Source organism: Pinus tabuliformis, chromosome J, assembly GCF_031772625.1.
Source record: "Pinus tabuliformis cultivar Carrire ecotype Pingquan chromosome J, CPIR1, whole genome shotgun sequence".
Classification (NCBI taxonomy): Eukaryota; Viridiplantae; Streptophyta; class Pinopsida; order Pinales; family Pinaceae; genus Pinus; species Pinus tabuliformis.
In genome coordinates, this window is record NC_142295.1 from 1,101,608,848 (window position 1) to 1,102,185,563 (window position 576,716).

Below are 576,716 nucleotides of genomic sequence, written 5' to 3' on the forward strand. Positions count from 1 at the left end.
GAGTCTAATTTAGGATTAAATCTTTTAATTAAAATTCTGATTTTTTAACCCAGCAATAGAAATTCCAGAATTATGTCAGATTTCACCCAGCAACTTTGAAAGCTCATAGGTTGAGTTATACTTGGCTAAATGAGGCTCAAGATGGATCATTGGAAAGATAAAATCAAGGAGAACTTTTTTGAAGAGGTTTCACTAACAATTTTGGTCATTCATTGAGTCGAAAATTAGGCAAAAAATCAAGCTCCGAATTTTTAAAACAAAATTAATTTTCTGAGTTTTATTTTCTGCATCTTCATTTGTCCAAGACTCTTTTGAATAAAGATCCATTCGTTAATAATATCCTTGGCCAATTAAACCATTTTAGGCATCAATAGAAAACTTATATTTTATTTTCAATTATTTAATTAATTGCATTTGATTAAATTTGTTTTAATGCCAGAAATGACATTTTGATTTTATTGTTGCATCTTAATTTATTTTGATTTCTTTTTGCAGGAAAACAGTATAAGAGATATGGAGAAAAAGATCTCAATCAATGAGAATTCTCTAGCAATTAAAAATGGAAATTTTGAGCAAATAAAATTTGATTGGACAATTTTTTCTTCAACATACTTTCCTCTCAAAAATACCTTTGGAAATATTATAAATGGCAAATTGTAGAATGTACAAAGGGTAGCTCTCCTCTGCAATTCTGGAATTCTAAAAGCACTTCTGTAACAGGGATTTAGAGTTGTAGGTGGGAGGAGTGGAATCTCATATCTGGAGATTATTGAGGTTTTTGTTTTACATTCTGAGTTATATATAATGAACAGAGTTTGCACTATTGTAGCTCTGGTTTTTAAAGAAGAAGCTCAAGCACTGTAAAGGACTATTAGAGACCGGAGCTGGAGAAATGGATTCAATAAATTGGTATTTTGAATACTATTGTTTTAAATGCTGGTTTCATTTTATGATGACAGAATTGTGTCAATTTACTTACATATTCGTGCACTTTTGTCGGTATGGGTAATTTGCCTCTACTTTATGTTATTATGTATCTCTACTCTTATGGGTTGAATTCTGATTTCTGAGTAACTATTTACTCAGAAATCTGTCTTATAAAACTAATTTGTTGAATAGTGATATGTTGAGAAATTCTTCTGCATATTATTGTTTAATAATTTATGTTACTGATTAAATGATTAAAATCATTCTGAGAACTTCTTCTTGAGTGTTGTTGATTGATTATTTCAGTTAAGAGGTCTCAATAGGATGTGTTTTGGTATCCATAATGTCAATTAATTGAACTACTTCATTAACTTGATATTCATTATAAACAAGACATATTTAAATCCCAATACTTTAAATATCTTGCTCTTGGTTGGGTTAGATATATATTTGCCTAATTAAGATAGGAATAAAATAGTTCCTTTTGCCTGCATATTAGAATAAGTTTGCATTTAGATTAATTTCTACATTCTTTTAAGTCCTCTTCCCAAAGAGCCAAACTTTAGTAGTGGATTAGCTGAGCCTTAAATCAGCTTAAGGATCACTTTATTCCCTGATCAGTAAGAGGGTTGATATGATGTCTCTTCTCCATCGGTGAATGAAAGTCATATTTTAAAGCCATTAGAGAATGAAAAAAGGTAACTAGACCTAGTTAAACCAATTTGAGCCACTACTCCAAATGGAAAAGGAGCTGCTTTAAGGTCTAGACCAAGTGGTTATCCCCCATCTTGTTGTAGTGATTTTCGAGGCTTCAACATAATGGCACTAGAAGGACGGCTTGAATTTTGTTATCTATTGGAGTCTTTTCAATTTTAGCATTTTATTTAGTCACAATGACTCCTCTTAAATTTCCAATTTGGAGTTGTATCCATGGACATGCTTCTTCCAATACTCCACCCGAAGTGGTAAGACTCTTGTCTCAGGCAAAGTTCAATGGTAAGAGAAATTCTTTTGCTTTTAATCATGTATTTCAATTTATTCAAAATGTTTCAAATTATGATTTTCAAGGAATTGATGAAGACATTTTATGCAGAATTTTTACTCTCACATTTGCGGCAAAAGCTAGAAACTAGTGTAGAACTCTTCCGGTTGCCTCAATTCATAGTTGGGACCAATTTGTTACACTTTTCATTTGTAAATTTGACAGTTATGATTATGAACAGGTATGTGATGAAATTGAATATCTACGAAGATTTGAAAATGAGTGTGTTAGAGATTTTAATATTCAATTTTATTTGAATTGTTTAAGATTTAAAGTTGAAGATAAACCTATGGAAGAAGAATCACTAGATTGGTTTGAATATATTTTATCTCTTCCTCCCATTCTCAATCCATATGAAATTAATTTAAGATTTGTTCCATATCCTTCTAACATAAATGAGAATTCCAATATGGATGTAAAAATAAATTGTGATGAAGTGGTTTCACAAAGCTTAGAAAACATTTCTAATCAAATTCAAGAAGACAACAGCAGCAATTTTGGAGGAAAATCTATCTTGAAATCTGAAAGTTACTCTGCAGTAAATTTAAAAAATTAGATTGCAAATCATCAAGTACAAACAACAATTAAAGTAAATAATAACACGCAGAATGTTGTACAAATTTCTGATTTTTTTCAAAATGAGAAATTGTCGAAGTCAGACCAGCAAAGAAGCCTTCTTCAAGAAAACACGAGTACAGAAAGGAATGATCTAAAATATGAAATTTACAAGGAACATAATGCACAAGAGTTCTCAAACAGAGACATTTTTAATTGCATTACTTCTGATTCACATTTTTCCCTTTATCCTGATATTTTTAATGATGGTAATTTCTCCTCTTGTTATTAATGATATTTTAGAAAATAAAAAGGATGATGTAGGAGCATCTAGTTGAGGGTACCATGGCCGGGTGTTTGGTCTCAACTAAGGAGGACAGGTTCATTATCATTTGGTTTCATTTATGTTTGTTGATAAAAACAGTATTTAGGAACTTGTTTTTTTAATTTCATTATTAGTTAAGTGATATTTAGGAACAATACAATTAGATTAGGGTAGTTACCGCCACACTATTTTGTCTTTTGTTCATTTATCTCACAAATGTCTTTTCATTTAAAAATATATATTATATATCTTACAAAACAAGAAAACCCGAAAAGACCAAAATGGTTACTAACCATGTAAATGTAGCAATAATTGAAGAATAACTATGAACATTTTGGGTAACTGTATCAAAACAATACAAAAGCAAATGTACCACATTTTGATAAGGGTTTGATATACCAGTACAGGAAAAGTAATACAGAAAGAGACAATTTTCAAAACCTGAGCATTTGAATCCGTCTGCTATTAAATAGTCTGTGTTTTATTTTCTTTATCTTTTCCTCTAATTATTACCTGTAGCAAATAGACAAGATGTACATTTTTCTATTACTAGAAATCCTTCCAGACAAGTAGAGACATGGTTTCAGAATTTGAATGACAAGAAAGAGACATAATATTAATGAGAGGCCGAACAGGCAGTTCCAACGACATCGTAAATTCTAGAAGCATGAGAGCAAGCAACAGCCACAACAGTTAACTAAAACAATACAGTCACTGTAAAATGTATTCACAAGAAAGGTAATCCTGAGCCTTTGAAATTTCTTTTTCTTACATATTTATAGACATTTTAATGTTAAATTTGGCACACAAAATATACAAACGTAAAGTGTTCGAGACCCAAAATCGTAAGGTCGAACGAATGCTCTTCCAGGAGGAAAATAGACAATGAGGGTTAGGTTTATAACCCTGAACAGTTACAACGTTGTAGAAGAAAGTGATATTATAAACAACCGAGAACCAGAGGCCGCTGAACATAAATAGCAGACAGATGGTGCTAAGACCCTCTATTCCTAACCTAACAGTAGTCTACGCTAGAGAAGAAAGAAACCAAATAAGGAAATCTATGAATGTAAAGATTGCAACAGGGAGCGACCCTACCGATTTCATAGGATTGAAATCCAAACAGTAGCCCAACTGTGGGGTCGTTAATATGCCATGATTATTCTCACTTGTGAAGGTTTATTCCACCCATTTCCACCATTCTTCATCATGACATTTATTATAATTTATCATTTAAATCCATTTTGTAAATAATTTATGCTCTCATGGATGAATGTTATTTATTCTTTTTTATTTTTAATAAATTGATTATTATGCATTAATTTATCAATGATAGTTCTAATAAGTTGGTTGTAACATCATTCGCCATTTTTAGCCTCCAAAGTAACTTCCAGATTGAAGATTTGATTTTTAAATCAGCCAACTCAGAAATTCGCTGGTTTAAGGAGTGACAGTTTTGCGGTTAAGATTCTGAGCAAATGAAGACGAATTTGGAAAATCCGGAACATGGGTTTTGTCCAGAACGGGCCCAATTATCTTCAAAAGTAACAGATTGCCAAAATTCGGCTTGTACAGGGAGAAACGCAGGGTTCTTTGAACACGATTTTCTGGGATTTGCTGTTGCGACCGCCCTCCAAATCTTAACTGCAAAGCCAAAATTCGCCTTGATCTGGTTGATCAATTAGTTAGGATCCATCCAATTCTGTAAAACAAATCATTTTGTAATTATCCATGCTCTGATATTTCTCTATTTAAATGAAACCCAAGATCAGAGACGGGGGGGAGGACTGTTTTTGTAATTCTAAGTTTCAGAACTCAGACGATCGAATCTCTTTGGGAATTAGTGTTGCTGTATTATCATTGATGCGTTAATATAAAAGGCTTGGCATTTACTTTCTCCCTGCATCTGAAATAATTTACGGCGGTGCCATTGGAAGCTACGGGCCCGGCTCCAACGGACACTTGCCGCTGTTGTATTATATGGTAAATTGCGTGTGGTTTGTTCATTTTTGTTATTAAGTAATCTGATACATTCCTTATATGTGATATACTATGCCTCATTATAATTGATATCTGAAGGAGTTCTTTCTCTCATGTCTCTGCATTGTATAAGTGGATCTATTCGAATTGCATTTCTCAGCTATTTCCGTAGCGGAACGTTGGTATGAATGTTACTGTTATCCGATCCATGTGAAATAGTATTTGTGAGGCTTGAGGACAATGTTCCTTCGTTCAGAAATATAGTTATATCATTCAATACTTTCAGATTGCTATATTAATGTAAATCATGTACATGCGGATGATGATTTGTTGTTCCATTTGATTAAACTGTCTACTTGTACAAAAGATTGTTCCTTCTTTGTATATAAGTTGATGCCAAGAATTGAGAGTGTTGAACTCGCGAGACTTAGTTTCTTTCTTGCTGTTTCATTTTACTGCTGTCCATTTCATTTCATGCTGCTTTTTGCCATTTCCTTTTTCTTGCATTTATTGCTTTGGTGTGAGAGGAGGATCAAGGCTGTCGTGAGACACAGCAGACGCTATTATGCTCCCAGATCCATGATCCATACTCTAATTCTTTTTTCATCGATTTCTAGAGGACTGAGTTATTGCTACCATACCCTCGATTGATGATTGTTTGAATGAATGATTTAGTTTAGAACATTTTAGTTTCTTGCTGTCCCAATTAGATTTCTTTTTCAAGCATTCATTTACTTTTGGGTTTTAATCTCTATACTGCAAAACATTACTCTTAAGTAAATAGCCGCCTCAGACAGAGTACACTCTTGAAATAAAAAGTCGTCCCTGGGTTGATAATTAATGTGAAGTAATTAGGAGTTCACAAGACACCTTTTTATCGCTCCACATTTTGGCGCCGTTGCCGGGGAGAGTGTAGTCATTTCTAAAGAGTAGTGTGAATCTGATAGGGAAGAGTTGGATCTTAAAAACGGAAGGTAAGAACCTGCGTACGGAGCATGTAAAAGCCCTGCTCCACTGTCCGCTTTCCTAACAGATTCGTTGTTGCTTTGTTGGGTAGAAATAGATGTTTGAATTTTTGTGTGAATGATTAGGAAAAAGATAGAAATTTAAAAAAAAAATGAATCACATGATCTCACACAAGTGGTGATGTAAGCACCACCCATTTCACTAACCGATTGACAGGAACATTTGAAGAAGGAGCCTCGAAGAAACACATGAAGAACATCTTAAACTATGGTAAGAAATGGCTCACGTTTCTACTTTTGAATTTCCTATCAAAGATCTAGGAGGAGTGATACAAATGCACATAATTCCCCCATCTTTACCAAATTTTCATGGTTTAGCAAATGAAGATCCACATACATTTTTGTTTGAGTTTGAAATACTTTGTAGAGGATATGATTATTGTACTAATGATCAAAGATTGAAAGTGTTTCCTCTTACTCTAAAAGGAGAAGCTCTCGGATGGTTCATGAGCCTAGGTGGGAATTGCATCCAATCATGGGAGGACATGAAGAACATATTCTTGAAAAAGTACCAAGACTATTGCAAAGCCAATGAAGATATTTTCGATATGATACAAGGGGAAGATGAAAGTTTGGAGGATTATGTAGATCGATTTCATTATAACCTTCAAAAATCAAAATATAAGCATTTGGAAAAAGAGATCTTAAAAACACGCCTTCTTAAAGGAATCAAAGATGAATTTTTAGAACTTTTAAATATGATAGGAAAAGGTGATGTTTTTCAGTTATCATATGATGATGTTTGTGAGTTGTGCAGAAGGTATTCAAGAGGAATCTCCAAGGCTGGTAAGAATCCTAGAGATGTTTTTTCTTTGTTTTCCAAATCTGCTACAAGAACAGGAGACATAAGAGCTGAAATCAATGTGTTGTTTGAACATTTTAAAGTTGATTTTATTAGCTCTCTAAATGAAAAATTGGATGTTTTGCAGGTTCATAAAAATGAAGAATGTGATGAAATGTTTTGTTCTCATGACCGAAAGGAGCATCTTATAGATATTCACTCTTCCTTACCTAGGATGGAAGTGCCATATCAAAGAGGTAAGAAAGCAGCAACAAGGCCTACAGGTATGGTTCAAAACACTTTTTCTTCATTGTCATACTTGCATAATCCATTATGGAATGCTAATGTGTTAGGGAAGCCATGTCAATTTCAATATAACCACCTATCTTGTTTACAAGTTGGGCATGGTTCGTCTTATGATGGCATGACTACTCTCCCTCATCTTGTGGCACAAGCACATTCTCCATATTCTCCACCAGCTCTTTCACAACACCTTGCTTGCCCATTCACACAACCCAATCAGCCACATCATCAAAATGCTCCTGCTCAACTAATTTCACACCCCCACCATAATAAACCAGTACAACATGCTTACAATGTTGAGCTGGAAAATTTACCCACCCTTCCCACCCATTCTATCTCACATGTGTCATTAGAGAAAACCTACAATGAGATTCAGAATGTTTCAAATGCAAAAATTGTAGAAGCTAGGGTTTCTTGTAGGATGCATCAACAAGTTATTTTAAAAGACCAAGGACTTCATGATCTGATGGATATGAGAAATCAACAAAGTAACGAATACATTGAAGATTGGTTTCACTCCATCATTTATTTGCAACATCACTCCATGCTTCAACAATTTTTGATACCATTTTTTCAAGGGAAGCCACCTTCTCATACCCTAATATCCATTAACATGCATTTTTCAAATTTGGGTATGTGCATACGTGAAGCCGTATTTCGAAAATGGCTTCACTGGAAGTATTCATACACGTAGTCATATTCATTTTTCAAATCAAAATAGGTTAGTGTAGAAAATAAAATAAAATAAAATAAAGACATAAATAAGTGCATTTTGCTCTTTTGTAAAACTAGGGTTTTTGTTGCAACATGCTATGCAAACCAACATCGGTGATAATTTTTTTATAATTTGTGTATGTAGATGATTTACAATGGAAATAATAAATTCTACAAACACTCATTTTCATTTTTATCACCAATTTGAAAAAATGCTTGAATTTCATTTTTTTGGCTTGCGGGCTTGATGAACTTTCTGGAAAAACAGTCGGGACAGTCATGTTTTGAGGGACCAAAAGTGAATATTTTTAAAACTTGTTTCTATGCTAGGTAGCCCTTGATGTCTACTTTCTAACCCAATTTGAATCACTCAATTTGGATTTGAAACGAAAAAGTTAGAACCAAAACATTGACAGGGTGTCTAGCGGGCAGCTCAGGAACAGAGTTGGGACAGTCAGTTTTTGGAGGCCTAAATGACCATTATTTTAAAACCTGTTTCTATCCTAAATATCCCTTGATTTCTACTTTCCAATCCAATTTGAATCACTCAATTTGGATTTGAAACGAAAAAGTTAGAGCCAAAACATTGACCGGATGTCTAGCGGGCAGCTCAGGAACAGAGTTGGGACAGTCACTTTTTGGAGGCCTAAATGAATGAATTTTTAAAACCTATTTCTATGGTAAATTCCCCTATGAATCTAGTTTAAAATGCAATTGGAATCACTCATTTTCGATATTGTATGGGGAAGTTATGATCAAAATACTGACTATCTATCGTAAATCAGCACTCTTAAAACTATGTCTTTCCGGCTGTTCCTTACAATATTTGACCTATCAATTCTTCTTGTCTTCAAAACCTGTTTCTATTGGAGATCAATAAATGAATCTATTTTCATTTCCAATTTGAATCACTCGAATCCGACATCAGACGAAAAAGTTACGCTTGAAATATCAACTGTTGGTCTAAGCCGGGTAATCGGAAATGACTCTATTATGCAGGTGGTTCTAAACAAATTTGACATATCATATCATTGAGTTTTTAAAACCTGTTTCTATTGGAGATACACCTTTGAATTAGCTCTCATTTGGCTTTGGAATCACTCAATTTGGACGAAAAACAAAGAAGTTGTGATTAAAGCACTGCTGGTTAGTATGGTCGACCACTGCTCTCCCGCAGGTAACAAAGAAATTTTACTTTGTTATTTTCTCTATGGATTTGTTATACAGAATAACTACTTGCTATTTTTTGCATAATTCTTGGATTAGGGGAGCCCGATCACCTCTCTTTATCCATGATTTAATGTTTTATTGCAGGAAGATACTCGTTTTTTGCAGGTCCTGGGAAAATAAAGAAAGTCAACTTATGGACGAGTGATTTTTCAAAGAAATTTTTATAAAACAAAGGAATTTTATCCAAATCATTACCCAACGGATTCATAATAGAACAAATGAAGAATTGATTTCAATTTCAAGATTCATGTCTTGGCACTGCTGCCAAAACATTTTTCAAAGAGATCATTTTTTTTACATAATATCATAGCTGTTGTAACTTAATTTACATATTTTTTTGTTGTGTTTCAGGTGTTGCTTCATTCAAACTGTGACCCATCATCAGCTTCAATACAGTGAACAACTAATTCATTCTTTGCGTGCTTGCATTATATGGTTGTATATTTTGCTGTTCCTTTTCTGAAGGAACAACGTTTGTGTGCATTTTTGTCGTTCGTGCTGTTCCTTTTTCAAAGGGACATCATTTTCGTTTTGCTATTTATTTTCTAAAGGAACAACACTTTTTGGTTCAGCCATTCATTTTGCTGTTCCTTTTTCACAGTTCATTTTGCTGTTCCTTTTCGAAATGGAACAACACTTTTTGCACTTTCACATTTTGCTGTTCCTTTTCGAAATGGAGCAGCACTTTTTGCACTTTCACATTTTGCTGTTCCTTTTCGAAATGGAACAACACTTTTTGCACTTTTACATTTTGCTGTTCCTTTTCGAAATGAAACAACTGCTGTTCCTTTTCGAAATTGAACACCACTTCTGCACTTTCACGTTGGGTGTGTTTTTGCTGTTCCTTTTTCAAAAGGAACAACAGTTTGAGTTTTATTGTTGTTCCTTTTTCAAAAGGAACAGCAGTTTGAGTTTTTTGCTGTTCCTTTTTCAAAAGGAACAGCAGTTCGAGTTTTTTGCTGTTCCTTTTTCAAAAGGAACAGCAGTTCGAGTTTTTGCTGTTCCTTTTTCAAAAGGAACAGCAGTTCGAGTTTTTGCTGTTCCTTTTTCAAAAGGAACAGCAGTTGGTGTGTTTTTGCTGTTCATTTTTCAAAAGGAACAGTAGTTTGAGTTTTTGCTGTTCCTTTTTCAAAAGGAACAGCAGTTTGAGTTTTTGCTGTTCTTTTTTCAAAAGGAACAACATTTGGTGTGTTTTTGTTGTTCCTTTTTCAAAAGGAACAGCAGTTTGAGTTTTTTGCTGTTCCTTTTTCAAAAGGAACAGCAGTTTGAGTTTTTGTTGTTCCTTTTTCAAAAGGAACAACATTTGGTGTGTTTTTGCTGTTCCTTTTTCAAAAGGAACAGCAGTTTGAGTTTTTTGCTGTTCATTTTTCAAAAGGAACAGCAGTTTGAGTTTTTGCTGTTCCTTTTTCAAAAGGAACAGCAGTTCGAGTTTTTGCTTGCATGGATTCTTCTCTTTCAAAAGGAACGACATTTGCATTTTCGCGTTTTCTGTGTGTATTTTTGTTTTTTGGTGTGCATTTTCTTTGATGTTCCCTACACGGAACACCACTTTTTGAGTGTTTTTGCTGTTCATTCAAAAGAGCAACACTTTGGGAATATTTTTGAGGGCAACCCTTTCTTTTTTCTTGTGGGATTATTCATAGTTCAGCTCAACCACATTCTCCTGATTCTCTTTCATGGCATGAAGTACACTACTTTTATGAGGACAGGAATTATGGATTCTTTTGAAGCAAAGTTAATATTATTCACATTATGATCTTTAAAAGGACAGCTCCTTGATGATAGATTCTTTTTAAAAGAGACACAATTATTTATATATTCCTTTACTGCATTGTTTTCTGCTGTACATGATACTGATTGATCATCTTAATACCATGCTAGTTCCACCCTTCCTGGTTATAATCTTCTCTGTCTGTAATAAATGAGATTATGGGTATATTTTTTATATATTGACATGTTCAACTTCTTCCGCCATCCCTGCTCTTAAGGAGTACTGAGCCTCCCTCTTTTTATCATAAAAATGTGAAATAACAACAAAATTTTGTTCGCAGATGGAGGATAGGGGGTCTCATTACGAGCCAGCCTACCATGTTCATAAGGCTGTAACAAAGTGACATTCCCATTATGGCCACCACACCAGGGTTATGATCCATTGGATAGCCAAATTATCCTTGGAACAGGAGGTCTCATCACGAGCCGGCCTGATCACTTTTGCTACATCCTAGTGAATGGCAGTGTGGTTGTCTGGTTACCACGCCAGCACACTGATCTCTTCTGTAGAACAGCACCAAAACTCTCCATTTATAAATTGAGGATCCTGGCTCATATGGGTTAAAAAGCAACCCTGCCGAGGCTATGGATGCCTGTTGGCAGCAGAGGCTCTGGTTATGGTATTGAAGTTATATATTTTCGTCAATTATTATTATAATACCCTTTTCTTATTTTCTTTTTATCAGAGAAGTTATTTCCTTAACTTTTTCCCTGTTTGAACCTTTATGCATGAGAAAGTGTTTTATGATCAATCACATCATTTTCAGCTAGAATACCGTCAGCAAAGCATCTTTTTAGCATATTGTTGTCCTTTTTCGTTTTGTATAAACTATCATCAATCCAAAGCGTCCTATCTCTTATTCATAATTATCTTTACACACTTTGCTCTCAACATAACCATAATTTTCACCGTCCTATCCTTCATAAGTGTACTCTGCCTCCCTTACTGATATATTGTTCATTCCATTGCCTTGCCGTCTGCACCACCCCTCTCATATGCTTTATGGTTATGGAACCCATTTTCCAATTGGAGGGGGAATGTATGCATTATGGGATTGCATGCGATATGATTACTACACTTTGCCATACCTTGTTGATTTGACAACATAGTAGTATTGCATGTATACATAAGTTTTTCTAAATTGCTATTTTGCATGCATTTTCTCTGTTGCTATTCAAAGCTAACACTATGGATTCAAGAACATTGTATGCAAAATAGTGTTTTGTTTACAGGAGAACAACAGGTATGGGCATAATTCTATTCGTAGCATGACCACACTATTGCACTTCACAGTAGAGGCTCGCGAACGTGAACAATTCTTCAGACATGATGTGCTTCCCTGGATTCTACCTTTTTGCATCGCTTTCAGCACCAACTCTGCCTACATCAGCTTCAACAACTGCCAGTATTTATATGTCATTCCACATTTTTGGAGGTAAAACTTGAGGTAAAATTGCATAGTTTTCTAATTTATTATAAATTTAGGAGAATCTAATGCAAATCCATTTTGAGCATTATTTGTCATCCTTCATTCCACCTCTTTACCACTTCCCCTTTTTCAGTAGCATGTCATTTTCGAGTGTGGGGGAGTGTTCCTTTCATTCATTTCTTTCTTATATCCACGTCATTCATATTCTTTATCATCCATTGCTATTCTTATTCACTCTCAACACCTCCCTTATTTCATGTTGTTTTACACCAAGCATAGAATTCAACCGCTGGTAGCAACCACCTCTATTTGTTTTCTCGCATCGCATGAGGACATGCTAATTTTTCAGAGAGGGGGAGGAATCGCTACGCATGATGGATGTTTCCTATTTTCTTTCTCATTTAAGGCATGCAATTTCAGTCATACAATTTCAGTGTAGAAATTGATTTCCATAATATTTTTAAAATTATGAACTCAATTCTTGTGATCTCTAGGAAACACAGACATACTATTAAAATATACAAACCTAGATCATTTCAAGTTAAATTGGTTCATACAATTTCGGAAATCATGTACTCTCACCTACAGCCATTTTATTTATATCTCATGATCCATGCATCAAAACGATCTGATTTTTGGATCATAGAGACATTCATGTATTGTAAATTTACTTGCAACATTTCAACAAAATTTGGTTTGTAGTTTTAATGAAGTTTGCTGTTATCTATAGCATATTTTGCTGCAACTTCATACATATAGTTGAATGTCAATGTAAAAATTGTTATGCCTTCATCGAGATTGCTAAAATTGAATATTTATTAATTAAGGAAGCATTCAGTTATTCTCAAATTTTTATTGCTTGGTTAACACATGGTTTTTGTCTTTGGGTTGCATGAGAACATGCAATATATTCAGTTTTCGTTGCATGAGGACATGCAACATATTGAGTGTGGGGGTGTGTGGGGTCGTTAATATGCCATGATTATTCTCACTTGTGAAGGTTTATTCCACCCATTTCCACCATTCTTCATCATGACATTTATTATAATTTATCATTTAAATCCATTTTATAAATAATTTATGCTCTCATGGATGAATGTTATTTATTCTCTTTTATTTTTAATAAATTGATTATTATGCATTAATTTATCAATGATAGTTCTAATAAGTTGGTTGTAACATCATTCGCCATTTTTAGCCTCCAAAGTAACTTCCAGATTGAAGATTTGATTTTTAAATCAGCGAACTCAGAAATTCGCTGGTTTAAGGAGTGACAGTTTTGCGGTTAAGATTCTGAGCAAATGAAGGCGAATTTGGAAAATCCGGAACATGGGTTTTGTCCAGAACGGGCCCAATTATCTTCACAAATAACAGATTGCCCAAATTCGGCTTGTACAGGGAGAAACGCAGGGTTCTTTGAACACGATTTTCTGGGATTTGCTGTTGCGGCCGCCCTCCAAATCTTAACTGCAAAGCCAAAATTCGCCTTGATCTGGTTGATCAATTGGTTAGGATCCATCCAATTCTGTAAAACAAATCATTTTGTAATTATCCATGCTCTGATATTTCTCTATTTAAATGAAACCCAAGATCAGAGACGGGGGGGAGGACTGTTTTTGTAATTCTAAGTTTCAGAACTCAGACGATCGAATCTCTTTGGGAATTAGTGTTGCTGTATTATCATTGATGCGTTAATATAAAAGGCTTGGCATTTACTTTCTCCCTGCATCTGAAATAATTTACGGCGGTGCCATTGGAAGCTACGGGCCCGGCTCCAACGGACACTTGCCGCTGTTGTATTATATGGTAAATTGCGTGTGGTTTGTTCATTTCTGTTATTAAGTAATCTGATACATTCTTTATATGTGATATACTATGCCTCATTATAATTGATATCTGAAGGAGTTCTTTCTCTCATGTCTCTGCATTGTATAAGTGGATCTATTCGAATTGCATTTCTCAGCTATTTCCGTAGCGGAACGTTGGTATGAATGTTACTGTTATCCGATCCATGTGAAATAGTATTTGTGAGGCTTGAGGACAATGTTCCTTCGTTCAGAAATATAGTTATATCATTCAATACTTTCAGATTGCTATATTAATGTAAATCATGTACATGCGGATGATGATTTGCTGTTCCATTTGATTAAACTGTCTACTTGTACAAAAGATTGTTCCTTCTTTGTATATAAGTTGATGCCAAGAATTGAGAGTGTTGAACTCGCGAGACTTAGTTTCTTTCTTGCTGTTTCATTTTACTGCTGTCCATTTCATTTCATGCTGCTTTTTGCCATTTCCTTTTTCTTGCATTTATTGCTTTGGTGTGAGAGGAGGATCAAGGCTGTCGTGAGACACAGCAGACGCTATTATGCTCCCAGATCCATGATCCATACTCTAATTCTTTTTCATCGATTTCTAGAGGACTGAGTTATTGCTACCATACCCTCGATTGATGATTGTTTGAATGAATGATTTAGTTTAGAACATTTTAGTTTCTTGCTGTCCCAATTAGATTTCTTTTTCAAGCATTCATTTACTTTTGGGTTTTAATCTCTATACTGCAAAACATTACTCTTAAGTAAATAGCCGCCTCAGACAGAGTACACTCTTGAAATAAAAAGTCGTCCCTGGGTTGATAATTAATGTGAAGTAATTAGGAGTTCACAAGACACCTTTTTATCGCTCCACCAACCAGGAGCCAATCCCGAACTGCAAAAGACAACAAAGGCACATTAGCAATGACATTCCAGAATTCGTGGTACCAAAACAACGAGTAGTGGAAACATTCCATAACATACTTACCCAAGTGATAGATGGTGCTAAAGGAATGAACTTGCCCCTGGGTCGTAGCCACGGAAAGGAAGCCTACTCATGAGGAGTGACTATTGTTAGTCCTTAAGAAAAGTTGAGGAAATCAACTGTAACAGGGAAGGAAATACTTACCTTGCCAGAGCCGAACGACACTGAGGAAAGGGTCCTTTATGGCCACAACCTGCATCCACAACAAATTAGTAGCAAGTTAACTAGAGAAATAGTCACACAGGCAGCCAGAAATTACCACTGGAGAAACCAAGCAAAGTGAGCTAAGGTAACAGAAGGAGAAATAGTGACCATAAGAAGAGCACAAAGCCACAGAAAAATAGAGTAAACCCTCTCATGAAATTGATGAAGCCAACAACATAGTAACTGAGCCAAACCGACCAGATAACTGAAGAAGAAGATTGCACAGAGTTGTCCAGCCACCAAATGAAGGAGTCCACAAACAGGTGTGGTCAGAGTGTCAGTTGCAAACTCATCACAGTCACAAGCAGACTCATAGAAAGAACCCTCACCACGAGCCAAGAGAAATGAAAATGCAGGAGTGAAGTGTAAATGAGGGTTAGGGTTTAGCAAAGAGTGGGAAGGAGAACCAAGACCAGGATAGTTGTCCTCTCACCTACCAGCATACCAATAGTAATTACAACCATCAATACAAATAAACAAATATCTACGCTAATCAATTGTTTACCAACAAATCATAATCACTTTGACTTAATACTGTGTTAACCATTGTTAAATAACATTAATCCTTAAGTAAAGGGCTGGTCCCAACATATTGTGGTATCAGAGCAGGATTTGGAATTTTCCCAAGAAATGGAGGTTGGAAGACGAGGTCGTGGAAGAGGTGCTCAGAGAGTAGTAAAGGAAGGATTGCGGGAGGAGATTAGGATCCTTACTGCTTATTTGGAGGCAGTTGAAGTAGGAAGGAGAAGGGATTCGGAGGTAGGAGATGACAGGGAAGAAGAATCTATAGTTGCGGCAGATGGATCAGATAAGGGCAGACCTAAAATTAGATTGTTGAGGTCGGTCCTATTGGCTAGCAGCAAGCCTAAGCCAGAAATTCCAAATTACAATGGCAACTTGTCCACAAAAGTTCTATTGGACTGGACTAGCAAGTTGGATAAATATTTTGAATGCGAAGAGGTCAGTGAATATCAGAGAGTTAGTTTCACTACAACCAAGCTAAAGGGACACAAGGCCTTGTGTTGGGACAGTGTCCAAGCAGAAAGAAGGATGAATAAGTTGCCAATAAACAAATGGCCAAGAACCGTAGCCAAGATGAAAGGTAGATTTTTGCTCAAAGATTACCATATTGCTCTGCATCGGCAAGTGTAGAATTTGAAGCAAAAAGGGATGACAGTGAAAGAATATACTAAAGAATTCTACCGGGTAAATTTAAGAGCTAGTTATATAGAGGATACTCTGGAAAAAAACAACAAGGTATGTAAATGGTCTGAGATTGGAAATATTGGATGAAATAAGCATTCTTTCCCCAAAGAACATAGAGGAAGCCTACTAGAGTGCCATGAGGGTAGAGGAGAAGCTCAACAGAAAACAAAATGCTAGGAGAGGACAGTGAATCGACAGAGGAAGAGGAAAATCCTATGGCAGAGGACGAACTGCCAACAATAGTGAAGAGGGCAACAGTTCTAAAACTTCAGGAATAGTGGAAAAAGAAGAAAACCTTAGGGGAGGATGGCCATATCAGTAGGGAAGAGGAAATGGCAAGGGAAGAGGAGTTGTTTATCAATGCTATAGGTGCCACAAGTTGGGGCACATGTCTTTTTAGTGTCTTGAAGCGGAACAAGCTGGTCAAAGAGGAGCGTATGTTGCATACCCAGAGGAAGTAGGGGCACCACCCCAAGAAGCAGAAAATGTGGCGAAAACTGGGGGAGACTTAGTTTTGAATAAAGTACTGTTGAAACGAGAAAAGGAGACAACTGAACAAACTCAAAGGAAGGCATTTTAGGGACAGTTTGTAAGTCGCACGGAAAATGCTGCAAGTTGATTATCGACAATGGGAGTATGGATAATCTTATTGCCACAGAGATGGTAGAGAAATTGGGTTTGAAGCAGCCGAAGCATCCCACTCCCTACAAGGTATCGTGCTTGCAGAAAGGCCATCAGCTATTGGTTGACGAATAGTGTGAAGTTGAGTTCCATATTGGCAGATATAAAGACAAGGTTGTTTGTGACATTATGCCTATGGACGTATGTCATGTACTGCTAAGAAGGCCATGGCAGTATGACAGGGAGGTAGTTCATGATGAAATGACAAACTGTTACAAGTTTGTCAAGGATGGGATTAAGCACACACTTGTGCCCATCAAGGAGGAGAAAGCAGTAGAAACAAGCGGAACAAAAGTGTTGTTAATCAGTGGAAAATAGTTTTTGAAGCAGATTGAAGATAGTGAAGTGAACTAGTTGTTGTAAAAAGGCCAAAAACAGTGTTGTTACACACTGAACTTGCAAACTTGCCTGAATAAATTCAAGATATTTTGCAGGAGTTCAGCGATATTGTGGTGGACAACTTGCCAAATAAATTGCCTCCTAAGAGAAGTATCAGCCATCACATTGACTTTATACCTGGAGCTAGTTTGCCGAATAAGGCAGCGTACCGAATGAGTCCTAAAGACAATGAGGAGATTAGAAAACAGGTACAAGAATTGCTAGATAAGGGGTTGATAAGGGAAAGTCTAAGTCCTTGTGCAGTTCCAACAATTTTAGCTCCTAAGAAAGGAGGAGAATGGCGGATGTGCACAGATTCAAGAGCCATCAACAAGATCACCATCAGGTACAGGTTTCCATTACCACAGATGGACGATATGATGGACTGTTTGAGTGGGGTAACATATTTCTCGAAAATTTGATCTGAAGAGTGGTTATCACCAGATTCGAATCAGGGAAGGGGATGAATGGAAGACAGCCTTCAAGACCAATGAAGGACTGTATGAATGGCTGGTAATGCCATTTGGGTTGAGTAATGCTGCTAGTACTTTTATGCACTTGATGAATGAAATATTGAAAGAATTCATCGAGAATCTCATGATTGTATATCTTGATGATATATTGATTTTTAGTAAGACCAGAGAAGAACATTTTCAACATATTCAAAGTGTGCTGGAGAAGTTGCAGCAAAACAAGTCGCTGATAAATCTAAAAAATGTTCTTTTCTTTAGAAAGAATTAGTGTATTTGGGTTTTGTGATTGCAGCGAATGAGTTGAAGATCGACCCAGAGAAGATTGCAACAATCATTAACTGGCCATCCCCAAAAAGTCTGTTTGAGGTATGTAGTTTTCATGGGTTGGCAAGTTTTTATCACAAATTTATAAGCAATTTTAGTGAGATCTACACAACTATGTTGGATACTATAAAAAGGGCAAGTCATCCGTTCTGGTGGACCGAAGCAGAAGAGAAAAGCTTTCAGCTGCTGAAGAAAAAAATTATAGAAAGACCAATCCTAAGATTTCCATATTTTAACAAGATTTTCTAGGTTCACTGTGATGCCAATGGTACAGCTGTTTGGGCCGCACTTAGTTGGGAAGACAAACTTGTTTCTTACTTCAGTGAAAAACTGAACGAAAGTAGGCAGAAGTACTGATCTTACGACAAGGAATTCTATGTTGTCATCCAAGCATTGAAGCATTGGAGACACTATTTGCCGGGGAATGAATTTGTTTTGTTTTCTGATAATTCTGCATTACAGTACATGATATAGTAGCATAAGATGAATCACAAAAATGTAAAGTGGGTTTAGTACTTGCAGAGTTTCACGTTTGTCTTGAAGCGCATCAGTGGAAAGGCCAACAAGGTAGAAAATGCATTGAGCAGGAGAGCTTTTCTCTTACAAGAGAGCGCAGTACAAGTGTTGGGATTCGAACATTTGGTAGATTTGTATCAAACATATGCGGATTTCAGGGAGGCTTATGAAGCCTGCCAAAATCCTTTGTTGAGGAACAATAGTCTGTGGCTGGACTATAATTTACAAGAGAAGTTGCTGTTTAAAGGGGGACAACTATGCATTCCTGATTGTTCGATGAGGGAGAAAATAATTAGGGAGAAGCACATCAGAAGTCTAGCTGGACATTTCGGCATTGATAAGACCTTAGATTAGCTCAGCCATTTTTATTACTAGCCAAAAATGCAAAGGGATGTATAGAGATTTGTAACCAGATGAAAAGTGTATCAGTTGGTGAAAGGACACAGTCAGAATACGGGACTCTACACACCACTACACATTTTGAGTAGACCATGGGACTCAGTCAGCTTGGACTTTGTCTTGGGTCTACCAAGAATGCAGCGGGGTTACGATTTTGTGATATTGGTAGTAGACCGATTCTCAAAAATGGCACATTTCATCCCTTGTAAAAAAACCAATGATGCCACTCACATGGCCCACTTATTTTTCACCGAGATAGTCAGGCCACATGGCCTGCCTAAGTCCATTACTTCCGATAGGGACGTGAAATTTACACGGCAATTTTGGTGCACCTTGTGGAAAAAGATGGACACATAGTTGAGTTTCAGCTCTGTTTATCACCTACATATTGACGGGAAAACAGAGGTGGTAAACAAGAGCTTGGGAAACCTACTACAAAGTTTGATTAGAGAAAATTCACGGATGTGGGATCACGTACTTTCCTAGGTGGAGTTCGCTTACAACGACTCACCAAATCACAGCACATGATACAATCCTTTTTAGATCTTATATGGCATGCATCCTCAGGGAGTGGATGAGTTACGAGATCTAGGACAATAGGAAAGACTCAGTGCTGATGGGGAAGATTTCGCAAAAGTAATGAATGACCTACACGAGCAGGTAAAGATGAAGTTGTAGGACAACAATCAAAAGTATAAGCAGCGGGGAGATTTGAAACAACGAGAGGTACAGTTTAATGTGGGGGATGAAGTCCTCGCACATTTGTGCAGAGAACGTTTTCCCGGGGGTGCATACAACAAACTAAAATACAAAAAGATTGGCCCTTGCAAAATTCTGTGAAAATTTTTAGCCAATTCTTATGAATTACAGCTACCTCCAGGGATAGGCATCTCACCCATCTTCAACATGGCAAACTTGTTTCCATATACTGCCAGTCCTGAAGACGACAGTATCGCATGGTCTACACAAGACACATAGGAAGGGAGTGACACTTGGATGAGACAAATGCCTTCAACTCAGCCCCTTGAGATCCAGATGATCCTCGACACTTAGGTGGCCAGGCGAATTCAGCAGAAGGAATACCTACAGTATCTGGTCAAGTGGAAGAACCGTCCCATAGAAGACAGTTCGTGGCTTGATGCCAGAAAAATACAACAGGCAGGCTATTCAGTTGAGGAGCTCATGGACCAGAGCCATGAATTTTTCTTACCCCACGAGCCTGATGCAAGAGCATCTAGCTGACGGTACCATGGCCAGGTGTTTGGTCTCAGCTAAGGAGAACAGGTTCATTGTCATTCGGTTTCATTTATGTTTGTTGATCAAAACATTATTTAGGAACTTGTTTTTCTTATTTCATTATTAGTTAAATGATATTTAGGAACAGTATAGTTAGATTAGGGTCGTTACCACCACACTGTTTTGTATTTTGTTCATTTTTCTCATAGTTGTATTTTCATTTAAAAATATATATTGTATATCTTACAGAACAAGAAAACCCGAAAAGAACAAAATGGTTACCAACCATGTAACTGTAGAAATAACTGAAGAATAACTGTGAATAGTTTGGGTAATTGTATCAAAACAATACAAAAGCAAATGTACCACATTTTGATAAGGGTTCTATATACAAGCATAGGAAAAGTAATATAGAAAGAGTCAACTTTCAAAACCTGAGCATTTGAATCCATCTATTATTAAATAGTCCGAGTTTTATTTTCTTTATATTTTCGTCTAATTATTATCTATAACAAATAGACAAGATGTACATTTTTCTATTACCAGAAATCCTTCCAGACAAGTAGAGAAATGGTTTCAGAATTCGAATGACAAACAAGAGACATAATATTAACGAGAGGTCGAACAGGCAGTTCCAGCAACATCGTAAATTCTAGAAGCATGAGGGCAAGCAACAGGCACAACAGCTAACTAAACAAATACAGTCACTGTAAAATGTATTCACAAGAAAGGTAATCCTGAGCCTTTGAAATTTCCTTTTTCTTACATCTTTATGGACAGTTTAACGTTAAAGCTGGTATACAAAATATACAAACATAAAGTGTTCGAGACCCACAATTGTAAGGTCGAACGAACCCTCTTCCGGGAAGAAAATACACAACGAGGGTTAGGGTTATAACCCTGAACAGTTACAGTGCTATCGAAGAAAGCGGGATTATACACAACCGAGACCCAAAGGCCACTAAACATAAATAGTAGACGGATGGTGCTAAGACCCCCTGTTCCTAACCTAATAGTAGTATACACCAGAGAAGAAAGAAATTGAATAAGGAAATATATGAACGGAAAGACTGCAACAGGGAGCGACCCTACCGATTTCATAGGGTTGAAATCCGAACAATAGTCCAACCAGGAGCCAATCCCAACCTGCAAAAGACAACAGAGGCACATTAGCAATGACATTCCAAAATTCATGGTGCCAAACAACGAGAAGTGGAAACATTCCATAGTAGACTTACCCAAGTGATAGACGGTGCCGAAGGAATGAACTTGCCCTTGGGTTCCAGCCACAGAAAGGAAGCCTACTCACGAGGAGCAACTATTCTTAGTCCTTAAGAAAAGTTGAGGAAATCAACTATAACAGGGAAGGAAAGACTTACCTTGCCATAGTTGAATGACACTGAGGAAAGGGTCCTTTATGTCCATGACATGTGTCCATAGAAAATTACCAAGAAGTTAGCCAGAGAAACAGTCACACAGGCAGCCAGAAAATACCACTAGAGAAACCAAGCAAAGCGAGCTAAGGTAACAGAAGGAGAAATAATGACCAAAAGAAGAGCACAAAGCCACAAAGAAACATAGTAAACCCTCTCATGAAATCGATGAAGCCAACAACATAGTAACTGAGCCAAACCAACCAGATAATTGAAGAAGAAGATTGGACAGAGTTGTCTATCCACCAGACGAAGAAGTCCATAACTAGGTGTGGTCGGAGTGTTAGTTGCGAACTCGTTATAGTCACAAGTAGACCCATAGAAAGAACCCTCACCATGACCCAAGAGAAATAAGAATGCAAAAGTGAAGTGTAAATGAGGGTTAGGTTTTAGCAAAGAGTGGGAAGGAGAACCAAGACCAGGACAATTGTCCTCTCACCTACCAGAGTACCAATAGTAATTACAACCATCAATACAGACAAACAAATATTTGCGCTAATCAATTATTTACCAGCAATCCATAATCACTTGGACTTAATGTTGTGTTAATCATTGTTAAATATCGTTAATCCTTAAGTAAAGCACTGGTCCCATCAAAGGATGATCTAAATGAACTACAGATAAGTTTTTATCAAGATAGAGAAACAATCACTCATCATTCCTTTTCCATTAATAAACATCAAATTTATATTCCTCCTTGTTTTGATGTATTGGACGAAATCGAGGGAAATTCGAGAGAATATTGTGAAGTCATTTATAAAAATTAATCTAAAATTGAGGATATTGATTTCTATCATTATGAGAAAATTCAAATAACATCTGAGAATGAGGAACATTTAAATTTAGAAATTATTCCGACCAATCCTCATTTTAGAGCAACAAATTATCTTCATGATTTCACCATTCGAGAAAACATTCCAATTTATTATTCATATCATGATCAAGCTCTCATTCCTACTCATAATCATAATTCTCTTTCTAATTCACAAGTTGGAATTGGCAATTACTCAAATTCCGTAATTTTGTCCAATCCTTGTGAAAAAGAAATTATTTCGAAAACAATCCCAATTGTGCTGTAACATTAGTTGTACTGTTAGTGATTTTATGTTATTTTTGTTTCCTCACTTATTTTGTTTAAAATCAAACTTTATTTCTGATTTTATTTTTCAGATTTTTGATACCTTACGCTAGCATATTGAGCACTTTAATAGTGAACATTCAATTGATGCATTGCCATATTGGGAAATTGAAGTTTCATATTATAATCATGAACATCAAAATCTATTAATATTTCAATTTCAATCGAAGTTCATCTCTTATCAAGAGCTTCCATCTTCTCAAAGGCAGTGTCAACAAGGGAATGTATTTTTACAATCTGGCCAGCAATCTACTCCAATTAATATTTTTCCATTTTATTTTATAGATTTCCATCCATTTTTCACTAGTGTATTTGAAAACTGTTTGGAAATTTTTCCTTCAAGGAAGATTGTTAATAGCTTAACATTTGTACGTAACACTAACAATTTTTTCCAGGCCTTTGAATTTAAAGCTCATATCCACAATCTGGCCCATCATCTCCTCTTCTGAACATTTTCGAATCCTTAATGGAAACCCATCCAAATTTTTATGATCCAATTGGAATTCAGTTGGAAAAGACATTTCAAAAGAAGGTGATTGTAAATAAGCTGCTAACAATAATTGTACATTCTGATTACATATATAATTTTATTAGTTTAACTAGATTTTTATTTCTATTACTAACAATTGAACTATGTGGATATAAAGGAATTAAAATGAGAGAATGGTTACATTGGAAATATGACTATACCTAGCCATTTTCCTGCATGTGGTTAGAATAGGAGTAGAATTAATGTATTTAATTTATTTTCAACAATTCTGCAAATATAAATAAAGCAAGCAATCATCCCTTCTCATACATGTTCAATGAAACGTTTTCTCCTCATAGGAAACTTTTTAATTCTTACTTCCCATTTTTAAATCAAAATCTATTGTAGCAATACCTCTACTCTACCTATTTTGAATCATGTCTTAACTAAATTCAATTGAGTTTGCACTTGGCACCAATAACCTCAAAGCCACTTTTCTCCATTTCGAAATATCCTCATAAGATTTTCTTCTGAAATTTATTTGTTAAACATTTTGAGGATATAAAACTTCATGATCTCATTATCCCATGAAATGTATGACTGCCTATTATAAGCTTAATTCAAATTCAATCATTATTAGTTAGTCTAACCTTTCATTGTAATCACATGAAGTTCATATTATCTTCCTCAAAATTTGTTAAAATGACCTTAAGGGTGTCCATTTTGCTGTGTGCACACATTCAAATCTGTGTTGCTATTCTTCCACAATTAGTCGCTTTATCCCATTCTAATCTTTAGTTTATTATCTGATGCTGCAATACGCATCATATTTATTTACTAAAGGCATTATTGAATAGTCACTATAACAATACAAATTTTTCTCAAGTTAACTTGTAATGAAGCAGGGGTAATAAATTACTGTTGCAATTCAAAAGGGAGCATATTCTCATTTTCGTTTTTGATGGATTCTATGAACTTCAAATTTTCTGAATGTGAATAGTTGATTTCCTTCAACTTGATTGCCCACTCTAATTTAGAATAAATAATGAGATGATTTTGAATGAAGTCAAAATTTTGATAAATCAAAGGAAGGATTGGAAGATTCATGAGGTAAAATATACATACACTTTCCTTCCAGGTACGCATTTACAAGTTCATTTTCATCTATTATTAGTTTCTCTTTTCCTTAGTTTTTTTTTATTCGTGCTCTATTTTATTTGTCGATTTTCATTTGATTTCAAAACTTGAAGTAAGCAGCAAACCCATTTCAAATTTGCAACAGGTTCAGGGAAATTTTATTTGTCATTCATTAGAATTTTAACATTCTTTAACTTTGCTTTCATTCATATAGAAAACCCAATTGAAATTTAAAACAGTATCATAGGATTCATATCGGAAACATTTCAACTTGATTTTGATATTGATGATACTACAGTGAATATATATTCGCAATACTCCCATCCCGCTCATCTTCGTCAATTATTTCATTTCGATATTGCATCATCCATATCAAAATCATTTGATCAACAACGCAATACCTCCGATGAGTTACCTCACTCATTCTTTCATAAAATGCCATATCACGTTTCACATATTAGAGTTTTTCAGTTGAATATATTTCCATTATCTTGAATCATCGATCTCTGATAGTCGACTTTACCAATATTGTGATGTACACATAATTCTAGACCCAATATGAAAGTTAAATCAAGTTCATAATAAATATCGTGTCCGTTCAATTGCAATAGTGGTAAGGGCATAATTTCAAAACTACCAATGTCTCGGATCCGATATGATATTAAATTCTCATAATAAATCCATCGGGTCCTTTCTTCATCGCATATCGGCATATCAACAATATTACATCGTGTACTTAAGATTACCAATCGTAGATTTCTTTTGAAGTCCAAAGTCGGTCCCACCTAAGAGCCCCATCATTCATCGCATATCGGCGTCACAAGAATCATATTGTATTACATCCTATACTTAAATTTTGCTGATTGCCGAGAGCCATGTCATCCATCTCATTCTTGCTATCGCCAGAATCATATTGGCATTTCTGACATGACTACTTTCTAATATCCCGATATGCTAGTATCATAATCGCTTCATTGCATTTTTATTTCTGCTCACATCACAATTCTGAATCTGCGATGTGCTATGTATGATGTGCGATGTGCGAAGTACAAATCATGACATGACTATCCCCGATCCTCGATATAATATTTCTTCAATGGTATGATCACTCCATCTCATCGTATATATTCTCATTCCATGTTCTCATATCTCCAATTTTCCATTGCAACTTCCGATGCAATAGAATCCAACGCATGCCTCTACGCCATTAACATTTAATCAATATATGGCATAGTAGTAAAGGTGAAATGTTTGCAGATTAAACTTTAAGCATGGTGAAGAAACATGCAATGCAAATCATTCGATAAGGCATTGTGTTGTATGAAATATTTTAAATCAATGTTGGGTAACCACTATGGTACTAAAGCAATTGATAGCAAATTTGTAGCATATTTAAATCATTTCGATTTCTCATATATTTCAATTTGAAATGATTCCATAATTAATACGAAATTCAAGACCTTTATATCTTCACATTTCAATTTCATTATCTTGGATTTGGTCTTAATTCTGGATAATTTATTAAAATCATGGAGTTTATATGAAACTTATAAATATCTTGAGAACATTCATTACTGCAAATTCTCATTCCTATTTCTGATGCATTTGTTTTAATTTCGATTCCCTTGAACACAAAGCATTCCATTTTACATTTCGTTGGTTGCTTTAGTTTAGATAAAATAAATAATGATTTTGGGTTATAGGAATTTGGTTAGTTTGACTTCATGTTTTTAATGTTAACTGAAATAAGAAGCCAGCTAGTATTGGAGAAATTGATACCTCTCAGGTAAGATCAAATGCAATTATCCAATGATATGATTCATATACCCACTTTCATTAATTTCCATTTTGTTACTTTAGTTTCAGTTTTGTTTTTAAATTCTATTGATATATAAATCTATTTTGCAGCTCTTCATAAAAGCTTTCAATCATCTGCCAGATCATATTTTGGAAGTCCTATACTCTTCTCCTAGTTTTATTTCAACAAGCAGTGATAATCTTCATTGAAACGGCTACACTAGGAAGTTTCTGAACCTTTAATCTATTTCTTTAAGTATTCATTTTTTTTAGAAAATAATTAATATGATGCTTTGAAACAACAAGCTTGACATCAGATAGAAAGTTTTCATTTTGGATTATTTTTATCATCAATGCTATCTGAAACCTCAAACATTTACAACCCTGCAAGGTATAATTTATCTGAATCTTAACATAAGAAGGAATGATTACATGACTATTTTCTTTTACTTCATTTTGTTGAGACATTGGTATAAACATTCTTGTTAGAGTTTATCTTTCAAAAAATTGGATTTTCCTTTCCACTTTTAAATTTCTTCATTTTTATTTTTATTTGCTAATTTATTTTCTCACTTTAGCCTAAGAATTCTTTTCCTTTTGCTTTTAGTTTTAATTTTGGTGACTTTGCCATGATTTATATGGAAGGAATTCTTGTTACCTAACAATGGTCAGCATACATAGGAAAAAATTGTTAATAGTCTACTATTAGCTTTTTCTTAAAATCTCTTAATAATGTTTGTTTTTCTTATTATAAAGGTAGACATACTTAAGGAAGAGATTACAAAACAAGAGAAGTTGACAAAGCATCATAAAATCTGAGAAATTTATTTTTTCATCAAAATTGTAATTATTTTGAGATTTCGATATTTTATTAAGATCTTTCAAAGTTTTATTATCAATTAAGAAAAGTTTTTTTTAACCAAGTAAAGACACTTTACAGCAAAGCACCTTTAACTATGAAATTGTCATTCTAAACTCTTAAGGAGTCAAAGATTCTCCCTATCCAAATGAGCCTTATTTTTCTAGAGTATAATCCAGAATATATTTAAATTTAAAAGATAAGAAGTCTCACCATGAGCCTGCTTACCATGATCATAGGGGAAAAATAGGCAGACATTACCAGCACTGCTAAACAAACTAGGGTAATGGCTTATGATTGCAAACAATTATAAGACAAGGGATCTCATCACGAGCCAACTTGTTCATTCCAATTATAACCAGTGAATGGCATTGTCAACTATCTGGCTACCAAACAAGGATAATGGCTTTTAAGAACGAAAAAAATGTCTCTTCCACCGAATCTGACTCTCGGGTGGATTATCATCTGATTCTCTGCAAGCTCTATCAGTCTTCGAGTAACTGCGTAGCTGATATTGCCGATCCTTCAATGCAGTCCAGTCTTCCTTCATCAGATCTGGGTTCCGGAGGCTTGTTTCCGCTGACCAGCGCGCAAAACGTGGACCCCCTGATCCCCTCCACCGAATCTGACTCTTGGGTGGATTATCCTTTGATTCCCTGCGAGCTCTATCAGTCTTCGAGTAGCTCCTGCGCAGGTAAGGCTGACTCTTCCTTTGGCCTCTCAGGTAAGTCCAGAAATGGCTTGGTAATGAGTGAGGCGGAGCGCTGTTTTATTGATAATAAAAAGAATGTTGAGTTTAATATTATTAATAACAATTATAATAATAATATTATAAATTATAATAATAATAATAATAATTGCAATATTATTAATAATGATAACATTATAAATAATAATATTTATAATAATAATGAACTGATTAATAATATTAATAATAATAATGAAGTTATTAATGGTTATAATAGGAATAGTACATTTAGTTGCTTTGGTAGTAACAAAATGAATTTTATTGATAGGAAAAAGAATGTTGAATCTAATATTATTAGTAATAACAATTATAATAATAATATTATAAATTATAATAGTAATAATAATTTGGATTCTAATGATAATATTATAAATTATAATAATAATAGCATTTGCAATATTATTAATAATGATAGCATTACAAATAATAATATTAATAATAATAATAAAGTGATTAATAATATTAATAATAATAATGAAGTTATTAATAGTTATAATAAGAATAGTAGGATTAATTGCTTTGGTAGTAACAAAAATAATAACGACATTAGAAATAAGAATATTGATAATAATTCTATTAATAGTAAGGAGGGAGTAAACAACTTTTGTTTTAGGAGTAGGAGATTGATTAACAATAACTCTAAATCCAAGAAGAGTCATATAAATATTAATCCTCCCCCTTCCTCTCATATTAATAATAAAGTTATCAATTTATCTGGTTTTTCTTTTTCCCCTCCTGTTTTTAAAGTTTTAAACAAAGGTCTAAACTTTTCCTTGGCTCCTAAGAAGATCCCTATGGATGACATCATTTGTGACATAGAATTTGGGGTTCGTGGTTTACCTGATAGTATTAAGAACACTATTAGGAAAGATTGTGCTATCATACTAAGGAAGGCTAAGCCTACCAAGAGAAACTTTAGTAGGGATGAGTTTGAAGCCCTTAAATCCTTAAATCAGAACAAAGATATTGTTGTTCTGAAAGCTGACAAAGGTGGAGCTGCTGTCATTCTTAGCAGGGAGGACTACCACATTAAAATGTTAGATCATCTTCATAATAGCAGAAGTTATAAGAAGCTTCCCAAAAACCTGTTAAAGAAGATCTCTAGGATGTTGGCCCTCGCCATTAAATCCAATAACTCAGTGAGTCCCTTACACCATAAACTCATTGAGAGCAATCCGATCACCCCTAGAATCTATGGGCTCCTGAAAATTCATAAGGAAGGAGATCCCCTTAGGCCCATTGTCAACACCATTGGAGGTCTGACCTATCTTCTAGCTAAGTTCCTTGCCTTGAAGCTTGAACCCTTAGTTGGTCACACAGGGTCCTTCGTTAAAGACTCAACTTTCTTTATTGAGGAGCTCAAGGACATCAAGCTAGACTCTGGGGACATTCTTGTCAGTTTTGATTTTGTTTCCCTCTTGACATTTATCGCTATAAATGAGGCCATGGAAGTAATCAACCGTCTAACTGATCCTGATACCGCTCGGTTGGTTGAGATCTGCGTCAGTTCTACCTTTTTCAGTTTTGAAGGTGAGCTCTTTGAGCAAACCTGTGGAGTTGCCATGGGCTCACCCCTATCCCCTGTTGTTGCTAATATTTTTATGGAGGAATTTTAATCTAAGGCTCTGAACTCAGTCTATCTTCTGCTCAAGCTTTGGAAGCGATATGTGAATGACAATAATGTCATCTGGTCTCATGGCCAAGAGGAGTTAGATCTCTTCTTCGATCATCTCAATAATCAATCCTCGGCCATCAAGTTCACTAAGTAACAAAGTCGATGGTTGCCTTCCATTCCTTGATATTCTTATCTCGAAGAATGAGGATGGTTCCCTCTCCCACCGAGTGTTTCGCAAGAAAATTCATACATAGCAGTATCTTCATGCTAGTTCCTACCGTTTCCCAGCCTAGAAGTTGGGTGTTCTCAACACCCTAAAGACTCCTGCCTTAAGGATCTCTAATGAAGGGAGCTTCGAGGAGGAGGAGTCCCATCTCCTGAATGTTTTTGTTGAGAACGGTTATAGCAGACATTCGGGACAAAAGGCTATCCTCAAAGCTATTAAGAATTCGTTATCTAGAAACGAACCTAAGGATCGGATTCCTGGTGTACATCTTCCTTATGTCTAAGGGACCACGGATAGGATTGCAAGGGTTCTTAAGAAGCATAATGTCCCCGTAACCTTTAGACCTCTTAACACCATTCGTAAGTCCCTCAGATCTGTGAAGGATCCTATCGACCCCAAGGACATGAAAGGTGTTTTTATTATTTCGTGTTCTTGTGGGACCCCCTATATCGATGAGACTTGTTGCTCCATTAACCAAAGTATTAGTGAGCATGCAACTGACCTCAAGCATATGAGAACCAAGTCTTCCACTTTAGCAGAGCATATGGAGAAAACCAATCATCATGTCTGCATCGAAGAAGCTAGTGTGATCGCTAGAGTGTCGCAATTTCATCACCAGAAATTTAGGGAAGCCCTTGAGATTGAAAAACGTCGAACAATCTCAATAAAGAGGATGGTTGGAAGATTAGTAGTTGTTGGGTCCCAGCCCTCTCCTCCTAGTCGTTTTATCCCTTTAGTATTTTTTTTTTAGGTAATTTTTTCAAATTCTTGATTTCTCTAATATTTATATATTTAAACTCTTTGACTTTTAAACTAATATTAATATTTTTATTTGATTTGATTTATTTGATTTGATTTATTATTATTATTATTATTTATTTATTTAGTTTTTTGAATACTTGAATTCTCTAATATTTATTTTTGACTATTAAACTTTTATGTTTATTTTTATTTTTATTTTTATTTTTATTTTTTTAACTATTTTTACCCTTAATAATCTATTAATTAATATTGTAGTCTTTGTAATATTTTTATAGGGATACTCTTTGACTTCAAATATGATACTAATCTATTTATTTTAATATATATTCATAAATATAGGTCCTTTAGCTTTTATAGAAATAACTATTTATAGATTATTCTATTTTTCACTTATTCAACTAACTAAACATCTTTGATAACCAATTAATTTATACATTTATTTTCTTAATTTAAATTAAGATTTATAACCTTTTCCAAAAGAAGAAAATCAAACTTTTTATTACCAGGATAAAAAGTTACAAGTATATGCCTTAGCATTCAAATTGCTTTATCATAGAGCTCGCTGGATGGGGAAACTCAGCCCCCTCTAGCTAAACGTAAAGGGAAAAATGTTGAATAGATACACGACCTCCTCATGTGAGGAGTGCTCAGGCCAGTGCCCATCCAACTTGAAAAATATAAACGAGAACAATGAGAAAAGAACGCAGCGAGTAACAAAAAGGAGAAAAGATAGAAATCTTGACTTTCTCCCCTTTTTCTTCTCAACTTTTTGTCATTCTCCTTGGGATGGAATGATGGGAACCAATTGAAGAGGATTTTCTTCACCGGGTCGAGGATTTTCCTTGTCTGAATCAGAGGCATCTGGAGAGTGTTATCTTTTGATTCCATTGATTTCCATTGCATTTAAGTTCTTTCCGAATTGTGATTCCATAGGTTCTTGTGGGGATGTCTTCTGATTTTCTATTTGGTTGCTTTCATTTTGGATTGGTTCTTCCTCCTCATTATCTTCCTCCTCATATGATTTTGTATAGGAGAATTTCCATCCCTTTTGATGGTTACTTATTTTCTTCTTTCTGCGACTATTCTTTTTGTATTGTAGACATGCGTTTTGCAGATGTCCTATTTGCTAACATATTCTGCACCTAAAAGTTGTATTTTCATAGTCTAATGACTGCAACCAGCTGCGGTCTTTGTGTTCCGGTTTAATGTTTCCCGGTAATCCTTTACTGAGTCTACTTCCACACATATGCGTGTGACAGTATAAATTCTTTCTTCAAGTCTTTGTGTGTCCATTTTTATGAATCTGCCTATGGAGTTGCCTATACATGCAAGTGTCTTCTTGTCCCAAAAATGGATAGGGAGGTTATGAATTCGTACCCATACAGGCATGCGAGATACAACAAAAGTGTTTGCGTCAAACTCCGGGAACCATGGAGTAATAAAGAGACCCGAAGAGCCCCAAAACCATGATCCTTGCTCAATCACGGCTTCTCTAATTTCTGGTGACTGAAATTTAACTATGAAAAATCCTTTTGAACGGAGGTGGCTCTCACATTCCAGCGACCAATTTGTGAGTATCCAATGAAACAGATCCAAGGGTTTGGGCCAAAACCCATTAAAACGGCAGATGATTGCTTGCTTTTCATAGATGTCACATACCTTCTCTACTTTTGCTGTCTCGATTATTAGTTCTAGTGTATGTTGCAGTTGTTCCACTATGTATGGACCTGGTTCTGTTCCAATCTACTTTGGGATTGTTGGAGGAGCTTTCCCACTTTGTAAAATATGCTTGTAGGACACTCCTTCACTTCTGCATTGCTGGTGCTAAGCTGGGGTGTGATTCGATTTGGACCCACTGCCTCCTTTTGCTGTTTTGCTGGTAGCTGCACCTCCTTATAGTCTCATGTTGAGGAAGATTGTAGATCTTGGCTTGATGTTGTACTCCTTCAAGGTTCCATGATCCTGTAGCGATCTGCCCCCTGTTACTAGGTTTTGCTCACCTGTCGGATAACCAATCTGGTTAGCTATGTTATTTTTCAGATCTATTGCCCTATCTGTGGCATGAGTCCAAATCAAAATTGTGTTTCCCATGGGCATTCTGACGAAGATTTGAAAGCGGTTGGGTTCTGTCCTGGCATAGTTTGGATTGGCGATTTGCGGCCGGGATTCATTCTGAAGGACTTCCTTCCCTGCTATAGAGACTTCGACTGCTTCTACCCCAATGGGCTTATTCCTGGATACGCAGTCAGCCATCCTTGAGGGTTCTACCAACCAGAGATTCTCCCGATCTATCAGCGCCCTGGCTGATTTCTCCAGCTCTGCATTATTATTTCCTTTGATTCTTAATATTTCCTTCTCCATGAGATCTGTGTCTTTCCCATGTTCCAGATCCGGGCAAAAAAAAACTGAGTCAGATCTGTGATGTAAAACCTGACCTAAGCTCCAGGCCTCCTTCCACCCAAGTGCTGGAGTTAATGAAATGTCCAGGGTTGTGGCCGCCCCTTTGACCTTCATGGTTCTTGTGGTCACCCAGATCTGCCCTCTGAGCAACTGTTCCATTAATTTGTTTACAGATCTGCGGTATTTTGCACCATCCTCTAGATCTGAGTCGGTGTTGCTGCCATTACCATTGCTGTGTTTGACAAGGTTCCCACACCCATGAACCTGTTTTGCCGTTGATTTACTAGTTTCAGGTATCCACCCTGTTGATTTCTTGGGTGTTACCTTAATTTTACCGGTTCTGTGCTCTTTGAGGGCCTGATCTGTCAGATTGATGGCACGGTTTTGGAAAAATAAATCAATCTGCAGGGCAGCGGCATCGATCTCATATACTGTGGTATGCCAATCCTGTTTGATTGCACTGACTGCTGTTCCAAGATCCCGATCTCCCCCAAAAAGGGCTTCCAGATCTAACCAGAATAGGGGTCGATCTGTCAAACGAATGTCTGTAGTGATGAGCCTTAGACTGGATCTATGCACCAAACCTCGGATCAAGGGAAGTGGTGCCCAATCAGGGCTCAATGGCGATCGCTTGAACCACTGGATATCATGATCTACGTCATAGTAATACAGATCTGAATTCTGACATGCAAAAAACTTGAAAGTTTCTCCATACCTTTGGCAAAGACTACGGTTGCCCAATCCACAACCTCCATTATTGCTCGAGTCAGCACGCTCGTAGAGCTCGGTCATAGAGGTCCTCGCATAAACCCTTGCCATCGCAAAAATCATCCAAATGTCCCTTAACTTATATTTTATTTAAAATATAATTAACTTATATTTAATTAAAATATAATCAACTATTCTCTATGGCTTGATTTATTTTATAATTATAATATAATAACTCGCTTATTCTAAAAAATATTTGCAATTATAAAAATGGTCCATTTATTAAGAAATTAATATCTGAACTTACTTAATTAAATAAATTATGCCCTTCATGGTCTAACTAGTCGTTCCCTGGTCAATCTAGCTGTTATCATTTTAGCCGTTACCTGATCTGGAAATTTGGTCGTTGGACATTCTACCCGATCTATTTATAATGCATAGCAAGGTTTGCTCATTCAACTTGTCCTGATGATGAACCACACTAGTTGGTTTGAAACGCATCGCCAAAAATATTTCTATGTGATTTTCACCGAAGATTCTTCTCAAAATTGATATGGATCATAGAAGCCTAAATTCTATAAATTCAAAGAAAATAAACATATATAAATGGATTCATCTCTAGGTCAATAATTCTTAAATAGATGGGATTCTGAATCATTGATGATTAAAAGGTAACCCTGTCGAGACTATAAATGTTTGTTGGCAGTAGTGGCTCTACTTGTGACAAATGAGTATATTTTAAAAGCTAAGCTGTAAAGTGACCCTTTCTTTACCTCTACAACTAATTAAGGACTGATATAGAGTTTTGAAATATCTTAATTTATGAGGAAATTTAAGAAAGTTACAATAATATGATTCTTACTTTTATTCAAATTAATGAACCTAGTCAAGCATCCCAAAAAATAATTTTCTCTTCTTTAATTATTTTTACTTTGATTTTAGGAAAATCTCATTCATATCAAATATAGATAATTGGTTCTTCTCCCGTGTGTTACCCTTGTTGTGGTAAAACACAAAATCCCCATTTTTGACATGTTCACTTCAAATAATGGGGACCCTTTCTATAAATTTTTTGGCTAAAAGCTTTTTAGGATTTTTATTAAGTTAATTACCCCACGATTATCTTAATTTTTCATTTTGTTTAGATTCTTGTTTTGATTGTTTTATTAAGGTCGATTTTTCATAAGCTTTCCATTGATACTTGTTTTGCCTCATTTGGTCAACTCGTTTGTGAATGACACTCCTTTGAAGTCTAATCATTTATGTCGCCTCGGTTAAAAATGCATAAAATGTACAATATTACATTTTTGTAATTAAAATAGTTCAATAATGCATTTATTTTAAAAATTAACCCCTAGTTAGTTATTACTAGCATTTTTCATTTTTACTTATACAGCCAAATCATGAAGAATCAGGATTTTAGTAATTGATTCCAATTTCCAAATTAATTACTAATATTGAAAACTCAGAATGTCAAGATTGCTGTAGTTTATTTTTTATTTATTTTTATTATTTTCAAAGTGGTTGTAGTTTAAATAATTTCATATTTTAATTAAACATCATTAAAATCAAACCAAAACAAAACAGTGATATCTAATATTAAATTTTAAATTAATTAATATAAAATATAATTAATTAAATTAAATTAAAATTATATATATATATATATATATAATAAAAATAAAAATAAATTATTACATCCCATTAGGATATTGCATCTCGTGTTTCCAATGGATGCATTTTTTTTAAAACCACAATAACGCTCACCTCCCGATCTGCGATTGCAAAGGAGTCAAAGAGCTTGGGGCATTGACCATAGTCTTCATAAAACTTATATTTTGTTTTGAGTTGTCATTCATACATGAGTGAAATCATAATGGAAGTAGGATAGTTATAATATTAGTATAGTTGTAATATAATATTAGAATTAATATTTAATATTTAAAATAATTAATTAATTTAATTTAATTATAATAAAATATTATTTAGATTAATATTAAATAGTTTATAAAAACTTAATTATGTATTAGTTAGTTAGATTAACATTCATTAATAATTTTTTTATTAATTAATTAGTTTAATTTATGATTAACCATTAAATTAGTATTAACTATCGGATATTTAGACTCTAATTTAGGATTAAATCTTTTAATTGAAATTCTAATTTTTTAGCCCAGCAACAGAAATTCAAGAATTCTGCCACATTTCACCCATCAACTTTAGAAGCTCATAGGTTGAGTTATACTTGGCCGAATGAGGTTCAAGACGGCTCATTGGAAAGATAAAATCAAGGAGAACTTTTCTGAGGGGGTTTCACTAACAAATTTTGTCATTTATTGGGTTGAAAATCAGGCAGAAGATCAAGCTCCAAATTTTTAAAACAAAATCAATTTTCTGAGTTTTATTTTCTCCATTTTCATTTGTTCAAGCCTCTTTTGAATGCAGATCCATTCGTCAATAATATCCTTGGCCAATTATACCATCTCAGGAAGCAATAGAAAGCTTATATTTTGTTTTCAATTATTTAATTAATTGCATTTGATTGGATTTGTTTTAATTCTAGAAATGAAATTTTGATTTTGTTGTTTCATTTTAATTTATTTTGATTTCTTTTTGCAGGAAAATAGTATAAGAGATATGGGGGGAAAATATCTCAATCAATGAGAATGCTCCAACAATTAAAAATGGGAATTTTGAGCAAATAAAATTGATTGGACAGATTTTTCTTCAACAAACTTTCCTCAAAAAAACCTTTGGAAGTATTATAAATGGCAGATTGGAGAATGTACAAAGAGAAGCTCTCCTTTGCAATTCTGGAATTCTAAGAGCACTTATATAATAGGGATTTAGAGTTGTAGGTGGGAGGAGTGGAATCTTAGATCTGGATATTATTGAGGTTTTTATTTTACAATCTGAGTTATGTATAATGAATAAAGTTTGCACTATTGTAGCTCTGGTTTTGAAAGTAGAAGCTCACGCATTGTAAAGGACTATTAGAGACCGAAGCTGGAGAAATGGATTCAATAAATTGGTATTTTGAATACTATTGTTTTAAATGCTAGTTTCATTTTATGATGATAGAATTGTGTCAATTTACTTACATATTTGTGCACTTTTGTTAGTATGGGTAATTTTCCTCTATTTTATGTTATTATGTATCTCTACTCTTATGGGTTGAATTCTGATTTCTGAGTAAATATTTACTCAAAAATATGTCTTATAAAACTAATTTTTTGAATAGTGATATGTTGAGAACTTCCGCATATTAATGTTTAATAATTTATGTTACTGATTAAATGATCAAAATCATTCTGAGAACTTCTTCTTGAGTGTTGTTGATTTATTATTTCAGTTAAGAGGTCTCAATAAGATGTGTTTTGGCATCCATAATGTCAGTTAATTGAACTATTTCATTAACTCGATATTCATTATAAACAAGACATATTTAAATCCAAATACTTTAAATATCTTGCTCTTGGTTGGGTTAGGTCTATATTTGCCTAACTGAGATAGGATTAATATACTTCCTTTTGCTTGCATCTTATAATAAGTTTGCATTTAGATTAATTTCTACATTCTTTTAAGTCCTCTTCACAAAGAGGCAAACTTTAGTAGTGGATTGGTTGAGCCCTAAATCAACTTAAGGATCACTTTCTTCCCTGATCAGCAAGAGGGTTGATTTGATGTCTCTTCTCCATTGGTGAATGCAAGTCATATTTTAAAGCCACTGGAGAATGAAAAAAGGTAACTGGACCAAGTTAAACCAGTCGAAGCCACGACTCCAAATGGAAAAGGACTTTCTTTAAGGTCCGGACCGAGTGGTTATCCCCCATGTTGTTGCAACAATTTTTGAGGCTTCAACAAGTCCTTAATTACAACATCATGAGGTGAAAATTAAATGATTTAACCTTCACCTGAGTGAGTTATCCAATATACAAATAGAAGGTTGCAGGATAAGGTAGGAACACATAATAAATCATTAAATTGACCATTATCTAGATGAATAGTTTGAGTCCCTATACACTAAGAGATCTATCATCACCAACATATATATTTTTGGTGTTACAATCATTTAAAGAAGAAAACATGGATTTGTTTATGGCCATGCGATAAGAAACTCCATAATCAATGAGCCACTCATGAGAATGAGTAGAAGAAGATACATTTAGTGCATAACCACAACATGATGCTTGAAAACCACATGCAGAAAGTGTTATTCCCGAAGATGAAGTTGAAGTTGAAGACTACTCCAAATGGATGTTATTCTTTTTAATTGTTTCTTCCAAGGCTTCCATCTTCTTAAAGCATTTGGATTATAAGTGGCCATCATGATTACAAAAGATACAATGTCTATCAGCCTTCTTCACTTTTTTTTATTTTCCTTATCAACTTGTTGATTTGATTTTCCTTTATGAGACTGAAATTCCTTAGGACCCTTGTTTGGTTTATGACCATTCTTTTTATGATGCTTCTTCTTGGGATTCTTTGAACTTTGTTACTGTTGGGCTGGTAAGGATTTCTTAGAATAGTTTCCATTATTAAGAAGACCAAGATGTACGAGCTTTCTTGTTCTCTTATTAAATAATCACAAAAGGCATCAAAAGAGGGGGACTTATAGGATTTTCCTTGAGAAATAAAGGCTTCTCTAGTAGAATGGAAGGTGGAAACAAACACAATGTAGGCTGGTCCTAACTTAGTAAGAATGGAATAGATAAGGCTACCATCTTCCTTCCTAACCTTAACACCTTCCAAGGGAAGTCTAAGGGTCTTGAACTTGGACCAAAAATATGTAATGGAAGAAAAATTGTTTTTTTTTTTTTTTTTTTTTTTTTTTTTTTTTTTTTTTTTTTTTTTTTTTTTTTTTCTGAATAAGGCTAATTCTATTATAATACAAAAAGGTCAAAAATTACATAGGAGTTACAAAAGGGCCATGGCTCAGAAATCCTGCGCAGAAATTGTTCATTTACCCAGCTTGTATCTTCCAAAATTGAACACCGTCAAAATTGAATTACTATCTTCTGTTGTATCTACTACGTCTATGACTCAAAACCATGACTCTAAACGGTACATAATAGGGACCCGAAGACATACAGACATATAAACCCAAACGACCGACACATAGACAGACAGACCCATGCTGTCGAATTGATACATAGACACAGAAAACAAAGACAAAATATTGCTCTTACGACCCAGGTTGCCAAGAGCACACTTCTTGTCTTGCTCATTCATCGTCCGTGGTGTAGGGCGCTTCCTCAATTTGGCACCCAAAATGTAGAGAGTCATCAGAATCAGAGAGAGGAATCATCACGCTGGAAGGCCGTCCCTAAACAGGCACGCTTGGACCTGCGAGAGCTGGTGGACAAGCTATGGGGGAGCTTTCCCTGTCAGGCTCGCTTGGACCTGCAAGAGCTGAAGGATCGGCTAAGGGGAAGATTTCCCTGACAGGGCGTTACAGGTCGATAATAGGCTCTGTCCCATGAATAGGAGGAGGAAAATCTAGCGTCGCTTCTGCCGGTTCTCTAAGAATATCACAATGCTCAACCGTTACAGAGATAATGAAAGTGGAATTAGCGAGAGCGCAGGGAACCTGATACCTGACCATAGGATGTTTGTGATGCCCACAATCCATTCTTCGTTCACTTTCCATACCTCTGCCGCGCCCAGCTCTATTGCCATGGAAATGTTACGGCTCAGAAGTGACTTCGACGGAGGAAGGAGAATTGGGGGCAGGCCGCTGGATGGTGGCCCTTCCGCGAGAGCTTCCGCGCCTACTGCACATTCTCTGTCGCTCACCCCGCATTTCTGAATTCCGAAAATGAACTCACGTACCGGAACCTGGTGAGGAGGCCTTAAACGGGACGAGGGTAGCCAAATTGAGCTCACTACGCCGATTGCTCAGGCGTAGGGTGGTCCCTGAGTAGGCTGCAGAGCATGGATGCTCTTGTTCCCTTCCCCACTCCGCCGAGTGATGCACCAGTGAAGCGGAAGTATGCCAGACGAAAGAAGTGGTATACGCAAATGCCAGAGGAGTTTCGGGTATATTAACCTCCATCGCGCAGTTCACCAGGCAGTGCAGAATGGACGACATGACTAGCATGAATGTCGGCATTAGTTCTACAGCATGCGAGCCTCCTATATCTTCCGCGGGGTACTGCATGTCACTAATGGGCTGACACCTGCCCATGTGATACCCCATCTGTCCGCCACTCATATTAGACACCCGCATCTGGGAAATGGAAGAAAAATTGTTAGGGTCCAATGTAAGCAACTCATTTTTGAGTTGATGGGCTTTAATTTCATTTTTAATTCCGAAAACAATATTAAGAATTTTCATGTCTTCATCGGGGGTATCAATTTCTACGACATGGAATCTAAGGTCTAGAGAAATAGACATATCTATTAACCCACGTGATTGATATTTCATATTTTCCCATTTGGCTAGCTTATCTTCATCTTGAGGTTTACACTCTTACCGTGAGGCTATTCTATAAATACCTTTACTTCCAAGTAAATCCACCATGTAGGATAGCCACTGGAGGTAGTTGATGCGATTAAGAATAACTAGGCATGGAATTTTTATTTTGAATGAAAAGGATGTTGTATCTATTGAAACTAGGTATTCCAATAGAACAATCTCGAAAAATTAGGCCGATTAAAAAAAACAGCTATGAAAATGGCTTCCAAATAAAGAAGTTATGGCTTTTTGAAACAAAGTTGTTGAAGATGCCAATGAACCATGTGAATATTAGGAAGTTGATGATAATTTTATATAAAAAAATAAAATCCCCCCCTTTCCAAACTTAATCTAATTAGTTCACTTTTAAAAAGATTACTTTATGTGACCAACTATGGTACTTTATGAACTATCCACTAAATCATAACTTAAATAAAAGATAAAGTGACATTAGAATTATAACTGACTCATTTTTTATAATCAATGAGAACATTTTTAAATAATGTAACTTTAAAACATAAGTTACATGTGTTTTTTGAAAAAGTAAGTCAACAATAAGAAAGAATTGAACCCAAACCTCTATTCTCATAAAGTAACTTTAGACAAAGTGAGCTAGTTAAATATTTTGTAATTGTTGGAAAGGAGGAAGGCCTTTTTTTTGCTCACTGAAGCTTTGAGGTGCATTCTTACTTGAAAAACCCCTTTTTTCCTACAAAAATACCATGAAAACCAAACAAACAAGCAAAAGTATCCAAGCCGTATGGTTTAAAGTTAGATTTGGGGTTAGTCCCCTCGAAACTAGATATTTTCCTCAGTTTTCTGATTTTCCGAGATCACATTAAGGCATGGTGGAAAAGAGCATATGAATAAGAAAAACAATTTTTTTTTGTTTAAGGTTTGCCTAGACCGCACGGAGTCACGAGGCAAAGAGCATACACAGAAATCAAGGTATAGATCTGGTAATAAAAAAATCATACATGACTATAAACTGAAATAAACAGAGAGATAAATAACTATAACTAGAAATAAAGACTATATACCTCCAGATCTTAAAATTGGCATTGTTAGGGATACCGAAAACATTTTCGCGTGAAACAAAAGGGGTTCTTAATTGGAAAAGATGCTACAAACACAATAGAGTAGTCCTATTATCCCGAAAGTGGTTAGAAATAGTATATTTAGGAAAAAATATTCAGATGCACTTGTACTGACTTCGGATTTGGATCACCAACAAATGTGGCCCTCGAATGGCTTTGATACCATTTACGAATTTACAGGGTAAGTTCCTTAGATTGAACACCAAAGGTCACCGCTCACAAACAGATCATAGATCAATACACCAATATTCTTGATGTCGTTAAAACCCTCAAAGAGGGAAACAGTCCATGACCTGAGTCTATGCAACCACTTCACCCAATATTATTAATAAAAGAAAGGAAAATTTACATAAGCTTCTCTCATAAATGGTCTCCGACAAATGAACCTTCATTCTCTTTAAATAGATATAATGGACCAATTAGGTGTTAAGAAAAGGATCGAGTGTCGATAATACCAAGGAGAGAATGAATCATTAGATCACCTCATGTATATAACATATCATGACCGTCGTATTGTAAGTTACAAAAGGTATATACTAAAGAAACACACTTTACCTAACTATACACTAGACTAGTTATACTTAATTAATTCTTATGTGTAAGAATATCCTAACATTAGTGAGTTTGAGTTCAACATTAGATACATAAAGGGGAAATGAAGCAAGATAGTAGATTCCTTTTGTTGGCATTATGATACAGGTGTTGTCCTTGATGGCAACTCAGTCATATGATAGTTCATAGTACAGCAGGCTAACAACAAAGGATTACATATCAGACTCCAAAGATTGAAGAAACAGAGCTATAAACTGGTTCACTTTGTCCAAGAGGCATATACAGGCTGGTTAATAGAACAAAAGGAGTGTATACATATATATGCACTTTCACAGGATGAGAAGCGTGTACATGTTGGAAAAACAAGGTATTTTGATCGAAGGTATTGGTCCAAGGTATTTGGTCTGAGGTATTTGGTCTAAGGTATTGACCCTAGGTATTTGATCGAAGGTATTGGTCCTAAGTGGTTTCCGTCCAAGGTATTGAGAAAGGCCTAAGAGTATATAAGGAGGAGGAGATCATTAGGCCATGTGTGCAAGTACTGAATATATGATGAAGTGTTAGATAAAATATGCATGTTATCGGCTTATTGTGCTTTTCTTGATTTGAACTAACGATGAACCTTAGCAGTTGATGAGGGATGAGATCTAATGATAGATTGGGATCTAAAATGAATTGTTATTGTCGATAGTCTAGATATGAATACTAGCCCATGTTTTTTCTATAAATGTTATGATCTGAGTATAACTAAAGTATGGAATAGTTGTGAAACTTTAAGTTAGTATTTACAGATATGTACGTTGGTTCGCTTTGGTAAAAGCGCGTATACACGCTAGTTGAACACATCGAAGTAGTGTATACCTTATGGAAAATGATATTTGAAGTTGCAGTTAGATCTGTTTGTTGTTGTAGAATTCTAGGTTCTGCTCTGTGTTCTGGTGACTGTATTCTGGTGACAGTGTTCTAAATATTCAGATTGATTGATTATGATGGTGGTTGGTATGTGGTTGATTGATTGTATAAGTGAAAAGAAGTGATCTCTCTTGCTGCTTGTGTAAAGCTCTGTAAGTTGACAATAGATATTTTGTATTATTGCTGGTTAGTACAGACCTGATTCAGAAGTTGTATGTTTTAAGTGGTTTTGAAGGTATACGTAGGTTTGATTAACAGAAGTAGCATATACGTTTTGATGCACGATTTTTGAGGTTACAACTGGTTTTTAATGATGATGCAAAATTTATGGGTTCAGCACAGTGTTCTGGTGTCAGTGATCTGATTGTTCAAATTAACTAAATGTTGGTTGATATAGTTTAAGTTTAGAAGTTTTGATGGGTCCAGTATGAAAATATGATGAAACGTGGCCTTCAGATTATGGTGTTGTGTTCTAGGAGTATCCAGTCTGAAAATTTATCAAACGTGGTCCCTGGAGGAAGAGTGAAGGTGGCAACCTTCTATAGGTTGGTGCCTATGTATTCGTAAACATATCGGCCAGTACAAGAGCCAGGCGGTTGGAGCTCCCTTCCAATAGAAGTTGGAGAATGATAGAAGGTTGTAGCCTTCTACAGGTGGCTGCTTGCATACTGGTATGAGTCTGCACTAGTACAAGAATGTAAACAAGTTTTTCTTATATGAAAAGAAGACAACAACAGGTGGTTTTTGTCCCGCATTGGGTTTCCACCTTAAATCTTGGCGTTCATGTGTGTTTCTTATGTGTGATGGTTTGTTCTATTACTACTGCACATGGTTACTATTTATATAGTTAATGAAGTAGTGATACACTAATTATAGATCAACATATGATGAATTAACTGAATCATAAGTTTGTTGGATATACGTTGGTTGCCTTAAATACAATTGTGTATACACGCGAGTTACCTTCATTGAAGTAGTGTATAGAAATCAGAGTATGAAATTAAAAATTTATTGATTTGAGTAATACTGACTCATCACTCCCTCTCAATATTACTTCCAATAATTGGTATCAGAGCAGGTCCTTTAGAAGAAGCTTGATCGCTTGAAGGAAGATCCATCAAGATGAATAATCATGAATGTGTGGGATCCATCAGACCACCAATCTTCGTTGGGACCAACTTTGTTTATTGGAAAATAAGAACCACAACCTATCTACAATCTCTTGGAATAGATATCTGGGAAATTGTCGAAGGAGGCTATCAATTTCCAACAACAATTCCTACAGACACGATCGGTAAAAATCAATATGAAACCAATGCGAAAACTGTCAATAATTTATTAGGATGTTTGTTACAATCAGAGTTTGTCAAAGTCATGTAGCTCAAATTATTCATGAGATATGGGAAAAAATTATTCAGAGCTACGAAGGAGCTCTTAGGTAAAACATGCTAAGATTCAAACTCTCAGAATTCAGTATGAAACTCTTAAGAGGCATAGTGATGAGAGTATAGCTAGTTACTTCTTACATATAGATGAGGTTGTTAATTGTATGAAAAATTTGGGTGAAGAAATAAAGGAAGCTACCTTGGTTGAGAAAATTTTGAGATCCTTGTCTACTAATTTGAATCAAAAGTATCTGCCATAAAGAAGAAAAACAGGATCTGCAAAATATCACTATGACACATCTTCATGGAATCCTAACTACTTTTGAGATGAGAAAAGGAGGTCCATCAGATATGAGAGAAGACACATTCAAAGCTTTAGCAAAAGGAAAAGAAAAGGAATAACACAATGAATCAAGACATATTTAAGAAGAAGAAGATGAGGTGAATTTTGTCAAGAAGCTTCAATGAGGTTCTAGAAGGTTCAGAGGTAAGCTACCTTTCCAATGCTTTTCTTGTGGTAGAGCGAGTCATTATGCTACCAAATGTGCTCATAAAGATAAATATGAAAAAGGAAAGGATATTAAAAAGGGAATAGGAAACAAGTTTTGGATAGAAGTAGTTACTATACACATGAAGATAGTGATGGTTTATCTAAGAGTGATGAAGATGAAACTAGTCAATATTATAGACTTCTCATGGCTTATGATAGAGATTATTTTTGCAATAGTTTAGAAGAGGATAGTGATGGTTTATCTAATAGTGATGATTATAGAATTCTCATGGCTTATGACAATGATGATGATTTTTTGGATGCTTTAGAAGAGGAAAACCTTCATGAAGAAATCTCTAAACTTAAAATCTCTTTAGAAGAAAAGAATACGATCATAGATACCTTGACATATCAACTTGCTAAAAAAGAAAAACACAATGAAAAACTAAAATTTGAAATTGTGGTTCTAAGAAAAGATCTTGAGAAAACAAAATATCTCAATCTTAGATTTGCTAAAGGATCAGAAACTTTAAACGAAATTATCAATGTTCAGTGTTCCCCTCTGATAAAGATAGGTCTTGGATATTATGAAGAAGCATCTCAATCATAGAAGTTGTCAACCTTCACCAAAATCTATCTTGAAGACCAGTGAACAATATGACAATTGTCAGTAAAGGAATAAAGTTGATCACCGGGTAAATCATACTCAATTTGATCCAAGGATGAATGTCAATAGAAGCCACAACCAACCTTAGGCAAATCATACTCAATTTTTTTCAAAGATGAATATCAATAGAAACTACAATCAACAGGTAAATAGACGAGATAGTCACAGAACGGGCAATGTTTTTCATGTGATAATTTTGGGCACAAAGCTTCTCAATGCATTTCTTACAAAACCATCATGACTAGAGAAGCATGAAATAAAAGGAATGTAACAGCGATTAGGAGAAGCTCCTGCAATAACTTTTATCCTCTTGAAAATGAAATAGAATTCTCAATTTATAACAACTTTGGTCATAAAGAATCTGAATGCAAGAGAAAATTTCAGCAAACACCTCAAAAGGAGAAAATTGCATTAAATCCCAAGATATGGGGAAGGAAAGAATCTCAAACAGAAAGATGTGGTATAGCCTTATATGCAGAAGGACAAGAAAATCAATGGTACATCAATAGTGGATGCTCCAAATATATGACAGGTGACAAAGAGAAACTTCATTCGTATAATGCCTTAGAAAAGGAAAAGAATGTCTCATTTGGAAATGACAGTCCAACTGTCATAAAATGTAAAGGCTCTATTTTCCTGAAAGAAAATGTTAAAGCTGGAAATGTTATGTATGTATACGGTTTAAAGCATAACCTGTTGAGTGTAAGTCAAACGTGTGATCAAGGAAAATGAAGTGGTATTTTGATCAAACAGATGTGTTGTTCATGAGCTTGATACAGGAGAGACCACGATCAAAGGTACAAAAGCTACAAACAACATATACATACTCAAAGGAGGACAACAACAATGCTATCTAAGTAAAAATGATAAAAGCTAGTTGTGGCATAGAAGATTGGGACATCTAACTTTTTCTCAAATAAGAAAAGCGTGTAGGCTCAAGGCAGTTTGTGATCTTCCATATATCGATATCCCAGAAAATACCATATTCACACTATGCCAAATCGGTAAGAAAACTAGAGTTCACTTCAGTGAAAAGGAAGGGTCAACAAGTAAGCCTCTTGAACTCAACCATACTAATTAATGTGGACCAACAAGGAAAAAGTCACCTCGTGGAGAAGAATATTTTATTTTTTTTATTGATGATTTTTCCAGAATGTGTTGGATAGGCCTTCTAATGCACAACGATGAAGCATTTGAAAATTTTAAAGCCTTCAAAGCCTTGGTTGAAAATGAATCATATTGAAAAATAAAATGTCTCAGATCTGATTGAGGGGGAGAATTCATATCAGATGAATTCCTTGATTTTTGTGAACAACATGGAATAAAAATGCAATTATCCATCGCAAGAACTCCTCAGCAAAATGGGGTGGTAGAAAGGATGAACATAATAGTTCAAAAAATGGCTTGAGCTACGCTAGATGAATCTGGAAGTCCTGCAACCTTCTGGGGTGAAACTGCATTTGTTGTTGTAACTATTCTCAACCAAGCAAATGTTCGTTTAAATAGCACTCAAACTCCACATAAACTTTGGTATGGTAAGACTCCTACTATAAAATACTTTTAAGTTTTTGGAAGCAAATGATTTATCAAAAGGATTGATGAAAAATTTGCTAAGTTTGAACCCAGAGCAAATGAAGGGATTCTTCTTGATCATTCTTCCAGATGTAAAGGATATAAATGTTATAATAAAAATCTTGGGAAAATTGTTGAAAGCATTGATGTTGTAGTTAATGAAGCATGCAGAAATCCAAAACAGATAAAATCAATAGAAGATTATGACAATGAGGAAGATGGAGATTACTTTCCGACATCAAATCAAAATTATATTGAAGAAGAAACCAATGAAGCACCAGAAGAAGATATAATGGTAGAAGAAAAGACTTCATCCAGGTATGTTCAGAAAAATCATTCAGAAACTCAAATTACAGGAACCTCAAGCTATCTAGCATTACTATCTTTCACGGAACCTAAAAATGTAAATGAAGCATGCAAAGATGAATGTTGGGTCAAAGCCATGGATGAAGAACTTGAGCAAATTGAAAAAAATGACACTTGGGAATTAGTTCTTAGACCTCATGATAAAAATATTATAGGAACTAAATGGATATTCAAGAAAAAGTTGAATGAAAATGGAGAATTCATTAGAAACGAGGCCAAAATTGTTTGTAAAGGGTATGCTCAACAAGAAGCTATAGATTTTGAAGAAATTTTTTCACCTGTTGCTAGACTTGAATCCATAAGAATGTTTCTTGCTCTTTCCAGTTTTTGGAAATTCAAAATATACCAAATGGATGTAAAATCATCCTTCCTTAATGGAGATTTATAAGAAGAATTTTATATTGAACAACTGGAAGGATTCATTCTTGGAAATGATGCAAAACTTCTATGCAGACTCAAAACGACCCTCTATGGTCTGAAACAGGCTCCAAGGGCTTGGTATTATCACCTTGACAAATATCTTCTCCATCAAGGTTTTAAAAAAGGTTCTATAGATAGCAGTTTATATACAAAGATTGAAAATGATAAATTGCTAATTATTATTGCTTATGTTGATGATATCATTTTTGGTAGAAATGGAAAATCCATGAGTCAAAATTTTTCTTCAGTAATGCAACAAGAATTTGAAATATCCTTGCTGGAATTACCTATTTTCTTGGTCTACAAGTTCAACAATCTAAAGATGGTGTTTTTTCTTTCACAAATGAAATATCTCAAGAAGATCTTGAAAAAGTATGAAATGGAAGATTCTAAACCTGTGTGTACTCAAATGGTAACAGGATGCAGTCTTAGCTCAAATGATGAATCAATAATAGTACGTCAACTAACTTACAGATCCATGATTAGTAGTGTGATTTATCTAATAGGTACCTGACCTAACATCATGCATGCAGTAGGAATAGTTGGAAGATTCTAAGCAAATATAAAGGAATCGCACCTTTAGGTAGTCAAAAGAATTTTCAAATATCTTCAAGGAACTCAGGACTTTGGACTATGGTATCATATAGATGCACATCTTACTCTTCATGCATATACAAATGAAGATTGGGCAAGAAGTGTTGATGATAGAAAAAACACTAGTGGTGGTGCATTTTGTATGGGTTCCAGGTTAGTGTCTTGGTTCAGCAAGAAACAAAGCTCAATTGCTTTATCTATAGCTAAAGTAGAATATGTGGTTGTTGCATCTTGTTGCACAAAACTACTTTGGATGATGCAAAATTTTTAAGACATTCAATCACATGTACTCCACACATCTCCATACTATGTGATAATACAAGTGCCATCAGTATTTCAAAGAATCCAGTCATGCACTCCAAGACCAAGTACATACCCATCAAGTATCATTTTCTACGAGAACAAGTGCTTGAAAAAAGGTCAAATTGCAGTATGTTCCCTCCAAAGAACAGGTTGTTGATATATTCACTAAACCACTTCCCAAAGAAACATTTGAATATCTCAGACAAAAGGTAGGAGTAGTTGCAACATCATCTTGCTGTTAAATCTAGTTTTTTCATAGGAAGATTATTATAAGCGGGTTTCATGAAGTATAGTCGCATATATACACTAGTTTATATGGATGAAAAAACATATATGTTTTTTTTGACAGGTAACGAAGTGAGACAAACTTAGGAAGAGGGGTCTGATATGGTTCAGTCAATTATCTGCTCTAATTGATGATGGTTACAATATGTTGATGATATGTGGAAATGTGTTGGTACTCATAAGGCATTAAAAAGTTGATGTATATCTGACTAATGATGATGCCTTGATGATTCTCACTGGTATTTGCAATGATCAGATTTGACAATGAACAGTTGGCACAGGTTCAGGGGGAGCATATGCTTCTAATAATGCATTGTTTGTATTGTGTTAGAATATCTTGGCACCTGAAGATGCTTAAATTGCTTGCTCCACATAGTTGTTTTGATTTAGATGTCTCGTTTGATTATGTACATATACAAGATTTTGATCTTGATGTTGCTGACAAATGTTGATGGTGTAGATCATATATGGTGTATGATAGTTGCTAATGACTATCATGGTCTTGTTTAATTATTGGTCTCTGTTATAAATGTCATGTATATCATTTGATGTAAAGGTCATGAAAATACCTAATTTGTAACCCCACTATGCATGGGAAGGATGATGTAATAATTTCTATTTCAGTCATGTATAAACATTTGGTATACCCCCACTTGGTTGTGTGGATAAGTCAAAATTGGTGTGTTGCCACTTGATTGGGAGATTGATGTATGTATGAGTCACTGGTGATAGGAAGGTCATAGTCACATAGTTGAGTTATAGAGTCACGTTATTTGTTTAAAAATATTTTTGCAGACTCTCCATGTGCTCAGGGGGAGCATGGGCAGTTTAGTGCATCTGAGCATGTACGAAGGGGGAGCTTAATAAGAAATTTCAGCATGTACTCAGGGGGAAAATTTAGTGGTCTTTCCTTTCCCCTTGATTTCAAAGGGGGGAGTGCCTTGGTGTTGTTGTTTCCATCTCCAAAGGGGGGATATTGTTGGCATTATGTCACAGGTGTTTTCCTTGATGGCAACTCACTAGATGATAGTTCACAATGCAGCAGGTTAACAACAAAGGATTATAGATCAGACTCTAAGGATTGAAGAAAGAGAGGTATACGCTGGTTCACTTTGTCCAAGAAGCATATAGATGCGGGTTAACAGAACAAAAAGAGTGTATATGTATACATGCACTTTAACACGAGGAAAAGCATGTAGATGTTGGAAAACTAATGTATTTTTATCCAAGGTATTTTGATTAAAGGTATTGGTCCAAGGTATTTGGTTTGAGGTATTTGGTCCAAGGTATTGACCCTAGGTACTTGGTCCAAGGTATTGGTCCTAAGTGGTTTTGGTCCAAGGTATTGAGAAAGGCCTAAGGGTATGTAAGGAGAAGAATATCATTATGCCATGCGTGCAAGTACTGAATATCTGATGAAGTGTTAGGTCAAATATACATGTTATGGGTTTATGGTGCTTTGTTTGATCTGAACTAAGGATGAACCTTAGTGGTTGATGAGGGATGAGATCTAATGACTTATTGGGATCTAAAATGAATTATTATTATGGATAGTCTAGAACTGAATACTAATGCATGTTTTGTTCTGTAAATGTTATGATCTGAGTATGATTGAAGTCTAGAATCGCTGTGAAATTTTAAGTTAGTATTTACAGATCTGTACGCTGGTTCGCTTTGGTAAAAGAACATATACACGCTGGTTCAAAACATCGAAGTAGCGTATACCTTATGGAATATGATATTTGGAGTTGCAGTTGGATCTGCTTGTTGTTGCAGAGTTCTGGGTTCTTCTCTCTATTCTGGTGACTGTTATAAATATTCAGATTGAATGATTATGATGGTGGTTGGTATGTGGTTGATTGATTGTATAAGTGAAAAGAACTAATCTATGTTACTTCCTGTTTAAAGCTCTGTAAGTTGATAATATATATTCAGTATATTGCTGGTTAGTACAAGTCTGATTCAGAAGTTGTATACTTTCAATATTTTGAAGGTATACGCAAGTTTGATTAATGGAAGTAGCGTATACACACATTTTGGGTTCAACAAAATAGTGAATACATTCTTATGCATGATTTTTTAGGTTATATCTGGTTCTGAATGATGATGCAGGTTTTTAGGTTCAGCACAGTGTTCTAGTTTCATTGATCTGATTGTTCAGATAAACTGAATGTTGGTTGATATAGTTTAAGTTTAAAACTTTTGATGGGTCTAGTATGAAAATACGATGAAACGTGGCCTTTATATTGTGGTGTTGTGTTCCAGGAGTATCTAGTCTGAAAATTTATGAAACGTGGAGCCTGGAGGAAGAGAGAAGCTGGTAGCCTTCTCTAGGTCGGAACCTATGTACTGGTAAACATATAAGCCAGTACAAGAGCTGGGGGGTTGGATGTCCCTTCCAGTAGAAGCTGGAGAACGAGAGAAGGTTGTAGCCTTCTGCAGCTGGGTGCCTACATACTGGTATGAGTCTGCACTAGTACAATATTGTAAAGAGGTTTGCCTTATATTGAGAGAAGACAACAACAGGTGGTTTTTGTCCCGCATTTGGTTTCCACCTAATATCTTGGTGTTCATTTGTGTTTCTTATGTGTGATGGTTTCTTCTGTTACTAATTCACATGGTTACTGTCTATATGGTTAATGAAGTATTGATGCACTAATTAAAGATCAACATATGATGAATTAACTGAACCACAAGCTTGTTGGATATGCATTGGTTACCTTAAATACAATTGTGTATACATGTGATTTACCTTCATTGAAGTAGCATATATAAATCAGAGTATGAAATGAACAAGTTATTGATTTTACTAATACTGGTTCACTCGCGCCCTAGTATTATTTCCAACACCTTCAAAAGACATTCCTACACTCTAATGGAAGTGTTTGTTAGCAGTGTTAGTTCAGATTTGATAGAGAAAAATAAAAATTCAATAACTAGTGACACTAACGATTTGGAAATTCAACAAAAATTATAGCAAATTAATATTCCTAATTATACAGAAAATTTTGAAAATTTGTTGATTTATAAAAAATGATTGTGTGCTTCCAATGTAAATCCTCTAAAACAAATTCTACCAGATGAATATAATAAGAACCAATATGAAATACATCCTGGGTACCAAAAGATGGTTACAACATTAAGAAACAACTTCTTTTGGCTAGGTATGAGGAAAGAGGTGGCCGAATATTTATCAAAATATTTAAAGTGTAAATAGGTGAAGGTGGAACAAAAACACCCTGCCAGGTTGTTGAATCCACTACCTATCCCTGAATGGAAATGGGAAATAATGTTTTTATATTTTATCACGGAACTACCAAGGATCAAGAGGTAACATGACTCCATCGTTGTAGTAGTAGACACCCAACGTAAGGAAGCCCATTTCATAATGACACAATCCACTTATGGTATGGCGCATATTGATAATATCTTCATGAAGGAGATTTTTCGACTACATGGAGTACCCAAGATGATAATGTCAAACAAGGATGCCAAATTCACCTCAAAATTTTGGAAGGAACTGTTTGGGGGCATGGAAACTCAAGTAAATTTCAACATGACATATCATCCTGAAATGGATGGACAAGCCGAGAGAACCAACCAGAGTTTGGAGGATATTATGATAATGTATTTCATGGAAATACATACTAAATGGGAGGATTTTATGAATTTGGCAGAATTTGCTTACAACAACAGCTACCAAATATCTGTAAAAATGCACTAGTAAAAAATGGCTAATTAGTTACTAAGAAAAGGACTAAAGTTTCTATATAAATGACCATTTTTCAATTCATGACCAATAGTAGCTAATTTAAAGTATCTTATGGCGCGACCAACTTTTATTGATTTTTAGCTGAGTCATTAATTGCTTATGACAATTTGATCATCTAGTAGTATATTTAGTCATAAATTTGGTCATTACTTTAGTCATTAATTGCCAAAATTAATAATCAAATATACAAAAAATTATATCACTACATAATCACCCTAGAAAACCAATTAATGACCAATGAAATATGACCAAATGTTCATCATGTTATAAGATATTATAAATTAGCTACTAATAGTCATATATATGCAAAATTTAGTCTTCACTTGAAAATAATTAATGACCAAAGATATATGACTAAATTTTTGTCGTACTATAAGATACTATAAATTAGTTACTAATAGTCATATAAATGCAAAATTTAGTCATCACTTGCAACTAGTTAATGAGCAAAGAAATATGAATAAATTTCAGCTGTGTGATAAGATACTATAAATTAGCTACTAATAGTCATATATATGAAAAAATTTAGTCATCATTTGTAATGACAAATTTATCATTTGCGGTAGTCATTTATATTTTGTTACTAGTTTCATGTTCATTATATAAACAACTAATTTAGTAGTTTATATTCATTTCATTTACTTTCATTAATAATCTTTATATATAATGAATTTAGTCGTATATTCATTTTACTTATGTTTATAATTAATCAAGATAAAATCCTAATTTAGTAGTTTTAGATTGATTTTATGTGTTCAATATTAATCCACATGAATTAATTAATGTGACTTTGTGACTACATTAAGAAAATGCCATACAATGTCATACAAAGTTATGTATGTTAATTACAATACTAAACAATATCATGTGCAACTATAAATAATTTCAATGATAAAAATTATATTATATGAAATGTCAAGTATTACAATATGAGTATGTAATGTTGGTTGGACTACAATTTACACATGAAATATTCTTTTATCACTCCAAAACATTATCATTGTTTTGCCAAGGCATTGCAAGTCAATTGACCAACCCTTAAGGTTTGACCACCAATCTCTATGTTTTTCTCTTATGCAGGATATTGACTCTAAGGGTATCACTAGACTGGTTCTTTTCTCTCTTTGTTTTCTCATTTGTCACTCCACTGTTATTGTTCTCCTCTTTATTTAATTCTTGCTTCTTACAATCAGTACTGAGTTCCTTTTCTGGAAAAAAGAGATACAGTGTACAGTATCAGACATGAAACATGATTAACACTAAACTATAAGATAAATTAGACTATAAAGGATTTATATGACATATTCCTGAACATCAGCAATGCTAAAGCCATTTTCTCCCATAAAAGCAAGAAAATCAAACAAGTTTTCTTCAATTTTCCTATAATGGTGACTATGTGGCCATATGAGCCATATGACCTGTATAAACATAGAAAATAAAACATCATCATAGAAAATAACACCTTAGTAACTTGGTATTCAACCTTCAAGGAAAGCTTAGGCACAATCATGTCAACTAAGTTACATGATAAAAAGTTCAAATTGTAGATAACTTGTGAAAACAAATAATTTGAGGTGTAATGTCTAATCCTTGTCATTTTATTTGTACCAACAATCCATTCTCTAACACATGAACTTGTTCAAGTATATAAACAACATGTTCTCAAATAAAAACATGAAATTAGCCCACGATGCTTTGGATTGATGGTGAATAAGTGCACTGTTAACGCACTCCTTGCGATAGGTCACTGGTTCAAATCCCCGCGGGTGCTTACCTACCAAAAAAAAAAAACAACATGAAATTAAACTTTTCTAATAGCCATGAAAATATTTTAACACAAAACAACTAATAGGATTTCAATCAATTAATTGTAATACTAATTTCATATTCAAACATTGGTTGTTGTTTAAATGGACATGATACCAAGTATTTTGAATTTCACAGTTAAAAGAAAAAATAAAATCAAAAGAAACATTCAAAATAAAATCAAACAATAAAGAAAGGATATCATGGAATGGACATTGCAATTTAAAAAAAATAGTTTACATGTCCACCAGTGCGTTTGCCTGAATTCGCAAAATGTTTTCTTTCCCAAAATAACCATGAGGTGAAATAATCACAACATTAAAAACCATAGGAATCCCTACTAGAAACTCAAAAAAAAATTCTATAGTTGGGAAATAGTGGTCACCATGTGGCTAGATGACCTATATCAAAAAAGAAAATAAAACATCACCATAGAAATCAACACCTTAGGAGCTTAGTATTAAACCTTCAAGAAAAATCTTAGGAATAATCTTGCAAACTAATTTACACATTCTAAGGGCCAATTGGTCAATTATCGTACCATTCCACCTCTCCATTTTTTATTGCACCAAACCGACTAACATCTAATCCAAAAAGCCAATAATTTTCATTATAGTTGATCGAGAAAGTTTCTACAAGAAACTTCTTAAGGAGCACCTTCTCCATTCCCCACTCAAGAGGAAAATTAAATGCCCAGTAAAGATGAAGATCCCCTTTCTGGCTACTCTCAAGAATCGTGTATATTTGCATACACAAAACAACAATGTAAGAGGAAAGTGTGTAGAAACAATATCCATAAAATTGAAATAGATGACAAAAATGACATAATGATAAAAAGGAATGAAAATTAAGAAACTTTATTTATTTTCATAAGGAAAAAGTGAGAAAGAAATCAAAAACAAATCTCAATATTTACACAAGAAAAAAGCCACCCTTGTTACCATTTTTTTCATACTAGTGCTCCTAAACATCATCAAGTTGCTTTTACTAAAAGTGTTTCTATTTTAAAGTGTAATCTAAAGAGGGTGATAAAGGGAAAAATGGACATGATTTCAAACTAACAAATTTAAAACAAGAAAAAAAATAATGTTGATCTTTCTAGGTTCCAGAAACATTGTTTCAATATTAACAACCTTCATTACAAAGAAAATATGCATTAACCAAAATCCTAAGGAATGCATTTGTTCTTTCACTGCATCACAATTTTCTTCTATAAAACTTTACCAATTAATCCTAATGTTACTCTAAATTTTCACAAAACCATTTACTAAATAAATTGTCTCATTTGTATCTGACAAGATGATGTTTGAAAATTGCAAATTGGTTTTGATTTAGAGTTCGTGAGACTCATATATTGAACATAATTTTGAATTTGTTATGAACCCATGTTTTCATCATGTCTTATGAGGTTCACGCCAACCACTTTGAGAACTTTATATTGCGATCACCATGACCTGGGACTTTGCCATGATCACAGTGGGGAGGGCGGATGGTAAAACCCCATCAACCTACCTATATATACCCTAAGGAGATTACATTTCCTACCCATTTAGGTATTGGCTCATTCATCATGTAAATATGAATAACGTAGAGGATAGAATGTAGAAAAATGTTGTAAGAAATTAATGTATTAATAAAAATCTTATACTTAAAGTGAGATCATAACTGTATAGATGTTCCCTAGATTTGAAGAAGTCAACTTTTAGTTCTAATTAAATAAGAACCCCAATGAAACATCCTTCACTTACAAACATATGTTTACAAAATCACTTTAATAACAAATATATTTCCTCACCTACCTATCATAGTGAAAAACGTAAGGATAGGAAAGATGGAACTCTTCATCTAAAGTAATTCCTAAATGTTGACATGTGGCTCTTGATTAATGTTCTTTTCCACACCAGTATCTCCTGACGTTGTGATAACATTCTTTGTCTCAAGGAATAGGTACAAAGCATCTCCCTATACATCAACACCATATGAATTAGTTTTATGTTGATCAAGCTAACTACCATCTTAAGTAATTTGATTGAAAAAATTCAATCCTAAGCTAACTATCTAGAAACCATATAAGAACTTGTAGTTTTAGTATTCTACCACAACTGGCCATATAGACAAATAGTAAAGCATTGAAACATGGTCCACCATTATGACCCAATCCATTAAACTTCAAGAAATATAAAGAATAAATAATTGGAACATTTTCACAAAGCATCAAAGTTTGATCCTACATATTGTATTGAGATGTGCTTCCATTTATTGAAGGTATGATGTGAAAATGGAAAACTCCGAAAATAAGATGGCAATTATAATAACACCCAAGTACAACTTTCATATCCTTTATAACTTTGGAAAAATGAATGCATGGGAAAAATAGGACAATCATACAACTAAAATGGAAAATCATAGAAACGTGGCCCGTCACTGTCCCAATTCATCAAACTCAAAGAAATATAGAAACTAAATAATTTGTTCATTTTCACAAAGCCTCAAAGTTTGATCCTACATATTGTATTGAGGTGTGCTTCCATTTATTGAAGGTGTTAAGTGAAAATGGAAAACATAGAAAATAAGATGGCAGTTTTAATAGAACTTGAAATATAATTCCATATCCCTTTTATTATACTTTACACCTTTGAAAAAATGATTGCATGGAAAATAAAGGGGTAAGGAATATGCGAGGTAAATTAGTAACTAAAGCAATTTTGCATGGTGAACCCAAGGAGAAATTCAAAGGAGGAATTTAAAATGATTTCAACTTTCAAATGATATGTGGGGAAAGGCATAAATCTTTAATTTTTTAATAAATTAATACACTGTATCCAAAATCATACAGCTTGTGAAAAACTTGGGCTATTTTTCATGGTGTTTTAGCGATAGTGGTGAGGGGAAGGGTTTCAAGGATGGCTAGAAGCAAATGCCAAATTTAAATGGGGCAACCAATTTTTTATTTTTTTAAATAAAATTTTAAAGAAATATAAAATTTAAAAACAAAGGTTCTAGAACATAGTGTTATAATATAAGTCAATAAAAGTAACTGCAAGAGATAATAGATCTAATGTAACTCAATAAAAGTAACAAATCGTAGATAATAGATCTTAAATATCTTGTCTACATAGATATTATAACCCTCCCAAAAGTAAGAGTTGATATAGGATACACAAACCTACAAAACATAGGAGTCAAAACTGTGAAGTAAATTAGCCCTCATTACAAAAACATACTACAATATACCATTGTCCAGGTTTGAATGTAGAATAGCATGGTGAATAATTTTATTTGAGAATTGGAACCAAATAGGAACTTGTTTTGATAGTGGATATTTAAATTCCGTCAAAACCATCCCATCAGATCTCCCAAAACTCCCTATTTTTTTGAGAGAACCATCTAGAGGATCTAGGATAAGTCCCCCAAACCATCATAAGATGTTTCCCAAAGATCCCATTTTCTAGAAAGAAACATTTATAAAAGGTGAGAAAGGATGAGGCATCCTCAGAGATGTCTCGTTTAAAATAGGGACTTTCCCCTTGCAATCCCCAAGGAGGGGAAAATCCAAAGGATGCATCTGAGAAGTAGGAACAATCCCCCCTATGCAACATCGTCCTTAGTGCATAATCCACATGATACACAATAAAGTGATTGTTGGGCCTCCAAAATGTCATCCACTTTCACCTTCATTTTCATCATCACATTTGTTTATTATTATTTTTTTCCAAGTCATTGATTTTAAGTATTTTAAGTAAATTTATTATTAAATATTAGGAAATTAACATATTTTCATATATATCTAAAAGTGTTATGAGTTTTGTGATATTATAGGCTTACTTGTAGATTCTAGAAGGGTCCTACATGGCCACCCAACCATAAATTCGAATTTCAAATTCCAACGCATGAAGATTTGTGGAATAACTGTAGAAGATGTGGATCATTAACTATGGAGATTCAAAGGAGAAGAATCATGGATGAGAGGATTTTGAGAGGATTTTTATATTACATTTTTACAAGATTGGTTGTAGCCACAAGAGATAAAAATGTATTTAGGAGTTATCTAAGGATCTATATTTATTGTACAATTATCCTTAATTTTTGTATAAATAATAGTGCACCCTTCATACAAAGTGTTGTCAGTTGTTATGTAGCTAGTGGTTAAATAGTTAGTGTTAGTTGCTAGTTGCTAGTTTGAGGTTCTAAGTTCCATCCAAGATGTGATTTGTAAAGTGAGGATATGGAATTCTTGTAATATCTTGTAACTCGTTTTATGAAATACATACTACCACTTTAATCTCCATGATATGATAGTTTTTTCAGTGTCTTACTAAGGAATGGAGGGCTCCCATCAATCGTAGTTTGCATAGTAACATAGTATAGTTTCATTATTTCATTTATTTTCGTGCAAGTGTGCTTTTCCTTTCAACAAGTGTGGTTTCATTTCAATAGGTGTGATTTACTTTCCATCAAGTTTGATTTCAGTTATGAAAGTGTGGTGTGATCTCAATTATGCAAGCATGGTGTGATTTCATTTATACAAGTGTGGTGTGATTTCAATTATGCAAGTGTGGTGTGATTTTCATTTATGAAAGTGTGGTGTGAGTTCAATTCTACAAGTGTGATTTTGTTTTCAAGTAAGTGCGATTTCCTTTATGCAAGTGTGATTTCAATTTTTTTATGATTGGTTTGGATTGGATTAAATTGATTTAGGTTGTTTTGTAATTAGTTTTAATTGCATTAGATTAATCTATTATCATAAATAATCACCTAGTCCATATAATACAGGTATACCTCGTCAATTCTACAAACCTTGGATTGACAATTAATGACAATGATTTAAATCACAATTAAATCACCTAATATTTTGGTGACATTGTTGGGGAGGTATACATAGGTATTTATTTTGAAGATTAGACAGCTCATTATAGTTGCATTCACTTTTAAATGCATGGTTAAAATTATATTAAAATCATTTTGCACGTTAGATTTCAATAAAGTTTCAATACTTTGTGCTAATCTGTGTGCACGAAAGGAATTATCAACCAGTTGGAGTAATTCACAGACAATTAAGAGTTTGAAGAATGTCCTTCCAAGAACTTTCTCAAATCTTAGCAATAGCTAGGATATCTACCTCACAGGAAGAGTTTATTTTAACTGCTTACATAAAATTGTTTATCTGTCCACCTCCACAAGAGGATATTCAACTATCTTTTGATTCCTCTTATCAATCAGTTGTAGAGATTAAGAATCATGCAATACTTTTGATGGGGAGGAACCACTAGAATCTAAGATTGAGGAATATATAATAACAAAGGATATTCAATGTGATATAAACCAAGAAAGTAATCAGGAATGTGATGGCCTTATTGAAATATGGTTCCAATCAAGGATCACGTCACATCACTCTTTCCTTCTTCCTTACTTCTTGATTACATTTCCAAAAAAACTGGTCTTGTCATTCCATATTTTTTAGGATGAGGGAGTAAACACATAGAAAAACATCAAAACCACTTTGGAAGTTGGGATCTAGCCCTAACAGCTTCGGAGAGGGATCTCTCTATAAAATTTACCTTTTTTTCATGTAAAATTTTCTCCACATCTGCCTCCATCCACCTAATTTGTATGTTCTAGTCTATGATCAGCTTCATCATGTTAGCTTTTTGTGCTTCATTTTCTTCAATGTCCTTGGTCAATGTATCCTTTCTAGCAAGTAGCTTAAGATGTTTTCTTAATACTGCAATGTTCATGTTTTTCTTTTTAATAATCCTCCTTTGTAACATTGAAATCTTTGGGATCATATCCTATCTTAACAACCAAGTATTCCAAAGAATTCACCCTATTTTCCTTTTCGAAGGAGGATACTTTCACCATTTTCAGTTGATTGAACATTAGCAAATGAATCCTACAACTTAGACAATGACATAACAGTGCTAGTTAAAGTAGAAGATATCATTTCACCAGTTTGCTTGTGCATCTTCATTTGATCAATGAGATGAATCTCTTTGGTGTTGAACTCAAAGGTAGTGCTCTTGTAGTCTGTTGTTGTTTTTGGCTGTGGAATTTGGCCCTCAAGGAAGGCCATTTGCATCTTTCCATGCTCTGTCTCAAACACTGATGACAATCTACTCTGTGAGATGGAGGGATGCTTCCAAAACTGATTATAGGTATTGTTTTTGAGAATCTCATTTATGAGCTTAATCTCCATGTGCATGTTAAAATTTGTCTTCTCCTTTTCTATTTGGACATTATGTGACTCTAGCTTAGTTTCCTTCTGACCTTGTGATGATGAAGGCCCAGTAGGAGATATTGTAAATTTGTTGGTTGAAGGTGGTGAAACTATGATTATGATGGTAGCATGCTCTTCCGTTTCTTTGTCCACATATGCCCTAGAAGTCAACTTTGTTCTCTTCTTGTAGTTGATTCTAAACTCTTCGGCTTCAGTTATTGTTGTCGATGATGATATTTCCTCCCTTTGTCTTTGGCTTGATTTTTCTTGAGGAGTGGGAGTCTGCAAATTGGAAGTAGAAAAGAGATGTTCTGTTGAAAATAGCAACAAGAAATGCTAAAAATAGAAGTGCTAAAAATAACATTCCTATAAATAGCATTTTGGGATATAGTCCAATTTTGATTTGTCCTTGAATCAAAATTGAGAATTAAAATTCGAATTTGGTCTCACCGGATATTTGAATGATAATTAATTAAGTCATATTGAGTTAATTATTTATAGAAATTAAAACATGAAGTCTTTGTGAAGACATGCAACAGTTATACCTTTGTTCGAGGAACTTATCCCTTAGTTAAGGAGATGAGGATGAGTTGTATTCAAGTTGTAATTAGTTAGATAAGTTAACTGAGTTAAGTCCAATTATATTATTTCTAGACAATTGGAGGAGCTAATTGTGAGTTCAATTAGTTAATGCTTGCATGCACGTAACTAGTGTTCTCTAGATAACTGAATATTCTCTCATGAATAACTCATGCATGTTAGTTCAGACAGAGACCCAGTTGAGATCAGATGTAGGGACAATGTACTATCAATTGCTAGATTTTTCTTATAAGGAAATATCATGCATGCAGAAGGAACTTATTCCTTCAGGATTGCACAGCTCAGACAGTGTATGAGAGAAGTGTGTGAGATTAGTGTCACACTAGGTTATAGCTAGAACACCCATGAAAAACTACGCAAGGAAATAGGAGACTTGGAGGACAAAGGGAAAGGCATATGAGTTGTCTATTCTATCTATGAGTAGTGAGGGATTGTACTGAGAGTTGGATAGCTATGTAAGAGCTAAGGTTGTGTGTAATCTCTGAGATATTTCCATTGTATGATAATACATATAGTGGGGCTTTCAGCTGAGGCCTTTCCCAGAGTATTATTTTGTGTTACATGTGTGATTGAATCTTCTTCTCTATTATATGTGTTCTGTTTCATCTTGGTCAAATCGATTAAGCTTCCGCAAGTTTGATTGTAGAAGTAGATTAAACATTTTGCTTCAGTACATTGCATAATCAGATTAATCTATAGTGAGAATTTCTAAATGGTATTAGAGAAAAGGTTATCAGAGTTGTGAACAACATATTGAGAACGGAGAAGCTCGAAGTTCTTGATTACAGGTACAAAATCGATTTCTTATCACATCTCAAATTTCACCAGTGGCATTCAACGGCTTTAGATTCGAGTATGCTCTGGATGGCAGCTCGAATTACATAGCTTGAAAGGATCGCATGGAAGTGGTAATAGAGGACAATGGTTTGAAGGACTTCATTGATCAAGAAGTCCCCAAGCCAGCTGCAACTAATGCCCAAGAATTCACAGAAAGGAAGAAATGTGTGGCGAGAGTGAGAAGGATTCTTCTGGAGGGAGTTTGAGACCATATTGTCTCAAGTCTCCATGGGAAGGAGACTCTATATTCAATGTGGAAGACATTGAAGGACCTATATCAGAATAGTAGCGACCAGAGGAAGCTGGTGCTAAAGGACAAGCTTTAGAAAATCAAAATGAAAAAGGGCGACAATATTTCTACACATCCGAACAAGCTCACCACCTGCAGGGATGAGCTTTGAAGTGTAGGAATCACGATAGCCGATGACGATATGGTGAGCCTTGCTCTCTTCGGTCTTCCTAAGAGCTGGAATAGCTACCAGGACTCAGTGAATGGAAGAGAGAAACTTCCATATTGGGAACGACTGTGGTCATCTGATGCAGGAGGAGATCAGGAGGAGCACCACAGATGGTTCTTCATCTAAACCTGATGATGAAGAAAATCTAGCATTGGCTAGTAAGGCAAGGAAAGGGAAAGGGAAGGCTTCCTATTCCAAATCGAGTTCTTTTCATGGTGGGAAGAAGTTTGACAAATCTAAAGTGAGATTTTTTAAGTGTCATCATGTGGGTCATTATGCAACTGACTACCCACATAATAAATCCAAGAAGGGATCCTCGAAGGGATTAGTAGGTGAGGCACTGGCTTCATAATTCGAATTGGATTTCTCCCTCATCGCATGTATGGTTTCATCGATGGTTGGGTGTGTTTGGTATCTAGACAGTGGAGCCTCTTTCCACATGACCGAAGACAAAGATTTATTTAGTACCTTGGAGGATAAAGACCTCGAGATGGACATAGAGATGGGCGATGATGAAAATTATCGTGTTTTAGGTGAAGGTACGGTTGTGTTTCAGAGGGAGCATGGAGCTCCTCTCACCCTGACTGGAGTAAAGTATGTGCCTAGTCTGACGAAGAACTTGGTCTCGGTAGCTATGTTGGAAAATAAGGGCTATGATGTAGTCTTCAGTAAAGGAAAGACGTTCGTAAGACACATAGCCATGGGTCAGACCAAGAGGATTGGGATTTGAATAAAGAATCTCTACAAGTTGGAGGTAGATGGTTGTGCTGCATTGAGTTCGAAAGAAGAGATTGTGCAAATCCAAGATATTGGCAAGCTATGGCACAGGTGGTTGGGCCACTTGCATCATGGAGCCTTGAAGATCATGCAACAGATTTCTGCCAGACTTCCCAAAGGTAAACTTGAGCAGGTAGATACATGTAAAGGTTGTATCTTGGGTAAGTATGAAAAGTCTTCCTTTTAGGATCGAGACAGTCGAACAGAAGCAATATTGGAGCCTCCACCACTAAAGAAAGGTACTATGTGATTTTTATTGATGATTTCTCTCGTAGATGCTGGATCTATTTCATGCAAATGAAGGATCAAGCCTTCTCCAAGTTTTGTGATTTCAAAGCTTTGGTTGAGAAAGAATCTAGGAGGAAAATCAAAGCCTTGAGGAGCAACAATGGTGGAGAGTATGTATCTAAAGTGCTTAAAGACTTCTATGCAGCAGAAGGAATTAAACAAGAATTGACAACACCCTGCAACCCACAGTAGAATGGGGTGGCCGAGAGGAAGAACAGGACAATTGTGGGATCTGCTCGAGCGATGTTGCATGACCAAGGCCTACAACTTCATTTATGGGCTCAGGCATGAAATAATGTTGTCTATTTGTAGAATAGAAGCCCGCATCACATACTTTGGATGAAGACACCAGAGCAAGATTTTTCCAGGAAGAGACCAGATGTGAGTCACTTCAGGATCTTTGGCTCAACTATTTATTGCCATGTGACCAAGGATGCCCAGAAGAAACTTGAGCCAACAACTAAGTTTGGGACACTTGTGGGGTACACTGATACACCCCATAACTATCCGATGTACTTGCCGACCAGTCAGAGGATAGTGGTCCATAGAGATCTTAAGTTCAATGAGCAGAAGGCCTTGAGAGTTTCCCTTGGGAGGGAGCTCAAACTACAGGCAGAAGAGAAAATTTTGGTTCCTAAGGAGGAGGAGCCTCAGACTGATGCGGAGCAACCGCATGCAGAGGATCGAGGAGTGGAGACATCCACTCATGCAAAGTCTTCCAAAGATGGATGGAAGCAAACTAGGGAAGCTGATAGATTTCTGTCAGATGTGAGAGTGAATGTGGGAGAATCGTCTTCTTACCACAGACAGAGGAGGTCACCTATTAGGTAGACTGGATACATGGCCCTTGTTGGGGAATGTATTGATAGAAAACCTTCTTTTTTTGAGGAAGCAATGTTGCAGCCGATTTGAGTTGATGTGATGGTGGAGGAGTATGACTCCATCATTTCGAACAGTTTTTGGGATGTAGTCCCAAGACTAGAACAAGTCAATGGTGAGTTCTCATGGGCTTTACAAGGTAAAACATGTAGCTAATGGTAGTGTTGAGAAACATAAGGCAAGGTTTATTTTTCATGGTTTCTCACAGGTCAAGGGGATTGAATATGATGATACTTTTGCTCCTATATCAAGGTACTCAACTATCAGATCGATGTTGGCACTATCAACACAGATGGGTTGGAAGATCCATCAGATAGATGTGAAGACTACCTTCCTCAATGGAAAGATTGAGGAAGAGGTGTACATAGAGCAACCAGAAGGTTTTGAGACCTTTGATCATGAGTCGCATGTGTGCTGACTCAAGAGAGCTTTGTATTGGCTAAAGCAATCACCTCGTGCTTGGTACACTAGGATCGACAACTACTTCACTAGGTTAGGCTTCACAAAGAGTGAATCAGATGTGAACCTGTACCACATCATGGTAGAAGGTAAGCAATTGATCATTGTTCTTTATGTTGATGATCTCATATTGATAGGGGATGATTAGTTGATCCTGTCTTGCAAGGAGGACCTTGTAGGAGAATTCAAGATGAAAGACATGGGTCTCATGCACTACATTCTAAGCATGGAAGTGTGGTAGAAGGATGGGGAGTTGTTTGTGTCTCAAGGCAAGTATGCCAATGAGATACTGAGGAGATTCCACATGGAGAAGTGCAAGCCCATGTAGACTCCTCTAGCAGGTAGCTGGAGGAAGGAGGATGCTATTTTAGGTGAGATAGTAGCTACTATTGTTTATTGACAGCTTGTGGGTTCACTGATGTACTTAGTGAACACATGACTAGATTTTCATTTTGCAGTGAACTAGCTGAGTCAAGTTATGGTTCATCCTACCAAGTTGTTTTGGATGGCAGCGAAGCATGTATTGATATACCCCAAAGGCACATCTCAGTATGGATTATGGTACAGACGGATAGAGGTAGATTGGGCTGGGAGTCCATTAGATGGAAAGAGCACATCAGGTGAAATTTTCAACCTCGGGTCAACGGAAGTTTCTTGGTACAACAGGAAACAGAGGTCGGTTTCACTCAGCATGGTGGAGGCTGAATACATGGCTGCAAGTCAGGCAGCATGTGAGGCTATCTGGATGCAAAAAATTCTACTTGGGTTGTTTAATCAGAGTATGGATCCAACAATAATATATTGTGAAAACTAGATTTGTATCAAACTCTCTGAGAATTTAGTGTTTCATGACAATTCCAAGCACATCGATATCTAGTATCATCATCTTAGAGACTGTGTGGCAAGGAGGATCATGTTGTTGCAGTACATTTCGACAGAGGAGAAGGATGCTGATATTTTAACTAAGGCATTGTCAAAATACAAATTCGAGTTCCATAGAGATAGGATTGGGGTGACCGATAATCCCTTTATTGTTTAGAGGGAGTGTTGAAAATAGCAACAAGAAATTCTAAAAATAGAAGTGGTAGGAATAGCATTCCTATAAATAGCATTTTGGAATATATTCCAATTTGTATTTGTCCTTGAATCAAAATTGAGAATTAAAATTCGAATTTTATCTCACCAACTATTTGAATAATAATTAATTAGTTCATCTTGAGTTAATTAGTTGGAGAAATTTAAGCATGAAGTCTTTGTGAAGACATGCAACAGTTATCCCTTTGATTGAGGAATTTATCCCTTAGTTAAGGAGATGAGGATGAGTTGTATTTGAGTTGTAATTAGTTAGCTCAGTTAACTAAGTTAAGTCAAGTTAAATTAGTTCCAAACAGTTGGAGGAACTAATTGTGAGTTCAGTTAGTTAATGCTTGCATGCATGTAACTAGTGTTCTCTAGATAACTAAATATTCTCTCATGAATAACTCATGCATGTCAGTTCAGATAGAGAACCATTTGAGAACAGATGTAGGGACAATGTACTATTAGTTGCTAGATTTTTCCTAGAAGGAAATATCCCTCATGTAGAAGGAATTCATTCCTTCATGATTACGTTGTTCAAACAGTGTGTGAGAGTAGTGTGTGAGATCAGTGTCACACTAGGTTACAGGTGGATGACCCAGGAAAAACTGCACAAGGAAATAGGAGGCTTAGAGGACAGAGGGAAAGGCATATGAGTTGTCTGTTCTGTCTATGAGTAATGATGGATTGTACTGAGAGATGGATAGTTGTGTGAGAGCTAAGGTTGTGTGTAATCTCTAAGATATTTCCATTGTATGATAATACAAATAGCGGGGTTTTTAGCTAAGGCTTTCCCTAGAGTATTCTTCTGTGTTTCATGTGTGATTGAATCTTCTTCTCTATTATATGTGTTATGTTTGATCTTTCTAAAATCAATTAAAATTTCACAAGTTTGATAGTAGAATTAGATTAAGTATTTTTCTTTAGTACATTAAATAATCAGATTAATCTACAATGACAATTTCTACATGTTCTTCAACTTCCTGCAAAGTGTTTTCTTTCCATTCCAACTGTTTAGCATATTTCTCAATTTCAGGGCTTGAAGTATGGATTCAACAAGTACTTTCATTGTCTACTCTAATATTTAAAATTATGACAGAAGGTTGATAAGACCAAGTAAAACTAAGACTGAACTTCATTTTTTTAAGCCTCTTGTCTGCCTCTTCACCTGTTGTACTAGTATTACATACAAATGGGCCCACCTGTGTCTTTATTATGAAATTGATTTCTTCTTGGCCACTACAAAATGGATGTCATCTGAATCAAACAGCTCTCTAATAACTGTTATTCGTATCTCGCCCGGTGGGGAATATCTCACTCCATTGAACATACAGGGAATTGGAGGTAGCATATACTCCGTGCCAAAAATCCTCATGGGGAGGTATTTAGGGAGTTTGTATGGTGCCAATTCGCAACCATAAACCATGATCTCAGTGTAGCTTTGGTATAAATGCAAATCCACAGTTTTTGCCTAATATGTTAGGTGAAAAATTTTGTTGAATTCTTCACTGATTATGGGTTGAATTGCAATGTTAAGGATGTTCATGGCCAGATGAGCAAAATCTTCAATGAAATTCTTATAAGAGAACTCTTATTGTTCTTTCATGACCACTGATGTCTAAAAGATCACTCACTATTGATTTTCAACATCATCAAGCTTCTGCATTACAAAACTGAAGTCATCTTCCTCATAGTAAAGGAACATATAAATCAAAATGGAGGTGTAATTAAACACATATTCTATGGGAAACTTTATGAATTTTTCATGAATATTGGCAGCAAAGTATTGGCTGAAATTGAACACAATGCAAGTCTTTATGTCTATGGAAAATATGGAGAGGAAACCTAAAATGGGCTCATCCACCCACTAATCAGAATAATAACCTAAACTATAGAAAATCATGGATATAATTTTTCTGGCTTGATCAGGGAAGATGGAGGAAGGATATGGAGGATTCTTATTACGTAACCAGGCATTCTCAAGAGAGAAGATTTTGAAAATTTTGGTTGTGATAGTGATATCCATCTTCTGATAAAGTTGGGTGAGGGCTTCTAAAGACAAAGGAGTATTATTTTCCACAATGGAAGCCAACATCATTTGGTCAATGGAATGGGCAGTAATTGTGAAGAGAATGTCACATAAAGCTGCCATGATAGCTCTTTGAGTAGGGACATAACATGCATGACAGTTTCTAGTAAACTTAGGGTTTTGGAATATCAAGGGAAAATGTAATGGGGAATATTCCACTCCTAGAGCCCAATTTCATTAGTTTTATCTACATGTTTGTCTTCTAACCAACAATATAATTCACGAAAGTAACAGTCACATTGGGTTTCACTAATCATATAATCCTTGTCGACTAGAAATATATGATTTAATTATATAGAAGGGGGAAGTCAAAGGATTAACAGGCTTATCTTGAGTTTTGGTCTTCGGAGGCATGACTACATTAGTGAAAAACAAGAGAAATTGAGTGAAAGACAAGAAGGAATTAATTAGGGGATCTTATCGAGAAACAATTTAGATAACAAATTTTGGGGTGAAAGAAATAAAATAATCTCATCTGTTAATTTCCTATCTTTGTCTGGTCACGAATTTTTTTTGAAAGTAGGCACTGAGTAGAATCTGTCAATTTGTAGAGGATAAGCAATGAAAAAGGGAGGAGAGAAATGGTTTCATTATCCTTAAAACAGCTATGAACGTTCTACTGAAAATTCCATGGGACAATTAGGCCTGAACAGTTAACCGAGAATTACAAATTTAATGTTGAACGATCATTTTTCGGGAATGCATTTAATTGGCTAATAGTTAGGCGATGTGGCAGGAGGTGAGAGGCAGAGGAAGCCATGGTGGGGTGCGATAAATCATGCGATGGGATGATGGTTTTGGAGGGGGTAGGAAGTGCTAAGAGGGATTGGAATGGGGGGCGTGAAATGCGAAAATGCTAACATGTAGGGATCGGAGCCCAATGGGAGAATCAACTTTTCAGACATCCCCCCCGTGGTAAAGGTAGGATGGAGGGGGGGGGTGCAGAAGAACAATGTAGCCCATGGATTGTGAGCGAGAACAGATCCCAATGATTTAATAGTGCATATGATTAAGTGCATATGACAAAGGATATTTGTGCATATGCACTTTATGTTTCGAATTTTGTGACATAGGATAAAGATTAAATTTAAAACATGTAAAGGCAATTTATCCCTGGGTGCATACTTTGCTTTTTAGTATATGATCAAAACTTTGGATAAAATATGACATAGGAAAATACCTATCAAACTGATTAATCTACCTACCCTTAGCTAAGCTAACCTTTTTATTCTTCAAAAGGATGCACTTAGACTCTAAAGCCCACTTTATTTTCTTTGAAAGACTATCTAGCCTATCACTTATTTCTTCTATTGATTCATATTAAACAGTTGAATCAATGTCATTTTCTACCTAACTAATGATTTACCCAGATTGGACTCTTAGGAAAATCGTTATTCTCTAACCTAATTTATAGAAATTGAAACAAGTTTAGCCATGATTACCTTGTATGATTAAACCAAAAGCTAGTGATTGTGGCATTTTGAACCAGCTACACACAACATTTGGTATTATTCCTTTTTTTATTTTTCTTTCTTTCGGTGGGGTTCAATCTTTCATTCTTTTTTCAATATTATTGTTTTTCTCTTCTTTCTTCTTTATACCCTATTTTCATTTTTTATCCTATTTTTTTCTTTTATTTGGAAATCATTGGAAAATTGACAAGTATTTACAATATAAGATTACTGAGATATAATACTCAATTACCTTGAGATCCTATAAATTATAGGACTCTAACATTGGCTCTAGTTGGGCATGACACTCTCCATGTGAGGTGCCAAGAACATTTGATTAGTAGCCTTGAGTGTCTTATTTTAGCAATATCCACCTAAGATTCCTTTTGTCGTAGTAATTGTGGTAACATATCAATGAAATCTTAGGGCCTTCTCTGTGGGCTTCAACTTCTGTTAATAGGTAACCCAATCAAAATAATAAATACAATGATAATTACAATGATAAATGATAGAAAAATATATATTTCTCTAAGAAATAGTGTTTGAGCATCCTACCATTGACAGGTCCACTAGGCATTTCTGTCTCATCTAAATTTATGAGAAAGAATGCATTATTCCCTCTGAAATCATAAATGACATAAGGCCCCATCCATAAATTGTCAATTTTTTTCATGTTTTCCTTTGTCCTCTCTTCTAGAATCCCACTTTAAAACTCTATCACCCAAAGTGAAATCATCCTCTTTTGTTCTTCTATCGAAAACCTTTTCTATATTCTCCTGGATGACCTATGCTTTATTATAAAATTCTTCCCTAGATTGTTCCAATTATATTGTGTGACCAATTCTCCTTTGAATGTCATTTGGGTCAACCCGCAATTCCTGAATTATCTTCATCACTGGAACTCCCAAAGAGGATGGAAAAACAACATCCATTCCAAAAAACAATTGGTATGGTGACATGCCAATTTATTTTTTATTTGTGAGCCTATTAGCCCAAAGTGCATTTATCAACTTGTTGTGCCATGAGATTTTGTTGTTTGCTAACAACTTCTTAATAATATTTACCAAACTCTTATTTGAAGATTCAACCAACCCATTACTGTGTGGGTAATAAGAATTTGAATAACCCAAAGTAATATGGTATTTGTTACAGAAATCTATCATATACTTAGATCTAAAAGCTGCATCATTGTCTGTAATGAGCTTGTTTGGACAACCAAATCTAGATAGGATATTGGTTTCTAAAAAATTTATGATAACATTTGTGGCTAGTCTAGAAGGAGTGGCCTCAATCCATTTGGTGAAGTTGTCAGTAGCGGTAAGGATACATTTATGTTGAGAAGAGGATGGTGGATGGATTTCTTTAATGAAATCCAATCCCCATTGTTGGAAAGGGCTTTCAACAGATATGTGCTTGAAGGGTAGAGGCAAAATATTTATTTTTCCCTCAAAGTTTTGACAATCATGACAAGAGGTTACCTTCTTTTGAACACCTGGGAAAAATGTAGGCTGGTAAAAACCAGCTCTAAGGATCTTATTGTGTTATGAAACCAGCTCAAGAAAAGATAGAAAAGATAGATCAACGCCTTAGAATTCAGCCTCTTCGAGGGGGCAACCTCCTTTACATTACATAAATGAACAATTCTTGGATGATTCAAATGACCAAACCTCCTTTCTATATATAGGAGTCTAAAGAGTCACAATATAATCCAGCCAACCTAACAATAATAATATAAAGCCACAAAAATAACAATATAGGGATTCTATGTGGCACAGTAATAACAATATGGGGCAATAGGGGCACAACAATATTAATAAGGGGTATAACTACAATAGTAATGGGGTAATCACTAGTATTATAGGGACCCAACATGCCCCTCGCCTTCAAAAAAGTGTTGTCCTCAATGCTTGAGTAGTTCTAGGTACTTCTGCATAAAATTCTCATCCTCCCATGTAGAATCTTTAGCAGATAAGTTCTTCCACTTGATAAGATACTCTAAAATTGATTGATTTCGTAGCTGCCGAATTCTTGTTTCTATGATTGCTTCTAGTTCCAATATAATTTTTCCTTCCTCGTCAAGTTCTAGCAATATTGTTTGAACTGGGAGCTTGTCACCTATAACCTTCTTTAAACATGAAACATGGAAAACTGGGTGCAATCGAGAAGCTGCAGGAAGCTCCAATTTGTATGCCATAGTACCAATATTTTGCAACACCTTGTATAGACCATAATACTTTGGTGATAATTTATTATCCTTCTTAGCTTGCTTGAGGGACATTTTCTTATATGGTTGTAGCCGTAGGAATACCCAATCACCTACATCAAAACTTCTTTCACTACGATGTTGATCTTCCTGTTGTTTCATTCTATTCTGTGCCAACACGAGGTTATCCTTTAAGAGTTGGAGGGCTTGTTGTTGATGTTCGATGTGATGTTCCAATGCCTAAACCTTAGAATTTTCTTTTAAATATGATGTGATGGATGGTGGTTGATACCCATAAAGTGCCATGAATGGGGTCATTTTTGTTGTTGTATGGAAGGAAGTGTGATACCACCATTCAACCAGAGGCAACCATTTGACCCATTGTGTTTGTTTATCAGATACAAAGCAATGAAGATATCCTTCCAAACATTTGTTTACTATCTCAGTTTGCCCATCAGATTGAGGATGATAAGATGAGCTATGAGCTAACTGAGTGCCAAGACAAGAAAATGTTGGAAATAATACTGAGAGGGGGGGTGAATCAGTATTATCAGATCAATCAAACTTTTCAATGCTCAGAAACATATACGCTACTTCAGTTAGGTGAACCAGCGTGTACACGCTACTGTGGTTAAGTAAAACAGCGTATAAGAAGAAAACTCATAATTTAGTTAGCTTATTCTTCAGTTAAGTTCATCAGGACATTATTCACCACATTAACAGTAAGCAGGTGCAGTATAACAGAACAGATCAAAAACCACACACATGAACACCAAGATATAAGGTGGAAACCCAATGTGGGTGAAAACCACCTGCTGCAAGTTGTCTCTATCTTTCTTTAATAAGAAACTTCAGTTTACAATATTTTGTACTGGTGCAGCCTTGTACCAGTACGCAGGCTACAACCTGCAGAAGGCTACAACCTTCTCTCGTTCTCCAAACTTCCTTGGAAGGGAGCTCCAACCCCCTTTGCTCTTGTACTAGCCAAGATACTAGTACGTAGGTGCTGGCCTACAATCTTCTTTCTTTCAGGTATCACTTTTCATACATTTTCAGACTGGATATTCCTGAAGCACATCATTCAATCTGTAGAACCCAATTCATTCAACTTTCATAACAGATCCATGAAGCATAAAACAACCAATACTAGAATTATCAAACTTTGAATCACTGAACCACTGAACCCTGTCAATCACCAGATACCAGAACCCAGAGCAGTCTACAGAACTCTGCAATAACAGTCAGATCCAACTGCAAAACCCAAAAATAAGCTTTAAGAGATATACGCTACTTCAATGAGCGAAACCCGCGTGTACACGCGTTTTTACTTAAGCCAACCTGCGTACAGATCTAAAAATAGATTCTCTCAACTTGCAGCTGTACCAGACATCAGTTAGATCTAGAACATAATATTGCGACAGTATGCAGATCTAGAAATACGCATAATCAACCATATCATAATAGAGCATTTCAAACCATTAGATCCCGATTTGTCCTTAGATCTAGTCTTCCATCCGCCGATGTGATTTCTCCTTAGCTCATATCAAGCAACCCGAACCCTGCATATCAGATCTCTTTCTCTCTTAGATATTCAAGCCTTGTCGAAAGATGATATTGCCTAATGATCTTCTTCTCCTTATATAGCCTTAGGCCTTTCTCAATACCAAGGGCCAAAACCATAGTAACACAATACCATCAACTTTAAAACTAGGGATCGACACGCCCGTCGAGACATAATGGTCCGAAATCATAGGCACAACTTCCAAGGACTAACCACCATGGACCAAAGGAACCTTTCCACATACACGCGCTTTTTCTGAATCGAACTAGCGTGTACACGCGACTTGGGCTTAACGAAACGGCGTGTATGAGCTTCCTTGGCATGCTGTACTGAGATCTGTCTTCTGATTAAGTTGCCATCACCTGTACCAACCTCTGAGTGAGTTGCCATCAAGGACAACACTTAAATCATAATGCCAACAATCTCCCCCTTTGGACTTGATGGCAACCACCACACCAAGTTACTCTCCCCCTTTGACATCAAGGGCAAAGGGTTGTGCTCCCCCTGGGGACATGCTGATACCTCTGCTTGGCTGTGCTGACTCGTGCTCCCCCTGACAGTAGGCCAGATCAGCAAAAGATGTTCTTCAACAAGAACCAAGACTTATACACCATAAGGGACCGTCCTATCACCAAAAGACTCAATACATACATCCATACTCCCTACCAAGAGGGGACATATCAGAAACAACCAATTATATTACAGCATTCATCCCAGGCATAGTGGGGAAACCAACATAGGCCGTTACATGACCTTGACACCATAAAATAAATATGACAAGAGAGATACATGACATAGAGACAACAGATCTAGACCAAGACTTAGGAAAGGCACCAGCAGCATCTGATAAACATCTTGTTAGATCAGCAACCAGGATTTCTTTCTGAGCTCCTTCTCCTGAAACCAACAACCAAAACATCTGAATGCCAACAATGCTTTATGAGACTTTTAAGTTGCTCCCCCTGAACCTGTGCCTGTTGCACTCCCTGAAACTGTGCCTGAAGAATTCTGACATTCCCATTGCTGTTCAGAACTCCAGAGTTTTCCCTTGCTGTTCAGAACTTCATATACGCGATTTTTCCTGTATAAAACAGCGTATGTACACGGATATACTTTCTGCAACAAGCGTCCAACATATACGCGACTTACCCATCATGAAACCGCGTGTATACGCGCATATCCCTTCCGTAACCTGCGTATACCAACTTTTCTGTAGAACAAACAAACTTCAACAACAGGATGAAGCATCAACTACTCCCAGCTTTTGTCTGAGATATTCAAAAGTTTCCCTGGGCAGTGGTTTTGTGAGAATATCAGCAACTTGCTCCTTAGAAGGAACATACTCCAACTTGACCTTCTGCTCAAGCACTTGTTCCCGAAGAAAATGGTACTTGATTGGTATGTGCTTGGTCTTTGAGTGCATAACTGGATTCTTTGAAATGCTGATTGCACTTGTATTATCACATAAGATAGAGACAGGTGGAGTGCAAGTGATTTGAAAGTCCTGCAAGGTCTGCATCATCCAAAGAAGTTGTGTGCAACAAGATGCTGCAGCCACATATTCTGCTTCAGCTGTAGATAAGGCAATCGAACTTTGTTTCTTGCTGAACCAAGATACTAATCTGGAACCCATGAAGAAAGCACCTCCACTTGTGCTTTTCCTATCATCCACACTTCCAGCCCAATCTGCATCTGTGTAAGCATGAAGAGTGAGATCTGTATTTCTAGGATACCATAAGCCATAGTTTTGGGTCCCTTGAAGATATTTGAAGATTCTTTTGACTGCCTGAAGATGAGTTTCCTTTGGGTTGGCTTGAAATCTTCCAACCATTCCTACTGCATGTGTAATATCTGGTCGAGTACCTGTCAAATAAAGCAAACTCCCAATCATGGATCTATAAGTGGGTTGGTGAACTGCTGCTGATTCATCATTTGCACTGAGGCTGCATCCTGTAACCATGGGTGTACATACTGGCTTTAACTCTTCCATGCCATACTTCTTCAAGATCTGCTTGAGGTATTTGGTTTGAGACAAGAAGATACCTCCTTCATTTTGTTGGATTTGCAATCCAAGAAAATATGTCAATTCTCCAAGAAGTGACATTTCGAATTCTTTCTGCATAACCAAGGCAAAGTTTTGACTCATGGTCTCTTCATTGCTGCCAAAAATAATATCATCTACATAAACAACAAGAATTAGCAATTTGTTATTTTCAACTTTTATATAGAGATTGCTATCTGTGATCCTTTTGAAAAGCCTTGTTGGTGAAGATATTTGTCCAACCGATAGTACCAAGCCCTTGGAGCTTGTTTGAGTCCATAGAGTGCCTTTTTCAATCTACATACAAGGTTTGGGTCATTCCCAAGAATGAAACCATCTGGCTGCTCAATATATACTTCTTCTTCTAAGTCTCCATTCAGGAAGGCTGATTTCACGTCCATTTGAAATACCTTGAAATTTTGAAAGCTTGAGAGAGCAAGGAACATTCGGATGGCCTCTAGTCTTGCCACAGGAGCAAAGGTCTCTTCAAAATCTATTCCTTCTTGCTGTGCATACCCTTTACAAACAAGTCTGGCCTTGTTTCTAATTACTTCTCCATTTTCATTTAATTTATTCTTGAAGACCCATTTTGTTCCTATTACATTCTTATCTTTTGGTCTAGGAACTAATTCCCAAGTGTTGTTCTTTTCGATTTGCTCAAGTTCTTCATCCATTGCTTTGACCCAACATTCATCTTTGCATGCCTCTTTCACATTTTGTGGTTCAATGGAGGAGAGTAGTGCCAAGTAGCTTGAAGCTTCTGCAAGTGTCCTTCTTGTTTGTACTCCTGCTTCTTTCTGCCCCACAATCTGAGTTTCTGGATGATTCTTTTGGACATATCTGGATGGAGTCTTCTCTTCCGTTCTTGTCTGCTCCTCTGGTTCTTCTTGAGATTCTTCTTCTTCTTGAGGTTCTTCTTCTTCATTATTTCGCCTTTGAGAGTAACCTTCATCTTCTTCAATGTCTTCATGATGAACTTGCCTAGGAATATATCCCTTCTCATCAACCACTATATCAATACTGTCAACAATTCTGCCAAGTCTTTTATTGTAGCACTTGTATGCTTTGCTATGTGGAGAATAACCAAGAAGAATGCCCTCATCTGCTCTAGGTTCAAGTTTGCCAAGTTGCTCATCAGTATTCTTGATATAACATTTGCTCCCAAAGATTTTGAAGTGCTTCACGGAAGGAGTTTTACCACTCCAAAGCTCATGAGGTGTTTGAGTGCTGTTTACTCGGACATTTGTTTTGTTAAGAATAATAACAGCAGCATGTGCAGCTTCACCCCAGAAGGTTGCAGGAGTACCTGATTCATCGAGCATAACACGAGCCATTTGTTGAATAGTTCTGTTCATTCTTTCCACAACCCCATTTTGCTGAGGAGTTCTAGCTGTAGAGAATTCTCTTCTTATCCCATGTTCATCGCAGAAATCGAAAAATTCATTTGATGTGAACTCCCCACCTCTGTCAGATCTGAGGCACTTAATTTTGTGTCCTGATTCATTTTCAGCCAATGCTTTGAAGGATTTGAATTTTTCGAATGCTTCATCTTTGTGCTTCATAAGCCCTAACCAAACAAACCTTGAGAAATCATCAATGAATAATATCAGATATTCTTCTCCTCGAGGTGTCCTTTTTCTAAATGGACCACATACATCTGTATGGACTAGCTCAAGAGGCAAGCTAGCTGATCCTTCCTTCTCTGGAAAGTTAGTTCTGGTTTGCTTTCCAAACTGACAAGATTTGCATATGGTGTTGTCTGGAATTTTGATATCTGGAAGATCGCGAACTGCCTGATATTTGCATGCTTTCCTTATTTGTGAGAAACTTAGATGTCCCAACCTTCGATGCCATAACCAGTGCTCTTCATCCTTGCTAAGATAGCATTGTTGTTGTCCTTCTTCAAATATGTACAGATTATTTGGAGTTCTTTTGCCCTTGAGAACTGTTTTTCCTGTATCAAGATCACGAACAAGACATCCATTCGATCTAAAAATAACCTCGGTTTTTTGATCACACATCTGGCTGACACTTAGAAGATTATGCTTCAATCCATCAACATATAAAACATTTCCAGCCTTGACCTTTTCTTTCAAAGGAGCAATACCTTTTCCTTTTATAGTTGCAGGAGTATCATTTCCAAAAGAAACTTTCTTTCCCTTTTCTAAAGTAGAATAAGATTCAAGTTTTTCTTTATCACCTGTCATATGTTTCGAACATCCACTGTCAATGTACCATAGATTTTCCTGTCCTTCTGCATAAAATGCTATCCCACATCTTTCTGTTTGAGGTTCCTTTATTCTCCATGTTTTGGTGCTTGTGGCTTGTTCCTTTTTCTCCTGAAACCTGCTCCTGCATTCAGAGTCTTTATGACCAAAATTATTGCAAATAGAACATTCAACTTCATTTTCAAGAACCGAAAAGTTGTTATAGGTCCTTTTTGTAATCCCTGTCATACTTCTTTGTTTTTGAGCTTCCCTAGTCATGATTGTTTTATATGCAACACATTGAGCTGCTCTGTGACCAAAGTTGTGGCAAGAAAAGCATTGTCCATTGAAGAAGCTTCTGCGGTTATTGAATCTACCAGCCAACTGATTGTAATTTCTATTTTCATCTATTCTTGAGCCAAACTGAGAAGATTTTACCTGTGGTTGGTTGTAGCTTTTGTTCATCCTTAAGGAGGATTGTCCCTGATAGTTTCTGTTTGTAATTCGTCCCTGCTTTACCTGATTATCTTCATTGTTCTTCCGCTCATTTCTTCTTGCTGCATCAAGATAACTTTTTGAGGTGGATGCTTGAGAGGTTTCTCCATTATAGCCCAAACCTGTCTTGTTTAGAGGAGACCGCTGCACACTGATAATCTCATCCAAAGTTTCAGATCCTTTGACAAATTTAAGATTAATAGCTTTTGTTTTCTCAATTTCTTTTCTGAGACCAACAATTTCACCTTCTAGTTTTTCAAGATGTTTTTCCTTTTCATCAATCTGAAATTGCAAAGTATCAATGATCACATTCTTTTCTTCTATGCCTCTCTTGAGTCTAGTGATTTCATTATAGAGATTATCCACATCTACAGCATCCTCATAATCATCATCTTCAAATGCCATTAACAGCTTATATTTATTACCTTGTTCATCTTCATCACTGTTTGATAAGCCATCACTATCTTCATGGGTGTAGTAACTTTTCTTATTTGCACTTTGTTTCTTGTTCCATCTAGCAGGTTCTTTTCCTTTATCCTTATAAGGACATTTTGCAGCATAATGACCTACTCTCCCACAAGCAAAGCATTTGAAAGGTAGCTTACCTCTGAACCTTCCAGAACCCCTTTGAAGATTTCTGACAAAATTTGATTCTTCTTCCTCTTCTTCTGGAACATGGCTTGCTTCATAGTAATCTTCTTTTCCTGATGCCTTAAAAGCAGCTTCCCTTCTGTCAGATGGACCTCCCTTTCTCATTTCATAAGCGGTTAGAATTCCATGTAGCTGAGACATAGTGAGAACACGGAGATTTTCTTTTTCTTCTATTGCAGATACTTTAGATTCAAACTTGGGGGATAATGATCTTAGAATCTTTTGAACTACTATAGTTTCTCTTATTTCTTCACCCAAATTTTTCATACAATTAACAATCTCATCTACCCGAAGAAAATAATTAGCCACACTTTCATCATTATACATCTTGAGAGTCTCATATTGAATCCTGAGAGTTTGAAGTTTAGCTTGCTTTACCTGTTCATCTCCTTCATAGCTAGTGATCATTTTGTCCCATATTTCTTTTGCTGATTTGAAGTGCATGACCTTCATGAATTCTGTTTGAGATATACTTCCTAATAGAGTACTGACTGCTTTTGCATTTGTTTCATACTTCTTTTTCTCAGCTGGATCTGTAGGAGTAGCTGAAGGAAAAGCATAGCCTGTTTCTACAATGTTCCAAACTTCTGTACCAAGAGATTGAAGATATGCAGTAACTCTTACCTTCCAATAATTGAAATTTGTCCCATCAAAAATCGGTGGCCTGATTGATGCTTCTTTCTCGTAGCTGCTCATGATGAATGATCTACCTTCAAGCGATCAAGCTTCTCTGAAGGACCAGCTCTGATCCCAATTGTTGGAAATAATACTGAGAGGGGGGGTGAATCAGTATTATCAGATCAATCAAACTTTTCAATGCTCAGAAACATATACGCTACTTCAGTTAGGTGAACCAGCGTGTACACGCTACTGTGGTTAAGTAAAACAGCGTATAAGAAGAAAACTCATAATTTAGTTAGCTTATTCTTCAGTTAAGTTCATCAGGACATTATTCACCACATTAACAGTAAGCAGGTACAGTATAACAGAACAGATCAAAAACCACACACATGAACACCAAGATATAAGGTGGAAACCCAATGTGGGTGAAAACCACCTGCTGCAAGTTGTCTCTATCTTTCTTTAATAAGAAACTTCAGTTTACAATATTTTGTACTGGTGCAGCCTTGTACCAGTACGCAGGCTACAACCTGCAGAAGGCTACAACCTTCTCTCGTTCTCCAAACTTCCTTGGAAGGGAGCTCCAACCCCCTTTGCTCTTGTACTAGCCAAGATACTAGTACGTAGGTGCTGGCCTACAATCTTTTTTCTTTCAGGTATCACTTTTCATACATTTTCAGACTGGATATTCCTGAAGCACATCATTCAATTTGTAGAACCCAATTCATTCAACTTTCATAACAGATCCATGAAGCATAAAACAACCAATACTAGAATTATCAAACTTTGAATCACTGAACCACTGAACCCTGTCAATCACCAGATACCAGAACCCAGAGCAGTCTACAGAACTCTGCAATAACAGTCAGATCCAACTGCAAAACCCAAAAATAAGCTTTAAGAGATATACGCTACTTCAATGAGCGAAACCCGCGTGTACACGCGTTTTTACTTAAGCCAACCTGCGTACAGATCTAAAAATAGATTCTCTCAACTTGCAGCTGTACCAGACATCAGTTAGATCCAGAACATAATATTGCGACAGTATGCAGATCTAGAAATACGCATAATCAACCATATCATAATAGAGCATTTCAAACCATTAGATCCCGATTTGTCCTTAGATCTAGTCTTCCATCCGCCGATGTGATTTCTCCTTAGCTCATATCAAGCAACCCGAACCTTGCATATCAGATCTCTTTCTCTCTTAGATATTCAAGCCTTGTCGAAAGATGATATTGCCTAATGATCTTCTTCTCCTTATATAGCCTTAGGCCTTTCTCAATACCAAGGGCCAAAACCATAGTAACACAATACCATCAACTTTAAAACTAGGGATCGACACGCCCGTCGAGACATAATGGTCCGAAATCATAGGCACAACTTCCAAGGACTAACCACCATGGACCAAAGGAACCTTTCCACATACACGCGCTTTTTCTAAATCGAACTAGCGTGTACACGCGACTTGGGCTTAACGAAACGGCGTGTATGAGCTTCCTTGGCATGCTGTACTGAGATCTGTCTTCTGATTAAGTTGCCATCACCTGTACCAACCTCTGAGTGAGTTGCCATCAAGGACAACACTTAAATCATAATGGCAACAGAAAATAATTCTATCCAAAAATTTCTAGTGAAAATGGGATCTCTGTCAATTACAATAATCTTTGGGTTTCCATTTAGCTTTTGAATTGTTTCCATAAATGCAGTAGAAACCGTACTGGCTTTAAATGGATGTGATAATGCACAAAAGTGTGCATACTTGGTAAGTCTGTCAACTACCACCATGATGACACTCTTTCCCTCAGACTTGGGTAAACCTGTGATAAAATCCATTGAAACCTCCTCCCAACGTTGGCTTGGAATGGATAAATGTTGTAATAGACCCGGTGTCTTAATTGTTTCAACTTTATTTTGTTGGGCAAACCAAACATTCCGCCACAAACTTTTGAATATCTGATTTAAGGCCATCCCAAAAAAATTCCTTCTTAACCCTGTGGTAAGTTTTTAGAAATCCTGAGTGCCCTCCTAAGGGAGAAGTGTGCAATTCCATAAGAATCTTTTGTTTTAGCTGGGAATTCTTACAGAGGTATAAGCGATCTTTGTACCATAACGAATCATTTTGCTAGCTAAATGTATCAGACGTACTGGAATCTTGTTGTAGCTTTCGAATAAGTGCCCACACTTCTTCGTCATTCTTCCATTCCTCCCTTGCTTCGTTTATCCAATCTGGTTGGATAATAAAAATGGCACACAACAATGCTTCCACATCCTCATCCTTTCTTGAGAGTGCATTTGCCACCACATTTTGCTTCCCTTTTTTGTAGATGATTTCAAAGTCATAACCCAACACCTTTGTGACCCACTTTTGTTGCTCTTTAGAGGATAATCTTTGTTCTAAAAAGTATTTAAGCCTATCATGATCCGTTTTTACCTTGAAGTGTCTTCCCATTAGGTAGGGTTGCCATTTCTTAAGTACATGGAGTATTGCCAACATTTCCTTCTCATAAATAGCTTTGCTTAAAAACTTTCCCTTGATTGGATGACTTTCAAAAGCAATGGGTCTTTCATCTTCCATTAGAACAGCACCAATTCTGTTTCCTGAAGCATCACATTCCACAATAAAGGTTTTTGTGAATTCTGGTGTAGCTAAGACCGGTGCTTGGCACATTGCCTCTTTAAGATGTTCAAAGGCCTTTGTTGTTTTCAGAGTCCATGAAAATGCATCTTTCTTCAATAATGTTGCTAGCAGTGCTGCTGTTCTCCCATAATTCTTAACAAACTTGCGATAATACCCTGTCAACCCAAGAAATCCTCGCAGATTCTTTATGGATGTGGGGATTTTCCATTCCTTAATGGCTTTAATTTTGCTAGGGTCTACCTTAACTCCTTCATGAGATACAATATGACCCAAATATTCCACCTCCTGGACTCCAAAGAAACATTTGGATCTTTTTGCATATAATTGTCTCTCCTCCAATAGTTGTAGCACCCTGTCAACATGTTCAACATGATCCTTCCAAGACTTGCTGTAGATTAGTATATCATCAAAAAATACTAACACAAATTTTCTAAGGAATGGTTTGAAAATTGAATTCATCAAACCTTGAAATGTTGAAGGTGCATTGGTAAGGCCAAAAGGCATGACCAAAAATTCATAGTGACCCTCATGAGTTCTAAATGCTGTTTTCGGAATGTCTTCAATCTTCATTCTGATTTGATGATATCCTGAACGAAGATCCAACTTGGTGAAGTAAATTGATCCATGCAATTCATCCACTAATTCATCAATGATAGGAATGGGGAACTTATCTTTAATAGTGAGCTTGTTGAGCTCCCTATAATCCAGACACATGCGCCATGATCCATCCTTCTTGTGCACCAATACTACTGGAGCAGAGAAAGAACTTTGACTCGGTTGAATTATACCAGCCTCTAGCATTTCTACAACCATACATTCAATTTCACTCTTCTGGACATAAGGGTATCTGTACGGCCTGATGTTTCGAGGAACACTTCCTGGAATCGGATGAATAGCATGATCATGATCACGCATAGGTGGGAGACCTTTGGGAGTCTCAAATACCTTGGAATGATTGTCCAGGACTTTTTGGAGATCTGGAGAAATAGATGATTCCGATGTGGAAACATCTAGCGAACATAATTGTGCAATTACACCTCTTTGATCCTTTTTTAGAAGCTTTGTCATACCATTAGAGATGATTATCTTTCTTGGTTTCCCTGCAATACCCCTTAATTCAACTTCCTTTCCTTCCATAGAAAATTTGATGAAACGTTCTTGAAAATTAAAAGCTATTGTACCCAAGGATTGTAGCCATTGGACTCCTAGTACAACATCAGCACCTCCCATTGGAATGGAAAGCATTGGGCTAGTCAATACATATTCTCCCATGGATAGCTTGATATTATGGCACTTTCCAGAGCAATTTATTGTTCCTCCATTTTCAATCATCACTTGACACTCTGGTGCTGGATATAGGAAGCAATTCAATTCTTTTGCTACCCTACAATGAATAAAATTGTGGGTGCTTCCTGAATCAATCAACACTATTACCTTTTTCTTCTTGATTTGTCCTTACATCTTGATGGTTTGAGGAATGGTAATTCCCACCAATGCATTACAAGATATGGTCGGATTTATTTGTTCTTCATCTAGGCTTTTTTCCTGAATTATATCCTCTTCTTTTGACCTCTCTTGCTCCTTTTCTTCTTCCTCTTCACAGTCTATGTAGAATAATTTCTTCTCAGCACACTTATGACCTTTAGTGTATTTGCTATCACAACTATAACAAATCCCTTTTGCTCTTTCTTCTTCCAATTGTTGTGGTGTCAACCTTATAGGTTGTGGAAGACTAGGGGCAACAACGCTTCCGTCTTTATATTTGTGAGTGGTATGCTACCTGGTTGCCATAATTTTGCTTTCCATTTTTCTTGCTAACCTGAATGCCTTCTCTAATGAATTAGGTTCCCAAAGGCGCACATCATGTTGGATATTATCCTTTAAAGACCCTATGAACACATCAATCCTATGCTCCTCTGGAATATCTTTTACCCTTATGTTCAATTTTTGGAACTCCTCAATGTGCTCCATTATTGAACCCTTTTGTTCGAGACTTATCAATTGGCTAAAAAAAGTGTTGCTTTTTTATCCTCATAATGTGCTATCAATTCTTCCATAAAAATTGCCCAAGTGATAAATTGTTTACGAGAGAAAAGTCATTGATACCATACAAACTGATTTGGTTCCAAATATAAAGTTGTCATACATACCTTTTGCGTGTTTTGCACATTATTGAGATCGAAGAACTGCTCCCTCTATAATATCCATGTGGCGGGATCCTTGCCATCAAACTTCCTCATATCAATGTTTGGAATATGGTGAGTCTTTGATCCAACATTAGAGTCTATGGTATCATGATTAACATTTCTTTTGTTTGCATCATGAGTTTCCTTTACTACCTTTTCACCATTAGTGAGTATTTCTTGTAGAAAATTTGTCAAATCTGTCTTCAAATTGTCCATCTTAGCTTCCACGCCCTTTATCTTAGATTGCATGCCATTTAACTTAGCTTCTGTTAGCTTTTGTGAGCGTGATATTTGTTGCACTTGTTCTTGTAATTTTGATATATCATGTAGCATTTCTTCCTCTTCTTCATGAGTCATGCTAGAGCTTTCAGGTTCCTTACTAGCTGTTTGCATTTTCTTTCCTCGGGGAATCGGTTACCAATAATAATTCCTTCAAAATAATTTTTAAACCGATCTTAAGCAAAAATTTAAGAAAATCTACACACCTTTTTTCACTTTGTAGGAGCTCGATATTGCCTCTGATGTATCTCTATACTTTTCGATCATCTAGTTCTGAATTTGTGATATGAAGTATCCCACTATGTCCTCTTTCCAATGCCACAAGTCTGACCCAAAGTGGATTCTCCACGAAAGAGTTATGCGAAATCTCCCACAGTGACCTGATTATAGACTAGTTTAGTAGAGCGAACTTGTACGACGTGGCATGAGTCACTATTTCGACCTTTGGATCCGAAAAATGTATAAACGAAACTAGAGTCTGTCCTCTTTCTGTACCTTCTGACGAAATTTCAATCCAATCCCTAGAGAGAAAGTTATGACAATTTTCCCCAGGTCACCTGTTTGGAATGTAATTCAGGAGTGTGCAAAAGGACCGACTTCCTCAGATCATATCTCCGCAAATATAGTGCAAAAAGCTCTGACATTTGGACCCAAGGTTCAACACGATTTCTTCTCAAATGGGTTTTTTTTACAACTTTGGAAACATTGCAGAAAAAACGTTATAGCGAAAATGCCACGATGCCCTATTTGGAGCAGCGAAACCCTAGAATCCAAACAAGGATAATTTTAGGGGCGAATGTTCGCCCTTTGGCGAAATTAAGGGGTTTTAAATTTTTAGTGGGCGAATATTTTGTATCATAGTACATTTTTACAAATCACCTCAAATAGCCCACCTTATTTTAAGGGAGAGGGTAAAAAAGGTAAATTTAGCCCTTGAAATTAGGACTTACAACCTTCCATTCGCCCATTTTCAAGAATAGGTTTTATTTAAGGGAATCCATTCGCCCGTTATCAAGAATAGGTTTTATTTAAGTGAATCCTATTGGCCAAATACCATATTTATAAAAGAGGTATGGTAAATTAATAAAAATATAAATAAATAAAAGGTATGGTAAATAAATAAAACATTTTTTATATTTACTCCATAAGTCACCTTATATACATGTAAGGGTGTAAACAAATAAAAATATAGGTAAAGTGGAGGTATGGTAAATAAATAAAACGTCTTTTTATACTTACTCAAAAGGTATGGTAAATAAATAAAAATATAAATAAACTAGACGTATCGTAAATAAATAAAACCTCTTTTTATATTTAGTCCATAACCCTCGTTCTATTTATGAAGGCTCAAGAAAGAGGTTTTATTTAAGTGAATCCTATGGGCCAAATACCATATTTGTAAAAGATGTATGGTAAATTAATAAAAATATAAATAAACGAGAGGTATGGTAAACAAATAAAACATTTTTTATATTTACTCCATAAGTCACCTTATATTTATGAACACTCAAAAAATGGGTTATATTTAGGTGAAACCTATGGCCAAAATACTATGGGACAAATACCATGGACTAGATTGTTATTAATACCATTCAAAAAACCATTATTAACCCTAATATTAGAATTAATAAAAATAAAAATGGCACATGGTATTGACCCATGTTATTCACCAAAATGGCACATGGTATTGACCCATGGTATTCACCTGGAATGTAGCCTATTTAAATGGGGGAATTAAACCAGCATGTAGCCTATGCCTATGCTAAGATTCACTAGGACTTTACAAAGTTTTATTATTTAGTGAAAGACTCGCCAAGATCTTACAAGATTTTATAATTGAGTAAAATATTCGCCATGCCTGGTGAGAGATTCGCCAAAAAATTATATATACATATTATATTATTGATAAAATCGCCTTCCATTTTTCCTATATACCATGGAGATTTGCCCATTTATTATATTTATAAATTTAGGGGGGGTTCTGAAAATTTTCCCTGAATCCAAAGCTCTGATACCAAATGTTATGAAACCAGCTCAAGAAAAGATAGAAAAGATAGATCAATGCCTTAGAATTCAGCCTCTTCGAGGGGGAAACCTCCTTTACATTACATAAATGAACAATTCTTGGATGATTCAAATGACAAAACCTCCTTTTTATATATAGGAGTCTAAGGAGTCACAATATAATCCAGCCAACCTAACAATAATAATATAAAGCCACAAAAATAACAATAGAGGGATTCTATGGGGCATAGTAATAACAATATGGGGGCAATAGGGGCACAACAATATTAATAAGGGGTATAACTACAATAGTAATGGGGTAATCACTAGTATTATAGGGACCCAACATATTGGCAGTGGTTTTCCAATATAGATGGCCATCATAGTCACCTTCATGGAATACCACGAGTATCTTTCCAACATAAAACATTATTTATGATGCAAAATTTAACGACTTTTAGCTTCAGAAATATATCCCTTGTCTTAGTTAGACCAAGAGGAGCATTTAAATTGAATAAAACATAAATAAGGTCTACATACTAGGGTGAGGTCATGAAAGCCTTGCCTAGTTGTGGAGTCGCATGTTCCTCTTGATCATCCAATTGAGCTACAAAGTTGATATAAAAAGCATTAAAGTTAGATTCAACCATCAATTTGGCTAATCCTTTTCCTTTCATAAGCTTCGTTGCCCTGATTTCCATGTCATACTCCATAATGATGGCAATCCATTTGCCTCTTTTTCCATCTAGTCCATTATGTGCAGAAATATCCTTAACTATAGCTTTTGGTACATAAGAAATTATGGGAGAATGAAGGATATATACATTAAAATACATAATTTCTTTTATCAATGGGAGAGCCTATTTTTCCGTTATATTATATTTAAGTGCAACATCCCTCAAAGCCTTAATAAAGAAAGCAATGGGTTGTTCAAATCCACCATCATTTTTCTGTAAGAGGATAGCTACAACAATGTGTTTAGAAGCAAATGAAAAAATCCTTAGTAAAATATGGACTAATAAGAACTGGTTCTTTTTTCAATTCTTGGTGAACATGGTCAAATGATTACCTAGCTTTGATGTGCCATCTGATTTCTAATTCTCTTTTTAGCATGTCTGTTATGTTTCTGAGAATTTCTGCAAGGTTAGGGATAAATCTTCTTAGGAAGTTTGTTCTACCAATAAATTATTGAATTTCCTTAATGTTTCTTGGATGATTGATTTTCAGATTGGATTTAATCCTTTTAGGATCAATTTTAATACCTTCCTTCAATATGATATGACCAAGAAGTTTTCCCTCTTCAAGGCTAAAAATTGTTTTCTTAGAATTTAGTGAAATCCCAAAAATTCTACACTTATCAAATACTCCTCTCAGATGTAACAAATTTTCTTCATAATTTTTAGAATATACAATGATGTCATCTAGATATATCACATTAAATATGTCGATTTCATCAGCAAAAACAATATTCATTGTTGTTTGAAATGTGGATCGAGCGTTCATTAACACAAAGGGAATCTTCACATACATGAACGTACCCCATGGAGTAGTAAAGGTTGTTCTATCTTAATCATTTGAGTGGACATAAACCTAATTATAACCTAAGAAACCATCTAATAAAGAAATCCTAGAAGATCCATCTACCTTTAGCATAATATGACCCATTTCAGGTAAAGGATAGTTGTCCTTCAAGGAGACTTTATTAAGGTTTCTAAAATATTTGCACAATCTGATTTCACGTGTTTTCTTCCTAGTTGGCGCATTATTGGAAACCCATTTAGAGTACTTAAGGGGACCTATGATCATAGAGTCATACATTCTTTTAATTTCTTTCTCAATTAAGGGCATTAGAAATGGATTTATTATTCAAATTTTTTGTTTAAATGGTTTTTGATCCTCTTTAATTAGAATTTTGTGTTGTATAATCTTTGTATCATATGTTTTATTATCTTCATAGCTCCAGGCAAAAGCATCACTAAATTCCTTAAGTGAAGCAATGCATTTTTGTTTTTTAGCAGCTGGAAGTGATTCAGACAATTTTATGATTTTTAGATCTTTTTCAGTACCCAAATTACATTCTTCAACTGTTGCTATCGTGCACTCAATCTTAGGAGTTTTTGCCACATCATTGAAATCAAATAATTCTTCTAGTGGAACTAGGCCTCTAGGTAAAACATTATCTTTTAGTTTAAAAGCTTCAAACTCTTCTTTTTCTAGATCTATCTCAAGCAACTTTAATTTATTTAAAACTTTAAATATGGGTGTATTTACATCTCAATTTTCTAATTGTCTTTCTAGATTAGAATTTGCAACCATTTGATTTTCTACTTCAGATTCCAAATCAATACTTGTTGCAGATCCATTTGGGCACATCACTCCCATCATCCAAATCAGTGTTTTAGGGCTCATCAAACCCTAATTTCAGTTGCTACATGCCCTAAACAAGTCAACCTATTGAATGCCTCTTTCCCAGACAGTTTCATGACCTGAAGAAATCCTGAAATAACTCCTTAAAGGATCAACGCAAGTAGGCCCATGTAAGGGTGCTCTGCAAAGCACTTACGCCCATGCAAAGGTGCTTTGCAGAGCACTTAGGCCCATTTTATCCTGCACTTGGTGAGATTGAGTGAAATTTGCATATGGTTCTCGGAATATTCCTTGGTTCTATATCATTCTAGAAGGATCCCACCTCTTATCACCTCCTATGAGCTCGAAATTGGATAGGCTAAGGATCCATTAAAATCCTATCCTCTCATCCCTTCCTCCATGGAAACTAACTCTAACTTTGGAAGGGAATTCAATACCCTCATTGATGACAAAGCCTCCTTCATCTTCCTATAAATTGAGTGCTCATCTCAGTGATCAAGGGCTAGACTTTGATGAATTTTAATGAGATAATGTTAGTTTGAGAATTGATACTATTATAAGTGTCATTATGCTATCGAAATTTCATGCTTATGATGTGATGTGGATGGAACAAACGTTGGAGGAGCGACTTTGAATCAAACTTGATGGTTATAATTCCTTCTTCTATTCAATAATGTATTTGAACCTTTTTCCCATATGCTTATCTTTCTATATGATTCTTATATGTGTGAATGTATCTAATTCCATATACTTATATTCAATAGGTCTTTTGCTTTGATTGGTTCTTTGTCCTCTATTGATGTTTACAGATACTTCTCAAGCATGTTATGTACGAGAAGGAGTGACAGGGTCGATACAAAGGAGACAAGAGGAAAGCGAAACTACAAGTAGGTCTTCTCATCTTCTTTGTCGTATATAATACTTATAGGAAAAGGATAAAGTGCTTTAAACTGTTGTTCTAGATATGGATACTTATCTAGGGAATTAGTATTTATTTGTAGATACCAAATTCTCCAAAACAAATTGGTGACTCTATTGCAGAATGATCATCATTCCAGGTAGTTTATCCACATCCTAGGACACTCTAGCAGACCTTACATCCTTTCATTGATTGTATTTCAGCCTTGTTGAAGTGTTATTTGGTCAAAAATTGAGTTAGATGAATCTTGAGTGACCTCTCAAGAATCAGCGCAGGCTTGGTCAGGGGACATTGCTCTGCAGAGCACCCTTGAGTGAGAGATAGTTCTCTACAGTGCAGTTAGGCCCTCTTTGACCTGAAATGATCCACCTGGAGGAAAAATTTCACCTTTGGGTTGGATTTTTTCTCCAAATTTCCTTCTATTTATGCTTGCTAAAAGATCAATGATTGTAGTATGTCTCTGAAATCAACTTGTATTTCCTCCTTCCAACCCTACTTTGAATTGATTGATTAATATTTCTTAAATTTTTTCTTTGTCATTATCGATCCATCATCAAAGTTAGATTATAGTCAATTAATATTTGTTCGAAAGAAATTGTCGTAAAAGTCTTCTTTTCCTTCGAAACTGAACTGTCGTAAAGTCTTTATTCTTATAAAAATATTGATTGATTGTATGTGCATTAGTTTCCTTTTTTTCATCACAATGTTAAAGGATTTGAAAAGAAAAAGTTGCATCCTTCATATTGTGGTTTGTGACTGCTTGAAAGGAATAGCTAGGGAAATTTCATTAGATGTGCTCTTTTCTCTTTGTCAAAGATTTGATTGCTCTATGCCTACTAGCTAAGGTTTTCATTATTCAATTGAATGAAAATAATGCTTATCGTATTAGTTGCATTTTAGCAATTGCAAACATACATAACGTCTTGAAACTTGAAAGGAAAATTCTAAACAAGATCAACTTAGAATTTATCTAAATTTACCTGATGGAGCATTGTCATCTAACAAATAACATTTAGAGGTTCTATGCTAGAGACGTGTTCCGGCATTTTAAAACATAGCAGCTACTACTAACTTGTCTGCAATATATCCCTAGTGTGATATCTCATTCCACGTATGTGATTATATCGTAGATCGTCCACATACCTTTGGGTATATAGGGCGGTATTACAGTACGTAAAGTATATAGGAATGCTCTCACTGTGCAGTTTTGCATTAAGTAGTGCTAATACGGATAGGGCCTCCATGTACTTTCAGGTATATATGGGAGGATAATACTAGGTTTCTATCCATCCTTAGGTAACTAAGTCGGCTTCCTTGTACACTATGATACACCAAACAGAGCATTCGAGGTGATTTCCTGCCCATACTTCTTGGTTCGTCGAGAGGTATTCTGCATTTCACAGTTGCTTGGTAAACTTTTTTCCTAGATTATCCTTCTTTTGCTGTGTTATGTTACTTTGGTTAAAATAAAATTAATTGACCACGTTTAACGTCCTCCACGCTCACTCCTTAGTTGATATTAAGTTGAAACATATGGTGAAAAATATGGAGTCCACCGATCAAGGAATTCCTTTTGATCGGAATCCTAGTCCTTTTCCTCCTTTCAGAAATATTAATGTTCCTTATATGGCTACATTGCCCCTTCAAGGATTTACAATTGGCTTTTCAGTATGGTTTCTTTCAATCTGCTTGGTTCAAAATGTCGTGATTTCTCCACAATAGAGTACTCCTCCAACTAGACAAAATCAACCTCCAGTTGATCCTAAAGTTAACCCTTTTCATTCTTCCTAAGTTGTTTCTTCCTCCCCTTCTTCCGCTTCACCTGGTGAAAGTATTGGTACTAGTAACCAGGTGGCTAAGAAGAAGAAGAAGAAAATATAGCAGAGGGGCAACCAAGAAACCATTGCTTTGAATGCAACATCTGATGAGAAACCATCGATCAAGCCTCACAAATTTTGATATCCATGCAAACTTTGTGCGGGAGACCATGTTCTTCGAAATTGTCCTAATATTACTCAGGTCTTAGAATAATGGTCTTCTCATTCACATCATCATGTGTCATCAACTTCTGGAGATCATGGTAGTGACACAACATCAATTAGTGGTATTAAATTTCATGGAAAGAAGAATAAAGTTAAGTTTCCCTATAGGTTATGTGAAGGGAATCACCCCATTCAGTGTTGTCCCTATCCGGATGAAGCCAAAAGAGTGTTGGATAATTGCCCTTCTTCTCCACAGTGACTGCCATCTAGTTACATGTGACTCTCCCTTAATCCTTCACTAGTTGATGAATTGACTAACTCAAATCAATTGTCGGTCAAACCCACTCTCTCTAACAGTGAATATTATCAGTCTATACCAGGCCCAAATCAGTAGGTCGAGGTAACAGTTGACTCGATTTCACCTTCAGTTAATCGTACCTTTCCCGAAGAGAGTGAGTATGATATCACTCAAGTTCTTTTTATTTCTTCATATTCTAATGAGCTTGGATAAAACCCTCTTGTTCCACCAAGACAGGAGGAAAATCCTCCCATTACCATAACACAAGGGGATAATACTCCCATTTCTATGGTACCCCCTCCAAGTAGTCTAGTCACTTCCTCTGATTGGAATCAGCTGGTAGGATGTCATCTTCCTTCTTATGTGCCTTTCCAAATCATAGTACAGGTTTGGAATATGATTTTATCTGGCACTATTATAGATGAAGGTGCATCTATTAGTATCCTTTCCTCTACTTCCCAGCAAGCCCTCAGTTCACCGCCACTTATGCCTATTACCCAGAATCTGTTGGATTTTAATAAATGAACTAGTCAACCATTAGGGATCTTTCCTCAGTTTCCTATTAAATTGGGAAGAAAAATTGTTTATCTGAATGTGATGGTAGTCCCAGGCCCTTTAGATTACAATTTACTTCTTGGGCACAACTATGTTTATGACATAGGAGCTATTGTTTCAACACTCTTTCAAGTGATGTGTTTCCCACATGAAGGCACAATTGTCACTATTGACCAGCTTTCATTTCCCGGTACAAATATGGCTTCCAGTCAATCCTCTTCCCTAAATGGTCCTTTTGTACCAATGGTATCATCCCTACCATCGGTTAATTATGTGGCAACGCATTCCATTCCTACATCAATGGATGATCAATTTGGTGATGTTGTACATTATGTATTGGGGGCATTGGAACCACATCTCTCCTTCTAAAGCATTGTTTTCTCATTTGATGAGAACTTCTTGGAAGTCATGACCTTTTATGGTTCATGAAAAAGGGTCTCTAAGGATAGTTCTTTTACTGTGTCAACCTCATTAAAAAAGGAAACAGGGCCTATGAGCATAGTTCCTTGTCTTGTGTCAAGCTCGTTAAAAAATGAAACAAGGAATTTGAGAATAGTTCCTTATCTTGTGTCAATCTCGTTAAAAATGAAACAAGGGTCTATGAGGATAGTTCTTTTACTGTGTCAACCTCATTAAAAAATGAAACAACTCCCATGAAAATAGTTCCTTGTCTTTTGTCAACCTCATTAGAAAACAAAACTAAGGATATGAGGATAGTTCCTTGTCCTGTGTCAACCTCGTTAAAAAATGAAACAAAGGTCATGAGGATATTCCCTGGTCTTGTGTCAACCTCATTAAAGAATGAAACAAGGAACATGAGGATAGTTCTTTTACTGTGTCAACCTCATTAAAAAATGAAACATCTTCCATGAGGATAGTTCCTTGTCTTGTGTCAAGCTCGTTAAAAAATGAAATAAGGAATCTGAGCAGAGTTCCTTGCATTGTGCCAAGCTCATTAAAAAATGGAACAAGGTCCCCTGGAACAAATTTCCAATTCGAGTCTTTGATTAGATCTTGTAAAACCCCAGTCGAGTCTTTCACTTGATCTCGTATATGAACCTTCATTCCATCCACATGATAGCCACAATAAGTCTACTTAGGAGAATGTAATGAAGCTTGGGGGCATGCACCTAATGGTAATGTTAAGTTTCCATATAGGTTATGTGAAGGGAATCACCCCATTCACCTTTGTCCCTATTTGGACGAAACCAAAAAGGTGTCGGATAACCATCCTGCTTCACCGTAGTGACTTCCATCTGGTTACAGGAGACACTCCCTTTCATCATGCTGGGGGCATGTAAACCTATCTCAAGCATATTTCTTCATTTCAAGCTTGTGTAAAATTGAAACTAAATTTAAGCATAGTTTTTTGTTTCAAGCCTGTGTAAAAATGAAATTGAATCCAAGCATAGTTTTCCATTTCAAGCTTGTGTAAACATGAAACTTAATCCAGGCATAGTTCCCTATGGTTCAAGATTGTCTAAAAATGAACCCATCTCCATTTTAACTGTCATGATTGTCATTCTATCATCCTTTTCCATCATATGAGCCTTGGTTTTTCTCCTTCCATCGTCATTATCTGCTTGGTCGATCATACGCTTTCACTTGGTTGTTTTACCCTTTTGAGGAATAGTTGCAATGACTGGTCTGATTAGCCAGCCTCTTCACATAAATCAACATGTTTTGAGAAGTTCCAACATCACCAGAACCAATTGCTATCCTAGACACCACTCGTTCCTCAAAGTGGACTCCTCTTTAAGCTCTTTTTAGACTCTCAAAATATAAAAATATTGCCGAGTGCCTATCCTTTTTAGCTCGTTAATGGATTTGAAATGACATCTACTCAATATAAGTTTAACCCTTTTCCAGACTAAGATAGATTATTTATGAAAAAGGAATACCTTGATCGAACATGGTCAATAGGTTCTCTCTCATATTGTTTTACGCCTTTTTGGGTTGGAGTGACAAATCAATGAAAAAGAACTTGTGGTGTTTCCTTTTTCTCCCTTTTCAAACACTCTAAACATGAAAATGACTGAGTTATCTTTGTCGTTAAACTCGTTAAAACATCAAATAGCGACAAACTTTTCCATCTAGACAAGACCGAGTTTCACATTCACTAGACTCATTAAAACATCACATAGTGATGGATTCACTCGAATGGTGGAATTATACAACAAGCATATGTTATCCTCTTGAAGCTTCATAAAAAATAAAGAGGTACTAGTCAAAAATGACATGGGAAAATGGGAAAAAGGGGTAAACCAATTTTGGTAGTAGGTCGCTCTTGAGCATGACAATTTCACTTCATCATCGTGACTATTTGGGTTGGGTTATCATCTTGATGGTTATCATACCATTGGTCTATCATACCATCCATCACTTTTTTTTGGGTCAATGCTACCAATTCATTTCAGTGTCGCCGACATGTCCAAGAGAAGTCATTCAGTTAAAATTCATCCTTTGCAATACCATAAACCTTCATTTTCATGACCTCCATTCCTGAACCTTGTGTCGTCATTTAAATTCCATCTCCAAAATAATTACACTCGTTTCGTGTCATTGATGTGGGATACATCAAGGCCCTCATGCGACGAGTTGCTTCTTGTCAACGTCAACTTATTATCCAAGAAGTTGGCTTAGGAACACCCTTCCAGTACCTTGAGGCTACATCAATGGCAGGTTTCTCACTTTCGGCGATAGGTTGACATCAATGGCCTTTGACCGTAAGACTTTGTATGGTGTTCGACGTAAAATCATCTATTCACATCATGCAAAATGTATTGTAGTACCTTGAGGATCATTATCATTATCGACGATTTATCTCACGTCTGTTAACAGCTTATATCTTTGCCTGGTAATCAGATGGTGTCCTCCCATGTTCGACTTCAGATCACATATTCACATGGTTAAACTCATATTTGAGCAAATGATTGAATGAGGTAGAAGACCCCAGATCTAGATTCATTCATCTAGGTTGCGATTTAAGGAAATGTACCAAATCATCCATACAATGGTTTTACATTGATGGTCATTCTGATCATGGGTGTATATCTGTAGATGACTATCTATGTACCTATAATGAAATTTTATATGATGAGCATGGGTATGCCTTTCCTCAGTAATTCAAGAGAAAAAATCAAAATATCATGATATTATGTATTGTAATCAATGAAAGTCGGCATCCACTTCGGAACCTCCTCATCACATCGTAAAGCATATCACTCGACATTATTTTTTTTGACTTCATGCTTTAGGGAGCAAATGCTACAGATCCATTTAGGTACATCACTCCCATCGTCCAGATTTGTGTTTTAGGGCCCATCAAACCCTAATTTCAGTTACAAAATTCCCTAAACAAGTCAACCTATTGAATGCCTCCTTCTAAGACAATTTCATGGCCTGAAGACATCTTGAAATGACTCCTTTAAGGACCAATGTAGGTCCGCCCATGTAAGGGTGCTCTACAAAGAACTTAGGCCCATGCAAGGGTGCTATGTAGATCAGTTAGATCCACTTTGACCTATGCTGGGCGAGATTGAGCAAAATGTTTATAGGGTTCTGGGAATATTCCTTGGTTCTAGATCATTCTAGAAGGATCCCACTTCTTATCCCCTCCTATGAGCTCGAAATTGGATAGGCTAAGGATCTATTAACTCCTATCCTCTCATCCCTTTTGCCATGGAAGCTAACTCAAAGTTTGGAAGGCTATTCAATACCCTCATTGATGACAAAACCTCCTTCATCTTCCTATAAATTGGGCACTCATCTAAGTTATCAAGGGCTTGAATTTGATGAATTGTAAGGAGATAATGTTAGTTTGAAAATTCAGACTATTGTACATGTCGTTATGCTACCAGACTGTCACGCTTATGATGTGATTTGGATGGAACCAAAGCTGGAGGAGTGACTTCGAATCAGACTTGATGGTTATAATTCCTTCTTCTATTCAATAAAGTATTTGAACCTTTTTCCCATATGCTTATCTTACTATATGATGCTTAATGTGTGAATGTATCTGATTCCATTTACTTGTATTCAATAGTTCTCTTGCTTTGATCAGCTCTTTGTCTTATGTTGATGTTTACAAGTACTTCTCATGTGTGTTAAGTATGAGAAGGAGCGACAGGATTCATATAAAGGAGACAAGAGGAAAGCGGAACTACAAGTAGGTCATATCATCTTTTGTGTCTTATCTATTTCTTATAGGAAAATGCTAAAGTGATTTAAACTGTTGTTCTAGATATGGCTACTTATCTAGGGAATTAGTATTTATTCGTAGATACCAAATACTCCAAACTGATAATATCATCTTGAAATTCATCTTTAGATTGCAAAAAACTTTCATCTTGTTTATCACTGCCAAACACATGTCAATACCTCATATTATTTGGTACAACTAGTCGATGTTTCACTTCCATTGTATAATCTCACTTAGGGTAAGGAGTTTTGTAGGAGTTGGATGAGAAAGCAAGATTATTTGGAATGATATTTTATTTTCTAGGAATTGGAGAAAGGTAATATTCAAGAAAACACTCTAGAAAATCATGCAAAACATTTCTGGATGCTCTCATTCTAGGGTGTTTAGTTGAATACTCTCCTTTAATTTGTTTTATAATTAATTCAGCATCCCCTTGAATGGAGATTCTTTTGGCACCTAATTTTTTCAACAACTCTAATTCTAATATAAGGGCTTCATACTCTACTTTGTTATTGGTACATAGGAAATTAAGCTTGTATTAGTGACCCTCAGCATGATTATTTCTCGTGTTCACTACCCAAATTGCTGCTCCAGAACTATCTTTACTACAAGATCCATCAAAGCTCATACTCCGAAGAGGTTCAGGAGGAGTATTTGTTTTTTTTTTCATTTTGGGTTGGGATTGTTTTAGAAATTTCAGTTCCATCATTGATCACCTCAGTGTTAATATCTCTATCACTGTAAAGAATGAAAGAGTATAAATCTGAGTGGACAAAATAAAGAGGATAGTTGTGGGGCTTCTCTTGACTACTCACCATGAATTTCATCAAGGTTTCCCAATATAATCTTCTTTGCTGCCAAAAAACTGGTATGGTGGAAAAGGTCATATCCATCTATAGGGTTCCTTGTAATTTTTTTCCCCATGAGCATGAAAAAAACATGCCATACTTAGGGGGAATATATGCAACCACTATATCCATTACCAAACTTTTAGCAAGGATTTGACCTAAAGTAACACACCGATCTTTGATGAGACCTAGACATCTTACTTTACTGGAATCAAAGGAGTATAGGTCTTTGTAAGGTCTGGTAATATCAAGTCCTAATTTCTCCATAACAACTTTAGGAATTAAGTTGTGGGAAGCTCCTGAATGTAACAGGGCATTATGGATGATATTATCAAGAATATTTAGGCTAACATAGAATGGATTAGCACCCACTTCCTGTGGTTTGCTATCAACTACTGGTCCAAATAAGAGTTCAGGTTGGTCATAATTTAGATTTACAGAGTCTATGTTTTCCCCTATGTTTAGAGCTTTCATTCCTTGGGGTGTGTATATGTTTTTGTTCATTAACTCAGTGAGAGGAATAGGGATTTTCAATTTTTCTAATGCATTATCAATTTTGAGAATGTTTGAATATTAATAAAGTTGGGATGTTTAGATTGATCTATTATTTGTTTTGTTACAGGCTCTTTTTGTTGACTGGTGGTTGGGATATCTATTTGAGTATTTTTAGAAACACTATCAACTATCATCTTGATAGGAATTTCTAATTTCTTTTCACCAGAATTATCCACAGTTTTCTTAGGAAGACTATCTATGGTTTTCCTAGGATCAATTCCAAAAGATTTTTTAGAAGGATTATAAGAGTTTTTGGTGTTGAGACTGTCTGAATTCTTTTTTCTCCTGAGTCCATATTGCCTATGTACTTCCATGATGTCATTTTCAAAACTATGTTTATATTCATCCGATTCTTCATAATCTAGTTCAGTTTGAGTTTGGAGAAAAAGTTCTTGCTCCACTTGAGTGAGGAAAAATGTTTCATCATCATTGATTCCAAACAATTTTTTTGATTTTCATCAAAATATTCAATAATATTACCTTCATCATCAATGTAATTTTCCTGAATAGGAGGTCGAACCTGTTGGTTTGGACCCTTTTGTTCTCGTTGTTTGATTTGGGGAACATTCCTTCTAAAGTTTTGGTTTCTATTTTGAGGAGAATTTTGGTTCTCTCTCACTTCAGTTTGGTCATTTATGTTTACTCTTTGCATCATGTGATTCACTACTCTCACTAGGTTATCAATTTTATGATAAGAGGTAGAAGTGGAAGGCTCTTCTTTAATGGTAACCCTGCATTCAGATTTTAGTTTTGCCTTCTTGGCTAAGAAGTTAGCTTCGACTTTAATGGCAATGGATTGCATTTATTCCAAAGTTATTGGGTCTCTCTCTCTAAGTTGATATTCCATCTCTACATCAAATCCATTATGAAAATTAATTAAGTCTAGGCCAAGTGAGGGCTTGATGTCTTGTGGAATGGCATTGTACACAATATTAAACCATTCATAGTATTCTTCCACACTTGCATTTGGCTTTATTTTCAGTATTTTTTATTCATTTAGAAGTTGAAGTGGATTTTTATTGATCTCCCACCTAGCTAAAAACGTTTGATCAAATGCATCAAGGAAAGTTATACTTCCTGTAGGTAAACTTCTAAACCATTTTTTGACATCACCTCCTAAACTTTCAACAAACAATCTCATTATTACATCGGCTTCATTTACTTCTTGAAGGTCAAACACATCATTCATTCTATCGACATGCTTCTGAGTAGCATGAGAACCAGCGTTCCAAATATCACAATTTTATTTTGGTAATCTTTACCTATAGAATTTAGTTGGTCTAGTAACACCAAATTTTCATACCTACCTGCCATAAATGGTCTAGAAGATTGACTGGAAGATGGAATTGAGGTAGGTTTAGTTGTGATAACTACAGGGATAGTAGGAATAACAGTTTGAGATATCACAAGTGGGGAAGTTGATACTATGGAATGAGTAGGAATACGAGGTTTTTAGGTGAATAGACTAGGAATATTGGGTGGAAAGAGAGGTTGTTGCAACTGTTAAAGAAGAAAATTCTAGATCAGGATCGATTTCAAGAGGCTAGGTTTGGGGTATGTATGGTTGTAGTAGGGATTTAACAATGACAATATGATCTACAAAAGTCGCAGATTTGATTATTTAAACAAATTATGCTGGGAAGGAAAATCAAACTCTATATCCTGAATAGTTTCAAATCTTTAGAAAAGAGTTATACCTTGACAAAGGACTACTCTCAGGAAGAGAATTGAATCTATACAAAGGACTATAACTACACTGAATTTCTGTAAGAATTTTCTTTCTCACAAATTTCTCTGGATTATCTACAAATTCATCAGGGTTGGGATCGGGGTGAGCTCTATTGATAATTCTTCAGGAGCCAAGTATATTAAAAATAATCACACAAATAAAAATCAAAATCAATGACACCTAAAATGTATACAAAATAACAAGCTCAGATCATATATTTCATAATGATATATAAGTTTCATTTATAGAAATACTGATTGAATACCAGGGAATAATGACTTTTCAATCTAAAGAGTTTTCTTCCCCAGTATGGTCGCCACTATGTTAGGGAGTAAACACATACAACAACATCATAACCACTTTGGAAGTTGGGATCTAGCCTTGCTAGCTTCAGAGAGGGATCTCTCTGTAAACTTTAGATTTGCTTTATGTAAATTTTAGGCTAGTTATGCCTAGAATGATTGTTTTGTTTGAAAGGTTTTCTTGATTAAACAGTCATAATTCCATTGGGCTATGGAATCTATAGATTAAACTAGATTTGGCAACAAATTTTAGAGAATTTTTCATAGGGAAAGCTAGGTTGCACTATTTGGATCTTCCAGAATATTAAATCGATTGTGAAATAGAAGAAGTGTAAGCCTCAGTAGAAATTAATGAGAATTCCTTAATTTGACGTTAGTGGATGTTGGATTATATGGGACCGATCCAGGTTCAAAAGAGTTATGCACCCAAAAAAATCCCACAGTTACAGCCCTTTCGGCAATAGCCCACAGAGCGTGGACTGAGGTCTCACACGAGGTAGTAGGGGAGGGTGTTGGAACCAGCTTTGCACACCCTTGGGATGTCTTGATGTAGTCTAGAGGGTTCACGTGTCGTTCGGTGGCCTCATGCTACTTTACTTTTGCGCAGATCTGAGACAGAGCTATTCCTCAATACTTATTGCTTAATGAGTTATTATAGGTCATATCTATTTGTACGAACTTTAAGAAGACATTTAATAAAGATAACCAGTTTGCGCATTCAGAGAAATAACGATTCACATAAACTCATAACATACTCATAAGCATACAGATCCAACAAAAATATCAACCATAGATTAACCAATTCCACAACATTACAGATTCACTAATAATTCAAGACCAACTTGTCTTTATTCAAATCTTCTGTCAACACAACCAGATATGCCCTGCACACTCAGCTGTAGGGGTCCGAGCACACAGATGCGGACTCTACCAGGCCTCTGTGCACACAGCTGCAGAGCCTCTATCTACCCACCAACACCCTTGACTCGAATTACAAACGCGAAATACTATCTTCACAGACCCATATCATTGAGATTCATTCAAAACCCCCAAATGCTATCTTCTCTCCTCAAAGCCTCACTGTATTTATATATTCCCATGGTCCACGAACCATGGGTAGGCCGACTTACTTCCTATTATTCTATATTATTTCTTGGGTAGATAACCCTTTGACTCAACCTATTAGATTTCGCACTCCGCATATTTCAGAGTTTTACAATATTTTCATCCTAACTTATCGGCTCTCAGCCCCAAAACTGTTATGCAGGACCTCCGCTACCCAACAGTCCCCTAACACAATCATCGTGACTCTTCCCTAATCACGCATCGGTGTAGTGAGACACACTGCCTCAGCTCCGCGGTTCACCTCCCTGTGAGTGACACTCTTCGTTCTACTACTCATTCTGTGTCACTTGCACTGCTTCTTCCAGCTCTCGCTTAGCTATTTCTACTAATTCTCACAACTGATAATGCTCATTCTGCTCTGCTTGATTAACACAGAACACTTTATCATAGGATTTTAGCTCTAGCGAGGGAGCCGCATACGAGACCTCCTCGTACCAACATAGCTAATTTCTAATTTTGTATCTGCTCTTCACACTATCTGATGCAGCTTGTGTTGCAATTTTGCAAGACCATAGTTGCTATCCGCGAGATCCCAATCTTCAATGTACATTAGAGATGACTTATTAACTACAATTCCACCATTAGTATCCATAGTGACAACCTTTCCCTTATCTTGTGTGGGTCGCCGACCAGCCCATGGACGAAGATGTGGCATCCAGACCAGTGCTACTTCGTGTCTACAAATTTCTGGCACATCCCCTACTGATGATGTTGATCTCTACGTGGTGCCCATAACTATGAACACCATATTCATCACAAAACTTGTCATCTCTATCGACCATATCACAACCTTCAGGCTTACTCCTTGAGCAGACATAATGAAGAGTTCCATAGCAGTGGGAAGGAACAACAGCTTACGGTTCTCAGAAGCATAGAGTGTGTGGTGGATGCCCCCCTGTGATTTATAAGGATTTTGAAATTCAAATTCGTTGGCTCCGACCTTGTATGATGCCCTCATGTGAATCCTGCAGCATATCGTTCCATATCTGGTTCATAACTCGTCTCTTAATTTCCCGCTGCCTGCTCCCTTTTTCCATAACCCAGACATCTTGTCATGAATAGTGAATGCAAAGGTCACTTCTCTGCTTTTCAACATAGCAGTGCAACCCTTTTGACGAAACTGCAACCCTTGATATTGAGCAAATGTATGCACACCATGGTGGTCGTGCAGCTTCCCCCAAGACTGATTTATCGTCCCATGCTCTCTTTCAACTGGCTGGAGTGGTGAAACTGTCCTTTGGTTGGATAGTTAGGTGGTTGGCCCACCCATGTAGAGCTTCAGGTGACTGCCTTTCACCCTTCCTAGGAAGGGGTCTCCATTGAGCATGGCAAGTTGGACCGCGCCCCCATCTGTAACTTCTTTGACTACATAGGGTCCCAACCAATGCATTCGGATTTTGTGAGGGAATTTCTTGAACTTGCTATCATATAGTAAGACTAGATATTTCTCCTTAAATGTGTTCACCTTGATATGGTGATCATGCCATGCTTGCTATCGTTGTTTCTGTACTTGTTGATGGAAGCCTGCCAAAAATCATTCCTCCTCAAGTTCCTCCAGTTGCGCAAGTCGTTCCTCCAAAGCCCCATGGTCTTCCATGCCTGTTATTGTTGTGATCTGCAAACTAGGTACAATGTATTCCATGGGCATAACGGCTTCCTTTCCATAGGCCAACTGGAGAGGTGTCTGGCTTGTCAACTCCTTGCATGTGGTTTGGTATCGCCATAGCATAGTAGGGATGCAAAGGTCGGAATTGTTTCACTGCGCATTACAGACCTTGTCAACGAAGTCTCCAAAATTTTGTTGAACGCTTCGACAGTCCCATTCGCTTGTGGATGGTATGGTGTAATTTGTTGATGATATATCTATAATTCTTCAGTGAGCACGTTGATTGTTTCATTCAGAAAGTGCATTCCTTGGTCACTCATTAGAATTTTGGGACATACAAATCGTGTCAACACCTTTTCGAACAAAAAATTTGCAGTGGTAGCAACCGTGCAATCCTTAACCGGTTGTACCTCTGCCCATAGGGTCAAGTATTCTGTCACGGTAATGTTATAATGTGCGCCTATCTTCCCTTGACGTGCGATAGGCCCCACGAAGTCAATTTCCCACTTCTCGAACGGTTGCAGCATCATATGTGGCTTGAGCGGCATTTCATCCCTTCGCGATGGTTTCCCAGTCTGTTGACATATGTTGCAGGCTCGATAGTACACTTTCGAATCTTGATGTAGGGTTGGCCAACATAGTCATACATGAAGGATTTTTTGTGTTGTAGCGTGACACACAAAATGTCATCCATCCACCCCCCCATGTGCTTCAGCCAGGATCTGTCTGCACGCAAATTCAGGTACATATTTGTGTAATATTTTGTCATTGCCCATTTTGTAGAGGTTCCCTAAAATAACATTAAAATCTGTAGTGTGTATCACTAGTTCTTTCTTCTGCTGAATGGAATATCCCTGTGGCACAGTTCCCATGGTCAAGAAGTCGACTATATCCTCAAAATGGCCATCCGTGATGTGCACGACATACAATTGTGCATTCGGTAGTCCTTCTTCTAAGTTTGTGGGATCTTCGCCATTCTCAATTTAGGAGAGGTGATCTGAGCCTGCGTTTAGACGTCCCGATTGATGACGACTTTGAAGTCATATTCTTGAAATAATAGCAACCACCTACAAATGTGCCCACCCAACACATGCTTATTCACTAGGTATTTTAGCGCAAAGTGGTCAGTATACATCTTGAAATGTCCTCTGAGCAGATAGTGGCGGTATTTTTGAAGTGCATATACCATCACCAATCCCTCTCACTCAATAGTGGAGTAATTCTTCTCATCTTTTGATAATAGTTGACTGGAAAATGCAATCGGGTGATCAATTCCCTCTACTCCTTCTTGAGTGAGTACTGCACCTAATGCAATACATGACGCATCAACATGAACGTGAAATTTGACATCCCGTTTCGGGAAGACCAGTATCAGGGCAGATGCCATTTTTTCCTTAAGCATTTCCAAACTTTGGTAGCATTCCATTCCAAAAGTAAGTAGCATCCTTATTGAGCAACTGTTCCATTGGCGTTGTGATTTGTGCTTAGCTTTTTATGAATTTCTGATAATAACCAGTGTGTCCTAGCGTGGCGCATAATTGTTTGACACTTTGCGACACTTGCAGATTGAGTATGACAGCAATCTTCGCCGGATCCACCATCAGACCTTGCTTACAAACGACATGGCCGAGCATGTTCTCGAAGGGGATGAGGAAAGCACACCTCTTCAGGTTTAGCGCAATCTGGTGCCGTCGGCAAGTATCGAGCATTAAACGTAAGCTCACAATATGTTTCTTAACTAGCCCAAATACATTCCAATCATTAAGATATACTTCTAATAATTTGTGTATAAATTCCTTGAATGCAACTACCACAATGCATGAGAATATTGTCGGTGCGTTCTTGAGTCCAAACGGCATCACCGTATACTGAAAACAACCCCATTCAGTGGTGAAAGTTGTTTTACTCCTGTCCTCTGGTGCGATATTGATCTTGTGGTACCCCGAGAAACCGTCTGTGAAAGAGTAGGCTTCCTGTCCACTGACATTTTCCAGTACCTCGTCTCTAAATGGTGTTGGAAATGGGTCATTAGCACATGCATCATTGAGCTTCCTGAGATCCACACAGATGTGAATTTCACCCTTCTGTTTCTTCTCCTGCAGAACCATAGGACTTACCCAATTGGACTCCTCTACAGGTTCAATGATCCCTACTGCTAGCATCTTGTCTAACTCTTCGCAGACCTTTGCTTTGTATTTTGAATTCAACTAGTATGGACACTACTTAACTGGCTTTGCATCCAGCTTGAGGGTTATCTTCATCATTCCTAGGTCACTGAGAATTCCTTTCAACTCTGTGATTTTTGTTGGGAATAAATCTTGATAATCTTGAAGCAACTAAACGACTTTTTCAACCGTGGCATTGTCCCAATAGTCCCCAAGCGTTGCATACTTTGGTTGTTCCTCTGTTCCAATGTTTACTTGTTTTGTTTTCAGTGACATGGTGATGTTTGGATATTCTATTTCAGGTCTGTGCACCTCGTGAATCCCCCCGGTTTCCAGAGTATTAATATTTCTAGGGTCGTCCTCATCATCTTCTACTTGCACATTGTAACATTCAAGAGCTTGGCTCAGCCGTTGCGACTAGTCTGGCTGCACGATTTCTTTAGGTTCTAGTACGATTTGAAAATAGTGGCCTTCACAATCTACAATGCGTCATCCACCGTATCCATCCATTGAACTTCAAAGAGGAATGTTGATAGGAATCCTTCGCGTAGGATATCCCATTCGCCTGTGCCATGTCGGAGCTCTATTTTAGTATACCATTTCCTTGGAATGACATCTAGGGTATGATAAAATAAGTGTACCCACTCTAGTTGAGGCTCCTCTCCATAATCTTGGACCCTTCTGGTAAGGTGCATACGCAGATCATCCCGTCCATCATATTTCTCGGTTATGCATAGTTCCATCCTCCCAAACCTTATCTGCATCATACGCTTGCAACCGCGCCAAATTTCGAAGGTTCCTTCATGTGTGCCCCACTAGCATGCAGGTCTCGCGTGCAATGCCCATCTCAACACATCAAACCGTTGGTGCTCTAGTACTGCACTTTCAAACTTGGTCAAGAATTCATCTACTACTGTTAGCCCATCATACATCGGTAGTTCGTGATCCTAACCTCTAACGCAACACAACAATTTAGTCATCATATTGCAGTGTAACGTGGTTACTCCATTCAACCAGTTATGCCACCTCTCATCTTCTTCATCTAAATCTTTAGTGCAGGACTCTTCATGGCCCCACGAGATTCACCTTCCCTCCATTAGCTTGACCCATTCTGGATTTTGTGTAGAAATTTTGTAGATACAATCTAATTCATCGTCACTCCCATCATTGCACATGGGTTTAGTCCAACGCAGCCCTTCCACCAGATCTAGCAGAATGATTATGCAGAGCAACTTCTTCTCAAATATCATTTTCTGCTTCTTTAAATTAATATCCCCATTCATATCGGTGGCCCAATCTATCCCCAATAATGCAGGATAAGGGCTATTTTCATCCACAATTTCTATTACTCCAAAGTCTGTCTGGGTGCTCGCACCTTCTATATCTACCGTAATTCCTTACAGTCTTCCCATAGGCAGAATTTTTTGTTGGTTCACCATCCGTAATTGAATAGGAGATCGTTGTAGTGTGGGCTTGCTCATGCACTCCCACGTTTGTTTAGGTAGCACGTTCGCATCTGAGCCTAAGTCCAGAATGAGCTGATCCATCTCATAGTTTCCAATCTTCGCTATTAATCACTTTTCTTGCCCAGTCCATGATGCGTGTTTTCCCAATTTTCAGACCATGCAAGGTTCACTCGACCTCATTTACCTATTTATTAGTTCCTGCAAGCCCATAACTACCCTATTGTCATGCAATAATTTCATGCATGTCTCTAAAAAGGTAGCCAGCATCCAAGGATCCCTCCTCGGCTCGGGTTGATCCCTACTACCTGGGGTAGAGACTTCCGCGAAGCTTTTCATAGTTTCGAGACATGTCTTCTTACGAACCCCTATGTCTTCCTTGATTATTTCCCCCCTATCTTCGCTTGTGACTGTGCCACCTCTAAGTGCCATGTTCATGTTGGGGTCTTCCTCGCGGGGTTCAGACCTCATCATCTAAATGTTCTATGTTGTCGTAGGTTGTGCTACCCTTTTTTCATGAATCTATGCTATCAGTGTGGGGCAATCTATCAGCTCATGATCGAATTGCTCACAATAAGTGCATGATATTTTGGTCAGGTTCGTACAATCCCGCACATAGTGTCCTGGTCCTCCGCAGCTATAACTGATTAGCCGCCCGCGACCCCTTCCTAGCCCCATTCCGCCCTGTCCTCATCCACGTCCCTGGAACCCATCGCGCACTATCATTGCGGCTAGATCCTGACCTCGCACCTCAGTCTGCATTCTATAGGCAGGTGACTGGTCCACCAATAATTGATAACTATGACAGTCTCTTTCCTCGTGGCCCACCAATCTGCAAAAGTTACAAAATAACTGTTGTGGGGTCTAGTTGAATTTTGGCAGTAGATGATAGTTGTCCGTGTTATGCTTTCCTCCCGCCTGACAGATTGTGCACCAGAGTGGGGTTGTTGTTCTTAGCCCTGCCTATGCCTCTGGTTGGAATGGTGTTGGTACCCCCATTGCCACATAATTCGCAAAGACTAGGTAGTGATCTTTATCATGCCCTTGGCTTCTACACTTTATACGCCACACTTCCTCCTGGACTTCAGGGCGAGGTGCCTGTTCTTGTTTTAACATCTTCATTTTGAAACACAGGTTTTATATCTGCGCTTGGATTTGCTGAACTCCCAACCCTAGATCCTATATTGAAGTTTTGTGCAACCTCATTACTGTCTCTAATGCTTTAGCCTGGGTTGAGATCTTTTGTTGGGATAGAGCCATCCTTATATGTGGTCTCAATGACGCCACAAACCAAGCGCGGTGTTGTAAATCTGATAGTGTCATGTTTTCCTCGTAGATTGTACCTTTCAATGTTTGATCTAGATCCCTTGGGGTTTCACCAAGCATCATCTCAATCTCCTTGAACCCTATGATCAACTGTGTTTGTGACTTTGGCTGGCTAAATTATTTCTTCAATTTGATCCGGATCTATGATGTCCCCACATTCGGGTGATTGCTTGAGTACTTTATATACCATGTCAGCGCTCGATCCTGCAGTGCGCTAACTAATGTAGACTTTCTAATGCTATCGTCTATGACTCTATGTGCATCCCATAATACCATCACCATGAACCAAAATTGTTTTGGATCTTCACTTCCTGCTCCTTTGAATATCTGTAACTGGATTGCGCTCGTCATTTTTAGCCTCTGGTTTGCGTGTCAGTGTACTCTGAACTGATACTTCTCCTGACCCCCTCAATCCTCAAATTCTTTCTCCGTAGAGTGAGCATTCCGACATCAGTCACCCCTTAGGAAGATCCTGGCACCAACAACGGAACCATTTGTTGGCTTATATGGGCCTGACCCAGGTTTGGAAGAGTTATGCAGCCAAACAAATCCCGCAGCTACCAGCCCTTTCGAAACAGCCCACGGAGCGTGGAATGAGGTATCACCTGAGGTAGTAGGGGAGGGTGCTGGAACCAGGTTTCTACACCCTTGGGATGTCTTGATGTAGTTTGGAGGGTTCACGTGCCGTTCGGTGGCCTCGCGCTGCTCTACTTCCACGCAGATCCATGACAGGGCTATTCCTCAATACTTATTGCTTAATCAGTTATTATAGGTCAGATCTACTTGTATGAACTTTAAGCAAACATTTAATAAAGATAAGGAGTGCACACATTCAGAGAAATATGGATTTTCATAAACTCATAACATACTCATAAGCATACAGATCCAACAGAAATATCAACCATAGTTTAACCATTTCCACAACATTACAGATTCACTAATAATTCATGACCAACTTATCTTTATTCAAATCTTCTGTCAATACAACTAGATCTGCCCTGCACACTCAGTTGTAGGGGTCCGCACACATAGTTGCAGACTCTACTAGGCCTCTACGCACACAACTGCAGAGCCTCTATCTACCCACCAACACCCTTGACTCCAATTACAGATGTGGAATATTGTCTTCATAGACTCATATCACTAAGATTCATTCAAAACCCCCAAAAGCTATCTTCTATCCTTAGAGCCTCACTCTATTTATACATTCCCATGGTCTGCGGACCATGGGTAGGCTGACTTACTTCCTATTATTTTATATTATTTCTTGGGTGGACAACCGTTTGACTCAACCTATTACATTTCGCACTCCGCATATTTCGGATTTTTATAATATTTTAATCCTAACTTATAAGCTCTCAGCCCCGAAACTGTTACGTGGGACCTCCGCTACCCAACAATGGAAAACATGAAAATTATTAACATCTAGAATAGGGTTCTATAAATATAAAATCATATTCATCATAGTTTTATGTTAAATAATTGAGATTTTAATAAGAAAAGAGAGATAAATGCATTGATTAAAAAAATAAACATAAGAAACACATCACCATTTGCTACACCACATGAATCCTATGAAACATCCTTGTATTATTGATGCTCTAGTACTTGGAAAAATACAACATGAAGAGAAAATTACATTTAGAAATCAACCGTCAATAATTCAAACAGTGTAGTATTTATACTGATAATTACAAAAATATTTACAGAATCATTATCAAATCGACAGTGTATTGTTAGCCTAACTAAAAACAGTATGATTTATTCCTAGTAGGAAAATAGGCCACATGGACACTTCGAAGGTAAGGTGGCTCTCCTTTGATGGATTGAATTGCTGAGTCAACCTGAAAGTATGTTTCATTGCTGAACTGACTGTCGTGTTGGCTAATGTGTTCATCATTATCTTACTACTCACGAATTACCTTTCTAATCCAGTAAAGCAATAAGTTCTTCCCATCTCTTTTCATATGATACGGTCAATTATTTTACTCTCCGGTAAATATCATCTACCTCTGTGTACTTGGAAAGAGTCAGATTCATTGTAAAAATGTGTGTTACTTCATTCTGTACGTAGAAATCGTTTGACATTGTTTCAAGAAACAACTTTTCTGTCATACTTCCCTTAAACCCACTGAACTTCATGTTTCTTCTAGTCATTTCTTTCATCTTGAGGACGTGGTCTTCATGAGTGATCAATTTGGAATACTTGGCAGTCCTTTATGGATCAATTCTTAAATTCTATTGGTAAACCTGTTTACCTGTAGCTCCAATGTTTCACATCTTTCTTCCAACTAATCAATAAGGTTTATTTTGGTCAAAACTTTCTTGACCTCTAAAATAGTAGCAATTCATTTCACTGATTTGTAATTCCCCAAGCTTCTCCCTTCCTTGCACAATGGTTTTTGTAGCTTTTTCTATCAACTCCTTCTGCTCAAAGATGATTTTGATAGAAGGCCAAATCTCATTCATAGAATCTAGTATATTCACCCAAATGGTTTCTTTGGCTTGGGCCAGGGTCTAACCAATTGAGGTATCCCTTTCTACCTTCTGCAACTTCTCCAATTGTCTATGGGATTTCTTCATTTCAGTAACACGAGAAGCTTCAGCTTTGGCCTTTTGTAATTCTAAAGCTTTGATTTGATCCTGGAAGGTTTTGATCTCTTTTGACTGGAGTGACATGTTCTCTAGTGTCTTGGTCCCCTATTTAGCACTTGTAGTATGAGTAGAAGAATTAGCTATTGGAAATAATACTGAGATGAGGAGTGAATCAGTATTGTCAAGTCAATAATTTTTCATTTCCATAATCAGATTCAAATACACTACTTCAGTTAATGGAACTCGCATGCATACGCAACTGTGTTTAAGGAAACTAGTGTATATCCAACAAACTTATGATTCAGTTAATTCATCATATGTTGATCTTTAATCAGTGCATTAGATCCATATAAACAATAACCAAGTGCAGTAAAAATAGAACAAACAATCACACACATCAAAACAAGATATAAGGCGGAAACCCGATGTGGGTGAAAACCACCTGTTGCAATCATCTCTGTCTTCTTTTTAATAATGAGAAACTTCTTTTTACAATTTTTGTACTAGTGTAGTCTTATACCAGTACACAGGCTTCTGCCTACAGAAGACTACAACCTTCTCTCATTCTCCAGCTTGTACTGGAAGGGAGCTACAACCCCCTAGCTCTTGTACTAGTTGATATGTTTACTACTACATAGGTTCCAGCCTACAGAAGGATACAACCTTCTCTTTTCTTCTAGGGACCACATTTCATAAATTTTTTGACTGGATCCATCTATAACATCATTCAATCATCAAATATATCTGCATCAACCAATCTCCTTTGCATGAACCACAACTGAATCAGTCAATCAATTTGACAACCCTCCAATCTGATTTTTCAAAATGCTGTAATGAGAATACAGTAACTAGAACCCAAGCCAGAACCCAGAATACTATAGCAACAAATAGAAGAAGCTAAAACATATTTTATTAAGTATACGCTACTTCCATGTGTCAAACCTGCGTGTATATGCACTTTCTTCAAGGCAAACCTGCGTACAGATTTGAAAATCAAATTTATGATGTATAAGTTGTTTTGATATGCAGAACCAACGTGTATACGTGCCTTTTATAAAGAGAACCTGTGTACAGATCTATAAATGATGATTTAAACATTAGAATAATTCTAGCCATCAGTTAGACCCAGATCATCATATTTATAGAATATAACATGCGCCAGTTATTTAGATAAATGATCAAACCACATAAAGATAATTCACTTCAAGCCTTAAGATCTTCACCCATCATTATATCCTATCCTTCATCAAGCGCTAAGGTTCATCCTCAGTTTAGATCCAACTATGCACCATAACCCAATAACCTATATACTAGATCTTACTCTTCATCAGATATTCAATAATTGATTGCCTTGGCCTAATGATATTCCCTTTTATAGTCTTAGGCCTTACTCAATACCATGGACCAAAATCACTTAGGACCAATACTTGGGGTCAATACCTCAGACCAGATACCTTCGACCAATACCATGGATCAAAATACCATGGACCAAATACCTTGGACCAAAACTTATTTTTCCAAGATATACATGCCTTTCATTTTGTGAATGATCGTGTGTATGTATAGGCGACTTGTATACAGTGAACCTGTGTGTATACGCGGCTTGGCCAATGGTGAATCTGCGTATACCTCCCTTTCTTCATCCTATGAAGTTTGATCTAAACTCTATGTTGTTAACCTGCTGAACTCTGATCTATCATCTGAGTGAGTTTTCATGAGGGACAACACATGTGTCATAATGCCAACAATCTCCCCCTTTGGACTTGATGGCAACACCAAGTCACTCTCCCCCTTTGTCATCAAGAGAAAAGGGTCATGCTCCACCTGACGACATGGTGAATTCTCTAATATGGTGAAATGTGCTAATTTCACTCCATGATTGAGTCCATGCTCCCCCTAAATATAAGAAAGGCCTACAAAAGGATGTTCTAAAAGAAGAACACGACTTTATACATACATCATAAATGAACTTCCTATCACCAATGACTCATACATACATCCATCTCCCAACCAAGTGGCGATATGCCAAGTTTGACTCATCCACCCAACCAAGTGGGGAAATACCAATTGTTTATACATGTCAAAACAAGAAGTATTACATCATCCATCCCATGCATAGTGGGGTAACAAATTAGGTCGTTTCATGACCTTTACATTAAAATATGACATATATAACAAAGACCAAATATTTTAAACAAGGCCATGATAGTCATCAACAACAATCATCAGCAGCATCTGTCTATCAGCATCCAGACCAGCAACCATGTTCTCCCCCTGAACCTATTCCATTTGAATCAAAAACAACTATGTGGATCTGTACCAAGATCTTCTAAGATAATGCCAACAATGCATTATTAGAATCATATGCTCCCCCTAAACCTATGCCAGATGATCACTGTGAAATCTGATCATTTCATATAATAGAAGAGTTATCAAGGCCTCCTCATCAAATCAGATATATATAAAGTTATCAACAACTTATGAGAGCCAACATATTTCCATATGTCATCCATAGACTGTAACCATCATCAAGAAGAGCAGATGATTCATTGAACCATATCAAACCCCTTTCTTCCTGAGTCTGGCCCACTGTTCTCCTCAAACCAACATATACGCGACTATATCCACAGAGACGAGCGTATGTACACGACTACGCTTCATGAAACTCGGGTATACCAACTTTTCTCTAAAACAGAAAGAATTTGACAGCAAGATGATGCAACAATTAATCCCAACTTCTGTCTGAGATATTCAAATGTCTCTCTAGGGAGTGCTTTGGTGAATATATCAGCAACCTATTCTTTGGAGGGAACATACTCCAATTTTACCTTTTGTTCAAGCACGTGTTCACGTAGAAAATGATATTTCATGGGTATGTGCTTGGTCTTGTGTCAACCTCATTAAAAAATGAAACCAAGGAAATGAGGATAGTTCCTTGTCTTCTGTCAACCTCGTTAAAAAATGAAACAAAGGGTATGAGGATAGTTCCTTGTCTTGTGTCAACCTCGTTAAAAAAAGAAACCAAGGAATGAGGATAGTTCTTTTACTATGTCAACCTCATTAAAAAATGAAACAGCTCCCAAGGATAGTTCGTTGTCTTGTGTCAACCTCATTTAAAAAATGAAGCAAGGTCCCAAGTTCCAAGTCAAGACTTTGAATAGATATTGTAAAATCCCAATCAAGTCTTTCACTTGATCTCGTAAAAGAACCTTCATTCCATCCACCTCACAACTGTGAGTAGTCTACTTAGGTGAATGTAATGAATCTTAGGGGGCATGCACCTAGTGGTAACGTTAAGGTTCCCTATAGGTTATGTGAAGGGAATCACCCCATTAACCTTTGTCTATCTTGACAAAGCCAAAAAGGTGTTGGATAACTGTCCTGCTTCACCGCAACGACTTCCATCTGGTTACAAGAGACTCTCCTTTTCATCATGCTGGGGGCATGAAAAATGAATCCAAGCATATTTTTCATTTCAAGATTGTGTAAACATGAAACTAAATCCAAGCATTGTTCCCTATGGTTCAAGCTTGTGTAAAAATGAACCCATTTCCATTTTAACCCTCGTGATTTCCATTTTATCAGCCTCTTTTTTCAGATGAGCCTTGGTTGTTTTCATCCCATCACCACCATCCCTTCGACTGATCATACGCTTTCACTTGGTTGTTTTACCCTTTTTGAGGAACAGTTGCAATGAATGGTCTTATTAGCTAGCCTCTTCACATAAATAAACATGCTTTGAGAAGTTCCAACATCACCAAAACCAGTTGCTATCCTAGATACCACTCGTTCCTCAAAGTGGAGTCCTCTTTAAGCTCTTTTCAGACTCTCTAAACATGAAAAGGTTGCTAAGTGTTTGTCATTTCTATCTCGTTAACATTTTAGAATCGATATCTACTCATTATAGTTTTACCCCTTCTTCGGACTAAGATAGATTAATTACGAAAATGATACTCGTTGATTGAACATGGTCAATAGGTTCTCTCTCGTATTTTTTTTATGCTTTTTCAGACTTAAGAGACAAATTTACGAAAAAGAACTTGTGGATTTTCCTTTTAGTTCCTTTTCAGACTCTCTAAATGTGAAAAGGACCAAGTTATCTTTGTCATTAAACTCATTAAAAACAGTAAATAGTGACAATATCGTCCATCTAGAAGAGACCAAGTTTCACCTTCTCTAGACTCGTTAAAACATCAAATAGCAATGGATTCACACGACGGGTGGAATTATACAACAAGCATATGTTATCCTTGTCAAGCTTGATAAAAAATAAAGAGGTACTAGTCAGAAATGACTGGGGAAAATGGGAAAAAGTCAGGAACACTTTATGGTAGCAGGTCGCTCTTGAACATGACACTTTCACCTCATCACCATGACTATTTGGGTTGGGTCATTCAGCTTGATGGTTATCACACTGTTGGTCTATCATACCATCCATTACTTTGTTTTGGGTCAATTCTACCAATTCACTTCAGTGTCACCGATATGTTCAAGAGAAGTCATTCAGTTCAGAACTTCATCCTTTACAATACAATGAACCTTCATTTTCATGCCTGCTATTCCTGCACCTTGTGTTGTTAGCTGATATTAAATCTCCAAAATCATTTATCTCGTTTCATGTTGTTGATGTGGGATACATCAAGGGCCTCCTACGATGAGTCACTTTTTGTTGACAATAGCACATGATCCAAGAAGTTGACCTAGAAAAACCCCTTCAGTACCTTTAGGCTTGCATACATTAATGGCAGGCTTCTCACTTCCGGCGATAAGTTGACACCAATGGCCTTTGACCAAAAGACTTCGGATATTGTTCAACATCAAATCATTTATTCACACCATGCAAAATGTATTGTAGTACCTTGAGGGTCATTATCATTATCGATGATTCCTCTCGCATCTCTTAATGGCCCACATCATTGGCTGGTAATCAGACAATGTCTCTCCATGTTCGACTTTAGAACATCTATTCACATGGTTAGACTTGTACTTGAGTGAAAGATTGGATGAGATTGAAGACTCGAGATTTGGTTTCATCCATCTGGGTTGCGATATTTGTAGGAGTACTAAATCAAATGTATAATGGCCTTACATTCATGGGTCTATATCTGTAAACGACTATATTTGTACATGTAATGAAAGTTTATAAGCTGATTATGGCTATGCCTTCCCTTAGATAGTTCATGAGAAAAATCAAATTATCATGATATTTGTATTCTAATTGATGCAGGTCACTTTCCACTTCGAAACCTTCTCTCCGAATGGTAAAGCATCTCACTCAACATGTTATTTTCGACTTCATGCTTTAGGGGGTAATTGTTACAGGTCAATTTGGGCACATCAATCCCAACTTCCAGATCAGTACTATTAGAGTTTATCCATCCCTAATGAGGTCAACCTACATCATTCTTTCCTCCCGAGAGTTTCCATGACACCATTCCTCCAAAAAGTGCCCTAAGGAGATCAGTGCAGGTAGCCTTCTATCAAGTTGCATTGCAATGTAGGAACTGCATTGACTAGGTGCGTTGCAATGCACTTAGCCTTTGTTTCACATGCACTGAGCAAGTTTCAATGATTTTTTTAAATGAATCCATTAGATTCCTCATCCAATGGATAATTCTGGAAGTTTCCAAGTTGGTTGTTCGCACATTTGGATGAGGAAGAGGATGAATGAACCTTAATCCATTATCCCTTCCTCCATGCAACCACCTCCCAAATTTGGCAGAGCATTCATGAGGCCCATTAATGGCTTAACCTCCTCCATTCAGCTATAAATTGACCAAGCATTCAAAGCCTGGTGGAGGTTGGAATTTCTTGAGCTAATGAAATGTTGTTTGAATGAGATTAGTAAAAGTATTGTAATGATGTTGAATTGTTGCTTCATGAGGAGAGAAGGGTTTGAAGATAGAAGGATGACACTGAATCGAGCATGCATCTTCATGGGTTGTAATCTTTCATTCTATTAATAAAGAATTCTAAGCTTTTTCCATTCATATTTTTATATGACGTATATCGTATTCTGGATTCTATGTTATGTTTAGTTAACAGATCGTTATTGTATTCTTTGATGGGTTTCTATCTCGGCTTGTGCGCAGGTACTTTGCAAGTGAGTTAGGTACGGAAAGGAGTGGCAAAATTGGTCAAAGGAGAGAGGGATTGAACGAAAGTTGTAGGTTGGTACCTTTGTTCTTCTTTCTCTTATATGTTAATTATAGAAAAAGCAATGAATTCTTTATTAATAGAAGGAAAGATTACGACCCATGTAGATGCATGCTCGATTCAGTGTTGTCCTTCCAGCTTCAAACCCTTCTCTCCTTATGAAGCAACAATTCGACATCATTACAATACTCTTACTAATCTCATTCAAAAAACATTTCCTTAGCTCAAGAAATTCCAACCTCCACTAGCCTTTCAATGCTTGGTCAATTTATAGCTAAATGGAGGAGGTTAATCCATTAATGGGCCTCAAGAATGCTTTGCCAAATTTAGGAGGTGGTTCCATGGAGGAAGGGACAATGGATTAAGGTTCATTCATCCTCTTCCTCATCCAAATGCGAGCACAGCCAACCTGGAAACTTCTAGAAGTATCCACGGGATGAGGAAACCAATGGATTCATTTAAAAAACTCATTGAAACTCACTCAACACAGGTGAAATAAAGGCTAAGTGCATTGCAACACACCCAGTCAGTGCAGTTCCTGCATTAAAATGCAGCCTGATATAAGGATACCTACGCTGATCTCCTTAGGGCACTTCTTGGATGAATGGTGTCATGGAAACTCTTGGGAGGCCAGCATTATGTAGGTTGAACTCTTTAGGGAATGAAAGAAACTGAATTAGGGATGGATAAACCTTAATAGTATTGATCTGGAAGTCGAGATTGATTTACCCAAATTGACCTGTAACATCTTGGAATGCATGACTGGATTCTTTGAAATACTGATGGCACTTGTGTTATGACATACAATGAATATCGGTGAGTACATATGATATGAATGTCTTGCAAGGTTTACATCATCCAAAGTAGTTGTGTGCAGCAAGATGTAGGAGCCACATACTCTACTATGGCTGTAGATAATGCAATTGAACTTTGTTTCTTGCTAAACAAAGATACTAACCTGGAACCCATATAGAATGCACCACCACTAGTGCTTTTTTCTGTCATCAACGCTTCCTACCCAATCTGCACCTATATATGCATGAAGTGTAAGATCTATATCTCTAGGATACCATAAACCAAAGTTTTGTGTTCCTTGAAGATATTTGAAAATCCTTTTGACAGCCTAAAGGTGTGATTCGTTTGTATTTGCTTGGAATCTTCCAACTATTTGTACTACATGCATGATGTTTGGTCGTGTACCTGTTAGATAAAGCAGACTGTCAATCATGGATCTGTAAGTTGGTTGATGTACTGCTACTGATTCATCATTTGAGCTGAGACTATATCCTGTTATCATTTGGGTACATACATGTTTAGAATCTTCCATGCCATACTTTTTCAAGATTTGTTTGAGATATTTGGTTTGTGACAGAAAAATACCATCTTTATTTTGTTGAACTTGTAGAACAAGAAAATATGTAATCTCACCAAGTAGAGACATTTCAAGCTCTTACTGTATTAGCGAAGCAAAATTCTGACTCATGGTTTCTTCATTGCTACCAAAAATGATGTCATCAACATAAACAACAAGTATTAGCAATTTATTATTTTCAATCTTTGTATATAGATTGCTATCAGCCCATCCCTTTGAAAAACCTTGTTTATAGAGATATTTTTCGAGACAGTAATACCAGGCCCTTGGAGCTTGTTTCAGACCATAGAGAGCCTTTATGAGTCTACATACAAGTTTTGCATCATTTCCAAGAATGAATCCATCTGGTTGCCCAATATAGATTTCTTCTTCTATGTCTCCATTAAGAAAGGCAGATTTTACATCCATTTTGTATACTTTGAATTTGTAAAAACTAGAAAGAGCAAGAAACATTCTTATGGCTTCATGTCTAGCAATAGGTGCAAAAGTTCCTTCAAAATCTATACCTTCTTGTTGAGCATATCCTTTACAAACATGCCTGGCCTTGTTTCTAATAACTTCTCCATTTTCATTCAACTTGTTTTTGGATATCCATTTAGTTCCTATGATATTCTTATCATGATATCTAGGAACTAATTCCCAAGTATTATTCTTTTCAATTTTCTCAAGTTCTTCATTCATGGCCTTGACCCAACATTCATCTTTACATGCTTCATTTACATTTTGAGGTTTGGTGGAAGATAGTAACGCTAGGTAGATTGAAGCTTCTGTAATGGTTCTTCTTGTCTAGACACCTACCTCTTTCTATCCCAAAATTTGAGTTTCTGGATGATTTTTCTGAACATACCTAGATGGAGTCTTTTCTTCTACTGTTATCTCTTCTTATGGTGCTTCATTGGTTTCTTATTCAGAATTAGTGTGATCTGATGTGGGAGGATAATCCTCATCTTCTTCATAATCTTCAGTTTTTATCTGTTTTGGATTTTTGCATGCTTCATCAACCACAACATCAATACTTTCAATAATTTTCCCAAGTCTTTTATTATAACATTTATATCCTTTACTTCGGGAAGAGTAACCAAGAATAATACCTTAATTTGCTCTGAGTTCAAAATTACCAAGTTTGTCATCCATCCTTTTGATGTAACATTTGCTTCCAATTACTTTGATGTATTTTATAGTAAGAGTCTTACCATACCAAAGTTCATGTGGAGTTTTAGTGCTTTTTACTTGAACATTTGCATGGCTAAGAATAGTGACAGTAGCGAGTGCAGCTTCACGCCAGAAGGTTGCAGGAGTTCCAGACTCATATAGCATAGCATGAGCCATTTGTTGAACGATTTTGTTCATCCTTTCTACCACTCCATTTTGCTGAGGAGTCCTTGCAGTGGAGAACTACCTTTTTATTGCATGTTGTTAACAAAATTCAAAGAATTCATCTGAGATAAATTCCCCTCCTCGATCAAATCTGAGGCATTTGATTTTGCGATCAGATTCATTTTCAACCAGAGCTTTGAAGGCTTTGAACTTTTTTAATGCTTCATATTTATGCTTTAGAAGACCTATTGAACACATTCTGGAAAAATCATCAACGAATAATATAAAGTATTCTTCTCCATGAGGTGACTTTTTCCTTGATGGTCCACATAAATCAATATGAACAAGTTCAAGAGGCTTACTAGTTGATCCTTCCTTTTCGGGGAAGTGCGATCTGGTTTTCTTATTTAATTGACATGGTTTGCAGATTTTATTTTTAGGAATGATGATATCAGGTAGATCACGAACAACATGGAATTTGCATGCTTTTCTTATTTGAGAAAAGCTTACATGCCCCAATATTTTGTGCCATAGCTAATGTTCATCATCTTTTCTTAGGTAGCACTATTGTTGTCCTCCCTTGAGTATGTATAATTTGTTTGGAGTTCTTGTACCTTTGATCACGGTTTCTACTATATCAATCTCATGAAAAACTGATCCGTTTGATCGAAATACTACTTCATTTCCTTGATCACACATTTGATGGACACTCAACAGGTTATGCTTTAGACCATCAACATACATAACAGTCCCAAATTTAACCTTTTCTCTTAAGAGAACAAAGCCTTTACCTTTTATGAAAGCAAGAGTGTAATTTCCAAATGGAACCTTCTTTTCATTTTCTAAGGCATTATATGAATGAAGTTTTCCTTTGTAACCTGTCATGTGTTTTGAGCATCCACTGTCAGTGTACCACTTATTTTCTTGTCCTTCTGCATACAAGGCTATGCCACATCTTTCTGTTTGTGGTTCTCTCTTTCTCCATATTTTGGGTATTAATGGAGCTTTCTCCTTTTGAGATATCTGCCGAAATTTACTCCTGCATTGAAATTCTTCATGACCGAAGTTGTTTCATATAGAGCATTCTATTTCATTTTCAAGAAGAGAAAAGTTAATGTAGGACCTTTTCATGATCCCTGTCACATTCCTTTGATTTAATGCTTCTGTACCCATTAGGGTCTTGTAAGAAACACATTGAGTAGCCTTGTCTCCAAAATTATGACGTGAAAAACATTGGTCATTAAAGAAGTTCCTGCGATTATAAAATCTACTGAACTGGTCATTGTAGTTTCTATTAATATTCATTCTTGAAGCAGATTGAGTATAATTTACTTGAGGTTGGTTGTGGCTTCTGTTCATCCTTGAAGTAAATTGAGCCTGATTTACCTAGTGATCTTCTTTATGCCTTTGCGGATGATTGTCAAACTGTTCATTTCTCTTTGCTGCATCAAGATAACTTTTAGTGGAGGTTGACAACTTTTGTGCTTAAGATGTTTCTTCAGTATATACAATACCTATATTTATCATAGGAGAACGTTGTACTTTGATAATTTCATTTAAGGTTTCTGACCCTTTAGCAAACGTAAGATTGAGAGATTTTTTTTTCTCAATATCCTTTCTTAGACCCACAGTTTCACATTCTAGTTTTCAATTGTGTTTTTCTCTTTCAGCAAGTTGGAATGTCAAAGTATCTATAATCATATCCATTTCTTCTAAACAAATTTTGAGTTTAGCGATTTCTTCATAAAGATCATCTTCATCTAAAGCATCCAAGAAATCATCATCTTCATAAGCCATCAATAGTCTATAGTCATTTCTATTTTCATCTTCATCACTAATTGATAAACCATCACTATCTTCATGAGTATAGTAGCTCTTCTTACTTACACTTTATTTTCTATTCCATTTTGCAGGTTCCTTACCTTTATCAAATTTATCTTTACGAGCGCATTTGACAACATAATGACCAACTCTTCCACAAGCAAAACATTTGAAAGGTAGTTTACCTTTGAATCTTCTGGAATCCCGTTGAAGGTTCTTGACGAAGTTTTCTTCTTCTTCTTCTTCTGACATATGTCCTGATTCATTGAGTTCTTATTTTCCTTTTTCTAAAGCTTTAAATGTGGCTTCTCTCATATCTGATGGGCCTCCTTTTCTCATCTCAAAGGCAGTTATGATTCCGTGTAGTTGTGTCATAGTAATAGTCTAAAGATCTTGCTTTTCTTCTATGGCAGATAATTTTGATTCAAACTTAGCAGACAAGGATCATAAAACCTTTTCAAATAAAGTAAATTCCTTTATCTCTTAACCCAGATTCTTCAAGTAATTAAAAATATCATCTATATGTAAGAAGTAACTAGCTATAATTTCATCATTGTGCATCTTAAGAGTTTCATATTGAATTATGAGAATTTGCAATTTTGCACGTTTTACCTGAGAGTCTCCTTCATAGCTTAGAACAATTTTGTCCCATATTTCTCTGGTAGATTTGAGCTACATAACTTTGACAAACTCCGATTGTGACAAACTTCCCAATAATGTATTGACAATCTTGGCATTAGTTTCATATTGCTTTCTACTTGCTGCATCTGTAGGAATTGATGATGGAAATGTGTATCCTCCTTCCATGATTTCCCAAACATTTGTTCCAAGTGTTTGAAGATAGTTTGTGGTTGTTACCTTCCAATACAAAAATTTTCTTCCATAAAAGAGTGGCGGTCTGATGGATCCATCTCTTTATTGATTACTCATGATGATGGATCTTCCTTTAAGCGGTCAAGATTCTTCTGAAGGAACTGCTCTGATACCAATTTTTGGAAATAATACTGAGGCGGGGGGGGTGAATCAGTATTAGCAAGTCAATAATTTTTCATTTCCATAATCAGATTCATATATGATACTTCAGTTAATGGAGCTCGCATGTATACGCAACTATGTTTAAGGCAACTAGTGTATATGTAGCAAACTTATGATTCAGTTAATTCATCATATGTTTATCTTTAATCAGTGCATCAAAACCATATAAGAAATAACCAGGTGTAGTAAAAACAGAACAGAAAATCACACACATGAACACAAGATATAAGGTGGAAACACAATGTGGGTGAAAACCACCTGCTGCAATCGTCTCTGTCTTCTTTTTAATAATAAGAAACTAATTTTTGCAATTTTTGCACTGGTACAGTCTTGTACCAGTACGCAGGCTTCTACCTGTAGAAGGCTACAACCTTCTCTCATTCTCCAGCTTCTACTGGAAGGGAGCTACAACCCCCTAGATCTTGTACTAGCTGATATGTTTACTACTACGTAGGTGCCAGCCTACAGAAGTCTACAAACTTCTATTTTCTTCCAGGGACCACGTTTCATAAATTTTCAGGTTTGATCCATCAATAACATCATTCAATCATCAAATATATCTGCATCAACCAATCTCCTTTGCACCAACCACAACTGAATCAATCAACCACTTTAACAACTCTTCAATCTGATTTTTCAAAATGTTGTAACTAGAATATAGTAACTAAAACCCAATCCAAAACCTAGAATACTGCAACAACAAACAAAAGTAGCTAAAACATATTTTATTAAGTATACGCTACTTCCATGTGTCGAACTTGCGTGTATACACACTTTCCTCAAGGCGAACTTGTGTACAGATCTGTAAATGATGATTTAAACATTACAACAATTCCAGTCTTCAGTTATACCCAGATCATCATATTTACAAGCTATAACATGCACCAGTTATTCAGATAAATGATGAAACCACATAAAGATAATTCACTTCAAGCCTTAAGATTTTGACCCATCATTAGATCTTATCCTTCATCAAGCGCTAAGGTTCATCCTTAGTCCAAATCCAACTATGCACCATAACCCAATAACCTATATACTAGATCTTACTCTTCATCATATATTCAATACTTGAGTGCCTTGGCCTAATGATCTTCCATTCCTTTTATAGTCTTAGGATTTAATCAATACATTGGACCAAAACCACTTAGGACCAATACCTTGGACAAAATATTTGTGGTCAATACCTTAGACCAGATACCTTGGACCAATACCATGGATCAAAATACCATGGAACAAATATCTTGGACCAAAAATTAGTTTTCCAAGATATACGCGCCTTTCATTCTATGAACGAGTGTGTGTACATATACGCGACTTGTATACAGTGAACCCACATGTATACATGGCTTGGCTTATGGTGAACCTGCATATACCTCTTTTTCTTCATCTTGTGAAGTCTGATATGAACTCTATGTTGTTAGCCTATTGAACTATGATCTGTCATCTGAGTGAGTTTCCATCAAGGACAACACTTGTGTCATAATTCCAACATTAGCTACAGTGGTTATTCTTGTTGCTGGAACCAAAGAAATGAGTATGGCATCCAGGGGGATAATGACCATATTTCAACTTTCTTCTTTCTCCTCTATCATTTTCTCCATATGTGCCTCCATCTGCATAACTTGTATGTTTTGGTGTATGATCAATATCATCATGTAATCCTTTTGTGCTTCATTTTCTTCAATATCCTTGGTCAATGGATCCTCTGTGGCTAGAGCCTTAAGCCATTTTCTCAATGCTACAATGTCCAACTTTTCCTTTTTAATAATCTCCTCTACAACATTGACATCTTTCGGATCATATCCTATCTTAACAACCAAGTATTCCAAAGACTTGATCCTATTATCCTTTTCTAGGGAGGATACTTTCTCCATTTTCAGTTGTGACCGAACATTCGTAAATGAAACCTACTACTTAGATAATGACATAGAAGTGTTAGTTAAAGTAGAAAATATCATTTTACTAGTTTTCTTGTGCATCTCCATTTGATCAATGGGATGAATGTCTTTGCTGTTGAACTAAAAGGTATTGCTCCTGTATTCTACTGCTATTTTTGGTTATGGAATTTAGGCCTCAAGGAAGGCCATCTGCATCTTTCCATGCTCTGTGTCAATCACTGACAACAATCTTCTGTGTGAGATGGAGGTCTTCTTCCAAAACTAGTTATAAGTATTTTTTTTAGAATCTCATTTCTAACCTTAATCTCCCTGTACCTATCAAAATATGTCTTCTCTTTTTCTATTTAGACATTCTGTGACTCTAGCTCAGTTTCTTTCTGACATTGTGACGATGAAGGTCCAGTAGGAGATGTGGTAAATTTGGTAGTTGTAGGTGGTGAATTTGTGATTATGATGGTGGCTTGCTCTTTTGTTACTTTGTCCACATCTGTCTTAGAAGTCAACTTTATTCTCTTCCTGTAGCTGATTCTAAACTGTTTGGCTTCACTTTCTGTCGATGATGATCCTTCCTCCCTCTGTATTTTACTTAGTTTTTCATAAGGAATGGGAGTCTGCAAACTAGAAGTAGAAAAGAGATGTTTTTCAGCTTCTTGCAAAGTTTTTTATGTCCATTCCAACTATTTAGCATATTGCTCAATTTTAGGCCTTGAAGTATGGATGCAAGTAATACTTTTATTCTCTACTTTGAGCTTTGAAATTATTCCACAAGGCTGATAAGACCATGTAAAACTAAGACTGAACTTCATTTCTTTAATCCTCTTGTCTGCTTCTTCACCTGTTGTCCTGGTATTACATACAAATGGGCCCACCTGTGTCTTTTTTCGGAACTATGATTTCTTCTTGGCCACTACAAAATGGATGTCATCTGAATTCAACATCTCTCTAATATAATCCACGACAAAAATCCTCATGGGGAGGTATTTAGGGAGTTTGTAGGGTGTTAATTCGCAACCATAAACCCTAATCTCACTGTATTTTTGGTATAAATACCAATCCCCAGTCTTATCCTAATCTATTAGGTGCAAAATTATCTTGATTTCTTCACTGATTCACTGAATTGCACTGTTAAGGATGTTCATGGATGGATGAACAAAATATTTAATGAGCCGCTTATAAGAGAACTCTTGTTGTTCTTTCATGACTAATGATGTCCGAAAGATCACTGGAAGATTCTGCATTGTAAAAGTAAACTTATCTTCCTAATAGTCATAGAACATATAAATCAAAATCGAGGTGTAAATAAACACATGTTTTGTGGGAAACTTTATGAATTGTTCATGAATATTGTCAGCCAAGAATTGACTGAAATTGAACACAATGGAAGGCTTGATGTCTGTGGAAATATGGAGAGGAATCCTAAGATGGGCTCATCTACCAATTGATCAAAATAATGACATAAAATATAGAAAATCATGGATATAATTTTTTTGGCTTAATCACGGAAGATGGAGGAAGGATGTGGAGGATTCTTCTTGGGTAACTCGGCATTCTTAGGAAAGAAGATTTTGAAAATTTTGGCTTTGGTGGTGAAATCTAGCTTTTGATAAAGCTATATGAGGGCTTCTAAGGAGAAAGGAGTATTATTTTCCATAGTGGGAGCCAACATCATTTGATCAATGGACTGGGTAGTAATTATGAAGAGAGTGTCACCTGAAGGGGCCATGATAGCTCTTTGAGAAGGGACATAACATTCTTGACACTTTCTAGTAAACTCAACGGTTTGGAATGTCAAGGGGAAAATGCAATGGGGAATATTGGACTCCTAGAGCCCAATTTCATCAATTTTATTTACATTTTTGTCCTCTAACCAGTAGTATAATTCAATAAAGTTAGTGCCACACTAGGTTTCACTAATCATATAATCCCTGTCAGCGAGAGTGATATGATCTAAGTCTACAGAAGGGGGCATCAAAGGATTGACATGCTTATCTTTTGTTTTAGTCTTCATAGGCATGACTGTATTAGTTAAAAATAAGATAAATTGAGTGAGAAACAAGAAGGAATTAATCAGAGGAACTTATCAAGAAACAATTTGGATAACAAATTGTCAGGTGAAAGAAATAGACATCTATCAAGTGGTAATTTTTTGTCTTGGTCTGGTCATGGGAAATGTTCTGAAAGAAAGTGTTGAGTAGCATCTGGCAATTGCAGAAGATAAGAAATGAAAAACAGAGGATACCGATGGTTTCAATAACTTTTCAAATACTACTGTGAACATTGCATTGAAAATGACACAGGACCATTAGGCCTGAATGGTTACCCGAGAATTACAAATTTAATGTTGAATGGTCATTTGCTGAGAATGCATTTAATTGGCTAATGGCTAGGCGACGTGGTAGGAGGTGAGAGGAATTGGAAGTCATTGTGGGGCAGAGTAAAGTGGGTGAGAGGACAATGGTTTCAAAGGGGGTAGGAAGTCGTAAGAGGGATTGCAATGGGTGATTGTGAAATAATGAAATGTTGACATGTAGGGATGAAATGTTGATAATGTTTTTTTTAGATTTTAAGTTATATTTTATTTGCAATTTTATTTATTAGTGGTGCAGTAAGAGCCAACCAACTCTCTAATCATTTGAAAGAATATGTGGAAAGAAAATGAATATTTGAGAAGAAGGAGAGAAATAGAGTTTTGAGAGCTACAATTTGGAGTTATGAATAGAATCCTTTTTCTTTTCTTTTTTTGAATAAAAAGTTTCAATATTGCTGCTTATGCTCTCTTATTTTTCTCTCTACAATCTGGATGATCTTTAAAAAAAATATTGAACCAAGTTAGTTTTAAAATTTTGCAATAAAAATTGGATAAAACATGTAAATTCATAATGAAAACTATAATAACATACTTTTACAAAGCTCGGATACAAAAAATAAAGTCTCCAATGGATCGAGCACTATTGAACACCCCTGTTCTGATTCTTTTTACTCCTCATTTGGAAAAAAAATGGATTAAATATCATTGTTTTAAGTTTTGCACACAATTATGCTATTAATAATCCTACAATTGGATGCTAACCTAGCCTGTATGCCCCGAAATGGAAAATGCATGAAAACCTGGCCTATACTCATGATCCACGATCAAAATTGTATAACGGTCCTTTTAGCCCCCAGTTGTTGGCATTATGGTACATGTGTTGTCCTTGATGGAAACCCACATACAAGTTGGTTCAGAATTGATAAAGGACAACTCAAATTGTAACAGATCTATTTAGAGGTAACAGGGTAATGGTACAGAAGGACTAGATGATGGGATAAAGGATTACTGATCAGAATTAAGAAATTAAGGAAAGAAATTGTTTTAAGTTTTATACGGTGTTTACCCTAGTCCAGGTAGAGTATACACATGGGTACATAGAACAAAAGAAGCATATATATATGCACACACTTTCACAAGAGGAAAAATGTATATCGGATGGAAAATTAAGGTTAATAAATACGAAGGGTCCATACCATGGTATTAGCCCACAATATTGAGCGGAATATAGGTTACTTGATCCCGTTTAAGGATACCATAGGTTCTAGGTGTTGTCTTGGTCCGAGGTATTTCAAAAGGCTCTAAGTATATAAGGAGGAGGAGATCAAAGGGATAGGTGTGCAAGTGAAACATTTTCTCATGAATACTTCTATTGAAAGTATATTTTGGGTTGTAAGGGCTATGGTTATGATAAAGATCTGAAATATCTTGTGCACCCTTGGATACAATGTTGGATCAGTATCATGAGACCTGAAATTACTTATCATTGTATGATCTGATAATGGATAGTATAGATCTGATTGTTAATTTGTATTTTATCCTTTATATGCCATGATCTAGGTATATCTGAAGTTTGGAATAGATGTGAAGTTATAAGTTATTATTTGCAGATCTATATTCTAGTTCGCCTTGGTGAAGGTACACATACATGATGGTTCAGAACTTCCAAGTAGTGTATGTAAAAGAAAATCTTGTTGTTTAGAGATGATTGGTCTATTTCATCAGTGGTCCTATGTTACTGATGTTTGTTAATGATGTATTCACTAGATCTAAAAATAAAACTGATTATATAAGGAGATTGAGTCTAACTGATTGATTGTTTGAGTAAGAAGGGTGAGTTTTCCTGCTATTTGTTTAGAACTCTGTAATATGAAATTAGATCTTCAGAATGTCATTGGTTGGTACAGTTTTTTGTTCAGAGGTTTTATGATTCACTATATTTAGAGGTATACACAATTTGGGTTACAGAATGTAGCATATCCATGTAGGTTGGCTTAATTGAAGTAGTGTATACATTCTGACATATGATTTTTTAGGTTGTAGTTGGTTTTGCTTGTTGATGTAGTGTTGTAGGTTTAGCTCTGTGTTCTGGTGATAGTGATCTGATTGTTCAGATTGAATGATTGTTCATAGATGAAGTTATATTTGATAGTTTTATCATAGTGGTGATTGATTTGGAGCTTCAATGTTACTGATAGGTCCAGCATGAAAATTTGATGAAACATGACCTACATATTGTGTTGTTGTGTACCAGGAGTATCCAGTCTAGAAATTTATGAAACATGGTCCCTAGAGGAAGAGTGAAGGTAGTAGCCTTTAGTAGGTCGGTGCCTATGTACTAGTAAACATATCATAAAGTACAAGAGCTAGGGGATTGGAGCTCCCTTCCAGTGAAAGCTAGAAAATCAATGAAGTTTGTAGTCTTCAGGACATAGATGCATGCACACTACAAAACGTCTGCACTAATACAAAACTTCTAAACACTTTTTATAATAAGAAGATTGAAGACTGAGATGACAAAAGCGGTGGTTTGTATCCCACATTGAGTTTCCACCTAAAAAATCCTAGTGTTCATGTGTGCTTCTTATGTGTGTTGATTTATTTTTACTACATTTGTTTACTGCTTATTAAATGCATCACACTTTGATTTAGGACAATGAATTAGTTGTTTATCAAAGTGTTATATACCTAGGGGGGATAACATGGGGTACAAAGGGAGGTAGCCAAGGGAATAATGTAATAATGGGATGGGCCATAGTAATAAATAATGTGGTTAACCCATATCATGTAAGGGACCACAAGTAGTTAGTAATAATGCAATGGGCCTATGGTATTAGATAGATGGTATTGAGGGAAACATGGTAATGACCCATGGTATTGTATGTATGAGGCCTATAAAGAGGCTAGAGACTCCACATTGAGGGGGTGAAGATTTATTGTAAGAACAGGCATATGGCTTGTGGAGTGTTCTCCTTCCTTAAGGAGTGAATATATGGTGTTGCCCTACCTTAAGGGTTTGATCAATAAAGTGAATCATTTCTATCTATATTCAGATCTTGTTATTTCTTGGGTTTATTTTCATTGTCTTATATTTTCATATCAGATCTATAAAGTGAATCATTTCTATCTATATTCAGATCTTGTTATTTCTTGGATTTATTTGCATTGTCTTATATTTTCATATCAGATCATAAAGGAGAATGAGACACATAAAGGGTTATTTTCTACGGGTGTCTCCTTATTGCAGGTTCATGGAATGATTCAGAAGGAGAAAATCGTTGTATCTATAAATCCTAGTTGCAAGCACAATTTTATGAATGTTAATTTGGTAAAAAAATTGCAAGTTCCAGCAAAACACATTGAAAACACACAAGTGGATGATGAGGATGTTCAAGTGTATAAGGATTTGAAGATTTCTATGGATAAGTATGTGTTGCATGGTGATTTTTATACTTCAGAGATGGATAATATGGATGTTGTTTTAGGATATCCTTGGATGGAATCCGTGGGTACTATCAATATTAATGTGCAGAAGAAATTCCTGAAGCTCTGGTATAAAAAGAAGAAAATTACATTACAGGATATTTCCATCAATAAACAAGTAGAGTCCATGAAGGTTGACATAGAAGATGTTCCAGGGACTGACATATCAGATGATGAGCCATTGATGATCGACAATCAAACACAAACAGAGGCTGAAGCAGAAAAGGATACAGGTGTTGATACATCAGATGAGGGCTCAATGGTTGAAGTAATATTGGAAGATAAGACACCAGAGCAGGCACCACAGCAGGGTGAATTAAATAAAAAGACACCGTGGGTTAAAACTTCAACATATCATCATCCACATCACCCCGCAAGAAAACAACCAACAAAATGGCAACCAATTAGCCACAAGGACAACAACCCCCGCATGACAGATAGAGAGAAGCGAAGATCCACCTACTACACATCAACACAAAAGAGCTACCATGGTCAACTTCCATCTCAAGTGAGCGAGGCACCAGCGAGATTGAGGATTCACCTTTCTCTTGGATGGCTAGATGCACGTGCATGGTACCAGTGGACTACTCTTTTGAGTAGATCTTATTATTTGTGTTCTTCTCATGTTTCAGGGACGAAACATGTTAAGAGGGGTGGAATGTTATATACCTAGGGGGGATAACATGGGGTACAAAGGGAGGTACCCAAGGGAATAATGTAATAATGGGATGGGCCATAGTAATAAATAATGTGGTCAACCCATATCATGTGAGGGACCACAAGTAGTTAGTAATAATGTAATGGGCCTATGGTATTAGATAGATGGTATTGAGAGAACCATGGTAATGACCCATGGTATTGTATGTATGAGGCCTATAAAGAGGCTAGAGACTCCACATTGAGGGGTTGAAGATTTATTGTAAGAGCAGGCATATGGCTTGTGGAGTGTTCTCCTTCCTTAAGGAGTGAATATATGGTGTTTCCCTACCTTAAGGGTTTGATCAATAAAGTGAATCATTTCTATCTATATTTAGATCTTGTTATTTCTTGGGTTTATTTGCATTGTCTTATATTTTCATATCAGATCTATAACACAAAGTTTATTTTCTATGTGATGGTTTCATTCTTTAAGGGTGTGGACATATGCTGGTTGGTTTATGTAAAATAACGCATATCGTTTGAAAAATAAAAACATTATTACGAAATTTTAAATATTGATTCACCCCTCGCCCTATATTTTTCCCAACTATAGGTATCAAAGCATGTCGTTCAGAAGAAACTTGATCATGTTGGCATTATGGCACAGATTTGGCACTATGACACATGTGTTTTCCTTGATGGAAATTGACTCAGATAACATGTCACAGTTCAGACTCATAGTGTTATAGGTATACATAGGTTCCCCATTGACCAAGCTGCATGTACACGCGGGTTAGCAGACCAAAAGGTGTGTATAAAATACACACACACTTTCATAGAAGGAAAGGCGTGCACATGTTGAAAAACTAAGTTTTGGTCTGTAGTATTTGGTCCATGGTATTTTGATCCATGGTATTGAGTAAGGCATACGACTATAAAAGGAGGAGAAGATCATTAGGAAAAGGTACTCAAGTATTGAATATCTAATGAAAATCAAGTTCTAGTATACAAGTTAATAAGTTATGGTGCATAGTTGGATCTCAACCAAGGATGAACTTTAGTGCTTGATAAAGGATAAGATCTAATGATGGGTCAAGATCTTAAGGCTTGAAGTGAAGTATCTTTATATGGTTTTGATCATTTATCTGAATAACTAACGCATGTTGTAATATGTAAATATGATGATCTAGGTATAATTGAAGTCTAGAATTATTGTCAAGTTTAAATCATCATTTACAGTTCTATACACAAGTTCACTTTAGAAAAGGTGCGTATACATGCTCGTTCGACATATCAAAATAGTGTATACATTTTAAATTTGATTTGTAGATCTGTATGCAGGTTCTCCTTGATAAAAGAGCATCTACACGCAAGTTCGACACATGCAAGTAGCGTATACCTCATAAAATATGTCTTAGCTGCTTTTGTTTGCTATTGTAGTGTTCTGGGTTTTGGATTGGGTTTTGGTTACTGTATTCTAGTTACAACATTCTAAAAAGTGATTGATTGATTCAGTTGTGGTTGGTGCACAGGAGATTGGTTGATGGAGATATATTTGATGTTTGAATTATGTTATTGATGGATCCAATCTAACAATTTATGAAATGTGGTCCCTGGAAGAAAAGAGAAGGTTGTAGCCTTCTATAGGTCGGCACCTACATACTAGTAAACATATCAATTAGTACAAGAGCTGGGGGGTTGTAGCTCCCTTCCAAGAGAAGCTGGAGAACAAGAGAAGGTTGTAGCCTTCTGCAGGTAGAAGCCTGCATACTAGTTTAAGACTACACTGGTAAAAAAATTGTAAAAATAAGTTTTTTATTATTAAAAAGAAGACAGAGATGATTACAGCAGGTGGTTTTCACCCACATTGGCTTTCCACCTTATATCTTGTGTTCATGTGTGTGATTGTCTGTTCTATTTTTACTACACTTGGTTATTGTTTATATGGTTCTGATGCATTAATTAAAGATCAACATATGATGGATTAACTGAATCATAAGTTTGTTGCATATACACCGGTTGCCTTAAACACTGTTGCGTATACACGCGAGTTCCATTAACTGAAGTATCGTATATGAATATGATTATGTAAATGTAAAATTATTGACTTGCTAATACTAATTCACCCCCCCTCTGAGTATTATTTCCAACAATTGGTATCATAGCAGGTCCTTCAGAAGAAGCTTGATCGCTTGAAGGAAGATCCATAATCATGAGTAATCAAGAAAGAGAGGGATCCATCAGACTGCCAATCTTTGATGGGAGCAACTTCATTTACTGGAAGGTAAGAACCACAACCTATGTTCAATCTCTTGGAACAGATGTATGGAAATTGTGGAAGGAGGATATACATTTCCATCGCAATTCCTATAGATGCAGAAGGTAAAAAGAAATATGAAACCAATGCCAAGTTGTAAATACATTATTGGGGAGTCTGTCATAATCAGAATTTGTCAAAGATATGTAGCTCAAATCTGCCAAAGAAATATGGGACAAGATCATTCTAAGATATGAAGGAGACAATCAGGTAAAATGTGCAGAACTGCAAACTCTCATAACTCAATATGAAACTTTCAAAATGCACAATGATGAAGGTATAACTAGTTACTTCTTACGTATAGATGAGATTGTTAATTGCTTGAAGTGTTTGGGTGAACAGATAAAAGAGGTTACTTTAGTTGAAAAGGTTTTAATATCCTTGTCTACTATGTTTGAATCAAAAGTATCTACCATAGGAGAAAAGCAAGATCTTCAGACTATTACTATGACATAGCTGCATTGAATCTTAACTGACTTCAAAATGGGGAAAGGAGGTCCATCAGATATGAGAGAAGCCACATTTAAAGCTTCAGGAAAAGAAGAACTCAATGAATCAGGACATATTTCAGAAGAAGAGGAAGAAGAAAACTTTGTCAAGAACCTTCAACGGGGTTTGGAAGATTCAGAGGTAAACTACCTTTCAAATGTTTTTCTTGTGGAAGAGTCGGTCATTACGCTTCCAAATGTCCTCATAAAGATAATCTTGATAAAGGTAAGGGATCAACAAAATGGAATAGAAAACAAAGTGTAAGTAAGAAGAGCTACTATACACATGAAGATAGCGATGGTTTATCAATTAGTGATGAAGATGAAAATAGTAGTGACTATAGACTTCTGATGGCTTTTGAAGATGATGATTTCTTGGATGGTTTAGATGAATATGACCTTTATGAAGAAATATCTAAACTCAAAATCTGCTTAGAAGAAAACAATATGATTATAGATACTCTGACATTCCAACTTTCTGAAAGAGAAAAACACAAGGAAAAACTAGAATGTGAAATTGTGGGTCTAAGAAAGGATATTGAGAAAACAAAAGCTCTCAACCTTAGATTTGCTAAAGGATCAAAAACCTTAAATGAAATTATCAAAGTGTAGCGTTATCCTCTCATAAAGACAGGTCCTGGATATACTGAAGAAGCATGTCAAGCACAGAAGCCATAAATTTCCACTAAAGGCTATCTTGATGTAGCAAAGAGACATGAACAATCGACAATCATCAACAAAGGCATAAAGTAGATCACCAGGTAAATCAGGCTCAATTTACTTCAAGGATGAACAAAAGCTACAACCAAACTCAGGTAAATCATACTCAATCTGTTTTAAGGATGAATATCAATAGAAACTACAATCACTAGGTCAGTAAATTCGATAATTGCAGGAACTTCTTTAATGGCCTATGTTTTTCATGGCATAAATTTGGACACAAACCTACTCAATGTGTTGCTTACAAGACCATCGTGACTAGAGAAGCATGAAATCAAAGGAATGTGACAGAGATCATGAAATGGACCTACAATAACTTTTCTCTTCTTGAAAATGAAATAGAATGCTTTATCTACAACAATTTTAGTCATGAAGAATCTGAATGCAGGCTTAAATTTCTGGAAACATCTCAGAAGGAGCAAACTTCATTAAGTCCCAAAATATGGAGAAAGAAAGAACCGCAAACAGAAAAATGTGGCATAGCCTTGTATGCAGAAGGACAAGAAAATTAGTGGTACATCGAGAGTGGATGCTGAAAACACATGACAGGTGACAAATAAAAACTTTAGTCATATAATGCATTAGGAAAGGAAAAGAAGGTCTCATTTGGAAATGGCACTCCTGTTGTCATAAAAGGTAAAGTTTATGTTCTCTTAAAAGAAAAAGTTAAAGCATGGAATGTTATGTATGTTGATGGTCTAAAGCATAACCCGTTGAGTGTTAGTCAAATGCGTGATCAAGGAAATGAAGTAGTATTTTTATCAAATGGATGTATTATTCATGAGCTTGATACAGGAGAAACTGTGATCAAAGGTATAAGAACTCCAAACAACTTATACATACTCAAAGGAGGACAACAACAGTTCTATCGAAGTAAAAATGATGAACATTGGCTATGGCACAGAAGATTGGGTCACCTAAGCTTCTCTCAAATAAGAAAAGCATGCAGATTCCAGGCTATTTGTGATCTTCCTGACATCAGCATCCTAGAAAATAGAATATGAAAATCATGTCAATTTGGTAAGCAAACCAAAATGCACTTCCCTGAAAAGGAAGGATCAGCTGGTAATCCTCTTAAACTTGTTCATACTGATTTATGTGGACCACCAAGGAAAAAGTCACCTTGTGGAGAAGAATATTTTATATTGTTCGTTGATGATTTTTCCAGAATATGTTGGATAGGACATCTAAATCATAAACATGAAGCATTTGAAAAATTCAAAGGCTTCAAAGCTTTGGTTGAAAATGAATCGGATCACAAAATCAAACGCCTTAGATCTGATCGAGGAGGGGAATTTACCTCAGATGAATTCTGTTAGGCCCCTATACTACTAGTGTAACCCCTTATTGTTATTAGTACAACCCACTTATTATATTGATGTTCCCATGTAGTGCCCATATTGTTACTATTGTGCCCCATAGAAGCCCACTATTGTTATTATTGTGCCCTTACATTATTATTCTTATGTTGACTCTGTTATGTTATGACCCCTTAGACTCCTATATATAGAAAGGAGGTATTTTCATTTGTATCATCCAAGAATTGTTCATTTATGTAATGTAAAGGAGGTTGCCCACTTGAAGAGGCTGAATTCTAAGGCGTTGATCTATATTTTCTATCTTTTCTTGAGCTGGTTTCATAACATTTGGTATCAGAGCTTTGGATTCTAGGGTTTCGCTGCTCCAAACAGGTCATCGCAGAATTTTTGCTATAACTTTTTTTCTAAGACGTTTCAGAAGTTGCAAAAAAAACACATTTGATAAGAAATCGCGCTGAACCTTGGGTCCAAATTTCAGAGCTGTTCGCGCTATATTTGCGGAGATATGATCTGAGGAAGTTGGTCTTTTTGCAGACTCCTGAATTACCTTCCAAACAGGTGACCTGGGGAAAAGTGTCATAACTTTCTCTCTAGGGATCGGATTGAAATTTCATAAGAAGGTGCAGAAAGAGGACGGACTGTAGTTTCTTGTATGCATTTTTCAGATCCAAAGGTCGAAACAGTGACTCGTGGCACATTATACAAGTTCACTCTACGGAACTAGTCTATAATCAAGTCACTATGGGAGATTTCACATAACTCTTCCTTGGAGAATCCAATTCGGATCAGACTAGTGGCATTAGAAAGAGGACACAGAGGGCTACTGCAGGTCACAATTTTAGAACTTAAATATCTAAAAGTACATAGTTACAGTCATTTCAAGATTGAGTGCCTAAAATCAAGAAAAAGCAAGATGAGGAAGTTTGATGGCAAGGATCCAGTAAATTGGATACTTTAGATGGAGCAATATTTTGATCTACATGGTGTACCACTATTAAAAAAGGTATGTATTGCATCTTCATATTTAGAACCAGATCAATTTTTATGGTGTGAAGGGCTTTGTTCTCGTAAACAACTTGTTACATGGTCAATTTTCACGGAGGAAATGATAGCACATTATGAGGATACAAAGAGCAACACCTTCTTTAGAGCAACACCACAACAATTGGAAAGAGTAAAAGGGCTTTGTGACATAGTGGAAAGCAAAATTATGGAAACCAGGAAGCATACCCCTCACAACTATAAAGATGGAAGTGTTGTTTCTCCTATCCTTCCACAACCTACAAGGGTTACACCACTACAATTGGAAGAAAAAAGAGAAAAAGGGCTTTGTTACAATTGTGATAGAAAATGCACTAAAGGTCATAAGTGTGCTGAGAAGAAATTATTTTACATAGAATATGAAGAGGAGGAAGGAAAGGATCAAGAAACATTAAAAGAAGAAGATATATGCCAGGACCCTAGCCCAGAGAAAGAAGAAATGAATCAGACCATATCTTGTAAAGCATTGGCAAGAATTACCACTCCTCAGACTCTCAAGATAGAAGGACATATCAAGAAGAAAAAGGTGCAAGAAGTGAAAGATCACATAGAGAAAGAAGAAATGAATCCAACCATATCTTGTAATTCATTGGTCGAAATTACCGCTCCTCAAACTATCAAGATAGAAGGACATATCAAGAAGAAAAATGTTCAAGAAGTGAAAGATCACATCGAGCATAAAGAAATGAATCCGACCATATCTTGTAAAGGATTGGAAGAAATTACCACTCCTCAAACTCTAGAGATAGAAGGACATATCAAGAAGAAAAAGGTTCAAGTAGTGAAAGATCACATCGAGCATCAACAACAAGTTCTACAAATTTTAAAGGATAACGCCACTTTGGTGCAAAATCAAATGAAACAACAGGGAGATCAACATCGTAGTGAAAAATGTTTTGATGTAGGTGATTGGGTAGTTTTACTGCTACATCTCAAGCAAGCTATTTATGACAAGGAAATTTTTGCAATACTACATGCACTTAAAAAATGGCGACCTTACCGAATGGGAAGACTCTTGAAGGATGAGGATGTGGAAGCATTGTTTTGTGATATTTCTATTATCCAACCAGATTGGATAAATGAAGCAAGGGATGAATGGAAGAAGGACAAAGAAGTATGGCCACTTATTCAAAAGTTGCAAAATATCCCAATTCAAACAATATTGCTAGAAATTGAAGAGGAAGGAAAAATCATATTGGAACCTACAGCAGTCACAGAAACAAGAACTTGACAGCTACGAAAGCGATCAATTTCAAAGTATCTCATCGAGTGGAAGAACTTACCCGCTGAATATTCCACATGGGAGGACAAGAATTTTATACAGAAGCATCAATAACTACTCAAGCATTGAGGACAACTCTTTTTGAAGGAGAGGGGCATGTTAGGCCCCTATACTACTAGTGTAACCCCTTATTATTATTAGTACAACCCACTTATTATATTGATGTACCCATGTAGTGCCCATATTGTTACTATTGTTGCCCATAGAAGCCCACTATTGTTATTATTGTGCCCTTACATTATTATTGTTATGTCGGCTACAAGGATAATTTTAGGGGCGAATGTTCGCCCTTTGGCGAAATTAAGGGGTTTTAAATTTTTAGTGGGCGAATATTTTGTATCATAGTACATTTTTACAAATCACCTCAAATAGCCCACCTTATTTTAAGGGAGAGGGTAAAAAAGGTAAATTTAGCCCCTGAAATTAGGACTTACAACCTTCCATTCGCCCATTTTCAAGAATAGGTTTTATTTAAGTGAATCCATTCACCCATTTTCAAGAATAAGTTTTATTTAAGTGAATCCTATGGGCCAAATACCATATTTATAAAAGAGGTATGGTAAATTAATAAAAATATAAATAAATGAGAGGTATGGTAAATAAATAAAACATTTTTTATATTTACTCCATAAGTCACCTTATATACATGTAAGGGTGTAAACAAATAAAAATATAAGTAAAGTGGAGGTATGCTAAATAAATAAAACGTCTTTTTATACTTACTCAAAAGGTATGGTAAATAAATAAAAATGTAAATAAACTAGACGTATCGTAAATAAATAAAACCTCTTTTTATATTTAGTCCATAACCCTCATTCTATTTATGAAGGGTCAAGAAAGAGGTTTTATTTAAGTGAATCCTATGGGCCAAATACCATATTTGTAAAAGAGGTATGGTAAATTAATAAAAATATAAATAAACGAGAGGTATGGTAAACAAATAAAACATTTTTTTATATTTACTCCATAAGTCACGTTATATTTACGAACACTCAAAAAATGGGTTATATTTAGGTGAAACCTATATCCAAAATACTATGAGACAAATACCATGGACTAGATTGTTATTAATACCATGCAAAAAACCATTATTAACCCTAATATTAGAATTAATAAAAATAAAAATGGCACATGGTATTCACCTGGAATGTAGCCTATTTAAATGGGGGAATTAAACGAGCATGTAGCCTATGCTAAGATTCACTAGGACTTTACAAAGTTTTATTATTTAGTGAAAGACTCGCCAAGATCTTACAAGATTTTATAATTGAGTAAAATATTCGCCATGCCTGGTGAGAGATTCGCCAAAAAATTATATATACATATTATATTATTGATAAAATCGCCTTCCATTTTTCCTATATACCATGGAGATTCGCCCATTTATTATATTTATTAATTTAGGGGGTTCTTAAAATTTTCCCTGGTCGGCTATGTTATGTTATGACCCCTTAGACTCCTATATATAGAAAGGAGGTATTTTCATTTGTATCATCCAAGAATTGTTCATTTATGTAATGTAAAGGAGGTTGCCCCCTTGAAGAGGCTGAATTCTAAGGCGTTGATCTATCTTTTCTATTTTTTCTTGAGCTGGTTTCATAACAAATTCTTTGACTTTTGTGAAGAACATGGAATAAAAAGGAAATTCTCCATTGCAAGGACTCCTCAACAAAATGTTGTGGTAGAAAGGATGAACATAATTGTTCAACAAATGGCTCGTGCTATGCTAGATGAGTCTGGAACACCTGCAACCTTCTGGGGTGAAGCTGCATTCGATGTCATCACTATTCTCAACCAAGCAAATGTTTGTGTAAACAGCACTCAAACTCCACATGAACTTTGGTATGGTAAGACTCCTACTATAAAATACTTCAAAGTTTTTGGAAGCAAATGTTACATCAAAAGGACTAATGAGAAACTTGGTAAGCTTGAACCTAGAGCAGATGAAGGCATTCTCCTTGGTTACTCTTGTCGAAGTAAAGGATATAGCTATTATAATAAAATACTTGGGAAAATTATTGAAAGTATTGATGTTGTGGTTGATGAAGCATGAAAAAATCCAAAGAAAATAAAAACCGAAGATTGTGAAGAAGATGAGGACTATCCTCCAAAATCAAATCAGACTAATTCTGAAGAAGAAACCAATGAAGCATTAGAATAACAAATAATGGTAGAAGAAAAGATTCCATCCAGGTATGATCATAAAAATCATCGAGAGACTCAAATTTTGGGACAGAAAGAGGCAGGTGTGCAGACAAGAAGAACTATTACAGAAGCTTCAAGCTATCTAGCATTGCTATCCTCCACCGAACCTCAAAATGTAAATGAAACATGCAAAGATGAATGTTAGGTCAAGGCCATGAATGAAGAACTTGAGCAAATTGAAAACAATAATACTTGGGAATTAGTTCATAGACCTCATGATAAGAATATCATAGGAACTAAATGGATATTCAAAAACAAGTTGAATGAAAATGTATAAGTTATTAGAAACAAGGCCAGACTTGTTTGTAAAGGATATGCTCAACAAGAAGGCATAGATTTTGAAGAAACTTTTGCACCTATTGCTAGACTTGAAGCCATAAGAATGTTCTTTGCTCTTTCTCATTCTCAGGAATTCAAAGTATAACAAATGGATGTAGAATCTGTCTTTCTTAATGGAGACATAGAAAAAGAAGTATATATTGAGTAACTATATGGATTCATTCTTGGAAATGATGCAAAACTTGTATGTAGACTCAAAAAGCTCTCTATGGTGTAAAACAAGCTCTAAGGGCCTGGTATTACCATCTTGACAAATATGTCCATCAACAAGGTTTTTCAAAGTGATCAACTGATAGAAATCTATATACAAAGATTGACAATAATAAATTGCTAATACTTATTGTTTATGTTGATGATATCATTTTTGGTAGCAATGAAGAAGCCATGAGTCAGAATTTTGCTTCGGTAATGCAGCAAGAATTTCAAAATGTCTCTACTTGGTGAGCTTACATATTTTCTTGGTCTACATGTTCAACAACATAAATATGGTATTTTTCTGTCACAAACCAAATATCTCAAACAGATCTTGAAAAAGTATGGCATGGAAGATTCTAAATCAATATGTACCCCAATGGTAACATGATGTAGTCTCAGCTCAAATGATGAATCAGCAGCAATACATCAACCAACTTACAGATCCATGATTGGCAGTCTACTTTATCTAATAGGTACCAGACTGAACATCATGCATGCAGTAGGAATAGTTGGAAGATTCCAAGAAAATCCAAAGGAATCACACCTTCAGGCAATCAAAAGGAATTTCAAATATATTCAAGGGACACATAATTTTGGTTTATGGTATCCTAGAGATACATATGTTACACTTCATGCATATATAGATGCATATTGGGTAGGAAACAATGATGACAGAAAAAGCACTAGTGGTGGAGCATTTTATATGGGTTCCAGATGAGTGTCTTGGTTTAGAAAGAAACAAAGTTCATTTGCATTATCTATAGCTAAAGCAGAATATGTGGTTGTTGCATCTTGCTGCACATATGTCCTTTGGATGATGCAAACATTGCAAGGCATTCAGATCACATGTACTCCACCCATCCCCATTCTATGTGATAATACAAGTGCCCTTAGTATTTCAAAGAATCCAGTCATGCATTCCAATACCAAGCACATACCCATCAAATATCATTTTCTATGTGAACAAGTGCTTGAACAAAATGTCAAATTGGATTATGTTCCCTCCAAAGAGAAGGTTGCTAGTATATCCACCAAACCACTTCCTAGAGAGACATTTGAATATCTCAGACATAAGCTGGGAGTAGTTGATGCATCATCCTGCTGTTAAAACTTATCTGTTTCAGAGAAAGGTGGTTATACGTGACTTTCATGAATCATAGTCATGTACATATGTTGGTTTCTATGGATACAGTCATGTATATGTTGCTTTGAGGAAAAGCAATGGGTCAGACTCAGGATGAAAGTGGTCTGATATGGTTAAGAGAATTATCTACTCTGCTTGATGATGGTTACAGTATGTGGATGACATGTGGAAATATGTTGGCTCTCATAAGTTGTTGATAACTTGATGTATATATGATTGATGATGATCCCTTGATAACTCTTCTACTATATGAAATGATCAGATCTAAGAGTGATTATCTGGCACAGGTTAAGGGGGAGCATATACTTCTAATAATAATGCATTGTTGTCATTATCTTAGAAGATCTTGGTACAAATTCACACAGTTGTTTTTTATTCAGGTGGAACAGGTTCAGGGGGAGATCATGGTTGCTGTTCTGGATGATGATTGACAAATGTTGTTGATGGTAGTTGTTGATGACTAACATGGTCTTGTCTCAGATATTTGGTCTCTGTTATATATTTCATGTATATATTTTAATGTAACGGTCATGAAACGACCTATTTTGTTACCCCACTATGCATGGGATGGGTGATGTAATATTTGTGTTTTGTCATGTATAAACAATTGGTATATCCCTACTTGGGTGGGAGATGGATGTATGTATGAGTCAAGGGTGATAGGAAGGTCATTTATGATGTATGTATAGAGTCATGTTCTTCTTTTAGAACATCTTTTTGCAAACCTTGCTTATACTCACGGGGAGCATGGACTCGATCATGGAGCTCAATTAGCACACTTCAACGTATAAGAGAATTCATCTTGTACTCAGGGGGATCATAACCGTTTGCCCTTGATGAGAAAGGGGGAGAGTGACTTGGGGTTGCCATCAAGTCCAAAGGGGGATATTGTTGGCATTATGGCATAGATTTGGCACTATGACACAGGTGTTGTCCTTGAAGGTAACTCACTCATATGACAGATCATAGTTCAGACTCATAGAATGAAGAAACAGAGGTATACCCAGGTTTCCCATTGACTAAGCCTCATGTGCACGTGGGTTAGTAGAGCAAAAGGTGTGTTTAACGTACACACGCTCTTTCACGGAAGGAAATGTGCGTACATGTTGAAAAACTAAGTTTTGGTTCATGGTATTTGGTCCATGGTATTTTGATCCATGGTATTGGTCTAGGGTATCTGGTCTGAAGCGTTGACCCCAAGTATTTGGTCCAAGGTATTGGTCCTAAGGTACTCAGGTATTGAATATCTGATGAAGAGCAAGATCTAGTACACAGGTTATTAGGTTATGGTGCATAGCTGAATCTGAACCAAGGATGAACTTTAGCGCTTGACGAAGGCTAAGATCTAATGACAGGTCAAGATCATAAGGCTTGAAGTGAAGTATCTTTATACGGTTTTGATCATTTATCTGAATAACTAACACATGTTTTAATATGTAAATATGATGATCTGGGTATAATTGAAGTCTAGAATTCTTGTAAAGTTTAAATCATCATTTACAGATCTATACGTAGGTTCACTTTAGAAAAGGTGTGTATACACGTTGGTTCGACATATCAAAATAGTTTATAAATCTTAAATTTGATTTGCAAATATGTACGCAGGTTCTCCTTGATAAAAGAGCATCTAGACGTAGGTTCAACACATGGAAGTAGCATATACCTCATAAAATATGTCTTAGATACTTTTGTTTGTTATTGTAGTGTTCTAGGTTCTGAATTGGGTTCTGGTTACTGTATTCTAGTTACAACATTCTGAAAAGTGATTGATTGATTCAGTTGTGGTTGGTGCACAAGAGATTGGTTGATGCAGATATATTTGATGTTTGAATGATGTTATTGATGCATCCAATCTAAAAACTTAAGAAATGTGGTCCCTGGAAGAAAAGAGAAGGTTGTAGCTTTCTGTAGGCCGGCACCTACGTACTAGTAAACATATCAGTTAGTACAAGAGCTGGTGTGTTGTAGCTCCATTCCAGAAGAAGCTAGAGAACGAGAGAAGGTTGTAGCCTTCTGTAGATAGAAGTTTGCATACTGGTATAAGACTGCACTAATACAAAAAATTGTAAAATGAAGATTCTAATTTAAAAAGAAGATAAAGGAGATTGCAACAGATGGTTTTCACCCACATTGGGTTTCCACCTTATATCATGTGTTCATGTGTGTGATGTTTTGTTCTTACTGCACCTGGTTACTGTTTATATGGTTCTGACGCACTGATTAAAGATCAACATATGATAAATTATCCGAATCATAAGTTTGTAGGATATACACTAGTTTCTTTAAACACAGTTGCGTATGCACACGAGTTCTATTAACTAAAGTAATGTATATAAATTTGATTATGGAAATGCAAAATTATTGACTTGCTAATACTGATTCACCCCCCCCCCCCCCTCTCAGTATTATTTCCAATAGATCACTTGAAGGAAGATCTCTCAAGATGAGAAATCAAGAAGGAATGGGATCTATCAGACCACCAATCTTCAATGGAAATAACTTAACATTTTTGAATACTAGAACCAAAGCCTACCTTCAGTCACTTGGAGGCAATGTTTGGGAAATTGTGGAAGGAGGATACCAATATCTAACAACAGTCCTGACAGATCCAGTAGAAATGAAAGCACATGAAAACAATGCCAAAGTTGTCAATGCATTATTGAGAAGTTTATCAAAATTAGAATTCCTCAAAGTCATGTATTTCAACACAACCAAAGAAATATAGGACAAAACCATTCAGATCTATGAAGGAGACTCTATATTAAAATGTGCTATGCTCCAGACTCGCGGAATTCAATATGAAACTCTCAAGATGAATAGTGATGAAAGTATTTCTAGTTACTTTTTATGATTAGAGGAGATTGTATGTTAGGTCCCTATAATACTAGTGATTCCTGAATTACTATTTTCATTGTAAATATGATTTTCATTATTGTGTCCCTATTGTCCCCATATTGTTATTAGTGTGCCCCATAGAAACCCACTATTGTTATTATTGTGCCCTTATGTTATTACTGTTATGTCGGCTTTGATTATATTGTGACCCCTTAGACTCCTATATATAGAAAGGAGGTTTATTCATTTGAATCATCCAAGAATTGTTCATTTGTGTAATGTAAAGGAGGTTTCCCCGTGAAAGAGGCTGATTTTGAAGGTGTTCATCTATCGTTTCTTCTATTTTGTGAATTGATTGCATGACATTTGGTATGAAAGCTTTGGATTCTATGGTTTCGGTGCTCCAAACAGGTCATCATCGAATTTTCGCTAAAACTTCTTTTCTGCGATGTTTAAAAAGATAAAAAAGAAAACCCATTTGATCTGAATTCACTCTGAACCCCAAGGCCAAATTTCTTATCTTTTCTCGCTATATTCTCAAATATATGATCCAATAAAGTTAGGGTTTTTGTAGGATCCCGAATTATATCTCAAACAAGTGACCTCATGAAGATAGTCATAACTTTTTTTCTTCTGAGACCGTGGGAGATTTTGCATAACTCTTCCTTGGAGAATAAAATATTGATCATACTTGTAGGGTTATAAAGGGGACTCAGAGGGTTACCTCACTATGCAATTTTACATCTTGGAGATCTACAACTACAGACATACGACAAATTAAATATCGAGCTCTTACAAAGTGAAAAAAGGTGTGTAGCTTTTGTTTTTTTAATTTTGCATCAGATTGGTTTGAATAATTAGTTTAAAGGAATTCAAAGGGCATAGTTAAGCATTATTATAATTAATTTATTCCTCGAACAAATAAAATGGAAACACCTAGTAAGCAACCTGAAAGCTCTACCATGACTCATGAAGAAGAGGAATACATACAACATCATATATCAAAATTACGAGACCAAGTGCAACAAAATTCACTCTCACGAAAAGTAACAGAAGGTAAGATGGATGGTTTAAAGAAAGACATGGAAGATAAAATAGATGGCTTAGAGGAAGGCATGGAAGCTAATATGAATGTCATGGAAGCTATGATTGATGGTTTGGAAGCTAAGATGAATGATGTGGAAGCAAATATGGAAGGAAAGATGGACTATTTGAAGACTTATTTAACAAAGTTGCTACAAGAACTGTTTAGGGATGAAGAAAGAGTAGTAAAGGAAACTCATGATGAGAACAAAATAAATATTAATCATGATTTCATAGAATCTAACATTGGATTGAAGACCCACAATGCTCCAAAGATTGATATCAAGAAGTTTGATGGCAAGGATCTCATAACATGGATACTACAGATGGAGCAATTTTTCGATCTCCATAATGTGAAAAACACACAAAAGGTACGTATTGTAACTTTATATTTGGAACCAAATCAGTTTGTTTGGTATCGATGGCTTTTCTCTCGTAAACAAATTGTCACTTGGGCAATTTTTATGGAAGAAATGATAGCACATTATGAGGCTACAAAAAGAAACACCTTTTTTAGCAAATTGATAAATCTCAAACGAAAGGGTTCAAAGATGGAGCAAATTGAGGACTTCCAAAGATTGAATATAAGGGTAAAATATATTTCAGAGGAGAATAGGATTGATGTGTTCATATGGACTTTAATGGAAAACATCCAACATGAGGTTCGCCTTTAGGAACCTGATTCATTGGGGAAGGCATTTAGGTCGACAAGAAAAATGGAAAGAAAAATAATGGCAACTAGGAAGCCTACCACTCACAACTATAAAGATAGAACTGTTGTTGCCCCTAGCCTTCCACAACCTACAATGTTGACACCACGAAAATTGGAAGAAAAAAGAGCAAAAGGACTTTGTTACAATTGTGATATCAAATAAACTAAAGGTCATAAGTGTGCTGAGAAGAAATTATTTTACATAGATTGTGAAGAGGAGGAAGAAAAGGAACAAGAAACATCAAAAGAAGAGGATATACACCAGGAAAAACCCATAGAGAAAGAAGAAATGAATCCGACCATATCTTATAATGCATTGGTTAGAATTATCAGTCCTCAAACTATAGAGATAGAAGGACATATCAAGAAGAAAAAGGTAGTAGTGTTGATTGATTCAGGAAGTAGCCATAATTTTATTCATTGTAAGATAGCCAAGGAATTGAATTGCTTCCTATATCCAGCACGAGAGTGTTAAGAGATGGTTACAAGTGGAGGAACCATAACTTTCTTTGGAAAGTGCCATAATATCAAGCTATCCATGGGAGAATATGTATTGAATAGCATAATTCTTTCCATTCCAATGGGTGGTGTTGATGTTATATTAGGAGTCCAATCGCTACAATCCTTGGGTACAATAGATTTTAATTTTCAAGAAGTTTTCATGAAGTTTTGTGTGGGAGGAAAGGAACTTGAATTAAGGGGTATCACAGGGAAACTGGAAAAGATAGTCATCTCTAATGGAAAGACAAAGCTTCTAAATAAATAACAATGAGGCATAATTGCACAATCATGTTCGCTAGAGGTTCCCACATCGAAATCATTTATTTCTCGAGATCTCCAAAAAGTTTTGGACAATCATTTCAAGGTATTTGAGACTCCCAAAGTCCTCCCACATATTTCTGATCATGATCATGTTATTCATTTGATTCCTAGAAGTTTTACTCCAAACATTAGGCCTTACAGATATCCCCATGCCCAAAAGAGTGAAATGGAATGTATGGTTGTAGAAATGCTAGAGGATGGTATAATGCAACCTAGCCAAATTTCTTTCTCTACTCCAATAGTATTGGTGCACAAGAAGGATGGATCATGGTGCATGTGTCCAGATTATAGGGAGTTCAACAAGCTCACTATTAAAGATAAATTTTCCATTCGTGTCATTGATGAATTATTGGGGGAATTGCATGGATCAATTTACTTCACCAAGTTAGAACTTCGTTCAGGATATCATCAAATTAGAATGAAGACTGAAGACATTTCAAAAAGAACATTTAGAACTCATGAGGGTCATTATGAATTTTTCGTCATGCATTTTGGCCTTACAAACTCACCTTCTACATTTCAACATTTGATGAATTCCATTTTCAAACCCTTCATTAGAAACTTTTTGTTAGTATTTTTTGATGATAAATTAATCTATAGGAAGTATTGGAAGGATCATGTTCAACATGTTGATAGGGTGCTCAAACTATCGGAGGAGAAACAATTATATGCAAAAGGATGCAAATGTTTCTTTCGAGTACAAGAGGTGGAATATCTGGGTCATATTTTACCTCATAAAGGTGTTAAGGTATACCCTAGAAAAATTAAAGCCATTAAGGAATTGAAAATCCCCACATCCATAACGCATCTACAAGGATTTCTCCAATTGATAGGATATTATCACAATTTTGTTAAGAATTATGGGAGAATAGGAGCACCTCTAACAAAATTATTGAAGAAAGATGCATTTTCATGGACTCCAGAAGCAAAAAAGTCCTTTGAATATCTTAAAGAGGCAATGTGTCAGGCACCAGTCTTAGCTACATCGTACTTCACAAAAACCTTAATTGTGGAATGTGATGCTTCAAAAATGGAATTTGTGTTGTTTTACTACAAGAAAGAACCATTACATTTGAAATTCATCCAATCAAAGGAAAGTATTTGCAAAAAGCTATTTATGATAAGGAAATGTTGGAAATACTACATGCACTTAATAAATGACGATTGTACCTAATGGGAAGACACTTCAAGGTAAAAAAGGATCATGATAGTCTTAAATACTTTTCAGAACAAAGATTATCCTCTGAAGAGAAGCAAAAATGGGTCACAAAGATGTTGGGTTATGACTTGGAAATCATCTACAAAAAAGGGAAGCAAAATGTTGTGCCAGATGCATTCTCAAGAAAGGATGAGGATGTGGAAGAATTTCTTTGTGCCACTTCTATTATCCAACCAGATTGGATAAACAAAGAAAGGGAGGAATGAAAGAACGATGAAGAAGTGAGGCAGTCATTTAAAAGTTACAACAAGATACCAGTACATCTAATACATTTAGCTGGAAAAATGATTCGTTATGGTACAAACATCGCTTATACCTATGTAATAATTCCCAACTCAAACAAAATATTCTTATGGAATTGCACACTTCTCCCTTCGGAGGGCACTCATAATTTTTAAAAGCTTACCACAGTGTTAAGAATGAATATTTTTTGAGATGGCCTTAAATCAGATATTCAAAAGTTTGTGGCAGAATGTTTGGTTTTCCAACAAAATAAAGTTGAAGAAATTAAGACCCCAGGTCTATTACAACCTTTATCCATTCCAAGCCAATGTTGGGAGGAGGTTTCAATGGATTTTATCAGAGTTTTACCCAAGTCTGAAGGAAAGAGTATCATCATGGTGGTAGTTGATAGACTTACCACATATGGACACTTTTGTGCACTATCACATCCATTTAAATATAGTACAATTTCTATTACAGTTATGGAAACAATTCAAAAGCTACATGGAAACCCAAAGACTATTGTATGCGACAAAAATCCCATTTTCACTAGAAATTTTTGGACATAATTATTTTCTTGTCTCGGTACTCACTTAGCTCATAACTCATCTTATCATCCACAATCTCATGGGCAAAGTGAGATAGTAAACAAATGTTTGGAAGGATATATTCATTGCTTTGTATCTGATAAACAAACACAATGGGTCAAAGGGATGCCTTTGGCTAATTGGTGGTATAGCACTTCCTTCCATACTACAACAAAAATGACCCAATTTATCGCACTTTATGGATATCATCCACCATCCATCACATCATATTTAAGAGAAAATCATAAGGTTCAAGGACTGGAATATGACATTTATCATCAACAACAAGTTATCCAACTCTTAAAATATAACCTCACGTTGGCCCAAAATAAATGAAACAACAGGCACATCAACATCACAGTGAAATACACTTTAATGTAGGTGATGGGGTATTCCTACGGCTACAACCATGTAAAAAAATGTTGCTCAAGTAAGCTAAGAATGATGATAAATTATCACCAAAGTATTATGGTTTGTACAAGGTGCTGCAAAAGATTGGTGCTATGACATACGAATTGGAGCTTCCTGCAGCTTCTCGAGTGCACCCAGTTTTCCATGTTACATGTTTAAACAAGGTTATAAGTGAGAAGCTCCCAGTTCAAACAATATTTCCAGAACTTGACAAGGAAGGAAAAATCATATTGGATCCTAAAGAAGTCACAAAAACAAGAACTCGACAACTGTCGAGTCAATTTAACATCTTAAATTTCTCTACATAAATTATCAATCCGGGAATCATAAACTGATGAAGTGTAGTGCACTATATGTTCTTAGTTAACCTTTTTCTTACTTCTTTGTTTTATATTTTATGTTGTTTTTGGGGATTTTGTTTCTTGTGCTTAAAGAAATTAATCTAAGAAAGAAAAGTTATGCTTCTAGATGAAATCTCTAAATGTTAATGGACAACTAAATCTAATGACTTTTAATGTTAAAATCTAATTTCTAAAGAAGGGAGAAAAGGAAATGAACATTAGATAAAAACAAATCAAAACTTTAAATAGTTAGATTAATCTAAGCCAGCAAAATGTCTATGAAATGAAAGAAAAAATGATAATGCTAGTTTAAAACAATACAAAAACAACTATGATCTACTGCAAGCTCAAATACCATTGGGAACATTCAATATAGGAAGATGTTGAAATAATCTTCTTGAAATGACTTAAGAAATTGAGTATACAGTAGATGTGATCTTAGAAAGCATGGGAAATGAATCTATCAGTGCTACGTGAACAAACACCCAAATTCAGTCCAATTTGGAAAATGGTAGAGCCACCTTCTTGAGACGATTTAGGAAACACGGTCAGTTATGCTAATTTGAAATGGAAAGAAAATACAAAACATGTAAAGGAAAACTAATCTACTATGTGCTCTAATGCTCCAAACACTAATTGGAAATTAGGAGGACTCCTTTCTTGGACTATCTAGTTAAGCCTAGATTACACAGTTAGATAAATGTACAATCAATCGGTTGAAAACACTTGCATGAATTAAACTTCCATGAATGGAAAATCGAAACTGTTGAACTTGAAAACAACTATAAAAATAAAATGACATACTTGAATGAAATCAAAGAAAAATTGCAAAATAAAATATACTCTACCTTACATTCTAATATGCTCCATGACATCTCCTACTTCACATATCCTTCTATGATGGGAACCTCAAAGATTTATTCAAATTCTTCAAAATTAAAAAGTATAAAATAATGACAAGGTGAGCTAACAAAGTTAAAAAAATCTTTCCAATAAAGGAGAGAGATCTCCTATCTATACAAAAAGATGAGAAGTTATCTCATTAATGAGAGTCCATGAATCTCTCCCTATATCTCTAGAGTTATAATCAAAATAGGAAATGATAAGACACGTCTTCTTAGAGTTTCAATACAAATAGGAAATGTGACACATATCCTCATGATCCCATGATCTTCTCCACTCAAATTTGAATTTTTCCTTAGGATGCCACATAAAGGTCTTTTAGAAGCTTCATTTTGACCTATACATGTCAACAATCTCATCGCACTTGTTACGTATAAGCATATGCACATTATTTTCTAATTTTTAACCACAAATTCACTTAAAAATGCTAAGAATTAATAAAATTTGGAAAAAAATAAATGTGACCCAATAATGATGAAAGTGAGATAAATGTAGTGACATGGTAGTGAAATGAAGGTGAAATGGTGCTGATATAATAGACATGATAGTGAAAGTGTAATGTAAGTGAGTGAAAATTTCAAGACCCAACGTACACCCAACTGAAGCTATTGCATGTCCTCATGTAATATATATTACATTAATTATTTTGATCCTTGAGCTTTGGCTTAACTTTGCATGATATCATTTGATAACTTCATACTTCTGCAAAGTGTTTTACTTGAATTGCAATATGGTTGGTTCTTGTGTGACAACCATGATTGTGTTTGTATCCAATTATCCTTTAAGAACTTTTGAAAAGCCATTGTATGCTCATAATAATAATGTAATAGTTAATATATTTTGGAAGTATGTGGGCTTCTGAATAGGATATGAACAGGGAAAGATATGAATATGAATGTATTCCCCCCAACTGATGGTATTGGCAATTTTATGAAATGAGCAAGATTTTTTTTTTTCCAACAATTATCATTCTAGATTTTTATGGAATTATATGGTAAAAAGTTAGAAAATGATGTACCTTAACTTACCCTTTGAAATGGATGAGTTGTATGTGTGGTGGCTACAAAATTCTGATCATAATCTGTTGCAGCTATATATCTTTAATGTCTACTCCATAATGCTGAAAATAATAGTCTTCATGTCTTTAAAACTCATTGGCACAATTCATGCTATGTGAATAGATGTTATGATGTCTAACATAGGAGGAAATTGTTGACTTATTGGCCATTAATGTATGCCAAACGTAAACACGAGAACTCTCACCATTGACGACAATGAGAGTCAAGGTGCCCAAACACATCTTTCTAGGTACGAATAAACTTTCCGATGTCAAGTCACCTAGAAGATCCGATGAACAAGGGACATTAATGTATTCCCATTGCTTGTTGGCATGAGGACTTGACATTAAGGCATGCAAGCCTCAAGGTGTTTTTGCAAAGAATTTAGACTCAAAGGACTATGGACTCAATAATTTGCGTTGATGCAGGGTCTATTTGTGAAATGAAAATGATAGGAAAGGGAAAATGAAAATGGAAAATGGAAATGGAATGTAATAATGGAAATGGGAAATAAACATGTAATTGAGCCTCTTGCTTTTATTTGTGGGTTAGGAGTGGACAAAAAGTAATGGAAAGTGCATGTTAATGTAAATGGAAAATATGAAGGAAAATGAGGTGAATGGTTTATTATGAAGTATCGATGTAATGGAGGCAATAGTATCTGGAAGTTTTGCAAGTGCTTGGATCGGATTTTGCATTAGCATGTGCTCATGCATTGATGTTTCTTCTTTGTTGCTGATCATCCTCTTATGAAACAAATTGGTCTCTAAGAGAGACACTATTCACTTGTAGTCAATTGTCCTTCCTCCTGGAACCTGCAAAAAAAATAATTCTTCTTCTGAAATGGAATGTAAGACTATCAAAAGAGAGAGGTGATAAATCTCTCTAGTTATGATATTTTACACACAAAACTAAGAATTTGTACTAATGAAACAAGTCCATGAAGGAAAACCAAAAGAATTTATACCTGCTTCAGAATTAGTGCCTCAAGTTAATTGTTATATCTTTTGAGAAATTTCTTCATTCTTGACTATTTCAAACTCTGATGATGGATTTCTCATTGTGTAGATCTCGTTGATATCTTTCCAATGAAACTTGAATCTTCAAAATCGGATTTCGTATGAGAAAGTTAGATTGATTTAAACAGTGAGGGTTCTCAATTGCAAAATTGAAGTTTGGTTGCGTAATGGCTTTCTAGCTACACAACGTGCAAAGTTTCTGTAGCTAAAAATCTTGAACAGAAAGTAAACTATGCATTTTTCATCATCAATCCAAAATTAATCAATACCTTCCAGAAAAGTGAGCAAATAATCTACTTATCTCATTGATTCAATTTTTTTTTTTACCTTTTGTTTTGTTTTTCATTTTGCTCCCTGAAGTCAGGAAGAACATGTGGTGACATAGTGATAACACACACCTCTGTTCCAGATCAAAACACATAAATCTATGATTGTGTTGTCACTATAATATGCATCAACATGGAAGCCATGTTTCTACATGAAAATAAGTTCATGTAGCCAATTGAAAACGGTGATGGCTTCTTCAATTTGAGACAATGAACCAAATCTATCAATACCGGAAGGAAAAAATATGATAATGTAAGGATCTATACATTAGACACACATAAAATCAATACTCTATGAAATCTTGAGGACAAAGCAGTGTTCAGAATTTGCACAAGAGTACCAAAATTCCTTGATTTTAATAATATTTGTTGCACGGAAAGAAACCAGTTGTTGATATGCTTGTTTACATTACCAAATATAGTACACTGGGGTACCTCAATGGTAAAGTCAACCAAGACATCATCTTTTTGATTAAGTTATTGTAAAAGAAATTTTATACAGCCAAGTACCAGGAAGAATGTCCAAGACCACCCATTTGATCCAGCTAAGGCTAGTATGGCATCTACCTTCACAAGATGGATATCATTAAAAATAAGAGCTTGCCCAACATAGAATATTGTTAAACGGTGATTGATGTTATACATTTAGGGCCAAATGGAATGCTAGATTCTTGAACCCCAATTTCAGGCAAGTATTTTGAACTACTAATAGAAAGGCTTTTCCCACTTGTGTTTTTGGCAGCTGGTGCACTTGGATCAATCATTCATGAGTCTAAATCAAATTGGACTCTTAGATTTAACAAAATATCACACCATATGGATTGAATGCCACAACATGATTTAAATTGGATTTTTCTTCCTAGAGCATGCCGTGTTCAAACAATGCTCTATTCAATTAATGAAAATTGTTTTTTTTCTCACGTAGCATGCCAAATGGGGCTCCGAAGAACCGGAAAATTCTCCCATTCGATAATATAAACCTAGAAGAATGGATCACGTGGCTAAATTTTGGCTGAGAAATTGATGAATGATTGTTGCCTGAAGTAGATTGAGAGTTTGAAACAAATGGTACAACTCCAAACTGAATAATGTTTCATTCTTGCTATCAAATTTTGAAATTGAAATTGGCTTGGAAGTATATAAATTTGTGTTTTCATTAGGAGTGCATTTCGGCCTTTTGCAAATGATGTATTTTTATTTTTTTTGTTAATAAATTACATATGATATATTTTCAAAAATAAAAAATATACATATATATTTTACTAAACAAAATAATAATATCTTTTATTTATTTATTTTAATTTTCTTGAAGAAAATGAATATGGCAATTTTTTTTTTAAATGATGTGTTATTAAAATTATATATATATATATATATATATATATATATATATATATATATATATATATATATATATATATATATATATATATATATATATATATATATATATATATATATATATATATATATATATTTTCAAAGATTTAAAAATATACATATATATATTTTGTTAAACAAAACAATTTATTGAAATTAGATTTTTTCATTATATCAAATGAAATGATGAAAATATATATATACATATAAAGATATAAACATAAAAAATCTTTTTTTGATCCTCGAGATCACACAAAGTGTAGGAGGAGAGCATACTCGAGAAATTATTAATCTTTTTAGATGTGAGAAATAAGGTCTCCTAATTACACTTCCCTGGCAATGGCACCAAAATGTCGATTCAATTTAACGTCTTAAATTGCTCTACATAAATTATCAATCCGGGTATCTAAACTGATTAAGTGTAGTGCACTATATGCGCTTAGTTAACCTTTTTCTTACTTTGTTGTTTTATAGTTTATGTTGTTTTGTGGGGTTTTGTTTCTTATGCTTAAAGAAATTAATCTAAGAAAGAAAAGTTATGGTTCTAGATGAAATCTCTTAATGTTAATGGACAACTAAATCTAATGAATTTTAATGTTAAAATCTAATTTCTAAAGAAGGGAGAAAAGGAAATAAACATTAGATAAAAACAAATCAAAACTTTGAATAGTTAGATTAATCTAAGCCGGAAAAACGTCTATGAAATGAAAGAAAAAATGATAATGCTAGTTTAAAACAATACAAAAACAACTATGACCTACTGCAACCTCAAATACCATTGGGAACATTCAATATATGAAGATGTCGAAATCATATTCTTGAAATGACTTAAGCAATTGAGTATACAATAAATCTGATCTTAAGAAAGCATGGGAAATGAATCTATCACTGCTACGTGAACAAACACCCTCATTCAATCCAATTTGGAAAATGGCAGAGCCACCTTATGCTAGAAATAATATTGAGAGGGGCAGGTGAATCACTATAGTCAATTCAATAATATTTCATTTCCATAATCAGACTCATATACGCTACTTCAGTTAATGAAACTTGCGTGTGTACACAACTCTATTTAAGGCAACTAGTGTATACACTCAAAACATATAATTTAGTTAACTCATCATATGTTTATCTTTAATATGTGCATTAGAACCATATAAACAGTAACTAGGTGCAGGAAAAACAAAACAGACAATCACACACATGAAGACAAGATATAAGGTGGAAACCCAATGTGGGTGAAAACCACCTGCTACAATCGTCTCTATCTTCCTTTTAATAAGAAACTTCCTTTTACGATTTTTGTATTGGTGCAATCTTATACCAGTATGTAGGCTTCTACCTGGAGAAGGATGCAACCTTCTCTCGTTCTCTAGCTTCTCCTAGAAGGGAGCTACAACCCCCTAGCTCTTGTGCTAGCTGATGTGTTTACTAGTATGTAGGTGCTGACCTACAGAAAGCTACAACCTTATCTTTTATTCTAAGGACCACGTTTCATAAATTTTCAGACGAGATCCATCAATAACATCAATCAAACATAAAATATATCTACATCAACCAATCTCCTTTACACCAACCAAAACTGAATCAAACAATCACTTCTTAGAATGTTGTAACCAAAATACAGTAATAGTAACGAGAACACAAGCCAGAACCTAGAACACTGAAACAACAAATAGAAGAAGCTAAAGCATATTTTATGAGGTGTACGCTACTTCAATGTGTTGAACTTGCGTGAATACGAACTTTCTCAAGGCAAACCTTCATATATGTTGTTTTAATATGCAGAACCAACGTGTATATGTGCTTTTTCTATAGTGAACCTATGTACAGATCTGTAAATGATAGTTTAACCTTTAAAACTATTCCAAACATTAGTTATAGCCAGATCATCATATTTACAGATTACAACATGTGCTAATTATTCAAATAAAAGATCAAAACCACACAAAGATACTTCACTTCAAGCCTTAAGATCTTGGCCATCAATAGATCTTATCCTTCGTCAAGCACTAAGGTTCATCCTTGATTCAGATCCATTTATGCCCAATAACCTGTATTCTTGATCTTGCTCTTTATAAGATATTCAATACTTCAGTTCCTTTGCCTAATGATCTTCTCCTCCTTTTATAGTCTTATGCCTTACTCAATACCATGGACCAAAACCACTTAGAACCAATACCTTGAACCAAATACTTAGGGTCAACACTTCGGACAAGATGCCTTGGACCAATACCATGGATCACAATACCATGGACCAAACTAAGTTTTCTAATCTGTGCATGCCTTTCATTCCATGAAAGTGTGTGTGTACGCTATACATGCCTTTTGGTCTGCGAACCCGTGTGTACACGCAGATTGGTCAATAGAGAACCTGTGTATATCTCTTTTCTTCATTCTGAGAGTCTAGACTGTGATCTATCATCTGAGTGAGTTTCCATCAAGGACAACACTTGTGTCATAGTGCCAAATCTGTGTCATAATGCCAACAATCTGCCCCTTTGGACTTGATGGCAACCCCAAGTGACTCTCCCCCTTTGTCATCAAGGGAAAAGGGTTATGCTCCCCCTGAGTACATGCTGAATTCTCTAATACGCTGAAATGTGTTGATTGAGCTCGATGCTCGGGTCCATGCTCCCCCTGAATATAAGCAAGGTATGCAAAAAAAAAAAATGTTCTAAAAGAAGAACATGACTCTATACATACATCATAAATGACCTTCTTATCAACAATGACTCATACATACATCCATCTCCCAACCAAGTGGGAATATACCAGTCAAAAAAAGAACATTACATCATCCATACCATGCAAAGTGGGGAAAAAATAGGTCGTTTCATGACCTTGACATTAAAAGATATACATGACATAGAGACCAAATATGTAAAACAAGACCATGATAGTCATCAGCAACATCTGTCAATCACCATCCAGACTAGCAACCATGATCTCCCCTGAACCTGTTCCATCTGAAACAAAAACAACTGTACATTTGTACCAAGATCTTCTAAGATAATGCCAACAATGCATTATTAGAAGTATATGCTCCCCTTGAACCTGTGCCAGATGATCACTGTCAGACCAATATTAGACTTCTTTCTTCCTAATTCTAGTCCACTGCTTTTCTTTAAACCAACATATACACAACTGTATCCACAACGACTAGTGTATATACGCGGATACTCTTCACGAAAGTCGCGTATAACCATTTTTATCTGAAATAGATAAGTTATAATAGCAAGATGATGCATCAACTACTCCCAGCTTCTGTTTGAGATATTTAAATGTCTCTCTGGGTAGAGGTTTGGTGAATATATCAGCAACCTGTTCTTATGAGGTAACATACTCCAATTTGACCTTTGTTTCAAGCACTTGTCCACGTAGAAAATGATATTTGATGGGTATGTGCTTGGTCATGGAATGCATGAATGGATTCTTTGAAATACTGATGGAACTTGTATTATCAGATAGAATGGAGATGGGTGGAGTACATGTGATTTGAATGTCTTGCAATGTTTGCATCATCCAAAGGAGTTGCGTGCAACATGATGCAACAGCCACATATTTTGCTTGAGCTGTAGACAATGAAATTGAAATTGGTTTCTTGCTGAACCAAGATACTAATCTGGAACCCATATAGAATGCACCACCACTAGTGATTTTTCTATCATCAACGCTTCCTACCCAATTTGCATCTGTATATGCATGAAGAGTAAGATCTGTATCTCTAGGATACCATAAACCAAAATTTTGTGTTCCTTGAAGATATTTGAAAGTCCTTTTGATTTCCTCAAGGTGTGATTACCTTGGATTTGCTTGGAATCCTCCAACTATTCTCATTGCATGCATGATGTCTGGTCAGGTACATGTTAGATAAAGCAGACTACCAATCATGGATCTGTAGGTTGGTTGATGTACTGCTATTGATTCATCATTTGAGTTGAGACTGCATCGTGTTACCATAGGGGTACATACTAGTTTAGAATCTTGTATGTCGTATTTTTTCAAGATCTTCTTGAGATACTTGGTTTGTGTCAAAAAAATACCATCTTTATTTTGTTGAACATGTAGACCAAGAAAATATGTAAGCTCACCAAGCAGGGACATTTCAAATTCTTGGTGCATTACCGAAGAAAAATTCCAACACATGGCTTCTTCATTGCCACCAAAAATGATATCATTAACATATACAACAAGTATTAGTAATTTATTATTGTCAATCTTTGTATATAGATTGCTATTAGCTGATCCTTTTGAAAAACCTTGTTGATGGATGTATTTGTCAAGATAGTAATACCAGGCCCTTATAGCTTGTTTTAGACCATAGAGAACCTTTCTGAGTCTGCATACAAGTTTTGCATCATTTCCAAGGATGAAGTCGTCTCGTTGCTCAATATATACTTCTTCTTCTAAATCTCCATTAAGAAAGGAAGATTTTACATCCATTTGGTATGCATTGAATTTCTGAAAACTAGAAACAACAAGGAACATTCTTATGGCTTCAATTCTAGAAATAGGTGCAAAAGTTTCTTAAAAATCTATACCTTCTTGTTGAGCATACCCTTTACAAATAAGTCTGGCCTTGTTTCTAAGAACTTCTCCATTTTCATTCAGTTTGTTTTTTAATATCCATTTTGTTCCTATGATATTCTTATCATGAGGTCTAGGGACTAATTCCAAAGTATTATTCTTTTCAATTTGTTGAAGTTCTTCATTCATGGCCTTGACCCAACATTCATCTTTGCATGCTGCATTTACATTTTGAGGTTCGATGGAGGAAAGCAATGCTAGATAGCTTGAAGCTTCTGTAATAGTTCTTCTTGTCTGCACACCTTCCTCTTTCTATCCCAAAATTTGATTCTCTGGATGATTTTCCTAAACATACTTGGATGGAGTCTTTTCTTCTATCATTATCTATTCTTCTGGTGCTTCATTGTTTTCTTCTTAAGAATTAGTCTGATTTGATGTGGAAGGATAATCCTCATCTTCTTCATAATCTTTTGTTTTTACTTGCTTTGGATATTTTCATGTTTCATCAACCACAACATCAATACTTTCAATAATTTTCCCAAGCCTTTTATTATAACACTTATATCCTTTACTTTGGGAAGAGTACCCAAGGAGAATGCCTTCATCTACTATAGGTTCAAACTTGCCAAGTTTTTCATCAGTCCTTTTGATGTAACATTTGCTTCCAAAACTTTGAAGTATTTTGCAGTAGGAGTCTTACCATAGCAAAGTTCATGTGGAGTTTGAGTGCTATTTACCTGAACATTTGTTTTGTTGAGAATAGTAACAGAAGCAAATGCAGCTTCACCCTAGAAGGTTGTAGGAGTTCCAGATTCATCTAGCATGGCACGAGCCATTTGTTGAACAGTTCCATTCATCCTTTCTACTATTCCATTTTGCTGATGAGTCCTTGCCGAAGAGAATTCTCTTTTTATTCCATGTTCTTCACAAAAGTTGAAGAATTCATCTGAGGTAAATTCCCCTCCTCGATCAGATCTGAGACATTTGATTTTGTGATTTGATTCATTTTCAACCAAAGCTTTGAAGGCTTTCAAATTTTCAAATACTTCATATTTATGCTTTAGAAGTCTTATCCAACACATTCTAGAAAAATCGTCAATGAAAAATATAAAGTATTCTTCTCCACTAGGTGACTTTTTCCTTGATGGATCCGCCACATAAATTAGTATGAACAAGTTCAAGAGGCTTAGTAGCTGATCCTTCCTTCTCAGGCAAATGTACTCTGGTTTTCATACCAAATTGACATGATTTACCTATTGTATTTTCTGGAATGCTGATATCAGGAAGATGATGAACAACCTAGAATTTGCATGCTTTCCTTATTTGAGAGAAGCTTAGATACCCCAATCTTCTGTGCCACAGCTAGTGTTCATCATTTTTTCTTAGATAGCATTATTATTGTCCTCCCTTGAGAATGTATAAGTTTTTTGGAGTTCTTATGCCTTTGATCATGGTTTTTCTTGTATCAAGCTCATGAACAACACATCCATTTGATCAAATGACTACTTCATTTCCTTGATCACACTTTTGACTGACACTCATTAGGTTATGCTTTAAACCATCAACATACATAACATTCCTAGCTTTAACTTTTTCTTTTAAGACAACATGACCTTTACCTTTTATGACAGTAGGAGTGTCATTTCCAAATGAGACATTCTTCTTCTTTTCTAAGGCCTTATATGAATGAAGTTTTTCTTTATCACCTGTCATGTGTTTCGAGCATCCACTATCGATGTACCACTAATTTTCTTGTCCTTCTGCATACAAGGCTATACCACATCTTTCTATTTGCATTCCTTTCTTTCTCCATATTTTGGGACTCAATGAAGTTTTCTCTTTTTGAGATGTTTGCCAAAATTTACTCCTGCATTCAGAATCTTCATGACCGAAGTTGTTACATATAGAACATTCTATTTCATTTTCAAGAAGCGAAAAGTTATTGTAGGTCCTTTTCATGATCCATGTCACGTTCCTTTGATATCGTGCTTCACTAGTTATGATGGTCTTGTAAGCAACACATTGAGCAGCTTTGTGTCCAAAGTTATGACATTAAAAACATTGGCCATTACAGAAGTTCCTGCGATTATCGAATTTACTGACCTGGTGATTGTATTTTCCATTGACATTCATTCTTAAAGTAAATTGAGTATGACTTCCCTAAGGTTGGTTGTAGCTTCTGTTCATCCTTGAAGTAGATTGAACTCGATTTACTTGGTGATCTAGTTTATGCCTTTGCTGACGATTGTCAAACCATTCACTTTTCTTTGCTGCATCAAGATAGCTTTTAGTGGATGTTGACAGCTTCTGTGCTTGAGATGCTTCTTCAATATATCCAAGACCTACCTTTATTAGAGGAGAACGCTGCACTTTGATAATTTCATCTAAAGTTTCTGATCCTTTAGCAAAACTGAGATTGAGAGCTTTTGTTTTCTCAATATCTTTTCTTAGACCCACAATTTCACATTCTAGTTTTTCATTATGTTTTTCTCTTTCAACAAGTTGGAATGTCAGAGTATATATAATAATATTCTTTTCTTCGAAACAGATTTTGAGTTTAGATTTTTCTTCATAAACATCATCTTCATCTAAAGCATCTAAGAAATCGTCATCTTCAAAAGCCATCAGAAGTCTATAGTTATTATTAGTTTCATCTTCATTACTATTTGATAAACCATCACTATCTTCATCCATATTGTAGCTCTTCTTACTTACACTTTGTTTTCTATTCCATTTTATTGATTCCTTACCTTTATCAAGCTTATCTTTGTGAGGACATTTGGTAGCATAATGACCGACTCTTCCATAAGAAAAACATTTAAAAGGTAGTTTACCTCTGAATCTTCCAGAACCCCATTGAAGGTTCTTGACAAAGTTTGCTTCTTCCTCTACTGCTGAAATATGTCCTGATTCATTGAGTTCTTCTCTTCCTGAAGCTTTGAATGCGACTTCTGTCATATCTGATGGACCTCCTTTTCTCATTTCGAAAGTAGTTAATATTCTATGCAGCTGTTTCATAGTAATATTCTGAAGATCTTGCTTTTGTTCTATGGCAGAAACTTTTGATTCAAACTTAGGAGACAAGGATCATAAAACCTTTTCAACTAAAGTAACTTCTTTTATCTGTTCACCCAAGTTCTTACTGCAGTTAACGATCTCATCTAAACGTAAGGAGTAATTAGCTATACTTTCATCATTGTGCATTTTGAGAGTTTCATATTGATTTCTGAGAGATTGTAGTTTTGCAGGTTTTACCTGATTGTCTCATTCATAGCTTAGAACGATCTTGTCCCATATTTCTTTGGTGGTATTGAGCTGCATAACTTTGACAAATTCTAATTTTGATAGACTCCCTAATAATGTATTGACAGCCTTGGCATTATGTTATGAAACCAACTCAAGAAAAGATAGAAAAGATAGATCAACGCCTTAGAATTCAGCCTCTTCAAGGGGAAACCTCCTTTACATTACATAAATGAACAATTCTTGGATGATACAAATGAAAAGACCTCCTTTCTATATATAGGAGTCTAAGGGGTCATAACATAATCAGAGCCGACATAACAATAATAATGTAAGGGCACAATAATAACAATATTGGGCTTCTATGCGGCACAATAGTAACAATATGGGCACTACATGGGTACATCAATATAATAAGTGGGTTATACTAATAACAATAAGGGGTTACACTAGTAGTATAGGGGCCTAACATGCCCCTCTCCTTCAAAAAGCGTTGTCCTCACGCTTGAGTAGTTCTTGATGCTTCTGTATAAAATTCTTGTTCTCCCATGTGGAATATTTAGCGGGTAAGTTCTTCCACTTGATGAGATACTCTGAAATTGATCGATTTTGTAGCTGTCGGGTTCTTGTCTCTGTGACTGCTCCAGGTTCCAATATGATTTTTCCTTCGTCTTCAATTTCTGGCAATATTGTTTGAATTGGGATCTTTTGAAACTTTTGAAGAAGTGGCCATACTTCTTCATCCTTCTTCCATTCATCCCTTGCTTCGTTTATCCAATCTGATTGGATAATATAAATAGCACAAAACAATGCTTCCACATCCTCATCCTTGAAGAGTCTTCCCATTCGGTAAGGTCGCCATTTTTTAAGTACATGTAGTATTTCCAACATTTCCTTCTCATAAACAGCTTGCTTGAGATGTAGCAGTAAAAATACCCAATCACCTACATCAAAACATTTTTCACTGCGATGTTGATCTACCTGTTGTTTCGTTTGATTTTGCACCGAAGTGGCATTATCATTTAAAAGTTGGAGAACTTGTTGTTGATGCTCAATGTGATATTTCACTGCTTGAACCTTTTTCTTCTTGATATGTCCTTCTATCTCTATAGTTTGAGGAGTGGTAATTTCTTCCAATCCTTTACAAGATATGGTCGGATTCATTTTTTGATGCTCGATGTGATCTTTCACTTCTTGAACATTTTTCTTCTTTATATGTCCTTCTATCTTGATAGTTTGAGGAGTGGTAATTTCAAACAATGAATTACAAGATATGGTTGGATTCATTTCTTCTTTCTCGATGTGATCTTTCACTTCTTGCACCTTTTTCTTCTTGATATGTCATTCTATCTTGAGAGTTTTAGGAGTGGTAATTCTTGCTAATGCTTTACAAGATATGGTTTGATTCATTTCTTCTTTCTCTGGGGTGGGGTCCTGGCGTATATCTTCTTGTTTTGATGTTTCTTTATCCTTTTCTTCCTCTTCTTCATATTCTATGTAAAATAATTTCTTCTCAGCACACATATGACCTTTAGTGCATTTGCTATCACAATTGTAACACAACCCTTTTTCTCTTTTTTCTTCCAATTGTTATGGTGTAACCCTTGTAGGTTGTGGAAGGCTAGGAGAAACAACACTTCCATCTTTATAGTTGTGAGAGGTACACTTCCTGGTTTCCATAATTTTGCTTTCCACTATGTCACAAAGCCCTTTTACTCTTTCCAATTGTTGTGGTGTTGCTCTAAAGAAGGTGTTGCTCTTTGTATCCTCATAATGTGCTATCATTTCCTCTGTGAAAATTGACCACGTAACAAGTTGTTTACGAGAACAAAGCCCTTTGTACCATAAAAATTGATCTGGTTCTAAATATGAAGATTCAATACATACCTTTTGTAACAATTGTACACCATGTAGATCAAAATATTGCTCCATTTGAAGTATCCAATTTACCGGATCCTTGCTATCAAACTTCCTCATCTTGCTTTTTATTGATTTTAGGAGCTCAACCTTGAAACGACTGTAACTCTGTAATTTCGGATCTTTAAGTTCTGAAATTGTGACCTATAGTAGCCCTCTGTGTCCTACATCCAATGCCACTAATATGATCCAAATTGGATTCTCTAAGAAAGAGTTATGCACAATCTCCCAAGATGACCTGATTATAGACCTTTCCAGAAGAGTGAAATTGTATGAAGTGCCACGTGTCACTGTTTCAACCTTTGGATCTAAAAAATGTATACAAGAAAATAAAGTCCGTCCTCCTTCTGTACCTTCTTATGAAATTTCAATCCGATCCCCAGAGAGAAAGTTATGACAATTTTCCCCAGGTCACCTGTTTTGAATGTAATTCAGGAGTCTACAAAAAGACCAACTTTCTCAGATCATATCTCTGCAAATATCACACGAAAAGCTCTGAAATTCGGACGCAAGGTTCCACGTGATTTCTTCTCAAATGGGGTTTTTTTGTGACTTCTGAAACATCACAGAAAAAACGTTATAGCAAAAATTCCACGATGACCTGTTTGGAGCAGCAAAACCCTAGAATCCAAAGCTCTGATACCAAATGTTATGAAACCAGCTCAAGAAAAGATAGAAAAGATAGATCAACGCCTTAGAATTCAGCCTCTTCGAGGGGGCAACCTCCTTTACATTACGTAAATGAAAAATTCTTGGATGATACAAATCAAAAGACCTCGTTTCTATATATAGGAGTCTAAGGGGTCATAACATAATCAGAGCCGACACAACAATAATAATGTAAGGGCATAATAATAACAAGAGTGGGCTTCTATGGGGCACAATAGTAACAATATGGGCACTACATGGGTACATCAATATAATAAGTGGGTTATACTAATAACAATAAGGGGTTACACTAGTAATATAGGGGCCTAACACATTAGTTTCATATTGCTTTTTACCTGCCCTATCTGTAGGAATTGCTGATGGAAATGTATATATCCTCCTTCCACGATTTCCCAAACATCTGTTCCAAGACATTCAATATAGATTGTGGTTCTTACATTCCAATAAATGAATTTGATCCCATCAAAGGTTGGTGGTCTAATGGATCCCGCTCTCTCGTAGTTACTCATGATGATAGATCTTCCTTCAAGCGATCAAGCTTCTTCTAAAGGACCAAGCTCTGATACCAACTGTTCAAAATAATACTGGGGGGGCGGGGGCCTTGAATTAGTATTATCAAGTCAATAATATTTCATTTCCATAATCAGATTCATATACGCTACTTTAGTTAATGAAACTTGCGTGTGTATGCAACTATATTTAAGGCAACTAGCATATACCCTGCAAACTTATAATTTAGTTAACTCATCATATGTTGACCTTTAATCTGTGCATTAGAACCATATAAATAGTAACCAGGTGTAGTAAAAATAGAACAGATAATTGCACACATGAACACAAGATAAATGGTGGAAATCCAATGTGGGTGAAAACCACCTACTGCAATCATCTCTATCTTCCTCTTAATAAGAAACTTCCTTTTACAATTTTTGTACTGGTGTAGTCTTATACCAGTACGTAGGCTTCTACCTGCAGAAGGCTACAACCTTCTCTTTTCTTCGAGGGACCACGTTTCATAAATTTTCAGACTGGATCCATCAATAACATCAATCAAACATCAAATATATATGCGTCAACCAATCTCCTTTGCACCAACCAAAAATGAACCAAATAATCACTTCTCAAAATGTTGTAGCCAGAATACAGTAACAGTAACCAGAACCCAAGCCAAAACCCAGAACACTGCAACATCAAACAGAAGTAGCTAAAGCATATTTTATGGGGTGTACGCTACTTCAATGTGTCGAACTTGCGTGCATACGCACTTTTCTCAAGGTGAACCTATGTATACGTTGTTTTGATATGGAAAACTAGCATGTATACGTGCCTTTGCTATAGTGAACCTACGTACAAATCTGTAAATGATGGTTTAAACTTTACAACTATTCTAGATATCAGTTATACCCAAATCATCATATTTATAGATTACAACATGTGCCAATTATTCAAATAAAAGATCAAAACCACACAAAGATACTTCACTTCAAGCCTTATGATCTTGACCCATCAATAGATCTTATCCTTTATCAAGTACTGAGATTCATCCTTGATTTAGATCCAGCGATGCCCAATAACCTGTATTCACGATCTTGCTCTTTATAAGATGTTCAATACTTGAGTGCCTTTGCCTAATGATCTTCTCCTCCTTTTATAGTCTTAGGCCTTACTCAATACCATGGACCAAAACCACTTAGGTCCAATACCTTGGAACAAATACCTCGGCTCAACACTTCAGACAAGATACCTTGGACCAATACCATGGATCACAATACGATGGACCAAATATCATGTACCAAAACTAACTTTTCCAACCTGTATGCACCTTTCCTTCCATGAAAGTCCGTGTGTACACTATACATGCCTTTTGGTCTGTGAACCCACGTCTACATGTGACTTGGTCAATAGGGAACCTCTTTACATGTGTTTTATTCATTCTAAGAGTCCATAATGTGATCTGTCATCTGAGTGAGTTGCCATAAAGGACAACACCTATGTCATATTGCCAAATCTATGTCATAATGCCAACACCTTCTTGAGACGATTTAGCGAGCATAGGAAACACAGTCAGTTATGCTAATTTGAAATGGAGAGCAAATACAAAACATGTAAAGGAAAACTAATCTACTATGTGCTCTAATGCTCCAAGCACCAATTGGAAAATAGGAGGACTCCTTTCTTGCACTATTTTGTTAAGCATAGATTACACAGTTATATAAATCTACAATCAACCGGTTGAACACACTTGCATGAATGGAAAATCTAAAATACTAAACTTGAAAACAACCATAAAAATAAAATGACATACTTGAATGAAATCAAAGCAAAATTACAAAATAAAATCTACTCTACCTTACATTCTAATATGCTCCATGACATCTCCTACTTCACATCTCCTTCCATGTTGGGAACCTCAAACCTTTATTCAAATTCTTCAAAATTACAAAGTACAAAGTAATGACAATGTGAGCTAATAAAGTTAAAAAAATCTCTCCAATAGAGGAGAGAGATATCCTATTTATACAAAAAGATGAGAAGTTATCTTATTAATGAGTGTTGATGAATCTATCCCTGTATCTCTAGAGTTATAATCAAAATAGGAAATGATAAGACACATGTCTTCTTAGAGTTTCAATACAAATATGAAATTTGACACATGTCCTCCTGATCCCATGATCTTCTCCACTCAAATTCGAATTTGTCCTTAGGATGCCACATAAAGGTCTTTTAAAAGCTTCCTTTTGACCTACACATGCCAACAATCTCATCCTACTTGTTAGGTATAAGCATATGCACATTATTTTCTATTTTTTAATCACAAATTCACTTAAAAATGTTAAGAATTAATAAAGTTTGGAAAGGCATAAATGTGACCTCATAATGATGAAAGTGAGATGAATGTAGTGACATGGTAATGAAATGAAGGTGAAATGGAGGTGATATAATGGACATGATAGTGAAAGTGTAATGGAAGTGAATGACAATTTGAAGACCCAAAAACAACTACGAAATCAATCAATTTCAGAGTATCTTATCAAGTGGAAGAACTTACCCATTGAATATTCCGCATGGAAGGATGAGAATTTTATATAGAAGATCCAGAACTACTCAAGCATTGAGGAAAACACTTTTCTTAAGGAGAGGAGCATGTTAGGTCCCTATAATACTAGTGATTTCCACATTACTATTGTCAGTGTAGCCCTTATTATTATTATTGTGTCCCTACCATTCCCATATTGTTATTAGTATGCCCTATAGAAACCCACTATTGTTATTGTTGTGCCCTCATGTTATTACTGTTATGTCGGATTTGATTATATTGTGACCTCTTAGACTCCTATATTTATAAATGAGGTTTAATCATTTGAATCATACAAGAATTGTTCATTTGTGTAATGTAAAGGAGGTTGCTCCCTCAAAGAGGTTGATTTTGAACGTGTTCATCTATCTTTTCTTATATTTTGAGAGATGTTTGCAAAACATTGTAAATCATATGAATAATATGGGTGAAGAAAAAAAGGAGGCTACTATAGTAGAGAAAATTTTAAGATCTATATCTTCTAAATTTGAGTCCAAATTATCTACCATTGAAGAGAAGCAAGATCTACAATCCATTACTATTGTTCAAGTTCATGGAATTTTAACTTCCTTTGAAATGAGGAAAGGAGGTACATCAAAAATTAGATAAGTCGCTTATAAAGCCTCTACAAAGGGAAAAGAAAAGGAAGATCTCAAGGAAAGAGATAGTTATTTGTTTCCACAACTCCTCGACAAAATGGCGTGGTGAAAAGAATGAATAGAATAGTTCCACAAGGAGCTCTATCTATGTTTGATGAATCTAGAACTCCTGACACCTTCTACAGTGAACTGGCACATACTGTAGTAAATATTCTCAACAAAGCTCATGTACATTTAAATATTGATCAAACTCCATCTGAGCTTTGGTATGGTAAGCCTCCTACTGTAAAACACTTTAGAGCTTTTGGAAGAAAATATTTCATCAAAAACACTAATGAAAAACTTGGTAAGTTTGAACCTAGAGTAGATGAAGGAATATTTCTTGGTTATTCCTCTAGAAGTAAAGGATACACATGTTATAATAAGAGACTTCAAAAAATTGTTGAATGCATTGATGTTGTAATCGATGAAGCATGCAGAAATATGAAACAGGTGACATCAACAAAAGAAGATGACAATAACGAAGATGGTGAGTTCTTTATTGTATCAAATTGAAATGATATAGAGGAAGAAACCAGTGAAGCATTAGATGAGAATACATCTGATAGGGAGATGGCTTCATCTAGGTATGTTTGAAATAATCATCCAAAATCTCAAATTCTGGGAAAAAAATGGTTTGGAGTACAAACAAGGAGAACTCTTTTAGGATCTTCTAGTTATGTAGACTTATTATACTCCATAGAACCACAAAATGTAAATGAAGCTAGCAGAGATTAATTATGGGTTAAGGACATGGATTAAGAACTTGACCAAATTGAAAATAATGATACTGAGGAATTAGTTCCTAGACCTCATGATAGAAATGTTATAGGAACAAAATGGATATTCAAGAACAAGTTGAATGATAATGGAGAAGTAATTAGTTATAAATAAAGGTTTTTTTGTAAAGGGTATGCACAGCAAGAAGGTATATACTTTGAAAAAACCTTTCCACCTGTAACTAGACTTGAATTCATAAGAATGTTTCTTACTCTTTCAAGTTTTCAAAAATTCAAAGTTTATCAAATGGATGTAAAATAAGCATTTCCTAATGGAGATTTAGAAGAAAAAGTATGCATTGAACAACCAGAAGGATTCATTCCGGGAAATGATGCAAAATCTTGTATGCAAACTCAAAAAGGCTCTATATCGACTAAAAAAAGCTATGAGAGCATGGTATTATTTCCTTGACAAATATCTTCAACAAAAAGGCTTCACAAAAGGATCTGCTAACAATAGCTTATATAAAAAAATTTGAAATGATAAATGATGATATCATCTTTTGAAGCAATGAAGAATATATTAGTCAAAACTTTGCTTCTTTTATGCAGCAGGAATTTGAAATGTCTTTACTTGAAGAATTAACCTATTTTATTTGTCTACAAGTGCAACAAACACAAGGTAGAATCTTTCTTTCACAAACTAGATATCTCAACAAAATTATGAAGAAGTATGGATGGAAGATTCCAAACCAATATCTACTCCAATGGTAACATGATGTACTCTTATTTCTAATGATGAATCTCCTATAGCGAATCAACTAGAGTATAGATCTATGATTGGAAGTCTTCTTTATCTAATAGGTACCAGACCAAATATCATACATGTGGTAGGTATTGTTGGAAGATTCCAATCCAATCCAAAGGAATCACATCTTCAGGAAGTAAAAATAATATTCAAATATTTCCAAGGAACTCAAGACTTCGGTCTATGGTATCCTATAGATACAAATCTCACTCCTTATGCATATAAAAATGTGGATTGGGCTACAAGTGTTGATGATCGAAAAAGCACTGTGGAGGTGCATTCTATATGGGATCATGATTAGTATCTTGGTTCAGAAAGAAGAAAATTTCAATTTCCTTATCTATAGGTGAAGACAAATATGTGGCTGCTACATCTTGCTGCACACAACTACTCTATATGATGCAAACATTACAAGATATTCAAATCACATTTTCTCCACCCATCTCCATTCTATGTGATAATACAAGTGTTATTAGTATTTTGAAAAATACATTTATGCACTGTAAGACCAAGCAGATACCCATCAAGTACCACTTTCTCCGAGAACAAATTCTTGAAAAAAATGTTAAATTCAAGTATGTTCCCTCCAAAGAACAGGTCGTTGATATATTTATCAAACCCTTTCCTAGAGAAGAATTTGAGTATCTCAGAAAAATGTTGGGAGTTGGTTCTTTGTGACCCTATTTTTAAAACCAGTTTTCAGAGGAATTTTCCTATACGCAAATTTCATGGAGAAAAGTCACATATATACGCGAGTTTCTTTGCCTGCAGTGGCGTATTCCTTTTTCTGATTGAAAAATAGTGGGTAAAACTCAAAATCAGATTTTGACATGGTTTTCAGTCTAATATTGTTGGTTACAGTCTACTAATATGATTTTCTCATTGATGTTTATTTTGATTGATGGAGATGCCTTGATGAGTGAATTGTTGACAATGGACATGTAACACAGGATCAGGGGGAGCATTGGCCTTCAAAACATTATGCATTGTTCGCATCATGGTTGTTGAATTCATCTATGGTCTCATTTAGTTATCTCATTTGTTGAAAAGGTCATGTAAAGACCTATTATGTCTCTTTCTATCATAGTCTATTATGAATGAATCCTTTCGGACATATGATGTAATTTCTACCCCCACTATGTGTGGGAAGGATGATGTAATAATTGCAATTTTCAGTCATGTATGAACATTTGGTATATCCCTACTTGGTTGGGTGATTGATGTATGTATGAGTCATTGGTGATAGGAAGGTCATACTCACATAGTTGAGTTATAGAGTCATGTTATTCTTTTGAAAAATATTTATTCAGACTCTGCATGTGCTGGGTGGGAGCATGGACAGTGTAGTGGATCTCAGCATGTACTAAGGGGGAGAATATCTTGGTCACCCCTTGCTGTTGACATCAAAGGGGGAGAGTATCATGGCATTGTTTGATATATCTAACAACTTCTACCGCTTGAAGTGATCAACACCAATATGTCTTCAATCAAGTTCAATGGGGGAGATTGTTGGCATTATGGTACATGTGTTATCCTTGATGGCAACCAACATACAAGTTAGTTCAGAATTGATAAAGGGAAACTCCCATTGTAACAGATCTATTCAGATGTAACAAGGCAATGGTACAGAAGAACATGATGACGGGACAATGGATTATTGATCAAAATCAAGCAATTAAGGAAATAAATTGGTTTAAGTTGTTTACGATGTTTACACTAGTCCAAGTAGTGTATACACGCAAGTACACAGAACAAAATAAGCGTATACGTATGCACACACTTTCACAAGAGGAAAAGTGCATATGGGATGGAAAATTAAGGTTAATAAATACCAAGGTTCGATACCATGGTATTATCCGAAAATATTGAGAATAATAATGGTTACTTGATCTCGTTTATGAATACCATAGGTTCTAAGTGTTGTTTTGGTCTGAGGTATTGAAAAAGGCTCTAAGTATATAAGGAGGAGAATATAAAAGGGCTAGGTGTGCAAGTGAAAGGTTTTTTCATGAATACTTCTATATGAAGTATTTTTTGGGTTGTAAGGGTTGTGGTTAGGATATAGATCTGAAATATCTTGTGCACCCTTGGATACAATGTTGGATTAGGATCATGAGACCTGAAATGACTTATCATTGTATGATCTGATAATGGATAGTCTAGATCTGGTTTCTAATTCATGTTTTATCCTTTATATGCTATGATTTAGGTATATATAAATTCTGGAATAGTTTTGAAGTTATATGTTATGATAGGCAGATCTAGGTTTGCCTTGTTGAATGCACTTATTCATGTTGGTTTTGCACTTCCAAGTAGTGTATGTAGAAGAGAATATTTTTGTTCAAAGATAACGGATCTATCTGATCAGTGCTTCTATGTTACTATTTTTTGTCAATGGTGTCTTCATTAGCTCTGAAAATAAAACTTATTATATCAGAAGATTGCATCTAGTTGATTGTTTAGTTGAGTAATAAGGGTGATCTTTGCTGCTATCTGTTTAGAACTCTATAATATGGCATTAGATCTTCAAAATGTAATTGGTTGGTACAATTTTTTGTTCAGAGGTTCTATGATTCAGTATCTTTAGAGGTATACATAGTTTGGGTTATAGAAAGTAATGTATACATGTAGGCTGGCTTCACTGAAGTACCACATACATTCTGACATATGATTTTTAAGGTTGCATTTGGTTCTGGTTGTTGATGCGGTGTTCTGGGTTCATCTCTATGTTTTGGTGATAGTGATATGATTGTTCAAATTGACAGATTTTTGATAGATGTAATTGTATTTGATGGTTGTATTGTAGTGGTGATTTATTTTCAAATTCAATGTTACTGATGGGTCTAGTATGAAAATTTGAAGAAACATGGTCTACATATTGTGTTGTTGTGGACCATGAGTATTAAGTCTGAAAATTTATGAAATGTGGTCCCTTGACGAAGAGTGAAGGTAGTAGCCTTCAATAGGTCGGCGCCTACATACTAGAAACCTATCAACCAATAAAAGTGCTAGGGGGTTGGAGCTCCCTTCCAGTAGAAGTTGGAAAATGAGTGAAGGTTGTCGCCTTCAGTAGGTAGATGCATGCGTACTAGAAAAATTATGTACCTATACAAAACTTGTAAAGACCTTTTATAATAAGAAGATTGAATACTGAGACAATAACAATGGTGGTTTTTTTCCCACTTTACGTTTCCACCTTAAAACTCCTGGTGTTCTTGTGTGCTTCGTATGTGTGTTGATTTATTCTTATGTTGGCTACTTGGGGCCTAACCCAGGTTCAGTAGTGAGTTTAGCCAAGAAAATCCCAGTACTACCAGCCCTTTCGGCAACAGTCTGTAGAGCACGGACTGAGGTCTCACTTGAGTTAGTATTGGAGGGTGCTGGAACCAGGTTTCTACACCCTAGGGATATCTTGATGTGGGAGGCTGGCACCTGATCCAACCTTCACGCTCACTGGATTACGTGTACTCAACAGTTTTTGTTGTTCTGTGGAACCGCGCAGCCACAATCACAGTGCCATCTAGGTTAATTGCCCAATTCTTTCTTAGTTAGGGTTTGTTCGTTAATTACTAAGACGATATTTAATCATAGACATAGATATAAGTGCGCGCAGATAAAGAAACAAGTCTCATGAACACATAACATTCAATTTCAGATCTATGAATCAAATGTGCAATATAACAATCAACTGATCTTTATTATTAATATCTTCAAAGCTTGATCCAATATAGACTCGACTCCTTCCTGCAGACACAGTTGCAGGGGTCCGTGCACTCATCTGCGGACTCTACTAAGCCTCTGCACACTCAGCTACAGAGCCTCTACCCTCTACTATAACCCAAGACTTAGACTTACAGACTCAGAGCTGTTTCATCATCTAAGAATATCATAAGACTTAAGACCCCTTTCTATCCCTAGACCCTCGCTCTATTTATACAATCCCATGGTCCGTGGACCGTGGGTAGATTGACACACTCTATATTAAGTTTACATTTTTTTAGGGCAAACAACCCTAGACTCTTACTCTCCGCACCCACATTTAGTGGGGTCTTTACATTCCATGGACCAAAACTCAGGCTTCAAGCCCCAAAAACTCACTATGTGGGCTCCACTACCCAACATCTTACTGCATTTGTTTACTAGTTAGTAAATGCATCACACTCTGATTTAAGACAATGAATTGGATGTTTATCATGTTTACTATCTATACCCTAGTTTCATTATTTAAAGGTGTAGACATACACTGGTTGGTTATGTAAAATAGAATATACAGTTTGGAAAAGAAAATCATTATTATGAAATTTTAAATACTAATTCACCCCCCCACCTCTCCATATTTTTCCCCAATACCAGTTTTGAATGCTATGGTCGCATGGCACCATACAACCGCATTAGGTGCCTAAGATTCTAGGTCGAGGGACAACAAACTTTTGTCCCTATTCCTCCATCACACCCGTGGTCATATGGCACCATGTGGCTTAGTGCTATCTCCCTTTCATTTTAAGCATTGGCACCTTACGATTTTGGCATGGGACCATGACCATGGGCTAGGCTAAGGCGTAGCCCTTAGCCCCTGCCTATGGTTCCATGGTGATGGAGGGTGAGGGGCTAGGCCTCATCCTGATCCCTTCCCTAATGTTCTGTATGTGCTAACTAAAATGCTTATTCAAAACTTAACAAGAAACAATGGATAGCCAAGTCAATAAGGAGCCTTGTTGATTTGCACGTGGTCTTTGTTTCGATTCTGGTGGAGAGTAGTTTGACCTCACCATAAAATTTTGATCCTCCACAAGGAGGCCATCTCTAAACCATTGGTTGTTCCACATTGCACTCCCTCATTGGGACACCAACACAAAACCATTAACCAATGAAAAATTAACATTTGTCAACCAATCAACTCATGCTCAGTGTCAACTACGCATTGGCCAATGAAGATACAGTCAAACTTGCCACCTCATGAACCAGTTAGCGTATGGACTACTGACTGGGCATTCCTACAAAATAAAATTCATTTTTTAGTTGTTTCACAAAATTATTAGAATGTGATTTCAGGAGCATATGAAATCATATTTTAGTGAAACGAATTGCAATTGATTCAGTGCGAAGAGATATACGTGTTGGCATTGGTTTCAAGATAATCAAGTAATTTTTAATTTTGATCATTTTCTTGATCCATGGGATCATGGATAAGGGTGGAGTGCTAGAGAAAAAGTAAAAATGAAGTTACAGACTCAGACATTCATAAAAACTTGCAAATATTTAAAAACCCAACTACAGTAATTGAGAAATGACCATCCGAGTCTAAATGCAAGTTGTAAAAGTGGCAAAGTAATGCAATGATCCATATTTTTGGTAGTTTTAGAATTGATAGAATTTAGTATCTTATGAAAATTTGGTTTATTGGTTTATTGATGAAGCATTAAGTGTGTGGGGAAGATGTCTCAAGCTCAAAATTGGTTAGAAATCCAATGAAGAAGTCACCAACAAAACAATAACACGTGATCCATGGTACTCATACAGTAAAAGTGCATTTAACTCTTTGTTCTTGAATTTGTTTTATTAGTATTTTTTATGAGATTTCTATGTATATATCTGATGAAGGGAGAGTAATCATCTCTCTCTCTCTCGATAGACTGACATTTTATAAGAGGAAATTTCTAAGTTTCTGCAGGTTCTAGGACGACAAAAGAAGATCACTATATGCACGAGTACCATTTCAAAGACCAATTTTCTTTTAGAATAGCATGATCATTCAATGTAAAATCAGGTCCACTACACCATTTCTACTAAACACATAGAAATTTTACCATTTCTACACATTTTAATCCTACGTTCAATCTACAAATTTCCATCTCCTTACTACCAAAAAATCATTTCCCTTTGCAATATTCATATTTTCCTTCCTAATTTTCACTAACCTTTAACCCAAAAAAATGTCATCCATCTCCCTTACAAGGTTGAGTCACCCCATTTCCATTTACTTTATATGAAATAAACCTTGCTTCAATGAAAGTTTTCCATCTATATTCCTTTAGATTATTATTTCATACTTGCGTTAGATGACAGAGGATTCATTAAGACCTCCCTTCTAACAAGTCTTTACCCATCAACTCCGACACATCATCTGGGATCAAAACTAGAGATCTTTCAAGTACCTTGAGGATCGCATACCTTAATGGCAAGTTCTCTCGCCAATAAATAGTGGGAACACATTATTGTCAGATGTTTGGTAGATATTCTAGGTGACTCGACTTTGACACATCTATTCGTACCTAGTAAGATGTAATTAGGTATATTGACTCTCATCGACATCAATGGTGAGTAATCTCGTGTTGTTTGATGGCAATTATTAATGGAAAGTAATCCAACTATTTCTTTTCTATGTTTGACATAAACACAGCTATTCACATAGATAATAATTATGCCATACAGTGTGAACAAATGAAGACTACATGCTTTCAATAGCTTCCAACATGACTTAATTCAAAATATAGGTGCAATTTCAATAAAGATTCAAATCTCATCCTCAATTCATCTAACCAAGAGAAAGAAGAAGTATATCAAATTCTTTTACTTCATATTCCATGATCCAACAGCAACAGCCACACTCTTTGATACACATATCTTGTCCACTTTTCAAGTAAGTGACGGTATGTTTGTTTCTAATTTTTAATCATGTAATTTCTCAAATGCTAAAATTATGATTTTGGATAATCCCTCACCACATTCATATACCCTTTCTCATTGGCAAGAAAACTGAAAATGCCTTAAGTTGGTGGGAATGGATATTCATATTTCATGCCACTTGTCACATTTAATTTCATCCTAACCACATATATTCTCCAATCAATTATTATTTCATTTTGATTCGAAAAGTTTATATGTTTGCAATGACCAATTTATGAACACATTAAATGGATGACAATCACTATGAGAATTAAAAAATAATTCTCAATGTTTTTAGGTATTTTGATGCAACAAAAAGAACAAAACTATTGTTACGCAAGAACCGATACTCATAAAATTTTGGTTGTCACACAACAACCAACCATAAAAAATATATCTTGCATTCAAATGTATTTGAAAGTACACATTGGAAAAAGAATAAAATTGTCAAACAATACGATAATGCAAAGTTAAAAGAGAATAAATACAAATCCAAAGATCACAAAATAATAAAAACATTTGAAGAGGATAAACTTATGATTAAGGAAATAAATGCAATAGTTGCATGCGGACATGCAACATCTTCAGTTGTGGTATGTTGGACCTCCAAATTGTCATCTACTTTCACCTTCATTTGCATCATTTTACCCTCATTTCGTAACTCTATAGCCCCATAACTTTACATTAAGTAAGAATTTTCATCATCACATGGGTTTATTATTATTATTTTCCAAGTCATTCATGTTAAGTATTTTAAGTGAATTTGTGATTAAATATTAGGAAATTAACATATTTTCATATATATCTAAAAGTGTTATGAGTTTTCTGATATTGTAGGCCTACTTGCAGATTCTATAAGGGTTCTACTTGGCCACCCAACCACAAATTAAAATTTCAAATTCCAACCCATGAATATTTGTGGAATAATTGTAGAAGATGTGGATCATTGACTATGTACATTCAAAGGAGAAGAATCATGGATGAGAGGATTTTGAGAAGATTTTTGTATTAAATTTTTAGGAGATTGGTTGTAACCAAAAGAGATAAATGTGTATTCAGAAGTTATATAAGGATCTATATTTATTGTATAGTTATCATTAATTTTTGTATAAATAAGAGTGCACCCTTAATACAAAGTGTTGTCATTTGTTATGTAGCTAGTGGTTAACTAGTTAGTGTTAGTTTCTAGTTGCTAGTTTGAGGTTCCAAGTTCCATCCAAGATGTGATTTGTAAAGTGAGCATAGAGAATTCTTGTATTATTTTGTAGCTCATTTTATGAAATAAATACTCCCACTTTGATCTCCATGATTTGATAGTTTGTTCGATCTCTTGCTAAGGAATGGAGGGGAGCTATCCCATTGAAAGAGGGGCTTATCCCATTGATGGTGGACCTGATTAACTTCCTCCAAAGCATTATAAATACAGGCATTGGGCCAGAGGGAGGGGAGGTTGAAAGCTGAACATTCCTAAGGGTAGATGCTGCTGAAATTAGGACTCCCTTATAGAGCTTGAGAGGAGAGATTCCCATCCTTTCTTAGTTTCATTTGGAAGTGGGTGAGTTGATCAAAGTAAAGGAGAACTCTTGCTGGACCCTGGGAGGGACCTGCACAACACCAAGGCACTGGTTGTAATGGTTGTTGGAAATAATACTGAGAGGGGGGGGTGAATCAGTATTATCATATTAATAAAACTTTTTCATTTCCATAATCAGATTCATATATGCTACTTCCACAACTTCTTATGATTAAGTTAATCGATCTTCAATGAGTGTATTAGAACATTATCAACCATATTATCAGTTAACAGATGCAGTAACATAAAGTAGATCATCACACATAAGGAACACACATGAACACAATGATGTAAGGTGGAAACCCAATGCGGGAGAAAAACCACCTGCTGCAAGTCATCTCAATCTTCTTCTTAATAAGAAAATTCTTTTACAATATTTGTACTGGTGCAGCCTTATACCAGTACGGGAGCTACAACCCCCTTTTCTCTTGTACTAGCCGATCCATTTACTAGTACGCAGGCTACTACCTGCTACAATGCTCCAAAGATTTCCTTTAGCTCTTGTACTAGCTTAGATACTAGTATGTAGGTGCCGGCCTACAATCTTCTCTCCTTCAAGTACCACGTTTCATCAATTTTCATACTGGATACACTGAAGCACAACCCATAAACTGAAAGGCCACATTTCATCCAATTTTCATACTGGACCCAACAACAACATTGAAGCTCAAACAACCTTCTGAAACACCCAATCAACTGAAGTAACCAGATCAACAATAATAGGACCAAACCCAGAACACAACAATGATAAACAAAGATTTTAAGAGAAGGAAGCACCCTGCTCAACTGCTAGCCTGAGTCCGGACTCACCCTGCTCAACTGCTAGCCTGAGTCCCGGACTCACTCTGCTCAACTGATAGCCTGCGTCCCTCGCACTGAGTCTGTTGAACTGCCTGCGTCCCGGCGCACCTGAACCCTTCTGCGCCTGCGTCCGGCGCACCTGAAACACTTCGCTCCTGCGTCCAGGACGCACCTGAACCCTTACTGCACCTGCGTCCCTCCGGGCATAGATGATTTCAAGACTTTAGAAGTAACCCAGACAATCAGATCCACAGATCTGAACATGCGCCAAGAGATCTCGGTCCATTAATAGATTCGCCTTGATTAGATCTAGACCAGATCTCCCCTCATAAGATATTCAACAAAAGACATGCTCAATCCAAATGAACTCCTTTGCTTTATATAGGCAAGTTCCTCCCCAAAACATCGAACAATACCACGAGCCGACACCATAGAAACACAAAACCTTCGGCTAGATACCACACAAGAAACCCCCACGTGCTTTTCTCTTCCTTGAAATGTGTGCACTGGGTGGACGCATCCCCTGAACGGCTGGCCTGCGTCCCTGGACGCGGGTTCTGCATGGTATACCTGCGGGGACGCACTTTATGAACTGGCTTCCTGCGTCCTTCAATAAAATGAGAGCTGATCATCAACTTCTGCTGCTGACTTGAAGAATAGTGAACTACCACCTGAATGGGTTGCCATCAAGGACAACACTTTAGTCATAATGCCAACAATCTCCCCCTTTGGACTTGATGGCAAAGCTTACTAAGAACTTGCCATTTGATTCCTTTGAGCTGTCCTGCATCTATGTATTATGTTACATCTGATATCTCTTCTGAATGTATATAAGTGAGATGGTCTTCTATGAGGGGGGTTGCCATCAAGTACAACACATGCATCATAATGCCAACAATCTCCCCCTTTGGACTTGATGGCAACAACACCAGATCACTCTCCCCCTTTGACATCAAGGGCAAAGGGGTATGCTCCCCCTAAGAACATGCTCCCTTTGACTATGAACCAGATCTGCTGAAGTCTCTGAATGAGCTCCCCCTTTGTATATGTCATGGTGCTCCAATCTGATAATGGTCTTTCTGAGAACCAGCTGAGATGTCTGCTCTGCTGTATGGTCAAGCTCCCCCTGACTGTAAGCAAGGTCTGCAAAAAGATGTTCTACAAGAAGAACATGACTCTATATATATCATAAATGACCTTCCTATCACCAAAAGACTCAATACATACATCTATCACAATAAGGATCATCCATCCAACCAAGTGGGAATACATCAGAAATATGAGAACCAGATACATTACATCTTCATCCCATGCATAGTGGGGGAACATAGGCCGTTACATGACCTGAAGAGATGACTATAATAGATAGACCATTACAACATGAGTCTTGCTACGACCTTCCAAACATCAAACAACAGCACTGTATAATCTGCTCCATAGTATCTGTCAACATCAACTCATAACCATCCAGATCTATATGAATCAAGAGCCATCAAATGAAAGCATCAGCATCAATCAACATATGTATGAATAATCATCCCTGTATCCAGCCAACAATCCTCATCCATTTGTGCCAAGAAAGAATTCATGCATCATGCTCATGTCAACATCATCATGAAATGCGTATGAGTAACTCATCATCATCATGTCTCCAACAATGCGACTTTGAGTAATCATCCACGAAATCAGCCAACCTCATCCATATATGTGCCAAGGATAATAAAAACTTCATGCAAGCATCATTAGAGAATCAACCATACATCTGATCAGTGACCAACTCATAATAGCAAGATGAATCATAAGCATTGTCACCAAGGACCATAATGCCAACAATGAATTTAGGACATATGCTCCCCCTGAACCAGTGCCATCTGTTAAATCTGATCATGCATATCAAGAAGAATCAGCCAATAAATGCTTTGAGACAGGTACGCACTTCATCTTCTGCTGCGTTGCATCCTGTTGCTGCAGGGACGCACCCAAAAACACTATCGCGCCGCGTACTTTTACTCAGGGACGCACCCAAAATTACTATCGCACCGCGTCCTTTTGCTTCAGAGACGCACCTGATCCTCAGTCGCTCTGCGTCCCCACGCAGATCTTCAGTTACTGAACTGCGTCCTGGACGCACCTGGACTTGGTCTGGCCTGCGTCCGCACGCAGGTCTCCTGTTACTGCACTGCGTCCTATACTTTCAGCTTCCTCTGATTCTGGTATGTCTGTACATTGTACTATGCCATCATTTTCTGACTGTACTTCCTTTTTCCTCCATATCTTCAAGCGTGATGATGACATTTTCTCCTTTTGATATGGTGCCCAAACTTTGTTCCTGCATTCCTTGGCTATATGTCCAAGCTTGTTACATGCATAACATCTTACATGTTTCATATTCCTCCTGTAACAATCAGTAGCTTTGTGACCAAACATATTGCAAGCAAAGCAATATCCATAAAAGTACCTTGATTGAGATGACCTTTCTGCATAACGGTCTTGAACTCTTCTTCTTCTACATCTAGCTGCAACATGTCCAAGATTATGACATACATAACATTCAACATTATTCATAGGAGGAGTAAAGGATTTTCTTTGAGGAATCTCTTTCCTTGGTTGATGATGAGATTGATCTTTCACTTCTTCGTTGATCACTTTAGATTTCCTTTTAGAGTTTCTTGCCTCACCTTGTGAACTAGATTCACCTTCAACAGATTCATGGAAACCAAGACCAGTCTTTATAGCAAGGGACCTTTGACTACTAAGAATATCATCCAATACTTTAGAGCTATCTTGAAATCGTAAAAGCTTATCCTTTTCTTCTAGTTTACCTTTCAAGATATTTACCTCAACCTGAAGCTGTTCTTCCTTTTCAAGAGATTTCTCTTTCAAAACTTCTTCAGCATTCCTTCCTTCTTCCATTTGTTCCCTTAGTTTGAGAATTTCTTTTTCTTGTTCTTCATACAGATCCTGCTGCATTTGACGAACTCGGAAGGCACATTCCAGTTGGGATTTTAAGCTGGTGACTTCGTTTTCTTGTTTTGCAATAGCTTGGAGCAGATCTGTATTCTGCTTCTTTGATTCTTCAAGATCTCCTTTTAGTGAGAGGATTGTAGCTTCAAGATTTTCATAGTAGCTGGATCTATCTTTGAGTTTCTTGATGGTTGTGCTTCTTTCGTTGACTTCTTTTCTTAATGATGTCACTTCATGCTGCAATTTTTGACATTGGTCTTCCTTGTCCTTGAGTAGCTTTCTTACCTTGTTTCCTTCTTCTAGTTGTGCCCTTAGTTTGGTAGCTTCTTCTTTGAAATCACATTCCTTTTTGTTCAATAGATCTTGTTGATCTCTAATTTTGTCTGTCAGCCTTTTAAATTCTGCCTCTATTTGATATCTTTCTTGTTCACCCATAAGAGCAAATTCAATAGTTTCGCTATCACTTTCATCTCTTTCACAAGGAAATATAGCTGGAACATCAGAGGATAACACATTCATACCTGATAATGACTCTGAATCTGATTCTGAATCTGAAGAGCTTCTTATGCCTAATCCCCAATCGATTCTTCCACTGTCATAGTTCTTCTGAGATGACTTCTTTTTCTTATTAGCTTTCTTCTTAAGCTTCTTTCCCATTGTTCCACGGATCTCCTTCAAGCGATCAAGCTTCTATCAAAGGACCTGCTCTGATACCAATTGTTGGAAATAATACTGAGAGGGGGGGGTGAATCAGTATTATCATATTAATAAAACTTTTTCATTTCCATAATTAGATTCATATATGCTACTTCCACAACTTCTTATGATTAAGTTAATCGATCTTCAATGAGTGCATTAGAACATTATCAACCATATTATCAGTTAACAGATGCAGTAACATAAAGTAGATCATCACACATAAGGAACACACATGAACACAATGATGTAAGGTGGAAACCCAATGCGGGAGAAAAACCACCTGCTGCAAGTCATCTCAATCTTCTTCTTAATAAGAAAATTCTTTTACAATATTTGTACTGGTGCAGCCTTATACCAGTACGGGAGCTACAACCCCCTTTGCTCTTGTACTAGCCGATCCATTTACTAGTACGCAGGCTACTACCTGCTACAATGCTCCAAAGATTTCCTTTAGCTCTTGTACTAGCTTAGATACTAGTACGTAGGTTCCGGCCTACAATCTTCTCTCCTTCAAGTACCACGTTTCATCAATTTTCATACTGGATACACTGAAGCACAACCCATAAACTGAAAGGCCACATTTCATCCAATTTTCATACTGGACCCAACAACAACATTGAAGCTCAAACAACCTTCTGAAACACCCAATCAACTGAAGTAACCAGATCAACAATAATAGGACCAAACCCAGAACACAACAATGATAAACAAAGATTTTAAGAGAAGGAAGCACCCTGCTCAACTGCTAGCCTGAGTCCGGACTCACCCTGCTCAACTGCTAGCCTGAGTCCCGGACTCACTCTGCTCAACTGATAGCCTGCGTCCCTCGCACTAAGTCTGTTGAACTTCCTGCGTCCCGGCGCACCTGAACCCTTCTGCGCCTGCGTCTGGCGCACCTGAAACACTTCGCTCCTGCGTCCAGGACGCACCTGAACCCTTACTGCACCTGCGTCCCTCCGGGCATAGATGATTTCAAGACTTTAGAAGTAACCCAGACAATCAGATCCACAGATCTGAACATGCGCCAAGAGATCTCGGTCCATTAATAGATTCGCCTTGATTAGATCTAGACCAGATCTCCCCTCATAAGATATTCAACAAAAGACATGCTCAATCCAAATGAACTCCTTTGCTTTATATAGGCAACTTCCTCCCCAAAACATGGAACAATACCACGAGCCGACACCATAGAAACACAAAACCTTCGGCTAGATACCACACAAGAAACCCCCACGTGCTTTTCTCTTCCTTGAAATGTGTGCACTGGGTGGACGCATCCCCTGAACGGCTGGCCTGCGTCCCTGGACGCGGGTTCTGCATGGTATACCTGCGGGGACGCACTTTATGAACTGGCTTCCGGCGTCCTTCAATAAAATGAGAGCTGATCATCAACTTCTGCTGCTGACTTGAAGAATAGTGAACTACCACCTGAATGGGTTGCCATCAAGGACAACACTTTAGTCATAATGCCAACAATCTCCCCCTTTGGACTTGATGGCAAAGCTTACTAAGAACTTGCCATTTGATTCCTTTGAGCTGTCCTGCATCTATGTATTATGTTACATCTGATATCTCTTCTGAATGTATATAAGTGAGATGGTCTTCTATGAGGGGGGTTGCCATCAAGTACAACACATGGATCATAATGCCAACAATGGTTTCTTTTGTTTCCACTTAATACAATTAAGTTCATTTTTCTCAACAAGTTGTTATATATAATTTGTTTCATATACTCCTTGGTCTTTATGATGAATACGTTTTATTTTATGAGTTATTCAGGTGCTATGTAATTGTTTGCTTGTTAGTGAATGCAGGTTTCGAAGAGAAGGAGGAGCTCATCTGGATCGGAGAGGCTAGACTGCTACAAACAACGTTGGACCAAAGGTATGCTTTAAACACCTGGTTGCTTGTATTTTAAATGCATGTTTAGGGAAAGATAGTGCTTAATTGTCTTGTTTGTCACTAGAAAGCCTTAGCTTCTAGGGAGGTCGGTTTTGTCCACAAAATTGACTCTTTCTGCTTGACAAAATGGCGACTCCACTGGGGAATCCATGGATTTGATTGATTTCTCTTTTGATTGATACTTTGATTTGAGAAACGTTGATTTGTTTCTGTTTTTGACTTGATGATGGTGGGATTGGGTGAATTTAATTAATTTTGAGTTAGTTTTCATTTTTCATAATTTTGGGAGAGGTACGCACCCTCTGAGTTAAGAACAGTGCGTACTAGTATGCACTTTTGCTTTGTGCATAGAGCGTGGACGCACCTGTGTAAACAAGTTGCCTGCGTACCCTGTCAAAAATTTGAAAAATTTTAAATTTTTCTCTTTTTTATTAGTTTAGAATTTGTTTATAGGTTTTAGCCATTGCCCAGACCTGCTTGTTCTCTGTCAAAAACTTTCCTTGGTTGATTTCATTGGCATTCCTGCTCTAAGCTTTTATCAATTGGGTGTTTTGAGTCTCTTTTTGAGAAATTTTTGATTTGTTTTCCTTTGGTCATTACTTGGAGGTTTCTCTCAGTCCTTTCACAATTTTGCATCTTTTTGCTTTTGTTTTTGCAAAAAAATTTCCCCCTCATTCGCCGGGGGGGGGCTAAATTGTGTATGAGTGTTAATCGCCTTTGAGTGTTTTTATTTTTTGATCTTTGGAACTCTCACCCAAATTTCTCGACTTGCACTTGATTGGTTCTTAGATTACATTAGAATCATCTTGTGTTTGAGAATTCTCTTGCATAGATCACATTTGCATAATTAGAATTCTCATTTTCAGAATATTATTGAAAAATGTGCATAGATTACATTTGCATAATTTTCAAGTGAATTGTGCATAGATTACAATTGCATAGTTTACATTCTGAAAAATCAATCGTAGATTTAGATCAGTTTTCTTTGATTTGAATTTACACAAAAAAAAAAAAAAAATAAAAAATATTTTGGAATTGATTTGCATTTGTTTTTCTTGATGAAATTAGTGCATTAGAGAATTTGTTATATTTTCTCTTAGTGATCAATTTTTTGCATTGTTGGAAGTGAAAGGAAACTCTCTCCTTACTTTAGTTAGGATTCATCGAATTGAAAATATTACATTATCATATTCGATTGCATTCAGTTTTGGGTCGGGTCATAACACCATTGGTTTCGTATCCATTTACCCATTTGAGTAATAACAGCCTTAATAACACAGCACTTAATTAAAATTCATCTAGTAATTTTTACATTTCTAGGGCTCTGATACACCAACATAGCTTAGGCTAGTGTCTTGGAGTAGGAGAGTAATTAACTCTCCAAGACAGTAAAACCAAACAAGTAGCTTATCTTGCGGTAGGATAAATCCAACTGTTACATTTATATTCTGGGAAAGCTCCTCTTCAAGGAGAAGCACGAGATCGTGTCTGAACCAGTGAGGGGATCAATCCTCCTTCATTGGGAATGACGCCAGATATGCACGTACTACAAACGGTAAACCTCGGATTAACCATTGTCGAGGAGCCTGGGGTCACTTGTCGGTAAACCTTGGATTATTGTCAAGGAGCCAGCAAGGGGATTGAGCTTGTTACTCTGCCCTTGCGTGCTATCGGATCGTAGACTGTTCCCCCAGGTATATTTGTTGCTGTTGGTAACCTTAGTGACCATTATCTTTAGGGTTCTACCCAAGGTGACAGTGGAGGGAAGATCCCACTGTACCTGGAGCAGACGTCGGCTAGACTCACTTGGATTTTCTGGGGGGTTCACTTCACTCGAGACGGTTAAAGTGGAGGAACTTGGTCCAGTCTATTCATTAAGCAGGTTTCCAGGGTAACTGTTCCACCCGCCACTTCTGTACTGAATTTTGCGATGTTGGATTTCATCACCAACTAGTGTTTTCGGTCCAGAAGGCTACTGTTTGTGTGTGGTTTGACTCCTAGATTTGATAGCGCGTGTTAATTTGTTTGTTTTTATTTTTAGAGACCATAGGTGTGAATTGTGAATTGTTAATTTTAGTTATAAATTGTTAATAAAATTCACTGAAGTTGAATATAATGGAAAATGTTCCGGAATTTACCAACCTAGGAACCCCTCCTAACGAGAACCCTAGTACTTTTCCTTACTTTGGAAATGTTGGTCCGCCTTACATGGCTACTTTGTCATTACCTGGATTTACAATAGGTTTACCGATATGGTTATTTTCAACTTCGTTGGCCCCAAATACTCCAATTGTTCCACCTCAACCGAATGCTTCACCTCAACAGAGTTCACCATCTCAACATCACCAACCTTCTATTGACCCTTTACCTTCTTCGTCTAATTTTTCTTCCTCCATTTCTTCCTCTTCGCTTGGTAAAAGCCTTGATGCTAGTAACCAGGTGTCTAAGAAGAAAAAGAAAGGGAAGAAGAAGAATAAGAAGAAGAAGCAAGATAAGAAAGAAGTCAACCAACCAACCATGGCTGTAAGTGTTAGTTGTGTTTAGGAAAACTCCAGCATGCATCGTAAATCCAAATACCCTTGCAGGCTTTGTAAGGGTGACCACTTCCTTGTCAATTGTCTTGGTATTCCAAAGGTTCTGAAAGTATGGTCAGAAAAATCTCATCAACTTTCCATTGATCCATCAACCAATGATAGTCAGGTTCGTGGGAAAAAGGGTAAAGTTAGGTTTCCTTGTAATTTATGCAAAGGGAGTCATCAAATTCACATTTGCCCTCACATGGATGAAGCCTCGAAATTGTTGGAAAACCTTACTATTCCACAACAAGAATTTCCAACTGGTTACCGTAAACTTTCTCCCAACCTACAGTCAACTGACGGAGTGATTGATCAAATTTCAAGTACAGTGAATCACACTCTTCCATTGGAGAGTGAAACTCATGTCACTCAGGTTGATGATCCATTAGTTGATCAGGTGGTCGATTCAATTTCACATTCGGTCGATCACACTCTCCCTTTCAAGAGTGAACTTCATACCGCTCATGTTCTTCTTGTTACATCAGATTCTTCTATGCCGGGGGGCATTTCTAAAGAACCCCCTCCAAGTACTGAGGTCTTTTCCTTTGATTGGAATAGACTGACAGAACCTCGTCTTCCTTCCTCCATCCCTTTCCAAATCATTGTCAAGGCTGGTGGTAGGGACATACATCGTACTCAGGTAGATGAAGGTGCTTCTATTAGTATTTTGTCCTCAACTGTTTGGAAAGCTTTGGGTTCCCCTCAGCTTGCACCTATTACGCAGAATCTGAAAGCTTTTAACAGAACCATTAGTGAACCTTTAGGAATCCTTCCTAAGTTTTCTATTACTTTGGAAGGTAAAACTGTCTGTATTGATCTTATGGTAGTTCGAGGTCCCTTGGATTTCAATTTACTCCTTGGGCGAGACTATGTTTATGCAATGAAAGCTGTCGTATCGACACTCTTTCGTGTGATGTCTTTCCCTCACAATGGAAGTATTGTGACTGTAGATCAGCTTTCGTTCCCTAGTCTTGTTTCAACTAACAATAATATGACACCCCTAAATGTTCCTGACTATAAAGTGGTATCTACCCTGCCACGGGTTAATTATGTGGCAACTGGTCCCATGTTTTCAGTTACCGATGTAAGTGAGCCTCTCACTGTTTGCTCATCTTCCTTTGATTTAGATTCGGTAATTGACATGGAAAACTCTATGGGATTACTTGAACACGATGTTCTTATCCCTTTTGAGTCCCTTGACATGTGTTCCTTCCAGAGAAGTACTCTTCCTTCTAATGAAGACCTCTTGGAAGCCATGATCAAGGTGTGTCCATTGACATGTCTTTCTTCCAGTTGGAAGCAATGATCAGTGAGTGCGAGGATAGTTTCTTTTCCTGTACCAACCTCGTTAAAAAATGAAACAGGTGTCCGTGAGGATAGTTTTGTTCCGGTATCAACCTCGTTAAAAAATGAATCGGTGGGTATGAGGAAAGTTCTTTTCCTGTGTCAACCTTGTTAAAAAATGAATCAGCTGGTCAAAGCATAGTTCCTTGTCTTGTGTCAAGCTCGTTAAAAAATGAATCAAGGTTTTTTAGAGTATAGTCAATTGTTAGGTAGATTGTAGAGAGTAGTTATGAGCATAGTTCCTTATCTTGTGTCAAGCTCGTTTAAAAAATGAAACAAGGGTTTTGAGGATAGTTCTTTTCATGTGTCAACCTCACTAAAAAATGAAACAACTCCCACAAGTCTTTCCAAGATTTTGAAAGTGAACCTTCATTTCATCCAGCTGGTTGAATGCAATGAAGCTTGGGGGGCATGTACCTTGATTTGCGTCATTATGCTGGGGGCATGCGAACATATAACAAGCATAGTTTTTCGTTTCAAGCTTGCGTAAACATGAAACCAAATCCGAGCATAGTTCTTTTCCTGTGTCAAGCTCGTTAAAAAATGAAACAAATCCTCCTCTACTTGAGTCGAGAGATTGACTAGATCTCATAAATGTTAAGTATTTAGGTTAGTTATTTCAGTTGTTTGCATAATTTTCTTACAGTTTTAGGTCGAGTCTTTCAAATGATCTCGTAAATCAACCTTCATTTCATCCAACTGGTTGAATGAAATGAAGCTTGGGGTCATGCGCTCTAGCAGTTATGCTTAGGGGGCATCAAGCACAGTTTTCTCTCTGTTTCAAGCTTGTGTAAAAATGAAACTACTTTGAAGCATAGTTTTTCTCTGTTTCAAGCTTTTGTAAAAATGAAACTTATCTTGAGTCAATTTTAGTTATTTTCAAGACTCGTTAAACTCATGAAAATCCCGAGATTATTTTGCTATCTTTCATTCTCGTAAAACAAATGAAAATGCCGAGTTCTTTCCGTCTTTTCCTGCTCGTAAATTAAATTGAAAGTCGGCCATATGAGTACATTTTTATCATTTTTTCGAACTCATTAAAACTTACGAAAAAATGAAAACCATGAGTACATTTTTATTACTTTTTCGAACTTGTTAAAACTTACGAAAAAGTGAAACCTTGGAGTTCTATTTTAAGCCCTTTTCAAACTCTCAAAATATGAAAAGATTGCCGAGTTTTTCTTTTTAAACTCGTTAAAACGGAACTAAAAAGACGGTCCTCTTATAGCCCTTTTCTCACCATAAAAACATGAAAAGATTGCCAGATTTTTGTCGTTTCAAATTCGATATTGGAAATAAAATGACGTGTCCTTGATCGCTTTCTACTTTTCAGGTCAAAGACACTAATCACGAAAAGTAATCCTTGGTCGTAAAAGATCAAGCGGTTCTCTCAAGTATTATTTTATACTTTTTCGGGCTTGGGAGACACAAATTTACGAAAAAGGTCAACCTTGGAGTCTTCTTAAGTTTTTTCAGACTCTCTAAAATTGAAAAACGCCGAGTTTCTCCTATACTGGACTCGTTAAAATTTCACAGTAAAGGACCTGTTCGATTACAAACAGGAACGGACCACTCCTTCTTAGGGTTCGAATCTAAACTAAGTTGGACTCATCCGAAGGATGAGCTTATAATCAAGCAAATGTTATCCTCCTCAAGCTTGTAAAAAAATAAAGAGGTACTTGCCAGAAATGGTGGGGGAAAAGAGAGAAAAATGAGCCTATTTGTTATCCTTTGTCTCGAAAAAACCTTATCACCGCTCTTGAACACGACACTTTTCATTCACCTGGGTTGGGAAATCCTTTGCCTAACAGTTGATCAAACCACATTGAAAGTCTTCAGCCGGTTTCCGGGTATTAACTTTGGGTCAATTGTCACCAAGCCATATGTTGTGTCGTTATGTGTTCAAGAGGTCACTGCAAATAAACCATTCATCTGCAAAATATCTGTCATCCATTTTGACCATCCCTGAGTCAGTCCTTACAGCTACATTTCTTCAACTTGATCTATGATTTCGTGTTGTGGGCTTGCCTGCAACGGATTGTTTTCTATCGACATCAGCACATTATCTTGAAAGATGATCTAGAAATCGTCAGTACCTTGAAGTCTGCATGCATCAATGGCAGGTTTCTCGCCTTTGACGACAGTTTACATCATTGACTTTCGATCGAAGGATTCTGTGACATGTTCGACATCAACACATTCATTCACATCTCATGGATTGTACTGGGTACTTTGAGAACCATTGACATCACTGGTGGTCTCTCTCACACTTGTTAACAGTTTACATCATCGACTAGTAATCAAGTGGTTTCTACCATGTTCGACATCAACTCATTTATTCGCATGGATAGAATCGTACTATTTCGGGAACTAGAAATGAAGACCCTAGATGTAGTTTCCACCATCCAGGCTGCGAGGAATTTTGTATTCATTATATAGTAGACTAATCTTAAATAGATGGCTGCGTCCATACTGTGTCTACAAGAGTCTATGATTATGATGTACTGCGAAATCATTCCTATATCAGAGCAGTAGTTAGTTTGTTAGTTAAAATTTTGATCTGACTATGGGAATGCCTACCTCAGCGATTATATGATCTCATATATGTATTTTGTGTTGAATATTTGCAGGTTCCGACTGGGCTCTCCACGAGATAATCCTTGAAATGATAAAGTACTTCACCCTTCCTAGATGATATGAAACCCTAATCTACTACAGGCTTCGCACTTTAGGGGGCAATCTGTTACACTAAAATTTGTCATCATGACTATTTGCAGTCGGTATGGCTCCATCAACTGTCATACTGTCCTCCTTGGCAAGTCTTATACCTCTGCTCCTCATGTCAAACTCCAAGAAAGAGAGAAAGTCCTTAAAAAGTCAAATAACTCTGGTTACATAGTTTCTCTTAACCTTACCTGCGTGTACGCACCCCAAGTTCACAATACCTGCGTACTTGTACGCTCTGTCTGTAAAGGGGTGGGTGCGTACTCTTGTAAAGGTCAAAAGGCATGAGTTTTGCTTCAAAAAAGTTACTTGTGGTCAATTCTAGAGCATTCTAGAAGTTGGTTTGACGTGTATTGAGTGCCTCCAGATGGTTCATGTATCCCAAAGAAAGAGGAACTTATCCCATCAAGAGGGGAGCTATCCCATTGAAAGAGGGGCTTATCCCATTGATGGTGGACCTGATTAACTTCCTCCAAAGCATTATAAATACAGGCATTGGGCTAGAGGGAGGGGAGGTTGAAAGCTGAACATTCCTAAGGGTAGATGCTGCTGAAATTAGAACTCCCTTATAGAGCTTGAGAGGAGAGATTCCCATCCTTTCTTAGTTTCATTTGGAAGTGGGTGAGCTGATCAAAGTAAAGGAGAACTCTTGCTGGACCCTGGGAGGGACCTGCACAACACCAAGGCACTGGTTGTAATGGTTTCTTTTGTTTCCACTTAATACAATTAAGTTCATTTTTCTCAACAAGTTGTTATATATAATTTGTTTCATATACTCCTTGGTCTTTATGATGAATATTTTTTATTTTATGAGTTATTCAGGTGCTATGTAATCATTTGCTTTTTAGTGAATGCAGGTTTCGAAGAGAAGGAGGAGCTCATCTCGATCGGAGAGGCTGGACTGCTACAAAGAGCGTTGGACCAAAGGTATGCTTTAAACACCTGGTTGCTTGTATTTTAAACGCATGTTTAGGGAAAGATAGTGCTTAATTGTCTTGTTTGTCACTAGAAAGCCTTAGCTTCTAGGGATGTCGATTTTGTCCGCAAAATTGACTCTTTCCGCTTGACACACCTAGTACATATAGTACAAACATACCTCGTCAGTCCTACAAACCACAGGTTGACAATTATTGACATGGATTTAACTGGAAATTAAATCACACAATAGTCATGTAAGAGAGTGACACACTAACATATGAACTAATGACCAGCTGTAAAAATTGACCTATATATCCATAAGTACAATGTATGTAAGTAAATTATGAGATCATTACACTCATGCATGGAAGATAACGTCTATTAAATCTAATTAAATTTTAATACTAGCATCCCTATAATTGGAGGGCCTAAATTAAGGAAACAATGGAAAATAAAAACTTATAATTGGATATATCTATTGTACTTCCTACAAAATGCAAGTAAATTTATGATTACAAATTTACAACCATGATTACATAAGAACTAATTTCAGGTTTCAGGGAACGCATACCCATGGGCTTTGGAGAAATAATGAAATATTTTTAAATTCCCACTAATGGCTTTGAGAGCATACAAAACATTCTAGCTGTTCCATTCTCAGATTTGTGCCTCTTTTGGGTGCTTCTTGTACACTAAAAACCTTAGGGATAGTTTGGACATTGATTACTTGCATATCCCTACATGTGACACCACTATTGGGAATTTAAATGCTACCTACAATTGTTGTCACTGAACCCTCTAAGTAAATTTATTAATTTCCTACTGATAATCATAAAATTAGGTCAATGGTACTTAAGAAGAGTGCAGTCAATATGACTATAATATAAGATTGCAAGTACATATTCTAGAAAAAATGATAAAAATAACATATAGAGAGAAATAAATTAGTGGCAATGTTGTTGCAACACATAGATAAGAGACCGAGGTATAATACAAAATACTCAATGGCCTGCTAAAATGAAACCAGTGAGTGAGATGGTAAGGTATTACAATGGAGCTAGATATGTTAGGGGCTCCTGAGTCTAATGAATGATGGAAAGGAACATGAACTGGGTACAGGTGCACTATCAAAGTCCCCTAGGGACAATAGTTGATCCAATCATATGATCCTGGGGGGGTGTATCAGCAAGGAATACTCCTAGCATATGTGGTCAAAAGGAAGAAGCTCTTAATAGGTCTCTCGCCACTCCTATTGGACTGAGATGTAGCCAGACATGTCTGGAGCATTTTTCTCTAGAAATGTATGGAGCCGGTCCCTCTAGTGATCTAAGAACCTGTGAAACTGTTGTCTGGTTTAGCATCATTAAACTAGTGGCAATGGTATTTGTCGATCTCCCCAATAGGAAGGATGAGAAGAGACCCAAGATATCAACCTTTTAATGTCTCTATAATTTTGAACTTCTAATTGTGTGTTGTATCTCAAACATTATAATCTTTTTTCACATTGTACCTACACCTCCGCAACCCAAAGAGGTGCCTTCTAATGCCACAAATGTTGATTGTTTTTTAACATTTTTGGACGTCTCAAATCACAATTTTTTTTAATTATTCCTTTTAATTTCAATTTTATTTTTAGCATGGTGCCTCGTATTACTATGCCTTTTTCTGAATTTTTTAGGTCTAGGCAATGTTCTACTATCTGTTTTCCCATTTCCTACTATGATTTCATAAATATTTTTCTTATGGTTGACACTGATGTTTGGATGGAGAAAATACTTTCTGTTGAATAAGTAATCCAGTGCCCAGTTCATGGAATATTGTGTTAGGAATATTTCTCACTAAAAAATGATATTAATTATTTGCATACTCATTTGCAAGGTGTTGCAAAGAGTTTTCTTATGAATGGAATTAGGTCTTCCCTACTGCATTAGATATGTTCACTGCTTAGAAGTATTATGGATTCATGAAGTCATATAGTATCACCTGATGCCATCATATAAATGAGTGAAATCATCACTGTTGAGGTAATCATGCCACTCTTATTTATGGAATATCAATAATCTAATGGTACTTATATCTACATTTTGTATTGCTTGATACCACATGTGGTCTTCCTTTGTTGCTGACAAATTTAGCCACCAAATCTGCTATTGTTGTTGGAACAACTATTGTTGGATATGCCATATGAAGGATAAGGTTTTTCCCTTCTTAAAACTAGTGAAATCTAACTCCAGTTTCAATCTTAGAAACCTTTACAATTTACCTTCATTTTTCTTCAACTTCTATTGTTAACATCAAATAACTTGTAACTGCCACTTTCCTTGGACTTCTCTTTACTTGGTTCTTCTAACCCTTCATCATTACTAACTTGTCCACAACTATTAATACTCTAATACTTTATGTAATAATGAATGTTATTAATATCTAATAGGTTGATATGTATTTATCTATGGACATTTTATGCGATGGGACATGATATGGGCATTAAATCCCAATTTTTATTTTTTCATGACTAACTATTTTCTCACAAAACAATTTTTTTTCATGCACAACATGCATATGTAAAAATGTAATTTACACTACACTTAATGGAAATTATGATTTTATGACAGGAAAAAAGATGTAACCTTAAGGTAATTTCGAGGTCTAAAATGGGCCTCCTAAGAAAAAGCTACAACCAAAATAAACTTTATAAGAAACAATAGGATTCAAGATGATGATATCAACCATGGGGGATGATTCACCCTTTTTGGATTAAAAGAGTGAAAGGTTTAAAAAATTGTAAAATAATAAAAGTACTTTTTCAACTCGTGTTTTCAACTTACCTCTGTAAGGTTTTACTCAAATTTCAAGTGGAAGTACTTGTTAGATGAAAAATTTGATTCCTCATCCAAGCAGTACCCATGTTGCATACTTTCAATGGAACCCGCTACATGAAAAATGAGAAATACATGAAAAAACGTGAATGCAATCACATTTTTCATGTAGCAAGATTCATAAAGCGTATGCAACATGAGTAATCCTTGGATGAAGAATCAAATTTTGCATCCAACCAGTGTTGCTACTCGAAATTTGAGTAAATCCATAGGGAGATATGTTGAAAATACGAGTTGAAAAAATAGTTTTTTATTTTTTCCCTCTAAAATTTGATGATGTGATAAAATCTCACTTTATTATTTCCACTATTATTTTATAATTTCCTTAGGAGCCCCATTTTAGACCTCAAAGTGTCCCTAATATAAGGTATATACATGGGAAAGATATGTTCTTATGTATTTTTGAATTTCTTTTGTATTTTTTGGAATTTTTTTTGTATTTAAAAAAAGTAATATATATATCGATCCAGTTGGATACTTGTGGCCACCCACATATTCCACTTGAACCCCCAACACTGTCTCTTTTAGTTTTTCGATTCCCTTAATTCTAGCACAATTTACTATTTTTGGTCATTTTTCGGGTCCTAAACTTCTGGATTCGTTTTGAGGACCTAAACAAATATTTTAGAGAAAATGGAGAGACCTAAGCCACCATAAGCTAGCTCGCCTATTTGTTTTTGAACTTCTCTTCGAGATCTTTGAAACGAGGTGTTATAACAGCCAAACGAAGATCATATGCCAAAGTTACAACCCTCAGAAGTTGATGTCCCAATTTACCCAAATGGGGCACACAGTTTTGGCACTTCATCTCCTAGGGTTATGTTTTTGGTTGTTTAGGGTTTTGTATTGTTTCACAATAATAAATAGACCTTTGATACTCAATGTAACTCAATTTAGAGGCATATAGCCACCACATCTCTTCTCAGACATAAGCTACCATCGTCCGAGCTAGTCATATTTCCATTATGTTTGTAAGCATACTTCAATATTTCTCTATTAATGAAATGAAGTGTTATTTCTATTGTATCTCTGTATTTATGGTTATATCTATAATTTGTTGCATTTGTGTTTAAATCTAGATCAGTTGTATCAAAGGGGTCTGCTCTTTCTCTATTTTTCGTTGCATGTGCCCAATGAGGTCAGGATATAAGGAGTTAGGGCTCGATCTAGTTGAACCTTTGCAAGATCAACCTCGAAAATCCCAAGAGCCTCCCATGATAGATGAAAAGAAAGATGAGGAGGCAGGAGATCCCATCAAAATATTGCCCGAAGAAGCCCCCAAGCGACAAAGGAACACGATGATGGACAACATCACCTAGATCCCTCAGGGACTACCCAGGGGCGACGAATCGACTTCTAGCAGCTACTTTTGAAGCACCACACCCTTTAAGGTACAAGTTAATTTTGGCATTCCCATATTTGAGGGTCAGATAGATTTAGATGGTTAAATCTGCTAGAAGGATATTTTTTTCTTCATGATTTTTCCAGCGGGGAAAATATCTTTTTTGCACTTCTCAATGCTTGCCCCCATGTCAAGGACTAGTGGGAAACCTACTGTGAGCAGAAGGATGAAAGTGCAACCTCACTATTTTCAGCTGCACCCACTTGGAATTCATTCCGGGATGCCATTAGGGAGAAGTACTACCTATCAAAAGCTATGAGGATAAATACATAAAGTGGACAACACTCCAGTAGGGAAGGGACCAAGACATTCTATAGTTTACCAATATTTTTCATACCCTTCCTACAAAGTTCGGTATCAAGGATTCAAAGGGGAATTTGGTAATCAAATATTATGGCTACCTACAGAAGTACATCCAGGATGACATGGAGTTCCTGGACATATCCTTGCTTGGCACGACATACCAATATGCTGTCAAGATCGAGTAGAAGTTTAAATAAGAGAAGTAAGACATTGGATCTGCCAATCCGAAGAATAAGGGAAAGAGCCAAGGAGGGGTGACTGAAGACAACCCTTCAATGCTACAAGAAAATAACACCACCATGAATTCAACAAAGGACACATGAAAGTGGTGTGAGTTCTATAGGAGCCCCACTCACAACACAAGTGAGTGTCAAGCCAAGTAGTTGTTGGTGGCCGAGTTGAAGGCTTCATAATCAAATGCATGTTTTGACCCTGAGTCAGAACCCGACAAGAGGAATGAAAAAGGGAAGTAGATTATTGAAGTGTGAAGTGGATGACCTACTAACCATACCACACCCGCAGCCATATAACAACAAGTGGCTTCGTCGAGGACGACATCTCCGATTTATCCAGCAGTGTCGCCTTCCCTACACCATCAAGCCCTTCATAGATGACATATTTTGTGATGTTTCTCCTCTCGATGTTTCTGATGTATTAGAAGAACAACCATAATTGTGGAAGCGACATGATACATATGAGTCTAATACTTACTTTATGATTATTTCTTTGGGTAATACGTTATACAAGATACCAGAGGTAGCCCCACCTACCACCACCTCCTTGATCTCTGCCAAAAAATGCAACAAGATCATCTCCAAAACGAGGAAATTTACTTCCATTTTGGTTCACTCTCAAAGTAAGGGGAAGATTGTAGACATATTCATGGCCCTCGGGAATGGTTCCTCCACACAGTAGGAGCAGGTGGATATGGTCATGAAAGAATACAAGGACATCTTCCCCTCATCCACGGGGTACCGTTGCACTATCAGGTCAAGCATTCATTCGATGTGGCTCTTGGAGCACCTCAACCCAACGGGCCGATATATCACTACTCCATTGTGGAAAATTACAAGTACAAGCAACGACATGATCAACATTAGGTGCCACACAAGCTTCAGGTGGGCAACAAAGTATGGTTTCATTTGCAAAAATAATTCCTTACAAGAGCTTATCGCGAACTCAAACCACTCAAATATCGTCCTTACACCATTACCAAAGTTGTGTGAAACAATGATTTAGAGCACAACATTCCTCCATTACTTGGTTTGAACCACCCTCAACCATGATTCCCACCATTACTAGACACATTAGAGATTGCAGAACATCTCACAAGGGACTAGGTTCAGCAAAAATTTCCTCATCTCATGGAGGCACTCAACCCAATAGGCACCATTGCTTCCTAAGGGGGGAGGAATGATCAAGGTGGATATTGGTGATCACCCACCTATTCCTCTTGAACCCCGAAAACTGTCTCTTTCAATTTCCTTAATTATAACACAATTTACTATTTTTGGGAGATTTTCAGGTCTTGAACTTCCGAAGCCATTTTGAGGCCCTAAACAATGTTTTTAGGGAAACCTGACAGACTGAAAATGCCCCAAACTAGCTTGCCTATTCGTCTTCAAAATTGTCTTTGGGATCTTTGAAACCAGGTATTAAGATAGAAAAATAGAGATTTTACATCAAAGTTACCACCCCCGGAAGTTAATGTACCAATTTACCCAAACACGGCCCATCGTTTTGGCGCTTCATCTCCTAGGGTTGGGTTTATGGATGTCTAGGGTTTTCCACTGTTTCTCAATAATAAATAGGCCTTTGAGCCTCAATGTAACTCAGTTCAAAGGCATGTAGCCACCACATCTCTTCTTAGAGATAAGCTACCATCACTCGATCTAGCCCTATTTTGATTATGTTGGTAAGAATACTTCAGTATTTTTCTATTAATGAAATGAAGCGTTATTTTTACTGCATCTCTGTATTTATGGTTATATCTGTAATTTGTTGTATCCTTGTTTAAATCTAGATCATATATATATACATATATATATATATATATATATATATATATTGCCACTTCCAACATTCCATTCCCTTGAAATTTAGTAAAAGCCTCTAAATATTCCATACACTCATACCCGTGTCACTAACATTCCCTCGTTCTAGAAACTCATACAACTTAGATTTTTGCCCATTTCCATATCGGAAATACAACACCTAGAAAACCGTCACTCGAATGAGGTCACTAACAAATATGGAATGGCTAGGAGGTGTTGGAAATAATACTGAGATGGGGGGTGAATCAGTATTATCTAATCAATAAAACTTTTCATTTTCATATTCAGATTCATATACGCTACTTCAGTTAAGTGTACCTGCGTATATACACGACTGTGACTATTGCAACTAGCGTATAACCATTAAACTCATGATTCTGTTATGTGATCTTCAATGGATGCATCAGAACATTATTAGCCATATTAACAGTCAACAGTAGTAGTAAAACAGATAGATCAACACACATAAGCAACACACATGAACACCATGATATAAGGTGGAAACCCAATGTGGGTGAAAACCACCTGCTGCAATTCGTTTCTATCTTCCTTTATTAAGAAACATCTTTTACAATGTACTGGTGCAGTCCTTTACCAGCACATAAGCTACAACTTGCAGAAGGCTACAACCTTCTCTCGTTCTCCAGACTCTCTTGGAAGGGAGCTCCAACCCCTTTTGCTCTTGTACCAGCTAAGATACTAGTACGTAGGCGCCGACCTACAATCTTCTCTCCTCCAGGTACCACGTTTCATACATTTTCAGACTGGATACTCCTGAAGCACAACACATAATTTGAAAGGCCACGTTTCATCAACTTTTCATACTGGACCCATAAATATCATTGAAGCACAAAGCAGTCAATACTAGCATCATCAATTTCTGAATCACTGAAACCTTGTCAATAACACAGTCACCAGAACACAGAGCAGACAACAGAACTCTGCCATAACCATCAGATCCATCTGCAACTTCAAATATTATCCTTCATAATGTATACGCTACTATAATGAATCAAACCCACATACATACGCACTTTTGCCAAAGACAACCTGCGTACAGATCTAAAATTATTTTCTTATAACTTTGCAGCTGTACCAGACATCAGTCATACTCATAACATTTATAGAATATTACATGCATTAGTATGCAGATCTAGAATAAGCATCATAAAGATAGTTCATTTCAAACCATTTGATCGCTATCTCTCCTTAGATCTTATTCTCCATCAACCGGTGAGATCCCCCCCTTAGCTCAGATCAAGCAATGCATCATCAACCAATAACATGCATACTGGATCTCATACTTCATCAGATATTCTAGTCTTTTCAGATGCCCTTGCCTAATGATCTTCTTCTCCTTTTATAGTCTTAGGCCTTGCTCAATACCATGGTCCAAAACCATAATAAATCAATACCAAGAGCCCAATACTTGGGATCAACACACTTGTCGAGATACCATGGTCCAAAACCATAGGTTCAAATACCGAGGACTAACTACCATGGACCAAAAGTAAGCTTTCCAACATGTACGTGCTTTTCCATGCATGAAACTACGTGTATACCCTACTTGGTATATAGCGAACCTGCGTATACGCGACTTGGTATATAGTGAACCTGCTTGTATACCCTACTTGGTATATAGTGAACCTGCGTATATATATTTTCTCTTCATACTTGTAGTCTGATCATCAATTCCTTACTGCTATCCTTCTGCACTATGATTTGTCATTAGTGTGATTTGCCATCAAGGACAACACTTGTCTCATAATGCCAACAATCTACCCCTTTGGACTTGATGGCAAAGCTAACTTGTCACACTTAGAACTTGATCTTCTTATTCCTTTCAGCTGTCCTGCATCCCATGCATTTAGTCACATCTATAGATTGATCTAGTTATATGTAAGTGAGATGTTCTTCTATGAGAGGGTTGCCATCAAGTACAACACATGCATCATAATGCCAACAATCTCCCCCTTTGGACTTGATGGCAACAACACCAAATCACTCTCCCCCTTTGACATCAAGGGCAAAGGGTGGACCAAGATATTCTCTTTCCTTGATAAACATTATGCTGTCCATACTCCCCCTGAGTACCTGCTGAAATCTCCAAATGTGTTGTTCATGCTCTTCCTGACTGAAGGCAAGATCTATAAAAAGATATTCTTAAAGAAGAACCATGACTTATACATCATAAGAGACCTACCAAAAGACTCAATACATACATCCATTTCCCAACCATGTGGGGATATACTAGAATTGACTCATCCACCCAACCAAGTGGGGATACATCAAAAGTTTACACATGATAAAGCAAGAACATTACATCTTCATCCCAGGCATAGTGGGGAAACCAATATAGGCCGTTACATGACCTTGACACCATGAAAGAGATACTGCAAGAGAGATATATGACATAGAGACGAAATATCTAGAGCAAAAATTATGAAAGTCACTGATATCGGCAGCATCTGTCAATCACATTCAGATCAGCAACCAAGAGATCCTTCTATTCTCCCTCTGTCTTTGTTCCACCTGAAACCAACAACAACTGTGAGCTAGAACCAAAAGCTTCTAAGATAATGCCAACAATGCATCATTGGAAGTTTATCTGCTCCCCCTGAACCTGTGCCAGATGGTCTCTGTCAGACCCATATCAAAATCTTCTCATTCTGAGTTTGACCCACTGATTTCCTTCAAATTATCATATACGCGACTGTATCCACATAAACAAGCGTATATACGCGGATAGTCCTTATTCAACGCGCGTACACAAATTTTCATATCAGCAACCTATAAATGTCTTGTAACAAGGAATGTCTGAACATAGATGTCAACTTCTCCTTTTAAAACATCATCATGAAATCATTCTCATTATATGTGAAACCACCATAGCCATTACATCAACGTCAAGATCTACATGATCCAAGTATCATTACTTGGGAACATCTGCATCAATCAACATATGTAAGTATCAACCTATCATCATATAGATAAGAACTCATCATCATGTCTCCAACAAGGCAACTTTGAGTAGTCATCCATGTATCAGCACTATGTATCTTGAGCTCAAGCTCTTTTGACAAAACTTCTTGATATCATCAACAGCAACAATCCTTATCCACATGAGTGCCTGCATCATAACTGTATGATCTTTATGCATATGACAACAGTAGTATATGAGTGACTCATCATTAAGTGAGGAAGATGTGTATTCAAGCTTTGTACTTCTCCTTATCACCATGTAAGCACCATATATGCATCATCAAAGAATCAACCATAAATCTGATCTGAACATCTACTATGTAACTTCAAGAATCATATGAGAGTTTATCATAGACAACTCACAACCACATCATAGCAAGATTTATATAAGTATCATCACCAAGGACTATTAATCCATAATGCCAACAATGCATTATTAAAGGCATATGCTCCCCCTCAACCTGAGCCATCTGTTAGATCTGATCATGCATATATCATCATCAAGTTAGGATCAAACCCTTCTAAACATCAAGATATTTCCACACATCCTCAGCAGACTGTAAATATGATCAAACAGAGAAAATAATGGACTGAAACATAACAAATCCTTTTTCTGAACCTGTCCCTACTGCATTTCTTCAGATAATCATATACGCGACTATGCAGCATCCAACTCGTGTATATACGCGACTTCCCTTTATGGAACTTGCGTATGAGATTCAGGACACTGAAGTTTTATACTTTCAGCTCCCTCTGAGTCTGTTATGTCTGTGCTGTGCTGTGTCTGAGTACATTGTGTTGTGCCACATCTTTCTGACTGTACTTCCTTCTTCTTCCATATCTTCAAGTGTGATATTGTTTTCTCCTTTTGGTGTGATGTCCATGCTTTGTTCCTGCATTCCTTTGCTATATGTCCAAGCTTGTTACATGCATAACATCTTACATGTTTCATATTTCTCCTGTAGCAATCAGCAGCTTTGTGACCAAACACATTGCAAGAAAAGCAATATCCATTAAAATACCTTGAATGTGATGATCTTTCTACATGATGGTCTTGAACCCTTCTTCTTCCACATCTAGCTGCAACATGTCCAAGATTATGACATACATAACATTCAACATTATTCATAGGAGGAGTAAACAATTTTCTTTGAGGAGTCTCTTTCCTTGATTGTTGATGGGGTTGACCTTTCATCTCCTTGTTGATCATTTTAGATTTCTCTTTAGAGTTCCTTGCCTCACCTTGTGAACTAGATTCACCTTCAATAGATTCATGAAAACCAAGACCAGTCTTGATAGCAGGAGACCTTTGACTACTAAGAATATCATCCAAGGCTTTAGTACTATCTTGAAATCTCAACAGTTTATCCTTTTCTTCTAATTTACCTTTCAAGATATTTACCTCAACTTGAAGTTGTTCCTCCTTTTCTAGACATTGCTTCTTCATGTCTTCTTCAGCTTTCCTTCCTTCTTCCAACTGATGCCTTAGTTTGAGAATCTCCTTTTCTTGTTCTTCATTCAGATCCTGTTGCATTTGACGAATTCTAAAGGCACATTCCAGTTGAGATTTTAAGCTGATAACTTCGTTTACCTGTTTTTCAATAGCTTGGAGTAGATCTTTATTCTACTTCTTTGATTCTTCAAGATCTTCCTTTAGTGAGCGGTTCGTGGCTTCAAGACTTTCATAGTAACTGGATCTATCTCTGAGTTTCTTGATGGTTGTGCTTCTTTCATTGACTTCATCTCTTAATGATGTCACTTCACCCTGCAACTTTTGACATTGATTTTCCTTGTCCTTGAGTAACTTTCTTACCTTGTTTCCTTCCTCTGATTGAGCTTTTAGTTTGGTAACTTCTTCTTTGAAAGCACATTCCCTTTTGTTCAATAGATCTTGTTGATCTTTAATTTTATCTGTAAGCCTTCTAAATATTGCCTCTATTTGATACTTTTCTTGCTCACCCATAAAAGCAAATTCAGTTGTTTCGCTATCACTTTCATCTTTTCCAAATGGATAGATAGCTGGAACGTTAGAGGATGGCAAATTCATACCTGATAGTTCATCTTCATTCTGAAATGATTCTAAATCTGATTTTGAATCTGAAGAGCTTCTTATACCTAATCCCCAATCGATTCTCCCACTGTCATAGTTCTTCTGAGATGTCTTCTTCTTCTTAGGTGCTTTCTTCTTAAGCTTCTTTCCCATAGTTCCACGGATCTCCTTCAAGCGACCAAGCTTCTACCAAAGGACCTGCTCCGATACTAATTGTTGGAAATAATACTGAGAGGGGGGGTGAATCAGTATTATCTAATCAATAAAACTTTTCATTTTCATATTCAGATTCATATACGCTACTTCAGTTAAGTGTACCTGCGTATATACGCGACTGTGACTATTGCAACTAGCGTATAACCATTAAACTCATGATTCTGTTATGTGATCTTCAATGGATGCATCAGAACATTATTAGCCATATTAACAGTCAACAGTAGTAGTAAAACAGATAGATCAACACACATAAGCAACACACATGAACACCATGATATAAGGTGGAAACCCAATGTGGGTGAAAACCACCTGCTACAATTCGTTTCTATCTTCCTTTATTAAGAAACATCTTTTACAATGTACTGGTGCAGTCCTTTACCAGCATGCAGGCTACAACTTGCAGAAGGCTACAACCTTCTCTCGTTCTCCAGACTCTCCTGGAAGGGAGCTCCAACCCCCTTTGCTCTTGTACTAGCTAAGATACTAGTATGTAGGCACCGACCTACAATCTTCTCTCCTCTAGGTGCCACGTTTCATACATTTTCAGACTGGATACTCCTGAAGCACAACACATAATCTGAAAGGCCACGTTTCATCAACTTTTCATACTGGACCCATAAATATCATTGAAGCACAAAGCAGTCAATACTAGCATCATCAATTTCTGAATCACTGAAACCCTGTCAATAACACAGTCACCAGAACACAGAGCAGACAACAGAACTCTGCCATAACCATCAGATCCATCTGCAACTTCAAATATTATCCTTCATAATGTATACGCTACTATAATGAATCAAACCCGCATACATACGCGCTTTTGCCAAAGACAACCCGCGTACAGATCTAAAATTATTTTCTTATAACTTTGCAGCTGTACCAGACATCAGTCATACTCATAACATTTATAGAATATTACATGCGTTAGTATGCAGATCTAGAATAAGCATCATAAAGATAGTTCATTTCAAACCATTTGATCCCGATCTCTCCTTAGATCTTGTTCTCCATCAACCGGTGAGATCCCCCCCTTAGCTCAGATCAAGCAATGCATCATCAACCAATAACATGCATACTGGATCTCACACTTCATCAGATATTCTAGTCTTTTCAGATGCCCTTGCCTAATGATCTTCTTCTCCTTTTATAGTCTTAGGACTTGCTCAATACCATGGTCCAAAACCATAATAAATTAATACCAAGAGCCCAATACTTGGGATCAACACACTTGTCGAGATACCATGGTCCAAAACCATAGGTTCAAATACTGAGGACTAACTACCACGGACCAAAAGTAAGCTTTCCGACATGTACGCACTTTTCCGTGCATGAAACTGCGTGTATACCCTACTTGGTATATAGCGAACCTGCATATACGCGACTTGGTATATAGTGAACCTGCTTGTATACCCTACTTGGTATATAGTGAACCTGCGTATATATATTTTCTCTTCATACTTGTAGTCTGATCATCAATTCCTTGCTGCTATCCTTCTGCACTATGATTTGTCATTAGTGTGATTTTCCATCAAGGACAACACTTGTCTCATAATGCCAACAATCTCCCCCTTTGGACTTGATGGCAAAGCTAACTTGTCACACTTAGAACTTGATCTTCTTATTCCTTTCAACTGTCCTGCATCCCATGCATTTAGTCACATCTATAGATTGATCTAGTTATATGTAAGTGAGATTTTCTTCTATGAGAGGGTTGCCATCAAGTACAACACATGCATCATAATGCCAACAGGAGGAAGGGGTGTTTTTCCTTTTTGGAGGAATGGGATGGGGTGGTTCCCATGAAATTAACTACCATATACCCTGTTATATATAGATTCTAAATATTATCATAGAACCAATCTCAACCTCTAGATAGTTCTTCAATATGTGTTGGCAATGTAAGAAGGGGAAACCACTGAGTGATTCACCCCAATACTAGGCTACTTTCATATGAGAAGGATGTGGATTTAAAACTAGATCTTTTCATCATAAAAAAGACTATGCCATGGTATATAATACTATCTCATCTTAAAAAAATTATTGAATAATATATGAAGTTTCTCTTTTATCCAAATAAACACTTTATATGCTTCCTATGTTGTCTTATATACTAATTCTACATCGTGCCATAAAAACAGTCTCTACCTCTACATACTTGAATATATATAAAGGAAACATAACAAGGGATAGGATTCAATGTATATTATGATATCTTCATATGAAAAATAATGGTATGCGGTTGCAGTTGAAAGTTTTCATCATAAAGAAGTTTGTGCAATAACATATAGTATTACCTTGTTTCACAAAAAGTGATTGTTCGGAACATATGAAGCTACTATCTATCCTAAATAAACATCTTATATGCTACTTTTAACTTTCTACTGGATAACCACAATGTAGGAAAGAATTTTGATGAGAAACTTATACAATGTCCCTTAGTTTCATAAGCTAATGATCGATTGATGTAAAAATTATTAAAATTTGTCCCATTAAAAGAGAAAAAATAAAGGATACTCCAAATCCTCAAGTGACTCGGATCCCTCCTAAGGATGAAATGATTAAAATTCACTTTAACATAGAAACTAGATGTAACCTTGGGTCGGAAAAGGCTAGTGGAGTCCCTAAAGATAAATAGGGCATAATATTTATATCTATTAGGAACTCATTTTATTTCTACACTACCTCCCACCACTCTTCTTCAAGTAAATTCAAGTTGGAACAAACCTATACCTGTTTCCTTGTTACTAAGGTTGCACAATAATTGATCTTGTGGAAACCAACATTCAAGAGAGAATTAGTTCTAATAATTCTACAAATTTTGAACCATTGTTAAACCTTGCTATAATACCACTTTATGCATGATATGGTTCTATAATTCCCTCATATAGCTATAGAACTCCATTCGCACTCATAGAGTGCAACGATACTTAAGCAGTCACAACATACATATGATACAAAACTAAATCTGGTATAATTAATAATGGAAATAACATAAACAAATGGAAAGCCTAACCCATTATTGAATAATATGTCGATTTGGGATTGTCAAATGAAATCTGGAGGTTGTAGTCTCTCCACAATTCATACTGCTTTAGACTAGCATGATCAAACTGCTAATCAATCTTAGACTTCCCTAAACATGAGCTGGTATTCATTCTCTTCTTCATCTTTTAGTTCGTTGGAGCTAAACCCATTTTTCTATTATATATCTGCAGCTAAACCTTCTCTCCGATTTCAGAATTGGAGATGAACATTCTCTTCTCCCATTGCAAATTATTGGAACTAAACTTTCTTTAGTTAATTCACTAGATTTACAACTAACCCTCAAATTGTTAATTTCACGTAGTAGTCCAAAAATCTTAGTGGAACTTAACCTCCTCCTGAGTTGTCTCAATCAACTCCTAGGGGTAGTACATAGTGAATCTCCCTTTTACTGTCCCAATTAATTCCCATGCATTTTTCTTTAGAAATTCCATAGAAATGCATCAATTCTATAACAACGTGTCAATTCTATTGCAATTCATGGATCCACAAAATTTTTGTAGAAGTGGAATGTTCTTTATTACTATTACTAAGAAAATTAACTAAACAACAAAAAAGGCAGATTGAAAGATAATATTTTGATACTAATTGCATGAGCCAAGGATGCTAACTTTATGTGGGATCAACACCTCCACCATTGATTCTCACATTCTCTTGTTCATCTTCTGACTCATCATGCTGGAATTGGGCTTTGATTACCATTCATCTTCATAGTGATTCATCTGCATCATTCTAAGTACAACATTACACATTCTTCTCCTTTCCTAGTTCAAATGGATTCCCCTTTATGATGATTTTTGGGTTGCTCTAATATCAAAACTAATGCAGCTTTTTTGACTGTACACTACACAAATATAGAACTCACTCCAAATGGGTGATGCCTGCTACAAGCAACAGGTTTACCAAAATGATGAACAAACCTCTATTCTGCACATGTGTAGATTTACACACCTTATTCTCGCCCACAAGTAAGTCTAGTAATACTTCTCAAGATCTAAAAAAGTGTTATTACAAACTAAGAAAAAAATTCTACCACACAACATTATAATTGGAGGATTCATGATAGATTTAACATCTAATTCTACTATATCAGAAATCAGCATGAATACACAACCTGTGGCATCATAAACACAATGTCTTTATTTATTGGATCTTCGTCTAGTATTTAATGCAACGCATAGGTAAAAATGATGGGTTCCATCCAATGATTAATGCCACAGGAATACTAAGGCTCCTCTAACCACATTATCTCTCTATCTTTGACATAGAGACAATCTTGTCCTCTTATACACAGACTACAATCAGTATATCCTAAATTTCTTGAAATCAATACATTTAAACCCCCAAACAACAACACTGCCACACTTTTTGGGTGTTAGAGACTGAGTATGCAATATGCAAAGGAATGACAATATCATTTTACTATTTTAGGCCATTTCCATGTGTATCACATCACATATAAAACCATGAGAAAGATGATAGAAACAAGGTTGAAGACAATTATCCTGAGAATTTTGATATTGGTGTATTAGGGAAGTTTTGTTGGAGGGAGATAATCACAGACAATCTGTTTCTAGTACAAGGATCTAGCCATTCTATCAAGATCAACAAATAAAGTGACATGTTATTGAAAATTGACTTGGTCAAGGCATATGAAATATAAGTGAGATTTTCTAAGGGTGAATTTTCTAAAATTTGATTTCTATTTAGAGTGGTTGAACTAGGTGCTCGAGTACTTGTCAACTGCATCTTTTAATGTTCTCATAACTAGAGGACCTTCCAAATATTTGAAACAATCAAGAAATTTAAACCATGATTGTCCATTATCCTTCTCTTTTTATAATCTTGATAGACGCCCTAGGAAAGGCCTTATCAAAAAAGCAATAGAACTAGGGAGAGATAAGTCTTTAAGGTTTCCTTCAAAATAAAGGTCGTGACTCATGCTAAATTCTTGGATATACCATACTACCAAGAGAAGACAAATTTTTGGGAGGAAAGAAACATACTAAGAATTCTATAGACTTTCAAATATGCATCTGGTAAAAAGATAAATTCTGTGAAAATCAAAGGTTTTTAGGATCATATCCAACCAAAGAATTCAGATAAATATTGATGAAATTATGTGTCTCCAAAAGAATGATTTACCAACAATGTATCTTGGTTTCCCCTCTTTCACAAATTGTAGAACATGGGAGTGGGCACAAATTTTTGATAAGCTCATACTCATGTTTGATCCATAGGTAAACAAAATTCTATGTATGGAAAAGATATTGATTCTTATCCAATCAATATTTCCAATGATTCCATTATTTTAAAGATCATTTTTAAATTAACGCTTCCAAACTCTAAGGGAGGTCCCAATGTTTCCCGCAAAAATTCAACATGTTTTCTAACTCCGATTGAAAATATTATTTGATGGCCTTGCTATTAATATTATGACTTGGAATATCTATCACATAGGAACTGAATTGAAAAGAATCCATAGGTGCAAGGTTCATTTAGAAAATACTGATATTGTAGTTATTCATCAAACAAAACTACTAAAACTTAGAATGGATATTGTGAAAAGTTATGTGTGCAGATAGGCAATATGAATATACAAAAATTGGATAGGAAATCAAGAGGAATATAAATATGGATATTTCTTAGGTGTAACATAGAGTTTCTTTCCAAGGAAGGTTTTCGATCACAATACCCTATCTTTCTGTAGAGTATGGGATCTTAGTTGCTACGTGACAAATGTGTATGGACCTAATTTGGTGCTTCTAGGAGCCAATAGATAGCATATTCTTTGAATGGAAAGGGAAAACCTCCCAAACCTACCATGGACCTTGGCATGAAATTTATTAGGGTTGCTCATAAAGAAAGGAGGGTTGTCAAGCAAAAATAACACATTATTAGCGCATTCCATTAAATAGGAATACCTTGGTATATGTGGAACCAAAGAATGTTAATTATATTAGGAATAAAAGAAGAAAAGGATAAGTTTTTGTGTTGAAAATATTGAATATATTACAGATACGTGATTATTTTCATGATTAAGGATTTGAAGTTGAATCTTTTAATCTAAAGGAAGCATTATCAGCTCGGGGTAAACCAGAAAATTTCCCTTTCAAGTTTGTGAATATGTTATTCATTTAACCTGATTTGGAAAATACAAATGTGGGAATGGTGGGACGAGGAAATAATAATATTTCTCATGGGATCAAAAATGTTTTTCTCCATAAAAACCCTTAGAATATTAAAAGAAGGGGATAATAAAAATTTCAGAAAGATTCACAATAAAATATCAGAACCTAGGGTTCAGATGAATAAACTCCATAATGAAATAGAAGAAAATAAGGTTTACTAGATTATGAAAATATTCTAAAGTAAAATTAGAAAATATATATCAAAGGGAGGAAGATTTATGGAGGCATAAATCAAAAATTTAGTGTCTCAAGGATGGGGAGAGAAAAAAAAAATTCTTCACAAAGCCACCCAAAGGACAACAACCCATAATAGAATCTCCCAAATTATCAAGGAAAATAATAGTGTGATTAGAGGACAAATATGTAAGGACACAAGTTTTTTAAGATTTTTTTTAATGGAACCTAGTGAAATAGCCCCCGAAAGCAATGATTTATGTGAAAACATATCCCAAATATTATAAGCATAGAGGTCAACAAAAATCATAGTGCACTCATCACTGAAGAAAACTAAAAGAAGTTATGTTTTCATTACAAAAGAATAATGGATCATGCCTTAATAGATTATGAGTTAACTTTTATAAAACAAATTTGGCACATTATAAAATCAAACTTGTTTAGGTGTGGTCGAAGAATTAACAAAATTTTGGTGACTTCCCAAAGCCTTAAGCTCTAATTTTGTTAGACTTATCCCTGGAAAAGAGTTCATAGGAATCTTGCTTCATCGTCTTTCTGTAATTTTTCTTCTTTCCATTTGGTTCCAAAATCCACTCCTTTCTCGTCATGATTAATAGACCCAACATCTCTCTTAAATGGATGAATAATTTCGATGTATGTCATGCACTATTGCCCCTACATCGAGAACAAATCTATATAGACCCAGGTCTGAGATGCACTTCCTCATTTGTGAAGATTGAAGTCGTATATCCCCTATTTCTATATTTCAAAACTTAGTAATTTGTATGCATTTGATGGATCCTCAAACTTAGCAACCTCGAGGTCAATATCAAACCTAAATCTAGATGGGTGTGTGTGAACATCATATTCATGTAGTAAATGCATTTTCTATATTTAACATCACATGGACATACAAACACTACAATACCAACCCATGTCCAAGCTATTAGCATGGACCTCAACCAAGGTCCAACCAAGGTGCATGTGATCCAATTTCCATCTCTCCAAAATTACACAATAAGAATTACATCAAATAAGCTTCACCATTATCCTTGAAAGGATAGATTGCTAAGGACATTGCGACATAAACATATATATGTAAGAATATTGGAGCTTTAACAGAAATGATCAAGCTTTACATCATGAATAGAATATATTTAGTATAGTTTGAATATGGCTCCAAATTACTTATTGATATTCTAGTAGGAAAATCCGTGGGACACTGAAGTGATTAGTTTATAAAAAATAGGATAACCTAACTTGAACAAGCTAAGGCTACGATGAACATCTCTTTTGGCCATAGTAGAAGGTCAACCAATAAAATTGTAGATTGGATAGTTAATAAAGCCATTGAGAGGGAGAACCTTAAAATTATTAGAGCTGATAAAAATCATTCAAGAGGCATTGGTGGGAGATCCAACTGGTCATCCTCTCCAATTCATCTTAAGCCATGAATTATAAACTCCATCCATCCCTCCCTCACTCCTCAAACTTTAGGAGAGGATGAAGCTATTGATAATTATTAAAATTTTGTTATCCCAAATCAGGTGAATGTCACTTGACGTAAAAGAGTTGAGGGGTTTTCAAGGAAAAAATTACATACCACCCTATGTATTCTCACAATCCATAATTTATTACCAAATCCTATAAGAAATAGGTATCATCTCATGGAGAACTTTGATCCACCCTCATTCTTCTGTCTAAGTATGAGCTCTAGGAGAATGATGAAAACTTCCTCTCAACACCTTCACAGTGGTAGATAACAGAACCAACCTACCATAATGTTGGATCAATTAAAGGAGTAAAACATATTATGGGTACATTGTAGAGATGTAGGGCCCTGCTTAGAGGCTATGGAGAAGTAGCTGAAGAATGAAATCATGTCATTAATGTTGGTATGAAGCTGAATTATGAGAGACATTTATTAGGTCCCTATAATACTAGTGATTCCCCCATTACTATTGTTATTCTATCCCTTATTGTTATTGTTGTGCCGCCATTGTCCCCATATTGTTATTATTGTGCCCCATAGAGGCCCACTATTGTTATTTTTGTGCCCTTATATTATTATTGTTAGGTCGGCTTTGGTTATATTGTGACCCCTTATACTCCTATATATAGAAAGGAGGTTTTGTCAGTTGTATTATCTAAGAATTGTTCATTTGTGTAATATAAAAGAGTTTTCCCCCTTGAAGAGGTTGATTTATAAGTCATTGATCTATCTTTTCTATATTTTTGTGAGTTGGTTTCATAAAATTTGGTATCAGAGCTCAGATTCTAAGGCTTCACTGCTCCAAACAGGTCATCATGGGATTTTCGCTATAACTTTTTTCTGCAACATTTCAAAAGCTAAAAAAAAAGAAATTTTAGCAGAAATATCCCTGAACCTTGGGTCCAAGTGTAAGATCTTGTGCCACTATATTTTTGGAGATATGATACAATGAAGTTAGGGTTTTTGCAGGATCTTGAATTATATCTCAAATAGGTGACCTAGGGAAAATCACCATAACATTTTTTTTAGCATCAGATTGAAATTCCCTAAGAAGTTACAAAAATAGGATAGCCTATAGTTTTCGGTGTATTAGTTTCAGATCCTAAGGTCAAAATTGTGAGACGTGGCACTTCGTACAAGCTCTCTCTATTGAACTTGTCTATAATTAGGTCATCATCAGAGATTTGGAATAACTCTTCATTGGAGAATCCAATATTGATTAGACTTGTGGTGTTAGAAATAGTACTCAGAGGGTTACTGCAGGAAGAAATTTCAGACCTTGGAGATTGAAAATTACAGAGATACATAAAATTCAATATCAAGCTCCTACAAAGTGAAAAAAGGAGTCTAGTTTTGTTTTAAAATTTTCCATAAGTTTGGTTTGAAAAAATAGTTTGAAGGAATTCAAAGGGAATAGTGAAGAAATATTATCATTAATTAATGCCCCGAAGAATGAAAATGGAAACACCTAATAAGAAACTTGAAAGCTCTAGCATGACTCATGAAGAAGAGGAAGAAATGCAACACGATATATCAAAATTATGAGGCCAAGAGCAACAAAATTCACTCTCACAAAAAGTAACAGAAGCTAATATGGATGGTTTAAGGAAAAGGGTAGAAGCTAGGATGAATGACATGGAAGCTAATATGGATGGCATGGAACCTAATATTGATGATTTAAAGAAAGGCATGGAAGATAATATGGAATATTTGAAGATAATTTGACAAAGTTTATACAACAAATGCTTACTAATGGTGAAAGGGTAGTAAAGGGAATTCATGATGAGAAAAAAATAATTTTTAATCAATATTTCATAGACTCTAATGTTGGATCAAGGAACCACCATGTTCTAAAGATCGATATGAGGAAGTTTGATGGCAAGGATCCCATAACATGGATACTACAGATGGACCAATATTTCGATCTCCATAATGTGCAAAACACACAAAAGGTTCATATTGCAACTTTATATTTAGAACCAAATCAGTTTGTATGGTATCGATGGCTTTGCTCTCGTAAAGAAATTGTCATTTGGGTTATTTTTACGGATGAAATGATAGCACATTACGAGAATACAAAAACGAAAACTTTTTTTAGCCAATTGATAAATCCCAAACAAAAGTGTTCAATGATGGAGCACATTGAGGACTTCCAAAACGTTAATATAAGGGTAAGAGATATTCCAGAGGAGCATAGGATTGATGCGTTCATAAGGAATTTAAAGGATAACATCCAACATGATGTTCACATTTGGGAACCTGATTCATTGGAGAAGGCATTCCAGTTGGCAAGAAAAATGGAAAGAAAGATTATGGCAACAAGGAAGCCTACCACTCACAATCATAAAAATGGAGGTGTTGTTGCCTGTAGCCATCCACAACCTATAAGGTTGACACCACAACAATTGGAAGAAAAGGAGAAAAAGGGTTTTGTTACAGTTGTGATAGAAAATACACTAAAGGTCATAAGTGTGCCGAGAATAAATTATTTTACATAGATTGCGAAGAGAAGGAAGAAAAGGAACAAGAAACATAAAAAGAAGAGGATATACACCAGGAACAAACCCCAGAGAAAGAAGAAATGAATCTGACCATATCTTGTAATGCATTGCTGGAATTAACACTCAAAATATCAAGATAGAAGGGCATATCAAGAAGAAAAAGGTAATAGTCTTGATTGATTAGGGCAGTACTCGTAATTTTATTCATTGTAAGACAGTCAAGGAATTGAATTTCTTCCTATATCCAACACTAGAGTGTCAAGTGATGGTTGCAATTGGAGGAACCAGAAATTGTTCAAGAAAGTACCATAATATCAAGCTATCCAATGGAGAATATGTATTCAATATCCCAATCCTTTCCATTCAAATGGATGGTGCTGATGTTGTACTAAGAGTCCAAAGGACAATATCCTTGGGTACAATAGCTTTTAGTTTTCAAGAACTTTTCATGAAATTTTGTTTAGAAAGGAAAGAAGTTGAATTGAGGGGTATCGCAGGGAAACCAGGAAATATAATAAACTATAACGGAATGACAAAGCTTCTAAAGAAAGAACAACGAGGCATAATTGCACAATTATTTTCACTAAAGGTTCCCACATGGAAATCATCTATTTCTCGAGATCCCCAAAAATTATTATATAATCATTCCGAGGTATTTGAGACTTCCAATTGTTAGGACTCCAAATTGACCATTTTTGACCTTGTATTTTTGCTATAATATTACCCTTTTTCAGTCCATCAGTTGAAAGCTTTGATTATATAATGACCCAATCATTCCAAGGTATGAAGTAACTCTCCGCATTACTATATGTTTAATTATTCATTACATATTCATGTTATCTTTATAATTATCTTTGGAGAAGTTAACCAAGTTGCTAAGTAACCGTTGAACTGTCTAAAGTCTGCAGAAATTATAATTCGTAGTTGCTGCAACACCACAAACAGCAACTACGGAGTTGCTGCAACACCAGAAACAGCAACTACGCAGTTGCTGCAACACCAGCAACAACAACTATCTAAAGCAGGGAAAACGTTATACCGGAAAAGACAAACAGCAACTATCAGAAGTTCGGCAGAGTTCCATGCTGACACAACACGACCAGCAACTGTCCAGAAAAGGTAAAACACGGTTACAGTTGCTAAAACACCAGGAATAGCATGAGTCTACTAAATTAGCAACAATGAAGTGGCAAAGGATAGTACGGGGATTCCAAGAAGAGGGTTGAAGTTTGTTTACCAGCTGTGTAACAGTAAGAGACCAAGAAGGAATACACCGTCACATTGTTGTAACGGCATCCTGTAACAACGATGGATTTCTTATTTTTTGACAAAAAGGTTTAACTGAATGAACTATGACGGTCTATTGTAATATATGTCTCCTCTATAAAGAGGAGACATCTACAGTAGAAGGGGGGGGAGAAAAAGGAAACAAGTTGTAAGGGAAATTTTGAAAGACAAACAGCAAGTCTGAATCTTTATTGTAACTGGACATTTTGGCAGATGAATAGAAGGTTGTTCTGAGCACCTAATCTAGCATTTATGTTCTGGGGAATCTTGTGAGAGGGACAGGGCCCACCTTCTTCACAAGATTCACCCATTTATTTCCTGTTAGTGTGTGAGTGTGTTTGGCAATTTCCTTTTTGCTGGTACTCCGTTTGGATTCTGTAGCATTACCTCTGATAATTTCCTTTTGCTGATACTCTGTTTTGTTAATTACTTGATATTGTAAAAGAACACTTCAACGGTGAATTAGAATTGCAGTGTGTATTAGCAACCTGGTTACAGGGGCAGGTGCTGAACATCCTTACCCTGAGGATAGGGTCCTGGTCCTCTGCTAACAGAGCAGCCATTACTTCTCTTTTCAGATTTGTATTCTTAGTTAACTACTTTCATTTTATCATTTCAATATATTGTAACTGTTATAACATAGAGTAAGGAGTTTGACAGAAAACAGAATCGTGTATACTACAGCTTTTAATGCTTTTAGAATTAAGTACATACAGTATGAGGTCACCTTTGAAATAAAAGGACTTTCCCAAGTTGACAAATTAATGTGGTACTTGACTGTTTAATCAATAAACAATTCAAGTAGCCAACATTTTGGCGCTGTTGCCGGGGAAGGAGACTAGAGATTTTAAAAGCATTAATGATTTCTTTTTAAGAATAACAAGTGCATGAGAGGACGCAGGAAACCTAATTTCACAGGCGGCAAAGGCAGAGGAGGAAGAAAAACATTTATTGACGAAATTATCTCAAAGGCTGAGACATCACAGAGGACGAGTTCCCGGAGACCTCAGATCCAGTATTCCTCACAAACAGATCGATAGACGGAGGAAGTACTAGGACCTGAAAGGAAGCTGGAAGTACCAGAATACACTGAGGAACCGGTAGAAGAACCTGAAGAAACAGAAGATATAGAAGATAAAGCAAGCGATTCAGGAAAAAGACTAATGGAGGATAACAGAGCAGAAGGAATGGGGGAAAACTCACTCTCTACCCTAGAGTTCCCTATTGGGGAGCTCCCGAGAGGAGCAACCCCTATGAAGAACATTCCACTTTCAGCATTACCCAACTTTCATGGGTTATCCTCTGAAGACCCAGATAAATTCCTCTTTGAATTCGATATACTATGTAGGATTTATGATTATGTGAGCCCTAATCAGAAACTAAAATTGTTTCTAGCAACACTGAAAGGGAATGCGTTAAGGTGGTTTATGAGCTTGGGAGCTCAGGCAATCACTTCCTGGGATCAGATGAAAGAAAGCTTTTTGGCAAAATATCAGGATTACTGTCGAACAAGAGAAAGGAAGGAAGAGTTGTTTAAAATGGTTCAGAAGGAGGACGAGAATTTGGAGGACTTTGTGGAAAGACTGCAGTATCATCTGCAGCGGTCTGACCACCCTACCATGAGTAAAGATATTCTGAAAACAATATTGCTGAAAGGAGTACGAGATGACTGCTTGGACATGTTAAATATGTTGGGAAAAGGGGACATTTCCAAGGAACCATTTGATGAAATTATCAACCTCTGCATGAGATGTTCAAGAGGAGCAGTAAGCAGATCGAAAAGAAGGGACAATGTATATTCAAGAGTCCATAAGTCAGCAAGTGGAGGAGCAACAAGGGCTGAAATAGGTAATTTGTTGGAAGAATTTAAAACTGAGATGTTAAGCTCTTTTGCTTCACAAATTGATGCTCCCTATCCCCCAAAACACAAACTGATGTAAGAATCTTTTTGGGACATGCTGGATACTATAGAAGATTTATTAAGAATTTTTCCAAAATAGCTTCTCCTCTATTTGTGTTATTAACAAAAAATGCTAAATTTAAGTGGACTGATGATTGTGAAAAAGCATTTAATGAACTTCAACATCAGTTGTCTACAGCTCCCATTTTGAGAGGACCTGATTGGGCACTACCCTTTCATATATCCTCTGATGCCTCAGATACTACAGTTGGAGCTGTCTTGGGCCAAGAAGAAAGCAGTCTTCCCTATGCCATTTATTTTATTAGTAAGAATATGACACCAGCTGAACTGAATTATACAGTCACTGAGAAGGACTTCCTAGCAGTCATTTATGATATCAATAAGTTTCGACATTATATTACTGGCTACACTACTTTTGTGCATACTGATCACTCGGCCATTAAATATTTAATGAATAAGTCAGTTACAAATGCTCGAGTTACCAGATGGTTATTATTATTACAAGAATTTGACATCACAATTGTAGATAGGCCAGGAAAAGAAAATGTAGTTGCTGATTTCCTTTCTCGATTAAAAACTGATGAAAACATTCCAGTAGATAATTCTTTTCCTGATGAATATTTATTTGCAGTATCTGCTCACTCACCTTGGTATGCAGACATTGCCAACTATTTAGTTTCAAGAAAATTACCGTCGCACCTATCACACAGGGAAAAAAGAAAGATCATCCAGCAAAGTGCCAGGTACAGCTAGATAAGCGGGTGTCTTTTCCACACAGGAATCGATCAGGAAATCCGGAGATGCATTGGTGAAGGTGAAATTTATGATGTATTAAAGGCTTGTCACGATGGCCCTTGTGGAGGGCATTTTGCAGACAAAAGAACAACACACAAGGTACTCAGAATGGGTTATTATTGGCCCTCACTCTTTAAAGATGCAAGGAAATATGTGAAGGCTTGCGATAGCTGTCAAAGAATGGGCCAGCCTAGTCACAGGGATGAAATGCCACTCAATCCCCAGGTAACTCTTGAACCTTTTGAGAAATGGGCATTAGATTTTATAGGTCCCATTAATCCCCCATCCAATCAAAGAGTGTACATATTAGTATGCACAGATTATATGACTAAATGGGTAGAAGCTAAGGCACTCCTTAAAGCTAATGAAGAAGCAGTACTAACATTTTTATTTGAAGAGATCTTTGTTAGGTTTGGATTGCCTAGAGAACTAGTCACGGATGGAGGACCTCCTTTCAACTCTCAGGGCTTCAAAAATACACTTCAGAAATATCATATTAAGCACAAAATGACTACACCTTATCACCCTCAAGCAAATGGGTAGGTAGAAAGCACCAATAAAGTCATAGAAGCCATCTTGATAAAAACAATAAAGGATAATAGAAGGGACTGGTTTCAAAGGTTGCCTGAGGCACTATGGGCCTATAGAACTACTTGGAGGAATACTACGGGCTTTTCACCTTATGAATTAGTTTTTGGAAAAAATGTTGTTTTCCCTGTAGAGTTTGAAATCAAAACTTTAAGAATTGCTTTAGCTGTTAACCTTGACTTGACTGATGCACAAACAGCCAGGTTGCAGCAACTTCAGGAATTGGACGACAAGAGACTAGATGCCATCCATCAAACAACCATGATACAGCAACAAAGAAGCAGGTGGCATGACAGAACCATAAAGCAAAAGCAGTTCCAGAAAGGTAACTGGGCTCTACTTTATGACTCCCGTTTCGAGAATTTCCAAGGTAAGTTAAGAACAAGGTGGTTAGGGCCTTATGAAGTGGATGTTGTTTTTCCAAATGGGATAGTCAGACTTTTAACGATTGATGAAAGCAGAACACCACTACTAGTGAATGGATATCGACTCCGTTTATATCAACGGCCTATTTCTAAAGAAGATTTTAAAGCTACTTGCATGGCAATTAGACACTATGCTTCCCTAGGGGAACTTGCTGTCCCTCAAGGCACTTAAATTTCTGTTTACTTATGCATTTTTTTAGATTAGATATTCTTTTCAACTAATAATCCCTACCAAGGGTTGCCATATTACATTTCATTATTTTGCAGATTTTAGCTTTGGAAAATGGCTGAGAAAAAAAGCTTCAAAGGAATCACTTTGCGGACTTGGGAATCCCGTTGCTGCAACCCCAACTCCCGTTGCTGCAACATCATTTCCCGTTGCTGCAACACCAACTCCTGTTGCTGCAACACCATTTCCCGTTGCTGCAACACCAACTCCCGTTGCTGCAACACCATTTCCCGTTGCTGCAACACCATTTCCCGTTGCTGCAACACCATTTCCCGTTGCTGTAACACCATTTCCAGTTGCTGCAACACCAACTCCCGTTGCTGTAACACCACTTCCCGATGCCGTAATGCCTTTTTCAGTATTTCTCTCATTTATAAAAGCACCAGTTTCTCCACTTCAGCTCCCAAAGAAACGAATTATTATTTGCATAAAACATACCATTTCCTACCAAAAGAACCAGCCATACACTATGATGATTACAATTCTCCACTATTACTTCCCGTCATTACTAAAAAATCGTCGGTATTCTCATACTTTTAGACCCGCTTTAATCATTATGGATCCAGCAAAAGACAAGACAAGACTTTTCGACGCAGCAACCAAAAAGGTAAAACATAAAGGTACGCATGATTATTTATGGACATTAAATAATAGTTAATGTGGAGATGTTGATAGGACTACCGAATAATTGTACTTCCAATCATATTACTTACTCGTAGCTTTTGGGGGGGGGGATTACCAAAGCGCTGTCATAATTGTATAGCACGCCAACTGCCACCGGCCTTAACTCTCCCGGTAATATGTAAAAGTCATCTCATCATGGCATGTTACCATTTGCAACAATTTACTGTGGACTGAACTCAGAAGCTCGGCTCTGAACTGAGAATTTTCACTAAAACAACAGCTATGGGAGGAAATCTCATCACATACGAACCTGGCACAACACCACTTCTTGAGCTCTATCTCGAGGCCTATCAAATCTTCTTGCAAGGGGGATGGCTAGATTATTTTAGGAGACTTCCAGATTTCAACGCACAACAAGTCCTTGAGTTTGCATGAAATTTAACAGAGGGGTTTTCCGTTGTTCAGGGAGTTCAAATTCCAGTCACAGAGGAAGTCATAGCCCAAGTTACCGGGCTACCAGCTAATGGCATGCGATGGTTCAGTAGGAAGCACCTGATCCTCAATGCGCAACAGAATTTTCTTCAACCAGGCAAGCAGGTGGAACCCAAGGGTAGAGGCGTAGCACTTCAATCACTGCCTCAACCATGGTCGAAAGTTGCTGAATTTGTAAAGCAATACCTGACGTGCGAAGGCCAGTACCAGGTAATTTACCAGCACGATTTCGCCTTGTTGAATCACTTGAGGCATGGTCAATTGATAAATATGCCGTATTATCTATTGGGATGTCTTAAAAATATGTCATGTTACACTGTCAACGCAAAGCGTCTGCTCCATTCCTTGAAACACCACCGTCTAGCTCAATTATTGATAAATAAGGGCCTTGCCTTAAATAACCCCCCTCCCCTCATTAATCCCCACCAAGAGGTAGAAATCCCTCAGCCAGAGCAGGAAATTCCTCATCAGGAAGAGGAAATTCTTCACCAAGCTGAGGACATACCTCAGCAGGATGAAGAAATCCCTCAGCAAACAGACGATATTCCAGAGCAAATTCCCGAAGAAATCCTCCAGCAAACGCCCCCACAAGTTTCTGAAAATTTACAATCAACAGTAGAAATACCCACGGAAACAACCCCATCCCCCAATAAAACGGACCCATCCGTTCCTATACTTGGTATTTCTACCGATGACTCTGATGATAACATCCCTATTACCCTTCTCAAACAAAAGATACAGCAGAAAAATGAAACCCCACCGAAAAGAAGAAGAACTAGGGCTTCGGCTAAAGCAGCTGTTATTTCTGCCACTGCCCCTATTTTAAAGAAAGCTAGCCTAAAAAGAAAAATTTCTGAATTCCCTGCTTCTCTACCAAGGCAAAGGACTTGGTCGTCTGTAATAGCTGAATCCCCTAGCCACACCCTCCCTATCTCCCCACCCATCATGTTAAAAACCCGTACTCCCACCAACCCTGGAAACTCCTCTCCCTCACCCTCGGGGGCTGAGATGCAGAGTGTTCACAGTGTCATGACATTATCCTTTGAGGCAGCTGTCACACAAGAACCAACTGCTGACACCCAAGGTAATATTGGCCAAGTGGCTGCAACACAAGAAACAACCACTACCCCACCAGGTGACACACAAGAACCACCTGTTGGGGGTATAAATGTTCAAATCAATGTTGAAACACAACCTCTGCCTCCACTGGAACCTGCCGCTCCACAAGTTCAGCCTACCATATCTGCCCTGCAGGAAGAAATTGAATTTCTGAAATCCCAAATTCATGATTATCAGGAGGAAATAATAAGGGTCAAAGAAGCTTATCAAAATGAACGTAACCTGCACATTTTAGCACGGGTAGCATCTGCAGCGGAGAAGAGTAAAGAGAATGAATATATGTGCGCCAATTGTGGTGAGATATACACTCAAGCAGGATACAAGGTAGTTGCAGAATCAATGACTGGAGTCATCCCAGAACCTCCTGCTGTTGTAGTTGAAATGAAAGAACTTGCTACAGAAGCAAAAACAGAACCACCACAACCCTCTGCTGAAACAGAGCAACCTGCTGCAACACAAGAACCAGCAGGCCCTCCAAAAACTGTGCAGGAGCAAACAGAAGAACTTGCTGCAACACAAGAACCAGTAGGTTCTCCAGAAACTGTGCAGGAGCAAACAGAAGAACTTGCTACAACACAAGAACCAGCAGGTTCTCCAAAAACTATACAGGTGGAAACAAAGCAACCTGCTGTAACACAAGAACCAGCAGGATCTCCAAAAAGTGTAAAGAAAGAACTAGAAGGACTTGTTGTAACTCAGGAATCAGCAGGGAATGAAGAAGAAGACATAAATTCACCTTGGCCTACCCAAACTATTATGGAAAAAGAAAAAGAAGCATTGGCTGTTTCACAGGAATCAACAGGGAATGAAGAAGAAGACATAAAGTCACCACGGCCTACCCAAACTGTTATGGAAAAAGAAAAAGAAGCATTGGCTGTTTCACAGGAATCAGCAGGGAATGAAGAAGAAGACAGAAAGTCACCCCGGCCTACCCAAACTGTTATGGAAAAAGAAAAAGAAGCATTGGCTGTTTCACAGGAATCAGCAGGGAATGAAGAAGAAGACATAAAGTCACCCTGGCCTACCCAAATTGTTATGGAACAAGAAGAAGAAACATTGGCTGGAAATGGAAAAGAAGACATCGAATCACCCTGGCCTACTCCAATTATCACAGAGCAGAAAACTCTTGTTGATGCCTTTACACAAACTGAACCTCCCACTGTCAGTGATGCATGCATAGAGACCGCTAGTTTTCAAGAATTAAAAGGAGAATGGTGGAGAGAATATGAGCTGTCACAAGGGAAAGCATTCCAACAGCAAAAGAGAATCTCGTTCAGTTATGCATATAATAATTGGGAAGCACTTGAGCAGTCTAGAGCTCAGTACAAAGAAATTAAGGAACTAAAAGCTAGACTGTCCCAGATTTTTGAGTTAGTTCAAAGAATACTTGCTACAAGAAAACCCTCTTTCAACTATGCAGCATTTTTGAGGGAACGACTAACATTCTTACAGATAAAGGCAGTTAGAGATGGTAGAACTTATTAGGTGATTACATTAGAACAATTTATTGAAACCTTTGCAGAGGCACCCAAAAATGATCAGAATTTGTTGTGTGAGCTTTATCTCCACAACGAAGCCATGTCTGAAGACAGAAAAATGAATATACTCCCTCTTGTTGGCAACATACAACTCAGAGCTTTCATTTCCTTTCTAGCCAACCAACTCACTTGGAAAAACGCCTTCATCTCAGCACAACATAATGAACAGAACTGCCTCCTTTGGATTAGGGCTGAACCTCAAAATGCAGCTACTTTCATTGCACAGCACCAAAGAATGTTAAGTGAACCTGGAATGACTGATCACATTAGGCAACTACAAGCAGTGGTCTTGCGAGATTGCCAACACTATGTGAGAACGAAGGCACCTTTGGCTATTAAAGCCAACAACCTATTCTGGGAAAACTGTCCCAAGGAAAGGCAGGAGTATCATCCCTATAATCCACCTAATCTACAGGCAGCAATTTCAAGGGTACCTTACTATGTTAGATGTATGGAACAATGTGCTGAAAAATGGATTGGCTACAGATTTAAATTTCCCCTCTTATGGTTATCTGGTCAGCAATACAAGGGTCAGTTTGGATTATCCAAAAAGGAAGAGGCGGCAGCATGGAGGCAACTAGAGACTGTCTGTGGGTTCAGAGACAAGTTTGATAACACTTTCTATAGCTACTGTCTCAGTAATTTACACTGTTCATCCCAGTACTCCGACTCAGATTCAGAGTAAGCATTGCATGACGACATGCAACCCTTTCAGTTGGGGGGGATGTTAAGACTCCAAATTGACCATTTTTGACCTTGTATTTTTGCTATAATATTACCCTTTTTCAGTCCATAAGTTGAAAGCTTTGATTATATAATGACCCAATCATTCCAAGGTATGAAGTAACTCTCCGCATTACTATATGTTTAATTATTCATTACATATTCATGTTATCTTTATAATTATCTTTGGAGAAGTTAACCAAGTTGCTAAGTAACCGTTGAACTGTCTAAAGTCTGCAGAAATTATAATTCGTAGTTGCTGCAACACCAGAAACAGCAACTACGTAGTTGTTGCAACACCAGAAACAACAAACTACGCAGTTGCTGCAACACCAGCAACAGCAACTATCTAAAGCAGGGAAAACGTTATACTGGAAAAGACAAACAGCAACTATCAGAAGTTCGGCAGAGTTCCATGCTGACACAACACAACCAGCGACTGTCCAGAAAGGGTAAAACACGGTTACAGTTGCTAAAACACCAGGAACAACATGAGTCTACTAAATCAGCAACAATGAAGCGGCAAAGGATAGTACGAGGATTCCAAGAAGACGGTTTAAGTTTGTTTACCAGTTGTGTAACAGTAAGAGACCAAGAAGGAATACACCGTCACACTGTTGTAACGGCATCCTGTAACAAAGATGGATTTCTTATTTTTGACAAAAAGGTTTAACTGAATGAACTATGACGGTCTATTGTAATAGATGTCTCCTCTATAAAGAGGAGACATCTACAGTAGAAGGGGGGGGAGAAAAAGGAAACAAGTTGTAAGGGAAATTTTGAAAGACAAACAGCAAGTCTGAATCTTTATTGTAACTGGACATTTTGGCAGATGAATAGAAGGTTGTTCTGAGCACCTAATCTAGCATTTGTGTTCTGGGGAATCTTGTGAGAGGGACAGGGCCCACCTTCTTCACAAGATTCACCCATTTATTTCCTGTTAGTGTTTGAGTGTGTTTGGAAATTTCCTTTTTGCTGGTACTCCGTTTGGATTCTGTAGCATTACCTCTGATAATTTCCTTTTGCTGATACTCTGTTTTGTTAATTGCTTGATATTGTAAAAGAAAACTTCACCGGTGAATTAGAATTGCAGTGTGTATTAGCAACCTGGTTACAGGGGCAGGTGCTGAACATCCTTACCGTGAGGATAGGGTCCTGGTCCTCTGCTAACAGAGCAGCCATTACTTCTCTTTTCATATTTGTATTCTTAGTTAACTGCTTTCATTTTATCTTTTCAATATACTGTAACTGTTATAACATAGAGTAAGGAGTTTGACAGAAAACAGAATCGTGTATACTACAGCTTTTAATGCTTTTAGAATTAAGTACATGTAGTACGAGGTCACCTTTGAAATAAAAGGACTTTCCCAGGTTGACAAATTAATGTGGTACTTGTCTGTTTAATCAATAAACAATTCAAGTAGCCAACACCAATCACCTCCCACCTATTCGTGATCATGATCATGCTATTCATTTGATTCAAGGAACTGTTCCTCCAAACATTAGTCATTACAGATATCCCTATCCCTAAAAGAGTAAAATTAAATGTATGGTTGTAGAAATGCTAGAGGCTGGTATAATTCAACCTAGTCAAAGTTCTTTCTCTACTCCAGTAGTATTGGTTCACAAAAAAGACAAATCATGGCACATGTGTCCAGATTATAAGGAGCTCAACAAGCTAACTATTAAATATAAATTTCCCATTCATGTCATTCATGAATTATTGGATGAATTGAATGGATCAATTTACTTCACCAAGTTGGCTCTTCGTTTAGGATATCATCAAATTGGAATGAAGACTGAAGACATTCCAAAAACAACATTTAGAACTCATGAGGGTCATTATGAATTTTTGGTCATGCCTTTTGGCCTTACCAATGAACCTTCTACATTTAAAGGTTTGATGAATTCAATTTTCAAACCCTTCCTTAGAAAATTTGTGTTGGTATTTTTTGATGATATACTAATATACAACAAGTCTTGGAAGGAACATGTTCAACATGTTGACAGGGTTCTCAAACTATTGGAGATGAAACAATTATATGCAAAAAGCTCCAAATATTTCTTTGGAGTACAAGAGGTGGAATATCTAGGTTATATTGTATTTCATGAAGGTGTTGAGGTAGACTGTAGAAAAGTTAAAACCATCAAAGAATGGAAAATCTGGACATCCATAAAGCATCTATGAGGATTTCTCGGGTTAACAGGGTATTATCGTAAGTTTGTTAAGAATTATGGGAGAATAGCAGCACCTCTAACAACATTATTAAAGGAAGATGCATTTTCATGGACTCTAGAAGCAACGAAGGCATTTTAACATCTTAGAAAGGTAATGTGCCAAGCACCTATCTTAGCTACACCAGACATCACAAAACCCTTTATTGTGGAATGGGATGCCTCAAGAAATGGAATTGGTCTTGTGTTAATGCAAGAAGAAAGACCCATTGCTTTCGAAATTCGTCAAATCAAAGAAAATAATTTACACAAAGCTATTTATGAGAAGGAAATGTTGGCAATACTACATGCACTTAAGAAATGGCGACCCTACCTAATTGGAAGACACTTCAAGGCAAAAACAGATCATGATAGTCTTAAATAATTTTTAAAACAAAGATTATCTTTAGAAGAGCAGAAGAATGGATCACAAAGATGTTGGGTTATGACTTTGAAATCATCTACAAAAAGTGGAAGAAAAATGTTGTGGCAAATGTGCTCTCAAGAAAGGATGAGGATGTAGAAGCATTTCTTTGTGGAATTTATATTATTCAACCACATTAGATAAATGAAGCAACGGATGAATGGAAGAATGATGAAGAGGTGTGGAAACTCATTCAAAAGTTACAACACGATCCTAGTACATTTGATACATTTAGCTGGAAAAATGATTCATTATGGTACAAAGGTTGGTTATACCTATGTAAGAATTCCCAACTCAAACAAAATATTATTAAGGAATTGCATACCTCTCCCTTAGGAGGGCACTCAGGACTTCTAAAAACTTACCAGAGAATTAAGAAGCAATTTTTTGGGGATGGCCTTAAATTGGATATTCAAAAATTTGTGGATAAATGTTTGGCTTTCCAACAAAATAAATTTGAAACAATTAAGACCCTAGGACTATTACAATCTTTATCCATTCCAAGCCAATGTTGTGAGGTGGTTTCAATAGATTTTATCCCAGGTTTACCCAAGTCTGAAGGAAATATTATTATGATGTTGGTAGTTGATAGACTTACCAAGTATGCATACTTTTTTGCACTATCTCATCCATTTAAAGCGAGTACAATTTCTACTGCATCTATGGAAATAATTCAAAAGCTACATGGAAACCCAAAGATTATTATAAGTGACAGAGATCCCATTTTCACTAGAAAATTTTGGACAAAAGTATTTTCTTGTCTTGATACTCAGTTAGCTCATAGCTCATCTTATCATCCTCAATCTGATGGGCAAACTGAGATAGTAAACAAATGTTTGGAAGGATATCTTCATTTCTTTGTATCTAATAAACAGGCACAATGGGTCAAATGGTTACCTCTAGCTGAATGGTGGTATAACACTTCCTTCCATACTACAACAAAAATTACACCATTTATGGCACTTTATGGATATCATCCACCATCCATCACCTCATATTTAAGAGAAAATTCTAAGTTTCAAGGAGTGGAAGATCACATCGAGCATCAACAACAAGTTCTCCAACTCTTAAAGGATAACCTTGCCTTGGCGCAAAATAGAATGAAATGGGAAGAAGATCAACATCAGAGTGAAACAATTTTCGATGTAGGTGATTGGGTATTCCTATGGCTACAACCATTTAAACAAATGTCCTTCAAGAAAGATAATAAGGATAATAAATTATCACCAAAGTATTATGGTCCATACAAGGTGTTGCAAAAGATTGGTACTATGGCATACAAATTGGACCTTCCTGCAACTTGTTGAGTGCACCCAGTCCTCCATGTTTCATGCTTAAAGAAGATTATATGTGAAAATCTCCCAGTTCAAACAATATTTCTAGAACTTGATGAGGAAGGAAAAATCATATTGGAACTTGGTGTAGTCAAAGAAACAAGAACTTGGCAGCTATGAAATCAATCAATTTCATGGTATCTCATCAAGTGGAATAACTTACCCGTTGAAGATTTCGACATGGGAGGATGATAGTTTTATATAGAAGCATCCATAACTACTCAAGTGTTGAGGACAACACTTTGTTGAAGGAGAGGGACAGGTTAGGTCCCTATAATACTAGTGATTCCCACATCACTATTGTCATTGTATCCCTTATTTTTATTGTTGTGCCCCCTTTGTCCCCATATTGTTATTATTGTGACCCATAAAAGCCCACTACTGTTATTTTTGTGCCCTTATATTATTATTGTTAGGTCGGCTTTGGTTATATTGTGACCCCTTAGACTCCTATATATATAAAGGAGGTTTTGTCATTTGTATCAGCCAAGAATTTTTCATTTGTGTAATGTAAAGGAGGTTGCCCCCTCGAAGAGGCTGGTTTCTAAGTTGTTGATATATCTTTTCTATCTTTTTGTGAGCTGGTTTCATAACACATTTTCGATCCTCCAAAATTTGTAATTAAAGTCAAAAATATGAGAAAAAAACATAGAACAGAGATTAGAGAATAAAATATCTCCAGTTTTAAGAATAGAGATATAAGAATATTTAAACTCTCAAGCTGAAGGAAAATTGAGGTTGGGAGGTGACCTAAGAGAAAAGATTGGAAGATAATTTAAATCAAGAAGGACAAGTACACACACACAGAGATATCTCTCTCTCTCTCTCTCTCTCTCTCTCTATATATATATATATATATATATATATATATATATATATATATATATATATATATAGATATATATATATATATATATATAGATAGATAGATATATTGATGAATGAATAGTTTGGATGATAGATGTCACCAAAAATTAGTTAGTAATTTGAAGTGTAAAACCTGCCATGGGGATAAAAATTTTACTTGGCTTTTGAAATTTGAAAAAAGGATTTCAAGAGATGGGATCCCAATATCTATACTCTAAAGGATATTCATCATTGCTGGGTTGTGTTATATTCTTTCCATGACTAGCCCACGTTGTTAACCGGGGGGTTAGAGGGGGGGCAGAGCCCAACTCTTTGTTGCACTAATTACGTAGTAGGAGGGTCACATGGGGTTTGAGGAGTGTGAGTAGCCCATCTCTATGGGGTCCAAGGCAGCACCTCGAAAAGTTTTGTTTTTGGACCCTATATTAGGTTGGGCTGACCTACCTATGCTTTTGTGCATGATTTTTGCACATGGTTTTGGACGCGATGGTTTTTGGTCCATGGTTTTGGACATGATGGTTTTAGGTTCATGGTATTGGATGCTTCGACATGTATAAATATGTAACATTGAAAGGAACATAATGAAAAATCAAGCTGGTAGTCCCGGTTTTGGGATCCAAGGGAAAATCTCTATGTGTAAGTGTTTTATGTGTTATTCTCTTGTATTGTTTATTTTGTGTGTTTTAGAATTCATATGCAGGTAATTTCTATATGGGGTTAAAGCCTACATTTGGTATCAGAGCTATTTTGGCTTCAAGGGGACGCCTTTTTTGCTGAGGGGTTTCACTCGAGCCTGTGGTAAACCCATTCAGTGGGAGATCTGTGGGATCTATGCTGGTGGTGAAAGAATATGGTGAGCAGTGGAAAGATAAAGATCGAGAAATTTAATGGTAAGAGTTTAGAGTTATCGAAACTAAAGATGGAGGATCTGTTGGTGGATAAATATCATTGGGTCATGGTAGATCCATGTACTAAACCAATGATAGTGTTCGATGAAGAATGGAAGAAGTTGGATCAAAAGGCTAAGAGCACAATACAATTGTGTGTCTCGGATTCAGTATTATTGAATGTATCAAGGGAAGCTATGGCAAAGGCTTTGTGGGAAAAGTTAGGGACTTTGTACCAATCTAAGTCTCTAGTGAACAAAATGTTCCTACGAAAAAACTGTATAAACTGAGGATGAAAGATGGAGACTCGGTGACAGAACATTTGAATGCATTTAATACTATGGTAAGTCAGTTACTATCTGTTGATGTTAAAATTTTAGATTAATATAAGTGCATCAGTTTGTTGTGTTCTCTACCAGATTTGCGGGATAGTTTGGTTATGAAATAGGTAGCAATGCAACTACCTTACAGTTTAATGAAACAGTCTCATCCTTTCTGATGGAGGAGATGATACAAAAAAATATGGATAGCTAGAATGGTGATGCCTTGTCTGTATGAGGATGGTATGAGAACAGCAACAAAATTAAGTCATCGAGTGGGAGATATGAATCTAGAGGGAGATATGAATCTCCAGGAAAACTTGTAAAGGTGGTGTGCTATAAATTCAGAAAGGAAGGGCGCCACAAAAGGGATTGTAAATCTAAAGCTCTTGACAAAGGAAATGGATATGATGATGATCCTTCTGTAGAGGCGAAAACCACCTCAAATGAAGTTGGGGATGTGTACTTGACTTCTTCAAGTACACATGTAGATGGTGAGGCATGGTTGATTGACTTAGGTGCATCCTTTCACTTCACTCCCCATAGAGAGTGGTTTTGCGAGTATGAGAAATATGATGGTGGTGATATCTTCTTGGGGGATGGAAGGAAAGCTAGAATCATTGGTCACAGAGAAGTAAAGTTGAAGTTGCAAGGTGGAAGGGTTAGAACACTTCTGGGTGTTCTGTGTATTCTTGCATTGCCAGAAATTTGATTTTTGTAAGCAGGCTAGATGATGCAGTTGTAAAAGCAATGTTTGAGAAGGATAACTACAAAATGGTTCCAGGATCATTCGTATTGATGGGGGGAGTTCAGATTGGAACTCTATACAAGCTGAAAGGTAGCACTGCTATTGATGGGTGCAATAGTTTTGTGGTTCTTGAAGGTGGAGCAGAAAATCTAGTGGTCTCTGGATAAAAGACCATGTTGTGGCATCAAAGGCTTGGACATATTGGAGAGAAGGGCCTTCGAATACTTCATGGTAAAGGTATGGTAGAAGGTATGAGTAGTAGCTCTCTGGATTTTGATTTCTGTGAAAATTGTCTATATGGGAAGAAGAATCAGGCGAGTTTCCCCTCTGGTGGTAAGAGGGCAAAACATATATTAGAAATTGTGCACAATGATGTGTTTGGACCTGTGAAGGTTCCATCACTGGGTAAGTCTGTGTACTATTTATCATTTATAGATGACTTCTCAAGGAATACATGGATATATTTCCTTAAGAAGAAATCTAAAGTATTTGAAAGGTTTAAAGAATTTAAGGCTCTGATGGAAAACCAGACAGAGAAGAAGATAAAGGTGTTGAGGACAGATAAAGGTGGGGAGTTTTGCAACAAGGAATTTGAAGAAATTTCTGAGAAGTGTGGTATAGCATGGAAGAAGACTACTCCATACACACCTAAGCAAAATTGAGTTGTAGAAAGAATGAACAAGACATTGATGGAAAGGGCAAGAAGCATGCTCAGTGGTGCTGAGTTAGGATAAGAATTCTAGGAAGAGGAGGTGGAGAGATCATGTTACCTGGTCAACAGATCACCTTCATCAGTGTTGGAGGATAAGACTCCAAAAGAGACATGGAGTGGTAAGAAACCCTCTCTTTCACATCTGAGGGTATTTGGATGTGATGCATATGTACATGTTCCAAGGGAGAAAAGAACCAAATTGGATAGTAAATCTAAAAAGTGCATCTTTATTGGGTATAAGGATGGTTTAAATGGTTATAAGCTTTGGAACCTAGTAACAAGGAAGGTTTTATACAGTTGAAATTTGGTGTTTAGAGAAGTGAAAGATGTTATTAAACATGAAGTCCAACCAAAGGAACCTGAGAAGATAGAGTTTGAGCTTAAGGAGGAAGAATCAGACTCTACAATAGAGGAGGAATCAAAAGATGAAGAGCCACAAACTCCGGGTTTGAGAAGGTTAGTTCAGGAAAGAAGGCAGTTGGAAAGGTATATTCCATCTACTTTCTGTTCAAATTTTTCTTTATCTGTTATTGATGATGATCCCAAAACTGTGAAGGAAGTAGTAGATTTAGAGGATGGAAAACTATAGAAAGAGGCCATGGTTGATGAAATGGAATATTTGTGGAAAAATAAGGCTTGGGATTTGGTGGAGTTTCTGGCTACAAGGAAACCCATTGGAAACAAATGGGTATTCAAAAAGAAGACAAATGCAAAAGGAAAGGTGGAGAAATACAAATCTCGATTGGTAGAAAAAGGTTTTTCCCAGATGTCGAGAATTGATTTTGGTGATATTTTTTCTTTTGTTGCCAAGGTAGCTTCTATTAGATTACTTTTATTTGTTGTTGCTGCTTTTGACTTTGAGGTGGAACAGATGGATGTGAAGACAACATTTCTTCATGGGGATCTGTAAGAGGAGATCTACATGAAGCAACATAAAGTATTTACGGTGAAGGGTATGAAATAACTAGTATGAAAGTTAAAGAAGTCTTAGTATGGGTTAAAACAATCACCAAGCATGTGGTATCAAAAAATTGATACATTTATATGGGGACTTGGCTTCACCAAAAGAAAGGTAGATCATTATGTGTATTTTAAATTTAATTGGTGACTGTGTTATTTATTTAGTCTTTTATGTGGACGATATGTTGCTGGTTGGAAATGACAAAGAAATTATCCAGGATTTGAAGATGCAATTGTCCTCCAAATTAGACATTAAAGATCTTAGTGCTGCAAAATATATTTTGGGCATGAAAATTAAAAGAGACCGGGCAAAGAGGAATCTCTACTTAAACCAGAGGAAGTATGTCGAGAAAATACTGCAGAGGTTTAGTATGCAGGATAGTAAACTGGTGAAGGTTTTTATTCTTGTAGGTGTGAGGTTATCTGTTGAATAGTGTCCTAAGACACAAGAAGAGGAGGAGGACATGTCCCAAGTTCCATATGCAAGTGCAGTCGGCATCCTGATGTATGCAATGGTCTGTATTAAACTAGACATTGCACATGTAGTGGCAGTATTGAGCAAGTTTATGTCAAAACCAGGGAAGGAGCACTGGACAACAGTGAAGCAGGTTTTTTGGTATTTTTGTGGCACTAGTGATTATGGTTTTTGCTACCAAGGAAGACCAGGATTGGATAGATTGTTGGATATTCGTGGCTTTGTTGATGCAGACTGGGCTGGAGATTTGGATCAGAGAAGATCTACAAGTGGGTATGTGTTTAACCTATTTAGAGGTGTAGTCAGTTGGACGAGTAAGAAATAAACTATAGTGGCACTATCAACTATAGAGGCATAATACATGGCAGCCACTCATGCACGAAAGGAAGCAGTTTGGTTGCAGAGATTGTGTTCAAGTATGGGGTTAGTACAGGGAGCTATAAGTATACACCGTGATAGCAAAAGTGCAATTATCTTAGCAAAGAACCCTGCATATCATTCAAATACAAAGCACATTGATGTTCAGTATCACTTTGTGAGGGATATGATAGAAAACAAAAAGGTGTTGGTGGTAAAGGTGGACACTTTGAAGAATACTACATATGCATTGAGAAAATCTATGAGCTCTGAGAAGTTATCTTAGTGTAGAGAAACAATGGGCATTACAGGGATGGATAAACGACTAAGCACCCTTATGGCTCCCTATGGAAAGAAAACAACAAGTGGGAGAATGTTGGGTTGTGTTATATTCTTTCCACAACTAGCCCATGTTGTTAACTAGGGGGTTAAAGGGGGACGAGAGCCGCCCCCTCGCTGCATTGATTTCATAGCGGGGGGGGGGTCACAGGGGGCTTGAGGGGTGTGGATAGCCCCCCTCTATGGGGTCTCGGGTAGCGCTGCAGAAAATTTTGTTTCTGGACCCTATATTAGGTTGGACAAACCTACCTATGGTTTTGTTCATGATTTTCGCACATGGTTTTGGATGTGATGGTTTTTGGTCCATGGTTTTCGACGCGATGGTTTTTGGTCCATGGTATTGGATGCTTTGACATGTATAAATATGTATTGTAACATTAAAAGGAACATAATGAAAAATCAATCTCGTAGTTCTGGTTTTGGGATCCAGGGGAAAATTCTCTATGTATATTTGTTTTCTGTGTTATGCTCTCGCATTGTTTATTTTCTATATTTTAGAATTCGTATGTAGGTAATTTCTGTAGGGGGTTAAAAACTAAATCGAGGTCAGAAATTGAAGAGTTGTGATTTTTTCTATATCAAAACCTTAAAATTATAAATCACCTTAATTTGACCTCCCTGTCACCAAGAAAATTTAATAAGAGGATGAAATTATAACTCTGCAGTTTTTGATCCACAATTGTTTGTCTTCCTTCATGAAGTAAAGTTAACAATATTTCTACTAGATTTATTAGAACCCTTTTAGAATGGAGCAAGTAGAAGGATAAAAAAAATGGGGGATGGAAGACGAAACATATGCCTAAAATGGCTAATTTTGGAAATCCATATCCTATGAAAAGGACAAGGAAAAATTCCTTTCGTGCCATGAATTGGAGCAGTTACACAAGTTAGGTCTTGATAAGACTTCAAATAAAGACATCAATTGCTACATAAAATACTGACTTTGGGAAGAATCCTACCACAAAAATTGGAGAAACTACAATTGAGGTCACCCCAATGAATTCGAGCTAGGTGGAACATCTATAACTTAGGTGGTATCCCAATACAAGAAAACAATCATCAAGTGGTAGCAGAGGTAGGAGAAGGGATGGTCTAAATGAAAAATAAGAGTCACACATGAAAAAATGACTTAGGGAGAAGATATATGACATGAATTATAAGCTTCACAAGAAATAACTCGACCAACAAATTCCATTTATTCAACCATATTAGCAAAAAAGTGACTTAATTTTGTGGAATTATGCCTCTTTATGTCACAAATACATCTATGAAAGACCTGTCTTTGGGTGGAAATTTCATTGTCTCTAATATATTTTTCCATGTGACATCCTTTTGTAAGGAATCAAAACTAAAGCACCAATATCACTACAAAATAAGTTGATAATGACATTTTTTTTTGTACCCAAGGAAGTCATCTCCCGTTATCTCTATTGACTTGATATCATTCACACATCTCCTCAGTAATGTTCATTCACTATCAATATATATTCACATTCATGGTCCTAGTTTAGCTAAAAAGTATAATTACAGAGTTTTACTCATTGAAGATGGATATTTATCCTGTCGCGAAGCCAGATAAGGAATCCACAATAGTAAGTTCCTCCTACTTAAAATTCAACCATCTGTTAGTAAACATGACTATCTATGATAGGATACAATTCACAGTACAAAATTATCTTGATATGGAATGTAATTATGTTTAATTAATAGTATTTAAGAGGTCTAAAAGGAAAACTCCCTGTAAAGATCATTAACCCTCATGGGACTCCATCTTTTTATGGTGTTGAAGGAACCTTCAATTTTTTCATGCAAGCCAAACCTTATATTTTTAGCTAAAGCATAAGCAAGCATGGTGAGATCTCTATTGAGAAGAAAAATAATACCATAGGATGGCAAGAAAACTAATCAATATTATATGAATAGGTTCTATTTATTTCCTTGAGAGTTCAATCTAAATACCATGGAAATATGTTTTTTGTTTGTAATGAGTTAATTAGATTCTAACCTTTTTTGGGTTTTCCTATTTTAAGGGTTACTTTCCATTATGATATTTCTTTAAGGAAATTCATATAGTGTATGGAAAGAGTTAAATGGAATACCACCATAGAAAGCCAAACCAAAGAATCATCACACTCAGGTTGAGGTTATGCAAGTAGCAAGGAAATGACATAGCTGATTTCCCAAAGGCATCAAGCAAGAAATATCTAGAATGGGGAATGAAATTAGGAGAAAGAGGGGGGAGACACCCACCTTTGAGATATCTAGTTTGAGTTCTAGACTCCTAGAATAGGGATAGACAAGTTTTCTAAATGACAAAAGTGTATATTATTAACAAAGCCCTCATTATATAGGTTGTAGAGGAAAAATGGTGAGCAATAATGGGCCATCATCAAGGAGTTGAACTTGCTATATAAGAAATTTGATGCAATATGCAAGACTGTTTCATTTGGAAATAATGGTTGTAGGCAGAGCAGAAAACCAAAAAGATTTATTTATATCCAAGGAACAAACTCATACATTAGAGGGAACCTCATCCAACCCCATCAAGTTGTATGAAAAGGTGAATCCTTAATTGAGATCCAAAAATGGTAGCTCCCTTTTAGGTCTTCCGAATAATGATGAAATATACTCTTATTTCACTTCCCAATAGTTATAGCAAGTTTTTATAAATATTGTCAAAGTAATATGTATACCCTATCCATGGGTAGTCTAGTCATAAAAAACAATCAACTAATTTAAACAGATCAAATTTTCTATGGGTTCATATACTAGTATTTTTTGGATTGATCTATCCCTAGTTACCCTAGTAGCAAGTTTCATACAGCCATGGTAGTATTCTCTTACTGTGACAAGGAATCTACGAATGGTCGGCCAACCAACTTGTTAGTTGTCTCTAACAATTATGGTTCTATTAATGACTAACTTGGGGGAATACAAGCTATTGATGGATAAATATGGAAAGGTAGTGAAACATAAGAAGCCAAAAACTAATTTCTCTAAGCCTGATACTGGGGACTTCAGAAGGAAGAGTCCTCAAGGAAGAAGGTGTGACCAAAACTATAGAGGAATCTATAGCTAATAAGGGAATCACACCAATTACGAATGTGAAAAAAACATTGCGCAAGGGTATGTACCCATGGGTTGAACCATTAAAACCCAAGATAGACAAAAATATTAAAATAATAAAAAATGAAAATAAAAAATAATCAATTTTATTTTGTTATCTCTCATTTAAATAAAATTCATAAGGTTAATTTTTGGGTCCTTCTATTGGTTTTGAAATCTCATCTCTAACACACTTGACCTTATCCCTCTACACAAACTCCTTTTCGGTGTCCTCATTAGATGGCGTGCATGAAGACTTTAATTTAACAACCTCGATATGTAGGGCTATAAATATGTAATTTTTTTTCTCACTTTATAGGTCCAAAGAAATGATAATTTCATCATTATCATGAGCATGGTTTGGTGTCTAAGGTCCACATTTTCGAATAGGAATTGATGACTTTAATCCCCTAGGTCTTCATATCCTAGATCTTCTATACATGTCGATTATTTATCCTAACTCATTTTTATATCCCATGAGGTGAGTGATTTTATCTCTTCTAAACCTTGGTTGTGATTATTCATTTGTTACTATTGTATACCACCCCTATCTCACTACACAAAAAAAATTTGTGGTCGTCTATCATGATGTTGAAACTAAGATCATCCAATCATTATTCCATGCCCATTTTCTTGCCTCTAGTGGTTTTTTTACACCAATCACATTGATCCTCCTTTTGAGCAACATCTTTATCACTAAAGGCATTAAACTGAAAATTCTCAGAATTTTCTTCTTGATTATCGTTATCAGCCTTAATCCCATGAGACTCCCCTTTGTGACAGGGAAGACACCACCACGTGATTTTTCTTCTTCGGATTCTTCAAACAGGTATTTGACTTGTAGCTACCACCAAATTGTCTTTCACCAAGATGTAATAAATGTTGGTACATATCAAGGACCCTCCTTCCTATTGAACATGATAGCATGATGAGAGAAAGATTTTATTTCCTTTTGAACCCATAAGATAGGCTACAAGAGGTAAGTTAGATTGTCTTGCAAAGGCCATTTCACTGAAAAAGAAAACTGTTGCATTTAATACCTTTTTTCGGGGGACAACATCACACTAAATCATGCAAGCATTTCTCATGTGTCATGGACACATCATTCAAAATGTAACCTTGAGGTCATGTATATTTATCATCCTAGGATTCCTTCTAGAGGAATACCCTTATATTCTATATTCTAGAATATGAATCTAGAATATATATTCGGATACCTGTGCAAACTTGTAAATAGCATATGGCTCTAACTTGCGGACAACTGCTCTATAGGGAGTTTTTGATAACCCTCAAATTTAAACATGTCAATGTAGAAGTGTTAAGGAGAAATCAACGATCCAATAAAACAACTTCATCATCTCAAGGTTCCAATGTCTGTTGCCCTTATATTTGGTCATCATGAAAAGGAGTAAAATGCTAAAATAAGTGTACCTACAAGCTAAAAGTGTTGTTGTTGGTGGTTTAGTGTCCTCATTCCCTTCATTTGATAACATTGGATCATGACCTCTCAAAAATCTAGGTAAAACTTGGCCTATAAGTCCTTGATCACTACCAAACTAGCATATAATGGGAGATAAATCCACCCTCTGAGTCCCTTTTGAAAACATCCACATTTAGACTCTTTGTTGTTCATTAAAAATATATTTTCATTCTAGCAGAGAAAAGATTGTCTCGAGGGCCAAGAACGCTCCTATTTGTATCATTTATTGAGCTTAAAGAATGGTACTCTTTCTGATCCTGAAAACCTTATCATGTCGTCCCTAGTTTTGTTTTTGAGTCAAACCTTTATTCAAACTTACATGATCTGATTCACATAGCAACCCTTCAGAAGGTTAATTTGAGGGTCTTTTTATTGGTCCTAAGATATTGTCTCTAACACACTTAACATTAGCCCTCTACACAAAATCCTTTCCCGTGTCCTCATTAGATGGCATGCATGACGACTTTAAGTTAAAAAGCTCTAGATGTAGGGCTATAAATGTGTAATTATTTGCACACTTTTTGGGTCCAAAACAACGATAATTTCATCATTATCATGAGCATGTTTTGGTATTTGAGGCTTGAATTTTCAAATAGGAATTAATTCCTTTAAGCCCCAAGGACATCATATCCTAGATATTCTATGCACCTCAATTATTCAGCTTAACTCATTTTTCTTGAATGTACTTCTATGATAGTGAGCATATTATCATATCTCATGAGGCCACTGATGTTATCTCTTCTAAACCCCAGTGATGATTCTTCATTTCTTACTGTTGTATACCAACCCTATCTCACTCGGTAGCAAAATTTCATGGGCATCTCAGATGATACTAAAAATATGATTTTCCACCCAGTACTCCATCCAATTTTATTGTCTCTAGTGGTTTCTTTAAGCCAAGAACATTGATCCTCCTTTAGAACAATATCTTTATCACTAAAGGCATTAAACTAAAAATTCTCATAAATTTCTTCTTAGTCAATGTTATCATCCTCAAGGGATCCCATGAGACTCCCCTTCGTAATAGGGAAGACATCACCATGTGATTTTTCATCTTCAGATTATTCAAATATGTCTTTGACTCCTTTATAGCTACCATCAAACTATCCTTCACCATGACGTAATAAATTTGGGTACATATCAAGGACCCTCCTTCCTATTGAACATGATAACATGATTAGAGAAACATTTATTTCCATTTGAACCCATAAGATAGGCTATAAGAGGTGAGCTGCATTGTATTTTCAAGTCCATTTTCACTCTAAAAATAAAATTGTTGCATTTAATACATCTTTTCCTAGGAAAACATCACATTAAATCCTACAAGAGTTTCTCGTGTGTTATGGACACATCATTCAAAATTTAATCTTGAGGTCATGTATATTTGTCATCATAGGATTCCTTCTAGAGTACTCCCCTCATATTCCATATTCTAGAATATATTCCAATCCATGTGAAAATTGTTAGATAGAATATGGCTCTAACTTTGGGGTAAGTGTTTTGTAATTATTTGTTGAGAACCCTCAAATTTGAACATGTCATCGTAGATTTGTTTAGGAAAAATCAATGATCCAATGAAACCACTTCATCATCTCAAGGTTGTAGTGTCCCTTTTCCCTGTTTTTGGTCATCGTGAAAAAGAGTGAAATGCTAAAATAAGAGTACCTAAAATCCATAGGTTTTGTTCTTGGTGGGTTAGTGTCCTCATTCCCTTCCTTTGATACCATGGGAACATGATTTCTCAAAATTATAGGAAAAAATTCCCGTATATGTCCTTGATCACTACCAAACTGGCATATTGTGGGAGAGAAACCCTCCTTATTGTTGATCAATTCATTAAATCCACTTAAGGGAACCTCAAAACCAAGGTTTTGGTACAAACACACCTCGTCCTCTTTACAATGTTATATATATACATACAACATTTTCATTTGTGCATTAAAGGAATACACATGATTAAAGGTAGATATCTAAATAATATAAAATCCCATGGGACCAACCTTGCAGTTGACTTTGACTGTTGTTGATATATGGTCATATTTGGTGAAGTGCAGCAAAGTTGATCCTTCTGAGTTCAGGGTACCATCCATGGGCTCAACTAGGGCTTTGTTAGTGGGTTCTACATTTGCTTCAAATTTTCTAGGTGCCTCCTAAAATTGAATCATGATTTAGATGTGTGACAATTGATTCTGATGGAAAGTGAAGAGTTAATATGAACAAAGAAAAGGAAGAATTTTTACAAGTTGGAAAGAACAAATAAATATATAACATTTGAAAGACAAATCTTTTGGAACTATTAGCTAATGTGAATTCATGTGCACATGTGGGCACTTCTGCAGCTAGAGGTACGATGGTACGATTTTTCAAATGAATTGTAGTCATTTCGTAATACCCCGTGATGCCTTAAAATGTTATTTTCGAGGAAGTCAAATTTATCGGTATTTATCACAAATCATTGGGGCTGATAGGATAGGTAATAAATAAAAATAAAGGACCCTCCTTCCTATTGAACATGATAGCATGATGAGAGAAAGATTTTATTTCCCTTTGAAGACATAAGATAGGCTAAAAGAGGTCAATTGGATTGTCTTATCGCGACCATTTTCACTATAAAAAGAAAATTGTTGCACATAATACCTCTTTCCCTAGGACAACATCACACTGAATCCTGCAGGAGTTTCTCCTCTTTCATGGACACATCAATCAAACTGTAATATTGAAGTCATGCATATTTATCATGGTGAGCTTCCTTCCAGGGGAATCCCCTTCTATTCTAGGTTCTAGAATATATCTTCCAATCCATGTGCAAACTGGTAGATAGCATATCGATCTAACTTGGGAGAAAGTGAACTATAAGGAATATTTGAGAACCCTCAAATATGAACATGTTAATGTAGAGCTGTCAAGGAAAAATTAGTGATCAAATGAAACCACTTCATCATATTAAGGTTGTAGTGTCCCTTTCCCTGTCTTTGGTCATCATGAAAAAGAGTGAAATTATAAAATAGAGTACCTACTATGCACAAGTGTTGTTGTTGGTGGGTTAGTGTCCTCATTACCTTGCGTTTTGATAACATGGAATCATCACTTCTCAAAATTATAGGAAACAATTGGCCTATAAGTCCTTGGTCACTTCCAAATTGGCATATTATAGGAGAGAAACCCTACTTATCACTGATAACTTCTTTAAATCCACCCTATAACTCTCTTGTGCAAACATCCACATTCATGCTCTCTTTGGTTCATGAAAAATATATTTTCATTCTACCAAAGAAAAGATTGTCTCCAAGGATGAGAACACTCCTATTTGTATCATGGCTTGAGATCAAAGAATGGTGCTCTTTCTGACTACGAAAACCTTATCATGTCTTCCCTGGTGTTGTTTTTGAATCAAACCTTTATTCAAACTTGCAGAATATTATTCACATAACAACGCTTAAGAAGGTTAATTTTAGGGCACTTTTATCCATGCTAAAATATCGTCTCTAACACACTCGAACTTAGCCCTCTACACAAACTCCTTTCCTGTGTTCTCATTAGATGAAATGCATTAAATTTAAGTTAACAAACTCTAAATGTAGGGCTATAAATGTGTAATTGTTTTGCTCACTTTCTTGGTCCAAAACAATGATAATTTCACCATTATCATGAGCATGGTTTGGTGTCTGAGGTCTACACTTTCCAATAGGAATTTATGGGTTTAAGTCCCCAAGACTTCGTATCCTAGATCCCCTATGCACCTCAATTCATCACCCTAACTCATTTTTTTTGTAATTTCCTTCTAAGATAGTGCGCATATCATCATATTGCATGAGGCCAATGATGTTACCTCTTCTAAATGTTGGTTCTAAATCTTCATTTGTTACTGCTATATATCACCGTTGTCTTACTAGGTAACAAAATTTCAGGGTGGTCTCTGATGATGCTGAAAATATAATCGTCCACCCAGTATTCCATGCCCATTTTCTTGTCTCTAGTGGTTTCTTTAATCCAACCACATTGATCCTCCTTTCGAACAGCATCTTTATCACTAAAGGCATTAAACTAAAAATTATTATAATTGTCTTCTTGGTCAACGTTATCATTTTCAAGGGAGCCCATGAGAATCAAATTTGTAACAGGGAAGAGACCACAATGTGATTTTTCATCTTCATATTATTCAAATATGTCTTCGACTCCTTTATAGCTGCCACTAAACTATCCTTTGCCATGATGTAATAAATGTTGGTACATATCAAGCACCTTCCTTCCTATTGAACATGATATCATGATTAGAGAATGATTTGGTTTCCCTTTGAACCCATAACATAGGCTATAAGTGGTGAGTTGCAATGTCTTTCTAAGTCCATTTTCACTCTAAAAATAAAATTGTTGCATTTAATACCTTTTTTCCTCAGAAAACATCACACTAAATACTGCAAGATATTCTCGTATGTTATGGACACATCATTCAAAATTTAATCTTCAGGTCATGTATATTTATCATCATAGGATTCCTTCTAGAGTACTCCCCTTATATTCCATATTCTAGAATATATATTCCAATCCATGTGAAAAATGGTAGTTAGAATATGGCTCTAAATTTGGGGCAACTATTGTGTAAGGATTTGTTGAGAACCCTCAAATTTGAACAAGTCATCATAGAGTTATTAAGGAAAAATCAATGATCCAATGAAATCACTTCATGATCTCAATGTTGTAGTGTCCCTTTTCCCTGTGTTTGGTCATCATGAAAAAGAGTGAAATGATAAAATAAGAGTACCTATAATCCATAGGTTTTGTTGTTTCTCTTTTAGTGTCCTCATTCCCTTCCTTTGATACCATGGAAGCATGATTTCTCAAAATTATAGGAAAAAATTTCCATATATGTCCTTGATCACTACCAAAGGCATATTGTGGAAGAGAAACCCTCCTTATCGTTGATAACCTCATTAAGTCCACTTAAGGGAACCTCAAAACCAAGGTTTTGGTACAAACACACCTCGTCTGCTTTACAATGGCATATATACACACAACATTTTCATTTGTGCTTTAAAGGAATACACATGATTAAAGGTAGATATCTAAATACTATAAATTCCCATGGGACCAACCTCGAAGTTGAATCTGACTATTGTTGATATATGGGAATATTTGGTGAAGTGCAGCAAAGACAATCCTTCTGAGTTTAGGGTACCATCCATGGGATCAACTAGGGCTTTGTTAGTAGGTTCTACATCTACTTCAAATTTTTTAGGTGACTCCTAAAATTCAATTAGGATTTAGATGTCCCAGAATTGATTCTCATGGAAAGTGAAGAGTTAATATGAACAAAAAAGGGGAAGAATTTTTACAAGCGGACAAGAACATATAAATATATAACATTTGAAGGACAAGGCTTTTGGAACTATTAGCTAATATAAATATGTGGGCACGTGTGGGCACTTCTATAACTAGAAATATGATGGTACGATTTTCCAAATTAATGGTAACAATTTCGTAATACCGTGTCATGTCTTCAAATGGTATTTTCAAGGAAGTAATACATTTCTTGCACAACAACCCGACATTACTCTGTGTAGGTTTATGACTAATCAAAGACTTTCAACATAAAATTTAAATCGAGATTTGAAGGCATACTTGTAGCTAACATCCTTATGCGGTAGTGCAACAATTATGAGTCCATGAACTTGATAAATATTGTATACTAGATTGAAATTCACAATAGCCGAGCCTAGTTGTGCTAAATTGCACTATTCCATTAACATTGTCCACCAAGTTCTTCTAAAAACCAATTTCAAAGTTTGTCTGCCAAGCTTTTCTAAAACAAATTCAAGTTTGTATGCTAATATTTCCTAATTGATTGTGTGTTGTTTATATAGTTATATGTTGAAGCGGACATTTTTTTTAAAGAGCCATAATTTTATTGTGGTTTTTTATATAGTTATTTTCATATGTTTGAATGGACATTTATTTTATATTTTTCAATGGTATAATATTATTTCCTTGTAGTATATAGAGGTAGGAGATGGGTGAAAAGAAGGGGACAAAGTGTAATTCAGAAGATTACCTATTACCTATGTGTCTAATTAGATCATAGACATGGATATACAATGAATAAATAATGGAACTCTAATAGTGCATATGAAACTAGGAGAATTCATTGTAAAGGTGTTAAGTGTCAACATAATAGTCAAAATTTAAAGGAAAAATTCAATTAGTATTCCAATTACATCATGTAGAGATATGCCAACATGAAGAGGAATTGTTGTTAAATTATGTTTATGCTAGCGGGGAACTTTTTTTAGTGTGAAAATGAGGTACATTACACAATATTTCTTGTAGGTATTCTTCATAATGTATTTGACCCAACTCTAAGCCCAATCCCATTTTGGAAAATTTGTGAGTCTTTGAATTTATTTCCTTCTGAATATCCTCAAAGGATATAACCCTGAAGATTCTATTCAAATCTATAACTCTAAACATCCATTGATCCAATAAAAATTTGTTTAAGTATAACATTTTAGCCAATTTATAACATTCTTTGAATCCCCTATCACTTGTAAGTTAAGATTTTTGAAGTTACACAACTACAATGAATAACATAAATTAACGACTAATTCATATTATCATAGTACTCGTTAGGTATTCACATTTTTGTTCCTAGACTAAATTAGTCATTTTTAATTGTATTATTTATTACGTATTCCTATATTTTAATCCCAGACTAAATTTGTCATTTATGTTAGTAATTTTTAGTTGGGTTACTTAAGGTTGCTCATTTTTTGTAGTATTTCAGTTTTAAACATTGTGGTGACTAACGATTTTAGTCACCTAGTCACTAATTTCTCATTTTCTACTAGTGATGAGCCCTTTTGAAGCCATGTATGGAAGAAATTTCCATACACCTATCAGTTGGAGTCAACCAGAGGATAAACTGATACTAGGGCCAAATTATTTGTAGGAAATGGAGAAAATAGTATGGAGGATTCAGCAAAACATTAAAACCACATAGGACAGAGCGACGCACACAAGAAAAGAACACACAAGGAGTTCAAAATTTGGGATCATATTTATTTGAGTGTGAAACCAAGAAAAATTACCTTAAGAATAGGAACCTGTCCAAAATTAGCATCAAGATTTTATGGGTTGTTTGAAATTATGGAAAATATTGGACCCATAACTTATCAATTAGCATTACCCGGTCATATTAAAGTTCATAATGTTTTTCATATACCTTTATTTAAGAAATATGTACAAGATAACTCTCACATAATGGATTGGAAAATGATACAAGTGGAACTCGAAGGAGACTTTCTAAAAGAGCCTCTTTGTATCCTAGACCCACAAGAGATATCGCTCCAGAATCGAGCCATCATTTGGGTTAAGGTGAAATGGAAGTATTTTACTCCCAAAGAGGCTACATGGGAGCGGGAAGATGAAATGCAGAAGAATTATCCAACATTGTTCCAGAGGGAAGTAACTAAGAAATAAACATCTGGGATAGTGTGAATTAAAAGGGCGGGGGGGGGGATGTAATACCCCTTTGTTGTTGTAATGTTGTTTTCTTTGAGTTATGTTAGTGTGAATGGAGGAATAGCCATATAGTACATTGAAATGATTATGTAAATATGTAATTTTATTAGCAAGTAAATAGCTGGATTGAAAGTACTTGGGAATGAGACAGTTGAGTACGAGATTCTTACCAAAGAAAAAAAAAACAAAAATCTCATTAGTAAATGATATTGACATAAATCTTCCATGACAAAGATTCTACAGAAGATTTAATGGATAGCAGAGAAAATCCATTAAATCACTTAGCTGAGGAAATATGCTAAGCTTGGATAAGAATAAAACATCGCGGGAGAAAAAAGTGGGCTTTAAAGGAAAATCTTATGCTAGTGGTGTTGAGAACCACAAAAGCGGGATGTCACTAAAGGAAAAATTAATAGTGGAATGAAAAGTATAAACCCTCTATTAACGGGATCAATAGGGGTTGTTGATATCTTTGGTAAGTGCTCTCAGCTCAAGGGGAAATGGACATACAATTCATGGTTGGGTGGCTAGTGTGCTCATCAAGTGTAATTTCTGCAGTGATTTTGGTTAGGAAATTTGTGCATAATTATCTTTGTGAATAACTCAATAAATATTTTGATGCATCTTGTTATATATATAAATATATAGTCTATTTGAAGGATTCATATAGAAAATGATATATGCTCACCCTGTAAATATTCTGATAAATATCCGATGCTATGATAGATAACAAGATGTTGACCTTGTAAAATATTTTGATAAATATCTCATGTTGTGATAAGTAATGTGCCGAGGAATGATATAACTCTGATAATGAGTAGTAATTAATATATAAATCCATGAAGGATTATTTTTGGTGAATTTATGTTAACCAACTCTAAAGAGGTGTAAATTCCATGCAAAGTATGATTATCTTATCAATTTGTGTATGTCAATTACTTTCAACACTTCTTTAAATATATTTCTTCGATGCTAATTTGATGCAAAGTGTGGAGAGTAGCTCATAGGCTTATTAATTAATGAGAAATCACATTGTGTTCAGGATAAAAAGGAAGGAAATCTAACGAGTTCCACTGTGTAAAACTATGAATTCTTAGGAAAAAAATTTAGCGAGTGATCCTGAGAACAACATAGAAGAATGTATAAACTCTAGTGTTAAGAATGAATTATGATAATTAAATAAGTAACATACAAGGAGGCAAAAATTATATCAATATCAGCGTCTATAACAATGATTGATCTATAAATCACGAATGAAATGTGTATATATGAAAAAGAAAAGAAGACTTAGGATTTATAGGAAACATTGGAGTGATCATATTATCAAAGAAAAAAAATATTGATATATAGAAAATTGAGGAATAGTATGTACAAGGATCAAAACTTTTGGAACCATTAGGAGGGAAGCGTTAACTAGTTCCGACGTGAAAATTTTCATACTAATGGAGTAAATAAGGTAGTGACTTTTGATAAGAGACATAAATCATACCAAAAAAATGTCATAAAATTTTGTGCAGAGTAATTTAGATGATCCCATGTGACAAATTCTAAGATTTAAATAGTAAAAGTATTAAGAAGGATATGGAACATAATATTATAAGAAACATGGATAATTTTTCCAATTTTTTACTTGAGTAACCATTGGTAACATGTAAATTACATTTACGAATCCGTGAACTATTAGTAGTAAATCCAGATGTGTAAAAATGCAATGTTAGACAAAGCAGTATTAAACTATTTTCCTTATTTTACATCGCATACAATAATCATGTAAGAAATTTCATTTCGAGTAAATATAGATCAAACAAAGTAGAATCATGGACACCCTATGAGAAGTGTAGTACATGGAATTGATACAGACAACATAGATCTTTAGAGTTCTTTTATTTAAAAACAGAACACTAAGATTTAATATATAGTCATATGCAACCTCCCTTTTAAGGAGCAATGATGAACGATGAAAAACATACACAAAGTCGATAATAATATAACAATAATAGTCCATGTGAGTGGGGAGTATATTAAAAGTATGTAAATACGGAACAAGCATTTACATAACTCTCAAGGTTTAAATTATAAATGGAGAATACACTATATGATGCATGTCGGTGGTGAACCGAGTTCACTCGTCCAACTAGAAGAATAGTTATGTTCAAGCTCTACAATTTAAGGAGGGGTCTGCATAAACCACCAAATTAAATATTGATCTATTGAGATAGACCTAGTATCGAGACCATGTACATCCATAATAGACAAAAAATCGTCTGGAAAATTAACAAGGAAGGAATTTTCCTGTTGCAGCGGGAACGAAGATTAGTAGTTGCATATTTTCCACTTAGGAAAAATACTTATAGAGGTCATGAGGGGGAAAATACCTGCAATGCATCCAACAAATAAAATTAGGTGAGGGTGATGCCTAAGGGAAAATAACAAGTGAATTGTAGAAACCCAATGTCAAATTTAAGAAAAAATCTACATACCTAAGAGAGAGTTGATAAAAAGGGTAGTTTGAGGGGTGTGCATGAACCATGGATCCACAAAGAGAGGGTTGATAAAAAGGGTATTGCAATTCATGGATCCACAAAATTTTTGTAGAAGTGGAAAGTTCTTTATTACTATTACTAAGAAAATTAACTAAACAACAAAAAAGGCAGATTGAAAGATAATATTTTGATACTAATTGCATGAGCCAAGGATGCTAACTTTATGTGGGATCAACACCTCCACCATTGATTCTCACATTCTCTTGTTCATCTTCTGACTCATCATGCTGGAATTGGGCTTTGATTACCATTCATCTTCATAGTGATTCATCTGCATCATTCTAAGTACAACATTACACATTCTTCTCCTTTCCTAGTTCAAATGGATTCCCCTTTATGATGATTTTTGGGTTGCTCTAATATCAAAACTAATGCAGCTTTTTTGACTATACACTACACAAATATAGAACTCACTCCAAATGGGTGATGCCTGCTACAAGCAACAGGTTTACCAAAATGATGAACAAACCTCTATTCTGCACATGTGTAGATTTACACACCTTATTCTCGCCCACAAGTAAGTCTAGTAATACTTCTCAAGATCTAAAAAAGTGTTATTACAAACTAAGAAAAAAATTCTACCACACAACATTATAATTGGAGGATTCATGATAGATTTAACATCTAATTCTACTATATCAGAGATCAGCATGAATACACAACCTGTGGCATCATAAACACAATGTCTTTATTTATTGGATCTTCGTCTAGTATTTAATGCAACGCATAGGTAAAAATGATGGCTTCCATCCAATGATTAATGCCATGGGAATACTAAGGCTCCTCTAACCACATTATCTCTCTATCTTTGACATAGAGACAATCTTGTCCTCTTATACACAGACTACAATCAGTATATCCTAAATTTCTTGAAATCAATACATTTAAACCCCCAAACAACAACACTGCCACACTTTTTGGGTGTTAGAGACCGAGTATGCAATATATGCAAAGGAATGACAATATCATTTTACTATTTTAGGCCATTTCCATGTGTATCACATCACATATAAAACCATGAGAAAGATGATAGAAACAAGGTTGAAGACAATTATCCTGAGAATTTTGATATTGGTGTATTAGGGAAGTTTTGTTGGAGGGAGATAATCACAGACAATCTGTTTCTAGTACAAGGATCTAGCCATTCTATCAAGATCAACAAATAAAGTGACATGTTATTGAAAATTGACTTGGTCAAGGCATATGAAATAGAAGTGAGATTTTCTAAGGGTGAATTTTCTAAAATTTGATTTCTATTTAGAGTGGTTGAACTAGGTGCTCGAGTACTTGTCAACTGCGTCTTTTAATGTTCTCATAACTAGAGGACCTTCCAAATATTTGAAACAATCAAGAAATTTAAACCATGATTGTCCATTATCCTTCTCTTTTTATAATCTTGATAGACGCCCTAGGAAAGGCCTTATCAAAAAAGCAATAGAACTAGGGAGAGCTAAGTCTTTAAGGTTTCCTTCAAAATAAAGGTCATGACTCATGCTAAATTCTTGGATATACCATACTACCAAGAGAAGACAAATTTTTGGGAGGAAAGAAACATACTAAGAATTCTATAGACTTTCAAATATGCATCTGGTAAAAGGATAAATTCTGTGAAAATCAAAGGTTTTTAGGATCATAGCCAACCAAAGAATTCAGATAAATATTGATGAAATTATGTGTCTCCAAAAGAATGATTTACCAATAATGTATCTTGGTTTCCCCTCTTTCACAAATTGTAGAACATGGGAGTGGGCACAAATTTTTGATAAGCTCATATTCATGTTTGATCCATATGTAAACAAAATTCTATGTATGGAAAAGATATGGATTCTTATCCAATCAATATTTCCAATGATTCCGTTATTTTAAAGATCATTTTTAAATTAACGCTTCCAAACTCTAAGGGAGGTCCCAATGTTTCCCACAAAAATTCAACATGTTTTCTAACTCCGATTGAAAATATTATTTGATGGCCTTGCTATTAATATTATGACTTGGAATATCTATCACATAGGAACTGAATTGAAAAGAATCCATAGGTGCAAGGTTCATTTAGAAAATACTGATATTGTAGTTATTCATCAAACAAAAATACTAAAACTTAGAATGGATATTGTGAAAAGTTATGTGTGCAGATAGGCAATATGAATATACAAAAATTGGATAGGAAATCAAGAGGAATATAAATATGGATATTTCTTAGGTGTAACATAGAGTTTCTTTCCAAGGAAGGTTTTCGATCACAATACCCTATCTTTCTGTAGAGTATGGGATCTTAGTTGCTACGTGACAAATGTGTATGGACCTAATTTGGTGCTTCTAGGAGCCAATAGATAGCATATTCTTTGAATGGAAAGGGAAAACCTCCCAAACCTACCATGGACCTTGGCATGAAATTTATTAGGGTTGATCATAAAGAAAGGAGGGTTGTCAAGCAAAAAGAACACATTATTAGCGCATTCCATTAAATAGGAATACCTTGGTATATGTGGAACCAAAGAATGTTAATTATATTAGGAATAAAAGAAGAAAAGGATAAGTTTCTGTGTTGAAAATATTGAATATATTACAGATAAGTGATTATTTTCATGATTAAGGATTTGAAGTTGAATCTTTTAATCTAAAGGAAGCATTATCAGCTCGGGGTAAACCAGAAAATTTCCCTTTCAAGTTTGTGAATATGTTATTCATTTAACCTGATTTGGAAAATACAAATGTGGGAATGGTGGGACGAGGAAATAATAATATTTCTCATGGGATCAAAAATGTTTTTCTCCATAAAAACCCTTAGAATATTAAAAGAAGGGGATAATAAAAATTTCAGAAAGATTCACAATAAAATATCAGAACCTAGGGTTTAGATGAATAAACTCCATAATGAAATAGAAGAAAATAAGGTTTACTAGATTATGAAAATATTCTAAAGTAAAATTAGAAAATATATATCAAAGGGAGGAAGATTTATGGAGGCATAAATCAAAAATTTAGTGTCTCAAGGATGGGGAGAGAAAAAAAAAAATCTTCACAAAGCCACCCAAAGGACAACAACCCATAATAGAATCTCCCAAATTATCAAGGAAAATAATAGTGTGATTAAAGGACAAATATGTAAGGACACAAGTTTTTTAAGATTTTTTTAATGGAACCTAGTGAAATAGCCCCCGAAAGCAATGATTTATGTGAAAACATATCCCAAATATTATAAGCATAGAGGTCAACAAAAATCATAGTGCACTCATCACTGAAGAAAACTAAAAGAAGTTATGTTTTCATTACAAAAGAATAATGGATCATGCCTTAATAGATTATGAGTTAACTTTTATAAAACAAATTTGGCACATTATAAAATCAAACTTGTTTAGGTGTGGTCGAAGAATTAACAAAATTTTGGTGACTTCCCAAAGCCTTAAGCTCTAATTTTGTTAGACTTATCCCTGGAAAAGAGTTCATAGGAATCTTGCTTCATCGTCTTTCTGTAATTTTTCTTCTTTCCATTTGGTTCCAAAATCCACTCCTTTCTCGTCATGATTAATAGACCCAACATCTCTCTTAAATGGATGAATAATTTCGATGTATGTCATGCACTATTGCCCCTACATTGAGAACAAATCTATATAGACCCAGGTCTGAGATGCACTTCCTCATTTGTGAAGATTGAAGTCGTATATCCCCTATTTCTATATTTCAAAACTTAGTAATTTGTATGCATTTGATGGATCCTGAAACTTAGCAACCTCGAGGTCAATATCAAACCTAAATCTAGATGGGTGTGTGTGAACATCATATTCATGTAGTAAATGCATTTTCTATATTTAACATCACATGGACATACATACACTGCAATACCAACCCATGTCCAAGCTATTAGCATGGACCTCAACCAAGGTCCAACCAAGGTGCATGTGATCCAATTTCCATCTCTCCAAAATTACACAATAAGAATTACATCAAATAAGCTTCACCATTATCCTTGAAAGGATAGATTGCTAAGGACATTGCGACATAAACATATATATGTAAGAATATTGGAGCTTTAACATAAATTATCAAGCTTTACATCATGAATAGAATATATTTAGTATAGTTTGAATATGGCTCCAAATTACTTATTGACATTCTAGTAGGAAAATCCGTGGGACACTGAAGTGATTAGTTTATAAAAAATAGGATAACCTAACTTGAACAAGATAAGGTTACGATTAACATCTCTTTTGTCCATAGTAGACGGTCAACCAATAAAATTTTAGATTGGATAGTTAATAAAGCCATTTAGACGGAGAACCTTAAAATTATTATAGCTGATAAAAATCATTCAAGATGCATTGGTGGTAGATCCAACTGGTAATCATACCCAATTCATCTTCAGCCATGAATTATAAACTCCATCCATCACTCCCGCACTCCTCAAACTTCAGGAGAGGATTGAGCTATTGATAATTATTAAATTTTGTTATCCCAAATCAAGTGAATGCCACTTGATGTAAAAGAGTTGAGGGGTTTTCAAAGAAAAAATTGCATACCCCCCTACGAATTCTCACAATCCATAATTTATTACCAAATCCTATAAGAAATAGGTATCATCTCATGGGGAATTTTGATCCACCCTCATTCTTCTGTCTAAGTATCATCTCTAGGAGAATGATGAGAACTTCCTCTCAACGCCTTCACAGTGGCAGATAACATAACCAACCTACCATAATGTTGGATCAATTAAAGGAGTAAAACAGATTATGCATACATTGTAGAGATGTATGGCCCTGCTTAGAGGCTATGGAGAAGTAGCTGAAGAATTAAATCATGCCATTAATGTTGGTATGAAGCTGAATTATGAGAGACATTTATTAGGTCCCTATAATACTAGTGATTCCCCCATTACTATTGTTATTCTATCCCTTATTGTTATTGTTGTGCCGCCATTGTCCCCATATTGTTATTATTGTGCCCCATAGAGGCCCACTATTGTTATTTTTGTGCCCTTATATTATTATTGTTAGGTCGGCTTTGGTTATATTGTGACCCCTTATACTCCTATATATAGAAAGGAGGTTTTGTCAGTTGTATTATCTAAGAATTGTTCATTTGTGTAATATAAAAGAGGTTTCCCCCTTGAAGAGGTTGATTTATAAGTCATTGATCTATCTTTTCTATCTTTTTGTGAGTTGGTTTCATAAAATTTGGTATCAGAGCTCGGATTCTAAGGCTTCACTGCTCCAAACAGGTCATCATGGAATTTTCGCTATAACTTTTTTCTGCAACATTTCAAAAGCTAAAAAAAAAGAAATTTCAGCAGAAATCTCCCTGAACCTTGGGTCCAAGTGTAAGATCTTGTGTCACTATATTTTTGGAGATATGATACAATGAAGTTAGGGTTTTTGCAGGATCTTGAATTATATCTCAAATAGGTGACCTAGGGAAAATCACCATAACATTTTTTTTAGCATCAGATTGAACTTCCCTAAGAAGTTACAAAAATAGGATAGCCTATAGTTTTCGGTGTATTAGTTTCAGATCCTAAGGTCAAAATTGTGACACGTGGCACTTCGTACAAGCTCTCTCTACTGAACTTGTCTATAATTAGGTCATCGTCAGAGATTTGGAATAACTCTTCATTGGAGAATCCAATATTGATTAGACTTGTGGTGTTAGAAATAGTACTCAGAGGGTTACCGCAGGAAGAAATTTCAGACCTTGGAGATCGAAAATTACAGAGATACATAAAATTCAATATCAAGCTCCTACAAAGTGAAAAAAGGAGTCTAGTTTTGTTTTAAAATTTTCCATAAGTCTGGTTTGAAAAAATAGTTTGAAGGAATTCAAAGGGAATAGTGAAGAAATATTATCATTAATTAATGCCCCGAAGAATGAAAATGGAAACACCTAGTAAGAAACTTGAAATCTCTAGCATGACTCATGAAGAAGAGGAAGAAATGCAACATGATATATCAAAATTACGAGGCCAAGAGCAACAAAATTCACTCTCACAAAAAGTAACAGAAGCTAATATGGATGGTTTAAGGAAAAGGGTAGAAGCTAGGATGAATGACATGGAAGCTAATATGGATGGCATGGAACCTAATATTGATGATTTAAAGAAAGGCATGGAAGATAATATGGAATATTTGAAGATAATTTGACAAAGTTTATACAACAAATGCTTACTAATGGTGAAAGGGTAGTAAAGGGAATTCATGATGAGAAAAAAATAATTTTTAATCAATATTTCATAGACTCTAATGTTGGATCAAGGAACCACCATGTTCTAAAGATCGATATGAGGAAGTTTGATGGCAAGGATCCCATAACATGGATACTACAGATGGACCAATATTTCGATCTCCATAATGTGCAAAACACACAAAAGGTTCATATTGCAACTTTATATTTAGAACCAAATCAGTTTGTATGGTATCGATGGCTTTCCTCTCGTAAAGAAATTGTCATTTGGGTTATTTTTACGGATGAAATGATAGCACATTACGAGAATACAAAAACGAAAACTTTTTTTAGCCAATTGATAAATCCCAAACAAAAGTGTTCAATGATGGAGCACATTGAGGACTTCCAAAACTTTAATATAAGGGTAAGAGATATTCCAGAGGAGCATAGGATTGATGCGTTCATAAGGAATTTAAAGGATAACATCCAACATGATGTTCACATTTGGGAACCTGATTCATTGGAGAAGGCATTCAAGTTGGCAAGAAAAATGGAAAGAAAGATTATGGCAACAAGGAAGCCTACCACTCAAAATCATAAAAATGGAGGTGTTGTTGCCTGTAGCCATCCACAACGTATAAGGTTGACACCACAACAATTGGAAGAAAAGGAGAAAAAGGGTTTTGTTACAGTTGTGATAGAAAATACACTAAAGGTCATAAGTGTGCCGAGAATAAATTATTTTACATAGATTGCGAAGAGAAGGAAGAAAAGGAACAAGAAACATAAAAAGAAGAGGATATACACCAGGAACAAACCCCAGAGAAAGAAGAAATGAATCTGACCATATCTTGTAATGCATTGCTGGAATTAACACTCAAAATATCAAGATAGAAGGGCATATGAAGAAGAAAAAGGTAATAGTCTTGATTGATTAGGGCAGTACTCGTAATTTTATTCATTGTAAGACAGTCAAGGAATTGAATTGCTTCCTATATCCAACACTAGAGTGTCAAGTGATGGTTGCAAGTGGAGGAACCAGAAATTGTTCAGGAAAGTACCATAATATCAAGCTATCCAATGGAGAATATGTATTCAATATCCCAATCCTTTCCATTCAAATGGATGGTGCTGATGTTGTACTAAGAGTCCAAAGGACAATATCCTTGGGTACAATAGCTTTTAGTTTTCAAGAACTTTTCATGAAATTTTGTTTAGAAGGGAAAGAAGTTGAATTGAGGGGTATCGCAGGGAAACCAGGAAATATAATAAACTCTAACGGAATGACAAAGCTTCTAAAGAAAGAACAACGAGGCATAATTGCACAATTATTTTCACTAAAGGTTCCCACATCGAAATCATCTATTTCTCCAGATCCCCAAAAATTATTATATAATCATTCCGAGGTATTTGAGACTTCCAATTGTTAGGACTCCAAATTGACCATTTTTGACCTTGTATTTTTGCTATAATATTACCCTTTTTCAGTCCATAAGTTGAAAGCTTTGATTATATAATGACCCAATCATTCCAAGGTATGAAGTAACTCTCCGCATTACTATATGTTTAATTATTCATTACATATTCATGTTATCTTTATAATTATCTTTGGAGAAGTTAACCAAGTTGCTAAGTAACCGTTGAACTGTCTAAAGTCTGCAGAAATTATAATTCGTAGTTGCTGCAACACCAGAAACAGCAACTACGTAGTTGCTGCAACACCAGAAACAACAACTACGCAGTTGCTGCAACACCAGCAACAACAACTATCTAAAGCAGGGAAAACGTTATACCGGAAAAGACAAACAGCAACTATCAGAAGTTCGGCAGAGTTCCATGCTGACACAACACGACCAGCAACTGTCCAGAAAGGGTAAAACACGGTTACAGTTGCTAAAACACCAGGAACAGCATGAGTTTACTAAATTAGCAACAATGAAGTGGCAAAGGATAGTACAGGGATTCCAAGAAGACGGTTGAAGTTTGTTTACCAGCTGTGTAACAGTAAGAGACCAAGAAGGAATACACCGTCACACTGTTGTAACGGCATCCTGTAACAAGGATGGATTTCTTATTTTTGACAAAAAGGTTTAACTGAATGAACTATGACGGTCTATTGTAATAGATGTCTCCTCTATAAAGAGGAGACATCTACAGTAGAAGGGGGGGAGAAAAAGGAAACAAGTTGTAAGGGAAATTTTGAAAGACAAACAGCAAGTTTGAATCTTTATTGTAACTGGACATTTTGGCAGATGAATAGAAGGTTGTTCTGAGCACCTAATCTAGCATTTATGTTCTGGGGAATCTTGTGAGAGGGACAGGGCCCACCTTCTTCACAAGATTCACCCATTTATTTCCTGTTAGTGTGTGAGTGTGTTTGGCAATTTCCTTTTTGCTGGTACTCTGTTTGGATTCTGTAGCATTACCTCTGATAATTTCCTTTTGCTGATACTCTGTTTTGTTAATTGCTTGATATTGTAAAAGAACACTTCACCGGTGAATTAGAATTGCAGTGTGTATTAGCAACCTGGTTACAGGGGCAGGTGCTGAACATCCTTACCCTGAGGATAGGGTCCTGGTCCTCTGCTAACAGAGCAGCCATTACTTCTCTTTTCAGATTTGTATTCTTAGTTAACTACTTTCATTTTATCATTTCAATATATTGTAACTGTTATAACATAGAGTAAGGAGTTTGACAGAAAACAGAATCGTGTATACTACAGCTTTTAATGCTTTTAGAATTAAGTACATACAGTATGAGGTCACCTTTGAAATAAAAGGACTTTCCCAGGTTGACAAATTAATGTGGTACTTGACTGTTTAATCAATAAACAATTCAAGTAGCCAACATTTTGGCGCTGTTGCCGGGGAAGGCGACTAGAGATTTTAAAAGCATTAATGATTTCTTTTTAAGAATAAGAGGTGCATGAGAGGACGCAGGAAACCTAATTTCACAGGCGGCAAAGGCAGAGGAGGAAGAAAAACATTTATTGACGAAATTATCTCAAAGGCTGAGACATCACAGAGGACGAGTTCCCGGAGACCTCAGATCCAGTATTCCTCACAAACAGATCGACAGACGGAGGAAGTACTAGGACCTGAAAGGAAGCTGGAAGTACCAGAATACACTGAGGAACCGGTAGAAGAACCTGAAGAAACAGAAGATATAGAAGATAAAGCAAGTGATTCAGGAAAAAGACCAATGGAGGATAATAGAGCAGAAGGAAGGGGGGAAAACTCACTCTCTACCCTAGAGTTCCCTATTGGGGAGCTCCCGAGAGGAGCAACCCCTATGAAGAACATTCCACTTTCAGCATTACCCAACTTTCATGGGTTATCCTCTGAAGACCCGGATAAATTCCTCTTTGAATTCGATATACTATGTAGGATTTATGATTATGTGAGCCCTAATCAGAAACTAAAATTGTTTCTAGCAACACTGAAAGGGAATGCGTTAAGGTGGTTTATGAGCTTGGGAGCTCAGGCAATCACTTCCTGGGATCGGATGAAAGAAAGCTTTCTGGCAAAATATCAGGATTACTGCCGAACAAGAGAAAGGAAGGAAGAGTTGTTTAAAATGGTTCAGAAGGAGGACGAGAATTTGGAGGACTTTGTGGAAAGACTGCAGTATAATCTGCAGCGGTCTGACCACCCTACCATGAGTAAAGATATTATGAAAACAATATTGCTAAAAGGAGTACGAGATGACTGCTTGGACATGTTAAATATGTTGGGAAAAGGGGACATTTCCAAGGAACCATTTGATGAAATTATCAACCTCTGCATGAGATGTTCAAGAGGAGCAGTAAGCAGATCAAAAAGAAGGGACAATGTATATTCAAGAGTCCATAAGTCAGCAAGTGGAGGAGCAACAAGGGCTGAAATAGGTAATTTGTTGGAAGAATTTAAAACTGAGATGTTAAGCTCTTTTGCTTCACAAATTGATGCTCTGCAGGTAAAAAAGAAACAGACAGAAGCAGAAGCTGCCCTAGCTATTTTTGTTCTAAATGCAGAGAAAAACACCCACTCAGGGAATGCCCACTAGATAAGGTACCAATCTGCACGATCTGTGAAAAGGACCATGAGACCTAGCAATGCCCCTCTCTGCCTGGAATAAAAGCAGCATTGCAGTCAACTGAAGAAGAGGCTGAAGCAGTGTACCTGATGACACAGAGGAGGCAATGGCCACAAAGACAAGGTATGAATTCTAACATAGCATTTAGCCGTTGGAATAATCATTCTCCTTTTCAAACAAATTACCTACCCATGAACCAAATGTAGTACCCACCCTTTAATACGATGAATTTTCTACCCATGCAGCAACCAAGTCTTCCTTTTCCTGATCCTACCATATGGAATCCTTGGGCTCCCCAGCAATCGTATTTTAATCAATGGAACCCGAACTGGGCAGGCCAGCAGATGCCATTTCCTCAGCATCAACAGTCTCTTTCCTTACCATCCAATACTCCTCCGAATAACCAAACAATTAGACCACAGCTACCTGTGAAACCCAACCCCAACCCAAATAACAATAAAGCTCTGCAAGTAATTGATATTCAAAATCAGCCTGCCTCCCCCATGCAATGTAACGATATCCATCTTTGCTCAGGGAGAATTGTTGAACCCATCATTGACGACATTACTGACTCTGATAAAGAGGAAGTTGGAAAAGAAAAACCAGCTAACAATAATGCTGAAATAGTTGAATCAGCATCTAACAACAATGCTCAAACAACAGATCCACCATTCCCTGAACGTCTGGCTCTCACCAAATCACTTGAGCAACCTGCTTTTAACCTTTTAGGCGAACTATAGAATTTATATGTTAAAATTCCATTGTTGCAAGTGCTAAGAGATGTTCCCATTTATGTTAGGACTGTTAGAGATATTTGCATAAAAAACCTGGAAGAAAAACTAAGGACCCCCTCACAGTTCATGTGATGGGTGAGGTGACTACTTTAATGACAGAAAAAGATCCTCCTGTGAAATATGGTGACCTTGGTCACCCTACAGTAGCAGTTCAGGTGGGAAAAACCTTTGCCTCTAAAGTTCTAGTAGATTTAGGTGCTGCAATAAACATTATGACACTTGAAACAACACAATTACTACAATTAAAAAACTTTATTAGGGAAACTCCAACCATTCTAGAGCTGGCTGATCGCTCTACAATTAAACCTAAAGGAGTCATTGAAGATCTAATAATTTCTGTAGAATCCTGGAATTACCCAGCTGATTTTGTGGTGTTACAAACTAAAACAAAGTTGGGGGGTCATCCACTGATTCTAGGTAGACCTTGGCTAGCTACAGTGGATGCTTTCATCAGCTGTAGATCAGGATCAATGACCATCTCTAATGGGCAGGAAACCAAACAGCTTACCCTTTATCCTCATGCTACACCGATGATTAATAATGACAATTCTATATGGATAGATTATGAGGATGAAGAAACCCAACCTATCTTGACTATCAGACAAGCTTTAACTTTCAAAGACTCTACCGAGGATGAATTAATCAGCAGCTTCATTTCTAAACCCTCTTCGGTCAGCCCAGAAATGTATAATCACTTCACTGCAATCTTGGAATCTGAATCTCAGCAGAACCTGAAACCTAAAAATTTATCTCAGACAACAGTAGGCAGCCCCTCCAAAAGTACAACAATAGAAATTGAGCCTCGCAAAACATTAAATATAAATCCTAACTTAACTGATAATGAAAAACAACAGTTAATAAAGTTACTCTGGGAAAATAAAGAAGCATTTGCATGGGATTATACAGACATGAAGGGGATCTCTCCTGAGCTATGCACTCACCGCATTTATATTAAAGAAGGATTCCGCCCAGTCTATCAACCCCAGCGGCGGATGAATCCCAATCTAAGGGAAATTGTGAAGGAGGAACTTCAAAAACTGTTGAATGCAGGATTTATATACCCTATATCTGATAGTGAGTGGGTTTCCCCACTTTTAATTGTACCCAAGAAAAATGGCAAATGGAGAGTATGTGTGGATTACAGAGCTTTGAATAAAGCCACCCAGAAAGACCATTTCCCTTTACCATTCATTGATCAGGTATTAGATAATTTGGCAGGTAAGAAATTCTTTTCATTTTTGGACGGATTTAGTGGATACAATCAGATTAAGATTGCACCCCAAGACCAGGAAAAGACCACGTTTACTAGCCCATGGGGGACCTTTGCTTACAGGGTTCTTCTATTTGGGCTATGTAATGCTCCAGCAACATTTCAAAGAGCAGTGATAGGGATTTTTTCTGATATGCTAAATGATTCCTTAGAAATATTTATGGATGACTTTACTCCTTATGGAGTGACTTTTGAGGATGCACTTCAGAATCTTGAAAAAGTACTTAAGCGATGTGTAGAAGCACACCTTGCCTTAAGCACTGAAAAATGTCATATGATGATGAATCAAGGTATTGTATTGGGTCACTTCATCTCATTCCTAGGAATTCAAGTCGATCCAGCCAAAATATAGATAATTCAGACCCTCCCTATCCCCAAAACACAAACTAATGTAAGAAGCTTTTTGGGACATGCTGGATACTATAGAAGATTTATTAAGAATTTTTCCAAAATAGCTTCTCCTCTATTTGTGTTATTAACAAAAAATGCTAAATTTAAGTGGACTGATGATTGTGAAAAAGCATTTAATGAACTTCAACATCAGTTGTCTACAGCTCCCATTTTGAGAGGACCTGATTGGGCACTACCCTTTCATATATCCTCTGATGCCTCAGATACTACAGTTGGAGCTGTCTTGGGCCAAGAAGAAAGCAGTCTTCCCTATGCCATTTATTTTATTAGTAAGAATATGACACCAGCTGAACTGAATTATACAGTCACTGAGAAGGACTTCCTAGCAGTCATTTATGCTATCAATAAGTTTCGACATTATATTACTGGCTACACTACTTTTGTGCATACTGATCACTCGGCCATTAAATATTTAATGAATAAATCAGTTACAAATGCTCGAGTTACCAGATGGTTATTATTATTACAAGAATTTGACATCACAATTGTAGATAGGCCAGGAAAAGAAAATGTAGTTGCTGATTTCCTTTCTCGATTAAAAACTGATGAAAACATTCCAGTAGATAATTCTTTTCCTGATGAATATTTATTTGCAGTATCTGCTCACTCACCTTGGTATGCAGACATTGCCAACTATTTAGTTTCAAGAAAATTACCATTGCACCTATCACATAGGGAAAAAAGAAAGATCATCCAACAAAGTGCCAGGTACAGCTGGATAAGCGGGTGTCTTTTCCACACAGGAATCGATCAGGAAATCCGGAGATGCATTGGTGAAGGTGAAATTTATGATGTATTAAAGGCTTGTCACGATGGCCCTTGTGGAGGGCATTTTGCAGACAAAAGAACAGCACACAAGGTACTCAGAATGGGTTATTATTGGCCCTCACTCTTTAAAGATGCAAGGAAATATGTGAAGGCATGCGATAACTGTCAAAGAATGGGCCAGCCTAGTCACAGGGATGAAATGCCACTCAATCCCCAGGTAACTCTTGAACCTTTTGAGAAATGGGCATTAGATTTTATAGGTCCCATTAATCCCCCATCCAATCAAAGAGTGTACATATTAGTATGCACAGATTATATGACTAAATGGGTAGAAGCTAAGGCACTCCTTAAAGCTAATGAAGAAGCAGTACTAACAGTTTTATTTGAAGAGATCTTTGTTAGGTTTGGATTGCCTAGAGAACTAGTCACGGATGGAGGACCTCCTTTCAACTCTCATGGCTTCAAAAATACACTTCAGAAATATCATATTAAGCACAAAATGACTACACCTTATCACCCCCAGGAAAATGGGTAGGTAGAAAGCACCAATAAAGTCATAGAAGCCATCTTGATAAAAACAATAAAGGATAATAGAAGGGACTGGTTTCAAAGGTTGCCTGAGGCACTATGGGCCTATAGAACTACTTGGAGGAATACTACGGGCTTTTCACCTTATGAATTAGTTTTTGGAAAAAATGTTGTTTTCCCTGTAGAGTTTGAAATCAAAACTTTAAGAATTGCTTTAGCTGTTAACCTTGACTTGACTGATGCACAAACAGCCAGGTTGCAGCAGCTTCAGGAATTGGACGACAAGAGACTAGATGCCATCCATCAAACAACCATGATACAACAACAAAGAAGCAAGTGGCATGACAGAACCATAAAGCAAAAGCAGTTCCAGAAAGGTAACTGGGCTCTACTTTATGACTCCCGTTTCGAGAATTTCCAAGGTAAGTTAAGAACAAGGTGGTTAGGGCCTTATGAAGTGGATGCTGTTTTTCCAAATGGGATAGTCAGACTTTTAACGATTGATGAAAGCAGAACACCACTACTAGTGAATGGGTATTGACTCCGTTTATATCAGCAGCCTATTTCTAAAGAAGATTTTAAAGCTACTTGCATGGCAATTAGACACTATGCTTCCCTAGGGGAACTTGCTGTCCCTCAAGGCACTTAAATTTCTGTTTATTTATGCATTTTTTTAGATTAGATATTCTTTTCAACTAATAATCCCTGCCAAGGGTTGCCATATTACATTTCATTATTTTGCAGATTTTAGCTTTGGAAAATGGCTGAGAACAAAAGCTTCAAAGGAATCACTTTGCGGACTTGGGAATCCCGTTGCTGCAACACCAACTCCCGTTGCTGCAACACCATTTCCCGTTGCTGCAACACCAACTCCTGTTGCTGCAACACCATTTCCCGTTGCTGCAACACCAACTCCCGTTGCTGCAACACCATTTCCCGTTGCTGCAACACCATTTCCCGTTGCTGCAACACCATTTCCCGTTGCTGTAACACCATTTCCAGTTGCTGCAACACCAACTCCCGTTGCTGTAACACCACTTCCCGATGCCGTAATGCCTTTTTCAGTATTTCTCTCATTTATAAAAGCACCAGTTTCTCCACTTCAGCTCCCAAAGAAACGAATTATTATTTGCATAAAACATACCATTTCCTACCAAAAGAACCAGCCATACACTATGATGATTACAATTCTCCACTATTACTTCCCGTCATTACTAAAAAATTGTCAGTATTCTCATACTTTTAGACCCACTTTAATCATTATGGATCCAGCAAAAGACAAGACAAGACTTTTCGACGCAGCAACCAAAAAGGTAAAACATAAAGGTACGCATGATTATGTATGGACATTAAATAATAGTTAATGTGGAGACGTTGATAGGACTACCGAATAATTGTACTTCCAATCATATCACTTACTCGTAGCTTTTGGGGGGGGGGATTACCAAAGCGTTGTCATAATTGTATAGCACGCCAACTGCCACCGCCCTTAACTCTCCCGGTAATATGTAAAAGTCATCTCATCATGGCATGTTACCATTTGCAATGATTTACTCTGGACTGAACTCAGAAGCTCGGCTCTGAACTGAGAATTTTCACTGAAACAACAGCTATGGGAGGAAATCTCATCACATACGAACCTGGCACAACAACACTTCTTGAGCTCTATCTCGAGGCCTATCAAATCTTCTTGCAAGGGGGATGGCTAGATTATTTTAGGAGACTTCCAGATTTCAACGCACAACAAGTCCTTGAGTTTGCATGAAATTTAATAGAGGGGTTTTCCGTTGTTCAGGGAGTTCAAATTCCAGTCACAGAGGAAGTCATAGCCCATGTTACCGGGCTACCAGCTAATGGCATGCGATGGTTCAGTAGGAAGCACCTGATCCTCAATGCGCAACAGAATTTTCTTCAACTAGGCAAGCAGGTGGAACCCGAGGGCAAAGGCGTAGCACTTCAATCACTGCCTCAACCATGGTCGAAAGTTGCTGAATTTGTAAAGCAATACCTGACGTGCGAAGGCCAGTACCAGGTAATTTACCAGCACGATTTCGCCTTGTTGAATCACTTGAGGCATGGTCAATTGATAAATATGCCGTATTATCTATTGGGATGTCTTAAAAATATGTCATGTTACACTGTCAACGCAAAGCGTCTGCTCCATTCCTTGAAACACCACCGTCTATCTCAATTATTGATAAATAAGGGCGTTGCCTTAAATAACCCCCCTCCCCTCATTAATCCCCACCAAGAGGTAGAAATCCCTCAGCCAGAGCAGGAAATTCCTCATCAGGAAGAGGAAATTCTTCACCAAGCTGAGGACATACCTCAGCAGGATGAAGAAATCCCTCAGCAAACAGACGATATTCCAGAGCAAATTCCCGAAGAAATCCTCCAGCAAACGCCCCCACAAGTTGCTGAAAATGTACAATCAGCAGTAGAAATACCCACGGAAACAACCCCATCCCCCAATAAAACCGACCCATCCGTTCCTATACTTGGTATTTCTACCGATGACTCTGATGATAACATCCCTATTACCCTTCTCAAACGAAAGATACAGCAGAAAAATGAAACCCCACCGAAAAGAAGAAGAACTAGGGCTTCGGCTAAAGCAGCTGTTATTTCTGCCACTGCCCCTATTTTAAAGAAAGCTAGCCTAAAAAGAAAAATTTCTGAATTCCCTGCTTCTCTACCAAGGCAAAGGACTTGGTCGTCTGTAATAGCTGAATCCCCTAGCCACACCCTCCCTATCTCCCCACCCATCATGTTAAAAACCCGTACTCCCACCAGCCCTGGAAACTCCTCTCCCTCACCCTCGGGGGCTGAGATGCAGAGTGTTCACAGTGTCATGACATTATCCTTTGAGGCAGCTGTCACACAAGAACCAACTGCTGACACCCAAGGTAATATTGGGCAAGTGGCTGCAACACAAGAAACAGCCACTACCCCACCAGGTGACACACAAGAACCACCTGTTGAGGGTATAAATGTTCAAATCAATGTTGAAACACAACCTCTGCCTCCACTGGAACCTGCCGCTCCACAAGTTCAGCCTACCATATCTGCCCTACAGGAAGAAATTGAATTTCTGAAATCCCAAATTCATGATTATCAGGAGGAAATAATAAGGGTCAAAGAAGCTTATCAAAATGAACGTAACCTGCACATTTTAGCACGGGTAGCATCTACAACGGAGAAGAGTAAAGAGAATGAATATATGTGCGCGAATTGTGGTGAGATATACACTCAAGCAAGATACAAGGTAGTTGCAGAATCAATGACTGGAGTCATCCCAGAACCTCTTGCTATTGTAGTTGAAATGAAATAACTTGCTACAGAAGCAAAAACAGAACCACCACAACCCTCCGCTGAAACAGAGCAACCTGCTGCAACACAAGAACCAGCAGGCCCTCCAAAAACTGTGCAGGAGCAAACAGAAGAACTTGCTGCAACACAAGAACCAGTAGGTTCTCCAGAAATTGTGCAGGAGCAAATAGAAGAACTTGCTGCAACACAAGAACCAGCAGGTTCTCCAAAAACTATACAGGTGGAAACAGAGCAACCTGCTGTAACACAAGAACCAGCAGGATCTCCAAAAAGTGTAAAGAAAGAACTAGAAGGACTTGTTGTAACTCAGGAATCAGCAGGGAATGAAGAAGAAGACATAAAGTCACCCCGGCCTACCCAAACTATTATGGAAAAAGAAAAAGAAGCATTGGCTGTTTCACAGGAATCAACAGGGAATGAAGAAGAAGACATAAAGTCACCACGACCTACCCAAACTGTTATGGAAAAAGAAAAAGAAGCATTGGCTGTTTCACAGGAATCAGCAGGGAATGAAGAAGAAGACATAAAGTCACCCCGGCCTACCCAAACTGTTATGGAAAAAGAAAAAGAAGCATTGGCTGTTTCACAGGAATCAGCAGGGAATGAAGAAGAAGACATAAAGTCACCCTAGACTACCAAAATTGTTATGGAACAAGAAGAAGAAACATTGGCTGGAAATGGAAAAGAAGACATCGAATCACCCTGGCCTACTCCAATTATCACAGAGCAGAAAACTCTTGTTGATGCCTTTACACAAACTGAACCTCCCACTGTCAGTGATGCATGCATAGAGACCGCTAGTTTTCAAGAATTAAAAGGAGAATGGTGGAGAGAATATGAGCTGTCACAAGGGAAAGCATTCCAACAGCAAAAGGGAATCTGGTTCAGTTATGCATATAAGAATTGGGAAGCACTTGAGCAGTCTAGAGCTCAGTACAAAGAAATTAAGGAACTAAAAGCTAGACTGTCCCAGATTTTTGAGTTAGTTCAAAGAATACTTGCTACAAGAAAACCCTCTTTCAACTATGCAGCATTTTTGAGGGAACGACTAACATTCTTACAGATAAAGGCAGTTAGAGATGGTAGACCTTATCAGGTGATTACATCAGAACAATTTATTGAAACCTTTGCAGAGGCACCCAAAAATGATCAGAATTTGTTGTGTGAGCTTTATCTCCACAACGAAGCCATGTCTGAAGACAGAAAAATGAATATACTCCCTCTTGTTGGCGACATACAACTCAGAGCTTTCATTTCCTTTCTAGCCAACCAACTCACTTGGCAAAACGCCTTCATCTCAGCACAACATAATGAACAGAACTGCCTCCTTTGGATTAGGGTTGAACCTCAAAATGCAGCTACTTTCATTGCACAGCACCAAAGAATGTTAAGTGAACCTGGAATGACTGATCACATTAGGAAACTACAAGCAGTGGTCTTGCGAGATTGCCAACACTATGTGAGAACGAAGGCACCTTTGGCTATTAAAGCCAACAACCTATTCTGGGAAAACTGTCCCAAGGAAAGGCAGGAGTATCATCCCTATAATCCACCTAATCTACAGGCAGCAATTTCAAGGGTACCTTACTATGTTAGATGTATGGAACAATGTGCTGAAAAATGGATTGGCTACAGATTTAAATTTCCCCTCTTATGGTTATCTGGTCAGCAATACAATGGTCAGTTTGGATTATCCAAAAAGCAAGAGGCGGCAGCATGGAGGCAACTAGAGACTGTCTGTGGGTTCAGAGACAAGTTTCATAACACTTTCTATAGCTACTGTCTCAGTAATTTACACTGTTCATCCCAGTACTCCGACTCCGATTCAGAGTAAGCATTGCATGACGACATGCAACCCTTTCAGTTGCGGGGGATGTTAAGACTCCAAATTGACCATTTTTGACCTTGTATTTTTGCTATAATATTACCCTTTTTCAGTCCATGAGTTGAAAGCTTTGATTATATAATGACCCAATCATTCCAAGGTATGAAGTAACTCTCCGCATTACTATATGTTTAATTATTCATTACATATTCATGTTATCTTTATAATTATCTTTGGAGAAGTTAACCAAGTTGCTAAGTAACCGTTGAACTGTCTAAAGTCTGCAGAAATTATAATTCGTAGTTGCTGCAACACCAGAAACAGCAACTACGTAGTTGTTGCAACACCAGAAACAACAACTACGCAGTTGCTGCAACACCAGCAACAACAACTATCTAAAGCAGGGAAAACGTTATACCGGAAAAGACAAACATCAACTATCAGAAGTTCGGCAGAGTTCCATGCTGACACAACACAACCAGCGACTGTCCAGAAAGGGTAAAACACGGTTACAATTGCTAAAACACCAGGAACAACATGAGTCTACTAAATCAGCAATAATGAAGCGGCAAAGGATAGTACGAGGATTCCAAGAAGACGGTTTAAGTTTGTTTACCAGCTGTGTAACAGTAAGAGACCAAGAAGGAATACCCCGTCACACTGTTGTAACGGCATCCTGTAACAAAGATGGATTTCTTATTTTTTGACAAAAAGGTTTAACTGAATGAACTATGACGGTCTATTGTAATAGATGTCTCCTCTATAAAGAGGAGACATCTACAGTAGAAGGGGGGGGAGAAAAAGGAAACAAGTTGTAAGGGAAATTTTGAAAGACAAACAGCAAGTCTGAATCTTTATTGTAACTGGACATTTTGGCAGATGAATAGAAGGTTGTTCTGAGCACCTAATCCAGCATTTGTGTTCTGGGGAATCTTGTGAGAGGGACAGGGCCCACCTTCTTCACAAGATTCACCCATTTATTTCCTATTAGTGTTTGAGTGTGTTTGGAAATTTCCTTTTTGCTGGTACTCTGTTTGGATTCTGTAGCATTACCTCTGATAATTTCCTTTTGCTGATACTCTGTTTTGTTAATTGCTTGATATTGTAAAAGAACACTTCACCGGTGAATTAGAATTGCAGTGTGTATTAGCAACCTGGTTACAGGGGCAGGTGTTGAACATCCTTACCCTGAGGATAGGGTCCTGGTCCTCTGCTAACAGAGCAGCCATTACTTCTCTTTTCAGATTTGTATTCTTAGTTAACTGCTTTCATTTTATCTTTGCAATATACTGTAACTGTTATAACATAGAGTAAGGAGTTTGACAGAAAACAGAATCGTGTATACTACAGCTTTTAATGCTTTTAGAATTAAGTACATATAGTACGAGGTCACCTTTGAAATAAAAGGACTTTCCCAGGTTGACAAATTAATGTGGTACTTGTCTGTTTAATCAATAAACAATTCAAGTAGCCAACACCAATCACCTCCCACCTATTCGTGATCATGATCATGCTATTCATTTGATTCAAGGAACTGTTCCTCCAAACATTAGTCATTACAGATATCCCTATCCCTAAAAGAGTAAAATTAAATGTATGGTTGTAGAAATGCTAGAGGCTGGTATAATTCAACCTAGTCAAAGTTCTTTCTCTACTCCAGTAGTATTGGTTCACAAAAAAGACAAATCATGGCACATGTGTCCAGATTATAAGGAGCTCAACAAGCTAACTATTAAATATAAATTTCCCATTCATGTCATTCATGAATTATTGGATGAATTGAATGGATCAATTTACTTCACCAAGTTGGCTCTTCGTTTAGGATATCATCAAATTGGAATGAAGACTGAAGACATTCCAAAAACAACATTTAGAACTCATGAGGGTCATTATGAATTTTTGGTCATGCCTTTTGGCCTTACCAATGAACCTTCTACATTTAAAGGTTTGATGAATTCAATTTTCAAACCCTTCCTTAGAAAATTTGTGTTGGTATTTTTTGATGATATACTAATATACAACAAGTCTTGGAAGGAACATGTTCAACATGTTGACAGGGTTCTCAAACTATTGGAGATGAAACAATTATATGCAAAAAGCTCCAAATATTTCTTTGGAGTACAAGAGGTGGAATATCTAGGTTATATTGCATTTCATGAAGGTGTTGAGGTAGACTGTAGAAAAGTTAAAACCATCAAAGAATGGAAAATATGGACATCCATAAAGCATCTATGAGGATTTCTCGGGTTAACAGGGTATTATCGTAAGTTTGTTAAGAATTATGGGAGAATAGCAGCACCTCTAACAACATTATTAAAGGAAGATGCATTTTCATGGACTCTAGAAGCAACGAAGGCATTTTAACATCTTAGAAAGGTAATGTGCCAAGCACCTATCTTAGCTACACCAGACATCACAAAACCCTTTATTGTGGAATGGGATGCCTCAAGAAATGGAATTGGTGTTTTGTTAATGCAAGAAGAAAGACCCATTGCTTCCGAAATTCGTCAAATCAAAGAAAATAATTTACACAAAGCTATTTATGAGAAGGAAATGTTGGCAATACTACATGCACTTAAGAAATGGCGACCCTACCTAATTGGAAGACACTTCAAGGCAAAAACAGATCATGATAGTCTTAAATAATTTTTAAAACAAAGATTATCTTTAGAAGAGCAGAAGAATGGATCACAAAGATGTTGGGTTATGACTTTGAAATCATCTACAAAAAGTGGAAGAAAAATGTTGTGGCAAATGTGCTCTCAAGAAAGGATGAGGATGTAGAAGCATTTCTTTGTGGAATTTATATTATTCAACCACATTAGATAAATGAAGCAACGGATGAATGGAAGAATGATGAAGAGGTGTGGAAACTCATTCAAAAGTTACAACACGATCCTAGTACATTTGATACATTTAGCTGGAAAAATGATTCATTATGGTACAAAGGTTGGTTATACCTATGTAAGAATTCCCAACTCAAACAAAAGATTCTTAAGGAATTGCATACCTCTCCCTTAGGAGGGCACTCAGGACTTCTAAAAACTTACCAGAGAATTAAGAAGCAATTTTTTGGGGATGGCCTTAAATTGGATATTCAAACATTTGTGGATAAATGTTTGTCTTTCCAACAAAATAAATTTGAAACAATTAAGACCCTAGGACTATTACAATCTTTATCCATTCCAAGCCAATGTTGTGAGGCGGTTTCAATAGATTTTATCCCAGGTTTACCCAAGTCTGAAGGAAATATTATTATGATGTTGGTAGTTGATAGACTTACCAAGTATGCATACTTTTTTGCACTATCTCATCCATTTAAAGCGAGTACAATTTCTACTGCATCTATGGAAATAATTCAAAAGCTACATGGAAACCCAAAGATTATTATAAGTGACAGAGATCCCATTTTCACTAGAAAATTTTGGACAAAAGTATTTTCTTGTCTTGATACTCAGTTAGCTCATAGCTCATCTTATCATCCTCAATCTGATGGGCAAACTGAGATAGTAAACAAATGTTTGGAAGGATATCTTCATTTCTTTGTATCTAATAAACAGGCACAATGGGTCAAATGGTTACCTCTAGCTGAATGGTGGTATAACACTTCCTTCCATACTACAACAAAAATTACCCCATTTATGGCACTTTATGGATATCATCCACCATCCATCACCTCATATTTAAGAGAAAATTCTAAGTTTCAAGGAGTGGAAGATCACATCGAGCATCAACAACAAGTTCTCCAACTCTTAAAGGATAACCTTGCCTTGGCGCAAAATAGAATGAAATGGGAAAAAGATCAACATCAGAGTGAAACAATTTTCGATGTAGGTGATTGGGTATTCCTATGGCTACAACCATTTAAACAAATGTCCTTCAAGAAAGATAATAAGGATAATAAATTATCACCAAAGTATTATGGTCCATACAAGGTGTTGCAAAAGATTGGTACTATGGCATACAAATTGGACCTTCCTGCAACTTGTTGAGTGCACCCAGTCCTCCATGTTTCATGCTTAAAGAAGATTATATGTGAAAATCTCCCAGTTCAAACAATATTTCTAGAACTTGATGAGGAAGGAAAAATCATATTGGAACTTGGTGTAGTCAAAGAAACAAGAACTTGGCAGCTATGAAATCGATCAATTTCATGGTATCTCATCAAGTGGAATAACTTACCTGTTGAAGATTTCGACATGGGAGGATGATAGTTTTATATAGAAGCATCCATAACTACTCAAGTGTTGAGGACAACACTTTGTTGAAGGAGAGGGACAGGTTAGGTCCCTATAATACTAGTGATTCCCCCATCACTATTGTCATTGTATCCCTTATTTTTATTGTTGTGCCCCCTTTGTCCCCATATTGTTATTATTGTGACCCATAGAAGCCCACTATTGTTATTTTTGTGCCCTTATATTATTATTGTTAGGTCGGCTTTGGTTATATTGTGACCCCTTAGACTCCTATATATATAAAGGAGGTTTTGTCATTTGTATCATCCAAGAATTTTTCATTTGTGTAATGTAAAGGAGGTTGCCCCCTCGAAGAGGCTGGTTTCTAAGTTGTTGATATATCTTTTCTATCTTTTTGTGAGCTGGTTTCATAACACATTTTCGGTCCTCCAAAATTTGTAATTAAAGTCAAAAATCTAAGAAAAAAACATAGAATAGAGAATAGAGAATAAAATATCTCCAGTTTTAAGAATAGAGATATAAGAGTATTTAAACTCTCAAGCTGAAGGAAAATTGAGGTTGGGAGGTGACCTAAGAGAAAAGATTGGAAGATAATTTAAATCAAGAAGGACAAGTACACACACACACAGATATCTCTCTCTCTCTCTCTCTCTCTCTCTCTCTCTCTATATATATATATATATATATATATATATATATATAGATATATATATATATATATATATATATATATATATATATATATATATATAGATAGATAGATATATTGATGAATGAATAGTTTGGATGATAGATGTCACCAAAAATTAGTTAGTAATTTGAAGTGTAAAACCTGCCATGGGGATAAAAATTTTACTTGGCTTTTGAAATTTGAAAAAAGGATTTCAAGAGATGGGATCCCAATATCTATACTCTAAAGGATATTCATCATTGCTGGGTTGTGTTATATTCTTTCCATGACTAGCCCACGTTGTTAACCGGGGGGTTAGAGGGGGGGCGGAGCCCAACTCTTTGTTGCACTAATTACGTAGTAGGAGGGTCACATGGGGTTTGAGGAGTGTGAGTAGCCCATCTCTATGGGGTCCAAGGCAGCACCTCGAAAAGTTTTGTTTTTGGACCCTATATTAGGTTGGGCTGACCTACCTATGCTTTTGTGCATGATTTTTGCACATGGTTTTGGAAGCGATGGTTTTTGGTCCATGGTTTTGGACATGATGGTTTTAGTTTCATGGTATTGGATGCTTCGACATGTATAAATATGTAACATTGAAAGGAACATAATGAAAAATCAAGCTGGTAGTCCCGGTTTTGGGATCCAAGGGAAAATCTCTATGTGTAAGTGTTTTATGTGTTATTCTCTTCTATTGTTTATTTTGTGTGTTTTAGAATTCATATGTAGGTAATTTCTATATGGGGTTAAAGCCTACATTTGGTATCAGAGCTATTTTGGCTTCAAGGGGACGCCTTTGTTGCTGAGGGGTTTCACTCGAGCCTATGGTAAACCCATTCAGTGGGAGATCTGTGGGATCTATGCTGGTGGTGAAAGAATATGGTGAGCAGTGGAAAGATAAAGATCGAGAAATTTAATGGTAAGAGTTTAGAGTTATCGAAACTAAAGATGGAGGATCTGTTGGTGGATAAATATCATTGGGTCATGGTAGATCCATGTACTAAACCAATGGTAGTGTTCGATGAAGAATGGAAGAAGTTGGATCAAAAGGCTAAGAGCACAATACAATTGTGTGTCTCAGATTCAGTATTACTGAATGTATCAAGGGAAGCTACGGCAAAGGCTTTGTGGGAAAAGTTAGGGACTTTGTACCAATCTAAGTCTCTAGTGAACAAAATGTTCCTACGAAAAAACTGTATAAACTGAGGATGAAAGATGGAGACTCGGTGACAGAACATTTGAATGCATTTAATACTATGGTAAGTCAGTTACTATCTGTTGATGTTAAAATTTTAGATTAATATAAGTGCATCAGTTTGTTGTGTTCTCTACCAGATTTGCGGGATAGTTTGGTTATGAAATAGGTAGCAATGCAACTACCTTACAGTTTAATGAAACAGTCTCATCCTTTCTGATGGAGGAGATGATACAAAAAAATATGGAGAGCTAGAATGGTGATGCCTTGCCTGTATGAGGATGGTATGAGAACAGCAACAAAATTAAGTCATCGAGTGGGAGATATAAATCTAGAGGGAGATATGAATCTCCAGGAAAACTTGTAAAGGTGGTGTGCTATAAATTCAGAAAGGAAGGGCACCACAAAAGGGATTGTAAATCTAAAGCTCTTGACAAAGGAAAGGGATATGATGATGATCCTTCTGTAGAGGCGAAAACCACCTCAAATGAAGTTGGGGATGTGTACTTGACTTCTTCAAGTACACATGTAGATGGTGAGGCATGGTTGATTGACTTAGGTGCATCCTTTCACTTCATTCCCCATAGAGAGTGGTTTTGCGAGTATGAGAAATATGATGGTGGTGATATCTTCTTGGGGGATGGAAGGAAAGCTAGAATCATTGGTCACAGAGAAGTAAAGTTGAAGTTGCAAGGTGGAAGGGTTAGAACACTTCTGGGTGTTCTGTGTATTCTTGCATTGCCAGAAATTTGATTTTTGTAAGCAGGCTAGATGATGCAGTTGTAAAAGCAATGTTTGAGAAGGATAACTACAAAATGGTTCCAGGATCATTCGTATTGATGGGGGGAGTTCAGATTGGAACTCTATACAAGCTGCAAGGTAGCACTGCTATTGATGGGTGCAATAGTTTTGTGGTTCTTGAAGGTGGAGTAGAAAATCTAGTGGTCTCTGGATAAAAGACCATGTTGTGGCATCAAAGGCTTGGACATATTGGAGAGAAGGGCCTTCGAATACTTCATGGTAAAGGTATGGTAGAAGGTATGAGTAGTAGCTCTCTGGATTTTGATTTCTGTGAAAATTGTCTATATGGGAAGAAGAATCAGGCGAGTTTCCCCTCTGGTGGTAAGAGGGCAAAACATATATTAGAAATTCTGCACAATGATGTTTTTGGACCTGTGAAGGTTCCATCACTTGGTAAGTCTGTGTACTATTTATCATTTATAGATGACTTCTCAAGGAAAACATGGATATATTTCCTTAAGAAGAAATCTAAAGTATTTGAAAGGTTTAAAGAATTTAAGGCTCTGATGGAAAACCAGACAGAGAAGAAGATAAAGGTGTTGAGGACAGATAAAGGTGGGGAGTTTTGCAACAAGGAATTTGAAGAAATTTCTGAGAAGTGTGGTATAGCATGGAAGAAGACTACTCCATACACACCTAAGCAAAATTGAGTTGTAGAAAGAATGAACAAGACATTGATGGAAAGGGCAAGAAGCATGCTCAGTGGTGCTGAGTTAGGATAAGAATTCTAGGAAGAGGAGGTGGAGAGATCATGTTACCTGGTCAACAGATCACCTTCATCAGTGTTGGAGGATAAGACTCCAAAAGAGACATGGAGTGGTAAGAAACCCTCTCTTTCACATCTGAGGGTATTTGGATGTGATGCATATGTACATGTTCCAAGGGAGAAAAGAACCAAATTGGATAGTAAATCTAAAAAGTGCATCTTTATTGGGTATAAGGATGGTTTAAATGGTTATAAGCTTTGGAACCTAGTAACAAGGAAGGTTTTATACAGTTGAAATTTGGTGTTTAGAGAAGTGAAAGATGTTATTAAACATGAAGTCCAACCAAAGGAACCTGAGAAGATAGAGTTTGAGCTTAAGGAGGAAGAATCAGACTCTACAATAGAGGAGGAATCAAAAGATGAAGAGCCACAAACTCCGGGTTTGAGAAGGTTAGTTCAGGAAAGAAGGCAGTTGGAAAGGTATATTCCATCTACTTTCTGTTCAAATTTTTCTTTATCTGTTATTGATGATGATCCCAAAACTGTGAAGGAAGTAGTAGATTTAGAGGATGGAAAACTATAGAAAGAGGCCATGGTTGATGAAATGGAATATTTGTGGAAAAATAAGGCTTGGGATTTGGTGGAGTTTCTGGCTACAAGGAAACCCATTGGAAACAAATGGGTATTCAAAAAGAAGACAAATGCAAAAGGAAAGGTGGAGAAATACAAATCTCGATTGGTAGAAAAAGGTTTTTCCCAGATGTCGAGAATTGATTTTGGTGATATTTTTTCTTTTGTTGCCAAGGTAGCTTCTATTAGATTACTTTTATTTGTTGTTGCTGCTTTTGACTTTGAGGTGGAATAGAAGACAACATTTCTTCATGGGGATCTGTAAGAGGAGATCTACATGAAGCAACATAAAGTATTTACGGTGAAGGGTATGAAATAACTAGTATGAAAGTTAAAGAAGTCTTAGTATGGGTTAAAACAATCACCAAGCATGTGGTATCAAAAAATTGATACATTTATATGGGGACTTGGCTTCACCAAAAGAAAGGTAGATCATTATGTGTATTTTAAATTTAATTGGTGACTGTGTTATTTATTTAGTCTTTTATGTGGACGATATGTTGCTGGTTGGAAATGACAAAGAAATTATCCAGGATTTGAAGATGCAATTGTCCTCCAAATTAGACATTAAAGATCTTAGTGCTGCAAAATATATTTTGGGCATGAAAATTAAAAGAGACCGGGCAAAGAGGAATCTCTACTTAAACCAAAGGAAGTATGTCGAGAAAATACTGCAGAGGTTTAGTATGCAGGATAGTAAACTGGTGAAGGTTTTTATTCTTGTAGGTGTGAGGTTATCTGTTGAATAGTGTCCTAAGACACAAGAAGAGGAGGAGGACATGTCCCAAGTTCCATATGCAAGTGCAGTCGACATCCTGATGTATGCAATGGTCTGTATTAAACTAGACATTGCACATGTAGTGGCAGTATTGAGCAAGTTTATGTCAAAACCAGGGAAGGAGCACTGGACAACAGTGAAGCAGGTTTTTTGGTATTTTTGTTGCACTAGTGATTATGGTTTTTGCTACCAAGGAAGACCAGGATTGGATAGATTGTTGGATATTCGTGGCTTTGTTGATGCAGACTGGGCTAGAGATTTGGATCAGAGAAGATCTACAAGTGGGTATGTGTTTAACCTATTTAGAGGTGTAGTTAGTTGGACGAGTAAGAAATAAACTATAGTGGCACTATCAACTATAGAGGCATAATACATGGCAGCCACTCATGCACGAAAGGAAGCAGTTTGGTTGCAGAGATTGTGTTCAAGTATGGGGTTAGTACAGGGAGCTATAAGTATACACCGTGATAGCAAAAGTGCAATTATCTTAGCAAAGAACCCTGCATATCATTCAAATACAAAGCACATTGATGTTCAGTATCACTTTGTGAGGGATATGATAGAAAACAAAAAGGTGTTGGTGGTAAAGGTGGACACTTTGAAGAATACTACATATGCATTGAGAAAATCTATGAGCTCTGAGAAGTTATCTTAGTGTAGAGAAACAATGGGCATTACAGGGATGGATAAACGACTAAGCACCCTTATGGCTCCCTATGGAAAGAAAACAACAAGTGGGAGAATGTTGGGTTGTGTTATATTCTTTCCACAACTAGCCCATGTTGTTAACTAGGGGGTTAAAGGGGGACTAGAGCCGCCCCCTCGCTGCATTGATTTCATAGCGGGGGGGGGTCACAGGGGGCTTGAGGGGTGTGGGTAGCCCCCCTCTATGGGGTCTCGGGTAGCGCTGCAGAAAATTTTGTTTCTGGACCCTATATTAGGTTGGACAAACCTACCTATGGTTTTGTTCATGATTTTCGCACATGGTTTTGGATGTGATGGTTTTTGGTCCATGGTTTTCGACGCGATGGTTTTTGGTCCATGGTATTGGATGCTTTGACATGTATAAATATGTATTGTAACATTAAAAGGAACATAATGAAAAATCAATCTCGTAGTTCTGGTTTTGGGATCCAGGGGAAAATCTCTATGTATATTTGTTTTCTGTGTTATGCTCTCGCATTGTTTATTTTCTATATTTTAGAATTCGTATGTAGGTAATTTCTGTAGGGGGTTAAAAACTAAAATCGAGGTCAAAAATTGAAGAGTTGTGATTTTTTCTATATCAAAACCTTAAAATTATAAATCACCTTAATTTGACCTCCCTGTCACCAAGAAAATTTAATAAGAGGATGAAATTATAACTCTGCAGTTTTTGATCCACAATTGTTTGTCTTCCTTCATGAAGTAAAGTTAACAATATTTCTACTAGATTTATTAGAACCCTTTTAGAATGGAGCAAGTAGAAGGATAAAAAAAATGGGGGATGGAAGACGAAACATATGCCTAAAATGGCTAATTTTGGAAAGCCATATCCTATGAAAAGGACAAGGAAAAATTCCTTTCGTGCCATGAATTGGAGCAGTTACACAAGTTAGGTCTTGATAAGACTTCAAATAAAGACATCAATTGCTACATAAAATACTGACTTTGGGAAGAATCCTACCACAAAAATTGGAGAAACTACAATTGAGGTCACCCCAATGAATTCGAGCTAGGTGGAACATCTATAACTTAGGTGGTATCCCAATACAAGAAAACAATCATCAAGTGGTAGCAGAGGTAGGAGAAGGGATGGTCTAAATGAAAAATAAGAGTCACACATGAAAAAATGACTTAGGGAGAAGATATATGACATGAATTATAAGCTTCACAAGAAATAACTCGACCAACAAATTCCATTTATTCAACCATATTAGCAAAAAAGTGACTTAATTTTGTGGAATTATGCCTCTTTATGTCACAAATACATCTATGAAAGACCTGTCTTTGGGTGGAAATTTCATTGTCTCTAATATATTTTTCCATGTAACATCCTTTTGTAACGAATCAAAACTAAAGCACCAATATCACTACAAAATAAGTTGATAATGACATTTTATTTTGTACCCAAGGAAGTCATCTCCCGTTATCTCTCTTGACTTGATATCATTCACACATCTCCTCAGTAATGTTCATTCACTATCAATATATATTCAAATTCATGGTCCTAGTTTATCTAAAAAGTATAATTATAGATTTTTACTCATTGATGATGGATATTTATCCTGTCGTGAAGCCAGATAAGGAATCCACAATAGTAAGTTCGTCCTACTTAAATTTCAACCATCTGTTAGTAAACATGACTATGTATGATAGGATACAATTCACAGTACAAAATTATATTGATATGGAAAGTAATTATGTTTAATAATTAGTATGTAAGAGGTCTAAAAGGGAAAGCCCCTGTAAAGATCATTAACCCTCATGGGAATCCATCTTTTTATGGTGTTGAAGGAACCTTCAATTTTTTCATGCAAGCCAAACCTTATATTTTTAGCTAAAGCATAAGCAATCATGGTGATACCTTTATTGAGAACAAAAATAATACCATAGGATGGAAAGAGAACTAATCAATATTATATTAATAGGTTCTATTTATTTCCTTGAGAGTTCAATTTAAATACCATCAAAATATGTTTTTTGTTTGTAATGAGTTAATTAGATTCTAACCTTTTTTGGGTTTTCCTATTTTAAGGGTTACTTTCCATTATGATATTTCTTTAATTAAATTCATATAGTGTATGGAAAGAGTTAAATGGAATACCACCATAGAAAGCCAAACCAAAGAATCATCACACTCAGGTTGAGGTTATGCAAGTAGCAAGGAAATGACATAGCTGATTTCCCAAAGGCATCAAGCAAGAAATATCTAGAATGGGGAATGAAATTAGGAGAAAGAGGGGGGAGACACCCACCTTTGAGATATCTAGTTTGAGTTCTAGACTCCTAGAATAGGGATAGACAAGTTTTCTGAATGACAAAAGTGTATATTATTAACAAAGCCCTCAGTATATAGGTTGTAGAGGAAAAATGGTGAGCAATAATGGGCCATCATCAAGGAGTTGAACTTGCTATATAAGAAATTTGATGCAATATGCAAGACTGTTTCATTTGGAAATAATGGTTGTAGGCAGAGCCGAAAACCAAAAAGATTTATTTATATCCAAGGAACAAACTCATACATTAGAGGGAACCTCATCCAACCCCATCAAGTTGTATGAAAAGGTGAATCCTTAATTGAGATCCAAAAATGGTAGCTCCCTTTTAGGTCTTCCGAATAATGATGAAATATACTCTTATTTCACTTCCCAATAGTTATAGCAATTTTTTATAAATATTTTCAAAGTAATATGTATACCCTATCCATGGGTAGTCTAGTCATAAAAAACAATCAACTAATTTAAACAGATCAAAATTTCTATGGGTTCATATACTAGTATTTTTTGGATTAATCTATCCCTAGTTACCCTAGTAGCAAGTTTCATACAGCCATGGTAGTATTCTCTTACTGTGACAAGGAATCTATGAATGGTCGGCCAACCAACTTGTTAGTTGTCTCTAACAATTATGGTTCTATTAATGACTAACTTGGGGGAATACAAGCTATTGATGGATAAATATGGAAAGGTAGTGAAACATAAGAAGCCAAAAACTAATTTCTCTAAGACTGATACTGGGGACTTCAGAAGGAAGAGTCCTCAAGGAAGAAGGTGTGACCAAAACTATAGAGGAATCGATAGCTAATAAGGGAATCACACCAATTACAAATGTGAAAAAAAACATTGCGCAAGGGTATGTACCCATGGGTTGAACCATTAAAACCCAAGATAGACAAAAATATTAAAATAATAAAAACTGAAAATAAAAAATAATGAATTTTATTTTGTTATCTCTCATTTAAATAAAATTCATAAGGTTAATTTTTGGGTCCTTCTATTGGTTTTGAAATCTCATCTCTAACACACTTGACCTTATCCCTCTACACAAACTCCTTTTCGGTGTCCTCATTAGATAGCGTGCATGAAGACTTTAATTTAACAACCTCGATATGTAGGGCTATAAATATGTAATTTTTTTTCTCACTTTATAGGTCCAAAGAAATGATAATTTCATCATTATCATGAGCATGGTTTGGTGTCTAAGGTCCACATTTTCGAATAGGAATTGATGCCTTTAATCCCCTAGGACTTCATATCCTAGATCTTCTATACATGTCGATTATTTATCCTAACTCATTTTTATATCCCATGAGGTGAGTGATTTTATCTCTTCTAAACCTTGGTTGTGATTATTCATTTGTTACTATTGTATACCACCCCTATCTCACTACACAAAAAAAATTCGTGGTCGTCTATCATGATGTTGAAACTAAGATCATCCAATCATTATTCCATGCCCATTTTCTTGCCTCTAGTGGTTTTTTTACACCAATCACATTGATCCTCCTTTTGAGCAACATCTTTATCACTAAAGGCATTAAACTGAAAATTCTCAGAATTTTCTTCTTGATTATCGTTATCAGCCTTAATCCCATGAGACTCCCCTTAGTGACAGGGAAGACACCACCACGTGATTTTTCTTCTTCGGATTCTTCAAACAGGTATTTGACTTGTAGCTACCACCAAATTGTCTTTCACCAAGATGTAATAAATGTTGGTACATATCAAGGACCCTCCTTCCTATTGAACATGATAGCATGATGAGAGAAAGATTTTATTTCCTTTTGAACCCATAAGATAGGCTACAAGAGGTAAGTTAGATTGTCTTGCAAAGGCCATTTCACTGAAAAAGAAAACTGTAGCATTTAATACCTTTTTTCGAGGGACAACATCACACTAAATCATGCAAGCATTTCTCATGTGTCATGGATACATCATTCAAAATGTAACCTTAAGGTCATGTATATTTATCATCCTAGGATTCATTCTAGAGGAATACACTTATATTCTATATTCTAGAATATGAATCTAGAATATATATTCGGATACTTGTGCAAGCTTGTAAATAGCATATGGCTCTAAATTGTGGACAACTGCTCTATAGGGAGTTTTTGATAACCCTCAAATTTAAACATGTCAATGTAGAAGTGTTAAGGAGAAATCAACGATCCAATAAAACAACTTCATCATCTCAAGGTTCCAATGTCTGTTGCCCTTATATTTGGTCATCATGAAAAGGAGTAAAATGCTAAAATAAGAGTACCTACAAGCTAAAAGTGTTGTTGTTGGTGGTTTAGTGTCCTCATTCCCTTCATTTGATAACATTGGATCATGACCTCTCAAAATTCTAGGTAAAACTTGGCCTATAAGTCCTTGATCACTACCAAACTAGCATATAATGGGAGATAAATCCACCCTCTGAGTCCCTTTTGAAAACATCCACATTTAGACTCTCTGTTGTTCATTAAAAATATATTTTCATTCTAGCAGAGAAAAGATTGTCTCGAGGGCCAAGAACGCTCCTATTTGTATCATTTATTGAGCTTAAAGAATGGTACTCTTTCTGATCATGAAAACCTTATCATGTCGTCCCTAGTTTTGTTTTTGAGTCAAACCTTTATTCAAACTTACATGATCTGATTCACATAGCAACCCTTCAGAAGGTTAATTTGAGGGTCCTTTTATTGGTCCTAAGATATTGTCTCTAACACACTTAACATTAGCCCTCTACACAAAATCCTTTCCTGTGTCCTCATTAGATGGCATGCATGAAGACTTTAAGTTAAAAAGCTCTAGATGTAGGGCTATAAATGTGTAATTATTTGCACACTTTTTGGGTCCAAAACAACGATAATTTCATCATTATCATGAGCATGTTTTGGTATCTGAGGCTTGAATTTTCAAATAGGAATTAATTCCTTTAAGCCCCCAGGACATCATATCCTAGATATTCTATGCACCTCAATTATTCAGCTTAACTCATTTTTCTTGAATGTACTTCTATGATAGTGAGCATATTATCATATCTCATGAGGCCACTGATGTTATCTCTTCTAAACCCCAGTTATGATTCTTCATTTCTTACTGTTGTATACCAACCCTATCTCACTCGGTAGCAAAATTTCATGGGCATCTCAGATGATACTAAAAATATGATTTTCCACCCAGTACTCCATCCAATTTTCTTGTCTCTAGTGGTTTCTTTAAGCCAAGAACATTGATCCTCCTTTAGAACAATATCTTTATCACTAAAGGCGTTAAACTAAAAATTCTCATAAATTTCTTCTTAGTCAATGTTATCATCCTCAAGGGATCCCATGAGACTCCCCTTCGTAATAGGGAAGACATCACCATGTGATTTTTCATCTTCAGATTATTCAAATATGTCTTTGACTCCTTTATAGCTACCATCAAACTATCCTTCACCATGACGTAATAAATTTGGGTACATATCAAGGACCCTCCTTCCTATTGAACATGATAACATGATTAGAGAAACATTTATTTCCATTTGAACCCATAAGATCGGCTATAAGAGGTGAGCTGCATTGTATTTTCAAGTCCATTTTCACTCTAAAAATAAAATTGTTGCATTTAATACATCTTTTCCTAGGAAAACATCACATTAAATCCTACAAGAGTTTCTCGTGTGTTATGGACACATCATTCAAAATTTAATCTTGAGGTCATGTATATTTGTCATCATAGGATTCCTTCTAGAGTACTCCCCTCATATTCCATATTCTAGAATATATTCCAATCCATGTGAAAATTGTTAGATAGAATATGGCTCTAACTTTGGGGTAAGTGTTTTGTAATTATTTGTTGAGAACCCTCAAATTTGAACATGTCATCGTAGATTTGTTCAGGAAAAATCAATGATCCAATGAAACCACTTCATCATCTCAAGGTTGTAGTGTCCCTTTTCCCTGTTTTTGGTCATCGTAAAAAAGAGTGAAATGCTAAAATAAGAGTACCTAAAATCCATAGGTTTTGTTCTTGGTGGGTTAGTGTCCTCATTCCCTTCCTTTGATACCATGGGAACATGATTTCTCAAAATTATAGGCAAAAATTCCCGTATATGTCCTTGATCACTACCAAACTGGCATATTGTGGGAGAGAAACCCTCCTTATTGTTGATCAATTCATTAAATCCACTTAAGGGAACCTCAAAACCAAGGTTTTGGTACAAACACACCTCGTCCTCTTTACAATGTTATATATATACATACAACATTTTCATTTGTGCATTAAAGGAATACACATGATTAAAGGTAGATATCTAAATAATATAAACTCCCATGGGACCAACCTTGCAGTTGACTTTGACTGTTGTTGATATATGGTCATATTTGGTGAAGTGCAGCAAAGTTGATCCTTCTGAGTTCAGGGTACCATCCATGGGCTCAACTAGGGCTTTGTTAGTGGGTTCTACATTTGCTTCAAATTTTCTAGGTGCCTCCTAAAATTGAATCAGGATTTAGATGTGTGAGAATTGATTCTGATGGAAAGTGAAGAGTTAATATGAACAAAGAAAAGGAAGAATTTTTACAAGTTGGAAAGAACAAATAAATATATAACATTTGAAAGACAAATCTTTTGGAACTATTAGCTAATGTGAATTCATGTGCACATGTGGGCACTTCTGCAGCTAGAGGTACGATGGTACGATTTTTCAAATGAATTGTAGCCATTTCGTAATACCCCGTGATGCCTTAAAATGTTATTTTCGAGGAAGTCAAATTTATCGGTATTGATCACAAATCATTGGGGCTGATAGGATAGGTAATAAATAAAAATAAAGGACCCTCCTTCCTATTGAACATGATAGCATGATGAGAGAAAGATTTTATTTCCCTTTGAAGACATAAGATAGGCTAAAAGAGGTCAATTGGATTGTCTTATCGCGACCATTTTCACTATAAAAAGAAAATTGTTGCACATAATACCTCTTTCCCTAGGACAACATCACACTGAATCCTGCAGGAGTTTCTCCTCTTTCATGGACACATCAATCAAACTGTAATATTGAAGTCATGCATATTTATCATGGTGAGCTTCCTTCCAGGGGAATCCCCTTCTATTCTAGGTTCTAGAATATATCTTCCAATCCATGTGCAAACTGGTAGATAGCATATCGATCTAACTTGGGAGAAAGTGAACTATAAGGAATATTTGAGAACCCTCAAATATGAACATGTTAATGTAGAGCTGTCAAGGAAAAATTAGTGATCAAATGAAACCACTTCATCATATTAAGGTTGTAGTGTCCCTTTCCCTGTCTTTGGTCATCATGAAAAAGAGTGAAATTATAAAATAGAGTACCTACTATGCACAAGTGTTGTTGTTGGTGGGTTAGTGTCCTCATTACCTTGCGTTTTGATAACATGGAATCATCACTTCTCAAAATTATAGGAAACAATTGGCCTATAAGTCCTTGGTCACTTCCAAATTGGCATATTATAGGAGAGAAACCCTACTTATCACTGATAACTTCTTTAAATCCACCCTATAACTCTCTTGTGCAAACATCCACATTCATGCTCTCTTTGGTTCATGAAAAATATATTTTCATTCTACCAAAGAAAAGATTGTCTCCAAGGATGAGAACACTCCTATTTGTATCATGGCTTGAGATCAAAGAATGGTGCTCTTTCTGACTACGAAAACCTTATCATGTCTTCCCTGGTGTTGTTTTTGAATCAAACCTTTATTCAAACTTGCAGAATATTATTCACATAACAACGCTTAAGAAGGTTAATTTTAGGGCACTTTTATCCATGCTAAAATATCGTCTCTAACACACTCGAACTTAGCCCTCTACACAAACTCCTTTCCTGTGTTCTCATTAGATGAAATGCATTAAATTTAAGTTAACAAACTCTAAATGTAGGGCTATAAATGTGTAATTGTTTTGCTCACTTTCTTGGTCCAAAACAATGATAATTTCACCATTATCATGAGCATGGTTTGGTGTCTGAGGTCTACACTTTCCAATAGGAATTTATGGGTTTAAGTCCCCAAGACTTAGTATCATAGATCCCCTATGCACCTCAATTCATCACCCTAACTCATTTTTTTTGTAATTTCCTTCTAAGATAGTGCGCATATCATCATATTGCATGAGGCCAATGATGTTACCTCTTCTAAATGTTGGTTCTAAATCTTCATTTGTTACTGCTATATATCACCTTTGTCTTACTGGGTAACAAAATTTCAGGGTGGTCTCTGATGATGCTGAAAATATAATCGTCCACCCAGTATTCCATGCCCATTTTCTTGTCTCTAGTGGTTTCTTTAATCCAACCACATTGATCCTCCTTTCGAGCAGCATCTTTATCACTAAAGGCATTAAACTAAAAATTATTATAATTGTCTTCTTGGTCAACGTTATCATTTTCAAGGGAGCCCATGAGAATCAAATTTGTAACAGGGAAGAGACCACAATGTGATTTTTCATCTTCATATTATTCAAATATGTCTTCAACTCCTTTATAGCTGCCACTAAACTATCCTTTGCCATGATGTAATAAATGTTGGTACATATCAAGCACCTTCCTTCCTATTGAACATGATATCATGATTAGAGAATGATTTGGTTTCCCTTTGAACCCATAACATAGGCTATAAGTGGTGAGTTGCAATGTCTTTCCAAGTCCATTTTCACTCTAAAAATAAAATTGTTGCATTTAATACCTTTTTTCCTCAGAAAACATCACACTAAATACTGCAAGATATTCTCGTATGTTATGGACACATCATTCAAAATTTAATCTTTAGGTCATGTATATTTATCATCATAGGATTCCTTCTAGAGTACTCCCCTTATATTCCATATTCTAGAATATATATTCCAATCCATGTGAAAAATGGTAGATAGAATATGGCTCTAAATTTGGGGCAACTATTGTGTAAGGATTTGTTGAGAACCCTCAAATTTGAACAAGTCATCATAGAGTTATTAAGGAAAAATCAATGATCCAATGAAATCACTTCATGATCTCAATGTTGTAGTGTCCCTTTTCCCTGTGTTTGGTCATCATGAAAAAGAGTGAAATGATAAAATAAGAGTACCTACAATCCATAGGTTTTGTTGTTTCTCTTTTAGTGTCCTCATTCCCTTCCTTTGATACCATGGAAGCATGATTTCTCAAAATTATAGGAAAAAATTTCCATATATGTCCTTGATCACTACCAAAGGCATATTGTGGAAGAGAAACCCTCCTTATCGTTGATAACCTCATTAAGTCCACTTAAGGGAACCTCAAAACCAAGGTTTTGGTACAAACACACCTCGTCTGCTTTACAATGGCATATATACACACAACATTTTCATTTGTGCTTTAAAGGAATACACATGATTAAAGGTAGATATCTAAATACTATAAATTCCCATGGGACCAACCTCGCAGTTGAATCTGACTATTGTTGATATATGGGAATATTTGGTGAAGTGCAGCAAAGACAATCCTTCTGAGTTTAGGGTACCATCCATGGGATCAACTAGGGCTTTGTTAGTAGGTTCTACATCTACTTCAAATTTTTTAGGTGACTCCTAAAATTCAATTAGGATTTAGATGTCCCAGAATTGATTCTGATGGAAAGTGAAGAGTTAATATGAACAAAAAAGGGGAAGAATTTTTACAAGCGGAAAAGAACATATAAATATATAACATTTGAAGGACAAGGCTTTTGGAACTATTACCTAATATAAATATGTGGGCACGTGTGGGCACTTCTATAACTAGAAATATGATGGTACGATTTTCCAAATTAATGGTAACAATTTTGTAATACCGTGTCATGTCTTCAAATGGTATTTTCAAGGAAGTAATACATTTCTTGCACAACAACCCGACATTACTCTGTGTAGGTTTATGACTAATCAAAGACTTTCAACATAAAATTTAAATCGAGATTTGAAGGCATACTTGTAGCTAACATCCTTATGCGGTAGTGCAACAATTATGAGTCCATGAACTTGATAAATATTGTATACTAGATTGAAATTCACAATAGCCGAGCCTAGTTGTGCTAAATTGCACTATTCCATTAACATTGTCCACCAAGTTCTTCTAAAAACCAATTTCAAAGTTTGTCTGCCAAGCTTTTCTAAAACAAATTCAAGTTTGTATGCTAATATTTCCTAATTGATTGTGTGTTGTTTATATAGTTATATGTTGAAGCGGACATTTTTTTTAAAGAGCCATAATTTTATTGTGGTTTTTTATATAGTTATTTTCATATGTTTGAATGGACATTTATTTTATATTTTTCAATGGTATAATATTATTTCCTTGTAGTATATAGAGGTAGGAGATGGGTGAAAAGAAGGGGACAAAGTGTAATTCAGAAAATTACCTATTACCTATGTGTCTAATTAGATCATAGACATGGATATACAATGAATAAATAATGGAACTCTAATAGTGCATATGAAACTAGGAGAATTCATTGTAAAGGTGTTAAGTGTGAGCATAATAGTCATAAATTTAAAGGAAAAATTTAATTAGTATTCCAATTACATCATGTAGAGATATGCCAACATGAAGAGGAATTGTTGTTAAATTATGTTTATGCTAGCGGGGAACCTTTTTTAGTGTGAAAATGAGGTACATTACACAACATTTCTTGTAGGTATTCTTCATAATGTATTTGAACCAACTCTAAGCCCACTCCCATTTTGGAAAATTTGTCAGTCTTTGAATTTATTTCCTTGTGAATATCCTCAAAGGATATAACCCTGAAGATTCTATTCAAATCTATAACTCTAAACATCCATTGATCCAATAAAAATTTGTTTAAGTATAACATTTTAGCCAATTTATAACATTCTTTGAATCCCCTATCACTTGTAAGTTAAGATTTTTGAAGTTACACAACTACAATGAATAACATAAATTAACGACTAATTCATATTATCATAGTACTCGTTAGGTATTCACATTTTTGTTCCTAGACTAAATTAGTCATTTTTAATTGTATTATTTATTAGGTATTCCTATATTTTAATCCCAGACTAAATTTGTCATTTATGTTAGTAATTTTTAGTTGGGTTACTTAAGGTTGCTCATTTTTTGTAGTATTTCAGTTTTAAACATTGTGGTGACTAACGATTTTAGTCACCTAGTCACTAATTTCTCATTTTTCTACTAGTGATGAGCCCTTTTGAAGCCATGTATGGAAGAAATTTCCATACACCTATCAGTTGGAGTCAACCAGAGGATAAACTGATACTAGGGCCAAATTATTTGTAGGAAATGGAGAAAATAGTATGGAGGATTCAGCAAAACATTAAAACCACATAGGACAGAGCGACGCACACAAGAAAAGAACACACAAGGAGTTCAAAATTTGGGATCATATTTATTTGAGTGTGAAACCAAGAAAAATTACCTTAAGAATAGGAACGTGTCCAAAATTAGCATCAAGATTTTATGGGTTGTTTGAAATTATGGAAAATATTGGACCCATAACTTATCAATTAGCATTAACCGGTCATATTAAAGTTCATAATGTTTTTCATATACCTTTATTTAATAAATATGTACACAATAACTCTCACATAATGGATTGGAAAATGATACAAGTGGAACTCGGAGGAGACTTTCTAAAAGAGCCTCTTTGTATCCTAGACCCACAAGAGATCTCACTCCAAAATCGAGCCATCATTTGGGTTAAGGTGAAATGGAAGTATTTTACTCCCAAAGAGGCTACATGGGAGCGGGAAGATGAAATGCAGAAGAATTATCCAACATTGTTCCAGAGGGAAGTAACTAAGAAATAAACATTTGGGATAGTGTGAATTAAAAGGGCGGGGGGGGATGTAATACCCCTTTGTTGTTGTAATGTTGTTTTCTTTGAGTTATGTTAGTGTGAATGGAGGAATAGCCATATAGTACATTGAAATGCTTATGTAAATATATAATTTTATTAGCAAGTAAATAGCTGGATTGAAAGTACTTGGGAATGAGACAGTTGAGTACGAGATTCTTACCAAAGAAAAAAAAAACAAAAATCTCATTAGTAAATGATATTGACATAAATCTTCCATGACAAAGATTCTACAGAAGATTTAATGGATAGCAGAGAAAATCCATTAAATCACTTAGCTGAGGAAATATGCTAAGCTTGGATAAGAATAAAACATCGCGGGAGAAAAAAGTGGGCTTTAAAGGAAAATCTTATGCTAGTGGTGTTGAGAACCACAAAAGCGGGATGTCACTAAAGGAAAAATTAATAGTGGAATGAAAAGTATAAACCCTCTATTAACGGGATCAATAGGGGTTGTTGATATCTTTGGTAAGTACTCTCAGCTCAAGGGGAAATGGACATACAATTCATGGTTGGGTGGCTAGTGTGCTCATCAAGTGTAATTTCTGCAGTGATTTTGGTTAGGAAATTTGTGCATAATTATCTTTGTGAATAACTCAATAAATATTTTGATGCATCTTGTTATATATATAAATATATAGTCTATTTGAAGGATTCATATAGAAAATGATATATGCTCACCCTGTAAATATTCTGATAAATATCCGATGCTATGATAGATAACAAGATGTTGACCTTGTAAAATATTTTGATAAATATCTCATGTTGTGATAAATAATGTGCCGAGGAATGATATAACTTTGATAATGAGTAGTAATTAATATATAAATCCATGAAGGATTATTTTTGGTGAATTTATGTTAACCAACTCTAAAGAGGTGTAAATTCCATGCAAAGTATGATTATCTTATCAATTTGTGTATGTCAATTACTTTCAACACTTCTTTAAATATATTTCTTCGATGCTAATTTGATGCAAAGTGTGGAGAGTAGCTCATAGGCGTATTAATTAATGAGAAATCACATTGTGTTCAGGATAAAAAGGAAGGAAATTTAACGAGTTCCACTGTGTAAAACTATGAATTCTTAGGAAAAAAATTTAGCGAGTGATCCTGAGAACAACATAGAAGAATGTATAAACTCTAGTGTTAAGAATGAATTATGATAATTAAATAAGTAACATACAAGGAGGCAAAAATTATATCAATATCAGCGTCTATAACAATGATTGACCTATAAATCACGAATGAAATGTGTATATATGAAAAAGAAAAGAAGACTTAGGATTTATAGGAAACATTGGAGTGATCATATTATCAAAGAAAAAAAATATTGATATATAGAAAATTGAGGAATAGTATGTACAAGGATCAAAACTTTTGGAACCATTAGGAGGGAAGCGTTAACTAGTTCCGACGTGAAAATTTTCATACTAATGGAGTAAATAAGGTAGTGACTTTTGATAAGAGACATAAATCATACCAAAAAAATGTCATAAAATTTTGTGCAGAGTAATTTAGATGATCCCATGTGACAAATTCTAAGATTTAAATAGTAAAAGTATTAAGAAGGATATGGAACATAATATTATAAGAAACATGGATAATTTTTCCAATTTTTTACTTGAGTAACCATTGGTAACATGTAAATTACATTTGCGAATCCGTGAACTATTAGTAGTAAATCCAGATGTGTAAAAATGCAATGTTAGACTAAGCAGTATTAAACTATTTTCCTTATTTTACATCGCATACAATAATCATGTAAGAAATTTCATTTCGAGTAAATATAGATCAAACAAAGTAGAATCATGGACACCCTATGAGAAGTGTAGTACATGGAATTGATACAGACAACATAGATCTTTAGAGTTCTTCTTTTATTTAAAAACAGAACACTAAGATTTAATATATAGTCATATGCAACCTCCCTTTTAAGGAGCAATGATGAACGATGAAAAGCATACACAAAGTCGATAATAATATAACAATAATAGTCCGTGTGAGTGGGGAGTATATTAAAAGTATGTAAATACGGAACAAGCATTTACATAACTCTCAAGGTTTAAATTATAAATGGAGAATACACTATATGATGCATGTCGGTGGTGAACCGAGTTCACTCGTCCAACTAGAAGAATAGTTATGTTCAAGCTCTACAATTTAAGGAGGGGTCTGCATAAACCACCAAATTAAATATTGATCTATTGAGATAGACCTAGTATCGAGACCATGTACATCCATAACAGACAAAAAATCGTATGGAAAATTAACAAGGAAGGAATTTTCCTGTTGCAGCGGGAACGAAGATTAGTAGTTGCATATTTTCCACTTAGGAGAAATACTTATAGAGGTCATGAGGGGGAAAATACCTGCAATGCATCCAACAAATAAAATTAGGTGAGGGTGATGCCTAAGGGAAAATAACAAGTGAATTGTAGAAACCCAATGTCAAATTTAAGAAAAAATCTACATACCTAAGAGAGAGTTGATAAAAAGCGTAGTTTGAGGGGTGTGCATGAACCACCAAATTAAACATTGATCTATTGAGATAGACCCACTATCAAGACTGCATAAGTCCATAACAAGCAACAAATCGTATGGAAACGTAACAAGGAAGTAATTATCCTCTTGTAGTGGGAATGAAGATTAGTCGTTGCGTATTTTCCACTTAGGAGACATACTTATAGAGGTCGTGAGGGGGAAAATACCTACAATGCATCCAACAAATATAATTAGCCAAAGGTGATGCCTAAGGGAAAATAACAAGTGAATTGTAGAAACCCAATGTCAAATTTAAGAGAAAACTATATATCTAACAGAGACTTGATAAAAAAAGGTAGTTTGATGTGAACTTTAGAATGTCGAGGAGGAAACTACAGGAAGCCAAAAACTAAGTTCAAGAAAAAATTTATATGTTGGGTACACGAGAAAAAGCACTAAAATATACGTATACAAAAAGAAAACTCAACCTGAAAATTTATTCAATCTGACCTATTGAAACAGATAGGGTAATCATGGATCCTTGTAAATGAATGTCATGCTCTCATGGACAAATGGACTTGGATTTCAAAAATAATAATAATAACCCATTAGCTAGTAGTGGGAACACCACTGCAATAGGAAACATATCACAATTAGTCTAAAATTTTATTGCTAGGAATAAGAGTAAGACAAAATTAATTTGATAGGTACATGAAACTGCAGTAAAAACACAAAAGCCCTACCTAATAGTGAAGAAATGTTTGTGAAACTGACAAAGTTGTCGAGATGATTACTACGCTCTTAGAGGAAACAAAAGGGGTGCACCTAAAACCCCCAAACTTGCAGTTTCATACTCACGTGCAAATTATGGGTACAAGATAGTCAAGACAAACAAGAGGAAAAAGAAACCCTTAATCATGATTTCAAAACCAACACAAGGGCAAAGTTTGAGTTGTGTGAGAAGTAGAAATCGCGCCATTAACATTACAACAACTTAGGTAATATCCTGACTGACGACCTCCACAAATGCATGTCATAACTATAGGCAGAACATACAACCCATACATGATAATGACGAATGGAACCAAAAATTGGCGAAGGAATAGTTTTAGGGTTACTAAAGAGCAATACCCACCATTGATTGACAAGAACATCATCCAACCATTTATGCAGGATGGATTGATAGACCCTCATGAACTTCACATGGGAGTGGCTACATGGCAGCTATATGGAGAAACAACGTAAGATGGAACAATGATAGTCAAAATGGATGTGGGGGGTGGGGAAAGGGTTGTTGAATGTTATATGGATAAAACCTTCATGGGTGGATTTGATGGAAAAGGTGGTGGAGGTAGGTGGTGATCAACACCCATGAGCTATATTGATGATGGAAATTCCCTGGCGAGGGAAGCTCAATACGAGACATTAGAGCAATGTGAGGACAATGATGGAGAAATGAATTAATAATGGTGAATGATGTGTAAGGGTAAGAGTAAAATATTGAGAAAATGAAGGAACTTGCTAAACATTTACAATACTTCAATTATTAAGAAGAGGACAAGGGAACATAAGAAAAATATTTTGGAGAGTGAAACCCTTTTGAGATGAGAACCGAAGAGAATAAGCTCGGATAGAGCCTCCATGCTAAGTGAAACAATAGGTGAATGAAAAAATTGTTGTAGAACGAAAATAAATAGACCAATGGAGAAAATACTTACTGATAGTTGTTGTTGTTTGAAAACTCTTGCATAATAAAGAATGTTAATGTTGTCTAGAAAGCAATATTTATCGTTGGGATATTGCATCTCTCATGTCATATAAGACCATGAAACAAAATTTCTCTTATTCCCCATTTGACGTAACATTTTGTCATTGCTTGTGCAATAAGAATAGGTCCATTTAGTGGCCATGGATATTCAATATTACAGGCATGGATGAACACACCCTTCACTTGAAACAAGCATTTGACCTAGTACCTTGAAATAAAATTGTTGTGTGTGATCTCCAACACGTGCTCATTGCAAAGGTGGCTAGTGATAAATAATACCGGTGGTGCATCAATCCTTGTCCTATACATTAATGCATGATAGGGTGCTAGAATTATGCCCCTTCCCACTCATCCTCTTGCAAACACCTCTTCTAGGGAACTTCAATGTCAATGTAATTTTTGCATCATATTAGATATAGAGATAAAATATTTCACAATAAAAGATCTCTAATTTGTTCTATATTTTCCTCCTTTTTTTAATATGAGGGAGATGTTTAATTCCTCCACTAGTCAATATGGAGGTTGCATGTGCAATCTTGCACCCCATTATGAAGGGAATGTGTAATTCATTCCATGTTAAACATATAGTCGACATGTCATATTTAAAAAAAGAAATATTAATAACAAAAAAGTATTAGCTATAAATAAAAATTTTGAATGTCCAGAGTAACATAATTTCATATAAACTTCATGTAGAAAGAAAAAATAGCTGAAGAACAAAATCCTATAATTGAAATACAATACATGAATACATATAATACTTAATATATTTCAACATCAACTTCATATATATTTGTATATAAAAAATTAAATTAACAATAGAATATTTCAATATTGAATATAAAAAAAATATTTCAATGTCTATCTTAAAGAAAATAATTTTATATTAATTTTATATATACAAAACGAGATATTACTTTATAATTTTTAATATTTTGTAAATGTATAATTTATTTTGTTTTTAATATAGAGTTTACCCTTTAAAAAATATTAACTAAACTATTTCAACATCTCAAATATTTTAATATCAAACCATTCGAAATAAATATAAATTTTGGAATTATGAGTAATATATCTCAAATCTATAATGAGAATTTACACCATAATGTAATTTTACATAACCTTATTCACAAGATACTCTTGAATCTTAAAAAAAAACATAGATAAAATGAAATATTCAAAAAAAATATTTGAAACACACCATTAAACATTAATATTAAAACTTTCAAATAATTAATAAACTAGTCGTCAAAATAATTATGATGCCTCGCTTTAAAACTTTCAAATAATTAATAAACTAGTCGTCATAGTGGCCGCATTGTGGGCATTCCATGCACCCAAAACAACCAAAAACGCAATAATCGCACGCCGTGCATAAAGATCCGTTCTGAGCCGTGCTATTCGCCCCAAACACACACACATCAAACAAATTTTCAATTCGTAACAAACTAGTAAAACAATTTTTTCAATTCGTAACAAACTAGTAAAACAATTTTTTATAGTGTAACTGAATTTGCTCAGACATTTGTTTTTTCAGATTGGATTTGTTAGAAAAACAAAAGAGCTACCAGAGATTCACTGCTAATTCCCAGCAAAAGAGCCACCAATGATTTTACCTTAGTTGCCGCATTGTGGTGGTGGTGGTGGTGGTGGTGGTGGTGAAAGCTACCAGAGATTCACTGATAATTCCCAGCAAAAGAGCCACCAATGATTTTACCTTAGTTGCCGCATTGTGGCCATTCCAAGCACCCAAAACAACCTCCTCCTCCTGGTGCTGGTGGTGGTGGTCAAAAGAGCTACCAGAGATTCACTGCTAATTCCCAGCAAAAAAGCCACCAATGATTTTACCTTAGTTGCCCCATTGTGGGCATTCCAAGCTCCCAAAACAACCTGGTGGTGGTGGTGTTTTTCTACATCATCAAAAACAAGGTGAAAATCAACACAAACATGAACTTTGAAGCCATTGATATCGACGAGACAGGGAAAAAAAAAAAAAAATTCCAGAAATAATGAAATTCCATCTCTAAGATTAGTCGGTGGTTGCGTCAACGTTGCCTGCGGGTTTTCTACGGCTGTTACTGGAGATAGCAGGAAGAGGGCGAAAATGCAAATGCCCAACACTAGTACGAGCTTCGATGCCATTGATACGGACCACAAAGAAAAACAGAAAAAAATGAAGATGAGATGGTGAAGAGAACAAGCGGAGGAATTAAATATAATATGGGTACATGACTACGAATCGAAATCTAATTTTGGTACAGAAATTAAATATAAATATAATGTTTGTGCACGACTCCAAATCCAATGGCGGACGAAATCAAATGCTCAATATTGATTCTTGAAACCTGGCAAAATTTGAAGTCTCACATCCTTCACGTTAGATAGGGGCTCAATAGTCAAGTGTGACGGCATGTTAAGTTCACATTTAAAAAAAAACTAATAAATATTTAAAATAATAAATTAAAAATAGTAATAATAAAAATATAAAATGTGTATAATTATAATTATCCTAATCATAATGATATAAAATATTATTATATTATCTCTGTTTTAATATTACAAATTTTGTTCAAATATTACTCTTTCTCGCTTTTATATATATAATTTTCATTTATATTTTTATGACGATAAAAATATTATAAATTTTTTTGAAATATAATAATATATAATTGATTTTATGTTTAGTTGGAATGTAATAGTTAAAATAATAATAAAATATTTTATTGTTAATCATCAATAAAAATTTTCAATTTACCAAATACATTTAAGTTGAAATTATAAATTAATTTCTTATATTTTGGTGGGTAGTAATCTACATTTTTACTCTCACTTGTTAAAGAACACATAAATAATGATAGAGAATAGCAATCAACCCAATTTAATTTTTCATTTTCTTAAAAAAAAAAAAAAAACCTTAACTAATGACAATTCCCCTCCTTAAAAATAAATCCATTTAACATTTAGGAAAATATATTAGTCTCAACTAGCACCCTACATTTAAGAAAAAAGTAAATGAAAAAGATGAGTTAGCACACCTTCATGCTTGGAGAGGAAAATGAATTATTTCCCTACAATTGTTACTCAAGTGTAAACAAATGATGCGGGAGCATGTGACTCAGAGGAGAAAAATCTTCCAAATTATTCCAAAAATCCAAAAAAAATTTACAGGCAAAGGAGTGGGGTCCTTTAGCCTGCAATTTCTATGCTTTCTTAGTTAAAAATAGAATAAATTCTAGCAATAAATCATGCTATTTGTAACAGAGCTTATCAAGCTTCAAATCATCCTGTAAAGCATGCTTTTCTTTGTATCGGATAAGGACCGAGAGGGCCTATTCTTAGTTATAAATAAAGAGGCAGCAAAGCTCTCATCAGACAGAAGAGAGGGGCGAGCGCCATAGTATTATTTTGGAAAAATTTGTTCTCTCGGTGTCTCTTATTAAACGACTCTGTGATATGCATGTGTAGAGTAATATGTACTTGTCGATTATTGGATAGTGCGACGGTGTTGAAAGGAAGAACTCTTGCATAACTTCATAAGTTGCCGTGGTATATTTGAAATCTTATAACTGTAATTTCTTACCCACGTTGATCCGAGACCATATTGGCGTCAAGAGGTTCGTTGGAACTGAGAGTTGAATGCCCGATTTACAAAGACTTCTAGTCCGAAAGGAGCCATAGCGTGACAAAGGGCCGAGTTCCGAATTTGTAGCCGAATTAATATAAATTGCAACATATATGTATCGCTAGGTCCGTTATCTCGGAGGTAGAAGAGTTTTTAAGTGAGTCGACTGCCAAAAAGCGGAACCACCGATTTATTAAAGGCCGTGTATTAGTGCATCGGATCCGCTGATTCGAAGGGAAGAAGACCATCGCTTTGGCGATTGCGACTTATATATATATCGGCGAAACTAGCATAGAGGGCGGCGATACATAACTATCACCGATGTGATACATATACACTAGCCTTTGCCCATGGTAAAATTCTGTCTATAAACGTCGCCGATGCAAGAGGAATATATAACGTGAATATATATTTGTTGTATGCGTAAGTCCACAAAAAGGGATATTTCTTTTAAGAATTCCCGAAAGCCACTGTTTGATAATAAAACATGACCGTGGTGTTTTTTTTAAAAGAAATGAAATATCAGTTTAATGACTGATGCGCCAAGAACTGAAGAAAGGGAAATTGATCAAGATATAGAAGAACTTGCAGGTAGATTAGGGAGATTGTCTTTAACGCCTGCACCCAAGCCATCATTAGTGGTATCAGAGCCAACAACTGACATTGAATTGAATCTCAGGAGCAGAAGAAGGATGGCTTTCAGAGTTGGAAGAGGACGAGGACGTGGTGGAAGAGGACGACCTGCTGCAAATGTTGAACTAATGGAAACAATAGAAGAGCTGCGAGCTAGAGTGGATGCATTAACTTCGGATAGAAATATAGATGATGGAGATGTCAGTGAGCCCAAAATTGAAGCTGTTGAAGAGGAGGAAGTTGTACAGGTTACTCCTGAGATGAGATTCTTTCAGTCAGTGTTGAAATCCACAGCCAGGCCATGGAACCAATTAGTACCGATATATCAAGGAGGACTGAATCCAGAAGAATTGATCAACTGGATTAACAGCATGGAGAAATTCTTCGATTACGAGGAAACAGAGGATGAGAAGAAAGTAAAGTTTGTTGCACCAAGTTAAAAGGCCATGCAGCACTCTGGTGGGATGGTGTGCAGGCGGAAAGGAAGAGACTTGGTAAACAGCCTATCAAGAACTGGAGCCGAATGGTAGCAAGGTTAAGAGGTAAGTTCTTGCCAAGAAATTATCAGCAAACATTGTTTAGACAAATGCAAAATCTTAGACAGAGAGCTTTAACAGTAAAAGAATATAAAGAAGAGTTTTATAAAGTAAGCATAAGAGCCGGAGAAGCCCAAGACACAGATGAGAAGGTAGCTAGATATATGAATGGCCTCAGGATGGACATTCAGGATGAGATAAGTCTGTTGTCTCCTAAAACAGTAGAGGAAGCTTATCAGATAGCACTGAAAGCTGAGGAAAAACTCATAAGGATGCAATCTGCCAAAGGGAGAGGGACTTTCAGAGGAAAAGGACGTCAAGGTGGTAGAGGAAGATCTACAACACCTAGAGATGGAGCTAGCAGTAGCTCAACCCAGCATGCACCCAGAGAAGGTGATGCAAGAGGCAGAGGGAGTTTTTCCAGAGGAAGAGGAGGCAGAGGAAAAGGTAGAGAAATAAGATGTTACAGATGTAACAAGCTGGGACACGGAGCTTTTGAGTGCCCAGATAATGCAGACATAAAGCAGAGGAATGCAATTGTTGCTCCAACTGAAGAAGAAGCACCAGCGGCAGCGGTAGCAGAAGAAGAAAATACACCAGAAAGAGGAGAATCTCTGGTGGTTAATAAAGTCTTACTTAAGCCAATGAAGGAGGTGGCTGTTGAACTGCCACAAAGAAAAACTTTATTCAGGACAGTGTGCAAAGTCCAAGGAAAATGTTTCCAGATGATCATTGATAGTGGCAGCACTGATAATTTGGTCTCTACAGAAGTAGTGGAGAAATTGAAGTTGAAGACGATGAAGCACCCAACACCTTATAAGGTGTCATGGTTACAAAAGGGACATCAACTGTTGTTAAGTGAACAGTGTGAAGTGGAATTTCAAGTGGGCAAGTATAAAGATAAAATTGTTTGTGATGTGATGCCTATGGACGTGTGTCACATATTGCTTGGGAGGCCTTGGCAATATGACAGAGGAGCCATACATGACGGGAGGAGAAACACCTACAAGTTTGGAAAAGATGGTGTTAATCATACATTGTTGCCTTTGCAAGAAGAAGATGTACCGGGACATAAGACTGATCCAAAAACTCTGTTACTTGGAGGGAAGGAATACTTGAAGCAGATTGAAGAAAATGAGGTAAATTTTGCCGTAATTTGCAAGCCCAAGGTAATATTGACTTCTACTAAAATTTCTAAATTACCCATTGAAATTCAAGAAATGATGGAGAATTATTATGATATTATTGTTGATGATTTGCCTAATGAATTACCGCCAATTCGAAAAATCAGTCATCATATAGACTTGATTCCTGGAGCAAGTCTACCTAACAAAGCAGCGTATAGAATGACTCCTGCAGAAAATGAAGAAGTTAAGAAACAGGTGCAAGAATTGCTTGACAAGGGGTTAATCAAAGAAAGCATGAGTCCTTGTGTAGTGCCAACAGTGTTGAGCCCGAAGAAAGATGGAGGCTGGAGAATGTGTACAGATTCAAGAGCCATCAATAAGATTACAATTAGGTACAGATTTCCATTACCCAGAATTGAAGATTTAATGGATTGCTTGTCTGGCGCAAAATACTTTTCAAAGTTAGATCTTAAAAGTGGCTATCATCAGGTAAGGGTAAGAGAAGGGGATGAATGGAAAACCGCTTTTAAGACCAATGAAGGATTATATGAATGGAGAGTGATGCCTTTTGGGTTGTCCAATGCACCAAGTACATTCATGAGGCTTATGAATGAATTTCTTAAAGAATTAATTGGTAAATTTGTAATAGTATATCTGGACGACATATTAGTTTATAGCAAATCCAAGGAGGAACACTTGAGGCATTTAAATTATGTTCTACAGAAGCTGCAGCAAGAAAAATTATTGTTGAATCTGAAGAACTGTTTATTTATGAAAGAGGAGCTGGTGTACTTGGGATTTGTTATCTCAGCTGAAGGATTGAAGATGGATCCAGAAAAGATCAAAGCAATTGTGGAGTGGCCTTCACCCAAGAGTATTTTTGAGGTAAGGAGTTTTCGTGGTCTTGCTAGTTTTTACAGAAAATTCATTAAGAATTTTAGTAAGATTAATGCACCTATTATTGAGACCATAAAGAAAGATAAACAACCATTTAAGTGGACTGCTAAAGCAGAGAGAAGTTTTCAGCTGTTAAAGAAGAAAATAACTAAAAAGCCTGTTTTGGTTCTTCCTGATTTTAACAAAACTTTTCAAGTTAAGTGTGATGCCAGCGCAGAAGCAATTGGAGGAGTTTTAAGCAAAGAAGATAGACTAATAGCTTATTTCAGTGAAAAGCTAAATGATGCAAAAAGGAAGTATTCTTCTTATGATAAGGAGTTTTATGCAGTTGTGCAGGCACTAAAGAAGTGGAGGCATTATTTAATGTCGAAAGAATTTATTCTTTATTCAGATAACCATGCATTGCAGTTTATAATGCAGCAGCCCAAACTCAGCCAGAGACATGCTAAATGGGTAGAATATCTTCAAGGCTTTCATTTTGTGTTCAAGCATATAACTGGACAGTCAAACAAAGTCGCAGATGCCTTAAGTAGGAGAAGTGTATTGCTCCAAGAAAGTCAAATCCAAGTGTTGGGTTTTGATTTTCTTAAGGAATTATATGAGACCAATTTAGATTTTAAGGAGGCATTTGAAGCTTGTAAGAATCTTGTTTTGGCGGATAGGAGCAAGTGGTTGGATTATTTTATACAAGATGGACTGTTATTTAACAAAAATCAGCTGTGCATACCCAACTGTTCAATGAGAGAGAATTTAATTAAAGAGAAGCATAGTGGAGGACTTGCAGGACATTTTGGTAGAGAGAAGACCTTTGAACAGCTCAACAGATTTTACTTCTGGCCGAAAATGAAATCTGAAGTAGAGAAATATGTAAGAAATTGTAAAGTCTGCCAGTATGCAAAGGGAAGGAGCTAGAACACGGGGTTGTATAATCCATTGCCAATTCCAGATAGGCCTTGGGATATGACAGGGATTCAATGTTCGTTGGACATTTCTGGAGAACACTATGGAAGAAGCTGGGAACTAAATTAAGTTTCAGTTCTGCCTATCATCCACAAACCGATGGACAGACTGAAGTTTTGAATAGAAGTTTAGGCAATCTTTTGAGGAGCTATACTATAGAGAATCAAAAGCAATGGGATCAAGTGTTACCACAAGTTGAATACGCATCTAATGATCCACCAAACAGGAGCATAGGACAGAGCCCATTCCATATTGTTTATGGAATGCACCCTAGGGGAATATCTGAATTAAGGAATTTGGGAAAAGAAGAAGTGAGAAGTGCAGAAGGTGAAGACTTTGCTTCAAGAATGCAGGTGCAGGCGATACATGAACAGGTGAAACAATAGCTACAAGACAGCAACATTCAATATAAAACCAGAGCAGACATGAGGAGAAGAGAAATGAACTTTGAAGTTGGAGACCTGGTTTTAGCGCACCTCAGAAAGGAGAGATTTCCAAAGGGAAAGTATAATAAGTTAAAATCCAAGAAAACTGGACCATGTAGGATACTGAGGAAATTCTCTGCAAATTCCTATGAAATTGAATTACCACCTGGTGTGGTAATATCACCAATTTTTAATGTTGCAGACTTGTACAAGTATGAGAATGAAGTTGCAGATGATACAACACAGGATCAAGAGACTCCAGAAATTGACTGGGTAAAACAGTTACCCACAACCAAGAATTTACAGCCAGAAAGAATTTTGGACAAGAAAGTGTATAAGAAGACAAGGGCACGAGAGTATTTCCAGTATCTGGTGAAATGGAAGGGACAGCCGATTGCTGAAGCTACTTGGGTTATAGAAGACATTCTACAGAAATTGGGCAAATCTGTAGATGAGCTCATGGACAGGAGCCCATGAAGAATTTTGTCCTCAGGAGTCTGATGCGGGAGCATGTGACTCAGAGGGGAAAAATCTTCCAAATTATTCCAAAAATCCAAAAAAAATTTACAGGCAAGGGAGTGGGGTCCTTTAGCCTGCAATATCTATGCTTTCTTAGTTAAAAATAGAATAAATTCTAGCAATAAATCATGCTATTTGTAACTGAGCTTATCAAGCTTTAAATCATCCTGTAAAGCATGCTTTTCTTCGTATCGGATAAGGACCGAGAGGGCCTATCCTTAGTTATAAATAAAGAGGCAGCAAAGCTCTCATCAGACAGAAGAGAGGGGCGAGCGCCATAGTATTATTTTGGAAAAATTTGTTCTCTCGGTGTCTCTTATTAAACGACTCTGTGATATGCATGTGTAGAGTAATATGTACTTGTTGATTATTGGATAGTGCGACGGTGTTGAAAGGAAGAACTCTTGCATAATTTCATTAAGTGGTCGTGGTATATTTGAAATCTTATAACTGTAATTTCTTACCCACGTTGATCCGAGACCATATCGGCGTCAAGAGGTTCGTTGGAACTGATAGTTGAATGCCCGATTTACAAAGCCTTCTGGTCCGAAAGGAGCCATAGCGTGACAAATGGCCAAGTTCCGAATTTGGAGCCGAATTAATATAAATTGCAACATATATGTATCGCTAGGTCCGTTATCTCAGAGGTAGAAGAGTTGTTAAGTGAGTCGACTGCCGAAAAGCGGAACCACCGATTTATTAAAGGCCATGTATTAGTGCATCGGATCCGCTGATTCGAAGGGAAGAAGACCATCGCTTTGGCGATTGCGACTTATATATATATCGGCGAAACTAGCATAGAGGGCGGCGATACATAACTATCACCAATGCGATACATATACACTAGCCTTTGCCCATGGTAAAATTCTGTCTAAAAACGTCGCCGATGCAAGAGGAATATATAACGTGAATATATATTTGTTGTATGCGTAAGTCCACAAAAAGGGATATTTCTTTTAAGAATTCCCGAAAGCCACTGTTTGATAATAAAACATGACCGTGGTGTTTTTTTTAAAAGAAATGAAATATCAGTTTAATGACTGATGCGCCAAGAACTGAAGAAAGGGAAATTGATCAAGATATAGAAGAACTTGCAGGTAGATTAGGGAGATTGTCTTTAACGCCTGCACCCAAGCCATCAACAAAAATAAACAAAACTAGTAAGCCTCGCAAAAAGTGATAATAATGAATATTTATACATGTGTAAACCATAAATTGTAAGATTGATCTATACAAATAAGTCATAAATAATTATTATGTTCTAAAATTCAAATTAATATGTGGAATAATGAAAATAAAATCTATTAGGGGAATATTTATTGAATTCAAATAAAAAAAACATAATGGCCAAATAGGTGGTGTGCCATACACTATTATTTTTTCAATGAAAAAAGAATGTGATGCATTACAAGATAACTAAGTACATGAACCAAAAGTTGGATCATCCCCACACAACCACTTGCATTCATTGAAGGGAGAACCTAGGGAGCTCTTACTTCTTACTAAGTGATTATAAATGCTAATGAATCATTATAAGTTATTTTCTAATATATAAATAAAAGAGGAAAATCATTTTTTATATCTTCTTCATTGATATCACTCATTTTTCATTGAGCAGGTCAGATGTAACTACAGACAAAAATAACAGGAAAAATGACCTACTCATTAAGTTATAGTGATTAATATTTTTATCGTTTAATATTAAAAATGAAATTAAAAGATAAATGAGAAACATGATCAACAAAAATTAAGGTGCATCTCCTAATAAAGTTAGTTAATTAAGTGGAGATTAAGGCATATATTGGAATTATGCTTGAGAAGCTTTGATTTTTTAATAAATTAATTAACAAGGTTTGACGTAACATCCTCCTCGTTCATATAAAAATACATAGGATTAGAATTTTTTTACGAAATTTGATAGAATGTAACATTCAAAATTGCTTATTCCATATTCCTTAAGTGATGATTATAAAAAACCATTGTCATTACATATAGTAACTTTAGAAATGCGATAGCAGGTCACATAAGGTAATAACATTTGTTGCAACATATTAACATGAAGCTTCCTATTATAACCTTGCATCATTATGAGTCTCCATTTAATTAGAATAGTTAATCACATATTTGATGACATAAATGTTGGCCGCTCTAATTGTTTTCACAATTCGAGCTCCACATAAATTGTCAACCCGAGAAGGTCTTTTTATTCCAAAGGTAATAGCGCACTGGATATGCTCAATTTCAAAAGCAGTTCAATGTTGTAGTAAAAGAAAGTCACACACAATTGTTAAATTCAGCAATCTATCAATTCACAGTCTACTTAATTAAAGCTGAAGTCAATTAACTTATAGCAGACACGATTTCTCTGTTACAGCAAAAGGGAAATAAATGTATAAGAAAAGAAATCATTCAACTATAACAGGAACAGGACCCTATTCCTTGGTGGGAACTTCAGCACCTGCTGCCTGGCACTAATCACACTGCAAAAGAAGTAACCTTAAGAGGTCAAGACCCTATTCCCAGGAACAGGAATCTTCAGCACTTGGCCTCTCTGTTCTAATCACACTGCAAGTAAAAGAAAGCAATCAATGGAGCAAGACCCTATCCCTCTGTACAGGGATCTTCAGCACATGCTCTCATCATCCACTCGTGCAATCAATACATGTAGCGCTAAGAAACAGAGTATCACAAACCATGTAACTAGTGTTCAGCAACAGGACTAAATACAATGCAAATACATAGGAAATAAACAACTACAGGAATAAAGGGGTGGATCTTGTGAGGAAGGCGGGCCCTTTCCTTCTCACAAGATTCCCCAAGAGAAAGAATTAAACTAGAATGCTCAAAACAGGTCTTTATTCATCTGTCAAGAAACTGGTACATACAAAAAGGAGACTAGCTCCTGTCTCACACAATGCTATTCTCAAAATTACAGTTCGATCCCCTCTAATGATGATGTCTCCTCTTTTTAAAGAGGAGACATCATTTACAATTTTACACAAGAGCGGATATCTCGATTCTGTTCAAAACAAGACTATTCTGTTCTTTTTTAAAAAGAGATACTGTTACAACCGAGACAACAGTCATGCTATCTTTACAATAATTCAGGTAACCGTATCTTCGGCCTGCTGCTATTATCCACAAAAAATTCTTCAGAATCGCAAATTACGCATAACGGAATTTGCGTGCTTTGTCGGCTGTTTCAGCAGCTGAGTTAACTGTTTCAGCATCGGGACCAGCTGTTTCAGCAACGGGACCAGCTGTTTCAGCAACGGGACCAGCTGTTTCAGCAACAGGACCAGCTGTTTCAGCAACGGGACCAGCTGTTTCAGCAACGTAGTCGGCTGTTCCCGCAACTCAGTCAGCTGTTTCAGCTACAGCCGCTCGTTCTCATCAAGGCATATAACTTTATCTGCGATCTTCAACTTATGTTAGCAACAATGCACTTCAATAATTGATAAAATATAAGAGTATTATGGAATTAAATGTAAGACAGATTAACCATATAATAAAGAGAAGGTTTCCATATACCTTAGGATATAGTGAATGAAAAAGACATTGGAGCTTATGGTTTTGAGAGTAAAATGATATCAAAATATATAACAAAATGGTACATATTGGAGTCCTAACATCCCCCCCAGCTAAAAATGTTGCATGTCCTCAGGCAACCCCTTCGTCTGAATCAGAGTCTGAGTACTGGGACTGGCAATGCAAATTACTCAGGCAGTAGCTGGAGAAAGTGGCGTCTGTAGGAGTTCGGAATCCGCTGTTGGTCTGCAACTGTTGCCATGCCGAGGCTTCCTCTTCGTCAGTCAACAGGTAATGATTTTGATATTTTTCTGAAGGCAGCCATAAGATTGGAAAACGGAAATGATACCCAATCCAGTTGACTCCACAATGCTGAATGCAATCAATATACTTAGGGACTCTATACAATGCAGCGTGAAAATTGAGAGGGTTAAAAGGATGATAATCCTATCTTTCCTTATCTGATTGCTGCCAAAAGAGATCATTGGCCTTCAGTGCAGCAGGACCCTTCATTCGAATATGCTCTTGACAATTAAAAAGGATTGAAGCCTGTAATTGCTCTATGTGCTCGCTCATACCTGGCTTCTGCAAGAATTCATAGTACTGTGCTATAAACATGGCTGGGCTTACCGGCTCTGGCCTAATCCACAGGAGTTTATTCTCCTCATTATGACTGCTTGTATTGAACACAGTCTGCCAAGTGAGCTGATTAGACAAAAATGAAGCAAATGCCCTAATTTGTATATCACCTGCAATTGGAATAAGATTAATTCTTCTTTCTTCAGGCATGGCTTCATTATGAAGGTAGAGTTCGCACAGCAGATGCTGGTCGCTTTTAGGGGCCTCCTTGAAGGTCTCAACAAATTTTTCTGAAGTCAGTACTTCATGTGGTCTACCATGTGCTATTGATTTAATTTGAAAGTAAGCTAGTCGTTCAGCAAGAAAAAGAGCGTAGTTTACAGAAGGTTTCCGTGTAACCATCAACTTTCGCACCAATGAAAACATCAGGGCTATCCGTTCCTTAGACTGTCTGGCTTCCTTCTTATATTCCCTGTGCTCTTGCAGTAATTGCTCCAAGTTCTCCCAGTTAGTGTATACAAAGTTTTGCCATTGCAACTTATGCTGTTGTAATACTATATCCTGTTTCTCAGCATGTTCCTTCTTCCATCTGTTGAATTGTTCCAATGGGTCCCATGGCCGAGTCTGTGTCTTTTTAACAGAAGTAGTAGGTTTGGGCACTATTCCCTCTGTCTGTATGGCTGCCTCAGAGGAAATGCATTGGGGCATTATTTCTTCTGTCGGGATACTTACACCAGTAGTGTGCTGAGGCAGTGTCTCTTCTGCCGAAACAGCTGTATCAATAGTAGTATGCTCTGGCGATGTTTCCTCAGCTGGAATATCTGAGTCAGTAGTCATGTGCTCTGGCAATGTTTCTTCTGCTGGAATATCTGAATCAATAGTGGTGTGCTCTGGCAGTGTTTCTTCTGCCGAGATAGCTGCATCAGTCCCCAAAGGATGAGATATCTCTTGTTCGATTTCTTCTTCTTCTTCTTGCATCATAGGAGGTCCTACTGGTTCTTGTGGAGCAGTGGGGCATTCCTCTTGTGTTCCCTCTGTCATAATTGTCTCAGGGAGTGAAATTTCAACTACTTTATAGCCTGCATTCTGATAAATGATGCCACACTCTTTGCACATATATTCTATGCATGTCTCCCTGTTTTGCATTGAGGCTACTTGTGCTAATGTATGGAGATTGAGTTCTTTTTCAAAAGCCTCTCGAGCCATGGCTAACTCAGCTTTGTAAGCTTCTATTTCAGACTTCAGGAACTCATTTTCCTGCAGTAGAGATGCCATCGTATGTGGGCCTTGTATGCTAGTTGTTTCTGCTGGAATATTTTGCTGATGCACAGTGGTAGCTGGTTGTTGCACCACAATGGGTGCCTTTTGTGTTTCATCCATCGTGCCAGGAATGGATTCTTGTTCACCAGTAACTAGTTCTGATACCACAGTAAATAGTCCTCGTGCTCTATCGGGAATAAATCCTTGTTCCTCAGCAACTAGTTCTGAAACCACGGTGAGTGGTGCTTGTATTTCCTCTATCGGACCAGTCATGAATTCTTGCTTCTCAGTGACTAATGCTGGTACCACAGTGGGTGGTTCTTGTGTTTCATCCACCGGGTTAGGGATGGATTCCTGTGTTTCGGTCTCCAGTTCTGGTACCACAGTGGGTGGTTCTTGTGTTTCATCCACCGGGTTAGGAATGGATTCCTGTGTTTCATTCTCCAATTCTGATATTTCAATCTCGAGTTCTGGTATTTCCATCTCCAGTTCTGGTATTTCAGTCTCTAGTTCTGGCATTTCAGTTTCTGGGCATTTCCCACTATCATCTTGCTTGTTGTGTTCCTGTGCCTCAGTGACTGGTTCTTGTGGGACAGTCACTGGGCATTCTTCAGTATTGATCTGCTCTGTAAATTCTTCTGCCTCAGTGACTGGTTCTTGTGGGACAGTCACTGGGCATTTTTCACTAACAACCTGCTCTGTAATTTCTTCTGCCTCAGTGACTGGTTCTTGTGGGACAGTCACTGGGCATTCTTCACTAACAACTTGCTCTGTAAATTCTTCTGCCTCAGTGACTGGTTCTTGTGGAACAGTCACTGGGCATTTCCCATTATCGACCTGCTTGGTGTATTCTTCTTCCTCAGTGACTGGTTCTTGTGTTACAGTCACTGGGCGAGTGACTGGTTCTTGTGGAGCAGTCACTCCTTGATCCATAACCAATGTCGTATTATCCCGAGGCACTGATTTTTGTGTGACAGTGTCTTCGGACGAGGCCGGCTGGGGAGTTCGGGATGGGGATAAGGGTTTCAATGCAATAGTGGCAGGGTTAGGGAAAATGGAGGTAGCTTCTGCCTCAACAGTCTTTGTCCTTTTTCTTTTTGGTAGGAAGGCAGCAAAATCGCTGCCTTTCCTTTTTCTTGAACGGGAGTGCTTTTTCTTCAGGACAGGGTTTTGCGGAGAGGTAGGAATTTTGGATGTGGACCTTGTCCGTGGTCTAGAACTTGTGACTGCTGGGGTTTTCCTTTTTTTCTTAATGGGTGAAGAAGGGGGTGTTGGAGAATCGTCACTAGGGACAGGAATAGTAGAGGGTGTTAGCTCTGCTAACTGAGGCGAGCTCGGGGTTGGGTTGACGGGAGAATTCAGGGTTTCCTCCTGTTGTTCTTTATGAGGATTTTCAGACAATTGGGACGTTTTCTCTTGCTGAGGAGTTTCGGGTGGGGTTTGCAAAGGGACTTCAGGTGGGGCCTGCAAAGGAATTTCAGGTAGTTGGGGAATTTCTGGTGGGGCTTGCAGAGGGACTTCAGGTGGGGCTTGCAAAGGAATTTCAGGTAGGGCCTGCAGAGGGGGATTTTGCTGAGCAAAACCCCTCTGTATTAGCAGCTGGCATAAGCGGTGATGGGTAAGGGATGTCATTGGAGATTTGGCTTGCTTACAATAATACGACATGTTTTTAATACAACCAAGCAGATAATAAGGGATATTAACCAATCTTCCATTCCTCAAATGATTCAGCAGAACAAAGTCATGGTTGTACACTACCTGATAACGCCCTTCGCATGTGAGGTAGTGTTTGACGAATTCTGCCACTGATGGCCATGGTTGAGGAAGTGAATGCAGACTGACCCCGCGGCCTCTAGGTTCCACTTGCTCGTCCGGGCGCAAAAAGTCTTGCTGCGCGTTAAGAACGACCGTCTTCCTGCTAAACCAGCGAATGCCCTCAGCTGGCAACCCTGATACCTGAACTATGTCATCCTCTGTCACTGAAATGCGAACCCCTCGGACCACTGAGAAATTGCCTTCAAAGTTCTGTGCGAATTCTAATACTTCTTCTGCGTTAAAATCTCCCAACCTTTCAAAATATGCTGTCCACCCTGCTTGTTGGAAGATCTGATATGCTTCAGGAAAGAGCTGTAGAAGACTTATGGAGCCGGGCTCATTTCTAATGGCCGCCTTTCCCATGGCTAAAGCTCTGAGTTTTCCGCAGAGGCACAATTCAGTATTCTCAGACCCTGATCAGACTTAGTTGTTGCAACAATGGCTGCGTAGTCTAAATGACGGCAAAAATGGATATGATAACAGGCGGCAGGTTGGTGCATGCGAAATAATCATTCCATTTTTGGAATTCCCCCCCCCTACGTATGGTATAATAATGATTGGACGTGGGGAGATATGCAATCATTATGAAATGAAATCTTCTCTTTTAATATGATTTAACCGAATTACATTAAAACCATATACCTTATACTTTACCTTTAATAATTCGAAGTGTCGGTTGCAATAGCCTTGAATGATCATAGAAGGGTCTGTGTAATTGATTCTGGTATATTGCAAATAATTTTCACCAAAAGGATCTGAAGTATGATCGTGAAGGACCAGAAAGCTTATATGTTGTCAAAGAGAGATGCTGCTTTGATAATAACAAGTTGCTGAGACTGATGTGTGAGCAATTGACAAATGAACGATACATTGCTGAAGCAGGTGTTTCATCAATCGGAGGAAATTGATAATATATTGCTGAAACAGGTGTTTCAGCAATGGGTAGAATCAATGATATGTTGCTGAAACAGGTATTTCAGCAACGGAAAAAGTTGGTGTTACGTTGCTGAAACAGGTGTTTCAGCAACGGGAAAAATTGGCGGGAAAAATTGGTGTTACGTTGCTGAAACGGGTGTTTCAGCAACGGGAAAAATCAGAAAATTGTGATAACTGACTTAGGTTTGTGAATGATAAGGGTTTATTTCAGCAGTAAGGGATGGGTAACACAGACTGAAGGAAGATATTTCGGGAGTGGTGGGAATGATAGAAGTAATGGAGGGATATTACTTTAGGGAAGAGGATAAAATGATGGGCGGAAGCTTCTTGATTTAAAGCTTCAGATCTTCTCATGATGAATCTGTCCTCCTTATTGCCTTTCCAGAATCTGCAAAATTCAATTGTAACATGCCAATCCTTGACAGGGATTATTAGTGCTAAATCTAATCTACTACTAAAAATATAGTGCAGAAAATTAAGTGCTGTGAGGAGTAGAAGACTCCCCTGGAAAAAGATAATGAATATCAGTCATGCAAGCAGTCTTGAAATCTTCTTTAGAAACAGGGCGCTCGTATAAACGGAGCCTATGGCCATTGACTAGTAGAGGTGTTTTAGCATCATCAATTATTACAAGTCTTACCGTTCCGTTTGGAAAGACATCTTCTACTTCATACGGTCCAAGCCAACGTGTACGTAGCTTTCCCTGAAAATTTTCAAACCGAGAATCATACAGCAAGGCCCAATTACCTTTTTGGAACTGTTTGTGTTTGATAATTTTGTCATGCCATTTCATCCTTTGTTGCTGAATCATGTTTGTTTGGTGAATGGCATCCAATCGCTTTTCATCCAACTCCAAAAGTTGCTGCAATCTAGCTGTCTGCACATCATTCAAATCAAGATTAACAGCTAAGGCAGTCTTTAAAGTTTTAATTTCAAATTCCAAAGGAAAAATAGCATTTTTACCATAAACCAATTCATAGGGAGAAAAACCGGTAGTGTTTCTCCAAGTAGTCCTGTAAGCCCATAATGCCTCAGGGAGCCTTTGGGACCAATCCTTTCGGTTGTCCTTTACTGTTTTAGTTAGAATGGCTTCTAAGACTTTGTTTGTGCTTTCCACCTGCCCATTGGCCTGGGGGTGGTATGGTGTGGTCATTCTATGTTGAATATGATATTTGTGAAGAGTAGATTTGAAACCATGAGAATTGAATGGAGGTCCTCCATCAGTAACTAGCTCTCTGGGGATTCCAAATCTAGTGAAAATATCTTCAAACAAGAAGGACAAAACAGCCTCTTCATTGGCTCTAATAAGTGCTTTGGCTTCCACCCACTTAGTCATATAGTCTGTGCAGACTAATATATAGGTTCTTTGATTGGATGGAGGGTTAATGGGTCCTATGAAGTCCAAGGCCCATCTTTCAAATGGTTCAGAAACTACCTGGGGGTTTAGTGGCATTTGGTCTCTATGATTGGGTTGACCCATTCTCTGGCAGCTATCACAAGCCCTTACATACTTCTTTGCATCCTTGAATAGTGAGGGCCAATAGTAACCCATCCTCAGAATTTTATGCGCTGTTCTTTTATCAGCAAAATGGCCTCCACAAGGGCCATCATGACAAGCTTTCAGTATGTCATACACTTCATCTTCTCTAATGCATCTTCGAATCTCCTGATCAAGCCCAGTATAGAAGAGACATTCGCTGATCCAGCTATACCTGGCACTTTGTTGAACAATTCTTCTCTTTTCCCTATATGACAGGTGTGCTGGTAGTTTTCCTGCAACCAAGTAGTTAGCAATATCTGCATACCATGGAGAATGAGCAGAAACTGCAAACAAATATTCGTCAGGAAAACTATCATCCACTGGAATATCATTATCAGTTTTTAACCGTGAAAGAAAATCAGCCACCACATTTTCTTTACCAGGCCGATCTATAATTGTAATATCAAATTCCTGCAATAGTAATAGCCATCTGGTAACTCTAGCATTTGTAACAGATTTGTTCATTAAGTATTTAATAGCTGAATGATCAGTGTGCACAAACGTAGGATAACCAGTAATATAGTGTCTGAATTTATTAATGGCATAGATTACTGCAAGGAACTCTTTCTCGGTAACTGTATAGTTAAGCTCAGCAGAGGTCATGTTCTTACTGATAAAGTATATAGCATAAGGAAGATGATTTTCCTCTTGTCCCAGGACTGCTCCAATAGCACTGTCTGAAGCATCAGAGGATATGTGAAATGGAAGATTCCAGTCAGGCCCCCTCAAAATAGGAGCAGTAGACAGCTGATGCTTCAGTTCTTCAAAAGCTTTTTGACAAGAACTAGTCCACTTGAATTCAGCATTTTTCATAAGCAATACAAACAATGGAGAAGCTATTTTAGAGAAATCTTTAATAAATCTCCTATAATAACCAGCATGTCCTAAAAAACTTCTCACATCAGTTTGAGTTTTAGGAACAGAAAGATTCTGAATGACTAATATTTTAGATGGATCTACCTGAATACCTAGAGATGAAATAAAATGTCCAAGCACTATTCCCTCACTCATCATCATGTGACATTTTTCGGTACTTAAGGAAAGGTGGGCTTGAATACATCTTTCTAGTACTTTCTCAAGGTTTTGTAATCCCTCTTCAAAAGACACACCATAGGGGGTAAAATCATCCATAAATATTTCCATACAGTCATTCAGCATATCTGAGAAAATTCCTATAACAGCTCTTTGAAAGGTTGCTGGTGCATTGCATAATCCAAATGGGAGAACTCTATAGGCGAAAGTTCCCCAAGGACTGGTGAAAGTGGTCTTGTCTTGATCCTGGGGTGCAATTTTTATCTGATTATAACCACTGAATCCATCTAGAAAAGAGAAGAATTTCTTCCCTGCAAGACTATCCAACACCTGATCAATGAACGGTAAGGGAAAGTGATCCTTTTGGGTAGCTTTGTTTAAAGCTCTATAGTCAACACATACCCTCCATTTCCCGTTTTTCTTAGGAACAATTACTAACGGGGAAACCCATTCACTATCAGATATGGGGTATATAAACCCTGCATTAAGCAATTTTTGAAGTTCTTCTTTAACAATTTCTCGTAAATTAGGATTCATCCGTCTTTGGGGTTGACAAACAGGTCGGCATCCTTCTTTAATGTAAATTCTATGAGTACATAATTCCGAAGAAATACCTTTCATGTCCGTGTAATCCCAGGCAAATGCCTCCTTATATTTGTGTAATAACTTCATTAGCTGCTCTGTTTCAGTGTCTGTTAAATCAGGATTTATGTTTAATGTCTTACCGGGTTCAATTTCAACTGTTACGCTCTTAGATGGGATCGTGTTTAAAGTTTGAGATGAATCTTCAGGTTCAATCTTTTCTTGTATATCAGTTTCAAAAATTGCAGTCAATTGATTGTGTGTTTCAGCAATAACAGAAGAAGGTTCACAAATAAAATTATTGATTATTTCATCTTCTGTATTGTCTTTAAGAGTTAAAGCTTGTCCTATAGTTAGAATCGGCTGAACAGCATTATCATCATAATCCATCCATATAGAATCTTCATTATTAACTACTGGCGTGGCGTGAGGATAAAGAGTTAACTGTTTTGTTTCATAACCATTAGAAATTGTCATTGAACCAGATCTGCAACTTATAAATGCATCAGCTGTGGCCAACCATGGCCTTCCTAGAATTAAGGGATGTCCCCCCAGCTTTGTTTTAGTTTGCAATACAACAAAATCAGCTGGATATTTCCAGGATTCAACTGAAATGAGCAGGTCTTCAACAACCCCTTCTGGCTTAATTGTGGAACGGTCCGCTAACTCTAAAATGGTGGGTGTATCTCTGATTGTGTTATTCAGCTGTAACAATTGTGAAGTTTCCAGAGTCATTATATTAATTGCTGCACCTAAATCTACCAAAACCCGGGGGATTACTGCTTTACCAATCTGAACTGTAACAGTAGGATGGCCAGGATCACCATATTTTACAGGAGAGGTTTTTCCGGACATTAATGCAGACAAGTCTCCCATCACATGTACTGTAAGGGGATCCTTGGTTTTCCTACTAGGTTTCTTCACACAAATATCCCTTAATGTTTTGGCATAAATTGGTACATCTTTTAATGCTTGTAAAAGTGGAATCTTAATATACAAATTTTGCAATTCCCCCATAAAATTAAAAGCAGGTGTTTCAGTTGTTTTGGTTAAAACCAAACGCTCGGGGAATGGAGGTTCTGTTGATTCAGCATTTTTGTTAGAAGGTGGTTGAGCTTCTTTTTGCTTTTCGGTTTCATTTTTATCTGAATCAGTTATATCATCAATAATAGGCTCTACTACTCTTCCAGATCTCAAATGAATATCATTACATTGCATAGTAGGGGATATAGACTGATTCTGAATTTCAATAACTTGCACAGCTTTATTGTTGGGGTTAGGATTTGGTTGCGCGGGTAGTTGGGGTCTCATTGGGTTGTTTGGTGGGGCATTTGATGGCAGGGAGAGTGATTGTTGGAATTGAGGCATCTGATTTGGGTATGGAAGTGATTGATTGTTCCAACTTGGGTTCCAAGGATTGAAAGGAGGTGGTTGCTGTGGAGGCCAAGGAGTCCACATTGAAGGATCAACAAAGGGAGGGTTTTGCATTTGCATGGGTGGGAAACTCATTTGATTGAAAAGTGGATATTGCATTTGGTTGAAGGGGGGGTAGCCTGTTTGGCCAAAAGCAGAATAATTGTTCCAACGATTAAATGGCATACCAGAATTCGTACCTTGCCCTTTAGGTTGCCACTGTCTTCTTTGAGTTAGCAGGTAGACTGCTTCAACTTCTTCCTCTGTTGGCTGCATCGCTGCTTTTATCCCCGGTAGAGATGGACATTGTTCTGTCTCATGATCTTTTTCACAAAGGGTGCAAACTGGTACTTTATCTCTTGGGCACTCCCTTAGTGGATGTTTATCTCTACATTTCGGGCAGTAGACAGCCAGAGTTGCTTCTGCCTCAGCCTGCTTCTTCTTAACCTGCAAAGTGTCAATCTGCGAAGCAAAAGAACTTAGCATTTCGGTTTTAAATTCTTCAAGCAAATTACCTATCTCTGCTCTTGTTGCTCCTCCATTGGCTAATTTCTGTACCCTTGAATAGGTGGAATCTCTTATTCTGTTTCTTGCAGCTCCCCTAGAACATCTTTTAGCAAGTTCACAAATCTCATCATATGATTCTTTAGATATATCTCCCTTAGCAAGCATATTTAACATATTTAAACAATCATCCCTTAACCCTCTAAGTAATATTGTTTTACGAATTTCCTTACTTATATCTGGATGATCGGATCTCTGTATGTTGTATTGCAATCTTTCGATGTAGTCCTCCAAGCTTTCATCCGATTTTTGTGCCATATTGAATAATTCATCCTTCTTCTCTCTTGTCCGGCAGTAGTCCTGATATTTAAGCAAAAATTTTTGTTTCATTTGCTCCCATGTTGTGATTACCTGGCTCCCAAGGCTCATGAACCATCTCAAGGCATTCCCTTTTAAGGTGGCTGGAAACAGTTTCAACTTTTGAGCATTAGTAACATAATCATAGCTTTTGCATAAAATATCAAATTCAAAAAGAAACTCGTCAGGATCCTCAGTAGATAAACCATGAAAGTTAGGTAGGGCAGACAATGGGATATTTTTCATTGTTCCTGCAGGAAGATCACTGATGGGAAATCCCAAGGTAGAAAGAGAATTTTCATCCCTTCTTTCTTCTTCAGGACCTGTACGTCCTCCTCCAAAGAGGAGATTATCATTGTTGTCTTCCATTGTTGGTCCTCCTACTGCACTTTCTCGATCGTCAGAATCCTCTATTGGTTCTTCAATATTTCCTACCGGTCGTCCAGCGCTTTCTACTATCTCCTCGATATGTTCTTCTATTCTGCTACTTTCCTCTGACTCTTCAGCGCTGACTGCTGGTTCTTCTGTATTTTCAGGACCCACAACTTCTTCTGTATGTTCAGGACCCACAACTTCTTCTGTATGTTCAGGACCCACAACTTCTTCTGTTCTGTAATCTGACTGAGGGGAACGCTGAAATTTTGACTTTCGAGAACTCAGTCTTTGTGATGATTCAGCCTTTGATACGATTTCGTCAATAAACGTTTTTCGTCCTCCCCAGCCCTTGCCACCTGCGCGATTATTTTTCTTCTGGTTTCCTCGTCCTCTCATACAATCTGCACATTAGAAAAAATAGATAAATGCTTTTTGAAATCTATAATTACCTTCCCCGGCAACGGCGCCAAAATGTTGGCCGCTCTAATTGTTTTCACAATTCGAGCTCCACATAAATTGTCAACCCGAGAAGGTCTTTTTATTCCAAAGGTAATAGCGCACTGGATATGCTCAATTTCAAAAGCAGTTCAATGTTGTAGTAAAAGAAAGTCACACACAATTGTTAAATTCAACAATCTATCAATTCACAGTCTACTTAATTAAAGCTGAAGTCAATTAACTTATAGCAGACACGATTTCTCTGTTACAGCAAAAGGGAAATAAATGTATAAGAAAAGAAATCATTCAACTATAACAGGAACAGGACCCTATTCCTTGGTGGGAACTTCAGCACCTGCTGCCTGGCACTAATCACACTGCAAAAGAAGTAACCTTAAGAGGTCAAGACCCTATTCCCAGGAACAGGAATCTTCAGCACTTGGCCTCTCTGTTCTAATCACACTGCAAGTAAAAGAAAGCAATCAATGGAGCAAGACCCTATCCCTCTGTACAGGGATCTTCAGCACATGCTCTCATCATCCACTCGTGCAATCAATACATGTAGCGCTAAGAAACAGAGTATCACAAACCATGTAACTAGTGTTCAGCAACAGGACTAAATACAATGCAAATACATAGGAAATAAACAACTACAGGAATAAAGGGGTGGATCTTGTGAGGAAGGCGGGCCCTTTCCTTCTCACAAGATTCCCCAAGAGAAAGAATTAAACTAGAATGCTCAAAACAGGTCTTTATTCATCTGTCAAGAAACTGGTACATACAAAAAGGAGACTAGCTCCTGTCTCACACAATGCTATTCTCAAAATTACAGTTCGATCCCCTCTAATGATGATGTCTCCTCTTTTTAAAGAGGAGACATCATTTACAATTTTACACAAGAGCGGATATCTCGATTCTGTTCAAAACAAGACTATTCTGTTCTTTTTTAAAAAGAGATACTGTTACAACCGAGACAACAGTCATGCTATCTTTACAATAATTCAGGTAACCGTATCTTCGGCCTGCTGCTATTATCCACAAAAAGTTCTTCAGAATCGCAAATTACGCATAACGGAATTTGCGTGCTTTGTCGGCTGTTTCAGCAGCTGAGTTAACTGTTTCAGCATCGGGACCAGCTGTTTCAGCAACGGGACCAGCTGTTTCAGCAACAGGACCAGCTGTTTCAGCAACAGGACCAGCTGTTTCAGCAACGGGACCAGCTGTTTCAGCAACGTAGTCGGCTGTTCCCGCAACTCAGTCAGCTGTTTCAGCTACAGCCGCTCGTTCTCATCAAGGCATATAACTTTATCTGCGATCTTCAACTTATGTTAGCAACAATGCACTTCAATAATTGATAAAATATAAGAGTATTATGGAATTAAATGTAAGACAGATTAACCATATAATAAAGAGAAGGTTTCCATATACCTTAGGATATAGTGAATGAAAAAGACATTGGAGCTTATGGTTTTGAGAGTAAAATGATATCAAAATATATAACAAAATGGTACATATTGGAGTCCTAACAATAAATATCAATGTCATCCAAGGAAGTAACATCATTAGAATGACATCGATATACCCTAGAAACCTTGAATGGAAAAAGCAACAAATATTTAATTTACGAAATGTTTCATGAGGGTGTTCACTCGTGAGTCAATGATTGTAATGGAGCTCATCGTGTGACCATTGTTAAAAATCTTATAAAGAAGTATCAACTTTAATTCAACATAAATATCTATAATCTATTACATTAATCATGATATAATATATCCCACAGTTCGTGAAACAATGTGTCTTTATGGCCTCGTTATTTACTGTAGTGGACTATCATGTTTTTGACAATCCCTCAATCTGTATGTACCATTATTTCATTGCCTTGCATAATGTTACACGTAATCCGTTGTTCACATAAGACACAATCATTTCCTGTAATTACTACCATCAACAACTTTGACATCATGATTATAAAATATTTAATGAACACTAATAATTAGTTTGTACTAGTTATGCCTTAAAAATATTTTGTAGAATATTAAACAAAATTTTCACACATGAAAAAATACCAGAGACATAGAAATGGCAAAAAAGGCCTTAGCCTTACTGTATTCCTTTCCCATAATGCAATGTACAAATAATGATAATAGTACAAATAAATACATGAGAAAGTCTGTCTCAAGATCGTATGTCTATCTTGGACACTGTGGTTGAGAAAATATATCAACCAACCACTAATATAGAAGCCTAACTAGTTGGAAAGAATCTGTCAACCAGCTAGGCCTAAACTGACTCCTAACCATGAGGAACAAACTCAATCTAGAATGGTAGGATTAAATCCAACATCCTTGTTTTGAATTAATTTAACTGTTTTGGACATAGAATTATTTTCATCACATGAGAGTGAGGCTAACATCCCCTCCCCCTCAACGATAAGTCCAAAATAAGAACCAGGAACCACCTTCCAATTTCTGATGATGAAATTGTTGATCCTCAAAAAGAACTACCTCAAAAACCACCAAAGTTGGATGATGAAAACACTCTAATCAGAAGAGAACATGAGTCAGTTGCAAGTCTGAGTCATCTTTGAAATTTTTCTTGATAACTCCATCACGTGCCAAGCTGCAAAAGGATCCATCTATCTTTTCCTATTGATCAACATCCTTTGTCTACCGACAAAATGTTGATGACACCAACTCACAAATTTCCTTTGTCCACTAGAAAAATATGGAGAACACCCATTGGTGTATTTGTTGATGTCAAAACTACTCATTGTTGTTTGTTTAAAACTGCTCACTGCTACTTTTTTTTTTGAACGTCCACTAGCAAATTTGTTGATTTGAAATTACCCACTGGCTACTTGATGTTGATGATGGCAAAAATTGTTGATCACCCACTAGAAAATTTGTTAATCATGCCCACTGGATTCTTTGTCGATGCCGAATGGCTTATTTGATGAAGACTTCCAACCGGTTGCTTTTTCTAATGTTGTGAGACATTCAGTTTGAAAACCTCCTTCAATTCCATTATCATTCCCCCCCTTTGTCTACTGAAAGGAGAGAAAATCATTTGCAATTGATTTCTGAACTCCCCCTTCAGGCCTAGGAAAGTTTCACCACCTTCATTTTACTGTAGAATTGGTTTTCATGTGAGACTGAATCCTTCAGTAACACATAGACAAGTGTTTGACTGTAGATGACCACTTCCAAGAATCAATCCATGCGTAATTGCTCTTCAATCTCAGTGGTTGATTTCTCTTGCCACATCTTTCGATTGAATGATTTTTCTTGCCACAATGATGACAAGGATGGAGGTCAAAGAATTTACTCTCCATACGTCCATTTCGTTTGAAATGGTTACACTTAACCATATTTTTAACACTATTTAGAAAACAAACACTTACAAACTGAACTCACTTTGAGAAATCTAGAACAAGTAAAGTGTTTTCTTTGTTTTATCCTAGGCCATGTCGATCTTTGTTGAAGGAGATTCCTTTCCAAGGTCTGATCACCTTCTTGGAAAACATTCCCTTCTATTTTTCTTCATACTTACTGCGGCTGCTAACATCCTGTCCTTGATTTATTAAACCTTATGTGTCACATTGGGCATCAAGCATTAACAGTTCATCTATTTTACATGCTGCACCAAACTGATCAATTTGATCTTTGGCACTACTTGTTGCATCATTAAGTAGTACAACTGGTTGGTTGAGATCACTTCTATCACAACCTATATAAACATGATTGATTAGTTCATTTGTGTCACAACATATATCAACTTGCTTGATTATATCATCTATGTTGCAAGCTTCATTAATATGTTGAATAATATCACTTGTATCACAACTTTCATTTGTTGTGGTGATGAGGTATTCTGTGTCACAACTTGCATTTGTCCTCTCTACACATTGTGCATCAAGTAAATCTTGTTTTTCACTTAACTTAATTTGGAGTGCATGAATGAGCTTTTCATTCATTTTGATCTCAATTTGAAAGTCTTTCGCTACTTCTAATTTGCAAGTCATTTGATTGGTTAAGGTTTGATTCTGCTTCAACTTCCATTCCAGTATTTCAACTTTGTTTTGTAACTTAAGATTGCAATCTTGCAAATCATTAATCTCGAGTTCTGCACTTTGAGGATGTTTTCCTCCTTTACCCATTATGACTTTTGACATGCTCGCTTGCTTGGTTGATTTTTCTTGATGCTTTCTTGTAACACTTCTGAGATTTGAAGATCTTGCTCGCTTGAATTCTTGAAATTGTGTGCTTGATTTAGTTTATCAATGGAATGGTTGAATTCACGCTCGCATGAATATTGTACTAGGATGATGGTGTCGGATACCACCAAAAAGACATCCAATGTTTACAATGACAAGTTCAAATGTTGATATTGACTCGCTTGAAGAGAATTGACTCAGTTGAGGAGAATCGACTCACTTTACCTCCTATAAATTCACAATTTGGGTGTCGGTTTTGATCGAGATTGCACCTTTACAATTCAACTCAATTTGATATGAATTTATTTACAAGTTAACTTACAAATTATGATTTTGCAAGTTACATAATGACCAATTGTCATTGAATGTTGATGTAGAATTTTCCTTGGAATGCTTGAGTTTTCAACTTCATTAACTTGATTTGCCTTGTGTGAATTTGCTTGGTGATGTAGAATGTTGATGATGCGAACTTTGATTGTGTGTTGTAGTTGCGAAAATGCATGTGATTGTTTGTTCTTGATTGAATGCTGTTGCAACTTCTTAATTTTAGGTGTTTTCATTAATGTGTTTGTTTCATTCACTTACTTTAGACTTCTTGTGTGTGTTAGATAAGATAATTGTAGTGTCAAAACTAGACAAAAAACATGCACAATCATTCAGTAGACAAGGTGTACCTAAGGTCCCATTATTCAATTTCGAGTGGATCTAGGACACTTCAACACCACAAAAAGATATGTCTCTATTAAGTATTAGAGTACATAAACCTTTCATACTTACAACATCTAAGTTGAAACTTCTTAAACCCAAACTTTAAGAACTCCTTGAAGAAATCAGTGTTCAAAAATAAATGCTTTCAACAATGAACTTCCCTTTCTAAAAAAATTCACATAGCACTCCAGATTTACAAAACACATATGAAGTAGTGAAACATGCCTCTTTATTAACATTGCACATGCAGTAGTTAGAAGTACATAACTACCATAACATGGCTATTTATATTTACACATGTATGGTTATCATGAATGTATTTATATCCATAACCCACATGCATAAAGTATAATATATAAAGATTACCAAGGCATGCTCACTTGTCCCTACTTCAAAATTATCATGAGAAAAGGAGGTAGTTACATTCTACTTCTACACAGAAGAACATGGTAATGCTTAAACAATATCGATGGTTATCACCATCTCTTCGCAAAAGAAGAGGAAAATCCTTCAAATATAAATACCACATTAACTATTATTTCCTTCGCACAAGAACACATTCTCTTTTAAAAGAAAACCACCACAACTACCCATATTATTTTAAAGGAAACTTGGACATTAGCTACATTTGGATGATTATCTGTGCAGCAACGATGTACATTTGATGTCTTTATTTTCCTGAATATATATCGCAGCCCGGATGGATGAAACTAGATCCGGGGTCTTCAATCTCGTTCGATATTCACTCAAAGTACAAGTCGATCCATATGAGAGATGTTCTGGAGTCGAACATCGAAAGACATCGCCTGATTACCAGCCAGTGATATAAGCTGTTAACAGCCACGAGAGGAATCACCGATAATGATGATGACCCTCATGGTATGACAGTACAATCTACGTGGTGTGAAAAATGGACTTTGTGTCGAACACCACGCAAAATATTTCGGTCGAAGGCCATTGATGTAAACTTATCGTTGGAAGTCAGAAACTTGTCGTTGAGGCATGCAAGCTTCAAAGTACTGAAAGGGTTGTTCCTAGATCGACTTCCTGGATAATGAGCTGATGTCGACAAGAAGCGATCCGTCATAGGAGGGCCTTAATGAATCCCACATCTATGACACGGAACGGAGCAAATGATTTTAATGGAGGTGAAAATGATCTGATGATATAAGGTTTAGGGTGGCGGTCATGAAAGAATGGAGCGTGAATGTATTGCAGTGGATGAGACACAAGTGAATTCTCTGAGTGACTTCTCTTGAACATATTGGTGACACTGACATAATGGATTGGTAGCGTTAACCCCAAATGTGGATGGTGTGATGGAACAATGGTGATATGACCAGTAAATGGAACAACCCAACCCGACTCAGACGCAGAGCGAAAGTGTCATGTTCAAGAGCGACTTGCTACCAATAAAGTTTCTTCAAGTTTTCTTCCCAAATTTTCCCCAGTCATTGCTGACCAGTACCTCTTTATTTTTTTCAAGCTTGAGGAGGATAACATATGCTTGTTCTATAATTTTCCCTTTGGGAAAACCCATCGCTATGTTTTAACGAGCCTAACGATAGTGAAACTTGTTCTTGTCGATATGGACAAGTTTGTCGCTATTCAGTTTTAACGAGTTTATCGATAAAGATAACTCGGTCCTTTTCAATTTTAGAGAGTCTGAAAGGGACGTAAAGAAAACTCCAACAATCCTTTTTCATGATATAATCCCTTAAGTCCAAAAAAGTATAAAATAATACAAAAGGGATGAATTTTCGGTAATTTTAACGAGCTAACAAAACAAGCGCGCGATCTTTTTGTGTAATAATCCCTCAGGTCCAAAAAGATTAAAATCTAAAGGAGGGATAGCACTTCCGGTCACTTTAACGAGCTGGAGAGGCCAATTAATCGGCAATCTTTTCATATTTTACGAGTCAGATGAAAAGAGCTTAAAGGAGACTCGTTTTTCGAGGAACGAGTGATAAATTCGAGTAGCAGCTAATTCCAGGTAAGGTTTGGAATTTTCCAATCACGGCAGTGTCACAAGGATGGCTAACAGGATCACTCTTCGTAGTTGTTCCTCAAAAAGGGTAAACAATCAAATGGAGGTGAATGATCAGCCAATACAGAGTGGAGGTGATGATGAGAACACGACCAAGGCTTCAAAGGCTAATGATAATGCATTCACGATGGTTATTTACCGGAAATTGGTTCATTTTTTAATGAATGAGCTTAAACTCTGGGGGAAACATTTGCTCACTGCTTATGTTTAATTTCTAACGAGCTTGAACTCCACATAAAAACTGCTCGATATAATGGTCATTGATTACCTTGATTTTACCATTGACAACTTTGTTCCTTCAAAGGTTATACTGCCTATTCAATTACTTCATCAAAATAGTTAGCAACGAATAATATATGCTTGAAAAATGAGTCAAAACACTAATATTTTACTTGAATTACGTGAAAAGTAATTTAAAAGTGGTTTTTACCTGTCATTTTACCATTTCATTTGAACTTTGGTTTGTTGGAGCTTTGGAGGTGCTTTTCCCCTTGATTTCCACTAGCTGATTCCGAGAGATTCTGTGGACGATTCTTGGCACCGTATGGACTAGGTAAGAGCTAAACCTAAGCTCTTCAATTTCATTCTTTCCTTTTTGAATTCTGAGCATGTTTCTTGGATTTTCTGAGCCCCTGGGGTTTGAAGAATTCGCCCTGGCTCCATCGCACCTTTCCTATATCGAAAGGTGTGATGCATGTAGTCTTGGCCATTGGCCAGTCAGCATGCATCCCACTCAGTACACTATTGGGGGTGCGATGGGCACAAGGAGGGAAACTTGTGCACAGTTTTTCATGGAAATTTTTACCTGTTTTTCACCAAATCAGGATCCTGACTCTTCTCTTGTTTGTTTTCAGAGATTCATTGGAGCAAAATGCCTGTTACATGGTGAGAACGTGAGCATGAAGAAGAGGACATGCTTGCTTTACATGATCCAGTTAGGGTAAATGCACTGCGGAACTGTGGCCTGTTCAAGTTTTTCCGCATCTCTAGCATGAGGCAACAAATCAACTTGTTGCAATATTTTCTTGATGCATGGGATCCTACCAGCCAGGTGTTCCAGATTAGGGGCAAATCCATCCCTTTGACTGTCGTGGACATCTATTTTTTGACCGGCTTATTGAGGCGTGGTGCCCCTATCTCATTATCAGGTTCGGCCCGTGGGGGTGAATTCGTGAGAGATTATATTCGTCGATACTATAGAGAGGGATCTCAGCCTAGTAAGGACAACAAGATCAACATCCGAGACATCACTGACAGGTCTTCTAGGAACATTCTGTTCACTTTTGCTAGACTGGCTGGTAGTGCGGCTCTTCATGTGGCCAACAGGTCTTATATGCAGTATGCCTTGGAATGCCTTGAACCAAAGGTGTTCAATTGGTGTGATGCAGTACTCTCTGTGATGAAAGAACAACTGACCAAGGTAAAAAAAAGAAGATTGAAGAAATTTGGATATGGTTCTATTGTGACCGCTTTTGCCTTGGAAAAGATCCCACTGATGCAGCCGCAATATGTTTCACTTGGTTTACCTCCACCGACTGAGCCACGGATGCAGAGATGGGTCGACCTTATGGCCAGACATGCTGGTTAGTCCCAAGTTTCCTTTTTCGATACCTTCTTCGAGTGGTTCAATCGTCAAGAGATGGTTTTTTCCGAGTATCCATATGCTGGTATGGATTTCCGGGGTGACCCGGATTTGGTGCTGCCGGCTGGCGAGTAGTGGGGTGCTATCGATAAATTCTCTGACCATATCTTTGTTTATCGTTTATTCTTATAATGTTCTTTTGCTTTCTTCTATCAGGACTAATCAAAACTCATGTGCTCATGCAGATGTTGGACTAGTTCGGCCAGTAGTATGCCTGAGAGTGCCAGTTGCCGCTCCAGCAGGAGAGGCTGTGGGAAGGGCTATCCTTCGCGACCTTGATGTGGCCGAGACTCTTTCAGCATTACAGGATCAGGTCGAGGGCCTCACTCTTGGTATTCCAGACGTGAGGACTGACGAGCTGCCTCTAAGGTTGCAGCAACACACTACCAGCGTGCCGAGTCGATGGACTAGGCTTTTACGCATGATTGCACAAGCAGTGACTTGTTATCATCAGCATCATTAGACTAGGGTGCCCCCTAGCGTTTTGAGTTTTGGGTCATCTGACCAATTTTTTCTTCGTTACAGAACATTATGTGTAAACCATAAATAGTTATATATATATTTTTTATTTTCGGATTTTTATTTTGGTTAAGTTACATGATCCTGATGCAAATATTGATGAAATGCTTCTTTTTATAAATGTTGCAAATGTCTATCTAACACATAATTTGCTAATGAGTCTGTTAATGTGTTTAAGTTTCTGGAAATATGCTGATATTGAATAAAAATAAATTCCCTTTCCAAAATCTTGACCCTTAGGAACATGCGATAGATAGCTGGATTTCGGACGGAGTAGATACCAGTGAGTTGTAGGATGACGAGTTATGAGTCTAGCCTGATGACAAGTCGACGTATGCCATGTGTGATGGCATCATAGAGAAGTTCTATCAATGCGCTATATTCAGCCATGTTATTTGTTGACCGACCAATGCATGCCCCTCTGAAACTTATTAACTCATCGCTTAGATAAAAAATGGCCCAGGCCGCAGAAGATAGGTTCCGCGAAATACGACTCGCTTCGTCGACATATCCAACAAATGATTCCAATAGGTTCAACATCTGCAACAAATGTAAAAAATGGATTACTTGACCAAAAAAATTACCCTTAGCGAAAACAAAAATGTAACAAAATCATATGGGTTACTACACTGAATCATGCGTAGTAACGCTTAAGGTACAACCCGTTACGGGGTTGTGCCAGTGGAATCCCGTCATAATCTACTAACTCGTAGGCCCCTTTTGCTAATACACGTTTAATAATATAGGGGCCCATCCACAAAGACTTGAATTTACCTGCTCCCAATTTATCAGATTCCTGGTCGTAAAGTAAGACCAAGTCACCTTCTGAGAGGACACGGGGTTTGACATTCTTGTCGAACTATGCCTTGACTCGTTTCTTATGGGCTTCATTAGCCAAAGTGGCATCACGAAGGGTTTCATCAAATTGGATTAGTTCCAAGAAACGAGCATCCTCTTCTAAATTTCCGGAGAGAAGGTCGACTGCGAGTTTGAGGGACGAGATGTCACACTGAACTGGTAAGATTGCTTCTAGGCCATACACCAGTTGAAAGGGTGTAAACCTGGTTGCATTCCTTACCAATGTTCGGTATGCCCACAAGGCTGAGTACAGGATCAGGTGCCAACTCCTTTTGTGGAATCCAATCATCCTTTGCAGCATCTGCTTCAGGACTTTGTTGATTGCTTCAACTTGTCCATTGGCCTGCGGGTAATATGGAGTAGAGCTATCATGGGACAACCCCAATTTGGTAGCCAATTCAACCATCATGTGATTGCGAAAATGTGATCCATGATCTGTGACTATGGCCTGTGGAACACCGAATCTGGCGACTACATGATTGAAAAAGAAAAGGGCAGTTGTTTCGCCGGTGTTGTTTAATGTAGGCATCGCCTCGGCCCATTTGGTAAAATAGTCTACCACGACTATGATATACCCATGCCCCCCGGTCGAGGTGGGGTTACATGTCATGAAATCTATGCCCCATTTGGCGAATGGCCCAATAGCAACTATTGGTTGTAGGGGTGCGGGTGGTCTTCTGGTTTCGCTATCGAAAACTTGACATGCATGGCAACTTCTGACTGCGGTTATGAAATCTTTGAACATTGTTGGCCAGAAGTATCCTGCTCGTAAAAAATTTTGCGCCGTAGCATAACCAGATTGATGCCCCCCACACGCGCCTGAATGGAAATCATTCAGGACTTTTTCGGCCTCCTCATGGGTGAGGCACCTCCTCAGAACTGTATCGACACCACAACGGTAAAGCATATCACGGATGATCATGTAGTCTCTTGATTGGTATCGAATACGTTTTTGTTTCAAGCGAGAGGTATTAGACCTATATTTTTGGGTTTGGAGATAGATGATTATATCTCCATACCAAGGATTTCTTGAAGATATCAAAAACAAAGATGCATCCCCGATGGTTTCTTTGGATGTTTCATCGTTGGACGACGATGGGAGATTGCATATTAATTCTGCGAAAACTAGGGATTTCTTTGATTTGGATTTTACAAATTCCAGATCAAACTCTTGAAGTATTGCTATCCATTTTGAATATTTGCCCCCCAGCAACTGTCGCGACAATATATAAGTCATGTGGTTGCAATCTGAGAAAATGGTAGTTTTTCGAAAGAAGACATAGTGTCAAAATCTCTGTATCGCTTGAACAGCTGCAAGAGCCAGCTTTTCAACATAGGAATACTTTATTTCTGTATCATTTAAGTTTCTACTCAAATAATATATGGGATGTTCAATTCCATTGTCGTCTTGAACTAAAACCATTGCGATGGTTGTATCCACTGCAGCCAGATACAGGTTAAAGTGTTTTTGATAATCAAGAGCGTACATTAATGATGCTTTCATTAGGGATTCCTTTAAAGCATCAAAGGAAGCTTGCGCGACCTGATCCCAGACGAAGGGTAATTCTTTTTTCAATAGACGTGTATAACCTTTAGCAAGTTCGGCGTAATTTGGAATGAACCTCCTCAGAAAGTTTGCTTTCCCTTGGAGTTTCTGAATCTGAAGCAAATTTGAAGGTGGAGGCAAATTTATGATTGCCTGAACCTTACACTGGTCGAGACGAATCCCATCCTTTGAGACTACAAAGCCAAGAAAACAACCAGAACTGACACAGAACACACATTTGTGTGGATTGAGTCGTATCTTGTAGTGTCGACAACGTAGAAATATCGCTCTCAAATGCTGCGGATGATCGGTCCGCTTTCACGAATGAGCTGGAAGATCACCGAGATATGGTTGAACGATGTTTTTGATGTCATGGAAGGCATAATTCATTGCCCTCTGAAATGTTGCCCCTACATTCTTTAAACAAAATGGTAACCTGCGATATGCAAATGTGCCCCACGGACAAATAAATGTAGTCTTTGACTGGTCCTGTGGGTGGATATTTATTTGATTATACCTGGAGAATCCATCCATAAATGCAAATATTTCACATCTGGTGCATTCATCAATTATCTGGTCAATAAAGGGTGTAGGGTAGTTGTCTTTTGGACAAGCTTGATTTACATCCCTATAATTGATGCACACTCTAATCGTTCCTTGTTTTTTCATTACAAGAACAATGTTCGATACCCAATCGGTTAGAGGAACCGGGTAAATAAAACCAGCATAGAGAATTTTTTCAACTTCTGCCTTGATGGAAGCGGCTTTCTTGGGGTGCACCTGCCGTAGCTGTTGTTGTACTGGTTTGACATCTGGATACATCTTTATTTCATTTTCAACTATACTCGAGTCAATGCCTGGCGTTTCATCATATGACCAAGCAAAGACATCTCTGAATTCGTGAAAAACAACTTTGTATATTTCTAGTTCTGAAGGAGAAAAACATTTGCCAACATAAATATTCTTTACAACATATGTTTTGGTCGAGATATTTATGGCGGTAGTCTCTTTGATATTGGACAAGTTTCACTCGGAATCCACCAAGTTTATAGTATTTGATAGGAAATCAAAAAGTGAAGGATGATGAAGGTCATCAGGAGTATCTTCTTGACAATCCGGAAGATGAGAACGATGGTGGCAATCTCCCCATGGTGCCCCATCAATTATCATTGACTGAACAATTCCTTCGTCAGTGTATTGCACTTGTGACCAAGGATCTGAAGGGGTGCCATATTCCTTAGACCTATCTATCCAAACACTTGATGAGTGTTGATTTGGGTTTGCCTCCCATGCCAAAAAAAATTATTGCTACAATATTTCTAGTGGGCTTGGAGGCAATACCTACAGATGATCCATGCTAATATCCTTTTCTGAGATCTTTTGAATAGAAGATATCATATTGCAGGTTCCTACCATTGCCACTTCCTCCAGATTGATTGGAGGTGGGAGGGCAAAAGTCCCCATTAATATAGGGTCTTTTAGTAGGCCTACTCTGATATTTTGAAGCGAATGGGGGCTTCCATGGATCATCGGAATGCTTCCCATAACTTGGAAACTATTGGGGAGAAATGTTTGTTGGTCGACGATTGTAATTCCCCCTTGAAAGGGAAATGCAATCTTCCTGAAGTAGGTCAACACAACCACAACCATAGCATATATCCAGGGCCTTCCCAGTAGGATGTTGTAATCTAGGTTTCTGTCGATTACTTCAACATCTATTTCTACTGTTTCCCCCCCCAGTTCAACTTGAAAGTTACTTAAAATCCCATATGGGGTATATGTTCGTCCATAAAATGCTTTTAATGTCGTCGAAGATTGTGACAAGGTTGGAGATCCTAAAGTTTTCCAGCAACTCATCAACATAATACATGTAGATGCCCCCTCATCAATAATTGTTTGATGAATAGTTTTGTTGAGGGCTTTCACTTGAATGAGGAAAGCTAGTTGAGCTGGTAACTAAGGATCATATCCTTTGTGATTAAAGGACACAAGATTAGAATCCTTTGGGTCAGTCCCACCTATTGCTGATAATAAAGCCTGCTTTTGGGAGGGGCAATTTTGCAGTACCTCAAGTGTCGACATAGCGGATGGCAATTGGGCCAGATCTTCCACTATATTATAATGTTGTGCTTCTCTGGCACGAGGATTAAATGTCAACTTGTGTACTACTTCCTTTGGTGGTTTCATTGTTAGCTCTGGAATGATGGGCGGCACAACTTCTGTCAAAGTTGTTGTCGAACTACTAGGTTGATCTTTATCCTTGTTGTTTGACAGCTGTGGATTCCCGTAATCTTTATTCCTTGTCGTTATCAAAGCATCATTTTGCTGTTTCGAAACCGAAAACATCAGCACTTGGGATGGGGAAGCATTATCACTGGCAACCAGATTTGTTCCTAGATTTGGAAACGGATCAGTTAATACCGCCGAGGTTTTTGAATTCTTGAAGAATCTTTTAAGTTCGGCTTTATATGGACAATGACTTACCCAATGATCCTCATCACATATAAGACATGGACAATTTGGTTTCTTATCTCCAGAAGGGTTTACAGAAGATTTTTCAAGTGATGATTCCTCCTGTTTCTTCTTCTTCCCTTTGTTTTCCTTCTTGCCTCCTGATTGCTTGGTTTCTTTGCCTTTGTCAGTTGAGATGGCATTTACTTTCGAGGCGAGAAGTTCTTCTTTTGCATTTTGACTAGAAATCTTACGGGCCTTTTTAGCTGTAGCCTTTTTTGATTTAGTGTCTGTCGTACCAATCACACCATCGTTGGCATGAGAGTCATTGTTCGATTTAGGAGGAGGAGGAACGGAAAATTCCAGTCTGGGAGCGTCAGGGATTTTATCGTAGAGCGTGCCAGACTTAGTATAAATCAAGTCTAAATATTGCGCACGAGCAATAACTTGCTCTTTAGTGATGAATCCTCCCTTTGCCACATCTTCTGTAATGGAAGGTAATAATGACTTAATAAACCATTCAGCTAAAAGCTGATCAAGAACATACATTTTTACCATTCTACGACGACGTCGCCACTCATGAATATGATCGGATATGTGAGTGGCCGTCATTTGCTTGAAATTGGTAAGAAGTTATGTTCCCGTTTCGTACCTTATGAATAACTGAAAATGGGTTTAAAAAGTTATCGCTAGGGTACTGAAGTTATCAAATGAAGCTCTAGGTAATTCGATATACCATTTTGCTGCCGGACCAGTTAACGTTCTCTGAAAAAGGCGAAGCTTGATTGAATCATAGTTTAGGGTGTTTGATGAACACCACAAATGAAAGGTCATCACATGATTCGACGGGTCTTCACCCAGATTTCCATTAAATTTAGGAATATCTAACGGAAGTTTATGCAGAATCGCTGGCCACCAAGGGGCGTAAGCAATTGGATTGTTTGTTAGCCAATTTAGATCTGGTAACTCTAAAGTCACCACGAAGGGTAACTATTGATTTAGGTTTGGCGAAGCATACCAAGGATAAGATGGAATCGCCTGGGCAGTTGGTCTTTGCATACCAGCATAATGCATTTGATGCTGGTAACTTTGGTAAGGTTGATAGGCATAACGATTGTAGAATGGTTGATTTTGACTGTTTTGAATATACAACTGCCCATTATTTGCAAAGATTTGTTGCTCAGATCCTTGGTAAACTTGTTGGAATTGTGGTTGTTGATATTGCACTAGCCACGATTATGAAGCCATGTGCTGTTGTCCAATACTGGCTGTTTGACCAAGATGAGGGGTAATTGTACCCATTTGGGCCTATGTCATTCCACTAGTTGGCAATTGTGGTTGAGTCGTAGGGATAAGAGGCTATTGCATTACAGCCTGAGAAACCTGAGGTTGGCATACAACATGCAACGCTTGTACTTGTGACATCGTCACAATAGCTAGCGTAGTTGGTATATTTGACATAGGTAAACATTGTTGCATCGAGTATACAACTCTTGGTTGTTGAGGCAGTATTGGCACCCAACCGCTAGATGTAATTCCAGCATAACCTAAATTTTGTTGTGGGCTCTTGTATGGTTGTCCTCCCGGAGGAGACAATGAAAGGGTATATTGCCCTCCATACGACGGTAATCCGGTACTTAAAGGAATGGTTTTCCCCTGAGGACCGGACTGCCCAAATTGACACCATGAAGGATCAATTTGCTAAGTCTCAACATAAGAGTTCCTGGATATTATTCCGGACGAACAAATGGGAATGAACCATACTGTCGAAATGGCCCCTGAGTGGGCCCCATCTAGAGATTGAGAGCTAGTTGGGACAGATGGTATGCTGGCGAACATTGTCGAAGTGACAGCAGGAATTTCTGTCGTCACTGTGTCAGATGACACAGTCCTAGATGTTGACAGTTGTTCAGACATTTCTAGTCTATCCAAAAGATTTCCTAGCAATTCTACAGGAGCTTCCAATAACGGTAGACTAATTTATGATGAAGAAGGATATAGGGTGATCCCAACTCCAAATTGTGATGGAGTACTAGATGGAGGATCCTCCACAATCTCTTCTATAGTAATCAGACCAGGTGGAAGAGGTAGACTGTCAGGTCCATAAAATATTTCCGGTGTCGAAGAAGGTATAGATTCTGTAGCGATAGATATTTGGGGAATAACACCTTCCGAATCAGCTGTAGATGGAGCTGGTTCAGTAATACAAGTGTTTACCTTCACACTAGGATCAGCCCTACTGTCCTTTGGTGGCTGCGAAACTTCTTCTATAAAGGTATAGATACCAGAAATGTTTGGAGTAACTGGAGCCTCCGATGATGTCGGAACACTTGTTCCAACTTAACCAGGGTATTTTAAATTGGTTAAACGAGTCTGCTTCATCCATAACTTTTGATTATGGAGACAAAGACTGTTGACTCGTAAGCCTCCGCGAACGACGAGGTTTCAATTGACTTTCTTCCACGATTTTGGATTACTCGATCAACTAAAAATCAAGGGGAAATATGTTGCCGAATTAAATGAATTTTAGACGCTTTGACACAACTTGTTTTTTCAATTTTTAAGAGTCAAGACAAAAAAAAGATGACTCTAGTTGCCTTCGATTTTTAATGAGCTTGAAGTGACAAGTGCTTAAATGGACCTTTCCCTTTAAGGAGTCTAAAAAGAAATGAAAGAGACTACTTTGGAAATCTAGACAGAGGGATTACCAAACCAATCGCAAAACTGCAAAATACTTTTTACGGTACTGCAGTCAATCTTCTTGAATGCTATGTTCAGTGCATTGTGATCGATAGGGCGGTAGACACGACTTCCTATGGATAAAGGATATAGCCTATTGTGGTCTCCCAATATATACTCGATGGTACGTGGGAGCACAAGTCCGTACTGTCACTTATCGTCTCAAAGTGGAGGAATCACCCAACCAACAATGAAAACAATAGTTACCAGGCTTTACGACGCCGGAATACGTCTCTAGCCTAGACTTCTAAATGTTGTGCGTTATGTTCCAAAGCCTTTTTAGATTCATTAAATTTATTTTATAGTTGATCTTGTTTAAGAAATTTTCCTTTCAGGTTCACCGCGTGATGTAGATATACAATTCCTAAAATGCAATCTAAGATGATAAACAATCGTTTAATCTTCTTTTTGCAATGAAAATCCTAGCTACTAAAGAAAGAGAGATGATATTCTTTCAACATAGAGCAGAGAACACACACTATATGCACTGTCCTAAATCAAACCAACAAACAGTCTAAATGCAAATGCCCATGCATGTATTTTTTTTTAGCCTTCTTAATGTGTGAATGATAAAAAGAAAGCTAAGCGCAAATCTGAATTCTTTTTCAAAGCGACATTACTAACAAGCTTCTTTTCAAGACAAAATGAAGACAACGATGAAACTTTGTGATTTGGAATTGAAAACTTGCTTTCAAAACTTGAAAAAATACTAATTCAAATCAAATACAAGAGTAACAGTGTAATCGACTATCAAGAACAATCGGATTCTCTTCAATGACTGAAAACGACACTTGCGACACTTCCAAATCAAGAAATGACAATTTAATTACGCTACTTTGTAAAAGAGAACTGAAAATGGCTCACAATACATAAAAACATTTACAGTTCTTTGCACAATGGAGGTAGAATAATGGCAAGGAAGGGGGTTTCCAATAGAGGTATACTGACTACAAACAGCAAAACTCCTGAATAGAGCTGAATAGAGTGAAGAAAAACCAAATTCTGGAGGCAAAATTAGCCTTTTCTTATCAGTGCACCTGTTACACAGGGATTCCAGTATGCATCCCACCTACAGCACACAGGAAGTGTGATGCATACTGATATCCTTGAAGAGAGGGTGTGATGGTACAGCGCGAGACTTTTGATCCAGTTTTTAATCACAGTTTGCAGCACAGTTCAGGGATTTAGGCCGAGCAAGTGATAATCAATAAATAAATTACAGGGGTAGATCTAAGGAGGCTACTAGAGCCACCACAAGGGAAATTAGAGTGTTTGTAAATTGATTGTTCAGTTCATAAACAAAACCCAGAGATAGACTGAAGCAGGATTAATCTACTTTTCACTTGCATAGCAAATGCAGTTCGAAGGCTAGCTGGCTTGACTTGAGGCTCCGTCTGTAAGTTTATAAAGCAAATTAATATAGACAAACAAACAATCTATTCGCTCCCTATCGGAGTCGCCATTTTGTTATCGGGAAATCTAGTGTCTATGCAGAGCTGCTAGTCCCACTAAGACTGGTAGCTATCTTAGAAGCAAACAAACTAAAAATACTTTCTTTTCCTTTATGAGAAGTAGATAAGAGGGGAACAAAGGAGACCAGCCTCTATCTTACACTTGGTTCCTTGCTTGATTCCTCTCCCTTTTGATAGATCTTTGCCACTCGCTTCCTCATCTACCCAGCTTCAAAGAGCACCTGTGGAATCAAAGCAGCATAACACTATCCAAGAACAGAGATCTACTATCATAAACAATATAGGACCAGATATATATTGACCACACAAATGCATATATCATCAATCATACAAGAATGTGGAGGAAAACATGAATAGCTTTATTAATATCAAGAATAGCAAAGAGGATTATTGTTAGGCCCCTACACTAGTAGTATAGGGGATAACCATAAGGGGTTACACTAGTAGTATAGGGGCCTAACAATTACAACCAATTTTTCTGACCCAACGTCATCCTCTCAGCAAGAAAGCCCTTCTTCACCTCATGAAAAGCTTAGATCACCCAACATTATGATGTTACACCAAGAAACCCGCAGCACTTCTGTTGGTACCATTCCATTACCATCTTTTCCTTTTAAAAACATCATCATTTGCCTACCTTTTTCCTCCATAGATCCCTTATATTCCTTGAAATTGATTAGTTAACAATATCATAGTTGTTAGTTTGCATTAAAGTTAATTTATGAGTTTTTATGTTAGAAATTAGGAGTTTTTAATAAAAAGGTTACAGGAAGTTACAACATCCTGTAATTGGTTCATCATCTGACACGTGGCATGACAGGCAAGCTAAAGCAAGGGGTAGGAACGAAAACTACAATGTACAAGCATGGAGAAACATCAATCCTATAGCGAATCCAACACTCCTTGTTATGCGGTCAACGCTGGTTAAAGCCCCAGCCTTTTGGTGACAAACGCATCAACAGCCATAAGTTTCCCCAAACCGGTTTCGTTTTGTTTCTTTTTGGAAATCGGTTTAGAATGGAAATGACCCAAAAATCATTCCATAGTAAAAGCGGAAACAACTGCATAGTGAATGTACATTCAATCCAAATGAAAGCCATGTATTAGTTGTTTTTAAAAACACGGATATAGTGACAGTTACATGGTTGTTGATCTCTGTATATCGTTTTGAAAACATAGCTTTTGTATGATCTTTAGAACTTAATACCAGAACTCGATTACAGTCACGGTTTCATTATAACGTTGTTCATGCGTTAATACCTTAGTTTCTTTAGCGTATTCCAGTATACCATTGAAATGCGGACGGGCCCTGCGTGGATGGGTATACTATCATTTTCATTTCATTAGCAGCTTTTGAATATTGAATAGCATGCATAGTCATTAGAGTTATGCTTATGATTTCGTTGATTTAATTAGCAATCCTTATGAATGGTGTTTATGGTGATAGCTTAAAGGATTTATCGTTAAGATCATTGAACCGTATCTCGTAAGAGATCTGATCCATCGTTATATTTTTAAAGCATCTTCATAGACTCTATTTGCATGTATTTAAATTTGTAGTATGCTTTTGATATTTCATGAATGTTGAGTGTTAAATGTTGAGTGTTAACTAGATAGAGCTTTTACGCACAACATCCTTGTAAGAGGATTAAAATCTCGGTCTAGCAATACGCAGTGTCTTTAGGACAGTTAGATGAGTTGAGTGACCTGAATGTTAAAGTGATAGGGAACTTATATTAACCTTCTGTAAAGAAGTACTGTAACCTACCACAATGAACACTTAGTTAGGAATCCTTTATGTCTATATATTTTAGACGAATGCCTCAAAGTTTACTTACCCTGGTCGATAATAAATTTAGCCTAATATAGCACCCTAGGTTTGTCACTACATTTTGGCACCGTTGCCGGGGAGGCGTAGTTAGAGGATTTCGAAAAAAAAAATAATAAACAAAAACAAGCAAAAACATAGATTTAGAAGTCATGTTTACTTATGCCTAGATCTAGAGATAATAAAGGTAGATTTATTAAAACCCCCCATCCAAAAACTAACCTACCATCAGAAGCAAACCCTTTAGGAAACATTGAACACACCACACCTGCTGAGGAAGTCACCATACGAGAATTAGAGGATAAAAAAAAATCAGGGCAAAGACTCACACTCATCGAGAGGCAAATTCTATTAGCACACAAATCACAGAAGAAACACTTCCCTGGATCCTCTATACAAGGAGAAAGTAGCACAATGACTCAACAATCTTTCTTTAATCTTCTCTTTGAAACAAGTGACACTGAACAAGGAACAGAGGAACCTATCAAAATGGCTAAGGAAGGAGATGGATCAGTACCAAATCAAGGTCGAAGAGATGAGGAAGAGTCAACCTTTAAATTTACTATTCAAGAACCATAAGAAGATGATGAAATAAAAATGAAAAACATACCTCCATCTATGCTACCAAACTTTTATGGCATGGCTTCAGAAGACCCAGATTCATTCTTTTTTGAGTTTGACATTGTATGTCGAACAAATGGTTAAACAGATGATGCCCATAGGCTTAGACTCTTCCTAGAAACATTAAAAGCATCAACATTAAGATGGTTCATGGGGCTTGGTGAACATGCGATAACTGATTGGTGTTGGGTCATTAATATGCCATTATTATTATCACTTTTCAACACTTATCCCACCCATTTCCACTATTCTTCATCATATCATTTGTTATAATTTATCATTTAAATCCATTTTATAAATGATTTATGCTCTTATGAATGAATATTATCTATTCTCCTTTATTTCTAATAAATTGATGATTATGCATTATTTTATCAATGATAGTTCTAATAAGTTGGTTATAACATTATTCACCATTTTTAGCCTCCAAGGTAACTTCCAGATTGAAGATTTGATTTTTAAATCTGCCAACTCAGAAATTCGCTGGTTTAAGGTGTGACCGTTTTGCGGTTGAGATTCTGAGCAAATGAAGACGAATTTGAGAAATCCGGAACATGGGTTTTGTCCAGAACGGGCCCAATTAACTTTGAGAAGGACGGTTTGCCCAAATTTGGCTTGTACAGAGAGAAACGTAGAGTTCTTAGAGCACGATTTTCTCAGATTTGCAGTTGCGGCCGTCCTCCAAATCTCGGCTGCAAACCCAAATTCGTCTTGCTTTTGTTGAGAGATGAAAGGAAATATATTTTCTTGTTGATCATCTGGTTAGAATCAACATAAATTTGTAAAAGAAATCATGTTGTAATTATCTATGTTATAACTGCTCTCTGATCTTTCTCTATTTAAATGAAAACAAAGATCAGAGAGGGGGGGACTTCAGGATCACTTCTGGGATTCGAATGATGGCGAATTGATGATTTGAATTAGAGATTCAGAAGCAAGGATTCATGATAGGATAGGAGGAAGGAAGGATTGTTTTATGCTGTAAGTTTCAAAGCTTCAACTATTGTAATGATTTCACTAATTAATGATTAATACATAATTTGGGCGTTGCTGTTCACTCTTTTCCTTTTGAAGTAACCCAGCAGCGTCCGCTGGCAGCTAAGGGCCCAGCCTCTGGTGGAGTACGCTGCTGCTGTTGTGTATCATATCTTTACAATTGCTGCTGTATCATTATACTGTGATTTCTGTGTGGATTGTTTATATAGTTTGGTAATCTGACGTATTTGTTATATGTTGTTCCATGCTCTGTTACGACTAATTCATTAATGGTTTCATTCAGGAAGTTTATGTAAGTGACTCTATGTTGCGTAATGAATCTTTTCAGAGTTGATCGCATGTTCACTATTTAAACCAACCGTTTCTGTTACAGAGCCTTCATATTGAATATTGCCGTATTGGATTCATTTGAATTCTTATTTATGAGAATCCGGAAGTAATATTATTCTGTCTGGAACTTAGTCATATTCTCTTGAACCATCAGATTACAATAGTAAGTGTGTTGTGTATATATGATAAATGCTGTTCCATAATTCATTTGTAAATATCTTCTCGTAAAGTAAGGTTCATTGGAATTGCTTTTGCCGATTGTTATTTGATTACGAAATGAGAGTTCAGTTCTAACTCGCGAGATTTAGTTCTTTTAATTGTTGTTTCATTTACTGTTGTTCTATTTCCTTTTGCTATTTCATTTTACTTGCTGCCATTCCATTTACTTGCATTTGCTGTTTTAGTGTGAGAGAAGGTCTAAAGCTGTAGTGAGTCAGCAAGTCACTGCTTAGCTCCCAGATCTTTGGTCCATGCTCTAATTTCCTTTCCATCAATGTCTAGAGGAATGAGTTATTGCTACTGTATCCTCGATTGATGGTTGTTTGAATGAATGATTTAGTTTAGAACATTTCAGTTTCTTGTTGTTCCAATTAGATTTCTTTTTCAAGCATTCATTACTTTTGGGTTTTAAGCACTATACTGCAAAACATTACTCTTGAGTAAATAAGCTGCCTCAGACTAAGTACACTCTTGAAATACAAAGTTGTCCCTGGGTTGATAATTAATGTGAAGGTAATTAGGAGTTCAAAAGACACCTTTTTATCGCTCCACAATTGGGATGGCATGAGAAGAATATTCCTAAAGAAATACCAACCTTATTATAGATCGAAAGATTCCAAAGATGATATCTTTAGGATGAACCAACAAGAGGATGAAAATTTAGAGGAATACTTAGAATGGTTTGTTTACAACTTATAAAAATCAAAACACCGAACCATGCCTCTTGATTTGGTTCAAACAATATTCTTGAAAGGCATTCAAGAGGAATACTTAGATGATCTTAACTTGATGGGAAAAGGTGATATTTTTACTTTACCTTTTGAAGAAATTGCTGAGTTATGTGAAAAGTATTCTCGGAGCAAAGCCAAAATTGCAAAAAGAACCATATCATCCAAAGCCACAAAATCTGCTTCAGCAAGTGTCACAAGGGCTGAAATAGGGAACCTGTTAGAGGAATTCAAAACAAATCTATTAAGTACCTTAGGAACTCAAATTGACACTTTAAAAGCTAAGAAGAGACAAGAAGAGGAAGATCAGATGATGGCTATCTTTTGCCCAAAATGCCGGAAGAAACATGCCTTAAAAGACTGCCCATTAGAAAACATTCAAGTTTGTGCCTTTTGTACTGAAAATCATGATATATTTCATTGCTCTAAAGTCAAGGTTTTTCAGAATTGTAATGTGGCAGCTATTGCAGATATGGAAAATGTGTATTACATGGGCGCAAAGAGACCATGGCAGCCAAAACCAGCACCTCAAGGTATGCTCCCAAATCAGAATTTGCAATTTCCTGTACATGATCAGATGTGTGCTCAGAATTCATGGAATGTACCCATGCCATGGCAGCACCAAAATTACCCCCAACAACAATGGATACCATTTCAACAATACTCTCAACAATATCATTCATATCCTCAATCATACCAACCATACTCGCAGCCATATCAACAATATCATCAGCCATACTCGCCATATCCTCAATCATATCAACAATATCCTCAGCAGCAAGTTGTTTACCCACATCAACCTCAACCCACTCAACAAGCATTGCCTGCTCCTCCACCAATAAATCCACAACAATTACAACTTCCATCTAACTCACAACCTCCCAGACCTACTCAAATCCCTGCTCAACCTGTACCAAATCCAAATAATAGAGCAGAGAGGCCAACCTACAATGTAGATGAGGGAACCTCATATCCCACATTACCCTTGCAAAATATCAATTTGATGTCTGGTAAGGTACTTCACAAAGAATCTCCAACAACTGATAAACAAGAATAAAACGAAGAAAATGAAAATGAAACTGCAAATCAAAGAAAACAAAACGATGACACCAAAAATAAACAAATGCAACCATTGCACCACCACCTTTTCCAGACCAATTGGTCGAAACAAAACTTCCAATGTCTATACCACAGTTTGATGTTTTAGACGAGATCAAGAATGTCTATATAAAAATTTCACTACTACAAGCCATAAAAGACATTCCCATATATATTAAACCAATCAAATAACTGTGCCTTAAGAAGCCCACTAGGAAAAGGGTTGATCCACAAACCATTCATGTCATTGGGCATTTAGCTGGCCTTATGACAAACACCATCTCAATGGAAAAGTATGTTGATCATGGTATTCCCAGAGTCACTACAATCATTAACAACATACATATTCCAAACACCTTAATAGATCTTGGGGCCGCAATAAATGTCATGACTCTTGAAACCATGAAAACACTCCAGCTCACAAATTTGCAACACACAACAATTGTTCTAGAACTCACTGATAGGTCTAAAGTGATTCCTGAAGGGATTTTGGAGGACATAATCATTTCACTGGACTCTTGGGAGTATCTAGTGGACTTTTTAGTTCTTCAAACCAAATACAATTTAGTAGGGCACCCTATCATCCTTGGTAGACCATGGTTAGCAACTGTTGATGCATTCATAGGATTTCGATCGGGTAATATGATCATTTCAATAGGAACTGAAAGAAAACAACTCACTCTTTACCCATCAGCACAATCACCAGAAGTAGCACACAATTTATGGCTTGACGATAAATACAATGACAAAAAAGAAGTACAATCTGTTTTTAGCATCAACCAAATCTATGATTTTCAAGAACATAATAATGATGATTTGGTAGAATTGTTCCTTTCTCAACCTGATATTTCCAAAAATTTGAGAAATGAACAATATCATGCCGCAGATGAACTTTTAGCCCAAAATTTTTAGGAAACATGCAACATTCAATCTTTACAAACAACATTCCACGATATTTTTCCCATTCAATCCATCACAAACACATAGAGTCAGACCATAGAGATTAGTCCAGGAAAAACTCTGAATATTGGCACTCACCTAGACTCATCTCAGCAAGAGAAATTGATTCAATTATTGAGAAAATACCAGAAAGCATTTGCTTGGGACTACACCGATATGCACGGGATTCACCTTGAAACATGCACTCACCATATTTATACTAATAGTACTATCAAACCAGTGAGGCAACCGCAGAGACAAATGAACCCCATGCTCCAGGATATTATCAGAGAGGAATTAAAAAAACTATGGAAATTTAATTTTATCTATCCTATCTCTGACAGTCAGTGGGTATCCCCATTGGTAGTACTGCCCAAGAAAAATGGTAAGTGGTGGATTTGTGTCGATTATAGACAATTGAACAAATCAACGCTCAAAGATTATTTCCCACTACCATTTATTGACCAAGTGCTAGACACATTAGCTGGGAAATCATCATTCTCTTTTCTTGATGGTTTCAGTGGCTACAACAAGATCAGGATAGCCTTAGAGGACCAGGACAAAACCACTTTTACTTGTCCCTAGGGCACTTATGCTTATAATGTTTTTCCATTTAGACTTTGCAATGCTCCAGCTACATTTCAGAGAGCTGTGTTAGCGATTTTTTCTGATTTAGTTCATGATTGCGTTGAAGTTTACATGGATGATTTTTCAGTGTATGGAGATTCATTTGAGCATGCATTAGAGAATCTTGAAAAATTTCTGAAGAGATGTATTGAAGCTAATTTGTCCTTGAGCAATGAAAAGTGCTTTATGATGTTAAACAAGGGGATAGTATTAGGCCACTATATTTCTTTTCAAGGCATTAAAGTTGATTAATCAAAAATCCAGATCATTGTCAATTTACCAATTCCAAAGACTCAAAAAGAGGTAAGAAGTTTCCTTGGGTATGCAAGCTATTACAGAAGGTTTGTTGAACATTTTAGTAAAATAGCTTCACCTTTGTTTAAGCTTCTAGCTGAAGATGTACTTTCCAACTAGAATGAGAATTGCCAGCAAGCATTTGAAACACTCAAAAAGAAGTTGTCAACCACACCAGTCTTAAAAGGACCTAACTGGAACCTACCATTTCACATCTTTACAGATGCATCTGATACTACAGTAGGTGCCTCATTTGGCCAAAAAGAGGAGTCTTGTCATTATGCCATCTATTTCATTAGCAAAAATCTAACACCTGCAGAATTAAACTACACAGTCATAGAAAAAGAAATGCTTGCCATCATATATGTTGTGAATAAATTCCGACATTATATAACTGGTTATGAAGTTTTTGTACATATTGACCATTCTGCCATTAGGCATTTAATGAATAAACCAGTAACTAGTTGCAGAGTTACCAGATGGTTTTTATTGTTACAAGAATTTAACATCACAGTGTTAGATAGACCAGGTAAGGAGAATCAGGTGGCAATTTTTCTTTCTAGACTGCAAAATCAAGGAAGAACACCTCCATACTTTTACTCCAAAGGAAAAGAAGAGGCTAGTCAAACAATGTGCTCGATACTCATGGATTAATGGCGACTTATTTTACACTGGTTATGATATGATTATTAGACGATGTGTAAGAAATGATGAGATAATTGATATTTTAAAATCTTGCCATGATGAACCGTGTGGTGGGAATTTTGCAGCTAAGCAAACAACGTTCAAGATTCTTAGTCTTGGATACTACTGGCCATCAATTTTTAAGGATTCCAAGAAGCACGTGAAGAGTTGTGATAGCTGCCAAAGAATGGGCAGGCCAACAACTACAGATGAGATGCCACTTCAGCCCCAAGTGCACCTAGAGCCATTTGAAAAATGGGCTCTAGATTTCATAGGACCCATTAATCCAACCTCCAATGGTAAGAAGTACATCTTAGTATGTACCGATTACGTAACAAAATGGGCTGAAGCAAAAGCACTAGTTAGAGCAACTGAACAAACAGTGGTAAACTTCCTTTTTGAAGAGATTTTTGTAAGGTATGGAGTACCAAGGGAGATAGTGACTAATCAAGGTACTCAGTTTACTTCAAAGTTAGTTAAGGACATCACAGAAAAATATCAAATCAAGCACAGAAGAAGTACACCTTACCATCCACAGGCTAATGGCCAGGTGGAATCCACAAATAAAACTTTGGAAGGAATTATCACTAAAATTGTGGCAATGAACAGAAAGAATTGGGAAGAGAAGCTCAAAGATGCACTCTGGTCTTATAGAATCACGTGGAATGATACTACAGGATTTACACCATATCAGTTGGTGTATGGCAAAGAGGTAATGCTTCCTATTGAGTTTCAAATACATACTTTTAAGATGGCTGCAGGTTTTGGAATTGATCTGAATGAAGCACAACAAGAAAGAATTCAGCAGTTGAACCAGCTGGATGAAATGAGGTAGCAAGCAGAGGAAATAAAAATCCTCATGCAAAAACAAAGGAACCAGTGGCATGATGCACATATCAAGAAGAAGCAGTTCAAGGAAGGAGACTCGGCTTTACTCTTTGATTCTAAATTCAAAGATTATAAAGCCAAGTTTACCACACATTGGATGGGCCCATACGAAATCATTCAAGTTTATGACAATGGATCAGTTAAGCTCATCACTATTGATGGAGAAGGCCACTCCTTTACTGTCAATGGTAATCGCTTGAAACTTTACAATAAGCCCATCAGCAAGCAAAATTTTCTTCAAACTGTATCTCAATAGAGAGAAGTTGAGATATTGCAGCCTTCAGCTGTAGTATCTCTGCCTTAGTTAATTTCATTTCAATTTAGAAATTCAAAAGAAATTATATATATATCTATATATATATATATATATATATATATATATATATATATATATATATATTTAAAAAAAAAAATTAAAAAAAAAAACAAATAAAAAAATGGGTTAAATGTGAAAACCAGACTCTGGCACACTCTAACCCAGAATTCTTACTTGAAAACTAATTCGTTGCCTGGTAAGAATTCCTTTCCTTTTGTTTCCTGTTTGATTCATCAATTGAATAATGACTTGAGGACAAGTCACCGCTTTAGTGGGGGAGAAGCATAAGCATTTTGTTTTCTTATCTCATCTCCTCATTGTAAATTCTCAAAGATTTCCTATCTCATCTCCTCACTGTAAATTTCCAAAGAGTTTGTTTCAGCACTCCAGATTTCAATAAAGAAGTTGTTTCTGTATTTGTTCTAATCAGAGGGACCTGTTTAAAAACACTATGGAGTGGGACCTGTTCTGCTCAGAAGACCATGTTACCAGCACCAACAGTAGTGGGACCTGTTCAACATACATAAAAAGGGACCTGTTAAGAGACTGCTATCTCAAGTTACTTCAGCAAAGCTTCAACAAAGTTTCAACAGAGATTCAAAGGTTGCTTGTCATCGAGGCTTCATCAAACACCAAATATCAAGGAACCTTCACACATAAAGTTCTTTTCCAGACTTTAGAGAAGCTACAAAAACATTTTCCAGATCTCAGAGGGACCTGTTGCATTCAAATTCATCTCAGATGGACCTATCATGAACAACAAAGATTAGTCAAGAAAGACTAGTCCTACCTAGCATGCCAATTCAATGCTTGATCAACCAATAAAAGTGTAATGTTTTCTTTATTTTTAACATTTAAATTCTAAGACTAATTTTTAATGTTAAATGTCATGACTATGACTGCTACGATCAATTTCTAAAACACCTACATACCTATCACACCTTATCATATTCTTAATCCCTATCATCTCCCAACACTCTAACCTATCCCATATTTATACGATTTTTAAAATCCCCATACTCTCCATACGATTTCTCAATCCCCTCTCATATCACCCTTCCAGCCTTTGTTATTAACTCTTTATCGGCCAATCAAACCCTACTGCCGGTCCAACATCTCTATTCGGCCAGGTACCAATGAACGAGGGACATGTGGTGAATTGTTTGAAAGCCAAATGCTATACGGTTTTGTTCATTATGTTTGAATCGGCCGAATTATAACATAACCACCCGACGAAGTCGAATGATGCAAACAACTATCTGATATCATACTCCAGTACTCCATACATGCCTCCAGCGTTCTCATGATGGTATTCATACGACCCGGTACAGCTACTCCTCTGTCATAAAATATGAATATGCTATGAATTGAGTCAGGTCGGTTATTAAAAAAAAATCATTTCATTCTCAGTTGTTCTATATTAGCAATTCGACTTCTCCGATTTCAACAACAAAGACTGAGAGTAGCAAGTGCTACGAAAGGAAAACACAGTCATTTGGGTTTACAAGTTTCGACCTCCACCATAATTACAAGATAGTCATCTGGGCATCGCTTAAGTCACTGAAGGAGCTAGTTTCGAAGAACAGAGGGCGCCACCAGGTCAGCAGTGTGGAGCGGAAGACAAAGGTAACAGACCAAAATACCTTTGTTAAATTTTTAAGAACAAACGAAGAGGGTTAGAGAAAAATTTCTCTGTCAAAATGACTAATAGGGTAGAGCCAAGCACATTTGACAGTTCTCAGTACCACGATGACTGCATTGCAATTCTAAAAGAAAAACAATGGCTACCCTTCTTGGAGAAGTTTCATGGAAGCAATGAGGAAGTCACTAAACAATTTGCCTTTACATTCAATGGGGAGAAAGCCTTGATAGGTAATTTTTCATTCAGGGTCTCAGAAGACACCATAGCACAGTCCTTAGGGATCAGCCCAGAAGGGGAGAAATACTTCAAGACAAAACAATTCAAAGAAAAGTCACAGACCCAATTCATGTCCAGATCGAGGGTTTCATCCATTAACTGGAAGAAAGGTGTCCCTAGGAGCTGGGTGCATGTAATTACATAAACATTATCCAAAGGGAACTAGCCCCTTAGCTATTATCTTTGTGCATGAAAATATGTATTGTTTTTGATAAGAACCTAACACAATAGCTATTATTCTTACACAAAAACACATAATATTTTTTCAAAGAAGGAAACAAAATTGATATTATTATTGTACATGCAAATTCATATTATTTTTCAAAACAAATCTAGCCCAATAACTATTTGCCTTTGTACATATAAACACACGTTCTTTCCTCAACAAAAATTATCATAATAGCTACTATCTATGGGCTCAAAAATGTTGGTCAAACTACATGCCCACTATAAAGAATAATAAACTAAACACATTTTCCATGAAGCTCAAAGTAGAATATAAATAATGAAATATCTATAGATTAATGGTCGAGAATATTTTACCAATCTATGAAGCTCAATCTAATTTCTTAAAGAAAGTGTTTAACAAAAGGCATGTGTCTTTTTCCATGAATAAACTAAGTGAGAACTTTGTTATTAAATTTTAATACTTATAATATTGCACCTTTTTATGTGAATTATAATAATAAAATATTAAATTAAAATCACCAAAACTTATTTCTCTGTGCATGAGAATCCATAGAATTTTCAAAGAAGGTTAGGACTTACAGTAAAAATAACAATCTCTAATGTAGGCCATATAGTAACAACCATAGATGTCTATACAAAACAAGGAAGAATGAGCTTAATAGACTTAGTTGCATGCCACATATTTATGCATGACGATTGAAAATGAGTAAAAAGACTTACTTGGAACATAAAGAAACACAAAGATGCAGAACAAACCCTTGAGATACAATGAAACTTCCACTTGTTCGTCATTGTTTCCAATATTCCCCTTTCAACTTTATTTACTGTATTCCTTATAGGGTGGACATCCATCATAAATAATTGGTAGAAACCACTCATGTACAAGGTCCATCATCACGGGGTCGTTGCCTGCAAATATAGATTGACACGGTTGTAAACGAACCCTGCAAGAACACAATCCTTCTTTTGTTCCTCCATTATATATTTTACCTGCAAATCCTTACGTTGAATTGTTGTTCTTCGTTACATGGAACTTTTGAACCAAGTCGTAGGAATATATATTCCTTTAGAATTATCCTTTGCGCTTGTGCCCCACCCATAAAATAATGGGAGATTACACCATGAAATAACTCTTGTTGTGGAAGTTTGGTACTAGCAATCTGTTACCAGGTGAAAACAAAAGAATAGAAATGGATTTCACTCTACCCTCTACTTTCGAGCCATGACTCCACAACACAGATGAAAAAATAGTGTTATTTCATAAAATGCCTCTTTCTTTTGTTTGATTCGACATGGAAAGGAAATGAATCCAAATACCTACAAAATAATTCATAACCAATTCTCAACATCAACCATTGTTTGAAATTAATTTTATTTAATTTTTTAATTTAGCTCTCTTCCCAAACGAATTATAAATAAATTTAACATCGAATATGAAATTCGCAATTAAAAATTTCATCTTTTTATTATGTCTTGTGATTTGTAGTGGCATTATGGATATTACATATTCCCCCTTTAAAGATAACACCATCCTTGGTGTTCATCTCTAATTTATACTCATTACATTGATCTTAGAACAATGAAAAGGGGATCCTTCCACTTCCAATGGAGGATTTTGTTTCCAGGAAATACCATTAAATACAACAATAATATCTTTATCTATAATCATAAGCATTTATAACTTTAAAAAATATTCATTTTTTATGTTCAATAATTTATCCATTGCTCAAACAAACAAAAACAAAGTTTCTATACCAATGTAACATTACTTTCCAATTACTCTTGGAAATCATGGTCACTTTACACAATAAGTTTATGTGGTTTATCAACTATCATAATAACTCTAATCATGTTTTAATTTCCCAACAACAAGCACCTAGGGTTATTTCACAACCTCCATTGCATGCACCCTATAGCATATGACCCAAAAATACAATTAGTATCTCTTAATCATAATCACATTACTTTTAATCATAGTTTTTTCAATAAAATGAAGTAATTTAACTATTAATCATTTATGCAATGTTAAGTGATATTTTAATCACAATACTTCTATAAGTACTTAGAGAGCACCTATCTCTCCAATCATCTAAATGATCAAAGTAAGCATAATTGCACCAAGTCAATATTGTCTTAGCCCCTCCTAAAGACATCCACAATACTATAATACAATAGAGGGACTACACTTCCAATAATTCCTCCCAAAGCTCTAGGATCCTTTCCTCTATGGATGTACAAAAAATTCTTATACAATCATCGAAAAATTTTAATCATCAGTTACTTAGTTTGCTACAAAAACCATACTTGGGAAAATAATTCTCCTCCCAATAATTGGGAACTTGTTTCCACAACTAGAATGAGCCAATTTCACATCCAATATGATTTCCCAATAGTGAGCACACATGGTCTAACACAAAATTACACTTTGCAGCATCTATCATATTCCTATGAAAATTTCTTATCCTGAAGAATTTAGAGCTCAAAAATTCACTCTTTTGGGCCTTCTCCAATAGGCTGCAAAACTAGCAAGGTCATCGGAAGGCTTTTCCCTCTCCTCATCTTGGACAAAATTTTTCCCTTATTAAGATCATCTATCTCTAGGGAGAGGAAATCTAGGCAGGAAATTATGTTTGTCGATAGCCCTGTTTGGGCCTTTCCCTACTATCCTATAAATGTATACAATGCGAAACTCTATTTTGGCACTTTTTCCCATTGTAATTTACATAACTGACCATATGCACATTAACATTAAGGTAGAAGGAACATTTACGTACATCATGTATTCATATTCGACCCTTAGCATGGGCCCCATAGTCTATAAAATTAAATTTGACAAGAAATCATAACCAAAATCTCATATCATATAGGTGGTATTCATTTCAAAATTACCATATTTTTCTATGTATAATATTTCATTTCATTATTATAGACATTAATCTTCACATTTGTGGTTGTAAATCACATTGCAACATTTTATCTTTCACTTTGCTTCATTAAGCTTCCCCTACTTAATCTCACTAGCAACATTAGTTACAACTGCTTTTAATAAAACCAAACCTTCTACAAAATATTGTATTTAGAAAATATATTATCAATTCTACTTTTCACATGCATGAATGTTCTTAATATTTCAACAATGTATAAAGGTATTGTTTTTATTAAACCATAAGCCATTTTCACAAACCATTTCCATGAATTAAAAGTAAACATAACAAATAAGGATACATCTTCTAGATGCTACATATAAGGAACTTTAAAACAAAGTTTCCATGAAGTTGTTTTCCAAGCAACAGTTAAGGGAAAAGAACATTCTATAATATATAATGAGTATAATCCCATCATTGACATTCATCATAATTCCAATTTATGCATAATGGAATTTAATTTTATGTCTATATATAATGACTACTCATTATGCAAAATTACTAAATCGAAGTCAATCACATGGAATTTTGTTGGTTAAACAAATTAGCAATGCCAACTCTAATACCCCTCTATTTCATACTTTTAATGTTGACTATTTTAGGCATGAACACATTGTTGGATTTAATGGCTATGGAAGCCATGTGTAAAATTTTGTGACGATGTAATCAATTTGATAATTAATAAAATAAATAAAGTGTTATAAAAAATCTCAGCAAAGGAACTCTAAAGTTGAAATATTTCTTTCCAACTTTGGAAAAGCTACGGTTAAGACAACATGATAGACCTTCCAAAAAATCTCCTAAAAATACCTAGATGAAATTAATAAAAAGTATATTGATTTTACATGATTAGAGAAAAGGATTATGTTAAATCACTTAGTTGGAGAAAGATACTATGTAGGGTGGAACAAAGAGCTGCGGGAGAAAAAGGCAAGGTTTAAAGAAAAGGAATGGATTATCCTTCGAAAAAAAAAAGCCTAGGAGAAGAGTTTTGTAGACCTTAAAGCAGGATGCCGCTAAAAATATGGTCGGAAGAAATGTATAAAATACACCACCTATGAATCAAAGATGTTGTTGATTCTTATGGAAAGAAGATCTTAGGTCGGGGGAAGCTAGAAAAGGAAGTTCATTGTCAGGGGGAACATGTTTATTTCCCGAGTGGTTTTCCAAGTTGTAGTTACAATTAGCTTCTTTATTATGTACATTATAAATGTCATATATTGTGTAGGTTGTATATCATTAATTAAAATGCAGCTTATACCGTCATCTATTTAACCTATCCTTTTTAGTATAATAATTCTAGCTTTTGTTAAAGAAACAAAATATGTGTACCCCTGTATTTAATTATAGTAAAAGGACCCTATAATCAGATTGTAGGATATGCCAATTATTATTTCTTAGAGAAATTTATAAAAGTCAAGACAAGTACAAAATTCCCATAGAGTTATATCATGTTAAATGTAATTAAGGTGAACATGACTATATTCATAGCGATTTAAGCGATATGGAGTTAGTATTATTTCTAATATTGTTCACTTATGGAATAATGGAGACAAATTCCTTATCTGATTGTAACTCAACCTCAACAACAGCCTTTTTCCTCCAGTTTGAGTTATGTTATCATGATGTTTAGAATACTGTTATTCACATATAGCTAAGGTACAATACCTTGGATTCTATTTGAAGGTGTTTTCTAGTCCATCTAGTAGATATAGTATTGATTAATAATCTTTCAGGAATCACTTTGGATTATGAGCTCTACCATGATATAAGAGGGAACACAAACCCAATTTTGAATAAGCATTTATTTAATTGTAGATGAACATAATGAGATGAGGCGCATCTATATATAAAATCTCCCAAAATATATAGTTAAATAAGTATCTTGTATATGTTAATAAATTGTGTTGCCCTTATTTGATAAAATCAAAGTGTTCTAGTTAACCATGTGACGTTTGGAAGGTTACATTATATGAGAGAGATGAAAATGAGTGGTAGTGAGTGTATTAAAATACTAAGCATGTAGGTATAAGCAAAGGGTCGCTAGCCAGTTTAACTGTCATAGGTTATGGAGTCATAGCTCCTAGGAAAATATTAAAGTAGGTTCGAAAGTGCGCCTTTAAAATTGCATCTCCTTATTAAGGATAAGAGTGATAAATCTATAAATATGATGTTTAAAATTTACACACAAATTATAATTATTAAAAATTACCAAGGCTACGACCATAAATTAATAAAAAAGTAAATCTTGCACTGTATATCAAACCATTAAGATATATCAAGCCATTTAGTCAATCATGATAGGCCAAGAGTGATGTGGGGAAATCATAACAATATGTCAAAGGATTTTTCCTCGAAGCAAACCTTAACTGATTTAATATCACTATCAAAATATTAATAAATTTACAAAATGCACCATTGAGTTCAACCATAGGATGAGTATCTAAGGGTCAACACTTGGTTAAATCCATGCAACCTAAGCATCATATAGTTGAATAGGAAGGAATCTCAAAATAAGATACTCACAACAATGATTTAGAATAGTGAATGAGACATTGAATTTTGCATTCATAATTCTAATCACTCAACCAAGAATAAAGTGAAAAAACTAATAGAATATTGTGAAGAGGGAAAACCATGAGTGGCACAATAAAGGTACATCTATAGTTCATACAAATAATGAAGTTGATTAAGCAATGGCATAATAATAAACCTCATAAATTATAGAAACAAAATTAAAAATATTGATTTATATACTCTTCATTTGAAGCATGATAAGAGATCATGCATATAATTGTACAATACTTTATATTCTAAAAATAGTCACTCATTAAGAATAGGAGGCCACCGGACTAAATATTAAAACCGAGGAGTCATATCTATGCCAAAAAAATTTCTAAATAACCCTCATGGGGAGTTTTGTTCCAACCCCATAGAAAATCATGTAAGGGGGTCAAACCCCAAATGCAACTCGCCGAGACATAATAATTGAAATTTGGAAGAGGAAAATTACAGGGAATGACCTAAGGCATAGTGAGAAATAGTGAGGGATGGACATGAGGAAAAAACTCAATTTAAAATCGCTTCCTTACAATGCTAGAATGTGCCTGCAATGGTATTATTTCCCAAGGTAAGAAAAAAACCCATGGTGACATAGAAAATTTACAAAGACTAATGTAGGTAGGGTAAAGTATATATGTTGCAAGTTTAGTATGTTGAACTCAATCCTACAAATAAAGAATGTAATAGTTTATAAAAGGCATAACAAAAAAAAACGCCAAAAACAACAACTATAGGCTCTTTTCGGGGAAATATCAAAGTAAAAGATGGAATGCCAAATAAACAATATAAACAAACTTGTATCCCATGAGCAGGCTTGGGTCATCTAGGGATAAAACCCACTTAGACCCAAGAATATCACATAACATGCATGCAATTATAAGGGTTGTGTGTCTGTTATGCAACCAACTCACAAAAAGATATATCAATTGATGAGCCCCATCAATGAGTAATTATATGGGCTTATTTTGCCTCCTAACATAGCTTAATCCACCATTCTCATTAGTTTATTGCATTTTTTTTTATTATATTTATGCTAATAGAGTTATTTTTGGTTAGTCATTATGCCATGAAGTCTAATGTGTGCTTAATGTAGATTTTTGGTTAATTTTGGAGACAAAGTCAAAGGTTTAATGAGCATTTGGAAGCAAATATTCAAAGAAGATAAGCAAGAGGATTTATAGGAGGGTGTTCCCCTCATTTAGGAAACCCTACTTCAAATTCTCCTTCAGAAAGCTTGGAGCACAAGCAGCGACATCAATGCATCAAAAAGGCAGTCGAGCAAGTGAAGCATAATTGTTGTCTATCTCAAGTCTTGGGAGCCAAGCCTCCTTGATTTTAGGGGAGATGTTGGGAGCTCCAGTTGTATAAATAGAGATTCATAGGGCCTCATTAGGTTGTTGGATTTTAGTCAAATTTTCGCACTTTTGTTGCATCTTTTTCTCAGCTTATTTCCAGCTTACTTTTGTTGACAGTTTCATGTAATGTTACTATTATTTTTATAATGAAGATGAGATCTTTTCAACGCCAGCACTGAGTTACCTAAGAGGGATGAAGCTCTTGGGTTAGCGCCCAACCCAAGTAGCCAAGCACCTCTTGTTTTGTATTTCTATGTTTTGTTTCAATTCATGAATAAGTTGTTGTTAGATAGATTTCTTCCTTAGTTAGAATAGGTTGCTTTTGGTGATTTACAAAGTTGTTTCCATTTTAGTTTGTTGTAACAGTTTAAACAGTGATAGGGAAAAGATACAAAAATTCCATCAACAGAGCCTTGGCCTCCTTTCATCCCTTTGGGACCATGAACTGAGGCCAAGACCCTCTTGCTACCACAAAAACACAGTTTTGCCTTTTCCATGGGATTTCTAGTCTTGTAGTTGATTTAGAGGTTAATATTTTTCTTCAGATCCATTTTGCCATACTCATTTCTATTTTTGCAATAAATCTCTTTCCATGCCTTCCTTTCCATAATAGCATTGTTCAGCATTTTTACTTCCCTAGATCAGAACTTAGATTTGTTTGATGAACAATTCTGTTTTTTTGGTATAGCTAGTTCTTTGCTTGCTTAGCTTCAGTGTTTGATTTGCAGTTATCTTGCAGTACATCTCTGCTCAAAATAAGTCAATAAATAAGCCATAAACATCTCCCTTTGTTCCATGTTCTACAGGTCATCCAGAGTCCCTCATAAATCTACCCCAAATTTCTGCACTTTTCTCATGAACTTTCTTCCCTTTCCTTGAATAAGTCCAACCATCTTTCTCCTTCCTAGTCCTCCTTGATGAAACTTAGACACCTTAACACATCCTTATAGCCTTTAGCTACCCTTTCCACCCATTTTCCCACCTTCAAAACCTCTAAAAAAGCTCTCGGCATCCTCCTGTAGATCCTCTTGTAGACCTCCTGTAGATCCCTTGCAACCTCCTATAGATTTTCCTGTAGGTGACTTTTTGAAGTCTGATTACAGGGAAGGCCTCCATAAGGCTACCAGAGGCCTCCTAGGACCCCTCCACACCTTCCTATACCTATACAAACCCCAAAGTCGCTCTCCATTGCCACCTAATCACTGCCACATTCACAAGAAAATAAATTACATGCATGACAATTTCACCTAAAAATACATAAAAATCAAAAAATATGTTTTTTTCTCATTTCCTTCTAGAAATAGCTTGAATAGATGTAGTTTACTTCATGAGTAGGTAATGGAATTCATTTCATGGGTTCATCTCTCTTTATGAAAAAGTAGGGTTAGTTTGTTAATTAGGTTTTATTAGGTTTACTTTACATTTCAGTATTCTTTTCCTTTCTGCAAGTAGAGTAGCCTCTATAGAGTGAGATTTCCTTTCTTTCATCACACATAAAGCTTCTTCTAGAATTCATAGAAGTTGGCTTGAGCTCCTAGTGATCCTGCACCTCTGACCAAGTGATAGCCTGCAGTAAGACTAGTACTTGTGCATACAGTTCCGTTGCTTCCAAGTTTGTTATGAACTACCGGGTTGATAAAAGTAATGTAGGAAGTGTTAGCTCTTCTGTGTAACACTCATTTTCCAATGTCAGAAAGAAGCATGGTCCATGTGGTTATGTCCTAAGGGGCTCACGTTGGCCACCTTTCCCTTCCTTCCCCCTAAACCGCTTATTCTCCATCACCTCCGTTCCCCTATTTGCCTCCTAAACCAGATAGAGTAATCCCCTTTTGGCCTTAGCCCCAAGCGCAAAACCCCTCATCGCTTTCCCACTGTTGATAATTCCCCGCCGATCCAACGGCTCCCATCGCACCCGATAAAGGTGACCTGTTCAACTGCTTTCCACCGTCAGATGCATCTCCACCCAATTCGACGGTTTTCACTCTCATCGCACTAGCAATTTGATCGAGCGATAGCACAGGATGATATCGGTTTCTCTCTCTCATCCATTGCTATGTGTCGATCATTGAATGGAATCACTCAACCCCAGGCTTTTACCGCTTAGCACCCGAAGGCGGTGCGATGAATACCATTACCGCCCGACCAATCTGCCCCGCTCATTAAATGTCCGTGCAGCTCCGTAGCCCAATGACCGTCCAATCTGTCCGCTTAAGATCTAACCACCTAACTCACCCCACTCTCATCTCGACCAATAGCCTCCATCGAGACATCCCTGTCATTCATTTCCCCGATCCAATGGTCATTCTTCTCGCTCACTCAAATCGTCCACCTACCCATGCATTCCACATCCTCTGACCACTCTGTTGCCTTAAGAGGATGATGACCAGCTTTGCCATCCTCAGTCATAGTCAGACCCCAAACAACTATATTTAATAGAAAGCATGGCCAAGGGAAAAAAGGACATAGCATGACTTTGTAACTAAATTTATTAGTCATGGACTCCACCGGTACGAGCACTCCAACTGCCTAAAAGGATAGCTCAACACCTGAACAGATCAGATTCACTCACTGAAGCAAGCAAACACATTCAGAGACTCCATTTGGCAGTTAAATGCAGTTGGTGTTCAATTTTGACCCCTCCATACCTAAACAACTAAGTGGCATAGTATTGAAAACTTATAAATATCTAGAAGCAAGATGTAATCAAGGTTGGCATTTGATGTAAGGTTCAAATTTTGGAGACTGTAGACATTTTGTCACTTGCAGCGTCTCATCTTCATTTTCAGCGAACACAAGCTTCTTTTGCTATTAACTGCTCACTATCCATTTTTCTTTGTTCTAAGCTTGTGCCTGATATGTTTTGTTCTTGATCTTTGATGTTTAGCACTAGATAACTGTCATCTTATCCCTGTGCTAAAGTATTGATTGCATCACTGAATGGGTTTCCCAGGTTTCTTTCTATTTAATGCAGGAGTGTTGTCATCCTAACTTTGGATTAATAGGTTAGATTTATAGGTTTCCTTACTAGTTGCAGCTGACCATCACATGGTCTTGTGTATCCACTGGTGTGGTTAGTATTCTCCATATTCACCGAATATCTAAACTGTGAGCATTGGTGGTCTAAAGCCTTGTAGTCTGAGGATTTTCATGCATGTTTGGAGTGAAAAAAAGTAGAAGTGGTTATCTAGCTTGAACCAAAGCATCATTCCTTCCATTAAACCTGCAACAATGGTTGAATTTATATGTTACCAGGCATCTCAGAGCTACAACCTAGGAGAGTTTCTTGGAATCCTAACATAATTGGTGTCGCTGGCAGGGAGAGGAGATTGAAGCTCAGCCTCCCTAGGAGAACGACATAGATCCAGCTTTGATGATATACAATGTCTGGACACATTATTTGTTGTAATCATCTATCTGGTGACTCTACTGGAGCACGAACCTTTTGGCAAACTCCACATCACTATTCTAGCTCAGTTTGTGAGACACACTCGGAGAAATCCTCAAAAATCACCAGCTGACCCAATGCCTAACCTTGAGAAGATTGGCAAGCAAAGAAAGATATCACGAAAAGGAGCATCAGGATCAAGTAAGCCTAAACAATCTTATGTATCTCTGCAAGAAAGGCTTGTAATTGAGCATGTACATGTTTAGAATATAGAGCCTAGCATTATTGGTGAAGGAATACCCTCAGAGATTCATAAAGCTCCTTGTTCAATAACTTCCCCTTTGGATCTCAGCCCAAAGATAACCTCCCCTATAGTCCATCAGTTTCCTTCAACCCTGTCATTTGTTTAACAACTTTCTATTATCCAAACTGCCAGTACCCTTCCATATACCCTAGTCATGGTAGGCCCACAAGCACCTACCAAAATGGAAAGAATCATAGCTACTAGATATGGACCCCTGGTCCTACAAATTATTTGAATCCCATGCTTGCAAGAGAATATCAGAAATACATGCCTATGTTTACTAGTACAAAGGGAGTAACAGCTGAAGAGCACCTTGAGTCTTTTTATAACTACGTTGATAACCTAGATATTAGTGAGGATGATGTGTGGATGAGAGTATTTGTCCAAATCCTTGATGGACAGGCTAGAAAGTGGTTCAGAGAGCTGACCCCTAGGTCTATAGCAAACATTGAAGCATTAGATCATGTGTTTTTAAAACATTAGGGAGATAAGAAAGACCTGCTATACTACCATACTGAGTTTGGCAACCTGAAAAGGGAAAATGGTGAGTCATTGTCTGACTTTAATAAAAGATTCAACGTATGTATAACAATATACCAGCTGAAGTGAAGCCTACCCCCACCTCTGCCAAACTCACCTATGCCAATGCCTTTGATTCTAATTTCTGCCTGCTATTAGGAGAAAGAAGATGTTCTACTTTAGCTAAAATGCAAGATGAAGCCTTGGAGGTGGAATCAAATATCATGGCTACAGAGAAGCTCAAAGGACATGCTGATAGAAGGAGGCAGAGAGGTGAGGCTACCTCTTCTTCTTTGTCTGTAGAACCCAAAATAGACAAAATGACTAAAATGATCGAGTCATTGGCCACTAAAATATCTAAGTTGAAGGTTGAGCAGAGTTTTGGAAAAGCAAGGCCTCTTAATGCCTTTGCTCCTAGAAATCCAAATCCATTCAGAAGAGCAAATGAACAATTGTAGATCATTTAGAGGGGAAAAGAGGCTAGTGAAGAACAAAGGGTTAAGCCCCCTTTCTAGAACGTAGTCATGAAGGAGGAACAATTTGATGAATAGGATGAGATTCGCTGCATGGAAGACAAGGGTAGTACTACCTTTTTGACATTAGCTGCCTACGAAGAATCATTACTCAGGGACCAAACTAGTCAAGAGTGGGACAGAGAAGCTGTTGCAACAAACTAAAGACTAGCAAAGGTATAACTTGAGGTCAAGAATGAGTATTGTGAAAGAGAATCCTGCCCAAAGAGCTGTTCTCCCCACAGAGTAGCAGATTAGCAAGTATAAGCGACCGACATCTGATCCCATCATCCTTAAAGAACTAGCTTAAGGGGTAAGAGGCCCTGACAAGTTCCCTTCCCCTTTCAGTTTTGAATTAGAAGTCCAGAAGTTAAAAATATTTGTACCTCTGATAGAAATTGCAAAAGGTGAGGTCTTTAGGAAGCCCATCCTTTATGCCCTTGAGCTAAAAGCCACACAAGCATCCAATGACTATGTGAACTTACAATATGATAAGCCTGCATTTGTGCTTAGCCCAATGACTAAACCTGCTGATGACAATTCCGCATCGTTTTATGTCTCCTTGACCATTCATGACAAAATCCTCCATAACTGCCTACTGGACACAGGTTCCAGTCATAATCTAATGCCCAAAGCTGTCATGGAAGAGTTAGGCCTTGATATTACCTGACCTTATCATTACTTGTTCTCCTTTCATTCGAGGAAGGTGAAATGTCTAGGGCTAATCAAAGACTTAGCTATCACCCTAACTCAGCTACCCATGAAAAGCATGATGATGGATATTGTGGTAGCAGATGTTCCCCCTATGTTTGGTATGCTACCTTCCAGAGGGTGGATTAAGAGGTTGGGTGGGACATTGCAAAATGACTTGTCTTATGCCACTGTCCCAATTTTTGGAGGAGAAAGCAGAAGACTATACAGGGAAGCCCAGCTAGCCTATATCATCAGTGATGAGATGAATCCCACTAATCATCCCATTTACGCTGTGGACACTGATTTTGGAGCATGTATTCTACAAATTGAAGAATCCCATAGGGCCTCAGTGTAGCTGAAGAAACCAGTATGTCAGGCCATGGAAGAATATGGGACAAAAGCTTGGGATATGTTCTTTGATGGAGCCTATTCAAAGGAAACTGCAAGAGCAAGAGTGGTGCTGGTGTCTCCAAACAAGAAAGCACAAATCTGTATTTCAAATTGACTTTTCAAGTCACCAACAATATAACAGAGTATGAGGCTCTGATATTGGGCTTAAACACTGCCAAAGACATGGGAATCGGAGACATAAAGGTGTTTGGAGATGCTAATCTCATCATCCAACAAGTGAACAAAACATTCCAAGCAAGGCACCCAAGGCTGCAAGCATATAGAGATGAGGTATGGAGACTCAAAGAATCTTTTAAGAGCTTTTTTATCTCATATATAACTAGAGTAAAAAATCAGCTGGCTGATTCCCTTGCTGTGTCTGCTATCATGTTTGTCCCTCCCATCCCCCCTAAATTGGTTTATGAAGTCCAGATAAAATATAGACCATCCTTGCCTAATAATATCTAGCACTGGAAATTCTTTGAGGATGACGATGAACTGAGTAGGTTTCTACAATTCATTGATGAATTCTTTGAAATGAAAATTGATCGAGAGAATGAAACCTTGGAGGAATGTCCCCTGCCCCAGCTAAGGAACAAAATTGGCTAAAACGACATTATACAGTTGCCTAGCAAGCATATACCTAAGGGGTTAGTGCCTTTGGAGAAGTTGTTTGAGCAAAATGATGTGCCTCATAATATTGCCCAAAAATAAGATCAGTCTACAGTCCATAGGCATAACATAGGGAGTCCAGATCATCCAAAGTAAATAAATCTGTCCACCCATTTGTCTGTTGCCCAAAGTTCTGAGTACTGCACCTTAATGAAGCATTTTTCTAATGACATTGCCTGGGAATATAGTGATCTTAAAACTTATGACAAAAATATCATCTAGCATAAGATCCCATTGGATAAAGAAACCATTCCTTTCAAGCAAAAGTTGAGACCCATAAACCCTTTGCTCCTCCCTCTGATTGAAAAAGAAATCAATAGGTTGTTGGCTGCCAAAATCATAGTTCCTCTAAGATATTCAAAGTGGGTAGCCAATTTGGTAGTGGTGAGGAAGAAAAGCGGAGAAATCAAGTTGTGTGTTGATTTTAGGAACTTGAACAAATTCTCTAAGAAGGATAATTATCCCTTGCCCAAGATGGAGTATTTGCTACAGAAAGTCTCAGGGGCCAAAGTTGTGCATTTCCTGGACGGATTTTCAGGGTATAACCAAGTTGCTGTACATCTAGATGACCAAGAAAATACTACTTTGACCACTCCTTGGGGCACTTTTATGTACTCTAAGATGCCCTTTGTGCTGATGAATGTTGGGGCCACCTTTCAAAGAGCCATGGATATAGCGTTCGTAGGAGAGAAGGATAAGTTTGTCCTTGTCTACCTGGATGATATAACAGTATACTCCAGCAGCCATCAAGATCATTTGCAGCATTTGAAGAAAGTATTTCTGAAATGCAGAAGGTTTGGGATATCAGTTAGTCCTAAGAAATCACAGTTTGCTTTAGAAGAGGGAAAACTTCTAGGACACATTGTTTCTGCTGCAGGTGTCAAGATTGACCTAGAGAGAGTGAAAGCAATACAAGCCTTGTTCATCCCAAGATCAGAAAAGGACATCCAATCATTTCTAGGGAAAATAAATTTTGTAAGGATGTTTATTCCTAATTTTGCAGAATTAGTAAATCACATCACCTCCATGCTGAAAAAGGGATTAGAGATCAAATGGACTGATGCAGCAAGAAGATATTTTGAATGCATCAAAAGAGCTATTATGGAAGCCCCCACTTTGATCAGCCCAGACTATAGGAAGGAGTTCCATATCTTCTCCTTTGCTTCCAGTGGCACCCTTGCAGTAGTCTTATTGCAAAAAGATGATGAGGGTTTAGAGCATCCAGTAACATTTTTCAGCAAAACCTTAAGGGATGCTGAACTAAAGTATGATATTATTGAAAAACAAGCTTATGCTCTTACCAAATCTCTAAAAGCTTTCCAGATCTACATTCTGTATTCCAAGGTAATTGCATATGTGCCCTCTACTTTATTAAACGATGTCCTAACAGAGCCAAATTGTGATGGAAGAAGGGCCAAATGGATTGCAAAGCTTATTGAATTCAACATTGAATTGAAGACCACTAAGCTTGTTAAGGGTCATGGCCTTGCGAAAGTGATGGCTAAAGAAAATTGCAAAACTTTTGACATAAACTGCATGAGCACAAACTCAGATGATAGACAGGCAGGGGAAGGAACAATTGAAGAAGGATAGAACCAGTCTTTGGTCAAAAATCTGGCCTCTTGTGAATGGTACGATAAAATAGCTCATTTTCTACTAAAACTGGAAGTCCCTCAAGGTCTTAGTTCAAGCCAAGCTAGGACTATTAAGCTTAGGGCAGCCAAGTTCTGTATTCATGAAAACTTGCTCTGCTGGAGGGATCCCTCTGGAATCCTTTTAAGATGTCTGGACATAGAACAATCTATGGAGGTCATGCATCAGTTTCATTCCAGCATCTCTGGAGGACATCACTACTGGAAAACCACAACCCATAAGATCCTCAGGGCTGGGTATTATTGGCCCACTTTGTTTTCTGATGTCTTTTCATTTGCAAGATCCTATGACAAATGCTAGAGGTTTGAAAGAAGATAGAAGTTGAAGTCCTTACCCTTGAAGCCAATACATGCCAGTGTCCCTTTCCAGTAACGAGGCTTGGACTTCATATGGGAAATTAATCCACATTCCAATGGCTAGCATAGATGGATCCTAGTAGCCACTGACTACTTCACTAAATGGATTGAGGCCATCCCTACCATGAAATATGATCACCATGTGGTCATGAAGTTCTTGACAAAAACATTTTGACCAGGTTTGGCTGTCCACACAAATTGGTTACAGAAAATGCAGTAGCCTTCAGGGCAAAAGAGTTGGTGGATGTGTGTGACTCAATGGGAATTAAGCTAGTGCATTCCACCTCATATTACCCTCAAGGTAATGGACTGGCAGAATCATCCAACAAGAACCTAATAAGGATAATCAAAAAGCTACTGGAAGACAACAAAAGGAACTAGGATTCCAAACTAAAGTTTGCATTATGGGCTGACAGGGTAACCACCAAGAAATCCAGAGGGAATTCTCCATTCAAGCTGGTATATGGCACTGAGGCTGTATTCCCAATTTAGTTGACCATCCCTATGGCCAAGTTCTTGCAGGAAAAGCAGAATGAGGAAGATGACATGGCAAAGAGAATTAGTGACTTGGTGGAAGTGCAGCAAATCAGAGATCAATTGATTGAAAAGTCTGTAGCACATCAAAAGAGAATCAAGGAAGCTTTTGATAGAAAGACAAAGATGGACAATTTTCAAATTGGAGACTTGGCTCTTAAATGGGATGCATTGAAGGAAAAGAAAGGAAATCATGGGAAGTTCGATGCTCTATGGACTGGACCTTTTGTCCTTGCTTAGACCTAGGGGAACAACACTTTTATGCTGCAAAGTAAGGAAGGAGAAACAGTTTTTGATGGCCCAATTAATCAGTGGTTTTTGAAAGTTTATGTTAATTAAGGCCTTTAGGCCTCAGCATTGTAAATATCTTATTTTTACAAGTTTTTAGTGTAGGCTTAATTAGACCCCATTCCCAATGGAACACTAGGGAATATGATCTTATTTTTGTATGAAAGGAAATGGTATAGGATTCTTGAAACCTCACAAGGAGGATTTCATCCCCAGAAGGAGCCAGTGTTAGCTCTACTATGCAATTCTGATTTTCTAAGGTCAGAAAGAAGCATGGTCTATGTGGTTGTGTCCTAAGGGGCTCACATTGGCCACCTTTCCCTTCCTTATTCCTAACTCGCTTATTCTCCACCACCTCCATTCCCCTATTTGCCTCCTAAACTCGATAGAGCAATCCCCTTTTTTCCTTAGCCCCAATCTCAAAACCCCTCACTGCTTTCCCACCATTGATCATTCATCGCCGATGATGTGATGCAGGAAAGTGTTCCCTCTGTGGACATAGGCAACCCCTCTAGCCCTAGAGTGGGTCTAGTCACAACAAAGACAGATCAAAAATATTTTTCCTTAAACAGTGATAGTTGGAGGCCTACCTCAACTGGTGGTTGATGGAGTTCCGTTGCGCTGCTCCAGCTTCCGCTTCCTTCTCCTCAATGAGTGATCAACCTGAAACAATGCAAAGGAAATACAACAAAGCACATAACCATAAAACAACAATGATCTATTTACTCACAAATTCAAGAAGTCATGAGCTATCAAGTAAATTACATACAAGACATAGGAAAACATCATTGATTGTATTAATAATGGAATAAGAGCAAACTTACAACCAAAGTCCTGACGTTGCAAGCCTTCTCAGAGGGTCCAACTAGTATATTTCTCAAGCATTCACTTTTTGAAGATGGATATCCCAATACACAAAGTTCTCTCTCACTCATAAGATTTACACAAAGGTAAGGGCACTTCATAGCCTCCCACAAGCTATCAACAATCCCATGCTTGTCACACCCACACCAACTATCTAGCAAACTCACAAACACTAACAACACAACTCAATCCAAGAATTTACCAACTAGTTGATCATAGCAATGGTGAGATTTTAAATAGGAGAAGGAGTCTCCATGAAAGGTGGAAGAGTGAGCTTATCCGCAAGGAAGGTACCAAAAATGACGGAACTACCATACTAGAGGAGGAAGGGCGACACAACCTATGCCAACAACCAGGTCTAGAGACATCCGGAAGGCCGACTGTTGGAATGAATTTGCCCAATCTGGATCATCGCAAGTGTATAACAGATCCTTAGTGCTGACATCGCTAGTGAGCAATGTAGCCAGTCTGATCATCGCTAAGGATAATAAGTCTCCTCGCGCTGGAGCATGAAATCAGACCATTGTGGGAAACAGATGTACTTCCATGCTGGAAGCACGATCAGACTATTTACAACTGATGTTCATCATGTATATTAAGCCTGGAGTCGTGATGAGGCAGAAAAATTACGAAAAGTGGTTCACTTGGAAACATCAAAGAGCATTTGTTTAGTATGAGCATGTTTCATTGGGACACATGACACAACAGAAAGACTGGGGTGAAAGTAGTGACAAATTACTGTGTAACAGATGCCCCCTAAAGGATGAAGCCCAAGAGAATGAGAGGGGTGAAATGCTTTACGAAACTGACTAAGCTAGAACACCATCTGGAAGAACCTACATGCAAGTACAAATGATATCTCTGCTAATGAAATACATGTAGTCTAGGCATGGGCGTAGCCATCCAAAAGACATACAAACTAGGTCTGTGGTATGGATGCAGCCATCCAGCTAATAAGACCATAATAATAATAAAGGTATGGTCGCAGCCATCCATGAATACTCAGGTATGGTTGCAACTATCCATCAATGAGTCATGTAATCACGAACCAATCCACGTAGCCCGAACATGTGTAATCTGAGTTCAGGGTCTTGAACCTAACCAATCATAGCACAAATTCTAGCATGCGAATAGATGTGATGAAGTCGAGCATGATAGAAAGTCACTTGATTATCGGTCAATGATGGAAACTATTAACAAGCGTGAGAGAAACCACCAATAATGCCAATGGTTCTCAAGGTACAGTTAAGCACAATCCATGAAGTGTGAAGAAGGAGCTAAAGTCGAACAGTCGTGGAATCACCCAATCGACGACCAATGATGAAATGTGACCATCAGGCACAAATAATTTGCCATTGAGGCATGCAAGCTCTAAGGTACCAAAGAGGATCTCTAGATCAATTTCCTGGATAATGAGTTGATGTCGACAGGAGACGATCTGTCGTAGGAGGGCCATAATGTTTCCTCCATCAACAACACGAGATAAGGAACAAGTGGTAGATGGTGAAACAAATTATCAGAGGAGGAGGCAAGGATGTAAACTGCAAAAGGATTATACTCTTGAACATGGCGGCAACACGACTCCGGAGGGTGGCAACATTCAGGTACCAAGGGATCAGAGGCTCGATGGAGACAGCATGAATCAAATGGAATGAGGCTAAATGGCAACCCAAACCCACAGAAGGCCAAATAACGATGTATGGATATCCCAACCCAACAAGAAGCAAAAGTGTCGATGTTCAAGAGTGACTAGCTGCCATGATGATTTCCAAATTTTCCCCCACCATTGCTAGCGAGTACCCCAACTATTTTTTAAAACAAGCTTGAAGGGGATAGCATATGCTAACCTTTGGTCGAATCCAACCTAGTAATAGTTTAACGAGTCTTAGGGAGGACAAGCTCGAGTCTCGTCATGGTGATGATTCCAATGTCGTCAGGGTTTAACGAGTCCGACATAGGTAAAACTCGGAGTCTTTTTCATGTTTAGAGAGTTTAAAAAAGACGCGGAAAAGAAAACTCCAGGGGGTCCTTTTTTTAAATTTGTGTCTCTCAAGCATGAAAAAGTATAAAACAATACTTGAAAGAACCGCTTGACCATTATGATCAAGGAGTACTTTTCATGATTAGTGATCTCGATCCGAAAGAGTAGAAAAGCGATCAAAATCATGTCGTTTCGTAACAAATAACGAGCTTGAAACAACAAAAGCTCGACAATCTTTTCGTGTTTACATGGTCGGAAAAGAGCTTAAAGTAGACTGCCTCTTATTTCGTTTAATGAGTCAAAAGGGATAACTCGGAGCTATCTTTTCGTCTTTTAAGTCAGAAAAGAGTGTTAAAGAAGACTTTACGGATCAAGTGCACACGAAGCATGACATAACCTCACTACCTGTAGTTCTGCATAGGACACGTCAAACTTAAAACCCATTCAAGATAAAATGATCAATATACGTAGAAACATAGTTAAATAGCCAAAACTTTAACTAACCATCTAATAAAAACGACAAAAAACCCAAATTTTAAAATATAATTTTTTAATTTTCAAAAATTGCTATAAAAGAGGGGGGGGTAATTCATTTATTTTTATCATTTGCATTGTTCATTTTACCATTGAAGTGTTGGAGAACCAACCTGAGCAAAGTTCTCAAGCTGATTTCGACCTCATCCATCCATGATTCGTCTTGAAACCTTCGCCAAGTAAGTACATTTCGTTGTGCGCTACATTTTAGTAGTTTTCTTCACATAATTTGGTGCTAGGTAGATGAATTTAGACGATTTTTTGAAATGGCATCCGCCTCTCGGTCATCGCGGGAAAACCGCTCAGGTTGGCGATGACTGAGCGTATTTTACACATAACACTTTCAGATCATCATGAGAAGCTAATGTATTCTCATGCTGATCGCAAGAAAAATGAACTATGAACTGAACGTCATTGTGACTGTTTTAAAAACAGTTGCGATGGCGACGTAAAATAATATTTTTACGTAAATTATGATTTTAAATTTACAGAGAGAGTTCTAATTCATTTTTTCTTGTCATTTAGGGCATCATGGCATTTGTTTGGCAGGAATGAACTCACGATGTCAACGATGAGGAAGATTTTGCCAATGTCGGGTGCCGAAATGCTTTACGTGCACGCGGGTTGCGAAAATTATTCCTCACTGCGCACCTTTAGGCTCAACCTAATTTATTAGAGTTGAAAATCCATGCCTAGAATCCGACAGACAGAAAATTCATAATTCGAGGCTAAGACATTGAGTTCGATGCCACAGACATATATTTCCTAACCGAATTGTCCTGTCACAGGGAGAGGCCAATTCTAGAGGGGCAGCAACCCAGGGGTGAACCTCTAGAGATGTTAATGGCACAAGTGTGTCCATGGGAATGCAAGTCAAGGAGCGAGAAGGTGACAATTCTGACGGCGGAAGACTTGGTTCTCCATGTAGATATATTCATGGTGACGAGGGCAGCGGGCTCCCAAGCCCAACACGAGGCATCAAAGACCCAACTCCGATTGGCTCTTGAATGCCTCAATCCGACCATGTTCAACTGGGCAGAAACGGTGATGACGAACATGAAGAGACAACTTACCAACTGTCGTCGTGGGGAGACAAAACAATTCGGCTATGGGTCTATCTTGATCCCGCTCATGCTGGAGCAGGTGCCGATGCTACAGTTGTAGGACATGGACTTGGATTTTGCCAGACCACAGGAGACCAGGATCACACGGTGGGCACATGTTATGCCACGAGGAGGTGGCGGACGACCAGTGTCATGGGGGACACTATTCCATGAGTGGCTGGATCGCTAGACGATCTTCGTCGAGGACTAGCCATATGTTGGTATGGACTTTCGTGGAGACCCTGACATGCAGCTGCCCGCTGGCGACCAGTGGGATGATCGTCGTGAGACACTTGATCACATTATTTTTTGCATTTTTTCTTTTATGATGTTTTTTCTATTTTTTCATGTATATGTCCTAATGACATACTCTATGGTATTTGAAGATATGGGACCAGTGAGACCTGTAGGACTAGCTCTAGAGGCACGGAGAGATCCATAGGGAATTGGAGAGCTGGCCTTGGCTCCCCCAGGTGGTGATCGGGTGAAGACAGTGGCCCAAAATCTTGAGGGTCTGACGGCGAGGATCCATGGTTACATGGGGGTCGAGGAGGTCCCCATAGAGTTCCAGTTAGATACAGTAGGAGTGATACCTAGGGTGCACTACCTGTTGAGGCGAGTGGCATGAGCGATGGTGTGCTATAGGGAGCATAACCCACCGTAGTAGATGCCTAGGTTGTATTTCTTGCTGATTTTTTGAGAGACATGTGTCTCGGATATATGGAGAATACAAACTCTATTTGGACATATACACTTATTTTTTGAGTGCCTCAGTGTGCCACATGCGATACATACATATATATATATATATATATATATATATATATATATATATATATATACATATTCTTATGGTTCATTATTGTGTTTTGAATGCTTCTATATGTTGTTTTGATTACATGTTACACAAATGTTTGTCTAATACATGGTTTGCTAATGCATCAGTTAACGTGTTTAATCTTCTCGGAATGTGTTGATATGTGATAAAATCAAAATTCCTTTCTAACAATTTAACACGTAAATACAACCTTAAAATCTAATGGTCTCTGACGGAATAATCCCCATTAAGCTGGTGGACAACAAGCTGAGAATCCAGATTCACAACCAATGTACGAATACCGAGGTTGATAGCCTCGGTCAATAACTCAATAACAACACTATATTCAGTGACATTGTTTGTGGTACAACCCAGACAAACACCTTGAAGGTCTACTAACTCACCGTGAGGAACGTAGATCACCAATGCTACAGAAGAAAGATTGCGGGTACTGCGACAGGCACCATTAGTGAAACCAACGTAAGGTGTACTAGACATCTGCACAAGAAGCAAAAGACACAATAAGCGGCAATTATGCCTACACTCCAAGCCAAACATGAAAACACACACATAACACACCTGCTGAAAATAGATGTATGTACAAATCAGAGTGCATGGAGTTCACGCATAATATTTTTTCAGGTAAAGCCCATTTCGGGGCTTATCTAGAGGGTTCCCTTCATAATCAATCAGCTCATAGGCCCCTTTTTACAAAACTTGCTTTACAATATAAGGCCCGTGCCACATGGGCTCGAATTTTCCTGCCCCCAGCTTATCATTTGCTTGATCATAGAGCAGGACTAAATCTCCTTCAATGAAAGAACAAGGATGAACAATGTGATTGAAGTGAGTTTTCACTCTCTTCTTCTATGCTTCAAGAGCTAGAGAGGTGAGTCGTCGAGTCTCGTCCGGCCACTCTAGGTAGAGAAGACATTCTTCTACCGAAGCAGTGTTGGGGAGTAATTCAACGGCTAATTTCAAAGAAGGGATCTCACACTCAATCAGAAGGGTAGCATCCAGCCAGTAAACCAATTGGAACGGGGTGAACTCAGTGGCATCTTTCACAAAGGTTCGGTAGGCCCATAAGGCATAGAACAACATCAAGTGCCAGTTGGACTTGTGCATGCCAATGGTGCATTGAAGCATCGTAACTAGAACTTTGTTGACAACTTCTACTTGGCCATTGGCTTGAGGATAGTATGGTGTCAAGATATCATGCCGCAAGCTAGCTGGGTTGTTAACTCAGCCATCATATGATTACAAAAATGTTTTCTGTGATTAGTGACGATAGCCTGAGGGACTCTGAACCGTGAGATAACATGATTAAATAAAAATTGCACCGTTGTGTGACCGTCTTCAGATAGTGTAGGCATCACCTCGGCCCATTTTGTGAAATAATGAATGGAAACGATGATATACCCATGCCCCTCGGCCAAGCGAGGGTTACAGGTCATATAATCAATGCCCCATTTGGTAAAAGGGCCGATGGTAATGACAGGGTGCAATGGAGCGGGAAGCGCGCACATCTTCCATTGGTATATTTGGCACTCATGACAAGAGCGAATGACGAGAATGCAATCCTTGAGGATGGAGGGCCAAAAGTAACCAACACAGAGGATCTTCTGAGCAGTGGCATACCCAGACATGTGACCACCATAGGCACCAAAATGGCAGTCATTTAGAACTCGTTTAGCTTCCTCAAATGTTAAGCATCGACATAGAATAGAGTCGGCGCCGAGACGGTACAGGGTGTCCCCAATAATCCGATAGGGTTGAGAATGATGGCTAATCTGTTACCGAGCATCCTTGGACAAATTGAGATGAAAAGAGGATGTCTGAAGATAGACAATGATATTCCCATACCAAGGATCGAGGGTGCTAATTATGAATAGAGTTTCATCTGGAATATGGTCCTCTAACTAAGAGGGCGCGGTAAGAGATGGCAAAGAGCAAAGTAACTCAGCAAAGATGAGGGACTTCTTAGACTTGGTAATGGTGAACTCCAAGTTGAACTCTTGGAGGATGACAATCCACTTTGAGTATTTCCCCCCAGTAACTGATGTGATAGGATGTATGTCATTAGGTTGCAATCAGAAACCACCATCGTGGTGCGCAGTAAAATATAGTGACGGAAACTTTGAATGGCAAAAATGGCGGCCAATGCCAATTTCTCAACATAGGCATATCGAGTTTCCATATCTAGTAAATTGTGGCTGAGATATTAAACAACATGCTCAGTTTCATTGTCACCATCTTGAACTAGAACCACGCCAATAGTGGTATTGGAAGCGGCTAAATACAGAGTGTAGTCACGATGATAATAAGGAGGACACAACAACAGAGCAGAAACAAGGAGGGCCTTGAGGCGCTCGAATGACTCTTGTGCAACAGCATCCCAAAGAAAAGGGGTATCCCGCTTTAATAACTGCGTATAGCCTTTTGCCACTTTGGCATAGTTCAGAATGAATCGTCGTAAAAAAATTTCTTTACCCTGCAAACTCTGCAATTGCTGCAAAGAAGCAGGGGGAGGGAGATTCAGGATGGCTTCGACTTTAAGGGGATCCAGACGGATACCCTCTCGGGAGATGATGAACCCGAGAAGTCTGCCTGACTCAACGTAGAAGACACACTTATCTGGATTAAGCCAGATATGATAGTGTCAACAGTGGAGAAAAATTTCGCGAAGGTGAGCTGGATGGTCCTGGCGCTTTGTTGAATGAGCTAGCAGATCATCCAGGTAAGGCTATACAATGTGTCGAATATCATGGAATGCATATGACATTGCACGTTGAAAGGTGGCATCAACATTTTTTAAGCCAAAGGGGAGCTTTTTATAGGTGAAAGTGCCCCACAGACAGATAAAGGCGGTCTTATGTTGATCTACAGGCACAATATTAATTTCGTTATAACTAGAAAAACCATCCATGAATGAGTACATTTCACTTCTGGCACACTCATCAATGAGCTGGTCAATGAAGGGTGTAGGGTAGTTATCTTTGGGACAGGCTTGATTAATGTCACGATAATCAACACATACCCTGATAGTGCCCTGTTTTTTAGTCACAGGGACAATATTAGAGACCCAATTTGTGAGTGGGATGGGGTAAATAAAACCAGCTTTAAGGAGCTTTTCAACTTCTTCTTTAATATCCGCAGCCTTTAGGGCGTGCACGGGGCATAAAAGCTACCGAATAGGTTTAGCACCCAGATATGTAGGTATCTCGTGCACCACGATGCTAGGATCAATGCCGGGCATCTCTTCATAAGACCAAGCAAACACGACATGGAATTCGCGAAAAAGGTCAGTATAAAGCTGAATCTCCTCCAGAGTACAAGTTACTCCAACATGGATGTGCTCGACAATCCCTAGTTTAACAAAGATGTCGATTGGCTGAGTTTGCATGATGTTTCCCATGTTCCTTCAGAAGACATTTGATGAATTTGAATGGGTGTCTAAAGGGGTTGGGATGGGAGACAAGGAGCAAAGCGCTCAAGACAAGTAAGAATTTCCCTATGGGCAAGGAGAAACAAGGAATGATGGTGATGATCAGACCATGGGGTTCCTCGAAAGACATAGTCTCAATAATCGCTTCATTAGAAGGAAAAATTTCCTTTAAAGGGTTCGAAGGAGCACCATCTCCAAGACAAGGTGAATGAATATATGAGTTGAGAGCTCTTCTTGAAGGAGTAGATTCAGAGGAGGGAGCTGATGCGGAAACAATTTCGACATAGTTGAGCTCGACAGGACTCAATGGCATCTCATCGCCCCAAGATTCTAGCTGATCAGTGGGGGGAAGAGCCCAATGATCAGAGCGAACAAAAATCCTATTAATGGGAGCGATGTTGGGAGGTGGGAGTGAAAAAGCACCCATAAGGGAAGGATCCTTAAAGAGTCCAGCTCCCACACTCTCACATGGAACGAAGGTATGCTCCACAAAAGGCATGTTTCCGATGAAAGAGGAGGAGGAGAAGAAGGACAACTGGTCTACTGTGACGATATTCCCCTGATGAGGAAAACGAATGACATGAAATAGAGATGAAGCCATGGCTCACATGGCATATGTCCAGCTTTGTCCCAAAAGGAGGTTGTAAGTTAGATTGGCATCAACGACTTCAACCTCCACTTAAACTGTCTTCCCTTCCAAAGTAATAGGAAAGCATTAGAGTATACCATAAGGGCGATACTCTCTCCCATCAAAGGCTTCCAAGGTCGTAGGAGACTGGCTCAGAGTTGGAGAAATAATAGCCTTCCAACAAGTAGCAAACATTATGCAAATAGAAGTGCCTTCATCAATGATGGTGCGATGAATCATTTTAGAATTGATGATGACTTGGATAAGGAAGGAAATTTGGTGAGGCAGTCTCGGTATATGACTGTCTAGGTCAAAAGTGATCAAATCCAAGTCAGCCGGGTCATTGCCACCGATGGCCGATAGCAAGGAATTCCTCTGAGAGGGGCAGCCCTGGAGAACTTCTAAAGCGGACATAACTGATGGAGCCTGGGCTAAGTCCTCAGTGATGCTATAGTGCTAAGCAGCGCGAGCATTAGGGTTGTAATAAGACTTATGGAGTACCCATTTAGGAGGGGGTCAGATGGTCGCTTCAGTGCTAGGTCTCTCGATATTGAGGGGACCAGAACTGGATGGAGGAGCGCTAGAGGGGACCTCAGGCTCTTTCCCAACAGGTGACAGATACTCTTTTGCCCGAGTACTAATGTGGACGGGAATTGTCCCAGCCATAAATACTTGAGAACTAAAAGGAGAAGAGGATTGGGATGGATCAGCCACCATCTACGTTTACTGTGAGGAAAAAGGCTCTATGAGCACGACAGGAGTCGCGTGCACACCTTTCAACAAATGACTAACTTCAGACCACCTCGGGCAGTCTTTGGTATAGTGATCCTCGTCACAGATAAGGCAAGGATACTTAGGCTTGCATTTGGCACCTTCCTTGGGTGGAGGTTTATGGGAATCTTGTTTCAGTTGATCAGCTTTATTCTTTCCTTTCGAGGCTTTGTCTGCCATGGTGGACTGGACAACGTTAACCTTGGAAGTATTACCAGAATTTGATACAGCCTGAGAAGTATTTTCATTCAGAGCATTCGACTTTTGCTTCCCAGGGTTCACAGAATATTTCTTAGAGGATGGGTTAACCAAACCAATGACGCCATCAACAGATGGTGTTGGTGGGGCTTTGGAAGTTCTGGGCCTCAGGGCATCAGGCAAATAATCATATAGTGTACGGGACTGGGAGTAAACCAAGTCAAGGTACTGAGCATGCGCAATAGCCTACTCTTCAGTTACACATGCCCCCATTGCAATGTCCCACGCTATCGGGCTAAAAAATGAGGTCGTGAACCAGTCGGTCAGAAGCTGATCGGGAATGCAAAACTTAATCAAACGGTGACACCATCTCCATTCATGGGTATGATTGGAGATATTCATAGCCATCATTTGTTTTAAGGATGTCAGGAGATGTGTGCCCGTCTCATATCAAATCGGCCACTGAAAATGAGTTAAAAACGCCATAGCCAATGAGTTAAAGTCCTGAAAAGATCCGCGAGCTAACTTAAGATACCATTTAGCAGAAGAGCCAGTGAGGGTCCATTGAAAAAGGTAGAGCTGGATTGAATCACTAAGCCATGAATTTGATGAACAACATAGATCATAAGTCATGATGTGGGCTTGGGGATCTTCTCTAGCTTTACTATCAAACTTGGGACAATCACCGGGAATCTTAGTTGGATTCGGTGGCCAATACGGATTATGAAGAATAGGATCATTTGTCATTTTGGACACATCCGCTAATTCCAACATTGCTAAGAAGGGTAATTGAGGGTTAATGGACATCTGAGGCCACGGGTAGGAGGTAGCACTAGAGTTCCAGCCAGCTACTTGTTGCCCCCATTGATTTTGTCTGGATGGATTTGGCCCAGGAGGGTTTTGTCCATAGGGATTTTGTCCATAGGTGTTATAGCTGTAACTGGACAACTGACCCTGGATCTGCCCCCCAACATTCAATTGATTACCAACTTGGCTCGCAGGAGAAACATATGGTTGTTGGTAATTCTGATAAGGACTCACTTGCAGTTTTTGATAATTTTGGTATGGGGAAAATTGGGTTTGCCCTTGGGATTGCTGGAAACCATAAGGCGGTTGGGCTCCAAACTCAACCTAGGAGCTAGCTACATTTGATAAGTAGGTTGAGATTGGGATCCAGCCTGCATTTGAGGATTGGATTGGGTCTGGAGCCCAGACTGGGACTAAAACCTGGGTGGAGCTTGAGAAGCAACAATCATTTGAGTGCTCGGTTGAGTAGGCCCAGATGGATGTCCTTGAGAGAGCTGAGGCTGAGCCGTATGGCTAGAAGGTTGACCTAGTTGAGATTGAGATTGACCCATTTTCCCAGAAGGTTGAGTTTACTGGGTATTGGTTTGTCCTTGCACAACTGAGGGTTGTCCTGATGGGCCAAATGGCTGAGTAGACTGGACAATTGGTTGGCCCGATTGGATTTGATGCTGACCAATTTGTCCAGATGGTTGACAAGACTGGATAGTAGGTTGGCCTTGCTGAACGTAAGGTTGACCGACTTGCCCAGAAGGGTAGCCTTGCTGGACACCAGGTTGGCCTTGTTGTATGTAAGGTTGTCCCAGATTACCAGAAGGTTTCCCGAAATAGGTAAAAGATGAACCACCAGAGGCTGAAGGTTGTCCCTGGAAGGGTTGTCCTTGTGGGCCTCTAGGTTGCCCTGGATAAGGTTGTTTGTAATATTGCTATTCATTAGTGGGCTGTGTGTAAGACGACTGACCTTGATAGGGTGGTCCTTGAAAATTGGCAGGGGGTACTTGGCCACCATGATAGGAGGTGGTACCCCAAGCAATGGACAACAGAACCGAGACCTCAACTGCAAGTTGAGATGGCATAGGTCTAGGGTAATAAATATGGGCTCCTCGAGAATCATAATAATGAAATGGATCTTGGGGATCCATATTCTAAAGAACTTGTAAATATTGATCGTATGCCCCCCTACTAGAATGGAACCAGAAGAAGGTGGGGCATTTAGTGTAGGATCAACAACTTCGGATGTAGATGCCGATGGGCCACTATTCGCAGATCCGAACGAAGGTCCAGCAACAGTGGTCACAACTGAGGATGCAATGATGGTGCTAAAAACAAGGGCTAAAGAAGCCACACAAACAGTTGGAATTGTCGAGACTAAGGTGACAGACACATTGTGAATTTGAGGGGTAAAAGGCTTCGAAGTTGGAGTGATGGTACAAGAGCACATGGAACTCGTAAGGAGAGTTCTAGAACCCATAACATTGCTCAAAGCCTTATAGCATAAAGGTACTGTGACACCAAGAGGGGTGATACAGAAGGGTGAAGTTTTCGTTGGGATAGGAATTTCACCGCTCGTCACAAAGGATTCTTCACTCGTGACGGGGGATGTGTCATCCATGTTAGAAAAATACATTGGGACTGAGAAACTAGGAGAAGTAATGGGGATATCTTCTTCGGAAGGCTCCCAAATTGGGTTCCAATGAATATCGTAAGACTCGTCTTTTGGGGCGCGAGAGTTAAGCGGTTGGATACTCAGAATAATAGGGAGAGTCTCACTAACAACCGGTGCCTCAGGAGCAACAGAAGATGGAGGCCCTTGTCACTTGGAATGGGAGACGGGATCGGTGATTCCGCCAGGATGATTCAATTCAAAAATCCTAGGAAAACTTAACGAGAAAGAACCCTACACAAGCTAAAACACAAACAAGATCTAACAGGGTAAATGTGAATGTGGCTGAATAAATTTTAAGACACAGGAACAGAACTTGGCCTTTTCATCTTTAAATAGTCGAGAAAAGGACGAAAATATGACTCTAGTCACGTTCGAATATTTAATGAGCCTGAAGTGACAAGTGCTTAGATGGACCTTTTCTTTTAGGGAGTCTAAAAAGGAACGAAAGTGACTACTCTAGAGAACTAGGCAAAAGGTTTACCAAACAACCCATAAAACTGCATATACACCTTGGCAGTCATATGAAAACCAAGGACTTTCTATACGGCAGTCAATCTTCCTGAATGTTGTGTTTGGTGCGTTACAGTTTGCAAGATGGTAGACACGGCTTCCTAAGGATAAAGAATGATAACCTAGTGGGGTCTCCCAACATATACTCAACGGTACATGGGAGCACAATTCCATACTAGACCACTATTGAGTCACAGAAGGAGGAATCACCCAACCTTGAGTGCAAACAATAGTACTAGGTTTAACGACGGCGGAGAACGTCTCTAGCCTAAACCTCTAAATAATGTGTGTTATGTTCCAATGCATTGTTATGTTTATTCAGTTCATTTTAGAGTTGATCTTGAATTATGTTTAAGTTTTCAGGTCTTACCGTATGTATACAACAAATCCTAGGATGCAACTAGAATGAGCGAAATATCCTTTTACTTCAATGAACACCTACCTATGAGAGGGTAGAGAGATCATTCCCAAACCAAGAAAACCAAGATAAACAAAGGTAGTCACTCAATGTATACAGACAACAATTCCTAAAGTGCACGGAAACTACTAATGAGAGATTTTATCATTCGCTTTCCAATATGCAAACTTCAAATGCAAATTCACTTTCACTTTTGTATAATAAATAAATGCAATCTTTTGATTTTGATGTCTTTAAATCTAGAAGAAACAAATAAGAAAAAAAGCAAGTGTGGAAAAAACTCGGTTGATCCAAACAATCGTGATCTATGTTCGGTAGTGAAAATAAATCGAATCAATACCAAAGATTGGTTCAATAACAGTCACTAAACAATCAACCAAAAACGAGCAATGGGGAAGGCTCAATCAAACCAACAAGAAAGCTGCAAACGAAGCTTAAGTAAACCAGCAACCAAGCCAATTGATTCAAGAAACTTGAAATAATGAACTAGGTCACACAGGAAAAAATGCAAGATTCATTCAACAAAGCCAACGAAAGAGTGCCTTAACCATAAACAGTGAAAAACAAGCTACTATGCAAGCAAAAAAGCAAGGGACCGATAGTACTGATGGAATCAGGAGGTAGAATTGAAAAAAATCAATTCTACAGCAATCATCGCGGGACGTACACAAGCAACTACCACTGATCAACAACTAACTGCAGCAACAGAGCAATGTCATCGCGGAAGTACATGAATTTTCTGCGATAGAAGGATTTTTAGAGTCGTCGCAACTGTGAGACGTTATTAAGCAACACATAGGATCTTACAAAAGGGTGAGCGCGATGACAACGTGACTGTTAAACTATTATCCACAATGATGTCCAAAACAATGACAGGCGAGCGAAAACTCCCAAACCAAAACCAGTCAATCCTTCCATCAAATAGAGGTATTTCCCAGATCAACCCAGGAAACTCAAAAGACTGATAGTTAATCCCCAAAATTCAAGAGAGACCAAATCAAAATCAAAACAAGAGCAAACAAGAGAAGAACATAGGCCATACTCCCCAGTGGAGTTTCCAACTTGTGATGTAGGAAAGTGTTCCCTCTATGGACAGAGGCAACTCCTCTAGCCCTAGAGTGCGTCTAGTCACAACAAAGACAGATCAACAATAGTTTTCCTTAAACAGTCACAGTTGGAGGCCTACCTTAACTGGTGGTCGATGGAGTTCCATTGTGCTACTCCAACTTCCGCTTCCTTCTCCTCAATGAGTGATCAACATGAAATAATGCAAAGGAAATACAACAAAGCACGTAACCGGAAAATAGCAATGATCTATTTACTCACAAAGTCAAGAAGTCATGAGCTATCAAGTAAATTACATACAAGACATAGGAAAACATCATTTGTATTAGTAATGAAATAAGAGCAAACTTACAACCAAAGTCTTGACGTCGCAAGCCTTCTCAGAGGGTTCAACTAGTATATTTCTCAAGCATTCACTCTTTGAAGATGGATCTCCCAATAGACAAAGTTCTCTCTCACTCATAAGCTTTACACAAAGGTAAGGGCACTTCACAACCTCCCACAAGCTATCAACAATCCCACACTTGACACACCCACACCAGCTATCTAGCAAACTCACGGACACTAACAACACAACTCAATCCAAGAATTTACCAACTAGCTGATCATAGCAATGGTGAGAGCTTAAATAGGAGAAGGAGTCTCCTTGAAAGGTGGAAGAGTGAGCTTATCCCCAAGGAAGGTAGCACAAATGACGAAACTACCATACTAGGGGAGGAAGGGCGACACAACCTATGCCAACAACCAGGTCTGGAGACATCCAGAAATCTAACTGTTGGAACGAATTTGACCAATCTTGATCATCGCGAGTGTATAACAGGTCCTTAGCGCTGACATCGTTAGTGAGACATGTAGGCAATCAGATCATTGCTAAGGATAATAAGTCTCCTCGCGCTGGAGCATGAAATGGGACTGTCACGAGAAACAGATGTACTTCCACGCTGGAAGTGTGACCAGAGTATTTACAACCACTGTTCATCGTATATATTAAGCCCAGAGTCACGATGAGGTACAAAACTTAGGAAAAGTGGGTCACTTGGCAACATCAGAGACCATTTGTTCAGTATGAGCATGTTTCATTGGGACACATGACACAAAAGAAAGACTGGGGTGAAAGCAGTGACAAATTACTGTGTAATAGATCCAACGGCTCCCGTCGTAGCCGATAAAGGTGACCCGTTCGACCGTTTTCCACCGTCAGATGCATCTCCGTCCAATCTGATGGTTTTTGCTCTCATCGTGCCGGTAATTTGATCAAGCAATAGTGGGTGATGAGAACAGTTTCTCTCTCTCATCCTCTACTACGTGTCGATCACTGAATGGAATCGATCTACCCCTAGCTTTTACCACTTAGCGCCCGAAGGTGGTGCGATGAATAACATTACCGCCTGACCAATCTGCCCTACCCATTAAATGTCTATGTAGCTCTATAGCTCGATGACTGTCTGATCTGTCCACTTAAGATCCAACCACCCAACTCACCCCACTCTCATCTCGGCCAATAGCCTCTATCGAGCCATCTACATCATTCATTTCCCCGATCCGACGTTCATTATTCTCGCTCACCCAAATCGTCCACCTACCCATGCATTCCATGTCCTCTGACCACTCTGTTGCCCAAAGAGGAAGATGACCAGCTTCGCCATCCTTAGTCACAATCAGACCCCCAACAACCATATTTAACAAAAAGCATGGCCAAGGGAGAAAATGACATAGCACAACTCTGTAACTGAAATTATCAGTCATGGACTCCATCAGTACAAGCACTCCAACCACCTAAAAGGATAGCACAACACCTGAACAGATCGAATTCACCCACTGAAGCAAGCAAACACATTCAGAGACTCCATTAGGTAGTTAAATGTGGTTGGTGGTCAATTATGGCCCTTCCATACCTAAGCGACTAAGTGCCATAGTATTGAAAAATTATAAATATCCAGAAGCAAGATGTAATCAAGGTTGGCATTTGATGTAAGGTTCAATTTCTGGATACTGTAGACATTTCGTCGCTTGTAGCATCTCATCTTCATTTTCAGCAAATACAGGCTTCTTTTGCTGTCCAGTTTCCTCTATTCTTAGCTTGTGCTTGATATTTTGTGTTCTTGATCTTTGATGTTTAGCACTAGATAAATGTCATCTTATCTCTGTGTTAAAGTATTGATTGCATCACTGAATGGGTTGCCCAGGTTTCTTTCTATTTAATGCAAGAGAGTTGTCATCCTGTCTCTGCATTAATAGGTTAGATTTATGGGTTTCTTTACTAGTTGCAGCCGGCCATCACACGGTCTTGTTTATCTGCTGGTGTGGTTAGTATTCTCCATATTCACCTAATATCTTAACTATGAGCATTGGTGGTCTAAAGCCTTGTAGTCTGAGGGTGTTCATGTATATCTAGAGTGAAACAAAGTAGAAGTGGTTATCTGGATTGAACCAAACCATCATTTCTTCCATTAAACCTACAACAATAGTTGAATTTATATGTTACCAGGCATCTCCAAGCTACAACCTAGGAGTGTTTCTTGGAATCCTAACAGGAAGCCCATGAGTTGTAGCATTATTGTTGCAATACTGGTGCTCACAACTTTTTGGTGCCGTTTCTAGGGAAGTGTTAGAGTATTTTGTGATTACTGTCTTCTTCTATTTTCTACTACAACATTCTACTAAGTAGTTTATTTCAGCAAAAGTACATTAGTTTTTTTTTCAATTTCTTCATTTCCTTGCTTTCATTTCAATTTTACAATTTCCATTTTAGCAAAATTAGATTAGTCATTTCCTTACTTTCATTTCAATTCTGCAATTTCCGTTTCAGCAAAAGTAGATTAGTCATTTCCTTTCTACATTTCATTTTCTCTCCTTTTTCAATTCTACAATTTCATTTCAACAAGTTCATTTTAGTTAGTTGCAATTTGTTTGTTCAACCAATTTCAGTTTTGCAGGTACAAGCAGAAAAAAAACAAAAACCACCCAAAAAGATTTCCTTTCATGCCTCATAGGAATACAGATAATTTAGGAAAATTCCTACCCAACACCCCCACCATATCATAAAGCCACCCTTCTCTCTTCTTCGATGGCAATGATCCAGAAGAAGCTTTAGGGGAACAACCAGAGATATTTGAAGAACCTATAGGAGAAGAAGAGGAAGAAAACATCCCTCTTGAGACAATGGCAGAAAACAAAAATGCTAGGGGGAATGGAGAAAGAATAGAAGGTACCTTTCCCATCTGGGAGACCAATGGGGACACTATAATGAAGAACATAAGCCCTTCAGCCCTACCTAACTTCCATGGATTGACTAAAGAAGATCTTGACACCTTTTTGGAGTTTGTTGTTATCTTTCGAACCTATGACTATGCAGAAGATGAGCAGAAGTTGTAACTATTTCCTTCTACCCTCAAGGATGTAGCATTGCAATGGTTCATAGGGTTACCTGGCAATAGCGTCATCACTTGGGCTTAGATGCAGCAAGCCTTTAATAACAAATATCGTGGCTACTGTACGTCAAAAGACACCAAGGAAGAAATCTTCCAAATGACCATGGGAAGTGATGAATCTTTGGAAGACTATGAAGAGAGGTTCTAGGTTAGTTATAAAAGGGCCAGGTGTACACTTGACCCCAAATCTCTAAAATTGGTCTTGCTTCAGGGAATTCTGGAAGACCTTCTAGACACCCTCCATCTGCTAGCTGGGGGAGATATCTAGAAACTACCTTATGAAGACATAAAGACTGTTTTTAGAAACCATTCTAGGGAAGCCAGAAAGAGAGGTAGGGGGAGTCAACCCGTAGCCAGTACCTCCTCATCTAGTTCATCCCTCAAAGGTGAACTTGGAAACATGCTGGAAGACTTCAAGAGTAATATGCTCTACACTCTTCCCATGAAAATGGATACCTTACATATCAAAAGGAAACAAAAGGAAGCAGAGAGGGCATTCGCCATTTTTTGCTCTAGGTGCACCAAAAGGCATCCTCGGAACAAATGTCCATTAAACTTTATAGAGGTGTTTTTAGTCTGTGAAGAATATCATTCTACAGATAAGTGCCCTTCCTTGCTCGGACATAAAGCATTATACCAAGGGGTTGAAGAAGCCACTGAACCACTCTATTTCATGAACCAAAGGAGACCACATGGACCTAGACCATACCAATAGGGAATGTAAGGGACTTCTTAGGCATACTACAACCCCAATGAAGCCACTTCCATACCTTCTTGGGGTCCCCCTACTCATCTTTCCTGATCCACACCTCCTCCTTGGTCATATCCATATCAATATCATGCCCAACCAGCCGCCCATTCATTTCACTCCTATGCTCAGCCACAACCTTAGTGGAATCCATATAATTAGGGGTGGAGGCCCCAGTACAACTCTCCTCCCACTCTTTTGCCTCTACCGCCCCCTCAACCACAACCATTACCTCCTGCTCAACCGAACCTGAACCAGAACAACAAATAGGCCCAACAAGTATATAGTAGGGAACCATCATGGAGATTCAAGAGATTAACCTATGATCTGGGAAGGTCCCCCCAAATACCCAGCCTCCCCCTAAGAAGGTTGAGGAAGATAAAGAGTAAAGTGAACTAAAAGCAATTCCACGCTTTCCTAAGAGATTATCTGGGACAACACAGCCCACCCCAGAAGAAACTGAACTTCTGGGAGAATTGAAACAATTATGTGTAAAGATACCACTTCTCCAAGCCATAAAGGATGTGCCTATATACATTAAGATGATCAAAGAGAAGTTCTTCAAGCATCCAAGTAGGTGCAAAGAGAGATGCCCCAACCATCAATGTCATAGGACAACTGTCTGACCTAATGCTGGGGTAGGTAATATGTCCAAAATATCTAGACCCTGGAAGCCCAGTAGTTGATTTCCACATCAATGGCACCATGACCCCCCATACCCTGATTGATCTGGCGGCTGCCATTAATGTGATGACAAAGGACACCATGCTCAAACTCAACCTCCAGGGCTTCTTGAGGAACACCACGACAATACTGCAGCTAGAAGACTACTCCACCATGACCCCGGAAGAAATTGTGGAGGATGTGATGGTCTCCATTGATTCTTGGGAGTATCCTACTAATTTCCTAGTTCTCCAACTGAAGGTAAAGATCACTAGGTATCCTCTCATCCTGGGAAGGCCCTGGTTGTATACTGCAAATGCCTACATCAGTCGTCGAGCTGGGAACATGACAATCAAGAATGGGCATATGTCCAAACAACTAATCCTATACCCTCCTACCCAAACCTTGCTAGAACATGATCTACCTCTCTAGTTGGAGGAGGAGGAGGAGGATGAGGATGAAGTCTATTCTGCACCACTGTGTGCAGTAGAAACTGTCATGAGGGGGAAACTGCAAAATGAGGATGATATCATTAAAATTTTAATTCATAATCCACCCCCTAGTAGTTTTCCATTAGAAAATCTAGTGAAAGAAACCCAAGAAAATCCCTTAACTGATCTCTATGTGGCTGACGTGACCACTCTCCGTGTTAAGAATATAGTGTTCAGTCCACAAAGAACCCTAAAAATCAATTCATCCCTATTCACCTCCTAGGAAAAGAAACTATGTAGCGTATTGAGAAAACATTTAGATTCCTTCGGCCAGAGTTATAAGGAGATGAAGGGAGTTCACCCTTCAGTCTGTACTTATCACATTTACATTAGGGAAGATTGCAAACCAATCAGGCAGCCTCAAAGGAGGATGAATCCAACCCTTAAAGACATTGTTAAAGAAGAATTGCAAAAACTACTTGATGCAGGATTCATCTACCCCATCTCTGACAGTGAATGGGTCTCTCCTTTTGTGATAGTGCCGAAGAAAAATGGTAAGTGTAGAATGTGTGTCAATTATCAGGAACTAAACAAGGCCACTAAAAAGGACCATTTTCCTTTGCCTTTCATAGATCAAGTGTTAGATGGTCTAGTGGGGAAAAAACTTTTCTCCTTCCTAAATGGGTTTAGTAGGGACAATCAGATCCAAATCAACCCAGAAGACCAAGATAAGACCACTTTCACTTGTCCTTGGGGTACCTTTGCATATCAGGTACTTCCTTTTGGTTTGTGCAATGCTCCCGCCATGTTCCGAGAGCAGTATTGAGTATATTTTCTGAACTGGTTCATGATGCAGTGGAAATACATATGGATGATTTTACTCCTTATGGTTCTAACTTTTAGGAAGCTTTATCTAACCTAGGAAAAATTTTGGACAAGTGTATTGAAATTAACCTATCTCTCAACCCATAAAAATGTGAATTTTTTATGGCTGAAGGGACCATGCTAGGTCATGAAATATCGCAACAAGGATTGCAGTGGACCCCAACAAAATTTCCATCATCCAAAGGGTCCCACCTCCTCAAAATATGAGAGATGTTTGAAGTTTCCTAGGCTTAGCAGGATATTACAAAAGATTCATTAAATATTTCAGTAAGTTACCCTCTCCGTTGTTTGGTCTTTTGGGAAAAGATATCGAGTTCATATGGACTGAGACCTGTCAAGAAGCCCTGGATACCTTGAAAAGCAAACTTGTGACTACCCCAAATTTGAGAGGCCCAAACTGGGACCTACCTTTCCACATCCACACAGATGCCTCGAACAAAGTAATAGTAGCAATGTTAGGACAAGTTCATGAAAATTTACCTTATGCCATATAATTTATAAGTAGAAATTTGTCAAAGACAGAATTAAACTACATGGTAACCGAGAAGGAACTCCTAGCTGTAGTACATTCCTTAAATGAATTCATACATTAGATCACAGAGCATCAAACCTTTGTACACATTGATGTAAATGGTTGCATTATTAGGTGGTTTCTTTTATTACAACAGTTTGATATAACCATTGTTGATATGCTTGGTAAAGAAAATGTTGTTGCTGACTTCTTGTCTAGAATAAATTTGCCTGTAGGTGAGGAAGGAATGGTGGATGATCAAAGGCTCGATGAAAACATATTTTCTATCTCTGTACTCTCTCCATGGTTTGTTGATATAGCAAACTATTTGGTTTCAGCACAATTCCCACCAGACCTGTCCTCAAAAGAGAAGAGCAAGATCATGAGGAAAAACACCCATTTCACCTGGATTTGGGGCAACCTCTTCAAACTTGGCCGAGATCATATCTTGAGAAGATGTGTCAGGGAGGAGGATGTTTTTGACATTCTCCTGACTTGTCATGATAGCCCTTCTGGAGGCTATTTTGCAACAAAGAGGATTGCCTTCAAAATTTTGCAAGTAGGTTACTATTGGCCCACTCTTCATCGAGATGTGAAGAGATATATCAGCCAATGTGATCAATGCCAGAGGATGGGGAAGCCTACTCCAAAGGATGAGATTCCCATGCAACCTCAAGTGAATTTTGAGCCATTTGAGAAGTGGGGCATGGACTTTGTGGGTCCTATCAACCCTCCTTCAAAATAAAAGAAATACATCATTGTGTGCACTGATTATCTGAAAAAGTGCACAGAGACAAAAGCAATCAAGGCAGCAACAGAGGAAAAAGTAGCTAAGTTTTTAAGAGAAAAAATATTCTATAAGTTTGGGTATCCAAGACAACTTGTTGCAGATCAAGGCAGTCAGTTCACTTCCAATTTGATTGAAGACCTACTCACACATCATAAAATCAAGCACAGGACTTCCACCCCTTACCATCCACAAGCCAATGGGCATGTGGAAGTCACTAACAAAGCTTTGGAAGGAATTCTGACCAAGGTAGTGAGCAGCAGCAGAAGATTGGGGAGATAGACTGGTTGAGGCCACCTGGGCCTATAACACAACATGGAAGACCACCACAGGGTTCACACCCTATGAACTGGTCTATGGGAAGAAGGCTTTGTTTTCAATAGAATTTAAATATAATACACTAAGGATGGTAGCTAAGCTAGACCTAGACCTCGGCCATGCACAAAGGGAAAGGCTAATTCATCTCAATGGATTGGATGAACAAATATTGAATGCCCTTCTCCACATAGAGGTAGTCCGGCTTCAAAGGAAAATATGGCATGATGAAAACATCCAGGATAAGAAATTAGAAGAGGGGGATTGGGCCTACTCTATGACTCAAGTTATAAATATTTCAGAGTCAAGCCAAGGAAAAGATGGTTGGGACCCTACACTGTAGTGAAATGCAATGACAATGGTTCAGTTTTGATCAGAACCATTGATGAGGAAGCCATCTCCATGCTTGTCAATGGGCATAGGTTGTAAATTTACAAGAAGCCCCTCTCCAAGTGAGAGTTCATTGAAGATCTGAATAAGACAATGTTGGTAGTGGAGCAGGTCTGAGCCTCCACTCCACCCACTTGTTATCGGGAAAACTAGTGTCTATGCAGAGCTACTACTCCCACTAAGGCTGGTAGCTACCTTATAAACAAACAAACTAAAAGCTACTTTCGTTTTCCTTTATGAGAAATAGATAAGAGACGAATAAGGAGACCAACCTCTGTCCTGCGCTTGGTTCCTTTTTTGATTCCTCTCCCTTCTGATAGGTCTTTGCCACTTGCTTCCTCGTCTACCCAGCTTTAAAGATCACCTGTAGAGTCAAAGCAGCATAACGCTATCCAAGAACATAGATCTATTATCATAAACAATATAGGACCAGATGTATATTGACCACACAAATGCATATAACATCAATCATACAATAATGTGGAGGGAACTTGAATAGCTTTATTGATAATCAAGAAAGAGAAAAGAGGATTACAACCAATTTTTCTGACCCAGCATCATCCTCTCAACAAGAAAGAAATACAAAAGGGATGAATTTTCAGTACTTTTAACGAGCCGAAGAAACAAGCGCTCGATCTTTTTCTGTAATAATCCTTCAAGTCCAAAAAGATTAAAATCTACAGGAGGGATAGCACTTCCGGTCACTTTAACGAGCTAGAGAGGCCAATGGCTTGGCAATCTTTTCATATTTTACGAGTCAGTTGAAAAGAGCTTAAAGGAGACTCGTTTTTTTAGGAACGACTGATAGATTCGGGTAGCAGCTGATTCCAGGTAAGGTTTGGAATTTTCCAATCATGGCAGTGTCACAAGGATGGCTAACAGGATCACTCTTCACAGCTGTTCCTCAAAAGTGGTAAACAATCAAGTGGAGGTGAATGATCGGCCAATACAGAGTGGAGGTGATGATGAGAACACGACAAAGGCTTCAAAGGCTGATGATAATACATTCAAGATTTATTTACCAGAAATTGGTTCATTTTTTAATGAGCTTAAATGTTGGGGGAACACTTGCTCATTGCTTATGTTTGTTTTTTAACGAGCTTGAATTTCGCGTTAAAACTGCTCGAGGCGGGTTTATTTTTTAACGAGCTTGAACCTTGGGATAACACTGCTTGTGATAAGTTTGCATGCCCCCAACATAATAACGCAAATCGAGGTGCATGCCCCCCAAGCTTCATTGCATTCATCTCAGTGGTTGGAATGAAGGTTTACCTTTGAGATCTTCGAAAGACTCGACTTTGATTTTACGAGATCATAATCAAAGACTCGATTTGGAAAGGGAGTCGTTTCATTTTTTAATGAGGTTGACACAGTAAAAGAACTATCCTCCTGACTCCTTGTTTCATTTTTTAACGAGATCAACACGAGATAAGAACCATCCTCGAAATCCACCATATTTACAGTATTTGATAGAAAATAAAAAAATGAAGGATGATTAAGGTCGCTGGAAATCTTTGTGGTAATCCAGAAGATGGGAACGATGGTGGTGATCTCCCCATGGTGTTTCTCCTATCATCATTGACTGAATGATTCCTTTGTCTGTAGAATGTACATGCGACCAAGGATCTGAAGAGGTGCCATATTCCTTAGACCTATTTATCCAAACACTCGATGAGCGTTGATTTGGGTTTGCCCCCCAGGCCAAGAAAATTGATTGCTACAATATTTCTAAAATGGTGATGATCCATGCTGACAAAATGTTTAGGAATCTTCTCAATCCATTCATATTTCAGGTTTCCACTGTGGCCACTTCCACCAGATTACTCGGAGGCGGTAGGGCAAAAGTACCTATTAAGGTAGGGTCTTTTAGGAGGCCTACTCCAATATTTTGAAGCGAATGATTGCTTCCATGGATCATTGGAATGCTTCCCGTAACTTGTGAACTATTGGGGAGAAATGTTTGTTGGTCGACGATTGTAATTCCTCCTTAGAAGGGAAATGCAATCTTCCTGAAGTAATTCGACACAATTGTAGCCATGGCATATATCCAGGGCCTTCCCAGTAGGATGTTGTAATAAAGGTTTCTGTCGATTACTTCAACATCAATTTCTACTGTTTTGCCCCCTAGTTCAACTTGAAAGTTACTTAAAATCCTGTATGGAGTGTATGATCGTCCATCAAATTCTTTTAACATCGTTGACAATCGTGACAAGGTTGGTGAGCCTAAATTTTTCCAGCAACTCATCGACATAATACATGTAGATGCCCCCTCATCAATAATTGTTCGATGAACAGTTTTGTTGAGGGCTTTGACTTGAATAAGGAAAGCTAGTTGAGCTGGAAACTGAGGGTCATATCCTTTATGATCAAAGGCCACAAGATTGGAATCCATTGGGTCAATCCCACCTATTGTTGATAATAAAGCTTGCTTTTGGGAGGGGAAATTTTGCGGTACCTCAAGTGTCGACATAGCGGACGGCGATTGGGCCAAGTCCCCTACTATATTATAATGTTGTGCTGCTCTTGAACGAGGATTAAATGTCGATTTTTGTACTACTACCTTTGGCGGCTTTATCGTTAGCTCAAGAATGATGGGTGGCACAACTTTGGTCGAAGTTGTTGTCGAACTACTAGGTTGATCATTAGCCTTGTTATTTGACAGTTGTGGATTCTCGTAATCTTTATTCCTTGTCGATATCAAAGCATCATTTTGGTGCTTCGAAATGGACAACATAAGTACTTGGGATCGAGAAGCATTGTCACTAGCAACCATATTTGTTCCTGGATTGGGAAATGAATCAGTTAATACTACCAAGGTTTTTGTATTCTTGAAGAATTCTCTAAGCTCAGCTTTATATGGACAATCTGATGTCCAATGATCCTCATCACATATAAAGCATGGATGATTTGGTTTCCTATTTCCAGAAGGGTTTACAGAAGATTTTTCAGGAGACGAATCCTCCTGTTTCTTCTTCTTCCCTTTCTTTTTCTTCTCTCCCCTTGGTTGCTTCAGTTGTTTTCCCTTGTCAGTCGACATGGCATTTACCTCCAAGGCGAGAAGTTCTTTAGTTTCATTTTGATCAGAAATCTTACGGGCTTTCTTAGATGTAGCCTTTGTCGATTTTGTGCTTATCATACCTATCACGCCATCACCGGCATGAGAGTCATTGTTTGATTTAGGAGGAGGAGGGACAGAAAATTCCGGTCTAGGAGCGTCAGGGATTTTATCTTAGAGCATGCCAGACTGGGTATAAATCAAGTCTAAATATTGTGTACGAGCAATAACTTGCTCTGCAGTGACGACTCCTCCTTTTGCCACATCTTCTGTAATGGAAGGTAATAATGACTTAATAAACCATTCAGCTAAAAGCTGATTAGGAACATACGTTTTTACCATTCTACGATGATGTCACCACTCATGAATATGATCGGATATGTGAGTGGCCATTGTTTGTTTGAAATTGGTAAGAAGTTCTGTTCCCGTTTCGTACATTATTGGTAACTAAAAATGGGTTAAAAAGGTTGTGACCAAGGTACTGAAGTTGTCAAATGAAGCTCTGGGTAATTCGATATACCATTTTGCTGTCAGACTAGTTAACGTCCTATGAAAAAGGCGGAGCCTAATCGAATCATCGTTTAGGGTGTTTGATGAACACCATAGATGAAATGTCATCACATGATTCGACGGGTCTTCACCCGGATTTCCATTAAATTTAGGAATATCTGACAGAAGTTTATGCGGAATCGCTGGCCACCAAGGAGCGTAAGCAATTGGATCATTCGTCAGCTGATTTAGATCTGGTAATTCTAAAGTTTCTACAAAGGGTAACTGTTGATTCAGGTTAGGTGAGGCATCCCCAGGATAAGATGAAATCGCCTAAGCAGTGGGTCTTTGCATACCAACATAATGTATTTGATGCTGGTAACTTTGATAAGGTTGATGGGCATAACCATTATAGTATGGTTGTTAATAACCACTTTGGAAATGTGCTTGCCCATTACCTACAAAGACTTGTTGCTCAGGTCCTTGATATCATTGCTGGAATGGCGATTGTTGAGATTGAACCAGCCATGGTTGTTGGACCATTTGCTGTTGTCCAATACTGGATGATTGACCAAGATGAGGAGTCATATTACTTGTTTGAGCCTGAGTCACTCCAGATACGGAGGCACTAACCTGAGGTTGTGATTGAATCGTTGAGATGAGAGGCTGTTGTATTGCAACCTGAGAAACTTGGGGTTGACATACAACAGGTAGTGCTTGTACTTGCGATGCAGTCACCATAGCAGGTATAGTGGGAATATTCGACACAGGGTGGACTGGTTGCATTGAATATACAACCCTTGGTTGCTGAGGCAGTATTGGTACCCAACCGCTGGATGTAATTCCAATTTGACCTGAACTTTGTTGTAAACTCCCATATGTTTGTTCTCTGGGAGGGAACAATGAAAAGGCATACTGCCCTCCATATGGTGGCAATCCAGTACGTAAAGGGTAGATTGGCTTTTGAAGACACATTCGATCAATTTTTTGAGTTTCAGCATAAGAAATACCATATGATAATATGGATGAAGAAATAGGAACTAACCATGTCGTCGAAACAGTCCCTAATTGGACTCCGACTTATTGTTGATGACTTGCTGGGACAGATGGTATACCAGCAAACATCGCTGGAGTAGCAGCAGGAGGCTCTGCCGCTGCTGCGTCAGATGACACAGTCCTAGATGTCGACGGTTGTTCAGACATATTTAGTCTATCCAAAATATTTTCTAGTGATTTTGATTGACTTTCTTCCACGATTGCGGATTACTCGATCAACTCAAAATAAATGGGAAAATGATTCCGAATTAAATGAATTTTAGACGCTTTGAAACAACTTGTTTTTTCAATTTTTAAGAGTCGATAAAAAACAAAAGATGACTGTAGTCGCCTTCGATTTTTAATGAGCCTGAAGTGACAAGTGCTCAGATGGACCTTTTCCGTTAAGGAGTCTGAAAAGGAACAAAAGGGACTTCTCTAGAAATCTAGACAGAAGGATTACCAAACCAATCGAAAAACTGCAGAATACTTTTTACGGTACGGCAGTCAATCTTCCCAAATGCTGTGTTCAGTGCATTGCGATCGATAGGGCGGCAAACTCGGCTTCCTATGGATAAAGGATAAAGCCTATTATGGTCTCCCAAAATATACTCAACAGTACATGGGAGAACAAGTCCGTACTAGCACTTGTCATCTCAAAGTGGAGGAATCACCCAACCAACAGTGAAAACAATAGTTACCAGGCTTTACGACGCCGGAATACATCTCTAGCCTAGACTTCTAAATGTTTTGCATTAGGTTCCAAAGCGTTTTTAGATTCATTAAATTTATTTTATAGTTGATCTTGCTTAAGAAATTTTCCTTTCAGGTTCACCGTGTGATGTAGATGTACAATTCCTAAAATGCAATCTAAGATGATAAACAGTCGTTTGATCTTATTTTTGCAATGAAAATCCTAGCTACTAAGGAAAGAGAGATGATTTTCTTTCGACAAAGAGAAGAGAGCACACACTATATGCACTTGTCCTAAATCAAACCAACAAACAGTCTAAATGCAAATGCACATGCATGTATTTGTTTTCAACCTTCTTAATGTGTGAATGATAAAAAGAAAGCTAAGCGCAAATCTGAATTATTTTTCAAAGCGACATTACTAACAAGTTTCTTTTCAAGACAAAATGAGGACAATGATGACACTTTGCTATTCGGAATTGAAAACTTACTTTCAACACTTGAAAAACTACCAATTCAAATCAAATACAAGAGTAACAGTGTAATTGACTATTAAGAACAAACATATTCTCTTCTATGGCTGAAAACGACACTTGCGACACTTTCAAATCAAGAAACGACAGTAAAATTACGCTACTTCTTTGTAAAAGAGAACTGAAAATGACTCAAAATACATAAAAAAATTTACAGTTCTTTGCACAATGGAGGCGGAATAATGGCAAGGAAGGGGGTTTCAACAGAGGTGTATTGAATACAGACAACAAAACTCCTGAATAGAGCTAAAAAAAGTGAACACAGAAGCCAAAATCTAAGAGCAGAAAAGGTCTGATCAGCACACCTGTAGCATAGGGAAACTGAAATACAATGCACCTACTACACTTGAGAAGTTCAGGCTTCAAAGAAGACACAGTGTGATGGACCAGGGACGAGACTTTAGTTGGGTTCTGGGTCACAGTTTGCAACTCAGTTTAGGGATTTAGGCCGAGCAAGTGGTAATCCATAAATCAATCACAAGGGTAGATCTAAAGAGGTTACTAGAGCCACCACAAGCGCAATTAGAGAGCTTGTAAATCAACTATTTAATTCATAAACAAAACTCGGAGATAGACTAAAGCAACATTGATCTACTTTGCACTTGCATAGAAAATGCAGTTCGAAGGCTAGCTGGCTTGACTTCAGGCTCCGTCTGTAAGTTTATAAAGTAAACAAATGTAGATAAACAAACAATCTATTCGTGCCCCAGTGGATTCGCCATTTTTTTATCGAGAAAACTAGTGTCTATGCAGAGCTTCTAGTCCCACTAAGGCTGGTAGATACCTTAGAAGCAAACAAACTAAAAGCTACTTTCGTTTTCCTTTATGAGAAATAGATAAGGGAGGAATAAGGAGACCAACCTCTGTCTTGCACTTGGTTCCTTGCTCGATTCCTCTCCCTTCTTATAGGTCTTCGCCACTTTCTTCCTCGTCTACCCAACTTCAAAGAGCACCTGTAGAGTCAAAGCAGCATAACACTATCCAAGAACATAGATCTATTATCATAAACAATATAGGACCACATATATATTGACCACACAAATGCATATAACATCAATCATACAATAATGTGGAGGAAAACTTGAATATCTTTATTGATAATCAAGAAAGAACAAAGAGGATTACAACCAATTGTTCTGACCCAGCATCATCCTCTCAGCAAGAAAGCCCTTCTTCACCTCATGAAAATCTTAGATCACCCAACACTATGATGTTGCACCAAGAAACCAATAGCACTTCCTTACAAGATACAAAATTCCAGCCTCTAGATCTCTACGATGAGGGATCCATATATAGATGTTTGCAAGGGGGATGAGTTAGCTTTTGAGATTTGATTAGTGTCCTCTCTCTGATAGTTCATGATTCCACTTGGAGATTGGTGATCTCTTACTCATCCCTGGTCGAATGCAGAGAGGCAAGTGTCACAGGAGAAGTTTCGTGAAGATTCCATGCTCCTCCACCTTGCGGATTGACCCTGCCATTTGTCCACTCTTGCCCATCGCACCCCATAGAAGGGATTTTCAACATGCATCACACCTGTTGTGTGTATTCAGGTGGGATGCAATGCACTTTTTCCATGGAGCAGGTGAAATGGTCAAGTTTTGACCAATTCTGAGTAGTTTTTCATGGAGAACTTCTCGGAGATGCTGTAATCAGTTGACCTTGTTATTTTAGGGTTAGGACAACACCTTTAGGGACTTAGGATCCCTTAGTTTATGGACATTTATGATTGGGGTTGCAGTGCCCAAAAATGTCTATAACACCACTCACTGAAGAAAAAAAAGGAAAAAATAATAAGGACTCAAGTGAAAACCTCTATGAGGTACTTGAGTCCCATCATTGAGTTGAAAAACTCTTTTTAGGCAACCCAGTGATGACAAAGAAAAAAAAAAGAAAGAGAATAAGATCCATGGGTGAGAAACTCCCTTGGAGGTGCCCAGGGTAGGCAAGTAGAGTGAAAACGTCATGGAGGCGCCCTAGTTGTCTTTTCACAAACAAAAAAAAAAACAAAGAAAAAAGGAAGAGGTAATTGACTTTTAAAATGCATTGCATGTTACAGGTGGACCACAAGAAGCAAAAGGAGATGCCACAAAGCCTATTACACATCCACTACACTCTCCTCCATCATTTCTAACCTTCCTCCCACCTCACTGTTTTTTTTCTTTCTGAAGACTGTGTATCCTACAAGAGACTCTGTGTGTTCTACAAGAGGCTCCTGTAGAAATCACAGAGAGCTCGAAACGGATTTCAAAATAGTTTGAGGAGCTAGGAATTCTCCTGGAGAGCATGTGGGCCATCCTACAACTATCCACCATCCTGACCATACATCCCACACCTGCACCACCTCATTACCATTGATTTCTTCCCTTCCTGTAGAAAAAACATAGAAACCAGTTTTTAGAAAAATAATGAGATAAAAGGAACAACACCTCCAAAACTCACCTGCAGCTTACCTAATCCCTCCCGAACACCATCAGCATCTCTGGTAGCATTTTTAGAACTCCCAGCACAAGAATCAGCTAAAAATTTTGAAGGGAGAAGCAGCTACAGGAGCTCCTGTAGGATTTCCTATAGCAGCCGATCCCCTTAAAATCAAGCTCCAACAGTAAAATAGGTACAACCACAGGAATGAAGAGGATGTCTGAAGCAAGACTCAGCTGGAGGGTACCTACACAAAACAAACAGCCGACATATCAAGGAGAAGAAAGCATATAGCAGTAGGGATACAGGCATGTAGGAACTGAATATGAGCATGCAACAACAAAAGAACGCGGCAGCACATCAGCACGAGCATTCGACTTACAAGAAAGTGTCTAACCCACTCCTCTATTGCATATTTGTAATTCAAGAACTGCATAAACAAATGAGATGGTTAGGGCTGAACAAGAAAGGCGGCCAGTTAACTTGCCACTCGAATCCAGACGACTGTGCTCATCTGGAGATACCACCACACATGTGCCTAGTTAACTCATAGAAAACCCAAAGGACAGGTAGTGACAGGTGTATAAACTCCAATGCAAATGATGGGAAGTGGTTGTGGGCAGAAGTCATGAGGAGTCATGATGACACAGCAGTGGGGACCAACGGTCCAAATATGGCAATGTACCCTTTTTTCCAACTCACATCATCGCCGGAAATCTCTCAAAGTAAACATAAGTACTCCTCCTCAAACTCCTTCACCACCTTTGTTTCCATTTTATCATTGTCCCTGTAGCTGCAGCAAGCTCTATACCACCTCCATAACCTCAAAACCACCATTCTCTGTCATTTTCAGTCCTCCTCCTCCTATCAACATTCTACAAGAGCACCATTGGGTTCTACAGGAGCAGTAACACGTTCTACAGGAGAACTTACAACCGATACTAGAGGAGGGCAGTAAAGAGTTTTCCAGGAGAAAACACAGGGTTTTCGCTCAAATTCTGGCTTGAAGAGGTAGGCTCTGTACAAAACCACCTTGGATATTAATATGTGCAAGGAATGATGCAATTTTAAGGAAGAATTAAGCTTAAAGGAGAAGAGAAATTTCATAAAAAAAGTTCTACCTGTTTCTTAAGAAAAACACACGGTTTTCTCTGTTTCCTATTTCTTCAAAAATTTGTGTCTCTATCTCTACCTAGGCTGTTCCAAAAGGGCATAAACATATTGACAGGGGGATTCATGAGGAAGGAACCCACAAATTCAGTCAGGCTCCATGAGCATCCTGAGGTAGTGGCCATCTTCACCAGAGCAAATTGTATGCCATTTTTCAAAAAAATTTGAGGGTTCGATGAAGAAGTGGCTCAGGAGTTTGCAATTTCTTATTGCCCCACTCAAAGACCCATGCCACTGTTGCTTTTGGAGGTCTCACCATGGAAATCACCCCAAAAATTATTAGAAAGGTTACCAGTCTTCCACTTGGACTACCGTGTAGCAAAGAAGAAAAGCCAATGGGTCAAGTTGCCAAGAAAACCATCTTCCAACCATATGAACATCTTGTAGAAGACAAGAATGGCATTAGAAGAACAAGCATACCCTACCCTTAGGATAAGGTCAGTTACGAAATCATCAGGTACATTTCCTATGAAGGAAGGAATAGCATAGTTTAGGGCTATCATTTTAGACTTCTTCATGAGCTGAGATATGGCATGGATACTCCCACACCTCAAAAACTCAACATCCCTTATTTTCTCCTGCAGTCCCTTATAGACTCCATCATTAAGTTGAAGGAAGGAGGTCCAGATCAGTGGGCTCACCATGCACTAATTAAATTGTTAGTGGAAGAAGCCATCCACAACTTCACAATCCCCATAGCTTGGGAAATCTTCAGAAATATGACAGGAGAAGATGATATAAAAGCCCTCACATATTGCCTCAGTCCTTCTGAAAGTGACGGGGAAGAGAAAAAAAGGGAAGATGAAGAGGAAGAAACTAAAATAGAGAAGAAAGAAACTAAAATAGAGAAGGAAGAAACTAAAATAGAGAAGAGAGAAACCAAAATAGAGCTAGAGGAAACAAAACTAGCAAAGGAAGAGAAGACAAAAGAAGAAGAAAAAGGGGTAGAGAAGACAAAAGTGTCCCCTGAGACACTAGAAAGGGTGGCAATAGCTATTCTTGCTACCCTCAACACCCCAGTCAAACCCAAAAAAAAGAGGAAAAGGCAACCATCAATGTATTTCAAGGCTCGAAAAAGAACAAGGATAAAAATAGGGAAGCCACAACCATCCTCAACAGAGCCTATCATAATTGAAGATTCCTCTACTATCAAAAGGGAAGAATCTCCCTCGAAAATCCCCATCACTTATGAAAGGAGAAGTCCCAGATCTTCCACTTGGAAGGAAAGAATACAACTATATCACTCAAAAATAGTTCTACAGGAGGCACAAACTGCTCTACAGGAGACCCTAACCAAGCTATAGGAGACCGAAAAACTTGAGAAAAGGGCAGAAGAGCAGACAAAGGGAAAGGATGAAATAGAATAGGCACAAGAACCTGACCCCCAGCCTAGTTTGGGCTCTTATTACAACCTTCTTGAAGGGGGGAATATCATTCCATAGAAATTTGCAGTCCCACTTTTCTTTGAACTGGAAAAAGAAAGGATAAGGAGCTATAGATGGATGCAAATTGCCAAGTTCAAAGAGGCAGAAGACATTGGCCACATGGAGAATAAGTTGAGAGAAATGGGTAAGGAGTTAAACAATATAATACATAGAGAGGAATTTTCCAAAACACACTTGGAAGCAGAAAATGAAATGTTAGGAAGACAGCTACATGAAAAAGAAATAAAATTGGCATGCATGGCTAGCTGGTCTATGGAGGCACTACAATGCAGACAACCAGCAAAATCATATGGATTATACCTCAAAGACCAGTGGCTATAGTTTCAGATCAATACTTTTGCATAGAGAGGCACCATGCCTTTTCAGGATTATATACAGTTCATGGACCTATGTGACCAAAGTTTAGCAGAAGACAAGGCAAATATAATAGAGTTCTATTTGCATAACATGGCCCTCACTGATATGAACCTATGGGACCCCAATGCTAGACTAGGGGACTTGCAACTGATGGCCATGGCATCATGAATGAATCATGAGGAGAAAAGGGAAACAAAAATCAAGAAGTTGATGGCAAAGGAGAAAAATGAACCCCTAATGATTAGAGTAGAGCCGTCAGACCCCATGGCACTCATTAGCACACACCAGCTACTTGCAAATGATCCTCAAAGTGCCCCTAAGTATGTCAATAATTAGGCTCAACCATTGCACATTTTGAGGACATGGAAAGATTGCTGGGAGTTGACTGCATTCATGCCTGTATGAGGAGGTGGAATACACAGGCACATAGCCTGCAGATCAAGGAGTATCACTCCCCAACCAAGATGAAAGAAGCATTGAGGAGAGTGCCACTGTACAAGCACTCTATGTAGAGTTTGAAGGTCAATTGGATTGGCCTAAAATTGATTCCCCTACTGCTGCTAGGACTGCTAGAGGGCACAAAAGAGGAAGAAGAGTGACAGCAGTGGGAAGAGGTGGATAGAAAGGCAAGATTCCATGATAAGGAAGAGGATCTCACATCAGAAGCATGGGATGTTAGGGAGACCATCAGGGCCATGAAAGATGAGGAGATGGACTAGTTGCTCAGAGGATGAGCAACACATTCAATAGGGGGGGATGATGAGCCCTGTTAGCCTTATTGGCAAATGGCCCAAAAAATGGATCCAAATATGTCCCAAAGTCTCCAAATTTGCTTAAAATCATGCCAATGGATCCATATATGCTCTTGAAGTCTTCAAAAGCCTCTTAAGGACCATTCAAAGTCAAAACCATCAAATGCCAAGAGCCCTTGGAAAGGCAGAAATACACTATCGGGAGGCGAAAACACTCCAAAACCATGAAAAACCATAAAAAATAGTCCAAATCACAGCAACCATTAGATCTGGCTGATCAACGGCCTAGATCTAAGCAGAAAATCACAATCAGCATAGGTAGGTAGCGACAATAGGTGTAAGACATCACCAATTAGCGATTGCTGATGATCGGGTTAGCACATTGCATCGGCAGATCGCAATCGGAAAAAACCAAGGGGCGACGACAAATGGTGACCAATGATTAAATGAGGACCATCGATCGCACGATCAGATCGATGACCCACATTGCATCTGCAGATCACAATCGGAAGGACCAAGGGTCAGGGCCTTTACGCATTCCTATGTGTGATGCGATAAGGTTGGACTCGACGACATGGTGAATGATATTCCATAATATTTTAGGTCCGTGCCAAGGCATTTTTCATGCATTTTTTATGTGATGTTCGTTATAAATGAGATACAAAAGGGCATTGTGATTGTGATCAGTGATGCAATGTGGCCCGACGATCACGAGCACGGATCAACGGCCCAAATCGCATCGCTATATTGCTATCGGTGGAAACCAAGAGATGAGGCCTTGACACAGGCATGTGTGTGACCCAATGGGTTGGACCCGACAGAATTATATACTGTACTTGATAAATGTTCAGATCCGCGGGAAGGCCTTCTTCAATGTTTTTGTGTAGTTTCATTGTTTCAATGAAATACAAGGGAAACACGGGACTAGGCCATCTATGATAGGTGACAACAACCCAAGGGGTGAACATGATAGATATATATGCCATGTTTAAGGACTTTTGAAGTCTGAAACGTTGAAGGTTTGGCAGGATTTCTCACAGTTGCATCATTTCCCTGTTATAACAGAAAGCAGTCCCCGTTGGCATTTAGAGGTTAACAGAGGCCTAAAGACCCATTCTATCACATAAACAAAGGCCAGGAAATAAATTCCAGGAGACAGAGGCCGAGAAGTAATCATGGGCATCGACAGCACAGCTCAGCAAACAAACAAAATGATTGTGGGGCATCTCTGGCATGGTAGAGCTCCATGACAGCTCAACAAACTACCCAAAATATTTGAAAGTGGTTACTCTTCTGTGAGAATCAGAAAACCACCGAGCCATGCTCGCCGATTGAGGGAATCAAGTAGTTAACGAGGCAGGGGGATAGATCAAGACCTCTGAAGCCTCAGAAGGCTTAGAATCATTGTAAAGAGCTATAAATAGCTAAAAACTAAATGTAACAAGGGTTCAACTTCTGGAGACTATTGAGACTTTGCTACTTAAGCTTCTCATCTTCATGATAGCAATACAAGTTTCTTTTACTATTATATGTTCAATTTCCATTTTCTCTTCCGTTCCAAGCTTGCACTTGAACAGGTTGTTCATGTTTATTTTGTGTCTAATGCTAGATAATTGTCATCTTATCTCTGCGTTGATAAATTAGATTTGCAAGCTTCTTTCACTTCTTGTAGTTGGCCATTCATATGTGTTTATATATGCATCTGTTGGTATAGTAGGTATTCTCCATCCATTCATTAAATCTACAAACTATTGAGCATTAGTGGTCTAAAGCCTTATAAAGTTGAGGGTGTTCATGCATTTCTTGAGTAAAAACAGAGTTGAAATGGTTAATCTGGCCTGATCCAAACCATCTTTCATTCCAATAGTTTAGAGAACAATATTGAAGATTATATGTTACCAGGCATCTCCGAGCTGCAACCATAAGAGAGTTTCCTAGAGTGCTAACAAGCCCCATAAATGGGTAATTATATGGGCTCATTTTGCCTACTAACTTAGCTTAATCCACCATTCTCATTAGTTTATTGCATTTTTTTATTATATTTATGCTAATAGAGTGAGTTGGGTTAGTCAATATGCCATGAAGTCTAATTTGTGCTTAATGCAGATTTTTGGTCAATTCTGGAGACAAAGTCAAAATTCTAATGAGCATTTGGCATAAAATATTCAAATAAGACAAGGGAGAGGGTTTATAGGAGGGTGTCCCCCTCATTTGTGACACCCTACTTTGAATTCTCCTTCAGAAAGCTCAGAGCATAGGTAGCCACATCAATGCATCAAAAAGGCAGCCGAGCAAGTGAAGAATAAATGTTGTCTATCTCAAGTCTTGGGAGCCAAGCCTCACTAATTTTAGGGGAGCTATTGGTAGCTCTAATTGTATAAATAGATAGGCCTAGGGCCTCATTAGGTTGTTGGATGTTAGTCAAATTTTCACACTTTTGTTGCAGCTTTTGCTCAGCTCATTTCGAGCTTACTTTTGTTGACAGTTTCATGTAATGTTACTATTATTTTGATAATGAAGATGAGATATTTCTGAGCTAGCACTAAGTTACCTCAGAGGGCTGAAGCTCTTGGGTTAGGGCCCAACCCAAGCAGCCAAGCACCTCTTGTTTTGTATTTCTATGTTTTGTTTCAATTCATGAATAAGTTGCTATTAGATAGATTTCTTAGCTAGAATAGGTTGCTTTTGGTGATTTACAAAGTTGTTTCCATTTCAGTTTGTTGTAGCAGTTTAAACAGTGATAGGAAAAAGATACAAAAAGTACGTCAACAGAGCCTTGGCCTTTTCCTCCCTTTGGGACCATGAACTGCGGCCAAGACCCTCTTGCTGCCACAAAAACACAGTTTTTCCTTCTCCATGGGATTTCTAGTGTTGTAGTTGATTTAGAGGTTAATGCTTTCCTTCAGATCCATTTTTCATGCTCATTTTTGTTTCTGAAATAAATTTCTTTCCATTCTTTCATTTCCATAATAGCATTTTTCAGCATTTTTACTTCCCTAGATCAGAACTTAGATCTGTTTAATGAACAGTTATGTTTTTTTGGTATAGCTAGTTCTTTGATTGTTTAGCTTCAGTGTTTGATTTGAAGTTATCTTACAGTACATCTCTGCTCAAAATAAGTCAATAAATCAGCCATCACCATCTCCCTTTGTTCCATGTTCTACAGGTCATCCACAGTCCCTCATAAATCTGCCCTAAATTTCTGCACTTTTCTCATGAACTATCTTCCCTTTCCCTGAATAACTCCAACCATATTTCTCCTTCCTAATCCTTGTTGATGAACCTTAGACGCTGTAACATATCCTTCTAGCCTTGAACTACACTTTCCACCCATTTTCCCACCTTCAAAACCTCTAAAATAGCTGTCGGCATCCTCATGTATATCCCCTGCAGCCTCCTGTAGATTTTCATGTAGGTGACTTTTTGAAGTCTGATTGTAGGGAAAGCCTCCAGAAGGCTACCAGAGGCCTATTAGGACCCCTCCACACCTTCCTAGACAATAACAATAGTGGGCTTCTATGGGCACAATAAAACAACATGGGGACTACATGGACACAACAATAACAATAAGGGGGCTATGCCAACAATAAAAATAAGGGGCTATATTGATTTGATTTGCTGCGATGCTAATTTGATTGTTGTTTCATTCGATTATGTTCCAAAGTGAGGTTATCCTTTAAGAGTTCGAGAACTTGTTGTTGATGCTTGATTTGATCTTTCACTACTTGAACCTTAGAGTCTTCTCTTAAAGATGATGTGCTGGATGGTGGATGAGATCCATAAAGTGCCATAAATGGGGTCATTTTTGCTACAGTATGGAAGTAAGTGTTATACCACCATTCCGATAGAGGTAACCACTTGACCAATTATGTTTATTGATCAGATATAAAGCAATGAAGATATCCTTCCAAAAATTTGTTCACTATCTCATTTTTCCCACCAGATTGAGGATGATAAGGTGAACTATGATCTAATTGAGTGCCCAAACAAGAAAACAATTTCATCCAAAAATTTATAGTGGAAATGGGATCTTTGTTACTTACAATAATCTTTGGGTTTCCATGTAGCTTTTGAATTGTTTCCATAAATGTAGTAGCAAGTATATTAGCTTTAAATGGATTAGATAATGCACAAAATGTGCATACTTGGTAACTATATCAACTATCACCATTATGACACTTTTTGCTTCAGACTTTGGTAAACCTACGATAAAATCCATTCAAACCTCCTCCCAACATTGGTTTGACATTGGTTTGGAATGGTTAAAGGTTGCAGCAGACTGGATATCTTAATTATCTCAACTTTATTTTGTTGGCAAACCAAACATTGTTCCACAAACATTTGAATATCATATTTAAGGTGCCCTCCCCCCCCCAAATCAAATTTCTTCTTGACCATGTGGTAAGCTTTTAAAATTCCTTAGTTCCCTCCTAAGGGAGAGGTTTGCAGTTCCAAAATAACAATTCTATTTGAGTTGGGAATTCTTACAAAGATATAAGCTATCTTTGTACCATAATGAATCATTTTTCCATTTGAACGTATGATATATATTGGGATCTTGTTGCAACTTTTGAATGAGCGTCCACATTTATTAATCATTCTTCCATTCATCCCTTGCTTCAATTATGCAATCTAGTTGGATAATAGAAATGGCACAAAGGAATCATTTCACATCCTCATCATTTCTTAAGAGTGCACTTGCAACAACATTTTTCTTCCCTTTTATGTAGATTATTTCAAAGTCATAAGCCAACATCTCTATTATGAAACCAGCTCACAAAAATATAGAAAGGAAAGATCAATGCCTTACAAATCAGCCTCTTCGAGTGGGCAACCTCCTTTACGTTACACAAATGAAAAGACCTATTTTCTATATATAGGAGTCTAAGGGGTCATAATATAATCATAGCCAACATAACAATCATAATGTAAGGGAACAACAATAACAATAGTGGGCTTCTATGGGGAAAAATAATAACAATATGGGGACTACATGGGCACAACAATATAATAAGGGGGTTCACTAATAACAATAAGGGGTTACATTAGTAGTATAGGGACCTAACAAGCCCCTTTCCTTCAAAAAGTGTTGTCCTCAACGCTTGAGTAGTTCTGTATGATTTTGTATAAACTTCTCATCCTCCCATGTGGAATCTTTAGTGGGTAATCTCTTCCACTTAATTAGATACTCTGAATTTAATCAATTTCATAGTTGTCGATTTCTTGTTTCTCTGACTGCTTCAGGTTCCAATATGATTTTTCCTTCCTCATCAAGTTCTAGTAATATTATTTGAACTAGGATGTTCTGCAACTTTTGATTTATTGTAAACACTTATTCATAATTTTCCCATTCATCCCTTGCCTCATTTATTGAATCTGGTTGGATAATAGAAATATCACAAAACAATGCTTCCACGTCCTCATCCTTTCTTGATAGTGCATCTGCAACAACATTTTGCTTCCCTTTCCTGTAGATGATTTCAAAGTCATAACCCAAGATATTTGTGACCCATTTTTTTTCTTCTGAAGGTAATCTTTGTTCCAAAAAGTATTTAAGACTATCATGATCTGTTTTTACCTTGAAGTATATTCCCATTAAGTACGGTAACCATTTCTTAAGTGCATGAAGTTAGCAAACATTTCCTTCTCATAAATAGCTTGCTTGAGGGACATTTGTTTGTATGGATGCAACCGTAAAAATACCCAATCTCCTACATCAAAACCTGTTTCACTATGATGTTGATATTCTTGTTGCTTCATTTGATTATGCACCAAAGTGGCGTTATCCTTTAAAAGTTGGAGAACTTGTTGTTGATGCTCAATGTGATATTTCACTGTTTGAACCTTTTTCTTCTTGATATGTCCTTCTATCTTGATAGTTTCAGGAGTGGTAATTCTGCCAATGCATTACAAGATATGGTTGGATTCATTTCTTAATGCTCGATGTGATCTTTCACTTCTGGAACATTTTTCTTCTTGATATGTCCTTCTATCTTAAGAGTTTGAGGATTGGTAACTCTTACCATTGCTTTACAAGATATGGTCGAATTCATTTCTTCTTTCTCTGGGGTTAGTTCCTGGTTTATATCCTCTTCTTTTGACATTTCTTAATCCTTTTCTAACTCCACTTCACAATATATGTAAAATAATTTCTTCTCATCACACTTATGACCTTTAGTGTATTTGCTGTCACAAGTGTAACAAAGCCCTTTTTCTCTTTTTTCTTCCAATTATTCTGGTGTGAACCTTGTAGGTTGTGGAAGGTTAGTAGCAAAAACACATCCATATTTATAGTTGTGAGTGGTAGGATTCCCTGTTTCCATAATTCCACTTTTAATTTTTCGTGCCAACCTGAATGCCTTCTCTAATGAATCAGGTTCCCAAATATGAACCTCTTGTTTAATGTTATCCTTTAAAGTCCCTATGAAGACATCAATCCTTTGCTTCTCTAGAATATCATTTACCCTTATGTTATATTTTTGGGAGTCCTCAATGTGCTCTTCCATTAAACCCTTTTGTTTGAGATTTATCAACTGGCTAAAGAATGTGTTTCTCTTTTTATCCTCATAATGTGCTATCATTTCCTCTGTAAAAATTGACCAGGTGACAAGTGATTTACGAGAAAAAAAAACTCTATACCATACAAACTGATTTGGTTCTAAATATAATATGCAATATGTACATTTTTTAACAGTTGTATATCATGTAGATCAAAATATTGCTCCATCTGTAGTATCCAATTTACCAGATTCGTGTTGTCAAACTTCCTCATATCACTTTTTCTTAATTTTATGGGTTCGATCTTGAAATTACTATAACTCTATAATTTCAGATCTCCATGTTTTGATGTTGTGTCTTGTGGTATCTCTCTAAGTCCTCTTTCTAACCCCACCAGTCTGATCAAGATTTTATTCTGCAAGAAAGAGTTATGCAAAATCTCCCACAACAACCTAATTATAGACTCGTTCAGTAGAGTGAATGCCAAATGTCACTTTTTCGACCTTAGGACCTAAAACTAATATATAAAAAACAACAAGTTGTCCTATTTCCGTCTCTTTTTATGCAATTTCAATCTAATGCTCAGAGAGAAAGTTATGGCTATTTTTCCCAGGCCACCTGTTTGGGATGCAATTTGGGAGCCTCCAGAAACCCTAAATGTCTTGGACTATATCTCTTACAATATAGTGAAAAAAGCTCTAAAATTTGGGCCTGCACTGCACCACGATTTCAGCTCAAATGGGTTTTAATTTTAGAGTATGAACCTTCGTAGAAACAAAATTGTAGCGGAACTTACACGCTGATATGTTTGAGATGGAATTCTGGAGTTTGTACAAACCCTAATGTCCTCAGATCATATCTCCCCAAATATAGCGAGAAAAGATTTGAAATTTGGGCCCGAGGTTCGTAAAGATTATGGCTCAAATGGGTTCTTTTAGGTTCTGAAACTTTGTAGCAAAAATTTTATAGCGAAAATTTCACGATGACCTGTTTGGAGTAGAGAAACCCTAGAATCCAAATATCTCATACCAAATGTTATGAGACGAGCTCACAAAAAGATAGAAAAAAGAGATCAACACCTTAGAAATCAACCTCTTCATGGGGGCAACCTCCTTTACATTACACAAATGAACAATTCTTGGAAGATACAAATGACAATACCTACTTTCTATATATAGGAGTCTAAGCGGTCATAATATAATTAGAGTGGACATAACAATAATAATGTAAGGGCACAACAATAACAATAGTGGGCTTCTATGGGGCACAATAACAACAATATCGGAACTACATGTGCACAACGATATAATAAGTGTTGGCTTATATGGGCTTGACCCAGGTTCGGAAGAGTTATTTAGCCAAGCAAATCCCGCAGCTACCGGCCCTTTCGACAACAGCCCATGGAGTGCGGACTGAGGTCTCACCCGAGGTAGTAGGGGAGGGTGTTAGAACTGGTTTTCCGCACCCTTGGAATGTCCAGATGTGGTTTGGATATTTCACACACTGGTCTGTAGCTTCGCACTGCCTTGTATTCACACATATAAAAAAAAACTCTTGCCTTCTATTAGCATGTTGTTTACATATATAAAATATTGGATGAAATATTGTAAGTCAAATCTACTTAGCAGGGTCTTTAAGCAAACATTTAACAGATTTAATGAGCTTGCGTACTTAGATTAAACCCAGATTCACATGTATTTAAATTGTAAGCATATGCACATAGAATAAACAATTATATCAACCATACAACAAGCCAGATTCGCGATAACTCAGATTTAATACAGAATCACAGAAGCAACTTATCTTTATTTTGTTTCTTCACCAATACATCTAGATCTTCCCTGTGTACTCAACTGTAGGGATCCATGCACATAGCTGTAGACTCTACCAGGCCTCTGTGCACACAGCTGCAGAGCCTCTATCCACTACCCAAACCCTCGACTCGCACTTACAGACCCTTACAAACTGTTCTCCTCCAAAAATCCATTACATTTCAGATCCAAAATCATACGAAAACTTAGCTACCTCTACCCATAAAGCCTCACTTTATTTATACATTTCTATGGCCCACGATCCATGGGTGGGATGACACTACTTACATTTCTTTACATTACTTTTGGCAGACTACCCTTTTACTCAATCTATTACACCTCACACTCCGCACATTCCACAGGGTCTTTACCCTATCCTCTCCCAAAATTTCTGGCTTTGTGCCCCATGACTGTTACGCGGGGCTTCCACTACCCAACAATCCCCCAACCCAATCATCATGACTCATCTCAAGTCACTTGTCTCGAGCAGCAATATTCTTGCAGAGGTCGATTAGAAACTTCTGCACGGTGCATGTTTCCTCAACAAATTTTGCTGCGATCCATTGTACCTATTCCAATCGAGCCACTAATGCATCTGTGTCATTTCCAGTTTCATGCTTGGTATCATAAACTTCTTGCATATGTGCTAATGTTCTTTCAATCGTTGTAGAAACACCAAACGCTTCATCGAGCCAAGGCTGGATGTGTTCTTTAAGCACTACCTCTTCTTGCTCTGCAGTGTCCACTTGGGCTTTGAAAACCTGGGCCTCCCTCATTTTGGCCAACCACTGTGTGATAGTGACCATTTGTGTAGCCCCACGAGCTGTATCATAGGCCTACTGCAGCTTGTGTGCCTCAGCTTCCACTCAATCTATGGTTGGATCCTCCTGGAGAGATGTGAGTATACCAATAGACTGATCTAGTAATCCCTAATATTCACAGACAATGCACCTCATTATTTCCAATCCTACTTGAATTTCTGCGCAGCGTCATTTGCGATCTACTAGAGATTGCTACACTTGGAGTCTGAGCTCTGCAATTCGTAAAGTAAGTTCCCCCTGTGCTTTTGCAGCCACCTCTTACACCATACGGATTTGTGCGGCCATGTGTTGAATCTTGGTAACTGTGGGAAGGTCCTCGGGGATAGCTAACTCCAGTACTATGATTCATGCTTCTGCCACCACTTGTTCTACTACTCGATAATGTCCGACCAAGTCTAACTTTGCCTTTTGCTCCATTAAAGTGTGAAGGGCACGACCTTCCCTGGCCCGAAGTTCATTAGTGATTCCTCCCTGCAGTTGGTAGAGTATCACACTCGGTAGGGTGGCCAGGTTTAATCCCCAACTACACTGGTCACCTATGCTTGTGACTATGATAACAGTGGCTAGAAACATAAAGTGTTCAGCGTGAGCACACACGCCATCTGCTTGGTTGTAGCTGTATCCACTACTAGGTTGACTCGACCGGGAGGTCGCACCTGTAATGCCTACAATTGCATTCAGATATCCCCTAAAATAGTTGTTTGCTCTGTAATTACATTGGTCAGTGAACTGGTGGTGGTACTGCTTGCTGGCTGGCTGTTGTCAGTGAATTCTTTCTCCAAAACCTTCGCTATTTTGGACTTTTTCTGGGCGGTTGATGATTCCTATCCACGCTACTGCTTGACCTAGTCCATGTGGTCCTACGTCTCTGTTTCTTGTTCCAAATCCAATTCCTGATCTACCATGGTCTCTTCCGCCAGTGGTTTTTTGGGAGCCTCTTGCTGTGAATCTCTCTGTTGTTCTCAACGTATCCTTTCTACCAGTTGCATGAGCCACTGCTGACGGTCCTTCTTCTGCTGTTGTGTTGTGATTTGGTCGAGAATGGCCTTGTTTGGAGTGTGCCATTCAAGGGGCCATGCTGCTAAGACAACGTAAATTTCCTCATCTGTTGCCATGAACGAAAGTTTGACTCATGATCGTTCCAGATCCTTCTGCACCCGGATATACAAGTGATGCATGTCAGCTTTAAATTTAGCTATGCTCTGGAAATTATTGTAGATCGTGTGGGACATTCGTGGTCATTGAGCAATCTGTGTCCTTATATTTCCTTCCATAGAGGTCCAAAATGCCCAGATTACAGAAACCCTTGTCACATCCCTTGTACCGCATAGCACAGTATACCGCACTTCCTCAGGTAGGTCATCTGTAATGCTAGGGAACTGGCTATCCTGCCGCAGTTCTCCTGTAACCAAGAGGATTGACAAAAGAAACCATGCATAATGAAATTCCTACCTTTATCATGTGCTTCTTCATAGTTGGTCAGGAATTTGTTGCATAAAAACTGTGCCCAATTGAACTCAACCGCTTTGACACACTGCCCTGCCAGCGCAATGACAGAAGCGAGTACCTCATCTACATGACACTACCTCATGAGTTTACCAGTGAGGCGCTGAGTAGACACGCTTATGACGCGGTCATTTATGCTGGCTATGACATACCTATGCTTTCCTTTCTTCAGCTGGTATTTTGTCTTCACAGTTTCGGTGAGACCTACCTTGCTGCCTGTTCCTGCGATGTTGGTGGGGTTGTTCCCTTTCAGTGGTAGGTGCGTGATTTGGTGGACTAATTCAGCCGTGATCAGGATTGGTTCTTCCAACCAGAGAAACCCATCATGTATGAGACAGAGTAGCTGCTAGATCACAAATGTGGTAATAGACACACGGTGGTAGTGAGGTAGCCATCTGAGGTTGAGGAGTCCCACCTTCTCCACACCTAGTAGCCATGCCTGCATAATAACATGTCTTCGGCCAATTCAGGGAACTCATCACTATTAGCAAGGTCACAATCTTCAAAGTTTAGGCTTGAGAAGTGCCCCAGTGGCAATCCTTCAAACCTTATGTCATCTGGAAGAAGCGGGGCCTGAAGCTTAGCCTTCGCAATGTCCAATTCCTTAGGTATCTTGGTTGTCCTTCTCCATAGAGAGATATAAGGAGGTAATGATGGGAGTTGGAACGCATCCACTTCTTCCTCGGCCTGTGCATCAATCTGGTCAAGCAGCTCCTGGAGATCGTCGTCGTCCTCGTCGGGTTCGGTGGAAATGGCTTTGCCCTTACCAACTGTTGATTGTTTGTTGAATCATGGTGAGGCCCGGATTGTTCCTATCTTCTTCTTATTCTTCTTCCATCATGGGGTTTGTGGGGATTTAGGAAGCTTAGGAGCCTGAGTCGCGCCCTCTAGCTCTTCCTGATTCAACTGTATTTCTTCTGCGAACTGTGCTCGGGTTCTGGCCATAATACTCATGGGTTGTCTGGTAGATGAATTCTTTCTGCTCTTTTCTGGTTCACAACACCAATATGCGTGTGTCGTCCCCAGGTCATGAAATAAATGCATAACTTTGAAAAACTTTGTTCCCTCATTTTCCAGTTTAGTCCCAATGTTCCATCGGAAAATCTTTGTCGATCTGACTCGGAACTTTCGTCCTACTCGTCCACCGTCAGCTCCTCCTTGCATAACGTAACATTCTTGTCATGAATAGTGATGCTAACGGTCATCTCTCAACTGTTCCGCACGGTAGCACAGTTCATCAAGCGCAACTGCGATCGAGTGGGCTGGGTAACTTGGGAGAGAACTGTCTCGCTGCGCCGGCTTCCAATATACTTGTTTATAGCCCCACACCTTCTTTCAACTGCTTGGGGCACTGAGACTATAGTTTCGACGGCTAGTCAGATGTTTGTACCTCTGGTGCGATTTCTTAGTTTCGCTGCCAGCCCGGGCTGTGAGCACCACTAGAGCGCCTGGGTAGTCGTTTGTTCATTATGCACCCTTTGGGGGGGAGGGGGAGTATTCTGCAGCCATGATAGCAGGGTCACAACTTGGTTTTCATTGGTGGTATTCCTAATCGGTCCGAACTGCCTTGTGTATAGAGGGTTTGAGCTTCTATGAGCGTTGCGGTGTGGCATTCTGCTGAATTCATCCCCTTGTATTGCGCTTTCGATTCTTGACTGTGCCCCAAGTTTGCTGACATCACGGGGCCTGTAGCTACCCTACTTCTTCTGAGCTTCCATCCATCGCCTATTATAGGCCCATCTAACCCATAGTATCTGTAACTTCCAATAGGGTTGTGTCATTGGACGACCACTATGTGTGCCTCCCTTTGAGTCCCTGCAGATCCTTTCACCGGCTACTAGCGAACTAAGTTGCTTCGAGCTTCTTACCCCAGTTTGTTTGGTAACCTGTGCATGTGGCTGCTTGCAACCTTCGCACTTCTTCCTTGAGACTGCACCTAAAGCCATGGTTGCACGGGGTGCCACCATGGATACTTCTAGCGGATTTGTTTTTGAATTCATCGAATCAACTAGTTCTTCAACTTCCATGGTAATCTCCTCAGCTGGCGGCTCCGTGGCTTCTATTCTGACCATCATATTAAAATTTAATGTGGTTACTTCATGTAGTTGGTTCTACCATTTTCAACCTCTTCATCTAAGTCCGACATGCAAGAACTATCACGGTCCCATGAGAGTCGACCGTTTGCTGTTGTATTCACCATATCTTGATCTCAGATTGTGATTTGGTAGATACAATCAATTCCCTATCATTTTCTTCATCGTGCATAGGTTCAGTATAGTGTGCCCCTTCAGCTAGATCCAACAGAATCACTACGGGAAGAGATTTCTTCTCGACGATAATTTTTCGTTTCTTGAGGTTGATGATTCCATTCATATTCATTGCCCAATCTATCGCTAACAATGCTGGATATGGGTTACTGTCATCCATAATTTCAATGACCTCAAAATCAGTTTGCATGCTAGCACTATTGATGTCCACTGTAACCCCTTGCAGTCTTCCCATAGGCAAAATATTTTGTTGGTTAGCCATCCATAACTGGATTGGGGACCATTGCAGTGTAGGCCTTCCCATGTGTAAAGCTTTGTAAATTGATAGTATATGTTCAGTATATTGTTTTTTGGTACAAACTTCACGTGTAAAGCTTTGTAACTTGACAATATATATTCAATATATTGTTGTTTGGTACAAACTTGATTCAGAAGTTTTATGTCTTACTAGATTTGAAGGTATACGCAACTTTGATTAAAGGAAGTAATGTATGCACGCGGGTTGGGTTCAGTAAAGTAGCATATACATTTTCTTCCATGATTTGTGAGGTTGCAACTGGTTCTAAATGATGATGCAGGTTTCTAGGTTCAGTGCAATTTTTTGGTTATAGTGATCTGATTGTTCAAATTAACTGATTGTTTGTTGATACAGTTTGAGTTTCAAAGTTTCTGGTGGGTCCAGTACGAAAATTTTATGGAAAAAGACCTTCACGTATATTGTTGTGTGCGATGAGCATCCAGTCTGAAAATTTATGAAACATGGTCCTTGGAATAAGAGAGAAGGTTGTAGCCTTCTGTATGTCAGCGTCTACATACTAGTAAACACATTGGCTAGTACAAGAGCTAGGGGGTTGCAGCTCCCTTCCAGTAGAAGCTGGAAAATGAGATAAGTTTGTAGCCTTCTGCAGGTGGGTTCCTACGTACTGGTATGAGTTTGCTCCAGTAAAATATTGTAAATAGATTTTCTTATTATTAAAAGAAGATAGAGATGACAGCTGTAGGTGGTTTTCACCCACCTTAGGTTTCCACCTTAAATCTTGGTGTTCATGTGTGTTGCTTACGTGTGATGATTTATTATGTTTTTACTGAATTGTTTAATAAGTTGCTGATGCACTGATTGAAGATCAACACATGATACACTAACTAAATCACAAGTTCTCTGGGTATACGTTGGTTTCTCTAATCATAGTAGTGTGTACATTCTAGTTCACATCATAGAAGTATCATATATAAATCTGTTTGGGAAATAAAAAATTATTGATATAATAATATTGATTTACCCCCCTTCTCAGTGTTATTTACAACATAGTGCACATTGAATGACGTTATAACTCTGAAAAATGAGTGTCTTCTCTCTATATTTTCATCTTCCCTTGATTTTTCATTTAATGTCTCAATAAAGTAATCTATGGTGCATTTTTTTTAATTTCCCTTCTAATAATTGGAGTCAATATTTGTGGTGACAACCTATTATGATTAACATGTTATTACAATAATTTTAGGAAATCGTTTACTATTCCGAAAGTATGGTCTATATTAGAATTAGGGTTGGAGAATTTTGATTTTTTGTTAATAGATAGACAAGATTTCATCTTAAAAGAATATTCTTCATCTAATACACAATTTTACAAAACATATCAAAATTATTAAATGATATTTTAGTTTCAACCAAACAATATTCAATTTTATTTTATTATTTTTTCTAGGTTTCTTTGTCTCCCATCTATTGTCATTTCTTCCATCAGTCAGTTTGATTTACCATCTTCCACCCTTTAGCTTTCAAACCCTTGTAATTTTGTTTCCTAAAATTATCGTATTCACATGACACTATGAAAATATGCATCATCTTTGCTAGCAATCACAATTTCAGGATCTTTATTATTTCTTTATCATGTAAGTTTCTATATACTCTAAGATATTGCCCACTATATTATCAAAATAACCATCATTGATGCCCATGGGTTCAAAATTTTTAATCGTTTATGCTACAAAAGGCTAATTGCAAGCTATTACTCATAGTTGCATTTAGCAGATTTTGCAAAGAAATAGTAGCAACATGCAAGCCAGACTCTTATCTCTGGAAAAAAATTCAAGGGCATGTGCGAAGAGTGATAACATGATTTCTTCCTCTAATTATCAATACAATCAAAATTATAATGATTCTGATAGCAAACATTTTTTGTGCTTAATAGAATGTATTTTTTGTGTTTCACTTATGAATCCAATTAAAACAATTCATTCAGATATTTTTTCATGAAAATAAAATATTTTGAGATTATCAATTTTGATTCATATAAGCCTATATTAGTTAGTTTTATGTATTTTTGGAACTCCTTTAGGGTATTAGAAGGGTTTAATATTTGAAAGTTTTAATTCACCTTCCCTATTTCTAATTTCGTAATGTAATGTGGTTGTGTATGTGGTATGTATTCTTACCCATGTGTATCAACCACATTTATTAATGTTGTTAGAGAATTATATATTACGGAGCAATGGAACACATAAAATATTGCAGAAATATAAACACAGAAAATGCACAAAACAAGAGAGACACAGATATACGTGGTTCACCCAGTTTGGGCTACATCCACCCTGAACAGCCAGTCCTTCATTTCTATTATCCAGCAAAATCAAGAGACACAACCTACAACAAATCCGCTGTAATATCCTCTGTTTTCTCTCACAGTCTCACCTCTCTGTTTCTCGCTCACAGAATACACCTCTATATCTCAGCCTCCAATACAATGCCCTCATACAAAGAGAGGGGTTGCCTTCTAGGGCAAAAAACCCTAAACTAAACATAAGTTCTACCGTGAGATCATCTGCCTAATGAACGACCCAGATTGACTAGAAATTACTATACTTTTACAAGGCAATTTTACATTTGTTTTTAGCTTCGAGGGCGCTACCCCCGAGCCCCCGCCAGGGGACCACTGGCCCCCGGACACCCCAGCCGGGGGGGATCGGGCCCCCCAGACCCCTGCGGGGGGGACAAGTCCCCTTCGCACCCCCTCGCGTGGAGGGGTGTACAAACTTCCTGGGGTATACATCCAGCTGAAACAAAGACCTCTGAACAATCATGCTCCACACACAACAATCTCCCACTTGGAGAATGATTGTAGAAACTCCACCGCTACTTCATTTGCTGGACAATGAGTCCTCTTTGGACCTGGCTGTTTCTCATCTTCATCGTCATCCTTGAAGACCAATTGAAACTGAGCATATGCTCAGTTTGTCCCTGGTTACAACTTTTGTTAGCATATCTGCAGGATTCTGGCTAGTGTGTATCTTTTCCAGCTTCAACTCTCCATCTTCCAACACTGATCGTATGAAATGGTACTTGAGCTGTATGTGTTTAGTCCTAGAATGAAATGTTGAGTTCTTTGCAAGATGAATGGCACTTTGGCTATCACTGTATAACGTGCCCATATCATGCTCCTTACCCAATTCACCCATAAACCTTTGTAACCAAATCATTTCTTTACTAGCCTCTGTAGCAGCAACATACTCTGCTTCTGTTGTTGAAAGTGCAACAACACTTTGGATTTTTGAAATCCAACTGAGAGTTGTTCCACCAACAGTAAATACATATCCTGTAGTGCTCCTCCTGTTATCCCTGTCACCTGCCATATCTGCATCAACATATCCCTATAGAGAAATGTTTGCACCACCAAAGCATAATGCTTGATTTGTGGTACCTTTCAAATATCTGAGAATCCATTTCACTGCCATCCAATGTTCCTTTCTTGGATTGTTCATGTACCTACTTACAACTCACACTACATGTGCAATATCAGGCCTTGTGCAGACCATTGCATACATTAAGCTTCCAACTGCTGATGCATATGGAACTTTAGACATATAATCCATGTCTTCTTGGGTCTATGGGCACATTTCCTTACTAAGTTTGAAATGGCTAGCAAAAGGTGTACTAACTGGTTTTGCATTGTGCATATTAAATCTTTTCAACACCTTTTGTATGTACTCATTCTGAGACAATGTTAATTTGCAATTTTTCCTGTCTCTAGTGATTCTCATACGAAGGATTTGTTTTGCAGCTCCCAAATCCTTCATTGCAAATGAATTTGCCAATTTTCTTTTGATTACATTTATTTCCTGCATGTTAGATCCTGCAACAAGCATGTCATCCACATACAATAACAATATAATATAGCTACCATCATTTTGCTTTTTCAGATAAACACAATGATCAGAGTGACATCTAGTATAACCTTGTTCAGACATAAACTTGTCAAATTTTAGATACCACTGCCTTGGAGCCTGTTTTAAGCCATACAAGCTCTTCTTCAACCTGCACACTAGTTTCTCCTTCCATTTCACCTCATATCCTTGTGGCTGCTGCATATATATCTCTTCCTCCAAATCCCCATGGAGAAAGGATGTCTTTACATCTAACTGCTCAAGATGCAAATCTTCAGCTGCTACAAGACTTAAAATAGTTCTGATTGAAGTCATTTTAACAACAGGAGAAAATATTTCATCAAAATCAATACCTTTCTTCTGTGCAAACCCCTTCACCACAAGTCTAGCTTTATACCTCTGTTTTCCTCCATCTTCTTCCTTTAGCCTGTAAACCTATTTATTCTTCAATGTAGTTTTTCCTGCAGGCAACCTGACTAAATCCCAAGTCTGGTTATGCATTAAGGAGTCCATCTCTTCTTCCATGGCTACCTCCCACTTCTTCCTGCTTTCAACCTGCATTGCTTCTTCATAACATTCGGGTTCACCAAAATCAGTCAACAATAAATAATATAATGAAGGAGAGTATCGTTCAGGGGGTCTACTTATCCTGGTAGATCTTCTAACACCACTTTCAGGTGTTTGGGGTGCCTATTGCTGTTGTGGTGGTTGTTGTTGTTGATTATCATTATTTTCAAGCACCTTTACCTTTTTAGTGATTTCATTAAGAACTGCGTATTCCTTGTTTTCTTTTTCTTGTTTCTTTTCCTGTAACTGATTCTTATACAAGACCTTTTCATTGAATATTACATCTCTGCTCCTAATGATTTTGTGATTTTTGTAATCATATAAGCGATAACCAAAATCATTAAAACCATATCCAATAAAGGTACATTTCTTTGACTTTGCCTCAAGCTTTGTTCTATTTTCTTTATCAATATGGACAAAGGCCTCACAACCAAAAGGCTTTAAAAAAGAGTAGTTTACCTTTTTACCTGTCCATGCTTCCTCCAGAACACCACCATCCAAGGAACTTGAAGGCCCTTTCTTTATTAGATAAACAACAGTATCTACAGCATCTACCCAAAACTATAAAGGCAATCCTGCATGCAATCTCATGCACCTTTCACGCTCCATGATTGTTCTGTTCATCCTTTCTGACACACCATTTCCTTGTGGTGTTCTTGGAACTGTCTTCTCTCTGCGAATTCTAGGTTCTGAACAGTACCTATCAAACTCTTTGCTACAATATTCACCTCCATTGTCTGATCTAAGACACTTCAATTTCTTTCCTGTCTCAATCTCAACCAAAGCTTTCCATTTCTTGAAAGTATCAAATACATCAGATTTATTCTTAATACAATAAATCCAAGTTTTTCTAGTTGCATCATCAATAAAAGTAACATAATAACGAGAGCCACCGAGAGATGATACCTGAGCAGGTCCCCATACATCTGCATGCACAAGCTCTAATTTTTCATTCTTCTTTTCTTTCCCAACTCTGAGAAATCTGACTCTCTTCTGTTTTCCATAAATGTAATTCTCACAGAAGTCCAAATCAACATTCTTCAAACCCGGAAACAAATTCCTTGAGTGAAGAATCTTCATCCCCTTTTCACTCATGTGTCCGATCCTATGATGCCATAATGCTGCATCTGCTCCTTTGGAAGTTAAAGCATTCACAGAGTTAGAAATACCATTGCATAAATACAATGTACCAACCTTTCACCTTTTGCTATTACCAAGGCTCCTTTGGTGACCTTCCAAGCTTTATCTGTGAAAGTTGTCACACAACCTTCACCGCCTAGCTGCACTGTTGAAATCAGATTTTTCTTTAGATCTGGAACATGCCTTACCTCCTTTAGTAGCCATTGGTTTCCATTCTGTTGTTTTAGAAGAACCTTACCCATTCCAATGATTTTACAGGGTTTATCATCACCCAGACGAACTTGTCCAAAATCTCCTTCAACATAGTCATGAAAGTATTTCTTATTAGGTGTGGCATGGAATGAAGCCCCTGAATCTACCACCTAGGAATCAGTAATATTTTCGAAAGAAAGAATCAAATCATCTTGTAACACCTCACCTGTCACATTTGCTTCATGATTGTTTTCTTGTTGTGCATCTCCTTCTTTTCCCTTTTGAGATCTACAATCTTTCTTTAGGTGTCCTTTCTTTCCACATTTCCAGCACACTATCCCCGATCTAGACTTGGATCTACCTTTCCTTGATTTACTGCGATATCCTGAGCTCTTTCCTCTTTCCATTTTTCTTCCTCTAGACTCTGCACTCAAAGCATTTCCCGATGTCTCACCGAAGCTTTTCCGTCGCATTTCCTCGCTAAGGATAGCACTGACAAAATCATCAAACTTTAAAGTACTAGATCCAGAAACGGATTTACTAATGGCCATTACCAAACCATTCCAACTTTCTAGTAATGAGCACAAGAATAGCAGAGCTCTAACTTCATCATCAAAGTTTACTCCTACAGAACTTAACTGACTTGTAACTATATTAAAATCATTTAAATGGTTTGCAACAGATCCACCTTTCGACATATTCATATTAAATAATTGTTTCATAAGAAATACCTTTCTTGAGGCCGAGGATTTTTCAAATAGTTTCGAAAACGTCTGAATCAAACCCTCTGTCGTCGTTTCCTTCGAAATGTTGAAGGCGACCGATACAGCAAGGCACAACCGTATTGTTCCGAGTGCCTTTCTATCGAGAAGGTTCCATTCTTCGTCTTTCATACCCGTCGACATCTTTGTTTTTCTGCCCAATGGTAGGTATAGATCTTTCTGATACAGATAATCTTCCATCTGCATCTTCCACAGCAAGAAGTTTTGGCCGTTAAATTTCTCGACCCTAAGCTTACCATCTTCCGCCATTGCTCCCACTCGAACCAGGAACCCTTCTTTCCTGCGAGTTTATCAACCAAATAGACCTTCGGCTCCGATACCAGTTGTTAGAAAATTATATATTACGGAGCAATGGAACACATAAAATATTGCAGAAATATAAACACAGAAAATGCACAAAACAAGAGAGACAAATATACGTGATTCACCCAGTTTGAGCTACATCCACCCTGAACAACCAGTCCTTCCTTTCTACTATCCAGCAAAATGAAGAGACACAACCTACAACAAATCCGCTGTAATATCCTCTGTTTTCTCTCACAGCCTCACCTCTCTGTTTCTCGCTCACAGATACACATCTATATCTCAGCCTCCAATACAATGCCCTCATAAAAAGAGAGGGGTTGCCTTCTAGGGCAAGAAAACCTAAACTAAACATAAGTTCATCAGTCAGATCATCTGCCTAATGAATGGCCCAGATTGACTAGAAGTTACTATACTTTTACAAGGCAATTAGACATTTGGTTTTAGCTTCGGGGGCGCTACCCTGAGTCCCCGCCGGGGGACCGCTGGCCCCCGGCCCCCTAGCCGGGGGGATCGACCCCCCCGGACCCCTGCGGGGGGGACAAGTCCCCCTCGCACCCCCCACGTGGAGGGGTGTACAAACTTCCTAGGGTATACATCCGGCTGAAACAAAGACCTCTAAACAATCATGCTCCACACACATCGCACCCCCCCACGTGGAGGGGTGTACAAACTTCCTAGGGTATACATCCGGCTGAAACAAAGACCTCTAAACAATCATGCTCGTGGTTGTGCTAGGGTTAATTCTAGGAGCAACATAATTTCCTTACTTTCTATTTTTTCTTTATGAAGTTCTATTTTTTGGTTATGGTAGTTGAAATACCAAGAACAAATTTTGGATTTTGAATTTTGATAAATGATGGAAAATGATGGCTTAGACACATACAGACTAGATTTATCTTGTCTATATGTCAAATAAGATATCAAAGATTATTGTCATGCTTGTAGGAATTGGGAAACCAATAGAAGATGACCATGTGGGATACTCATGGTAATTTTTTTTACTATTTAATGTTAATTTTGTTTGGAATTTAGACTTCACAATTTCATGGTAGGGAAATTACATTTTCATCCCAGTTGAGTTCCGAAACCATTTAAAATGTTGATTGTAAGATGAATTGAACTATAATTATTCAACTTAGTAAAGGGTGAAATTATAAAAAACATTTATGTGGTGCAAAAAATTTAAATAATACCAAAAGTTATATTTTGACAATAGTAATTGTGTTTTTCAGATGGAGAAAGATCAAGCTCGTGCTTTAAATTAGAAGAAAATATAAAAAGATATTTGAAAAACTAGAGGCATAATTAATAAATTTTAATGAAATACAAGTCAAAATTATGATGGAGTATAGCCATGAGTAGAGTTATTAGTACTCATTCGATAGAGAGTTTGTTTATGACACTTTGATTTAAATTAAACTAGTGTTAATCATTTTCTAAAAATGAACTAGTATTCTCACACTCCTCATCAAATGTCAATATTTAAGAAAATGACATAATGTGTTCAATATATTGCAATACCACTTTATTTCTATAATGTTGTTTTATTTGAGTTATGTTAGTGTGAATGGCGGAAAATTTACAAAGTACATTTAAATGCTTATGTAAATAAATAATTTTATTAATAAGTAAACAGTTGCATTGAAAGTAATTGGGAATGAGACACTTGAGTATGGGATTCGTGCTAAAGAAAATAAAATAAAAATTATTATTAGTAAATGAGATTGAGATAACTCTTCCATGATAAATATTCTAGATAAGATTTAAAAGAATAAAGCACCGCAAGAGAGAAAAGCGGGATTTAAAGGAAATGCCTCAGCTAGTGGTGTTGAGAATCACAAAAGCAGAATATCGTTGAATGAAAAATTGATTATGGAAGATAAAGTATAAACTATTTATTGATGGGAACAATAGGGGTTGTTGATATCTTTGGAAAGTACCCTCAGCTTAGGGGGAACTAGAGATACAGTTCATGGTTGGATAGCTAGTATGCTCATCAAGTGCAATTTCTGTAGCGATTCTCGTTAGGAAATTTGTGCCTAATTATTTGTGTGAATAACTCTATAAATATTTAGATTTATGTTGTTTACTATATAAATATATAGTGTACTTTAAGGATTGGTATAAAAAATGATATATGTTGACCCTGTAAATCTTCTGGTAAATATATCATTCTATGATAGATAACATATTGCTCATCTTGTAAAATATTTTGACAAATATCCGATGCTGTGATAAATAACGCATTGGGGAATGATATAATTTTGATTTGGGTAGTAAGTAATAAATAAATCCATGAAGGGTTTTTTTGGTGAATTTATGTTAACCAACTCTAAAGACTTGTGTAAGTTTTGTGTAAAGTATGTATATATCATCTATTTGTGTATGTCAATTACTGTGAACACTTATTTAAATATATTTATGCTGGTTGATGCTAATTTGATGTAAGATGTGGAGATTTTCTCATAGGATTATAATGAGAAATTACATTGTGTTTGGGATAAAAAGGAAGGTAACTTAACCAGTTCGACTATGTAAGGTTGTGAATTCTTAGGAAAACAATCTAGCGAGTGATCCTGAGAGAAACACAAAGGAATGTATAAAATTTGTTGTGAATAATGAATTATGATAATTAAATAAGTAACGAAAAAGGAAGAAAATATTATAGAAATATCAACATCTATAACAAGGGTTGATTTTAAAATAACGAATAAATTATGTATATTCAAAAAAGTAAAATAAAACTTAGGAGTTATAGAAAAAATTGGAGTTTATGTATTACTAAAGAAAAAAATGTTGAGATCGAGAGCAATCGAGGAACAATAAGTGCAAGGATCGAAACTTATGAAACCATTAGGAGGAGGCAGTGTTAACTAGTACCAAGGCAAAAATTTTCATACCAATGGACTAAATAATGTAGCGGCTTTTGATGAGAGAAAGAAATCATATGAAAAAGATGTCATAACCTTTTGTGAGGAGGAATTTAGATGATCCCTTGTGATGAATTCTCAGATCGAAATAGTAAAGGTATTAAGAAGGATATGTAACTTACAATTATAAGAACCATAGAGAAGGTTGTGGAGTTGTTACTTTAGTAACCATTTCTAAGATATAGATTACAATTACGAACCCATGAACTACTAGAAGTAAAGCTATATGTGTAGAAACGCAATCTTAGATAGGGTATTATTAAACTATTTTCCTTATTTTACATCACATACAATACTCATGTAAGAAATTTCATTTCCAATAAACTTACCTCAAACAAAGTAGAATCATATGTACCCTGTGACAATATTCACTATAACCAAACCCGTAAATCAAAAAGTACATTGGCATGAACAATATAATACAGTGAATTCATACAAGCAACAGAGAGCTATAGAGTTACTCTTTTCATTAATGACAAAACACTGATAATTAATATACAGTCATATGTGGCCTCCTTAAGGAGCAATGGTGAACGATGAAAAGCATGCACAAAGTCATAATTATATCAGTCCCAGTGAGCGCAAAGTATATGAAAAGTATGTAATACACACCAAACATTTACATAACTCTGAGGGTTTAAATTATAAATGGAGAATACACTATATGCTACAAGTGAGTGTTGAACTGAGTTCAATCTTCCAACTAGAAGAATAGTTATTTCCATGCTCTAAAATTTAAGGAGGGGTCTTTATGAACCACCAAATTAAACACTGATATATATTTGAGATAGACCTGGTATCAAGACTTCAGACATCCGTAACAAGAAGTGAATCATATGAGAACTTAGGAAGGATGGAATTGCCCTGCTCCAATAGGAACAAAGATTAGTAGTTGTGCATTTTGTGCTTATGAGACATTCATAGAGAGGTCATGAGGGGGAAAATCCATGTAATGCAGCCAACAAAGATAATTAGGTGAGGGTGATGCCTAAGGGGAAAAACCAACCGAAATTACAAACCCAATGCCAGAATTAAGAATAATTCTACTTGTGTAAGAGATAGCAGGTAAAAACTAGTAGTTCACCCTGAATGTCAGAACACCAAGGAGGAACCTATAGGAAGTTAACAAACCAAGTTCAAGAAAAAAATTATATGTTGGGTATAGGTGAAAAATCACTAATATATAAGTATACAAAAAGAAAACTCAACTTTGAAATTAATTCAATCTAAACTATCGAAAGGAAAAGTGTAACCATGGATCATTGGAAATGAACACTGTGTTGTCGCCAAAAAATAGACCTGGATTTAAAAAATAATAGTGAGACCCCATTAGCTCAAAAGTGGGAATACCAGAATGCAATAGGAAATATATGAATTTTAGGTGAAAAATTTATTTCTAGGAATAAGAGCAAGAAAAAATGAATTTGAAAGGGTACATCTAGCTACAGTAAAAACACAACAAAATTGCCTAGTAGCAAAGAAATGTTTGTGAACCTCACAAATTCATTGAGATGATTACTGCACTCCCAAAGGAACAAAAACAGGTGCACTTGAGACCTCCAAACTTCTAGTTGCATACTTTGGTGGAAATTTTGGGTACAACATAGTCAACACAAACAAGAGGAAAAAAAAAAAAATTAATCAGAATTTCAGAACCAACACAAAGGGAAATTTGGGCTGCTGCGAGAAGTAGAAATCACATCATTATAGAATTCAAGTGTTAGCCACAATTTTACTAGAAATTTGAGAATAAACTTACGAGATAACAAATGTGGTGAGGCATTACCAAGGCTCAGGTAATATCCGAGCTATTGACCTCTAGGAGCGTATACCATGATTACATGTGGAACAAACAAACCATACATGATGATGAATGGAACTGAAAACTGGCAAAGGAATAGGGTTAGGGTTATTGAAGAGTGATAACCATCATTGATTAATAAGAAACTCATCCCACCATTCATGTAGGACTGACTAACAAACCATAGTGAACTCCACATGGGAGGGGTATATGTGTCCGTGACAGATTTTCTCACCATTCCAAAAACCATACATGACACTTGAATTTTTGTAAATGCATGGTACATTTACTGAGTGAGGGCCGAGCCCTACCATGGTAGTGACCCACTTTGGATATGGTTTCACTATACTAAGAATGAATATTAGATTAATTTATTATATGGAGTAGACCATAGATATGTTAGGGCTTCGTGACCACCACATACTTCATGATAAAAAAAAAAACAAAACGTACAACTAGGTCGAAAGGAGCCATGATACTTACTTAGTGCCACATCTCAAATTATAATGAAAAAATTTACAATATTTAAAGAATTGGAGTGTTAAAAATGACAAGATAATATTACTTTAATGTACACAACAAATGATATAAGTTACATATGGAACATGTAACTGTAATTTCCATTAGTACTTCTTCTTTTTTACAAAAAAAAAAAATATTAGTATAGTGCTTGGAAGTGGGTTCATGAAAAATGATATCAAATCCTAATTTCACAAATGGGGCATTAAGAAACCACCAAAACATAAATAAAATTTTGTAGAATTGAAAAGTTGAAGTACATAAGATAAAATTAATAATTGATTTTGTTTGAATCACAAGGCAATCAAGTGATGTGACTACAATATAATGGTCAAGGATCCTCCTCCAGCCATCACCATAAGTGAATATTTATATGTCGAATTGGGAAATGGGGCTACCCCAGTAAATTCTCAATTCATGGATATTATTAGGAATATCTAGCACGAATTAGCCTATATAAGGAGTAGCAATGAATGCGTGTTAAAGGCTACTGAGGAGAAGGTGATGATGATCAGGGGGTTAACTAAGAAGACTAGTCATAAAAGCATGGAACCTAAAGTATTAAAAATTAATGAAAAGGGAAGAGAATCATAGCAATATGAAAGTAGGAGAGAATTTGATAGAACATATCCAAGAGCACAGAAAAGAATGAAGAAAATAGAGCTACAAAGGGAATTTAGGAAAATTAAGCCCCCTACTTTTGATGGGGAGAAAGAGGAGGATGCAGAAGCATGGCTACTTAATATCACTAAATATTTTCAATTTTATGACTACGAGAGCAATTTAATGGCTAGATTGGCGATTTATCAACTACAAGGTAAAGTGACTCTATGGTTGGAAAAAGATAAAAGTGTGCATCTATTGGAGGAAACAATAGGATCATGGGAGTTTATGGAAGTAGTTTCAATCTTGCTATCTCAATGAATGTTATTATGATGACCACACAAATGAGTTCCATGAATTGGGACCAATTTGTTGCATTACATTCCCTAAATTAAAGAAAAAAATATAAGTTGCAATGATTCATAAATTGTTTACGCATTGTCCTGAAGGAAAGGATCGAGTTATATAACCCTAATACAATGGATGAAGTAGTAAGAAAGGTGAGGTTGTGTTATGAACAATTTAGGAATAAGGGAGAAGGCATTAAGTTTTGGAAAAATAAGGACAAAACCAAGTTTGCAGTTGGGGAAAAATGAAAGAAACATGCATGTCTTAAAATTTTTGGGGACGACCATCAAAGGGAAATGTTAAGCAAGGGAAATGTAAATCAATAGCCACAATCTCAAGCTAGGTCAGAACCTATGGATATGAATAGTAAAGAGATGATTGGGGTTAATGAAAAATAACTACTGAGGTGTTGGGGATGTGGCAAGCATCATTTGTTGAGGGAATGTCTGCATAATCCCAGATCTATCCAAAGTATCAAAGCTATCCACAAAGCCACCACAGTGAATGATACTGATAGGTATATTCCTAGGATAAGCACAACCTTAGAGGATAGACCAGTGGAGCATCAATCAACATTAATTAAAACTTAAGGCACTATTTCCAACCAACCTATTTCTATTTTAATTAATCTAAATGCTATTTTAAGTTACATTGGACCATAAGTGGTAGAAAAATGTAAGCTTAAAATTGAAAAATATAAAATTGCCTGGCTGGTACAGTTAGTAACTAGCACCAAGAGAAGAGTAACCAGCCAAGTAAAGTAATGTCATCTTGATTTAAATGGCTATGTTATAACATTAAATCTAAATGAATTCCCCTAGCATTATATGATGTACTAATAAGCATAGATTAGTTGGAAAAGTTTGGGGCATAATAAAATGCTTAGAAAAAACAGTGAGCTGCGTGATTTAGCTGTGAGAAACTCAAATAATCCAAGGCATACAAAAACCAATATCAGTCAGACATATCTCAACCTTGCACATGAAAAATAATGTGCAAAAGGGATGTCAATTATTTATGTTTCATGTGCAAGCAAGTTAACACCAAGGAGAAGAATCAAAATTAGACACCCTATTGGTTATTAAGGAGTTTCATGATGTTTTTCCAGAGGAAATTCCAGGATTTCACCCTCATAAGGATATAGACTTTTCCATTGATTTGGTACTTGATCCAACCCTAATATCTAGAGCCCCTTACCAAATAATTCCACCAGAATGATTAGAGGAGAAAATACAGCTACAAGAATTGTTGGACCAAGGATATATTAGGCCAAGTGTATCACCATGGGGTCTCTTGTGTTATTTGTCAAGAAGAAGGATGGAAAATTTAGAATGTGTATCGATTATCGAAAATTAAAGAATTTAACTATCAAAAAATAATATCCATTTCCCCTTATTGATGATTTGTTTGATCAATTAAGGGGGAAATAACTTTTTCAAAAATTGATTGAAGGATTAGATATCATCAATTGAGAAAAAAAAGAAGATATTTATAAGATAACCTTCTCAACAAGATATGTTCACTATGAGTTTGTAGTGCTACCATCTAGCCTTACTAATGCCCCAACAACCTTTATGTTCTTAATGAACAATATATTTAGTAAGTATTTGGACAAATTTGTATTGATCTTTATAGATGAAATTATATTATATTCCAAAGATGAAGAAGAGCATAAAGAACACTTAAAATTAGTTGTGCAAACTCTAAGGGAATATCATTTGTATGCCAAATTTAGTAATGTGAGATACAAAAACAGAATAAAATATTTGGGACACATCATTTCAAAGGAAGGGCTAGCGGTTGACCCTGAGAAAGTTAGATCCATGGTAAATTGGACCATAGTAAAGGATGTGTCTATTGTTCGATCATTTAAGGGAATCAATAGATATTACTCTATATATATATAGAGGGATTCTCGAAACTAGCATGTCCTATCACATCCTTAAAGAAAAGAGGAGTAAAATTTGAATGGACTACTGAGTGTCAGAAGAGTTTTGATAAGCTAAAACTCCTACTCATAGTGGCTCCCATCTTAAAACTTTGAGATTGAAATAAAGAATTTATAGTTTGCGCTGATTCCTGTCTGGAAGGGCTAGGGGGGGTTTTAATGTAAGATAATTTAGTGATAGCTTACCAGTATCAAAATCTGAAATACACATGAAAGGAATTATGTTTTATATGATTTAGAGCTAGTTGTTGAATTACATGCCTTAAATATGTGGATGAATTATCTTTTAGTGAAGAAATTCATTTTGGTGATCGATCATATCAACGTAAAATACCTTTTTAGCCAACTAGATCCCAATGTCACACATTTAGGTGGGTGATGATTCTTAGTTGTAGGCATTTACACAGTAAGTTCCTTGGATTGAACACAAAATGTCATCAATCGCAAACAAATCCCATATCAGTACACGAGTATTATTGATGTGGTTAAAACCCTCAAGGAGGGAAATAATCCATGACCTGAGCCAATGCGATCACTTCAGGAAATATTATTAATAAAAGGAATGTAAAATTACATAATATTCTTTCATAAATGATCTTCGATAAATGACCCTCCATGCTATTTTAATAGAGATCATAGACCAATTAGGTGTTAAGCCACATATAATTGTCGATAATACCAAGGAGAGAATGAATGGTCCGATCACTTCATGTGTAGAACATACCATGACTGTCATATTGTAAGTTACAAAAAGTACATACTAAAGAAACACAATTTACCTAACTATACAGTAGACCAAGTTATATATAATTAATTCGTATGTGTTGGAATATCCTAACATCCCACCTTAAGAACAACTTGGGATAGGATTGAAGGACGTACAAAGATGACAAACTAGGAGAACGAAGGATGCATTAGAGCCTATCCCCCCTTAGTGAAAACTTCCTGAACTCCAACCATAAATCGAAGTTTAGTAAACTTTGCCTCTGTGAGAGCATTTGTAAAGTTGTATGTAACATGATCATCAGTTGAACAATATTGGACTTCAAGAACATGGTCATGAATAAGTTTTTTGATGAAGTGCATGTGTATTTCAATGTGTTTCCTATGTTGATTTTGGACATGATCTTTCCATAGTTGAATGGAATTTTGATTATCACACCAAAGTGTGGTTGGATGCTGCTACTAGAAACCAAAATTTGACAGGGTCTTACAAAGCCACAAGGCTTTTTTACTAGCTTCAATGGTGCCATAATACTCTACCTCTGCTGAAGAAAGAGAAATAGCACTTTATTTTTTGAAAGCCCATATAATAGGTCCAAAACTAAGAGTGAATACATAAACTACAATATAATTTTGATTATCAGGGTCACCGGCCCAATCAGAATCAATGAAACCAACCAATAGAGGATATTCTTCTTCACTGTAATGAATCCCAAACTGAACTGTACCTCGAACATAATGAAGTATGATATTAGTTTCTTTCCAATGACTTTCATGTGGTTTGATCATAAACCAAGCGATAAGGCCAACAACAAAGGAAAGGTTAGGATGGGCACGAGTGTTGGGATGGGGTCCCCTACAATAAATATTGGGGCAAAAGCCCATGTTTTGGGGCAAAAAGCCCAGGTTTTGTTGTATAAAATGTAAAGTCTCCACAATTTGTGGTCACGAACTGCCTAGATAGTTAAAGTGTCATAAATGGGTTTACCCTTCTTTTATGTAAGTTGATTTAGCTTTTGAAGGTCTACCCATGGTCTGCGAACCATGGGATTGTATAAATAATTTTTCCTTAGGATCTCTAAGGCAAGTAAAAATGATGAGGATGAATGTAATGGGTCAGTAAGTAAGATAAAATAAGCCTTAGAGTAGAAGGAAGGCTCTGCAGCAGTGTGCACAAAGGCCTAGACTAGAGTCTGCAGCTAAGTGCGCGGGCCCCTGCAACTGAGTGTGCAGGGAAGTCTTGAGTCTATAAGCATAACTGGAGTATTAATAAAGCGATTATTCCTTAAATTCCTCTGTTTTGTCTATTTACTATTGTTATAAATGAATGTGCCTTTATGCTATGATAACTGATGGGTTCATGAAATAACATTATATTGATGCGTGACTTTACACAATTTGTATTGTTATATGAATGCACTTAATGTTAACTATTTACGCAAAGATTGTCTTGTTGTATGTCTAAGTTATTGAACATTTAAGCTGATCTAGGTAATTATTGGGTAAAGAGTAATCTTTGATGCATGTAAGTAGTTGATTCACATATTCAGGGTCCACGAAAGACAGTTGTAAATGCTCGCGAGCTTATTAAGGGTAGTTATATTGATAAGCCCTAAAGGTTCATTGATTTGCATGAAGACATATTTAGGGCATAAAACGACATTACACTAATCTGTGGGTATGGAAACTTGGTTCCAGCATCGCCCCATACTGCGTCGGGTGAGACTTCAGTCTGTGCTCCACCGATTGATGCCAAAAGAGCCAGTAGTGTAGGGATTGTTTTCGCAAAATTGACTTTGAACCTGGGCCAAGACCCACCAAGCCAAGGAAATAAGGTAACATCAACTTCAAGGGAGGTACATGTGACTAAAAGTTTGAATCCATCTTGAAAGGGAGAAGGGGCTGGTTTAGAGTATTCCATGTGAAAGTGGTGTAGAAAATGACATGCATACTTGGATTGAGAAGGGGAAATACCTTCTTTGAATTACAAGACTTGAAGACCAAGAAAATAATGCAAGTGTCCTAAGTCTGTCATTTCAAACTTCTTTTTAAGCCTGGAATTCACATGGTTTATAAGGTTGGGATCACTACCAGTAAGGATAATATCATCAAAATAAATAACAACGATGATTAGTGACTTACCCACTTCCTTCGTGTAGAGAATAGTATTAGAATGACAACTAGAAAAGCCAGTATCTAAAAGAAAGCTATCCATTTTGGCATACCAACCGTGAGGGGCTTACTTGAGACCATTAAGGGATTTCTTAAGCTTACATACAAGTCTAGAGTATTTTTGTATAAACCCAGGAGGTTGTTCCATATGTATTTGTTCATGCAAGTCCCCATGCAAGAAGGTGGATTTAACATCCGTCTCATGGACTTCCCATTTGAAAGAGGAGGTATGGGAAAGAAAAAGGTGGACAGAGTTCACTTTTGCAAAAGGGGAAAAGGTTTCAGTATAGTCAATTCCTTCAACTTATGAAAAACCCTTAGCAACAAGACAAGATTTATGTTTATCAACTTTTCAATCTGGTCCAAACTTGGTTTTGTAAACCCATTTGCATCTAATAAGTTTTCATCCCTTTGGAAGAGGAACAAGGACCCATGCATCATTTGCCAGTCATGAACGATATTATTAATTCATAGCTACGTCCCAGTCAGGATGGCCTAAAGCTTATACAAAGGTGTTAGGATCATAACTTTCTAAAGCTTGAGCCAGTAAGGAAGAGACTCTATTGAACTGAGAACGTGTACGAAGTTGATTTGTAGGATCTGTTGCAAGAGCACCTTCTACATCACAAGTAGCGCAGACCCATTTTGGAAGTTGAGGAGCTAAAGGAAGATCCCAAGAAGGTGGGGAAGGATTTTCCTGCTCGTTGTCATCATCTAAATAAGGATGGAGAGAGGTGGCACATCCATTGAACTAGGCTCGTAGGCCAATATATTTTCATGGAACTTTACATCTCTTCTAATGATTGTATTATTTTATTTAGGTTGAAGAAGTATATATCCTTTAACATATTTAGAATATAAAAAAAAATACATTTTTCACTCTTAGGTTCTAAGGCTTTGTGTTTATCACCTAGAATATGGGCCCATGCTTCACTTTGAAAAATAGGAAAGTGACTTACATCTGGTTTAATTGAGCTCCATGCTTTTTCTGGAGTGATATTATTTAAAACCTTAGTAGGAGTATGATTTACTACGTAATTTTTGTAGTTGATTTCTTTTACCAAAAAATTAAGACTAAGTTCTTTAGATTGAAGCATACAATTAGCCATTTCCTTTAAGGTGCGATTTTTCCTTTTAGCTACACCATTTTTCTATGGAGTATATGGAACAGTACCTTTCAATTGAATTCCATGGTCAAAAAAAATTTGATGAATTTTTTGTTAGCATATTCTCTGTCATTATCATATATTAGCTTAAGAATTTTATGTCCATATTGTTTCTCAACAAAGGCCTTAAAGGATAAGAACATGTTAAATACACTCAATGCAAATTTTGATTAATTCATTGTTAACATATTCTCTATCATTATCATATATTAGCTTAATAAGTTTATGTCCAGATTGTTTCTCAACAAAGGCCTTAAAGGATAAGAACATGTTAAAGACTTCACTGTTGATTTTTAATAAGTATACCCAGGTGTGTTTGGAGAAATCATCAGTGAAAGTTAAGAAATACTTCTAACCAGAGAATGAAACAAATGGAAGTGGACACATAAATCACTATGCACAAGATCTAATGGGGCTAAGGCGTGCCAACAGACATCTTTTTCAAAACTATCCTGATGATGTTTTATGAGTACACATCGGTTACGAAAACGATCTCTACAAGATACCATAGGAAGACCTGTCAGCATATTTTCTTTACATATATTTTGAAGGGACTGATAGTTTAAGTGACCAAATTGCTCATGCCAAAGTTTGCTCACTTCATCGTTATGAGAAACAAATACTAAGGGAAGAGTTGGTGACCCAAACTTGTTAAACTTATATGACCTTGTAGAATCATCATCAATGTCAATAGCTAAATATACCTAGGATCTCTTAGGTCCTATTTTGGTAAAACACAACCCCCGATTTTTGACTTGTTCACTTCAAATAATGGGGACTGTTTCTATAAATTTTTGGCTAAACGCTTTTTAGGATTTTTATTAAGTTAATTACCCCACGATTATCTTAATTTTTCATTTTCTTTGGATTCTTGTTTTGATTGCTTTGTTAAAATCGATTTTGATAAGATTTCTATTAATACTGGTTTCGCCTCATTTGGTCCACTTGTTTGTGAATGGCGCTCCTTTGAAATCTAATCATTTATGTCGTCTGGGTTAAAAATGCATAAAATGTACAATATTCCATTTTTGTAATTAAATTAGTTTAATAATACATTTATTTTAAAAATTAACCCCTAGTTAGTTATTACTAGCATTTTTCATTTTTACTTATACAACGAAATCATGAAGAATCGGGATATTAGTAATTGATTCCAATTTCCAAATTAATTACTAATATCGAAAACCCAGAATGTCAAAGTGGCTGTAGTTTAAATAATTTCATAGTTTAATTAAACATCATTAATATCAAACCAAAACAAAAAACGGATATCTAATATGAAATTTTAAATTAATTAATATAAAATATAATTAATTAAATTAAATTAAAATTTAATATATATATATATATATATATATATATATATATATATATATATATATATATATATATATATATTACATTGCATTGGAATATCACATCTCGCGTTTCCAATGGATGCATTTTTTTAAAAACTGCGATAACCCTCACCTCCCAATTTGTGATTGCGAAGGAGTCAAAGAGCTTGGGGCATTGACCATAGTCTTCATAATACTTATATTTTTTTTCGAGTTGTCACTCATACGTGAGTGAAATAATGGAAGTAGGATAGTTATAATATTAGTATAGTTGCAATATAATATTAGAATTAATATTTAATATTTAAAATTATTAATTTAAAATTAATTTAATTAATTAATTAAATAAATTAAATTATAATAAATTATTATTTAGATTAATATTAAATAGTTTAGAAAAGTTAATTATATATTAGTTAGTTAGATTAATATTAATTAATAAATAGTTTATTAATTAATTATTTTAATTTATGATTAATCTTTAAATTAGTATTAATTATCAGATATTTAGAGTCTAATTTAGGATTAAATCTTTTAATTAAAATTTTGATTTTTTTATCTCAGCACCAGAAATTCCATAATTATGTCAGATTTCACCCATCAACTTTGGAAGCTCATAGGTTGAGTTATTCTTGGCCAAATGAGGCTCAAGACGGCTCACAAAATCAAAGAGAACATTTCTAAGGAGCTTTAAATAACAAATTTGGTCATTCATTGGGTCTAAAATAAGGCAGAAGATTAAGCTCCAAATTTTTAAAACAAAATCAATTTTCTGACTTTTATTTTCTGCATTTTCATTTGTCCATGACTCTTCTGAATGCAGATCCATTTGTCAATAATATCCCTTGCCAATTAAACCATCCCAGGCATGAATAAAAAGCTTATATTTTATTTTCAATTATTTAATTAATTGCATTTGATTGAATTTTTTTTAATGCCAGAAATGACATTTTGATTTTATTGTTGCATTTTAATTTATTTTGATTTCTTTTTGTAGGAAAACAGTATAAAAGATATGGAGAAAAAGATCTCAATCAATGAAAATTCTCTAGCAATTAAAAATGGGAATTTTGAGGAAATAAAATTTATTAGACAAATTTTTCTTCAACAAGCTTTCCTCTCAAAAATACCTTTGGAAATATTATAAATGGTAGATTGCAGAATGTAAAAAGGGTGGCTCCCCTCTGCAATTCTAGAATTCTAAAAACACTTCTGTAATAGGGATTTAGAGTTGTAGGTGGGAAGAGTGGAATCTCATATCTGGAGATTATTGAGGTTTTTATTTTACATTCTGAGTTATGTATAATGAACAGAGTTTGCAGTATTGTAGCTCTGGTTTTGAAAGAAGAAGCTCAGGCATTGTAAAGGACTATTAGAGACAGGAGCTAGGGAAATGGATTCAATAAATTGGTATTTCGAATACTATTATTTTAAATGTTGGTTTCATTTTATGATGACATAATTGTGTCAATTTACTTACATATTTGTGCACTTTGTGGGTATGGGTAATTTGCCTCTATTTTATGTTGTTATGTATCTCTACTCTTATGGGTTGAATTCTGATTTTTGAGTAACTATTTACTCAAAAATTTGTCTTATAAAACTAATTTGTTGAATAGTGATATGTTGAGAACTTCTTCCGCATATTATTGTTTAATAATTTATGTTACTGATTAAATGATCAAAATCATTCTGAGAACTTCTTCTTGACAGTTGTTGATTGATTATTTCAGTTAAGAGGTCTCAATAGGATGTGTTTTGGTATCCATAATGTCAGTTAATTGAACTACTTCATTAACTTGATATTCATTTATAAACAAGACATATTTAAATCCCAATACTTTAAATATCTTACTCTCTGTTGGGTTAGATCCATATTTGTCTAATTGAGATAGGAATAAGATAGTTCATTTCGCTTGCATCTTAGAATAAGTTTTCATTTAGATTAAGTTCTACATTCTTTTAAGTTCTCTTTCTAAAGAGGAAAACTTTAGTAGTGGATTGGATGAGCCCTAAATCAGCTTAAGGATCACTTTCTTCCCTGATCAACAAGAGGGTTGATCTGATGTTTCTTCTCCATTAGTGAATGAAAGTCATATTTTAAAGCCATTGGAGAATGAAAAAAGGTAACTGGACCTAGTTAAACCAATCGGAGCCACTACTCCAAATGGAAACTGAGCTGCTTTAAGGTCTAGACCAGGTGGTAATCCCCCATGTTGTTGCAGCGATTTTTGAGGCTTCAACATAATGGCGCTCGAAGGAGGGATTGAAACTTGTTATCTATTGGAGTCTTTTCAATTTTAGCATTTTATTTAATTACAATGACTCCTCTTAAACTTCCAATTTGGAGTTGTATCCATGGACGTGTTTCTTCCAATACTCTACCCGAAGTGGTAAGACTCTTGTCTCAGGCAAAGTTCAATGGTAAGATAAATTCTTTTGCTTTTAATCATGTCTTTCAATTTATTAAAAAAGTTTCAAATTATGATTTTCAAGGAATTGATGAGGACATTTTATGTAGAATTTTTACTTTCACATTTGAAGCAAAAGCCAGAAACTAGTGTAGAACTCTTCCGGTTACCTCAATTCACAATTGGGATCAATTTGTTACAATTTTCATTTGTAAATTTGATGGTTATGATTATGAATAGGTATGTGATGAAATTGAATATCTACGAAGATTTGAAAATGAGTCTGTTAGACCTTTTAATATTCAATTTCATTTGAATTGTTTAAGATTTAAAGTTGAAAATAAACCTACGGAAGAAGAATCACTAGATGGGTTTGAATATATTTTCTCTATTCCTCCCATTCCCAAGCCATATGAAATTAATTTAAGATTTGTTCCATATCCCTCCAACATAAATGGGAGTTCCAATATGGATGTGAAAATAAATTGCGATGAAGTGGTTTCACAAAGCTTGGAATTTTTTTTTAATCAAATGCAAGAAGAAAACAACAACAATTTTGGATGAAAAGTTGTCTTGAAATCTGAAAGTTACTCTGCAGTAAATTCAAAAAATTAGATCACAAATCATCAAATATAAGCAACAATTAAAGTAAATAATAACATGAAAAATGTTGTACAAATTTCTGAATTTTTTCAAAATGAGCAAATGCCGAAATCAGAGTAGCAAAGTAGCCTTCTTCAAGAAAGCATGAGTACACAAAGGAATGATCTAGAATCTAAAATTTACAAGGAACATAATGTACAAGAGTTTTCAAACAGAGACATTTTTAATTGCATTACTTCATATTCACATTTCTCCCTTTATCCTCATATTTTTAATGATGGTAATTTCCCCTCTTGGTATTAATGATATTTCAAAAAATAAGAAGGATAATGCAAGAGCATCTAGCTGAGGGTACCATGGTCGGGTGTTTGGTATCGGCTAAGGAGGAGAGGTTCGTTATCGTTTGGTTTCATTTATGTTTGTTGATCAAAACAGTATTTAGGAACTTGTTTCCTTTTATTTCATTATTATTTAAGTGATATTTAGGAACAATACATTTAGATTAGGGTTGTTTTTTTTTTTGCTAATTAAGACTAACCTAAGTACCCATGGGGATTTGAACCGGTGACCTATCGCAAGGAGTGCCTTAACAGCGCATCCATTCACTGTCAATCCAAAACCCCGTGGGCTATTTAGATTAGGGTTGTTACCGTCACATTGTTTTGTCTTTTGTTTATTTATCTCACAACTATCTTTTCATTTAAAAATATATATTGCATATCTTACAGAAGAAGAAAACCCGAAAAGACCAAAATGGCTACCAACCATGTAACTGTAGAAATAACTGAAGAATAAATATGAACAGTTTGGGTAACTGTATCAAAACAATACAAAAGCGAATGTACCACATTCTGATAAGGGTTCGATATACTGGTACAGGAAAAGTAATACAGAAAGAGACAATTTTCAAAACCTGAGCATTTGAATCCATCTACTATTAAATAGTCTGAGTTTTATTTTCTTTATCTTTCCTTCTAATTATTATTTGTAACAAATAGACAAGCTGTACATTTTTCTATTACCAGAAATCCTTCTAGACAAGCAGAGACATGGTTTCAGAATTCAAATGACAAACAAGAGACATAATATTAGTGAGAGGCCGAACAGTCAGTTCCAGCAACATCGTAAATTCTAGAAGCATGAGAGAAAGCAATAGCCACAGCAGTTAACTAAACAAATACAGTCACTGTAAAATGTATTCATGAGAAAGGTAATCCCGAGCCTTTGAAATTTCTTTTTCTTACATATTTATAGACAGTTTAACACTAAAGCTAACATACAAAATATACAAACGTAAAGTGTTTGAGACCCACAATTGTAAGGTCAAATGAACCCTCTTCTAGGAGGAAAATAGACAACGAGGGTTAGGGTTATAACCTTGAACAGTTACAATGTTGTCGAAGAAAGCAAGATTATACACAACCGAGACTCGGAGGCCACTAAACATAAATCACAGATGGATGGTGCTAAGACCCTCTGTTCCTAACCTAACAGTAGTCTACACCAGAGAAGAAAGAAACCGAACAAGGAAATCTATGAACAGAAATACTGCAATATGGAGCGACCCTACTGATTTCGTAGGATTGAAATCTGAACAGTAGTCCAACTAGGAGCCAATCCCAACCAGCAAAAGACAATAGAGACACATTAACAATGACATTCTATAATTCACGGTACCAAACGACGAGAAGTCGAAACATTCCATAACAAACTTACCCAAGTGATAGACGGTGCCGGAGGAACAAACTTGCCCTTGGGTCGTAGCTACGGAAAGGAAGCCTGCTCATGAGGAGCGACTATTGTTAGTCCTTAAGAAAAGTTGAGGAAATCAACTGTAACAGGGAAGGAAATATTTACCTTGCCAGACCCTAACGACGCTAAGGAAAGGGTCCTTTGTGGCCACGACCGGAATCCACAACAAATTATCAACAAGTTAACTAGATAAATAGTCACACAGGTAGCTAGAAAATACCACTGGAGAAACCAAGCAAAGTGAGTTGAGGTAACAGAAGGAGAAATAGTGACCACAAGAAGAGCAAAAAGCCGCAGAGAAGCAGAGTAAACCCTCTCATGAAATTGATGAAGCCAAAAACATAGTAATTGAGCCAAACCCACCAAATAACCAAAGAAGAAGATTGGGAAGAGTTTTCTAGCCAGCAGACGAAGGAGTCCATAACCAGGTGTGGTCGAAGTGTCAGTTGCAAACTCGTTACAGTCACAAGCAGACCCGCAAAAAGAACCCTCACCACGAGCCAAGAGAAATAAAAATGTAGGAGTGAAGTGTAAATGAGGGTTAGGGTTTAGCAAAGAGCGGGAAGGACAACTGAGACCAGGACAGTTGTCCTTTCACCTACCAGCGTACCAATAGTAATTACAACCATCAACATAGACAAGCAAATATCTACGCTAATCAATTTTTTACCAGCAAATCATAATCACTTTGACTTAATCCTATGTTAATCATTGTTAAATAGCGTTAGTCTTTAAGTAAAGGGCTGGTCCCATCGAAGGATGATCTAAATGAATTACTGATAAGTTTTTATCAAGATAGAGAAACAATCACTAATCATTCTTTTGCATTACTAAACATCAAATTTGTGTTCCTCCTTTTTTTTCTATATTGGAAAAAATCAAGGGAAATTTGAGAGAATATTGTGAAGTCATTTATGATAATTACTCTGACACTAAGGATATTGATTTCTGTCCTCATGAGAAAATTCAAATAACATCTGAGAATGAGGAACATTTCAATTTAGAAATTATTCCAGCGAATCCTCATTCTAGAGCAGAAAATTATCTTCATGATTTCACTATTCGAGAAAACATTCCAATTTATGATTCATATCATGATCAAGCTCTCATTCCTACTCATAATCATAATTCTCTTTATAATTCACAAGTTGGAATTAGCAATTACTCAAATTTCATAATTTTGTCCAATCCTTGTAAATATATTATTTCGAAAACAATCCCAATTGTGTTGTAACATTAGTTGTACCATTAGTGATTTTATTTTATTTTTGTTTCCTCACTTATTTTGTTTAAAATGAGATTTTATTTCTGATTTTATTTTTCAGATTTTTGATACTTTACGCTGGCATATTGAGAACTTTAATAGTGAACACTCAATTGATGCATTTCCCTATTGGGAACTTGAAGTTTCATATTATAATCATGAACATCAAAATCTATTAATATTTCAATTTCAATCGATGTTCATCTCGTATCAAGAGCTTCTATTTTTTCAAAGGCAGTGTCAACAAGAGAACGTATTTTTACAATCTGGCCAATAATCTACTCCAATTAATAATTTTCCATTTTATTTGATAAATTTCCATCCACTTTTCATTAGCATATTTGAAAACTATTTGGAAATTTTTCCTTCAAGGAAGATTGTTAATAGCTTAACACTTGTACATAACACTAACAATTTTTTCCAAGCCTTTAAATTTAAAAGCTCATATCCACAATCTGGTCTATCATCTCCTTTTCTCAACATTTTCCAATTCTTAATGGAAACCCATCCAGTTTTTTATGATCCAATTGGAATTCAGTTGGAAAAGACATTTCAAAAGAAGGTGATTGTAAATAAGTTTCTAACAATAATTGTACATTCTGATTACATATTTAATTTTCTTAGTTTAATTAAATTTTTATTTCTATTACTAACAATTGAACTGTGTGCATATAAAGGAATTGAAATGAGAGAATGGTTACATTGGAAATATGACTATACCTATCCATTTTTCTGCATATGGTTAGAATAGGAGTAGAATTAATGTAGTTAATTTATTTTCAATAGTTCTGTAGATATACATAAAGCAAGCAATCAACCCTTCTGATACATGTTCAATGAAATGTTTTCTCCTCGTCGGAAACTTTTAAATTCTTGCTTCCTATTTTTAAATCAAAATCTATTGCAGCAATACCTCTACTCTTCCTATTTTGAATAATGTCTTCACTAAATTCAATTGAGTTTGCACTTGGCACCAATCACCTCAAAGCTACTTTTCTCCATTTCGAAATATCCTCATAAGATTTTCTTCTGAAATTTATTTGTTAAAGGTTTTGAGGATATAAAACTTCATGATCTCATTATCCCATGAAATGTATGACTATCTATTATAAGCTTAATTCTAATTAAATCATTATTAATTAGTCTAACCATTCACTGTAATCACATGAAATTCATATTATCTTCCTCAAAGTTTGTTAAAATGACCTTAAGGGTGTCCATTTTGTTGTGTGCACACATTCAAATCTGTGTTGATATTCTTCCACAATTAGTGGCTTTATCCCATTTTTATCTTTAGTTTATTATATGATGCTGCAATACGCATCATATTTATTTACTAAAGGCATTATTGAATAGTCACTATAACAATACAATTTTTTCTCAAGTTAACTTGTAATGAAGTAGGGGTAATAAATTAATGTTGCAATGGATTCTATGAATTTCAAATTTTCTGAACATGAATAATTGATTTCCTTCAACTTGATTTCCCACTCTAATTTAGAATAAATAATGAGATGATTTTGAATGATGTCAGAATTTTGTAAATCCAAGGAAGGATTGGAAGATTCATGAGGTAAAATCTACAAACAATTTCCTTCTAGGTACACATTTACAAATTCATTTTCATATATTATTAGTTTCTCTTTTCCTTAGTTTATTTTTTATTCGTGTTCTATTTTATTTGTCGGTTTTCATTTGATTTCAAAACTTGAAGTAAGCAGCAAACCCATTTCAAATTTGTAATAGGTTTGGGGAAATTTTATTTGTGATTCATTAGAATTTGGACATTCTTTAACTTTGCTTTCATTCATTTAGAAAACCCAATTGAAATTTAAAATAGTATCACAGGATTCATATCAGAAACATTTCAACTTGATTTTTATATCCCTGATACTGCAGTGAATATATATTCGCAATATTCTTCGTCAATTATTTCATTCTGATATTGCATCATCCATATCACAATCATTTGATCAACAATGCAAGACCTCCAATGAGTTACCTCACTCATTCTTTCATAAAATGCCATACCGCATTTCACATATTAGAGTTTTTCAGTTGAATATGTTTTGATTATCTTGAATCACCGATCTCCAATAATCGACTTTACCAATATTGTGATGTACACATAATTCTAGACCCGATATGAATGTTAAATAAAGTTCATAAGAAATATCGTGTCCGTTCAATCACAATAGTGGTAAGGGCATAATTTCAAAGGTATCGATGTCTCAGATCCTATATGATATTAAATTCTCATAATAAATCCATCGGGTCCATTCTTCATCGCATATCAGCATATCAAGAATATTACATCATGTCCTTAAGATTGCCAATCGTCTATTTCTTTTGAAGTCCAAAGTCGGTCCCACCTAAGAGCCCCGTCATTCATTGCATATCGACGTCACAAGAATCATATTGTATTACATCCTATACTTAAAGTTTGTCGATCGCCGAGAGCCACGTCATCCATCGCATTCTCACTATCACAAGAATCATATTGGCATTTCCGACATGACTACTTTCTAATATCCTAATATGCCTATATCGTAATTGCCTCATTGCATTTTTATTTATGCTCACATCACAATTCCGAATCTGCGATGTGCGATGTATGATGTGTGATGTGCGAAGTACAAATCATGACATGACTATCCCTGATCCTCGATATAACATTTCTTCAATGGCATAATCACTCCTTCTCATCGCATATATTCTCATTGCATGTTCTCATATCACCAATTTTCCATTGCAACTTCCGATGTGATAGAATCTAACGCATCCCTCTGCACCATTAACATTTAATTAATATATGGCATAGCAGAAAAGGTGAAATGTTCGCAGATTAAAATTTATGCATGGTGAAGAAACGTGCAATGCAAATCATTCGATAAGGCATTGTGTTATATGAAATATTTTAAAGCAATGTTCGGTAACTACTATGGTACTAAAGAAATTGATAACAAATTTGCAGCATATTTAAATCATTTCGATTTCTCATATATTTCAGTATTAAATGATTCCATAATAAATATGAAATTCAAGACCTCTGTATCTTCATATTTGAATTTCATTATCTTTTATTTGGTCTTAATTCAGGATAATTTATTAAAATCATGGAGTTTATATGAAAATTATAAATATTTTGAGAACATTCATTACTGCAAATTCTCATTGTTATTTCTGATGCATTTGTTTTAATTTCGATTCCCTTGAAAACAAAGCATTTCATTTTTACATTTGACTGCTTGCTTTCGTTTAGATAAAATAATTAATGATTTTGGGTTATAAGAATTTGGTTAGTCTGACTTCTTCATGTTTTTAATGTTAACTGAAATAAGAAGTCAGCTAGTATTGGAGAAACTGATAACTCTCAGGTAAGATCAAATGCAATTATGCAATGGTAAGAATCATATACCCACTTTCATTAATTCCATTTTGTTACTTTATTTTTAGTCTTGTTTTTAAATTCTATTGATATATAAATCTGTTTTGCAGCTCTTCATCAAAGCTTTCAATCATCTGCTAGATCATATTTTAGAAGTCATGTACTCTTCTCCTGGTCTTGTTTCAAGAAGCAGTGATAATCTTCATTGAAACAGCTACAGTAGGAAGTTTTTGAACCTTTAATCTGTTTCTTTAAGCATTACTTTTCTTTTTTAGAAAATGATTAAGATGATGCTTTGAAACAACAAGCTTGACATCAGACAGAAAGTTTTCATTTTGGATTATTTTTATCATCACTGCTATCTGAAACCTGAAACATTTAGAACCCTGCAAAGTATAATTTATATGAATTTGGACATAAGAAGGAATGGTTACATGATTATTTTCTTTTACTTCATTTTGTTGAGACATTGGTATAAACATTCTTGTTAGTGTTTATCTTTCAAAAACTTGGATTTTCCTTTCCACTTTTAAATTTCTTCATTTTTCTTTTTATTTGCTGATTTCTTTTCTCACTTTAGCTTAATAATTCTTTTCCTTTTGTTTTTAGTTTTAATTTTGGTGACTTTTCCATGATTTATATGGAAGGCCTTCTTGTTACCTAGCAATGGTCGGCATACATAGGAAGAAATTGTTAATAGTCTACTATTAGCTTTTTCTTAAAATCTCTTAATAATGCTTGTTTTTATTATTATAAAGGTAGACATACTTAAGGAAGAGATTATAAAACAAGAGAAGTTGACAAAGTATCATAAAATATGAGAATTGTTTTTTTCATCAAAATTGTAATTATTTTGAGATTTTGATATTTTATTAAGATCTTTCAAAGTTCTATTATCAGTCAAGAAAAGTTATTTTTAACCAAGTAAAGGCACTTTACAGCAAAGCGTCTTTAACTCTGAAATTATCATTCTAAACTTTTAAGGAGTCATTGATTCTCCCTATCCAAATGAGTTTTATTTTTCTATAGTATAATCCAGAAATATATTTAAACTTAAAAGATAAGAGGTCTCATCATGAACCTGCTTACCATGATCATAGGGGAAAAATAGGTTGACATTACAAACACTGCTAAACAAACCAGGGTAATGGATTATAATTGCAAACAATTATAAGACAAGGGATCTCATCACGAGCCAACTTGTTTATTCCAATTATAACTAGTGAATGACATTGTCAACTATCTGGCTACCAAACCAGGACAATGGCTTTTAAGAATGAAAAAAAATAAAGAACAAATACAAAGAAAATAAACATATATAAATAGATTCATCTCTAGGTCAATAATTCTTAAATAGATGGGATTCTGAATCATTGATGATTAAAAGGTGACCCTGTCAAGACTATAAATGTTTGCTGGTAGCAGTGGCTCTACCTATGAAAAATGAGTATATTTTTAAAAACTAAGTTGTAAAGTGACCCTTGCTTTATCTCTACAACTAATTAAAGACTGATATAGAGTTTTGAAATATCTTAATTTATGAAAAATTTTAAGAAAATTACAATAATATGAATCTTTCTTTTATTCATATTAATGAACCTAGTCAAGCATCCCAAAAAATAATTTTCTCTTCTTTAATTATTTTTACTTTGATTTTAGGAAATTTTCATTCATATCAAATAGAGATAATTGGTTCTTCTCCCGTGTGTCGCCATTCTTGTGGTAAAACACAAACCCCTCGCTTTTGACTTGTTCATTTCAAATAATGGGGACCCTTTCTATAAAGTTTTTGGCTAAACACTATTTAGGATTTTTATTAAGTTAATTACTCCACGTTTATCTTAATTTTTCATTTTCTTTAGATTCTTGTTTTGATTGCTTTGTTAAGATTGATTTTTTATAAGCTTTCCATTGATACTTGTTTCACCTCATTTGGTCAATTGGTTTTTGAATGACACTCCTTTGAAGTCTAATCATTTATGTCACCTCGGTTAAAAATGCATAAATTGTATAGTATTACATTTTTGTAATTAAAATAGTTCAATAATACATTTATTTTAAAAATTAAACCCTAGTTAGTTATTACTATCATTTTTCATTTTTACTTATACAACCAAATCATGAAGAATCGGGATTTTAGTAATTGATTTCAATTTCCAAATTAATTACTAATATCGAAAACCCAAAATGTCAAAGTGGTTGTAGTTTAAATAATATCATAGTTTAATTAAACATCATTAAAATCAAACCAAAACAAAAAACTGATATCTAATATTAAATTTTAAATTAATTAATATAAAATATAATTAATTTAATTAAATTAAAATTTAATATAAAATAAATAAATAAATATATATATATATATATATATATATAATAAAAATAAAAATAATTTATTACATCGCATCTGAATATCACATCTCGCATTTCTAATGGATGCATTTTTTTTAAAACCGCAATAGCCCTCACCTCTTAATCTATGATTATGAAGGAGTCAAAGAGCCTGGGGCATTGACCATAGTCTTCATAAAACTTATATTTTGTTTTGAGTTGTCATTCATACATGAGTGAAATAATGGAAGTAGGATAGTTATAATATTAGTATAGTTGTAGGGAAACAACATCCCAGTTACGCACCAGCAGTTTGTTGACGATATCATGATCTTCTGCAAAGTATCGTTGAGAGAAGTGAAAAAGGTAAAGGAGATCCTGGAGGTATTTATGGAAGCATCAGGAACTAAATTAAATAAGGATAAATTGAGCACTTTCATATTCAACTCACCTGAGACTGTTAAAACCCACCTAACAAGAATCTTGGGGTGCAGAAAGGGAGAACTGCCCACCAAATATCTAGGAACTATGCTCGATCTAAGCTCTCTAAGGATAGCCAACTGGCAGCCCATTATAGAGAAACTTAAAAAGAGACTTGAAAACTGGTCTTTTCGGTCTTTGAATATCGCAGCTAGGCTGGTGCTTCTCAAATTGACACTACAATCAATCCCTATTTACCCCCTATCGGTTATGGCAGTACCGAAAGGAGTCTGCACCAAAATGAATGAAATTTACAGGAAATTTCTATGGGGAGGACCAAAACAACAGAAGAAATGGGCCCTATGCTCATGGAATAGCTTAACAAAACCTAAGGAGGAAGGGGGGCTAGGGTTAAAAGATCCATACACCCTAAATCAAGTCCTCGTGGCGAAGCTCTGGTGGCAATGATTGAAAGGAGGCAAAGATCTCTGTAAGGAAATATGGACATCAAAATATAATATGCCCACAGCAACCAAATAAATACTGAGAAAGGAAGAAATGCCAAAAGGCTCAGCGATATGGGAATTGGCATGCCAGAACAGAGATATCATAAGTGAGCATGCATTTTGGGAATAAGGAATGGACGAACAACAAAATTTTGGGAGGAAGCATGGCAACAGAGGGGAAAAATGATGGAAATCCAGGAGATGCAAAACACCTACAAGATAGCCAAGGAAAAAGGATTAACCCTAGTCAAAGACTACTAGAAGGAAGGATGTGAAAATGAGGTGTGGAGAGAGTGGAAAGGGCCGGAAGAATGGGACAATAATATAGAGGAAGATCTAAAATCCTGGATAAACAAGGAATTGGAATCAAGAAGGATTAAAAGTAGAGATGGCCTAGATATCCTCAGATGGGGAGGAAAGACAAAAGGTACATTCACAACCAAAGAGGCATATACCATAAAATCCAAATGCGCTCAGGCCGATCGTAATCAAGACTGGAAACAATTATGGAAGAATAGATGGTGGCCAAAGGTCAGTATGTTTGCTTGGATGGTAGGAAGGAAACACATACTCACATGGGACCAAATTCAAAAAAGAGGGTTCTCAGGACCGCCAAGGTGTAGCTTATGTAATCAAAATGTAGAAGACCAGGAACACATCCTTAATGGATGCAGAGTAGCTCAATATCAATGGGAAGAAACTAGAGGCCTCTTCGGAAAGACAAAAAGAGATCCCTAGGATATAACTCAAACTATATTCCAATGGGGGAAGGGACAATTCCAAAGCCCGATGATCAGAAGAGCTTGGAACCTGGTAGTGGGGTTCAACATATGGAACATCTAGAAAGAGAGAAATAGAAGGATTTTTCAAGGTAATATATCAACACCGGAGGATGTATGGAAAAGAACTTAGAGCCAAATAAGAGAAACAATTCTATCAGAAACATGGGCTGAGGAAGATTGGAATTGTTATAGACATTTCTGTGCCTCGCAGCATGGAGCATGAAATGTCAATAATTACAGGGATCCTCAGTCCCTAAACATGTTGTTCTTACCCCTAGAAGAACAAGGTCAGCAAACCACAGCACTTCCTATCAGTTCTCCACCTGAAAACACTTAAAAACAGGCTATTTTTGGATCATGTCAGCTGCTCCACTGAGCAACTGCGCTGAATGTCAACTGCTCCTCCTTGTACCTGCGCTGAAAGTCAACTCCAATGAAGGCTACCTGCGCTGGGCGAGATTGGCCAAGTGGCACAGTCATTCTGCAAGGTGTCAATTGCCCAGGAAGCTTCCAAACTGACACTTGGTTCAAGGGATTCGCCCTGTGATGAGTAAGAGGTACTTGATCTCCATGTGTAAGCAAGGATCTCCAAGTGGACTCAAGAACTGAAGATTAACTAAAGTGGGAGAGGACACAAGGCAGCTTTAGGTCAGTCTCAAGCTGACTCATCCTTTCTCCAAATCTCCTATATATAGAGCTCTTCTATGAGGTCTAGGGAGGCTGGAATTTTGTGCAAAGCAAGGAAGTGCTATTGGTTTACAGTTAGAGCTATTGGGTGATTGCTTTTATAGAGGTGAAGAGGAGATTTCTTGCTGCTGGGGAGGTGCTGCTGGATTGGAGCCATTGATGGTTGTAACCTTCTCAGAACCCTTTTACTTCTATCAATAAAGCTTTGAATGTTCTCCTATATACTTGTATTGCATTGATGTATTGTATTTACTTGTATATCTGATTCATTCTAATCCATGCATCAGTTATGAGTACATGTTTCTTGTAGTTTCCCTCTCTTGTTTGTGCAGGATCTGTGTGTAGCTGGGCCGGCGAAGAGAGCAAGGAGTTGGGAACAAGAGATAGAGAGAGAGGACAGGATCGACAAAAGCGAAAGACACCGGTTGGTTAATCTTTTCTTCCTTCTCTGTACTTTCATAAAGGAAAATATCAAAGCTTTACTTTCAGTTGTTGCTAAGGAACTGTCACCCTTAGAGTCGGGATAGGGTCATTCCGAGTCGGATACTTTTCCCCACAACAAACTGGCGACTCCGCTGGGGAGCCTAGTATCTTGTTGGTGTTTGTAGTATCTTTGCTATTCATTTCCTGAAGAAAAGAGTACCAAATCGAAAAGCTTTTGACTATATCAAAAGCGAAGTAGAGGGGCTGCTACTCTTGCTCATTTTCTGAGAAGATTCATGATTTGAAGAGCTGATCTACAAAAGACTCTTGTACTCTTTGTGATAGCTTTTCATCCTCTTGATCATCCCTTAGCCTGTACTTGACCTATAGCTTTTTATTTCAGCAAAAACAGTGCATTTTTGAGCTTTTTATGACCCGAAAATCCTTGTGAACGCAACTCTCGTGTCTCAGTGCAGGCTGTCCACAGGCCGTCTGCATTTCAGCACAGGTACTCCCTTCGGGAACTGCGCTGAGAGTTAATTTGACAGACTAGAGCCTGCGCTGACCCAGTTAGGCTATGTCTTCCTGAGGTTTCCCACTGTGTCTTAGCCCTGTTTTCACTGATTTTTGCTGCTGATTGCTGGTCATTGTACTTGCTGTAAACCAACTTTCCTTGACATTATTCCGCCTCAGTTGTGTGATGAAACTGTGAGTGTTCTTTCAGTATTTCTTGCTTCAGTTACAGTTTCCCATTGTGAAAAGCGAACCAGTATAGCGGTGACCTCTTAGATCCTGAACTGTAAAAGTGTCTTTGTGATCTTAAGAGCTAGTTTTATTACTGTTCATGGCTGTTTGAGTTTGTTTGTTTTTCATTTTATGGTTTGAATCTATACATTTCCAGTGTCTAAACAAGTCGATCTTAAGGTGTCTTTTGATTTTGGACAAACTTGTTTATTTTTCGCTTGAAATTAGATTCAAAAGTCATACAACAGTTTTCCTTTCTGTCTTACATCATCATTAAGGATAACGAAAAGAAATACATGCATTGTGCATATTTGCATTTGACTGTGTGCTTGACGATTTAGGAAAATTTGCATTTTAGTGTGTGTTCTATGATCTGTGCGAAAAGTTGTGTCTTTCTTTTCCCTCAGTAGATTAAGGTTTTCAAAGTTGAAAGATTGAAAAGTTTTGCTTCTCATCTTAGATTGCATTTAGGAAGTTGTATATATACATCTCGTGGTGATCCTTAAAGGCAAACTGCTAAGCAAGATCAACATTAAAATAAATCCAATTTACATAACAACGCTTTGTAACATAACGCAAACATCTAGAGGTCTAGGTAGAGACGTGTTTCGGCGTCGTTAAACGTAGTGACTGTCGATCTCTACGAAGGTGGGTGATTCCTCCTGAGAGTCGGTGGCACTAATACGGACTTGTGCTCCCGCGTACCGTCGCGTATATTGGGAGACCCCTATAGGCATTTATCCTTTATCCTTAGGAAGCCGTGTCGGCCGCCCTACTGATCGCGATGCAGTGAACACAGCATTCACGAAGATCGACCACCCGTACCGTAAAACGTATTCTGTGGTTTCGCGAAAGGTTTGGCACACCCTCTGCCTAGATCTCCAGAGCAGTTTCTTTTGGCCTTTTTCAAACTCTATAACTGAAAAAGTCCAACCGAGCATTTGTCACTTCGGGCTCGTTAATACATCGAAGTCGACTAGAGTCATCTTTAGCTTTTTCTCGACTCTTAAAACATGAAAAAGCAAGTTTGTGTCTAAAAGCGTCGTTAATAAAATTTATTTTAAGCGGAACATAATCACCTGTTATTCCCACGTTGATCTTTCAGTTGAAAAGTATGGAGCCCACCAACCAAGGAAGTAACCTTGGCGGAAGTCCAAATCCCTTCTCCTCTTGGGGAGATGTTGGTGCGCCTCATATGACAACATTGTCGCTTCCAGGATTGACAATCGGCCTACCTATATGGCTCTTTTCAACTAATGTAGTCCAGATCGCCACTAATCCTGAGCAGTCGAATCAACAGTCAGAACAATCTAGAACTACCCACCAGCCTTCCACTTCTTACGATACTTCCTCTAATCCTTCATCTTCGCAAGGTAGAGCTGGCAAGAGTCAGCCTCCCAAAGAGAAGAAGGAAAAGAAGAAGAGAGAAAAGAAGCAGAAGGAGCCTCTGGCGAAGGCGACTGGGGGCAAGCAGAAGAAAGCTGACAAAAACCCACACACTGCACCGACCGAGCCTAAATCGCCATGTGTCATTTGCAAAGGGATCCACTTCCATCGTGATTGTCCTTGTATTCCCTGGATACTAAGGGACTGGTCCCCAAGGTTGCACAATCCGGTAGCATCAACCTCTGGTTGTCATGTTGATTGCAGTCCGTCAACTAACGAGAGTGAAGGACGAAGAAGGGGACCAAGATCACCCTGTCTATTGTGTGAAGGCAATCATGCCATCCACAAATTTCCATTCTTAGATGAGGCAAAGAGAGTTTTGGAAGATCGCCCGGTTTCACCGTTGCGACTTCCTCCTGGATACCAAAAACTCGCGCCTAATCCCTCGATAGTTGAAAATCGAGTTGACCCGCTCAAGTGGTCAGCTGAAGTGTCGGTCATTGAGAATGAACCTACTGAATCCAGACCAGACGAAAGTCTAAAGGTCGAAACGGCAGTTGACCCGGTTCTTCCTTCAGAGGTTTCATCGTCCAATGACTCCGTCATTGAAGACCCGTCTTCAAATGACACCGTCGCCGAAGAGTCAGCTTCATGCGACACCCTCACTGAAGAGAATAAGGATGACACCATCCAGGTTCTTTTCATCAGCACCGACTCTGATGAGCGTCAGGGCAATGCGCCCATTCCTTTATCGCAGGAAGGAACATCATCAGGGTCATACACGGCCGTATATTCGGTCCCACCACCAAGCAACCTGGTTGTATCCTTTGATTGGAATCAACTAGGCAGACCCCGGTTACCAGCCAGTATACCATTCAGAATCATTGTCCAGATCTATAAAATGATTATGGCTGGTACTATCATTGATGAAGGGGCGTCTGTGAGTATCCTTTCCTCTATTGCTTGGAAAGCACTAGGTTCCCCAGCGCTTTTACCTGAGTTAAGAAATCTCTCAGGTTTTGATAAAGGAACCAGTCGACCATTAGGGATCCTCCCCAATGTACCTGTTACATTGAAAGGGAAGACCGTCAATTTAAACGTGATGGTCGTCCAGGGACCCTTGGATTATAACCTACTCCTTGGACGTGACTATATTTATTGCATGGGAGCGATAGTCTCCTCACTCTTTAGAGTAATGTGTTTTCCACATGAAGGAAGGATGGTCAAGCTCGTAGACCAACTTTCATTTCCGGGATCTCGCATCGCAAATAGTCAAATACCAATCCTAAATGGTCTGTTCACTCAAGATTCGCCTCCACCCCCAGTCCTCCTTCCCGATGAGTGCGAGTGATTCGGAAAGAAAGACTGGAACCCAGGGGGCATGCACCCTGGTCTGCTTCGGGCAGAAGAAACCCTGGATATAAGGTAGAATTTCCGCAGAAGAATGGACTAGTCCGTACCCCGTCCGGCGGTGGAAGAGGGGTTGTTCTAGAATAATATTCTTTTGTCAAAATTATGCGAGTGAGATAATCAGCTTCTCGCTCCCCTTGTCTAGATAAACAGGATACCGAGGAAGGGGACCATTTGCGGTAGCAAGTAGTAACCATCTTTGAAGACAAGCCTCACCCATTAAAACATATGTTTTGAAGGATAAGTAGGGGTAGCCTCCAAAGAAAAAGATTCTATTGCTGCAACAGGTGGTCGCCATCTTTAGTAACCTGAAGATAGACATCGCCGAAGAAAGAGATTGATTTGCGGCAGCAAATAGAACCCTCTTCGGATAATAAGAAAGAGGCAAGCCTCCCTCAATAATACCAATGTTTTGTCTTTGAGTAGTGTTCTTCTCTTGTCACAAATAGCTGTTCGTTAAAAGTTGGGCCGACGGGAAGCCTGAGTACCGCGTAAGACCCCTTAAAATAACGAGAAGACTAGTATCGTTAACATTAGATTGGCAAGATGACAAGTAGCTCTGAACACCCAAAGAAAAGCAGAGGTAGGGGAGAGGAGGGGCAGCCTCGAAATTCTATCCTATGTCTGGGGGCATGCGAACTTTTGGAATGTGAGCGAGGGACGACTATTTATTTTTTTAAATTTTTAGGTCCTCCCTTTAAACCTGTAGGTCTAACCCTTTAAACTCGTAGGATTAGCCGATTCCGACCTTGCATGAAGAAAGTCTGTGGGGCAAAGGTAAAAGCTTGCCAAAGTTGGAGCATAGCTTCGTGAGATAAAGCTCCTTAAAAAATAGCTATCTCACAGGAGGCGTTCTTATTCTATGACTGGTATATCGAGCAGTTTTAGCACATAGTTCATGCTCGTTAAAAAATAAACGCAAGATCCGAGCAGTTTTAGCGCATAGTTCATGCTCGTTAAAAAATAAACATAAGTTTATGAGCAGGCTTTCCTTTAGAGTTCAAGCTCATTCAGAAAAAATGAACCGGTAAATACCCTTCTGAGATCGTAAATTCATCAGCCATAAAAGCCTTGGTCGTGTTTGTGCACCGTCACCTCCACCGTCATTTGGCCGATCATTCACCTCCATTTGTGTGTTTACCTCTTTTGAGAAACATCTACGAAGAGTGATTTCACTTAGCCATCCTTGTGACACTGCCGTGATTGGAATATTCCAACCTGTACCTGGAATCTGCTGCTATCCCTGTTTATCACTCGTTCCTCAAAAGACGAGTCTTCTTTGAGCTCTTTTCACTGACTCGTAAAATATGAAAAGTTTGCCGAGTTTTGGCCTTCCAGCTCGTTAAAGCGACCGGAAGAGCTATCCCTCCTCTAGATTTTAATCTTTTTGGACCTGAGGGATTATTGCACAAAAAGATCGAGCGCTTGTTTTGTTCGGCTCGTTAAAAGTACCGAACACCCATCCCTTCTGTATTGTTTTATACTTTTTCGGACTTAAGGGATTAGATGACGAAAAAGGAATTATGGAGTTAACTTTCTGTACCTTTTCAGACTCTCTAAAAATGAAAAGGACCCAGTTTTCCTTGTCGTTAGACTCGTTAAAATGATTAAATAGCGTCAAACTTGTCTTTAGACGAGAACGAGTTTCCCTATCGCTAAGCTCGTTAAATCATAGCGATGGGCTTGCCCGAAGGGCAGGTTATAGAACAAGCATATGTTATCCTCCTCAAGCTTGACAAAAATAAAGAGGTACTGGTCAGAAATGACTGGGGAAAAATTGGGAGAACATCAAAGTTTAATGGTAGCAAGTCGCTCTTGAACATGACACTTTTCCTCCGTACCACATCGGGTTGGGTTGTTTCATTCACCGGTCTCATCACCATGGTCTTCGCCAAACCATCCACATTTTGGGGTAATGCTACCGATCCATCGCATCAGTGTCGTTATATGTTCAAGAGAGGTCATTCTGAAAGTGTCAACCGTGTCCCATCCACTGCCATACATTATCCTTCATCCATTCATGATCGCCACCCTGAATCATATGTCACAGTTTGTTTTCATCTCCACTAAAATCATTAGCTCCGTTCCGTGTCATTGATGTGGGATTCATTAAGGCCCTCCTTTGACGGATCGCTTCTTGTCGACTTCAGCTCATTATCCAAGGAGTTGATCTAGGAACAACCCCATCAGTACTTTGAAGCTTGCATGCCTCAATGGCAAGTTTCTCACTTCCGGCGACAGGTATACATCAATGACCTTCGACCAGAAGATTTTGCGTGGCGTTCGACGCCAAGTCCTTTATTCACGCCACGTGAATTGTACTGCGGTACCTTGAGGGTCATTATCATTATCGGTGATTCCTCTCGCGCTTGTTAACGGTTTTCATCATTGACCGGTAATCAAGCGATGTCTTTCCATGTTCGACTTCAGCGAAATTCTCACATGGATCGACTTGTACTTAGAGTGAAGATCGAACGAGTTTGAAGACCCCGGATCTAGTTTCATCCATCCGGGCTGCGATACATATTCAGGAAATATAAAAGCATTTGTCATGTACATCATTGCAGCAAATGATCATCCTACTCAAAGGATGATAATTCCAGCAGAGAATTATCGGTCTACCATCAGACGATCGTCTGTTCTATGTACCAAAATGTATTTATAAAGCTGAGCATGGGAATGCCCGCCTCAGCTAGATCATGAAAACAGAATGAAAAATAATGTATTGTATTGTATTGTATTACAGGGCGCCTCCTCAGCACTGGAATGAACTTCGGACCCTCTAGATAAAGCATTTCACCCGATAAACGGCCTCATACTTTAGGGGGCAACTGTTATAGACATTTCTGTGCCTCGCAGCATGGAGCATGAAATGTCAATAATTACAGGGATCCTCAGTCCCTAAACATGTTGTTCTTACCCCTAGAAGAACAAGGTCAGCAAACCACAGCACTTCCTATCAGTTCTCCACCTGAAAACACTTAAAAACAGGCTATTTTTGGATCATGTCAGCTGCTCCACTGAGCAACTGCGCTGAATGTCAACTGCTCCTCCTTGTACCTGCGCTGAAAGTCAACTCCAATGAAGGCTACCTGCGCTGGGCGAGATTGGCCAAGTGGCACAGTCATTCTGCAAGGTGTCAATTGCCCAGGAAGCTTCCAAACTGACACTTGGTTCAAGGGATTCGCCCTGTGATGAGTAAGAGGTACTTGATCTCCATGTGTAAGCAAGGATCTCCAAGTGGACTCAAGAACTGAAGATTAACTAAAGTGGGAGAGGACACAAGGCAGCTTTAGGTCAGTCTCAAGCTGACTCATCCTTTCTCCAAATCTCCTATATATAGAGCTCTTCTATGAGGTCTAGGGAGGCTGGAATTTTGTGCAAAGCAAGGAAGTGTTGTTGGTTTACAGTTAGAGCTATTGGGTGATTGCTTTTATAGAGGTGAAGAGGAGATTTCTTGCTACTGGGGAGGTGCTGCTGGATTGGAGCCATTGATGGTTGTAACCTTCTCAGAACCCTTTTACTTCTATCAATAAAGCTTTGAATGTTCTCCTATATACTTGTATTGCATTGATGTATTGTATTTACTTGTATATCTGATTCATTCTAATCCATGCATCAGTTATGAGTACATGTTTCTTGTAGTTTCCCTCTCTTGTTTGTACAGGATCTGTGTGTAGCTGGGCCGGCGAAGAGAGCAAGGAGTTGGGAACAAGAGACAAAGAGAGAGGACAGGATCGACAAAAGCGAAAGACACCGGTTGGTTAATCTTTTCTTCCTTCTCTGTACTTTCATAAAGGAAAATATCAAAGCTTTACTTTCAGTTGTTGCTAAGGAACTGTCACCCTTAGAGTCGGGATAGGGTCATTCCGAGTCGGATACTTTTCCCCACAACAGGAATACCTCGGAGGAAGAGACCTATATTCTAAGAAAGTTAAACCTGGAACCAGGAATGGTTTTCCCGCATCACCAAAAAAAACAGGTTACAAAAAACCAAAGCCCAACTGTTTTCATCCGCCCTCAGGAAGGCTTCACCAAACTTAACTTTGACGGAGCATCAAAAGGAAATCCAGGTCCGGCGGGATATGGCGGAATCTTCAGAGATAGCCAAGGTCAAACTAGATGGATCTATGCAGACAGAGGAGGTATAATGAGTAACAATGAAGCCGAATTCATGGCGATATACCAAGGAATCAGGATCGCTATAAGGAATGGATATAGGAAATTAGAAATAGAAGGAGACTCTAATTTGGTAATAGAGACAATCAGAAAACTAAATCATGGCAAGCCTTGGGAATAGGTGGCTAAGTGCCGGAGAACGGCGGGTCTAGTACAAGACTTAGAAGAAACTATGAAAAGTATTGAATACAAGGTCATCCACCATGTAAGAAGGGAAGGAAACAGACCAGCAGATTACCTGGTAAACTGGGGATGCAACGAAATAGGTGGAAAAGTGGACATCAGATGGACTTCCCAGCTGGCCACGACAAGATGGGTACACTTAGACAGAATCATTGAACAGGACTATAATGCAACAATATAACCATGAACATGATAACACTCATGCCCCGATCGGGGTGGAGAAATATGGTCAATTCAGGGCTGTGATGGGATGGGGAGGTGGTCGGCAGGCGCCACACATAATGGCGATCATTAATAGAGCTGCGGTGAAGGGTGGTGGAGCAGTACACATACCAAGGAAAGGAGCAGAACGAATTATGGCAATGACAGGAGAAAGGTCCGGCGGCGATTATCTGCAGCAATAGAAGCTAGGTGGCGAAACCCATTTAAGAAGAGATGCAGGAGGAATGACAGACAATCGGAAGCTGGGGAAGGTGGAGAGGGAAGAACTAGTCTGGCAGAGAGACGTGAAACAAAGACTCAGGCGTTGTCAAAGTATTATGGCGGAGGGAGGAAGAAGGGGAAGACAGGAGAAGGAGGGAGAAGGGAAGACCACCTGGAGAGAGCAGGAACAGATTACGGTGGTGACTGACAGCTCTGGAGAGAAGGATATGGAGATAGGGAAGGAGGATGGTGAGGCGAGAGTGACTTTTGAAGTTGGGCAGAGCAGCAGAAACAACAACAGAGGCAGGCCGGGTTAAAGAGGTAGAGGAAGGAGACGCAGGGGACGAGGAAGAACGAGGCAGGATGAACAAGGTGAAATGGAGACTCCAGCACCTGATCAGCCGAAGATAGGGCGGTGTTCTATTGGGTAGGTAGCTCAGGTGGCAGAGGTAGCCTACAGCAAAGGAACAAGCGAAGACATGAGGATAATTGATGCGTTGGAGAACAAAGTGTTAGAAGAACCTTCAGATCCTGAAATGGAAGAGTGGGATATCTTGCTGCTGGACCCTGGGAACACGAGAGGGAGATTAACGTTGTACAAGCAAGCATTACATATGTACTGGGTGATGAAGCATCTGCTTGCCAGAGCCATGGAGCAAGTTGCAGTTGAGATGACAGAGATCGCCCAAGGGGTGCCAGATATGAAGAAAGAGATGGCCAGTCTGCAGTTTATGACTCGGAAACAGGACATCAAAATAGAGGAAATAAGAGGTATGCTGAAGGACCTGACAAAGGCAAAGCGAGAAGAGGAGACTAAGCAAGAAATTACGGTAGATTGAAGTGTCTGCCCAGTTACTCTTTTTGAATTTTGCATGTTGTTATAAACTGTAGTGAACCTATGTATAAGGTAGTTTGTCAGGTTTCTGAATCTAGACAGCTAGGGACAAATTGCAAATAGAATATTGTCATGATTTTTGATAGGCTATGTTTTTATGTTGGATAAGTAAACCTCTTCAGACAATCTTTTTGAGGGACCAACAGACCTGGTTTCCCTTCGGGGCGGGTTGAGGTCGCCTTTGCTTGTATAGTTTATATTCGCTGTATATAATAGAAATGGAAACGCCGTAGCTTACAAAAAAAAATATTAGTGTAGTTGTAATATAATATTAGAATTAATATTTAATATTTAAAATAATTAATTTTAAATTAATTAATTAATTTAATTTAATTATAATAAATTATTATTTAGATTAATATTAAATAGTTTATAAAAAGTTAACTATATATTAGCTAGTTAGATTAGTATTCATTAATAAATAGTTTATTAATTAATAAGTTTTCAATTTATGATTAACCATTAAATTAGTATTAATTATCAGATATTTAGAGTCTAATTTTGGATTAAATCTTTTAATTAAAATTCGGATTTTTTAGCCCACCAATAGAAATTACAGAATTATGCCAGATTTCACCCATCAAATTTGGAAGCTCATAGGTTGAGTTATACTTGGCCAAATGAGGCTCAAAACAACTCATTGGAAAGATAAAATCAAGGAGAACATTTCTGAGGAGGTTTCACTGACAAATTTGGTCATTTATTGGGTTGAAAATCAGGTAGAAGATCAAGCTCCAAAATTTTAAAACAAAATCAATTTTCTGAGTTTTATTTTCTGCATTTTCATTTGTCCAAGCCTCTTCTGAATGCATATCCATTCGTCAATAATATCCTTGGCCAATCATACCATTCCAGGCATCAATAGAAATCTTATATTTTGTTTTCAATTATTTAATTAATTTCATTTGATTGGATTTGTTTTAATTCCAAAAATAACATTTTGATTTTATTGTTGCATCTTAATTTATTTTGATTTCTTTTTGCAGAAAAACAGTATAAGAGATATGGAGAAAAGATCTCAATCAATGAGAATGCTCCAATAATTAAAAATGAGAATTTTCAGAAAACAAAATTGATTGGATAGATTTTTCATCAACAAACTTTCCTCTCAAAAAAACCTTCGAAAATATTATAAATGGCAGATTGGAGAATGTACAAAGGGCAACTCTCCTCTGCATTTCTAGAATTCTAAAACCACTTCTGTAATAGGGATTTAGAGTTGTAGGTGGGAGGAGTGGAATCTTAGATCTGGATATTATTGAGGTTTTTATTTTACATTCTGAGTTATGTATAATGAACATAGTTTGCACTATGGTAGCCCTGGTTTTAAAAGAAGAAGCTCAGGCATTGTAAAGGACTATTAGAGACCGAAGCTGGAGAAATGGATTCAATAAATTGGTATTTCGAATACTATTGTTTAAATGCTGGTTTCATTTTATGATGATAGAATTGTGTCAATTTATTTACATATTTGTGCACTTTTGTCAGTATGGGTAATTTTCCTCTATTTTATGTTATTATGTATCTCTACTCTTATGGGTTGAATTCTGATTTCCTAGTAACTATTTACTTAGAAATCTATCTTATAAAACTACTTTGTTGAATAGTGATATGTTGAGAACTTCTTTTGCATATTATTTTTTAATAATTTATGTTACTGATTAAACGATCAAAATCATTCTGAGAACTTCTTCTTGACTGTTGTTGATTGATTATTTCAGTTAACAGGTCTAAATAAGATGTGTTTTGGTATCCATAATATCACTTAATTGAACTACTTCATTAACTTGATATTCATTATAAACGAGACATATTTAAATCCCAATACTTTAAATATATTGTTCTTGGTTGGGTTAGGTCTATATCTGCCTAATTGAGATAGGATTAAGATAGCTCCTTTTGCTTGCATCTTATAATAAGTTTGCATTTAGATTAATTTCTACATTCTTTAAAGTCCTCTTCACAAAGAGTCAAACTTTAGTAGTGGATTGGTTGAGCCCTAAATCAGCTTAAGGATCACTTTCTTCCCTGATCAGTAAGAGGGTTGATCTGATGTCTATTCTCTATTGGTGAATGAAAGTCATATTTTAAAGCCATTGGAGAATGAAAAAAGGTAGCTGGACCTAGTTAAACTAGTCGGAGCTACTACTCCAAATGGAAAAGGAGTTGCTTTAAGGTCCGGACCAGGTGGTTATCCCCCATGTTGTTGTAGCGATTTTTTAGGCTTCAACAAGTCCTTAATTACAACATCATGAGGTGAAAATTCAACAATTTAACCTTCACCTGAGTGTGTTATCTAATATACAGATAGAAGGTTATAGGATAAGGTAGGAACACATAATACGTCATTAAATTGACCATTGTCTAGATGAATAGTTCTAGTCCCTATAACACTAAGAGATCTACCATTCCCAACATATATATTTTTGGTGTTACAGTCATTTAAAGAAGAAAACATGGATTTGTTTATGGCCATGCGATAAGAAGATCCATAATCAATGATCCACTCATGAAAATGAGTAGAATAAGACACATTTAGTGCATAACCAGAACAAGATGATTGAAAACCACATGCAGAAAGTGCTATTCCTGAAGATGAAGTTGAAGTTGAAGATTGCTCCAAATGAATGTTATTCTTGTTAATTGTTTCTTCCAAGGCTTCCATCTTCTTAAAGCATTTGGATTCTAAGTGGCCGTCACGATTAGAAAAGATACAATGTCTATCAGCCTTCTTCACTTTTTTTTATTTTCCTTATCATTTTGTTGAGTAGATTTTTCATTATGAGATTGAAATTTCTTAGGACCCTTGTTTGATTTATGACCATTATTTTTAGGATGCTTCTTCTTGGGATTCTTTGAACATGGTTACTGTTGGGCTGCTAAGGATTTCTTAGAATAGTTTCCATTATTAAGAAGACCAAGATGTATGAGTTTTCTTGTTCTCTTATTAAATAATCACAAAAGGCATCAAAAGAGGGGGACTTATAGGATTTTCCTTGAGAAATAAAGGCTTCTCTAGTACAATGGAAGGTGGAAACAAACAAAATGTAGGCTAGTCCTAATTTAGTAAGAATGGAATAGATAAGGTTACCATCTTCCTTCTTAACTTTAACACCTTCCAAGGGAAGTCTAAGGGTCTTGAACTTGGACAAAAAATATGTAATGGAGTAAAAATTATTTGGGTCCAAAGTAAGCAACTCATTTTTTAGTTGATAGGCTCTAATTTCATTTTTAATTCCGAAAACAGTACTAAGAATTTTCATGTCTTCGTCGGGGGTATCAATTTCTACGATATGGAATTTAAGGTCTAGAGAAATAGACATATCTATTAACCCACGTGATTGATATTTCATATTTTCCCATTTGGCTAGCTTATCTTCATCTTGAGGTTTATACTCTTAGTGTGAGTCTATTCTATAAATACCTTTACTTCCAAGTAAATCCACCATTTAGGATAGCCACTAGAGGTAGTTGATGCTATTAAGAATAACTAGGCATGGAATTTCTATTTTGAATGAAAAGGATGTTGTATCTATTGAAACTAAGTATTCTAATAAAATGATCTTGTAAAATTAGTTCGATTAAAAAAATAGCTACAAAAATGGCTTCCAGATAAAGAAGTTCTAGCTTTTTGAAACAAAGTTGTTGAAGATGCCAATTAACCATGTGAATATTGGGAAGTGGATGATAATGTTATATAAAAAAATAAAATCCCCCCCCTTTCCAAACTTAATCTAATTAGTTCACTTGTAAAAATATTACTTTATGTGACCCACTTTTATAATTAAGTGAAAACCACTTTTACAATGGTACTTTATGAACTATCCACCAAATCGTAACTTAAATAAAAGATAAAGTGATGTTAGAATTATAACTGACACATTTTTTATAATTAATGAGAACATTTTTACATAAAGTAACTTTAAAACATAAGTTACATGTGTTTTTGGAAAAAGTAACTCAACAATAAGAAAGACTTGAACCCAAACCTCTATTCTCATAAAGTGACTTTAGACAAAGTGAGCTAGTTAAATATTTTGTAATTGTTAGAAAGGAGGAAGGGTTTTTTTTTTGCTCACTAAAGCTTTGAGGTGCATTCTTACCTGAAAAACCCTTTTTTCATACAAAAATACCATGAAAACCAAACAAACAAGAAAAAGTATCCAAGCCGTATGGTTTAAATTTAGATTTGGGGTTAGTCCCCTCAAAACTAGATATTTTCCTCAATTTTTTAATTTTCCAAGATCACATTAAGGCACGGTGGAAAAGAGCATATGAATAAGAAAAACCATTTTTTTTGTTTACGGTTTTCCTAGACTACACAGAATCGCAGGGCAAAGAGCATACATAGAAATGAAGGGTATAGATCTGGTAATAAAAAAATTATATATGAGTATAAACCGAAATAAACAAAGAGATAAATAACTATAACTAGAAATAAAGACTATATACCTCTAGATCTTAAGAATGGAACTGTTAGGGCTACCAGAAACATTTTCGCGTGAAACAAAAGGGGTTCTTAATTGGAAAAGATGCTCCAAACACAATATTGTACTCCTATTATCCCGAAAGTAGTCAGAAATAGTAGATTTTGGAAACAATATTCAGATGCACTTATACTGACTTCAGATTTGGATAACCAACGGATGCAGCCCTCAAATGGCTTTGATACGATTTACAAATTTATAAGGTAAGTTTCTTAGATTGAACACCAAAGTCATTGCTCACAAATAGATCATAGATCAGTACAACAACATTCTAATTATCATTAAAACCCTCAAAGAGGGAAACAGTCCATGACCTGAGTCTATGCAACCACTTCACCCAATATTATTAATAAAAGAAAGGAAAATTTACATAAGCTTCTCTCATAAATGGTCTCCGACAAATGAACCTTCATTCTCTTTGAATAGATATAATGGACCAATTGGGTGTTAAGAAAAGGATCGAGTGTCGATAATACCAAGGATAGAATGAATCGTTAGATCACTTCATGTCTAGAACATATCGTGACCGTCGTACTGTAAGTTACAAAAAGTGCATACTAAAGAAACACACTTTACCTAACTATACACTAGACCAAGTTATACTTAATTAATTCCTATGTGTTAGAATATCCTAACATTAGTGACTTTGAGTTTGACATTAGACACATAAAGGGGAAATAAAACAAGATAGTAGATGCCTTTTATTTGCATTATGATACAGGTGTTGTCCTTGATGGCAACGCGCTCAGATGATAGTTCACAGTACAACAAGCTAACAATAAAGGATTACAGATCAAACTCTAAAGATTGAAGAAAGAGCAGTATACACTGGTTCACTTTGTCCAAGAAGCATATACATGCTGGTTAAGAGAACAAAAGGAGTGTATACGTATATATGCACTTTCACAGGATGAAAATCGCGTACATGTTGGAAAACCAAGGTATCTTGATCCAAGGTATTGGTCCAAGGTATTTGGTACGAGGTATTTGGTCCAAGGTATTGACCCTAGGTATTTGATCGAAGGGATTGGTCCTAAGTGGTTTTGGTCCAAGGTATTGAGAAAGGCCTAAGAGTATATAAGGAGGAGGAGATCATTAGTCCATGTGTGCAAGTACTGAATATATGATGAAGTGTCAGATAAAATGTGCATGTTATGGGCTTATGGTGCTTTTCTTGATTTGAACTAAGGATGAACCTTAGCGGTTGATGAGGGATGAGATCTAATGCTAGATTGGGATCTAAAATGAATTATTATTATGGATAGTCTAGATCTAAATACTGACGCATGTTTTTTCTATAAATGTTATGATTTGAGTATAACTAAAGTCTAGAATAGTTGTGAATGTTTAAGTTAGTATTTATAGATTTGTACGTTGGTTCGCTTTGGTAGAAGCATGTATACACGTTTGTTTAACACATAGAAGTAGCGTATACCTTATGGAATATGATATTTGAAGTTGCAATTGGATCTATTTTTTATTGCAGAATTATGGGTTCTGCTCTATGTTCTAGTCACTGTATTCTGGTGATAGTGTTCTAAATATTCAGATTGATTGATTATGATGGTGGTTGGTATGTGGTTGATTGATTGTGTAAGTGAAAAGAAGTGATCTCTATTGCTACCTATGTAAAGCTTTGTAAGTTGATAGTAGATATTCAGTATATTGCTGGTTAGTACAAAACTGATCTAGAAGTTGTATTTTTTAAGTATTTTTGAAGGTATACGTAGGTTTGATTAAGAGAAGTAGCATATACATTCTAATGCATGATTTTTGAGGTTACAACTGGTTCTGAATGATGATGCAACTTTATGGGTTCAACACAGTGTTCTAGTGTCAGTGATCTGATTGTTTAGATTAACTAAATGTTGGTTGATACAATTTAAGTTTAAAATTTTTGATGGGTCCAGTATGACAATATGATGAAACGTGGCCTTCAGATTGAGGTGTTGTGTTCCAGGAGTATCTAGTCTGAAAATTTATGAAACGTGGTCCTTGGAGGAAGAGAGAAGGTGGTAGCCTTCTGTAGCTCAGTGCCTACGTATTGGTAAACATATCAGCCAGTACAAGAGCCAAGGGGTTGGAGCTCCCTTCCAGTAGAATCTGGAGAATGAGAGAAGGTTGTAGCCTTCTACAGGTGGTTACGTGCATACTGGTATGAGTCTACACTAGTACAAGATTGTAAACATGTTTTTCTTATATTAAAAGAAGACAACAGTAGGTGGTTTTTGTCTTGCATTGGGTTTCCACCTTAAATCTTAGTGTTCATGTGTGTTTCTTTTGTGTGATGGTTTTTTCTATTACTACTGCACATGGTTAATGTTTATATAGTGAATGAAGTATTGATACACTGATTAAAGATCAACATATGATGAATTAAATGAATCATACGTTTGTTGTATATATGTTGGTTGCCTTAAATATAGTTGCGTATACACGCGAGTTGCCTTCATTGAAGTAGCGTATAGAAATTAGAGTATGAAATTAAAAAGTTATTGATTTGAATAATACTGCTTCACTCCTCTCTCTCAGTATTATTTCTAATAATTGGTATCATAGTAGGTCCTTCAGAAGAAGCTTGATCACTTGAAGGAAGAACCATCAAGATGAATAATCATGAAAGTGTGGGATCCATCAGACCACTAATATTTAATGAGACCAACTTTTTTTAATTGAAAATAAGAACCACAACCCATCTACAATCTCTTGGAACAAATATATGGGAAATTGTGGAAGGAGGATATCAATTTCCAACAACAATTCCTACAGACATGGCAGGTAAAAATCAATATGAAACCAATGCGAAAACTGCTAATACTTTATTGGGAAGTTTGTCACAATCAGAGTTTGTCAAAGTCATGGAGCTCAAATTATCCAAAGAGATATGGGACAAAATCATTTAGAGCTACGAAGGAGACTCTCAGGTAAAACATGATAAGCTTCAAACTCTCAGAATTCAGTATGAAACTCTTAAGAGGCATAGTGATGAGAGTATAGCTAGTTACTTCTTACGTATAGATGAGGTTGTTAATTGTATGAAGAATCTGGGTGAAGAAGTAAAGGAAGCTACCTTAGTTGAGAAAATTTTGAGATCCTTGTCTGCTAAATTTGAATCAAAAGTGTCAGTCATAAAGAAGAAAAACAGGATCTACAGAATATCACTATGACACATCTTCACGGAATCCTAACTACTTTTGAGATGAGAAAAGGGGGTCCATCAGATATGAGAGAAGACACATTTAAAGCTTCAGCAAAAGGAAAAGGAAAGGAAGAACACAATGAATCAGGACATATTTAAGAAGAAGAAGATGAGGTGAATTTTGTCAAGAAGCTTCAATGAGGTTCTAGAAGGTTCAGAGGTAAGTTACCTTTCAAATTCTTTGCTTGTGGTAGATTTAGTCATCATGCTACCAAATGTGCTCATAAAGATAAATATGAAAAGGAAAGGAATATGCAAAAGGGAATAGGAAACAAGTTTTGAATAGAAGTAGTTACTATACACGTGAAGATAGTGACGGTTTATCTAAGAGTGATGAAGATGAAACTGGTCAATATTACAAAATTATCATGGCTTATGATAGCGATGATTTTTGGGATAGTTTAGAAGAGGGTAGTGATGGTTTCTCTAATAGTGATGATTATAGACTTCTCATGGCTTATGACAATGATGATGATTTTTTGGATGCTTTAGAAGAGGAAAACCTTCATGAAGAAATCTCTAAACTAAAAAACTATTTAGAAGGAAAGAATACAATCACAGATACCTTGACATTCCAACTTGCTAAAAAAGAAAAACACAATGAAAAATTAGAATGTGAAATTGTGGGTCTAAGAAAAGATCTTGAGAGAACAAAACCTCTCAATCTTAGATTTGCTAAAGGATTAAAAACTATAAACGAAATTATCAAAGTTCAGTGTTCTCCTCTGATAAAGATAGGTCTTGGATATAATGAAGAAGCATCTCAATCATAGAAGTCGTCAACCTCCACCAAAATCTATCTTGATGTAGCAAAGACCAGTGAACAGTATGACAATTGTTAGCAAAGGAATAAAGTTGATCACCAGGTAAATCATACTCAATTTGATCCAAGGTTGAATATTAATAGAAGCCACAACCAACCTCAGGAAAATCATACTCAATTTGCTCCAAAGATGAATATCAATAGAAACTACAACCAACAGGTAAATAGATTCGATAGTCGCAAAAACTTCTTTAATGGGAAATGCTTTTCATATGATAATTTTAGGCACAAAGCTTCTCAATGCATTGCTTACAAAACCATCATGACTAGAGAAGCATGAAATAAAAGGAATGTAATAGGGATTAGAGAAGTTCCTACAATAACTTTTTTCCTCTTGAAAATGAAATAGAATTTTCAATTTATAACAACTTTGGTCATAAAGAATCTAAATGCAGGAGAAAATTTCAGCAAACACCTCAAAAGGAGAAAATGCCATTAAATCCCAAGATATGGGGAAGGAAAGAATCTCAAACAGAAAGAGGTGGTATAGCCTTGTATACAAAAGGACAATAAAATCAATGGTACATCGACAGTGGATGCTCCAAATATATGATAGGTGACAAAGAGAAACTTCATTCATATAATGCTTTAGAAAAGGAAAAGAATGTCTCATTTGGAAATGATAATCCAAATGTCATAAAAGGTAAAGGCTCTATTTTCCTGAAAGAAAATGTTAAAGCTGGAAATGTTATGTATGTAGGTAGTTTAAAGCATAACCTGTTGAGTGTAAGTCAAATGTGTGATCACGGAAATGAAGTGGTATTTCAATCAAATAGATGTGTTGTTCATGAGCTTGATACAGGAGAGACCATGATGAAAGGTACAAGAACTACAAACAACTTATACATACTCAAAATAGGACAACAATAGTGCTATCAAAGAAAAAATAATGAAAGTTGGTTGTGGCATAGAAGATTGGGACATATAACTTTTTCTCAAATAAGAAAAGCATGTAGGCTGAAGGCAGTTCGTGATCTTCCATATAATGATATCCCAGAAAATACCATATTCACACTATGCCAAATTGGTAAGAAAACCAGAGATCACTTCAGTGAAAAGGAAGGGTTAGCAAGTAAGCCTCTTGAACTCATCGATACTAATTTATGTGGACCAACAAGGAAAAGGTCAACTCATGGAGAAGAATATTTTATTTCTTTATTGATGATTTTTCCAGAATGTGTTGGATAGGCCTTCTAATGCACAAGGATGAAGCATTTGAAAAGTTTAAGGCCTTCAAAGCCTTGGTTGAAAATGAATCATATTGAAAAATCAAATGTCTCAGATCTGATCAAGGGGGATAATTCATATTAGATGAATTATTTGATTCTTGTGAACATCATGGAATAAAAAGGAAATTATCCACCGCAAGAACTCCTCACCAAAATGGTGTGGTATAAAGGATGAACATAATAGTTCAACAAATGGCTTGAGCTATGCTAGATGAATCTGGAAGTCCTGCAACCTTCTAGGGTGAAGCTGCATTTGTTGTCGTAACTATTCTCAACCAAGAAAATGTTCATTTAAATAGCTGTCAAACTCCACATGAACTTTGGCATGGTAAGACTCCTACTGTAAAATACTTGAAAGTTTTTGGAAGGAAATGTTTTATCAAAAGGACTGATGAAAAACTTGCTAAGTTTGAACCCAGAGCAAATGAAGGGATTCTTCTTGGTCATTCTTCCAGAAGTAAAGGATATAAATGTTATAATAAAAGGCTTGGGAAAATTGTTGAAAGCATTTATGTTGTAGTTGATGAAATATGTAGAAATCCAAAACAGATAAAATCAACAGAAGATTATGACAATGAGGAAGATGGAGATTACTTTCTGACATCAAATCAAGATTATATTGAAGAAGAAAACAATGAAGCACCAGAAGAAGATATAATGGTAGAATAAAAGACTTCATCAAGGTATGTTAAGAAAAATCATGCAGAAACTCAAATTTTAGGAGAGAGGGAGGTCAGTGTACAGACAAGAAGAGCTATTACAGGGACCTCAAAGCCATAGAGCATTACTATCTTCCACGGAACCTCAAAATGTAAATGAAGCATGCATAGATGAATGTTGGGTCAAAGCCATGGATGAAGAACTTGAGGAAATTGAAAAAAATGACACTTGGGAATTAGTTCTTAGACCTCATGATAAAAATATTATAGGAACTAAATGGATATTCAAGAACAAGCTGAATGAAAATGGAGAAGTCATTAGAAACAAGGCCAGACTTTTTTGTAAAGGGTATGCTCAAAAAGAAGCTATATATTTTGAAGAAATTTTTGCACCTGTTGCTAGACTTGAATCCATAAGAATGTTTCTTGCTCTTTCTAGTTTTCAAAAATTCAAAATATACCAAATGGATGTAAAATTATCCTTCCTTAATGGAGATTTATAGGAGGAATTTTATATCGAACAACCAGAAGGATTCGTTCTTGGAAATGATGCAAAACTTCTGTGCAGACTCAAAATGGCCCTCTATGGTCTGAAACACGCTCCAAGGGCTTGGTATTACTGCCTTGACAAATATCTTCTCCAACAAGGTTTTACAAAAGGTTCTACATATAGAAATTTATATACAAATATTGAAAATGATAAATTGCTAATTATTATTGCTTATGTTGATGATATCATTTTTGGTAGAAATGAAAAATCCATGGGTCAAAATTTTGCTTCAGTAATGCAGCAAGAATTTGAAATGTCCTTACTTGGTGGAATTACCTATTTTCTTCATCTATAAGTTTAGCAATCTAAAGATGGTATTTTTCTTTCACAAACAAAATATCTCCAAAAGATCTTGAAAAAGTATGAAATGGAAGATTCTAAACATGTGTGTACTCAAATGGTAACAGGATGTGGTCTTAGATCGAATGATGAATCAACAACAATACATCAACCAACTTACAAATCCATGATTAGCAGTCTGCTTTACCTAATAGGTACCTGACCTAACATCATGCATGGAGTAGGAATAGTTGGAATATTCTAAGAAAATATAAAGGAATCACACCTTTAGGTAGTCAAAATAATTTTCAAATATCTTCAAGGAACTTAGGACTTTGGACTATGGTATCCTAGAGATGCATATATTACTCTTCATGCATATACAGATGCAAATTGGGCAAGAAGTGTTGATGATAGAAAAATCACTAGTGGTGGTGCATTCTGTATGGGTTCCAGGTAGTGTCTTGGTTCCGCAAGAAATAAAGTTCAATTGCTTTATCTACAACTAAAGCAGAATATGTGGTTGTTGCATCTTGTTGCACACAACGACTTTTTATGATGCAAACTTTTAGAGACATTCAGATCACATGTACTCCACACATCTCCAATCTATATGATAATACAAGTGCCATCAGTATTTCAAAGAATCCAGTCATGCACTCCAAGATCAAGCACATACCCATCAAGTACCATTTTCTACGAGAACAAGTTGTTCAACAGAAGGTCAAATTGGAGTATGTTCCCTCCAAAGAACAGGTTGTTGATTTATTCACTAAACCACTTCCCAAAGAAACATTTTAATATCTCAAACAAAACATGGGAGTAGTTGCAATATCATCCTACTGTTAAATCTAGTTTTTTTAGAGGAAGATTATTATAAGTGGGTTTCATTAAGTATAGTCGTGTATATATGTGGGTTTATATGGATGAAAAAGCGTGTATGTTTTTTTGACAGGTAACGCAGTGAGACAGACTCAGGAAGAGGGGTCTGATATGGTTCAGTCAATTATCTGCTCTAATTGATGATGGTTACAATCTGTTGATGATATGTGGAAATGTGTTGGTACTAATAAGGTGTTAAAAAGTTGATGTATATTTTACTAATGATGATGCCTTCATGATTATCACTAGTATTTGCAATGATTAGATTTGACAATGAATAGTTGGCACAGGTTCAGGGGGAGCATATGCTTCTAATAACGCACTGTTTATATTAAGTTAGAATATCTTGGCACCTGAAGGGGCTTACATTGCATGATCCATATAGTTGTTTTGATTCAGATGTCTCGTTCGACGATGTACATATACAATCTTTTGATCTTGATGCTGCTAACAGATGTTGATGGTACAGATCATATATGGTGTATGATAGTTGCCGAGTATTGTTTAATTATTGGTCTCTGCTATAAATTTCATGTATATCATTTGATGTAAAGGTCATAAAAAGACCTAATTTGTAACCCCACTATGCATAGGAAGGATGATGTAATAATTTCTATTTCATTCATGTATAAACATTTGGTATACCCGCACTTGGTTGTGTGGATAAGTCAAAATTGGTGTATCGCCACTCGATTGGGAGATTGATGTATGTATGAGTCACTAGTGATAGGAAGGTCATACTCACTTAGTTGAGTTATAGAATCACATTATTTATTTAAAAATATTTTTGCAGACTCTCCATGTGCTCAGGGGGAGCATGGACGGTTTAGTGCATCTGAGCATGTACGAAGGGGGAGGTTAATAAGAAATTTCAGCATGTACTCAGGGGGAGTGTTGAGTCATTATAATACTAGTGATTACCCCATTACTATTGTAGTTATACCCCTTATTTATATTTTTGTGCCCCTATTACCCCCATGTTGTTATTTTTGTGCCCCATAGAATCCCTCTATTGTTATTTTTGTGGCTTTATATTATTATTGTTAGGTCAGCTGGATTATATTATGACTCCTTAGACTCCTATATATAGAAAGGAGGTTTTGTCATTTGTAACATCCAAGAATTGTTCATTTATGTAATGTAAAGGAGGTTGCCCCCTCAAAGAGGCTGAATTCTAAGGTGTTGATCTATCTTTTCTTGAGCTGGTTTCATAACATTTGGTATCAAAGCTTTGGATTCTAGGATTTCGCTGCTCCAAACAGGTGATCATGGAATTTTCACTATAACTTTATTTCTGTGACATTTCAGAAGTCACAAAAAAAACCCATTTGAGAAGAAATCACGCTAAACCTTGGGTCTGAATTTCAGAGCGTTTTGAGCGATATTTGCGGAGATATGATTTGAGGAAGTTGGTATTTTTGCAGACTCCTGAATTACCTTCAAAACAGGTGACCTGGGGAAAATCATCATAACTTTCTCTCTGGGGATTGGATTGAAATTTCGTAAGAAGGTACAGAAATAGGACAGACTGTAGTTTCTTGTATGCATTTTTTTAGATCCAAAGGTTGAAAGAGTGACTCGTGGCACGTCGTACAAGTTCGCTCTACTGAACTAGTCTATAATCAAGTCACTGTGGGAGATTTTGCACAACTCTTCCTTGGAGAATCCAATTTGGGTCAGACTTGTGGCATTGGAAAGACGTAGAGGGCTTCTAAAGGTCACAATTTCAGAATTGGAGGATCTGAAATTTTAGAGATACATCAGATTCAATATTAGGCTTCTACAAAGTGAGAAAAGATGTGTAGTTTTTTTTTAAATTTTTGCTTGGTTTAACGGAATTCAAAGGGCATAGTAAAGCATTATTATCGGTAACTGATGCCTCGAGGAAAGAAAATTCAAACACCTAGTAAGTAACCTGAAAGCTCTAGCATGACTCATGAATAAGAGGAAGAAATGCTACATGATATATCAAAATTACAAGAAGAGGTGCAACAAATGTCATGCTCACAAAAGCTAACAGAAGCTAAGATAAATGGCGTGGAATCTAAGATAAATGGCATGAAATCTAAGATAAAGGGCGTGGAAGCTAAGATGGATGATTGGAAGACATACATGGAATAATTGAAGATAGATTTGAACACAAACTTGAAGACAAGCATGACAGATATGAAGACAGATTTGACAAATTTTCTACAAGAAATACTTACTAATGGTGAAAAGGTAGTAAAGGAAACTCATGATGCGAACAAAAGAAATGTTAATCATGATATCATAGACTCTAATGTTGTATCGAAGCCCCACCATATTCCAAAAATCGATATGAGGAAGTTTGATGGCAAGGATCCCGCCACATGGATATTACAGATGGAGCAGTTCTTCGATCTCAATAATGTGCAAAACACACAAAAGGTACATATGGCAACTGTATATTTGGAACCAAATCAGTTTGTATGGTAACAATGGCTTTGCTCTCGTAAACAATTTATCACTTGGGAAATTTTTATGGAAGAATTGATAGCACATTATGAAGATACAAAAAGCAACACTTTTTTTAGCCAATTGATAAGTCTCAAACAAAAGGGTTCAGTAATGGAGCACATTGAGGAGTTCCAAAAATTGAACATAAGGGTAAAAGATATTCCAGAGGAGCATAAGATTGATGTGTTCATAGGGTCTTTAAAGGATAATATCCAACATGATGTTCGCCTTTGGAAACCTGATTCACTAGAGAAGGCATTCAGGTTAGCAAGAAAAATGGAAAGCAAAATTATGGCAACCAGGAAGCATACCACTCACAACTATAAAGACGGAAGTGTTGTTGCCCCTAGTCTTCCACAACCTATAAGGTTGACACCACAACAATTGGAAGAAAAAAGAGCAAAAGGGCTTTGTTACAGTTGTGATAGCAAATACACTAAAGGTCATAAGTGTGCTGAGAAGAAATTATTCTACATAGATTGTGAAGAGGAAGAAGAAAAGGCAAAGAAAGGTCAAAAGAAGAAGATATACTCCAAGAACAAAGCCTAGATGAAGAACAAATAAATCCAACCATATCTTGTAATTCATTGGCGGGAATTACCACTCCTCAAACCATCAAGATAGAAGGACAAATCAAGAAGAAAAAGGTAATAGTGTTGATTGATTCAGGAAGCACCCACAATTTTATTCATTGTAGGGTAGCAAAAGAATTGAATTGCTTCCTATATCCAGCACCAGAGTTTCAAGTGATGATTGCAAATGGAGGAACAATAAATTGCTCTGGAAGGTGCCATAATATCAAGCTATCCATGGGAGAATATGTATTGAATAGCCCAATGCTTTCCATTCCAATGGGAGGTGCTGATGTTGTACTAGGAGTCCAATGGCTACAATCCTTGGGTACAATAGCTTTTAATTTTCAAGAACGTTTCATCAAATTTTCTACGGAAGGAAAGGAAGTTGAATTAAGGGGTATTTCAGGGAAACTAGGGAAGATAATAAGCTCTAATGGTATGACAAAGCTTCTAAAAAAGGAGCAAAGAGGTGTAATTGCGCAATTATGTTCGCTAGATGTTTCCACATCGGAATCATCTATTTCTCCAGATCTCCAAAAAGTCCTGGACAATCATTCCAAGGCATTTGAGACTCCCAAAGGTCTCCCACCTATGCGTGATCATGATCATGCTATTCATCTGATTCCAGGAAGTGTTCCTCCAAACATCAGGCCGTACAGATATCCATATGTCCAAAAAAGTGAAATTGAACGTATGGTTGCAGAAATGCTAGAGGCTGGTGTTGGAGAGGTAAATCCCCTCTACGGATAGAGGCAATCCCTACTAGCCTAGAATGGGTCTAGCAACAATCAATCAATACTACTATGCAAGTTCCTAATTGCAATTAAAAGAGAGGCAATGAACACCTACTTGGATTCCAACGCTATTGCTTGATGGAGAAATGCCGCTCTCACTCCTTCGCCCTGGCCGGTCACAATCTTCCACGATCTCCGTGAATAGATACCTGCACACGCAAAGAGAAAGACAAACACAAGCGTGAAATCTAATAAAGGCAATTATACATCAGTCAGAAAGGATGTAATTCACATTTAACCATTGCATAGACAAATGAGAATGGAACCATAACAGTAGTCATCTATTATTAATCAATAATCAGAGAAAGATACAACCAATGTTCTGACGCTGAGTTCTTCTCAAGAGGGTCCAGCCAGCAAGTCTCATAAGCATTCACCCATAGAAGTGGATCTCCCAAGTCAAGCAACTCTCTCTCACACAAAACTCTAAGACTTCACAACCTTTCTCTAGCTCTCTAGCAATCCACACTTTATCACACCAACTACCTACTAGCAGCAGCACACAAAAACACTATGAATTCCTCGTTGTCAAAAACTAGCTGCTCATGGTAATGGTGGAGGCTTATATAGGAGAAGGAGTCTCCATGGAGGGTGGAAGGATAAGCTTATCTCCAAGAAAGGTGGCCCATATGACGAACAGACATGCCATAGAAGGGAGGGCGACATTCACAAGGCCAACAACCAGGTCTGGAGTCATCTGGAAGGTTGGCTGTTAGAACAAATTCGCCCAAACAGGATCAGCGCGGATTATAAAGGGACTGGCGCGCTGACGGCGCACCCTAATAACTGAGAAGGCCATGTCAGCGCGACTCAATACAAAGGCAAGGGGCGCTGGCTCATGAAATGCGACCAGCGCGGAAAAGTCGTGTGCTTCCGCGCTGGCAGCGCACTGATTACACTATGAGCCGCCAGTCAGCGCGGATATTTTAATAACAGACGCGCTGATGCAGTAAACTTTGGAAAAGAGGGTCATTTGGCCAATTCAGAGAGCATGAGTATGATGAATGTGATTTCATGACACAGTAGAGATACTGACTGGATGACAGTGACAAATCGCTGTGTAACAGATGCCCCCTAAAGCATGAAGCCTGAGAGGTTGGGAGGGGTGAAATGCTTTACAAAACAGCCAAACTGGAACACCACCAGGAAGGACCTGGACGTATGTACAACTGATAGCTTGATTACATGTAGTCTAGGCATGGGCGCAGCCATCCAAAAGACATATGAAGAAAGGTCTGTGGTATGGACGCAGCCACCCAGCTGAAGAGACCATGACGATAACAAGGTATGGTCGCAGCCATCCTAAAAGACTCAGGTATGGTCGCAGCCATCCATCAACGAGTCATGTAATATCAATCCACAAAAATCGCAGCCTGGCTCACAACAGACTAGAACCAGGGTCTTGCGCTCCATCCCAATCCGAACAAAGTACAGGTTCAAGCATGTGAATACATGAGCTGAAGTCGAACATGCATGAACATCGTCTGATTACCAGTCAATGAGGAAAACTGTTAACAGACGCGAGAGGGGCCACCAATAATGACAATGGTCCTCAAGGTACTATAGGTACAATCCACGGCATGCGAATCAATGAGCTGGCGTCGAACACCCGCGGAATTATTCGATCGGAGGCCAATGATGAAAACCTCACGTCGAATACGAAGAACCTGCCATTGAGGCATGCAGGCTCTAAGGCACCTGGAAGGGGTCTCTAAGTCACCATCCTGGATAATGAGCTGAAGTCGACAGGAGGCAACCTTGATCGAAGGTGGGCCATAATATTTCCCACATCATCGACACGAGACAAAGGAAGATTGTTGTGATGAATCAGAAGTATGCGAGGCGTCAGGGATAGATTGTAACTCTGCAGAGGTCAACTTCTCTTGAACATATTAGCGGCACAACGGCGGACTTGGCAGTATTTGACATCAAATGAGGAGAGGTCATGGTGACAAGGCAAATGAGCAGATGAGAGGTCAAATAGGATAACCCAAACCCACGGAGGCCAGTGAAAAAACAAGATGAGATGGTCCCAGCCAGACACGAAGCAGAGGAGTGCCATGTTCAAGAGCGACATACTGCCGACACGACTACGATTACCATTCCATTTTCCCCACCATTTCTGGCAGGTACCCCGATTATTTTTGGATGACAAGCTTTACGGGGATAGCATATGCTTGAAGAGGTGTCATTTCGACGATGTCCGATGTCATTAAGTTTTAACGAGCTTGACAAAGGAGGAGCTCGGCGTCTTTTCCTGTTTAGAGAGTCTGAAAAGACAGCGAAAAAGAAAACTCCAGGGGGGGTCCTTTTTTGTAAAGTTGTGTCTCTTGAGCCCGAAAAAGTATAAAACAATACTCGAAAGAACCGCCCGACCAAAATGATCGAGGAGTACTTTTCGTAAATAGTAGCTTCGACCCGAAAAAGTAAAAAAGCGGTCAGAAGCACGTCGTTTTAGAGCCAATAACGAGTGCGAAACGACAAACACCCGGCAATCTTTTTAAGTTAAACGGTCGGAAAAAGAGCGTTAAAACGACCACCTCTCGTTCCTTTTGACGAGCTGAAAGGAAGCTCGGCCATCTTTTCTTGTTTCATGTCGGAAAAGAGCTTAAAGACGACATTTTGGGACCAAGTGTATTTAGGACCATTATGACTCCACCGTCTTCGAGAACCTGCACAATAAAACTACCCACGTAAATCTGTTCGATACGTTTAAAAACATATTAAAACATGCATAAAGGTAGAATATATGACAGAAGTGCTAAATCCATGGTAAAAGCATGACAAAAAACCACATTTGTAAGAATTCATAGTTAATTAAGCCATTTTTACTATAAATAGAAGGGTAAAAGTCATTTTTACCATTGTTACCATATTGAGCCTTGGAGAACATTGTGAAGCTGCGAAGTTGACGGAGCGAATTCTTCCCCGTGCGGACACCATTCATCGAACAGCTTGCTCCAGGTAGGTTCCCCTTGTCCTGCGCTCCATTTTGAGTCCCTTTTTGAGCATTTTAATGGTGGGATTTGGCCATTTGGGCAAATTCTTTGAGCGTTGGTGCGCTCTCGGTCAGCGCGGATTATCCGCGCGGGTCCGCGCTGATCGAATTAAAAATACACATACCACCTTCCCGGTCAGCGCGGAAAACCAGTGTTCTTCCGCGCTGACCCAAAGAAAAAACAAAGGGCTGCCGCGGTCAGCGCGACTGTTTTAAAAACAGTCGCGCTGACGCTGTAAAATTTTATTTTTTAAGTTTTGAACGTAAAAATCTTATTAGTCAGCATCCTAATGTTTTTTAATGCTCATGCAGGACGCAATGGCCTTTGTGTGGCAAGAGAGGGCCCACGATGTCGAAGATGTAGCCGCTTTTGCCAATGCGGATTGCCGAAATGCAATGCGGGCGTGTGGTTTCATGAAATTCTTTCTCACTCCACGTCTGAGAGCTCAACCTGACCTGCTTGAGTTCCTGATCAGGGCATGGAACCCAGTAGATGGCAAATTTACCATTCGAGGCCGTGACATTGAGTTTGATCACATGGACATTTATTTTTTGACTGGGCTGTCACGCCGGGGCGCGATGCCTATCTTGGAGGGGCAACGGCCCAGCGGCGAGACTCTCGACCAGCTCATGGCTCGAGTGTGTCCACGGGCAGCTAAATCACGGAGTGGAAAGTTGGCAATCCCAACGGTGGACGACATGGTCCTTCGTACCATACTCTTTATGGTAACCCGGGCAGCGGGGAGCTTGGCCAACCATGAGGCCTCGAAGACCCATTTGTTGCTAGCTCTCGAGTGCCTTCAGCCCACTGTGTTCAATTGGGCGGCAGCGGTGACAAACAGCATGAAGAGGCAACTTAGCAACTGTCGACGCGGGGAGTCGAAACAGTTCGGTTACGGGTCGCTCTTACTTCCACTCATTCTGGAGCGGGTGCCAGCCATACAGCTGCAGACCATGGTTGTGGATCCGCCGAGAGGTCCGCGGGAGACGAGGGCCAGCCGATGGGCCCGGGTCATGCCGCGCGGAGGTGGCGGCCGTTCAGTGGCCTGGGGCGTTTATTTCCGAGAGTGGCTTGATCGTCAGGTCATCTTCGTCGAGGACTGGCCATATGCCGGTATGGATTTCCGTGGCGATCCCGACATGCCCCTGCCAGCGGGCGAGCAGTGGGACGATGGAGGTAAGACACTTGATTCAATTTTCATTTTGTAATGTTTTTTAAGTTTTTCATGTACATGTCCTGATAAATGTTATGATATGCAGATGTGGGACCTACGAGACCTCTTGGTCTAGCTCCGGAGGCACGGAGAGAGGGACAAGGCGCAGGAGCTCTGGCCCTAGTTCCTCCAGGAGTGGACACGTCGGAGACGGTAGCTCGCAACCTCGAGGGCTTGCTGGAGGGGGTGCCGGATTACCAGGGGGTCGAGGAGGTCCCTATAGAGCATCAGATCCACACAGTGGGGGTGGCACCCAGGATGCACCGCCTTTTGAGGCGAGTGGCACGAGCATGCGTGTGCTATAGAGAGCATAACCCAGCACAGTAGTCGCCTAGGTTTTACTTCCACTGATGTTTTTGAGAGACATATGTCTCGGATGTATTGAGGATACTGACTCTATTTTTGACACATACACTTATTTTTGAGCGCCTCAGTGCGCCACACGATATATATATATATATATATGCTGTTTTTTGGATGGATCGTTTCACATATGATGATGTTTTTATATGTTATGTAAATGTCTAATACAATTGTGATCTAATGTATCAGTTGCACAACACATGACCCATGTATTTTAATTTTTTATGCAAGCTTAAAAACACATATGCAGGCACACATGCAAACTATGCTTGGAAAAATTTATTTACATATGCTTATTCTATGGTCTTATTATGTTGTCTATATCTTCTTGTATGATGTTTATCTATTACGCAAATGTCTATCTAACACACGGTTTGCCAGTGCATCAGTCAACGTATTTAATCGTCTCGGAATGTGTTGATATGTAATGTAATCAAAATTCCGTTCTAACAATCTTACACGTAGATACAACCTTAGTATGCGTTGGTCTCTGACGGAATATCGCCCGTTAAGTTGATGGACGACCAGCTGAGAGTCCAGGTTCACCACCAATTCTCGGATGCCGAGGTCAACTGCTTCGGCTAGTAATTCAATTACAGCGCTGTATTCGGCAACGTTGTTAGTGGTATGACCCAGGCAGACACCTTGAAGGTCTATCAATTCTCCGTGAGGATCGTAGATCACCCACGCCGCAGAAGACAAATTGCAAGTGCTACGGCAGGCGCCATCAGCGAAACCAACATAGGGTGCACTAGACATCTGCACAAGAAGCAGAAAACATAATAAGAGGCGAACACGCCTTCACACCAAAGCAAAAAGCAAAGTCATGCACACACAACACACTTGTAAAACACGCGTATGTACATACTAGATGCACGAAATCATGCATAGTATTTTTTCAGATAAAGCCCGTTGCGGGGCTTGTCGAGGGGGTTTCCTTCGTAGTCGATCAGCTCATAAGCGCCTTTTTGCAAAACTCGTTTCACGATATAGGGGCCTAGCCACATGGATTCGAGTTTACCTGCCCCCAGCTTATCCTTAGCTTGATCGTAGAGCAGTACTAGATCTCCCTCAACAAAGGAACGAGGTTGAATGGTATTATCGAAGTGAGCCTTAACCCTCTTCTTTGTGCTTCAATAGCCAGAGAAGCTAAGCGACGGGTCTCGTCTAGCCGTTCTAGATAGAGAAGTCGTTCCTCCACCGGAGTGGTGTTGGGGAGCAACTCGACAGCTAACTTCAACGAAGGAATCTCGCACTCAACAGGAAGGGTGGCCTCCAGTCCATAAACAAGCTGAAAAGGGGTGAAGCCGGTGGCGTCCTTCACAGAGGTCCGGTAAGCCCACAAGGCAGGGAACAGCATCAGATGCCAATTAGACTTGTGCGTACCAACGGTACGTTGGAGCATTGTGATCAAAACTTTGTTCACGGCTTCAACTTGGCCGTTGGATTGAGGGTAGTACGGTGTCGAACTATCTTGACGCAAGCCTAGTTGGGTCGTTAGTTCCGTCATCATGTGATTACGGAAATGTTTTCCGTGATCCGTGACAATAGCCTGGGGGACTCCGAACCGAGTAATGACATGATTAAACAAAAACTGCGCCGCTGTGTAACCGTCTTCATTCAGTGTAGGCATCGCTTCGGCCCATTTGGTGAAATAATCCACAGCTACGATGATAAACCCATGCCCCCCGGCCGAACGAGGGTTACAGGACGTATAATCGATGCCCCATTTGGCAAAGGGACCTACGGTAACAACAGGGTGCAGTGGTGCGGGAGGTGCACGCATTTTCCGGTGGTAGACCTGGCATTCATGACATGCACGAACGGCAAGGATACAATCTTTGAAGATAGAAGGCCAGAAATAACCAGCACGGAGAATTTTCTGGGCGGTAGCATAGCCGGACATGTGACCGCCACAAGCACCGGAGTGGCAGTCATTCAACACTCTCTCAGCCTCCTCATGAGTTAAACAGCGGCGGAGAACAGAGTCAACGCCGATGCGGTACAGGGTATCGCCGATAATGCGATAGGGTTGAGATTGGTGACGAATCCTCCGTCGAGCGTCTTTCGATACATTGGGACGGAAGGAAGATGTCTGCAAATATACTATAATGTCCCCGTACCAAGGGTCGAGGGTGCTGATGAGGAACAATGTTTCATCCGGGATATGCTCCTCCAGACGAGATGGTGCAGAATGAGATGGCAGAGAACAGAGCAACTCGGCAAAGACCAGAGACTTCTTTGACTTGGCAGCAGTAAATTCCAAGTCAAACTCTTGGAGGATCACAATCCACTTCGAGTATTTGCCCCCCAGTAACTGACGTGACAAAATGTAGGTCATTGGGTTGCAGTCGGAAATCACGGTCGTAGTACGCAACAGGATATAGTGCCGGAAACGCTGGACGGCGCAGACAGCTGCCAATGCCAACTTCTCGACATACGCGTAGCGAGTTTCTGTATCCAAAAGATTGCGACTAAGGTAATAGATTACGTGCTCATTGCCTGCATCGTCATCCTGCACTAGAACCATGCCGATGGTGGTGTCGGCGGCAGCTAAATAGAGGAGATAATCACGGTGATAGTTCGGAGGTCTTAAGAGTGGAGCCGAGACAAGGAGGTCCTTGAGTCACTCGAAAGACTCCTGAGCGATAGCATCCCATCGAAAGGGTGTGTCTCGCTTTAATAACCGTGTGAAGCCCTTAGCCACCTCGGCATAATTCGGGATGAATCGTCTAAGAAAATTCGCTTTTCCCTGCAAGCTCTGCAATTGCTGCAAAGAGGCGGGGGGAGGAAGATTCAAGATGGCCTCGACTTTGAGGGGATCCAGACGGATGCCTTCTCGGGAGATGATAAACCCGAGCAGTCGGCCTGATTCTACGCAGAAGACACACTTATGAGGATTGAGTCGAATTCGATAGTGTCGACAGCGGAGAAAAATTTCGCGAAGATGAGAGGGATGGTCCTGACGCTTAGCTGAATGAGCTGGAAGGTCATCCAGGTAAGGCTGTACGATGTGACGAATATCATGAAAGGCATAGGACATCGCACGCTGGAAAGTGGCGCCGGCATTCTTAAGACCGAAAGGGAGCTTCTTATAAGCGAAGGTACCCCAAGGACAAATAAAAGCTGTCTTATGCTGGTCTGCGGGTGCTATGTTGATCTGGTTACAGCCAGAGAAGCCATCCATGAATGAGTAAATTTCGCTTCCTGCGCAGTCATCAATAAGCTGATCGATGAAGGGCGTAGGGAAGTTATCCTTTGGACAAGCACGATTGATATCGCGGTAATCAACACAGACCCGGATAGTGCCCTGTTTTTTATTCACAGGGACTATATTAGACACCCAATCCGTGAGGGGAATGGGGTAAATGAAACCGGCATTAAGAAGCTTTTCGACTTCGGCCTTGATGGCTGCGGCCTTTCGGGGGTGCACAGGACGTAAGCGCTGGCGAACAGGCTTAGCGCCTGGATATGTAGGTATTTCGTGCACCACTATACTGGGATCGATGCCGGGCATTTCCTCGTAGGACCATGCGAAGACATCACGAAATTCGCGAAATAGAGCAGTATAGAGTTGAACTTCCTCTGGAGTGCAAGTGACTCCGATATGGATATGCTCGACGATCCCTGGTTTGACAGAGATGTCGATCGGCTGGGTTTGCGTGATATTTCCCAAATTGCCCTCAGAAGACACTTGATATAGCTGAATGGGTGTTTGGAGGGGCGGAGATGGGACACATGAAGCAAACCGCTCGAGACATGCGGTCATTTCCGGATGGGAAGGGAGAAACGAAGAGCGATGGTGGTGATCTGACCAAGGGGGCTCTTCTAGAGACATTGTCTCTATGATGGCCTCATCGGACGGGAATATCTCCTTCAAAGGGTCCGAAGTAGGCTCGTCTCCTAGCCAAGGGAAATGATCATATGAATCGGGAACACTGCTTGAGAGAGCAGGTTCATCAGGGGGAGCCGATGCAGCGACGATTTCGATGTAGTTGAGCTCGGCAGGACTCAACGGCATCATATCACCCCAAGAGTCTTCCTGATTCGCAGGAGGAAGAACCCACGGATCAGAGCGTACAGAGATCATGTTAATAGGGGCGAGATTCGGAGGTGGGAGGGGAAAGACTCCCATTAGAGTGGGATCTTTGAAAAGTCCGGCGCCCACACTCTCAAGAGACTTAGAGGTATGCTCCACGAATGGCACATTACCTTCAGAAGAAGAGGCGAAGAAAGAGAGCTGGTCCACCGTGACAATCCTCCCCTGGTGAGGGAAACGAATGACACGGAATAGGGAGGAGGCCACGGCTTGCATGGCGTATGTCCAGCTCCGTCCGAGGAGGAGGTTGTAGGTGAGATTGGCATCAACAACTTCGACCTCCACCTCTACGGTCTTCCCTTCTAAAGAAATGGGCAAGCGTTGGAGGATACCATAGGGTCGAGATTCTCTTCCATCGAAGGCCTCTAAGGTCGTAGAAGACTGACTCAAAGTAGGAGAACCAATAGCTTTCCAGCAAGCAACAGACATGATGCAGGTTGAGGCACCTTCATCAATAACTGTACGGTGAACCGTTTTGCTATTGACGATGACCTGTATAAGGAAAGCAACTTGGTGAGGCAGTCTCTGCGTAAAACCCTCGAGATCAAAAGAAATCAAATCTGAATCTGCCGGGTCGATGCCACCAATAGCTGATAGCAAGGACTTCCTCTGGGAGGGGCAGCTCTGGAGTACTTCTAACGCGGACATAGCAGACGGAGCCTGAGCTAAGTCCTCGACAATGCTATAATGCTGGGCAGCACGAGCATTAGGGTTATAAGATGACTTCCTGAGTACACCTTTCGGAGGGGGTCGGGGGATCGTCTCAGCGCTGGGCCTTTCGATGTGGAGAGGACCAGAACTGGACGGAGGAGCGCTGGAGGGAACCTCTGGCTCTTTCCCGGCATTAGATGGATAGTCCTTTGTTCGAGTTGAAACATGGACGGGAATGGTTCCAGCCATGAACACTTGAGAACCGAACGAGGAAGATGATTGAGACGGATCTGCCACCATTTGAGTCTGCTGGGAAGGGAAAGGCTCTTTAAGCACGGCAGGAGTCCCAGGAGCGCCTTTTAATAATCGACTAACTTCAGATCGCCTGGGGCAGTCTTTAGTGTAGTGATCCTCATCGCAGATGAGACAAGGATACTTAGGTTTTCGCTTAGCTCCTTCCTCGGAGGGAGGTTTAGAGGCATCCTGCTTGGGCTGTCCAGATTTCTCTTTGGCTTTCCCTTTCTTTTTCCCTTTCGAGGATTTATCCGCCGCGGTGGACTGAACGGCGTTTACCTCGGAAGTATTCCCAGACTTAGATTGGCCCTGAGAAGCATTCTCATTAGAAGCGTTCTGTTTTTGCTTCCCAGAGTTCGCGGCCGACTTCTTTGATGACGAGTTTACAGAGCCAATGACTCCATCAACAGATGGTTTCGGCGGAGCCTTGGTCTGTCCAGGCCTCGGGGCATCTGGAAAATAATCATATAGAGTACCTGACTGAGAGTATACTAAGTCTAGGTACTGAGCTCGCGCGATCGCTTGCTCTTCAGTTACACAAGCTCCCATGGCGATATCTTTTGCAATTTTAGGGACAAAGGAGGTTGTGAACCAATCGGTCAGGAGTTGATCAGGAATCCAGAATTTGATCAAGCGACGACGCCTTCTCCATTCATGTATATGATCAGATATGTGCGTAGCCGTGTCCTGTTTTAGAGACGTGAGGAGATTAGTCCCTGTCTCGTACCGAATGGGTAACTGAAAATGAGTTAAAAACGCCATAGCCAACGAGTTGAAATCTTGAAACATGCCGCGATTCAGCTCAATATACCATTTAGCGGCTGAGCCGGTGAGAGTTCTCTGAAAGAGGCGAAGTCGGATAGAGTCATCAAGCCATGAGTTCGATGAACACCAAAGGTGATAGGTCATAACATGTGCTTGAGGATCCTCACCTGCTTTGCCATCAAATTTTGGACAATCACCGGGTATTTTAGTCGGAACTGGTGGCCAATACGCATTATGCAGAATGGGATCATTCGTTAACTTGGACACATCCGGAAGTTCCAACGTCGCTAAGAATGGCAACTGAGGGTTAAAGGACATTTGTGGCTGAGGGTTCGAGGCAGTATTAGGGTTCCAACCAGATGGTGGTTGCCCCCACGAACTCTGTCCAGATGGACCTGGCCCAAAAGGGCCTGGCGCATAAGAACTTTGTCCCGATGGACCTGGCCCAAAAGGGCCTGGCGCATAGGGACCTTGTCCAGAGGGGTTCTGCCCATACGGATTTTGTCCATATGCAGATAGTTGACCCTGAGTCTGCCCCCCAGCACCCCATGTGTTAGCAACTTGTCCTGCAGGTGCAGCATACTGATAATTTTGGTAAGGCGTGACCTGCGGCTGTTGATAATTTTGATAAGGGGAAAATTGAGTTTGCCCCTGGGGTTGCTGGTAGCCATACGTTTGCTGAGCTCCATACTGAGCCTGATAAGGAGGCTGCGCTTGGTAGGAAGGTTGGGGCTGTGGCCCGCCTTGCATTTGATAACCCATTTGAGTTTGGGGCCCAGCATATTGTCCTTGAACCGGTTGAGCTGAGACGATCTGGCCGGAAGGTTGGCCTGGTTGGACTTGGGATGGACCTGCCTGCCCAGAAGGACGTACTTGCTGGGTGCCAGGTTGCCCTTGAACAACCAAGGGTTGTCCTTGCGGAACAGATGGTCGAACAGGCTGGACAGCTGGTTGACCTTGCGGTTGGCCAGTCTGTCCAGATGGATTACTAGGGCGGACAATGGGTTGGCCTTGCTGTATAGAAGGCTGGCCCATTTGTCCGGAAGAATGTGCTGGCTGAGCAGTGGGTTGGCCCTGCTGAACGGAGGGTTGCCCGCCCTGCCCAGGAGGATTCATGGATTGAGCAGTAGGTTGGCCCTGTTGAACGTAGGGTTGTCCTGCCTGCCCAGAAGGATGACCAGACTGAGCAGTGGGTTGGCCTTGCTGAACGTAAGGCTGCCCCCCTTGCCCAGAAGGATAACTAGACTGAGCAATGGGTTGGCCTTGCTGAACGTAAGGCTGCCCCCCTTGCCCAGAAGGATACCCCTGCTGAAAAGCCGGTTGACCTTGAGGATTATAATTTTGCCCAGCTTGTCCAGAGGGATAATTCTGCTGGAAACCAGGTTGGCCTTGTTGAATGTAAGGCTGCCCTGGCTGACCAGACGGATAACCTTGCTGGGTACCAGGTTGCCCTGGGTAACCAGAAGGTTGACTCTGATAGGAAAAGGGTGGACCTCCCATGGCCGAAGGTTGTCCCGGGTAGGGTTGTCCTTGTGGGCCCCCAGATTGTCCTGGGTAAGACTGGCCATATAGTGTTTGCCCTTGGGGGGCTTGCACATAAGGTGGCTGGCCTAGATTAGGTGGTCCTTGAGGCTGCCCAGGGATGACCTGGCGTCCACGAAGTATATGAGTAACGGGGTCATAAGTAACGTCGAGAGGTGTCGAGACTTCGACGTAAGGTTGACGAGGCAGGGATTGAACGAGCTCGAGATACTGACCGTTAGCATCATAATAGAAGAGTGGACCTTGGTAATCTGGGTCCACAATGGGCTGCCCATGGGCATCATACGGCCCTGCTCCTGGAACACCACCAGAAGAGGGTTGAGCACTTTGTGCAGGATCAACGACTCCAGACGAAACCCCTGGTTGGCCACTACTCACTTGACTGTGAGAGGGGCCAGCCCCCGGGTTTGTAGATGAAGATGCTGTCACAGCACTAACGACTGGAGTGGAGTACGCCACACAAACAGTTGGATTCGTGGGAACTGAGGTAACAGGCGTAGTATGAGGTTGCGAAACAAAAGACCCCGTGGTGGGAATGACATTAGGATCCCATATGGTCGTAGAAGGCATTCTGGCAGCTATTCTATCCCTCATTGACTGATACCGTGGAGGGAGTGGAGAAGTAGCTGGGATGGGATTTTCAATATCCGTAACCACAGGTGTCTCACTGACACTGGGAGATGTCTCCCCCATGGTAGACATCGGAGACGACATACCGGGAGGGGTAAGAAAATCGTCCTCGTCGCCTTCCCAAGTAGGGTTCCAATCTTCTTCGTAATCCTCGTCGCCTGGGGCACGTACGTTGATAGGCTGGATACTCGGGATGATAGGAAGAGTATCGCTTACAACCGGTACCTCAGGAGCAACAGAAGATGGAGAACCTTGATCACTTGGACCGGGGGTTGACGGGTCAGCCAGGATGACAAACCCCACACAAAACCTAAAGGAAACTAACGATAAAAACCCTACTCAAGCTAGCGCACACAAGATCTAACCAGGAAAGTTATCGTGGCCGAATAAATTTTTAAGACACTGGAATTAAACTTGACCTTTTCATGTTTCAAGAGTCGAGAAAAGGACGAAAAGATGACTCCAGTCTCCTTCGAATGTTTAATGAGCACGAAGTGACAAGACGCTCACAGGCACCTTTTCGTTTAAGGAGTCCGAAAAGGATCAAAAGTGACTGCTCTGGAGACTCTAGGCAAAGGGTTTACCAAGCAATCCGTAAAACTGCTTATACACCTTGGCAATCGTATGAGAACCAAGGATTTTCTGTACTGCAGTCAATCTTCCCGAATGCTGTGTTAGGTGCATTACGGCTCACAAGGCGGCAAACTCGACTTCCTATGGATCAAGGATAAAAGCCTAGTGGGGTCTCCCTATATACGCGACGGTACGTGGGAGCATAGTCCGTGTTAGACCACTATCGAGTCACAGAAGGAGGAATCACCCAACCGTAATGTGAAACAATAGTGACTATGTTTAAAGACGCCGGAACACGTCTCTAACCTAGACCTCTAGATGTTTGCGTTAAGTTCCAATGCGTTTTTAGGTTTATTCAGTTTATTTTATGGTTGATCTTGAATTAAGTTTCGATTTCAGGTCCTACCGTGTGTTCTCTCACAATTACTTAGATGCAAACTACATGCCAAAGAATACCATTTCGTTCGATGAATTTTAGCTATGAGAAGGTTAAGAATTTTCCAATCAAACAAAATGAACACAAGCGATCAAACAGCCTAATGCAGCTAAAGGCAAGGAAACGAAACTTTTTCTTTTGAGAATACAAATCAATGAAATGTTCTTTTCCTTTTCAACTATCGAATACAAAGATACTAGTTTGATTTTTTTTTCAATGGCACAAAGCACCTAAAATGAATTTTGAGGAACAGGAACACCAAGCAAAGAGAATAAAATCACTTAATGAAAGCACACAAAGTTCCCAAAACATCCAAAACAGATCTCCAAATCAAAAGGAAAGACCAAATTCCGCACGAGCTATGTGATCTAAGCTCGGCAAGACAAACAGGAATTCAAAGAAGGAGGAAGCAAACCACTCGGAAACACAACCAAAAGCACTTCAACGATCACTGAGCAAGTGTAAAAAGAAAATCTAGAGTTGGCTGGTCAAATGAGAAAACAAGGTTCCCGCGGAAGGCTTGACACACACACGGCCACTAGATGCCCTAGGGCTAGAGTGCGAAATCAATGGAGAAAAGCAAACACCCGGAGGATGAAAGTTACAACCAGTCAATTAGAGATTCAACACAATCCAGCAACTGTAAAAGTCATGGCCAAAATACAAACCAAGTAGCGAAAGCAAAGAGGAAGGTATTTGCAAAACTGAAAAATGAGCAAAAATGAAACCTGGTGGAACAAGACTTCGTAAGCAAGTATCTCAGAGTTCAGGCAATGAAAAACAAGTCATAGACCAAGTGGAAAGAAGAGGGGAAAGTCAAAGCAACAGGCTCAGGAGGAAAATTTAAACAAAAATGAATTCTACAGGATCAGCGCGGGTGGCCTTCAGCAACTCGGCGCTGACAAGAGAAGGCCTGTAGCAACTCCGCGTCGTCAGCGCGGAAGCACACGGATTAAGCGCGCTGTCTCAAAAACGAGGTCAGCGCGACTGTTAGACGTACAGGCGCGATGACAGGGAAGACAAAGAAGCAGGTATGCAACGTCAGCGCGTCTGTTTTGAATTAAACCGCGCTGAGGGTAAAAAACAAGTAAAATCAAAGCAAAAGCTCCCAAACCAAAGGCAAAACTCTTTAGACAATTAAGACACTTCCCAGATGGGCCCAGGAAGTCTAAAAGTAGAGAAACAATCCCCAATCTTGACAAGAGAGTAACAATCAAACTCAAAAACAAGGATGAACAAAAAGAGACACAGGCTAGCTCCCCAGCGGAGTCGCCAAATTGTTGGAGAGGTAAATCCCCTCTACGGATAAAGGTGATCCCTACTAGCCCAGAATGGGTCTAGCAACAATCAATCAATGCTACTGTGCAAGTTCCTAATTGAAATTAAAAGAGAGGCAATGAACACCTACTTGGATTCCAACGCTATTGTTTGATGGAGAAATGCCGCTCTCACTCCTTCGCCCTGGCCGGTCACAATCTTCCACGATCTCCGTGAATAGATACCTCACACGCGAAGAGAAAGACAAACACAAGTGTGAAATCTAATAAAGGCAATTATACATCAGTCAGAAAGGATGTAATTCACATTTAACCATTGCATAGACAAATGAGAATGGAACCATAACAGTAGTCATCTATTATTAATCAATAATCAGAGAAAGATACAACCAATGTTCTAACGCTGAGTTCTTCTCAAGAGGGTCCAGCCAGCAAGTCTCATAAGCATTCACCCATAGAAGTGGATCTCCCAAGTCAAGCAACTCTCTCTCACACAAAACTTTAAGACTTCACAACCTTTCTCTAGCTCTCTAGCAATCCACACTTTATCACACCAACTACCTACTAGTAGCAGCACACAAAAACACTACGAATTCCTCGTTGTCAAAAACTAGCTGCTCATGGTAATGGTGGAGGCTTATATAGGAGAAGGAGTCTCCATGGAGGGTGGAAGGATAAGCTTATCTCCAAGAAAGGTGGCCCATATGACGAACAGACATGCCATAGAAGGGAGGGCGACATTCACAAGGCCAACAACCAGGTCTGGAGTCATCTGGAACGTTGGTTGTTAGAACAAATTCACCCAAACAGGATCAGCACGGATTATAAAGGGACTGGCGCGCTGACGGCGCACCCTAATAACTGAGAAGGCCATGTCAGCGCGACTCAATACAAAGGCAAGGGGCGTTGTCTCATGAAATGCGACCAGCGCGGAAAAGTCGTGTGCTTCCGCACTGGCAGCGCACTGATTACACTATGAGCCGCCAGTCAGCGCGGATATTTTAATAATAGACGCGCTGATGCAGTAAACTTTGGAAAAGAGGGTCATTTGGCCAATTCAGAGAGCATGAGTATGATGAATGTGATTTCATGACACAGTAGAGATACTGACTGGATGACAGTGACAAATCGCTGTGTAACAGCTGGTATAATTCAACCAAGTCAAAGTTCTTGCTCTGCTCTAGTAGTATTGGTGCACAAGAAGGATGGATCATGGCGCATGTGTCTGGATTATAGGGAGCTCAACAAGCTCACTATTAAAGATAAGTTCCCCATTCCTGTCATTGATGAATTACTAGATGAATTGCATGGATCAATTTACTTCACCAAGTTGGATCTTCGTTCAGGATATCATCAAATCAGAATGAAGATTGAAGACATTCCGAAAACAGAATTTAGAACTCGTGAGGGTCATTATGAATTTTTGGTCATGCCTTTTGGCCTTACTAATGCACCTTCAACATTTCAAGGTTTGATGAATTCAATTTTCAAACCATTCCTTAGAAAAATTGTGTTAGTATTTTTTGATGATATACTAATCTACAGCAAGTCTTGGAAGGATCATGTTGAACATGTTGATAGGGTGCTACAACTATTGGAGGAGAAACAATTATATGAAAAAAGATCCAAATGTTTCTTTGGAGTCCAGGAGGTGGAATATTTGGGTCATATTGTATCTCATGAAGGAGTTAAGGTAGACCCTAGCAAAATTAAAGCCATTAAGGAATGGAAAATCCCCACATCCATAAAGCATCTACGAGGATTTCTTGGGTTGACAGGGTATTATCGCAAGTTTGTTAAGAATTATGGTAGAATAGCAGCACCTCTAACAACATTATTGAAGAAAGATGCATTTTCATGGACTCCGAAAGCAACAAAGGCATTTGAACATCTTAAAGAGGCAATGTGCCAAGCACCAGTCTTAGCTACACCAGACTTCACAAAAACATTTATTGTGGAATGTGATGCTTCAGGAAATGGAATTGGTGTTGTTCTAATGCAAGATGAAAGACCCATTGCTTTTGAAAGTCGTCCCATCAAGGGAAAGTTTTTAAGCAAAGCTATTTATGAGAAGGAAATGTTGGCAATACTCCATGCACTTAAGAAATGGCGACCCTACCTAATGGGAAGACACTTCAAGGTAAAAACAGATCATGATAGCCTTAAATACTTTTTAGAACAAAGATTATCCTCTGAAGAGAAAAAAAAGTGGGTCACAAAGATGTTGGGTTATGACTTTGAAATCATCTACAAAAAAGGGAAGCAAAATGTGGTGGCAGATGCACTATCAAGAAAGGATGAGGATGTGGAAGCATTGTTGTGCGCCATTTCTATTATCCAACCAGATTGGATAAACGAAGCAAGGGAGGAATGGAAGAATGATGAAGAAGTGTGGGCACTTATTCGAAAGCTACAACAAGATTCCAGTACGTCTGATACATTTAGCTGGAGAAATGATTCATTATGGTACAAAGATCGCTTATACCTCCGTAAGAATTCCCAGCTAAAACAAAAGATTCTTATGGAGTTGCACACTTCTCCCTTAGGAGGGCACTCGGGATTTTTAAAAACTTACCACAGGGTTAAGAAGGAATTTTTTTGGGATGGCCTTAAATCAGATATTCAAAAGTTTGTGGCGGAATGTTTGGTTTGCCAACAAAATAAAGTTGAAACAATTAAGACACCGGGTCTATTACAACCTTTATCCATTCCAAGCAACCGCTGGGAGGAGGTTTCAATTGATTTTATCACAGGTTTACCCAAGTCTGGGGGAAAGAGTGTCATCATGGTGGTAGTTGATAGACTTACCAAGTATGAACACTTTTGTGCATTATCACATCCATTTAAAGCCAGTACAGTTTCTACTGCATTTATGGAAACAATTCAAAAGCTACATGGAAACCCAAAGATTATTGTAAGTGATAGAGATCCCATTTTCACTGGAAATTTTTGGACATAATTATTTTCTTGTCTTGGTACTCAGTTAGCTCATAGCTCATCTTATCATCCTCAATCTAATGGGAAAACTGAGATAGTAAACAAATGTTTGGAAGGATATCTTCGTTGTTTTGTATCCAATAAACAGACACAATGGGTCAAATGGTTGCCTCTGGCTGAATGGTCATATAACACTTCCTTCCATACAACAACAAAAATGACCCCATTTATGGCACTTTATGGGTATCAACCACCATCCATCACATCATATTTAAGAGAAAATTCTAAGGTTCAGGTAGTGGAACATCACATCGAACATCAACAACAAGTCCTCCAACTCTTAAAGGATAACCTCGTGTTGGCACAAAATAGAATGAAACAACAGGCGGATGAACATTGCAGTGAAAGAAGTTTTGATTTAGGTGATTGGGTATTCCTACGGCTACAACCATATAAGAAAATGTCCCTAAAGCAAGCTAAGAAGGATAATAAATTATCACCAAAGTATTATGGTCCGTACAAGGTGCTGCAAAAGATTGGTACTATGGCATACAAGTTGGAGCTTCCTGCAGCTTCTCAATTGCACCCAATTTTCCATGTTTCATGTTTAAAGAAGGTTATAGGCGACAAGCTCCCAGTTCAAACAATATTGCCAGAACTTGACGAGGAAGGAAAAATTATATTGGAATCGGAAGCAGTCACAGAAACAAGAACTCGAAAGCTACGAAATCGATCAATTTCAGAGTATCTTATCAAGTGGAAGAACTTATCTGCTGAAGATTCCACATGGGAGGATGAGAATTTTATGCAGAAGTATCCAGAACTACTCAAGCGTTGAGGACAACACTTTTTTGAAGGAGAGGGGCATGTTGGGTCCCTATAATACTAGTGATTACCCCATTACTATCGTAGTCAAACCCCTTATTTATATTGTTGTGCCCCTATAACCCCCATGTTGTTATTTCTGTGCCCCATAGAATCCCTCTATTGTTATTTTTGTGGCTTTATATTATTATTGTTAGGTCGGCTGGATTATATTGTGACTCCTTAGACTCCTATATATAGAAAGGAGGTTTTGTCATTTGTATCATCCAAGAATTGTTCATTTATGTAATGTAAAGGAGGTTTCCCCCTCGAAGAGGCTGAATTCTAAGGCGTTGATCTATCTTTTCTAACTTTTCTTGAGCTGGTTTCATAACAGGGAGAATTTAGTGGTCTGCCTTTCCCCCTTTGTGTCAAAAAGGGAGAGTGTCTTAGTCTTGTTGTTGCCATCAACTCCAAAGGGGGATATTGTTGGCATTATGTCATAGGTGTTGTCCTTGATGGAAACTCACTCAGATGACAGTTCACAATGCAACAGGTTAACAACAAAGGATTACATATACGACTCTAAGGATTGAAGAAAGGGAGGTATACACTGGTTCAATTTGTCCAAGAAGTGTATAGATGCGGGTTAACAGAAAAAAAGGAGTGTATACATATACATGCACTTTAACAGGAGGAAAAACACATACATGTGTGAAAACCAAGGTATTTTGATTAAAGTTATTGGTCCAAGGCATTTGGTTTTAGGTATTTGGTCCAAGGTATTGGTCCTAAGTAGTTTTGGTCCAAGGTATTGTCAAAGGCCTAAGAGTATGTAAGGAGAAGAATATCATTATTCCATGTGTGCAAGTACTGAATATTTGATGAAGTGTTAGGTCAAATATGCATGTTACGGGTTTATGGTGCTTTGCTTGATATGAACAAAGGATGAACCTTAGCGGTTGATGAGGGATGAGATCTAATGATGTATTAGGATCTAAAATGAATTATTATTATGGATAGTCTAGACCTAAATACTGATGCATGTTTTGTTCTCTAAATGTTATGATTTGAGTATGATTGAAGTCTAGAATAGATGTGAAATTTTAAGTTAGTATTTACAGATCTGTACGCTGGTTCACTTTGGTAAAAGAACATATACACGCCAGTTCAACACATCGATGTAGCATATACCTTATGGAATATGATATTTGAAGTTGCAGTTAGATATGTTTGTTGTTGTAGAGTTCTAGGTTCTTTTCTCTATTTTGGTGACTATATTCTGGTGACTGTTATAAATATTTAGATTGAATGATTATGATGGTGGATGGTATGTGGTTGATTGATTGTATAAGTGAAAATAACTGATCTATGTTACTTCCCATGTAAAGCTCTGTAAGATGATAGTATATATTCGGTATATTGCTGGTTAGTACAGGCCTGATTCAGAAGTTGTATATTTTCAGTATTTTTGAAGGTATATGCAAGTTTGATTAACGGAAGTAGCGTATACATGCATTTTTGGTTCAGCAAAGAGTGAATACATTCTGATGCATGATTTTTTAGGTTATAGCCTGTTCTAAATGATGATGCAGATTTTTGGGTTCAACATAGTGTTCTGGTGCCAATGATCTGATTGTTCAGATATACTGAATGTTGGTTGATATAGTTTAAGTTTGAAAGTTTTGATGGGTCTAGTATGAAAATATGATGAAATGTGGCCTTTAGATTGTGGTGTTGTGTTCCAGGAGTATCTAGTCTTAAAATTTATGAAACATGGCCCCTGGAGGAAGAGAGAAGTTGGTAGCCTTCTGTAGGTCAGCACCTACGTACTGGTAATCATATCGGCTAGTACAAGAGCTAGGGGGTTCGATCTCCCTTCCAGTAGAAGCTGGAGAATGAGAGAAGGTTATAGCCTTCTGTAGGTGGGTGCCTGCGTAGTGGTATGAGTCTACACTAATACAATATTGTAAACATATTTTCCTTATATTAAAAGAAGACAACAACAAGTGGGTTTTGTCCCGCATTTGGTTTCCACTTAAGGTCTTGGTGTTCATGCGTGTTTCTTATGTGTGATGGTTTCCTCTATTACTAATTCACATGGTTACTGTTTATATGGTTAATGAAGTATTGATGCACTGATTAAAGATCAACATATGATGAATTAACTAAATCATAAGCTTGTTGGATATACGTTGGTTGCCTTAAATACAATTGTGTATACATGTGAGTTACCTTCATTGAAGTATCATATAGAAATCAGAGTATGACATGAGAAAGTGATTGATTTGGCTAATATTGGTTCACTCGCCCCCAGCCCCCACCCCCCCCCCCCAAGTATTATTTCCAACACCTTCAAAAGACATGCCTACACTCTAATGGAAGTGTTTGTTAGTAGTGTTAGTTCAGATTTGATAGAGAAAAATAAAAATTCAATAACTAGTGACACTAAAGATTTGGAAATTCAACAAAAATTATAGCAAATTAATATTCCTAATTATACAGAAAATTCTGAAAATTTGTTTATTGATAAAAAGTGATTGTATGCTTCCAATGTAAATCCCCCAAAACAAATTCTACTAGATGAATATAGTAAGAACCCACATGAAATACATCCTGGGTACCAAAAGATGGTTACAACATTAAGAAACAACTTCTTTTGGCTAGGTATGAGGAAATAGGTGGCTAAATAATTATCAAAATATTTAGAGTGTAAACAGGTGAAGGTGGAACAAAAACACCTTGCCAGGCTGTTGAATCCACTACCTATCCCTGAATGGAAATGGGAAATAATGTCTTTATATTTTATCACGGAACTACCAAGGAACAAGAGGTAACACAACTCCATCGTTGTAGTAGTAGACACCCAAAGTAAGGAAGCCCATTTCGTACTGGCACAATCCACTTAAGGTATGGTACAAATTGATAATATCTTCATGAAGGATATTTTTCGACCACATGGAGTACCCAAGATGATAATGTCAGACAAGGACGCCAAATTCACCTCAAAAGTTTGGAAGGAACTATTTGGGGGCATGGGAACTCAACTAAATTTCAACATGACATATCATCCTCAAATGGATGGACAAACCGAGAGAACCAATGAGAGTTTGGAGGATATTATTTATTTCATGGAAATACATACTAAATGGGAGGATTTTATGAATTTAGTAGAATTTGCTTACAACAACAGTGTTGGCATTATGATTCAAGTGTTGTCCTTGATGGCAACTCACTCAGAGGATGGTACAAGTGCTCAGAGGTTGGTACAAGTGATGGCATCTTAATCAGAAGACAGATCTCAGTACAGCATGCCAAGGAAGCTCATACACGCCGTTTCGTTAAGCCCAAGTCGCGTGTACACGCTAGTTCGATTCATAAAAAGCGCGTGTATGTGGAAAGGTTCCTTTGGTCCATGGTGGTTAGTCCTTGGAAGTTGTGCCTATGATTTCGGACCATTGTGTCTCGACGGGCGTGTCGATCCCTAGTTTTGAAGTTGATGGTATTGTGTTACTATGGTTTTGGCTCTTGGTATTGAGCTAGGCCTAAGACTATATAAGGAGAAGAAGATCATTAGGCAAAATCATCTTTCGACAAGGGCTTGAATATCTAAGAGTGAAAGAGATCTGATTTGCAGGTGCTGGGTTGCTTGATCTAAGCCAAGGAGAGATCACATTGGTTGATGGAAGACTAGATCTAAGGATAGATCGGGATCTAATGGTTTGAAATGCACTATCATGATATGGTTGATTATGCTTATTTCTAGATCTGCATATTGTCGCAATGCTATGTTCTGGGTCTAACTAATGTCTGGTACAGCTGCAAATTGAGAAAGTTTATTTTTAGATCTGTACGCAGGTTGGATTCGGTAAAAGAGCGTGTATACGCGGGTTTGGCTCCTTGAAGTAGCGTATATCTTTTGAAGCGTGTTTTTGGGTTTACAGTGGGGTCTGACAGTTATTGCAGAGTTCTGTAGTCTGCTCTGTGTTCTGATAACTGGTGATTGACAGGGTTCAGTGGTTCAGTGATTCAGAGTTTGGTTGTTTTATGCTTCAATGATCTGTTGTGGAAATTGAATGAATTGTGGTCTTCAGATTGTAATGTTGTGCTTCAGGAATATTCAAGTCTGAAAATGTATGAAAGGTGATACCTGAAGAAAAGAAGATTGTAGGTCAGCACCTACGTACTAGTATCTTGGCTAGTACAAGAACAAAGGGGGTTGGAGCTCCCTTCCAAGGAAGTTTGGAGAACGAGAGAAGGTTGTAGCCTTCTGCAGGTTGTAGCCTGCGTACTGGTATAAGGCTGCACCAGTACAAAAGATTGTAAACTGAAGTTTCTTAAAGAAAGATAGAGATAACTTGCAGCAGGTGGTTTTCACCCACATTGGGTTTCCACCTTATATCTTGGTGTTCATGTGTGTGACTTTTGATCCGTTCTGTTATACTGCATCTGCTTACTGTTAATGTGCTGAATAATGTCCTGATGAACTTAACTGAAGAATAAGCTAACTAAGTTATGAGTTTTCTGCTTATACGCTGTTTTATTTAGTCACAGTAGCGTGTACACGCTGTTTTACTTAACTGAAGTAGCGTATATGTTTCTGAGCATTGAAAAGGTTTGATTGATCTGATAATACTGATTCACCCCCCCTCTCAGTATTATTTCCAACAATTGGTATCAGAGCAGGTCCTTCAGGGAAGCTTGATCGCTTGAAGGTAGATCATTCATCATGAGCAACTACGAGAAAGAAGCATCAATCAGGCCACCGGTTTTTGATGGAACAAATTTCAATTATTGGAAGGTAAGAGTTACTGCATATCTTCAATCTCTTGGTACAGAAGTTTGGAACATTGTAGAAACAGGCTATGCTTTTCCTTCAGTTACTCCTACAGATCCAGCTGAGAAAAAGACATATGAAACAAATGCAAAAGCAGTCAGTACTCTATTAGGAAGTATATCCCAAACAGAATTCATGAAGGTCATGCACTTCAAATCAGCAAAAGAGATATGGGACAAAATGATCACTAGCTATGAAGGAGATGAACAGGTAAAGGAAGCTAAACTTCAAACTCTCAGGATTCAATATGAGACACTCAAGATGTATAATGATGAAAGTGTGGCAAATTATTTTCTTCGGGTAGACGAGATTGTTAATTGTATGAAAAATTTGGGTGAAGAAATAAAAGAGACTATAGTAGTTTCAAAGATTCTAAGATCATTATCCCCCAAGTTTGAATCTAAAGTATCTGCAATAGAAGAAAAGGAAAATCTCAAAGTTCTCACTATGTCTCAGTTACATGGAATTCTAACTGCTTATGAAATGAGAAAGGGAGGTCCATCAGACAGAAGGGAAGCTGCTTTTAAGGCATCAGGAAAAGAAGATTACTATGAGGCAAGCCATGTTCCAGAAGAAGAGGAAGAAGAATCAAATTTTGTTAGAAATCTTCAAAGGGGTGCTGGAAGGTTCAGAGGTAAGCTACCTTTCAAATGCTTTGCTTGTGGAAGAGTAGGTCATTATGCTGCAAAATGTCCTAATAAAGATAAAGGAAAAGAACCTGCTAGATGGAATAAGAAACAAAGTGCAAATAAGAAAAGCTACTACACCCATGAAGATAGTGATGGCTTATCAAACAGTGATGAAGATGAACAAGGTAATAAATATAAGCTATTAATGGCATTTGAAGATGATGATTATGAGGATGCTGTAGATGTGGATAATCTCTATAATGAAATTACTAGACTCAAGAGATGCATAGAAGAAAAGAGTGTGATCATTGATACTTTGCAATTTCAAATTGATGAAAAGGAAAAACATCTTGAAAAACTAGAAGGTGAAATTGTTGGTCTCAGAAAAGAAATTGAGAAAACAAAAGCTATTAATCTTAAGTTTGTCAAAGGATCTGAAACTTTGGATGAGATTATCAATGTGCAGCGGTCTCCTCTAAACAAGACAGGTTTGGGCTATAATGGAGAAACCTCTAAAGCATCCACCTCAAAGAATTATCTTGATGCAGCAAGAAGAAATGAGCAGAAGAACAATGAAGATAATCAGGTAAAGCAGGGACGAATTACAAACAGAAACTATCAGGGACAATCCTTCTTAAGGGTGAACAAAAGCTACAACCAACCACAGGTAAAATCTTCTCAGTTTGGCACAAGAATAGATGAAAATAGAAATTACAATCAGTTGGCTGGTAGATTCAATAACCGCAGAAGCTTCTTCAATGGACAATGCTTTTCTTGCCATAACTTTGGTCACAAAGCAGCTCAATGTGTTGCATATAAAACAATCATGACTAGGGAAGCTCAAAAACAAAGAAGTATGACAGGGATTACAAAGAGGACCTATAACAACTTTTCGGTTCTTGAAAATGAAGTTGAATGTTCTATTTGCAATAATTTTGGTCATAAAGAATCTGAATGCAGGAGCAGGTTTCAGGAGAAAAAGGAACAAGCCACGAGCACCAAAAAATGGAAAATAAAAGAACCTCAGACAGAAAGATGTGGGATAGCGTTTTATGCAGAAGGACAGGAAAATCTATGGTACATTGACAGTGGATGTTCGAAACATATGACAGGTGATAAAGAAAAACTTGAATCTTATTCTACTTTAGAAAAGGGAAAGAAAGTTTCTTTTGGAAATGATACTCCTGCAACTATAAAAGGAAAAGGTATTGCTCCTTTGAAAGAAAAGGTCAAGGCTGGAAATGTTTTGTATGTTGATGGATTGAAGCATAATCTTCTAAGTGTCAGTCAGATGTGTGATCAAAAAACCGAGGTTATTTTCAGATCGAATGGATGTCTTGTTCGTGATCTTGATACAGGTAAAACAGTTCTCAAAGGCAAAAGAACTCCAAATAATCTGTACATATTTGAAGAAGGACAACAACAATGCTATCTTAGCAAGGATGAAGAGCACTGGCTATGGCATCGAAGGTTGGGACATCTAAGCTTCTCACAAATAAGAAAAGCATGCAAATATCAGGCAGTTCGCGATCTTCCAGATATCAAAATTCCAGACAACACTATATGCAAATCTTGTCAGTTTGGAAAGCAAACCAGAACTAACTTTCCAGAAAAGGAAGGATCAGCTAGCTTGCCTCTTGAGCTAGTCCATACAGATGTATGTGGTCCATTTAGGAAAAGGACACCTCGAGGAGAAGAATATCTGATATTATTCATTGATGATTTCTCAAGGTTTGTTTGGTTAGGGCTTATGAAGCACAAAGATGAAGCATTCGAAAAATTCAAATCCTTCAAAGCATTGGCTGAAAATGAATCAGGACACAAAATTAAGTGCCTCAGATCTGACAGAGGTGGGGAGTTCACATCAAATGAATTTTTCGATTTCTGCGATGAACATGGGATAAGAAGAGAATTCTCTACAGCTAGAACTCCTCAGCAAAATGGGGTTGTGGAAAGAATGAACAGAACTATCCAACAAATGGCTCGTGCTATGCTCGATGAATCAGGTACTCCTGCAACCTTCTGGGGTGAAGCTGCACATGCTGCTGTTATCATTCTTAACAAAACAAATGTCCGAGTAAACAGCACTCAAACACCTCATGAGCTTTGGAGTGGTAAAACTCCTTCCGTGAAGCATTTCAAAATCTTTGGGAGCAAATGTTATATTAAGAATACTGATGAGCAACTTGGCAAACTTGAACCTAGAGCAGATGAGGGCATTCTTCTTGGTTATTCTCCACATAGCAAAGCATACAAGTGCTACAATAAAAGACTTGGCAGAATTATTGACAGTATTGATATAGTGGTTGATGAGAAGGGATATATTCCTAGGCAAGTTCATCATGAAGACATTGAAGAAGATGAAGGTTACTCTCAAAAGCGAAATGATGAAGAAGAAGAATCTCAAGAAGAACCAGAGGAGCAGACAAGAATAGAAGAGAAGACTCCATCCAGATATGTCCAAAAGAATCATCCAGAAACTCAGATTGTGGGGCAGAAAGAAGCAGGAGTACAAACAAGAAGGACACTTGCAGAAGCTTCAAGCTACTTGGCTCTACTCTCCTCCATTGAACCACAAAATGTGAAAGAAGCATGCAAAGATGAATGTTGGGTCAAAGCAATGGATGAAGAACTTGAGCAAATCGAAAGGAACAACACTTGGGAATTAGTTCCTAGACCAAAAGATAAGAATGTAATAGGAACAAAATGGGTCTTCAAGAATAAGTTAAATGAAAATGGAGAAGTAATTAGAAACAAGGCCAGACTTGTTTGTAAAGGGTATGCACAGCAAGAAGGAATAGATTTTGAAGAGACCTTTGCTCCTGTGGCAAGACTAGAGGCCATCCGAATGTTCCTTGCTCTCTCAAGCTTTCAAAACTTCAAGGTATTTCAAATGGACGTGAAATCAGCCTTCCTAAATGGAGACTTAGAAGAAGAAGTATATATTGAGCAGCCAGATGGGTTCATTCTTGGAAATGATCCAAACCTTGTATGCAGATTGAAAAAGGCACTCTATGGGCTCAAACAAGCTCCAAGGGCTTGGTACTATCGCTTGGACAAATATCTTCACCAACAAGGCTTTTCAAAAGGATCAGCAGATAGCAATCTCTATATAAAAGTTGAAAATAACAAATTGCTAATCCTTGTTGTTTATGTAGATGATATTATTTTTGGCAGCAATGAAGAGACCATGAGTCAAAACTTTGCCTTGGTTATGCAGAAAGAATTCGAAATGTCACTTCTTGGAGAATTGACATATTTTCTTGGATTGCAAATCCAACAAAATGAAGGAGGTATCTTCTTGTCTCAAACCAAATACCTCAAGCAGATCTTGAAGAAGTATGGCATGGAAGAGTCAAAACCAGTATGTACACCCATGGTTACAGGATGCAGCCTCAGTGCAAATGATGAATCAGCAGCAGTTCACCAACCCACTTATAGATCCATGATTGGGAGTTTGCTTTATTTGACAGGTACTCGACCAGATATTACACATGCAGTAGGAATGGTTGGAAGATTTCAAGCCAACCCAAAGGAAACTCATCTTCAGGCAGTCAAAAGAATCTTCAAATATCTTCAAGGGACCCAAAACTATGGCTTATGGTATCCTAGAAATACTGATCTCACTCTTCATGCTTACACAGATGCAGATTGGGCTGGAAGTGTGGATGATAGGAAAAGCACAAGTGGAGGTGCTTTCTTCATGGGTTCTAGATTAGTATCTTGGTTCAGCAAGAAACAAAGTTCGATTGCCTTATCTACAGCTGAAGCAGAATATGTGGCTGCAGCATCTTGTTGCACACAACTTCTTTGGATGATGCAGACCTTGCAGGACTTTCAAATCACTTGCACTCCACCTGTCTCTATCTTATGTGATAATACAAGTGCAATCAGCATTTCAAAGAATCCTGTCATGCACTCAAAGACCAAGCACATACCAATCAAGTACCATTTTCTTCGGGAACAAGTGCTTGAGCAGAAGGTCAAGTTGGAGTATGTTCCTTCTAAGGAGCAAGTTGCTGATATTCTCACAAAACCACTGCCCAGGGAAACTTTTGAATATCTCAGACAAAAGCTGGGAGTAGTTGATGCTTCATCCTGTTGTTGAAGATTGTTTGTCCTACAGAAAAGTTGGTATACGCAGGTTACGGAAGGGATATGAGCGTATACACGCGGATTTATGGTGGGTAAGTCGCGTGTATGCTGGACGCTTGTTGCAGAAAGAATATCCGCGTACATACGCTGTTTTATATAGGATAAAACGCGTATATGAAGTTCTGAACAGCAAGGGAAAACTCTGAAGTTCTGAAAAGCAATAGGAATGTCAGAATTCTTCAGGCACAGTTTCAGGGAGTGCAACAGGCACAGGTTCAGGGGGAGCAGCTCAAAAGTCTCATAAAGCATTGTTGGCATTCAGATGTTTTGGTTGTTGGTTTCAGGAGAAGGAGCTCAGAAAGAAATTCTGGTTGCTGATCTAACAAGATGTTTATCAGATGTTGCTGGTGTCTTTCCTAAGTCTTGGTCTAGATCTGTTGTCTCTATGTCATGTATCTCTCTTGTCATATCTCTTTTATGGTGTCAAGGTCATGTAACGGCCTATGTTGGTTTCCCCACTATGCCTGGGATGAATGCTGTAATATAATTGGTTGTTTCTGATATGTCCCCTCTTGGTAGGGAGTATGGATGTATGTATTGAGTCTTTTGGTGATAGGAAGGTCCCTTATGGTGTATAAATCTTGGCTCTTGTTGAAGAACATCTTTTTCAGATCTGGCCTACTGTCAGGGGGAGCACGAGTCAGCACAGCCAAGCAGAGATATCAGCATGTCCTCAGGGGGAGCACAGCCCTTTGCTCTTGATGTCAAAGGGGGAGAGTGACTTGGTGTGGTGGTTGCCATCAAGTCCAAAGGGGGAGATTGTTGGCATTATGATTCAAGTGTTGTCCTTGATGGCAACTCACTCAGAGGATGGTACAAGTGCTCAGAGGTTGGTACAAGTGATGGCATCTTAATCAGAAGACAGATCTCAGTACAGCATGCCAAGGAAGCTCATACACGCCGTTTCGTTAAGCCCAAGTCGCGTGTACACGCTAGTTCGATTCATAAAAAGCGCGTGTATGTGGAAAGGTTCCTTTGGTCCATGGTGGTTAGTCCTTGGAAGTTGTGCCTATGATTTCGGACCATTGTGTCTCGACGGGCGTGTCGATCCCTAGTTTTGAAGTTGATGGTATTGTGTTACTATGGTTTTGGCTCTTGGTATTGAGCTAGGCCTAAGACTATATAAGGAGAAGAAGATCATTAGGCAAAATCATCTTTCGACAAGGGCTTGAATATCTAAGAGTGAAAGAGATCTGATTTGCAGGTGCTGGGTTGCTTGATCTAAGCCAAGGAGAGATCACATTGGTTGATGGAAGACTAGATCTAAGGATAGATCGGGATCTAATGGTTTGAAATGCACTATCATGATATGGTTGATTATGCTTATTTCTAGATCTGCATATTGTCGCAATGCTATGTTCTGGGTCTAACTAATGTCTGGTACAGCTGCAAATTGAGAAAGTTTATTTTTAGATCTGTACGCAGGTTGGATTCGGTAAAAGAGCGTGTATACGCGGGTTTGGCTCCTTGAAGTAGCGTATATCTTTTGAAGCGTGTTTTTGGGTTTACAGTGGGGTCTGACAGTTATTGCAGAGTTCTGTAGTCTGCTCTGTGTTCTGATAACTGGTGATTGACAGGGTTCAGTGGTTCAGTGATTCAGAGTTTGGTTGTTTTATGCTTCAATGATCTGTTGTGGAAATTGAATGAATTGTGGTCTTCAGATTGTAATGTTGTGCTTCAGGAATATTCAAGTCTGAAAATGTATGAAAGGTGATACCTGAAGAAAAGAAGATTGTAGGTCAGCACCTACGTACTAGTATCTTGGCTAGTACAAGAACAAAGGGGGTTGGAGCTCCCTTCCAAGGAAGTTTGGAGAACGAGAGAAGGTTGTAGCCTTCTGCAGGTTGTAGCCTGCGTACTGGTATAAGGCTGCACCAGTACAAAAGATTGTAAACTGAAGTTTCTTAAAGAAAGATAGAGATAACTTGCAGCAGGTGGTTTTCACCCACATTGGGTTTCCACCTTATATCTTGGTGTTCATGTGTGTGACTTTTGATCCGTTCTGTTATACTGCATCTGCTTACTGTTAATGTGCTGAATAATGTCCTGATGAACTTAACTGAAGAATAAGCTAACTAAGTTATGAGTTTTCTGCTTATACGCTGTTTTATTTAGTCACAGTAGCGTGTACACGCTGTTTTACTTAACTGAAGTAGCGTATATGTTTCTGAGCATTGAAAAGGTTTGATTGATCTGATAATACTGATTCACCCCCCCTCTCAGTATTATTTCCAACAAACAGCTACTAAATATCCATAAAAATGCACTAGTACAAAATTGCTAATTAGTTACTAAAAAAAGGACTAAAGTTTCTATATAAATGACCATTTTTCGGTTGATGACCAATAGTAGCTAATTTAAAGTATCTTATGATGCGATCAACTTTTAGTCATTCTTAGCTTGGTCATTTATTGCTTGTCACAATTTGATCATCTAGTAGTATATTTAGTCATACATTTGGTCATTAATTTAGTCATTAATTGCCAAAATTAATAATGAAATATACAAAAAATTATATTACTATATAATCACCCTAGAAAACCAATTAGTGAACGATGAAACATGACCAAAATGTTTGTCGTGTTATAAGATATTGTAAATTAGATATTGATAGTCATATATATGCAAAATTTAGTCTTCACTTGAAAATAATTAATGACCAAAGATATATGACTAAATTTTTGTCATGCTATAAGATACTATAAATTAGTTACTAATAGTCATTTAAATGCAAAATTTAGCCATCACTTGAAACCAGTTAATGAGCAAAGAAATATGACTAAATTTCGGTTGTGTGATAAGATACTATTAATTAGCTACTAATAGTCATATATATGAAATAATTTAGTCATCATTTGTAATCACAAATTTATCATTTGCAATAGTCATTTATATTTTGTTAATAGTTTTATATTAATTATATAGACAACTAATTGTGTAGTTTATATTCATTTCATTTACTTTCATTAATAATCATTATATACAACTAATTTAGTCGTATATTCATTTTACTTATGTTTATCATTAATGAATATAAAATACTAATTTAGTAGTTTTAGATTTATTTTATGTGTTCAATATTAATCAACATGAATTAATTAATGTGACTTTGTGACTACATTAAGAAAATGCCATACAAAGTTATGTATGTTAATTACAATACTAAACAATATCATGTGCAACTATAAATAATTTCAACCATAAAAATTATATTATATGAAATTTCAAGTATTACAATATGAGTTTCCAATGTAATATTGGTTGGACTACAATTTATGCATGAAATATTATTTTATCACTCCAAAACATTATCATTGTGTTGCCAAGGCATTGCAAGTGAATTGACCAACCCTTAAGGTCTGACCACCAATCTCTATGTTTTTGTCTTATGTGGGATATTGGCTCTAAGGGTATCACTAGACTGGTTCTCTTCTCTCTTTGTTTTCTCATTTATCACTCCACTGTTATTGTTCTCCTCTTTCTTTAATTCTTGCTTCTTACCATTAGTACTGAGTTCCTTTTCTGGAAAAAAGAAAGATACAATGTAGAATATAAGACATGAAACATGATTAACACTAAACTATAAGATAAAGTAGACTATAAAGGATTCATATGGCATATTCCTCAACATCAGCAATGCTAAAGCCATTTCTTCCAATAAAAGCAAGAAAATCGAACAAGTTTTCTTTAGTTTGCCTATAATGGTGACTATGTGGCCATATGACATGTATAAACATAGAAAATAAAACATCATCATAGAAAATAGCACCTTAGTAACTTAGTATTCAACCTTCAGGGAAAGCTTAGGCACAATCATGTCAACTAAGTTACATGCTAAAAAGCGCAAATTGTAGATAACTTGTGAAAACATATAATCTGAGGTGTGATGTCTAATACTTGTCATTTTATTTGTAACAACAATCCATTTTCTAACACATGAACTTGGTCAAGTATATAAACAACATGTTCTCAAATAAAAACATGAAATTAGCCCACGACGCTTTGGATTGATGGTGAATGAGTGAACTATTAAGGCACTCCTTGCGATAGGTCACTGGTTCAAATCCCCGTGGTTGCTTACCTACCAAAAAAAAAACAACATAAAATTAAACTTTTCTAATAGCCATGAAAATATTTTAACACAAAACAACTAAGAGGATTTCAATCAATTAAGGGTAATACTAATTTCATATTCAAACTTTGTTTGTTGTTTAAATGCACATGATAGCAAGTATTTTGAATTTCACAGTTCAAAGAAAAAATAAAATCAAAAGAAATATTCAAAATACAATCAAACAATAAAGAAAGGATATCATGGAATGGACATTGCAATTTCAAAAAAATAGTTTACATGTCCACCAGTGTGTTGTCTCGAATTCTTAAAATGTTTTCTTTCCCAAAATAACCATGAGGTGAAATAATCACAACATTAAAAAGCATAGGAATCCCTACTAAAAATTCAAAAAAAAATTCTATAGTTGGGAAATAGTGGTCACCACGTGGCTAGATGACCTATATAAAGAAGGAAAATAAAACATCACCATAGAAATCAACACCTTAGGAACTTAGTATTAAACATTCAAGAAAAATCTTAGGAATAATCTTGCAAACTAATTTACACATTCTAAGGGCTAGTTGGTCAATTAGTGTACCATTCCACCTCTCCATTTTTTATTGCACCAAACCAACTAACATCTAATTGAAAAAGACAATAATTTTCATTATAGTTGATCGAGAAAGTTTCTACAAGAAACTTCTTAAGAAGCACCTTCTCCATTCCCCACTCAAGAGGAAAATTAAATGCCCAATAAAGATGAAGATCCCCTTTCTGGCTACTCTCAAGAATCATGTATATCTGCATACACAAAACAACAGTGTAAGTGTAGAAACAATATCCATAAAATTGAAATAGATGAAAACAATGACATAATGATAAAAAGGAATGAAAATTAAGAAACTTTATTTATTTTCATAAGGAAAAAGTGAGACAGAAATCAAAAACAAATCTCAATATTTACATAAGAAAAATCCACCCTTGTTACAATTTTGTTCATACTAGTGCTCCTAAACATCATCAAGTTGTTGTTACTAAAAGTGTTTCTATTTTAAAGTGTGATCCGAAGAGGGTGATAAAGGGAAAAATGGACATGGTTTCAAACTAACAAATTTAAAACAAGAAAACAAATAGTGTTGACCTTTCTAGGTTCCAGAAACATTGTTTCAATATTAACAACCTTCTTTAGAAAGAAAACATGCATTAACCCAAATCCTAAGGAATGCATTTGTTCTTTCACTGCATCACAATTTTCTGGTATAAAACTTTACCAATAAATCCTAATGTTACTCTAAATTTTCACAAAACCATTTACTAAATAGATTGTCTCATTTGTATCCGACAAGATGATGTTTGAAAAGTGCAAATTGATTTTGATTTAGTGTTGGTTAGACTCAGATATTGAACATAATTTTGTGTTTGTTATGCACCCATGTTCTCATCATGTCTTATGAGCTTCACGCCAACCACTTTGAGAACTATATATTGCGATCACCATGACCTGGGACTTTGCCATGATCACAGTGGGGAGGGTGAATGGTAAAACCCATTTAACTTACCTATATATACCCTAAGGAGATTACATGTCCTACCCATTTAGGTATTGGCTCATTCATCATGTAAATATCAATAACATAGAAGATAGAATGTAGAAAAATGTTGTAATAAATGAATGTATTAATAAAAATCTTATACTTAAAGTGAGATCATAATTGTATAGAAGTTCCCTAGATTTCAAGAAGTCAACTTTTAGTTCTAATTAAATAAGAACCCCAATGAAACATCCTTCACTTACAAACATATGTTTACGAAATCAATTTAATAAGATATATATTTCCTCACCTACCTATCATAGTGAAAAACATAAGGATAGGAAAGATGAAACTCTTCATCTAATGTAATGCCTAAATGTTGACATGTGGCTCTTGATTAATTTTATTTTCCACATCAATATCTCCTAACATTGTGATAACATTCTTTGTCTCAAGGAATAGGTACAAAACATCTCCCTATACATCCACACCATATGAATTAGATTTATGTTGATCAAGTTAACTACCATCTTAATTAATTTGATTGAAAAAAATTCAATCCTAAGCTAATTATCTAGAAACCATATAACAACTTGTAGTTTTAGTATTCTACCACAACTGGCCATATAGACAAATAGTAAAGCATTGAAACATGGTCCACCATCATGACCCAATCCATTAAACTTCAAGAAATATAAAGAATAAATAATTGGAACATTTTCACAAAGAATCAAAGTTTGATCCTACATATTGTATTGAGATGTGCTTCCATTTATTGAAGGTATTATGTGAAAATGGAAAACTCAGGAAATAAGATGGAAGTTATAATAACACCCAAGCACAACTTTCATATCCTTTATAACTTTGGAAAAATGAATGCATGGGAAAATAGGACAATCATACAACTAAAATGGAAAAGCATAGAAACATGGCCCACCACTGTCCCAATTCATCAAAGTCAAAGAAATATAAAAACTAAATAATTTGTTCATTTTCACAAAGCCTCAAATTTTGATGCTACATATTGTATTGAGGTGTTCCTCCATTTATTGAAGGTATTAAGTGAAAATGGAAAACATAAAAAATAATATGGCAGTTTTAATAGAACTCGAGATATAATTCCATATCACTTTTATCATACTTTACACCTTTAAAAAAATGATTGAATGGAAAATAAAGGGGTAAGGAATATGCGAGGTAAATTAGCAACTAAAGAAATTTTGCATGGTGAACCCAAGGAGAAATTCAAAGGAGGAAAGTAAAACAATGTCAACTTTCAAATGATAAGTGGGGAAAGGCACAAATCTCTAATGTTTTAATAAATCAATACACTGTATCCAAAATCCTACAGCTTGTGAAACAATTGGGCTATTTGGCATGGTGTTTTAGCGATAACAGTGAGGGGAAGGGTTTCAAGGATGGCTAGAAGTGAACGCCAAATTTAAATGGGGCAGCCAATTTTTTTTTAAATAAAATTTTAAAGAAATATAAAATTTAAAAACAAAGTTTCTATAACATATAATATAAGTCAATAAAAGTAATTGTCAGAGATAATAGATCTAATGTAACTCAATAAAAGTAACAAGTCGTAGATAATAGATCTTAAATATCTTGTCTACATAGATATTATAACCCTCCTAAAAGGAAGAGTTGATATAGGATACACAAACCTACAAAATATGGGAGACAAAACCGTGAAGTAAATTAACCCTCATTATAAAAACATACTACATAGTACTCATGCATGCAATCATATATACCTTTGTCCAGGTTTGAATGTAGAACAACTTGGTGAATAATTTTATTTGAGAAATGGAACCAAATGGGAACTAGTTTTGATAGTGGCTATTTAAATGCCCTCAAACCATCCCATCAGATCTCCCAAAACGCCCTATTTTTTTAGAGAACCATCTAGAGGATTTAGGATAAGTCACCCAAACCATCATAAGACATTTCCCAATCATCCCATTTTCTAGAAAGAAACATTTATAAAATGTGGGAGAGGATCAGGCATCCTCAGAGATGTCTCGTTAAAAATAGGGGCTTTCCCCTTGCAATCCCCAAGGAGGGGAAAATCCAAAGGATGCATCCTAGAAGTAGGAACAATTCTCCGTATGCAACATCGTACTTAGTGTATAATCCACATGATACACTATAAAGTTATTGTTGGGCCTCCAAAATACTGTCCAATTCCACCTTCATTTTCATCATTTTACCCTCTTTTTGAAACTCTATAGCCCCATAACCATCCACTAAATAACCATTTTTATCATCACATGTGTTTATTATTATTTTTTTCCAAGTCATTGATTTTAAGTATTTTAAGTAAATTTATGATTAAGTATTAGGAAATTAACATAGTTTCATATATATCTAAAAGTGTTATGAGTTTTGTGATATTGTAGGCCTACTTACAGATTCTAGAAGGGTTCTACGTGGCCACCCAACCATAAATTCGAATTTCAAATTCCAACTCATGAATATTTGTGGAATAATTGTAGAAGATGTGGATCATTAACTATGGAAATTCAGAGGACAAGAATCATGGATGAGAGGATTTTGAGAGGATTTTTATATTACATTTTTACGAGATTGGTTGTAGCCACAAGAGATAAAAGTGTATTTAGGAGTTATCTAAGGATCTATATTTATTGTACAGTTATCCTTATTTTTTGTATAACTAAGAGTGCACCCTTCATACAAAGTGTTTTCAGTTGTTATGTAGCTAGTGGTCAAACAATTGGTGTTAGTTGCTAGTTGCTAGTTTGAGGTTCCAAGTTCCATCCAAGATGTGATTTGTAAGGTGAGGATAGGGAATTCTTGTAATATCTTATAACTCATTTTATGAAATACATACTAGCACTTTAATCTCCATGATGTGATATTTTTTTTGGTGTCTTATTGAGGAATGGAGCGCTCCCATCAATCATAGTTTGCATAGTAACATAGTATAGTTTCATTATTTCATTTATTTTCGTGCAAGTGTGCTTTTCCTTTCAACAAGTGTGGTTTCAATTCAACAGGTTTCATTTACTTTCCAGCAAGTTTGATTTTAGTTATGAAAGTGTGGTGTGATTTCAATTATGCAAGCATGGTGTGATTTCAATTATGCAAGTGTGGTGTGATTTTCATTTATGAAAGTGTGGTGTGAGTTCAATTCTACAAGTGTGATTTTGTTTTCAAGTAAGTGTGATTTCCTTTATGCAAGTGTGATTTCAAATTTTTTATGATTGGTATGGATTGGATTAAATTGATTTAGTTTGGTTTGTAATTAGTCTTAATTGCATTAGATTAATCTATTATGATAGATAATCGCCTAGTCCATATAATACAGGTATACCTCGTCAATTCTACAAACCTCAGGTTGACAATTAATGACAATGATTTAAATCACAATTAAATCACCTAATATTTTGGTGACATTGTTGGGGAGGTATATATAGGTGTTTATTTTGAAGATTAGATAGCTCATTATAGTTGCATTCACTTTTAAATGCATGGTTAAAGCTATATTAAAATCATTTTGCACATTAGGTTTCAATAATGTTTCAATACATTGTACTAATTTGTGTGCATGAAAGGAATTATCAACCAATTGGAGTAATTCATAGACAATTAAGAGTTTGATGAATGTCCTTCCAAGAACTTTCTCAAATCTTAGCAATAGCTAGGATATCTACCTCTCAGGAAGAGTTTATTTTAACCGCTTACGTAAAATTGTCTATCTCTCCACCTCCACAAGAGGATCTTCAACTATCTTTTTATTCCTCTTGTCAACCAATTTTAGAGACTCAAGAATCATGCGATACTTTTGATGGGGAGAAACCACTAGAATCTATGATTGAGGAATATATAATAACAAAGGATATTCAATGTGATATAAACCAAGAATGTAATTAGGAATGTGATGGCCTTATTGAAATACGGTTCCAATCAAGGATCAAGTCACATCATTCTTAAGTTCTTCCTTACTTCTTGATTACATTATCAAAACCACTGGTCTTTTCATTCCATATTTTTGAGGATGAGGGAGTAAACACATAGGACAACATCAAAACCACTTTGGAAGTTGGGATCTGGCCCTACCAGCTTCAAAGACGGATCTCTCCATAAAATTTACCTCTTTTTTATGTAAAATTTTCTCCATATCTGCCTCCATCTACCTAATTTGTATGTTCTAGTCTTTGATCAACGTCATCGTGTCAACTTTTTGTGCTTCATTTTCTTCAATGTCCTTGGTCAATGGATCCTCTCTAGCAGGCATCTTAAGATGTTTTCTTAATGCTACAATGTTCATGTTTTTCCTTTTAATAATCTCCTTTATAGCATTGACATCTTTGAGATCATATCCTATCTTAACCACCAAGTATTCCAAAGAATTCATCATATTTTCCTTTTCTAGGGAGGATACTTTCACCATTTTTAGTTGATTGAACATTGGCAAATGAATCCTACAACTTAGATAATGACATAACAATGCTAGTTAAAGTAGAAGATATCATTTCAACAATTTTCTTGTGCACCTTCATTTGATCAATATGATGAATCTCTTTGGTGCTGAACTCAAAGGTAGTGCTCTTGTAGTCTATTGTTGTTTTTGGTTGTGGAATTGGTGCCTCAAGGAAGGCCATCTGCATCTTTCCATGCTCTGTCTCAAACACTGACAACAATCTACTCTGTGAGATGGAGGGATGCTTCCAAAACTAATTATAAGTATTGTTTTTGAGAATCTCATTTATGAGCTTAATCTCCATGTGCCTATTAAAATTTGTCTTCTCCTTTTCTATTTGGACATTATGTGACTCTAGCTAAGTTTCCTTCTGACATTGTGATGATGAAGGCCCAGTAGGAGATATTGTAAATTTGTTGGTTGAAGGTGGTGAATATGTGATTATGATGGTAGCATGCTCTTCTATTTCTTTGTCCACATCTTCCCTAGAAGTCAACCTTCTTCTCTTTTTGTAGTTGATTCTAAACTCTTCAACTTCACTTCCTATTGTCGATGATGATCTTTCCTCCCTCTATGTTTGGCTTGATTTTTCTTGAGGAATGGGAGTCTGCAAATTGGAAGTATAAGAGAGATGTTCTATTGAAAATAGCAACAAGAAATGCTAAAAATAGAAGGGCTACAAATAACTTTCCTATAAATAGCATTTCGGGATATAGTCCAATTTTGATTTGTCATTGAATCAAAACCGAGAATTAAAATTTGAATCTGGTCTCACCAGATATTTTAATAATAATTAACTAAGTCATCTTGAGTTAATTATTTAAAGAAATTAAAACATGAAGTCTTTGTGAAGATAGGAAACAATTATACCTTTGATCGAGGAATTTATCCCTTAGTTAAGGAGATGAGGATGAGTTGTATTCAAGCTGTAATTAATTATCTTAGTTAACTGAGTTAACTCCAATTAAATTAGTTCCAAACAGTTGGAGCAACTAATTATGAGTTCAATTAGTTAATGATTGCATGCATGTAACTAGTGTTCTCTAGATAACTGAATATTCTCTCATGAATAACTCATGCATGTCAGTTCAGACAGAGACCCAATTGAGATTAGATGTAGGGACAATGTACTATCAGTTGATACATTTTTCTTATAAGGAAATATCCTGCATGCAAAAGGAATTCATTCCTTCGGGATTGCGCAACTCAGACAGTGTGTGAGAGCAGTGTGTGAGATCAGTGTCACACAAGGTTACAACTGGAACACCCATGAAAAACTGCGAAAGGAAATAAGAGGCTTGGAGGACAAAGGGAAATGCATATGAGTTGTTTTTCTGTTTATGGGTAGTGAGGGATTGTACTGAGAGTTGGATAGCTATGTCAGAGCTAAGGTTGTGTGTAATCTCTGAGATATTTCCATTGTATGATAATACATATAGTGGGGTTTTTAGCTGAGGCTTTCCCCAGAGTATTGTTTTGTGTTACATGTGTGATTGAATCTTCTTCTCTGTTATATGTGTTCTGTTTGATCTTGCTCAAATCGATTAAGCTTCCACAAGTTTGATAGTAGAAGTAGATTAATCATTTTGCTTTAGTACATTGCATAATTAGATTAATCTATAGTGATAATTTATAAATGGTATCAGAGAAAAGCTTATCAGAGCTGTGAACAACATATTGAGAATGGAGAAGCTTGATGTTCTTGATTGCAGGTACCAAATCGATTTCTTATCACATCTCAAATTTCACCAATGGTGTTCAATGGCTTGAGAGTCGAGTACGCCCTTGATGACAGCTCGAATTACATAGCTTGGAAGGATTGCACGGAAGTGGTAATAGAGGACAATGGTTTGAAGGATTTCATTGATCAATAAGTCCCCAAGCTAGCTGCAACTAATGCCCAAGAATTCAAGGAATGGAAGAAATGTGTGGTGAGAGTGAGAAGGATTATTCTAGAGGGAGTTTGAGACCATATTGTCTCGAGTCTCCATGGGAAGGAGACTCTGTATTCAATGTGGAAGAAATTGAAGGACCTATATCAAAATAGCAGTGACCAGAGGAAGCTGGTGATAAAAGACAAGCTTTAGAAAATCAAATTGAAAAAGGGTGAAAACATTTCTACATATCTGAACAAGCTCACCACCTGCAAGGATGAGCTTCAAAGTGTAGGAATCATGACAACCGATGATGATATGGTGAGCCTTGCTCTCTTCGGTCTTCCTAAGAGTTGGAATAGATACGAGGACTCAATGAATGGAAGAGAGAAACTACCATATTGGGAACAACTATGGTCATTTGATGTAGGAGGAGATCAGGAGGAGCACCACAGATGGTTCTTCATCTAAACCAGATGATGAAGAAAATCTAGCCCTAGCTAGTAAGGCAAGGAAAGGGAAAGGGAAGTCTTTTGATTCCAAATCGAGTTCTTTTCATGGTGGGAAGAAGTTTAAAAAATCTAAAGTGAGATTCTTTAAGTGTCATGAAGTGGGTCATTATGCAACTAATTTCCCACAGAAGAAATCCAAGAAGGGATCCTCAAAGGGATCAGAAGGTGAGGCACTAGCTTCACAATTTGAATTGGATTTCTTCCTCATCACATGTATGGTTTCATCGATTTTTGGATGTGTTTGGCATCTGGATAGTGGAACCTCTTTCCACATGACCGAAGACAAAAGTTTATTCAGTACCTTGGAGGATAAAGACCTCCATATGTACATAGAGATGGGCGATGATGAAAAGTATCATGTTTCAGGTGAAGGTACAGTTGTGTTTTAGAGGGAGCATGAATCTCCTCTCACCCTGACTGGAGTAAAGTATGTGCCTGGTCTGACTAAGAACTTGGTATTGGTAGCTATGTTGGAAGATAAGGGCTATGATGTAGTCTTCAGTAGAGGAAAGGCATTCCTAAGACACATAGCCATGGGCCAGACCAAGAGGATTGGGATTTGAATAAAGAATCTCTACAAGTTGGAGGTAGATGACTGTGTTGCATTGAGTTCGAAAGAATAGATGGTGTAAAGCCAAGATAATGGCAAGCTATGGCATAGGCGGTTGGACCACTTGCATCATGAAGCCTTGAAGATCATGCAGCAGATTTCTGCCGAACTTCCCAAAGGTAATCATGAGCAGAAAGATAGATGCAAAGGTTGCATCTTGGGTAAGTATGCAAAGTCTTCCTTTCGGGATTCAGACAGTCGAATAGAAGCAATATTGGAGCGAGTTCACTTAGATGTGTGTGGACCATTCTCGATAGCCTCCACCGCTAAACAAAGGTACTATGTTATTTTTATTGATGATTTCTCTCATAGATGCTGGATCTATTTCATGTAGAAGAAGGATCAAGCCTTCTCCAAGTTTTGTGATTTCAAAGCTTTGGTTGAGAAAGAATCTAGGATGAAAATCAAAGCCCTGAGGAGTGACAATGGTGGACAATATGTCTCTCAAGTGCTTAAATACTTCTATGCAGCAAAAGGAATTAAACGAGAATTGACAACACCCTGCAACCCACAGTAGAATGGGGTGGCTGAGAGGAAGAATAGGAAAATTCTGGGAGCTGCTCAAGTGATGCTGCATGACCAAGGCCTACAACTTCATTTGTGGGCTGAGGCATGCAATAATGTTGTCTATTTGCAGAATAGAAGCCCGCATCACATACTTTAGATAAAGACACCAGAGTAAGATTTTTCCAGGAAGAGACCAGATGTGAGTCACTTCAAGATCTTTTGCTCAATAGTTTATTAGGATGTGACCAAGGATGCCCATAAGAAACTTGAGCCAACAACTAAGTTAGGGATACTTGTGGGGTACACTCATACAACCCATAACTATCTGGTGTAGTTTCCGACCAGTCAGAGGACAGTGGTCCGCAAAGATATTAAGTTCAATGAGCAGAAGGCCTTGAGAGCTTCCCTTGGGAGGGAGATAAAACTACAGGTAGAGGAGGAAATTTTGGTTCCTAAGGAGGAGGAGCCTCAGACTGATGTGAAGCAGCAGCATGCAAAGGATCGAGGAGTGGAGACATCCACTCATGCAGAGTCTTCCAAAGATGGATGGAAGCACACCAGGGAAGCTGACAGATTTCTGTAAAATGTGAGAGAGAATGTGGGAGAACCATATTCTTAGTGCAAATAGAGTAGGTCACCTATTAGGTACACTAGATACATGGCCCTTGCTGGGGAATGTATTGAGACCGAGTCTTCTTATTTTGAGGAAGCAGTGCAGCAGCCGATTTGAGTTGATGTGATGGTGGAGGAGTATGACTCCATCATTTGGAATAGTGTTTGGGATGTATTCCCAAGACCGAAACAAGTCAATGGTGAGTTCTCTTTTGCTTTACAAGGTAAAGCATGCAGCTGATGGTTGTGTTGAGAAACATAAGGCAAGGTTTATTTCCCATGGTTTCTCACAAGTCGAGGGGATTGAATATGATGATACTTTTGCTCATGTAGCAAGGTACTCATCTATCAGACTGATGTTGGCACTATCAATACAAATGGGTTGGAAGATCCATTAGATGGATGTGAAGACTGCCTTCCTCAATGGAAAGATTGAGGAAGAGGTGTACATAGAGCAGCCAGAATGTTTTGAGACCTTTGATCATGAGTCGCATGTGTGCCGACTCAAGAGAGCTTTGTATTGGCTGAAGAAATCACCTTATGCTTGGTACACCAGGATTGACAACTACTTCACCAGGTTAGGCTTCACAAAGAGTGAAGTCAATGCAAACCAATACCACATCATGGTAGACAGTAAGCAGTTGATCATTGTTCTTTATGTTGATGATCTCATATTTACAGGTGATGATCAATTGATCATGTCTTGCAAGGAGGACCTTGCAAGAGAATTCGAGATGAAAGACATGGGTCTCATGCACTACATTCTAGGCATGGAAGTGTGGCAGAAGCATGGGGAGTTGTTTATGTCTCAAGGCAAGTATGCCAATGAGACACTGAGGAGATTCCACATGGAGAAGTGCAAGCCCATGTAGAACCCTCTAGCAGGTAGCTGGAGGAAGGAGGATGCTACTTCAGGTGAGGTAGTAGCTACTATTATTTATCGACAGCTTGTGGGTTCACTGATGTACTTAGTGAACACATGACTAGATTTTTGTTTTGCGGTGAACTAGTTGAGTTAAGTTATGGTTCATCCTACCAAGTTGTTTTGGATGGCAGTGAAGCATTTATTGATATACCCCAGAGGTACATCTCAGTATGGATTATGGTACATATGGATAGAGGCAATGAAGCTTCAAGGCTTCACAGATGCAGATTGGGTTGGGAGTCCATCAAATCAAAAGAGAACTTCAGGTGGAATTTTCAACCTTGGGTCAGTGGTGGTTTCTTGGTACAACAAGAAACAGAGGTTAGTTGCACTCAGCACAACGAAAGCTAAATATATGGCTGCAAGTCAGGTAGCATGTGAGGCTATTTCGATGCAGAAAATTCTACTTGGGTTGTTTGATCAGAGGATGGATCCAACAGTGATATATTTTGATAACCAGAGTTGTATCAAACTCTCTAAGAATTTAGTGTTTCATGATAATTCCAAGCACATCAATATCTAGTATCATCATCTTAGAGACTGTGTGGCAAGGAGGACAATGTTGTTGCAATACATTTTGACCGAGGAGAAGGATGTTGATATTTTGACTAAGGCATTGTCAAAATACAAATTCGAGTTGCATAGAGACAGGATTGGGGTGATTGATAATCCCTTTATTGTTTAGAGGGACTGTTGAAAATAGCAACAAGAAACTCTAAAAGTAGAAGTGCTAAGAATAGCATTCCTATAAATAGAATTTTGGGATATATTACAATTTTTATTTGTCCTTGAATCAAAATTGAGAATTAAAATTCGAATTTGATCTTGCCAACTGTTTGAATAATAATTAATTAGTTCATCTTGAGTTAATTAGTTGGAGAAATTTAAACATAAAGTCTTTGTGAAGACATGCAACAGCTATCCCTTTGATTGAGGAATTTATCCCTTAGTTAAGGAGATGAGGATGATTTGTAATTAGCTAGCTCAGTTAACTGAGTTAAGTCCAGTTAAATTAGTTCCAAATAGTTGGAGGAACTAATTGTGAGTTCAGTTAGTTAATTCTTGCATGCATGTAACTAGTGTTCTCCAGATAACTAAATATTCTATCATGAATAACTCATGCATGTCAGTTCAGATAGAGACCCAATTGAGATCAGATGCAGGGACAATGTACTATAAGTTGCTAGATTTTTCGTAGAAGGAAATATCCTTCATGTAGAAGGAAATTCATTCCTTCATGATTGCATAGTTCTGCAGTGTGTGAGAGCAGTGTGCGAGATCATTGTCACACTAGGTTACAGCTGGATCACCCAGGAAAAAAACACAAGGAAATAGGAGGCTTGGAGGACAGAGGGAAAGGCATATGAGTTGTCTGTTCTGTCTATGAGTAGTGAGGGATTGTACTAAGAGCTGGATAGTTGTGTGAGAGCTAAGGCTATGTGTAATCTCTAAGATATTTCCATTGTATGATAATACAAATAGCAGGGATTTTAGCTAAGGCTTTCCGTAGACTATTCTTTTGTGTTTCATGTGTGATTGAATGTTCTTCTCTATTATATGTGTTTTGTTTGATCTTTCTAAAATCGATTAAACTTTCACAAGTTTGATTGTAGAATTAGATTAACTATTTTTCTTTAGTACATTAAATAATTAGATTAATCTACAATGACAATTTCTACATCTTCTTCAACTTCCTGCAAAGTGTTTTCTATCCATTCCAACTATTTAGCATATTTCTCAATTTCAGGGCTTGAAGTATGGATTCAACAAGTAATTTCATTCTCTACTCTAATATTTAAAATTATGCCACAAGGTTGATAAGAGCATATAAAACTAAGACCGAACTTCATTTCATTAATCCTCTTGTCTACCTCTTCATCTATTGTTAAGACCATGTAAAACTAAGACTGAACTTCATTTCTTTAATCCTCTTGTCTACCTCTTCATCTATTGTACTAGTATTACATACAAATGTGCCCACCTATGTCTTTATTCCAAAATGTGATTTCTTCTTGGCCACTACAAAATGCATGTCACCCAAATAAACATCTCTCTAATATACTCCATGGGAAAAATCCTCATGGGGAGGTATTTAGGGAGTTTGTAGGGTGCCAATTCGCAACCATAAACCCTGATCTCAGTGTAGTTTTGGTATAAATACAAATCCGCAGTCTTTGCGTAATATTTTAGGTGCAAAATTCTGTTGATTTCTTCACTGATTATGGGTTGAATTGCAATGTTAAGGATGTTCATGGCTGGATGAACAAAATCTTCAATGAAATTCTTATAAGAGAACTCTTATTGTCCTTTCATGACCAATGATGGCTAAAATATCAACCACTGTTGATTTTCTACGTCATCAAGCTTTTGCATTGCAAAACTGAAGTCATCTTCCTGATAGTAAAGGAACATATAAATCAAAATGGAGGTGTAATTAAACACATAATCTATGGGAAACTTTATGAATTGTTCATGAATATTATCAGCAAAGAATTGACTAAAAATTGAACACAATGCAAGTCTTGATGTCTATGGAAATAATGGAGAGGAAACCTAAAGTGGGCTCATCCACCCACTGATCAGAATAATAACATAAATTATAGAAAATCATGGATATAATTTGTCTGGCTTGATCAAGGAAGATGGAGGATGGATATGGAGGATTCTTATTGGGTAACCAGGCATTCTCAAGAAAGAAGATTTTGAAAATTTTGGTCGTGATAGTGATATCCATCTTCTGATAATGTTGGGTGAGGGCTTCTAAAGACAAAGGAGCATTATTTTCCATAGTGGAAGCCAACATTATTTGGTCATTGGAATGGGTAGTAATTGTGAAGAGAATGCCACATGAAGCTTCCATGATAACTCTTTATGTAGGGACATAACATGCATGACATTTTCTAGTAAACTCAGGGTTTTGGAATGTCAAGGGGAAAATGTAATGGGGAATATTGCACTCCTAGAGCCCAATTTCATTAGTTTTATCTGCATGTTTGTCTTCTAACAAATAGTATAATTCAAGAAAGCCACAGTCACATTGGGTTTCACTAATCATATAATCCTTGTCGGCTAGACATATATGATTTAAGTATATACAAGGGGGAATCAAAGGATTAACAAGCTTATCTTGAGTTTTGGTCTTCGCAGGCATGACTGTATTAGTGAAAAACAAGAGAAATTGAGTGAAGGACAAGAAGGAATTAATTATAGGATCTTATCGAGAAAAAATTTAGATAAAAAATTGTGAGGTGAAAGAAATAAAATAATCTCATATATTAATTTTCTATCTTTTTTTGGTCACATAAATGTTTTGAAAGTAGGCACTAAGTAGAATCTGTCAATTTGTAGAGGATAAGCAATGAAAAGGGAGGAGAGCGATGGTTTCAATATCCTTTTAAAAACTACTATGAATGTTATACTGAAAATACCATATGACCATTAGGACTGAACGGTTACCCGAGAATTACAAATTTAATGTTGAACAATCATTTGTCAGGAATGCATTTAATTGGCTAATAGTTAGGTGATGTGGCAGGAGGTGAGAGGCAAACGAAGCCATGGTGGGTTGCGATAAAGCGTGCGATGGGATGGTGGTTTCGGAGGGGGTAGGAAGTGCTAAGAGGGATTGCAATGAGGGGGTGTGAAATTCGAAAATGCTAACATGTAGGGATCGAAGCCGAGTGGGAGAATCAACTTTTCGGACACCCGCCCACGGTAAAGGTAGGATGGGGGGGTGGGGGTAGAAGAACAATGTGGCCCATGGATTGTGAGTGGTGACAGATCCTAATGCTTTAACAATGCATATGATTAAGTGCATATGACAAAGGATATTTGCACGCATATGCACTTTATGTGTTGATTTTTGTGACATAGGATAAAGGTTAAATTTAGAACATGTAAAGGCAATTTATCCGTGGGTGCATACTTTTCTTTTTAGTACATGATCAAAACTTTGGATAAAATATGACATAGGAAAATACCTATCAAACTGATTAATCTACCTACCCTTAGCTAAACTAACCTTTTGATTCTTCAAAAGGGTGCACTTAGACTAGAAAACCCACTTTATTTTCTTTTATACAGATGAAAGACTATCTATCCTATCACTTATTTCTTCGATTGATTCATATTAAATAGTTGAATCAATGTCATTTTCTACCTAACTAATGATTTACCCAGATTGGACTCTTGGGAAAATCTTTATTCTCTTACAGAAATTGAAACAAGTTTAGCTGTGATTACCTTGTATGATTAAACCAAAAGCTAGTGATTGTGGCATTTTGAACCAGCTAGGCACAACATTTATTTTTCAGTGATGAAGCAAAACTATCTATGAGTAATGGAATTTAGACTTGCAACACTTTTAGTATTATTCCTTTTTTTTATTTTTCTTTCTTTTGGTGGGGTTCAATCATTCATTCTTTTTTCAATATTATTGTTTCTCTCTTATTTCTTCTTTATACCATATTTTCATTTTTTATCCTAAATTTTTTCTTTTATTTGGAAATCATTGGCAGATTGACAAGTATTTACAATATAAGATTCCTGAGATACAATACTAAATTACCTTGAGATGCTATAAATTATAGGACCCCAACGTTGGCTCTAGTTGGGGATGGCACTGTCCATGTGAGGTGCCAAGAAAATTTGATCAATAGCCTTGAGTATTTTATTTTAGCAATATCCACCGATGATTCCTTTTGTCATAGTAATTGTGGTAACATATCAATGGAAGCTTAGGGCCTTCTCTATGGGCTTCAAATTCTGTTAATAGGTAACCCAATCAAAATAATAAATACAAGGATAATTACAATGATAAATGTTATAAAAATATATATTGCTCTAAGAAATAGTATATGAGCATCCTACCATTGACAGGTCCACTAGGCATTTCTGTCCCATCTAAATTTATGAGAAAGAATGCATTATGCCCTCTGAAATCGTAAATGGCATAAGGCCCCATCCATAAATTGTCAATTTTTTTCATGTTTTCCTTTGTCCTCTCTTCTAGAATCCCACTTTAAAACTCTATCACCCAAAGTGAAATCATCTGCTTTTTTTCTTCCATCGAAAACCTTTTCTATATTCTTCTGGATGACTTGAGCTTTATTATAAACTTCTTCCCTAGATTGTTCCAACTATATTGTGTGACCAATTCTCCTTTGAATGTCATTTGGGTCAACCCGCAATTCCCAAATTATCTTCAACACTGGAACTCCCAAAGGGGATGGAAAAACAACATCCATTGCATAAACAAATTGGTACGGTGACATGCCAATTGTTTTTTTAGTTGTGAGCCTATTAGCCCAAAGTGCATTTATCAACTTGTTGTGCCATGACATTTTGTTGTTTGCTAACAACTTCTTAATAATATTTACCAAACTCTTATTTGAAGATTCATCCAACCCATTACTGTGTGGGTAATAAGAAGTTGAATAACCCAAAGTAATATGGTATTTGTTACAGAAATCTATCATATTCTTAGATCTAAAGGTTGCGTCATTGTCTTTAATGAGCTTGTTTGGATGGCCAAATCTAGACAGGATATTGGTTTCTAAAAATTTGATGATAACATCTGTGGCTAGTCTAGAAGGAGTGGCCTCAATCCATTTGGTGAAGTTGTCAGTAGAGGTAAGGATACATTTATGTTGAGCAGAGGATGGTGGATGGATTTCTTCAATGAAATCCAATCCCCATTGTTGGAAAGGGCTTTCAACAGATATGTGCTTCAAAGGTGGAGGCAAAAGCTTTATTTTTCCCTCAAAGTTTTGACATTTATGACAAGAGGTTACCTTCTTATGAACACTTGGGAAAAGTGTAGGCCAGTAAAAACCAGCTCTAAGGATCTTATTGGCAGTGGTTTTCCAATATATATGGCCACCACAATCACCTTCAAGGAATACCACCAGTATCTTTCCAACATAAAACATTATCTATGATGCAAAACTTAACAACTTCTACCTTCAGAAATATATCCCTTGTCATGGTTAGACTAGGAGGAGCATTTAAATTGAATAAAACATAAATAAGGTTTACATACCAGGGTGAGGTCGTGAAAGCCTTGCCTAGTTGTGGAGTTGCATGTTCCTCTTGATCATCCAATTCAACTACAAAGTTGATATACAAAGCATTAAAGCTAGATTCAACCATTAATTTGGCTAATCCTTGTCCTTTCATAAGCTTCGTTGCCCTGATTTCCATGTCATACTCCATAATGATGGCAATCCATTTGCTTATTTTTCCATCTAGTCCATTTTGTGCCGAAATATCCTTAACTATAGCATTTGGTACATAAGAAATTATGTGAGAATGAAGGATATATACTTTGAAATATATAATTTCTTTTATCAATGTGAAAGCCTATTTTTCCATTATATTATATTTATGTGCAATATCCCTCAAAGCCTTGATAAAGAAAGCAATGGGTTGTTCAAATCCATCATCCTTTTTCTGTAAGAGGATAGCTACAACAATGTGTTTAGAAGAAAATGAAAAAATCCTTAGTAAAATATGGACTGATAAGAACTGGTGCTTCTGTCAATTCTTGGTGAACATGGTCAAATGATTGCCTAGCTTCGATGTGCCATCTGATTTCTAAATCTCTTTTTAGCATGTTTGTTATGTTTCTGAGAAGTTCTACAAGGTTAGGGATAAAGCTTCTTAGGAAGTTTGTTCTACCAATCAATTATTGAAGTTCCTTAATGTTTCTTGGATGATTGATTTTCAGAATGGCTTTAATCCTTTTAGGATCAATTTTAATACCTTCATTCGATATGATATGACCAAGAAGTTTTCCCTCTTTATGGCTAAAAACTATTTTCTTATAATTTAGGAAATCCCAAACATTCTACACTTATCAAATACTCTTCTCAGATGTAACAAATGTTCTTCATCATTTTTAGAATATACAATGATGTCATCTAGATAGATCACATTAAATATGTCGATTTCATCAGTAAAAACAATATTCATTGTTGTTTTAAATGTGGATCGAGCGTTCATTAACCCAAAGGGAATCTTCACATACATGAACATACCCCATGGAGTAGTAAAGATTGTTTTATCTTGATCATTTGGGTGGACTTAAACCTAATTATAACCTAAGAAACCATCTAATAAAGAAATCCTAGAAGATCCAACTTCCTTTTGCATAATATGACCCATTTTAGGTAAAGGATAGTTGTCCTTCAAGGAGACTTTATTAGGGTTTCTAAAATATTTGAACAATCTGATTTCACTTGTTTTCTTCCTAGTTGTCGCAATATTGGAAACCCATTTAGAGTACCTAAGGGGACCTATGATTTTAGAGTCATACATTCTTTTAATTTCTTTCTCAATTAAGGGCATTAGAAATGGATTTATTCTTCAAAGTTTTTGTTTAAATGATTTTTGATCCTCTTTAATTAGAATTTTGTGTTGTATAATCTTTGTATCATATGTTTTAATATCTTCATAACTCTAGGCAAAAGAGTCACTAAATTCCTTAAGTGAAGCAATGCATTTTTGTTTTTTAGCAGCTGGAAGTGATTTAAACAGTGTTATGATTTTCAGATCTTTTTCAGTACCTAAATTACATTCTTCAACTGTTGCTATCATGCGCTCAATCTTAGGATTTTTTGCCACATCATTGAAATCAAATAATTCTTCTAGTGGAACTAGACCTCTAGGTAAAACATTATCTTTTAGCTTAAAAGTTTCAAACTCTTCTTTTTCTAGATCTATCTCAAGCAACTCTATTTTATTGACAACTTTATATATGGGTGTATTTACATCTCAATTTTCTAATTGTCTTTCTAGATTAGAATCTGCAACCATTTGATTTTCTACTTTAGATTCCAAATCAATACTTGTTATAGATCCATTTGGGCACATCACTCCCATCGTCGAAATCAGTGTTTTAGGGCTCACCAACCCTAATTTCAGTTTCTACATACCCTGAACAAGTCAACCTATTGAATGCCTCCTTCTAGACAGTTTCATGGCCTAAAGAAATCCTGAAATGATTTCTTGAAGGATCAACGTAGGTAGGCCCATGTAAGGGTTCTCTGCAGATCACTTAGGCCCATGCAAGGGTGCTTTGTAGAGCACTTAGGCCCATTTTGTCCTGCGCTAGGTGAGATTGAGCGAAATTTGCATAGGGTTTTGGGAATATTCCTTGGTTCTATATCATTCTAGAAGGATCCCACCTCTTATCACCTCCTATGAGCTCAAAATTGGATAGGCTAAGGATCTGTTAAACTCCTATCCTCTCATCCCTTCCTCCATGGAAACTAACTCTAAGTTTGGAAGGCCATTCAATACCCTCATTGATGACAAAGCCTCCTTCATCTTCCTATAAATTGAGCACTCATATCAGTGATTAAGGGCTAGAATTTGATGAATTCTAATGAGATAATGTTAGTTTGAGAATTGATACTATTATAATTGTCATTATCCTACTGAAATGTCATGCTTATGATGTGATGTGGATGGAACCAACACTGGAGGAGGGACTTTGAATCGGACCTGATGGTTATAATTCCTTTTATTAAATAAAGTATTTGAACCTTTTTCCCATATGCTTATCATTCTATATGATGCTTATATGTGTGAATGTATCTAGTTCTGTTTACGTATATTCAGTAGGTCTTTTGCTTTGATCAGTTACTTGTCTTCTATTGATGTTTACAAATACTTCTCAAGCGTGTTAAGTATGGGAAGGAGCGACAGGATCGATACAAAGGAGACAAGAGGAAAGAGAAACTACAAGTAGGTCTTCTCATCTTCTTTTTCCTATCTAATACTTATAGGAAAATGATAAAGTGCTTTAAACTATTGCTCTAGATATGGATACTTATCTAGGGAATTAGTATTTATCTGTAGATACCAAATTCTACAAAAAAAATTGGTGACTCTATTGGGGAATGATCATCATTCCAGGTAGTTTATCTACATCCTAGGACACTCTAGCAGACTCACTTCCTTTCATTGATTGTATTTCAGCCTTGTTGAGGTGTTATTTGGTAAAAAAATGAGGTTATATGACTCTTGAGTGACCCCTTAGGAATCAGCGCAGGCTTGGTCAGGGGACATTGCTCTGTAGAGAACCCTTGAGTGAGATACAATTCCCTACAGTGAAATTATGCCCTTTTTGATTTGCACTGATCCACCTTAGGGAAAAATTTCACCTTTGGGTTGAATTTTTTCTCCAAATTTCCTTCTATTTATGCTTGCTGAAAGATCAACCATTGTAGTATGTCTATGAAATCAACTTGTATTCCCTCTTTCCAGCCCTACTTTGAATTGATTGATTAATATTTCTTAAAAAAAAAAATTGTCATTATTGATCCATCGTCAAAGTTAGATTATAGTCAACTAATCTTTATTCGAAAGAAAGTGTCGTAAAAGTCTTATTTTCCTTCGAAATTGAACTGCCGTAAAGTCTTCGTTCTTATAAAAATATTGATTGATTGTATGTGCATTAGTTTTCTTTTTTTTCATCATAACATTAAAGGATTCGAAAATAAAAAGTTGCATCATTCATATTGTGGTTTGTGACTACTTGAAATGAATAGCTAGGGAAATTTCATTAGATGTGCTCTTTTCTCTTTGTCAAATATCTGATTGGTCTATGCCTACTAGCTAAGGTTTTCATCGTTCAGTTGAATGAAAATAATGCTTATCATATTAGTTGCATTTTAGGAATTGCAAACATACATCACGTGTTGAAACTTGAAAGGAAAATTCTAAACAGGATCAACTTAGAATTTATCTAAATTTACCTAATGGAGAATTGTCATCTAACGAATAACATTTAGAGGTTCTAAGCTAGAGACGTGTTCCGGCATCGTTAAACATAGCAGCTACTGCTAACTTGTCTGCAATACATCCCGAATGTGATATCTCATTCCACATACGTGAGTATATCATAGCTCGTCCATGTACCTTTGGGTATATAGGGAGGTGTTACAGTACATAAAGTATATAGGAATTCTCTCACTGTGTGGTTTTGCATTAAACCATGCTAATACAGATTGGGCCTCGACATACTTTTGGGTATATATGGGAGGATAATACTAGGTTTCTATCGATCCTTAGGTAACTGAGTCAGCCGACTTGTACACTGTAATACACCAAACAAAGCATTCGGGGTGATTTCCTTCCCATACTTCTTAGTTCGTTGGGAGGTATTCTGCAATTCACAGTTGCTTGGTAAACATTTTGCCTAGATTATCCTTCTTTTGTTTTGTTATGTTACTTTGGTTAAAATAAAATTAATTGACCATGTTTAACGTCCTCCACGCTCACTCCTTATTTGATCTTAATTTGAAACATATAGCAAAAAATATGGAGTCCACTGATCAAGGAATTCCTTTTGATCGAAATCCTAGTCCTTTTCCTCCTTTTGGAAATATTGGCGCTCCTTCTATGGCTACATTTCCCCTTCAAGGATTTACCATTCGCTTGCAAGTATGGTTGTTTTCAACCTCCTTGGTTCAAAATGTTGTGATTTATCCGCAATAGATTACTCCTCCAACTGGACAAAATCAACCTCCAGTTGATCCTAAAGATGACCCTTTTCATTCTTCCTCAGTTTTTTCTTCCTCCCCTTCTTCCTCTTCACATGGTGAAAATATTGGTGCTAGTAACCAGGTGGCTAAGAAGAGGAAGAAGAAGCAAACTCAGCAGAGGGGAAACCAAGAAACCATTGCTTTGAATGCAACATCTGATGAGAAACTGTCCATCAAGCCTCACAAAGTTTTATATCCATGCAAACTTTGTGTGGGAGACCATATTCTTCGAAATTGTCTTGATATTACTCAGATCTTAGAAGAATGGTCTTCTCATTCATATCGTCATGTGTCATCAACTTCTGGAGATCATGCCGGTGACACACCATCAATTAGTGGTAGTAAATTTCATGGAAAGAAGAGTAAAGTTAAGTTTCCCTATAGGTTATGTGAATGGAATCACCCCATTCAGCTTTGTCCCTATCTGGATGAAGCCAAAAAAGTGTTGGATAACCATCCTTATTCTCCACAGTGACTTCCATCTGGTTAGATGTGACTCTCCCTTAATCCTTCACTAGTTGATGAATTGACTAACTCAAATCAACTGTTTGTCAAACCCACTCTCTCTAATAGTGAATCTTATGAGTCTATACCTGGCCCAAATCAGTAGGTCAAGGTAACAGTTGACTTGATTTCACCTTCAGTTAATCGTAACTTTCCCGAAGAGAGTGACTATGATATCACTCATGTTCTTTTTATTTCTTCAGATTCTAATGAGCTTGGAGACAACCCTCCCGTTCCATCAAGACAGGAGGAAAATCCTCCCATTACTGTAACACAAGGGGATAATACTCCCATTTCTATGGTACCCCCTCCAAGTAATCTAGTCACTTCCTTTGATTGGAATCGACTGGTATGTTGTCGTCTTCCTTCTTATGTGACTTTCCAAATCATAGTACAGGTTTGGAATATGATTTTATCTGGCACTATTATAGATGAAGGTGAATTTATTAGTATCCTTTCCTCTACTTCCTAGCAAGCGCTTAGTTCGCCGCCACTTGTGCCTGTTACCTAGAATCTGTTGGATTTTAATAGAGGAACCAGTCAACCATTAGGGATCCTTCCTCAGTTTCCTATTACAGTAGGAAGACAAATTATTTATCTGAATGTGATGGTAGTCCCAGGCCCCTTAGATTACAATTTACTTCTTGGGCACAACTATTTTTATGACATGGGAGCTATTATTTCAACACTCTTTCAAGTGATGTGTTTCCCACATGAAGGGAAAATTGTCTCTGTTGACCAGCTTTCATTTCCCAGTCCAAATATGGCTTCCAGTCAACCATCTTCCATAAGTGGTCCTTTTGTACCAATGGTGTCATCCCTGCCACGGGTTAATTATGTTGCAACGCATTCCATTCCTACATCAACAGATGATCAATTCCGTGATGTTGTACATTATGTACTGGGGACATCAAACCACATCTCTCCTTCTAAAGCATTATTTTCTCATTTGATGAGAACCTCTTGGAAGTCATGACCTCTTATGGGTCATGAAAAAGGGTCTCTAAGGATAGTTATTTTACTGTGTCAACCCCATTAGAAAATGAAACAGGTCCTATGAGCATAGTTCCTTGTCTTTTGTCAAGCTCGTTAAAAAATGAAACAAGGAATTTGAGCATAGTTCCTAGTCTCGTGTCAAGCTCATTAAAAATGAAACAAGGGTCTATGAGGATAGTTCTTTTACTGTGTCAACCTCATTAAAAATGAAACAGCTCCCATGAAAATACTTCCTTGTCTTGTGTCAACCTCGTTCAATAATGAAACTAAGGATATGAGGATAGTTCCTTGTCTTGTGTCAACCTCATTAAAAAATGAAACAACGGTCATGAGGATAGTTCCTGGTCTTGTGTCAACCTCGTTAAAAAATGAAACAAGGAACATGAGGATAGTTCTTTTACTATGTCAACCTCATTAAAAAATGAAACATCTCCCATGAGGATAGTTCCTTGTCTTCTATCAAGCTCGTTGAAAAATGAAATAAGGAATCCAGGAAAAGTTAATTGTATTGTGCCAAGCTCATTAAAAAATGGAACAGGGTCCCCTGGAGCAAAGTTCCAATTCGAGTTTTGATTAGATCTCATAAAACCCCAGCCGAGTCTTTCACTTGATCTCGTATATGAACCTTCATTCCATCCACCTGATAGCCACAAGAAGTCTACTTAGGAGAATGTAATGAAGCTTGGGGGCATGCACCTAATGGTAATGTTAGGTTTCCCCATAGGTTATGTGACTGGAATCACCCCATTCACCTTTGTCCCTATTTGGACAAAGCCGAAAAGGTGTCAGATAACCGTCCTGCTTCACCGCAGTGACTTCCATCTGGTTACAAGAGACTTTCCCTTTCATCATGCTGGGGGCATGTAAACCTATCTCAAGCATATTTCTTCATTTCAAGCTTGTGTAAAAATGAAACTGAATTTATGAATAGTATTTCATTTCAAGCTTGTGTAAAAATGAAACTGAATCCAAGCATAGTTTTCCATTTCAAGCTAGTGTAAGCATGAAACTTAATCTAAGCATAGTTCCCTATGGTTCAAGCTTGTCTAAAAATGAACCCATATCCATTTTAAATGTCATGATTGTAATTCTATCATCCTTTTCCATCATATGAGCCTTGGTTTTTATCCTTCCATTGTCATTATCTACTTGGTCGATCATACGCTTTCACTTGGTTGTTTTACCCTTTTAAGGAATAGTTGCAATGGCTGGTCTTATCAACCAACCTCTTCACATAAATCAGCATGTTTTGAGAAGTTCCAACATCACCAGAACGAGTTCCTATCTTAGACACCACTTGTTCTTCGAAGTGGACTCGTCTTTAAGCTCTTTTAAGAATCTCTAAATATAAAAATATTGTCGAGTGCATATCCATTTCAGCTTGTTAATGGATTCGAAATGACATCTACTCAGTATAAGTTTAACCCTTTCTGGACTGAGATAGATTATTTACGAGAAAGGAATACCTTGATCGAACATGGTCAATAGGTTCTCTCTCGTATTGTTTTACGCTTTTTCGGGCTTGAGAGACAAATCAATGAAAAAGAATTTGTGGTGTTTTTCTCCCTTTTCAAACTCTCTAAACATGAAAAAGACTGAGTTATCTTTGTCATTAAGCTCGTTAAAACATCAAATAGCAACAAACTTGTCCATCTAGACAAGACCGACTTTCACATTCGCTAGACTCATTAAAACATCACATAGCGATGGATTCACCCAAAGGGTGGAATTATAAAACAAGCATATGTTATCCTCTTGATCAGTTCTTTGTCTTATATTGATGTTTATAGCTACTTCTCAAGTGTGTTAAGTATGGGAAGGAGCGACAGGATCGATACAAAGGAGACAAGAGGAAAGTGGAACTACAAGTAGGTCTTATCATCTTTTGTGTCTTATCTATTGCTTATAGGAAAATGATAAAGTGATTTAAATTGTTGTTCTAGATATGACTAGTTATCTAGGGAATTAGTATTTATCCGTAGATACCAAATTCTCCAAACAATAATATCATCTTGAAATTCATCTTTAGATTGCAAAAAACTTTCATCTTGTTTATCACTGCCAAACACTCGTCAATACCTCATATTATCTGGTACAGCTAGTCGATGTTTCACTTCCATTGTATAATCTCACTTAGGGTAAGGAATTTTACAGGAGCTGGCTGAGGAAGCGAGATTATTTGGAATGATATTTTATTTTCTAGGAATTGGAGAAAGGTGATATTCAAGAAAACACTCTAGAAAATCATGCAAAACATTTTTGGATGCTCTCAATCTAGGGTGTTTAATTGAATACTCTCCTTTAATTTTTTTTATAATTAATTCAGCATCCCCTTGAATGGAGATTCATTTGGCACCTAATTTTTTCAACAACTCTAATTCTAATATAAGGACTTCATACTCTGCTTTGTTATTGGTACATTGGAAATTAAGCCTGTATGAGTGACCCTCACCATGATTATTTCCTGTGTTCACTACCCAAATTGCTGCTCCAGAACCATCTTTACTACAAGAGCCATCAAAGCTCATACTCAAAAGAGGTTTAGGAGGAGTATTTGGCTTTTTGTTCATGTTTGGGTTGGGTCTGTTTTAGAAACTTCAGTTTCATCATTGATCACTTGAGTGTTAATATCTCCATCATTGTAAATAATGAAAGAGTCTAAATCCAAGTGGATAGAATAAAGAGGATAGTTGTGGGGATTCTCTTGACTACTCACCATGAATTTCATCAAGGTTTCCCTATATAATCTTCTTTGCTGCCCAAAAACTAGTATGGTGTAAAAGGTCATATCCATCTATAGGGTTCCTTGTAATTTTTCTCCCCATGAGCATGACAAAAACATGCCATACTTAGCGGGAATATATGCAACCACTATATCCATTACCAGAATTTTAGCAAGGATTTGACCTAAAGTAACACACTGGTTTTTGATGAGACCTAGACATCTTACTTTACTGGAACCAAAGGAGTATAGGTCTTTGTAAGGTCTAGTAATATCAAGTTCTAATTCCTCCATAAAAACTTTAGGAATTAAGTTGTGGGAAGTTCCTAAGTGTAATAGGGCATTATGGATGACATTATAAAGAATATTTAGGCTAACATAGAATGGATTAACACCCCCTTCCTGTGGTTTGGTATCAACTACCAGTCCAAATAAGAGTTCAGGTTGGTCATAATTTAGATTTACAGAGTCTATGTTTTCCCCTATGTTTAGAGCTTTCATTCCTTGGGGTATGTATATGTTTTTGTTCATTAACTTAGTGAGAGGAATAGGGATTTTCAATTTTTTGAATTCATTCTCAATGTTGAACGATGTTTGAATATTAATCATGTTGGAATGTTTAGATTGATCTATGATTTGTTTTGTTACAGGCTTTTTTTGTTGACTGGTGGTTGGGATATCTAATTGGGTAGTTATAGAAACACTATCAACTATCTTCTTGACAGGAATTTATACTTTCCTTTTACCAGAATTATCGATAGTTTTCTTAGGAAGATTGTCTATGGTTTTCTTAGGATCAATTTCGAAGGATTTTTTAGCAGGATTATAAGATTTTTTGGTGTTGAGACTGTCTGAATTCTTTCTTATCCTAAGTCCATACTACCTATGTACTTCCATGATGTCATTTTCAAAACTATGTTTATATTCATCTGATTCTTCATAATCTAGTTCAGTTTGAGTTGGGAGAAAAAGTTCTTACTCCACTTGAGTGAGGAAAATTGTTTTATCATCATTGATTCCAATCAAATTTATTTGATTTTCATCCAAATATTCAATAATATTACCCTCATCATCAATGTAATTTTCTTGAAAAGGAGGTCGAACCCACTGGTTTGGACCCTTTTTTTCGTTGTTTGATTTTGGGAACATTCCTTCTAAAGTTTTGCTTTCTATTTTGAGGAGAATTTTGGTTCTCTCTGACTTTAGTTTGGTCATTTATTTTTACTCTTTGCATCATCTGATTCACTACTCTCACCAGGTTATCAATTTTATGATAAGAGGCAGAAGTAGAAGGCTCTTCTTTAATGATAACTCTGCATTCATATTTTAGTTTGGCCTTCTTGGCTAAGATGTTAACTTTGACTTTAATGGCTTTGGCTTGCATTTATTCCAAATTTATCAGGTCTCTCTCTCTAATTTGATATTCCATCTCTACATCAAAACCATTAGGAAAAGTAATTAAATCTAGGCCAAGCGAGGACTTGATGTCTTGTGGAATGGCATTGTAAACAGTATTAAACCATTCATAGTATTCTTCCACACTTTCATTTGGCTTTATTTTCAGTATTTTGTATTCATTTAGAAGTTGAAGTGGATTTTTCTATATCTCCCACCTAGCTAAAAACGTTTGATCAAATGCATCAAGGAAAGTTATACTTCCTGTAGGTAAACTTCTAAACCATTTTTTGACATCACCTCCTAAACTTTCAACAAACAATCTCATTATTACATCGGCTTCATTTACTTCTTGAAGGTAAAACACATCATTCATTCTATCCACATGCTATTGAGCAGTATGAGAACCAGTGTTCCAAATATCACAATTTTAGTTTGGTAATCTTTAGCCATAGAATTTAGCTGGTCTAGTAACACCAAATTTGCATACCTACCTGGCATAAATGGTCTAGAAGATTGACTGGAAGATGGACCTGAGGGAGGTGTAGTTGTGATAACTACACGGATAGTACCAATAACAGTTTGAGATATCACAAGTGAGGAAGTTGATACTATGGAATGAGTAGGAATAGGAGGTTTGTAGGTGAACAAACTAGGAATATTGGGTGGAAAAAGAGGCTATTGTAACTGTTAAAGAAGAAAATTCATAGATTGTTGAACATAAGCTTCTTCAATAGCTTGGTAAAAAACTGAAACTAAACCTTGTAATTTCTCACATTGTTGTAGGGATTCTAGATCAGGATCGATTTCAAGAAGCTAGGTTTGGGGTTTGTATGGTTGTAGTAGGGATTTAACAATGACAATATGATATACAAAAGTCTCAGATTTGATTATTTAAACAAACTATGATGGAAAATTTTTATTATTTAAGCAAACTATGCTGGAAAGGAAAATCAAACTCTATATCCTAAATAGTTTCAAATCATTGGAAGAGAGTTAGACCTTGTCAAAGGACTATTCTCAGGAAGAGAATTAAATCTAGACATAGGACTATAGTTACGCTGATTTTATGTAAGAATTTTCTTTCTCACAAATTTCTCTAGATTATCTACAAATTCAGCAGGGTTGGGATCAGGGTGAGCTCTATTGATAATTCTTTGGGAGCCAGGTATATTAAAAATCATCACACAAATAAAAATCAAAATCAATGAAACCTAAAATATATACAAAATAACAACCTCAAATCATGTATTTCATAATGATATATAAGTTTCATTTATAGAAATACTGGTTGAATACCATGGAATAATGACTTTTCAATCTAAAGAGTTTTCTTCCCTAGTATGGTCGCCACTATGTTATTGTTCTATATTTTTGAGGTTGAGGGAATAAACACATATGATAGCATCAAAACCACTTTGGAAGCTAGTATCTAGCGCTGCCAGCTTCATAGAGGGATCTCTTTGTAAACTTTAGTTTTGTTTTATGTAAATTTTAGGCTAGTTATGCCTAGACTGATTGTTTTGTTTGAAAGGTTTGGTTGATTAAACTGTCATAATTCCATTGGGCTATGGAATCTATAGATTAAACTAGATTTGCCAACAAATTTTAAAGGATTTTTCATAGGGCAAGCTAGGTTGCACTATTTGGATCTTTCAGAATATTAAACGGATTGTGAAATAGCAAAAGTGTAAGCCTCTGTAGAAATTAATGTGAATTCCTTAATTTGACGTTAGTGGATGTTGGCATATATGGGACTGACCCAGGTTCGGAAGAGTCATGCACCCAAACAAATCCTGTAGCTACGGACCTTTTGGCAAAAGCCCACAGAGTGCGAACTAAGGTCTCACAGGAGTTAGTAGGGGAGGGTGTTGGAACCAGGTTTACGCACCCTTGGGATGTCTTGATGTAGTCTGGAGGGTTCACGTGTCGTTCGATGGCCTCGTGCTACCTTGCTTTCATGCAGATCCAAGACAGGGCTATTCCTTAATACTTATTGCTTAATAAGTTATTATAGGTTAGATCTACTTGTACGAACTTTAAGCAAACATTTAATAAAGATAACCAGTTTGCGCATTCAGAGAAATAACGATTCGTATAAACTCATAACATACTCATTAGCATAAAGATCCAACAGAAATATCAACCATAGATTAACCAATTCCACAACATTACAGATTCACTAATAATTCAGGACCAACTTATCTTTATTCAAATCTTACGTCAATACAACCAAATATGCCCTACACACTCCGCTATAGGGGTCCGAGCACATAGCTATGGACTCTACCAAACCTCTGTGCACACAACTGTAGATCCTCTATCTACCCACCAACACCCTTGACTTGACTTACAGATGTGGAATACTGTCTTCAGAGACCCATACCACTGAGATTCATTCAAAACCCCCAAAAGCTATCTTCTATCCTTAGAGCCTCGCTCTATTTATACATTCCCGTGGTCCACGGACCATGGGTAGGCCGACTTACTTCCTATTATTCTATATTATTTCTTGGGTAGATAACCCTTTCACTTAACCTATTACATTTCGCGCTCCACATATTTCGGAGTTTTACAATATTTTCATCCTAACTTATAGGCTCTTAGCCCCAAAACTATTATGCAGGACCTCCACTACACAAAGTTCCCCAACACAGTCATCATGACTCATCCCGAGTCACTCGTTGATGTAGCGAGACACGCTGCCTCAGCTCCATGGTTCACCTCCTTGTGAGTGATGCTCTTCATTCTGCTACTCCTTCTTTGTCACCTGCACTGCTTCTTGCAGCTCTTGTTTAGCTGTTTCTACCAATTCTCGCAACTGATAATGCTCATTTTGCTCTTCTTGGTTAACACAGAACACTCAATCATAAGATTTTATCTCTAGCAAGGGAGCCGCATCGGGACCTCCTCATACCAACACAACCAATTTCGAATTTCATATCTACTCTTCACACTATCTGTTGTAGCTTGTGTTGCAAATTTGCAAGACCATAGTTGATGTTCGCAAGATCCCAATCTTAAATGTACAATAGAGACGACTTATTAACTGCAATTCCACTGTTAGTCTTCGTAGTGAGAACCTTTCCTTTATCTTGTGTGGGTCGTTGACCAGCCCATGGGCGAGGCTATGGCATCTGGACCAGTTCTGCTTTGTGTCTACAAATATTCGGCACATCCCCTACCGACGATGTTGATCTCTACGTGGTTCCCGCAACTATGAACATCATATTCATCACAAAACCTGGCATCTCCATTGGCCATATCACAACCTTCGGGCTTACTCCTTGAGCAGACATAATGAAGAGTTCCATAGCAGTGGGAGGGCACAACAGCTTATGGTTCTCAGAAGTGCAGTGTGTGCAGTGGATGCCCCCTTGTGATTTATAAGGATTTCAAAATTCAAATTCGTTGGTTCCCGGCTTGTCTGATACCCTCATGTGAAGCCTGCAGTAAATTTTTCCATATCCGGTTTGTACCTCATCTCTTAATTGCCCGCCGCCTACTCCCTTTTGCCATAACCCAGACTTCTTGTTATGAATAGTGACAGCAACGGTCACTTCTCTGCTTGTCAATGTAATAGCGAAACCCCTTTCACATAACTACGACCCTTGTGACCAAGCAAATCTACACACACCACGGTGGTCGTGCGGCTTCCCCCAAGATTGCTTTATCATCCCGTGCTCTCTTTCAACTGGCTAGAGCGGTGAGACTATCCTTTGGTTGGTTAGTTAGGTGGTTGGCCCACTCATGTAGAGCTTCAGGTGACTACCATTCACCGTTCCTGAGAAGGGGTTTCCATTGAGCTTGGCAAGCTAGACCGCGCACCCATCTGTAACTTCTTTGACTACATAGGGTCCCAACCAATGCATTCGGATTTTGCCAGGGAATTTCTCTGACTTTCTATCATATAATAAGACTAGATCATTCTCCTTGAAAGTGCACACCTTGATATGGCGATCATGTCACACTTTCTCTCGTTGTTTCTGTACTTGTTGATGGAAGCCTACTAAAAAGCATTCCTCCTCAAGTTCCTCCAGTTGGGCGAGTCATTCCTCCAAAGCCCCATGGTTTGCCATGCCTATTATTGTTGCAATCTACAAACTGGGTACAATGTATTCCATGGGCATAACGGCTTCCTTGCCATAGACCAACCGAAGTCATGTCTAGCCTGTCAACTTATTACATGTGGTTTTGTATGCCCATAGCACAGCAGGGATGCAAATGTTGCAATTGTTTCATTGTGCATTATAGACCTTGGTCAACGAAGTCTCCAAAATTCTATTGAATGCTTCGATGGTCCCATTCACTTGTAGATGGTATGGTGTACTTTGTTGATGATATATCTAGAATTCTTCAGTGAGCACGCTGATCATTTCATTCAGAAAGTGCGTTCCTTGGTCACTCATTAGAATTTTCGGACATACAAATCGTGTCAACACATTTTCGAACAAAAAATTTGCAACGGTAGCTATCGTGCAATCCTTAGCTAGCTATGCCTCTGCCCATCGGATCAATTATTATGTCGTTGTAATGATATAGCACGCACCTATCTTCCCTTGAGGTGCGATAGGCCCCACGAAGTCAATTTCCCATTTCTCGAACGGTTACAGCGTCATCCGTGGCTTGAACGGTATTTCATCCCTTCGCGATGGTTTCCCAATCCATTGACATACATTACAGGCCCGATAGTACGCTTTCGAACCTTGATGTAGGGTTGGCCACCATATTCCTACGTGAAGAATTTTTTTTGTTGTAGCACGACCCGTAAAATGTCATCCAGCCAACCCCCCATGTGCTTCGGCTAGGATCTGTCTGCGCTCAAATTCAGGTACATATTTGCGTAATATTTTGTCATTGCCCATTTTGTATAGGTGCCCTACAAAAACATTAAAATTTGCAGTGCATATCACCAGTTATTTCTTCTGCTAAATGGAATATCCCTGCGACGTGGTTCCTGTAGTCAAGATGTGGATTATATCCTCAAAATGGCCATCTGTGGCATGCACAACATATAATTGTGCATCTGATAGTCCTTCTTCTAAGTTTGTGGGCTCTTCGCCATTCTCAATTCAGGGTAGGTGATTTGGGCCTGCATTTAGACATCCCGACTTGACAATGACTTCGAAGTCATATTCTTGAAATAATAGCAACCACCCACAAATGCGCCCCCCCAGCACATGCTTATTCACTAGGTACTTTAGTGCAGATTGGTTAGTATACATCTTGAAATGTCCTCTGAGCAGATAGTGGCGGTATTTCTGAAGCGTGTATACCATCACCAATCCCTCTTGCTCAATAGTGGAGTAATTCTTCTCAGCTTTTGATAATCGTCGACTAGCGAACGCAATCAGGTGATCAATTCCCTCTGCTCCTTCTTGAGTGACTATCGCACCTAACGCGATACATGACGCGCCGACATGCACATGAAATTTGGTGTCCCATTTCAGGAAGACTAATATCGGGGTGGATGCCATCTTTTCCTTAAGCATTTATAGACTTTTGTAGCATTCCTCATTCCAAAAATATGTAGCATCCTTCTTGAGAAATAGTTCCATTGGCGTCATGATCTGTGCCTAGATTTTTGTGAATTTCTGATAATAACCAGTGTGTCCTAGTATGGCGCATAATTTTTTGACACTTCTCGGCGCTTGCAAATTGAGTATGACAACAATCTTCACTGGATCCACCATCAGACCTTGCTTACAAACCACATGGCCGAGCAAGTTCCCAAAGGGGATGAGGAAAGCACAGCTCTTCAAGTTTAGCACAATTTGGTGCCGTCAGCAAGTATTGAGCATTAAACATAAGCTCATAATATGTTTCTCAACTAGCCCAAACACAGTCCAATCATCAAGATATACTTCTAAGAATTTGTGTATAAATTCCTTGAATGCAGCTACCACAATGTGTGAGAATATCGTCGATGCATTCTTGAGTCCAAAGGGCATCACTGTATACTGAAAACAACCCCATTCTGTGGTGACAGTTGTTTTACTCCTGTCCTTTGGTGCGATATTGATATGGTGGTACCCCAAGAAGCTGTCTGTGAAAGAGTAGGCTTCCTATCCACTGACATTTTCCAGTACCTCGTTTGTAAATGGTGTTGGAAATGGGTCATTAACACATGCATCATTGAGCTTCCTCAGATCCAAACAGATGCAAATTTCACCCTTATGTTTCTTCTCCTGGAGAACCATAGGACTTACCCAATCAGACTCCTCTACAAGTTCAATGATCCCTACTGCTAGCATCTTGTCCAACTCTTTGCGGGCCTTTTCATTGTATTTTGGATTCAACCAGTATGGTCGTTGCTTAACTGGCTTTGCATCCAGCTTGAGGGTTATCTTCATCATTCCCAGGTCACCGAGGATTCCTTTCAACTCTGTCATTTTTGTTGGGAATAAATCTGATAATCTCGAAGCCCCTAAACAACGTTTTTGACCGTGGCATCATCCCAATAGTCCCCAAGTGTTGCATACTTTGGTTGTTCCTTTGTTACAATGTTTACTTGTTTTTTTTTTCAGTGACACGGTGATGTTTGGATATTTGATTTCGGGTCTGTAACATTCCGGAGCTTGGCTCAGCTATTGTGACCAGTCTGGATACACGATTTCTTTAGGTTCTGTGGGATTTTGAAAATAGTGTCCTTCACAATCTGCAATGTGTCGTCCACCGTATCCATCCATTGATCTGCAAAGAGGAATGTTGACAGGAATCCTTCGCACAGGATATCCCATTCGCCTGTGCCATGTTGGGGCTCTGTTTCAATATACCAGTTCCTTGGAATGACATCCAGGGTATGATAAAATAAGTGTACCCACTCTGGTTGAGGCTCCTCTCCATAAGCTTGGACCCATCTAGTAAGGTGCATACGCGGATCATCCCGTCCATCATATTTCTTGATTATGCATAGTTCCATCCTCCCAAACCTTATCTGCATCATATGCCTGCAGCCGCACTAATTTTTTAAGGTTCCTTCATGCGTGCCCCACTAGCGCACAGGTGTCGCACACAATGCCAATCTCAACACATCAAACTATTGGTGCTCTGGTACTGCACTTTCAAACTTGGTCAAGAATTCATCTACTACTGTTAGCCCATCATACATCGGTAGTTCATGATCCTGAGCTCGAATGCAACACAATAATTTAGTCATCATATTGCATTGTAACATGGTTACTCCAGAGCAGGACTCTTCATGGCCCCACGAGATTCTTCTTCCCTCCGTTGGCTCAACCCATTTTGGATTTTGTGCAGGAATTTTGTAGATACAATCTAATTCATCATCACTCCCATCATTGCACATGGGTTTAGTCTAATGCAGCCCTTATGCTAGATCTATTGGAATGATTATGCGGAGAAAATTCTTCTCAAATATCATTTTTCTCTTCGTTAAATTAATAACCCCATTCATATAGGTGGCCCAATCTATGCCCAACAATGCAAGATAAGGGCTATTTTCGTAAACAATTTCTATTACTTCAAAGTCTGTCTAGGTGCTCGGACCTTCTATATCTACCGTAATTCCTTGCAGTCTTACCATAGGCAGTATTTTCTGTTGGTTCGCCATCCACAATTGAATAGGAGACCATTGTAGTGTGGGCTTGCCCATGCGCTCCCATGTTTGTTTAGGTAGCACGTTCGCATCTGAGCTTAAGTCCAGAATGATCTGATCCATCTCATAGTCGCCAATCTTCGCTGTTAATCGCATTTCCTGCCTAGTCCGCGACACATGTTTTCCCAGTTTTCTGACCGTGCAAGGTTCACTCAACCCCACGTACCTATTTATTAGTTCTTGCAAGCCCTTAAACACATTATTATCGCGCAATAATTTCACGCATGTCTCTAAGAAGGTAGTCAACATCGAGGGTAGAGACTTCCCTTAAGCTTTGCTTAGTTTCCATACATCCTTATGAACCCCCGTGTCTTCGTTGATTAGTTTCCCATTAACTTTGCTTGTGACTATGCCACTTCTAAGTACCATGTTCACGTTGGGGTCTTTGTCGCAGGGTTCGAACCTTATCATCTACATGTTCTGTGTCATCGTAGGTTATGCTACCCTTTTTTCACGAATCTATGCTATCAGTTTGGGGCAATCTATCAACTCATGATCGAATTACTCACAATAAGTGCATGATATTCTGGTCAGGTTGGTATAATCCCGCACATAGTGTCCTGGTCCTCCGCAGCTGTAACAGATTAGCTACCCATGACCCCTTCCTGGCCCCATTCTACCATGTCCTCGTCCACGTCCCTCGAACCCATCGTGTGCTATTGTTGCGGCTAGGTCCTGACCTTGTGCCTCAGTCTGCATTCTTTTTGTAGGTGACTAGTCCATCAATAATTAATAACTACGACAGTTGTTCGAAAATTATATATTACAGAGCAATGGAACACATAAAATATTGCAGAAATATAAACACAGAAAATGCATAAAACAAGAGAGACACAGATATACGTGGTTCACCCAGTTTGGGCTACGTCCACCCCGAATAGCCAGTCCTTCCTTTCTATTATCCAGCAAAATGAAGAGACACAACCTACAGCAAATCCGCTATAATATCCAATGTTTTCTCTCACAGTCTCACCTGTCTCTTTCTCGCTCTCTGTATACACATCTATCACACAGCCTCAAATACAATACCCTCATACAAAGAGAGGGGTTTCCTTCTAGGGCAAAAAACCCTAAACTAAACATAAGTTCTACCATCAGATCATCTGCCTACTGGACGACCCAGATTGACTAGAAATTACTATACTTTTACAAGGCAATTTTACAGTTGTTTTTAGCTTCGGGGGAGCCGCCCCCGAAACCCCCCGCCAGGGGGGGCTCCCGAAGGTAGCAACCGCCCCCCCTGGACCCCCCCTGCAGTGAATATTTTAGGGGCGGCGTTGCCGCCCTCATTTCAAACTGTCGTCCTATGTGGCGATACCTTTGAATATAGAAGATAATCAGGCTCCACACCCAACAATCTCCCACTTGGAGACTGATTGTAGCAACTCCACCGCTGCTCCATTTGCTGGACAATGACTCCTCTTCAGACCTGGTTGTTTCTCATCTTCATCGTCATCCTTGAAGACCAACTGAAACAGAGCATATTCTCAATTTCTCCCTGGTTACAACTTTTGTTAGCATATCTGCAAGATTCTGGCTAGTGTGTATCTTTTCCAGCTTCAACTCTCCATCTTCCAACACTGATCGTATGAAATGGTACTTGAGCTGTATGTCTTTAGTCCTGGAATGAAATGTTGAGTTCTTTGCAAGATGAATGGCACTTTGGCTATCACTGTATAACATGCCCATATCATGCTCCTTACCCAATTCACCCATAAACCTTTGTAACCAAATCATTTCTTTACTAGCCTCTATAGCAGCAACATACTCTGCTTCTGTTGTTGAAAGTGCAACAACACTTTGGATTTTTGAAACCCAACTGACATCTGTTCCTCGAACAGTAAATACATATCCTGTAGTGCTCCTCCTGTTATCTCTGTCACCTGCCATATCTGCATCAACATATCCTTGTAGGGAGATGTTTGAACCACCAAAGCATAATGCTTGATTTGTGGTACCTTTCAAATACTTGAGAATCCATTTCACTGCCATCCAATATTCCTTTCCTGGATTGTTCATGTACCTGCTTACAACTCCCGCTGCATGTGCAATATCAGGCCTTGTGCAGACCATTGCATACATTAAGCTTCCAACTGCTGATGCATATGGAACTTTAGACATATAATCCATGTCTTCTTGGCTCTTTGGGCACATTTCCTTGCTAAGTTTGAAATGGCTAGCAAAAGGTGTACTAACTGGTTTTGCATTGTGCATGTTAAATATTTTCAACTCCTTTTGTATGTACTCATTCCCAGACAATGTTAGTTTATGATTTTTCCTATCTCTAGTTATTCTCATACCAAGGATTTCTTTTGCAGCTCCCAAATCCTTCATTGCAAATGAATTTGCCAATTTTCTTTTGAGCACATTTATTTCCTGCATGTTAGATCCTACAACAAGCATGTCATCTACATACAATAACAATATAATATAGCTGCCATCATTTTGCTTTTTCAAATAAACACAATGATCAAAGTGACATCTAGTATAACCTTGTTTAGACATAAACTTGTCAAATTTTAGATACCACTGCATTGGAGCCTGTTTTAAGCCATACAAGCTCTTCTTCAACCTGCACACTAGTTTCTCCTTCCCTTTCACCTCATATCCTTGTGGCTGCTGCATATATATATCTCTTCCTCAAAATCCCCATGGAGAAAGGTTGTCTTTACATCTAACTGCTCAAGATGCAAATCTTCAGCTGCTGCAAGACTTAAAATAGTTCTGATTGAAGTCGTTTAACAACAGGAGAAAATATTTCATCAAAATCAAGACCTTTCTTCTATGCAAACCCCTTCACCACAGGTCTAGCTTTATACCTCTGTTTTCCTCCATCTTCTTCCTTCAGACTGTACAACCATTTATTCCTCAATGTAGTTTTTCCTACAGGTAACATGACTAAATCCCAAGTCTGGTTATGCATTAAGGAGTCCATCTCTTCTTCCATGGCTACCTCCCACTTCTTCCTGCTTTCAACCTGCATTGCTTCTTCATAACATTCGGGTTCACCGGAATTAGTCAACAATAAATAATATAATGAAAGAGAGTATTGTTTAGGGGGTCTACTTATCCTCGAAGATCTTCTAACACCACTTTCAGGTGTTTGGGGTGCCTGTTGTTGTTGTGTTGGTTGCTGTTGTTGTGGTTGTTGATTATTATTATTTTCAGGCACCTTTACTTTTTTAGTGAGTTCATCAAGAACTGCGTATTCCTTGTTTTCCTTTTCATGTTTCTTTTCCTGCAACTGATTCTTATACAAGACCTTTTTCATTGAATATTACATCTCTTCTCCTAATGATTTTGTGATTTTTGTAATCATATAAGTGATAACCAACATCATTAACACCATATCCAATAAAGGTACATTTCTTTGACTTTGCCTCAAGCTTTGTTCTATTTTCTTTATCAATATGGACAAAGGCCTCACAACCAAAAGGCTTCAAAATAGAGTAGTTTACCTTTTTACCTGTCCATGCTTCCTCTGGGACACCACCATCCAAGGAACTTGAAGGCCCTCTGTTTATTAGATAAATAGCAGTATCTATAGCATATGCCCAAAACTGTAAAGGCAATCCTGCATGCAATCTCATGCACCTTTCACGCTCCATGATTGTTCTATTCATCCTTTCTGACACACTATTTTCCTGAGGTGTTCTTGGAACTGTCTTCTCTCTGTGAATTCCATGCTCTGAACAATACCTATCAAACTCTTTGCTGCAATATTCACCTCCATTGTCTGATCTAAGACAGTTCAATTTCTTTCCTGTCTCAATCTCAACCAAAGTTTCCATTTCTTGAAAGTATCAAATACATCAAATTTATTATTAATACAATAAATCCAAGTTTTTCTAGTTGCATCATCAATAAAAGTAACATATTAACAAGAGCCAACAAGAGATGATACCTGAGCAGGTCCCCATACATCTGTATGCACAAGCTCTAATTTTTCATTCTTCTTTTCTTTCCCAACTCTGAGAAACCTGACTCTCTTATGTTTTCCATAAATGCAATTCTCACATAAGTCCAAATCAACATTCTCCAAACCTGGCAAGAAATTCCTTGAGTGAAGAATCTTCATCCCCTTTTCACTCATGTGTCCGAGCCTATGATGCCATAATGCTGCATCTGCTCCTTTGGAAGTTAAAGCATTAACATAGTTAGAAATACCATTGCATAAATACAATGTACCAACCTTTTCACCTTTTTCTATTACCCTGGCTCCTTTGGTGACCTTCCAAGCTTTATCTGTGAAAGTTGTCACACAACCTTCACCGCCCAACTGCCCTGTTGAAATCAGATTTTTCTTTAGATCTGGAGCATGACTTACCTCCTTTAATAGCCATTGGTTTCCATTCTGCTGTTTTACAAGAACCTTACCCATTCCAATGATTTTATAGGATTTATCATCACCCAGACGAACTTGTCCAAAATCTCCTTGAACATAGTCATGAAAGTATTTCTTATCATGTGTGGCATGGAATGAAGCCCCTGAATCTACCACCCAGGAATTAGTAATATTTTCGGAAGAAAGAATCAAAGCATCTTGTAACACCTCACCTGTCACATTTGCTTCATGATTGTTTTCTTGCTGTGCATCTCCTTTTCTTCCCTTCTGAGATCTAGAGTCTTTCTTTAGGTGTCCTTTCTTTCCACATTTCCAGCACACTATCCTCGATCTGGACTTGGATCTGTCTTTCCTTGATTTACTGTGATATCCTGAGCTCTTTCCTCTTTCCATTTTTCTTCCTCTAGACTCTGCACTCAAAGCATTTCCAGATGTCTCACTGTAGCTTTTCCATCGCATTTCCTCGCTAAGGATAGCACCGACAACATCATCAAACTTTAAAGTACTAGATCCAGAAACAGAGTTAATAATGGCCATTACCAAACCATTCCAACTTTCTGGTAATGAGCACAAGAATAACAGAGCTCTAACTTCATCATCAAAGTTTACCCCTACAGAACTTAACTGACCTGTAACTGTATTAAAATCATTTAAATGGTGTGCAACAGATCCACCTTCCGACATATTCATATTAAATAACCGTTTTATAAGAAATACCTTGTTTGAGGCTGAGGGTTTTTCATATAGTTTCGACAGCGTCTGAATCAAACCCTCTGTCGTGGCTTCCTTCGAAATGTTGAAGGCGACTGACACAGCAAGGCACAACCGTATTGTTCCGAGTGCCTTTCTATCGAGAAGGTTCCATTCTTCATTTGTCATACCCATCGGCATATTTGATTTTCCGCCCAATGGTACGTATAGATCTTTAATTAATCTAAAATTAAAATAAATCTAAACTAATTTAATTATTAATTATAGTTATAATTATTAATTTTATGTTATTTTTATTATTAATTTTAATTTATTTTTATTTTAAATAAAATATTAATCAAAGCATTTCAACATTAGCATATTTAAATCATGGGCACCTTTAAATTTGTTTAAATGAAATATTACAAATGACTCAATTTAATTTTATGGAAAAACATTATATTGAAATGAATAATTTCAATTAAAACAGATAATCTTCCATCTCCATCTTCCATAGTGAGAAGTTTTTTCCACTAAATTTCTCGACCCTAAACTTACCATCTTCCACCATTGCTCCCACTCGAACCAGGAACCCTTCTTTCCTGCGAGTTTATCAGCCAAATAGACCTTCGGCTCTAATACCAATTGTTAGAAAATTATATATTACGCAGCAATGGAACACATAAAATATTGCATAAATATAAACACAGAAAACACACAAAACAGGAGAGACACAGATATACGTTGTTCACCCAGTTTGGGCTATGTCCACCCCAAATAACCAGTCCTTCCTTTCTATTATCCAGCAAAATGAAGAGACACAACCTACAGCAAATCCGTTGTAATATCCTCTGTTTTCTCTCACAGCCTCACCTCTCTATTTCTCGCTCCCTATATACACATCTATCACACAGCCTCAAAAAAAATACCCTCATACAAAGAGAGGGGTTGCCTTCTAGGGCAAAAAACCCTAAACTAAACATAAGTTCTACCATCAGATCATCCGCCTAATGAACGGCCCAGATTGACTAGAAATTACTAAACTTTTACAAGGCAATTTTACAGTTGTTTTTAGCTTCAGGGGCGCTACCCCCGAAACCCCCCGCTAGGTGGGGGCTCCCAAAGGTAGCAGCCGCCCCCCTGGACCCCCCCTGCAGTGAATATTTTACAGGCGGCGTTGCCACCCACATTTTGAACTGGGGTCCTATGTGGTGATACCTTTGAATATAGAAGATAATCAGGATCCACACCCAACAATCTCCCACTTGGAGACTGATTGTAGCAACTCCACCGCTACTCCATTTGCTGGACAATGACTCCTCTTTGGACGTAGCTGTTTCTCATCATCATCGTCATCCTTGAAGACTAACTGAAACAAAGAATATTCTCAGTTTCTCCCTGGTTACAAATTTTGTTAGCATATCTGCAAGATTCTGGCTAGTGTGTATCTTTTCCAGCTTGAACTCTCCATCCTCCAACACTGATCGTATGAAATGGTACATGAGTTGTATGTGTTTAGTCCTGGAATGAAATGCTGAGTTCTTTTCAAGATGAATGGCACTTTGGCTATCACCGTATAATGTGCCCATATCATGCTCCTTACCCAGTTCACCCATAAACCTTTGTAACCAAATCATTTCTTTACTAGCCTCTGTAGCAGCAACATACTCTGCTTCTGTTGTTGAAAGTGCAACAACACTTTGGATTTTTGAAACCCAACTGACAGCTGTTCCTCCAACAGTAAATACATATCTTGTAGTGCTCCTCCTGTTATCTCTGTCACCTGCCATATCTGCATCAACATATCCTTGTAGGGAGATGTTTGAACCACCAAAGCATAATGCTTGATTTGTGGTACCTTTCAAATATTTGAGAATCCATTTCACTGCCATCCAATATTCCTTTCCTGGATTTTTCATGTACCTGCTTACAACTCCCGCTGCATGTGCAATATCAGGCCTTGTGTAGACCATTGCATACATTAAGCTTCCAACTGCTGATGTATATGGAACTTTAGACGTACAATCCATGTCCTCTTGGGTCTTTGGGCACATTTCCTTGCTAAGTTTGAAATGGCTAGCAAAAGGTGTACTAACTGGTTTTGCATTGTGCATGTTAAATATTTTCAACACCTTTTGTATGTACTCATTCTGAGACAATGTTAATTTATGATTTTTCCTGTCTCTAGTTATTCTCATACCAAGGATTCGTTTTGCAGCTCCCAAATCCTTCATTACAAATGAATTTGCCAATTTTCTTTTGAGCACATTTATTTCCTGCATGTTAGATCCTGCAACAAGCATGTCATCTACATACAATAACAATATAATATAGCTGCCATCATTTTGCTTTTTCAAATAAACACAATGATTAAAGTGACATCTAGTATAACCTTGTTCAGACATAAACTTGTCAAATTTTATATACCATTGCGTTGGAGCCTATTTTAAGCCATACAAGCTCTTCTTCAACCTGCACACTAGTTTCTCCTTCCCTTTCACCTCATATCCTTGTGGCTGCTGCATATATATCTCTTCCTCAAAATCCCCATGGAGAAAGGTTGTCTTTACATCTAACTGCTCAAGATGCAAATCTTCAGCTCATACAAGACTTAAAATAGTTCTGATTGAAGTCATTTAACAATAGGAGAAAATATTTCATCAAAATCAAGACCTTTCTTCTGTGCAAACCCCTTCACCACAAGTCTAGCTTTATACCTTTGTTTTCCTCCATCTTCTTCCTTCAGATTGTAAACCCATTTATTCTTCAATGTAGTTTTTCCTACAGGCAACCTGACTAAATCCCAAGTCTGGTTATGCATTAAGGAGTCCATCTCTTCTTCCATGGCTACCTCCCACTTCTTCCTGCTTTCAACCTGCATTGCTTCTTCATAACATTCGGGTTCACCGGAATTAGTCAACAATAAATAATATAATGAAAGAGATTATCGTTCAGGGGGTCTACTTATCCTCGAAGATCTTCTAACACCACTTTCAGGTGTTTGGGGTGCCTGTTGTTGTTGTGGTGGTTGCTGTTGTTGCGGTTGTTGATTATTATTATTTTTAGGCACCTTTACTTTTTCAGTGATTTCATCAAGAATTGCGTACTCCTTGTTTTCCTTTTCCTGTTTCTTTTCCTACAACTGATTCTTATACAAGACCTTTTCATTGAATATTACATCTCTTCTCCTAATGATTTTGTGATTTTTGTAATCATATAAGCGATAACCAAAATCATTAACACCATATCCAATAAAGGTAAATTTCTTTGACTTTGCCTCAAGCTTTGTTCTATTTTCTTTATCAATATGGACAAAGGCCTCACAACCAAAAGGCTTTAAAATAGTGTAGTTTACCTTTTTACCTGTCCATGCTTCCTCTGCGACACCACTATCCAAGGAACTTGAAGGCCCTCTGTTTATTAGATAAACAGCAGTATCTATAGCATATGCCCAAAACTGTAAAGGCAATCCTACATGCAATCTCATGCACCTTGCACGCTCCATGATTGTTCTATTCATCCTTTCTGACACACCATTTTCTTGTGGTGTTCTTGGAACTGTCTTCTCTCTGCGAATTCCATGCTCTGAACAGTACCTATCAAACTCTTTGATGCAATATTCACCTCCATTGTCTGATCTAAGACACTTCAATTTCTTTCCTATCTCAATCTCAACCAAAGCTTTCCATTTCTTGAAAGTATCAAATACATCAGATTTATTCTTAATACAATAAATCCAAGTTTTTCTAGTTGCATCATCAATAAAAGTAACATATTAACAAGAGCCAACGAGAGATGATACCTGAGCAGGTCCCCATACATCTGTATGCACAAGCTCTAATTTTTCATTCTTTTTTTCTTTCCCAACTCTGAGAAACCTGACTCTCTTCTGTTTTCCATAAATGCAATTCTCACAGAAGTCCAAATCAACATTCTCCAAACCTGGCAACAAATTCCTTGAGTGAAGAATCTTCATCCCCTTTTCACTCATGTGTCCGAGCCTATGATGCCATAATGCTGCATCTGCTCCTTTGGAAGTTAAAGCATTAACATAGTTAGAAATACCATTGCATAAATACAATGTACCAACCTTTTCTCCTTTTTGTATTACCCGGGCTCCTTTGGTGACCTTCCAAGCTTTATCTGTGAAATTTGTCACACAACCTTCACCGCCCAACTGTCCTGTTGAAATCAAATTTTTATTTAGATCTGGAACATGCCTTACCTCCTTTAATAGCCATTGGTTTCCATTCTGCTGTTTTACAAGAATCTTACCCATTCCAACGATTTTATAGGGTTTATCATCACCCAGACGAACTTGTCCAAAATCTCCTTGAACATAGTCATGAAAGTATTTCTTATCATGTGTGGCATGGAATGAAGCCCCTGAATCTACCACCCAGGAATCAGTAATATTTTCGAAAGAAAGAATCAAAGCATCTTATAACACCTCACCTGTCACATTTGCTTCATGATTGTTTTCTTGCTGTGCATCTCCTTCTTTTCCCTTCCGAGATCTACAGTCTTTCTTTAGGTGTCCTTTCTTTCCACAATTCCAGCACACTATCCTCGATCTGGACTTGGATCTGTCTTTCCTTGATTTACTGCGATATCCTGAGCTCTTTCCTCTTTCCATTTTTCTTCCTCTAGACTCTACACTCAAAGCATTTCCCGATGTCTCACTGGAGCTTTTCCATCGCATTTCCTCGCTAAGGATAGCACCGACAACATCATCAAACTTTAAAGTACTAGATCCAGAAACAGAGTTAATAATGGCCATTACCAAACCATTCCAACTTTCTGGTAATGAGCACAAGAATAACAAATCTCTAACTTCATCATCAAAGTTTACCCCTACAGAACTTAACTGACTTGTAACTGTATTAAAATCATTTAAATGGTCTGCAATAGATCCACCTTCCGACATATTCATATTAAATAACCGTTTCATAAGAAATACCTTGTTTGAGGCTAAGGGTTTTTCATATAGTTTCGACAGCGTCTGAATCAAACCCTCTGTCGTGGCTTCCTTCGAAATGTTGAAGGCGACTGACGCAGCAAGGCACAACCGTATTGTTCCGAGTGCCTTTCTATCGAGAAGGTTCCATTCTTCATCTGTCATACCCATCGGCATATTTGATTTTCAACCCAATGGTAGGTATAGATCTTTAATTAATCTAAAATTAAAATAAATCTAAACTAATTTAATTATTAATTATAGTTATAATTATTAATTTTATGTTATTTTTATTATTAATTTTAATTTATTTTTATTTTAAATAAAATATTAATCAAAGCATTTCAACATTAGCATATTTAAAACATGGGCACCTTTAAATTTGTTTAAATGAAATATTACAAATGACTCAATTTAATTTTATGTAAAAACATTATATTAAAATGAATAATTTCAATTAAAACAGATAATCTTCCATCTGCATCTTCCATAGTGAGAAGTTTTTGCCATTAAATTTCTCGACCCTAAACTTACCATCTTCCACCATTGCTCCCACTCGAACCAGGAACCCTTCTTTCCTGCAAGTTTATCAGCCAAATAGACCTTCGGCTCTGATACCAGATGTTAGAAAATTATATATTACGCAGCAATGGAACACATAAAATATTGCAGAAATATAAACACAGAAAACACACAAAACAGGAGAGGCACAGATATACGTTGTTCACCTAGTTTGGGCTATGTCCACCCCAAATAGCCAGTCCTTCCTTTCTATTATCCAGCAAAATGAAGAGACACAACCTACAGCAAATCCAGTGTAATATCCTCTGTTTTCTCTCACAGTCTCACCTCTCTGTTTCTCGCTCCCTATATACACATCTATCACACAGCCTCAAAAACAATACCCTCATACAAAGAGGGGGGTTGCCTTCTAGGGAAAAAAACCATAAACTAAACATAAGTTCTACCATCAGATCATCTGCCTAATGAACGGCCCAGATTGACTAGAAATTACTAAACTTTTACAAGGCAATTTTACAGTTGTTTTTAGCTTCGGGGGCGCTGCCACCGAAACTCCCCGCCAGGGGGGGGCTCCCAAAGGTAGCAGCCGCCCCCCCTGGACCCCCCCTGCAGCGAATATTTTATGAACTGGGGTCCTATTTGGCGATACCTTTGAATATAGAAGATAATCAGGATCCACACCCAACAATCTCCCACTTGGAGACTGATTGTAGCAACTCCACCACTACTCCATTTGCTGGAAAATGACTCCTCTTTGGACCTAGTTGTTTCTCATCATCATCGTCATCCTTGAAGACTAACTGAAACTGAGAATATTCTCAGTTTCTCCCTGGTTACAACATTTGTTAGCATATCTGCAAGATTCTGGCTAGTGTGTATCTTTTCCAGCTTCAACTCTCCATCTTCCAACACTGATCGTATGAAATGGTAATTGAGCTGTATGTGTTTAGTCTTGGAATGAAATGTTGAGTCCTTTGCAAGATGAATGGCACTTTGGCTATCACTGTATAACGTGCCCATATCATGCTCCTTACCTAATTCACCCATAAACCTTTGTAACCAAATCATTTCTTTACTAGCCTCTGTAGCAGCAACACACTCTACTTCTTTTGTTGAAAGTGCAACAACACTTTGGCTTTTTGAAACCCAACTAACAGTTGTTCCTCCAACAGTAAATACATATCCTGTAGTGCTCCTCCTATTATCTCTGTCACCTGGCATATCTACATCAACATATCCTTGTAGGGAGATGTTTGAACCACCAAAGCATAATGCTTGATTTGTGGTACCTTTCAAATATATGAGAATCCATTTCACTGCCATCCAATATTCCTTTCCTGGATTGTTCATGTACCTGCTTACAACTCCCACTGCATGTGCAATATCAGGCCTTGTGCAGACCATTGCATACATTAAGCTTCCAACTGCTGATGCATATGGAACTTTAGACATATAATCCATGTCTTCTTGGGTCTTTGGGCACATTTCCTTGCTAAGTTTGAAATGGCTAGCAAAAGGTGTACTAACTGGTTTTGCATTGTGCATGTTAAATCTTTTCAACACCTTTTGTATGTACTCATTCTGAGACAATGTTAATTTACGATTTTTCCTATCTCTAGTTATTCTCATACCAAGGATTTGTTTTGCAACTCCCAAATCCTTCATTGCAAATGAATTTGCTAATTTTCTTTTGAGCACATTTATTTCCTACATGTTAGATATTGCAACAAGCATGTCATCTACATACAATAACAATATAATATAGCTGCCATCATTTTTCATTTTCAAATAAACACAATGATCAAAGTGACATCTAGTATAACCTTGTTCAGACATAAACTTGTCAAATTTTAGATACCACTGCCTTGGAGCCTGTTTTAAGCCATACAAGCTCTTCTTCAACCTGCACACTAGTTTCTCCTTCCCTTTCACCTCATATCATTATGGCTACTACATATATATCTCTTCCTCCAAATTCCCATGGAGAAAGGCTGTCTTTACATCTAACTGCTCAAGATGCAAATCTTCAGCTGCTACAAGACTTAAAATAGTTCTGATTGAAGTCATTTTAAAAACAGGAGAAAATATTTCATCAAAATCAATACCTTTCTTCTGTGCAAACCCCTTCACCACAAAAGTCTAGCTTTATACCTCTGTTTTCCTCCATCTTCTTCCTTCAGCCTGTAAACCCATTTATTCTTCAATGTAGTTTTTCCTACATTAAACCTGACTAAATCCCAAGTCTGGTTATGCATTAAGGAGTCCATCTCTTATTCCATGGCTACCTCCCACTTCTTCCTGCTTTCAACCTGCATTGCTTCTTCATAACATTCGGGTTCACCGGAATCAGTCAACAATAAATAATATAATAAAGGAGAGTATCGTTCAGGGGGTCTACTTATCCTGGAAGATCTTCTAACACGACTTTCAGGTGTTTTGGGTGCCTGTTGTTGTTGTGGTGGTTGCTGTTGTTGTGGTTGTTGATTATTATTATTTTCAGGCACCTTTACTTTTTCAGTGATTTCATCAAGAACTGCGTATTCCTTGTTTTCCTTTTCCTGTTTCTTTTCCTGCAACTGATTCTTATACAAGACCTTTTCATTGAATATGACATCTCTGCTCCTAATGATTTTGTGATTTTCATAATCATATAAGAGATAACCAAAATCATTAACACCATATCCAATAAAGGTACATTTCTTTGACTTTGCCTCAAGCTTTGTTCTATTTTCTTTATCAATATGGACAAAGGCCTCACAACCAAAAGGCTTTAAAATAGAGTAGTTTACCTTTTTACCTGTCCATGCTTCCTCTGGAACACCACCATCCAAGGAACTTGAAGGCCCTCTATTTATTAGATAAATAACAGTATCTACAGCATCTGCCAAAAACTGTAAAGGCAATCCTGCATGCAATCTCATGCACTTTGCATGCTCCATGATTGTTCTATTCATCCTTTCTGACACACCATTTTCTTGTGGTGTTCTTGGAACTGTCTTCTCTCTACGAATTCCATGCTCTGAACAGTACCTATCAAATTCTTTGCTGCAATATTCACCTCCATTGTCTGATCTAATACACTTCAATTTCTTTCCTATCTCAATCTCAACCAAAGCTTTCCATTTCTTGAAAGTATCAAATACATCAAATTTATTCTTAATACAATAAATCCAAGTTTTTCTAGTTGCATCATCAATAAAAGTAACATAATAGCAAGAGCCACCGAGAGATGATACATGAGCAGGTCCCCATACATCTGTATGCACAAGTTCTAATTTTCCACTCTTTTTTCCTTTCCCAACTCTGAGAAACCTGACTCTCTTCTGTTTTCGATAAATGCAATTCTCACAGAAGTCCAAATCAACATTCTTCAAACCTGGAAACAAGTTCCTTGAGTGAAGAATCTTCATCCCCTTTTCACTCATGTGTCCGAGCCCATGATGCCATAATGCTGCATCTGCTCCTTTGGAAGTTAAAGCATTAAAAGAGTTAGAAATACCATTGCATAAATACAATGTACCAACCTTTTCGCCTTCTATTACCAGGGCTCCTTTGGTGACCTTCCAAGCTTTATCTATGAAAGTTGTCACACAACCTTCGCTGCCCAACTACCCTGTTGAAATCGGATTTTTCTTTAGATCTGGAACATGCCTTACCTCCTTTAATAGCCATCGGTTTCCATTCTGCTGTTTTACAAGAACCTTACCCATTCCAACGATTTTACAGGGTTTATCATCACCCAGACGAACTTGTCCAAAATCTCCTTGAACATAGTCATGAAAGTATTTCTTATCAGGTGTGGCATGGAATGAAGCCCCTGAATCTACCACCCAGGAATCAGTAATATTTTCGAAAGAAAGAGTCAAAGCATCTTGTAACACCTCGCCTGTCACATTTGCTTCATGATTGTTTTCTTGCTGTGCATCTCCTTCTTTTCCCTTCTGAGATCTACAATCTTTCTTTAGGTGTCCTTTCTTTCCACATTTCCAGCACACTATCCCCAATCTGGACTTGGATTTGCCTTTCCTTGATTTACTGCGATATCCTGAGCTCTTTCCTCTTTTCATTTTTCTTCCTCTAGACTCTGCACTCAAAGCATTTTCCGATGTCTCACCAGAGCTTTTCCATCACATTTCCTCACTAAGGATAGCACCGACAACATCATCAAACTTTAAAGTACTAGATCTAGAAACAGAGTTACTAATGGCCATTACCAAACCATTCCAACTTTCTGGTAATGAGCACAAGAATAACAGAGCTCTAACTTCATCATCAAAGTTTACCCCTACAGAACTTAACTGACCTGTAACTGTATTAAAATCATTTAAATGGTCTGCAACAGATCCACCTTCCGACATCTTCATATTAAATAACCGTTTCATAAGAAATACCTTGTTTGAGGCCGAGGGTTTTCCATATAGTTTCGACAGCGTCTGAATCAAACCCTCTGTCGTGGTTTCCTTCGAAATGTTGAAGGCGACTGACACAGCAAGGCACAACTGTATTGTTCCAAGTGCCTTTCTATCGAGAAGGTTCCATTCATCGTCTGTCATACCCATCGGCATATTTGATTTTCCGCCCAATGGTAGGTATAGATGTTTCTGATACAGATAATCTTCCATCTGCATCTTCCACAGCGAGAAGTTTTTGCCGTTAAATTTCTCGACCCTAAACTTACCATCTTCCACCATTTCTCCCACTCAAACCAGGAACCCTTCTTTCCTGCAAATTTATCAGCCAAATAGACCTTCGGCTTTGATACCAGTTGTTAGAAAATTATATATTACGGAGCAATGGAACACATAAAATATTGCAGAAATATAAACACAGAAAATGCACAAAACATGAGAGACACAGATATACGTGGTTCACCCAATTTGGGCTACGTCCACCCCGAACACCAGTCCTTCCTTTCTATTATCCATCAAAATGAAGAGACACAACCTACAACAAATCTGTTGTAATATCCTCTGTTTTCTCTCACAGTCTCACCTCTCTGTTTCTCGCCCTCTGTATACACATCTATCACACAGCCTCAAATACAATATCATCATAAAAAGAGAGGAGTTGCATTCTAGGGCAAAATACCCTAAAGCAAACATAAGTTCTACCATCAGGTCATCCGCCTAATGAACGGCCCAGATTGACTAGAAATTACTATACTTTTACAAAGCAATTTTACAGCTATTTTTAGCTTCGGGGGCGCTGCCCCCGAAACCCCCCGCCAGGGGGGGCTCCCATAGGTAGCAGCCGCCCCCCCCTGGACCCCCCCTGTAGCAAATATTATACGGGCGGCGTTTCCACCCCCATTTCGAACTGGGGTCCTATGTGGCGATACCTTTGAATATAGAAGATAATCAGGCTCCACACGCAACAATCTCCCACTTGGAGACAAATTGTAGCAACTCCACTGCTGCTCCACTTGCTGGACAATGACTCCTCTTTAGACCTGGCTGTTTCTCATCTTCATCGTCATCCTTGAAGACCAAGTGAAACTGAGCATATTCTCAGTTTCTCCCTGGTTACAACTTTTGTTAGCATATCTGTAATATTTTGGCTAGTGTGTATCTTTTCCAGCTTGAACTCTCCATCCTCCAACACTGATCGTATGAAATGGTACTTGAGTTGTATGTGTTTAGTCCTGGAAGGAAATGCTGAGTTCTTTGCAAGATGAATGGCACTTTGGCTATCACTGTATAATGTGCCCATATCATGCTCCTTACCCAGTTCACCCATAAACCTTTGTAACCAAATCATTTCTTTACTAGCCTCTGTAGCAGCAACATACTCTGCTTCTGTTGTTGAAAGTGCAACAACACTTTGGATTTTTGAAACCCAACTGACAGTTGTTCCTCCAACAGTAAATACATATCCTGTAGTGCTCCTCCTGTTATCTTTGTCACCTGCCATATCTGCATCAACATATCCTTGTAGGGAGATGTTTGAACCACCAAAGCATAATGCTTGATTTGTGGTACCTTTCAAATATCTGAGAATCCATTTCACTTCCATCCAATATTCCTTTCCTGGATTGTTCACATACCTTCTTACAACTCCCACTGCATGTGCAATATTAGGCCTTGTGCAGACCATTGCATACATTAAGCTTCCAACTGTTGATGCATATGGAACTTTAGACATATAATCCATGTCTTCTTGGGTCTTTGGGCACATTTCTTTGCTAAGTTTTAAATGGTTAGCAAAAGGTGTACTAACTAGTTTTGCATTGTGCATGTTAAATCTTTTCAACACCTTTTGTATGTACTCATTCTGAGACAATGTTAATTTACGATTTTTCCTCTCTCTAGTTATTCTCATACCAAGGATTTGTTTTGTAGCTCCCAAATCCTTCATTGCAAATGAATTTGCCAATTTTCTTTTGAGCACATTTATTTCCTGCATGTTAGATCCTGCAACAAGCATGTCATCTACATACAATAACAATATAATATAGCTGCCATCATTTTGTTTTTTCAAATAAACACAATGATCAAAGTGACATCTAGTATAACCTTATTCAGACATAAACTTGTCAAATTTTAGATACCACTGCCTTGGAGCCTATTTTAAGCCATACAAGCTCTTCTTCAACCTACACACTAGTTTCTCCTTCCCTTTCACCTCATATCCTTGTGGCTACTGCATATATATCTCTTCCTCCAAATCCCCATGGAGAAAGGTTGTCTTTACATATAACTGCTCAATATGCAAATCTTCAGCTGCTACAAGACTTAAAATAGTTCTGATTGAAGTCATTTTAACAACAGGAGAAATATTTTATCAAAATTAATACCTTTCTCCTGTGCAAACCCCTTCACCACAAGTCTAGCTTTATACCTCTGTTTTCCTCCATCTTCTTCCTTCAGCATGTAAACCCATTTATCCTTCAATGTAGTTTTTCCTAGAGGCAACCTGACTAAATCCCAAGTCTGATTATGCATTAAGGAGTCCATCTCTTCTTCCATGGATACCTCCCACTTCTTCCTGCTTTCAACCTGCATTGCTTCTTCATAACATTCGGGTTCACCGGAATCAGTCAACAATAAAAAATACAATGAAGGAGAGTATCATTCAGGGGGTCTACTTATCTTGGAAGATCTTCTAACACCACTTTCAGGTGTTTCGGGTGCTTGTTGTTGTGGTGGTTGCTGTTGTCGATTATTATTATTTTCAGGCACTCTTACATTTTCAGTGATTTCATCAAGAACTGCGTATTCCTTGTTTTCCTTTTCTTGTTTCTTTTCCTGCAACTGATTCTTATAAAAGACCTTTTCATTGAATATTACATCTTTGCTGCTAATGATTTTGTGATTTTCATAATCACATAAGCGATAACCAAAATCATTAACACCATATCCAATAAAGGTACATTTCTTTGACTTTGCCTCAAGCTTTGTTCTATTTTCTTTATCAATATGGACAAAGGCCTCAAAACCAGAAGGCTTTGAAATAGAGTAGTTTACAGTTTTACCTATCCATGCTTCCTCTGGAACACCACCATCCAAGGAACTTGAAGGCCCTTTGTTTATTAGATAAACAATAGTATCTATAGCATCTGCCCAAAACTGTAAAGGCAATCCTGCATGCAACCTCATGCACCTTGCACGCTCCATGATTGTTCTATTCATCCTTTCTGACACACCATTTTCTTGTGGTGTTCTTGGAACTGTCTTCTCTTTGCGAATTCCATGCTCTGAACAGTACCTATCAAACTCTTTGCTGCAATATTCACCTCCATTGTCTGATCTAAGACACTTCAATTTCTTTCCTGTCTCAATCTCAACCCAAGCTTTCCATTTCTTGGAAGTATCAAATACATCAGATTTATTCTTAATACAATAAATCCAAGTTTTTCTAGTTGCATCATCAATAAAAGTAAGATAATAACGAGAGCCACCGAGAGATGATACCTGAGCAGGTCCCCATACATTTGTATGCACAAGCTCTAATTTTCATTCTTCTTTTCTTTCCCAACTCTAAGAAACCTGACTCTCTTCTGTTTTCCATAAATGCAATTCTCACAGAAGTCCAAATCTACATTCTTCAAACCTGGCAACAAATTCCTTGAGTGAAGAATATTCATCCGCTTTTCACTCATGTGTCCGAGCCTATGATGCCATAATGCTGCATCTGCTCCTTTGGAAGTTAAAGCATTAACAGAGTTAGAAATACCATTGCATAAATACAATGTACCAAACTTTTCGCCTTTTGCTATTACAAGGGCTGCTTTCGTGACCTTCCAAGCTTTATCTATGAAAGTTGTCACACAACCTTCACCGCCCAACTTCCCTGTTGAAATAAGATTTTTCTTTAGATATGGAACATGCCTTACCTCCTTTAATAGCCATCGGTTTCCATTCTACTGTTTTACAAGAACCTTACCCATTCCAACGATTTTACAGGGTTTATCATCACCCAGACGAACTTGTCCAAAATCTCCTTGAACATAGTCATGAAAGTATTTCTTATCAGGTGTGGCATGGAATGAAGCCCCTGAATCTACCACCCAGGAATCAGTAATATTTTCGAAAGAAAGAATCAAAGCATCTTGTAACACCTCACCTATCACATTTGCTTCATGATTGTTTTCTTGTTGTGCATCTCCTTCTTTTCCCTTCCGAGATCTACAGTCTTTCTTTAGGTATCCTTTCTTTCCACATTTCTAGCACACTATCCCCGATCTGGAATTGGATCTGCCCTTCGTTGATTTACTGCGATATCCTGAGCTCTTTCCTCTCTCCATTTTTCTTCCTCTAGACTCTGCACTCAAAGCATTTCCCGATGTCTCACTGGAGCTTTTCCATCGCATTTCCTCGCTAAGGATAGCACCGACAACATCATCAAACTTTAAAGTACTAGATCCAGAAATGGAGTTACTAATGGCCATTACCAAACCATTCCAACTTTTTGGTAATGAGCACAGGAATAACAAAGCTCTAACTTCATCATCAAAGTTTACCCCTACAGAACTTAACTGACCTGTAACTGTATTAAAATCATTTAAATGGTCTGCAACAGATCCACCTTCCGACATCTTCATATTAAATAACCGTTTCATAAGAAATACCTTGTTTGAGGTCGAGGGTTTTTCATATAGTTTCGACAGCATCTGAATCAAACCCTCTGTCGTGGTTTCCTTCGAAATGTTGAAGGCGAATGATGCAGCAAGGCACAACCGTATTGTTCCGAGTGCCTTTCTATCGAGAAGGTTCCATTCTTCGTCTGTCATACCCATCGGCATATTTTATTTTCCGCCCAATGGTAGGTATAGATCTTTCTGATACAGATAATCTTCCATCTGCATCTTCCACAGCGAGAAGTTTTTGCCGTTAAATTTATCAACCCTGAACTTACCATCTTCCATCATTGCTCCCACTCGAACCAGGAACCCTTCCTTCCTGCGAGTTTATCAGCCAAATAGACCTTCGGCTCTGATACCAGTTGTTAGAAAATTATATATTACGGAGCAATGGAACACATAAAATATTGCAGAAATATAAACACAGAAAACACACAAAACAAGAGAGACACAGATATACGTGGTTCACCCAGTTTGGGCTACGTCCACCCCGAACAGCCAGTCCTTCCTTTCTATTATCTAGAAAAATGAAGAGACACAAAATACAACAAATCCGATGTAATATCCTCTGTTTTCTCTCACAGTCTCACCTCTCTATTTCTCGCTCTCTGTATACACATCTATCACACAGCCTCAAATACAATACTGTCATACAAAGAGAGGGGTTTCCTTCTAGGGAAAAAAACCCTAAACTAAACATAAGTTCTACCGTCAGATCATCCGCCTAATGAATGGCCCAGATTGACTAGAAATTACTATACTTTTACAAGGGAATTTTACAGCTATTTCTAGCTTCGGGGGCAATGCCCTCGAAACCCCCCGCCAGGGGGGGCTCCCAAAGGTAGCAGCCGCCCCACCCTGGACCCCCCGTGTAGTGAATATTTTACGGGCAGCGTTGCTGCCCCCATCTCGAACTGGGGTCCTATGTGGCGATACCTTTGAATATAGAAGATAATCAGGCTCCACACCCAGCAATCTCCCAATTGGAGACTGATTGTAGCAACTCCACCACTGCTCCATTTGCTGGACAATGACTCCTCTTTGGACCTGGCTATTTCTCATCTTCATCGTCATCCTTGAAGACCAACTAAAACTGAGCATATTCTCAGTTTCTCCCTAGTTGCAACTTTTGTTAGCATATCTGTAAGATTCTGGCTAGTGTGTATCTTTTCCAGCTTCAACTCTCCATCTTCCAACACTGATCGTATGAAATGGTACTTGAGCTGTATGTGTTTAGTCCTAGAATGAAACGCTTAGTTCTTTGCAAGATGAATGGCACTTTGGCTATCACTGTATAACGTGCCCATATCAGGCTCCTTACCCAATTCACCCATAAACCTTTGTAACCAAATCATTTCTTTACTAGCCTCTGTAGCAGCAACATACCCTGCTTCTATTGTTGAAAGTGCAACAACACTTTGGATTTTTGAAGCCCAACTGACAGTTGTTCCTCCAACAGTAAATACATATCCTGTAGTGCTCCTCCTGTTATCTCTGTCACCTACGATATCTGCATCAACATATCCTTGTAGGGAGATTTTTGAACCACCAAAGCATAATGCTTGATTTGTGGTACCTTTCAAATATCTGAGAATCCATTTCACTCCCGTCCAATATTCCTTTCCTGGATTGTTCATGTACCTGCTTACAACTCCCACTACATGTGCAATATCAGGCCTTGTGCAGACCATTGCATACATTAAGCTTCCAACTGCTGATGCATATGGAACTTTAGACATATAATCCATGTCTTCTTAGGTCTTTGGGCACATTTCCTTGCTAAGTTTGAAATGGATAGCAAAAGGTGTACTAACTGGTTTTGCATTGTGCATGTTAAATCTTTTCAACACCTTTTGTATGTACTCATTCTGAGACAATGTTAATTTACGATTTTTCCTGTCTCTAGTTATTCTCATACCAAGGATTTGTTTTGCATCTCCCAAATCCTTCATTACAAATGAATTTGCCAATTTTCTTTTGAGCACATTTATTTCCTGCATGTTAGATCCTGCAACAAGCATGTCATCTACATACAATAACAATATAATATAGCTCCCATAATTTTTCTTTTTCAAATAAGCACAATGATCAAAGTGACATCTAGTATAACCTTGTTCAGACATAAACTTGTCAAATTTTAGATGCCATTGCCTTGGAGCCTATTTTAAGACATACAACCTCTTCTTCAACCTGCACACTAGTTTCTCCTTCCCTTTCACCTCATATCCTTGTGGCTGCTGCATATATATCTCTTCATCAAAATCCCCATGGAGAAAGGCTGTCTTTACATCTAACTACTCAAGATGCAAATCTTCAGCTGCTACAAGACTTAAAATAGTTCTGATTGAAGTCATTTTAACAACAGGAGAAAACATTTCATCAAAATCAATACCTTTCTTCTGTGCAAACCCCTTCACGACAAGTCTAGCTTTATACCTCTGTTTTCCTCCATCTTCTTCCTTCAGCCTGTAAACCCATTTATTCTTCAATGTAGTTTTTCCTACAGGCAACCTGACTAAATCCCAAGTCTGGTTATGCATTAAGGAGTCCATCTCTTCTTCCATGGCTACCTCCCACTTCTTCCTGCTTTCAACCTGCATTGCTTCTTCATAACATTCGGGTTCATCGGAATCAGTCAACAATAAATAATATAATGAAGGAGAGTATCGTTCAGGGGGTCTACTTATCCTAGAAGATCTTCTAACACCACTTTCAGGTGTTTGGGGTGCCTGTTGTTGTGGTGGTTGTTGATTATTATTATTTTCTGGCACCTTTACTTTTTTCAGTGATTTCATCAAGAACTGCGTATTCCTTGTTTTCCTTTTCCTATTTCTTTTCCTGCAACTCATTCTTATACAAGACCTTTTCATTGAATATTACATCTCTGCTCCTAATGATTTTGTGATTTTCGTAATCATATAAGCGATAACCAAAATCATTAAGACCATATCCAATAAAGGTACATTTCTTTGACTTTGCCTCAAGCTTTGTTCTATTTTCTTTATCAATATGGAAAAAGGCCTCACAACCAAAAGGCTTTAAAATAGAGTAGTTTACCTTTTTACCTGTCCATGCTTCCTCTGGAACACCACCATCCAAGGAATTTGAAGGCCCTCTGTTTACTAGATAAACAACAGTATCTACAGCATCTACCCAAAACTGTAAAGGCAATCCTGCATGCAATCTCATGCACCTTACACGCTCCATGATTGTTCTATTCATCCTTTCTGACACACCATTTTCTTGTGGTGTTCTTGGAACTGTCTTCTCTCTGCGAATTCCATGCTCTGAACAGTACCTATCAAACTCTGTGCTGCAATATTCACCTCCATTGTCTGATCTAAGACACTTCAATTTCTTTCCTGTCTCAATCTCAACCAAAGCTTTCCATTTCTGGAAAGTATCAAATACATCAGATTTATTCTTAATACAGTAAATCCAAGTTTTTCTAGTTGCATCATCAATAAAAGTAACATAATAACGAGAGCCACCGAGAGATGATACCTGAGCAGGTCCCCATACATTTGTATGCACAAGCTCTAATTTTTCATTCTTCTTTTCTTTCCCAACTCTAAGAAACCTGACTCTCTTCTGTTTTCCATAAATGCAATTCTCACAGAAGTCCAAATCAACATTCTTCAAACCTGGCAACAAATTCCTTGAGTGAAGAATATTCATCCCCTTTCCACTCATGTGTCCGAGCCTATGATTCCATAATGTTGCATCTCCTCCTTTGGAAGTTAAAGCATTAACAGAGTTAGAAATACCATTGCATAAATACAATTTACCAACCTTTTCACCTTTTTCTATTAGTAGGGCTCCTTTGGTGACCTTCCAATCTTTATCTGTGAAAGTTGTCACACAACCTTCACCGCCCAACTGCCCTGTTGAAATCAGATTTTTCTTTAGATCTGGAACATGCCTTACCTCCTTTAATAGCCATTGGTTTCCATTCTACTGTTTTACAAGAACCTTACCCATTCCAACGATTTTACAGGGTTTATCATCACCCAGACGAACTTGTCCAAAATCTCCTTGAACATAGTCATGAAAGTATTTCTTATCAGGTGTGGCATGGAATGAAGCCCCTGAATCTACCACCCAGGAATCAGTAATATTTTCAAAAGAAAGAATAAAAGTATTTTGTAACACCTCACCTGTCACATTTGCTTCACGATTGTTTTCTTGTTGTGCATCTCCTTCCTTTCCCTTCCGAGATCTACAATATTTCTTTAGGTGTCCTTTCTTTCCACATTTCCAGCACACTATCCCCGAACTAGACTTGGATCTGCTTTTCCTTGATTTACTGCGATATCCTAAGCTCTTTCCTCTTTCCATTTTTCTTCCTCTAGACTCTACACTCAAAGCATTTCCCGATGTCTCACCGGAGCTTTTCCGTCGCATTTCCTCGCTAAGGATAGCACCGACAACATCATCAATATTTAAAGTACTAGATCTAGAAACGGAGTTACTAATGGCCATTACCAAACCATTCCAACTTTCTGGTAACGAGCACAAGAATAACAGAGCTCTAACTTCATCGTCAAAGTTTACCCTTACAGAACTTAACTGACCTGTAACTGTATTAAAATCATTTAAATGGTCTGCAACAGATCCACCTTCTGAAATCTTCATATTAAATAACCGTGTCATAATAAATACCTTGTTTGAGGCCAAGGGTTTTTCATATAGTTTCGACAGCGTCTGAATCAAACCCTTTGTCGTGGTTTCCTTCGAAATGTTGAAGGCGACTGATGCAGCAAGGCACAACCGTATTTTTCCGAGTGCCTTTCTATTGAGATGGTTCCATTCTTCGTCTGTCATACCCATCAGCATATTTGATTTTCCGCCCAATGGTAGGTATAGATCTTTCTGATACAGATAATCTTCCATCTGCATCTTCCACAGCGAGAAGTTTTTGCCATTAAATTTCTCGACCCTAAACTTACCATCTTCCACCATTTCTCCCACTCGAACCAGGAACCCTTCTTTCCTGCGAGTTTATCAGCCAAATAGACCTTCGGCTCTGATACCAGTTGTTAGAAAATTATATATTATGGAGCAATGGAACACATAAAATATTGCAGAAATATAAACACAGAAAACACACAAAACAAGAGAGACATAGCTATACGTGGTTCACCCAGTTTGGGCTACATCCACCCTAAACAGCCAGTCCTTCCTTTCTATTATCCAGCAAAATGAAGAGACACAACCTATAGCAAATTCGCTGTAATATCCTTTGTTTTCTCTCACAGTCTCACCTATCTGTTTCTCGCCCTCTGTATACACATCTATCACACAGCCTCAAATACAATACTGTCATACAAAGAGAGGGGTTGCCTTCTAGGGAAAAAAACCCTAAACTAAACATAAGTTCTACCGTCAGATCATCCGCCTAATGAATGGCCCAGATTGACTAGAAATTACTATACTTTTACAAGGCAATTTTACAGTTGTTTTTAGCTTCGGGGGCACTACCCACGAAACCCCCCGCTAGGGGGGGCTCCCAAAGGTAGCAGTCGCCCCTCGTGGACCCCTCCTCCAGCGAATATTTTACGGGCGGTGTTGCCGCCCCCATTTCGAACTGGGGTCCTATGTAGCGATACCTTTGAATATAGAAGATAATCAGGCTCCACACCCAACAACAGTCTCTTTCCTTGTGGCCCATTGATCTCCAAAAGGTACAAAGTAACTGCTAAGGGGTCTGGTTGAATTTTGGTAGTAGATGATAGTTGTATGTGTTATGATTTCCTCCTACCTGACAAATTGCGTACTAGAGCGGGGTTGTTTCACTTGGCCCTGCCTGTGCCTTTGGCTGGAGTGGTGTTGATCCTCCCATTGCCACATAATTTTCAAAGACTGGGCAGTGATATTTATCATGCCCTTGGCTTCTACACTTTATACACCACACTTCCTCCCAGACTTCTGGGAGAGGTGCCTGTTCTTGTTTTAGCTTCTTCATTCTGAAACACAGGTTTTATATCTGCGTTTGGATTTGCTGGACTCGCAACCTTGGATCCTATATCATAGTTTTATGCAACCTCATTAATATCTCTAATGTTTTAGCCTAGGTTGAGATCTTTTGTTGTGACAGAGCTTTCCTTAGATGTGGTGACAATGACGCCACAAACCAAGTGCAATGTCTTGCATCTGACAGTGTCATGTTTTCCTCATGGATTGTACTTTTTAGTCTTTGATCTAGATCCCACAGGGTTTCACCAAGAATCATTGCAATATCCTTGAACCCTATGATCGAATGTGTTTGTGACTTTGGCCGATGTTTCTGGGAAAGCTAGTGTCTTTTCGATCTACTAGCCCTCTAGGATTGGTAGCTATCCTAGAAAAAAACAATCAAAGCAATTTGGGATTTCCTCTATGTATGATAGATAAGAGAGAGGCAAAGGAACCAACCTGGGTCTTCTACTTAACTCCTTTCTTGATCTCTCTCCCCCTTGACAGAGCTTCCAACTTCTCTCCATAATTATCCCACTTGGAGAGTACCTGTAGAAACATAGTAACAAAGAACTATCAAAGTATCTCGATATATTATATCATAATCATTGTAGAATCAGAAATACAATGAACATACAATGGCATTCATAGATAACAACATTCACAAATACACAATTGTATGGAGGAAAACTCAAAGAACTTTATTAAAATAGAAGGGAGAACTACAACCCATTTGTCTAATCCATCATCAAAGCCCTCTTCACCTCATGAAAAGCAAGATCACACCAACAATACAATGCTCTTTCTCAACCATAAACTATCAGCACTTCCTTGCAAATTTCAAAATTCCAGCCTCTAGATCTCTCAAATGAGGGATCCATTTATAGATGTTTGCAAGGGTGTGAGTCATCTCTGGGTTTTTGATTAGTGTCATTCCACTTGTTGTTCTTGGTTCCACTTGGAGATTTCTTGGATCTCTTACCCATCCCTGGGCGAATTCAGAGAGGCAAGTGTCATAGGAGAAGTTTCTAGAAGATTCCATGAGCATCCACTTAGCAAACTATCTCAGAAATTTGTCCATTCTCACTCATCACACCCCACAGAAGGCCTCTTCAGTATGCATCACACCTAGCTAGTGTAGGAGTTAGTATGCATCGCACCATAATAGTGGAGCAGTCAGTATAGTCCAGTTTTGGCCAGTTCTGAGTGGTTTTTCAGGTGGAACTTTTGGGGAATGATATAATCAGTTGACCATGATCCTTTAGAGTATGAAACAACAATTTTAGGGGTTAAATATCCCTAGTTTATCAACATATAAGATTGGGGATGAAGTGCCCAAAAATGTCTATAACAGTTGTCCCCTAAAGCATGAAGTCATAAATCTTTTAATGTCAGGTGAAATGCTTTATCATGAGGATCCGAGGTATTCAAACTAGAAGGTGACCTATATAAGATCAAATATAATACATCATCATCATATTATTTTCATGATCTAGCTGAGGCAGGCATTCCCATCCTTAGCTTCATAAATTCATTTTTATGTACTTAAAACAGATAATCGTCTGTAGTTGCAGACTAGTGATTCTTTATATGTAGAGTCATCATCCCTAGCTTGGATGACCATCTGTGTGATTCTGTGTACATTTGATGTCTTTATATTCCTGAATATATCGTAGCCTGGATGGATGAAACTAGATCTAGGGTCTTCAAACTCGTTCAATCTTTGCCCGATATACAAGTTGATCCATGTGAAAAGATGTCCTAAAGTCGAACATGGAAAGACATCGCCTGATTACCAGCCAATAATGTAAGTTGTTAACAGACGCGAGAGGAATCACCGATAATGATAATGACCCTCAAGGTACTATGGTACAATTTATGTGGTCTGAATATATTATCCAATGTCGAACACCACACAAAATATTTCGGTCGAAGGCCATAGATGTCAACCTGTCAATGGCAGTGAGAAACTTGCCATTGAGGCATGCAAGCTTCAAAGTACTGAAAGGGTTGTTTCTAAGTCAACTTCTTGGATAATGAGTTGATGTTGACAAGAAGTGACCCAGCGTAGGAGGGCCTTAATGTATCCCACATCTACGAGATGAAATGAAGCAAATGATTTTATGGAGGTGAAAACGATCTGACGACACAAGGTTCAAGAATGGCGGTGATGAAAAATGGAGGGTGAAGGTAATTGCAGTGGATGAGGCATTAACTGGATGGTGAATTCTCTGAATGACCTCTCTTGAACATATTTTCCACACTGAGATGGATTGGTAATGTTAACCCAAAAAAAATGGATGGTATGGAAGATCAATGGTGATATGACCGGTGAACGGAATAACCCAACCCGACTCAATCATGGTGATGCAATGAAAGTGTAATGTTTGAGAGCGACCTGCTACCAATAAAATTCTTCAAGTTTTCTTCCCTTTTTCACTAGTCATTGCTGACCAGTACCTCTTTATTTTTTTCAAGCTTGAGGAGGATAACATATGCTTGTTCTATAATTTTCCCTTCGGGCAAACCTGTCGCTTTGTTTTCGCGAGCCTAGTGACAGTGAAACTCATTCTTGTCTGGGTGGACAAGTTTTTCGCTATTGTTTTAATGAGTTTAATGACAAGGATAACTCGTGTCGAGCCGTAAAAAGGGTCTTTTTCACCTCTAATTACCTCACATTATCTTGTCAATCCAAGAACGATTTGTTATCTCAAAGAGTGTACTTAGTTTGAGGCTGCCATTTGTCAGAGTAATGCTAGTAGTATAGTGCTGAAGGAAATACAAGAGTAAACAGATGCTTGAAAGAAAATCTACTTACAGCAAAATACTTTAGAAACTAAATTATGCACTCGGAAAACTAGGAAATTTATCAGTCAAGGGTTCAATAACAATAAATCATCCCTCTGGAAACCGATGTAACTAAGGTTTATCAAAGAATAGATCATCAATCTAGGGACTAGACAACAAATGCCAACGCTCGCTACAGTTTTAGATCATTTTGCACACCAAAGCAACGGTAACGCAAATAACAGGAAATGGAACAACGATTAAGAAATGGAACAGCAACTATAAAATGTAACAGCAACTAAGTCTAATGAACAGCAACACCGTAATCTACAGGAACAAGTTCAGTAATCGTATCCTATAGAAATTAGATGGCAATGTTTACTGAAAAGGTAAATCGGACAGCAAATAGAAATGGAACGGCAACCAATTTCCAATGAAATATAGAATAGTGCTTAGAGAAAATTGTAAATATGCAGTACCGAAATAAATATCACCCACACAACAAACAGAGATATTAAAGGAATAGTAATCTAAGTTTGATACCACAAATATTGATCTTAGTTAGAAAGGGTAACGATCACAATTCATAATGGAACGACAATGTCAATTGAACAGCAATCGTATGAAGTATAAACCATAGACGAATATAGTAATACCAACTTAAGAATATTACAGCTCAGTTACTCCGCAATTGAACATCAATAGCTTTCTATAAAGAACAATAATGTTAAATTAATGACTTAAAGGAACAATAATACGTTATCTAGTTAAAATGAACAATTCGACTTTCCTATTACAGAGAACGATATTGTAAATATAACAGAGCTGTGATATAAAATAACAAAACATGCTAGATTACAAATCAAAATAGATAATGCAAACCACACATGAACTAGAGGGAATAGTACAGGAGCAAGAGTTCCACCAGTGCTGGGCCCTTAGCCTCCAGGGATACACCGCTTGAAATTATTCCAGAATCACAGATCGAACAACAACCAAATTTGTATTAAAGCATTAAAATAGAGTTACAATGGATCACTTCTCAACGAGAGTTGATGATCAAAGTTTCAAATATAGAGCAAAATTACATAAAAATTAACAGTCTCCCCCGGGCTAGCAGTGCTGCCCCTACTTATAACAGCTAAAGCGAAGATAATCAAGTATGCAAAAAAAGTTAAAGTTGCAATCCCTCAGTACCAAAGGATCTTGAGGGATTTTCCCAGCTATTAGTCCTCAGTTATCTGGTCATTTTCTTGCACCGAGTCGATATCTCCTTTTCCTTTCCTTGGCTGAGATGTTTTAATTTAAATCGTCTTGTTTGCATATGGTTCCCTGCCAAAGGGACAGTGGTTAGCTTGGCCCTGTCTTTTTCTTTGGAGCGGAAATATTTAGTTTTTCCCGTTTCTTGCATAAGAAATAACAATTATTAGTATTTTCACGTTGAATATAAAACTTTATAGAGTTGACATGATTTCCCATTATCTACCTAGTTCATGATGTGAAGATGTTATGAGTTCTAAAGGAAAGATGACAAAATAATCAATAAAAACATACCTTCTTCAGTACTCCACACACCCCACTGCTTACCCTTTTTCATGCCCTCATGAAAACATTGTAGTTGACATGTAAGGTAGTGAGAGAGTAGGCTAGAGATGGGATCTCATGTGGTGGTCTACAGCCATGATGCCTAACTATGTGTTCAAAAAGATGGCCTGTCTGACCCTCAGGCATTTCATACAGGGCTTGGTATCTAGGTGCAGGGTTCCAAATAATTGGACTCCAAAACCTATATCCTAACCAAGATGGCCTTGCCCTCAAGATAATTTCACCATAGAGGTTCAAATGACCAGCGGTTAACTTAAAGTTCTCATAATTAAATGGTTTCCTGAGTTGGATGTTCAGATTAGAAGTCTGATATCAAAATTTAGCAGCTGTAATGGAAAGGTCCTTAATGGTAAAGAAGTATTCTATCCCTTGCCGATTGATTGTTGTATGAATGGTTCCTAATGTGTCAATCATGCCTGGAGTGCTCATGAGGCTCCTGTGTTTGTTCCATAACTGTAATGGATCTCTAGGCTCAGCTCTTACCCATAAGTCTAATCCGTTTTCTTGTCTTTGGAAGGCATTATAGGCTTTAAGCCATTTGATTTGATTAACTCCAAATGAAATAAATGCCTGCAATTGGATATCCCCAACGAAAGGGCCAGGGTTCTGTTCTGTGTCCTGATCTAGCACAAGGTTATGAAGATAGAATTCACACAGTAGTCTTTGAACCTTTACCCCATAATGCTTACAACAATTTATAAAATCATTAATGGTATTAATTTGTATAAGGACTCCTACTTTGACAGCCTTAATTTTCAATTGCAAATATCGTTCCATTAGAAACAAGTCATAATTCTTGGTAGGGGCTCTACATGCTAGGATGTCAGTGTACAAGGAGCATAAGGTATCCATCTGTCTGATAATGACATCTAATCTATGAGTTACCCTTGCGAATTTTTCTTGTTCTTTTCACCACCCTTCAAAGGCCTGGCTTTCAGATAAATTGACATTCCTTAGCTGCTATTGTAATTCTTCATACTTTTCTCGAGGAACCATTTGTTTGATAAGTTTTTCTACTCCTTGTTGAGCTTGCATCAAACCTTCTCGTAGGGTTATTGTCCTCGAATCTTTGTCCCACATAGTGGTGGCCAGTGGAAGATTTACTTGAATCTTCTTATTGCATCACCTTATGTTTAAAGTCGGTATTCCTTCAGAGGACTGTGCCTCTGTCTGAACTTCCTTGTCACAGGCTAATATATCATCTGTTTGCACTTCAACATGAGCAACAATGAAATGTTGTTCCTTTCGCCTTTGAACGACAGTCTGCACTTTAACAAGAGTTTGAATAGCAGATTACTTTTCAACAACGGTTTGGACAGCAGATTGTTCTTCGACAGCAGTTTGAATAGCAGACTGTTCTTCGACAGGGTTTTGAACAGCAGGCTGAATAGGGGTCTTTTGAACCTTTTTCTTGGGGGATTTCACTAGAGTAGCTGCATGTCTTTCCCGTGAAGTTCTTTTTGCTCTCTTTCTCATTCTCAAAACCCTGATTTGCTATCAAAGTTGGGCTATCACATTTAGCAATCTTTGTTGTTCCTTTCGTAATCATTTAATTTCTTCTATTTCCTTAGAAGGAACAGCTATCTGTTTACTCAAGCTTGGACTATTATCTTGACCAATTCCATAGTTTTCCTCTTGGGGTGCTCCTTTGTTGTTTTGTTCAGGTTGCTCCGATGTAGAAACCGTAGCTGGCTCTGTTACTTCCTGGGTAACTTCCTTATGCACCCCTTCTTCCTCATGCAATTCTTCTGGTGTAGTATAGCTGGGAGCAGATTGTTCCCCTTCTATATCTTCATCATTTTCTTCTCCTGTCATGCTTACTTCATGAACGGAATGATTTTCTTCGTTTTCCTCCTCATCGCGCAATTCTTCGGGTGTGTTTTTATCCTAAGCAGAATGCTCTTTTGGTTCTTCCTCAATCTGGAGGCCTAGCGGGCTAAGAGGTTGGGCATATTCGCCCATATTGGCCAGAATTTTGGCCAATTCGTCCTCCTGCAATGGATTCTGCAATGGACTCTCTTCGTGTTGTTCTGTTTCCGCCTCCACCTGCTCAGGTTGCTCGGTCTCTTCCTCTGTTTCTCCTTCCTCATTTCCTCTCACTTCTTTCTCATTCTCTTCTCCTTCCAATTGCAGGGGTTGCTCATCCCCTGAGTCGTCTATCTCCATAGGTTGGCTGGTAGTCCCTTGGGGATTTTCCAACCTTCCTTTAATCCATGCCAATCTAACCGATTTTCTTCGTTTTGATGCTCTATCTGGTGTACTGGTAGTATGTTTGCATTTTGGGGCTGGCGGGGTCGGCGCCCCATCTATTTTAGCAATTATTTCTTCTCGGCTGCTCTGCTACTGAGCAAGACTGCGGTTCACTATCAGCCATATCAATCTATGGTGATCCTACTATCGATTCCACATGTTGCGACTTTTTCATGCTCCGGGCAACATCATGCAGTAATGAATTTAAAAATGTAGGTAGGTTCAGAGAGCATTTCACTTTTAATACAGCTAAGAGTTTAAGGTACCGTGGTCTTACCACGTCTTTCCTGCCTTCACAGGTAATGTAGCTCTGGATGATCTTTGCCAATTCTACCCATGGCTCTCCTAATACTGCTGGTAGGACTCCCTTTCTTCTGACTGTTAGGTTCTGGCCTTCATCCTGGAAGATCTTCATGATCTTTTGCAGTCTCTCATTCTTTAGAGTCCACACAGGTCCAGTGGCTGGCGGTCCCGAGACTTCTGCAATTACGTCATCGGTAACTACTATGTGTTTTCCCCTTATTGTGGAGTGGTGTTCTTGCAAGCTCTACAAGAATTCTATTGCCACGGTCTCGTTGGATTCCTGTAGACGATTAAGATAGACTAACCATCCTGCCCTTGCCAGGATTTCCCGTGCAGCGTCAGAAACTGTCAACACCTGTGGTTCTCTTCGAATTGACCTTCCTCCCATGCTTTAGCTTACTGTAAAAATGCAGAGAGGGAAATGGAACAGCAGGCTATTCAACTGTTAGAAACATAGAGAAAATAGCAAAATCGCAAGGCTCATTCAAATCTTACTAATTGTTGCAGATAGAAATATCTTAGGAACAGTAAGGCATGCAAATTGAAAAACGAGATATTGTTAAGCCTTGCTATTCTAGAGTAAGAGTTCACCGAATAATAGCCTGACACATATGTCAACCTATCATGAGGTCAACCCCCCCCACCCGCAATGTGATAGGCCATCCTTGGCCATCAAATGAAGGAGCGACGGGCCGATCTGTTCTGGTACAGGGTCATAAAGGAACAGCATATGCCAAGATGCCATGTTTACAAAAAGGAGCAAGTTACTAAAATTGACGTGTATAATAGGATCACTTAATAAATAAGAAAATTCGGTTACATGATGCGAGCCTGGGAGGATAGGATAGTTGACGTGCACAACGAGTGTAATGCGATCACTGTCTACTTTTCCCATCATGATTGGTTATGATGGATTTTCATGTTTTTAATGGTTCAGGGAAGTGATATGCATAATCTTTTTTAACAGATTACAAAGGTATAAGACAGAGAAGGTTATTAATGATTACTATTGGTGTATAAGAAATGTGACTTCAATACCATTAACAGAGCTCTGCTGCCGACATGTGTCCATAACTTTGGTAGAGTTGTTTGTTTCACCCATGGAACCATGATCCTTTGTGTATGCCTAGGAAGTATTGTTCAGTGTCAAAATGGAGGTCGTTATGCTGGCTTGGTAAACAGTTAAATCATAATGCCATTCACCAGGAAGGAGTGAAAGGTGGGTAGGTTGGCTTGTGATGAGACCTCCTGTTCCAAGGACTCTTTATTTTTTCTGATGTGCCTCTTCGACCATATCCCTGGTGTGATGGCCATAGTGGGAATGCCACTTCACTTTCTTCCTTATGATCATGGTAGGCTGGCTCTTGATGAGACCCCCTATCCTGCATTTGACAATTCAAAACATTCTTCTTTTTTCTTTTTTATAAAATGCTTTCCTATTTATACACAAAGGGTGGTTCAGCCCTCCTTAAGAGTAGGAATGGTGGAAGAAGTCTTAACATCTCAATAGAAAAATATAAACCCTTTGTTCTTATTCCTTAATAATGATCCAAGAAGATTATGGGAATTTAAAAAGAACCAGCATGATAAAGATGACCAATCATGTCAGTATTAGTAGGGTAATGACAACAAAAGTGATGAATGATCGTGTCCTTCCTTCATTCCTCTTTATCAATTCATAGCAATTTCTTGTAAAAGTAGCGATTTTATATAATTTGTTGATTTCAGTATGCTCTAGCTTTGTATCCATTGTATGAGTGTATAGTTGTGCTCCAAAAGACCTGAAACAAAAGGGACAACAGATAAGTAAAAGGAATACGAGAATGTTGTTGTTTGAAAAAGGAAGGGCAAAGGAATACAAGTGTTGTTCCTTTGAAAAAGGAACAGCAAAAACCGGAAGTGCCGAAAGGTGCCGTTCCTTTGGAAAAGGAACAACAAAAACACAAATGCACCAAAAGGTGCCATTCCTTTGGAAAAGGAACATCAAAAACGCAAATGTCGTTCCTTTGGAAAAGGAATAGCAAAAATCAAAAGTGTTGTTCCTTTGGAAAAGGAACAACAGAAAATTCAAATGTCGTTCCTTTGAAAAAGGAACAACAAAAATCAGAAGTGTTGTTCCTTTGGAAAAGGAACAACAGAAATAAAAAGTGTTGTTCCTTTGAAAAAGGAACAGCAAAAATCAAGTGTTATTCCTTTGGAAAAGGAACAAAAAAAATCAAAAGTGTTGTTCCTTTGGAAAAGGGACAGCAAAAACGCAAATGTCGTTCCTTTAGAAAAGGAATAGAAAAAATCAAAAGTTTTGTTCCTTTACAAAAGGAACAACAAAAATCAAAAAGTGATGTTCCTTTGGAAAAGGAACAAGAAAAACGCAAATGTCGTTCCTTTGGAAAAGGAACAGCAAAAAGTGCTATTCCTTTGGAAAAGGAACAACAAAAATCAAAAGTGTTGTTCCTTTGGAAAAGGAACAACAAAAATGCAAATGTCATTTGTTTGGAAAAGGAACAACAAAAAAACTCGAATGTCGTTCCTTTGGAAAAGGAACTGCAAAATGAAAATGAAAAAGAATGGATGAAACAAAAGGTGCTATTCTTTTGAAAAATGAACAACAACGATGACAAAGGTGTACACAAATGCTGCCCCTTCAGAAAAGGAATAGCAAATCGATAGGAGCAACAAAAAAGAAAGATGCAAATACAAAAATATATACAGAACAAAGAAATTATGTACAAAGTATAAAATAGGTGAATGACTTAATGAATCACAGGTGAGGAAGATTTCTCTTCCTCGTGTAGAATTTGCATATCGGAGTCCTCGCGTAGTTGCTGGCAGAAGGATTCTCGAGTAAGTGGTTTGCGGTATAATCGAACTCGGTGGCCATTTACTTTAAAGGTATGTCTAGATCCATCAATAGTGACTAGAGTTAGGGTGCCATTATCATGTACCTTCTGGATTTCATATGGCCCCAGCCAGCGAGTCTGAAGTTTCCCGGGAAAATCCTGAAACCTGGAATCATATAAGAGCGCCCAATCTCCTTCGCGGAAGACTTTCTTTTTAATGAGAGCGTCATGCCATTTAGCTCGCTGCTATTGGATTAATGCAGTATGTTGAAGGGCAGAGAGCCTGATTTCATCTAGCTCATTGATCTGTTGTAATCTATTAATCTGTGCCTCGTTTAGATCTAGGCCTACTTCTTGTGTTGTTCGCAGTGTTTGGATTTCAAATTCTATGGGAAAAATGGGTTGCTTTCCAAACACCAATTGATATGGTGAATAGCCGGTAGTGCTTCTCCATGTTGTTCTGTAGGCCCACAAGGCTTCTGGTAGTCTTGCATCCCAATCGTGTCTATGTGACAAAATGGTTTTTGTCAAAATTGCTTCTATTATTTTGTTGCTGCTTTCTACTTGACCGTTTGCTTGTGGGTGGTATGGAGTAGTAATTTTATGCTGGATATGATAGTTCTTAAGTGTTGCAGCAATCTTGTTACCAGAAAACTGTGGTCCACCGTCTGTAATTATGTCTCTTTGAAGCCCATATCGCACAAATATATGAAATAGGAACTATATGACAGAATCCTCTGTAGCTCTCGGTAATGCTTCTACTTCAACCTATTTGGTGACATATTCTGTTGCCACCAGAATATATGTTTTTTGGTTTGTGGATGGGTTAATTGGACCAACAAAATCAAGTGCTCATTGCTCGAATGGTTCAATAACCAGTTGTGGATTCAGGGGCATTTCATCAGCGTGTCTAGGGCGTCCTGCTCTTTGACAGTTGTCACAAGTTTGAACGAACTTCTTTGCATCTTTGAAGATCGTAGGCCAATAATACCCTGTTTGCAGCACCTTATGTCTAGTTCTCTTATCGGCAAAGTGTCTGCCACATGGTCTGTCATGACAAGCTTTCAAAATATCAAAAATTTCATCCTCTCGGACACATCTCCTGATGTGCATATCTGCTCCTGTATGGAACAGGTAGCCCTCAATCCACGAAAATCGAGCACTTCGTTGGACAATTTGTTTTCGTTCATTGGGGGTCAGATGTTTTGGTAATTTACCTACTGCTAAGTAATTCGCAACATCAGCATACCAGGGTGTTTTAACAGTGACAACAAACAAATGCTCATCTGGAAATTGATCTTCAACTACTGCTACGTCCACTAGTTTTGGCATTCGCAAGAGAAAGTCAACTACATGATTTTCTTTTCCAGGTCTGTCCTTGATTGTAATATCAAATTCCTGCAATAAAATCAGCCATCTAGTTATTCTACCATTTGCGATTGGTTTATTCACTAAATATTTTATGGCAGAGTGATCTGTGTACAAAATAACAAGATATCTAGTAATGTAATGCTTGAACTTATTGACAGCAGTATTATAGTTAGAAATTATTTTTCAGTAACAATATAATTCAATTCATAAGGGGATAAATTCTTGATAATATAATAAATTGCATATGGATTTTTATCTTCTTCCCGCCGAAGGATTGCTCCAATAGCTGTATCTGAGGCATCTGATGAAGTCTAGAATGGCAAGTCCCAATTTGGTCCTCTAAGGACTCTAGCTGTGGACACAAGCTTCTTCAGATCCTGAAAAGCATAGTCACATTTTTCTGTCCAAAAAAAATCAAAATTTCCTGTTAGTGCATATAGAGGTGCAGCAATATGTGAAAAATGTTCTATAAACCTTCTATAATAACCAAAGAATCCAAGAAAACTACGTACTTCTGTTTGAGTAATAGGAGTGGGAATTAGAAAAATTATTTGAATTTTGGCTGGGTCTACTTGTATGCTAGCTGCTGAGATATAATGGCCTGGAATAAGTCCTTTAGTCATCATCATATAGCATTTTTCATGGCTTAAGCAAAGCCTAGTGGCAATGCAGCACTATAGGACTTTTTCCAGTGTGTCTAATGCTGGGTCAAATTCATCTCTGTATGGTGTAAAATCATCCGTGTAGAATTTTAGCCCCTCATTTATTAGGTATGAAAAAATACTGAGGATAGCTCTTTGAAATGTGGTAGGAGAATTGCATAAGCCAAAGGGTAGAACTCTGTAGGCAAATGTTCCCCAGGGACAAGTAAAAGTGGTTTTGTCTTGGTCTTTAGGGGCAGTTTGAATCTGATTGTATCCACTGAGGCCATCTAAGAAAAAAAATAATTTCTTTCCTGCTAGAGTTTCTAATACTTGGTCAATGAATGGAAGGGGAAAGTGGTCTTTTTGTGTTGCTTTGTTTAGTTCTCTATAGTCTACACAAATCCTCCACTTTCCATTCTTCTTTGGTACCACAACAAGTGGAGAGACCCATTTACTATCGGAGATAGGGTAGATGAAGTTAACATCTAAAAGTTTTTGAAGTTCAGCTTTTATAACGTCTTTCAGATGAGGATTAAGTCTCCTTTATGGCTGGCAAACAAGTCTTGCATCCTTTTCTATATAAATGCGGTGTGTACGTAACTGGGGATCAATTCCTTTCATATCAGGGTAGTCCCATGCAAATGCTTCTTTATGTTTCCTTAATAATTGGATGAGTTTCCTTTCTTGTTTGGAAGTTAGGTTGGCATTAATGTTGAAAGTCTTCCCTGGCTCAATTTCCACAATTTTTCTATTTGAAACAAAGGTAGTAGGTATTGTTTGATCATGCGTATCTTTAAGAAGATCCTCTTCTAATTCATTATCAATTTTTGCTTCTATCATGTGACATTGTATGTGGGATCTGGGTTGAGCTTGACTAATGAAATTATAAATGGCATCATCTTCTGTTTGGTCTTCGAAATTGAGGGCCTCTTGTAAGGTTAATGGAGATCTAATATTTTCGATGAGGTATGATATAGGATGATTGTTAGTTTTTATTATTGTGACACTTGCTTGCGCTGGGGGGTATAAAGTGAGATTCTTAATATTTGTCCCCCTAGTAATGGTCGTATTACCTTGTTAGCAGCCAATATAAGCATCAACAGTTGCGAGCCAAGGTCTGCCTAAGATCAATGGATGTCCATCAAGTCAGTTTTTGGGGTTTATTATCAAAAAATCGGACGGATACTCTCAGGAATCAATAGATACCATGAGATCCTGTAGTGTGCCCTCTGGCCTAACTACAGATCGATCATCTAGTTCTAATAAAGTGGAGGTCGGTTCTACTGATGTAATACCCAGTTTTTGGCAAGTCGTGGTTGTTAGGATGTTAATTGCAGCTCCTAGATCAACTAAGGCATTTGAGAAGG